The sequence below is a fragment of the Ochlerotatus camptorhynchus genome, unplaced genomic scaffold, assembly GCF_037179485.1.
Source record: "Ochlerotatus camptorhynchus isolate MF236.1 unplaced genomic scaffold, CSIRO-AGI_Acam_v1.1 ptg000155l, whole genome shotgun sequence".
In the NCBI taxonomy this organism is placed as follows: domain Eukaryota; kingdom Metazoa; phylum Arthropoda; class Insecta; order Diptera; family Culicidae; genus Ochlerotatus; species Ochlerotatus camptorhynchus.
Genome location: NW_027040645.1, coordinates 112,726 through 665,000, shown reverse-complemented (window position 1 = coordinate 665,000; position 552,275 = coordinate 112,726). Strand labels below are relative to the sequence as shown.

The 552,275-nt window shown below is 38.9% G+C and overlaps 6 protein-coding genes across 22 annotated transcripts; 4 read left to right on the top strand and 2 right to left on the bottom strand.

Annotated features, from left to right (window-relative positions):
- The first annotated feature begins 89,364 nt into the window (after positions 1-89,364).
- Positions 89,365-169,060, top strand: AkhR (Adipokinetic hormone receptor). Of its 5 annotated transcripts, XM_065222065.1 has the most exons (11): positions 89,365-89,672; positions 90,165-90,234; positions 90,301-90,377; positions 140,551-140,802; positions 140,863-140,986; positions 141,226-141,374; positions 141,432-141,531; positions 157,052-157,259; positions 157,337-157,460; positions 157,510-157,651; positions 163,331-163,599. In XM_065222065.1, exons 4-11 carry the CDS (start codon positions 140,666-140,668, stop codon positions 163,472-163,474), a joined length of 1,128 nt encoding a protein of 375 aa, XP_065078137.1. In that variant the 5' UTR covers positions 89,365-89,672; positions 90,165-90,234; positions 90,301-90,377; positions 140,551-140,665; the 3' UTR covers positions 163,475-163,599. The 5 variants fall into 5 exon arrangements, with proteins under 5 accessions (XP_065078137.1, XP_065078140.1, XP_065078139.1 ...); XM_065222068.1 differs by lacking the exons at positions 90,165-90,234; positions 90,301-90,377 and adding an exon at positions 168,880-169,060 and having other exon boundaries at positions 163,331-163,418; XM_065222067.1 differs by lacking the exons at positions 90,165-90,234; positions 90,301-90,377 and adding an exon at positions 168,869-169,060 and having other exon boundaries at positions 163,331-163,418.
- Positions 169,061-175,334: 6,274 nt separating this feature from the next.
- LOC135701311 (uncharacterized) lies at positions 175,335-246,566 on the bottom strand. The gene is made up of 2 exons (XM_065222069.1): positions 231,738-246,566; positions 175,335-178,114 (listed from the first exon to the last, which is right to left on the bottom strand). The coding sequence occupies exon 1, from the start codon at positions 242,012-242,014 to the stop codon at positions 241,469-241,471; it is 546 nt and encodes a 181-aa protein (XP_065078141.1). The 5' UTR covers positions 242,015-246,566; the 3' UTR covers positions 175,335-178,114; positions 231,738-241,468.
- Positions 204,973-297,110, bottom strand: Hnf4 (Hepatocyte nuclear factor 4). 4 transcript variants are annotated; one of them, XM_065222059.1, is made up of 7 exons: positions 296,919-297,110; positions 258,883-259,120; positions 258,723-258,817; positions 257,826-258,365; positions 255,722-255,821; positions 205,675-205,811; positions 204,973-205,612 (listed from the first exon to the last, which is right to left on the bottom strand). In XM_065222059.1, exons 1-7 carry the CDS (start codon positions 296,935-296,937, stop codon positions 205,134-205,136), a joined length of 1,608 nt encoding a protein of 535 aa, XP_065078131.1. In that variant the 5' UTR covers positions 296,938-297,110; the 3' UTR covers positions 204,973-205,133. The 4 variants fall into 4 exon arrangements, with proteins under 4 accessions (XP_065078131.1, XP_065078130.1, XP_065078129.1 ...); XM_065222058.1 differs by lacking the exon at positions 296,919-297,110 and adding an exon at positions 273,342-273,969 and having other exon boundaries at positions 205,678-205,811; XM_065222057.1 differs by lacking the exon at positions 296,919-297,110 and adding an exon at positions 273,342-273,965.
- Positions 297,111-311,790: 14,680 nt separating this feature from the next.
- On the top strand, positions 311,791-360,438 carry raw. 3 transcript variants are annotated; one of them, XM_065222044.1, is made up of 10 exons: positions 311,791-311,989; positions 312,456-312,712; positions 313,973-314,079; positions 327,309-327,438; positions 327,513-327,744; positions 341,216-341,430; positions 341,492-341,656; positions 344,754-345,133; positions 358,234-358,952; positions 359,438-360,438. In XM_065222044.1, exons 2-10 carry the CDS (start codon positions 312,492-312,494, stop codon positions 359,573-359,575), a joined length of 2,307 nt encoding a protein of 768 aa, XP_065078116.1. In that variant the 5' UTR covers positions 311,791-311,989; positions 312,456-312,491; the 3' UTR covers positions 359,576-360,438. The 3 variants fall into 3 exon arrangements, with proteins under 3 accessions (XP_065078116.1, XP_065078118.1, XP_065078117.1); XM_065222046.1 differs by having other exon boundaries at positions 311,810-311,857; XM_065222045.1 differs by lacking the exon at positions 311,791-311,989 and adding an exon at positions 312,255-312,289.
- A 12,391-nt stretch (positions 360,439-372,829) lies between these two features.
- On the top strand, positions 372,830-403,020 carry LOC135701309 (putative fatty acyl-CoA reductase CG5065). 2 transcript variants are annotated; one of them, XM_065222062.1, is made up of 9 exons: positions 372,832-372,911; positions 373,018-373,564; positions 392,753-392,836; positions 392,906-393,022; positions 394,684-394,974; positions 395,045-395,258; positions 401,968-402,166; positions 402,235-402,474; positions 402,529-403,020. In XM_065222062.1, exons 3-9 carry the CDS (start codon positions 392,759-392,761, stop codon positions 402,896-402,898), a joined length of 1,509 nt encoding a protein of 502 aa, XP_065078134.1. In that variant the 5' UTR covers positions 372,832-372,911; positions 373,018-373,564; positions 392,753-392,758; the 3' UTR covers positions 402,899-403,020. The 2 variants fall into 2 exon arrangements, with proteins under 2 accessions (XP_065078133.1, XP_065078134.1); XM_065222061.1 differs by lacking the exon at positions 373,018-373,564 and having other exon boundaries at positions 372,830-372,911.
- A 23,183-nt stretch (positions 403,021-426,203) lies between these two features.
- Positions 426,204-544,428, top strand: LOC135701305 (uncharacterized). Of its 7 annotated transcripts, none has more exons than XM_065222051.1 (15): positions 426,204-426,375; positions 426,442-426,786; positions 459,840-461,300; positions 471,138-471,355; positions 509,739-509,897; positions 510,732-510,920; positions 510,987-511,182; positions 517,392-517,496; positions 529,166-529,361; positions 529,414-529,602; positions 529,663-529,805; positions 537,634-538,115; positions 538,169-538,318; positions 538,761-538,880; positions 543,411-544,428. In XM_065222051.1, the coding sequence occupies exons 3-15, from the start codon at positions 460,003-460,005 to the stop codon at positions 544,316-544,318; spliced, it is 4,353 nt and encodes a 1,450-aa protein (XP_065078123.1). In that variant the 5' UTR covers positions 426,204-426,375; positions 426,442-426,786; positions 459,840-460,002; the 3' UTR covers positions 544,319-544,428. The 7 variants fall into 7 exon arrangements, with proteins under 7 accessions (XP_065078123.1, XP_065078124.1, XP_065078120.1 ...); XM_065222053.1 differs by having other exon boundaries at positions 426,212-426,279; XM_065222052.1 differs by having other exon boundaries at positions 426,204-426,786; positions 459,852-461,300.
- Positions 544,429-552,275: the final 7,847 nt, after the last annotated feature.

The following is a 552,275-nucleotide window of genomic DNA, read 5'->3' as shown; positions in this document are numbered from 1 at the left end:
AAAAATTGATTTTCGGTACATATACGTCATCCTGATTCCAAAAATACCCACATTGAAGGATATTTGGCATTATTTCCCATTTTTCCTATAACCGGAAGCCGCCATCTTGGATTTCAAAATAACGTCATACATTTATTTCCGGTATATATACGTCATACTGATTCCAAAAATACCCATATTGAAGGATATTTGGCATTACTTCCCAGTTTTTCTATAACCAAAAGTCGCCATCTTGGATTTCAAAATGGTGTCAGACATTAATTTCCGGTATATAAACGTCATCCTTATTCCAGAAATACCAATATTGAAAGATGTTTGGCGTTATTTTCCAGTTTTCCTATAACCGGAAGCCGCCATCTTGGATGTCAAAATAACGTCATACATTGATTTCCGGTATATATACGTCATACTGATTCCAAAAATACCCATATTGAAGGATATTTGGCATTATTTCCCAGTTTTTCTATAACCAAAAGTCGCCATCTTGGATTTCAAAATGGTGTTAGACATTGATTTCCGGTATATATACGTCATCCTGATTTTAAAAATACCAATACACTCAGCTCTTTTTTTACACGGGGGATACGGGTAAAAAAAAAAACCGTGTAAAAAAACCCACGAGATTTTAATTTTTCACATGTTTAAATGTTTTTAAAAAATCGGATTTTGATGCCATTTGTAATTATAGCATGCTATGGTCCATATAGACATATTTTAAAAATTTCTGTATTTGCACCAAAAATTGTGATTTTTTTTTAAAGTATGCCATTCGATTACCTATAGCTTGAAACGCATAATTTGATTGGAATCAAGTCGATAGGTTGTATCGTTGTCGAGAAGTCGTTAAAAACGTACCGTGTAAATCGCGAAAAACCGTGTAAAAAAAACCGCGTAAAAAACCGTGCAAAAAAAGTCTTCAGTGTATTTAATGATATTTGGCGTTATTTCCTATAACCGGAAGCCACCATCTTGGATTTCAATATGGCGTCGGACATTGATTTCTGCTCTAGAGACATCACCCCGATTCTGGAAATACCCATATTGAAGGATGTTTACTAGTATTTCCCAGTTTTCCTATAACCGGAAGCCGCCATCTTGGATTTCAAGATGGCGTCTGACATTGATATCCGGTCTATATACCTCATCCCGATTCCAAAAATACCAATATTGAAGGGTATTTGCAAGTATTTTCCAGTTTTCCTACAACCGGAAGCCGCCATCTTGGGTTTCAAAATGGCGTCAGACATTAATTTTTGGTCTCGAGACGTCACACTGATTCCGGAAATTCCCATATTAAAGGAATTTGACAGTGTTTCAATTGATTCTATAACCGGAAGCTGCCATCTTGGATTTCAAGATGTCGATGGTCGACGATTTCCGGTCTCCACGTCATCCCGATTCTGGAAATACCCACATTGCGTTATACATCATTTGAATTCAGAGTTTTTCAGTATTAAAAACCGCTATTTCGACTTGACACTGCATAATTTTATTCATCAAATACAAATTCTGCCATCACTGGCAATTCTGAATAATGCGCACCACGCACATAAACATACAACAGTAGGTACTGGAAAATCAGAACCGCACCGTGTGCAGTGAACTGGTGAACACGGTGCGGTGCTGCTTGCAACTACCAAACCGAACCGACAGCAGCACCAAACACTCGGTACAACAAATCAGCACATTGGTTATGATTTAGAAATCCGTACCGGTACTGCCCATCACTGCTTGGTACTTAAATTGCCCAAAGTTGTTATTTTCGAGATACTCGTAGGTTAAAATTCGCTTAACACATAATTTACACCCTTTTGAGATATTATTCGTCCAATCATGAAAATATTTTTTAACGAAAAGCCCAATTAATTTCCTTAAACTTTGCACTTCACAGTTTTGAAATCATACGCATGAGTTAAGATATAATTAATTAAGAGTAAGATACCGTATGGGAAAAGTGTATTTTCCTATTTGGTCATATATACGGCTAATACTCGTATACGCATAAATTTTTCTTTCAATTGAAGAATTATTTCTTTAATATCCTGTGTTGCATTTGTTTGGTCCTCCACGGTACTACATAGTTGGAAAAGATGCTTCCTCACTCCTTGGTTGGTTTCCTTAATGTTTTGTTCAGGATAGTAAACGTCACTAGCGTGCACATGAATCTTTTTAAGGAGGGGCAATTTTTTTCTATCGTGGAGTACTCCAAAGTGCGTGGTGGATGGTGTTGTCCACCTACCTCTGTTTCCCTACCGTTCAATTTAGCTTATTTTATTTTTTTATATATTTTTCTTCAATGCAAACTGCTTTCAGACAGCCAATGGAATCGATCTTTGTTAGCCACCAACTGCGTGGCACACTTTCCGCTCCTTCCGAATGTCCACGAAGTGGTCCGCCACCTTTGCAAAGTATGCGCACAATATCGATGAAACGTTCAATTATATAGCGATTTTGTAGCCGCTTTGCCTCACCTAGCAGCAATCATAGCTGTTTTTGGTGGTCCAGTTCTTCGTCGATACCTTTCCTGGTTTTGAAATTTTTCCACGCTTCCATACTACCAACATGGGTATCACTGCGATTGTGTTTGCCAGCAACTCGGTCGCTTTCTTCCAATTTCTGAACCCTGTAGGAATCGTTGTAATAATGTTTTGCGTCATGCTCTTCTTTACAGATTAAAAATATGAACCAAAGAAAATACATTCTTCAAGGTACTGGTATCATCTTTTATTCAGTTACCTTTCTGAAATTTTGTGCAGTACGTTTTTGTATATTTTGAAGGCATCGTTACAGTTATTTTTGAGTATTTCAAGGTTGCCCTTATATTTATGCTGTTGTAGTTACACTTTACTATTACCGTTGCGAGTACGTAAAAATTGGTCATTTTCAGCGAAAGTTGTAGCTCTATTTTTTTAAATTTTGACCTAAATTCCAAGGCTACAGTTTTCGGATCATTAAAAAGGTTTAAAAAATATGTAACGTTTGGATCAAAAGCGAGTACATGATTGTTAACGGAATTACGACTTGTGCATGTCAACCCTGCCCAAAGTACCGCCAGTTGGGGTGACACGAAATGATGCCGAACATTCAACATGTTTTAAACATGATACAAAGGACAATCCCGAATTTATTGCAACGCACATAAACAGCTGTAACTTTTTAACCACGGTAACAAATGACTTGAAATTTTCAGAGAAGATTCTTAGACGAATTCAAACAACAAAGACAACAACAGTGCAATGGCAAACTAATATCGACTTTTCAATTAGGGAATCCAAGAGCTGTCTTTAAATTTTTTACAGTTGCGAAAAAGTCCATCCTCAGAATTCCTTCGATATTTTTAGAACTCTATGAGCACTATTGAAATTCTTCTCAGAAGTCCTCTGGAATTATTTTAAGAATGCTTCTTGACTTTTACTTTGAACAACTTGGCACTGAAATTCCCTTAGAGTGTCAGAAGAATTTCCTCAGTATTATCCAGAAATTATTCCCGGAATGAGCTAGAAATTATCGGTACTCACTAGAAATTTTCCTCAAAATCCCTTTGGAATTTCACTCAAAATTTGATTTTTTCGGTATTCTTTTCAAAATTATGTTGGAACTATCTGCACGATTCACTAGAAATTAATTATCAAAATTTTCTTAGAATACTCCCCAGAAATATTTTAAAACTGTCCTAAGAATTCTATATCCTTGAGGTTCTTCTCGGAATATTTTGAACTTTTTTTTTTCTCAGAACACCTTGGAACTGAAATTTCTCTAAAGTTTCAAAAGAATTTCCTCTGTATTCTCCAGAAATTCTTCCCAGAATGAGCTTGAAATTTTCCTCAACATCCCTTTGAAATTTCACTCAAAATTTAATTTTCTCGGTATTCTTTTCGGAATTATCTTGGAACTATCTGCAGGATTCACTAGAAATTATTCGCAGAATATTCATGGAATCATCCCCAGAAATCTTTTCTTTTGGAACAGTCCGCAGAATTCAATACCTTTGAGGTTCTTCTCGGAAGTAAAGTTTAATTGCCCGTCCATTCACCAAAACGTTGAATATATTTTTTTTTTCAACCAGAAATGTTCAATAAAGCTTGCCCCTACAGTCACCAGAACTGTGCAATTTTTACATCAGGAATGTTCAATTCAGCCCAAGCAACACACTTCCATCGAAATGAGTTGCTGCAACTTGATTGTGACTGGAATAAGTTACACAAAAGTAACCACAATTGTTCAGTGACAAGTGTGCTGCTAGGGAGCTTGCCCCTCTATGCAGCAGATTGTTACAAATCTTACACCAGAAATTTTCAATACAAACTTGCCCCCAGGTAATTTTAGACCAGAAAATTTAAATTGACCAGAAGGGTGTAAATTTTCCACCGTTAATAAAAATTGCTTCTCCAATCTTCTGATTCGTGCAGATTTCCTTTTTCCATTTTCTATCAGACATTTTCAATATAGCTGGCTTCTCCCATCATCAGAATGTTGAAGGTTTTCCACGAAATAAAGCTTGCCCCTATTTTCGGATTTTTCATCCTAAATTTTCAGTAAAGCAGCTTCCCTCCAAGCATCCGAATGGTGCAAATTTTACACCAGAAATTATTATTAAAATTTGATTCTCTATTCAGCAGAGGGATGCAATTTTAAGACCAAAAATTTACCGAAAAACTTGCCCATCCGTTCACCAGAACGGTGCAGATTTTCAATAGCTACTATTTTTTACGTATCTATAACAAGCTTAAACTCTATTCTATTTACTGCTTCAAAAAAAACTATGTTTCGTCTGCTGTGTGCAAAGTTATTATCAAATGAGGAGCTCACGACCAAAAATGTGTATGCCAAGCATAATTATATCTATTCCAATCGCCAAAATTGACCACTTTGTCAAGAAGTTTTGTCGTGACTTTCTACCAGCGATTTCACAAAACTTGACCAACTAATTTCTATTTTTTTATGAAACGCACAAATGATGGCTACTTTTCTCGTGGTTCTAGAAGAAAAAATCTCAAAATAATGTTTATTTCAAACTTCGAGTGGTAGTTTGTCAATTTAACTGCTCGAATGAAGTGGATAATTGTCGAATACGGGTTGAAAACGTTTTTACAATGCTCCAAACATCTCAGGTGTGTGTGACTATAGGCTCTTTTCATGCACCATCAATGTAGAGTGCACTAGCAGATTTTGAGAGGAAATGTCATCCAATTGTTTAAAACATACAACACAACGACGATTTTCAAAACTCTAAATAAGGTACATACATTTTATTGCACAACTTGCAAAATTTCCATTGGGAGTGGTCTTATTTTTGGTTTATCTACAGATTTGAACTGATTTACAACTGAAGTAAGGGCCCATGCATTAATTATGTCACGCTAAATCGAGGAGAAATTTACCCCCCCCCCCCTATCGTGACGTTACCCCCCCCCCCCCAATATCGTGACGTTTTTCCTATACCTAATACATTGCTTGTCACAAAATCTTAGACCCCCCCCCCCCCCATTAGAGCGTGACATAATATATGCATCAACCCTAATCACACATTAAAAATCCAGAAGATCATAACAGCTGGGAAAATTTTATATAGGGGAAATGACGGCTTCGGCATGACAGACTATTTTCGGCAACCCAAATTGAAACACTATTTTCACTGGATTTTCTTACGAAAACACTCCGCTGAATGCATGCAAACTACTCTTTATGCTTTCAGCTTCAATTTGACTATATTTTTACCACTGAGAAAAAGCAATCTAGCAAGGGTTTCTTGAAATGAAACACTCGCACTACATATTGTAGCTGATTTCGAGTTGCCGATAATAGAACAGCAGATTTACATGCAGTTCAAATGGAACGGTTGCCGAAGAAAAACTGGTTGCCGACAATACTCGCTCTCACTAGAGAAGATTGAAGCTTTGTAAAAGCGTTTCAAAACAGTTTTTGACAATTCTTTCGACTGAAATTGTTAGAGCAGCTGGCAGCAATAGATTGTAAACAAACCAATACTGCATATGTGTGCGTTCCTTAGAGAAAAAGGCTATAGAAAGAAGGTCGCTGCTTAGGTTGCCGAGAATACGTAAATTCCCCTATCTAAATTTTTCTCATCAAAAATATATGGAAGCACCAGCCCACCAAACCCTATACTGCAAACAAAATATTCCAAGTAGATGATTATTTCAAGCACCTGCGGTGGATACATTAATCAGGAAAGGTGAAAATATTTTCCTCATACTATGCTTCACGGTGAAATTCACCGCCAGAGGCTGAAACAATCGCTTGGTTTCTATTGGATTCGCCTATTGTCGGCAGCCTCTTTTTCTTGGGCCACCTTTCCATTTGAACTGCGTGTTAACGAGCTGTTCTATTATCGAAAACTTGAAATCAGCTGAATTTTGAAGTGCGTATGTTTTTCATTTGAAGAAAAATCTGACATAACAGGTTTTCTCAGTCATAAAATTGTAATCAAATTTAAGCATAAAGGTTAAGGAATCATTTAAATACAAACAGCGAAGTGTTTTGGTGGGAAAATACAGCGAAAACAACGTTTAAATTTTAGATGCCGAAAACAGTCTAAGAGTGCCGAAGCCATCATTTACCCTATTTCTATTTTACTTCAGGCGGAAAAAAAGTTGTTTCCAAGTAAGGGTGTATTTCTTGCATTAAAATATAATCACCAAAGAATTAAAAATTCATGTAAACAGTTAAATTGATGAGAGAGAGAAGGATTAGTAATTTCCATTTAATTCCACTACCTTATTTGCTTATCCTTGACAGATACGCGTATTTCGTCTACAATGTGCAGACTTCTTCAGTGTCTTGTACTAATACTTCCTTCTCTCTCTCATTATACAGGTATTCCACTAAGACGCCCACATTCATCAGGTGTTAAATTGAACTTCTTGACCAAAATTACTTCATCAATAATTTGGCCATTTAAATTAAGATGATAAAGTTTTAAAATTTTAAATGGTTAAGTACATATAAGGTTCGTTGAAAAATGAATGAGAATGGCACAGACAATTGAAAAAAAACTAGTAAAGCTTATTTGTTCACATAGCTGAACATTCAAAGTGATAGTATGTTTTTTCTAATCAAAACGAAACTCAGACTTATTCAAAAAGAAAGAGAGAAGTATAATGGTAAAACTCCACCTCCATCGCTTGATAAGGCCCAAGCACAATGACAGCAGAAGCGGAACGGCAGCGGCAGCGGAAAAGCCCGATTTTAGAAAACCTACTTGTCGGATTGAAAACTAGTTAGAACCAATTCAACTTCGGTTAGGCATCTTGATGTCATTTGTGACAACTGTCAAACTTTCCGTTTCCGTTCCGCTTCCACCCACATTGCGCTTGGGCCTATACGCTATAGTGATATACATATTACGTACAATAAATCACACCATTCGCCTCCATGACAAAATGGGGAAGCCTAAATAGAAGAATAACCCTTTATGACAAGATTCTTCCAATTTAATATTGAACTCAGATCATAGACCATTATTTTTTTTTTCTTTACGTGTTTCTTTGCAAAATAGAATTCGTCATGGTTTCATGTATGTAGGATTAATCCAAACATTGTGCGGCCTGTTAAATCGATCTAGATGAAAAAATAACTGACTGTGGGTGTAATTGAATCTGCTCAATCGATGTGAGTGAAACCAATGTTGCAAATTAAATCTTGCGAGAAAAAAGTGTACATCAGAGGCGCATTATTCTCTGACATCTTTCTAAGGCAACCAATGCATGACTTTCTATATTGTATGGCAAGCACAATGATACTTAAAATCTAACCAGTTACTGTATGCTTCCCCCAGGGCACCCTTGATAGGCCTGAACCTGAATGATGAGGCATCTCCGGGAATATCTTCTGGTTTTGGGTAGTTTGTAAGATTGTATGTTATTATTGTAAGTTTAAGATATGTAAATGAAAAAACAATCAAATATTTTAGCTATAATAATTATTGTTGTATGCTTGTATAAAATAATTTTAAAAAAGTCATGTAAAGGATTCAACATTATTTACTTTTTATTATTAAAATTGCAAAACGAAAGAAAATGGTGGTGTACAAATTACAGCCGCCGGGTAGCGCGCCGGGGCAGCTGGGGGCGCGCAAAGAGTGACCAAATAGCGCCGCAGGGTAATCCCGCTCAAGTCCAAGAACGTCGCGTAAAAGTAGGCGCGCAGCTGGCGAGCTTTATGTGGGATTTGTACGCTGGTAAAATCGGCAAGCATGAAAAAAGGGACACGGTAGCTCAAAAATGTGAAAGTTTTATGGATTCTGTTCCCGTCTAACGTAAGGACCAAATCGAAACAAAGAACGTCGCGTAAAAGTAGAATTTATTGAAGGCATAAGCGCTTTTTTTTCTCTAGGTTTAAAAGATCATCGGATTCGCTGTTTTCGTAGTACGCGCCGTCGTATTCACCGTCGTAGTCGCCGTAGGCACACGGGAAAAAATCCGATCTCCGAAATGAGAAAAATGACTCATGATTTCATGAACAAAGCGTATTTTCATGTTATGAAAATACACCATGAACAATATACATGATATCATGAGCAACTTTTGCGTAACGCAGCAAACATTCCCAAAATCATGAATCATCCGAGTTGAAATCATGATCTAAATTCATGGGTTTAACTTTTAACCAAAAAATGTAAAAATAATAAAATAAAGCACCAGACTGGATTCGAACCAAGAACCTTGAGATCATAAAACCCATTCTTTGACCACTAGACCATCAGTACTTGTATAAGATGGAAGACAAAAGGCGTATAGCACATACCTATGTAGTGCGGTTTATGAACACGGTTTGCCAATTACGTGTAACGCTTGTAGCGGTCTTGATTCCACTGCATTATGAAACCATGAATTACCATGACGAAATCATGAATCATTGTTACAATTTCATGGGATGGCAAGTTTTTTTCATTTCATGATTTTTTATTCATGAAAATGGAATCGGATTTGTTTCCGTGTATAATTGTGTGGCAAGTCCAATCATACTTCTATGCCCAGGGAAGTCGAGAAATTTTCCAACCCGAAAAATTCCTAGACCGGACCGGGAATTGAACCCAGCCACCTCCAGCATGGTCTTGCTTTGTAGCTGCACCTTTACCGACTGAGCTAAGGGAGGCCCCAACACGAGGAGGTTCCTTCCATTGTGTAGTTTTGGATTACCGTGTCACCTCGTCGGTGAGTATTCCCGATTTTTCGTGATCGATTTATTGGTAATAGACGTCATCTTGTTGTCGGTCTACTGAACGATGATTGTTATTTGTTGATGTTGCTTTCCCTTTTATTGCAGGTCCTCTTCATTGGAGCGGTGATGGTGCAATCGGCAGCAAGCATATTTTGGACACCGGTCGAGTGAATTTTCCGTGCGGTGTTTGGAGAGTGACGACACGAACAATTCCATCGGTTCCAGGGTGAAGTTCGACGATTCGAGCTGTTCCCCAACGCATGGGAGGAACATTCTCGTCCTTGATGATGACCAGTTGTCCAGTTTCGATTGTGGTAGATGGATTTATCAACAATCAATACGAAACTAACGATGTAACGATTTTAAATTGGCTCACTACTTGACTAGCCTATTGGTCCCAAGCAAACGATTAACGTATCCCATTCTAGTCGAACTAGTACTACACAATGTTTGTTTTGATTCGCTATGAAAGTTTGGCAGATAAAATGAGAGGTTAGCGGATTTTCCTATGTTTCGAGGGGTGAATCGATTAGCTTGGGACCGAAGAGAGTACCAGAGCTGAGCCAAAAAGTTGAGCACGTTATTTCGGGACCTTCTAGTCTTAGAGTTACCTCTATGGATTTATCCACTTCGTTCGCAGCTGGAGAGTTGTCAAATATTCAGTGTGTCATCTCTGCCACAAATTTTGGAGGATTTTTAGAGTCTGCTGAAAGTGACGAAGACGATTGTACGGAACTGAAGAATAATCGAAGTCCGGCACAGCTTTCAAGGCAGAACCAGTAAGAAAACCGGGTGTAAACGCCTCAAAATCGCTTGGATCGTCGCTGACTGGAACGATTGGCCTGGAATTTAGGCAGCATTTTACCTGAGCGTGTGGGGTTTCAGTGTCGTCGAAGGCCAAAGTGCGAGGTACCAGTACTTGGAAAAAGTGTTTTTCTGCCGATGCAATTACTGCACACGAAGTTCGTGGAGGCAAGGAAGTTATGACAGGTACGATTCCCAACAAGTCTTGAATGCTGATGGAAGTTCTTCATCCCAGCTCCATGCCTTTCCTTCGTCATCCACAAGTGTCCAAATCGCCCGCATGAAGATTTTCGCTGTTGTTCCAACCGGTTCAACTAGTCCTAGTGGGTCGAATAAGCGTGCTATATGCGAGAGTGTTATACGTTTCGTCAGTTGAGTCTTGTAGCATTGATCCCTGTCGAAGTCGACCGATGACTTAAGAGCCCTGTTCTCGGCCGGGACGTCTTCTACTATCGCTGGTTCATTTGATGCCCATTTTCGTAGTTCCAATCCTCCTCTTTTGAGAAGAGATTCTAATTGCCTTCGTAGAGTGATTGCTTTTTCTATCGTGTTCGCTCCGGAAAACAGGTCGTCGACGTAGAAGTCCTTACGAAGAACGTTGGCAGCTTTGGGGAAATCTGTTTGCTCGTCATCAGCCAATTGCTGCAGCACTCATGTAGCAAGAAAGGGAGTACTGCCCAACAAACAATTGAGAGCTCTTATAAAACACCTGAGTTGATCAAACGTTGAATAATAGCTTCCAGAGTTGAACAAGAATGTAGTTGTATTGCCATTTGATTAAAAGTTTTAAGAGCTGTTGGAGCACTCTTAAATGATTGTTTACGTTCGGTTTAACTATATGCTTTATAAGACCTACGATAACTTTTATAGCACCTTTGTTAAACTGATTGACAAGAGCTATATAGAACGTGAAATAAACGCATCAAAACAAACCATTGGGAGCTCTTATACAACACCTGAGTTGATCAAACGTTGAATAATAGCTTCCAGAGTTGAACAAGAACGTAGTTGTATTGCCATTTGGTTAAAAGCTTCAAAAACTGTTTGGAGCACTCTTAAACGATTGTTTACGTTCGGTTAAACTGTTTGACAGGAGCCATATAGGATGTGCAATAAACGCATCAAAACAAACCATTGGGAGCTCTTATACAACACCTGAGTTGATCAAACGTTGAATAATAGCTTCCAGAGTTGTACAAGAATGTAGTTGTATTGCCATTTGGTTAGAAGCTTCAAAAGCTGCTTGGAGCACTCTTAAATGATTGTTTACTTTCGGTTTAACTACATGCTTTATAAGACCTACGAAAACTTTTATAGCACCTTTGTTAAACTGATTGACAGGAGCCATATAGAACGTGACATAAACGCATCAAAACAAACCATTGGGAGCTCTTATACAACACCTGAGTTGATCAAACGTTGAATAATAGCTTCCAGAGTTGTACAAGAATGTAGTTGTATTGCCATTTGGTTAAAAGCTTCAAAAACTGCTTGGAGCACTCTTAAATGATTGTTTACGTTCGGTTAAACTGTTTGACAGGAGCCATATAGGATGTGGAATAAACGCATCAAAACAAACCATTGGGAGCTCTTATACAACACCTGAGTTGATCAAACGTTGAATAATAGCTTCCAGAGTTGTACAAGAATGTAGTTGTATTGCCATTTGGTTAAAAGCTTCAAAAACTGCTTGGAGCACTCTTAAATGATTGTTTACGTTCGGTTAAACTGATTGACAGGAGCCATATAGGATGTGGAATAAACGCATCAAAACAAACCATTGAGAGCTCTTATACAACACCTGAGTTGATCAAACGTTGAATAATAGCTTCCACAGTTGTACAAGAATGTAGTTGTATTGCCATTTGGTTAAAAGCTTCAAAAACTGCTTGGAGCACTCTTAAATGATTGTTTACGTTCGGTTAAACTGTTTGACAGGAGCCATATAGGATGTGGAATAAACGCATCAAAACAAACCATTGGGAGCTCTTATACAACACCTGAGTTGATCAAACGTTGAATAATAGCTTCCAGAGTTGTACAAGAATGTAGTTGTATTGCCATTTGGTTAAAAGCTTCAAAAACTGCTTGGAGCACTCTTAAATGATTGTTTACGTTCGGTTAAACTGATTGACAGGAGCCATATAGGATGTGCAATAAACGCATCAAAACAAACCATTGGGAGCTCTTATACAACACCTGAGTTGATCAAACGTTGAATAATAGCTTCCAGAGTTGTACAAGAATGTAGTTGTATTGCCATTTGGTTAAAAGCTTCAAAAACTGCTTGGAGCACTCTTAAATGATTGTTTACGTTCGGATAAACTGATTGACAGGAGCCATATAGGATGTGCAATAAACGCATCAAAACAAACCATTGGGAGCTCTTATACAACACCTGAGTTGATCAAACGTTGAATAATAGCTTCCAGAGTTGAACAAGAATGTAGTTGTATTGCCTTTTTGGTTAGAAGCTTCAAAAGCTGCTTGGAGCACTCTTAAATGATTGTTTACGTTCGACCAACCACAATTTTGTTGCTAAAAATAGCACAAGTGATAGGCATGTTTATATAACCATAAGGCAATGATTATTCGACTGCAAGAGAAGTTACTCAAGATGAGCTTGATATACTTCTCTCATATGATCAAAATATGTATTCAAGAACAGAGCAGATGGAAACAGAAGCGGCTGGCAATCCGGGATCATGAGTTCGAATCTTGCTTCGAGAAACCCTCGGTGGAGGAGAGGTAAATTATATATAGGTGTTATTAATAAATGCAAACATTAATTTAAGACATATATCATATAATCAACGATAACATTTCTAGATAAAATTATCTCAATTAATGATTAGAGAGATTAATTGAAAGAATATCAATCAAAGATTAAACAGATGCTTGTTACTACTTCCTCCATGATCACAGAATGTGAATTATGGCATAATTACATATTTTTTCAATGTGCACAAATAAGTTAAATTAATAAAAACTGTACAAGCAATTATTTTGGCGTACCGCGACAATTGTTAAACTAATTTTAATCTGTGAATATTGTGAGTACTTACACAACGGTTATTAAGGAGTCATTAAAAAGTGCTATAAACGCTTTTCACCGCTTGCTGTTCAATTAATATTTAGGAGTCATAAAAGAGTGTAACAAACGCCTCTCAGGTTTCCTCTCTACTAAATTTCAAAGCAGCTGTTAGGAGGTGTCTACAAACGTTGTATTAGAGCTTTCACCAAAACAATAAAGCTTGAGTTTAAATATGTATCTATAAACGTTGTATATAAGTTGCTTCTATCCGGTTGTTAAGGAGTCATTGAAAAGTGCTATAAACGCTTTTCACCGCTTGCTGTACAATGATTATTTAGGAGTCATAAAAGAGTGCAACAAACGCCTCTCAGGTTTACTATCTACTAAATTTCAAAGCAGCTGGCAAGAAGTGTCTACAAACGTTGTATAAGAGCTTTCACCAAAATAATAAAGCTTGAGTTTAAATATGTATCTATAAACGTTGTATAAAAGTTGCTTCTACTCCTATACCGCGTATACCGCTGTAGTTGAACAGGTTCTCCAAACCAGTGTAAACAAGAGTTTTACAGAAGGTGTAATAAACAAATTGTACAGTTATTATTCAGCATGCAGTTGAATAAAATCACAATGGAAGCGTTTCTTCAACAAGAAATTGATTTTGGATAAACGTTTTACTGAATACGTTAGACAACACCTTTGTGTTGCAGTTGTATAGGTTCTCCAAACCAGTGTAAACAAGGGTTTTATAAAAGTTGTAGTGAACACATTGTGCAATTATTATTCAACATGCAGCTGAACAAAATCAAAACGAAAGCGTTTCTTCAACTGGAAATTGTTACTTGGGTGGAGGTACCGTAAGTAACGGTTTTCAGCTCGTATGTTTTTAGAGGGGCTTCTGGTGATGGACTCCACATGATATGCTGCAGGTTGTTGCTTCGTTGATCCGTCAAAATCTGTCAATACATTTGTTTGACATCAGCAGAGCAGGACCAGGCGGATTCTGTATCGCATAGTGAGAGATCGGAGGTCTGTCTTCCTGTACAATGGGTCCGATCATGAGTGCGTTGTTCAAGGACGGTCCATTCGGTATACGGCATGACGCGTCGAAGACCACGCGTACCTTTGTGGTGGTACCATAGAGGTAACTCTAAGACCAGAAGGTCCCGAAGAAACGTGCTCAATTTTTTGGCTCAGCTCTAGTACTCTCTTTGGTCCCAAGCTAATTGATGCACCCCTCCGAACATGGGAAAATCCACGAACCCCTCATTTTATCTGTCAAACTTTCATAGCGAATCAAAACAAACATTGTGTAGTACTAGAATTTTGACTACGTACGGAGGTAAGTTAATCGATTTGCTTGGGACCAATATGCTGCTCAAGTAGTGAGCCAATTTATAATCAATAGTTTCGTATTGATTGTTGGTGGTACTGTCCTCTAGTATTACGGTATGATGGGAAGATGGTAAGAAGGATGTTGCGGTTGCTGATAATCTTTCACAAGTTCCATGTGGCCTAGCTGTTGGTACTCGGCCATGAAATCTCGGTACTGTTTTCAGAGTTCATCGTTTCGAGCGAGCTGACCTTGCAGGAGATGAAAGCGACGAATAGCTGTGCGAAGATTGTCGCCGAGGTTTGCGAGAATATCTTCCTTTAAAGGCAAAGAAACGATGTAACGAGCTTCGGGAGTTCGAGAGACCGTTCGACAAAAGTGCTCTTCACACGCCTTTTCCTGCAACGAGTATTTAGGGCTTGAGCTGTCTTCTTCGGTGGACCAGAATTTCTCCATGAGGGTATTCAAATCAGCAACAGCAGCGACGTTGGCAACGATCGGAGTGGTTGAGGGACACTGGGTGTTCCTCCCAGAGACAACCCAGCCGAAGACGGAATTGATGAGCGTTGGCAGACCAGGGCCAAGTTTATATTCTACCCGAGACTTTGCACAATTCACAGAAGATTTCCGCACCTAGAATGAGAACTATTGAGCTTTTTTGGCAGAAAACAGGATCAGCTAGTTGAATGCCATGCGGAATATTCCAAGACGACGTGCCAACTGCAGCTGAGGGCAAACCGATTGCCACCTTCGGCAGGACAAGAAGTTCAACCGTGGTGGAATAGTCGCAGACGCGAGAGCGGATTTTCGAGAGGAACTTGAAGCGTGATTCCATGGAAGATTGTCCAATTCCGGAGATAGGAAGGTGGATCCGTTTACGTTGGGCCTTGAGGAGTTGCGAAAACGAATCAGTAGCGAATCAACATTCACTGCCGGAGTCTAGTAGGGCTCTAGCAGCATGCTCCTTCCCGTTGTCGTCGACTACGATGACTATGGCGGTAGCAAGGAGTACACTTTTTTGTCCGCGTCCAGTGGAAGCGCAGCTGGCATGCTCATCGAGGGTTGCTGATACAGAAACTGATGTTTGTTCCGTAGATTGTTGGCTTGAATTCTCCTTCGGTTGAGGCGAGTCGATCACTTTCGAGCTAGTTGCAGCGGAACCTTGGCAAAGCTGAGTGTGAGGGTGTCCTCTACATTTGCGACAAGTGCTCGAAGAAGGACATTCCTTGGCCATATACCCCTTACGCAGACAGTTACGGCACAATTGGTGACGACGAACTTCTCTCTCCTTCTCATCAGCGCTCAATTTGGAAAACACCATATATTGGTACAGAGGGTTATGATCTGAGCAAGCAACACACTTTCGTTGGTTGGTTGGACTTACTCCGTGGCTGGCAACCACTCGTTTAACCGGTTTCTTGGGGAAGTTGATCGGTGACGGAGTCTCGGTGGTCTTTCCGATGGTTTGAAAACCGAAACTCGGCGTTTAATGAAAGTCGTCAGATTCTGGAACGATACAGCGTTGAGTGTCGATGCAAAATTTCTGGATGTTCGACAGTTCATGCGACGAGTGGACCAACGAAACGAAGAGGTCGTGAAAGTTCAACCATTGGTCGAGATTTCCGGGGAAAACTGGCAGTTTCATGTCGGGCAGCCTTACATGTGACGACAGAGGACTTTGCGTAGTGTAACCAGTGGTTCCAAATTATTACTTGTTGGCTCCTCCACAAACTTATTACCGTATAAAACGAATACGCCCTTTAAGAGATGAACTAGCCTATGGCTAAAAATCTCTATAATAAAGAGAAAAAAAAAAAAAAAAATACGCCCTTCTAATTAAACTAGCACATTTACTGAATGATTGGTAACAGTGGCACTCACTTGTCGGCTTGCGAGTGTGTGAGCCTGTTCCACTTCCACGAGTACCGATTCGAGTGCGATCCTATTATAACAGTTTGAGCGGGCAAAACATATCCCAACCCTATTAGTACCTGAGCTCATCCACAGATGGCGCCTAAGGTTTTGAGAGCAAGGTGTTTCACAACACACAACATAAATGTCATGTGGAATGTTCTAGAGTAAGGACATTATTTTAAAATACATATATATATATATAGCTCAGCTTCTACCCGGAAAAGATCTTTTTTCCAACTTATCCTAGCACGGAGTAGAAGTGCGCGCGTGTGTTGCAGTTAATCTGAGGTAGTGAATTAAATAACCTCATGGTGAAAACGTGTTAATTTCAGTGTTTGTTTCTTTCTTTGCCTAGTAGGCAGTACAACTATTGTAAATAGTACGATAAAGGAGAGTAGTAATACTAAAAAAATTTGTATAAATCACTCTCAGTTGAACCTACAGAAGAAAGAAACGAGAAGAAAAAGGTAATTTATTTTGTAACATTGTGAAAACTATGCTGGTGTAGAATAGTGACGTCACAGGGTAACTAATGCTGGTGGTTAGGTCCAAAGGGCCTTTTTCTTTTATTTTGTGGTCCAATCCGACAGGAAAGTGTCCGCTGAGTGGAACTCCGGTGGTGCTCCGTGTTCCGCGAAGAGGCAGGGTGTTTCCGACGTCTCGGAAGGCCGCCATTGCGATTATTGCCACATGGAGAGGCAGTGACTTTCCCCAAAAGCCACATCCGCCATCATCAAAGCTACCCGTCCGCCATCGTAGATCCACCGTATCCAAAGTCACCGCGTGGTCAACGCTAGTGTTAGCGGGTTGAATCTAGTGCCCGGCTTTCATCATCGTCATCTTCGGCTAACCTCATTCGCCCGTGCGGATAAATTATCCGGCTGCGGCCGTCCGACACCACCACCTTCAGCTTCCCACCACCGCTACAAGTGTCATCCATCATGGTCAACCACCGTTATCATCGCCAGCACGACCAACCCTAATCAACATCGTCAACAGTACCATCACCAGCGTAAACCTGGACTCGGTCCGAAAATAACGCATGCAAGTACCCTAAATTGTGACGTCACGAATATACAAATGTAGAATGAAAAAGTAGATTCAGTGGTAGTCAGTTATTTCGAAGAGCAGCCCTGGTTAACATATTTTCACCCTTTTCGTAATTCCGTCTGAAACCGGGTTCACAAGGGAACCGTCAGGCCTCGCCTTTCACGTGATACGAGTTAAAATGTCTTCTTCGGGTGTGTTGAGCATTCATTCAGTGTTAGTTCGGTCGTTACCTTCTCTTTGCAAGGCAAACGACATCTGTGGGTTGAGTATTATTATCTTTGTGCGCCTGTTAATTTGGAATTCGCATATTTGACGCAAAAGTGGAAGATACAAGCTACAGTAAATGACCCTGAAATCCCTTATCCTGAGTTAACAGGTAACAATTTGGCGCCCAACTAAAATTTGAATTTATTTTTGCATTGAATTATCGAATTACCATTATTATACATTAATTTTTTTTTTTATTATTACATATCTATCGAATTGATACAAGTTTTCGTCCCCCGGAAGGGAGAGCAAAAACAAAGCCCTGTTTAGTTAGCTTCGTCCTCCAAACGAATTTTAGATTTGTTTGAGAACTGGCAAATTGATTAGAATTTAACAATGGATGTTGAGTTCGAAATGTTGTACAAAAGTATGTTAGTACATCATCTCGAACGTCAGGAGATTGAGTATGAATTGAAAATCAGAGGTCTTCCTTTCACGGAAACCGAAACGCGCCCGCCTTGATGAGACGTCTGAAGGAACAATTGAAAACGGAAAAAGATCTAGGCAATCAGGACTTGGAATTTGAGCGGTTAGATACTACGATAGACGAGGAAATTAAATATATCGACGCGAAAGTAAAGGAAATTAAAGATTGCCTTACTGGTAAAACCCGTTTCGAAACCAAGAGATTGCCGGAAAATACCGAGAAAGATGAAGATCACATGGATATCGACACACTCATTTCGTGTATTAGCGGAGCATTTAATTCCCATTTTTCATTGTTTTCGGGACAACGCGATGTATTAGAACAATTGAACCAATCGTTTTCGAAGCTCTTGGTAGCCAATCAGAACGCGTCAGAGAAAAGGAAGAAAAGTAATTTGGCCTCTAATGAGGAAGTAGAGGATGAGGAAGAAGTTCAGGACGATTCGCTCGAAGGATCCAGGAATTCGCGAAAACGGAGCATAAAGTCAGTTGAAAATCAGGTGGGCTATCGAGACGTTCCGTCAAATTTTCTACCGTTCATGATGCCTCCATGGATGTTCGGGAACCCCCAGATGCAAATGTGGGCGTTTCAACAGATGATGAGACCAGAATCATTAGAAAACTTTCCCAACCCTCTGAATGTTCAACAGGTTTCGCGACAGGTAGAGGAACCGCAAAAAAAATCGAAGAAATCGTCGCGTCTTGCTAGTCCAAGAGTTCGAAATTCAAGTCAGGAATCGAAGAAATCGTCGCGTCATACTAGACCGAGAGTTCGGAGTTCAAGTTCGGAATCGAAGAGGTCATCTAGTTCGGAAGCTGGATGGTCGGCAAACGAACCTCGGAGGTCGTCACGGGAAAAGAAGCACGGTCACAGATCCGAAAAACGTAGACCAGTTTCGGACTGGAAATTGAAATACGACGGGTCAGATAACGGGCAGTCGTTGATGAAGTTTTTGAAAGAGGTCGAATTTTTCGCGAAATCCGAGAAAATGTCACCAAAAGATCTGTTTTGGTCTAGGAGCTATTCACTTGTTTAACGGTGCGACGAAAACATGGTTCATGACAGGATTCGAGAATGAGGACTTCACCTCGTGGGAAGAGTTAAAAGAAGAACTGAAACGCGAATTTTTAAGTCCGGATCACGACCATACAAGTGAGATACGCGCGATCGCGAGAAAGCAAGGACCGCGCGAGACTTTTCAGGATTATTTTCTGGAGTTGCAGAAACTCTTTAATTCGTTAACAAAACCGATGACCGAGCGCAGAAAGTTCGAAATCGTGTTTCGGAACATGCGAGCAGACTATAAGGGTCACGCTGTGTCCTCGGAGATAGACAATCTAGTCAATCTCAAGAAATTCGGAAGACGTTTAGACGCAACTTACTGGTACAAATACCAAACATCGACAACCGAGTCGAACCCGCACGGAAAATCATCTCAAGTAAATGAGTTGAACACCGGCGCGAAACCGAAATCGAAACCCAGAATGGACGAGAAACAAAAATCGCGGACTTTTCATAATTCGTCATTAGAGCGACGCGCATCGGATGATGAAAACCGAACGTGGCAGAAGAAATCGAGTAATGCTTCCCAAACAAATGAGCATAAGGACGGAGGTTTACAGATTTTGTTGCAAAATTATCAGCCACCTAAGGATGGTTACTGCTACAATTGCCGCTTAAAAGGTCATCACGTTCGCGATTGCGAAAGACCGAAACATAAGTATTGCCTGAAGTGTGGGTTCCACAATGTGGACACCTTTGCATGTCCTTGGTGTGCAAAAAACGCGTCGAAGACTGTCCAAGAGGGCCGACAGTTCGACCGACATTAAAGTCCCTTGAAAATACTGAGCAAATTAAAGATACTTTACGAAACCTAGGGTTTAACCAAGTATCGCCAACCGATTATGTACATTCGCACCATTTTCAAGTAAACGAACTGATTGTAAATATAGCCAACGATGATACGCCATTCGTTAAATTATCCGTTTTTGAAATTCCTCTTTTAGGTTTACTGGATAGCGGGGCTCATCTGAGTATCCTTGGAATTGGAGCTTTAAAACTTATTAGGAAAAGTGGTTTAGAATTGTTTCCTTCCGATGTGAGTCTGCGGACTGCGCATGGAGAAGAACTGGAGGTTTCCGGTTTAGTATACCTACCTGTTACTTTTAATGGTGCTACTAAAATGATAGATACCTTAGTAGTACCCTCACTGAAGAGGAGAATCCTCTTAGGAATAAACTTTTGGCGAGCCTTCGATATCCGTCCTACGGTAGGACAAGCTCAAGTCGAAGCGGTTGAATTGGACGAAGACTCTGAGGTCATTCTTGAAGAGGAGTATTCTCAAACCCGCAATTCCAAAGTTGAATTGGATGAAGAACAAGTAGCAAGGTTAAACGAAATCAAAAGTCAATTTAAAATAGCCACTGAAGGTTTACTGGACACTACTGACTGGATTAGTCACCGAATCGAACTTACAGATGAAGCTAAGAAACTTCCTCCACCTAGAATTAACCCGTTTCCTAGTTCCCCTAAGAAGCAGGACCAAATTAATTTAGAACTAAATAAAATGCTGGAGTGTAAAATCATCGAAAAATCGTACAGTGACTGGGCTTTACGCCTAGTTCCTGTAGATAAAACAGATGGAACGGTGCGCCTGTGCCTGGATGCGCGCAAACTGAATGAACGTACGGTTAGAGACTCCTATCCCCTCCCACACGCAGATAGAATTTTAAGTAGACTAGGAAGAGCCAATTTAATAACTACTCTGGACCTGTCGAAGGCGTTCTTGCAAGTCCCTCTGCATCCTAGATCTCGAAAATTTACCGCATTCTCTGTGCTGGGACGGGGATTGTTCCAGTTTACCCGAATGCCCTTCGGTCTGGTGAACAGTCCTGCCACCCTCTCTCGACTGATGGACCGAGTTCTGGGTGGGGGTGAACTGGAACCAAACGTATTCGTCTACTTAGACGACATCATCATCGTCAGAGGGCCTTGCGGTACTTAAATCGATTGAGAGATTTCGCTGCTATGTGGAAGGTAGAAAGTTCACAGTTTATACAGATGCATTTGCCTTAACGTACATCATGCGCAGCAGCTGGCGTACGTCGTCACGCTTATGTCGCTGGAGCATAGAACTCCAAAAGCACGACATGACGATCCTTCACCGAAAAGGAGCTGACAACATAGTCGCCCCTATTCTGCGAGTCACGTGACTCTCTCTCACCGGTGAGGTGACAATAGTCACCTCGTGTGAGGTGACTCTCCATATGATTTGCATGGAGAGTCACCTCACACGAGGTGACAATTGTCACCTCACCGGTGAGAGAGAGTCACGTGACTCGCAGAATAGGGGGGAGTAGCAGATGCTTTGTCCAGATCTGTAGAAGAACTGTCTACGGAGGACACCGGCTGGTATGCTTCCTTGAAAAGGAAAGTTCAATCGGATCCCGAGAAATACAAGGATTTCCGGATCGAAAACGGTATCCTCAAGAAGCTTGTTTCAACACAGGACGATCTTTTGGATTATCGGTTTTCATGGAAAACGTGTGTTCCTGAGTCTCTTCGTGAAAAGATTCTCGTTGAAGAACACGACGATAAACTGCATCTAGGGAGCGAGAAGACGGTGGCCTTGGTGAAGAAGAACTTCTTCTGGCCCAAGATGTTAGAGGATGTCCGTAGCTATATTAGAAAATGTTCCCTATGTAGGCAAAATAAGCCAGCAAATAGGTCTCAAATCCCACAGCCAGGTAGGCAACGATTGACCCAAAAACCGTTTCAAATTATTGCATTGGATTTCATCCAATCGCTTCCCCGCAGTAAGAACGGCAATGCGCACTTACTGGTTACCATGGATCTTTTTTCGAAGTGGTGTTTACTCACTCCAGTTAAAAAAAATAGCAGCTCCGCTAGTCACGAAGATCCTGGAAGAATTCTGGTTCAGGAGGTATTCAGTTCCGGAATTTATCATAACCGACAATGCTTCGACATTTTTGTCAATAGAGTTCAAAGCTCTACTATCGAAATATAAAATACAACATTGGAGGAATTCACGGCATCATAGCCAATCGAATCCCGTAGAACGTTTAAATCGAACCGTAAACGCTTGTATCAGGTCGTATGTTAGGGAAAACCAGAAACTCTGGGAGACTTGGGTGTCCGAAATCGAATTTTGTTTAAATAGTACCCCCCACACCGTGACCGGATTCTCCCCGTACAGAATTCTTTTCGGACATGAAATAATAGGTACAGGAGAGGAACATAGGATGGACAGGGAGACGGACGAGGTGTCCGATGAGAAAAGGTTGGAAAGGAAGGGGGAAATCGATGAACGTATATACTCAATCGTGCGTAACAACTTAAAAAAAGCACATGACAAAAACATAAAAACCTACAATCTTCGTGCGAAGCATTTTGCTCCGGTCTACGTGGTTGGTCAGAGAGTTTTTCGGCGAAACTTCCGTCAATCTTCCGCAGCGGACTCTTACACTTGTATGTGCCCTGCACCGTCATTGCTCGTGTTGGAACCAGCTCGTATGAATTAGCTGATGAGTCTGGGAAGCCCATTGGAGTATTTTCGGTTTGCGATTTGAAACCGGAATCCTAAAACAAAGTACAATTCATTGAGTCTTCATATCGGTCGCAATGATTGATTAGGCTCATCATTTAGAGATACGTCTAGACGTGAATAAATTTACACCTGAAATCCTTTAGGAAACCTGGAAATAAGATGTCAAGATTGAAGTCAATACTTTAAAATAATATAAATATGTATAATTGAATCTCATCCTAATTCGATCTAGCTTAAAAGTATTAAATATGACTAAATTCAAAATGAACTTTGTTCATTTTGAAAAGGGGACGATGGGGTAATGTAACCAGTGGTTCCAAATTATTACTTGTTGGCTCCTCCACAAACTTATTACCGTATAAAACGAATACGCCCTTCTAATTAAACTAGCACATTTACTGAATGATTGGTAACAGTGGCACTCACTTGTTGGCTTGCGAGTGTGTGAGCCTGTTCCACTTCCATGAGTACCGATTCGAGTGCGATCCTATTATAACAGTTTGAGCGGGCAAAACATATCCCAGCCCTATTAGTACCTGAGCTCATCCACAGATGGCGCCTAAGGTTTTGAGAGCAAGGTGTTTCACAACACACAACATAAATGTCATGTGGAATGTTCTAGAGTAAGGACATTATTTTAAAATACATATATATATATAGCTCAGCTTCTACCCGGAAAAGATCTTTTTTCCAACTTATCCTAGCACGGAGTAGAAGTGCGCGCGTGTGTTGCAGTTAATCTGAGGTAGTGAATTAAATAACCTCATGGTGAAAACGTGTTAATTTCAGTGTTTGTTTCTTTCTTTGCCTAGTAGGCAGTACAACTATTGTAAATAGTACGATAAAGGAGAGTAGTAATACTAAAAAAATTTGTATAAATCACTCTCAGTTGAACCTACAGAAGAAAGAAACGAGAAGAAAAAGGTAATTTATTTTGTAACATTGTGAAAACTATGCTGGTGTAGAATAGTGACGTCACAGGGTAACTAATGCTGGTGGTTAGGTCCAAAGGGCCTTTTTCTTTTATTTTGTGGTCCAATCCGACAGGAAAGTGTCCGGTGAGTGGAACTCCGGTGGTGCTCCGTGTTCCGCGAAGAGGCAGGGTGTTTCCGACGTCTCGGAAGGCCGCCATTGCGATTATTGCCACATAGAGAGGCAGTGACTGGCCCCAAAAGCCACATCCGCCATCATCAAAGCTACCCGTCCGCCATCGTAGATCCACCGTATCCAAAGTCACCGCGTGGTCAACGCTAGTGTTAGCGGGTTGAATCTAGTGCCCGGCTTTCATCATCGTCATCTTCGGCTAACCTCATTCGCCCGTGCGGATAAATTATCCGGCTGCGGCCGTCCGACACCACCACCTTCAGCTTCCCACCACCGCTACAAGTGTCATCCATCATGGTCAACCACCGTTATCATCGCCAGCACGACCAACCCTAATCAACATCGTCAACAGTACCATCACCAGCGTAAACCTGGACTCGGTCCGAAAATAACGCATGCAAGTACCCTAAATTGTGACGTCACGAATATACAAATGTAGAATGAAAAAGTAGATTCAGCGGTAGTCAGTTATTTCGAAGAGCAGCCCTGGTTAACATATTTTCACCCTTTTCGTAATTCCATCTGAAACCGGGTTCACAAGGGAACCGTCAGGCCTCGCCTTTCTAGTGATACGAGTTAAAATTTCTTCTTCGGGTGTGTTGAGCATTCATTCAGTGTTAGTTCGGTCGTTACCTTCTCTTTGCAAGGCAAATGACATCTGTGGGTTGAGTATTATCAACAATCAATACGAAACTAACGATTTTAAATTGGCTCACTACTTGACTAGCCTATTGGTCCCAAGCAAACGATTAACGTACCCTATTCTAGTTGAAATTCTATTACTACACTATGTTTGTTTTGATTCGCTATGAAAGTTTGACAGATAACATCAGGGGTGTGTGGATTCATGCAGAACATGCAGGGGTGAGTGAAATAGCTTGGGACTGCTTGGGACCGTTGTTCTGGTACTGAGTGAGCCAAAAATAATAATGATTTTCTTCGGGACCTACTAGTCTTAGAGTTACCTCTATGGTATTATTATCTTTGTGCTCCTGTTAATTTTGAATTCGCATATTTGACGCAAAAGTGGAAGATACAAGCTACAGTAAATGACCCTGAAATCCCTTATCCTGAGTTAACAGGTAACAGTAGCTAAAGAAGAAGACGAAGAAGTGCGTGGAGACGTAGGTTCAATTTTATTGACGGCGAGCAGGAATCCTTTCACCCTGAAGTAGGACGTCTCGAATTCGATACGTTCTTTTAAATGAGTCTCGATGGCCGCTTCATCCAGCGTTTCGAGTCCGGCTTGCATGACGTTGAAATCATTCCAGATGGCCACAAGGTGCTCCAGCCGGATGACAACCTCACGTGCACCAGTTTCCTCCTGGTAGCCATCGATGAACGCCTTGATGAGGAAGTTTCAGGAAGCAAGAGAGCACACCAACGACGAATCGAGCTTTTTATATCCAAAGGGTGATCGGAAGTTCTTTTTCCACCATGTTACCATTTCCGAAGGGCCGTTATCGTCATCCTTCAACAGTTGTCGGAGTCGGTCGACCTATCGATGTTCGAGGGAATCAGCGATGTCCACGTTGCAGGTTGACTTGTAGGTGGCTCTGCGATGATCTTTCGTGATGAAGAATTATGATGCACGAACATCCACTGCTTAATTTCACCTTTTAAATTGATATTAGTTTTCACTCGTCGCCACTATATAGTATTACCATAGAGGTAACTCTAAGACAAGTAGGTTCCGAAGAAACGTGCTCATATTGTTGGCTCAGCTCTGGGACTATCTTCGGTCCCGAGCTGATCGATTCACCCCTCGAAACCTAGGAAAATCCCGGGACGGGACTTGACAATCCAGCTTCTCACTCTTCTTAATATTTTTGATGAATACCCGTCGAAAATTAGTGCATGATGTTTGACGGAGTTGATCAATGATGCCAGGATTGCAGAATGATTTTTCTACTTTGATTTGAATTTGGTTCGGAGTTTCTACTGCAGTTAAGCACCTTGTACATCATTTTTGCTTATCACAATAAAAACAACCATAAACAAACAAGAATATCCATCGCTTAAAGCACGCCGTCGACCCTATTTTCCAACTTTAGTTTCGCAAATATAAACAATTAGCAACGCCATTGACGTCAACATTGATTCCGGCATCACTGCCAGTCTGATTGATGTGATCCCTCTGTCTTTTTTATTCCACGATTGCTACTGTCAAATCGACCAATCAGTAACTGGCTCGGATTTGACAGCAAATTGGCTCGAAATCGCTACCCGATTGTCAAGTCCCGTCCCAGGGAAAATCCACTAACCTCTCATTTTATCTGTCAAACTTTCATAGCGAATCAAAACAAACATAGTATAGTACTAGAATTTTTACTAGAATGGGGTACGTAATCGATTTGCTTGGGACCAATAGGCTAGTCAAGTAGTGAGCCAATTTAAAATAGTTAGTTTCGTATTGATTGTTGGTATTACCGTGCGGGACCGAAATCCGTACACCTAAGCACGAGAGAATCATTAACGGTCAATACTAAATAATGCTATCACATTATGCTCTGTATCACATCTTTTTCCTTTACATTTATCTTTATTTTTCCAATATTTGCAAACACCAGGTCTTAAAATTACCTTCAATTATTAGAAAAAAGGATTTAAATTGCACATATCTTGAATCAAAATCCGTACAGCGTTTTACGATTGAATCAAAATCCGTACAGTTTTGAATCGAAATCCGTACACTGTGTTGAGGATGAATCAAAATCCGTACATGAATGTAAATCGATCCAACTCAATGAAAAAAAAAACGTGTTGCTATCTTGAATAAAGTATTTTTTTTTGTAGTTGCTTGGCTAAGAGTCCAAAACAGCTATATTCGTTTAAATACACTAGTTTACAGCATATTTGAACTTTGTACGCTGATGGTCATTTCCCATGTAAAATCGTGCGCTGAATCTAAAAATATAGTCAAAAAAAATCTCGGTAGGATAGTTTTGGAGATATAGGGGTAAGAGAGGCATAGTGAACAGGTGGGGCATAGTGAGCATCACGCGTGCTCCAGCTTGGACTTCCGGCCGTTCAGAACAAATTTGTTGGCTGTAGGATCAATATCTTAAGGATATTGATCCTACTACCAGTTGATTTGTTTCATGCAGTTGGAGATCCAGAGCCAAAGTACGGGATGCTCACTATGCCCCGCCTGTTCACTATGCCCCTCCTTCCCATGGCTAAAAAATGAAATCTCACGTTAAAAAAACTAAAACACAAATATCTCTGGCTGCAATGAAGTAATATTAATTATTTTAACGCCAAATTAAACGTGATAAAATTTTATTTCGATCGTTATAACACTATTTTTCCGTGAGAGTAATGGTAGAACCACCATAAACATTTTAATTAACATTGCTTAAAAACTTAGCAGAAATTCAATTTTTCTTAGGAAAACTTAAAAAACAAACTATTAACTAACAACAATACCATCAATCTCACTGACAATTGATGTTCAATTGATCGAACGAAAAAATTTCTTACCTCTAATTTAGCGTTAAAATAATTGATATAATCTCATTACAACCGGAGATATTTGTATTATAGTAATCAAACTTGTTTAAAGTGAATTTTCATTTTTAGCTGTATCTCAAAAACTATCCTACTGACATTTTTTCGACTACATTGTTGAATTCAGTGCACGATTTTACATAAGAATCATTCTTCAAAGGTTCAAGTTCATTTTTTTTACTTTTACTTTTTTTACTAATGATATCAGCGTTAGATTAATTGATGCTCCAATCGATTCAAAGGAGAGGTAACTGAATTCTTTGTATTTAAGAAGGTAACTGTTCTGGATTTTTATGCTAACTAATATCATGTTTAAGGATTAATTTCTTCCAAATTTTATTCTATACCAGTGCTTTGGGTTAAATATTCTTACTGGAGTTTTCCTCCGATCAAAACTTCGAGGTTTTTGAAATTTGACATGTGATAACGTGCAAGATGCGCCATACTTTGGAACTCCACCAACCCACTGGTATCAAGCGATAAATTAACCGGTTCCTAAGATGGTAGCCCTATAATGGCGGATAAGTAAAAGAAAAATACAACCATCTTAGAAACCAACAAAAAAAGACAATGAACTGACATCAAGGATTAGTTTTCGTTTTGTGCATGAAAATTAAAAATGGTAAAATAACGACTATAACTTAATTTAATTTAATACGTCAAGAGAGTAATAATCATAAAAATACAGATCTATCATTGCTTCTTTTCCACAGCTTTCATCTGCTTCTTCTCCATTGATACCATTGCCTTTTCAAGTTATAATGCTTTCTTGCTTCCAACCCTAATAAAAATAACCGTAATAGAGAGCTTAACGACGTGTTCGGGGTATCATCCAAACCATTTGTGGGAAAGTTTACCCATCCGGGATAAAGTTCGTTCATGGTATCGTTTATTAGGGAACTTTCTTTGCTCTTCTTCCTTTTCTTCCTCCTCTTCCTCTCTCGCTCAACCTTTTTCTTTTGTCGTTCCTCAATCCTTTGTTTCTTTGCGTTCTCTTTATCAATTTTCGCCCGCACTACTTTCATGTGTATTTCCGGTCATTCCTCGCTGGTAGCTGGGAATGCTCTCTGGCCCATTTCTGTCTGCTCTCTGTAAGGGAGCATCCAAAAATGACGTAGCATATTTTTGATCAATTTTATACTCCTCCCCCCCCCCCTCGTAGCGTATTTGGCTATATCCAATACATGGCCGGTCACAAATTCTGAAACCCTCACCTCCCCCCTCAAATGCTACGTCATTTATGCATGGTCCCTAATTTGTATATGCGTGTTGGTGATATCCTGTAGGGGAGCTGCGTTGTTTTACTTTTCGGCTGGTTCTTGACGCTCTTCATTAAAAGATATTAATAATATAACGTTTACAATACGAATAAAATAAGAGAGTAGCGATTCAATACGGCATCTCTTATGGTGGTGAATTGAACGGCGAAATCCCTGGATGCTTCTCGGTAAGATTTCTCCGCACGCATCATTGCCACAGTCTTCTCCAAATCCTCCGGCGTGTATTTAGTTTCCATGATCTGCTGAAAAACATTAGATAAAGTAGAATCGTCATTAGTGATGCACAAGTGTACGGATTTAGAATCAGCTGTTATATATGGATCGAAATCCGTACAGTACTAATTTTGATAAATAAATACCATATGAACGATCCATTGCTTAGAATTGAGATATAAAACGATAAACACTTACCTTTCCGATCGACCTTCAGGAAACTACTTGCAAAAATCACTTAAATACGCTTAACAACTGGAAGTAAATCCGAGACATTTTCTTAGAAAATCGTTAAGAACTCAACCGATTGACAGAAATGCCCGACACGTGATAAGGTTTTTATTTTTCTTATTTTAATTGCATGTTATACTGCTTAATTGTTGAAGTAAACATCAAGCTGATGCATGAATGAACATGAATATGTATTCATGTATAATATTTACATTGTTATGATGCATATAAACAAACAAATTCAACAGGGTGTACGGATTTCGGTGCTGTACGGATTTCGGTCCCGCACGGTACTAGAGTCGGTGTATAATGAGTCACGCCAAGAGAAAAACAGTGGAAGTCGCATCACGGTTTTCGAAAGATTCCCTTCCCTTTCACTTGGCAACAGAAGACGTCTGCATCAACTTCAAAGGACTTCTAGCGAGAAATTTAATTACCGGCTGCAGTAAATTATTATATTAGTGATTTTGTCGGATTAAATCAGCAACATATATTACAAATTCTCATTACAAATCATTACCAAACGAATCTAATTACAATTTAAATGCTCACTGCGTGTGTATGGTCATTTCTTCGATTAAATTTTATATTTTATTGCAATACCTTTCGTGTAGCATTCATAGCATCGTAATGTTTATTTATTTTGCACGATAGGTAGCCAGTTTGACAGTTCAATAGGTAGACTTGGCTTCACTCTTGGCGTGACTCATTATACACCGACTCTAGGTATTACCACCTGCTATTTAGTATTACCACCAGATACACACTTCGGATTATAGTTTAAAAACACGTCTTTCACCTTGCACGATCCAAGACTAAGAGACCGATTCGAACTAGATTTTATTTCAATCAACTCATTTGCTATAAAACAATAACTCTCATCTCTCTCTTCATACATGTTCTCTCACTCGAACTGTCCCGATGGATTCCAACATTTTTATCTAACACAACAACTTTCACCGATCATTATAACACAATTATTAACAGAGTTAACAATAAGTTTGGTTTCATAAATCGTTTCTGCTATAACTTTCACGATCCGTATACGATAAAAACATTGTACATTGCTTATATAAGATCGATATTAGAATATTGCAGCATAGTTTGGCCACCTTTTTCAATCGCACACGTAGATAAAAAAGTTTCTCACAGGTTGTCATTTATCGGGTGTTTTTAAGAAATCGGATTTTCGGTAATATAAAATTCAATACCGATAAAACCGGTATAAACGCGTTAATGGATTTTTTTTTTCGTTATTGAAAGTGCTGCATATAAAGGAAATATGCAATAATACATCTATAGGTTGAGAATTATTAAAATTATTGAGTCCCCTTACCACATCCCAATAAGTAACACAAGTCATTATATATGAATGATGTAAAACTACGGGAGCCCGATATTAGCTTAGTTTAGTTTGCTTTAGTTTTCTTTATTGACGAGACTATCAGTCTTGGAAGAGCCCGATATTAACCTTATATATATTTCATAAATATATTAAGTTAGATATATCAAAAAAGAAAAAAACTAGAGATGGTCAAATAAAGATGCAAAAATGAAGCAAGCCACGAGAACAAGCAAAATAAATTTCTTTGACAAGCTATCATAGCATAATGGACATCAATGAGTACAAGACCGGTGTTTCTAAGTTGGTTTTTGTTTTAAGAGGTGATGTAGTTAAAAATAAGTTAGACCCTTACCAAGTGAAATAACTATTTTTCAACCACTGCTGTTTGAATCTTGGGCATAGGCTGCAAAGGATTTATTAGATTTACAAACTTAAAGCTAAATATGGCATTTTGGCTGAATACGCAGCCAATCATACCAAATATTGTTGCTAGACTTTTAACAGTCCAAATGGTGCTATGCTTCTAACTTATGCTATTTTTTTTTCGATTTGCTAGCTGGACTTCTCAAAAGTGCGGAATCGCTAATAATAGTGCGCTTTTATGTTATATCGTTGTGCGCACTTTTTCGTTATGACCCAAGGCAAAAGTGCAACGAAGACACCGAAATGATGTAACGGAAAAGCTCACTTTTAATAGCGTTTCCGCCCGCTTTGTCGCGCTTATAATGTGCTATAATATGACCGTTGGATAATATAGTTCGGAGCAGGGTTGCTTCCACTCACTTGCGATAAAAAAATATTTTTCGAAACTATGCAATCATTAGATGTTATAATGCTATGTTGTACTTGTAAGTAACAAGAAGAGGGTGTAAAGTATGTGTTTGACTCATAAAACCTGTCAATTTCGCTTTGAGAGTGTCACAATCAGCGATCTTATGATTCGTGAGCGTTCACTCAGAGTGAGCGCTCACGAGTCGTAAAATCGCTGATTGTGACGCACTGAAAGCAATATTGACAGATTTTATGTGTCAAACATATACTTCATGACCTCTTATTGTAACGTACAAGCACTAATTAGCATTATACTATATCATGATATCGTAATTCCGAAAAACATTTTTTATAGCTAGTAAGTGGAAGTAACCCTGGTTCGGAGTTAAATAAAAAAATATATATATTTGATGAACTTTACTGCAATCTGTAACATCCCTAATAAACAAATACCATAAACGAACTGTATCGTGGATGGGTAAACTATCTCACAAATGGTTTGGATGATACCCCGAACACGTCGTTAAGCTCTCTTTTATGGTTATTTTTATTAGGGATTCTATTAACTTCAAGGTGCAAATTAAAGTTCAAAATTGTCTTTTAAAGCTGATTTAAAATAAAATTTGTATGAATATAGCTGAATAGCATTAACATTTAAAATGATTTGATTGATATAAATGGATACTTTTTGATAATTGAAGTTATTCATATAAATGCTCTTATTGACCTAATAAACAACAATGTTTCGATGTAAAATTACCGAAATTACCGGTTTCAGAAGTTTAAAAACCGATATTTCTGTATTACAGAATGGCACGTTATTACCAGTAAATCAGGTTAAACAACCCTAGTTAGGGCCCATGCATTAATTATGTCACGCTAAATCGAGGAGAAATTTCCCCCTCCCTATCGTGACGTTTTTCCTATACCTAATCATTGCATGTCACAAAATCTCTAGGACCTCCTCCTAGAGCGTGACATAATATATGCATCAACCCTTATGTGGTTTATTCAAAATTGTTAAACAAGCACCAGCTAGGTCTGCCCAAGTATAATCAAAATGTGGAATGCATGATATGCGTCATTTATCAAGAGAATCTACATGCTGGGCCGATATCCACCCTATGATACTATTTGTGGTGATTCCTATTCTGAATGTAATCTTTCATCTCTGTATAGTCCTCTCCAGGCGCGTTCGTATTGGTGCAATTTGCGTGTGTTAGTGAGATGAAATGTTTTGTTGGTTTTGAGAAAATTTTATTTGCTGTAAGAACTGTCATTCTAAAGTAAAAATAAACAACAAAACGAAAACAAACCCTACGCTTGCACGGTAACAGTCAAATACCAATACCAATATCAAGGCGCAGCGATGCTCGTAAGGTAATCGAACCGGATCATTCCACGGAAGTAAACGAAGTGCAAATCGAAGAAAGTTCCTTTGAATACGCTCGATCCGGTTAATCTGAACGACATGGTATGGCGCCCACACCAGCACTCCATATTCAAGTATGCTGCGTGCCAGCGCGCAGTAGAGACTTTTCGAGCAATTAATGTCTTCAAACTGGCGGTCGTTGCAGCTATGTGTTGGGTAAACCTCAGCTTACTGTCAAGTAGCACACCCAGATCTTTAACAGTGCTTACTCTGTCGATACTAGTTGTCAACATTCTATAATCGAAAATGGTCGCAATCCTTGTTCGATAGAAAGAAATTACATTACATTTTCGGGCATTTACATCCATTCCGTTTAGCCTGCACCAGTGTAGTAACGCGTCGATGTCAGCTTGTATGACACAGCAATAAACTAACGATGAAACTACCTGAAAGAACTTCAAATCATCGGCAAACATTACCTTCGGAGATTTAATCGTTTCGCAAAGATTGTTGACGAATAACACAAAAAGAAGTGGGCCCAAATGGCTCCCTTGAGGCACACCAGATGTGATATCGAATGGGTCAGATCAAGGCGAACGTGCGAACGTAGGCACTGCGCTCAGTTTGGTAGGAAAATATCCAGCGAGCCAACTAGGCGGGTAGGCCCATTCTGTCCAATTTGTCCACCGCCAAAGAATGCGGCACTCTATCGAACGCTTTAGAGAAGTTGATATAGATGGCATCGATTTGTTGCCTCATTTCCAGTGCGTTGAACATATATAGGAAACATATGCCATCAGGTTGGTAGTGGTAGAGAGTTTTTTCACGAATCCGTGCTGGAATTCGGAAATAATATGATGAACGTGTGAATAAAATGAATCGAAGACGAGGCTTTCAAAAATCTTTGGCAAGCAGCTCAAAATTGATATGCCACGGTAGTTCTCTACGTTGTGGATACTACCAGCTTTATGTATGGGAGTAATGGCAGCAGTTTTCTAAGCACTCGGAAAGACGCCTTCCGCCATGGAACGATTAAAAAGAATTGTCGCGGGAACGGAAAGCGAAACGGCGCAGTTCTTGATAAACAGTGGTGAATGACGATCTGGTCCGGTGCCTTTGGATTCGTCTATCCCTTGGAGTTTGCTCAGCACATTTTCCGGAGAAAAGTCGAGAAGCGCTACGTTCAAATCATACCGAGGCAAACTGTCCAAGTACACTTCAGACGGAGGTGATCGGTTATTACTTAGCACACCCCGAAAGAATGACGAGAGCAAATTTTCCGAATCAAGCGGGGTTTCGGCCGTAAATTCGTTATACAAAATATGCTGAGGAATTGCATCCGTCTGCTTTTTTCTTCTCATGAACGACCAAAACGATTTAGGATCGTTTTTGATGTTTTCTTCCGTGCAATGAATGTAGCTGCTGAAGCATCGCGCAAGCAAAGACTTATAATCGCTCTCCAATACACGCAGCTCAGCTTTGTGCTGTTCGTCCCTCGAGCGAAAATAACGTTTCCTGGCCTTGCGAAGACGATTGCGACGATGCTGCAGCTCGTCGTAATAGTCTTCTCCCGAAAAAGCGGCGTCTTTGCTCCATTGGTACTACATCCCGAACAATTGAGAACACTCGTTGATAAAAGTTGGAAACAGCTTCGTTGATGTTGCACCCATTAAGGCAACCATCCCAATGAACGGCCGAAATTAATGCGTTAAGCGATGCGAATGCATTCATGCTATCGCACTTTCTGGTGGTTTCAAATTTTAATACGAAAGGCTTGTGATGATGATCAATTTTCAGCAATGGCAACGGCGGTTCCAGTACCTCAACACACTTATCCTCATTGATGAAAGCCAGATCGAGAAGCCTCCCATTTACATTCGTCAAATCATTAACTTGATAAAGTCCGCAGCCTACAACGGACTCTATTAGGGCTATCTCTTGCTCAGACGAAGCATTTACCGGCAATAAAGAGTTGATATCTTCACCGTGCATCCAACACAAGTGTGGGAGATTGTAATCACCAACAACCAATACACGACCGTTTTTGTACACAGGCAGAATGTTTTTTTTTTTTCCTTTGGTTTGTTTTTTCCGTCGATCTTGTTTTCCGTGCTGAGCACCAATGCTACTGACGTGCCAGGAAGGCAGCTCCCACACCTGGACCCTACCTATCGACCCATCAACTCATTAACCGGGGACCAACGGCTTTACTTCCCATCCGAAGGAAGGCGTGATCAGAGATGTTATGCCTCAGAACATCCCGGCGGCACCGACTGGGATTGAACCCAGGCCTGCTGGGGTGAGAGGTAATCACGCTTACCACTACACTCAAGCAGAATGTTGTTCGTACAGATTCGTGGAACTGTTTGGTGGGAGGTAAATAACGCAAACAAACAACTCGAAATTCGGCAACGTAGTCCGAACGATGATTTCCTCTAGTTATTCACATTCAACAACACTAACAGACGTGCTCTGCAACCCATTTCTCACACCAATCAATACTCCACCTCCACGCAGAAAACAGCTGGTGTTTGCATTCCTATCACAGCGATAAATTGTGTAGTTGTGAGCGAATTCCGAGTTTTGGATATCATTTCTGAGCCAAGTTTCCGTGAAAGCAATGACGTCATAATCACTATTGGACAAGGCCAAAAACTAGTTGTTTATTTTGGTACGGAGGCCTCGTACGTTTTGGTAGTACAAAGTGAACGTTTGGTGTTTAGTAGTAGGATCATGTGAGATCGATACATTTACAACGGGTGAAGAAGACGAGTGTTGTGTGTTTCGGAGCTGCGTAGTGGATCGTTTGATAGTAGTTGAATTTTCGGTACGGTACGTGGTTTGATGATCACTGTGAGTGGCTGTCTCATGGTGTGCGGGCTGTAAGCGAAATGTTTCTCTCGTTGATGTGGGGTGACTGAAGTCGAACTGACGGAAAATAATGCTCTTTTGCCATGATGATCCAGATAGGGCAGCGTCCTTTAGCTCCGGTCCCAGGCTGACTTTGAATGAAGCAAACGTAAGTTCATCCAGAGTTTTCCCTTTGGGCACTAATTTAATAACATCCACATCCTTTTCGGTTTTGAGATTACTCCTCACAAATTTTTCAATCTGCTGTACTGTTGCCTGGGGATCGAAACCGGACAGATACATCCAAACTTATCTTCCCTTTTTACTGCAGATAACGGGATAGTTTCGTCAGGGGCGATTTCCTTGGTACTGACGGATACATTATCGTTTTGTGACGGTTTGTCGGTGAGAGGCCGTGGCCGTGGCTGTGGTCGAGGAACGTGTGGTGTTGTTCGTGTACGCTGCAAGATAGTGTTGATTCTGGTTGAATTAAGCGCTATTTCCTTCCTCAAATCGTTTATGGATTTGGTATGTGCTTCAGCCATCAATTCCATAACATTGTTTGTGGACGAAATGGTTTGACGAAAATTAGCGTTGGACATCATTTTCGTACAGGCTTTGCACATCCAAAAAAGCTGGGAACATTCAGCAACGGTATTGCGGATTTCTGTAGACTGATGCACGCACTTTAGGTGAAACGATGATTTGCAGAAGCCATTGCACATAATTTCGTCCGCCTTGTTCACACTGCGAGTGCAAGCAAAACAAATCGACTCCATTGCTGCTGTACTGCTTCTTTCACTTTGCGGTAGTGGCACAATTTTATGTAAAATGTAGCTCGGGAATTGTAGGAAATCGTTGTACTCCAGAAAACATCGGTGAAACCTCGGGTGAAACAATGATATATGCGTCCGGATTGTGGAAAATTGCACCAAAAAATTCACAGGGAAATAGAAAAAAACACAGAATTAGCACAAGGAAAGAACGAAGTCAGTAGAATTGTTTACCTCACTTTTACTACCGCAACTATAGGTGAAAAGGAATCAAAACCTTAAATTAATAGTCTTCCGTCATTTGTGGGTTAATTTAAAGTTTAAAATGTGCAAATCCCATAAACCCCGAACCACAACTATAAGTACACCACTAGTGGAACACCTACCCTACCTGTATCTTGAAAACAGCTTAAACTCTTTTCTCAGTTGTAGGAAATTTCGAACATTAAAAAAATATAGCTGTTGATGGAGAATCACGCCTGACTTATGAAAAAGGATGTTGTCGAAATAATTTTGAAAATATTTTGGAAACGCATACTTTTTGAAATAAGATCATATAAAATTGCATAGAATTGCTCATACTGATAATGATAGGATTATGAGAAACAGTCAAAAGTAGCACATTTCACCACTTTTATAAATCTTTACGTTCAGACTATGGCTTATTTATTGCATGATATAAGGTATAGGCTGTCTTGCAATGAGCACTCATACATAGAATTTCAAAGGAAAACTAGACGGATGAGTGCTTATTACAAGACAGCCTATATTATATGATATATGCCATAGCCTGTACGGGGTATTATACCCTGGACAGACTATGGCTTATATCATGTAATATAGGCTGTCTTGCAATGAGCACTCATACATTGGATTTCCAGTGAAAACTAGATGTATGAGTATTCATTGCAAGACAGCCTATATTACATGATATAAGTCATAGTCTGTCCGGGGTATTAGGCTTTCCTATTTATTTTTTTCAGAAATGATCTCAAGTGTTTGCTCCCAATCCATAATTCGCATTATGTATGCGTCACTAGTCTCTGTGCAGAAGAAAATCAACTCATTTGCTCAACACCGGACCTGACCCAAACACTTTTTTTTAGTTTTTTTTTTTAGATACGGATAATGGAAAGTGCTGCAAGGGCAACCGAGCAGAATGGTCGTATATTTTCGTTTATGTTTTGTTCTCAAGTTTGGTTGTGAACCGGTTATCGTATTTTATTAGTTCGGGACCCAGTTATTTCAATTCAATTGATTTAGTTTTTGTAAAGCTGGATTTAGACAGCGCAAGTAAATTGATCAAGTAAATTCAACTGACTTGAAGGTGAATTGATCGTGTAAACCATGCCATTCAAGTGACTTGATCAACTCACTTGAATTGAAAAAAGTTGAACCAGGCTCAACTTTTCAAGTCAATTGAGTTGATCAAATCTAGACCAACAATTGAAATAGGCGTAACAACCAAACGTAAACAATGGCTTTAAACGCTTCAAGAATCAAACCACTACCACGCAAACTTACCATGCAATTCAATAAAGGAAGTTTGCTCTATCAGATGGTGGTGTTAGATTGCTTCGATGTGTTTTGGATATGGAGGAATTTGCGATTAAATGATGATGATGATGATGATGATGGTCCCACCTCTTACCCCTACAAAGGTTTGAGCTGGACGAGTTATCTTTAAGATAATTAAATATAAACATTTTAACCAGGTTTGCAAACAAAATCGAGCTGGTTACAATTACAGATATAAATGTCCTGTTAAATATGTTAAAGGCATCAACCAAAAACATTCAAAGGTGTAACTAGTTATCAAAAGTCCAAGTATAGTCCTCGACAATACTTCCATTTACACGTGACCTGGGATTTACACGTTTAAGCTTCCGCAGTGCCAGGACTATATCCAAGGAAACGACTTCGAGCCAATCCTTTACTAATTCAAGGCTTTTGCCACAATTTCCACGTATTAGTCATTTATACCTGTATTCCGCGCGCGAGGCTCAAACCATTGTAGACTACTCAAAGCTATTTTTACTATTACTAAAACAAAATCAAAAAACTAAAATCCATCATCACCATCGAGGCAAACAATGTAGTTTTTTGTATATGCTACACAAATTACTAAAATGTCTTGATGACAGTCTCCATACAAAATAATCCGTTAGTGATAACTTTGTCAAGATACATGATTTATCCATTCATAAAAATTTAACTGCTCAATAAACAGCTTTTACATGTGAAATGCAGCGTCTCTTGAATTCTGTAAGTGTAGTTGCACGCTTGATGTGTCTAGGCATCGAATTGAAAACATTTATACCTTTGAAAAATAATGAATTTTGTGAAGCATTATTCAAAAGATGTGGTGTTCTTACTTCATCCGCGTTTCTAGTGTTATATCTATGAAAATCACTTCCTCTTTCAATCCGATCACACAAATATCGAGGCAGCAAACCGTTAACTACTTTAAAAATGAACACCATAGTCAAAAACACAATTCTTTGCTTCACTGACAGCCATTGCAAAGCGTCCAGCATAAAAGTTGAGGAAGTGAATCTATTACATCTTAAAATCAAACGCATTACTTTATTCTGCAAACGCTGTAATCTCGATATTTGTGTTTCATTGGCCAAAAATAAAATGGAAGGGCAAAAGTCTAGATGAGGGGAGATGATTGATTTGTATAACTGTATTTTACTACCAATAGTTAAATCGTTTTTCAAGCGACAGAGGATTCCATACTTCTTGGCAATTTTCTTGATGACATTGTCAATATGAGAATTAAACTTGAGTTTGTCATCAATAATCACGCCAAGATATTTAATTTCCTGAACGCGATCAAGTGTCTCATCATCAATAACAACAGAGACATCATCATCTACACGATTCCGCGAAATTACCATGAATTTAGTTTTACTTATATTCAATTTCAATTGTTTATACTTCAACCATCTACTTAGAGAACGCAAATCTTCATTCAAGCGTGAAACGGCTTCTTCTAAATCTTTAGCTGCAATGAATAACACAGTATCGTCAGCAAAAAGATTAATATCACAAAACCGTAAAACTCGTCGCATGTCATTAATATACATAATAAATAAAAGGGGCCCTAATACACTTCCCTGAGGCACTCCAAGGTCATTGTCAACGGGACAAGATACAAAATCATTAAAAACAGTCCTTTGTGTTCTGTCAGATAAATAGCTTTCAAACCATTTGTATGCAGAACCCGAAATTCCAAAGCGCTTGATTGTTCTCAACAATAAGGGCCTAGAAATTGTCTCAAAAGCGCGTTTTAGATCCAAAAACACAGCAACAATCGTATCTTTATGCTCCAAATTTTCTTTCCATTTAGCTAACACTAAGTTTAACGCGGTTTCACAAGAATGGCCTTCCCGGTATCCCGATTGTTCCGGTATCAACAAACAGTTACTATTTAAATATTCTAACAGCTGGCCTTTTACAACAAGTTCTAAAATTTTCTCTAATGTGTGCAACATGTTGATGGGACGAAACTCTTCGGCTTTAATCATCCCAGCAACTTTTTGTATAGGAACAACTAAAGATTCTTTCCAAATATGCGGCACGTGCCCAGATTGCAATGATTGATTAATAAGGTCCCGCAGAGTGTGTGTTAAAGCTATTGTTTACGTTTGGTTGTTCCGCCTATTTCAATTGTTGGTCTAGAAATGACTTGCCTGGTCTTGCGTTTTGTTCGGAAATTGCTGGCTGCAATAGTGCTTTGTGCGCTGCTCAGGCATGGAAAATCATTTACATTCATTTCATGCATTCATTTACATTCATTTGCCTCTAACTTTTTTCATCAACAGCATTCTGCAAAACAGTGTATAGAGCTTTTGTAGGTTTTGTTATTCACTACAACTTTTGCCTATAAGGTTTTGCACCGTCGGGGTTAACCTCAATCTGATGACAGTTTAGTGGTACTGTTTACGTGGACTTAGCCGATTTTTTCTTGGGTGGATTTTCTCGATAATTTTTCAGACTGCAGTGAGATGTAAACCACATTTCTGCAATGTTCACGAGCAACATCCTTGCAATGCGCTGTTCCTCGACAATTTTCAAGTTAAAATTCTGAAATTTTAGAATTTTTTTTTCGAAAAAACGACTAAGTGCTTGTAAACAGTACCACTGAACTGTCAAAAAGGTTCAGCCGATTAACACTGAGTTCATTCGTGACGTCACGCTGCAGAACCTAATTAGTTAGACTACGTCTAACGGGAAGATACTGGGGGTAAATCGTAAATCTAAAATTGCAATCGTCACGAAAAGGTGTAAGGTATTGAACGCTTATAACTTTGTCATTTATGGATGAAATTAAAATCCAAATACACCAATCGAAAGGAAATAACTCTCATATTCTGCTACAATAAACGATTTTTTTTTTCAATTTTCCATAAAAAAAAACTGTTGAATAATGTACAAATTAAAAGTGATAATTTTATCACTGCTTTCATTAAATAAACGTTCTCCCCGAACCCAGTCGTCAGAATCGAGTACCATTTGGTTGCATATCGTGCTGCTTGAATCTGAAAAGTTATAAAACAGCGCTGCTTTTGTGCTCATTTTCGCTTCAGACGGCGGGTGAGCAGGTAGCCAAGCTTGGCATGAACAGTTGTACACACCAACTGCTCATTTTTTAATAACTTTTCATTCAGTTGTTAAAATTCTTATTTCTTAAAAGTAATCTTAAAAGTAATTGATAGATTAGGATCATAGTTTACTATAGATATGCAAAGAATAGGGAAATCTTAATATTTGAATCAACACCAATGAATTTTAACACTTAAAGTCTGAGATGTGCAGCGAGCATTTCTCACTACATTTTTGCAACGCAAAAACAAAAACAGTTTATAATTAGAATTAAAATCTACTTTTTTAACGTATCTATAACAAGGTTAAACTTTATTTTATCAACTGTTTCAAACTGAACTATGTTTCGTCAACTGTGTGCAAAGTTATTAGCAAATGAGCAGTTCGTGACCAAAACTGTGTATGCCAAGCATGCAGGTAGCAGCAGCAGCAGTAGCAACTGCAGAAGGAAGGCAGCGGTTCCTGTCAAGTGCGCAGCGTTCGAGTTTTCCTCCTCGAACCTTGCGCGTCGTTCCCGTCGAGATCTGGCTGCTGGCAGTGCCTTGCCTTGATGGCGCAAGTGCTCCAAAATGAATCAACCTCCTTGTCAGAGTTGTCGATTACTTTTTCGAAAGGACATATCAGCTTTTAAAAAAAAATCATTTTATCGTCGGCTTGGCGTAGCTGATAGCTCGCCCATACATACTGAACCACTATATCAGGGAGAGGAAAATTGCCCCTATCTGATGGTAGTGTTAGCATGCGTGGGTGAGCTGCCAGTTACGCCTTATCGACGATCAAATGCGTTTACAAAAGCTGATACGTCCCTTCGAAAAAGTAATCGAGAAATACTCCCAATTTCCGAGTTAAATTTAATTCGTGGTTAAACGTGACATTTTGTAAGCTATTTTCAATGTTCAAAAATCCAGAAAATTGATCGGTTTTCAAACATAACTCAGCCACGGTTGCCGAAATTTAACATATAGTCGGTCAGAAATTGTCCATCCATAAGTGACTTAGATTTTTTTGTGACCAATTACACCCTTTCTCCTCGTAGCGTGTTTTGATATACTTTATACATGACCGGTAACAACTTTTGAAACCCCTTCTCACCCCTTAACTACTACGTTATTTATGAAAATTCTCTATATATTGGGCAACAGGGAAATCAGCGCCATGTCTCAACAATGTTCCTATTTTAATATTCGGGTAGGGCTTCCTTAGAATGCTATAATGCACACAAAAACGGGTTTGACATTTATGCAAAATTTCGGTATTGATAGAACGCTATAGAACGGTTTAAAAAATCACGGATTTTTTGCTGATGGGGGCGAGGCATAGCATGCCGTTTGATTGCATAATTCTCGAAGTAGGAGGGACTTACAATGCTATTTTATTAGCATAAATAGAGGTACCTCGAGTTTTTTTTGCAGCGCTAGGTTCTGAAATTCGACAGTAAGCGTTGAAAAGGATCTGCCTTGCAATGAACGATTGTCCCTTTACATTTCTATAGCTAAGCGAAACAATTCAAGCTGAACATTACATTATGTCCTAAGCACACACTTAGAAAATAATACCGAACTCGGTTTAATTTTCTACTGAACCTATTCGGTTACAAACGAGAAACCGAATAATTGGTTTAAATACATTTTTATCAGGCGTATTTATCGAAGCAGACCCAAATTTCGGTAAACTAGTATAAATTTGACAGATAGAAATCAAGACTGTACCGAAAAGTACGGTAAAGTATCGACATTTACGAATTCGCCACGTGAAAACCGAGAAACTCGGTAAACTGAACCGAATGTTCGCTAAGACGTGTTAAACGTCAAACGGTTAAACGTCAAATTTTCCACTTGCGCTCAACTTCACGACGAAAATTTTAACCGAAAACTCGGTTCTCTACGAAGGGGGCGACTCTATCTAAGATGCAGAATTGTTTTTGCTTTGCTGTTGTGAGATGCACTTAAAAGATAGAAACACGATTGATTGTGATTTTGAAGATTTCCTGCAAAAAGATGGAGAACGAAGCGAGTAGATGGGTTTAGATGCAAAATCGGTTCTCTAAGCTGAGTCTAAAATTAGTCAGTCATTTTTTCTCACGTGTGCTCGTCGGACGTGTGAAACACTTTAGTAAAATGAAAAAAGTTCTGCAGGTGCAACAGGAGGATGCACGTTTGAATGAAATCTTTTGTAAGTATTAGAAACTAACGGTATGATTTTATTTGCAGGCAAGTTGTGCTATAGTTTGTTTCTACTGCCGTGAAAATGTACAAGGCTATGTATCTGGCTTGCAAAGGCATTTTAACAACCATTTGAATAAGAATGACTTCAGAAGTTTTAATTCGCCAAAACAAATTAAATAAATATATTTTATACATTTATTTGACAAAACTGGTTTAATTTTTATGAAAATTTTAAGCAACGCATCCTTAATCAAAATTTATAGCAGGTTTTGAAGTGAAAACCGAGCGCTGCCCAAGAGAACCGAATTCCGTAATTACAACAGGTGGATCGGTTTGTTTGACAGCCTTCGGTAATTCTTGAGTAAACCGATGTTCGGTTATTTCTGCTTAATTTTTTTCGTCAACCGAGATTTTCGGTAACTTTGACAGATTGTGAGTTATTACTCTTTGAATCGAATAGACTACCGAGCGTTCAGCAGATAAAAACTCGGTAGAAATCAAACCGAGTTCGGTAATATTTTCTAAGTGTGTAAAATTGACCGATTCTCTTCGTCGACTTTCTCCTTGGCCATGTGAAGACATTCCCAGGTATTTACCACGGTATTACCATAGAGGTAACTCTAAGACCACTGGGTCCCGAAGAAAATCATTATTATTTTTGGCTCACTCAGTACCAGAACAACGGTCCCAAGCAGTCCCAAGCTATTTCACTCACCCCTGCATGTTCTGCATGAATCCACACACCCCTGATGTTATCTGTCAAACTTTCATAGCGAATCAAAACAAACATAGTGTAGTAATAGAATTTCAACTAGAATAGGGTACGTTAATCGTTTGCTTGGGACCAATAGGCTACTAAAGTGGTGAGCCAATTTAAAATCGTTAGTTTCGTATTGATTGTTGGTATTACCATCCGGTGGAAACTAACGATTTCAAATTGGCTCACTACTTGACTAGCCTATTGGTCCCAAGCAAATCGATTAACGTATCCCATTCTAGTCAAAATTCTAGTACTACACAATGTTTGTTTTGATTCGCTATGAAATTTTGACAGATAAAATGAGAGGTTCTTGGATTTTCCTATGTTTCGCGGGGTGTGCATCGATTAGCTTGGGACCGAAGACAGTACCAGAGCTGAGCCAAAAAGTTGAGCACGTTTCTTCGGGACCTACTAGTCTTAGAGTTACCTCTATGGTATTACCAAGCCGGAGGCGGCGGGTTCGATTCCCGGTCCGATCGAGGGAATCTTTCGAGTTGGAAATTTTCTCGACTTCCCTGGGCAAAGAGGATCAAGCACAATGATCCTCTTTGCCCAGGGAAAACGAGAATATACAAATTCATGCATTAGTATTGGCGTCGAAAGCTTTCAATTAATAACTGTGGAAGTGCATTTAGAACAGAAAGTTAAGAGCACGCAATAAGCTAATATGCACTAAACAATAAGCTTGAAATGCGAATAATAATAATAAGAAGAAGGCTTTTTCAGCACATAGATCGATAAAATAAGCTTTTATCTAGCATCTAATACGACAAACACAACAACCAACAAGTTATGTGCTTAAGTTATTAACGAAAGAGAAAGTCGGCGAAGAGAATCGATCAATGTTATACTTAGGACCTAATGCAATGTTCAGCTTTTTTTTTATCTAGTTCGTTTATTTGGAAGGCTCAATCGCGTTAGCTTTACGGAGCCGATAATTCATTGTTCACTGTGCGTAACAAAATTCACTTAATTCTATGTCTAGTAGGAGTTGGGCCGATTACTTGCGGCTTACTCGAGGATAGAAGGGTACATTTTCGAAGGATAGGATCAGGGGAGGAGCTTGGGGTAGGGTTTCGTTGTCTCATAAGAGCGTTGTCGCCAGTATGAGCGGTAGTGCTGTTCTAGCTTCGTCCGGAGTTCGACCGGCTATGGTGGGTGACCAGTGGGCGACGATGAGACTCATTGAGACGGGGGGACAAGACAAACAAAAACTAATAAAGAGAGACAAAAGACAAACGAATTAAATTCTTATACTAGACATTTGAAGAAAAACATAAACGGACTGCATATAGCAGAGATCACGGGTTGCCAACACGTCTCTGATAGGAACATAGGGTTGTCTTCCTTGGACCTCGAGGGTATTTAAAAGTCGCTCTCTGGCGGCGTCATTATCCGTACATTGCCAAACTGCGTGTTCGATGTCATCGTAACCGTTTCCACACCGACAGATGTTGCTGTCCACGAGGTTTATTCTATTGAGATGAGCATCTAGCGAGTAGTGGTTGGACATAAGTCTACTCATCACGCGAATGAAGTCACGACTTAAGCCCAAGCCTTTAAACCACGCTCTCGAAGAAACATTAGGAATAATTGAATGTAACCACCGTCCAAGATTTCCAGTGTCCCAATCGGTTTTCCAACCCGAAAAGGTACTCTGACGCACTAAATGGTAAAATTCATCGTGTGAAATTTGCCTGTCATACAATTCGCCTTCCTGCGCGCCCACCTTTGCGAGAGAGTCCGCCTTCTCATTGCCTGGGATTGAGCAATGTGAGGGGACCCATACAAAGGTAATCATATATGATCTTTCGACCAGCACACACATCTGCTCCCTTACCTTTGAAAGGAAATAAGATGAGTGCCTACCTTGTTTCATCGACCGAATAGCCTCAATCGAACTGAGACTATCCGTGAAGATGAAGTAATGGTCTGCGGGCATGTTGGAAATCATCCCCAACGCGAAGTTGATTGCTGCCAGCTCAGCAACAAAAACGGAACAAGGTTCCTGAAGTTTGCGGAAGGCGCTAGAGTTTTCATCGAAGACACCGAAGCCAGTGGATCCATTGAGACGGGACCCGTCTGTAAAATATCTTTTCATGCAATTGACTTGTTGGTACTTTTCAGTAAAAATACGCGGAATAATAATAGGTCGAAGTTGATCGGGAATCCCATGAGTTGCTTGTTTCATGGTCAGATCATATTCAATTGAGGAACTGCGATTGGTGAAGTTAACAAGGAAGACACATATCTGATGATATGTAGTGGTGGTAGATTCTCATAAATCGAGATTGTGTGTTCAGCCCAAGAATTTCTTCAAAATTAGCAATTATAAGTGTGTTCGTCACTCCGCATTTGATTAGTATTCTGAGAGAGAGATCTCCCAGAAACGGTTCTGGAGGGGTGTTACTCCTGCCAGAACCTCGAGACTCATGTTATGCGTTGAGTGCATACAGCCTAGAGCAATACGCAGACAACGATATTGAATTCGTTCCAATTTTATTAGGTGACTTTTTCTTGACGAGAGAAAGCAGAAAGAGCCGTACTCTAGAACAGAGAGAATAGTTGGTTTATAAAGCGTTATGAGGTCTCCCGGATGAGCACCCCCCCATGTGCCGCAAATTGAACGGAGAAAGTTGATCCTCTGCTGACATTTTTGCTTCAAATACGTAATATGGGTATTCCAAGTGCACTTTGAATCAAACCAGACCCCAAGGTACTTGAAAGACAATGACTGAGTAATGTTTCTGCCCAAAAGATTAAGCTGCATTTGGGCTGGGTACCGCTTTCGAGTAAACACTACCAGTTCAGTTTTCTGCGGCGAGAATTCGATCCCTAGATTCATAGCCCAAGAAGACAAGTTATCTAAGGAATTTTGCAATGGTCCTTGCAAGTCCACGGCATGTGAACCTCTTACGGAAACCACACCGTCATCTGCAAGTTGTCTTAGCGTGCATTGTTCTGCCAAACAGTTGTCGATATCTTTGACATAAAAGTTATAAAGAAGAGGGCTGAGACATGGGGGCCTTGGGGCAGGCCCATGTAACTAATTCTGGAAGTTGTCAGTTTTCCAAGAGAAAAGTTCATTTGCTTTTCTGACAACAAATTGTACAAGAAATTATTTAAAAAAAAAATAAGTCCACATCTGTGCAGATTGTCTGACAGAATTTCAATGGAAACTGAATCAAAAGCCCCCTTAATGTCCAAGAATACTGAAGCCAATTGCTCCTTGTGCGCAAAGGCCAGTTGAATATCTGTTGAAAGCAGCGCTAGACAATCGTTTGTTCCTTTGCTCTTGCGGAACCCAAACTGTGTATTTGATAGCAAGTTATTTGATTCGACCCAGTGATCGAGTCTCCGAAGGATCATTTTCTCCAACAATTTCCTAATGCACGAAAGCATAGCAATCGGACGGTATGAGTTATGATCAGACGCTGATTTGCCAGGTTTTTTAATGGCTATTACTTTGACCTGTCTCCATTCAGGCGGTACAATGTTGTTTTCTAGCAAGGAATTGAATAAATCTACCAAGCGTCTTTTAGCGATATCTGGGAGATTTTTCAGAAGATTGAATTTAATCATATCGCTTCCCGGTGAGGAGTTGTTCGATGAAAGAAGAGTCATAGAGAAATCCAGCATTGAGAATGGTCTATCCAGAGAGCCGCCGCTAGGAGACGCTTCTCGAAGAATTTTTTGTGCTGGAACTGAGTCCGGACAGACCTTTTTAGCGAAATCGAATATCCACCGTTGGAGTATTCTTCACTCTCATTGAAAGATGAGCGGTTACACATGTTGCGAGCCACCCTCCACAAGGTGTTCATTGAGGTTTCTCGTGAGAGTCCCTCGACGAAATTGCGCCAATAACCGCGTTTTTTTTTGCTTTGATTAATTGTTTCAGCTTTGTCTCAAGCTTTGAATATTCCTCGAAGTAAGTGGAGGTTTTGTGTCTACGAAAAGCTTTGAAAGCATCAGATTTTTCTACATACAATTTTGTGCATTCTTCGTCCCAACCAGGTGTGACTGGTCTCCTTTTAAATGGTGCACTTGGAACTTTTCTTTTTTGTGCTTCCAGTGAGCTTTTGTAAATCAAATCGGCTAGGAATCGATATTCTTCCAATGGTGGAAGCGCATCTATTGATTCGACACCGATTGTCACCGCCGTTGCATATTTCTGCCAGTCGATGTTCCTTGTAAGATCAAATGGAACCCGAGATGGTTCTGCAGAGTGAGGGCCACACTTTATTGAAATGATGATTGGCAAATGATCGCTACCATGGGGATCATTGATAACCTTCCACTGACAATCCAATGATAGCGATCTTGAACACAAAGATAGGTCGAGTCGGCTTTCTCGAGCCGGAGGTTTTGCTATACGTGTCGCTTCACCAGTGTTCAAAATAGTCAAATTGAAATCGTCACATAAATCGTAAAAAATAGCCGCTCTATTGTCGTCATATAGATCGCCCCACCCAGTACCATGGGAGTTCATATCACCCAGAATTAATACTGGGGATGGAAGAATCGAAACTAGATTCCAGAGTTGACTACGGCTAATGGAGGTTCTTGGTGGAACATATACTGAAGCTATGCAAAGATCTTTGTTCTTCACATTTATTTGGCAAGCAACGATTTCGACGCCGGATAGAGCAGGAAGGGAAATTTTGTAGAAAGGGTAGCACTTTTTGATCCCTAAAAGTACTCCTCCATAAGAATCGTCTCTATCCAGGCGTATAATCTTAAAATCGTGGAAGTTGTGTTCTTTATCGGAAGAAAGCCATGTTTCACAGAGAGCAAATATATCACAATCAGAATTGTGAAGTAAAAATTTGAACGAGTCTAGTTTAGGCACTAGACTACGGCAGTTCCACTGTAGCACCGTGATCATATCTTCAACCTCGTTCGACGAATTATCCATCGAAAGATATGATTGATGCAAGGAGGGGCCATGAAACAGTCAATTGCTTAAGATATGATTCTAACGTTGGAAGCAAGGCAGAAACTAATCTGCTTAGAGGGTCTTGTATGTTGAACATGTTTAATATGAATTCCACAATGTCCAAAAAAGCTAGCAAACCTCGTTCGGACTTGGATTTCTTTTGAGAAGTTTGAGGAGCAGCTTTTTTATTTTTTTTATCTTTGTTGGGCAATGGCGGAAAATTCTTGCTGCATCCAGGGATTGGATCAACAGGAGCCTTCGGTTTTGTTTTTTCATCCCCATTACCCTGGGAATTTGGCAATCGTCTGGAGGTGACTTTAGTTTTCTTACGGCGCACTTTCGGGGAGGGGCATTTTCTTTTTGAGGAACCGTCCATTTTTGAAGGTGCGTGTACCACCGTAGAGTCACCCTCATCGGATGAGTCAGAGTCCGATTCTTCAACTGACAAAACCGAAAATTGGTTTGCATCTTGGACGGCTGATGCAGCCTTCAACATTTGAGCATATGTCTGCTTGGAGCGTCCAGAGATTGAACGCTGCACTTTATCGGAGTGCTGTTTGTACATCGGGCACTCCTGCAAGGGGTGAGGATTCTCGCCACAGTAAGCGCATTTTACTGATTCTTTGTGGCAAGAATCCTCTTTGTGGTTTTCACCACATTTGCCACAACGAGTATTGTTGCCGCAATGGCTGACCGAGTGTCCCAGCCTTTTGCAGTTGGTACAATTATATACCCTCTGTACAAACAGTCGCACCGGAAAAAAAGCACCATCAATTTTAACAAAGTTTGCGAGAACTGAACCTGCGAAAGTCACCCGGAACGAGTCTGAATGTTTATAAACTTTTTTACCGTCTAGCAAAGATGCTGAATGCAGTTGCCTTACATCCAGTATCTTCACTAGCGCGGTAGCGAATGTCGAGTTTTTAAAAGTTCCCGAGGCATGTTTCAAGTCCTCGACAGTCAGACTCGCGTCGGAGACCACGCCTTCTATCTCCACATCTCGAGAAGGGATGTAGATGTTATACTCAACACTAAAAAGCTCGTGTTCAGCAATTTTATTTGCCACATCATAAGTCGGTGCTTCTACTCGCAGTTTGTTGAATCTTTCTTTGTGTACCAAGATTCCTGGATACTTACGCAGCAAATCTCTCGTTATGTCGAGAGTTTTCAAAGGTTTATTTTTGGGCCGAAAAAAGACAACCTTTCGAAGACGGTTCATAGTATCTGGTTCGCGTAACGTAGGCATCGGAAGATGCCATAAGTGTTGCGCAAAAGCGGTGCGCAACCACTTAAGAAGGAAAAAAAATAAAACCTTCACTAATTAATTAATTTTAATTACTAGTAATAAAATTTTTTGCCCGACGTACGAACAAATCAAAAAAAAAATCGAAACAAAAAAAAAAAAAACTTATATCTACTTGCAAAAAGTTGTCTCACTATGACCCATACTCCCCTACCAGGGGTGAGAGACAGAGTCACGCGCCACGAGGCAAAATTAAACTACAATAGGGAGGCAATGGACTTGCAAAATGTTTTGTCTAATACTTATGCCGGTTGTAAACAACCTATCAGCCGTTGCAGCTAGATGGTCCGTTTGCTGCTGCTGGTGGTGATGGTTGGTGTTGGTGGGTCGGCACGATGATGAAAAAATGGCTTGACGAACGGATGGATTACCGGGGTGAATTAAAGCTGGATGGCAACTCCAAGGGGCTCGGCCCATGGAATTCCACTTCCTCTGTTGCACACTGGTCACTTGGGGCACCCAATGGGGGGTGAAAAAACCGCTCGGGCGGAAAAAACACCGAAAAAACTAGATGCCGCGCGACTGAGACCGGGACGTTGTTAACCGACTGAGTGTTCAACTAGGAATGAATGTTCAGCTTGAATATTATCTGAAATTTGTTCAATTTAGTGCTGTAATCTGTAACAGGTTGTATCAAAGGCAACAGCAAACGCACCGAGATGTGTTAATCCAAGTTAGTTATTAATAGTCACTTTAACACTCTTGGGTCATTCGTTACTTGTCCGGGGGTGATATTTGAACTCGTGACTTTGGCGTTAGAGGTGTGGATGTTAACCACTACGCCCGGGTCGCCCCGCCCCCCCCCCCCCCCTTTTGTAATCTGTGATAGATATGCAATTCACTGTTTTCCCACCACAGAAACGCCCCGTGTTCTTATGCCAAATGATACATGTGCGTCAAACGAAATCTTTAAAAAGCAGCGATATTTAGTTTTTTTTTTTGCTCAACCAGTAGATAAAAGATGTACCGAGAAGGGATTTATGGCTAATCGAGATGTTCCCGATCAACTACGAAATATTGCATAACATTGGTGCAAAATTGTGCACTCCGTTTTTGTGTGTGCATTTTTTTTTAGCGTTTTGAAGTTAAATCGCTGTGGAAACCTTATTTTCAGAGATGAACCAGTCGATGGCTGAAAGTCTCTTTAATAAAGAATGATAAAGATAAAAGCTTATTTTATAAAAATTTCAAGAGCACAAATACTAGCTCTCACAAAACTTATAACAATGCAACTGGAACTTTTCATTTCACACAAGGAGTTTAAATTTCATGAGATGTTACAACCGTCTAAGATTTGTGCCCTAGAAATCTTGAAGTCATTGTTGGGCGCGGCAATGAATCACCTGAAGAAAGCCTTACTCATACCTGATTGTAATTTAGGAACGAAATGTAATAAAATATATATTCACATTTTTATGAGGTCTTGACTTTAACCAAGTTTTACTAAGTAGGAAATCCAAAGGATGTACATAGGACCGAAATGATAGGTTACTTCTACTGTATTTTAAATCAATATCTAGATAAATGCACGAGAATTTCACTACACAGCTTTTGTAGTCTACGTCAACCATGCGGTCATGTCTTGTACACAACCCCACCATTTTTTTTTCATTGCTGTTATTTCGCTTTTACTACGCTGCTCGGTTTTCCGTAGGGTACGAGCTTTAATATTAATTGTTTGTGTGCATGATTCATTTTGAGGGAGAGAACGATTGTCGCGATCGCATTTGTGCCTACATGATGTTGCGATATTTATTTTATTTTTTTAGAACCTTAGTCCGGTCATGGTGCATGGTCGCGATTTTTCGGCGAATTAATAAAGAGAAAAAATGGTTCAAAACGCAACAGAGTTTGGTTCAGATTGCTCAAAAGTGTTGCAGTGTTTGTTACGAAATGCTCCATCCTGATCAGAAATGTTGTGATAGTCGTCGCCGGTACGGAGACAGCCGCTAATGAGATAGTACTCGGTCGAAACTGCGAAAAAATGGGTTTTCTGGGTAATATATGACGAATGCATGATGCAGTACATTATTCAATAGTATCATGTCGGTTTCATGTTGTAATGTAAAGGACTTATTCCACGCCACTTTACATTATTGAGTTGATAGTTGAGTTTGCCTACCAGTCATAATACCGCAAGTCTCATTCGCGTCAATATTGGAGAACACATTAAATCAAAAAACAGTCGCATCACTTATCAAGGCGAATCCGGATCCAAAAAACCTAACCTACTAAAAAAATACCCCTCCTGTAACTTTGAGGGGATTTGTCTGGGGGAAAAGTTTTAATGCTAATATGAAAATGAGCAGCTTATTTAAAACACATAGTTTCATTGAAAAACTTCAAGTATTTTTGTTGGCGATTTTTTTTTCTTTTCTTTTCTTTTCTTTTCTTTTCTTTTCTTTTCTTTTCTTTTCTTTTCTTTTCTTTTCTTTTAATGTGATTCCTAGCGATGATCAGCCGTTTTTTCTTGTTTGCCTTGCTGATAAATGGTAGCTTCCGACCAAAATGGCTCAAAGTTTGAACTTTGTTTAACAAAGCGTCGTCGAATGGTTCGATCAGAATTCAACAGATTCCGCCTTTCTTTCACTGCACGGATGGTGATGCGTTGATCTTTTTTTATTTTCACGCCAAGCAATTGATACTTCACATCTCACTGCGTCCTAGCAATACGGTCGACTTGTTTCGCGCTCCGTTGTTTTGGAAGTTTTCTAATAATATAATTGGATATAAATTATCAGTTTTTTTCTCACTAAGTGACTCCTGGCATAGTTCCCGGTAAATTTTTCGAAAAGTGAGTTTTTTTTTAATAAAAACTGTGATTTAGGAAAGATTAATCCGTGCGATTGGTAATTTGCAAACCAATTTGGGCATCATCGTTGCATGGTCACGCATACCTTCTCACGTATCATCATCATCGAGTGTGAGCACCCGTCTCTTCATCTACATCGTTCATCAACAGCGCTGCCATTTATACAGATTTATCTGTATTATACAGATTTTTTAATCTTAATACAGACCCGGTACAGAATACAGATTTATCACAGATTTTTAAATTATAATACAGATTTATACAGATTTTTAAATTACAATACAGATTTATACAGATTTTTATAAAATGCTTGAGAAAAAAAATTCAAAATTTATAAAAACAAAAAAACTTGCTCAATTTTATCAGCGTACTCCCTTCTCTCCAAAATTAATTGTTGTGCTAAAAACCATATTTTTTGCAGTGGGATCTGCTCGAGGCGTTGCTGTTTCTTTTATGCTTCTCTCACTCCCTCCAACGGAAAACGCAGTCACGCCCGATTCCACTGTGCGTTTATATAGCTGCCTTTTAATAACTCATGATGACATCAAAATTTGATGTATTTTTATTTTGTTTTTTCAGCATGCATGCAATAACATGTTGTGACATACGGACTTCGGATTATTCAAGATGCTTCTCGGTTGACATGTACGAATAGACTCTTTATTCAATTTGCAGGTTCGGATCAGGAAGGTTCTTATTTGGTATTTGGATAGGCCGAAAGAATGTAAAATATAAACCTTAAAAAAAGCGAAGCGGCGTGGTAGGTTTATTGCCAAAACATTTGCTGTGCATATGCGCAAGACTTATTGCGCGCATATCGTAGCAGTTAAAGTAGGTTGGTAAACAAGGAAAAGGAAAAGGTTTTACTGTTTCGAAGTTGACTGAGCAGTTTCTCAGTAGGTCATGAATTTTGGCAGTTTCTATCTATGTTAAAACAGTGGGATAAGGAAATGGAAATGTTTCCTTTATTATGGTGATTTATGAAAAGATCTGTGAGATGTATCATATTACAACATCGTAACACGACAATGTTGATAACTAAATTTGTAATCTAAATAAAATATCTATATCAAAATAAGTTATCAAGCAGTTCTCACTAATATCCTCGCTAATATCAATATATGTTATAATTTTGATATTCTTCGCATATCTTTTAGCTCTCATTTTTGTTCTGTTATAGTACGTTCAGACTACAGAGTTATAACATGTTATAGCGCTATCTTGATGGTGGTTTCTGTGTTGTAATTAGTTGACAACCGTTATAACATGTTATAACTCTCCAGTCTGAACAAGGCATTAACCATCAACTCCATCAAAATGAAATCAATTTGAGTTATCAGGAATAATGAAAACAACATAATTCTTGTTTTCATTTTGTTCTCACCCTCTGCTCGGGAACCTATCAAATTTCCATCGACAATTAATCATGTTATGGTGTTTTTGACAGCATTCACAACCAGAGGACCAACCGCTTTCGGATGAATATGGAGCTGGTAGTAAAAGATTTGAGATTGTATGGGGATTTACAATATTAATTGAATATTTCCAATATAAGCATGTATCACAGACAAACAGACTTAACACATTGAATATTTCTCATTGTAAAACATCGTCGATAAAACATTACCGCCATCTGTTGAGTACACTGTGGTGGGTAGTACGCTGAGCAGATGGCGGTAGTGTGTAAACGTCAAACACAAGGGAATTGACTATGCGCGCCACAGGTGGCAGTACTACCAAGTGAGATACTTTTAAATTGACCGTTAAATGCTTGGTCGATGAACAACTTGTGAGTTATATGTCTGTTTGTCTGTGCATGTATGTTAAATACAAGAAAAGTGCCCAAGCACATTAAAATGGTACAAATACAAGTACTCGTAAACATTTTACTTGCATTGAAAATGTATTTCGTAAGAAATTGCAGATTTTCTGATATTCTCCATACTGCAAAAATGATTTTACCAGCACTGGCGGGGCGACATCTCTCGACTTTTCGGTGTAACTACCACACAAATGATGTAATTAATTGTATTCATCTATATTAAAAATATCAAATAGTAATGAACTCGTGCACTTTTTTGCATTTAAAACTGCTTATCAGGAAGATAATGAATAGAAACTAAAATCTCCATACATTTTCAAACGGCTTCATATCACGCTTATAAATAAGTACGGATGATATCACTAATGGAGCAATTATATCCCGTATGGTTAGTACGATAGCCCGAATAGGTGGTTAAGCACTTTTTATGGTTATTTTGTATGCACTGTATTTGTAAAACAACAAAACATGATTAATTAAGAAAAAAATCGTCAATACAGAAAATACAGATTTTTTAATCGAGTGGATACAGATTTTTTATAAAACCACCTGGCAGCTCTGTTCATCAATCATCGTGCGCCTGTGTGCGCTGAGTGCCGCGCCTCGATCAAGTGCACCACAGCGAAGGTCATCCACGCTGCGCGTCGCTTTCCAGTCATCTGTGTAAACACCTACATATACAACACTCGGTGGTAGGATTATCAGATTATCAGATAAGATTTTGTTTTTGTTTTTTTCTTTTCCTCCCTCATTAGTTTAATTTTTATTTTGTGTTTTTGTGTTTGTAGTGTTTTCTGTGTATTGTGTCTGTGCGACAAAATGGAAGTTTGGTCGGAAGACGACATGGATGACCAATCATCTAAAAAAACTGATGATGTCATCCCTGGTTCGTCGTCTCAGTCTGTTAATGGGCAGGCTGAGAAAAGCTCCCTATCATGGGCCTATCCCAATAACTCGACTGGTCCATGGGTTGTCTACCCAAAACAGCCCAAAAACAAACCTTTGAATGTGGTACAAATTTCAAATGATTTGAAGACGCGATTCTCGGTCGTGACCGAAATCACGAAGGTTAGGCACAATAAACTTCGTGTTTCCGTCTCTAACCTTAAGCAAGCTAATGAGATTGCTGTCTCCCAGCTCTTTACGAACCCCTTGCTTCCCCCGGTAAAGATACTGGATGTCCAAAAACTGGGCTCAGTATCTGTCAGCGAGGGTAAAAAGAGTTTTAAGGCCGGCGCACAATAGATTCGTTTTCGGGTTTTTTGACAGATAATGCATGGGTTAACTGTCAAAAAACCCGAAAACGTATCTATTGTGCGCCGGCCTTTACTCCCACAGACTCGTTTCGTGTAACCTTTTCTTGTTCAGTCCTTCCTCACTACATCGAGCTGGGAAAACTTCGACTACCTGTGCGTTTGTTCGTACCCCGGGTCATGAACTGCCAAAACTGTGAGCAGTTGGGACATACGGCCCCTCACTGTGGCAGCAAGGCACGCTATTCCAAAATGCGGGGAGAAGCATTAGGATGGCGCCTGTGCAGCTACTGTAATAAAATGCGTGTACTGCAAAGAATCTCCCCCTCATGGTCTCTCGTCGTGCCTGGTGTACAAACAACGCGGAAAAAAACTAGAACACTCTCTTAAGGAACGTTCCAGGCAGTCTTTTGCAGAAATGCTTAAGATAGCCAAAGCCATCGACCAACGACACAAATCGCTTCGCTCTTTTGTCAGATGACGAGTCTGACTCTGACTTGGCTGAGGAGGGAATTCTTTTCAGTTTTCCGGAAGTTCTTCACGGAAACGAAGACGCATCCGTTCACGGATAGTCGCTGATGATGACATTGTGACGGTATCCTCAAGTACCTCGATATTTCTGATCCTCTGAAAAGCATTGTACTGGCAATGCTTCCTACTTTGAAGACCCTTTTGAAGCAATTGACATTGAAGTGGCCCTTCCTTGCAGCAATCATTTCCTTCGATGGATAATTTTCCAAACGAGGTCGGGGATTTGATCACTGTTCTACAGTGGAATTGTCGAAGTCTTATTCCTAAATTAGACTCTTTTAAGTTTTTAGTTCACAATAATGATTGTGATGCATTTGCTCTTTGTGAAACTTGGCTCTCTTCAGATATTGATCTTCCTTTTTATGATTTTAAAATTATTCGACTGGATCGTGAGGATTCGCGTGGAGGAGGGGTACTTTTGGGGATCACAAAGTGCCATTCCTTCTATAGAGTGAATCTTCCACAATTTCCAGGTATTGAAGTTTTCGCATGTCAGGCTATTATTAAAGGTAAGAGCCTTTGTATTGCCTCTGTTTATATTCCTCCTAGAGCCGTTGTTAATCGAAAACAACTTTCAGATATATGTTCGGTACTTCCTGCTCCACGGTTGATTATGGGAGATTTTAATTCCCACGGTACAGGCTGTGGGGGAACTGTATGATGACAACCGTTGTACTTTTATATATGACCTCTGTGATAACTTCAATATGACAATTCTTAACAATGGAGAAGTAACTCGTTTGGCTAGTCTATCCTCAAATGGAAGTAAATTAGACCTCACACTTTACTCTAACTCATTATCGTTGGATTGCACGTGGAATGTGATCCAAGATCTCCACGGTAGTGATCACTTGCCGATCAAAATATCGATTGCCAGTGGTTTCAATCTGTCGGAATCCGTTAACGTCGCGTACGACCTCACCCGAAATATCGATTGGACAACGTTCAAGACCGCGATAGAGGAAGCCGTGTCGTCGGTAGAAGGGCTTCCACCGTTCGAGGAATATAACTTCCTCTCCAATTTGATCTTGGACAGCGCGCTTCGAGCTCAAACTCCGCCGGTTCCTGGAACGTCTTTCCGTAGGAAACCTCCTTCCCCTTGGTGGGACCACCAATGCACTGAGGTTTATCGTAAAAAGTCTGACGCGTTTAAGCTTTTCCGGAAACGTGGAACACCCGTGCATTTCGAAGCGTACTCGGCTCTTGAACGCGAACTCAAGAGCCTCATCAAAGCCAAGAAACGCGGATACTGGCGGCAATTCGTTGACGAATTATCGCGCAAAACGTCGATGAATACGCTTTGGAACGCGGCGCGAAGGATGCGTAACCGGTCTTCGAACAACGAGAGCGAGGAGTACTCAGATCATTTGATTCTCAAGTTCGCGCGAAAAGTATGTCCTGATTCCATGCCGGCACAGATGGTTCCTCGCGAAACCACGAATTCGGTAGTCGAGATCAGTCAGCTTTTTTCAATGCTAGAGCTCTCACTCGCACTCCTTTCGTGGGGCAATTCGGCTCCGGGGGCTGATAGAATCAAGTTCAACTTGTTGAAGAACCTCCCAGACGTCGCTAAGAGGCGCATGTTGAACTTGTTTTATCAGTTCTTGGAGCTCAAAATTGTTCCGAATGATTGGAGGCAAGTGAGAGTTATAGCCATTAAAAAGCCTGGAAAACCCACGTCAGATCATAACTCGTATCGTCCCATCGCGATGTTCTCGTGCATTCGAAAATTGTTGGAGAAAATGATCCTTTTTCGCTTGGACAAATGGGTTGAGACGGACCACCTACTCTCAGATACTCAATTTGGTTTCCGCAGGGGCAAGGGAACGAACGGCTGTCTCGCGTTGCTTTCCACAGAAATTCAGTTGGCTTTTGCTAAAAAAGAGCAAATGGCTTCTGTATTCATGGATATCAAGAGGGCTTTTGATTCAGTATCGGTTGAAGTCCTTTCAGACAAACTCCACGCTTGTGGCCTTTCTCCATTAATTAATAACTTTTTGTACAATTTGCTGTCAGCGAAACATATGAGCTTTTCTCATGGAAACTCTACAGCTTCTCGATTTAGTTACATGGCACAGTGGTGGGAGATGCCAATTTGGTGAACTTAACTGTTTTGTGGTCAAACCGTTGACTTAATCCAAAAACTGTCTTCATAAGAATTGTTCACAAAAACATTGCGCATATTATGACAATTACCAATATTTGTCATGGATTATTATGAAAAAAAATAAAAAAAAATGACTTTTTTTGCAAAAGAGATAGAAGGGTAGTTTTTCCAGCAAAGTTGTAATACTTACAAAAATATGAAACTTTGCTCAAGACATCAAATTTGTATGACGAATACTTGTGAAGATATGAAGCGTTTTTGATGGAAACCCCCTTAAATTCAGTTTTTTAAGGTTAACTTTTTTATAACAGTTTTTTAAGTAAAGATTATTACCAGATGTTTGCATGGAGAACTGATAATCCAAACTGAAATATTTCTTCATCGATTGGTCGCAAAAGAACATTTTGAATATTATTCATTTGAGTGGGTGTTACCTTGCAGATATTACATAGCTGTGCTTATTTTGTGGTCGTAACAGCATTAACAACTTTGCCATCAATCGTGGTCATATGTAGCCTATATTCGACTCAGATCCGACGACCATTGATTTCGAATTCCGTTGGCCGAAGATTTTGGATCTTATTATCCACATGCTCTTTTTCTCTGAGGGTAACTTCAGTCGTCTCACTAACCAACTGAATTCGCACGGGTCGGCAGTATCTTGTTGAGGATGGTGTGGTAGATAGAGTTGGTGTGGAATAATAATAATGAAATAAATAAAAACTTGAGAGGTGAGTCAAGTAATGAAACACTCAATTTGAGTTAAACTAAATTAGAGTGGAGCGTGGCAGAAGTGATAATAGAGAGATGCGAACAAAATCTCGTGCTTAGTGAGGGGAAATTCTGACACAGCACGGAGGTATAAAAACGAGCTACCTAAGCTCGTAGAGGTCATTCTTGTAACTAACTTTGGAAGCAACGGAGACCAAACAGCAGCAGTAGCAGCAGCAGCAGGAGCATCAGCAGCAGGAGCATCAGCAGCAGGAGCATCAGCAGCAAGAGCAGCAGCAGTACTGGAAGCAGATCAGTACTGGAAGCAGATCAGTCGAGATTCGTGTAGCCGTGACCGAGGCTGGAAACCTCGGTCCGGTCACGACAATGGCGCAGTCGGTAGATCAATCAGTGTCGATGTAAGTAAAGTGTAATGAAATAATTTACTCTCCGACGGAAGGGCGGAGCAGCAATGATTGTTTGCAGTAGGCTCCCTGGCGGAGTAGGCTGAGAATGAAAAAAAAAAAATACATGAATATAGACCACCCTGCACGAGCGATGAGGAAATGTCACCGGTAGGCTCCCTGGCAGAACGGTCAGTGGAGTAGGCCGGAAGACAACAAAACAAATATCCCCGGTAGGCTCCCTGACGGAAGGGCAGTGGAGTAGGCCGGGAGATAAGAAAAAAAGAAAAGAAGAAGCTCACCGTTAGACGGTCGGTAGAGGAGAAATGTCTCTGGTAGGCTCCCTGGCAGAATGGCCAGTGGAGTAGGCCGGAAGACAAAATAAAAACATTCCAGGTAGGCTCCCTGACGGAAGGGCAGTGGAGTAGGCCGAGAGATAAAAAAAAAGAAAAGAAGAAGCTCACCGTTAGAAGGACGGTAGGGTATCTGGTAGGCTCCCTGGCAGAATGGCCAGTGGAGCAGGCCGCAAGACGAAAGAAAAATATAGGGGTGTCCCCTGATGGGGCAGTGGATTAGGCCGGTAGATAGAAAAAAAAGGAGGCTTCCCGGAGGGATGGTGGAGTAGGAGCGTATCCAGTACGCTGGCGAAATGGCCGGAGGACGGAAACAAAAACGGAATGTTCCCGCTAGGCTCCCTGACGGAGGAACAGTGGAGTGTGCCGGGAGAAGAAACAAACAAATACGTTTATAATTAATTGATGTTATTTTATGTTGGTAAAAAAAAAAAGATTTTGGACCATAAAAAAAAATCACTGGACTAAATTTTCAGGATACAAGCTGTCTAAGAGCTGTTAAGAGATTTTAGATTTATTTTTTCAAAGTAATGTAAGGTAAATTTTAGAAAGAATTCTAGAGATAACTGCACGGTATTTCAGAAAGAAGTGTGATATCAGAGCAATTTTTTAGGTTGCTCTGTGGAAGCTTTCATGGCGATTGTGAAGGATCCAGGATCCGAAGGGATACTAAGGGAATCGAGTTTTGAGGGTAAACTTTCAATGGATTTGTGGAACTTGCAAGTATGAATTGCATGGGAATTCTAAGGAGAATTAATGAGAAATAATAAAAATACGAATTTCAGTAAATTTTTGGAGAAAGTATGGAACTTCGTCGAATTCCATGATTTTTTTTTTTAGTATTCTGCAGAGAACTTCTAATTTGTTATAAAAATTTTTTCAAGGTACTCCCAAGGAGAATCTCAGATTAATTTTTGAAAGATTCTGATAAGTTCTCTGCGAAGGGACGTTCTTTACAAGAAGATGTTTGAGATCAATCAAGTAAAAGCCTCTAAAGTTTTGAGAGGATTTTCTTAGGCGGGTGTTGAAGACTTCGGTAGTTAGTTGGTTCGTTAGATATCTGTATTCAAGAGACAAGTTGACTTCGAGCGCAGAACCAGGTTCAAGATTGTAAAACAAATTATTCTGTCTTAGTTATTACTCATTTAACCTAGTGGTCTCTTTGGCTCAATCGCATTTGGTTTGAATGTAGGTATATCGCAAAACCGGGACAATTTCCAAAATTCCGAAAGCAAGACAGAACAAAGCTGGAAAACGGGAAATTGCTAATCAGGATTTGCTGGTTCCCATGCAGTATTCAACACAGGTTATTATAGTTATAAAAGCAATATTGAAGATGATGGTAAAAGACAAGTTGATGATTAAGTTGAAATTTTTGGCAAAGGTGAAGTATTGATGAAATCTAAGTTAAGGTAGTTATGGTAGTTGTGGTTTAACAATACATATTGGTATTGGTACCAATGCGGGACCTGATGGTAACATCGAATTTGATAATGATTTTAAGATGTAGGCAATATTGAAGTGTACGGTAATGATTGTAAGTTTGTTGTAATTTTGAAAATTTAATTGTATTTGACGATAGAGTGTCATTGGTTAATGCAAATGAAGTAAGATTGAAGTGAATGTGCGGATCTTATGAAACATTTCCATCCGGTCGCTATCGCAGATTTCTATCACAGCTGTCAAAGTTCCAATTTGCTATATATTTAAAAAAAATCAGTGTTGAAGCCGATTGGTAATGAAACGCAATTTTGGACTGTACTGTGATGTTGAGATTGATTACATAATAGAAGTTGATAGTAATGTTGAAGTTAATGGGATATCGAGGATATGTAAGTTGATTATAATATTACATTTAATGAAGTTAAAGATAATGTTGAAAGTGAGTACGAATTTGGAGTCAGATGCAATGTTGAAGTTGATGATAATGATGAATAAGATGCGTTTTTAAGATGACGTTTTTATTTTTTCAGTTAATGTTGAAATTTATGCGCATGTTGACATTCATGGAAATGTTGACACTGATTTTTTTTGTTGCAGACGACAGCAATGATGCAGTTAATGATAATGTTGAGTTTGATGAGGCAACTGAAATGTATGGTAAACACTGATATGTTTACGACATAGTTGAAATTGATATCAGTGATTAACTTAATGACATATTTTGTAAAGCGATAGTAATACTGATGATAACAGTAATAACTTGTCAGTTAAGTTGAGTTTGCAGGCAATGTTGAAGATGTTAATTCTTGCAAGCTTGAAGTGATTGGAAATGTTGATGTACATGGTGATGTTGAATTTGATCTCTTTGCTGAAGTCCGTTTTCATGTTGAAGTTTATGGCGTTTTTGAAATTAATGATAATATTGAAATTAATGACGATGTATTTTATAATGCTGAAGCAGGTGACAATTTTGAAAGTAATAGTTATGGCTGATAATATTGAAGATAATGAAAGTTGAAACTGATGTCAATATTGTAGTGGAAATGATGAATTCTATAACAATAATGATAATAATAATAATAATAATAAAATAGGATGCATGTGTACTCAAGAGTACAGGAGGGGAAGGATGTGGTAGATAGAGTTGGTGTGGAATAATAATAATGAAATAAATAAAAACTTGAGAGGTGAGTCAAGTAATGAAACACTCAATTTGAGTTAAACTAAATTAGAGTGGAGCGTGGCAGAAGTGATAATAGAGAGATGCGAACAAAATCTCGTGCTTAGTGAGGGGAAATTCTGACACAGCACGGAGGTATAAAAACGAGCTACCTAAGCTCGTAGAGGTCATTCTTGTAACTAACTTTGGAAGCAACGGAGACCAAACAGCAGCAGTAGCAGCAGCAGCAGGAGCATCAGCAGCAGGAGCATCAGCAGCAGGAGCATCAGCAGCAAGAGCAGCAGCAGTACTGGAAGCAGATCAGTACTGGAAGCAGATCAGTCGAGATTCGTGTAGCCGTGACCGAGGCTGGAAACCTCGGTCCGGTCACGACAATGGCGCAGTCGGTAGATCAATCAGTGTCGATGTAAGTAAAGTGTAATGAAATAATTTACTCTCCGACGGAAGGGCGGAGCAGCAATGATTGTTTGCAGTAGGCTCCCTGGCGGAGTAGGCTGAGAATGAAAAAAAAAAATACATGAATATAGACCACCCTGCACGAGCGATGAGGAAATGTCACCGGTAGGCTCCCTGGCAGAACGGTCAGTGGAGTAGGCCGGAAGACAACAAAACAAATATCCCCGGTAGGCTCCCTGACGGAAGGGCAGTGGAGTAGGCCGGGAGATAAGAAAAAAAGAAAAGAAGAAGCTCACCGTTAGACGGTCGGTAGAGGAGAAATGTCTCTGGTAGGCTCCCTGGCAGAATGGCCAGTGGAGTAGGCCGGAAGACAAAATAAAAACATTCCAGGTAGGCTCCCTGACGGAAGGGCAGTGGAGTAGGCCGAGAGATAAAAAAAAAGAAAAGAAGAAGCTCACCGTTAGAAGGACGGTAGGGTATCTGGTAGGCTCCCTGGCAGAATGGCCAGTGGAGCAGGCCGCAAGACGAAAGAAAAATATAGGGGTGTCCCCTGATGGGGCAGTGGATTAGGCCGGTAGATAGAAAAAAAAGGAGGCTTCCCGGAGGGATGGTGGAGTAGGAGCGTATCCAGTACGCTGGCGAAATGGCCGGAGGACGGAAACAAAAACGGAATGTTCCCGCTAGGCTCCCTGACGGAGGAACAGTGGAGTGTGCCGGGAGAAGAAACAAACAAATACGTTTATAATTAATTGATGTTATTTTATGTTGGTAAAAAAAAAAAGATTTTGGACCATAAAAAAAAATCACTGGACTAAATTTTCAGGATACAAGCTGTCTAAGAGCTGTTAAGAGATTTTAGATTTATTTTTTCAAAGTAATGTAAGGTAAATTTTAGAAAGAATTCTAGAGATAACTGCACGGTATTTCAGAAAGAAGTGTGATATCAGAGCAATTTTTTAGGTTGCTCTGTGGAAGCTTTCATGGCGATTGTGAAGGATCCAGGATCCGAAGGGATACTAAGGGAATCGAGTTTTGAGGGTAAACTTTCAATGGATTTGTGGAACTTGCAAGTATGAATTGCATGGGAATTCTAAGGAGAATTAATGAGAAATAATAAAAATACGAATTTCAGTAAATTTTTGGAGAAAGTATGGAACTTCGTCGAATTCCATGATTTTTTTTTTAGTATTCTGCAGAGAACTTCTAATTTGTTATAAAAATTTTTTCAAGGTACTCCCAAGGAGAATCTCAGATTAATTTTTGAAAGATTCTGATAAGTTCTCTGCGAAGGGACGTTCTTTACAAGAAGATGTTTGAGATCAATCAAGTAAAAGCCTCTAAAGTTTTGAGAGGATTTTCTTAGGCGGGTGTTGAAGACTTCGGTAGTTAGTTGGTTCGTTAGATATCTGTATTCAAGAGACAAGTTGACTTCGAGCGCAGAACCAGGTTCAAGATTGTAAAACAAATTATTCTGTCTTAGTTATTACTCATTTAACCTAGTGGTCTCTTTGGCTCAATCGCATTTGGTTTGAATGTAGGTATATCGCAAAACCGGGACAATTTCCAAAATTCCGAAAGCAAGACAGAACAAAGCTGGAAAACGGGAAATTGCTAATCAGGATTTGCTGGTTCCCATGCAGTATTCAACACAGGTTATTATAGTTATAAAAGCAATATTGAAGATGATGGTAAAAGACAAGTTGATGATTAAGTTGAAATTTTTGGCAAAGGTGAAGTATTGATGAAATCTAAGTTAAGGTAGTTATGGTAGTTGTGGTTTAACAATACATATTGGTATTGGTACCAATGCGGGACCTGATGGTAACATCGAATTTGATAATGATTTTAAGATGTAGGCAATATTGAAGTGTACGGTAATGATTGTAAGTTTGTTGTAATTTTGAAAATTTAATTGTATTTGACGATAGAGTGTCATTGGTTAATGCAAATGAAGTAAGATTGAAGTGAATGTGCGGATCTTATGAAACATTTCCATCCGGTCGCTATCGCAGATTTCTATCACAGCTGTCAAAGTTCCAATTTGCTATATATTTAAAAAAAAATCAGTGTTGAAGCCGATTGGTAATGAAACGCAATTTTGGACTGTACTGTGATGTTGAGATTGATTACATAATAGAAGTTGATAGTAATGTTGAAGTTAATGGGATATCGAGGATATGTAAGTTGATTATAATATTACATTTAATGAAGTTAAAGATAATGTTGAAAGTGAGTACGAATTTGGAGTCAGATGCAATGTTGAAGTTGATGATAATGATGAATAAGATGCGTTTTTAAGATGACGTTTTTATTTTTTCAGTTAATGTTGAAATTTATGCGCATGTTGACATTCATGGAAATGTTGACACTGATTTTTTTTGTTGCAGACGACAGCAATGATGCAGTTAATGATAATGTTGAGTTTGATGAGGCAACTGAAATGTATGGTAAACACTGATATGTTTACGACATAGTTGAAATTGATATCAGTGATTAACTTAATGACATATTTTGTAAAGCGATAGTAATACTGATGATAACAGTAATAACTTGTCAGTTAAGTTGAGTTTGCAGGCAATGTTGAAGATGTTAATTCTTGCAAGCTTGAAGTGATTGGAAATGTTGATGTACATGGTGATGTTGAATTTGATCTCTTTGCTGAAGTCCGTTTTCATGTTGAAGTTTATGGCGTTTTTGAAATTAATGATAATATTGACATTAATGACGATGTATTTTATAATGCTGAAGCAGGTGACAATTTTGAAAGTAATAGTTATGGCTGATAATATTGAAGATAATGAAAGTTGAAACTGATGTCAATATTGTAGTGGAAATGATGAATTCTATAACAATAATGATAATAATAATAATAATAATAAAATAGGATGCATGTGTACTCAAGAGTACAGGAGGGGAAGGATGTGGTAGATAGAGTTGGTGTGGAATAATAATAATGAAATAAATAAAAACTTGAGAGGTGAGTCAAGTAATGAAACACTCAATTTGAGTTAAACTAAATTAGAGTGGAGCGTGGCAGAAGTGATAATAGAGAGATGCGAACAAAATCTCGTGCTTAGTGAGGGGAAATTCTGACACAGCACGGAGGTATAAAAACGAGCTACCTAAGCTCGTAGAGGTCATTCTTGTAACTAACTTTGGAAGCAACGGAGACCAAACAGCAGCAGTAGCAGCAGCAGCAGGAGCATCAGCAGCAGGAGCATCAGCAGCAGGAGCATCAGCAGCAAGAGCAGCAGCAGTACTGGAAGCAGATCAGTACTGGAAGCAGATCAGTCGAGATTCGTGTAGCCGTGACCGAGGCTGGAAACCTCGGTCCGGTCACGACAGATGGTATAGAGTTATACACCACCGCTTTAATTTCACTCTTTTCTAACCAAAATATATATTGACAACTGGAGTAAACTAAGCACACAAAGTGCTTGTCTTAGAAAATGTTTTGTTTAAATTAATCATTTTTTGTTAATGCATTCATACAGAAAATTTCCTTGTTGTTTAAGGATGAGTTTGATAATATCTATTATCAAACTCATCCTTGAACTCTATATCTATCTATCTATATATTAGGAAACAGGGTTAGTTTTTAAATAGAAAAAGGCCAAACACGTGAACATTCAACGTGACCCTATTCACTCACTTATGAATTGGCGCCAACCAAACCTTCACTACTTTATAGTACAGAGTCTAAGCTTTAAAAAGAGCACTTGGTGCTGTATCCCGGTTTGCCACCTTCTCCCCTATATGCAGCTGAAATCAAGGAAAAATAAATGTAAAAAGTACTATAACTATTTTAGCCACATACTGTCTTGAGCAAAAACATGTATTTGTATGTTGTTTATATAACTTTTGAACATTCTTTACTTAAAAAAAACTGTTATAAAAAAAATTAAACTTAAAAAACTGAATTTAAGGGGGTTTCCATCAAAAACGCTTCATATTTTCACAAGTATTCGTCAAACAAATTTGATGTCTTGAGCAAAGTTTCATATTTTTGTAAGTACTACAACTTTTCTGAAAAAAACTACCCTTCTATCTCTTTTGCAAAAAAGTTATTTTTTATATTTTTTCATAGTATGCCATGATAAATATTGGTAATTGTCATAATATGCGCAATGTTTTTGTAAACAATTCTTCTGAAGACAGTTTTTGGATTCAGTCAACGGTTTGACCACAAAACAATTAAGTTCACCAAATTGGCATCTTCGACCACTGTGTATGGGTCTCCCCCAGGGCTCATGTTTAAGCCCCCTTTTGTTTAATTTCTACGTCAGAGAAATTGACAATTGTCTAAGTGACAACTGCACGTTGAGACAACTTGCAGATGACGGTGTAGTGTCTATGACAGGGCCCAAAGGGGTCGACCTGCAAGGACCCTTACAGGATACCTTAGATAATTTGTCTACTTGGGCTATCAAGCTAAGTATCGAATTCTCCTCGGAGAAAACTGAGTTGGTCGTTTTTTCTAGGAAGCATAGCCCAGCACAACCGAAGCTTCAACTTTTGGGTAAGCCGATCACTCATACCATGTCTTTCAAATATCTTGGGGTCTGGTTCGATTCCAAATGCACCTAGAGATCCCACATTGAGTATCTGAGACGAAAATGCCAACAAAGGATCAATTTTCTTCGAACAATTACCGGAACGTGGTGGGGAGCCCATCCGCAAGATCTTCTAACGTTGTACCGGACAACGATTTTATCGGTTTTAGAGTACGGTAGTATTTGCTTCCAGTTGGCGGCGTAAACGCACATCATTAAACTGGAACGGATCCAGTATCGCTGTCTTTGTATCGCGTTAGGATGCATGCACTCCACTCATACGATGAGTCTCGAAGTGTTAGCGGGCATGTTGCCACTCTCTGATCGGTTTTCGGAATTATCCCTCGGGCTCCTCACCCGTTGTGAAATTATGAACCCACTGGTGATTGCAAACTTTGAGAAGCTTCTTGAGCTGAACCCTCAAACTCGTTTTATGTCATTGTACTACGTGTACATAACACTGGGTGTCAGCCCTTCACAGCATAATCCTCATCGTGTATGCTTCTCCGACTTCGGCAATTCAGTTAGTTTTGATTTATCTATGACGCAAGAGATTCGCGGAATCCCAGAACATCATCGTTCCATGATTGTTCCGTCATTATACACTGCAAAGTTTGGCCAAGTTGATTCCGCAAGATCGTTCGTCACAGATGGATCACTAATAGAGGCGTCCGCTGGATTTGGTATTTTTAACGAATTTCATAGCGCCTCTCGAATGCTTCAAGCTCCTTGTTTCGTATATGTTGCTGAGCTGGCGGCAATACATTATACGCTAGAAACTATCTCCTCACTTGCACCAGATCATTATTTTATTTTTACGGATAGTCTCAGTTCTGTCGAGGCTATTCGCTCCACGAGGCCGGTAAAGCACTCCTCGTATTTTCTCATGAAAATACGAGAGCTTTTAAGTGCTTTATCTTTGAGATCTTTTGTCGTCATCTTTGCATGGGTCCCATCTCATTGCTCGATTCCGGGCAATGAGATGGCGGACTCACTAGCTAAGGTGGGTGCTATAGAAGGCGATATTTACGATCGACAAATCGCCTACGATGAATTTTTATCGTCAACAGTCACTCGTCAGCTGGCAGAATAAGTGGAGTGAAGGGAGGTTGGGACGATGGTTATATTCGATCATCCCTAAGCTGAAAGTCTCCTTAATAAAAATATATAAAAAAAAAAATCATCCCTAAGGTGTCGAAGAGTCCTTGGTTAAAGGGTTGGATGTGGGTCGAGACTTCATTCGTATGATGTCTCGTCTCATGTCCAATCACTACTCGTTAAACGCTCACTTGTTCCGTGTTGGGCTGGGGGACAGCAATCTCTGTGAATGTGGACAAGGTTACCAGGACGCCGATCATATTATTTGGTCTTGTGCTGAGCATCGTGGAGTCAGATCTGAGCTGTACGATTCCCTTCGGGCTCGAGGTAGACAACCTAATGTTCCAGTTCAGGATATTTTGGCTAGACGTGATCTGGAGTTTATGAAACTCATATATGCTTACTTTAGGAATATTAACCTTAGATTGGAAGTTTGATTAACCTTGTGTTTAGTTTGTATTTTGTACGTGTGTTTTTTTTTTTAGTTTTTTTTTTCAAGATGAATAGAAATAAGTTCATGTTTAAGGATTAATTAAATATTTGTATTTCAAACCTCCTTCTCCCTTTTCCCATCCAAAGAAAAATGTAAAACTCCACTAACCTCGAGACAACCGTGAGTATCCGGTCCAGCTCCTTTAACTCTAAATATAAGACATCAATAATGTATAACGAAAATGATAACTCGGCTCTGTTAAGTTTATTCGATTGATTCTGTACAAATAAAGTAAAAAAAAAAATGATACTTCAAATAGATCTTCTGAACTACATACGGCTAATCACATACTTTTCGTCTATTTTGCGTTGCGATTCGTTTCTTTGGCAATTACGCACGATGCTGCTGCTTTAAAAATACTTCACTTAACACAACAGGTCAACTTCAGAGTTTTACAGTGGAATTTTGTGATGCATATAAGCAATGAAATATCAAAACCATGAAATACAAGGGGTATGTTAATTTAATTCAGACGGCTTAGTATTTCTTTCGCTGGTGGATATTTGGTTCGATATTTGTGTGAAATTTAACAATGCTAGAGCAAATTTAAAACATAATTTAGAAATAGTTTTGATATGATAAAAATACATTAGTAGGCGTTAAGCTTATATTTGAGAGGGTGGATCTTTTTTTTTTGTGCTGGTTTGAGTCTGCAAGGTATATAGAATAACTTCTTTGAAAAAAGTGAACATGAATCCTGAACGCGGAACCGTTTTATTTGGCTTGGTGTTGTGCTAAAGTTATTCGGTGCGCTCCGTGCCAGGGTCCGGTGTCAGACAGAAAACCGTGCTTCTTCATTTTTTCCCCTTAGCGCAGTCTACCAGCAGCTAGTTTTTTTTCGTTCTTATTGTGATTTACGTAGACGGTTATACCAACAATCCATACGAAACTAACGATTTTAAATTGGCTCACTACTTGACTAGCCTATTGGTCCCAAGCAAACGATTAACGTACCCCATTCTAGTCAAAATTCTAGTACTACACAATGTTTGTTTTGATTCGCTATGAAAGTTTGACAGATAACATGAGGGGTTAGTGGATTTTCCTATGTTTCGAGGGGTGAATTTATTAGCTTGGTACCGAAGATAGTACCAGTGCTGAGCCAAAAAGTTGAGCACGTTTCTTCGGGACCTACTAGTCTTAGAGTTACTTCTATGGTTATACCATAGAGCTAACTCTAAGACTAGAAGCTCCCGAAATAACGTGCTCAACTTTTTGGCTCAGCTCTGGTACTCTCTTCGGTCCCAAGCTAATCGATTCACCCCTCGAATTATAGGAAAAACCAATAACCCCTCATTTTATCTGTCAAACTTTCATAGCGAATCAAAACAAACATTGCGTAGTACTAGAATTTCGACTAGAATGGGGTACGTTAATTGTTTGCTTGGGACCAATAGGCTAGTCAAGTAGTGAGCCAAATTAAAATCGTTAGTTTCGTATTGATTGTTGGTTATACCGTTATACCAAAGATGAATACTAAGATGAAACTGTCGGAAGAAAAACTTTCTATTTTAGTGTCTTCTTTCACGGTCCCTTTCATCCAATGAGAACCCCCCGTATTCAAGGTAATTTTGTGGTTTTGCTGCCCCCTCGGAAGAGATGAAATTTTGCGCACATTTTTATTAAAACAATCACACCAAAATCAGAGATGTCCCATTTTTTAATTACTCGATTAACAACTAATCGATTATTTTTTGTTCGCTGTGCTGCCATTTTTCCACCAATGAGAGTGCAGCACATGTTTGAAACGATCGGTGATGATCCTGTGGAGATGTTAATGCTTAAAGGGTTATACGGTCAAAATTTGATCAATATCAACTTGACGTATTTCTTTCAATTTTGCATTTAAAAAACCTGAACACCTCTCATTTTGAAGGTGTGTGTGTGTAGAATGTTGCTCCTATTTTGATTTTGGAATTCACTCTTCAGTTGTCAAAATGCCGTCCAAGCAAGAAGAGCAGCGTATCAAAATTTTGCTCGCGCATCGCGAAAATCCGAGCTACTCGCACGCAATGTTGGCAAAATCGCTAAAAGTTGCCAAATCAACCGTTACAAAGTAATTAAAGTGTTTGGGGAACGTTTGTCGACAGCCAGGAAGTCTGGATCGAGGGGAAATCGAAAACCGGAAGCCACTGAGACGACAAAGAGATTTTTTTTTTTTTCTTTTTTTTTCTTTATTAGAGAGATTTTTAGCCTAAAACGACAAAGAGAGTTGCCGGTAGTTTCAAGCGAAACCCTAATCTCTCTCTCCGAGATGCCGCAAATAAGCTGGGTGTATCGTCTACAACCGTGCATCGAGCCAAAAAACGAGCCGGACTATCGACTTACAAGAAGGTAGTGACTCCAAATCGCGATGATAAACAAAATACGACGGCCAAAGCGCGATCCCGGAGGCTGTACACGACGATGCTGACGAAGTTTGACTGAAAAAAAAAAAAAAAAAAAAAAAATTAAATTAAAAGCAGTTCAAGGCAAACTGGCTTTCTGCGGCGAAGAAGGTGGACAAGGTGGCTGTACAAAATCTGATGGCAGGGGTCAAGCGTAAGGCCCGGCAATTCGGATTTGGAAAAGCGGAAGCCTAACTGAATATTTTTCCTGAATTTTATACTAATTGAACTTGAAAAAGAAATTTAATTTGATTTTTTAAATAAACGATTTCACCGATTTACACGCGTTTTCCCTTGACCAAATTTTGACCGTATCACCCTTTATATCGGCATGATCTAACCGATTATAAATAGTTTACTTTTCGGTTCGTTAATCGATTAAACGATTATTCGAATGAAAATCGGACATCACTAGATGAATGTGAAACGTCATTTCAAATATAAGGCCGTTCATAAATAATGATACAATTTGAAAGGGACCGGGGCTAATCACAAATTACGTCTCCATGGTAACTGAAATAAACACGAGTGTTCACCGGTTGGTTATACTGTACCTCTTTACTCCTGTGCGAAAATACTATAAACAACACAAAAGAAGTGACAGACTACTAACTGGCGAAGAAATGCATTAAAACAATGTGGTTCACTTAATAGAATTTTCTTAAAAGCTTGTGCCAGATGGGCTAGTATTTTTGTTTTTATTTAAACAAAGTTGATTTTGTGTCCAATGTCTTTGACAGTGTGCAAAGAGTGTATAATTTTGTCATTTTTTTATGCATTTCAGTTTTGAGTAGAGTGAAATAGATAGAACCAAAACATGCTAGTACATTTAGTGTACCATGTGGTATGTGGTACAATCCAGTAGTAGTGTTGCCATGTGGTATACTGAAAATTGCAATAGCATGTTCGTCACCAATGTTCTCGAACCGCTCCGTCTGTCACTTCGTTTGTGCTATCACTCTGTGCGTGAAGGGCCAATGCCGTCAATGCGAATTAATGCAACAGCGATTTTGACTAGCTGCTGATACACATTATTTATAAAGTCCACAGCATTAAATACAGCAAATGTGGCCTAAAACCATTGTTATTTTGCCGCAATATACCAAGCAAGTGAATCGTTAAACGCTGATATATCATCAAAACTACAAGTTGTACAGTCATGGTATGTTCGGAGAAAAATTGTGTTTCATTATACCTGTCTGCGAATGATGTGATCGATTCGTATGGATGCAGCCAGGTCGAGTGATCGCACTGTATCACTTGAGGAGCCATGTCGGAGTAAGGCGAGAACCATACTGGCACTCATCGGTTAGAATGATTTCGCCTCAACCCATACTACTGCAAGGAAGAGAACCGAGATCCAACGACGATAAACAGAGAGAATCAGTCTGCTTCTACCACAGCTCGCGAACGGTCAACGGAGGGCGAACCTCCGCACGTATTAATTCAAATAAATGTTCGATGTGAAATAGTGTAAATATATGTCTTGTAGTTTTTCGTTCAATAAAGTGTAATTAATTGTAACCGGTGTTAACGTGCATTGCGCCCCGAAGAAGTCCCCGAATTGTGCCCCGTAGAGTGTAATCCGGAACTCCAGGGATTGTTCAGCCAATGCCAGCGAAGTACCACCAACAGCAAACAGCTGGTCCAGCGATGCGACAAGGTCACCCAAGGACGACCAACGAAGGTATCCCAACATAATTTGGTCCTTCGAGCCGGATACTAGCCACCGGTGAGTCTGGTTGGGATATAAGCGAACACCGCCATTGCATGCCATCGAAGAAGTGCCTTTGTGTCCACCTGAAAGGATTTGCGCCATCACGGAAGGCCGTCATTATTCATCAAAGGACCTACGCCATCGCATACTGTCCTTTATCCCTACAAAGGGCATCTGCGCCATCATTGAACGCCGTCAATACATCGATCGCCATCACGACCGCTACTAGATTGGCGCCACCGCAATGCGTATAAGGCCTCATTGCGCCATTGCATATTGGACCCAACTATTAATCAGCACTACTAATTGGCATGACGATTGCCATTTTCAACGATTGGGACTAGTGACACCGAAGTTACCAAGGATTAAACAACGATTTCCAGACGTTGGACAGGATTTGCAGGCCCACGTAGTTCAACCTTAGTGTTGCTCTATCACCGGTCAGGTAGGTTGAACTAGTGTATGTCCGGCCGAAGCCTTTTTTCTCAGTTCTAACACCGACATTTCGACCTGTCTTTTTAACCATTCGGGAATCAATCGACTGGTGTGCCATCCGTTGAGTGAGCTGTTGAACCATCATCATACGATTCCTTTGGCAACTGCTGATGACGGATTGGTAGTGAGGAATCCGTGAAACGCTAACGAGGAAGAACGACAAGCTACACCACGACGTCAACAAACCCTACGAGCTTGGACAAAGGACATCGAACCTCTCGTCCAGGTAAATTTACATTTAGATATATGCCCGGCCGTAGCTGGTTCTATGTTGATGCTGCACCACAAAATAAATTTTACCTTTTCGATGAAATTTGGCTAAATTTCTTACGGACGCAATCCCTATGCTCAAGGGCTTCATTGGACGAAGCATTGAGTCGTTTTTGAGTTGTACAGCGCCATCTTTAGATTCTCCAGGTGAGGCTAAAGTATATGTCCTGCCGTCGCAGGCATTCTGTCGATATTACATTGCTGTTTTTCCCTCTGTTGCACTGGATATTCCTCTTTGAGACAACTTGCTACTCTGTTGCTGTACATCGAAGGTGTTTTTCGAACTTGGCTGTTGGCGTTCTTTGTAATTCTCTAGGTGAGCTTTACGGTATATGTACAGCCGAAGATTGGGTCTTTGAATACTACATCCGCTCTTTTCTACCCTTTTGTCATTCACTGGATCGTTTTGGAGTCGGACGCTGCTGACATTCGCTAAAAGGCACAACAATTTTCGATTTGGTTCTGATCGGTTGAGGGGCACCGCTGTTTAGTCTCACAGGTGAGCTGAACAGTATATGTTCACCGAAGCGGGCCAATTCTTGAAACTACATCCACGTTTTCTCTCGCTTTTTGGAAAACATACTGCGTCGGCAAGATTCAACAATGGCAACCAAGGGATCAAGACAACTGAAGTCTCTCACGACGAAGCTCAGAGGTCTTCGCACTTCGTTCAGCAACATTAGACGGTTTGTTAGTGAGTTTAAGGAAGGGACAACAGCAAGTCAGATCAATGTTCGTATTGGTCGTCTCGATGAGTTGTGGGAATCCATTAATGAGACTTCTTGGGAGATAGAATCTCATGAAGATTTTGAAGACAACGAAGCATTTCATAAGGAACAGGAAGAGTTTGAAACCCGTTTCTACGATGTCAAATCTTTCCTGATGGATAAGGCGAACGAGTTGCAAGAGATTCCCTCCCAAAATCAATCTATTCGGGGAGGCGATGCTACTTTGCATGGTGCGGTTGATCATGTCCGTCTTCCGCAAATAAAGCTTCAGAGTTTCGATGGGAACATAGATGAGTGGTTGAGCTTCAGAGACATCTACACTTCTCTGATTCATCACAAAACCGATTTGCCGCCAGTTGAGAAATTCCACTATCTCAAAGGATGTCTGGTAGGAGAGGCAAAGGCTCTGGTTGATCCACTACAGATCACTTCGAACAATTATCAGCTAGCATGGGATACGCTGCTAAAGCGTTACAATAATAGCAAGCTCTTGAGGAAAAGACAAATCCAGGCGTTGCTAAAACTGCCGTCTCTCGTCAAGGAATCCGTTGATGAACTACACAAATTGGTGGAAGGATTCGATAGAGCTACTCGGAACTTAGATCAGGTACTCGAACCTGCTGATTACAAGCACTTGCTATTAGTGGAGCTCCTCAGTTCTCGTCTCGATCCAGCTACGCGACGAGGGTGGGAGGAATTTACGTCTACCAAGGAAAAGGATACATTCAAGGACTTAATGGATTTCCTCCAACGGCGAATCCAGATCCTTGAATCGCTACCAGTGAAATCGGAAGCCAAACGTGATTCTACATCACAGGAAAGGCGTAAACCTGTCTACCAGAAGGTTAGCCACAATGCTACTCAGTCCAACAGTGCACAATGTCCGTCCTGCTCAGAAACCCATGGATTACACATCTGTCCAGACTTCGTGAGGATGTCGTTATCCAGTAGGGAGTCTTTTCTGCGTAGTCATTCTCTTTGCCGAAACTGCCTAAAACGAGGTCATATCGCAAGGGATTGCTCATCGAGATATTCTTGCCGAAAGTGTAAGGCCAGACACCATACGATTATGTGTTTCAAGTCAGACGGAGTCAGCTCGAACCAGAGGTCATTCGGAAGTGGAGTTTCGGGTGAAGGCGCTAAGCAAAACGTAGCTGCTCAGAGCTCACAGGAGTTGAATGCTGCTTCAACAGAATCTGCATCGTCAAATATGGCAAAGGTTACGTCATCCCAGATGCTTTTGGCTACCGCTATTGTTATCATTGAGGACAGTCAAGGATCACGCTATCCAGCTCGTGCCCTACTCGACTCTGGTTCGGAATGTAATTTCATTTCGGAAGATTTGAGTAGGTTGATGAAGGTACCCAGCTACAAGGTCGATATTTCAATCCAAGGAGTTGGGCAGGCAAATACGAGGGTCACACGAAAGGTTCAAGCTACGGTCAAATCTCGGATTTCGTCATATTCGCGAACTATGGACTTCCTAGTACTGACAAGGGTTACTGCCTGTTTGCCTACTGCCTCGGTGCAGTCTAACAGATGGGAGATACCGGAAGGAATCGAACTTGCAGATCCAGAGTTTTTTCGATCAAGAAGGGTGGATTTGGTGTTAGGAATCCAGGCCTTCTTCAACTTCTTCCAATCTGGACGAGAGATTCCACTAGGTGACGGACTGCCTACACTCACTGAATCGGTGTTCGGATGGGTGATGTCCGGAGAAATCAATAGAGCAACTAAGGGTTCAAGATTCTCATGTAACCTCGCAGTCTCTGACAATTTGGAGGAACTATTGTCACGGTTTTGGTCCTGCGAGGAAGTGGGTGCTGTCAACAACTATTCCCCAGAGGAAACGCGCTGCGAGGAGCAGTTTGAGCGTACTGTACGAAGGGAAGCAGATGGTCGATATACGGTGACTCTTCCTAAAAACGAGCGAATCTTGGAACAACTGGGGGAATCTAAGGAAATAGCGCTGAAACGTCTACAAGGTGTGGAAAGAAGACTGTCGAGGGATCCTAATCTCCAAAAACAATACAACAGCTTCATGGCAGAATATGCTGAGCTCGGTCATATGAGGGTAGTGAAGGATACGGACGAAGAGGTGGTGAAACGAGTCTTTCTACCCCATCATCCAGTTATCAAGGAGTCGAGTACCACAACCAAAGTCAGGGTGGTGTTTGATGCATCCTGCAAAACATCAACGGGCGTTTCCCTAAACGATGCGCTATTTGCAGGACCAATTGTGCAGCAAGAGCTGAGATCGATCATCCTACGAAGCAGGTTCCGCCAGGTTATGGTCGTTGCAGATGTGGAGAAAATGTTTCGGCAGATGTGGGTCACTCTGTTGGATACACCACTCCAATGCATCCTTTGGTTTGGACCGGATAACGAAATTGTTACGTACGAGCTGATTACAGTGACGTATGGTACGAAATCGGCACCATTCCTAGCTACTCGTACGCTCAAACAATTGGCAGATGATGAACGAGAGAGGTTTCCACTTGCTGCTCAAACCGTTTACGAGGACGTCTATATGGATGATGTGATCACCGGTGCGGATGATATTGAGTCAGCTATCGAGCTGCGACACCAGATCGATGCAATGTTGATAAGCGGAGGATTCAGGTTGAGGAAATGGGCGTCAAATGCAGCGGAAGTGTTGAAGGACATTCCTAAGGAGGATTTGGCTCTACCCAGTGCACAAGGGATTGATTGGGACCGAGACGCAGAAGTCAAAACTTTGGGACTAACCTGGCTTCCCAATACAGATTGCTTCAAATTTCAATTCACCGTTCCACCAGTCGCTGATAATCAACATTTCACCAAACGAAGTGTACTAAGCATCGTTGCAAGATTGTTCGATCCGTTAGGACTGCTAGGTGCAGCAATTACGACAGCGAAGATATTTATGCAGCGGCTTTGGAGTCTGGAAGATGAGCAAAATCAAAAACTGAACTGGGACGACCGTTTACCGAAAACGGTGGGCGAGGAGTGGCGCAAATATCAACAACAGCTGCCGTTGCTGAATGAGTTGAGGATCCCACGATGTGTCGTCGCCTTTGAAGCAATATCTTTCGAATTCCACTGCTTTTCAGACGCATCGATGCTAGCCTACGGCGCTACTGTCTACGTACGCAGCGAAAACCGAGATGGGTCATTCATGGTGCACCTGTTGACATCAAAATCAAAGGTCGCACCAATTAAGGTACAATCACTACCGCGCTTAGAGCTGTGTGGAGCACTCCTATCCGCTCAGCTTTGGGAGAAAATATCGAATGCCCTGAAGATGGATGTCAAGGCTTATTTTTGGACAGATTCAACATGTGTGTTGCAATGGATCAGGTCTCCACCTGGAACGTGGACTACGTTTGTGGCGAATAGGGTGGCTAAAATCCAAGCGTTGACGGAGGATTACAGTTGGAGCCATGTGTCAGGGAGCACTAATCCAGCGGATTTAATATCTCGTGGTATTCTACCAAACGATATCTCAAATAATGAACTTTGGTGGAATGGACCACACTGGTTGAAGGAGCCTAAGGATCAATGGTTATCGGACCCTATTCCACAGCAACATCCGCAAGAAGTGCGGAAGATAGCTGTATCATGCACCGCAGAGAAGGTTACGTCATTTATTTCGGACTATCTCGCTAAATTCTCGGACTACAATAAACTTCTTCGTTCCACTGTATACTGGCTACGGCTGATCGGATTCCTAAAACGAAACAGTGAAGAAAGGAAAGGATTTCTAACTACAATTGAATTGCAAGAAGCAGAAAAATTGATTACCCGTCAGGTTCAGCAGGAACACTTCCCAAAGGAGATCAAGGCGTTGAAGGAAGGAAGCTCTGTAGCACGGAACTCCCCGTTACGATGGTTTAATCCAAGGATCACGGATGATGGTATCCTACGCGTGGGTGGAAGACTAGGTCATTCGAACGAGCCTCCGGCTGCAAAACACCCTATAGTACTTCCAGCAAATCACCATCTGACTGAGCTGATTCTACGCTGTTATCATCATAAATTGCTTCACGCTGGGCCTCAACTTCTTCTTGCTTCAGTAAGGCAACGTTTTTGGCCACTCGGTGGCAGAAATGTTGCTCGCAAAATTGTGCATCACTGCCAACGTTGCTTCCGAGCAAGGCCTTCGTACATAGAGCAGCAAATGGGCGAACTTCCTACGGCTAGAGTTACTATTGCAAGACCATTTTCGAAGGCAGGAGTGGACTATTTTGGTCCTGTTTACATACGAGCTGGTAGACGTCAAGCAGCGATCAAAACGTATGTCGCGATCTTTGTCTGCATGAACACGAAGGCCGTTCACATGGAACATGTATCGGATCTCTCCACGGAATGCTTCCTTCAAGCATTGCGACGATTCTTCGCCCGGCGAGGCAGATGCTCTGACATATATTCCGATAACGGAACCAACTTCGTTGGGGCTAAAAATAAAATGAATGAACTTTCCATACTACTGCGAGATCGTGATCATCGTGAGACTGTTACGAAGGAATGTACACAACAAGGAGTGCAGTGGCATTTCAACCCACCAAGTGCACCTCACTTCGGTGGCTTGTGGGAAGCTGCAGTACGTTCAGCAAAATATCACCTACTCCGAGTAATCGGAGATAATCCCGTCTCTGCAGAGGACTATCGCACTCTCCTAATCCAAGTTGAAGGTTGTCTAAATTCACGGCCACTAACAGCAATCTCGGATGACCCCACGGATTTGGAACCATTAACTCCTGCGCATTTCCTGATCGGAGGATCCATGCAAGCATTGCCAGAGCCCGACTATGGATCGGTACCGTTGAATCGACTTGATCGTTGGCAACTTGTACAACGTCAATTGCAAGATTTTTGGAAACGTTGGAGGACCGAATACTTGTCGCAACTGCAGGGCAGAACAAAACATTGGAAACCAGCCGTGGAGATAACAATAGACAGCTTAGTAGTAATTGTTGACAATCTACAACCACCAATGAAGTGGAAAATGGGGCGAATTGTCGAACTTCACCCGGGAGCTGATGGCATCACTAGGGTAGTCACGGTGAAGACCGCCACTGGAATAATTAAAAGACCAGTCACTAAAATCTGCTGCTTACCAATACAACACAATGCAGCATAGAAGTTCAGGATTGCTTCCCAGAATATCCAGTGCGTCGAAAGGGTTTTTTTTTGTATATTTTCAGAAGCTACATAGAAACTTCAGGATGGGCGAGGATGTCTGCGAATGATGTGATCGATTCGTATGGATGCAGCCAGGTCGAGTGATCGCACTGTATCACTTGAGGAGCCATGTCGGAGTAAGGCGAGAACCATACTGGCACTCATCGGTTAGAATGATTTCGCCTCAACCCATACTACTGCAAGGAAGAGAACCGAGATCCAACGACGATAAACAGAGAGAATCAGTCTGCTTCTACCACAGCTCGCGAACGGTCAACGGAGGGCGAACCTCCGCACGTATTAATTCAAATAAATGTTCGATGTGAAATAGTGTAAATATATGTCTTGTAGTTTTTCGTTCAATAAAGTGTAATTAATTGTAACCGGTGTTAACGTGCATTGCGCCCCGAAGAAGTCCCCGAATTGTGCCCCGTAGAGTGTAATCCGGAACTCCAGGGATTGTTCAGCCAATGCCAGCGAAGTACCACCAACAGCAAACAGCTGGTCCAGCGATGCGACAAGGTCACCCAAGGACGACCAACGAAGGTATCCCAACATAATTTGGTCCTTCGAGCCGGATACTAGCCACCGGTGAGTCTGGTTGGGATATAAGCGAACACCGCCATTGCATGCCATCGAAGAAGTGCCTTTGTGTCCACCTGAAAGGATTTGCGCCATCACGGAAGGCCGTCATTATTCATCAAAGGACCTACGCCATCGCATACTGTCCTTTATCCCTACAAAGGGCATCTGCGCCATCATTGAACGCCGTCAATACATCGATCGCCATCACGACCGCTACTAGATTGGCGCCACCGCAATGCGTATAAGGCCTCATTGCGCCATTGCATATTGGACCCAACTATTAATCAGCACTACTAATTGGCATGACGATTGCCATTTTCAACGATTGGGACTAGTGACACCGAAGTTACCAAGGATTAAACAACGATTTCCAGACGTTGGACAGGATTTGCAGGCCCACGTAGTTCAACCTTAGTGTTGCTCTATCACCGGTCAGGTAGGTTGAACTAGTGTATGTCCGGCCGAAGCCTTTTTTCTCAGTTCTAACACCGACATTTCGACCTGTCTTTTTAACCATTCGGGAATCAATCGACTGGTGTGCCATCCGTTGAGTGAGCTGTTGAACCATCATCATACGATTCCTTTGGCAACTGCTGATGACGGATTGGTAGTGAGGAATCCGTGAAACGCTAACGAGGAAGAACGACAAGCTACACCACGACGTCAACAAACCCTACGAGCTTGGACAAAGGACATCGAACCTCTCGTCCAGGTAAATTTACATTTAGATATATGCCCGGCCGTAGCTGGTTCTATGTTGATGCTGCACCACAAAATAAATTTTACCTTTTCGATGAAATTTGGCTAAATTTCTTACGGACGCAATCCCTATGCTCAAGGGCTTCATTGGACGAAGCATTGAGTCGTTTTTGAGTTGTACAGCGCCATCTTTAGATTCTCCAGGTGAGGCTAAAGTATATGTCCTGCCGTCGCAGGCATTCTGTCGATATTACATTGCTGTTTTTCCCTCTGTTGCACTGGATATTCCTCTTTGAGACAACTTGCTACTCTGTTGCTGTACATCGAAGGTGTTTTTCGAACTTGGCTGTTGGCGTTCTTTGTAATTCTCTAGGTGAGCTTTACGGTATATGTACAGCCGAAGATTGGGTCTTTGAATACTACATCCGCTCTTTTCTACCCTTTTGTCATTCACTGGATCGTTTTGGAGTCGGACGCTGCTGACATTCGCTAAAAGGCACAACAATTTTCGATTTGGTTCTGATCGGTTGAGGGGCACCGCTGTTTAGTCTCACAGGTGAGCTGAACAGTATATGTTCACCGAAGCGGGCCAATTCTTGAAACTACATCCACGTTTTCTCTCGCTTTTTGGAAAACATACTGCGTCGGCAAGATTCAACAATGGCAACCAAGGGATCAAGACAACTGAAGTCTCTCACGACGAAGCTCAGAGGTCTTCGCACTTCGTTCAGCAACATTAGACGGTTTGTTAGTGAGTTTAAGGAAGGGACAACAGCAAGTCAGATCAATGTTCGTATTGGTCGTCTCGATGAGTTGTGGGAATCCATTAATGAGACTTCTTGGGAGATAGAATCTCATGAAGATTTTGAAGACAACGAAGCATTTCATAAGGAACAGGAAGAGTTTGAAACCCGTTTCTACGATGTCAAATCTTTCCTGATGGATAAGGCGAACGAGTTGCAAGAGATTCCCTCCCAAAATCAATCTATTCGGGGAGGCGATGCTACTTTGCATGGTGCGGTTGATCATGTCCGTCTTCCGCAAATAAAGCTTCAGAGTTTCGATGGGAACATAGATGAGTGGTTGAGCTTCAGAGACATCTACACTTCTCTGATTCATCACAAAACCGATTTGCCGCCAGTTGAGAAATTCCACTATCTCAAAGGATGTCTGGTAGGAGAGGCAAAGGCTCTGGTTGATCCACTACAGATCACTTCGAACAATTATCAGCTAGCATGGGATACGCTGCTAAAGCGTTACAATAATAGCAAGCTCTTGAGGAAAAGACAAATCCAGGCGTTGCTAAAACTGCCGTCTCTCGTCAAGGAATCCGTTGATGAACTACACAAATTGGTGGAAGGATTCGATAGAGCTACTCGGAACTTAGATCAGGTACTCGAACCTGCTGATTACAAGGACTTGCTATTAGTGGAGCTCCTCAGTTCTCGTCTCGATCCAGCTACGCGACGAGGGTGGGAGGAATTTACGTCTACCAAGGAAAAGGATACATTCAAGGACTTAATGGATTTCCTCCAACGGCGAATCCAGATCCTTGAATCGCTACCAGTGAAATCGGAAGCCAAACGTGATTCTACATCACAGGAAAGGCGTAAACCTGTCTACCAGAAGGTTAGCCACAATGCTACTCAGTCCAACAGTGCACAATGTCCGTCCTGCTCAGAAACCCATGGATTACACATCTGTCCAGACTTCGTGAGGATGTCGTTATCCAGTAGGGAGTCTTTTCTGCGTAGTCATTCTCTTTGCCGAAACTGCCTAAAACGAGGTCATATCGCAAGGGATTGCTCATCGAGATATTCTTGCCGAAAGTGTAAGGCCAGACACCATACGATTATGTGTTTCAAGTCAGACGGAGTCAGCTCGAACCAGAGGTCATTCGGAAGTGGAGTTTCGGGTGAAGGCGCTAAGCAAAACGTAGCTGCTCAGAGCTCACAGGAGTTGAATGCTGCTTCAACAGAATCTGCATCGTCAAATATGGCAAAGGTTACGTCATCCCAGATGCTTTTGGCTACCGCTATTGTTATCATTGAGGACAGTCAAGGATCACGCTATCCAGCTCGTGCCCTACTCGACTCTGGTTCGGAATGTAATTTCATTTCGGAAGATTTGAGTAGGTTGATGAAGGTACCCAGCTACAAGGTCGATATTTCAATCCAAGGAGTTGGGCAGGCAAATACGAGGGTCACACGAAAGGTTCAAGCTACGGTCAAATCTCGGATTTCGTCATATTCGCGAACTATGGACTTCCTAGTACTGACAAGGGTTACTGCCTGTTTGCCTACTGCCTCGGTGCAGTCTAACAGATGGGAGATACCGGAAGGAATCGAACTTGCAGATCCAGAGTTTTTTCGATCAAGAAGGGTGGATTTGGTGTTAGGAATCCAGGCCTTCTTCAACTTCTTCCAATCTGGACGAGAGATTCCACTAGGTGACGGACTGCCTACACTCACTGAATCGGTGTTCGGATGGGTGATGTCCGGAGAAATCAATAGAGCAACTAAGGGTTCAAGATTCTCATGTAACCTCGCAGTCTCTGACAATTTGGAGGAACTATTGTCACGGTTTTGGTCCTGCGAGGAAGTGGGTGCTGTCAACAACTATTCCCCAGAGGAAACGCGCTGCGAGGAGCAGTTTGAGCGTACTGTACGAAGGGAAGCAGATGGTCGATATACGGTGACTCTTCCTAAAAACGAGCGAATCTTGGAACAACTGGGGGAATCTAAGGAAATAGCGCTGAAACGTCTACAAGGTGTGGAAAGAAGACTGTCGAGGGATCCTAATCTCCAAAAACAATACAACAGCTTCATGGCAGAATATGCTGAGCTCGGTCATATGAGGGTAGTGAAGGATACGGACGAAGAGGTGGTGAAACGAGTCTTTCTACCCCATCATCCAGTTATCAAGGAGTCGAGTACCACAACCAAAGTCAGGGTGGTGTTTGATGCATCCTGCAAAACATCAACGGGCGTTTCCCTAAACGATGCGCTATTTGCAGGACCAATTGTGCAGCAAGAGCTGAGATCGATCATCCTACGAAGCAGGTTCCGCCAGGTTATGGTCGTTGCAGATGTGGAGAAAATGTTTCGGCAGATGTGGGTCACTCTGTTGGATACACCACTCCAATGCATCCTTTGGTTTGGACCGGATAACGAAATTGTTACGTACGAGCTGATTACAGTGACGTATGGTACGAAATCGGCACCATTCCTAGCTACTCGTACGCTCAAACAATTGGCAGATGATGAACGAGAGAGGTTTCCACTTGCTGCTCAAACCGTTTACGAGGACGTCTATATGGATGATGTGATCACCGGTGCGGATGATATTGAGTCAGCTATCGAGCTGCGACACCAGATCGATGCAATGTTGATAAGCGGAGGATTCAGGTTGAGGAAATGGGCGTCAAATGCAGCGGAAGTGTTGAAGGACATTCCTAAGGAGGATTTGGCTCTACCCAGTGCACAAGGGATTGATTGGGACCGAGACGCAGAAGTCAAAACTTTGGGACTAACCTGGCTTCCCAATACAGATTGCTTCAAATTTCAATTCACCGTTCCACCAGTCGCTGATAATCAACATTTCACCAAACGAAGTGTACTAAGCATCGTTGCAAGATTGTTCGATCCGTTAGGACTGCTAGGTGCAGCAATTACGACAGCGAAGATATTTATGCAGCGGCTTTGGAGTCTGGAAGATGAGCAAAATCAAAAACTGAACTGGGACGACCGTTTACCGAAAACGGTGGGCGAGGAGTGGCGCAAATATCAACAACAGCTGCCGTTGCTGAATGAGTTGAGGATCCCACGATGTGTCGTCGCCTTTGAAGCAATATCTTTCGAATTCCACTGCTTTTCAGACGCATCGATGCTAGCCTACGGCGCTACTGTCTACGTACGCAGCGAAAACCGAGATGGGTCATTCATGGTGCACCTGTTGACATCAAAATCAAAGGTCGCACCAATTAAGGTACAATCACTACCGCGCTTAGAGCTGTGTGGAGCACTCCTATCCGCTCAGCTTTGGGAGAAAATATCGAATGCCCTGAAGATGGATGTCAAGGCTTATTTTTGGACAGATTCAACATGTGTGTTGCAATGGATCAGGTCTCCACCTGGAACGTGGACTACGTTTGTGGCGAATAGGGTGGCTAAAATCCAAGCGTTGACGGAGGATTACAGTTGGAGCCATGTGTCAGGGAGCACTAATCCAGCGGATTTAATATCTCGTGGTATTCTACCAAACGATATCTCAAATAATGAACTTTGGTGGAATGGACCACACTGGTTGAAGGAGCCTAAGGATCAATGGTTATCGGACCCTATTCCACAGCAACATCCGCAAGAAGTGCGGAAGATAGCTGTATCATGCACCGCAGAGAAGGTTACGTCATTTATTTCGGACTATCTCGCTAAATTCTCGGACTACAATAAACTTCTTCGTTCCACTGTTTACTGGCTACGGCTGATCGGATTCCTAAAACGAAACAGTGAAGAAAGGAAAGGATTTCTAACTACAATTGAATTGCAAGAAGCAGAAAAATTGATTACCCGTCAGGTTCAGCAGGAACACTTCCCAAAGGAGATCAAGGCGTTGAAGGAAGGAAGCTCTGTAGCACGGAACTCCCCGTTACGATGGTTTAATCCAAGGATCACGGATGATGGTATCCTACGCGTGGGTGGAAGACTAGGTCATTCGAACGAGCCTCCGGCTGCAAAACACCCTATAGTACTTCCAGCAAATCACCATCTGACTGAGCTGATTCTACGCTGTTATCATCATAAATTGCTTCACGCTGGGCCTCAACTTCTTCTTGCTTCAGTAAGGCAACGTTTTTGGCCACTCGGTGGCAGAAATGTTGCTCGCAAAATTGTGCATCACTGCCAACGTTGCTTCCGAGCAAGGCCTTCGTACATAGAGCAGCAAATGGGCGAACTTCCTACGGCTAGAGTTACTATTGCAAGACCATTTTCGAAGGCAGGAGTGGACTATTTTGGTCCTGTTTACATACGAGCTGGTAGACGTCAAGCAGCGATCAAAACGTATGTCGCGATCTTTGTCTGCATGAACACGAAGGCCGTTCACATGGAACATGTATCGGATCTCTCCACGGAATGCTTCCTTCAAGCATTGCGACGATTCTTCGCCCGGCGAGGCAGATGCTCTGACATATATTCCGATAACGGAACCAACTTCGTTGGGGCTAAAAATAAAATGAATGAACTTTCCATACTACTGCGAGATCGTGATCATCGTGAGACTGTTACGAAGGAATGTACACAACAAGGAGTGCAGTGGCATTTCAACCCACCAAGTGCACCTCACTTCGGTGGCTTGTGGGAAGCTGCAGTACGTTCAGCAAAATATCACCTACTCCGAGTAATCGGAGATAATCCCGTCTCTGCAGAGGACTATCGCACTCTCCTAATCCAAGTTGAAGGTTGTCTAAATTCACGGCCACTAACAGCAATCTCGGATGACCCCACGGATTTGGAACCATTAACTCCTGCGCATTTCCTGATCGGAGGATCCATGCAAGCATTGCCAGAGCCCGACTATGGATCGGTACCGTTGAATCGACTTGATCGTTGGCAACTTGTACAACGTCAATTGCAAGATTTTTGGAAACGTTGGAGGACCGAATACTTGTCGCAACTGCAGGGCAGAACAAAACATTGGAAACCAGCCGTGGAGATAACAATAGACAGCTTAGTAGTAATTGTTGACAATCTACAACCACCAATGAAGTGGAAAATGGGGCGAATTGTCGAACTTCACCCGGGAGCTGATGGCATCACTAGGGTAGTCACGGTGAAGACCGCCACTGGAATAATTAAAAGACCAGTCACTAAAATCTGCTGCTTACCAATACAACACAATGCAGCATAGAAGTTCAGGATTGCTTCCCAGAATATCCAGTGCGTCGAAAGGGTTTTTTTTTGTATATTTTCAGAAGCTACATAGAAACTTCAGGATGGGCGAGGATGTCTGCGAATGATGTGATCGATTCGTATGGATGCAGCCAGGTCGAGTGATCGCACTGTATCACTTGAGGAGCCATGTCGGAGTAAGGCGAGAACCATACTGGCACTCATCGGTTAGAATGATTTCGCCTCAACCCATACTACTGCAAGGAAGAGAACCGAGATCCAACGACGATAAACAGAGAGAATCAGTCTGCTTCTACCACAGCTCGCGAACGGTCAACGGAGGGCGAACCTCCGCACGTATTAATTCAAATAAATGGTCGATGTGAAATAGTGTAAATATATGTCTTGTAGTTTTTCGTTCAATAAAGTGTAATTAATTGTAACCGGTGTTAACGTGCATTGCGCCCCGAAGAAGTCCCCGAATTGTGCCCCGTAGAGTGTAATCCGGAACTCCAGGGATTGTTCAGCCAATGCCAGCGAAGTACCACCAACAGCAAACAGCTGGTCCAGCGATGCGACAAGGTCACCCAAGGACGACCAACGAAGGTATCCCAACAATACCCTAAGCCGAAGTGTGGGTAGTTTTGTTGTAAAAAACATATTTTTAGATGAAATGCTGCAGCATTTAACGCACAATATTGATGGCCACACAAAAAACGTCAAATCGTGATGTACACTTTTATTAAACTTTTTAATAATTGAAAACGCGTTTATTTCTCCAGCTACATTATTCAAATTATCAAATAGGGTAAATGTTGGCTTCGGCACCCATTGACTGTTTTCGGCAGCCTAAATTTAAACGTTAATTTCACTATGTTTTCCCATCAACGCACTTCCCTGAATATGTCCAAACGATTGTTTAGCCTTTCAGCTTCAATCTGATTATATTTGAACGATCGAGTAATCCAGTAATGCTACATTTTTCTTCAAATAAAGCATACGCACTACAAAATGGGGTTGATTTCGAGTTGCCGATAATAGAACAGCTGGTTAACACGCAGTTCTAATGGATAGGTTGCCGAAGAAAAAGAGGCTGCCGACAATAGTCACACTCACCTGAGAAGTTTGGAGCGTTGTAAAAACGCTTTCAAAATGTTTTGAAAAATTCTGTCGATTGGAATGGATAGCAAGCAGCAGATGAATGTAAACAAACAGACACATCATATATGTGCGTGACGCTGAGAAAATGCTAGTAGAAGTGCAGACGCTGCTTAGATTGACGAGAATACGTAAATTCCCCTAATACATTATTTGATTTCAATGAAGCGCAATCATCACTGGTCCTCGTGAACAGTGGTGTAAGCGGTCACCGTAGTCGACACATTTTCTGTGATAATCGACTGTCTTTGCTTCCCAAGCTATCAAAGTACAGTACCAAACTAAAATGCAATATGACTAAACTAAAATGTCATAGTCTCTGTCATACGACATTGTCGTCGAAGACCGTCATGTATTTATGTATTTTAGTTGTAGGGGGAGGAGAGGCATAGTGAACAGGTGGGGCATAGTGAGCATCCCGCAGTTTGGCTCTGGATCTCCAGCTGCATGAAACATTATGATATTGATCCTACCACCAACCAATTTGTACCGAACGGCCAGAAGTCCAAGCTGGTGCACGGGATGCTCACTATGCCCTTCCTGTTCACTATGCCCCATCTGTTCACTATGCCCCACCTGTTCACTATGCTCCTCTTACCCCTACTACTATGATGTTCTAGTAATAACATTTCTGATCAGAAATGGTCAAAATTGAAGAATTAGCACGAAATAACACATTGTCATATGATAGTTATTTGATAATATTTGTTTTGCTCGAATGTTGTTCTACCGTTTGCGTTGTGTAAGAAAGACGACGGTAGAGCATGAGTGGACGAGTACAAACAGACTGTCGAGCACGACAAAAAAGCAAGTGTAGTAAAAAACGTCAACTGTTTCAACCCCTGCCCGTGATGCACGGACACGTGGCTTACTAGATTAAATGATTCTAATGGTAAGAAAATATTGTTACGGAAAGAAAATTGCATTGTTCCCTGATCAACATGATAAAAATATTCACCCTGTTTTTCGGAATCAATAAAACTGTACAATATTGCAATTTTCCTACCTTGGTTACGCTCTATTATTACAGAAAAATTAATATAAATTGAACGGACTCATTTTAACAACGATTTATATATTTTTTTTGTTAATTACTTTACTTATTATAATATTTAGTATAGATAAAAGGTTGTGATCATCTTCACTCATTCTACAATAGTTCGAACTCTTCTACTGATACATAGAAACAATAAGTATTGTTTTCGCAACACAAACAAGCACGTTCTCCTATGCATGTGGTAACCTCCCATGGTATGTGTGATAAGGAACGCTTTATCAATGTTTTGAACGGCGTAAAACTTTACCGGGCGCAGACGTTCATGTTCGTTTATTTATAATCCAACCATCATCAAATCAACAGCTCGCCTCTTGAGTATGATTTATACGGGTAAAAGCATCTCAAAAATCCATGTGATGAAACCAATAACAGTGATAACGGTGAATGTGAACTGAAATAATCAAATCATGCAGTGCCCTAATGTACGAAGATCAAAGTGGTATAGCACTTGGGAAAATGCTAGTTTCTAAGTTGCAAAACGCGCACAAGGATGAACACGCACCAGAATACTGATAAAGTCCATTATTTAGTTTAAATAGTTGACATTTATTGAAAATATTCAAAATATTGAGGTACGTAGAAATTAATAACTCAAGGAACAAAGTGTGGTGAAAATTATCCGTTTAAATAATGGGTTTAGTTCCGAAATTTTAGAAAAAAATGTAGTAAATAATGTTCAGTATAAAACTTTATTGCATCACAATGCATGCATCATCATGAAATAGTAGATGTAGATGTAGCTGTGATGAAATTACTATGGAAATTCTGATAAATACATAGTAATGTATGAGCTACAATAAGTGAAGCCATGTCTGTATTATTGTGAGAAAACTGGAGATCCAGTGATCGTAAGAATGTATTGTTCAAATGTATTTTGTCTTCATCAAAAATGTGAATCATTTCGAAAGGTAGAAGAAACATTGTTTAAAAATATCAATTGATATCAGTTTTTCCAAATGTCACACATTACTTTCACTATGTTCAGTTTGCCCCAGCTCTCCTATTTGTAATGATCAGTAGAATATTGCACTATTACTCATTTTTATTTTATTTTTTTATGTTAGAAGAAAACTTTCAAAAGACTGACCCTTTGGCAGGATGAGGAATTCTTAACCAATAAGGCCTCCTCCTCAAGTATGTTTCCCTATTTATTATGTTTTCTGATGTTCTTATTAGAATTGATGTTTGCTTTCATCTTAGTGTTCCAAGGACCCCTTCCTCGGTTATTATATGAGAACTTTCTAAGCCTACCATTACATTACTTGGAGTATTTTCTGGTAAGTATATAGACTTTATGGTCACATTGAGTGTCTACGGCCTCGCCCGGATAAATCCTGGATGTCTCAAATAAGTGTTCCATATTCCGAAGAATCCAATATCCTTCAGGTGAACTCACATGAATGTTCAAAAATCTAAGCAGACCAAATCAAGATACTGGTCCTCATGATCAGTGGTGTAAGCGGTCGACACATTTCCTGTGATAATCGAATGCCTTTGCTTCCGAAATTTGCAAGACAAGGTACCTTTACGAGTTTACTATAACTGAAACTGTTCTTTATCTTTATTAAAAAGCTGTGCTGTCAAATAATATATGAATTTTTGATTCGACCTTTTGATATGCATGAAACTTTGCATAATTTTCGTATGGGTAACCATTTCAATTTATGCTAAGATTCCATTTCCATATTTTTTTTTCAAAATGGCGTCTTCAAAATTTTGCAATAAATTGTACCACGGTGCTCGAAATTACGTCTGACACAAAGTTGTAGAGAAAAATAAAGTCTTTCTAAGAAAACTATACACGGAATTTTTTCAATTAATAATTTGAGTAAATTTGAGTAAAAATTCAAAAAGAGGATTAGTATTTTGAATATTACAAAACGTCGTTGATCATTCTTTATAATTAAAAAAATAAAAGTCAAATGAAAATTGGCCAAAATTGTTGAGCAAGAACTTTTGGCACATAAAAAATGCAAACTATCGAAACTTTTAAAAACCTGGACACTTGAAAATTTACATGAATTGTAGAACAACAACTTTTAGTATAATTTTTATTTTTTTTATAGGTACGCTATTTAATGTAATTTTCAAACAGGAAACAACATTCCCCGGGCTGGAAAAAATAACTAATGAACACCTAATTCTGATCTGATACCAAAATTTGGTGTTGATCAGCATGTCATAAGAGGTAAAAATCCAAAAAATTGCATGCAAAATGCTTTATAAATAACAAAAAAAATATTTGGATACAAAAAAAAATACCTGTGTGGTATTTTTTTTTTTTTTTTTTGTATTGCATTTGCAAAATTTGGTATTGGAATGGTATTGTGGGAACATTTGTTTGGTTTTTTTTATGTTGTCTCTTATGTCAGGATCATCCATACCAATTTAAGGTATCGATATATTCGTTTCTGCTTGGGTTGAGACATTTGTAATCGTTTTATAGCAAAAATCACATTAATAAAAAAGTGAACTAACATAAAGTTCAAAAAATTTACCAAAAGTTGTTTTTCTACGATTTTAGAAAATTTTCAGATGTCCAAATTTGAAAACGTTTCAAGTGCTAGCATTTTTGACGAGCTGTTGTTTTTTTTAAATCATTCATTTTTGAAATTAAGGTTTTCAACACTTTTTTTTATTTTTTCTTAAAACTACTAAATTTAAATTACCGTTTATGTTTTACCTAGGGGAAATGGCTCTAATGTTGGCGTATGGATCTAAGATTGGGCCCATCGCCAAAAATATGCTATTTATAAATTTTATGTAGCGTCGTTGGGACGGTATTAATGGATATTTTTGGTCGCTATTGAAAATTAAGTCGATTGCTGAATTTATGTATGGGCCCAAATTAGGGGAATTTATACTGACAGTACATCCATTTCCCATACATAGGCTATATATTTTTTTCTAAATATTTGTTCCGGATGTCATTTCGATCGGAAGTGATATTTTGCTACTACAATTTATTGCAACATGTCAAAATGGCTGGATTTCATCAAAAATGTGAATGATTGCCCATAACAAACTTTTATTCAAAGTTTCATGCAGATAGGAGAAGGTCGAGTCTAATCGATTCGTCATTTGGCATGGAACTGCTCAACAGCGTCATTTTGTTCTAATTATCCTATTTATGAAGACAACGGATTATCACAAGAAAATATGTTGACTACTGTGTCTGCTTACACCACTGCTCAAGAATCAAAGAATGGAACAGTTTCGTATTTTGATAGTCATTCGACCTGGTTACAGAATCGAGAGCAAAGCGTACGTAATCTTTTCCTTATGTAGAGTTGAGATGATGTACGCACATGATGTGCGAATCTCATTAACACCCCCAGTAACTTCTATAGCAGACTGTCATACTTAGATACATTTTAGAGTTCGATGTGGAGGAATGTTATTGGCAATTAAACGTCTGAATTAGACACCAGTGCCTTAAGTTTTAGTTTTATGCTGACGGCGTCGGCGGTTGAGTGATAAGCTTGATTACCTCTCACCTCAATGAGTTCAATCTTAGCGGAGGTCATTCGTGTTTCTTGTGGTAAAAAATGTCTTAACACGTTTTCCGTGGATTAAGAAGGTTTGTCCTGGCCTGTGTTGATGGTTTCGATATGAGTTTTTTTTTTTGTTATGGAAGTTAAACTAATGCGTCCATTGTTTGGACAGCGGCACCGGTGATGTAGTGGTAAGCGTGATTGCCTCTCACCCCAGCAGGCCTGGGTTGAATCCCAGTCGGCGCCGCCGGGATGTTCTGAGGCATAACATCTCTGATCACGCCTTCCTTCGGAAGGGAAGTAAAGCCGTTGGTCCCCGGTTCATGAGTTGATGGGTCGATAGGTAGCGTCCAGGTGTGGGAGCTGCCTCTCTGGCGTCGGTAGCATTGGTGCTCAGCACGGAAAACAAGATCGACGGAAAACAAATCAAGAAAAAAAAAATCCACTGTTTGGACATCTTGTTGTATTACTGTACGCGTCATGCAAATCAACCGCCATTGACCAAATTATTAGCAAGTACCATGAAAAAGCCCTCATTCAGGTATAATGTGGTTTATGAAACCAATCACCTTTCTAGAATTAGCAGCCCATATATGTTAACACAACTTGTAAGTTATATAAAAAATAATTGTTGGATCGATAAAGTTAAAGCGATTGATCCTTACAAAATAAATGATCTAGATAATGAAAGCAATTTATATCTTACAGGCCTGTAAAAACCATAATCAATCAATTTTGATCTGTGCCTATACCAGCAGAGCAGATGATCCGAGGTTTCGCTTTTCATGTTACAAAAGCGGCAAATATGATTATAACCAGTGTTCTTCACGTAGGGTTTCTTCCACTCTCTTCGATTTGAAAAATGTTTTTCGAAGTTTTGGATATGATGTGATATGTTTTACTTGTAATCAAGGTTGCTTCAACTTGCTACGCTATAAAAAAAATTCTTTTGAATTTTGAAATCATTCGAAGTTATTATAATATATTGAACTTGTACGTTACAAAATAAGGTTGTAAAGTATGATGTTGACCCATAACATCTGTCAATTTCGCTTATAAGTGTCACAAACAGCGATTTTATGATTCTCTAGTATCGAAAACTACAAGTTGTATGTGTAATACACACATACTTTACTACCTCATCTTATAATTTTCTAGTACAACATATCATCATAACATCTGAAAAGCATTGTTTATAGCAAAGTGAGTGAAAGCAACCTTGATTGTGATTGTACGTAACAAGAAGAGGTTGAAAAGTATGTGTTTGACACATAAAACCTGTCAATTCCGCTTTCAGAGATTTCAGCCAGTGTATGATGTGTGAGCGTTCACTCGTACTTATAACCTCTTCATGTTACTTACAAGTACAAAATATCATCATAAAATAGCATCCAATGATTCCCGAATTTCGAAAAAAAAAACATTTTTTATAGCGAGTGAGTGGAAGCAACACTGTCTGCAAATTCACTGCCTATAACTAGACCATGATTTTCATAACTGCCCATGTACAAAGGGCTATCGTGTTGATAACTAAAGCACACCCCACACGCATAAATATATTGATACGATGGGGAATTATTGAGAAATATATTGATGGTGTATGGTGCAGTATTAATAAAAACATTGTCAATAATAGTGTATTGCTGTGATTGACGAAAGTATTGACAATGCGATTATTCCGCTTAAGAGCTTGATGGTCTTAGGTGCAATTGGAAATATAAATTCTAATGACTGGCTACACTTCCTAACAGGTCCTTTTGTTCTTCCCAACACTTAAGGGAAGTTTACCGGTCCGAAAATAAAAAAAAATATTTTTGAAACGTTTTTATTTTTCTAAACATATTGGGGAAAATATCAAGAAACCAAGAAAATCAGTTTCTTCCTTATTTTGTCAAAAATTACATGTAAATTATTTTTTTATCTCATCTTGAAAAAAAATTGGTCTCTCAGCAAAACCGAAAAGTCGATGTTTTGTTGTTTTTTCAGTCCAACTTTACGCCATAATGATATATAAGAAAAGTTTTTGCACGGGAATTTTCTATGAAAAATTAGAACAATTTTTTTTTTTTAGATTTTTGTTACCTTTTTTCAATATTATTAGAAAAATCATAACGTATTTATTTTTTTCGGAGCGGTGAACTTCACCTTAAGTTGGATTTTATTGTAGAGTAAGATGGGGTAAAAGGTTGTTAAGAGGTTTGCGAAGCGAGTTACAGGCAACACTTTGTTCGGAGTTATTACATTATAACTTTTCTAGCAACTTTGGGGACGTACAACAAGAATAAATAGTGAAGATATAATTTTATTTCAGGTTATGATTGCGTTTCTCGTGATGATGTTTTTATGAGTATCAGATTTTGAATATACCTTCAGAAAGCAGGAATTGTCTAAGGGTTAACATGAAATTATTCCCACACACATAAACAGCTGTAACTTTTTAATCACGATACCAAATGACTTTAATTTTTCAGAGAAGGAGTTCTTAACATGAAAAATTATGCCAAGGTTCACGACAAACTTATACCCGTTTTATAATCTGAAAAAAGTCGTTTAAATTTTGTCCTGTTGCAAAAGTACAATAAGTAATTTTTTACTTTTTGGTATGTTATTTGTTAAACATATTAACAGATTATATAACTTTATAGCATTGGAGAAGTTACTTTTTTATGTGGGAGGTTTAGATTATTTACGTCAAAACGTGTCAAAATTGACCAACTGCAAAATATTTGGAGATGTAATATTTGCCTTAAAAATGGTTAGGTCAACAAATGTCCTTGATTGACCGCTAATTTTAAATTTGAGACAGCTCATTTTTTTAAGAGACTATATGGACTATATGGACTAAAGAATCATCACTGAAAATTTCAATTCATTACCAACATGTTTAAAAAGTTACAGCTATTTAAGTGTGTGGTATTAATTTCTCAATTACCTTTTTACGTAGTGGGTAAAAAGTTCGAGTCTTGTCCCAAATCCATGTCAAATGTCTAAAAAGCATTGCAACTCTAAAAAATCATAAATGGAGCAGAATATGACAAAAGCTTCGAACAAATTGTGAACCCCTTCAATTTACTGTGAAAAACCACTATTTTCAAATAAAATTTGGTTGGACCTGCCTAAATCTGAGCACAAGCATCTGGATTTTTAATGTCCTTTACACCATCATGGGGCATTTCAAGGTTTGTAGTGGCAACCCTAATAAAATAACAATGAAACAGTTCTTAACGCCTTGTTCGGGGTTTCATCTAAACTATTTGTAGAATAGCTCTACCATTTGGGTTATTGTTCGTTTATGGTATTGTTATAACGGAAAACTTCTCAAAAACTGCCATTAACTGGATTATCAAAAACTGCTGTCTTGTCTTTGTAATTTTCATGCGCTTAGTTATTAGCGCCTTAATAAGACATTTTAGAGGTATGATGCCTTCAGAGAAGATGTTTGGCATTCTAATGCGCTTCTTTTAAAGTATTCATTCCAACGACTAATCTTAAGGGATGAAAATTTATGTTTTGAATTTTTCAATACACAAGGTCAGTTTTTTACCAAAAGTATTAGGAAATACTCTCTCGAACAATTTTGTTTGAAGAGAAGTGTTTGTATGATACATAAAACCTGTCAATTTAGCTTTCAGAAGGTCACAATAGCTGTAACGATGAGCAACGCAATAAGCGAACAATCAGCGATCATAAAATCGCTAGTTGTGACCTTCTGAAAGAAAAATTGACAAATTGTCTATGGCATACACAAACTCTACCACCCATTCTTGCTTCTTACATATATAAATTATCATTATAGTATCTCATAGTTTCATAATTCCGAAAAATAGCATTTTAGATTTAGTGAGCAATTGCAAGCCTGGTTGGAGATGCTTAACGCCAATATTAGACTTAAAGCGAAGACAACAAATCAAGAAAACTGCCAACATTGGATGAATCCAAGCGACAGACACAATAGCGCTGCGCTCGAGGGCCACACACTAGTATTTCAATACTACGCAGCCTGCTGACCAAGTATTTAAAATCTTGCCATTACTGCATTTATTTTTTTTTTTTTATAGTCGCTTTCATTCGTGACTTGTCCGGGGGTGAGATTTGAACTCGTGACTTTGGCGTGAGAGGTATGGATGTTAACCACTACGCCGGGGTCGCCCCCTATTACTGCATTTATTACTTTAAATACACTCTTAGTTTCATTAAATACTTTAATTACTAGCAAAATTATATATTTGAATTACTGTCAATACATTTAAATTATTTGTAATTACATTAATTATCGTTAATTATTTGTTGATTACGTTCAATACCGCTAAAAGAATTAAAATTAAAATTATTACTGTCTTTAAAGTATCTAAATATCACGCACTCATACCTGGAAATGCGCGCCCCTCGGCCGCGCTCAAGCAAAGGTGGAAGCAACGAATAGAAAAATGAGCAAATACACAAACCTTTCTTCTGAGGATGTAATCTTTGCTATCATTTACCTTTGAGCGGCATATGATGCGATTGTGCCTATCTCTTACCATACACTGTAACTGGAAAGTACCCATTAATGGGTACAATTTCACCCATTTTGAAGTGAAGTAGGTTAACCTATTTGATGGGTAAAACATACCCATTAATTGGTAACTAATACCCATAAATGAGTAATTGTTACCCATTAGTGGGTCAACGTTACTCATTAATGGGTAATTTTTTAAACATTTTATGGGTTAACTTACTTTACTTGAAAATTGGTGAAATTGTACTCATTAATGGGTACTATAATGTTAGAGTGTACGTATGAGAAACTAGGAGAGTTGCCAGTCTTCTCAATATGTTGTCTTCGCTTAAAGTGAACATTTTATACGATGGATGAGGAGATGAAAGTATAGAGTTAATAGTTCCGTTATAAGGACTGTTCAAGTTATAAAACGGACAAACACTTTCAGTCCCGAGTTCAGTCCCAACTTTTTTATTTGACTGCTTAGGTCTTCAGTAAGTATTAACATAGAGGTAACTCTAAGACCAGAAGGTCCCGAAGAAACGTGCTCAACTTTTTAACTCAGCTCTGATACTATCTTCGGTCCCAAGCTAATCGATTCACCCCTCGAAACATAGGAAAATCCACTAACCCTCTCAAACTTTCATAGCGAATCAAAACAAACATAGTGTAGTACTGGAATGTGTACTAGAATGGGGTACGTTAGTCGATTTGCTTGGGACCAATAGGCTAGTCAAGTAGTGAGCCAATTTAAAATCGTTAGTTTCGTATTGATTGTTGGTATTAATCTCTGCTTATAAAAATCATAGAGAAAATAATAAATAATATATTTGAAGCAGCATGCAATGCTTACGAAATTTTAAAACTGTGCTCTAAAATGACATTTTTAAACTCATGTCCATATAACTTGAACACCAAAATAAATTTTGCAATTGTTTCACGCCAGATTTTTTTTATTTCAGCTCCTTAGATTTCAGATGATACACATCAACTAAAATAAATATAAATTTCGTAGAACAAAGTGTTTGCACGTTTTGCATAATTTTCGGTGACGTTTTTCGCCCCATGTTATCTCAAACATTATTAAGTTTAGTAGTTTAAGCTATTCAGTGACAGTTTTCATTAAATTTGAACACGATTAAATTATACCCATTTGAAACAAACAATAAATTTCGTTCTGAATATTAACTATGTCAACACATTTTCAATCACTTTTTTTTACCTAAGGCTTCAACGTAAGTGTAACTTCTAGAATTTTACATGCGAGTTGTGCTTCGCTAGGATGTTGACAAAATGAACCATTAAGTCAAGGCCATTTTTCACATAGATTGCTCCATTGGTAGTAAGTAATAAAATTCTGAAACCTCCACGGATATGTTGAGCTAGTTTGAGCTTGGGTGAGCTTCGACATGACGATAACGTGCTTATGACGGTGGCCCGCAATGCTTTCTCACGATGAGCAACTGTACCCAAACAGTGACAGTGTGGCTTCATCACTGCTACTCTGTCTAGTCTCTAGACCAACTATGTGATGTCTTTGTTAGGAAATACACCTTATGGTATAAGCAAATGTATGGGAAATTTTGATGCTACAAATTTTAGTTAAATTTATTAGTTGTTTAACTATTTGCACTATTTGTACTATATGCCACAAATTTGCTGGAGTAAGCCCCCGTCGAATGGCATATTGCATGACATATTTCACACTAATGCTTTGGAGATATATGCATTCGAAACCTGACCCTTTCGTTACATGCTCATTTTTCGTACTCTCAAAGTGTACCCCCATATAGAAAACAAAGACGAAGTCCTACGTCGAAAAATCTAATTCGGTTACGCTAGAAGACAAAAATATGGAAATATTAAATCTTGTGTTTGTGGTATTATGTAAATACTTATTGAAAATACATGCTTTGATGGTTCATACTCATTTAAGTAATGCATATTTTTGTTTGGATCATAATCTGTACATATCCCGAAGAAACAATACGGATAGAAACGAAAATGAAAAAATACAGACAGCTTCTGATGTCTGTTTTGTAACTTGAACAGTCCTTAGTACGGCAGTGTGAAAATGGTTTATAGAAAGAAGAAAGCAAACAAAGGACAATTTTGAAGAAGGTATGAATCGGATTGAGCATTCCCTTTACCATGGATGGTATATCCATGATTTTCCAGAATGATTTCAAGAACTGGCTGTGTTGGTGTTAGAAAAGATCTGAGATAGCTTACTTTTTTTTCAACTAATGTATACTTATGCTCCACCTGACTCTACTGACCTATTTACACAAAATATACTTTCATAGAACTTATGGCTTGATAAATTCTCATTAGTCCGTGTTAAACTTATAGTGGCAGAAACCATCATTTTAAACTGCTAGAATGACATGACGTTTGTAGTAATTGTTTCGAAAAGAACTAACGATTTTTTGACCATTTATGCTAGATTTATATTATTTCTCATTTAGTCTAATGCAAATTTTATTTTTATTTCATCTTAACCTTATGATGTGATCATGGACTATTTGTATAGCAACCAATGGTCCAATTACATCATTTGAGTGAGAAAGTATTATGTTCACCGTGTGTATAATTATTACAGAACAGTTAAGCCGGCCCAATGTGACCTCAACGGAATCCGGAATAACTCCGGAACAGATTACCGACAAAAATAACCCTTCTTACTCTTCTTATTCTTCTTCGCATTTCGAGCTTATCTTATCGCATATTAGCTTATTGCGTGCTCTCAACTTAGTGTTCTAGATGCACTTCCACAGTTATTAATTGTGAGCTTTTGATGCCTGTACCATTTTTGCATCAGTATGATTGTGTGGCAAGTACAATCATTCTCTATGCCCAGGGAAGTCGAGAAATTTTCCAACCCAAAAATGCCTAGACCAGACCGGGAATCGAACCCAGCCAGCTCCAGCATGGTCTTGCTTTGAGCTGCTCCTTTACCGAATGAGCTAAAAAAGCTACAAAACGAACATTTTTTTCAATCTTCTATGATTTGATGAAATGATATAATATTCATAAGATTAAAAAGTTTGCTTTTAATATTAAATTTGTATTCATGATATAAATAGGGCTTGAAACTATCAATTTGGTTAAAACTCATTCGAATTTTCACTGACAGTTTCATACATTTTTGAAAGAATTTGTAAAGTAGCTTCGTTTATACTCGCATACAATAACCTTTTAATTTATCCCTGTATTTAATGGAAATGTTCATCAAACGAATTAAAACAAGATCATCTTTGACATCGTCCAACATTGAAAACAGATTGGATACTGGTAAAATTTTATAGTGAAAATAGTTGAAAAAGTGTTTGGATGGAATAAAACTAATGAGTGATTTTATCATACTGAATCGCATTATATTCATGTTTTTAAGTTTTCTCAAAAGTACTGTGAAACCAAAAATATGATTGATTTGAATATAAGTTTTGTGGACGCCAACAAACAACCAGGAAGAACCAATATTCATTTATTCATATTGAAAAAGGAACACCGAGGCAAGTTGAAATACGGGGTAAGTTATCACTGTGATTATTTTTAACAGTTTAATATAAACTTGAACGCTTAGGTGAACCAGCTCCAGGCTGAAAGTGTCCTTAATAAAGAAAACTTAACTTAACTTAAACGCATTAGTGGCGCCGGTGGTGTAGTGGTAAGCGTAATTACCTTTCACGGGTCGATAGGTAGGGTCCAGGTGTGGGGAGCTGCCTCCCTGACGTCGATAGCATTGGTGCTCAGCACGGAAAACAAGATCAACGGAAAACGAATCAAGGAAGAGAAAAACTTAAACGCATCCTATAACTGTCAAATCAGGTAGTTTCAAACAGCTAAGCGTGCTCCTTAGTTTTGTTTATTTTAATTTGATATGAAATCTACAACATACATTTTTTGCGCATTCTTTCAATCTTCTAAAAAAAAACTTGATTTTTTTGTACTTTACTCATTTTTATGCATAAGGGAAGCTAATTGGAGTGATGGTATAGAAAAAATCGGTCAAATATGGTTAGATTTTTCTGCATAGAAAAAAAAATTCCAATTTGTCACACGAAGTGCCCTAGCAAAAGAAAGTTTTCAACACAAAAAAATCTCTTGGAGAACGGAAAATCCAGCTCACTGAATCTATGTTATGTTATCTTTGATGACTACTCGATCGAGAAGCTCGCATACATTCGAACGGAAACACGTTTCATTATGATCAATTTTACCACGCTAATCAAGTTGCTCCTGGTTTATTGCATGCACTGGGATATTTCCCCAACATTTCATGCCTTTAGTCAACTCACATAATGTGCTGTGCCTTTATCCCCAGGGTTACTGATTTTTTGGGGCAATAACGGATTTCCATAGAAAAAGGCTGTTTATTTCGAAATTTGAAGTCTTTGTCATAATTTGTTCAAAAACACGCTTGGAAAGAACCCAAAGTTCAAGTGGAGTATCAAACCAACTGAATGCTACAATTTTAGTTTAAAAGTAATTTGTCGTTTGCTTTTAAACTCAAGTTTCATTATTATGATAAAGGGGCATTTCTGTATTCTCAAGAAATTTATCATTTCACTTCAACTCTCTCGTCAATTTAGCTAACTACCTCGTCCAATTAGGAGTAGTTGAATAAAAAAATAACTCTCGTTATCGGTTGCATGATAAAGACGAGTAAACTCCTAATGTATTGTGTACAAGCCAAGGACAGGAGTCACATGCTACGAATAAAACTGACCAAGTGTATAAGAAACCGTTCTGCGATTTTCCCACTATCACTAAAGTCAACGTTATCCTTAGGAAACCCCAAAGCGTAGGTAATGGGGAAATGGTATATCGCACGTTGTACTATTGTCACATAACAAAACATGGTTACTGGTTGCATTTCATAAATAAAGGTTGTATATAAGGGTGAACGTTGTATGTGTGAAAAGATGCTTCATTATCAATGTTTTGTGCTGCGCAAAACTTCACAGTAATCCGAAACTTATGTGCTCGCTTATTTATAATTCGATTGCCTTCAAATTCACAACTCACCGTCAAACAAGATTGGTGTGAGAAAAGTGAGCTATTTCTTGCAATCAGAAACCACAAGTGATAACGAAAAGGTGAAAATGAAATAGTCAAACGTTGTTCAGCGGTCCAGTCAGAAACTACCGAGGCTAGTGAAATGTGCATTTTTTCTATCTAGTTAGAATGAGACTTTTTTTTTTCGTAAACAGGCTACCAACTGGAATGGTTTTGTAATCCTGAACAAAAAGTTTTGCAAATTAAATCGGTGAAATGTATGAGGCGAAGATAAAAAAAAAATGAATGAAAAAAAATGCAGTTGGGAAACTAAAATAGAAGCTTCTTATTGAAACATAAGCTTATTGTAAACAAATGTTCAATCTAAAAAAACAAACGATACGATCTACAAAACAAATAAAAGAGTATTTTCACTCAATGTGCGTTCGTAACATGTCGTGAGCATTTTCGAGCAAGTTTTAACGTTCATTTGGCAATTCAAAGTACCTACTTTGAGTTGTTAGTTTATTGCACAAACACAAAATTGGTTCGAGTCAAAAGAAGAAAAAAAAACGGGAAAAACAGATTACAATTTTTATTCCGATCAAGTTGCAGCTCAAGCTAACTCGAGATTTCATCGTGTGAGGAATATCACTAAAGACGGTAAAATATACAAACCAGGAGCACGATATCAAACAATACTGTGTAAAGGTAATCGAGGATACTTTCGGACTGTCGGTCTCGCCATAGGGTATCATAGGGTTTGAACACAATATAAAAATGAAAAAGTGGCAGCTCATAATCAAACACTGTATAAGTGCTCAAGGAACACTGAATTGAAAATTTGTACGCAATCATAAGCTGGAACGTAATAGGAAAGTGGAAGAGAATAACAAATCCGAAGTATACTGGTCTCCAACTTATAGGCACGGTGTCTCGCAACTTAGTATAAAAAACAGTATCGCTGAAACACCCACCATTTAAGGTTGGTATCAAAATGTTATATCGGTGGACATACATTTGTTGTGCTTAAATGGACTTACAAATTATATTTGAATGTGATTTTCACCAAAAAATACGAAATAAAAAATTATAATTTTGAAAAACGTGTTAGTGTTGCACCCTCCAGTTTGATATGAGTCTGTGCAAAAAATGGTAAATATTAATGAAGGTTTACAGGTTGCGCAAATGGTTTGAAGTTTATATGGAGATTTTGGAGATTATGGTTGTTGAATGTTGAATTTCACTTACATCGCTCTGACTTTGGTGCTAGTTGTCCAGATTTAAAACAGGGTTCCAGATTTAAAATCGGTTTTTATAAATTTCTTGACTTCCTTGGGCATAGAGTATGATTGTATTTGCTACACAATTATACTTATGCAAAAATGGTACCAGTTTAGAAAACTCTTAATTAACAATGGTTCAAGTGCTCACAAAACACTAAGTTGAGGGCCGGCGCAAAGTCCCAGTAGGAACGTAATAAAGCAAAGAGAAGACCATGATTTAGACTTGTATAATGCTTTAACCGTTTCTGTCCCAATATTTTTCTAAGGCATCTTTTAAAGAACTTTGAACGCTTTTTTTTTAAAGAAATCAGCTATAATAGTACAAAAACAGAGAAATACCCAAAAAAATGATTAGAAGGGATCTAGGACATCCAAATCATCCTGAAATTTAGACCTTTCTTTAAAGGATCAAAAGACATGTTCTCCAAAGATATGTTATCATAAATGTGAGAGAATAGAATGTAACCATCTTCCCAGATCACTCTCATTCCATTTTTGTTGCCAGTTGGTCATCACCCGGAATTGAGCAATGAGATGGGACCCAAACTAAGGTGATAGTAGTTAGATAAAGTACTCAATTTAGCTTGGATTTCGGTCAGGAAATACGAGGAGTGCTTCATCGGCCTCATTGATCGAATAGCCTCCATCGAGCTAAGGCTATCTGTAAAAATAAAATAGTGATCAGATGGTAGTGAGGCAATTTGCTCTACTGCGTAGAATATGGCTGCTAGTTCCGCAACGTATACGGAACAGGATTTTTGCAGTTGATATGAGGCGCTATGAAATTCGTTCAATACTTCAAATCCAGTGGAAGCGTTTATAGTTAACCCATCTGTGAAAAAAAACTCTAATTGTTACTGACATGGTGGTACTTGTTTGCAAAAATTAAGGGAACAAGCATCGACCGATAGTGATCTGGTATTCCACGGATTTCTTGCAACATGGTCAGATCAAAATTTACAGAAAAACTATAAAAGTCTTGGAGGCAAACACGAGTGGAATTGAATGAAGAAGGGCCAATCTCCAGCGTCATGTACTCGAAATAGAGACTCATGAATCTTGTTTGAGGATTTTTGTCGAGCAGATTCTCAAAGTTTTCTATTACCAATGGGTTCATTACTTCGCAGCGGATAAGAAGCCGGAAGGACAGTTCCGCGAAACGATCTGTCAGTGGGAGAACACCCGCGAGTACTTCGAGGCTCATCGTATGCGTCGAGTGTATACAGCCTAGCGCGATTCGGAGGCAATGGTATTGAACCCGTTGCAGCTACAGGATGTGTGTTTTTGCCGCGGATTTAAAGCAGAAGCTACCGTACTCTAGGCCCGACAAGAAGGTTGTTCGATACAACCTGATCAGATCTTCCGGGTGTGCTCCCCACCAAGTTCCGGTAATTGTGCGAAGAAAATTGATTCTTTGTTTGCATTTTTGTTTCACATACGCAATATGTTTTTCCCACGTGCTTTTGGAATCGAACCAGATACCTAAATACTTGAAAGATATACTTTGAGTGATTCCCAACAAACAATTTTAGCTGCAGATTAGCTTATACAGCCCAAAAATTTGCCTTATGCAGCTAATTTTTGCCTGTATAAGCTAAGCTGCAGCTAAAATTGTTTGTTGGGTTGTTCTACCCTTTAGTTGAAGCTGTAACTGTGCAGGATGATGCTTCCTAGAAAAAACAACCATCTCAGTTTTCTCCGGAGAGAATTTAATACCTAACTTCATAGCCCAAGTAGACAAATTGTCTAAGGTATCTTGCAATGGTCCTTGCAGGTCCGGTGCACTCGGCCCTATAACAGACACAACGCCATCATCTGCAAGCTGCCTTAGCGAACAATTTTCATCAAGACAATCATCAATGTCTTTAACAAAAAAAAATTAAAGAAGAGGACTAAAACATGAGCCCTGGAGGAGACCAATGTAACTAATTCGTGACGTTGTCGAGTTTCCATGAGAAAAGCTCATATATTTCTCAAACAACAAGTTGCTCAAATAGTTGTTCATAATTGGTAAAAGGCCACTATCGTGGAGTTTATCCGAAAGGACATCGATACAAACAGAATCAAAAGCCCCCTTAATGTCCAAGAAAACTTAACCCATTTGCTGTTTTTGCGCATAGGCCAGTTGAATTTCAGTTGAAAGCAACGCAAGACAATCGCTCGTTCCTTTGCCTCTCCGAAATTGAAATTGCGTATCTGAAAGTAAACCATTCGACTCGACCCATTTGTCTAGACGAAAAAGTATCATTTTCTCCAACAATTTCCGTATACAGGACAGCATAAGATCGTACGTGATGTCGATCGAGCGAGTAGAAGGTGAACCATTGGTTCTGGAGGTTTGGCTGGAGGTTTGCTGGAGGTTTGGCTATTCGTGTTACTTCCTCGGTGTTCAGAATTGTCATTTTGAAGAAGTCGCACATGTCATATATCAAGGTTGAGCGGTTGTCGTCGTACAGTCCCCCCAGCCTGTACCGTGAGAGTTAAAATCTCCCAAGATCAACCGTGGCTTCGGCATAGCGGTGCAGATATCCGCGAAACTTTGACGAGAGATCGCGGTTCTCGGTGGAAGATATACTGAGGCAATACTTAAGCATTAACCTCGAATATTAACCTGACATGAAACTACTTCAATGCCTATCACCGAAAGCAGATGGATTCTGTAAAAAGAATGGAGCTTGTTGATCCCGAGAAGCACCATACGAATCTGTGCGATCAAGGCGAATAATGTTGAAATCGTGGAAAGCAAGATCGTTGTCTGAAGAGAGCCATGTTTCACAAAAGGTAAATGCATCAGAAATTGAGTTGTTAACTAAAAATTTAAATGTGTCAAGTTTTGGCATAAGACTTCTACACTTCCACTGAAGAACAGAGATCATATCCCCGACCTCATTCGGAGAATTATCCATCAAAGGATATGATCGATGCAAGGAAGGATCACCTAGAAGCTAGTTGCTTCAAAAGAGTTTTCACCATTGGCAGCACTAATTAATAATGCTCCTCGTTGAGTCAGAGGTATTGAATATACTGAAGAAGCTATCCACAATACCAGAAATCGTGAACATTGGAGCATGTTCTTGCTGATTATTCAGCTGGTTTTTTGGCCGAAAAACTGGAACATGTAGGGTTTTAGATGATCGTGGAAGTGATGGAAAGTTCTTGTCATAATTACAAGGTTTTAAACCAGGTGGAACGGGTTTCGGTGTATTTCCATTACCTCTTGATTTTTCCAAGGGGGAGGGCAGTCCATACAAGTGGCCTTACGAGGCTTTTCGGTGGTGTGTTTTTTGGCTCGTTTTCTCGTATTGCATTTAAAGACAAACGGACTACCCTCACCGCCCTCTGAGTCAGAGTCTAGATCATCAACTGGCAAAATGGAGAACGTGTTACTGTTTTTTGGTGTGGTCTGAGAAAATGAAGCGGTGTTCTTCAAGAGTTCTGCTATTGTTCTCTTGGAGCGAGCTTGCAGAGACCGCTTAATTTTGGCTCCCTGTTGTTTATACCTCGGGGTATGCAGGCCCTCCTAGCAGTACACGCATTTTGGAGGAGCACCGCAAGGGCCCTCTTGATGCTGCTCACCACACTGATCGCAGCGTGGTTTGTTCGAGCTGTAGTCCGATGTGTGAACAAGTTGTTTACATTTCGAGCAGTTCATTACCCGAGGTACAAACAGACGTACAGGCAGCCGAACCTTGCCAATAGTGACGTAGTAAGGTAACGCTGAACCCGAAAAGGTCACACGAAACGAGTTTGACAAGGAATAAGATTTTTTGGAGCCTACGACATTTGAAGGCAGTGCAGGGTTTTTAAAGATTCCGAAGGAATCCGGGCCCAAGAAATCAGGACAATTTTGCAGGGTTTCTTCCATACTCCACTGTCTTGTATCAAATGATAGTGAGTGACTCAATTGACAGTGACGATGAATTTCGAATGAGAAATGGGCTCTTCAGATTATGGTCATGTTAGAATTCGTTTTCACAGAATTGATTGAATGGTTGTATTGGTTCATCTTAAATCGAATGATATAAAAATTAACTGCACTGATCACAGCGCAGTATCAATCACCTCTCCACTTCTGTTTGGAAGCTTTCTCAGCTATGCCAATAACTGTCTGAATTGCATCCACCGTCGATCTCCCTTTCCGGAATCCAAACTGCCTCGCCGACAATCCGTGTTCACTCTCCGTGCATTTCGTCAGCTTGTTCAGGATGATCTTCTCTAAGAGCTTTCCGACAGTATCCAGTAAGCATATTGGCCTATACGATGCAGGATCCCCAAGCGGTTTTCCAAGCTTCAGCTACAGTAAAAGCTTTTGTACCTTCCACATATCAGGGAACTGACCCTCGTTTAGACATTTCTGCAGCACCATCCTGAACATGTCCGGGAACGTCTGGATCGCCGCCTTCAACGTTACGTTGGGAATTCCATCCGAGCCGGGAGCTTTCTTCGCCTTCAACCCTTTCGCTGCTGCTAGGGGTTCCTCGTTGGAGACATGTTTAACATTGTCTCCATCTTCCTCGACATATGGTGTAGGCGGCCAGTTCGTTGGTTCATGCTGTGGGGAAAGTCCCTCCACGATGACTTTCAGCTTTTGGGACACATTACAACCGGCATCGTTGGACCTCTGATCTTCGTCATCGCGACTCGGTATGCGTTGCCCCAGGGGTTGGCATCAGCATCTCGGCACAGCTCCTTGAAACTGTTTGACTTGCTCAGCTTTATCTTTTGTTTTAGTGCAGCCCTGGCCGCTCGGAACATCACCCTGCGCTCCTCTCTGTCTGCTTCAGTTCTTGCTCTCTGGACGCGCCTGCTGGCTAGAAAACAACTAGCACGTTCCACCAGTAAGCTAGACGCCTCCTGTTCGTTGGATCCTGTTTTCTCGGCATAGTTGTGCCCTTGCTAATAATTCGGTGAACTCGTTTGTGCTTTTTTTTTTTCCTTTGTTCGGGACCTAACACTACTGCGACCAGTAAATTGATCTATTTTAGTATATCCCGTGTCATTAGTTTAGTGCATGTCGTATTACTCCATCACTATTGAGAAAAGTGTTCGATTTTTTTACAGTTGCCACTCTTGCATTTATCGCAAGGATCCGATTCTAATTGACAGGTCCCGCTATTTATACCCTTCGGAGTGTTGAAACACCCTCCAAAGGCGCGCCCCTTAGTCAGTCAAAATTGGATTCCTTAGCAACAAAATTAAGGTATGACACCGATAATGACCATGCATCAGAACCCTAGTCTTAACCACATCAAACTAGGGAACAACGAATAGAAGATTAGGAATCACATAGATGAAGACAACTAACTCATTTTTCCTTGTTTCAAGATCATTCTCGGTGGACAAAGCCGAGTCTTGTCAATATCAACAAGGCATAAAAAGTAATAAGGACTAAGATGTGTTACTTGGATTACTGAAAAATCCTGTTCCCCACAGTCTGAAGTAGTTAGGACTAGGAATCGGTGGTAGATCTTACATCCCATAACGTACCACGAAAAGGTGATCTACCCCTGTTACGGGGCCCGGGACGCTGCTCACTACCCTTAGAGCTTCGATGAAGATATCCTTATAGAATGCCTTCGTCTTCCACTTCCACTCGCTTACTTTCGTCCTCCGCATTTCCACTGGCGTCCGTTCGCCGATACTGCACCAGATCGCCTGATGGTCACTATGGGTGTACTCTTCGCACACTTCTCAGTTCATACTTGCCAGTATCGATGTACTGCAGAAAGTGACGTGGATAATGGACTCCCTAGCATCTCTGCGGAAGGTGCTGACGGTTCCTAAATTGGCCAAACTGACGATCAACTTTGCCAGAGTTTCCAGCAGACTATACCCTCTTGCTTTGGTACATCTGCTCCCCCAATCCACTGCCCAAGCATTGAAATCTCCTGCGATGACGACTGGTCTCCGTCTAATGAGCTCTCCGGTGAGCCCATCTAGCATCTGGTGGAACTGCTCAATTGACCATCTCGTGGGTGCGTAGCAGCTACACATAAAGATTCATTGATTTTGGCGATCACGAAAACTTCGTATGAGCCAAGGGGGGGGCGACACATCTAAATCTCAATTCTAGATGCCCAAAAAATCTCACACTAGCGTATAAATCTTCGAAAAATCTTCTTTCATTTCTCGCATCTACTTGCATCGCGCATCATCTTTTTGCAGGAAATCTTCAAAATCGTGATACTTCTTCTTTCTATCTACTCAGCGTACACGCAGCTAGCCACAGCAAAACACAATATTTCCTGCATCGTAGATAGAGTCGTCCCCCTCGGTATGAGCCCACCACCACTTTTTGAATGGGATACTTGCCCATGACTTGTATGGCCGCCATTCCTGCTCTATCCGCCATCCAGTTGCCATTATCGAGAGGGACTCAATATGGCTCTGCAATGATTGAAACGTCACACTTTATTTCCGTTGTCGACTGCCACAACAGTTGCTGTATTGTGTTGCAATGATTGAGATTTATTTGGTTCACCTCCATTATTGCTGGCCCACCATCGCCTTCCGGCTTCCTTTTTGCAGAGCATGCACCTCGGTTGCTTCGTACAGTATTTTGCAACGTGTCCCTTCTCTCCGCATTTCCTCCACAGATCAGATATCTGTCAGGGCCTTTGCAGTTTCTCGCCTGGTGACCGAAGTCCATGCAATTGTAGCTTCTCTCCATTTTCTTAGACACCCAGAGAATAGCTTTCAATGGGCACACTTACCACCCAACCTTGATTCGGCCTGTCTTTAGCTCCAAAGAAGGTCGTATCGACGCCATCTGCGTGCCACCATACGCCTTCCTCAACCGAATTACCAGCAGTACGTCTCCCAGGTTGCATTGCACCTTCAGCGTATTTTTCAACTCGTCCTCCGTTGTGATCTCGTCCAGATCCCTGCACTCGACCACTGACTCCTGGGATAAGGCTCTTATACGTTCAGCGTCCCACCAAGAGATTTTTCGATTAGCACCTTAAGGTGATTCCCTGTAGCGTCCATTTTCGTGTTACACTTCGCAATTTCACATTTAAAAATAATAAGATTCCTGTGAATGTACGTAGCTGAAACTACTACTAGTTGTTTGCTGCGGAGAAGCAAGCAATGACTGAAATTCTCAGATGTATAAACTTCGTAGATCTTGAGTTGTGTGCTCTTGAAATTGTGAGGTGAGATGGAAAATGGACTCTACAAGGAAACACCTTAAAATCTACGCACTTAACCGTAGGATCCCTTTTCAGCTCAAATAGCAATTCGCCTTTCTGGGTTTGCCTGGTTTTCATCACTCTCTCGTCTAGTTGTTTCAACTCCTGATCCTCTCTCACTTTTCGGAGGAGTGCTGCGTGCGACGTTTTCTTCTTCTTCATGTGCTTCAGCCAGTCTTGTGCTCTCCTTGGCCTCCAGCAGAGCCTTTTCGGCATTTTCGGCTCTTTTTCTCCACTCTTGGAATTCTCGATCTGCCACTGTTATGCCGGATTTGAAACCGGTCACAGGTTGCTTTATCTCTTTGTGTACGTTGTTTTTATCCTTTACGAACACATAGAGTTCATCGATTTTCCTCCTGACCTCCATCATTTTGGTTCTCCCAAGCTGCAGTTCTTGAGATTTGCTACTGATGGATAAACCTTGGGGTCTGGGTTGCTGCTCACCTTGGGACTTACTGCTGCAGTTGGAACTCGCAGTAGCCACCAGGTTCGACACTGGTGAACTCTGCAAAATACCGCTCCTCGCGAACACGTTCGCTCCTCCATTTTCACTGTCTGGCGTCTTGCCGTCGTCCTTCATATTTTTTTTTGTGATTTTTTATCATTTTCTTCATTTTTGTTTTTTTTTTTCGATTTTCTCCATTCTGATGGAACGTCTCTTCGGGCCGCTATATCCACTCGTTGTATGTAGTCGCCTATCGTGATCTCATGGTTATCTATGCAAGCAGGGAGGCCATGCTAGAGTTGACACGGTCCTTCATGGGGCAGTGTTCAGAGCCAGAGCATGAGCATGAGCATGAGCATGATTGACCGCCCACGGTTGCTAATCTGTTATTGCCAGACCAGCTGTAATTACACAGAGAATCAATAGACAATGCTTGGGAGGGGTAGGAATGTGTTGACGTGACACTCGCTTTGATGGAAGCCGAGAACACCTCTGCACTTCCACGAGGAATCTTTGGGATATTGGGTAATTGGGTTGGGTTTGCAGCAGGGTTCGTTTTGGTAAACGCTAAGCTGAATTGATGTCCTAACAATCATATAACGCGAAGGAGCTTGGGATTGAACCCATGGTCTTCTGCTCAGTAAGCAAAAACGTTTGCCACTAGGCAGACGAGCTCCTTTGTAATCATCGAGTTGCTGTTATTACCATGTAGTCATGTTAACAAATAAAACGATTAACGAATCTTGAATGTGGATGGGCTTGAGATTAGACTCATGATGTTCTGCTCAGTAAGCAAAACCGGTTGTGCTAAGGCCACCGAGCCCCTCATATCACATTATAGCGTTACTCAATGTTTTATGCCTATTCAGACCCGGCACCGACGACAACGAAAAATTTTACGAAATACACGATAAACAAGTGATCTAACCATACATTTTTAATGTGAAAGGATCTGGGACCGCGTTTTACTGCTCAGTAAGCAAGCCACTGCAACCGACGATCTTTGAAATCCTTAAACTAAAAGCTATGAAAGAGGCCTTCATTAAGATCCATTTTCACGCGACGTTAAATGTTTCGATTTTCTCTTTACGCATGGTTCAAGTAATCATGACAAGCTATGACCGACGTGACGATTGTTTACAAGCTATTCAAATGAAACAACGTTCTCGAATTTTACTTGGTAGGGTAGAGAATTACTTCGGCCTAATCGCCCATTTTGGGCCTATCGAGCAGAAAACTTCAAATAAATCCATGATTTCAAAGTTAACAAGTCAATTATGCTTTTGGTACGATATTTTAGTTAATAAGCTACCGAACGAAGTCAATGCGAACGCGTGGTATGAAGGTTTGCACCCATTATTCCCAAAAACAAAAGAAGCGCTCCGACCGAATTATTTTTTATCTTCATCCGATAGGCCTAAGTAAATTCAATGGCATTTAAATTGCGTTTCAATGCGTTAGGCCGAGTTTAAAATCCATAGGCCGAGTTTGGCGTCAAGAAGCAGTGTTGGACTTTTGACAATATCTCAACGATTGGTTTCTCGTTTTCAAATCTTACGGTACGTACGGAAAGGTAAATAAATTTGGAAGCCATCAGTAATAATAACAATCCGTTTGGTGCTAAACTGAACTAGATTAAGAAAGACTAAGTGCGGCTTATGCTCAATAGGCCGGAAATGGGGTAGTTAACCCTATGTAATGAACAACAGAAATACGCGATAATTCATATTTTCAGCGGTTGGTGGTTAATTTTAAATATACTAACGGTACTGCCTACGACTACGACGGCGATTACGACAACGACTACGACGGCGCCTTCGACAACGACAACAGCGAATTTGTAACTTACCATTTGTCTAGGATAAACACCTTTGCCCGGCACCTCCACTGGTTCTTCATGTCCGCTATCTGTCACTGTTTGCAAAATATCTAATAGCAATTACCTTCCAATACCAATACTTCCTGTATTGCCATGGTCATCTGGGAGGAGGGTCGCATCTAGTGCTTTCCCCAAGAACCGTTCACGGCCACCAGCTACTGCCCGTCCAGTCTTGGGCATAAAGGGTGTCCATGATGAAATTGCCACACACAAAATTGATTCGCAAAATTCGAGTTTTCATCCGATTGCCATCAAATTTTCAGGGATTGAGAAATAACTATTAAACTTCATTTTACCATTTTACTCGTATTTTATTTACAGTCCATACGCAAATGCCCGCACCTTGGCCTTAACCCCGGCCATAAGATTCTGCACAACCTGTGAATCAACCGTTTTTTGCATGTAAACCCATACTTTCTTCAGTTCCTCGACTGTCTTCACTACCTTAGGTCGTTTAAGAAGGTGCTGCTTCATAATCGCCCAGTACTTCTCGATGGGGCGGAGCTCCGGAGTGTTGGGAGGGTTGAACATTTTCGGCACGAAATTGACCTTATTGTCCGCATACCACTTCAGCACGTCCTTGGAGTAGTGGCATGAGGCCAAATCCGGCCAGAAGATTGTTGGGACGTTGTGGGCCTTCAGGAGAGGAAGCAGCCGCTTCTGGAGGCACTCTTTTATGTACACCTGTCCGTTCATCGTGTCCTGGGTCACGAAAGGTGCACTCCGCTTCCCGCACGTGCAGATGGCTTGCCAAACCAGGAATTTCTTCGCAAATTTGGACATCTTCTGAGTGCGGACATGCTCCGGAACGCTGAACTTATCCTTGGCCGTGAAAAACAGGTTGCCGGGGATCTGTTTGAAGTCGGCCTTCACATATGTTTCGTCGTCCATGATGCAGCATTCAACTTTCGTCAGCATGTTGAGGTACAACTTCCTGGCACGGGTTTTGGCGGACTTGTTCTGCTTCTCGTCGCGATTAGGGGCCTTTTGTACCTTGAACGTTCGAAGCCCAGCCTTAGTTTTGGCCTTCTGGACAAAACTTCGGCTTAGGTGCAGCTTCTTAGCCACATCCCTAACGGAGGCGTTCGGATTTCGGTTGAAGGCCCCAACTACGCGGTTGTGATTTTTGGTGTTGTACGGAATACTTTTTCCTTCACTTCTGGGCTTCCGATCGGTGGTCAACCGTTCCTCGAACCGCTTAATCACTCGCGACACCGTGGAATTCGCGATTCCCAACGTTTTAGCGATGGAACGATGCGAGAGATCCTTGTTCTCGTGATGAATGCGCAAGATTTTATCACGCACGAGCTGTTCTTTCGACTCCATTTCCGCGAGTTTTGATCACAGGACTTTAAAACTTGCAGGATGTAAATAATGCACTATGAACTAAATCCACCCAAATTTTCATTAAATTCTACCCAACGGTTAAAAAGTTAGAGCAATTTCATAGTGTGGCAATTTCATCGTGGACACCCTTTATTCAGCGAGGCATCCTTCAGATTCCACACGTTTGATCGAAGTGTTTAAACACTTGATTTTTTAAATGCACAATCACATTTACTTTAAGTGTGTTTCACCTTGGTTCAATGTGTTATACACGTTAATTTATAATGTTTCAAATTTTGTTTGAAATGTTGAAAATCTTTCACTATCTATTCAAGTGTATTGCACATTGAATCACACTACTGTTCAAAACAGATGGATTTAATGTGTTTTGCATTTCAATGCGATGTGCATTGCTTGCTCAGAAAGGTAAACATCGTAAACAAGAGTTGTGACTTTATCCTATCAACCCGCCTCATATATGAGAACAACCATGGCAAAGTGAGATCGAACGAAGACTCCAACAGCAGCACACCCCAACAGTCCATGATCGAATCCCAAATCAGACCCATTAAGAAGATATGTGAAAGCTCTGGCCTCTGGCAGTTTTGTTTATATGTTTGTCGATTCATTTTTAAAGTCGGTAAGGTAGAAGTCGATAAAGCAGAATATTTTAGAATATTAAACTATTATGTGTTAAGCTATTGATATCACCAAATGTGGCACATAGAATCCAAGTGTGTCACAATTCAGTTTCATAGTGTTCAGGCATGATTCATAGCATAAGATTCACATATGAAATGGATGTGTTTCACAATAAGCGCAACATTAAGTGTGAGACACATGATGATGACGTGTGGAATTTTTTGAGTGTACTTACAATCTCCTACACTCAATGCAAATCGCAGGCACACTTACGCTAGTTACAAAAACACACCCGTGCAAAGAAACGGATCAAATAAACGTCACTCTCGCGAAAGTACACCCGTCGTCGTCGAACGGCAAAAAAAAAGGAATCGGTGGGCAATTTTGTGATACGGATTTCCAAAATCAACCGGGAATGCACGAATTTCACCACACCCAACTACGAAACACGTTCAGAAGCACTTTTGGTACACTTTCGTTCGAAAACACTTAATTTTTTTTCAAAAATAGTTGCGAGTGAACCAACATCATCACCGCGTAAATAAACTAAAATTAAAATTATCGCTCGCGCTGCCACAAATTTCTGGACCGGGAGAAAAAATCAAACAACGCAGATCTCATGGGGGCCGTGTTCAGAGCCAGATCAGCGTAAGTCAGGAATGTTACATCTTAGCCTTCTTCTCACCAGCCACCAATTGGTGACGAATTTTGAACGTATCCGGAGGCCTGCCAATGTTTTACCGGGACGGGGCAGCCGCACTATTAGCCAACTCGCCATTTCAAGAAGGTGTCACCCTTCTTTACTGATGGAGCAGAATAGCACGACTGTCAGCCCTGTAGCGTGGTATCCAAAACATCGTGCCGTATAATGTCCATTATTCCATGCCGTGTCCAGTATGCCGTAATTAGGATCTTACTGGCGTCGATCCCAATGTGCCAGTTGGCACTCCTGCGGGTTGACGAACCATTTCCTCTATCACCGTGCTATGGTTACCGCGCCAGTGTTCGCTATTGTTGGAAGGACAACATTTCCCAGGCTACACCACGGGGAGTTGTGAGGTAGGAACTTGTGAGGACCAGAGCTAGTTTGTCAACCCACCATTTGTAGCCCTGTGTGTGTGTGTTTGTGTTTTTTGTTTTGGCACGAAGGAAACCTTTAGGCCATCATGCCACCGCTTGACGACCGTGCCAACGGTCGCGGGGACACGGTGTGTGGGATTCTTACCGCACTAAAAACTCCTTGGATGCCTCCCATTTTACATTGCGTGTGTTTTTTTTTGGGCTAGGAGGAAACCTTCAAAAGGCCATCGTGCCACCGCTTGACGACTGGGCACACAGTGTGTGTGTGTGTGTGTGTTTTTTTTTGGAAAGGAGGAAACCTTCAAAAGGCCATCGTGCCACCGCTTGATGACGGGGCGTACAGTCGCGGTGACATGGTGTGTGGGATTCTTACCGCACTAAAACCTCCTTGGACGCCTTGCCCTTTTCCCCCGGAACCACTTGTCGTATTACTTCGGAGGGGGCCGTGCATTACGCACCTCACTTTACCTCAGCTAATTGGTGCTTCCAGTTTGTTGATCTTCTCTCCAATTTGTGAGCCATTTAGCTCTCAGCGTCACGTTCTACTTGGCTAACCCCCGGTGGTGGATTCAGCCTACTCTGACGGAGAGTTCTCTCGGCTTCGGCTTTCGCTTCGCACTTGTGTGAGCATATTACTACTTTGCAGCTGGTCCTCTCACCATTTTCGCTACAGCGCTGACATGATCTGCGTTACTGCTCTGCTGACGGCGTTAAAGGTACCCTCCTCTCGACACATTTCTTCGACGACATTCTCCGTGCTAAGGGCGAGCATCTCTTCTCGCACAGCATCAAATCTAGGACATTCGAAGACCACGTGCTCTGGTGATTCTTCCACATTCCCACACTCCGGACAGAAGGGTGACGTTGTGTGTCCGAACCGATGCAGGTACTTTCTGAAGCATCCATGACCAGACAGGAACTGCGTCAAGTGGAAGTGGACTTCTCCATGCTTCCTGTTCACCCAGGTCGAAAGAATCGGTATTAGCCTGTGTGTCCATCTACCGTTCTCTGCTGCATCCCACTCCTGCTGCCACTTTGCCATCGACACCGTTCTCACCATTTTTCGTACTCCTCTGGTTTCTCTCGTCATATAGCACTCGTAGTCCTCCGCCAAGGTGATGCCGATTGGGATCATACCGGCGATAACGCATGCTGCCTCCATCGAAGTGGTTCTGTACGCACTCACGACTCGCATGGCCATGAGCCGGAACGTACTGCTCAATTTCCTTTGGTTCTGCTTCGTTTTCAGCGCTTCAATCCAGGCTGGACCTCCGTACCTTAGTATCGATGAGGACACACTAGCCAGAAGACGCCTCTTGCTACTGCTTGGACCAGAATTGTTCGGCATGATTCTGGCTATTGCGTTGATGACCTTCACCACCTGCTCGCAAGCATATTCGATGTGGCTATTAAAGTTTAGCCGGTCGTCGATCATCACTCCCAGATACTTTAGCAGGTGCTTCGAAACAATGGTGTGCTCTCCAACGGTGATTTCTGCCCGTTGCACTGCTTTGCAGTTACTGACCAACATCACATCTGTTTTGTGGTGGGCTATCTGCAGTTTCGCTCCTTGCATCCAGTTACCAATCGTATCTATCGCCTCGGCCGCCAGCATTTCCACTTCTTCCTTCGTCTCACCGGTTACTGTCAAGACGACATCGTCCGCAAAGCCAACGATCTCAACTCCTTTTGGGCAGCTTGAGCGTCAGCACGCCATTGTACATCCCATTCCACAGCGTGGGACCTAGAATGGAACCTTGTGGAACTCCCGCCGTGATTCTAAGCGATTTCTGCCCCGTGTCTGTCTCGTAGACCAGGACCCGGTTCTGGAAGTAACTACTTAGGATCCTGCAGAGGTAGTCTGGAACCCTCATTCTATGTAGCGCCTTGGCGATGGCCTCCCAGCTGGCGCTATTGAATGCATTATTCACATCAATCGTAACCACGGCGCAGTATCGATTTCCTCTCCGCTTCTGTTTGCAAGCTTTCTCGGCTCTGTCAATCACTGTTCGAATTGCATCCACCTTCGATCTCCCTTTCCGGAATCCAAACTGCCTCTCCGACAACCCATGTTCACTCTCCGTGCATTTCGTCAGCCTGTTTAGGATGATCCTCTCCAAGAGCTTTCCGACAGTGTCCAGCAAGCATATTGAGCTATACGATGCAGGATCCCCCGGCGGTTTTCCGGGCTTCGGCAACAGCACAAGCTTTTGTACCTTCCACCTATTGGGGAAGTGACCCTCGTCCAGACATTTCTGCAGCACCATCCTGAACATGTCTGGGAACGTCTGGATCGCCGCCTTCAACACCACGTTGGGAATTCCATCCGGGCCGGGAGCTTTATTCGCCTTCAACCCTTTCGCTGCTGATGGTAGGAGTTCCTCGTAGGAGACATGTTCAACATTGTCTCTATCTTCCTCGACATATGGTGTAGGCGGCCAGTTCGTTGGTTCATTTTTTTTTTTTTTTTTTTTATAATTACTTTATTTGTACAGGCTCAATCGAATAAACTTTACAGAGCCGAGTTATCCTTTGCGTTATACATTATTACTGTCTTAAATTTAAAGTTAAAGGAACTGGACCGAGTACTCGCGGTTGTCTCGAGGTTAGTGGAGATTTACAATTTTTTGGATAGGAAAAGGGAAGAAGGAGGTTTGAAATGTGGTTTACGATATAACTATTTAATTAATCCTAAAGCATGAAATTATTTCTATTCATCTTGAAAACAAACATTGAGAAAAAAAAACCCCACACGTACAAAATACAAACTAAGCACAAGGTTAATCAAACTTACAATCTAAGGTTAATATCCTTAAAGTAAACATATATGAGTTTCATAAACTCCAGATCGCGTCTAGCCAAAATATCCCGAACTGGAACATTAGGTTGTCTACCTCGAGCCCGAAGGGAATCATACAAATGTGATCTGACTCCACGATACTCCGCGCAAGACCAAAGGATGTGATCAGCGTCCTGGTAACCTTGTCCACATTCACAGAGATTGCTGTCTCCCAACCCCACACGGAACAAGTGAGCGTTTAGACAATAGTGATTGGACATGAGACGAGACATCACGCGTATGAAGTCTCGACTCAAGTCCAACCCTTTGAACCATGCAAACTTCGACACCTTAGGGATAATTGAATGTAGCCATCGTCCCAAGCTCCCTTCACTCCATTGATGTTGCCAGCTAACGAGCGACTGCTGACGATAAATAGAGAAAAATTCACTATAGGCGATCTGTCGATCATAAATGTCGCCTTCCATAGCGCCCACCTTCGCAAGTGAATCCGCCTTCTCATTGCCCAAAATTGAGCAATGCGAAGGGACCCACGCGAAGGTGATGATGAAAGAGCGCACGGATAAAGTACTAAGCAGTTCTCGTATTTTCAAGAGAAAATACGAGAAGTGCTTTACCGGCCTAATGGAACGGATAGCCTCGACAGAACTGAGACTATCCGTAAAAATAAAGTAGTGGTCTGGAAGAAGTGAAGCAATAGTTTCCAAAGTGTAGTGAATTGCTGCCAGTTCAGCCACATACACAGAACAAGGAGCTTCAAGTTTTCGAGAGGCGCTATGAAATTCATTAAATACACCAAAACCAGCGGACTCCTCTATTAGAGATCCATCTGTGAAAAACGTTCTTGCAGAATCAACATGGCCAAACTTTGCAGCGTATAATGACGGAGCAATCATAGGACGATGATGCTCTGGAATTCCGCGGATTTCCTGCGTCATAGATAAATCAAAATTCACTGAATTGCCGAAATCGGAGAAGATTACACGATTGGGAATATTTCTTGAAGGGCTGACATCCTGTGTTAAATATAGGTAGTACAAAGTCATAAAACATGTTTGAGGATTTAGCTCCAGAAGCTTCTCAAAATTTTCGATCACCAGTGGGTTCATTACTTCGCAACGGGTGAGGAGCCTAAGAGATAACTCTGAAAAACGGACGGATAGTGGCAACATGCCCGCCAGCACTTCGAGACTCATAGTATGAGTCGAGTGCATGCATCCTAACGCGATACGAAGACAACGATACTGGATCCGTTCCAGCTTGATGATGTGCGTTTTAGCTGCCGACTGGAAGCAAAAACTACCGTACTCTAAAACCGATAAAATCGTTGTCCGGTACAACGTCAGAAGATCTTGTGGATGGGCTCCCCACCACGTTCCGGTAATTGATCGAAGGAAATTGATCCTTAGTTGGCATTTTCGTCTCAGATACTCAATGTGGGATCTCCAGGTGCATTTGGAATCGAACCAGACCCCGAGATATTTAAAAGACATGGAATGAGTGATCGGTTTACCCAAAAGTTGAAGCTTCGGTTGTGCTGGGCTATGCTTCCTAGAAAAAACGACCAACTCAGTTTTCTCCGTGGAGAATTCGATACCTAGCTGAATAGCCCAAGTAGACAAATTGTCCAAGGTATCCTGTAAGGGTCCTTGCAGGTCAACCTCTTTTGGCCCTGTGATAGACACTACGCCGTCATCTGCAAGTTGTCTCAACGTGCAATTGTCACTAAGACAATTGTCAATTTCTCTAACGTAGAAATTGTACAAAAGGGGGCTTAAACATGAGCCTTGGGGGAGACCCATGTAGCTAAATCGAAAAGCTGTAGAGTTTCCATGAGAAAAGCTCATATGTTTTTCTGACAGCAAATTGTACAAAAAATTATTCATTAATGGAGACAATCCACAAGCGTGGAGTTTCTCTGAAAGAACTTCAACGGATACTGAATCAAAAGCCCCCTTGATATCCAAGAACACAGAAGCCATTTGCTCTTTCTTAGCAAAAGCCAACTGAATTTCCGAGGAAAGCAACGCGAGACAGTCGTTCGTTCCCTTACCCCTACGGAAACCAAATTGAGTATCTGAAAGAAGGTGGTTCGTCTCAACCCATTTGTCGAGGCGAAAAAGGATCATTTTCTCCATCAATTTCCGAATACACGACAGCATCGCGATGGGCCGATACGATTTGTGATCCGACGCGGGTTTATCAGGCTTTTTAATGGCTATCACCCTTACTCGTCTCCAATCGTCGGGAACAATATTGAGCTCCAAGAACTGATTGTACAAGTTCAACATGCGCCTCTTAGCGACGTCTGGGAGGTTTTTCAGCAAGTTGAACTTGATTCTATCAGATCCCGGGGCAGAATTGCCACACGAAAGGAGAGCGAGTGAAAGTTCCACCATTGAAAAAGGCTGACTGATTTCGTCTACCGAATTCGCGGTTTCGCGAGGAATCAACTGCGACGGCACGGAATCCGGACACACTTTTCGCGCGAATTTAAGAATCCATTGATCCGAGCATTCCTCGCTTTCGTTGTTAGTAGACCGGTTACGCATTCTTCGCGCCGTACTCCAAAGCGTATTCATAGACGTTTCGCGCGACAATCCGTCTACAAACTGCCGCCAGTAACCCCGTTTTTTGGCCTTGATGAGGCTCTTGAGTTCGCGTTCAAGAGATGTGTATGCGTTGAAATGCTCGCGTGTTCCGCGTTTCCGAAAAAGTTTAAACGCGTCGGACTTTTTACGGTAAACCTCCGTGCATTGTTGATCCCACCAGAGCGATGGTGTTTTCTTACGAATAGACGATCGCGGCACCGGTCGTGTTTGAGCTTGAAGTGCGCTGTCGACGATGAGATTAGAGAGGAAATTATATTCCTCCAATTATATTCCTCTTCCACTGACGATGCTGTATCGTCTATCGCGGATTGGAACTTAGTCCAATCGATGTTACGGGTTAGATCATACGCGACGTTAACGGATTCTGACGAGTTGAACCCACTGGCAATCGAAATTTTGATCGGCAGATGATCACTACCGTGCGGATCCTGGATTACATGCCAAGTGCAATCCAACGATAGTGAATTGGAGCAAAAGGTGAGGTCTAATCTGCTACCATTCGAGGATGGACCAGCCAAACGTGTTACTTCTCCATTGTTAAGGATTGTCATGTTGAAGTTGTCGCAGAGATCATAAATCAAAGTAGAACGGTTATCATCGTACAGCTCCCCCCAGCCTGTACCGTGGGAGTTAAAATCTCCCATGATCAACCATGGAGCGGGAAGTACCGCACATATGTCGAAAAGTTGTTTGCGATTAACAGAGACTCTAGGAGCAATATATACAGAAGCAATACAAAGGCTCTTACCTTTAATGGTAGCCTGACATGCGACAACTTCAATACCGGGGAATTCGGGAAGATTCACTCTATAGAAGGAATGGCACTTTTTGATCCCCAAAAGTACCCCTCCTCCACGTGAATCCTCACGATCCAATCGAATAATGTTCAAATCAAAAAAAGGGAGATCAATTTCTGAAGAGAGCCATGTTTCACAGAGGGCAAATGCATCGCAATTATTGTTATGGACTAAATACTTGAACGAATCTAATTTCGGAATAAGGCTTCGACAATTCCACTGTAGAACAGTGATCAAATCCCCGACCTCGTTTGGAAAATTATCCATCGAAGGAGATGATAGCTGCAAGAAGGGGCCATTTTGAAGTCAATTGCTTCAAGAAGGATTTCACAGTCGGAAGCAATGTGAGGACAATGCTTTTCAGAGGATCAGAAATGTTGAGGTATTTGAGAATACCGTCCACAATGTCATCAAATGAGAACAGCCCAGATGAAGAAGGGGTTTCTGTTCTTAAAATTGGGGCATCAGGGGTTTTGGATGTCCCCGGAAGTGGTGGAAAATCCTGGGTATAGTCAGTTCTGCGGAATCCAGGAGGAGTAGAAGTCTCCTTTTTTCCACCACTCCTTGATTTGGGCAAGCTGATTTGGGGTTCTTGATCTGCAACTTTCCGCGAACGGATGCGTTTTCGTTTCCGGGCAGAACCTTCCGGAAAACTGAAAGAAACTCCCTCCTCAGCCAAGTCAGAGCCAGACTCGTCATCTGACAAAAGAGCGAAGGGATTTGTTTCGTTGGTCGATGGCTTGGCTGTCTTAAGCATTTCTGCAAAAGACCGCCTGGAACGTTCCTTAAGGGAGCGTTTCATTTTGTCCCCGAGCTGTTTGTACGCCGGGCACGACGAGAGAGCATGAGAAGGAGTTCCATTGCAGTACACGCATTTTGGTGCAGTAGCTGCGCAGGCGCCATCCTCATGCTTCTCCCCGCATGTGGAGCAGCGTGCCTTGTTGCCGCAGTGGGAGGCCGTATGTCCCAACCGCTTACAATTCTGGCAGTTCATGACCCGAGGTACAAACAACCGCACAGGAAGACGAAGTTTTCCCAGCTCGATGTATTGAGGAAGGGCAGATCCAGAAAAGGTCACCCGAAACGAGTCTGTGGGGGTAAAACTCTTTTTACCCTCGCTGAGCGATACTGACTTCATTCTATGAACGGCCAGTATCTTTACCGGAGGCCTGTAAGTTGATAGCTCTACTGTACAACGAATTTCAAGAATGCCTGTTCATACACGTACATTCTGAGGTCAGTTTTATATACACTAAACCCCGCATGAACACATCGATATAGTAATTGGATACATGTAATGCATTCATACATTTCCAGAATGTAGTATAAGCAATGTTGGAATAAATATGAGCAATACTTTAAAACGATCTCGCCAACTTTCGCTGTTTCTTCACTCTTCTGTCCAATTTTCGTTTCTATTTGTGAGCTCGTTGTCCTTCTCTGCATCACTGCTAGTTCCTACTAGTCTCCCGAAAGTTTTTCATGTTATTTCTAATGTTTTCCAAGACATATCGACGTCCATCATTTTAAAATGATGATCTTGAGTTCCTAGTTGTGTCTTATAAAACTATAACACCTTTGCGGAACATTGATATTACCCATCTCCAGGTATTTTCTTATCGAGCATCACTCCATTGAGTATCGCATGTGCTTAATTTTTCTGCTCTCCTTTTACTTTTACTCTGTCGACTCCATGGTACCGGAAAATATATAGATATATGCATTATTAGCAATGCTGTGATTTAACCACAACAGTATGGCCGTTCAGAATGGTTCAACGGATGTGGAAACCTTTAAATTTAACACGATTTAAAGTACTTCAATGCAACATTCAATTTTATTTATTAACAATTGACACATTTTTCAATATGTAATCTTAACTAATTCCAGGAAGCATTTACTTATGTTTTAAACAATCGTTTAAATGTTCCGTCAAATCGTATCTTCAAGTGATCTGTGCCAGCGCCGCATTTAATCAGACTCTTTAGAACTACATGTGGTGAAATAATAAAAGCACCATTTAAAGTGAATTGCACATAAAAATGACCAATGTCATCACATACTCACATATAAAATCTGCCTCGGCCAACCTGGCAGAACGCGCCCTATCCCTCACTGAATCAAAGGGCAGGGATTTCCTGGTTGGGTACAGATATGATCAATAACTTTAATCATGACAATGTTAAGTTGAATAATCGTTAACAAAAGTGTTATAATCAGCTTACTAAACCTACTAAAAACATAATCACAGAATGATGCGATTTAAATACACCTCTTAATTGTAATAAACATAATGTTGACAAAATTGAGAGATGGTTACACAGCAAAAAAATAATTTTGATATCACGTCAAAGTGGATGCAATACAATCATGTCGAAAATATGGTGTAATATTACTTGCTAAAAAGGACAAAATTATCATTAATACAATGCACACGCACAGGGTCACGCACAGTCCAAAAATAGATTTCGTTGTCATTTTTCCGCAACGTATCACCAACAGATGCAATGTGCGTGGGCTTTCATTGGAACGGGAAACGAGACCTAGTGGAAATGGGTATAGATTAATCTTATTTTTGGCGGACATTATTATAATGATTATTATTGCATAAGCGTGATTACCTCTCACCCCAGCAGGCCTGGGTTCAATCCCAGTCGGCGCCGCCGGGATGTTCTGAGGCATAATATCTCTGATCACGCCTTCCTTCGGATGGGAAGTAAAGCCGTTGGTCCCCGGTTCATGAGTTGATGGGTCGATATGTAGGGTCCAGGTGTGGGAGCTGCCTTCCTGGCACGTCGGTAGCATTGGTGCTCAGCACGGAAAACAAGATCGACGGAAAAAACAAACCAAAGGAAAAAAATAATTATTGCGGATCTTTTGCAAATTTTACTATCAGCAAATACCGCAGAGATGGGTAGACTGCGGTAGTCATTTTCAATGACCAATTTTCTCTGAACCAGCAATTAAATGTACGGTAAGCAAATATGTATGTACAACAAGTAATGTACGGATCAGTACTCAAGCAACACACATGTTCTACAATTTTTTGTATAACCTTTGTATGACTGGTTTCGGTTGTAAAGCAGGTTATTCAACATAATACTATGGATTTGTGTTACTTGGGTAACTAATTTATAGTTTGTCTATTAAGCAATATAATGAGTGGCTTGGATGGCGTACGGAAAGTGTAGATTTTCTAAAGTAATGCTTGAAAATCCTATATATAGAAATTCAAGAAAGCGGCCATCTTGAGCCAAACGAGCAGCGAGAACTGTCAAAATGTGAGTCAAACGAGCATGTTTATCGTTTTCCAGAATATTTCAGTGGAAAAGTATTGTAATCGGCGTGAAATAAATTCATACGAAAACTTTATTGATTAAAAAAATAATAAAAAAAATATTATAACAGTAAAGTGCGTAGATTAACAAAACAAAGTTGTAAGCATCATTAACAATTATATAATAAATTGTAAATGGAATTTATTTTATCGATTTTTCAGTTCGGTTAATATTGCTGATTGCATCTGAAACTGGACAGCCCTAAAAAGTGTGATTCCGTCAAATCGATTTGGTGTCTTCAGAGTGAATATTGCCTTTATCATAAAGAATTAATGCACCCAAGACACCAAGACGATTAGGCGAAAGCTCGCATTTTTAACACACTTTTTAATAAGTGAACATGGTGATTTGTCCAGCTTAGTGTGAAGTACGCAATATTTCTGTTTTTTTTTTTGCAGCTATATTTCTTGATTCTTTGTTAAATTCAATTATGTGGGCTCGAGGTGGTACTGGAAGAAGCATTAAATTTTAACTAGATACCATCAAGTTATTATCATTGTAATCCCACCGATACACATGTATAATCCTCATGCTCATAGCATGTCATACAAGGGTATCCGCGTCATAACATACACTGCACTCCAGTGGCAAATGTTGACAGCTTTTATAAACAAAACAAATCAATATGCTTATTCATCTCATAAAATTTCCGCGAATCTCTGAATTTAGGATTGCTAGTAATTCTCACACAAATTTCAAAGAACAAGGGCAGTATAAGCAGTATAAAATGTTGGACGAATTCGGAATCGATCGTTGACCTCTCAACTTTTCGAGCACCAAACCGACATAAAACTTTTAACTATTGTTGTAATATCTTCAGTAATTTTCAACGAATTTGTGATGTTTTTATCTTTTGGAACGGATATTAGTTCCCCTTTCTTATGGTTTAATTAGTCATTTTATATTGTGGTTAGAACGATTGTTATTTCAATTTTGGTTGCGTCGGCAGACAAGCGTTTAAGCAAGTTCAAATTGATTTCTCCTTGCAAAGGTTATGAAAATATCTAGTTGAAAGCTACACAGTCAAATTTCTAATTTTACTACTGAAAAAGTACCGGCTTCTAGAAAAAAATTGTTAAAAAAATTATAATATGCATTTCAACGATCAATGACACAAACAAATAATGTAACCAACATATTAATGAAATGACGAGTAAATAACCATTGCAAAGGTAAAACATTGAAAAACGGATAAATAGAATCCATAGTTGGTCCCCGGTTCATGCGTTGATGGGTCGATAGGTAGGGTCCGGGTGTGGGAGTTGCCTTCCTGGCACGTCGGTAGCATTGGTGCTCAGCACGGAAAACAAGATCGACGGAAAAAACAAACCAAAGGAAAAAAAAAAAAAGAACCAATTTCTGTCACCTCTGGGTACCCCAGGATTCTCATTTAGGCCCACTTCTTTTTATTTTGTACATAAACGTAATTTCCTACATACTTAAAAAATAAAACAGCTTGTATATGCAGACGAGATGAAGCTCTTCATGGAAATAAGTAATTCTAGCGATGCAGAATAATTCCAGAATGAAATCAATATATTCAACACCTGGTGACAGCGGCACTGGTGGTGTAGTGGTAAGTGTGATTACCTCTCACCCCAGCAGGCCTGGCTTCAATCCCAGTCGGCACCGCCGGTATGTTCAGAGACATAACATCTCTCTGATCACAAGGAAGCAAAATCGTTGGTCCCCGGTTCATGAGTTGATGGGTCGATAGGGTAGGGTCCAGGTGTGGGAGCTGCCTCCCTGACGACAGTAGCATTAGTGCTCAGCACAGAAAACAAGATCGACGTAAAACAAATCAAAGAAAAAAAATAAACACCTGGTGTAGTAAAAGTTATAGATACTATAGAGTCCATAGATAAGCGGAGGCACAAAAAGTGTTTTTGGCAACCATGAAAAATAAATGCTCTTACTGGCATTCATGAAAAATGTTCATGCCATTGTAAAGCTCTTCGTTGTGCAGTTTTGTTTTGTTTTATGCGCTAAAGTTCAAAATGAAGTGCAAAGCAAATCTTTGCAACAATGAGTCAAAGAGTGGTTTGTGTAATATTTACTTCTTCCGTTTTCCACGGAATAATTCGGAATGTGGAGTGTAGAAAGCGTTTTGTGCTTATAATATTACAATACTTCTCCCGCAAAACACACCATTATGACGTCATGCTCGTTTGGCTACACTAACTGACAGTTCGTTTGGCTATATTCTACTTTGCATCCGCTTATCTATGGAATCTATAGTATCTATAGTAAAAGTCTATTTCAACGCGAACGTAAAAAAGTGTACCGTAAAACGGGGTAACATTGATAGTTTTTCAAAGTATATTCTAAATAATGTTTACGGCAATGAATGTTTTTCAAATTTTATATTTTTAAAACAAGTACTTACGATCCAAGAGTCATTTTTTTAGTTTTGTGACTGAACTTCAGTTTTTTATTTGGGGTTACTTTGATAATGCTCGATGAATGTAGAAAAAAATGGGTGAAACTCAAACAATTTAGTTCTTTAAATATGAAACTTTGGATGAGTTTATAAACAGAAAATATCATAAGCAATAAGAATACCACATTGAATTTGTGATGGCTATATAGGAAATGCATTTAATAAGTGATGGTTTTAGTGCTTTTTCAAACTGGCGAAAACACGATTATTGTTTTTTAATATGTTTGTAAAATGTGTAACACATACAACACATATAACACCATCCCACTGCGACCTAGCAAGAAGTACAGTCGACTTGTTTCGCGCTCCGGTATTTCGGAAGTTTTCTCGGTATTCGGTTGGTTTAAATTATCAGTTTTTTCTCGCTTAGTGATTACTGGCATAGTACCCGGCTAAACAATTATCTGAAAGTGAGTTTTTCTGAGAAGAAAGTGTGGTTTTCGGCGTCATCGGAAAGAAAATTGTTCACTTGCAATTGGATATTCGCAAACCAATTTGCGCTTCATCGGTGCGTGATCACGCATACCTGCACACAGATCATCGTCATCGAGTGTCAGCATCTGCCTCCGCATTTATACCGGTCATCCATCATCGTGTGTCCAGCTGAGTACCGAGCCTCATACAAGCACACCACTACAAAAATCGCCCGCACACGCGCATCGAAGGTCACCCACGCTGCGCGTCGCTCCGCTGCTGCTGTGTAATCACTCGGTGGTAGTAGTATAGCAGATAAGTTTTTTTTTTCCTGTTTCTTTCTCTCGCCCATCAGTTAAATTTAATGTTGTGTTTCTGTGTTTGTATTTTTTTCTGTTTATTGTGTCTGTGTGGTTTTAAGCATCGTTTCAGTGGTAGAGCGTTTACCGCTCCCACTAGTACGGCAAAATGGACGTCTTGTCAGAAGACGATATGGACATTTTGTCGGAAGACGACACCAGTTTGCCACTCGATGGCAAGAAAAGACGAAAACGTCCTGTCATTCATGGTTCGTCTCAGAAAAGCCCCCGATCGCGAGCCTATCCAGATGACTCGACTGGGCCATGGGTTGTCTACTTTCAGCCCAAAAACAAACCTTTGAACTTGATGCAAATTTCCACTGATCTGACGAAGCGATACTCGGCCGTGACCGAAATCACGAAGGTTAGGCATAATAAACTTCGTGTTGTCGTTTCTAACCTGAAGCAGGCTAACGAGATTGCTGCCTCCCAGCTCTTTACGATTGAGTACAGGGTTTACATACCAGCTCGTGATGTGGAGATCGAAGGTGTGGTCACCGAAGCGAGTCTGACCCCCGAGATCTTGGAGAAGCAGGCGGTTGGCCGTTTCAAGAACCCCTTGCTCCCCCCGGTGAAGATACTGGATGTCCAAAAACTGGGCTCAGTATCTGTCAGCGAGGGTAAAAAGAGTTTTACCCCCACAGACTCGTTTCGCGTGACCTTTTCTGGTTCAGCCCTTCCTCAGTACATCGAGTTGGGAAAACTTCGGCTACCTGTGCGCTTGTTTGTTCCTCGGGTCATGATCTGTCAAAACTGCAAACAGTTGGGACATACGGCCTCTCACTGTGGCAGCAAGGCACGCTGTTCCAAATGCGGGGAGAAGCACGAGGATGGCACCTGCACAGTCACTGCACCAAAATGCATGTACTGCAAAGGATCTCCTCCTCATGGTCTCTCGTCGTGTCCGGTGTACAAAAAACGCGGGGAAAAACTAGAGCGCTCTCTTAAAGAACGTTCCAGGCGGTCTTTTGCAGAAATGCTTAAGACAGCCAAGCCATCGACCAACGAAACAAATCCCTTCGTTCTTTTGTCAGATGACGAGTCTGGCTCTGACTTGGCTGAGGAGGGAGTTTCTTTCAGTTTTCCGGAAGGTTCTCCCCGGAAACGAAAACGCATCCGTTCGCGGAAAGTTGCAGATCAAGAACCCCAAATCAGCTTGCCCAAATCAAGGAGTGGTGGAAAAAAGGAGACTTCTACTCCTCCTGGATTCCGCAGAACTGATTATACCCAGGATTTTCCACCTCTCCCGGGGACATCCAAAACCCCCGATGCCCCAATTTTCAGAACACAAGCCCCTTCTTCATCTGGGTTGTTCTCATTTGATAACATTGTGGACAGTATCCTCAATTACCTGAATATTTCTGATCCTCTGAAAAGCATTGTTCTGGCAATGCTTCCTGCTGTGAAAACCCTCTTGAAGCAGTTGACATTGAAGTGGCCCCTCCTTGCAGCAATCATCTCCTTCGATGGATAATTTTCCAAACGAGGTCGGGGATTTGATCACTGTTCTACAGTGGAATTGTCGAAGTCTTATTCTTAAGATAGAATCGTTTAAGTTTTTGGTTCACAATAATGATTTTGATGCATTTGCTCTGTGTGAAACTTGGCTCTCTTCAGATATTGATCTTCCTTTTCATGATTTTAACATTATTCGACTGGATCGTGAGGATTCGCGTGGAGGAGGAGTACTTTTGGGGATCAAAAAGTGCCATTCCTTCTATAGAGTGAATCTTCCACAATTTCCAGGTATTGAAGTTGTCGCATGTCAGGCTTTTGTTAAAGGTAAGAGCCTTTGTATTGCTTCTGTGTATATTCCTCCCCGAGTTTCGATTAGTCAAAAACAACTTTCAGATATCTGTTCAGTTCTTCCTGCTCCACGGTTGATCATGGGAGATTTTAATTCCCACGGTACAGGCTGGTGGGAACTGTATGATGACAACCGTTCTACTTTGATATATGACCTCTGTGATAACTTCTATATGACAATTCTTAACAATGGAGAAGTAACACGTCTGGCTGGTCCATCCTCAAATGGAAGTAGATTGGACCTCACACTTTGCTCTAATTCATTATCGTTGGATTGCACGTGGAATGTGATCCAGGATCCCCACGGTAGTGATCACTTGCCGATCGGCATTTCGATTGCCAGTGGGTTCAATTCGTCGGAATCCGTTAACGTCGCGTACGACCTCACCCGTAATATCGATTGGACAACGTTCAAGACCGCGATAGATGAAGCCGTGTCGTCGGTAGAAGAGCTTCCACCGTTGGAGGAATATAACTTCCTCTCCAATCTGATCTTGGACAGCGCGCTTCGAGCTCAAACTCGGCCGGTTCCAGGAACGTCTTTTCGTAGGAAACCTCCTACCCCTTGGTGGGACCAGCAATGCACTGAGGTTTATCGTAAAAAGTCCGACGCGTTTAAGCTTTTCCGGAAACGTGGAACACCCGAGTATTTCGAAGCGTACTCGACTCTTGAACACGAACTCAAGAGCCTCATCAAAGCCAAGAAACGCGGATACTGGCGGCAATTCGTGGACGGTTTATCGCGCGAAACGTCGATGAATACGCTTTGGAACACGGCGCGAAGGATGCGTAACCGGTCTTCAAACAACGAGAGCGAGGAGTACTCGGATCGGTGGATTCTCAAGTTCGCGCGAAAAGTATGTCCTGATTCCGTGCCGGCACAGATGATTCCTCGCGAAACGACGAATTCGGTAGACGAGATCAGCCAGCCTTTTTCAATGCTGGAACTCTCACTCGCGCTCCTTTCGTGTCGCAATTCGGCTCCGGGGGCTGATAGGATCAAGTTCGACTTGTTGAAGAACCTCCCAGACGTCACTAAGAGGCGCATGTTGAACTTGTTTTGTCAGTTCCTGGAGTTCAATATTGTTCCAGATGATTGGAGGCGAGTGAGAGTTATAGCCATTAAAAAGCCTGGAAAACCCGCGTCAGATCATAACTCGTATCGTCCCATCGCGATGTTATCGTGCATTCAAAAATTGTTGGAGAAAATGATCTTATTTCGCCTCGACAAATGGGTTGAGACGAACCACCTACTCTCAGATACTCAATTTGGTTTCCGTAGGGGTAAGGGAACGAACGACTGTCTCGCGTTGCTTTCCACAGAAATCCAGTTGGCTTTTGCTAAAAAAGAGCAAATGGCTTATGTGTTCTTGGATATTAAGGGGTAGTATCGGTATCGGTTGAAGTCTTTTCAGACAAACTCCACGCTTGTGGCCTTTCCCCATTAATTAATAACTTTTTGTACAATTTGCTGTCAGAGAAACATATGAGCTTTTCTCATGGAAACTCTACAGCTTCTCGATTTAGTTACATGGGTCTCCCCCAGGGCTCATGTTTAAGCCCCCTTTTGTACAATTTCTATGTCAGAGAAATTGACAATTGTCTACGTGACAACTGCACGATGAGACAACTTGCAGATGACGGCGTAGTGTCTATGACAGGGCCCAAAGGGGTCAACCTGCAAGGACCCTTACAAGATACCTTAGACAATTTGTCTACTTGGGCTATCCAGCTAAGTATCGAATTCTCCACGGAGAAAACTGAGTTGGTCGTTTTTTCTAGGAAGCATAGCCCAGCACAACCGAAGCTTCAACTTTTGGGTAAGCCGATCACTCATTCCATGTCTTTCAAATATCTTGGGGTCTGGTTCGATTCCAAATGCACCTGGAGATCCCACATTAAGTATCTGAGACGAAAATGCCAACAAAGGATCAATTTTCTCCGAACAATTACCGGAACGTGGTGGGGAGCTCATCCGCAAGATCTTCTAACGTTGTACCGGACAACGATGTTATCGGTTTTAGAGTACGGTAGTTTTTGCTTCCAGTCGGCGGCTAAAACTCACATCATCAAACTGGAACGTATCCAGTATCGTTGTCTTCGTATCGCGTTAGGATGCATGCACTCGACTCATACGATGAGTCTCGAAGTGTTGGCGGGCATGTTGCCACTATCGGATCGGTTTTCGGAATTGTCCCTCAGGCTCCTCACCCGTTGTGAAGTTATGAACCCACTGGTAATCGAAAACTTTGAGAAGCTTCTTGAGCTAAACCCTCAAACTCGTTTTATGTCTTTGTACTACGTGTACATAACTCAGGATGTCAGCCCTTCACAGCATAATCCCCATCGTGTATGCTTCTCCGACTTCGGCAATTCAGTTAGTTTTGATTTATCTATGACGCGGGAGATTCGTGGAATCTCAGAACATCATCGTTCCATGATTGTTCCGTCAATTTACGCTGCAAAATTTGGCCAAGTTGATTCCGCAAGATCGTTCTTCACAGATGGATCACTAATAGAGTCGTCCGCTGGTTTTGGTATTTTTAACGAATTTCATAGCGCCTCTCGAATGCTTCAAGCTCCTTGTTCCGTATATGTTGCTGAACTGGCGACAATACACTATACGCTAGAAACGATCGCCTCACTTGCACCAGATCACTATTTTATTTTTACGGATAGTCTCAGTTCTGTCGAGGCTATTCGATCCATGAGGCCGGTAAAGCACTCCTCGTATTTTCTCATGAAAATACGAGAGCTTCTGAGTGCTTTATCTTTAAGATCTTTTGTCATCACCTTTGCATGGGTCCCATCTCATTGCTCGATTCCGGGCAATGAGAAGGCGGACTCACATGCTAAGGTGGGCGCTATACAAGGCGATATTTACGATCGACAAATCGCCTACAATGAATTTTTCTTCATTTATCGTCAACAGTCGCTCGCCAGCTGGCAAAATAAATGGAGTGAAGGAAGTTTGGGACGATGGCTATTCTCGATCATCCCTAAGGTGTCGAAGAGTCCTTGGTTCAAGGGGTTGAATGTGGGTCGAGACTTCATTCGTCTGATGTCTCGCCTCATGTCCAATCACTATTCGTTAGACGCTCACTTGTTTCGTGTTGGGCTGGGAGACAGCATTCTCTGTGAATGTGGACAAGGTTACCAAGACGCTGATCACATTCTTTGGTCTTGTGCTGAGCATCGTGGAGTCAGATCTGAGCTGTGCGATTCCCTTCGGGCTCGAGGTAGACAACCTAATGTTCCAGTTCGGGATATTTTGGCTAGACGTGATCTGGAGTTTATGAAACTCATATATGTTTACTTTAAGAATACTAACCTTAGATTGTAAGTTTCATTAACCTTGTGTTTAGTTTGTGTATTGTGCGTGTAGTTTTTTTTTTAATGTTTGTTTTCAAGATGAATAGAAATTAGTTCATGTTTTAGGATTAATTAAATATTTGTATAATAAATCATATTTCAAACCTCCTTCTCCCTTTCCCCATCCAAAAAATTGTAAATCTCCACTAACCTCGAGACGACCGCGAGTAATCGGTTCAATTCCTTTAACTCTAGATTTAAGACATTAATCATGTATAATGCAAATGATAACTCGGCCCTGTAAAGTTTATTCGATTGAGCCTGTACAAATAAATTAATATAAAAAAAAAACACACATATAACACATATAACATATATAAAAACTGTATACGATATCAAAGTTACCCTCATTATCAAAGATACCCCGTTTTACGACACCACAATAGCCTATAGAGCAATTCTCTATAGATTGAGGAATTTTTCAATTTTTTTTAAATTTGTCGGCTCCGATTTTGATGAAAATTTGCACAGTTCTTCTTTTTTAGTAAAGATGCCAATTTGTGTCATCAGTTCTTTAAATTGAATCACGACTACTTTTCTAACAGGGCTTGTGTAAAAATAGTACTAATGAGTTTAAAAATATATATTGCTGAAACGGTTTGTTGGATTGATTTGGTGTCTTGAGCAAAGTTGTAGATATTATTTTGAAAATAATGTTAAAAATATACACTGTAAAAAAATTGTTTTTTCAATTAAAAAAATTATATTTGTTATTAAAAAAGTTAATTTATCAAAAAGTACATTTTTGAAAATGTTCGTTTTAAGCCTGATTGAAGCTCATGATGTTTGCTACAAACTGGCAAAGTTTGGTGATGGTAAACTCAATGATTTTTTTGAAAATTTCATGATTTTTACATTTTCATCAAAAACACATGTTTTTCAACCGTCTATATTTTTTCAAGAATTGCATTTTAATTTTGCACAACTTTCCCGAAGCCACCATAGCAATCAAGCAAGCCGTTTTTGCAATATAGGTATGTTTATTTCCTTAGTGTTTTTCTACACAGGCCCTATCGAAAAGTTAGGATTCATTACATCTGATACCATGAAAAGGTATCGTTACTAACAAAACTAAAAAATTCATTTGATGAATATTGAGCTAGAACTAAATAAAAGTGATTTGATGTTCAAACTAACGACCCTTACTGAAGGAGCAATTCCATTCAAATTGACGATTTTTTTAATTTTCTTTTTTATTAATTGTCTTCAATTTTGCATAGTTGTATCAGTGATCTTAACGGTAATAAGTCAAATACTCAACACTGTAGTAGTGAACACCAAAAACATCTGTCTGTACCTAATGTAGAAATTGTACCTATCGATCTGATACTTAAATGAGTTTGAATGGTGAAAACAAGCAGTTGATCACAAAGATTGCTTTTTACCGCATACATCTTAAAAAGTTATCATAGGAAATAAGTGTAACACCATTTGGTTAAAAGGTAAGCATAACCTTCAGTTGTATTTCAATGAAATCATTTTTAAAGATTATTATTTTTATTTTTTATTTTTATACCGGAAGCAACATGAGTGAACGAGCATGTTTTATCAGGTGCAGTCGGCCGTTCGAGGAAGTCAAGTGCTCGAAAGAGCTGAGGAATATTTCGAATATTACCATCCAGAAATTAAGATCGATTGGATATTCTGAAGCATCAGGACTGAATACTGGTTTTCGCATTTGCACGTCCTGCCCTCTTCGTGTTGATAAACAAGCTCTTTTCATCTCAAACGAGGAACAGCATGTTGCCGGAAGCTCAAAGATGCCAACTACAGTGATAGTACCTGTCGTACCGAGCTATGAAAGCATTACAACTGTACCACCAATGACATCAGTTACTTCAGTTCAATCGTACCAAGAATTCACTCAAACCAGTCAACATCGAGATATTCAACCGAGGCATTGCAGGAATCCAGGTATCACCGATAGACGTGGGAAAACTCAACTACATCCACTACCCCGAAAAGAAGCACCGTGAAAGAATCTTTTCATCTTCAAGCCTGAGGCTGACAAAGTGAATGAACTCAAAGAAGTTTTAGAAAACATGAAGGAAAAGTTTTCTAATGCATCCACTGCCTTATTCATGGTCAACACAAAAAGTTATGGATCAATTTAATGCTAGTAGATATATTGCAACAGAGGCTAAGTTGATAAAGGAAGGTCATTCAGCAAAAACCACAAAATATGGCACAGCCTTAAGTGATGAAACAAAATTGGCAGTCATTAATTTTTTTGAAGATGATAATATAAGCTGGGCAATGCCTTGTCAAAAAGATTATGTGTCTGTGCAGAAAGAAGGAAAACGACAAGCCATTCAAAAAAGATAACTAATGATGACTTTGAGAGAAGCTTATAAACGATTCAATGAAATTCACTGCAATGTAAAAATAGGATTCTCTTCATTTGCAAAACTCCGCTCTAAGCAATGTAAACTTTTAACTAGCTCTGGAACCCACAATGTTTGCGTGTGCACAACGCATGAAAACATCAATCTAATATCACACAGTTTGAAAAAAAACTTAACCATTTAAATGATGTAAAAACGTTTACTGACAGCCTACTTTTTGGAAAACAAGACAATATATTGCTATCTACGGTGTTGTGAAGATTGTCCAGACTCTTCCGCATTAGAAAACATTTTATTAAAACAACTAGAGGAAAAATGCATTGATCAGCTTTCATTTGAACAGTGGGTTACCACGGATAGATGTGATTTAGAAACTATTTTAAAGCCTGCAGACGAGTTTGTTTCATTTTTCTGCTTAAAATTGACAAGTTTGATACCACATGATTTCATAAAAACACAGCAATCTAATTTTTTGAAAACTACACGAAATAATTAGCAAGAAGGTGAATTTTTAGTTACTTGCGATTTTTCCGAAAACTACAGCTTTGTGTTACAGGATGAAGTTCAGTCTCATCACTGGAATGTCCAACAAGCTACCATTCATCCATTTGAAATATATTTTAGAGAAAAGATGCAAGTTAAACATTTAAGTTTTATTATAATTTCTGAAGAGTTAAGGCATGACTCAGTGGCTGTTAACTTATTTATTTCTAAAATGATAAGTTTTTTACGCATTAACCAAAGTAAAAATATCAACAAGATTTATTTTATGTCCGATGGAGCCGCGTCACAGTACAAGAACCAGAAAAATTTTGGTAGCCTTTGTAAATTTAAATCAAAGTATGGAATTGAAGCCGAATGGCATTTCTTTGCAACATCACATGGGAAAGGTCCTTGTGACGTTATTGGAGGTACAATAAAACGCATGGCTACTAGAGCAAGTTTGGCCAAAGAACATGTACATGCAATAAAAAATGCAAGAGAGCTTTATAATTGGGCAAATAATCGAAAAGAAGAAGAATTAACAAAATTATCATTTAGTTTTGCCACAACAGAGGAATACGAAAGTATGGCTTCACACCTCAACGAGCAATATAATAATGCAAACATAATTCAAGGAACTCAAAAGTTTCATTCTTTCATTCATGTTTCAGAAAATAAAATTAAAGCCAAACGTTACACAAACTGTAATGATAATGATGCCAAAATTTTCGATGTATGTAAGAAGTGATGTAAATAAAAATAGAAAGTAAGTGTATTACAATGAAAATAAATTATGTATCATCTGTCCATAAGGTTTCCGAATAAAAAAAAAGTAAAAAAGAGCAGAAAAATGTATTTTGTGGATTTAAGTTGAAATTTGAAAATAAAAAAGTAGTCGGGATTCGCTATTACAAATTGTAATAGTGAACCCCGACTACGTTTCCAATAGGGCTTATAAAATAAACAATTTAATACATTGCAAAAACGGCTTGCTTGAACGGTCTTCGGGAAAGTTGTGCAAAATTAAAATGCGATTCTTGAAAAAATATACACGGTTAAAAAACACGGAAAATGTAAAAATCGTGAAATTCGCATTAACTTTAATAATAAATATAATTTTTTACAATGTATATTTTTTACACAATTGCCAAAATAATATCAATTGAACAAAGCGTTTCGGCAATATATATTTTTAAACTCATTAGTACTATTTTTACACAGGCCCTTTTCAAAAAGTAGTCGTGATTCAATATGAAAAACTGAGAGCACAAAATGGCGCCTTTACTAAAAAGAAACCACTGTGCAAAGTTTCAGCGTAATTGGAAATGCCCTAGTAGGTAGCTTGTCACATATCGGTTGTAGAAACTTAAATAAAAGAAATAAATAAATAAAAAAAAAAAAATAAATAAATAAATAAATAAATAAACAAATAAATAAATAAATAAATAAATAAATAAATAAATAAATAAATAAATAAATAAATAAATAAATAAATAAATAAATAAATAAATAAATAAATAAATAAATAAATAAATAAATAAATAAATAAATAAATAAATAAATAAATAAATAAATAAATAAATAAATAAATAAATAAATAAATAAATAAATAAATAAATAAATAAATAAATAAATAAATAAATAAATAAATAAATAAATAAATAAATAAATAAATAAATAAATAAATAAATAAATAAATAAATAAATAAATAAATAAATAAATAAATAAATAAATAAATAAATAAATAAATAAATAAATAAATAAATAAATAAATAAATAAATAAATAAATAAATAAATAAATAAATAAATAAATAAATAAATAAATAAATAAATAAATAAATAAATAAATATATAAATAAATAAATAAATAAATGAATAAACAAATAAATAAATAAATAAATAAATAAATAAATCAATAAATAAATAAATAAATATATAAATAAATAAATAAATAAATACATAAATAAATAAATAAACAAATAAATAAATAAATAAATGAATCAATAAATAAATAAATAAATAAATAAAAAAATAAATAAATAAATAAATAAATAAATAAATAAATAAATTAATTAATTAATTAATTAATTAATAAATAAAAAACGGCCTCAAGGAACAACAGAAAATCCGGATCGACCGTAAACGTAGTCAAATCATTAAAGTTGTCCTTGAACCTTACGTTTTTTTTTCAATAATGCTTAAAACTAGAGATCGATGGAATAAATATATAAGTATTTATTGGCCATAACTTGGTTCTCCAGAAAATCCGGATCATTTGTATCATGTTGACGAGATAACCGCAGTTTTTTTTTTTTTTTGCTTTATATTCGGAATAAGCAGTGCTGTTAATTTTCATTTAATTCGATTGAAGATGAACCAATACAACCATTAAATCAACTCTGTGAAAACGAATTCTCACATGACCACAATTTGAAGACCTCCTTACTCATTCGAAACTCATCGTCACTGTCAATTGAGACACTCACTATCATTTGATATACGACAGTGGAGTATGGAAGAAACCCAGCAAAATGGTCCCGAACAGACAAGTCGACCCGATGTCGGATCAATGTAAGGCAAATTTAAGGTTGATGTCGACCCAATGTCGTGTTGTGGTTGCGTCAATTTTGGGTTTATGTCGGGTCAATGTCGGGTGAACATCAGGTTGATGTTTTGAAGATGTCAGGTTGGTGTCGTATTGGCTTAGCTTTTTCGCAGTAATGTCGACCAGAGCTCCGTTTATTTGTAGGTTACACTCAATTGAATGATATCAAGCGTTTTTCAAATGAGAATGATCCACGCCTTTGTCAAATGATTAAGCAACTTATATCACCCATTCGAACGAGGTCCCCATTTTTAGCGTACAGCGGCTTTTCTCATTTTCATCAAAAATGTTTAATTGATTTTGAGAATTTACAGCACTGATAAGGAGATCATAGCTTTTTTACCATGGACATATGGTTATTTCACAAGTCACGTGGTCCATTCCGGATTAAAGGTACAATTGCATGTAAATATTCCTGAAACCTCATGATCAGGGGTTGAAACAGTTGACGTTTTTTACTACACTCGCTTCGTTGTCGTGCGCGACAGTCTGTTTGTATTCGAACACTCATGCTCTACCGTCGTCCCTCTCACACAACACGAGTGGTAGAATAACATTCGAGCTAAAAGAAAATTATCAAAATAGCTATCATATGACATGTGTGATTTCGTTGTAATTCCTCAATTTGGTGTAAATCGAACCATTTTTGATCAGAAATATTATTACTAGGACATCATTACTTGCTATTTTCAGAATTCACACAAGCACACCATCAGCAGCTCTTATTATGAGAAAAAAACAAAATACATACATTCGTGACGGTTTTCGGCGACAGTGTCGTATGACAGAGCCTGTCATACGACATTTTAGTTTGGTACTGTACTATGATAGCTTGTTTTGCAAGTGTCGGAGGCAAAGGCAGTCAATTATCACAGAAAATGTGTCAACTACCGTGACCGCTTACAAGACTGCTCATGATGAATCAATTTTGTCCTGATTTGACTTGGTTTGCACTGGGCATATTTACCATCGTACTATTTTATACTCGTCAACACAGTTCAAAGATGATTATGATTTTCCGGTACAGTCTTGCGCCAACTTGGTTCAGTGTATGAAAATAGAGAGCAAAATTAATTAAACATATTTTTTTAATACCGAATTGACAAACTTTGTTTATAATATGAAATTTCATATTTAATATAGGTGCTGATTTTAATGCTTTACTGACTATATAATAGATGATATTTTTCTTGCATCTCTTGTATTCCCAATAAACTGATCAAATCCATTTTTATTTATTTATTTATTACAAAGGTCACTCAATAATTGTGAAGATTCAACAGATTGGTAATCGGAATATTAATATAAGATCATCGTTACTGCAACCAGGATTTTTAATCATAATTGAGATAACTAAGATCACGTAAAAATGCCTTATTCATTGTTGAATACTGGAAGTGACGAACCAACATTTCCTAACCTAACTGGAGTTAATGTTAATTCCTCCTCTTTACCAATTGATATGCAATTCAATGATGGGCACAGACTGCAGATAGCTGTTTACAGGTACTAGGAACTCGTTTAAATGTGATATCCCAATAACATAACATATTTGTTTTTTTTTAGTGTACTGATGATCATTTCGGCTATAGGAAATATAACGGTACTGGCACTACTTATAAAACGGCGGCTCAAATCACATTCTCGGATAGATATGATGTTAACTCATTTAGCTATTGCCGATTTGTTGGTAAGCACCGCTGCTCAAAAGCTAAACATAAATTTAAAGGAGCTACTAAACGACAACTGTTAAAGCACATGTCATTTCAACCATTAACTCATGAAATCAGTAAAGATATCCTCGACATCACCCATCAATCAAATGAAAATCCTTTCAATGTCACTTTGTTTATTCCTTTTTCCAGAGTCCTTTTCTGTTATTCAAATGTAACGTGGTATTCACTTTCCATTCTCTCAAATCGCCAATAGGTGACATTCCTAATGATGCCATTGGAGATTGCGTGGGCGTTTACTGTATATTGGACGGCGGGAGATATAATGTGTCGTTTGATGGCTTTCTTCCGCACATTTGGATTGCATTTATCAAGCTTCGTGCTCGTCTGCATATCTGTAGATAGGTAAATAGATTAATCGAAGCTATTATGTGATATAAGATATTTTCTTTCTTGGTACAGGTATTACGCAGTGTTACAACCGCTTAAACTTTCAAAACGCAGGGGGAAAATAATGATATCTATTGCTTGGTCAATGTCCGTGCTATGCAGTGCTCCACAGGTAATCAAAACTAAATCAATAACGTGAACAGTGTTGATACGCAAAGGCCATTAACTGCGGCATTGATTAAATAACTGACCCAGTCAAAAAACTTGATGTGTTTATTTAAAAACAAGCTGTATAAAATTTACCGTTAACTCTCAATACCATATTTATTTCTACACCCAACCGTGGGATGTAAGATTCGCTTACAATTATGTGGGATTCTTCATCAGAGGATGATAGTGGAGACCGCATGAACCGAGGATGCGATATACCGCCCGAAAAAGAATTATAATAAAACAACGAAGTTACAATGATTTTTACTGTTGAATTTCGAGTACATTAAAATTTATTGTTAAATTATTGTAAGGGAGAAAAAATAAATTTCGATTTTAAACGATACAATGCTCAAACAGTGAAAATAAGTTTGATGAGATCAAATTTGTTCGCTTTTTTATTGCTAAGATGCTTAACAACTCTCCCTTTTACTGTTAATTTATCAAATACCATGATTTTCCTTGTTGTGAACCATGAATTTTGTTGTGAGCAGCGTTCTGAATAATAAATGAATAGTTCTCAGCGAAATCGCAAATTACAATTAATTCATCTTCTTTTAGAGAATCTTTTTTGTTCCTTAGACTGTTCGTTACAAATAAAGTCATGAGTGATTAACATACCAATTTTATCTACGAAGTACGTGGCAAACTCATCTGCAGGTTTCATAATGTTCTCCAAGTTACAAAGATCCGTTGTTAGCCACTGTTGAAAAATTACATCTTCTTTACCACTTTCTTTTAATAGTGCAAGCGCGGTTTTTTGAATGTATATCTATTGTGCTGAACCAATGCACGGCATGACTCACAAATGCGCATGTGTTCATTCAGTTGGTGAGTATATCCCATAGATTGCATTTTTTGAATTAATGCTGGTGTTAAGTAACGTAGTTTGTTTCGGTTGCACTTGGGATTTGAAATACCAGCACTGCATTAAAAAACACTTAAAGCATCCATGAGAATAACTGTCACTGTTTCTACACTACATTGAATAGGGTCGTATATACATCATCACTTAAATAGCAAATAATGTATACCTACAGACAGGCTTGTGGTCGTACCTACATCGTACCTTTTTTGTACCTACATCTTAAACGGGAAATAATATATATTTTCTAGGTACATTTTGTGACATTAAAACTGGTTTTTTCACTCGTTAAAAATATCTTGTTTGCAATTTATGTGATTTGATATATCGACACCCATATTTACCATAACATGTTCCGTACATATCTCGGAAACTAGTTGACCCTTCCTTAATATTCAAAAGCTTTATAAAAAATCATTTTACATTTCATTTGGAGTTTAACTCAATCTTATTTATTTTTAAATTTGTCGTTCCCACCCCGAAAAAAATCATAGATTTTATTCAGTGCGAACACGAAAAAAATTTGTTGAATAACTTTTTCCTTTAAAAGTACCCATCTTGGGATGTATGAACGAGTTGTAATTAATGGTATGTCTATCTTTAAGAAAAGTTTCAGATTTAAAAAAAATGGTGTAATTGAGAAATCCCATTTTTATGTTTCAATTATTTTTTCAGTGTAGGAAAAGACTTTAATTTGATTTTATATTTTCTTACAAAAGCTCATTTATTTCTCTATAAATCATCCTTTGGCAACATTTTTGTAGGACTTGACATTATTGAGTTATATTTTTTTGAAGAAAATGATGACAAAAAAGTTCTGCCCTTTCCAGATGTTGGTCTAGATTTTGTAAAGAAAATAAGTATGCAAAGTTGCTTAAGTAGACGAAATCTATACGCTTACAAAGTTTCATTGACATCATCATTGTCGAGTTAGCGTGAAATTTGTTAATATTGTGATACAGATATCTGTCTATTTTTAGATAATATCCAGATTTTCCAAATGAAAAATACTTTATATAATTTTTGATGTATTCATTTCGATAAATAATAATTTCTTCCTTTTGAGCAGCTTGAATTCACTATTTTAGCATCAAATCCAAATCACCAAATTAAATATGATTGTATTATCTTCAATAATTTTGACGGTAGGGTAGAGCGCTACTTCGTCGTAATCGCCCATTTCCGTACTATCGATCAGAAAAGATCAATAATATCAATGATTTCACCACAGACAAACAGACGTAACTCTTCATTGTGTATCTTCGTTCACGCATATAACGGTTGATTTGAATATTATCTGTTCCGCGAACTACTCGCCGCAGCGCTGGCATCGGATCACTTTGACGTTTCTATACATACTATAAAATTTTTATGCAATATTGTTTGCGAGTTAGCGAGCAAGCTTGTTTTCCGCGAGAAGCCTGAAAGATGTCGCTACTGAGGTCCTATGTTTTGAGATACTATGTTTTCAAGAAAAACTTTTTCAAAGAGTTACGTCTGTTTGTCTGTGATTTCACCGTGCACAAATCAATAATAGGTTTGTTCCGATGCGTTAGTTCATTAGCTACAACATTAATCCTGTTAGAGCGCATTGTATGAATATTTACGCTCATTGTTCTCAAAACAAAAGAACCGCTCCTAGCGAATCCAATTTTTCTAGGTTTATCCATAGGACGAAGAAAATCTAATGGCGTTTCAATGCGTTAGGACGGAATTGAAACTCGTAGAATGAATTTAGAATCAAGAAGCAGTGTTAGATTTTAGACAATATCTCAACAATTTGTGACTCTTTATCAAATTCAACGGTACGTATGGAAAGGTGAATAAATTTGCAAGTCATTTTTGATAAAAAATATTACATTTTTTTGTTTAAACTCGTTCAGAAAAGAGAGGTAAAGCGCGGGTTGTGCTTAGTAGGACAGAAATTAGATCTAAAACCTTACTGCTGATGTTCAGATCTCTCGTTGGAAGCAATAATAGTTTTTTTTTGGGTATCAAGCTGGAGCTACGTGACATCTTAGTTTTCAAGACTTGACCCATTTGAATAAATGTTGCTTCTATCTTTGGCAATACAGCAGAAGGACTAGCCTATGTTGGCAGCTTAAACACTGGATTCCGTATGTATTGTTTCAAGATAGTTATGAAAAAAATGCTGTGACGTGTGCGCGTAGATACATAGGCGTAGTAAACCGATAGAATAAGTAAATCCGTTTCGAACGAAATATCTAAATTATGTAAGTTACGAAAACCGCGCGAATTCCGAAAGCCGAACGAACCGAAGTGAGAAAAAAGGCTTATTATCATTGAAAGAGTGCCACCAAAATAAATGTAATAGCCTATGTTGGCAAGTTAATTAATTTTCGTTTCCTCCCTAGATATTCTACTTATTTTACTATTGAGCTTTGTTTCAATTTAGTTATTTTATAAATCATTTCAAAAGTTCGTGACCGTACCGAACGAATTCTAAACTAAATAAGCTCAAACAAACTTTTAGTAAGCTCTACCGTATTGCGAATCACTACTGCGTAAGCTCCGTAGACGTAGGTGTGTTGATTCTGACAGCCGCGAAAAGTTAAACATGCATCAATGCCACATAAGGAAAGATCGATTTTACAGTCACGTAGGGTTTAGTTCATAGATTAACATTGACTGCTGGTTGGAAATGCTAACATGAAGCTTTAGTGTGATGAATTTATTAGAATGATCTTTAGAAGAGGGTAGGTGGATAGTTCCGTTAGAGTACGGCAGTATGAAAATTGAATAGAAGTTGAAAATGAGCTAAGGGCCATTAATGCGACAGTTTTTAAAGTTAGACGCACATCTTTTGCCTAACCCGTACGATGTACGCGGAGACTTGAAGTATGTCTCCAAGTCTACAGATAAAAAATGTGCGTCCTTCTTTTGCTCATAAACTGACTGCGGCTGTGGAATAGTTCTAGCGACGTTTCACTATCTAAAGCCCCACGTTGCGAGAGCATTTCCAGTCGATGGTGTGTTATAATGCAATTCTTCTTTACCCAACTATTGTGTTGCTCCTCTCGTCATGACCAACTTGGTCATCTCAGAGAGAAGGCAGTAGGGTGGTTGTTGCGTGCTGTACCATTATCAGCATTGTTGACGGTTACTCCCGCCTTGAGTTGTTACATTCAAAGTGTTTTTATGTCACTTCATACGCGAAGTTAGCGATTTTCAGAGTTGGTTTTTTTTGCCTATAGACTTGGAGACATACTTCAAGTCTCCGCGTACATCGTACGGGTTAGACAAAAGATGTGCGTCTAACTTTAAAAACTGTCGTATTAATGGCCCTTTGCTCATTTTCAACTTCTATTCAATTTTCATAATGCCGTACTCTAACGGAACTATCCACCTACCCTCTTCTAAAGATTATTCTCTGGCTAATAAATTTATCACACTAAAGCTTCATGTTAGCATCGTCATCTGAGATATATTAAAATGAGCTGTTGTCCCTCTTACTGTTGCTGTTTTCAGTGCCAGCTGACTGGCTTGAATACGAAACACAACACATTGATGAATTTTAAATTGGTGTTTGCCGCATGGTATTCCAACACACTTGTGGCACAGTGGTTAGCAATCGTAGATCGAATACCGAATACACGGGTTCGAATCCAGGAAATTACTCTTCATTTTTTTATGTTGATGTTCATGTAGCTTGAAAGTTCTGTTGGAACTTTATTTGAACTTTATGGAACTTGAAGGTTTGGTTGGAACTTTATTTGAACTTTATGGAACTTGAAAGTGATTTTAATCGTTGACCGAACCGCAACCTAGGTAACACAGCGCGGACGATCCTCCCAAGAAGAAGAAGAAGAAGAAGAAGAAGAAGAAGAAGAACTACATTGACCCTAATGTGATTCAAGGCGGGGCGTATCCGACTTGGATTTCAAGTTGGAAAATTCCTCTTCGATCCTTGGAATTCATACAGCAATTTATTTAGAAGTCGAACAAAATCCAACTGGCCTTATTGGAATACATCATAGGAAACCAATTAGTTTCTAATAGTAATTCTTGTTCAAAGGCAACATTTAAAGGGATAAATCCAGTGAAAAATTGCCGCTTCAATGTATTTTAGCTACCTTTGCTACAATAGCTGGTACAAATCAAAATAAAAAGCCATCATAATGTTATACTGGTCGTAAATTTGCAACTAATATAGTCATGACTCTAAAATCCAGTAATGGATTTTATATCATTAAATGTTTGAAACTGGAATGCTCGATCTATTGCAGATAACGTTCATAACGTCCCAAGTAACACAAATTAATAGAATTATGTTGAGTAAACTGCTATACAACTGAAACCATTCAAACAAAGGTTATATGAACCGTTATAGGCCATGTGTGTTGCTTGGGGTGCATATTGCTGATATAGCTGAAACTTTCCTTAAACCCAGGCAATGAGGTAAAAAGAGACCTCAATTTTTTTTTTCTCCTTTGGTTTGTTTTTTCCGTCGATCTTGTTTTCCGTGCTGAGCACCAATGCTACCGACGTGCCAGGAAGGCAGCTCCCACACCTGGACTCTACCTATCGACCCATCAACTCATGAACCGGGGACCAACGGCTTTACTTCCCATTCGAAGGAAGGCGTGATCAGAGATGTTATGCCTCAGAACATCCCGGCGACGCCGACTGGGATTGAACCCAGGACCTCAATTATTTTGTTAACCGTAATTATTGCCTTCATAGTATTGCTGGTGGTGGCACAATGAACTGGATTACCGAGGTGAAGTAATCGGTTAAGTTGTGTGAGTAAAACCCATTTTCGATACAAGCAATTAGTGACGTCACTACTTGTGTTTACGTTGATTTTTTGTATTCAAAGTGTTTTTTATGTTACTTCATACGCGAAGTTAACGATTTTCAGAGTTGGTTGGAAATGCTAACATGAATATCACGTTGGTCATGACGAGAGGAGCAACACAATAGTTGGGTAAAGAAGAACTGCATTATAACACACCATCGACTGGAAATGCTCTCGCAAACGTGGGGCTTTAGGTAGTGATGAAAACGTCGCTAGAACTATTCCACAGCCGCAGTCAGTTTATGAGCAACAAGAGGGACGCACATTTTTGCCTGTGGACTTGGAGACATACTTCAAGTCCCCGCGTACATCGTACGGGCTAGGCAAAAATGTGCGTCTATCTTGTAAACTGTCGCTTTAATGGCCCTTCGCTCATTTTCAACTTCTATTCAATTTTCATACTGCCGTACTCTAACGGAACTATCCACCTACCCTCTTCTAAAAGATCATTCTCTAGCTAATAAATCATCACACTAAAGCTTCATGTTAGCATTTCCAACCAACTCTGAAAATCGTTAACTTCGCGTATGAAGTAACATAAAAAACACTTTGAATGTAACAACTCAAGGCGGGAGTAGCCGTCAACAATGCTGATGATGGTACAGCACGCAACAACCACCCTACTGCTTTCTCTCTGAGATGATCACGTTGGTCATGACGAGAGGAGCAACACAATAGTTGGGTAAAGAAGAACTGCATTATAACACACCATCGACTGGAAATGCTCTCGCAAACGTGGGGCTTTAGGTAGTGATGAAAACGTCGCTAGAACTATTCCACAGCCGCAGTCAGTTTATGAGCAACAAGAGGGACGCACATTTTTGCCTGTGGACTTGGAGACATACTTCAAGTCCCCGCGTACATCGTACGGGCTAGGCAAAAATGTGCGTCTATCTTGTAAACTGTCGCTTTAATGGCCCTTCGCTCATTTTCAACTTCTATTCAATTTTCATACTGCCGTACTCTAACGGAACTATCCACCTACCCTCTTCTAAAAGATCATTCTCTAGCTAATAAATCATCACACTAAAGCTTCATGTTAGCATTTCCAACCAACTCTGAAAATCGTTAACTTCGCGTATGAAGTAACATAAAAAACACTTTGAATGTAACAACTCAAGGCGGGAGTAGCCGTCAACAATGCTGATGATGGTACAGCACGCAACAACCACCCTACTGCTTTCTCTCTGAGATGATCACGTTGGTCATGACGAGAGGAGCAACACAATAGTTGGGTAAAGAAGAACTGCATTATAACACACCATCGACTGGAAATGCTCTCGCAAACGTGGGGCTTTAGGTAGTGATGAAAACGTCGCTAGAACTATTCCACAGCCGCAGTCAGTTTATGAGCAACAAGAGGGACGCACATTTTTGCCTGTGGACTTGGAGACATACTTCAAGTCCCCGCGTACATCGTACGGGCTAGGCAAAAATGTGCGTCTATCTTGCAAACTGTCGCTTTAATGGCCCTTCGCTCATTTTCAACTTCTATTCAATTTTCATACTGCCGTACTCTAACGGAACTATCCACCTACCCTCTTCTAAAAGATCATTCTCTAGCTAATAAATCATCACACTAAAGCTTCATGTTAGCATTTCCAACCAACTCTGAAAATCGTTAACTTCGCGTATGAAGTAACATAAAAAACACTTTGAATGTAACAACTCAAGGCGGGAGTAGCCGTCAACAATGCTGATGATGGTACAGCACGCAACAACCACCCTACTGCTTTCTCTCTGAGATGATCACGTTGGTCATGACGAGAGGAGCAACACAATAGTTGGGTAAAGAAGAACTGCATTATAACACACCATCGACTGGAAATGCTCTCGCAAACGTGGGGCTTTAGGTAGTGATGAAAACGTCGCTAGAACTATTCCACAGCCGCAGTCAGTTTATGAGCAACAAGAGGGACGCACATTTTTGCCTGTGGACTTGGAGACATACTTCAAGTCCCCGCGTACATCGTACGGGCTAGGCAAAAATGTGCGTCTATCTTGTAAACTGTCGCTTTAATGGCCCTTCGCTCATTTTCAACTTCTATTCAATTTTCATACTGCCGTACTCTAACGGAACTATCCACCTACCCTCTTCTAAAAGATCATTCTCTAGCTAATAAATCATCACACTAAAGCTTCATGTTAGCATTTCCAACCAACTCTGAAAATCGTTAACTTCGCGTATGAAGTAACATAAAAAACACTTTGAATGTAACAACTCAAGGCGGGAGTAGCCGTCAACAATGCTGATGATGGTACAGCACGCAACAACCACCCTACTGCTTTCTCTCTGAGATGATCACGTTGGTCATGACGAGAGGAGCAACACAATAGTTGGGTAAAGAAGAACTGCATTATAACACACCATCGACTGGAAATGCTCTCGCAAACGTGGGGCTTTAGGTAGTGATGAAAACGTCGCTAGAACTATTCCACAGCCGCAGTCAGTTTATGAGCAACAAGAGGGACGCACATTTTTGCCTGTGGACTTGGAGACATACTTCAAGTCCCCGCGTACATCGTACGGGCTAGGCAAAAATGTGCGTCTATCTTGTAAACTGTCGCTTTAATGGCCCTTCGCTCATTTTCAACTTCTATTCAATTTTCATACTGCCGTACTCTAACGGAACTATCCACCTACCCTCTTCTAAAAGATCATTCTCTAGCTAATAAATCATCACACTAAAGCTTCATGTTAGCATTTCCAACCAACTCTGAAAATCGTTAACTTCGCGTATGAAGTAACATAAAAAACACTTTGAATGTAACAACTCAAGGCGGGAGTAGCCGTCAACAATGCTGATGATGGTACAGCACGCAACAACCACCCTACTGCTTTCTCTCTGAGATGATCACGTTGGTCATGACGAGAGGAGCAACACAATAGTTGGGTAAAGAAGAACTGCATTATAACACACCATCGACTGGAAATGCTCTCGCAAACGTGGGGCTTTAGGTAGTGATGAAAACGTCGCTAGAACTATTCCACAGCCGCAGTCAGTTTATGAGCAACAAGAGGGACGCACATTTTTGCCTGTGGACTTGGAGACATACTTCAAGTCCCCGCGTACATCGTACGGGCTAGGCAAAAATGTGCGTCTATCTTGCAAACTGTCGCTTTAATGGCCCTTCGCTCATTTTCAACTTCTATTCAATTTTCATACTGCCGTACTCTAACGGAACTATCCACCTACCCTCTTCTAAAAGATCATTCTCTAGCTAATAAATCATCACACTAAAGCTTCATGTTAGCATTTCCAACCAACTCTGAAAATCGTTAACTTCGCGTATGAAGTAACATAAAAAACACTTTGAATGTAACAACTCAAGGCGGGAGTAGCCGTCAACAATGCTGATGATGGTACAGCACGCAACAACCACCCTACTGCTTTCTCTCTGAGATGATCACGTTGGTCATGACGAGAGGAGCAACACAATAGTTGGGTAAAGAAGAACTGCATTATAACACACCATCGACTGGAAATGCTCTCGCAAACGTGGGGCTTTAGGTAGTGATGAAAACGTCGCTAGAACTATTCCACAGCCGCAGTCAGTTTATGAGCAACAAGAGGGACGCACATTTTTGCCTGTGGACTTGGAGACATACTTCAAGTCCCCGCGTACATCGTACGGGCTAGGCAAAAATGTGCGTCTATCTTGCAAACTGTCGCTTTAATGGCCCTTCGCTCATTTTCAACTTCTATTCAATTTTCATACTGCCGTACTCTAACGGAACTATCCACCTACCCTCTTCTAAAAGATCATTCTCTAGCTAATAAATCATCACACTAAAGCTTCATGTTAGCATTTCCAACCAACTCTGAAAATCGTTAACTTCGCGTATGAAGTAACATAAAAAACACTTTGAATGTAACAACTCAAGGCGGGAGTAGCCGTCAACAATGCTGATGATGGTACAGCACGCAACAACCACCCTACTGCTTTCTCTCTGAGATGATCACGTTGGTCATGACGAGAGGAGCAACACAATAGTTGGGTAAAGAAGAACTGCATTATAACACACCATCGACTGGAAATGCTCTCGCAAACGTGGGGCTTTAGGTAGTGATGAAAACGTCGCTAGAACTATTCCACAGCCGCAGTCAGTTTATGAGCAACAAGAGGGACGCACATTTTTGCCTGTGGACTTGGAGACATACTTCAAGTCCCCGCGTACATCGTACGGGCTAGGCAAAAATGTGCGTCTATCTTGTAAACTGTCGCTTTAATGGCCCTTCGCTCATTTTCAACTTCTATTCAATTTTCATACTGCCGTACTCTAACGGAACTATCCACCTACCCTCTTCTAAAAGATCATTCTCTAGCTAATAAATCATCACACTAAAGCTTCATGTTAGCATTTCCAACCAACTCTTGATTTTTTGGTTTACTAATACAACCATATTTCACGATCTGCTTCACCTCTCTCTGTACCTCATTGGTGGTGGTATTGCTATCATTGTTCATATGCGTACACCAAATTCTGTCATCATTTAAATTAAAAGTTTTTGAAACTAAATTTTGACAACTTACGTAGCTGCTTATTTAGAAGAGTGATAGAGAAAGAGAGAGAATAGTATTCCACTACAGATGCCGATTATTCAACAGGACTCAACGAGAATCGAGATGACAAAGATTCAGCAGCAAGGACACAATACATAACCGGTGAAATCTAACTGATTACAACTAGATATAAAAATTAAAAAATGCATCCTGCTAAATATGTGCCATCTACAAAGCAGGAATTGCTTTGATGATGGAAGTGTACGCGCAGTACCAATATACATTTTATATCGGTACTACGGGTATGCGGGGCTTGTTGTAAGTGAAAGTAACCTCGGAATGGACGTGAGTGACCAGGCATTCTGAAATGGATTACTGAATCTCAACAGAGCTATCACCTTTCATCTTCCGGGCTAAAATTGTTTGCAATGGGATCAGTATAAGATAATAATAGATTATATTGCAAACATTTTTCTTCCATAAAAACACTGCTGGACAGTGGAAGTTGGATTGTGTATACATACATACATACATACATACAAACATACATACATACATACATACATACATACATATACATACTTACGTTTATAGCTGCCTATTTACCATTCCAATGCGTAGGTCAGCAACAGAATTTTCTCAGGAATGACCTTGATAAACTTACAAATCAATTTCAATGATAATATACTATTTAATAATTATTCTGCAGTTAACCATACTGACTTTGGTTGTGGTAACATTTGCAATATCTCCAGAAATAATTTACAACCCCAAAAGTTAGCGGCGTCGGTGGTGTAGTGGTGAGCGTGATTACCTCTCACCCCAGCAGGCCTGGGTTTAATCCCAGTCGGCGCCGCCAGGATGTTCTGAGGCATAACATCTTTGATCACTCTTCGGATGGGAAGTAAAGCCGTTGGTCCCCGGTCTATGAGTTGATGGGTCGATAGGTAGGGTCCAGGTGTGGGGGCTGCTTCCCTGGTGTCGGTAGCATTGGTGCTCAGCACCGAGCTCAGCACGGAAAACAAATCAACACTGAGGCAAAAGAACGTAAGAATTCCATTAGAACCACTTATGAATTTTAGCCACAAGAAATCGGTATGAATTTCATAGATTTTCCTTATGAAAAATAATGTCGACAAAAAAATAATAAAATGGAGTAGACTGGAACCGAACCATGGACGTTGAGATTACGGGTCTTATGTCTGGACTACTCGTCTGTCAACGCTTGAGTAAATGGAATGGCTGAACGCGTATAAGAGCTACCTTATGTTAGACGAAAATCTCTCATAAGTCGCGCTTATGACATTCATATGTGTCGTTCATAAGTCGAGCCTTATGAAATTCTTAGGTCAATTTGCCTCAGTGAAGGAAAAAAAACCCCAAAAGTTCTACATTCAATTACCAATTACCATAAAATATCGAACATTTACATAAAAATTAATTCCAATCATAATATTCCTTTGCAAACCACAGTTGATGTTAATTATGCTCTTGAATCTCTGACTACTTTTATAGTCAAATCAAGAGCTGCCTCAGTACCACAGTGCAAAATTAAATTCGATTCAATTATAATAGATGGCGATCTTCAGCTCTTGATCCTTCTAAAAAATGTTCGTAGGAGGCAGTATCAAAGAGCATGAAAGTTATTAAGAAGAATATACAAAAATAAATTAAAATCGATTCACTGCCCTTAGGATTAAACATTTTGAAACGTAGACGGTTGTTTTGGATTCTTGACCCCCCCCCCCCTCCCCTTGCGTAGACACTCGTCGATACATTTTTTTTAAATTATGCATGGGCCGTGGATGATTGCCACCCCCCCCCCCTAAACCGCTACGTAGTTTATGGACAGCCCCTAATGTGGCAAAATTAGACCCCATGTTCCAAATCCTATCTATCTGAATATTTCTGGAAAATATTTTTCAAGATTCCTGGGGAACTGATTTGGACAAAGTAAGAACTATAATTAAAAAGATTGAAAAACTCTTTCTATAGCCTCATTAAAAATCTCCCAGAGAGTACATATCTCCAAATATTATAAATTTACAATATGATTCACTTCCAGAATTCCCATATGTTTCTGAAAAGACGCACAAGTAATACCCTCTCCCGGTGAGAAAGGTGACTAAAAATATTCGTGGCCTTATTATTTAAGCGTTTAATCAATTCATAAGTTTAGTCAAAAAAAAGGGGTGGCAAACAGTATAAGCTTTCTCAGGCATGTTACACGCCTACCCTGACGTCATGAAATTGTACTACGTTCAGACTATACTTGATATTAATAACGTAATAACGTAATATAATATGTACTTTTAGTTTAGAAGTGAACCAAACAAATAAAAGAAAATGCAGATTATATCTGCCACCCCGTTTTACATGCCACATTGGCAACTGACTAAAAGAAAACTTTAAACACGCTATGAATCGTTAACCCAAATTTTTTTGTAATATATTAACAAACACGGTAAGAAAAAAGCACTCAACATTGAGTTAAAAAACTCAAACACTTAAAAAAATAAAACAGAATTCGATTTTCAGCTAAAAGTACTCAACCGTCATATTTTCACCGTTGGGAACTTTTAACTTATTTTTGGATGAAAATCATACGGGCCTGCGCTGCCTATGATGCTGTTATTTGTGTGTGCTCCATCGCCTTCGTTCGTGCTCCATTATTGCTTTCGATTGATCGTTAGGTAGATTTCACTCAAAGGTTCATTGATCCGAATTACTCAAAATTTAGTTTTCATCATTAATTTAATTTTACCTAGCCCATGGAAGCCACATGATGAGTGAAAGTGAACTAAATCTTTATACTAACTTTAAAGTACCCATTATTGGGTAATATATTTATAAATACCAATTTTAAAGAAAAGTGGCTAAACTCATTAATTACTATTTTGACCCATTAATTAGTATTTTTTACCCATTAATGGGTAACAGTTACTGATTAATGGGTAACATATACTCATAAATGGGTAAAAAAACTACTAATACTAGTTAAGCCAGTATTCTTCATAATGAACAATTTTTTACTTATTGATGGAAACTTTCAAATAAGCGTGTTGGGTACCTCGTTCTCCAGCGAAATGTGCAAAGGCATACAAACCATAGACCTTTTTGACGTTTAATCGTCTTTCTCTATCTAGCACACATGTATGAATTAACGGTTTGTTTTCCCACTAATCTGTTTCCCTCTTGCTCGCACTCGTTCGATTTAAATGGTGCAGTAGTATGCGCCGATTAAACGTCAAAAAGCTCTATATGTAAGCGATGCATTTAAACGTAGGTTGTTCCCGAATTGCAACATGCTCACTCAAACTAACTATATCTGTGTACTAGTCACCTTTCGCGTCACTAGAGCCGCTAGTATCAGGAAAAATCGTGTCTTGGGGATAATAGAAGAGTGAACCATATTGTTAATTTATAATGTTTGATACCTCGGTAAAATTATTTATCAGATTCATATGGCATACCTTCCTGATACATAGAAAAATGCAAAAGTTGTTCCAATTTTGTCAGAGCTGGATTTTCTCAGGATAAATATTGTCTAACATTTTCACTTCACAAATCATGCACCGGTGAACTGTTAGTGTGTTCTGGAGAACTTCTAAAGCGAAGTTCTAAGAACTTGAAGTGAAATATCAGTGCACTTCAACTACTGCTGTTTCCATCATTATTAATTTTAACTATTGGATTTGTGTTTCACTAGTGGACTTGAGTGTGCACAGCAAAAAAATAATTTTGATATCACATCAAAGTGGATGCACTACAATCATGTCGAAAATTTCATGTAATTTTTATGACCACATAAATAAACAAATGCAGTAAAAGCTGCGTAATGTCAGTTCATGTATTATATTAATGATAATTTTGTCCTTTTTAGCAAGTAATATTACACCATATTTTCGACATGATTGTAGTGCATCCACTTTGACGTGATATCAAAATTTTTTTTTGCTGTGTGTGTGTTTGTAAGCATTTACTACAGGGGTGTGCATAGTAGATTTTATTAGTAGGCTCACAGAACATCGGATGTTGTTCCGGGGCTCCCGGGCATGTTAGGATAAATTTTGAAGCAAGTTAAAGGGATTTTCGATAAAATATCCAGTAGATCAAAAAAATTATAAACTACATAACGTTTCCATAAAATATAGAAAGTTCAAATAATCTTAAATCGTTCCCAGAAAACTGGACATTTGTTCTTTTCGATTTGTTCCCGAGATCCTTATCCTTATAATTAATTACTTATAATTTGTATTATCTTTGTGTTTTGTTTGTTCGGATTTGATTTTGATTATTAAATTGATTATTTCAAACACTTAATTACTTCACATTTTGACACATCGCTAGTTATACAAGTCTATTGGAATTATCTCTGGGTCATTTGAAATTGTCACCTTCTTAAGTCTTGCAATGAGTTAAAAAATCTCAGAACTATAATTGAATTCTACTTATTCCTATCTGATTTATTGTCATACGTTGCTTAAAAGTTATCCTTTTCAAGGTACGAATACCTATAACAAAACAAAGTTGAAAATGCTTGGCACGACACAACTTTTCTTTTTTTTCATAACTTGACAAAAAAAGAAAGTCCACGTTGACATCAGGAGATGTGAGTAGAAGTTGAGCCTATATGTCCACGGAAAGGGAGGGTGAGTCTGAAGTCTTGTTTTTTTCTGGCCCTCATCGATATTTGACCATTTATTCAATTTGAAAGCTGAACGTTATACAATCAAGTCATACTTATTCAATTCAAATCCATCACGGGTTTCTTTTAGTATTTCACGCAAATAATTTGGTAATCCGTCGTAGCTGGCACGCGCGGTATTTTGAGGAACACCGTCGCATATTCAAAGCAACGTTTTTTGCATAATAAGCCCTTTCGTGCTTCCTCTATATTGTAACAAATTGCCCCAAACGAATAAGTCAAGTGTGTAAGATCCGTTGGAGATGCTACACAGCAAAAAAATAATTTTGATATCACATCAAAGTGGATACACTACAATCATGTCGAAAATATGGTGTAATATTACTTGCTAAAAAGGACAAAATTATCATTAATACAACTATCGAGCCGCCGAGTTTCCGGGCGTCACACTGCTCACGGTTATATCAATCTTCTCGATAAATGCTGTAGTCTATTTCATGGTTGATTTTATGAATAGAATAGAATTATGTTGCGTTGAACAATCTCTATGCCTTTAATGTCAAATATGGCGAATAAATAAAGACTTACCCGTATGTGATGGCGCTTTTCTTATGAATCTATAAAGTTTATCTTTTTTACTACAGTCTTTCATCTTCCACGTTGAGATTCATCCAAACTACACATGGTACGAGCAATGTGTGACATACAATACGTTCCCGAACGACACCTACCAAACCGTCTACAATTTTCTAGTTATGATGTTTATGTATGCACTGCCCTTATTGACTATAATATGTTCGTATGCATCTATTTATATGGAAATATTCCGGCATAGCCGAATGCCGAATTCTGGTATGATTACTACTTGCTTTTAAAAATATTGAGAGACATATTAGCTATCATTAACGTATTGTTTAATCTCATTACAGAAGGTTTTCGACGATCGAGTATCGATGTTCTCGGTCGCGCTAAACGAAGAACATTAAAGATGACCATTACCATTGTAATGGCTTTCGTAATTTGTTGGACACCATATTATGTTATGTCTATCTGGCAAGTAAAATAACTATCTTAAGAGAAAATAAAATAACATTTTTTTTAGGTATTGGCTAGACAAACAATCCGCGGAAATCGTAGATCAACGAGTGCAAAAAGGATTGTTTCTTTTTGCATGCACGAACAGCTGTATGAACCCTATAGTTTATGGTGTTTACAATGTGAAGCTACGAAAAAATAGGAAACCAGTGAGTATGAATAATTATGTAAAGAAGGGGGGGCGACCCCGGCGTAGTGGTTAACATCCTTACCTCTCACGCCAAAGTCACGAGTTCAAATCTCACCCCCGGACAAGTCACGAATGACCCAAGAGTGTTAAAGTGACTATAATAAAAAAAATGTAAAGAAGGAAAAATTAACATGCATGTGCTTCAAGGGCGTAGCCAGGTTTCGAGCTATGGAAAATTTGGCCGAATACCATTTTTCCGAACGCCATTTCACCGAAAGCCTTTGTGTTGCTGTGTTTAGGGGGGCAGTTTCCCCTCCCCCTGCCACCCTCTGGCTACGCCTACGATGTGCTTATTGATACTAAAGCCCAAATAGATAGTTGTTTAGGAAACATCCAAAAAATAGCGGAGGTTGCCAACACCATCCACTGTTTGGGAGAACGATACAGTGTAAAACTATATAATTCTTGAATTTCTCTCAGCTTTCAATACCCGACATCAGAATTTTGAAAAAATAAACGGTTTTTCATTCAAAAAGTACATTTTTCTTCAATTTTCCTCATATTCAAGCAAATATTTGCTTGAATTTGAGTGACAATCTTATTCGAGGAAAATATTATTCGGTAACCGTGGTTTTTACAAATATGAGTGAGCGAAATGCAAATATTGAGGTTACAAAACGTGCAGAGAAACCTTTATCGAGATGCACATAGAAGAGTTTTAAATATAGTACATAAATTTATATAGCCATATATATTGTGCATGCAAATATCGGAAGACGAAAACAAAATAAACACTGTACAATTAAAAAAAAACTTAATGCAGCAGTCATAAGATAAGATGATTAACCCTTTGTTACCTTGGGGTCAATTTGACCCCAGACCATTGCGAATGGCTGAGGCTGTAACATTTTTATTCGTCGATGGATTTTACTCATTCTTTCGCGACTAGGTGCGTCCACCGGAGCACTGTAAAATTTGATAAAATTTACATTAAAAAACTTGAAAAAATATTCATTGGAAAACATTTATTGGAATACTTACGTTGTCTGTAGGTACATATTGGGGTCAATTTGACCCCAAATTCAAATTGCTGTATCTTAACGAAATTTCAATGGATTTCTTAAATTTCAAATGTCATTGTTAAAATATACCCATGAAATGGCACATTTTGATGTTAGAAATGTTTATATCACGAGATCCCAATGATATTGGATGTTGCTTAGTTTTGTAAAGATGTTCAACAATACAAAGTCTTCAAAACTATGGATAGTGGTGTATGACAGAATTGACTCACTAGATGGCGCTAAAACGAAAATGGTCAAGTTGTACCATCAAAAATATACATTAAATAACGTTATCTACAGAACCTGCACATGTAGATGGTTCCCGTCTACAGCAAAGTTGTCCAGATGGACAAGATCTATCTTCAGAAAAAGAGTTTAGTGTAGGATTCACTCACCAGGCACCGCTAGACTGACATTAATTTTGAATTGATTGCCTTAACTTAACAGAAGGCTTCCGTCTTAGGTAAAGTTATTCAGATGGACTGAACCTATCTTCAGGACTAGAATTTAGCTCAGAATTGACTGACCAGGCAGCGGAAGTGTGAAATTAATTTTGAATTCATTGCCTTATTTTAACATATGGATTAGATAGAAGGTTCCCGTCTTGGGTAAAGTTGTTCAGATGAACTGGACCTATCCTATGGTAAAGAATTAAGCTCAGAGTTAACTCACCAGGCGGAGCTAGTGTGACAATAGCTTTTCATTGTTTGCTTTAACTTAACATATCGATTAGATAGAAGACTGTTGAGATGAACTGGAACTATCTTCAGGATTAGAGTTTAGTTCAGAAAACAGGAATGAAGAGGCACTAGTGTTTAACACATGGACTAGATAGAAGGTTTCCGTGTTCAACAAATGTGTTCAAATGGACAAGGCCTAATTTTTGGTAAAATGTTCGGCACAGAATTCACTCACCAGGTGGTGTTCGTGTAACATTAATTCAGAATGTTTTGTCCTAATTTAACATCTTAACTAGATAGAAGACTGCGATCTTACGCAAAGTTGTTCAGATACACTAGACCTATTCTATGGTAAACAGTTTAATTTGCACTGTTGCATCACATTGTTTTGAGTTTTTTTGGTTTTATTGGAAAGCTTGCCGAGATGGAAGATTTCTAATGTCGACCAAGATTTTAATTATATGATATATTAAAATAGGCATATACATGCTACGCCCATCATATTGAAGAACGCAGTCATGGGCCATCTATTTGACTTCCTCCGACAGGTTTACGTTGAAACAAGTTTGTCCATATTGTCTACTCCACCTTTAGTTTTTTTGTAGTCCAATATTATTGTCGGCTTGTTTCTCTGTGTCACATTCGTTCGGACAGTAAAATCACGTTTTTACCTTTCTTCGGCACGTAACTTACCAGCGTTAGTTGTCTATCGAAACAAAAAAGACTCGATTCTGTTTCCCTGTCTTTGACATCCAACATCTCTCGAGGAAGGTCAAGCTTGTTTTTGCAAATAGTCCCAAGGAGAGTTGTTTTCTGTAGGTTGCAATAACTGTTCAGCTAATGGAACAGAGGTGAAGAAGTTATCCATGGTAATATCATAGAGGTAACTCTAAGACCACTGGGTCCCGAAGAAAATCATTATTATTTTTGGCTCACTCAGTACCAGAACAACGGTCCCAAGCAGTCCCAAGCTATTTCACTCACCCCTGCATGTTCTGCATGAATCCACACACCCCTGATGTTATCTGTCAAACTTTCATAGCGAATCAAAACAAACATAGTGTAGTAATAGAATTTCAATTAGAATAGGGTACGTTAATCGTTTGCTTGGGACCAATAGGCTACTAAAGTGGTGAGCCAATTTAAAATCGTTAGTTTCGTATTGATTGTTGGTAATATTGCGACCTAAGACGAACAAAGTTAAATAAAAAAAAACAATATTTCTTAGTTATTTTTTCTCAACCACGGATCCAAAAGACGTTGAACGAGATTTAGCGAATAATTGGGTGGGTTCAAACCTTGAGCATCTAAAGTGATCAATTGACCAATGTAGATGGTCAAGTTTTGAACCCACCACATCATGCTTTTGGCGCTACTGTATATGGACGATCAAATGTAAAATACTGTGGTAGCCACAGCACAGTTCTGTCAAAACCTCAGCATTTTCATTGATCCATTGGCTAACTACTTGACTAGCCTATGATGAAATAAATTATGCTCTTGAATCTCTGACTACTTCTATAGTTGAAATGATTGATTGATTGATTTCTTTATTATAGAGACTCTCAGCCATTGGCTGGTTCGTCTCTGTTCATAGGCGTAGCCAGAGAGGGCAAGGAGGCAACTGCCCCCCCCCCCCCTAAACTCAGCAACACAAAGGCTTTCGGAGAAATGGCGTTCGGTGAAATGGCCAAATTTTCCATAGTAATTTTTTTTTCGCCCCTCTCTCCCCCCCCTCGAAACCTGGCTACGCCCTTGCCTCTGTTCTCTAAAGTTAAAGCAAGAGCTGCTTCAGTACCAAAATGCGAGGTTAAATTCGATTAAATTATAACAGACGACGATCTTCAGCTCTTGATCCGTCTGAAAAATGTGCGTAGGAGACAATATCAAAGAACACGCGATCCTGCCATGAAATTTATCTGGTGAAATTTGCAAAAACAAATTAAAAGCGATTCTCTGCTCTGAGGAACAAAACTTTTGAAAATAATGTTTCGAAATCAGACCCAAGCTCCAAACCCGTTTGGAAACTCATAAATTTTTTGAAAAAACCTCAAAAGCCTATTCCTGCGCTTAAAGAAGATGGTAAATTTTTGATCACCAATTCTGAAAAGCTTAGAAACTTGCTAAGCAATTCGAGAGTTCTCATAATTTCAGTTTGGGTCTTACTAGTCCTATTGAGAATCAGGTTGCTCGGAATTATCTGAATATTTTCTATCGGGAATTTTTTTTATGATTTCTGGTGGACTGATTTGGACGAACTATCAGAACTTTATAACTAAAAAGTTTCATAATATGAAAGGTCCTGGTGATGATGGAATTTTCTATATCCTCATCAAAAACCTCCTAGAGAGTACCTTGTCTTTCTTGGTAAGTTTTTTTAACAGATGTTTCCATTTCGCATACTTTCCTGATAAATGGAAAAATGCAAAAGTTGTTCCAATTTTGAAGCCGGATAAATCCAGCTGAAGCTTCTAGCTACCGTCCAATAAGTTTGCTTTCTTCAATAAGTAAACTTTTTGAAAAGACAATTTTAAATAGAATCAATACGAACTCAATTTTTGCAGATGAGCAGTTTGGATTTCGCCATTGGCATTCAACTACTCATCAACTCTTAAGAGTTACCAATTTAATTCCTTCAAACAAATCTGAAGGCTGCTCAACTGGAGTTGCTCTTCTAGGCATAGAAAAAAAAGTGTTTGGCATGAAGGTTTGATTACTAAATTGAAAAAAAAATAATTTTCCACTCTATATTATGAAACTAGTTCAAAATTATTTAACTGACAGAACTCTGCAGGTAAATTATCAAAATTCCAAATCTGAACGACTACCTGTTAGAGCAGGAGTGCCTCGGGGTAGCATTCTTGGGCCTACATTGTATAACATTTTCACTTCGGACCTCCCTGATTTGCCTCAGGGTTGCCACAAATGTTTACTCGCTGATGACACAGGCAATTCCGCTAAAGGAAGAAGTCTTCGTGTTATTTGCAGCAGACTGCAGAAAAGTTTAGATATTTTCTCTTCTTATTTACAAAAATGGAAGATTTCTCCGAACGCTTCCAAAACTCAACATATAATATTTCCACATAAGCCAAGAGCTTCCTTTTTGAAACCTAGGAGTAGTCACATAGTCACTATGAACGGAGTTCCAATTTTCTGGTCAAACCAAGTGAAAGATCATGGGTTAGTACTAGACCAAAATTTTACTTTAAAGATCACATTGAGGGCATTCAAGCCAAATGTAACAAATGTATAAAATGTTTGTATCCTCTTATAAACAGGAAATCCAAAGTTTGCCTGACGAATAAACTTCTAATATTTTAACAAGTTTTTAGACCGGCCATGCTATACGCTGTGCCAATATGGTCTACTTATTGCACTACCAGGAAAAAAATCACTTCAAAGGATTCATAACAAAGTTCTGAAGATGATTTTGAAGTTGAAGTTGGTACAGTACTATGGAAGTGCATAGAATTTTGAATGTTGAGACTTTAGAACAAATGTCCAACCAAATAATTAATAATCTCAGGCAAGAATCGTTGTAATCCTCAATTTAAACGATTTATTACCTTCATACTTAGATAAAATTTAGTATTAGTTTGTAGTTTTAAAATGTAAATTGTTATACTGACATGCAGGTTTAAAAAATACTGAATTGCCAAGGCAGGAACAATGTTACACTTAGATATATATCATAACAATTAAGGTTGGTAAGTTACTGTAGTAACTAGAGCACCTAGGTTAAAATGAAATGTAATTTATTTTAAATTTGGAACAAATAGAGATAAAAAAATGAATGTTACACTAGCGCTGCCTGGTGAGTGAATTCTATTCTAACTATTTTACTGAAGATAGGTCTGTAGATCATTCAACTAATATTTTTTTTTCATAACTCCATTGAAAAGATGATGTTAACCTAAAACAGACATGCCAAATATTTTTTTTTTTCTCTTTCAGGATGGTGTTAAGTCAGGCCAATCTTCCGTTATTCTTAGAAATTCAGCAAAATATACAAGGCATTCAGAATCTATCCGATCATCCACAGGTAAAAACCGTTGTTGTAGAGATCTTGATGTTGCATGTGCAATAAAAACTATTTGAGATATGATATTGGAGATAAAAAATACTTTTATAGATCGAAATACCATAATAGAGCAGTAAAAGTTAGCAAATCCCTCGCCGTGCTCAAAATTCTTATATTGTCTTGTTGTTGTTTCTGGGAAACTCGAGAGCCTTAAATATGGGTCTACTTAAATAAAGGGAAAGGATATCCATGTTAAATTTTAGAAAATAATTGAATTTATGCGATTGTCTTGCATCATTCTAAAAGCAATCATTCTTTTATTTTCGAATTTTAGCGCGTAAGGCAGTAAGTTATGCATCATTCGCTTTCTCATACTATTATCATAAGAACTGATGAACTAGCAAAGTGATGAATGATGATATTTTTAATGTGTGTGTGTGTGTGTGTGTGTGTGTGTGTGTGTGTGTGTGTGTGTGTGTGTGTGTGTGTGTGTGTGTGTGTGTGTGTCTGTGTGTGTGTGTGTGTGTGTGTGTGTGTGTGTGTGTGTGTGTGTGTGTGTGTGTGTGTGTGTGTGTGTGTGTGTGTGTGTGTGTGTGTGTGTGTGTGTGTGTGTGTGTGTGTGTGTGTGAGTGAGTGTGCGTGTGAGCGTGTGTGCGAGTGTGTGTGTGTGTGTGTGTACGTGTGTGTGTGTGTGTGTGTGTGTGTATTTTTTTTTTTTGGTAAGGAGGAAATCTTCAAAAAGGCTATCGTGCCACCGTTGACGACTGGGCGCACAGTCGCGGTGACACGGTGTGTGGGATTCTTACCGCACTAAAACCTCCTTAGACGCCTTGCCATTTTCCCCCGGAACCACTTGTCGTATTACTTCGGAGGGGGCCGTGCATTACGCACCTCACTTTACCTCAGCTAATTGGCGCTTCCAGTTCGCTGATCGTCTCTCCAATTTGTGAGCCATTTAGCTCCCAGCGTCACGTTCTACTCGGTTATCCCTGGTTGTGGATACAGCCTACTCTGACGGAGAGTTCTCCCGGCTTCGGCTTTCAGTTCGCACTTGTGTGAGCACATTACTACTTTCTAGTTGGTCTTCCCGCCATTTTCGCTGCAGCGCTGACATGATCTGCGTTACTGCTCTGCTGACGGCGTTAAAGGTGCCCTCCTCTCGACACATTTCTTCGACGATATTCTCCGTGCTAAGGGCGAGCATATCCTCTCGCACATCATCAAATCTAGGACATTCGAAGACCACGTGCTCTGGTGATTCTTCCACATTCCCACACTCCGGACAGAAGGGTGACGTTGTGTGTCCGAACCGATGCAGGTACTTCCTGAAGCAGCCATGACCAGACAGGAACTGCGTCAAGTGGAAGTTGACTTCTCCATGCTTCCTGTTCACCCAGGTCGAAAGAGTCGGTATTAGCCTGTGTGTCCATCTACCGTTCTCTGCTGCATCCCACTCCTGCTGCCACTTAGCCATCGACTCCGTTCTCACCATTTTTCGTACTCCTCTGGTTTCTCTCGTCATATAGCACTCGTAGTCCTCCGCCAAGGTGATGCCGATTGGGATCATACCGGCGATAACGCATACTGCCTCCATCGAAATGGTTCTGTACGCACTCACGACTCGCATGGCCATGAGCCGGAACGTACTGCTCAATTTCCTTTGGTTCTGCTTCGTTTTCAGCGCTTCAATCCAGGCTGGACCTCCGTACCTTAGTATTGATGAGGACACACTAGCCAGAAGACGTCTCTTGCTGCTGCTTGGACCAGAATTGTTCGGCATGATTCTGGCTATTGCGTTGATAACCTTCGTCGCCTTCTCGCAAGCATATTCGATGTGGCTATTAAAGTTTAGCCGGTCGTCGATCATCACTCCCAGATACTTTAGCATGCGCTTCGAAGCAATGGTGTGCTCTCCAACGGTAATTTCTGCCCGCTGCATTGATTTGCAGTTACTGACCAACATCACTTCTGTTTTGTGGTGGGCTATCTGCAGCTTCGCTCCTTGCATCGAGTTACCAATCGTATCTATCGCCTCGGCCGCCAACATTTCCACTTCTTCCAGCGTCTCACCGGTTACCGTCAAGACGACATCGTCCGCAAAGCCAACGATCTCAACTCCTTTGGGCAGCTTGAGCGTCAGCACGCCATTGTATGTGTGTGTGTGTGTGTGTGTGTGTGTGTGTGTGTGTGTTTTTTTTTTTTTTTTTTTTTTTTATAGTAAGGTTTAGGAAAGCTTCAAGAAGCCTGGCCTGTAGTGAAGGTGGCACGGTGTGGTATCCACTAGTTGCCTAGTGCAGCTCCACTAAAACCCATTCCTTACTCTCTCCTCTGCCTGGATCCCCCCGGGACCACTGTGAAGCGACTACTTCGGGGGGTGGCTGTGCTCATGCACTTGTCGTACTCTCAGCGCTAGCTGGCGTTGCTAGATCGCTGCTCTTCTCTCCATTTACGCTGCAGCTCTGACATAATCTGCGTGACTGCCCTGCTGACGGCATTCCAAGAGTCCTCCTCTCGACACATTTCATCGACGACATTCTCCACGTTAAGGACGGGCATCTCCGTTCGCACTGCCTCGAACCTTGGACAGTCAAAGACCACATGCTCCGGCGTTTCATCGACGTTGCCACACTCCGGACAGAGGGGTGACGCTGCGTGTCCGAACCGATGCAGGTATTTCCTGAAGCAGCCGTGGCCAGACAGGAACTGCGTTAGGTGGAAATTGACTTCTCCGTGTTTTCTGTTCACCCAGGTCGAAAGAATCGGTATTAGTCTATGTGTCCATCTACCGTTCTCCGTCGTATTCCACTCATGTTGCCACTTAGCCAATGACTCCACTCTCACAACTTTCCGTACTCTTCCGGCTTCTCTCTGCCTGTAGCACTCGCTGTCCTCCGCCAGGGTGATGCCGATAGGGATCATACCGGCGATAACGCATACTGCTTCCGACGAGATGGTTCTGTACGCACTCACGACTCGCATGGCCATGAGCCGGAACGTACTGCTCAGTACTGTTCGTACTGTTCTGCTTCGTTTCCAGCGCTGGAACCCAGGCTGGACCTCCATATCTCAGTATCGATGATGACACGCTGGCCAGAAGACGCCTCTTGCTACTGCTGGGACCAGCGTTGTTCGGCATGATTCTAGCTATCGCGTTGATGGCCTTCGAAGCCTTCTCACAGGCATATTCGACGTGGCTGTTGAAGTTTAGCCGGTCATCGATCATCACTCCCAGGTATTTTAACACACGCTTCGAGGCTATGGTGTGCTCCCCGACGGTGATTTCTGCCCGCTGTACCGCTTTACAGTTACTGACCAATAACACTTCCGTTTTGTGGTGGGCTATTTGCAGCTTCGCTCCTTTCATCCAGTTACCAATCATGTCGATTGCCTCGGTTGACAACACTTCCACCTCTTCCAGCGTCTCGCCTGTTACCGTCAAGACGACGTCGTCCGCAAAGCCAACGATCTCAACTCCTTTGGGCAGTTTCAGCGTTAGCACGCCGTTGTACATCCCGTTCCAGAGCGTTGGACCAAGGATGGAGCCTTGTGGAACTCCCGCTGTGATCCTAATCGATCTCTGTCCCATGTCTGTCTCGTAGACCAGAACCCGGTTCTGGAAATAACTCCTCAGGATCCTGCACAGGTAGTCAGGGACCCTCATTCTATGCAGTGCTTCGGTGATGGCCTCCCAGCTGGCGCTGTTGAACGCATTCTTGACGTCGATCGTTATCACGGCGCAATATCGATCTCCTCTCCGCTTCTGTTTGGACGCCTTTTCAGCTCTCTCGACCACTGTCCGAATTGCATCCACCGTCGATCTCCCTTTCCGGAATCCTCAATCCTGTGTGTGTGTGTGTGTGTGTGTGTGTGTGTGTGTGTGTGTGTGTGTGTGTGTTTGTGTGTGTGTGTGTGCGCAACCTGTCTATTTAGCGAAATATCGTGGTGGCGCGTATCACCCCGCCGGTGCGTTTTACACCATTTTCCCCTATAGGAAATAGTTTGCCATTCAATGACGAGTTCAATACACTGCTTTATTTCCAGTTTGATCCTTGATCCATTTGGAAAAAAAAAATCTTTTGGCCAGCTAGATTAGCCAAATACCCTCTTGTAGCTCGGAATTTTATTCATCAAAAAAAAATCATTTTGTTTTTTTCACAGAACATGAAACTGGCAACGCAGCAAGTTTATTTGTAAAACATTTATTGGGAATTTTCTTATTTTAGCTTGTTCTTCCAATCCATGGAATAAATCTTAAATCGAAATGCTAATTTCAAATAACAGACTGAAGTGGTAATTTTTATACGATAGATGAGGAGTTGAAAGTATAGAGTTGATAGTTCCGTTAGAGTACGGCAGTGTGAGTTCTACTTTAGAGAGTAGAAAGCGAGCAAGGACAACTTTTTAGGAAGGTACACCCAATCGGGGGATGTAAGATTCGCTTACAATTATGTGGGATTCATCATCAGAGGATGTTAGTGGAGACCGCATGAACCGAGGATGCGATATACCTAGCTGCGGTCCAATGCAAGAAAATTGGAGACCAAAAAATGTGAAGTGTATTAGTGAGATAAGTAGTTATGTCGAAAAACAAATAGGAAACAGATTGCCGACTGGACTCGAACCACGAGAACGTTGCGATTATCATACCTATGCTTTCTCCACTGCTCTCTACATGCTTCTATTTAAATATGGATAGCCTAAAAGCAAACATGAAGGGCTCATTTTCTCGCATACTCCACTTCGTATGCTTTTTCTGCTGGAGAGCTTCGAGGCAAGTGTGTGCGTCGTTCTACAATGTTCTACAATGTGCGTCGTTTTACAAGCTTACTGGTATAGTCGAAAGCGTAGATAGAAAACGAAATAAAAAAGACAAAAAACCATTACATCGCCTGCATGGTCAATTTCTAACATTCATTGTAATAGATTTTTGGTTTGCGTGTAGAAACGCATCAAAACTATGAAATGTCTTTTTATGTGAAATGTGAAGGTGTATTACAAAGCCGGCGCATTTTACACCGGATCAAGACGGTTTCTATCCCAAGATATCTGCATCTACAAACCTCGTCTAAGAGGTAGGTAACTCTTTCTGCAAGCGCTCGTTGGATCTTGGCATACAAATTGATGGTGTATATGCCTACCAGCCTTTTTTCGTGTTGATAATGGGATCTTGCTTGGACGACTTGATACATTTTGATCAAGGGTAAACATTTAACTTTTTTTACGAGATTTTTAGCCATAGGCTAATTCATCTCGGTCAAGAAAAGGAAGGCTCCAGAAGGGGTCTCTAAATTTATGACCTCTTTTGATCTTTTCGAAGCAAATCAATTCGAATCCCTCAATTATAAAATATTTGTTAACGTAGAATTAAGTAGAAACTTTAACGCCATAACTAATACTTTGCATAAATCAAGATCTCTAAGTACTAAAAGGATACTATCAGAAAACAATATAATGAAATCAGATGTTTCAAGTGTGGTTTTAGAATAGTCAAGACGCGTTGGTTATATGAAGAGCCAAAAAGATGGGACGTCGTTGCTGTGTACTTTTGGGAGTAAAAATAATGCATTGATCAACATAATCGAATACCAAGGAAAATTCTTACAGGAAGACAGAGGCGAAACTTATGTTCACAAAACATTCAATAAATTTGACTGAGCCCAGTTGGTTATGTTTATTTTATGTATCACAAGTCCTTCCTAATAATCACATAAATTAATCTATAATCACAATTGTAAACTAGGTTTCTCTAAATTTCCACAAGATTAATGGTAAGTAGAAGAAGCTTATCACTTTCAGATGTGCAGGACTATGGAAAGCGAGGTGAAAAATGTGATGAGTATCCATTCAATACAGACTTACAGGATTCCTTTGGAACAAACGGGCAGCGTTCTGGAAATCATTCTCATTCTTTTAGTCCTCCTAAAAAAATAAAGTACACAGTTTTTTGTTTTTTTTTTTTTTTTTTTTTTTTTGTAAAATAAGTAAGTTTTATTTGTCAGTTCATTTGATAACAGTATTTACAATTTGTTATTCTAGATCTAGGTGAAAGTTCAGTGCATCTACATCAATTCTATCGTTACAGTCACAAACAAAGCAAATGTATTTAATAAAAATTGGTGGGGTTGTGTACAAGACACGACCGCAGGGTTGACGTAGACTACTTTAAGCTGTGTAGTGAAATTCTCGTGCATTTTTTCTAGATATTGATTTAAAATACATAAAAATGCGAATACATATTCTATTTCATTTGGTTCCTAAATTACAATCAGATATGAGTAAGACTTTCTTCAGGTGATTCATTGAAGCGTCCAACAATGACCGTCATTATGGCTGATATTCCCTATCACTTCAATATTTCTAGGACACAAATCTTGGACAGTTGTGACATCACTCATGAAATTGAAACTCCTTGTGTACTGGACTGCAACAAACGTGAAGTTCCCGTTTCTTTGTTATATGTTTTGTGAGAGCTGATATCTGTACTCTTGAAATTTTTCTATGCATTAATGTTTTGCAACATTTCATAGTTGATCGAGATGATATCAATTGACCACTCACTTTGTCAAGCAGTTTTGGTGTGACTTTCTACCAGCGATTTCACAAAACTGGACCAACTTATTTCTATTTTTTTCATGAAACGCACAAATGTTGGCTACTTTTCTCGTGGTTCTAGAAGAAAAAATCTCAAAATAATGTTTTATTTCAAAGTTCGAATGGTAGTAAACGTCATTTTCACTGCTCGAATGAAGTCGTTAATTAGCCAACAAGTTCTCGGTACATCTTTTATCTACCGATTGAACACATAAAAAAATACGAAGGCTGTGTTCCATTTGGAAAATTTTCACTTAGATTTGACACTTCGAAAATAAATTAAGATGTTCGAAAACCCCTCTGTTGTAGATCGGCCGATTTTCGAGAAAGCGTCTGTCAAATTGATTCCTTGTCTGTCAGAAATAAGTCTGCTGGAATAGCAGGTTTATTTGAAAATTTTCCATCTGTCAAATTTAAGTAAACATTCACCAAATGAAACACAGCTTTAATAACTTGAGCACAGGATCGTTTCTTGTTGTGTTTGTTTTATTAGATGCTAGATAAAAACTTCTTTTATCGATATGTGTGTTGAAAATACCTGGGCCGAGTGGATTCAAGGAGAAAGTCGACGAAGAGAATCTTGTCAGTGTTACTTAGGACCTAATGCAATGTTCAGCTTGAACTGTTTCGCTTAGCTGTAAACAGAAAATGAAGATGAAGAGAATCGAACATTACAAGTAGGCCCTTTTGAACGCTCACTGTCGAATTTCAGAACCTAGCACTGAAAATAAAGTCGACGGTACCTCTATTTATGCTAAGAGATAAGCATTGCAAGCCCCTCCTACTTGAAGAATTATGAAAAAAAAAACCGGGGTTGTAAAAACCGTTCCATAGCATAATTTTCCAAGTATGAGGGATTTTAATAGCTAATCTAAAAGCATAAATAGAGGTACCTTCTGATAATTTATCACATTTCAAGACCAACAATTGAAATGGCCTTAACTCCATTTTGTAAACAAACCTTGTAAGGCCATTTTCTCGCGAACCGAAGTCCGCAAAGGCAAAACAACATAATGAATAGGTAGAGAAAATTCTCCTCTACCCGATTGTGGTTTAGGTTTGCGAATGAAGGTTTCGGTTCGCGAGAAAATGGCCTTACAAGGTTTGTTTACAAAATGGAGTTAAGGCCATTTCAATTGTTGGTCTTGATTTATCCTTTTGATCACCGCAGAAACACCCCGTTCCCGTTTCTTATGCAAAATAATGAATGTGCGGTGCGTTCACAAAACGCACGAAATCTCAAAAAACCATATTGAGATTTTTTTTAATTCAATCAATAGATTAAAGATGTACCGAGAATTAAATGGAGGGATTTCAAGCTAAAATGTTCTGATCGCGAAATATTGACTATCAATACCGAAATTTCGCATAAATGTCCAACCCCTTTTGTGTGGTGTGTACTGCTGTCTTTCAGTGTTGCCCGAGGTGTTGCCCTATGATTAGGGAACTTTCATAAATAACGTAGTGGTTGAGGGAGGAGAGGGGTTTCAGAAGTTGGGACCGGCCGTGTATTAGGTGTATTGCAAAACACGCTCCGAGGGGGAAGGGGGGTTAATTGATCAAAAATGTACGTAATTTATGGATGGCCAAGGTTGTGTCGCAATGGGTGAGTTAACTCGTGGTTAAAAGTGACAGATGAGTTTTCAAATAACTCTGCTATACGAGCGTTGTTATTTCGGACCGACTAGAAGTTAAATTTTGGTAACCGTGACTGAGTCAACTGATCAATTTCCGACATTTTCGAATATTGATAATAACTTACGAAATGTCACGTTTAACCACGAGTTAAATGTAACTCGGCAATTGGTACACTCAAAAAAATGTACACGTCTGATTCAAATATTTGAACTCTTGATTTTTCAAATGCACATCCACATTGATTTTCATGGATTTCCACATTGGATCAAAGTGTTGTTCTCTAGTGCTTTACACTTTGGATTGATGAAAAATCCTACTCCATCAATTCAAGTGTATTTCACGTTGAATCCAATTGAATAACTTTTGAAACCACACCACTGTTCAAAACAAATCGCTTTCAAGTGATTAGCATTTCAATACGATGCGAATTACTTGTTTCTCAAAGGTAAACAAGAATATATTTTTTTCCACCTGTCAACTTCATCCTAAATCAAGTAAAAATGGCGTTGCCATGGGAAACAGCTGCACCGTATGCAAATTATACAATTTCCGAAGATTATGCTCGAAGAACCTTTTTCGTGGATAGCAGGGCCAAGAGTGATTTTCATGCTAGAAAAATTTCCGAAGGAGATCATTACCAACCGAAAAAACCAGTGGTAAAGGAAAATGATTATGCACCCGTGGCCCGGTGTTTCGAGTTGATAGGTTCAGTGAAGTTTTGATTGACAAGGAGAGGTAATCATATGATATGCATGAAATTATTTTATCTGATTTATTTTCGGATTGTTTGCAGTGATGGAGTAGTACGTGAATTCTCTTCTGAGAAATTGATTCTGGAGGATATTCTGGGAGCCATGTATATCGAACTAGAAACTTAATCGAAAAGGTGAATAACTTCTATTGTACTGCAAATAGCATTAAAATCTTATCAGCATTCTCTTTTCAGAACTATCCTTACAGTAAACCTCTTTACTTTAATTGGGTCACGAATGGCTCCTGTACAGGATGACTGGCATCAAGGTCGAGCTGGGGAAAGCAGCAATACAATATTGAAATGTAAATTTTTTAAATAAAATTGAAATTTGTCTGACAAATTTGTGTGATAAATAGTTAAAACCCAATAAACATGACATACTAATCCGATATATATCACACTCCACTGCGTCTTAGCAAGAAGTACGGTCGACTTAGTTTGCGCTCCGCTATTTTGGAAGTTTTCTCGCTATTCGCTTGATTTAAATTATCAGTTTTTTCTCGCTTAGAGTTCCCAGCTAAATAATTAACTAAAAGTGAGTTTTTTTTCTGAGAAGAAAGTGTGTTTTCGGCATCATCGGAAGGAAAATTGTTTTTGCGATTGCCAATTCGCCAACCATTTTGCGCACCATCGGTGCGTGGTAACGCATACCTGCACACGGATCATCGTCATCGAGTGTCAGCATCTGCCTCCGCATTTACACCGCTCATCTATCATCGTGTGTTCAGCTGAGTGCCGACCCTCACATAAGCACACACCAACGAAGACCGCCCGCACACGCGGATCGAAGATCATCCACGCTGCGCGTCACTCCGCTGCTGCTGTTTAAACCACAAACGAAGTGACAGACGACTTACTGGCGAAGAAATCCATTGAAATAATGTGGTTCACTGTAATAGAATTTTCTTGGAAGCTTGTGCCATCATCCACCAGATGGGTTAGTTTTTTTGTTTTGATTTGAACAAAGTTGATTTTGTGTACAATGATTCTTTGACAGAGTGCAAAGAGTGCGTATCATTTTGTCATTTTTTTATGCATTTCAGTTTTGAGTAGAGTGAAAGAGATAGAACCAAAATATTCTAGTACATTTGGTGAAAATGCTAGTTCAATCCAATAGTAGTGTTGCCATGTGGTACAATCCAGTAGTAGTGGTGTTGCCATGTGGTACACTGAAAAATTGCAATAGAAGGTTAGTCACCAAAGTTTTCGAGCCGCTCCGTCTGTCACTTCGTTTGTGGTTTAAACGCTCGGTGGTAGTAGTATAGGATTATCAGATAAGTTTTTATTCTTGTTTCTCTCTTTCGCCCATCAGTTAAATTTTAAGTTTGTGTTCTGTATTTGTAGTTTTTTTTTGTGTATTGTGTCCGAGTGATTATCGTTTCAGTGGTAGAGCGTTTTTCGCTCCCACTAGTACGGCAAAATGGACATTTTGTCGCAAGACGAAATGGACGTTTTGTCAGAAGATGACACCACTTTGCCACGCGATGGCAAGAAGGGTCGAAAACGTACGTCATCTCAAAAGAAAGATGATGTCATCCCTGGTTCATCGTCTCAGTCTGGCAAAGGACAGGCTCAGATAAACCCCCGATCGCGAGCCTATCCAGATGACTCGACTGGCCCATGGGTTGTCTACTTTCAGCCCAGAAACAAACCTTTGAATGTAATGCAAATTACTAATGATCTGACGAAGCGATACTCGGCCGTGACTGAAATCACGAAGGTTAGGCACAATAAACTTCGTGTCTCCGTCTCTAACCTGAAGCAGGCTAACGAGTTTGCTGCCTCCCAGCTCTTCACGCTCGAGTACAGAGTTTACATCCCAGCTCGTGATGTGGAGATCGAAGGTGTGGTCACCGAAGCGAGTCTGACCCCCGAGATCTTGGAGAAGCAGGCGGTTGGCCGTTTCAAGAACCGTTTGCTTCCCCCGGTGAAGATACTGGATGTCCAAAAACTGGGCTCAGTATCTGTCAGCGAAGGTAAAAAGAGTTTTACCCCCACAGACTCGTTCCGTGTGACCTTTTCTGGTTCAGCCCTTCCTCACTACATCGAGCTGGGAAAACTTCGACTACCTGTGCGTTTGTTCGTTCCCCGGGTCATGAACTGCCAAAACTGTAAGCAGTTGGGACATACGGCCTCCCACTGTGGCAGCAAGGCACGCTGTTCCAAATGCGGGGAGAAGCACGAGGATGACACCTGTGCAGCTACCGCACCAAAATGCGTGTACTGTAAGGGAACTCCTCATGGTCTCTCGTTGTGCCCGGTGTACAAACAACACGGGGAGAAATTACAACGCTCACTTAAGGAACGTTCCCGGCAGTCTTTTACAGAAATGCTTAAGACGGCCACGCCATCGACCAACGACAAAAATCCCTTTTCTCTTTTGTCAGATGACGAGACTGACTCTGACTTGGCTGAGGAGGGAACTTCTTTCCGTTTTTCAGCACGGAAACGAAAACGCATCCGTTCGCGGAAAGTTGAGAATGAAGAACCCCAAATCAGCTTGCCCAAATCAAGGAGTGGTGGAAAAAAGGAAGTTTCTACTCCTCCTGGATTCAGAAGAACTGACTATACCCAGGATTTTCCACCTCTCCCGGGGACATCCAAAACCCCTGATGTCCCATTTTTAAGAACAGAAGCCCCTTCTTCATCTGGGTTGTTCTCATTTGATAACATTGTGGACGATATCCTCAAGTACCTGAATATTTCTGATCCTCTCAAAAGCATTGTTCTGGCAATGCTTCCTACTGTGAAGACCCTCTTGAAGCAATTGACATTGAAGTGGCCCCTCATTGCAGCAATCATTTCCTTCGATGGATAATTTTCCAAACGAGGTCGGGGATTTGATCACTATTCTACAGTGGAATTGTCGAAGTCTTATTCCTAAATTAGACTCTTTTAAGTTTTTAGTTCACAATAATGATTGTGATGCATTTGCTCTTTGTGAAACTTGGCTCTCTTCAGATATTGATCTTCCTTTTTATGATTTTAACATTATTCGACTGGATCGTGAGGATTCGCGTGGAGGAGGGGTACTTTTGGGGATCAAAAAGTGCCATTCCTTCTATAGAGTGAATCATCCACAATTTACAGGTATTGAAGTTGTCGCATGTCAGGCTATTATTAAAGGTAAGAGCCTTTGTATTGCTTCTGTTTATATTTCTCCTAGAGCCGTTGTTAATCGAAAACAACTTTCAGATATATGTTCAGTACTTCCTGCTCCACGGTTGATTATGGGAGATTTTAATTCCCACGGTACAGGCTGGGGGGAACTGTATGATGACAACCGTTCTACTATGATATATGATCTCTGTGATAACTTCAATATGACAATTCTTAACAATGGAGAAGTAACACGTTTGGCTGGACCATCCTCGAATGGAAGTAAATTAGACCTCACACTTTGCTCTAACTCATTATCGTTGGATTGCACGTGGAATGTGATCCAGGATCCCCACGGTAGTGATCACTTGCCGATCGGCATTTCGATTGCCAGTGGGTTCAATTCGTCGGAATCCGTTAACGTCGCGTACGACCTCACCCGTAATATCGATTGGACAACGTTCAAGACCGCGATAGAGGAAGCCGTGTTGTCGGTAGAAGGGCTTCCACCGTTGGAGGAATATAACTTCCTCTCCAATCTGATCTTGGACAGCGCGCTTCGAGCTCAAACTCGACCGGTTCCTGGAACGTCTTTGCGTAGGAAACCTCCTTCCCCTTGGTGGGACCACCAATGCACTGAGGTTTATCGTAAAAAGTCTGACGCGTTTAAGCTTTTCCGGAAACGTGGAACACCCGTGTATTTCGAAGCGTACTCGGCTCTTGAACGCGAACTCAAGAGCCTCATCAAAGCCAAGAAACGCGGATACTGGCGGCAATTCGTGGACGGATTATCGCGTGAAACGTCGATGAATACGCTTTGGAACGCGGCGCGAAGGATGCGTAACCGGTCTTCGAACAACGAGAGCGAGGAGTACTCAGATCGTTGGATTCTCAAGTTCGCGCGAAAAGTATGTCCTGATTCCGTGCCGGCACGGATGATTCCTCGCGAAACGACGAATTCGGTAGACGAGATCAGCCAGCCTTTTTCAATGCTGGAGCTCTCACTCGCGCTCCTTTCATGTGGCAATTCGGCTCCGGGGGCTGATAGAATCAAGTTCAATTTGTTGAAGAACCTCCCAGACGTCGCTAAGAGGCGCATGTTGAACTTGTTTTGTCAGCTCCTAGAGCTCAATATTGTTCCGGATGATTGGAGGCAAGTGAGAGTTATAGCCATTAAAAAGCCTGGAAAACCCGCGTCAGATCATAACTCGTATCGTCCCATCGCGATGTTATCGTGCATTCGAAAATTGTTGGAGAAAATGATCCTTTTTCGCTTGGACAAATGGGTTGAGACGAACCACCTACTCTCAGATACTCAATTTGGTTTCCGTAGGGGCAAGGGAACGAACGACTGTCTCGCGTTGCTTTCCACAGAAATCCAGTTGGCTTTTGCTAAAAAAGAGCAAATGGCTTCTGTGTTCTTGGATATTAAGGGGACTTTTGATTCAGTATCGGTTGAAGTCCTTTCAGACAAACTCCACGCTTGTGGCCTTTCTCCATTAATTAATAACTTTTTGTACAATTTGCTGTCAGAGAAACATATGAGCTTTTCTCATGGAAACTCTAAAGCTTCTCGATTTAGTTACATGGGTCTCCCCCAGGGCTCATGTTTAAGCCCCCTTTTGTATAATTTCTACATCAGAGAAATTGACAATTGTCTAAGTGACAACTGCACGCTGAGACAACTTGCAGATGACGGAGTAGTGTCTATGACAGGGCCCAGAGAATCCTGTAAGGGTCCTTGCAGGATACCTTAGACAATTTATCTACTTGGGCTATTCATCTAGGTATTGAATTCTCCACGGAGAAAACTGAGTTGGTCGTTTTTTCTAGGAAGCATAGCCCAGCACAACCGAAGCTTCAACTTTTGGGTAGGCCGATCACTCATTCCATGTCTTTCTGGAGTCTGGTTCGATTCCAAATGCACCTGTAGATCCCACATTGAGTATCTGAGACGAAAATGCCAACAAAGGATCAATTTTCTTCGAACAATTACCGGAACGTGGTGGGGAGCCCATCCGCAAGATCTTCTAACGTTGTACAGGACAACGATTTTATCGGTTTTAGAGTACGGTAGTTTTTGCTTCCAGTCGGCGGCTAAAACGCACATCATCAAACTGGAACGGATCCAGTATCGCTGTCTTCGTATCGCGTTAGGATGCATGCACTCGACTCATACGATGAGTCTCGAAGTGTTGGCGGGCATGTTGCCACTATCGGATCGGTTTTCGGAATTGTCCCTCAGGCTCCTCACCCGTTGTGAAGTTATGAACCCACTGGTAATCGAAAACTTTGAGAAGCTTCTTGAGCTAAACCCTCAAACTCGTTTTATGACATTGTACTACGTGTACATAACACAGGATGTCAGCCCTTCACAGCATAATCCTCATCGTGTATGCTTCTCCGACTTCGGCAATTCAGTTAGTTTTGATTTATCTATGACGCGGGAGATTCGTGGGATCCCTTGTTGCTGAGCTAGCGGCAATACATTATACGCTAGAAACGATCGCCTCACTTGCACCAGATCATTATTTTATTTTTACGGATAGTCTCAGTTCTGTCGAGGCTATTCGCTCTATGAGGCCGGTAAAGCACTCCTCGTATTTTCTCATGAAAATACGAGAGCTTTTAAGTGCTTTATCTTTAAGATCTTTTGTCATCACCTTTGCATGGGTCCCATCTCATTGCTCGATTCCGGGCAATGAGATGGCTGACTCACTTGCTAAGGTGGGCGCTATGGAAGGCGATATTTACGATCGACAAATCGCCTACGATTAATTTTTCTTCATTTATCGTCAACAGTCACTCGTCAGCTGGCAGAATAAGTGGAGTGAAGGGAGTTTGGGACGATGGCTATATTCGATCATCCCTAAGGTGTCGAAGAGTCCTTGGTTCAAGGGGTTGGATGTGGGTCGAGACTTCATTCGTATGATGTCTCGCCTCATGTCCAATCACTATTCGTTAAACGCTCACTTGTTCCGTGTTGGGCTGGGGGACAGCAATCTTTGTGAATGTGGACAAGGTTACCAGGACGCAGATCACATTATTTGGTCTTGTGCTAAGCATCGCGGAGTCAGATCTGAGCTGTACGATTCCCTTCGGGCTCGAGGTAGACAACCTAATGTTTCAGTTCGGGATATTTTGGCTAGACGCGATCTGGAGTTTATGAAACTCATATATGTTTACTTTAAGAATACTAACATTAGATTGTAAGTTTTATTAACCTTGTGTTTAGTTTGTATTTTGTACGTGTGGGTTTTTTTATGTTTGTTTTCAAGATGAATAGAAATTAGTTCATGTTTTAGGATTAATTAAATATTTGTATCGTAAACCACATTTCAAACTTCCCTCTCCCTTTTCCCATCCAAAAAAATTGTAAATCTCCACTAACCTCGAGACAACCGCGAGTATCCGGTCCAGCTCCTTTAACTTTAAATATAAGACATAAATAATGTATAACGAAAATGATAACTCGGCTCTGTAAAGTTTATTCGATTGAGCCGGTACAAATAAAGTAATTAATAAAAAAAATAATAATCCGATATGATTGACATCACACTTACAAGTGTAGAGCGATTGATAATTATGTGTCAGATTTTTTAAGTCAACAAACGGGACATATGGAATCCGCGTGTGTCGCAAGCGTTTTTATAGTGATAAGAAATAGTTTATATCAAAACATTCACACTTGAAATGGATGTGTTTGCCAAATTGCGCAAATTTAGATGTGAAACACATGTGAGTGACGTGTTATTTTTTATGAGTGTACACAACCCAAGAAGTATTTCTCGATTACTTTTTCGAAGGAACGTATCACCTTTTGTAAACAACGCATTTGATCGTCGATTTGGCGTAACTGGTAGCTCGCTCACGCATGCTAGTACTACCATTAGATAAGGGAAAATTTTCCCAACCTGTTAGCGGTGTTAGTATGTGGGGCGAGCTATTAGTTATGCCAAACCGACGAAAAAATGCGTTGTTTATAAAAGCTGATATGTCCTTCCGAAAAGTAATCGAGATTTGTAGTTATCATTCAGGCAAGGAGCGCTTGCGCCATCGAGGTGACGCCGCTACCAGCAGCCAATGATCTCGACGGGAACGACGCGCAAAGTTCGAGGTGCAAAACTCGAACTCTGCGCGCTTGACAGGAACCGCCTTCCTACTGCTGCTACTGCTGCTACTACTGCTGCTACCTGTTTACCCGCCGTCCGAAGCAGCGTTGCCAGTATTCCAGATTTATCTGGATTTTCCAGATTTTTAGTCGTCTTGCCCGATACACAGGCAGACCACGTATGTTTCCAGATTTTTTAAATATGTTCCAGATTTTCCCAGACTTTTTAAACATGTTGCTTTAAAAATATCACTGCAATTGATTTACCCTCTATTTAAAAAATCCAAACTTGCTACTTTAATTATAAAAGGCCATCAACGTTGGACTTTATTGGAATTTTAAGGTAATTCTGAAAATAGTTGACAGTGAAGTGTGAGGCGAATTCCTTGTGCAATCAAAGGAGAACTTCAAGCTAATTCTGAGTAGAGTTCCATCCATCTTTTTGACCTTCGTGGTCGTGCAACGTCACCCGTTGTTTAGGCGTATTGTGTGTACCACGAAGTAAGAGTTCGATTTCCGCTCCAGCCGGTGCAAAATTTGACAACCTGAAAATTTCCCTACTGATCTACTGGGTGTAGTGTGTTGTCCATTGTTTAGTGTTAAATACTCAGTCTGTACAACCTCTGGTTGAAGGCGGTTTAAAATGTCGTCTCAACTCTGTTGACAATTGCATGGAGATTTTGTGAATATAGGAAATACAATCCGGAAGAGAAATCATAAAAAAAAATGCTTATGATGAAACTTAAGGAGTATGCTGATACGAATCGTAGGAAAAATTTCAATGGATTTGTTGTCCAATGTTTCTATGGAGATTCATTTTAATAAAATTTTAAGACATTTTAACGGAATTATGCGCAATTTCTGGGAGACTTTCAAGGCCATTTTGGCAAAGTACTTGAGTACTTAGGAAATACTGAAGAGGATTTAAAAATAATTCTAACCTTACCTACAAAGCAGTTCAAAGGGAATTATCGGATAAGTCTGAGAAGAGTGCATCAAGGAAATAAATAAGAATATTTTAAGAATTTCATAAGGAAAACTGGACACAGGGAATCCGGGGAATTGTGGAATTGTAGAGTAATGTATAAGAGATTAAAAAAGGTAATGCTATGCATTATGCTATGAATGTTACTGGAAAAGATTATTTTAGGGGAATCCAGAAAATAAGTATGATGAAATTTTAGGATCATTCAAATGGAATTCAAACAAAAGGGCAAAGATATCCTGTAAAGAGTTCCAAATAAAAACAGACTAACAAAAATTTTAGAATCATTCAAATGGAACTAAAAAAATAGGCGAAGATATCCTGTGAAGAGTACCAAGCAAATTCAGACTAACAAAAATTTTCATGATCTGGGACCCAGGAAAAATAGAAATTCCGGAATTTATAATCATTTGTAGATCCTGAGACTTCAAAAATGACACTATCAGACTTTCATTTTAGTAATATAATAAAATTATTCTTTGGCATAACATTATTCGTAATGCTTAGGCGCGAATAGTACATTTAACTGTAGTTTAGGTAAACTTTGTGTGAGTACAACGATGTTCGGCTTTGATTCCCACTTCAGCCAGGTGAATTTTGCTTCAAAATAAAATTGCCTATTGGGTGTTGTGAGTTGTATTGAATTATTTTGTAAATCTGATCAACCTCAGGGTAATATTAGAATTATTGATAAAATCTTTAAATTCTGGTACTGCATCAAATCGTAAGGACTACATCGACTTTAAAAAAACCATCCCATCAACTTTGCTTAATTCTTTGCTTCTCATTCTTTTTAAAAATGTTATATTTTAAAAAAACAATTCTAAAAATTTTTTCTGCAGTATTTTACCCACATTTAATTCAATTTTTAAACTGCTGCGTAATTGATATTTAAACTTTTTGGCCACAATCGTCAATACTTTTCAACTTTTGGATGATTTAGCAATGCTAACAAGTTATTTGCTTTATATAATTTATTCAAACTAGTAATTCATAACGATTCTAGTACTTCAAATAAATTCCAAATGATCATACTGACCAATTTTTACGGAAGATTGGCACATCACTTTGATTACAATAGCATTATGTTAAAAACAGAATATTTTGGAGCATTCCAGATTTTTCCAGATTTTATATTTTAGCTAGTCAAGATTTCTCGATTTAAAAATCGATTTGTTTATTATTTTCAACCACGAAATCAGCTGTCAAAGTGTTCGACATGACAGCGGTTTGTTTTCTATTTTCAACCAGTAAAATGCATGTATTAGTGTATTGTAGTTTTGTTTTGCCTCGTGGCGCGTGGCTCTGTCTCTCACCCTTGGTAAGGGAGTATGGTTCATAGTGAGACAACTTTTTGCAACTAGATAAAAGTTTTTTTCGATTTTTTTTTTCTTTTTAATTTGCTTGTACGCCGTGCAAAAAATTTAATTACTCGTAGGAGGAGGCAAAGTGAACATATGGGGTATAGTGAGCATCCCGCTGTTTGGCTCTGGATCTCCAGCTGCATGAAACCAAACAACTGGTAGTACGTTCAATATCATATCATACCATCAACCACTTTGTTCCGAACGGCCGGAAGTCCAAACTGGTGCACGGGATGCTCCCTATGCCTAGCCTGCTCACTATGCCCCTCTTACCCCTAATTAAAATTAATCAATTAACCACTTCATTCGAGCAGTTAAAATGACGTTTACTACCACTCGAACTTTGAAATAAAACATTATTTTAAGATTTTTTCTTCTAGAACCTCGAGAAAAGTAGCCAAAAATTTGTGCGTTTCATAAAAAAAAAGAAATCAGTTGGTCCAGTTTTGTGAAATTGCTGGTAGAAAGTCACGTCAAAACTGCTTGACAAAGTGATCAATTGGAGTTTTTTTTTTTTTCTTAAGCGGTTGTGCAAAGCTTTTGCGCAACACTTATGCACACTAAGATTTTTTTACAGGAGTCAGTATTTTTTTACTGGGTTTTTGAATTGCTGAAAAAGTCGGTAAAAATTCAAATGACCGTTATCCGTAAGGAATCAATGAAATCGACCAATGTTATTTTTTATCATTTAATGGGGTTAACAGAACTAAGTATGTACATGTACAGAACAAATTTTCTCATTAATAAATTTTCCACAGATTTTTAACCTTTTACCGAACAGTTCCGCAATTCAAAAACTCGGTAAAACCGTACTAACTCGATTAGTGTGTAGCATCTTCCGATGCCAACGTTGCACAAACCAGGTACCGTGCGGGACCGAAATCCGTACACCTAAGCACGAGAGAATCATTAACGGTCAATACTAAATAATGCTATCACATTATGCTCTGTATCACATCTTTTTCCTTTACATTTCTCTTTATTTTTCCAATATTTGCAAACACCAGGTCTTAAAATTACCTTTAATTATTAGAAAAAAGGATTTAAATTGCACATATCTTGAATCAAAATCCGTACAGCGTTTTACGATTGAATCAAAATCCGTACAGTTTTGAATCGAAATCCGTACACTGTGTTGAGGATGAATCAAAATCCGTACAGTCACGAATCAAAATCCGTACATGAATGTAAATCGATCCAAATCAATGAAAAAAAACGTGTTGCTATCTTGAATAAAGTATTTTTTTTGTAGTTGCTTGGCTAAGAGTCCAAAACAGCTATATTCGTTTAAATACACTAGTTTACAGCATATTTGAACTTTGTACGCTGATGGTCATTTCCCATGTAAAATCGTGCGCTGAATCCAAAAATGTAGTCCAAAAAAATCTCGGTAGGATAGTTTTGGAGATATAGGGGTAAGAGAGGCATAGTGAACAGGTGGGCATAGTGAGCATCGCGCGTGCTCCAGCTTGGACTTCCGGCCGTTCAGAACAAATTTGTTGGCTGTAGGATCAATATCTTAATGATATTGATCCTACTACCAGTTGATTTCTTTCATGCAGTTGGAGATCCAGAGCCAAAGTACGGGATGCTCACTATGCCCCGCCTGTTCACTATGCCCCTCCTTCCCCTAGCTAAAAAATGATATCTCACGCTAAAAAAAACTAAAACACAAATATCTCTGGTTGCAATGAAGTGATATTAATTATTTTAACGCCAAATTAAACGTGATAAAATTTTATTTCGATCGTTATAACACTATTTTTCCGTGAGAGTAATGGTAGAACCACCATAAACATTTTCATTCACATTGCTTAAAAACTTAGCAGAAATTCAATTTTTCTTAGGAAAACTTAAAAAACAAACTATTAACTAACAACAATACCACAAACGAAGTGACAGACGACTAACTGGCGAAGAAATCCATTTAAATAATGTGGTTCACTGTAATAGAATTTTCTTGGAAGCTTGTGCCATCAGCCACCAGATGGGTTAGTTTTTTTGTTTTGATTTGAACAAAGTTGATTTTGTGTACAATGATTCTTTGACAGTGTGCAAAGAGTGCGTATTATTTTGTCATTTTTTTATGCATTTCAGTTTTGAGTAGAGTGAAAGAGATAGAACCAAAACATTCTAGTACATTTGGTGAAAATGCTAGTTCAATCTAGTAGTAGTGTTGCCATGTGGTACAATCCAGTAGTAGTGGTGTTGCCATGTGGTACACTGAAAAATTGCAATAGCAGGTTAGTCACCAAAGTTTTCGAGCCGCTCCGTCTGTCACTTCGTTTGTGACAATACCATCAATCTCACTGACAATTGATGTTCAATTGATCGAACGAAAAAATTTCTTACCTCTAATTTAGCGTTAAAATAATTGATATAATCTCATTACAACCGGAGATATTTGTATTATAGTAATCAAACTTGTTTAAAGTGAATTTTCATTTTTAGCTGTATCTCAAAAACTATCCTACTGACATTTTTTTTTTTTCGACTACATTGTTGAATTCAGTGCACGATTTTACCTAAGAATCATTCGTCAAAGGTTCAAGTTCATTTTTTTTTTACTTTTACTTTTTTAACTAATGATATCAGCGTTAGATTAATTGATGCTCCAATCGATTCAAAGGAGAGGTAACTGAATTCTTTTAATTTAAGAATGTAACTGCTCTGGATTTTTATGCTAACTAATATCATGTTTAAGGATTAATTTCTTCCAAATTTTATTCTATACCAGTGCTTTGGGTTAAATATTCTTACTGGAGTTTTCCTCCGATCACAACTTCGAGGTTTTTGAAATTTGACATGTGATAACGTGCAAGATGCGCCATACTTTGGAACTCCACCAACCCACTGGCATCAAGCGATAAATTAACCGGTTCCTAAGATGGTAGCCCTATAATGGCGGATAAGTAAAAGAAAAATACAACCATATTAGAAACCAACAAAAAAAAAGACAATGAACTGACATCAAGGATTAGTTTTTCGTTTTGTGCATGAAAATTAAAATTGGTAAAATAATGACTATAACTTAATTTAACTTAATACGTCAAGAGAGTAATAATCATAAAAATACAGATCTTTCATTGCTTCTTTTCCACAGCTTTCTTCTGCTTCTTCTCCATTGATACCATTGCCTTTTCAAGTTATAATGCTTTCTTGCTTCCAACCCTAATAAAAATAACCATAATAGAGAGCTTAACGACGTGTTCGGGGTATCATCCAAACCATTTGTGGGAAAATTTTAGCCATCCGGGATAAAGTTCGTTCATGGTATTTGTTTATTAGGGAACTTTATTTGCTCTTCTTCCTTTTCTTCCTCCTCTTCCTCTCTCGCTCAACCTTTTTCTTTTGTCGTTCCTCAATCCTTTGTTTCTTTGCGTTCTCTTTATCAATTTTCGTCCGCTCTACTTTCATGTGTATTTCCGGTCATTCCTCGCTGGTAGCTCTCTGGCCCATTTCTGTCTGCTCTCTGTAAGGGAGCATCCAAAAATAACGTAGCATATTTTTGATCAATTGTATACTCCTCCCCCCCCCCCCTCGTAGCGTATTTGGCTATATCCAATACATGGCCGGTCACAAATTCTGAAACCCTCACCTCCCCCCTCAAATGCTACGTCATTTATGCATGGTCCCTAATTTGTATATGCGTGTTGGTGATATCCTGTAGGGGAGCTGCGTTGTTTTACTTTTCGGCTGGTTCTTGACGCTCTTCATTAAAAGATATTAATAATATAACGTTTACAATACGAATAAAATAAGAGAGTAGCGATTCAATACGGCATCTCTTATGGTGGTGAATTGAACGGCAAAATCCCTGGATGCTTCTCGGTAAGATTTCTCCGCACGCATCATTGCCACAGTCTTCTCCAAATCCTCCGGCGTGTATTTAGTTTCCATGATCTGCTGAAAAACATTGGATAAAGTAGAATCGTCATTAGTGATGCACAAGTGTACGGATTTAGAATCAGCTGTTATATATGGATCGAAATCCGTACAGTACTAATTTTGATAAATAAATACCATATGAACGATCCATTGCTTAGAATTGAGATATAAAACGATAAACACTAACCTTTTCGATCGACCTTCAGGAAACTACTTGCAAACATCACTGAAATACGCTTAACAAACTGAAGTAAATCCGAGAGATTTTCTTAGAAAATCGTTAAGAACGCAACCGATTGACAGAAATGCCCGACACGTGTTAAGGTTTTTATTTTTCTTATTTTAATTGCATGACATTCTGCTTAATTGTTGACGTAAACATTAAGCTAATGCATGAATGAACATGAATATGTATTCATGTATAATATTTACATTGTTAGGATGCATATAAATAAACAAATTCAACAGGGTGTACGGATTTCGGTGCTGTACGGATTTCGGTCCCGCACGGTATATTACCAACCAGTTTCAAAAGGACAATGGGTTGTCTTTTTTCGGCCTGAAAATAAACGTTTGAAAACTCTCGACATTTCGAGAGACTTGCTGCGTAAGTATCCGGGAATCTTGGTACATAAGGAGAGATTCAACAAACTGCGTGTAAAAGCACCGAATTATGATGTAGCAAATAAAATTGCTGATCACGAGTTGTTTAGTGTTGAGTTCAACATCTACATCCCTTCTCGAGATGTGGAGATAGAAGGCGTTGTCTCCGACGCGAGTCTGTCTGTCGAGGACTTGAAACGTGCCTCGAGTTGTTTAAAAAACAGAAAAGTCACAACCGAGCTTGTAAAGATACTGGATGTTAGGCAACTGCATTCAGTATCTTTACAAGATGGCAAGAAAGTTTATCAGCATTCAGACTCGTTTCGGGTGACTTTCGCTGGTTCAGTTCTCCCAAACTTTATCAAAGTTGATGGTGCTATTTTTCCGGTGCGGTTGTTTGTACAAAGGGTTTATAATTGTACCAACTGCAAAAGGCAACAAAACTCGTTATGGCAAATGTGGTGAAAACCACAAAGAGGATTCTTGCCACAAATAATCAGTAAAATGCGCTTACTGGGGCGAGAATCCTCACCCCTTGCAGGAGTGCCCGATGTACAATCAGCACTCCGATAAAGTGCAGCGTTCAATCTCAGGACGCTCCAAGCAGACATATGCTCAAATGGTGAAGGCTGCATCAGCCGTCCAAGACGCAAACCAATTTTCGATTTTGTCAGCTGAAGAATAGGACTCTGACTCATCCGATGAAGGTGATTCTACGGTGGTACACGCACCTTCACAAATGGACGGATCCTCAAAAAGAAAATGCCCCTCCCCGAAAGTGCACCGGAAGAAAACTAAAGTCACCTTCAGAAGATTGGCAAATTCCCAGGGTAATGGGGATGAAAAAACGAGACTGAAGGCTCCTGCTGAACCAATCCCTGGATGCAGCAGGAATTTTCCACCACTGCCCAAAAAAGATAATAAAAATAATAGAGCTGCACCTCAAACTTGTCAAAAGAAATCCAAGTCCGAACGAGGTTTGTTAGCTTTTTCCGAAGGGGGCAACAAATCTATATCTCAAGTTAAGATGCTCAACAAATCTCACACTAGCGAATCAGTCTTCGAAAAATCTTCTTTCATTTGTCGCATCTACTTGCATCGAGCATCATCTTTTTGCAGGAAATCTTCAGAATCGTCATCAATCTCCTTTCTATTAACTCAGCGTGCGCGCAGCTAGCCAAAGCAAAACACAATTTTTCTGCATCGTAGATAGAGTCGTCCCCCTCGGCTTTTTCAGACATTGTGGAATTCATTTTAAATATGTTCAACATACAAGACCCTCTTAGAAGCTCAGTTTCTGCCTTGCTTCCAACATTAGAATCATATCTTAAGCAATTGACTGTTTCATGGCCCCTTCTTGCATCAATCATATCTTTCGATGGAAATTCGTCAAAAGACGTTGAAGATATGATCACTGTGCTACAGTGGAACTGCCGTAGTCTAGTGCCTAAACTAGACTCGTTCAAATTTTTACTCCACAATTCTGAAAAAAAGTTTTTCTTACAAAAACTTTTTCATGTCTGAACTGATTTTTTTAACGTACCATTTTTACACAAAACTAAACCAGTGAAGCTCAAAATCATCTCAGAACCCAATGAAGCTCCATTTGTGATTCAATTTTGTCTAATCAGCAACTAATCACTTGGATTAATCGAGAATTCCATATGAAAAGGGCTTATATCATTAGAAAATAATATAATTGATTATATTGTCTACCACTGAAGCAAAACCCGATACTCCTATAGCAACTTAGAATTCTTAGCTCAAATTATCCATAAAGAATTAGGTATGAATACAATTTAAATTGAGATCTTCTTTCGAATCAACAACGATTTGGGAAGTCAACGTATCGCATCATAATTCTATATGCCCTTCTGTTATTTATACCTAAACCATTAACATTATATACCTACCACTTCATTCTACCTATGAGCACTATAAAACTAAGGTTGATTTCATACAAGCAGCAGTCAATCTGATAACGAAAGTTGTGAAGACAAGTTGTAGTAAAATTATTATCATGGACCAAAGTAGTAAATTAAGGCTCAAAGGATTGAAATGTTGTGCAAATATAAATAATCCGAGATGCAACCGAAATAAGTTACGGGCCATATCATCAACGATGGTAGAAAAAATACATTATATGGGATATAACCACGAAATTGATGAAACGATGAGCATTTGTGAGTCATGCCATAGCGTGATATCTCATAATAGAAGTCCAGTTATGAAAAATCGGCGTGATCGGTTGGAAATAAAGTAAATATCCAACCGTCAACTAGTGGGCAGCAGCATAGTGATGATCCAGGTCCATCAATGAGTGGCCATCAATCCGTAGATGAACTAGGTAAGAACAGTCATCCTGATGATTCTATCAAATTTTAACTGCAACCTCCTAATTGCACTTATTAATTATTTTTTCTTCTTCTTTCCTTCAGATACGGTACCATTGGTTCCATCATTGGAGTCAGTTCCATCAGCATTTTTTCAGTATTTTTTTTTTCGATAATTTGGTTAATTTTCGTAAAAGTCATCCATACAACATATTTTTGTTGGAGTTGTCATTTTCCCATATTTTTTTGAAAAAAATCGGCAGAAAAGTTTGGCCCTTCTCAAATGTTAGTCTAGATAAATTTTGGAAAAACTGAGTATGCAAAAGTGCTTATTTAGTCAAAGTCTACACATCCAGAAAATTTTATTGAAATCTGATAGGGTGCTCCCAGCTTCGATTCGATTTGGCGCGAAATGCGTCTAGAACATCGTTGCTTGATATTTTCAGAATTCACACAAGCACAGCATCAGTAGCTCTCATTATGGGAAAAACTAAAATACAAACATTCGTGACGGTCTTCGGCGACAATGTCGTATGACATGCCTTTCATATGATATTTTAGTTTGGTACTGTAATTTGATAGCTTGTTTTGCAAGCGTCGGAAGCATTACAGAGTGTTGATTAATCACAATGAAACATTGTGACAAAACACGGATATGATGTTACTAGAGTATTAAATAATCTAGGTCCTATTTAGGATTATATCTGAAAAATCCAAATCTGGATAACGCCGAGGGGGGCGACTCTATCTACGATGCAGGAAAAACTGTGTTTTGCTGTGGTTAGCTGCACGCACGGTGAGTAGATATGAAGAAGATTGATGACGATTTTGGAGATTTCCTGCAAAAAGATGATGCGCAATGCAAATGGATGCGAGAAATCAAAGAAGATTTTTCGAAGTTTGATTCGCTAGTGTGTGATTTGTTGAGCATCTAGAATTGAGATTTAGATGTGTCGCCCCCCTCGGATAACGCCCACCATAAAACCATAGAGGTAACTCTAAGACCACTGGGTCCCGAAGAAAATCATTATTATTTTTGGCTCACTCAGTACCAGAACAACGGTCCCAAGCAGTCCCAAGCTATTTCACTCACCCCTGCATGTTCTGCATGAATCCACACACCCCTGATGTTATCTGTCAAACTTTCATAGCGAATCAAAACAAACATAGTGTAGTAATAGAATTTCAACTAGAATAGGGTACGTTAATCGTTTGCTTGGGACCAATAGGCTACTAAAGTGGTGAGCCAATTTAAAATCGTTAGTTTCGTATTGATTGTTGATAAAACTTTGTGTTACTTGCCATAAAAACAAATACGACAGACACCCCTATAAGATCGAATTAGGCACTACCAGGGGGCTGGCAAGCCTATATCAATCCTATACGTTTGACAGTAGGCAACATCACGGGCCTTATTTAAATACGGCCCGCCTGACGTATACATGGTGGAAAGGGACGGAAAATCGTATTATAAACAGAAAGACAAGAGCAGATGATAGCATCAAAAACATGGCCGCTAGCCAGGCCCCTGGGCACTACACCGAACCCAAACAGCCTCTCGATATAGTACACATTGATGTGTACATTGCAGAAAGGATATGTTTCCTATCTGCAATTGATAAATTTTCGCGATACGGTACACTAATTCATATTAAATCACGAAATATCACAGACATAAGAAAAGGATTAACAAAATTCATCAGAACCTTTGGAATACCGAAACTGATAATATGTGATAATGAGCCGGGATTGAGATCCGTCGAGGTACGTTGACTTCTCCACAATCTCAACGTAGAAATTATCTTTACACCACCAAATCATAGTAAGATTAATGGATTTGTAGAACGATACCATTCTACTATTGGAGAAAATTTTAGGTGCATAAAACCTAACTATGAAGGATTGAGCACAAAAGAGATATTTTATGTTGCTTGTGCTCAGTATAATAATACTGTTCACTCATCAATTAAATTAAAGCCTAGAGAAGCTTTCAAAGGCTTGAAAGACCATGAAGAAAGACCTCTAGATAGGGAACTTTTAATAAAGGTAAGAGATAAGGTTTTCGACGAGATTATTCTAGCACATGACAAGACACACAAAAAAAGAGTTTTGAATATCACAATAAAGGGTGTCCACGATGAAATTGCCACACTATGAAATTGCTCTAACTTTTTAACCGTTGGGTAGAATTTAATGAAAATTTGGGTGGATTTAGTTCATAGTGCATTATTTACATCCTGCAAGTTTTAAAGTCCTGTGATCAAAACTCGCGGTAATGGAGTCGAAAGAACAGCTCGTGCGTGATAAAATCTTGCGCATTCATCACGAGAACAAGGATCTCTCGCATCGTTCCATCGCTAAAATGTTGGGAATCGCGAATTCCACGGTGTCGCGAGTGATTAAGCGGTTCGAGGAACGGTTGACCACCGATCGGAAGCCCAGAAGTGAAGGAAAAAGTATTCCGTACAACACCAAAAATCACAACCGCGTAGTTGGGGCCTTCAACCGAAATCCGAACGCCTCCGTTAGGGATGTGGCTAAGAAGCTGCATCTAAGCCGAAGTTTTGTCCAGAAGGCCAAAACTAAGGCTGGGCTTCGAACGTTCAAGGTACGTGCACGTGCACGTGCGGGAAGCGGAGTGCACCTTTCGTGACCCAGGACACGATGAACGGACAGGTGTACATAAAAGAGTGCCTCCAGAAGCGGCTGCTTCCTCTCCTGAAGGCCCACAACGTCCCAACAATCTTCTGGCCGGATTTGGCCTCATGCCACTACTCCAAGGACGTGCTGAAGTGGTATGCGGACAATAAGGTCAATTTCGTGCCGAAAATGTTCAACCCTCCCAACACTCCGGAGCTCCGCCCCATCGAGAAGTACTGGGCGATTATGAAGCAGCACCTTCTTAAACGACCTAAGGTAGTGAAGACAGTCGAGGAACTGAAGAAAGTATGGGTTTACATGCAAAAAACGGTTGATTCACAGGTTGTGCAGAATCTTATGGCCGGGGTTAAGGCCAAGGTGCGGGCATTTGCGTATGGACTGTAAATAAAATACGAGTAAAATGGTAAAATGAAGTTTAATAGTTATTTCTCAATCCCTGAAAATTTGATGGCAATCGGATGAAAACTCGAATTTTGCGAATCAATTTTGTGTGTGGCAATTTCATCGTGGACACCCTTTAGGAAACGTGAACCAGCACCAGATCTAGTTCCAGATCAGGTTGCTTTTTAAAGGTACAGGGCATAAAGCGTAAGACGAAACCTAAATATTTACCAGTCAAAGTTGTCGAAAACAAAGGAAGACTGGCCGAGAAATACATAAGGAAAACGTAAAACGGATCTAATGCCTTTCTATTTTTAGGATGAACGAAAAAACTAAAGATGAGATACTCTTCAGTCTGTGCTTCATACAACTTGAATCTCTGGGGAAAACACTACAAAAAGAACAACAAGACAGTCAAAAGAAGCTGCCGCTGTGTGGCTTAAAATAATCGAAAGCTTATACGAGCTGGCCTGTGCAGCCGCTGTCAGGAGCCGCATTACCAGAAATCAACAGATGCCTTGGTAATGTTGATGGATGAACCTCGCGACCAGCTTATGCGCACTTGCGTAAATAAATAAAAAAAAAACATTTATAATTTCAAAAACATCCTATACCCTCTAACAACCTCAACTTATTAACAAAAAATACTATTAATAAGTTAAAACAACCCCAACTTATTAACAAAAAATACTATTAATAAGTTAAATACTAATAATATAAAAAAAATATCATTGCAGAAAAGACATGACGAACACATACTGGACCCTCTTCCCATACCTTACATTAACATTCTCCGACCCTTCCCATCCTACATCCATTCAAATCCACGATATAACTAACAACGCAGGAGCGTTGTTTCTTCAAAGGGGGAGGGAAGAATAGTTGCTGGATACGATAGGTTACTTCATGTAATAGGCTTTGCACAATTCGAGACATCTATATTAATAAGTGAAAATGCTATTAGTCAATTAAAAAATACTTCGAGCGATTTTTCCAGCATAATCCAATATAAACTCAACGAAATCAAATTTATGTTGAGCACACTCCACATTAAATTATACAGAAACAAAAGATCAATTAACATTTTAAAAAGTACAATCAAATACATAACAGGCAATTTAGATGCTGACGATTTAGAAACTATTAATAATAACATAGGCAAGATTAGAAAGTCAGGAAACACATTGATTACAGAAAATAACAAACAGATAAAAATTAATTCGAAATTCGAAAATAGACTTAGCTTAATTAACGAAAATATTTAAAAACAGGAAAACGTCCAGAATACCATTTTGTTTGTAACTATGTCCTTACAGAGCATGATAAAATATCTATTATATTTCAGTTAGATTTATTTTTGGAAAATCTGAAAACTATAGAATGCGCCATTTTATTAGCAAAACTAAATATTATCAACAAATTTATAATGACACCAAAAGAAATAGAAGCTATAATTATTTAGTCAGGGAATAGAAACCAAATACCTAGACGATGTCAGCAGCTACATGACTACAACTGTACTCCATCGAGGAACATCCATTATCATCTGCGTAAATATCCCGAGACTCATCCCAACAATCTCCTAAAAAGCTATCGTCGAACCTTTACCGCTACGGAACCATACAGTAAAATTGTTATACAAGGAATTCTTCGTCCACCCGGAGCAGATTTTTGCCATCGCCTCAACATGCCGAGGCAACGACAAAACCACAATTTGCGAAAGGAGGCAACTTACCGACATAAGGGATAATCCCTGCGAAACTTCACTTATACGAGGACTACAAGATCGATGTCCATTTTCAGAAAAACCCGCCTCATCGGAAACCAGAATGATAACACCAGGAATACTGTTGGTGGTAACCGTTCACCAAGACGTACCCATTAAGGTTCAATTTACTTTGATGCATTTTTAAAAAAATTCAAAAGCAGTTTTTTTCGACGCATTATTTTAGATTGCAAAAAGCTCGCGTCATTTTGTGTAAAATATCAAAAGGAAGCTTTTTGCAATCTGAAATAATGCGTCGGAAAAAACTGCTTTTGAAATTTTCCAAATAGCATCAAAGTAAATTGAACCTTAACAGCACCTGTGGCATCAAAGCCAAAACGTCATCCGGTATCTATCTGGTAACGTTCAGAAACTGCTCAATCTACATAAAAATAGCTATTTGAAAACTACGAAATTCGTTTCGAACATTCCACAATTCTACCAAAAGCACGTTAACCTTTTGGCATTACACGAACTCAATTTAGAAAGCAGACATCAGCTAAAAACAGTGGACTTCAATTCAAAACTTCATTCCACATCGAACGCTCGACTGTTTCGGTCAAGTATTGCTTGCACTCCGTAATCGGTACTAGTTTTTTTCCCCTATTGAGGTTTTTTTTTTCAATCCGCTTTCATACTGAGTGGTGTTGTAGTATACAACAGTGCAGTGAGCATCGCGGAATTGTAATTGCCGCTCAATCGTTCGAGAAAGGAAGCAGTCATTTCCGGCCGAGTCCGGCAGATGAGCTGTACATCTCTAACCAACAAGTTTCATCGCATCACGAAACGGCAAACTCAAGGTCATCGAGTTCACCAGCCGGCGAGCCAGCCGGTGCTTTGTTGCAAACACTCGAGGGCAACAATAGAACGATCATCACCATCATTCTCACATCAGGATAGATCATCGTCATCAGCCACACTCCGTGCGCTTGTGTGGAGAGTTAAGTAACAAACGGTTATCTTCCGTTCTCCGCAACCTGATTAATCTCCATACAGTGTTGATTAACTTTTCTGACACCTTTTTGTTTTTTCCTGAAAAAATTTTCATTTTTTTTTTCTCTTTTTTTTCATTTACTGTTTTTTTTTTTTGCAAGTTGATTAATCTCCCTATAGTGTTGATTAACTTTCCTGGCATTATTTTTTTTCCATTTTAAAGTTTTTTTTTTTTTTGCTTTGTTGGATTAAGTATTATTTTTACCGTTATATTTTTTGGATAAGTTTATTTTTTTTCTTATTTTTTTTTTATTTATTATTTTTTTTTCTCTCTATAAATATATATATATATATATATTTCCTTTTTTATGTCGAAATCTGTTGCGGAGGTACTTAAGACCCCGCAATGGATGAAACCAATGATGGCGGGGGTATTTCGCTAGCAGATATCTCCGATGATGAGTCTGTCAAATCTCCATCATTCGAAAATCTGCTTCTCACTGAAGAGGAAATGGATACCTCAGGGGATTCTACTTCGGACCCCAAAACGAGCACTGGAGCTTACCCAAAGGTGATGTCTAAGCAACAACCTCCTTCACCCCCTGCCCCCCCTTCTCCACCATCGCCCCCTCGTCCACCTGTTCCCCCTACTCCAACCGTTCCCTTAAAAATTTCTGCGACCCCCCGCCATAAAGCTTACCCAAGCGACTCAAAAGGTCCGTGGGTTGTTTTTTTCCGGCCCAAACAAAAACCTTTGAATATTTCTCGGATTTCGAAGGATCTGACAAAACATTTTTCGGCCGTAACCGATATCTTTAAGGTAACGTCAAACAAACTGCGCGTTACCGTTGATGACCTGAAACAGGCAAACCGGATTGTTGCCTGTGAGCTTTTTTCGATCGAATATCGAGTCTACGTCCCCAGTTGTGACGTAGAAATTGAAGGAGTGGTCACCGAATCGAGTCTGACTTGTGAGGATTTCCTGCAAGTCGAATCTTTCGGCATTTTCAAAAACCGTGCCCTCCCGAAAGTCAAGATACTGGACTGCATTCAACTGCAGTCAGTGTCGCACATAGGCACAAAAAAAAAGTATACCCTCTCAGATTCGTTTCGTGTGACCTTTTCAGGATCGGCATTACCTGACTACGTCACAATTGGGAAGGTTCGACTACCTGTACGCTTGTTTGTACCGAGGGTAATGAATTGCTTGAAATGCAAACAACTAGGTCACACCGCGGACTTTTGTTCCAACAAACCGCGGTGCGATCAATGTGGGGAGGAGCATACGGAGGGTCCTTGTCATGCTACCCCAAAATGCGTTTACTGTAAGGATGCTCCGCATGCTCTGAGTGATTGCCCGAAGTACAAACAGCAGGGAGAAAAACTAAAGCGGTCTTTGCAAGCTCGCTCTAAGCGCTCGTTAGCAGAAATTTTAAAAACGACCGCTTCATCTTCCCAAACCACCCCAAAAAGCAACAACACATTCCACCTCCTGCCAGATGATGATCAGGGCTCTGACTCAGAGGTGGGTGAGAGTAGTCCTTTTGTCTTTAATGGCAACACGAGGAAGCGGTCCAAAATAAACGTCACCCAAAAACCTCGTAAGGCCTCTCGTATGGACTACCAACCTACCTTGACAAATTTAAGAGGTAGCGGAAATGTACCGAAACCCCCACCACCGGGATTTAAATCTTGTAATTTTAAGAAGGACTTTCCGCCACTTCCGGGATCATCTAAAACCCCAGATATCCCAGTTTTTCAGCCAGAAAAACAGCTGAATAATCAGCAAGAACATGATGCCATGTTCACGTTTTCTGAAATTGTGGAGAGCATCTTCAATATATTCAACGTCTCTGACTCAACTCAGAACATTATTAATTTAGTGCTTCCATTCGTGAAAACTCTTTTGAAGCAACTAGCTTCTAGGTGGTCCTTCCTTGCATCGATCATATCCTTTGATGGATAATTTTCCGAATGAGGTCGGGGATATGATCTCTGTTCTTCAGTGGAACTGTAGAAGTCTTATACCGAAACTTGACACATTCAAATTTTTAGTTCACAACTCACTTTGTGATGCATTTGCTCTTTGTGAAACATGGCTTTCTTCAGACACCGATCTCCCTTTCCACGATTTTAACATTATTCGCCTTGATCGAGCAGATTCGTATGGAGGGGTGCTTCTCGGGATTCATAAGCTCCATTCCTTTCATAGAATCGATCTGCCTTCCGTGACAGGCATTGAAGTTGTCGCATGTCAGGTAAATATTCGAGGTAAAAGCCTCAGTATTGCCTCAGTATATCTTCCTCCAAGAACTGCGATTTCTCGCCAAGGTCTCTCAGATATCTGCTCAGCTCTATCTGAGCCTCGGTTGATATTAGGAGATTTTAACTCCCACGGTACAGGCTGGGGGGAACTGTACGATGACAACCGCTCAACCCTGATATACGACCTTTGCGATAACTTCAATATGACAATTCTAAACACTGGGGAAGTAACACGAGTGGCCAAACCTCCAGCAAGAGAAAGTAGATTAGACCTCTCCCTCAGTTCGAGTTCACTATCGTTGGATTGCTCGTGGAAAGTAATTCAAGATCCCTACGGTAGTGACCACTTGCCAATCAAAATTTCTATTACCAATGGTTCATCTTCCACTCGCTCGGTTGACATCGCGTACGACCTCACGAAAAACATCGACTGGCAAAAATTTGCGTCCGCGGTTCTCGGTGGTACTGATTCGGTTGAGATACTCCCTCCGCTGGATGAGTACTCCTTTTTATCGCGACTTATCGTTGACTGCGCTCTTCAAGCACAGACGAAACGCGTTCCGGGTGTTTTCGTTCGCAAACGACCTCTCACTCCGTGGTGGGATAAGGATTGCACCGACGCGAACAGCGAGAAGTCCGCCGCGTTTAAACGCTTCCGCAAACACGGTAAGGTCGAGGATTTCGAGCGGTACACCGACCTCGAGAAAACTTTTAAGAGCTTGATTAAAGCCAAAAAACGCGGTTACTGGCGTCGGTTCGTCGATGGTTTGTCGAGAGAGACTTCGATGAGAACACTCTGGAATGTCGGCAGGAGAATGCGCAACGCGTCATCACCGGTCAACGAAGACAAGGAGTACTCAGACAGTTGGATATTCAGCTTCGCGCAGAAAGTTTGCCCGGATTCGGTGTCGGTTCAAACCAACGTTCGTGATAGTCCGTCGGGTAGTAACGAAATAGATTCTCCGTTTTCGATGGTGGAATTCTCACTTGCTCTCCTCTCATGTAACAACTCAGCTCCAGGAATGGATAGAATCAAGTTCAACTTGCTCAAAAATCTCCCAGACGTCGCGAAGAGACGCTTGTTGAACTTATTCAATCAATTTCTGGAGCACAACATTGTTCCGGATGATTGGAGGCAAGTAAGAGTTATCGCCATTCGAAAACCTGGTAAACCCGCGTCGGATTATAACTCGTACCGTCCCATCGCGATGCTGTCGTGTATACGGAAATTGTTGGAGAAAATGGTTCTTTTTCGTCTAGACAAATGGGTCGAGTCGAATGGTTTACTTTCAGATACGCAATTTGGATTTCGGAGAGGCAAAGGAACGAGCGACTGTCTTGCGTTGCTTTCAACTGAAATTCAACTGGCCTATGCGCAAAAACAGCAAATGGGTTCAGTTTTCTTGGATATTAAGGGGGCTTTTGATTCTGTTTGTATCGATGTCCTTTCGGATAAACTCCACGATAGTGGGCTTTCACCAATTATGAACAACTATTTGAGCAACTTGTTGTCTGAGAAATATATGAGCTTTTCTCATGGAAACTCGACAACTTCACGAATTAGTTACATGGGTCTCCCCCAGGGCTCATGTTTAAGCCCCCTTCTTTATAATTTTTACGTTAAAGACATTGATGGTTGTCTTGATGAAAATTGCTCGCTAAGGCAGCTTGCAGATGACGGCGTTGTGTCCGTTATAGGGCCAAGTGCACCGGACCTGCAAGGACCATTGCAAGATACCTTAGACAATTTGTCTACTTGGGCTATCAAGCTGGGTATCGAATTCTCTCCGGAGAAAACTGAGTTGGTTGTTTTTTCTAGGAAGCATCATCCTGCACAGTTACAGCTTCAACTAAAGGGTAGAACAATCACTCAAAGTATATCTTTCAAGTATTTAGGTGTCTGGTTCGATTCCAAATGCACATGGGGAAAACATATTGCGTATCTGAAACAAAAATGCCAGCAAAGAATTAATTTTCTTCGTACAATTACTGGAACTTGGTGGGGAGCACACCCGGAAGATCTGATCAGGTTGTATCGAACAACCATCTTGTCGGTCCTAGAGTACGGTAGCTTCTGCTTTCAATCCGCGGCAAAAACACACATCCTGAAGCTACAACGGGTTCAATACCGTTGCCTCCGAATCGCGCTTGGCTGTATGCACTCCACGCATACGATGAGCCTCGAAGTACTCGCGGGTGTTCTTCCACTGACAGATCGTTTCGCGGAACTGTCCTTCCGGTTTCTTATCCGTTGTGAAGTAATGAACCCATTGATAATAGAAAACTTTGAGAAGCTGCTCGACCAAAATCCTCAAACAAGATTCATGAGTTTGTACTATGAGTACATGACGCTGGAGGTTGGTCCTTCTTCATTAATCTCCAATCGTGATTGCTTCCAAGCCTTCTATAGTTCCTCTGTAAATTTTGATCTGACCATGATGCAAGAAATCCATGGAATACCAGATCACCATCGGTCGATGGTTGTTCCCTCAATTTTTGCAATCAAGTACCACCATGTAAGTAACGATAAAAGATTTTTCACAGATGGGTCAACCATAAATGCTTCCACTGGATTTGGTGTATTTAATCAATTTCATAGCGCCTCATATAAACTGCAGAAACCATGCTCCGTATACGTTGCGGAACTCGCAGCTATATTTTACGCAGTAGAGCGAATTGCCTCACTACCTTCTGACCATTATTTCATTTTTACGGATAGTCTTAGCTCATTGGAGGCTATTCGTTCAATGAGGCCGATGAAGCACTCCTCGTATTTCCTGCCTGAAATACGATCTAAACTGAGTGCTTTATCTAACTGCTCCTATACTATCACCTTAGCTTGGGTCCCATCTCATTGCTCAATTCCGGGTAATGAGAAAGCGGACTCATTGGCTAAGGTGGGCGCTATGGAAGGCGATATTTTTGAGCGACAAATCGCCTTCAACGAATTTTTCTCCATTGCTCGCCAGCAAGTCCTCATCAGTTGGCAACAAAAATGGAATGATGGTGAATTGGGAAGATGGTTACATTCTATTCTCCCACAGGTGTCGAACAAACCATGGTTTAAAGGGTTGGACATGAGCCGCGACTCTATACGCGTTATTTCAAGGCTTATGTCCAATCACTGCTCGTTAGACTCGCACTTCTATCGAATTGGGCTCTCAGGCAGCAATTTATGTGCGTGTGGCAGTGGTTATCACGATATCGAGCATGTTGTTTGGTCGTGTACCTTACACCGTGTTGCCAGATCTGAGTTATCCACATCCCTCAGGGCCCGAGGAAAACAACCCGCGATACCCGTTAGAGATGTCTTGGCGAGCCGAGACCTTGACTATTTGAATTTAATTTATGTGTTTTTAAAACGGATAGATTTGAGGATTTAGAAGTTAGTGTCATCTTGTGTTCTCCCAAGTTGTTAGCTACCCATCGGTGTACCCCCATGTTTGTCTTTTTCATCAGAGTGTCGCCTAGTTCGAGATCAAGAGCACATTGCTCTCCAAACCTTGTGTTCACAATCCCTACCCTGCCATCCATTTGTTACAATTTGTTACCCCTAACCTCGAGATAGCCGCGAGTAATCGGCCCCCGCTTTACTAACGTTAGTTTTAAGTAATTTTGTTATCTAAACAATGAATATCGGCTCCGCAAAGCTACAGCAAATGAGCCTGGAAAAATAAACGAATTATTAAAAAAAAAAAAAAAAAAATTCAAAACTTGGATTCGCATCGCTCTGCACCATCATCGCCCTTATGTTAGCAATATTGGTTTTCGGACTCCTCAAATACAGACAATTTGCGAAGGCAGGAATTAGCTTGCGACGAGCAATACTTAAACGGGGACGAGTTAATCACGGATCCACCCCAGCTACAACACACTGAAGTACAACACCACGCGCTCGCACCGAGACAGCGCAGTCAGCAATATCACAACCCAGTAACGGTCACATGGACGGCTCGGATGTTAGCACCAAGACGGACTCGATCCAGGAATGCAACGGACGACGATCGGACCATCGTTACTAGGTGCAAGGCTAGCAGTTTTTGGGAAAAGAGCAGGGTAGCTAGGTCTTTGATGATAGAGAATAAATCACTTCGTATGTAGAGAGATGAACTAGCCTAAGGCTAAAAATATCTTTAATAAAGAATAAAAAAAAAAAAAAAGAGAACTTCGTATGTAGTGGTCAGACCATGTAGTTCGTGTGTTCCTTTTTTAAAAAGAACCCACCGTAAGATGAAAACTTTAGTTATATATATAATATATTATAATAAATTAACTCATAGCTATATCCGCATAAAAACCTGTTAATCTGTGAAGTTCTTTAAGTTTTGTTTGTTTTGTTTGTTTAAATGGCTGTTCAAATAAAAAAAATGTTGTTTTGATCCCCAAAAAAGCCGATTCTTTCAAAAAACCGATCTTATAAAAAAAAGTTGGTAAGATCTTATCAGATCCATAAGATCGGACGGTATCGAAAAATCTTACTATGCCTTACAATGGGGGGGAGGTGTTGAAATATTGGAAATAATTCTTACGTAATTATTCAATGGCCCCTTATTACGTGCTCTCAACTTCATGTTCTAGATGCACTTCCACAGTTATCAATAGTGAGCTTTCGATGCCTGTACAATTTTTGCATTAGTATAATTGTATGACAAGTACAATCATGCTCTATTATGTCCAGGAAAGTCGAGAAATTTTCCAACCCGAAAAATTCCTAAACCGGACTGGGAATCAATCCCAGCCACCTCCAACATGGTCTTGCTTTGTAGCTGCGGCTTTACCGACGACGGGAGGCCACGTTATCCTTCTGTAAAAATACACCGAATAAAATAGCATAGCATAGCATAAACCAGATTGCACATATGTCGTAGGTGATACGAGCTCCAAACTGTAATCAAGGAGACCCACCTTCATCCGTTGCTGTTAGATAGTAATTTGTGATTAATTACTACCTCTTAAAAAAGGATTTCCACGTCCTTGCATCTGATGGGGAAAGGGGAGGAATGTTAGTCCGACACTTACTTAAGAGAGAACTCTACGACCCCTCAAGTGTCACGGGAAGGGTGGATTTTTGTTAGTACACAGCAAAAAAATAATTTTGATATCACGTCAAAGTGGATGCACTACAATCATGTCGAAAATATGGTGTAATATTACTTGCTAAAAAGGACAAAATTATCATTAATACAATGCATGAACTGACATTACGCTGCTTTTACTGCATTTGTTTATTTATGTGGTCATAAAAATTACATGAAATTTTCGACATGATTGTAGTGCATCCACTTTGATGTGATATCAAAATTATTTTTTTGCTGTGTAGGGAGGGTAAGCCACTACTTTTTAGAACTGTGTGCGCATTGTGTATGTCCAGCAATGAAAAAAAAACTGTTTATAAACTATTATGTGACTAAGTTTCGCATGATGGGCTTTGGCTCAAGTAAGGCTCTGACCACTTGCTCAGGAGTACCAGATGTCTGGATGAAAACAATGTAGTCCTGGTTACTTATAATGACTTACATTAATCCTGTACTCGAATTCTCATGTGATTTATTTGGATACGTACTCACCTGAACATGTTTTGGTCGTATCTCCGGAGCCAGTTGACCGATTCTAAAACTCCAATCTATGGTACAGATACCATTTTGTGAACAATTTTGTGCAGTGGTTGAAGAGAAACAAAAAAAAAACAAGATTTTAATGTATCCAAAAATTATAACGGTGGCGTATCAAAAATGATCACGGCTCAAAATTGTCAGCGGCGGTGGCGTAGTATGGTGATCACGGTATTTATTTTTATTAAACGTTTCACACTCGCTTCCACAAAAGCCTGGATCTTTACAACAACATGCGCGATCATGATCATACTCAATGTCATGGAGAAGTTCTCCATGACTTTAGGTCATACCATGTTACTCTGCCTCCGGTCTCTGTAGCATGGTGCCCGTACCAGTCAACCTGGACTGGTAGGATCGAAGCAATTCAGAGAAAATTTGTGAGATATGCCCTACGACGTGGCGAGATCCGTTAAACCTACCACAATATGGAGATCGATGCAGATTATTGGGACTGCAGACGCTTGAGCAGAGACGAAATGATGCCCAAGCGGTGTTTGTAGCTAAACTTCTCACAGGAGAAACTGACACACCGGAGCTACTAGGTCAACTTAACCTTTACGTTCCTGAACGTCGAACGATTACTTCGTCAACGAAACTTTTTGCTGCTTGAGCCCCGCAACTCCTTGTATGGCCTTCATGATCCTGTCCGCTTTATGTCGACTAGGTTCAACGAAGTCTACATCCTCTTCGACTTCAACTCTACTGTGGCAACATTTAAGCGTAGACTGACTGAATTGCATTTTGAAAAAATGCAATTGAAAAAAATAACAATGTATCATATTGGGTTATTTATGTATAGTTTAAATTTTGAGTAATTAGTGAACTTAATAAAACATCCTTACATTATGAGATTCTATTGAATAATACCGGCCTAGATTTGATGAAACATTATTAAAAAATAATGCATTTTCATTTGAAATGCATTTTTTTTTTTTTGAAAATTAACCTTTGCGTCTCTGACGTATTTTGCTGTCCTAAATGTTGTAGTTAATTTGGCTCTAGTTTTCTCAATTTTTTACTGATTCAAGCCAAACACCCTGCACATAATCGAGAAATTAACGGAGTTTTATAAGTCACACTTGTTGGTCACGTTGCGGTTATGTATTTACACGGATATTCCTTGGGGTCTGTCCAATGGTGAGACATTTTCATGATATTTTTTATTTCGAATATGAACCTTTTCGATGTCAAATCATAACCGAATCGTATATATGTGACTTTAAGGATCATGCACGACTTATAACTATGTATACCGGAAATTATAGGTTTTCCAAATCGTCCAGGACATCAGTTGATTTATTCTACTAGATCAACCAAGACTGCAATAATGTCTGTAGTATCGAAAAATGTCCAATCAGATTCAAAGTGTCTATATGGATAAAATGTATGATTTATTTCCACGTATACCAGATGATCTAGGTTCTCCAAATCGTCCTGCAGTTCAGATGATTTGTTTTACAAGATCAACAAAGACTGGGATAATATCGATTTGTAAATCTTAGAACATTTGGCATACACGGAAATAGGTTGGCATGGTCCACATAGACTCTGCAAATTTGTTTGGACATATTTCTATACTACAGATATTGAATTAGTCTTGGGTGATATAGTAGAAAAATAATCTGATCTCCAGAATGATTTCAGAACCTATAACATCTTGTATACGTAGCAATAGGTCGGGCACGATCCACATAGACACTTTGAATCTGTTAGGACATATTTCGATACTACAGACATTATTGCAGTCTTGGTTGATATAGTAGAACAAATCAACTGAACTCCAGGACGATTTGGAGAACCTAGAATATCCGGTATACATGGCAATTACTCGCATGTATTCGATTCGTTCATGATTTGACAAGGAAAAATGGTATGTTCATATTGGAAATAAAATAAAAAATCATGAAAATGTCTCACGTTGGACAGACTAGGGATTTTTCCGTGTAAATCCGGTGTGACTTATGGAATTGAGATCATTTTTCGATTATTTGCAGGGTGTTTGGTTTGAACCGGTAAAAAATTGAGAGCCAAATGCACAACAAAATTGATGGCAGCAAAATAATCCGGGACGGAAAGATTACAATGAATTCCACAATTTTTGTGACAGCACATCAGTTCCTTCGCGATTTTCGCGACATCATTTAATGTTTCCGCGATTTTCGCAACTGAAAGTTCAAATCCGCGACAAATCCGCCTGTTGTAACAGCCCTGCGGATGTGCTTGTTTTGTCATGTTTGTACTGTATTGTGAAAAGATATGGGTTTTTTACGCCATTTAAATTGGCTTTTCCCCATCACATTCATCACGACGACAAAAAGTCAGATGAATAAATAAATAAATAAATAAAATAAATAAATAAAAGAAAATGTGAGAACACGCATCTTATTTGTTACCCAGCTAACTAACTAACTAACTAATAAATATAATGGGGCTTGGAGTGATTAAAAACACATCTGAGAACTGATCGGCTACACACACAGCAATCTCTAGACTGGAGCAAACGAGAGTCCGCAAAAGTATTTTACTAGTTGATTTGGCGAATTCACCCATCCTCCTTGTCGTCATCGAAGAGATTCAAATTAAAGTTAATAAAATCAAAAATAACAACTATTTTATTGCGCAAGCCACCTCTGAAAAGAGACTTTTCTTAAATTCCATCATTTCCAGTAACTAAATCCTAACAACAACAAATGTGCATCCTTCGCTAATTTATATGATTAGTAAAGGAACATCACAAAAAAATCAACAAATCAATATCCATTAGCTTCAGGTTCACGTTTTAACTCTAGTTTAAGGTATTCTTCACGGCTTAACTGATTAACAGGTAATAAGACATTTGTTTGAGGGTGCCGATTGGCCGATGCATGTACAGGGTGCATTCCGGAAGACGTTGGTGAAATGTATGGATTGCTATAAACATCATCGTTTGATTGATGCATGTAATTTTGAACGTTTTCTTCTCGTTGGAAATGATTCGTTGCTTGGGGCATACTATAACTACTTATGTCTTCGATCATTGTTGGCGTCATCATGTTAGTAGTCCCATCGTTAGTTTCTGAATCGATTGTGTCACAGTTTGAAGTAGTAGTAGGGTTGCTGCGCGATGTATCCATTGCATTTGATGGCCGTGGATGATCATCGCAAGTTATCATGTGTGGAGGACTGCTGCTGCTATTCGTGAAGCTATTCAACGGGGATGTTGCTGGGGCTGTATTTTCAACAGTTTCACCTGTATAACAGAATAAGATTCGAAAAACAGAATTCGATTGCTTAATTGCAACTTTAACATACCACCTAGTAGCATTTCTTGCAACAAGCTATCGATGTGAGCTACCCCGAACATCTTTGCCAACTCTATTTGCTGTATCATTTGCCATGTTATTGATTGTAGCACTGGTAGTAAGAGCAAAATCTCTCCAAAACGACCCCTGTAAATAAAGATATTATTATTTGAAATAAAATTTCAACCACTGAAATAAAAAAAAAACGACCGAAATGTATTTTTAAGTAGTTACAATGTATCTCACCTAAATGACCAATTTTTGAAACATTTTGAAATATTGGCTAGTGATTGAACAGCTATTTATGGATATGTCGGTATTGTTTTAAACTTTATTGGCAGAGCCGGCATGAATTTAGAGTAGTTTTAGTAAAAAGCTCATTTTTCACATTTTTTCGTAGTGCCTGGACGGATTTAAGTAAAATTAGCGGTTTATGAAAGATCTTTATTATAATTACAAATGAGAAAAATTTCAAATACTTTGGTTAAATGTTTTTCAAGAAAATTTTATTTTTTAAGAAATGGGCGTTTAATTATAATTAGCTCTAACTTGTTACATACTCAACCAAATAAGCCCAATACAATACCGATATCAAATAAATGGTTGATGAACCTGCAGCCAAAAATATATGTTTTTTCCTTTATTTGTTTTCCGTCGATCTTGTTTTCCGTACTGAGTATCAATGTTACCGACGCCAGGGAGCTCCCACACCTGGACCCTACTTATCCACCCATTGCTCATGGACCGGGGACCAACGGCTTAACGAAGGAAGGCGTGATCAGAGATTTTATGCCTCAGAAAATCCCGACGGCGCGGACTGGGATTGAACCCACGCCCTTGGAGTGATAGGCAGTCACGCTACACCACCGGCGCCGCTAGCCAAAAATTATGAGCTTTTTGTTTTGGAGTGAAGTGTTGTTGTTTTATATACAGCAGTTTAATCATATTTATTTTTTTGTGGTTTTTGGTGTGCTTAAATAGAGTGTAATGTTTACATGTGTAAAATCTCGTCACAATCTGTCAAGTGGTCATCGAGATGACTTCCAAGCAAAAAGCGGTTCGATAAAAAATTATGGGAGTGGTCGTGGAAAATCCATGCCAGTCACACAGGTGGATTGCGAAACAGTTTGGAATCAACAATTCGACCGTGTCCCGTGTGGTAAAATCGTTCAAGGAGACCTAGAAGACCCAGCGGCGAGCTGGCAGCGGAAGTAAAGCGAAGACGACCGACCCCGTGAACGCAAGGAAGGTGAGGGATTACTTCCAGCGCAATCCGAACCTTTCGATTCGGGACGCAGCCAAGCAGGTTAATTCTTCCGTATCTTTCGTCCAGCAGACAATGAAGCGGGCCGGACTTCATGTCTTCAAGGTAAGGAAGGCGCCTAACCGAACCGATAAACAGAATACGGTGGCCAAATCCCGCACCAGGCAGCTGTACCTGGAGTCCAACCTGGATGTTCCTGAGAAGTTCCGGAAGAAGAAGGTCGACAAATTTGCCAAGAAGTAGAAGTTCCGGAAGAAGAAGGTCAACAAATTGCCAAGAAGTACTTAGTGTAGCAGACGATCTGTGGGTGCGGCAAATTCAGCAAGCCGTACATAACGACCGGCACCATCAACGGCCAAATATATGAAGAAGAATCATGCTGTCCTTCCTCCAGTCCCACGAAGGTAACACTCTGTTTTGGCCGGATCTGGCATGGTGCCATTACGTGAAACCGGTGATGGAGTGGTACGAAGTCAACGATGTTGTTTTTGTGCCGAAGGAGACAAATCCGCCAAACTTGCCAGAACTTCGCCCAATAGAAAAATTCTTGGCGATTATGAAAAGCAAGCTCCGGAAAACAGGGAAGGTCTTCAAAAACGACAAGGATTTGAAGAAAGAGTGAATGAAAGAGTGTAAGAAAGATGGTGCAAGTGTTGCACAGTATTTGATGGGTAGTGTTAAGTACAAGGTGCAGGCATTTAAGGCCATCGTTCGGACATTTTGAGCCGTTTGTCTGTGATTTGGGTGGTTTTCCAGGAAACGTCCCGAAAATCCTGTGAAGGAAAGCGAATATCGGGAAACGAATTCCGTCCGATTGTAGCCAAGGATTTTGTTATCCTAGTGGTGTAAAATGTGGGTGGAAAAGTGCATTCAACTTCAAGTCGTGTGCTTTTTCCGGGAAAGTGGCATTTCCACCCAAAGAGAATATGCACGTGAGTGTATATGTGCGCGCAAGGAAATGCAATCTTGCGCCTATGTTTTCCCGGGAATTTCCCAAGAAAGTATACCATATTTTTATACCAAGACATTCTGCAGAGTCTGCACAACATGATGGTATACATAAACATATGATTCTCGAAAATTTGTAGCATGGTTTTTCAATTTCCAAACCATGCGCCAAACATTCTCGCTGTAAATTCGTCACGAACATAGTAAAGAAGCAATCAGCAATTACGCATTTGTTTTACAACGTTGCCACATTTTCTTGTTCCTTTGCTACCGGATCACATGTTCGTAGGTCCACGTGTCCTTTTTCGCTTGTTCGCTCATCATATCAAATTGATCAGGAATTCTTCCGAAATGTCAAAAATTATATCGAAGACCTACGACGGATCGGAAATTGAAATTGAGATCTCCATGTATTCTTTCATCATATCAAACTGAACAGGAGTTCTTCAAAATCTTATCTATCGAAGACCTACGACGTATCGGGAATTGAAATCGAATCCTGCATATTCCCTCATCACATCAAATTGATTATTAATTCTTCCGAATAATCACAAATTATATATAAAACGTATGACTAATCGGAAATTGAAAATGAGTTCTCCATATATTCCATCAACACATCAAATTGACCAGAAATCCTTCTGTAGACATTCGGGCAGTTAGAATATATTTCAAAATACAAGGATGGTCAGAAATTCTTCCAAACTATCAGAAGTTATATGGAAACCCTTCGATTGATTGGAAATTGAAATCAAATTCTCCTTTAATTCCATCATCATATCGTATTGATCAGGAATTATTCCGAATAATAAGAAATTATATCGGAAATTGAAATCGAGTTCTCCATATTGATCAGGATTTCTCCCAAATTATCAGAATTAATATCGAACACGTATGACTAATAGGAAATTGAAATTGAGTTCTCCATATATTCCATCAACATATCAAATTAATCAGAAATCCTTCTGAAGATCTTCGGGCAGTTCGAATGTATTTCAAAATACAAGGATGATCAGAAATTATTTCGAAGTTCTACCGAGTTATCAGAAGATATATGGAAACCCTATGACTGATTGGAAATTGAAATCGATTTCACCATATCAGGCATAACATTTGATAACGGCACAAAAGCTTTTGTAAACAATCGAAGTACGCTCACGCAAACCAACAACATCATCGGATAGGGGCACCTGTTCGAAAGTGGTATTGGTTTGCGTGGGCGTACTTTGGTTCGCGTGTAAAGGGTCTTAAAAAGTTTGTTTACAAATGCTTTTGTGCCGTTATCAAATGTTATGCCTGATATGAACCCTATCAAAGTGTTCAGAAATTCTTCCGGATTATCAGAAATTATATTGAAGGTCTTCGACTAATAGAACAATTGCAACCGAGTTTCCATATATATCTCAATCAAATCAAGTGATCAGGAATTCTTTCGAATTATCAGAAATTATTTAAAAAAAAAACTATATCTGATCAGAAATTGAAATCGAGTTCTCCTTATTCCATGACCATATCAAATTGACCAGGAATTCTTCCGAATTATCATACATTATATCAAAGGCCTAAGACTGATCGGAAATTCAAATCGAGTTTTCCATATATTCATCATATCAAAGTGATCAGGAATTCTTCCGAATTATCATATATTATACCGAAGGCCTTCGATTAAAAGAAGAATTGAAATCGAGCTCTCCATATATATCCTTTTTCCATCAAATTGAACAGAAATTGTTCTAGACATTTTTGGTCAGTAAGAATGTATTTACAAAATGTCATAATGATCAAGAATCATATAGAAGACTTTCAAATCATCAAAAATTTGAATAAAACCCGTTGAATACTATCCAACAATGTCAGTTTCATCAATAATTCATTCGAATTATCATAAATGATACGAAGACCTACGATCGGAGATTGAAACCGAGTTCCCCATATATTCCCTGGTCATATCAGAGTGAGTCCTGCTGCTTATCTTTGGTCTATAAGAATGTATTTTCAAAATTTAGCATTGATCAGGAGCCATGTAGACGATCTTCAAATGATCTTGAAATAAAACCATTTGAATATTCTTACATCATATGAGATTGGTCAGGAATTCTTCCGAATAATAAGAAATTATTTCGAGGATTTCCAACTTATAGAAAAATTTATATTGTGTTCTCCATATATAAGCTTCTCATATCAAGTCTTCTTCCGAAGATCTTCGGTCAGTTAGAATGTATTTTCACAATATAAAGATGGTTAGTCGAAGGCTTTCAAATAATCTAAAATTGAAATTCAATCTTTTGAATATTATCGCCCCATATGAGGTTGATCAGGAATTCCTCCAATTTATCAGAATTTATATCGAAGACTTACGACTTACAGGAAATTGAAATCGATTATCCATATATTCGCTCATCATATCAAAGTGATCAGGAATTATTATGATGATCGTCGGTCAGATAGAATGTAGCAAAAATTCGAATATTCAAAGGATTTTATTTCAATTTCTGACCGTTTACAGATCTTCGGCATGATTCCTGATCAACACTATATTATGAAAATACGTTCTTATTGACTGAAGATCTTCAGAAGACTTGCTGATCTATTTGTTATAAAAGGGGCGCCGGTGGTGTAGTGGTAAGCGTGATTATCTCTCATCCCAAAAGGCCAGAGGTTCAATCCAAGTCGGCACCACCGGGGTTTTCTGAGGAATAAAATTTCTTATCACACCTTCCTTCGGAAGGGAAGTTAAACCGTTGGTCTCCAGTCCATGAGTTGATGGGTCGATATGTAGGGTCCAGGGGTGGAAACTACCTCCCTGGTGTCGGTAGCACTGGTACTCAGTACGGAAACAAACCAAGGATTTTTTTTTTGTATGAGAAAGAAATATTTGGAGAACTCGATTTAAATTTTTTTCTATTAGTCCAAGGTCTTCGATATAATTTTTGATAGTTCGGAAGTATTCCTAATCAACCTCATATGATGAGAGAATATTCAAAGGAATTATTTTTAATGTTTAATCATTTGAAGATCTACGATTCTTATATTTTGAAATGCATTCTTACTGACCGAAGATCTTCATAAGAATTTTTAATAATTTCGATTTGATAAGGAAATATTATATTAATTTATCAATTTATTTATTTATTTAGTCGTTAATCAAAACCGTAGATTATATTATGATATCCTTACTTATGATCTATGATTTCGCAGTGCTTGGAATTATTTTTCAATTTTAGCGGTGACATATTTAGGTCTATCATTTCACAGTTTTCATTATAAATAGATATCATCTGACTTATCGGTCCATATTTCGCGTAGTTAGTGCGGTGGCGATCTACCGCGAACAAATGTCTATTACGAAATTTTCGAAAAGGTGCATAAAAATTAAGTCTTGATAATAAATAACCTGAGTCAATGCGTTGCGAAGCTATATTGTTTACGGAATAGACCATATATGTTATACCGATGCTCTTTCAATACCTGAATGTTGATTAACAAGCAACATGCTTCATAAGATGGGAGAAGAAATGCTGTCCATCCCAATTAACTCATATAGTAAAAACTACTTTTGGATTGACTCTATTCGTTCAATTGTGTAAGGTGTCAAGTGGAAACCAAAACGTTTTCTAAAATAAAATTGCTTTATAAAATAAATATGAATTGCCTGCACTAAGAATTATTGTGTTGTAATGATCCACAAATGCTTATTTAGAATCTAGAAACTTTTATCAAACAAACTTTTACAACACCACGTCTAAAAAAACATGTACTTCATCATAAGCACTTTGAGCTTTTTCAAAATAAGAGAGATATCGTTAACGTACAAAATGAAAAGAAGAGGTCCCAAGTGCGAGCCCTGAGGAACTCTTGACAGGACTTGAAATGAATTAGATTTTTTCTAACAATTTTCTGACGGTCCGTTCCCAAGTATCACTTGCAACATCGTTCTTGACAAATAAAAGAAATCCCAGTTGTGAATAAGTTCTCTATTAATTGCTTGCAAAACGTGTTGTTTTATACCCGTTGTATTGTTTTTGTGAAGTTTTCAACCTTTCTGACATGCTGTTTATCTTGAAGTTATAATTCGGTATTGAATGTCTCAATTATCTGTTTATAACATATTTATAAAAAAAAAAAATTGGTGAAAACTTGCTAGCCTTATATACAACATCTTTTCGTATGTCAGTTTTAGAAACGTGAGCAAATATGAATACATCTTAAATATAACTTATTTAAAACATGAAAGTAATAAGTTATATTGCAGTGGTACACATGATAAGCAAATTTTCATCAAATTCCATCAGTTATAAATGTGTTATAAACAGGTAATTACACAGCAAAAAAATAATTTTGATATCACGTCAAAGTGGATGCACTACAATCATGTCGAAAATATGGTGTAATGTTACTTGCTAAAAAGGACAAAATTATCATTAATACAATGCATGAACTGACATTACGCTGCTTTTACTGCATTTGTTTATTTATGTGGTCATAAAAATTACATGAAATTTTCGACATGATTGTAGTGCATCCACTTTGATGTGATATCAAAATTATTTTTTTGCTGTGTAGGAGTTGCAATACCGAATTATAACTTCATTATATGATGCAAATAATGTTCTTGTTTTTCGAATACATTTCATTCATGTTTTTATCATCACAAGTACGGTGTGTAGAATAGAAACGTAAGATAACTAAAAATAAGTTGACATTCTATTTTTTCCCAAAAAAAAAAGATGTTTGCAAAAATTGGGAATTTTATCCAGAATATGATGTACAATTCTTTTAATAGTATCAAGCTTTTTCTAAAGAGCCCATGAGTTTTTTGAAAGTAGAATGTAAAGATTCACCAAAAAATTGCATCTGCATTGGGAGTATGAGATCTCATTTTATGCCCTTTTTTCGCACAATTAAATACCCCAGAATAATAACTTTTGTTAATTGATGATAGAAACACAAAAAAATCCATTCGTTGGAAGGATGAAATTCATTTACAACATGCCCAAATTAGTAGTTTGCGTTATAGTTATAATTGAGTTGCGCTAGTCAATTATATATACCATGACATATGTGTTTTATATAGACATCACCTTTTGCGCTTTTATCGTGTGACTAGACCAAGTCAAAATCTTGAAAGCGATTCTGCTGATTTTTACATGATTTATTTGGTTTAGTCTTAAGAAAACATTTTTTTTTAATAAACTGCAATGTCTCATTTACACCAATGACTGCGAGCAGAATGCTCTCATTTTTTGAATCAGAAATGAATGATATCAGCATTGCGTTGATTGAAAATGCAATAGATATGAATTTTAATTTCAGGAGGAAATTGAGATACTATTTATTCGGCTATTTGGAAGAATATTTCAATAAAAGTATTACAATCATAATCTGTGGCGAATATAAAAGTTTCACCTGCTATATTTATTTTCACCCACACACGCTCAAATTCTTTAGATTCAGATTGGATAATGAATACCTAATTATTTTTTTATGAAATTGCGACGTACTATTCATGTGATTGAAATTCTTACAATAAACCAGAATTACAATAAAAAGTGTTTCGAAGGAAATTTTTCTGATCAGCCGTAAGGCTTCTATATAATTTCTGATGATTCGAAAGAATTTTATATGATGGGAGAATTTGGAATAATTCCTGATCATTCTAATATGGTGGGATACGATGTAGATTAAATTTTTGGTTATTTGAAGGTCTTTGACATTATTCCTGAAATTTTTAAATACATTCTAACTGAAAAGATCTTTAGATGAATTTATGATCAATTTGACATGATAAGAAAATATACGGAGAACTCGATATCAATTTCCGATCAGCCGTAAAGCTTCCAACTAACTTCTGATAATTCGGAAGAATTTCGAAATAATTCCTGACTATCGTTGTATTTTGAAATACATTCTAACTGCCCGAAGATCTTCAGAAGGATTTCTGATCAATTTGATATATTGATGGAATATATGGAGAACAATTTCAATTTCCGATTAGTCATTCGTGTTAGTTACAATTTCTGATAAATCGGGAGAATTCCTGATCAATTTGATGTGATGAATATACGGAGAATTGATTTCAATTTCCGATCAGTCGTAGATTTTCGATTTAATTTCTGATAATTCGGAAGAATTCCTGATCACTTTGATATGATGAAAAAATATACAAAGACCTCGATTTCAATTTCCGATCAGTATTTGGTCTTTTTTATAATTTCTGCTGATTCGGAAGAATTCCTTATAAATCTAATATGATGAGGGAATATATAGGGAACTCAATTTTAATTTTCAATTAGCCGTATGTGTTCGATATAATTTCTGATAATTCGGAAGTATAGCCGATCAACCTGATATGATAAAGATATACTTATATGGAAAAATCGATGGCAATTCTTCTATAAGTCGAAGGCCTTGAATATGATTTCTGATAATTCGGAAGAATTCATGATCACTTTGCTAGGGTTTATATGGATCATTCGATTTCAATTTCCGATCAGTCGTAGGTCTTCGATATAATTTCTGATAATTCGGAAGATGTCCTGATCAAACTCGATTTCAATTTCCCACCATTCGTAAGTATTCGATACAATTTTTGATCATACGAAAGAATTCCTGATCAATTTGATATGGTAAGGGAATAAGGAAAACTCGATTTTAATTTCTGATCGGGAAGTTTTTTTTTTATAATTTCTGATAATTCGAAAGAATTCCTGATCAACCTGATATGATAAAGATATACATGGAAAACTCGGTTGCAACTGTTCTATTAATCGAAGACCTTCAATTAATATTTTTTCTGATAATTCGGAAGAATTCCTGATCACTTTGAAAGGGTACATATGGAGAAATCGATTTCAAATTCCGATCAGTCGTAGGATTTCCATATGACTTCTTATCATTCGGAAGAATTCCGAAATAATTCCTGATCATCCTTGTATTCTGAAATACGTTCTAACTGCCCGAAGATCTTCAGAAGGATTTCTGATGAATTTGATATGTTGATGGAATGATATAATTTCTGATTATTCGGAAGTGCAACAAGTTGATATCTGTGATTTCAGTTCGAGACAATTTTGAGATTTTGGTTTCCAGTAGTTTTAGGGAAAACTGACTCATTCCGGTACAGAACCAAGTAAATTAGTTTGCAAGTTTTATTGAATGGATAACCGATCCCTTCAAATACATAATCCTATGGTTCCTATTGCCATTCTTGAGTTTCGCAAATATGTTGCCATATTTCTGAACACTGCAACGATAAAAATTGAAATTATTGTACTTTCATCTTGAAACTATTGTATAATTGGGGTTTTCATTCCCAAGTTTCGATATTATTTTCCCAGGTTTCATGAACTACAAAAATATAAGAATTGAAAGATCGGTGATTTCTGCGCAAAATATGTTTTGAAATTGCGATTTCTAGCAGATTGATGTAGAATAGACTCTTGCCAGTACAGAACCTTGCAAGTTCGTTCCTATAGCCATTCCAGATTTTTGAAAGACCTCAATGGACCAGCAACAACAATATAAGAAATAGAATATCTGTGAATTTATCCCGGAACAATGTTGAAATTGCGATTTCCAGAAGCTTTATGAAGAACTGCCCTTCCCGAAAACCTTGCAGATTGGTGCCTATGAACATTCATGAGATGGGAAAATATTTTTCCAGGTTTCTGGAAAACCTAAGAATCCACTGCAAATAATTGAAATATCTGTGACTTCAGTCCGAGAGTATTTCGCAATTTTAGTTTCGGTTTCGGTTCAGAACCCTGCAGTATGTTTCAAATAACTATGTATTAGTTATGGAAATATGTGTCTTCAGTTATGTGCGTTTCTTTTTTCTTATGATCGATTATTTATTACGTGTTCTTTGGCTTAGAACCTTTCAATATAACGTGTCTATATATAATGAAAACTGTGAAATGATAGACCTAAATATGTCACCGCTAAAATTGAAAAATAATTCCAAGCACTGCGAAATCATAGATCATAAGTAAGGATATCATAATATAATCTACGCTTTTGATTAACGACTAAATAAATAAATAAATTGATAAATTAATATAATATTTCCTTATCAAATCGAAATTATTAAAAATTCTTATGAAGATCTTCGGTCAGTAAGAATGCATTTCAAAATATAAGAATCGTAGATCTTCAAATGATTAAACATTAAAAATAATTCCTTTAAATATTCTCTCATCATATGAGGTTGATTAGGAATACTTCCGAACTATCAAAAATTATATCGAAGACCTTGGACTAATAGAAAAAAAAATTTAAATCGAGTTCTCCAAATATTTCTTTCTCATACAAAAAAAAAATCCTTGGTTTGTTTCCGTACTGAGTACCAGTGCTACCGACACCAGGGAGGTAGTTTCCACCCCTGGACCCTACATATCGACCCATCAACTCATGGACTGGAGACCAACGGTTTAACTTCCCTTCCGAAGGAAGGTGTGATAAGAAATTTTATTCCTCAGAAAACCCCGGTGGTGCCGACTTGGATTGAACCTCTGGCCTTTTGGGATGAGAGATAATCACGCTTACCACTACACCACCGGCGCCCCTTTTATAACAAATAGATCAGCAAGTCTTCTGAAGATCTTCAGTCAATAAGAACGTATTTTCATAATATAGTGTTGATCAGGAATCATGCCGAAGATCTGTAAACGGTCAGAAATTGAAATAAAATCCTTTGAATATTCGAATTTTTGCTACATTCTATCTGACCGACGATCATCATAATAATTCCTGATCACTTTGATATGATGAGCGAATATATGGATAATCGATTTCAATTTCCTGTAAGTCGTAAGTCTTCGATATAAATTCTGATACATTGGAGGAATTCCTGATCAACCTCATATGGGGCGATAATATTCAAAAGATTGAATTTCAATTTTAGATTATTTGAAAGCCTTCGACTAACCATCTTTATATTGTGAAAATACATTCTAACTGACCGAAGATCTTCGGAAGAAGACTTGATATGAGAAGCTTATATATGGAGAACACAATATAAATTTTTCTATAAGTTGGAAATCCTCGAAATAATTTCTTATTATTCGGAAGAATTCCTGACCAATCTCATATGATGTAAGAATATTCAAATGGTTTTATTTCAAGATCATTTGAAGATCGTCTACATGGCTCCTGATCAATGCTAAATTTTGAAAATACATTCTTATAGACCAAAGATAAGCAGCAGGACTCACTCTGATATGACCAGGGAATATATGGGGAACTCGGTTTCAATCTCCGATCGTAGGTCTTCGTATCATTTATGATAATTCGAATGAATTATTGATGAAACTGACATTGTTGGATAGTATTCAACGGGTTTTATTCAAATTTTTGATGATTTGAAAGTCTTCTATATGATTCTTGATCATTATGACATTTTGTAAATACATTCTTACTGACCAAAAATGTCTAGAACAATTTCTGTTCAATTTGATGGAAAAAGGATATATATGGAGAGCTCGATTTCAATTCTTCTTTTAATCGAAGGCCTTCGGTATAATATATGATAATTCGGAAGAATTCCTGATCACTTTGATATGATGAATATATGGAAAACTCGATTTGAATTTCCGATCAGTCTTAGGCCTTTGATATAATGTATGATAATTCGGAAGAATTCCTGGTCAATTTGATATGGTCATGGAATAAGGAGAACTCGATTTCAATTTCTGATCAGATATAGTTTTTTTTTTAAATAATTTCTGATAATTCGAAAGAATTCCTGATCACTTGATTTGATTGAGATATATATGGAAACTCGGTTGCAATTGTTCTATTAGTCGAAGACCTTCAATATAATTTCTGATAATCCGGAAGAATTTCTGAACACTTTGATAGGGTTCATATCAGGCATAACATTTGATAACGGCACAAAAGCATTTGTAAACAAACTTTTTAAGACCCTTTACACGCGAACCAAAGTACGCCCACGCAAACCAATACCACTTTCGAACAGGTGCCCCTATCCGATGATGTTGTTGGTTTGCGTGAGCGTACTTCGATTGTTTACAAAAGCTTTTGTGCCGTTATCAAATGTTATGCCTGATATGGTGAAATCGATTTCAATTTCCAATCAGTCATAGGGTTTCCATATATCTTCTGATAACTCGGTAGAACTTCGAAATAATTTCTGATCATCCTTGTATTTTGAAATACATTCGAACTGCCCGAAGATCTTCAGAAGGATTTCTGATTAATTTGATATGTTGATGGAATATATGGAGAACTCAATTTCAATTTCCTATTAGTCATACGTGTTCGATATTAATTCTGATAATTTGGGAGAAATCCTGATCAATATGGAGAACTCGATTTCAATTTCCGATATAATTTCTTATTATTCGGAATAATTCCTGATCAATATGATATGATGATGGAATTAAAGGAGAATTTGATTTCAATTTCCAATCAATCGAAGGGTTTCCATATAACTTCTGATAGTTTGGAAGAATTTCTGACCATCCTTGTATTTTGAAATATATTCTAACTGCCCGAATGTCTACAGAAGGATTTCTGGTCAATTTGATGTGTTGATGGAATATATGGAGAACTCATTTTCAATTTCCGATTAGTCATACGTTTTATATATAATTTGTGATTATTCGGAAGAATTAATAATCAATTTGATGTGATGAGGGAATATGCAGGATTCGATTTCAATTCCCGATACGTCGTAGGTCTTCGATAGATAAGATTTTGAAGAACTCCTGTTCAGTTTGATATGATGAAAGAATACATGGAGATCTCAATTTCAATTTCCGATCCGTCGTAGGTCTTCGATATAATTTTTGACATTTCGGAAGAATTCCTGATCAATTTGATATGATGAGCGAACAAGCGAAAAAGGACACGTGGACCTACGAACATGTGATCCGGTAGCAAAGGAACAAGAAAATGTGGCAACGTTGTAAAACAAATGCGTAATTGCTGATTGCTTCTTTACTATGTTCGTGACGAATTTACAGCGAGAATGTTTGGCGCATGGTTTGGAAATTGAAAAACCATGCTACAAATTTTCGAGAATCATATGTTTATGTATACCATCATGTTGTGCAGACTCTGCAGAATGTCTTGGTATAAAAATATGGTATACTTTCTTGGGAAATTCCCGGGAAAACATAGGCGCAAGATTGCATTTCCTTGCGCGCACATATACACTCACGTGCATATTCTCTTTGGGTGGAAATGCCACTTTCCCGGAAAAAGCACACGACTTGAAGTTGAATGCACTTTTCCACCCACATTTTACACCACTAGGATAACAAAATCCTTGGCTACAATCGGACGGAATTCGTTTCCCGATATTCGCTTTCCTTCACAGGATTTTCGGGACGTTTCCTGGAAAACCACCCAAATCACAGACAAACGGCTCAAAATGTCCGAACGATGGCCTTAAAGGAGGTTGAATAAACCAATTTTGCAAAAACATAGCTAATATGTGTTTATTTATTACCTGAGAGTTTCAAACATATCCGACTTAAAATTAATATTTGATGATCATTTTTGTCTGTTGCTTTTTTTAGTAGGTCTTTAAACCGTTCAAAAGCCTTTTTTACAAGTTCGCTTGTTCTGTGACTGTATTATTGTGAAAGTAGTGCCTTTTGTGCTATTATCGTGAAGGATTCCCAACAATTTGAGATGATTAACAGCTAAAAAGGCCATTTTTAGCTAAAAAAAAATTATTTTGAATAAGCTCTAATTCAACATTCAATGTTTGTTGGGTTATTATCCCGAAAACTATTTATGCCTCTTATTATCTGACCAACCTTCCACGCTACCACATCCGCACGCTCAATTTTTCAATCGATGCGCCTTCTATAAATTAATAGCACAACCTTCCGCTGATACCGTTTGGCGCATTACAACAACTGTGGCATTTACACCACCGACCACATTTTTTTAGAATATGGCTGCGCATTGTTTGCCGTGAACGACAAGCCTACTCTAAGCGGTACCACAGACAAACGTACATGTTTCCAGTACACAAGAAGAGCAACAAACAGGACGTTAGCAACTACCACTTCGCTTAGTGCTGTTGCTAAATTATTCGAACTCGTTGTTATGGAACCGTTACTCGCTCACTGTAAGCCGTATATTAGTATCGACCAGCATGGTTTCATAACTGTTCGATCCACTGTCGCTAGCTTGCTGTAGCTTACTTCCTACATCTCTAACAGTATGTCGGATCCTGCTCAGACGGATGTCATTTATACTGGCTTATCTGATGCCTTCGATAAATTGAATCACCGCATATCAATCGGACAAACTGGACAGACTTGGTATCCACGGCTGCCTTTTGCAATGGTTCCAGTCGTACCTCACCGATCGCTATCTTACTGTTGTCATTGTTGATCACCAGTCCTGTATGTTCGCTGCCACGTCCGGCATACCAAAAGTACCGCCTCATGACAGTATTCCAACGGCTGTCGCTTTCTTTTTCCTACGACAGCCTTGAGATTGAACTATAAGCGACAACCCACAGTGAGGCTGTCATACGACATGCAACGTTGCCGTCTTTTGCTGTACTGACAGCTCGTTCTTATTCATGTATTTCGTCATTGGTATTTATGGTCATTCGTAATGTTCCTCGAACCGTCAAACTGCCGATTCGTTGCTGCTGTCTTTGAAATTTTGTTCGTAGGGGAAATGGATGTAATGTCGGCCTAAATGACCCTAATTTGGGCCCATACATAAATTCAGCAATCCACTAAATTTTCAATAGCGACCAAAAATATCCATTAGTACCGCTCCAATGACGCATTCAACTAGATAAAATTGATAAATATAAGGTTTTTAGCGATGGGCCCAATCTTAGATCCATAGGCCAACATTAGAGCCATTTTCCCTATGTCGTGAGACTGCTACTACACTACCAGTATGACGTCGAAGCTCGTTCGGTTGCTATCACGTTCGTGCTACCCATTGCAAAATGTTCATCCGATTTTTTTTTTAAACGCGCGGTCTTGAGCAGATCAGACATTCCGGCGAAAATATAAGCCTACCCGACACCAACCTGACTTCTACCAAACCCCAATCCGATGTTGGCCCGACATTGACCAGACATAAACACATAATTGACCCGACATCGAACCGACATTTGGCCGACGTCGATAATATATAGACCTTACATTGACCCGACATAGGGCCGACATGTTTGTTCGGGATATTTTTTCTGGGTTTCTTGCTTACTCCACTGCCGTATATCAAATGAATATAATGTCTCGTGACAACTTTTTCGTGACAGCCACTTGGGTAAGTCGAGGGATGTCGTCGGTTTGTGAAGGCTGTCATGACGACAGAAACATTGAAAACCTGCCCATAAAGAAATGTACACTGAAAAAAGTTTTCAAATAGTTTCCATTGGGAACGCACGTGATATTTTTCCAATTACAAAATTAATGATTTTTACCTGAAATTCACATAACATTCATATGATCACATGAATTCTATGAGATAAATCACATGAACTTCATTGGACACATAAGGTTCATGTGATTTCGTGGTGCGATTCCCAATTATGAGATCACATGAATGTTATGTGAAATTCTAATGGATATTTTCCATCGGAAATGTGATTTATTTTTTGAGTGTATAAATACAGCCCATTTTGTTCACTACGTTCCAAGCACGGTGATTTTAGCAAAGCGGGTATAGATGCGATTGTTTTAATCTCGGTTCTAATACAGCTTTCATTCGTTCGTGTGTGCGCTGTTGCCAATACACTTCGAATTCAGATACGTACGGTAGCAAGCGGTAGTAAATCACACAAAGCAATAGTCAGTTCAGTCGCGAGAAGGCTGTACTATTTGGAAGCTTGCCCCAGGGTAGTCACCTGGGACCGCTGATTTTCCTGATTTACTTCAACAACGTGGATCTAGTAATAGAGGGACCACGATTATCTTATGTTTTATTAGGCACTGAAATTGAGTGCGTCAGTCAGCTAAAATAAAGGACCTAAGTGTGATTCTGGATACACAACTCTCTTTCAAGCAGCACATCTCGTATGCCGTCGACAAAGCTTCCAGAATTCTAGGGTTTATCTTCAGGATTACCAAAGACTTCACCGATATCTACTGCCTTAAATCGTTGTACTGCTCCTTGTCTCGCTCCATATTAGAATACTGCTCGGTTGTCTGACTCCTCACTGCAACAACGGTGTCGGAAGAGTTGAGTCTTTTCAGCGAGGGTTCCTGAGATATGCGCTACGTAAGCTGCCGTGGACGAATCCCTTTCGATTGCCTAGCTACGATAGTCGTTTGCAACTGATCCATCTGGAGCCCCTGTCGGTCCGAAGAGATACAGCAAGGGCATTGCTAATTGCAGATATTTTGCAAGGACGCACCGATGGCCCTGTTCTCCTTGAGCAAATTGACATCAATGTTCAACCCAGAGCCCTACGAAATAATTCAATGCTGCGCCTGCCCATACAGCGAACTAATTATAGCATGTTCAGCGCAATCCGTGGCTTGCAGAGTCTCTTCAATAGGGTCTCCACACTATTTGACTTTGACCTGACCGCCAGCTGCTTCGTCGGAGCTTTAGTTCGGTTTTTTTTTTCTAGATCAGTTTAGTTTGTCTAGCAAATGTTCCAATTTTTACGAACTGACTTTCTGTGTACTTATTGACGCCTGTTGATGTTTAGTCATAAATAAATAAATAAATCTCTCTTTTTAAATTGTGCAGATACACTGTATATGAATAATATGCACAATGTTACAATAATGTTAATGTTATAGGTAAATTTGGCAGCGGCCACTAACTAAACGACCACCTTATTAGCAACAAATCTCTAGACTCTTTGATTTCATTGTCTTAGTCTTTGGACTTGTTTGTTGAAGATTACTAAACTGGAGTATGAAGTTTTCTAAACTAGCCTTTAGGCCGCTGGTTATGATGGTTGTATAGATTTGACCTGAAGGTTATTTGATCTTGAAATTAAAGCATTTTTCATTCTCCTTAATTTCTATCTCATGCGGAATTTTAACCGTGGTCATTGTCATTGTCATTGATGCTTTACTCCAGATCGCCTGGAATTTTACATAAATGCCATGCCTCCTAGTTAATTATTAAATTACGCACGAGTTCTGTGGACACATCATTCATAATATTTTATATTTTAATTCAAATTATTTTCGACGATGAAAAAAAGGAAAATGTGAAAACCCAAACTACTCATCTACAAAAATTAAGTTCGTATTGATGTGAAGCATCATTCTATTCAAAATTATCTTTTCATAAAGTTTACTTATTGCAGAAAGCCAACGTATTGGACGATCGCTAGACGGTAGCTTCTGCTAGATTTTATCCAGCTTCAATTTTCGGCATTTTTCCATTTATCAGGAAATTTTGCCAAATGAAATCATCTGTTAAATAATTTTACAAAGAAGGACACAAGCAGCTGTGTGTTTTTTCGATGCGAGTCACGTGATAGTCAGGTTTTCGATACCAACTCATTGTTGCGATGCTTGCTCATTGTTTGAAGTTCGTTCGCTTTTGCCGTTGACCTGTTGGAAGCAAACAACTAGTGGAGATGTCGGTGGAAATGAAGCTACTGATTATATTCAGCTGCGCACATACCAGTGTGAAACCATTTTTGGAAGAAATTGCTAATTTTGTTAAATCACTGGACGCGGTGTTACCAACCGGTGGAAACTAACGATTGTAAATTGGCTCACTTATTGACTAGCCTATTGGTCAGAAGCAGTCATTTCGTCGAGCAAAGAAGACTGCATACAATGTTTATAATGTGTTACTTAAATGCTATGCATTATTTATATTTCCGCTTAGCGTTGTTTTTATTTGGGTTTTGGACATAGCGATGTCAATTTCCCAGCAATTTATGTTATACAGGCGCATCATTCGATTGATGGGACCATTTTTTGCGTAATTTGTTCTGCATGTGTTTTAATTGAATAATTTTCAAGTTCTAATAGGTCTAAAGGGCGCATAAAAATTTAGTTGTGAGAGTATTGCTGCAGATTAAATGCGATGAGAAATAATGTCATCGATAAAGAAAAGCATTGCAAATTCATGCCGTTCCTTTAGTGTTTCTAGATTGATGAGCATGCAGCGTGCTTTATAGAGCTTTTTGACGTTTGATCGGCGCACACTACTGCACTAGAGTCGGTGTATAATGAGTCACGCCAAGAGTGAAGCCAAGTCTACCTATTGAACTGTCAAATCGGCTACCTATCGTGCAAAGTAAATAAACATTACGATGCTATGAAAGGTCTACGAAAGGTATTGCAATGAAATATAAAATAAAATTGAAGAAATCATCGTAAACACGCAGCGAGCATTAAATGGTCATGGGATACGTTTGGTTTTGATCAGTAATGAGAATTTCTACTATTTTTTGATAAGATAATTTGACAAAATCACTGATATTATGATTCACTACAGCCGTTATTTTTGGTTCTCGCTAGAAGTCATTTAAAGTTGATGTAGAAGTCCTCTGTTGCCAAGTGAAAAGAAAGGGAATCCTTCGGAAACCGTGATGCGAGTTCAACTGTTTTTCTCTTGGCGTGACTCATTATACACCGACTCTATACTGCACTATTTAAATCGAACGAGTGCGAGCAAGAGGGAAACAGATTGGTGGGAAAACAAACCATGCATTCATCCATGTGTGCTAGAAAGAGAAAGACGATTAAACGTCAAAAAGGTCTATAGGATGGTAGAGGAAATTCCAGTCCAAATTAGTCGTCGAAAAGCATACAATAGAAATTGCTTTTGGACACAGCGAATTACAGCGGATATCGCTCAGATGACCGCTACATATCGCATAGCAGAGGGAAAAACTATGTTCATTAAGTTAAATTCATCGTAGGCTACATTCAAAGTGTTTTTTTTTTTGTTATTTCATGCATGAAGTTGGTTGAAAATGCTATACTAATATCAACATGAAGCTTTAGTTTATAAGCTAGAGAAGGTTCTGAAGAGGAGAGGAAGCGATGTTTGCTACACAACCGTCAACAATTCAGTGCCAACATTTCAAAGGGGCGTAATTGCATTTGTAAACAATGGCTTTAGCCGTCGATTTCTCGCGAATAAAAGCTCACTCATGAAAAATAATGACACCAATAGGTAGCATTGTTATTTTGAAGGAGTGACCTTTAAGATGCGAGAAATCGCCATTGTTTACGCCAAAGCCATTGTTTACAAAAGCAATTAAGCCCCTTTGAAATATTGACACTGAATTAATTTTCCATGGAAAGTCAGTTGAGGGACGCGTGAAGGCTAATGGGGGCACTTTTAAATACGTGAGAGTTTACGAACTCCCATCAGAAGTCCCGGATAGTGATCTAGTATTGGTCCTAGGGGAATACGGTGGTGTAAAGCTTGTAGTTCAGGAGAAACATCGTGCCGCCTAGGGCCTCGATATGCATACAGATGTGCGGGGTCTCAAATATGGATGTAAAAATGGAGATTCCCAACTCGCTGTATTTCCTCAATTGAAAGAGGAACCTTACGGTGGGTCGTGTTTATATGGCGGATCATAACCCCCGGCTACCCACTGCTCTTTCGATTTGTATTGAGGTACTCAGACACTGGGCCAAATTTGAATGAATTCGGTAACAATGTGGATTTGCAGGAGAGCTTTAAAGTTTGTATGGGAAAATGTATGGAAAACGGAAAAAAACTATCCATGCTTGTCAAATTAAAAAAAAATGCTCGATTTTTCTGCCCTTTGGTTAAGTGAGGGTTAGGGCGCGTTTTGCCAGGTTGGTCGAGGCAGATTTCATGTGTGAGTAAGTGATGAACATTGTTATGTGCAATTCACTTTAAAAGGTGCGGTTCATATTTCCTCACATGTAGTTCCAAAGAGCCTGAACGAAATGTGTTAAGAAATAAGTTAAGATAACATATCGAACAATGTTAGCGAACAAATGTAATGTTGCATTGAAATACTTTAAATCGTGTTAAATTTAAAAGTTCCTTCATTTCACATCCGTTGAACCATTCTGAAAGGTGGTTAAATCACATCATTGCTAATAATGTATATATCTAAATCTTTTTCGGTACCATGGAGTAAGTCAACAAAGTCAAAGTTAAAGGAGAGCTGCAAAATGAAGCACATGTGATAAGCCAATGGAATGATGCTCGATAAGAAAATACCCAAAGATGCGCAATGTCAATTTTCCGCAATTTGGTGTTACGGTTTTATAAGACGCAGGAAGGAGGAGCTCAAGATCATCATGCTAAAATAATGGACATCTATATATCGTGGATCACATCAGAAATGGTATGGGAGACTTTCAGGAACTAGCAGTGATGCAGAGAAGGAGAACGAGCTTACAAATACACACGATAATTGGACAGAAAAGTGAAGAAATAGCGAAAGTTGGTGAGATCGTTTTAAATTATTGCTCATATTTATACAAACATTCCTTATACTAAATACGCGCCAGAATAAAAAAAATGTTTCTTTTTATTCTGGAAGTGTGAATTTCGTCAATGAATATCGATGTGTTCATGCGGGGCTTATTGTATATGATGTAACCTCAGAATGTACGTGTATGAACAGGCATTCTTGAAATGCGTCGTTGGATGTACAGTAGAGTACATCGCCAGGGCTAAAAATGTTTGCATCTATGTACAAAAATAGGGGCAAACAATTGTCTTCCATAAAAGCACTGCCGGACAGTGGAAAATGGATTGTAGACACACACTTTAATTACGTAGTAGTTAATGCTCTACATTGTGTAATTAATGTAATCAATGCAGTAGTAAATGGAATTAATTTAATTACAGCCGTTGCCTGCGTTGGAGTTAAAGGCTATTGCGTGCCCCTAGGGGGATTGTAAAGTTGATTAACTTAGGAAACATATTACAGCTTTACCCCGAAGAACGCGTTACCCACTGAGTTGCACCCACCGCTTTTTCTCGGTGGGTTTTCAACCAAGCGCTCTGCGTAATTAAATTAATTCCATTCACTACTGCTTTAATTACATTAATTGCACAGTGTAGAAAATTGACTGCTTTTTAAGTCCATTAATTACAGTCGACTTTTCGTAATTAAAGTACATTTGCAATACTTTTAATTACATTAAGTACGGATAGATAATTTTAATTACCGTCAGTACTACTTCAAAACGGATTAACTACTTTTAGTACTTTTGATTGCATTTTAACTTTAACGCACCGGTTCTTTGTATTGCGTGCCCCTCGAGTTCTCCATTGGCACTACTCACATGCAAAAAATCAGACCGGCGGGTTGAAACCCCGCCGAGGAAAAGCGGTGGGTGCAACTCAGTGGCTAACGCGTTCTTCGGGGCATAGCTGTATATCAAAGGGAACAAAAATGTGTGCTTCCTTGGTAAGACGGAAGGCCATCGGATGGATTCCTGTCCCAAGCGGAAGGATCGGAAGCAGCCAGTACCACAACGAACGAAAGAAGAAACCCAACAACGGAATGAGGAAGACAGCAATACCAGTACGTACGCGAGTGTAGCGACTAGAGGTAGGTACATAGCCAAACGAGGAAGTGGTTGAGGTCCTGGAAGTAGAAGTGGTGGTGAAGCATGTGACGTCCACGGGCACCGAGGAGAACAGTGGAGGCAAAGCAAGCGCTGCTGAGAAACAGCATCCACATATGTTCAAGTATGAAAATGATTCGTATTACTACACGGATGCAAGCGGAAGCTAAACTCAAGTCGCTTCCCGGGAAGAGTAAGAATAACTCATAAACAATGTCCCTCATTAATATTTAAAAGAACCGTAAAACGGGGTATCTTTGATAATGTGGGTAACTTTGATAGTATAATATAAAGATTAAATTTACTCGCTGCGCTTTTTCCACTTTCGAAACATTGGTTTCATATTGTAGCTTAGGGTTTTTCCGTTGATATCGTATATAGTTTGTATCTAGTATGTGTAACATCTTTTACAAACATAATAAAAAACCATTTTCGTGTTTTCGCCTGTTTGAAAAAGCACTCAAATCATCACTTATGAAATGTTGTTTTTTTCCGATATAGCCATAACAAATTCAATGTTGTATTCTTATTGCTTATGATGTTTTCTGATTATATACTCATTCAAAGTTTCGTGTTTAAAGAACTAAATTGTTTGAGTTGCACCCATTTTTTTCTACATTCATCGTGCACTATCAAAGTAACCCCAAATCAAAATACTGAAGTTCGGTCACCAAACTGAAAAAAATTGTGTAAATGCTTTAATTTCCGTTAAACATATTACAAACGAATTACCTCTTGGATCCTCAGTAGGGTAAACGCTCCTATAGTTGCGGTACGTTAGAAGCGTTAGGTTCCTATAGTTGTGTATTGAGTAACCATGCACAACTATAGGAGCCTAACGCTTTTAACGTACCGCAACTATAGGAACGTTTCCCCTACTTGTTATAAAAATATAAAATTTGAAAGACATTCATTGCTGTAAAACATATTTAGAAAATACTTTAAAAATATCAATGTTACCCCGTTTTACGGTAATTATAAAACTATTTAATGGTCTCGGCTCTGTGGAGCCTTTTTGGACATTTGAGTCTAACAAAAAAAACTAATTGAAAAAACAGAAAGTGTTTTGATGATATAGAAAATTCCAACTCAGTGGGTAACGCGTTCTTCGGGGATAGCTGTAATCGAGTAAAATAAAGTCAGAGGAAAACAATACCTACAAAAAATTAAAAGTTAATAATTATCACATACCTCTTATTTTACTTATTTCCTAAACTAAATTATTATCTATAGTTATATTAAAGTTTGCTTTAATATTTTTACTTTAATGATGATTGTAATCAAAGAGATTGAAAGAGATTGTTAGTGATTTTTAAAATGTGATTTACCTACTAGAAATAAATTTGTAAAATTGTGACTTCAAAATATTATTTGATTTTCGAAAATATGCTCAAAAGATATAAGTTTACATAGCCTATCCTAATTCTCACCTCAAATATATCAACATATTTAACAAATCCTTCCCTAAACCTAAGCGTAAGCGCGTGATCGAATATTACTTTCACTATTGATATTGCCTGTTATTAACGAATGTACTAAATAAGAAGATTTATTCTACAACTTTAAAGGCTAGTTGCCTCCTTACACACTTAAATTTTTTCGCCGAGATTCCAACAGCCGAGTAATTCTGCAATTTATTTTGCTGAGATTCAGTCAAACAATTGCTGAGTCTCAGCTAACAAATAACATTTTGCTGAGATATCAGCTAACAAACAGATATTTTGCAGAGGTATCAGCAAAAGTGATCGGTAATCGGCTGTTGGAGATTTTACCGAGCTAGATTAAGTGTGTAAGCGGACTTCCCACATCCGAACTCTTTTGTTAATCTACTTAATGTTATTAAACTTTCTGAATTTTCTTATATAAGTTCATTTGATGATTATGACATCACATTAGTCAAATTTAATCAATAATTGAAATCTCTAATCTACCGAATCAATCATAATCCATGCTTTATAAGGTATCTGCACTTGTGGTTGTAATCTAAAATTTAACGTGTTTCAAGTACTTTTGACTTTGACCTATATTTATTATATCTTAGTTCGTCCCAGGTGACACCTACAAGTGACTTAAATGCTTCACGTTGAAGTTAGTTTCCTAGCTGATTTTTAAATTATATAAGGTATATGCTCCAATTACGCTCACACGTTTTCACTATTTCGCACCACAAAAATAAGTATGGGTATGTCACAATAGACGCACGCCACAGTGGAAATCTCGAGCCATAGTTCAAACACTTATCCCAAATCAAAATGAAGCATATATAAGATTAGTTCCAATACCATGTAGAAAAATGGTATTTAACATTGTTCCCTGAATAATACTTCAAAGAAAAAACAATGAAAGTTTAGCACGCAAATAGAAGGAGCACTGTTGGGCACTTTCTGAAATATTTCAATAGTATAATTCCCTTTTAAACCCAAATAAATCTATCTGCGTAAAAATTTAAAAAAAATAAGAGGGATTTGCGGGAAAACCCGCCAGTATCGCACCCAACGTCAGTGCCTATACGTAAGCGTACTACAGCGCGGTTCTGAAACAAATGAGTAACACGTGTGATACTATCACTGCCAGACTAGATTTTTGATTCTCTCATGCAGTGGTTCATCAGCGAGGGTTTAGCAATCCCCGTTGCCTGCCCATGGCGCCATTCTATCGCGGCATGAGCAAGCTACGCCGGCCCATGGCGCCATTCTATCGCGGCATGAGCAAGCTACGCCGGCCATAAACCTACCGTCTCTAACACTCCACTATAAAGCATGAAATTAAGCCCGCCCACCAGCAACAAGGTGCAAAAACTAGCCAAGGGGAGGGAAGATCATCGTCTATTATAATCGAATCGATTTTAATAGGCAGCTCTTGCTTCAACTATAGAAGTAGTTAGAGACAGGGATGCCATTCTCATCAGTGTGAGTAGGGTGATGACTTGAAAAGACACCTCGCACTATGACAAAAGCAAACTCACCCGAGAGATCTTTATTTTGTTTTCACTTTCTACCACTTCTCCCACTTCGCAAACAAATACAGTTTCTGACCTCGCACCTCCACCAGTCCAACACACCGGTGCGTATGAGTGATCACTAGGGAGCACCGTAGAGAATTCGTTTGCTTCACGGGGGATAATCACCCCGATGAAGACTTTGTTTGTTATTTTGTTGCATACAAAGATTTTTAAAGGTTACCTTTTCTATTAACGTAACGTATGAAGCCAATTATTTTAAAATTTAGTGAAATAATAATGTACACCTTTTGGAAATGCAAATACGGGAAGAGCATCAGCGCACCGAGGCTATCGACATGATTGGTAACTGGATGCAAGGAGCGAAGCTGCAGATAGTCCATCGTAAAACGGAAGTGCTATTGGTCAGTTACTGTAAAGCGGTACAGCGGGCAGATATCACCGTCGGAGGCATGCCATAACCTCAAAGCGGCGTCACCCTGGCGGAGGACAGCGAGTGCTACAGGTGGAGAGAAGCCGGAAGAGTACGGAAAGTTGTGAGAGCGGAGTCGTTGGCTAAGTGGCAACAGGAGTGGAACACGGTGGATAACGGTAGATGAACACGTAGACTAATACAGATTTTTTCGACCTGGGTGAACATAAAACACGGAGACGTCAACTTCCACCTAACGCGGTGCCTGTCTGGCCACGGCTGCTTCAGGAAGTACCTGCATCGGTTTGGACACGCAGTGTCACCCCTCTGTTCGGAGTGTGCCAACGTGGATGAAACGCCGGAGCATGAGGTCTTTGACTGACAAATGTCGTCGATGAAATGTGTCGAGAGGAAGGCAATTGGAATGCCGTCACCAGCTGCAGCGAAAATGTAGAGAGTAGCAGCGATCTAGATGCCGCTTCAAGTTGAATACCGTGACCACTTTGAATGTTTTTCCATTTGCCCTGCAAAGCACAACATTCACAACCACCTTTGCGGTACCGTCCTCAAACCGCACATTTTTCTTCGTGAAAAAACATTGCACTTTGTCCCCTTGTATACGTTTTTCAACCATTCTTATTGATGTTTTCACTCACTCCCGTCAAGCCCTGCCGGTATCTTTGGAGAAACAATAACGCATTTGCACTGCCATCTTTCTCATGGAAGTGAGTGTATAAACAGACAAACAGTGAACTGTCAACATTCTCACTCTCTCGTGCTGTGTCTAACAATCTCTCCAGTGGTGCCAGGAAAAATCTCCGAGGAGACAAGCAGAGATTCACCCCAGAGAATGATATCTCTTGCACCCGGGTGATTCTCCCCAGAGAATTTTCAACCCTGGTTAGAGATTCATGAGCATTTTTTCTAACATATCTTTGGCTTGCAAGGAATATTAGGATCAAAGGGCTGTTTGCATATTGAATAGTGTAACCTGCAGATCGCCCCGTAACGTGGGTAGATCACCTTTTCGTGGTACGTTACGGGATGTAAGATCTACCACCGATTCCTAGTCCTAACTTCTTCAAACTAGGGGAACAGGATTTTTCAGTAATCAAAGGAACACATCTTAGTCCTTGTTACTTTTTTATGCCTTGTTGATAGTGATAAGTCCTCGGGTTGCCTGGACCGAGGATGATCTTGAAACAAGGAAAAAATGAGTTAGTTAGTCTTCACCTATGTGATTCCTAATATTCTAATCGTTGTTCCCTAGTTTGAAGTGGTTAAGACTAGGGTTCTGATGCATGGTCATTATCGGTGTCATAGCTTGTTTTTGTTGTTAAGGAATCCAATTTTGACTGACAAAGGGGCGCGCCTTTGGAGGGTGTTCCAACTCCGAAGTGTATAAATAGCGGAACCATTCAGTTAGAATCGATTCCTTGCGATGAAGGCAAGAATGACAACTGTATCAAAACCGAATACTTCATCATTTCTCAATAGTGATGGAGTAATACGACATGCACTAAACTAAGGACACGGGATATACTACAATAGATCAAATTACTGGTCGCAGTGGTGTTATGTCCCGAACAGAGGAAAAAAAAACCTGCAGATCAATCATCAAACAGATCATCAAAATTGGATTTACTTTGAGCATTATTCCATGAGCGGTGTTTTGCGTTCAACTGCAAACTTCTTCTCCATCGACAGTAATCGACGAAGTACAGGAGTGTATGAATCACCCATAAGGGGCACCAGCTCTTTCCGCAACGGCAGACGAACTATGTAACGACCATCCTTGTCCCTTGAGACAGTTTTCTGGAAATGTTGCTCACAGAACTGCTCGTTCGGAATGAATGATTTTTTTCTTGTCAAGATTCTCAATCTCCCAGAACCTTTCCAACTGAGAATCAAGCGACTCGTCGGTGCAGAGATGGCTGGACTGCACGACGACTCCCGTGGCGGTTTGTTCCGTGACCTTGCCGCAGATGATGAAACCGAAAACGGTTTTTTTTTAAGGATTGGATAATCCGTACCGAGACTAATCTGCTGATTTTCCAGAAAAGAATAGAAAAGCTCAGCGCCGATGATTACATCCACTCCTTGGCTGAAGTTGAACTGCGGATCCGCAAGTTGAAGATGCCGTGGAATCCGTAAGTTTTGGTAAGACCAAACATTCGAGGCTCGATATGAAGATGCCAAAACGAGAGGCAATCGACATAGTTACGCCGTAGTGTACGTTGACCAAAGACTGTCCGATACCACTGACCGGAGAGTTGAGCTTCGTCCGCTTCAAGTTAAGTCTCTGGCACAGTGCTTCCGAGATGAAGCTGGGCTGGGATCCACTATCCAAGAGTGCACGAGCGTACTGGTACTTATTGTCCGCATCCAGGACCTTAATCACAGCGGTAGAAAGTAGCACGGTGTTGGGATTTCACCGCTGGATTAACTCAGCACTTTGACAGGCAGTAGGAGGCAAATTTGAGGCGGACGATACTACCGACGACGAGGGAAGTTCGTAACCGAGAGCGGACGACAATTCGCGAAACGACGACACGAGTGGTGAGGTATTCGAAAGCTCAACCGACCGAGAGCTTTGTACCGAACCGAGTCGTGACGGTGGACTATTTTGTAAGCGGTTCGATTCCGCGAAAGAGCTTTGTTATACCGGCAGCGACTGACGGCCGCCAGATCCGCCTGTAGACGTTGTTAGCGATGGCAGATGCAAAAACGTGTGGTGTTTTTTTTTGCGCATGTTTTACATGCACCGCTGGAGCAGTCTTTCGCCAAATGAACCCCTTTCAGGCAATTGATGCAGAGGCTATGCTTCTTGGCTAGATCGAACCGTTCGTGTGGTGTTCGTGAGCTTTAGGAACTTGTCACACAGGAAAAGTAAATGTGGTTGCTGGCAACAGATGCACCTGGCACTTCTCGAAGTGCTCACGTGAGCCGAAGACACACAAGGCTTGGGCTTACTTTCGATTTGAAAACTGCTGCTAAGCTGGGAGAGCTGTAGGGTTTGCAAGATGCGTGATCTCTTTTGGATGAATTCGAGGATTTGTTTGTATGTTTGCTTGTCGTTCCCCGCCGATTGAGTCTCCTATTCACGGAGTGATGTGGGATCGAGACAGCTACTCAACCGTTCGACCAAGAACAAGTTCCAGTGCTCTTCGACGTCCTCGAGTTTATCCACAAGCTGGACATGGCGGTTGAACTTATCTGCCAAATCCACCAGACCGGTCGCTGTTTCCTTCTTTAGGGGAGAAATAGAAAGCAAGCTATAGAGATGAACTAGCCTAAGGCTAAAAATCTCTTAAATAAAGAATTTAAAAAAAAAAGAAAGCAAGCTAGCCATATGCCTTTTTATCAGCATGTGCTTATTGTCAAACCGGTTTTTCAACAAGTTCCATGCAACCGGATAATTGTTAGCGATAATATCGAGGGAGGAAATCATGGGGGCAGCTTCGCCAATAACTGAAGCTCGCAGATAGTACAGCTTCTGTACCATGGTCAACTACGGGTTTGACTCGATCAGCGAGGTAAAGAGATCGCTAAAAGATTCCCACTCGTCGAAATTGCCAGAAAACTCCTTAAGCTTTATTTCAGGGATACGGAGATTTGGCACCGACAATGGGAGTTGGGGGTTTCTAACTGCCGGTGGTAGTAACGGGTGAGGAGATGGAGGAACCTTGCTTGCTAGGGACGCTTTCACCGCGTAGTAAAGATTCTGGAATTCTCGCCTATCTTCACCAAATTCCTCATCCGGCTCATCTGTCTTCGATGTGGTCTTGAATCGCTTGGAATTCGCGCCACATTTCATCTAAATGCTGAATTCTTATTGGCAGTTGGTTAGCTTGATCCGGGACATACGCATCGTCAAAGGCCTGGATAACCTCCGCCGAATTTACAATGTTCGAACGATGGCGGTAAAGCGTCTTTAATTTAGCCACCTTACTAAATTTCTTGGTCGGCGCCATGATTCCCTAACAAAAAATGGAAAATTGTTACCTTATGACGGCTTCTTACGTGCCGTGAGCAGTGATGATGATGGCGGCGATAACGACGATATCCACCGGTAAACGATGAGCATACACCAGTGCGATCGACAGCAGTTGTAGGTTGGAAACACCGATGGCGTCCGTATTCGGACGTGCACCAGCATTTCCACTTGATTACATCTACCGCAGAAAAGTCCAGATCCACCCAGCGGGACGTGAATTTTCGACCAGAAGCGGTACTTTATTTTCACACCCTGGCAGTGAATGATCCTCTTCGTACCACAATTAACACTCCGTCCGTGGGAAGTCAAAAACACTAAGCGACGTGGTTGTTGCCTAACTATTGTATGGTCACAATGGTTTCTTCTCGATCGTTCTCGATGGCGACACACAATTAACAACGTGGTTGCTTTTGGGCCAAACAATAGGTGCTGAATAAAATACACCTTGCCGTCGTGGACGACACGAAAACGCGACGATAAGCGTGGTACACTCGCGGACACGGTCCTATGCGCCACCGACACGACAATCCGGGACCACAACTCCCGGGTTTCGGCACCAATAATGTTGTTCGGGAAACTACTTGCCCACCGGCAAGTTACACCGACATTAAAATTTGCGACGGTGATATTTTCGGACTAGCGTGGAAAACGTACGATGGCTTTGCTGGTCTGATAGTAACTAAATTATATTTCGATCTCTCGTTTACATTGTGCAGGGATGAGAATGTATGATAACGAGTGTTAGAGCATGATAACGAGTGTACATAAGAGTGAGTGCGGATGAATGTGTGGTTACAATTCAAGGTAGAGAAATATCAGGTTGATATAATTTTATAGTGTGGTTGTATTTTATATTTAATTTACATTTTATTATTTTCCAGGTGAAGAGCGTAGATTCAGCAATAAACGTAAGTTGTGCAAAAGTTGTTTCGACAGAAACTCCCAAAGTTTCACAAAACTTTGGTTTCAAATGAAGAAAGAATTTGATGGGATACGCCTATAAACAATGATGGTAACGCCACCACCAGCTCCATCAAGGCGATCATTACGGTACACCGAATAATTATGTTCTATTTTTATTTGGTAAAAAAGGTTTGAGACAAGTTTCAGTTATATCAGCAATATGCACGTTATGAACTCGTAAAACATTTAAAAGCTCGTCCATATTATTTTGAAGAAATCGACAATTCAAATACAAAATATTCAACAATTTGAAACCCATTACTGAACTTCAGGGTCATGTCTATATTGTGTGTGTGTGTTCAATCTAACCCCCACTTGCCGGCAGTGGTATTATGGAAGAAATTTGCTTACAACAATCCTTGATGTAATAATTTAAAGCAAGTTTAGTCCGGGAGCTAGAAAGCGATAGCTCTACTGCAGATTCAGCAACCCATTTAAGAATGCCTGGTAATTCACGTCCATTCCGAGGTTACTTTCACATACAATAAGCCCCGCATGTAAACACTACCGTTATCATATGAATAATGGTACTGCAAACACACTTCCAGATTTCGAAATGACTTCAGGGTCATGTCTATATTATTTGCAAATTTAACTCCAGTTTGAATTGCATCAAACTTGGAGTAAGTTTTCAGCTTATCAGTAATCCTATCGATGTCTTAATTTGATTAAGATCATTTAAGTTTTGGTTAGAATTATGATGTCAGAATAGGTAGTTTTCTTTACTTGCTGAACATTGTTAGTAGCGGGTATTTATGAAGAATTGTGCACTGTCTGTACCTACGGCCCGGCTACGGGTACGAATGTTTAATTTGTTCCTCGCTGGCCGCTGTTAACAGTTAAGGAGCTAGTACCTGGTTGGGAAAGTTGAGCGTTTCCTACCTGTCGCTCAGTACGAGATTGTAAGATCGCTTTGCGAGTCTTGCATTCCCAAAAACATAGATTTTGATTTTCACCGCAATTTGAACACTTAAATTTTTTAGGACCTTCCTTCACAGGGCAGAAGTCCTTTGCGTGATAAAAATCACCCAATTCATGCATTTAGCTGGCATGCATCATTTTTTGTTCCGTGACCCCAACCATGTCACTTACGGCACTGGGTGAGATTTTCAATTTGATTACTTGGACTGGCTCAGCTCCAGGTAATTTTGTCAATTAATCTTTGATCCGATCCAGGGATTCACCACTGGGCAGACCTTTCTAGACAAGTCGTTCTAGACAGACGTTCAAGTTGGCTTCGAAAGTAAAAAAAAACTGTTGTTGCTTCAGAGTAAGATACCTGAGAAGACGTTTGAATCTGTCCGAGGTTTCAGCCAATACACGGAATTCACCCCGACGGCCGATTTAAAGTGAAAACTTGAATTTAACAAAGTTCAAAAGTTCCGTACAAAGAGTATGGAAATCGGAAGTTGTTACCACAATAGAGTAGACCTTTTCGTTTTGGCATTAAACCGGGAAAATTTATTCGAATGTTGCCTGGATGCTGGATCATTCTCATCATTCGTGAGCATATCAAATTGATTGCTTAAATGATTTTCTCCTGAAAAGGTTTATAGAGATATTGTTCTTTTCTTTAGCGCTCAGGCGCCATGGCGGAAGAATAAAGTTTCTTCAAACCGACTTCCAAGCAGATTACTATATATTACGATATCCAAACAGGGTTTTTCTCTGTTCGGGACATAAAACCACAGAGGCCAGCAATTTGATCAATTGTAAAGACTGTCTCGAAAAAAATTCATTATCACCAAACATTCATTTTAAGTCGGATATTTTTGAAACTCTCAAACACGTATCAACTATGTTTTTGCAAAGGCACAAAAACAACACCGTTAGCTTCGTACCACGCTATCACCGGTTTCACGACCACCATGCCAATTCCGGCCAAAACAGTGTTACCTTCGTGGGACTGGATGAAGGACAGCAGGCGCTTCTGGAAGCATTTTTCTTCATATATTTGGCCGTTGATGGTGCCGGTCGTTATGTACGGCTTGCTGAATTTGCCGCACTCACAGATCGGCTGCCGCACTAAGTACAAATTTTTGGCAAATTTATCGACCTTCTTCTTCCGGAACTTCTCCGGAACATCCATGCAGGACTTGTCGACAAAAAACTCCAGGCCGGGGATCTGCTTGGTGTCCGCTTTAATGTACATCTCGTCGTGCATTACGATGCATTTCGGCTACACCAACCACTCGCGCTTCCTGGCGCAGGATTTGGCCAATGTATTCTGTTTATCGGTTCAGTTATGCGCCTTCCTTTCCTTGAAGACATGAAGTCCGGCAAGCATCATTGTCTGCTGGACGAACCAGACGGTACAATTGACCTTCTTGGCCACGTCCCGAATATGAAGGTTCGGATTGCGCTTGAAGTAATCCCTCACCTTCCTTGCGTTCACGGGGTCGGTCGTCTTCGCTTTTCTTCCGCTGCAAGTTTGCCGTTGGGTCGTCTGGGTCTCCTTGAACGATTTTATCACACGGAAAACGGTTGAATTGTCGATTCCAAACTGTTCCGCGATCCACCTGTGGAACTGGCATGGATTTTCCACGACCCGCTCCCATAATTTGTTGTCGAAGCACTTCTTGCTAGGAAGCCATCTCGATAACCACTTAACAGATTGCCACGAGATTTTGCACATGTAAAAATTACACTATAAACTAGTTTTACTCAAAATTTCATCATTTTTTCCCATGCAATAAAAAGTATGGTTGATTGATCCCAGGCCTTTTGGGGTGAGAAGCAACCACACTTACCACAACACCACCAGCGCCGCTTAGTTTAAAAGGTGAATTCGATATTAATGGCACACCGAAAATCTTCTATAACTTTTGAACCGTATGAGTAAAAAACAGAAAATTTGAGTAAATATTATTCATACACTAATAAAAATTCAATGATTAGTTTTATGTGTCCCACACATGAATTTTTGCAATGTGATAAGCAAATGATATATATGTGTCGTACAGATAGTTGTTATGTGTACACATACAATTCATGTGTAACCACACATACTATTCATTTGACTCATAAATTTAATATGTACTTCTGAGTGGATTCTGTTTATGTGTGGACACATGAAAATCATGTGGAATTTTACATGGAAATTCGCCAATAAAAATGTGTCGAATTTTATGAGTGTAGTGTATTGTTAACATCTGCCAAGTTTCATAGCTATACATTAGAGTGATGCAAAATTTGAAATTTTCGCTCCGCAGTACTTAAACGATTCCAAATCGGATCTTGACTAACCTCTCAAAATTTGAACCCATTTGGTGAGAAACTGAGATGGCACAAACCATTTGAAGTTTGTATGGGAATTACTATGGTAAAACCAAGATTTTTGTTCATGTCTATCTAATAATTTACCATATCAGTCTTCTTCAAAAGTTTTCAACTGCACTTGTAGGAAATTTTCCCAGCTACAACTTTGTTGAAAACTACTTTTTTATTAAATGCAAGGATCGAAAGTTATTAATGGTTCAATGCACTGATGTCTTATGATCATGCTCAATCAACTGCTCAGCAGGCAACATTGGTGTTTCTGGGGCGTTGAATAGGACACAAAAATTATGGCTACTATGTCACACTGCAAAATACAGTGTTGCCTACAGAGCAGCTGCTTGATCATGTCATAAGTTTACCAATCTCTTAAATAATTAATAACTATTTCCTGTCTCGTTTTTCATAGAAATAATCTTCAGCAAAGTTGTAGCTTTTCTATAAGAATAGCTATCGAGCTGTTTTGCAGCTCAATACGGAAAAAGACTAGAAGGCAATGAACAAAAAGTTGAGATTTCCCATAGTAATTTACATGTAAACTTCAAATGGTTTGTGCGAAGTCTGTTTCTAACCAAATGAGTTGTAACTTTTGGAGGCTAATCACGACCCGATTGGAAACCATTTAAGCACTGTGGAGCGAAAAAGTTAAATTTTGCATCAGTCTACTATACATACAGTAGTACCAGTCATGACTTCGAAACAAGAAATTGTCCGAAAAAAAGTGTTGTGCACTTATATACAATCAAAATCCTGAGGCATCCCACCGATGGATGGCTAAAAAGTTTGAATTGCAAATAAAACTGTGCCTCGTACGATAAGAACCTTCAAGGAGCGTATGAGTGCCCGAAGGTATGAAGAGACTGGTCGTAAAAGTGGTCCAATGGACAGTAAAATGGCCAGGAAAGTGGTGCAACAGTTCAAGAACCGTCCACACATGTCAATTCAAGATGTCGCTAAAAAGTCCAAGGTGTCAGTCGATTTTGTGCAGAAACCCATGAAGCGTGCTGGGTTACATGTTTACAAGGTGCAAAAAGCCCTGAACCGGAATGAAAAGCAAAATATCTTTACACGAAGCTGCTCACCAAATCGTGTTGCTTCGTGATGAATGACGAAACTCACCTCAAAGTCGACTTCCGTCAACTTTCTGAGCAAGAATATTTCGTTTCCAAGTCTAAGTTCGATGTTCCGGAGGATTTTCGATTTACACGGAAGAGTGCCTTAAGAAGCGTCTTTCACCATTCATAAGGAAGCACAAAGGATCAACTTTGTTTTGGCCTGATCTAGGACCCTGCCACTACGCTCGAAACGTGTCGGAGTGGTACCGAGCCAACGGAGTCAATGTTGTGCCAAAAAATATGAACCCACCAAATTGACCGGAACTTCGCCCAATTGAAAAATTCTGGGCAAATATGAAGACGGAACTTTGCAAACATCCCAAAACTATTAAAACAGAGCTGGAGTTGAAGAAAAAACTGGGAAAATCGGTTGTACAAAATGTGATGGGTGGAGTGAAAAGGAAGGTGCGAGCATTCGGGATGGGAGTAGTTTTTCATTCCCTGAAAATTTCAAGAAAATCCGATAATCGGTTTATTTTTGGTGAGTAAATATGTGTGTGCCATTTTTATCGAATACACCCTTTTTACTGGGGGCGACCCCGGCCCCCTATACCTCTCACGCCAAAGTCACGAGTTTAAATCTCACCCCGGACAAGTCACGAATGACCCAAAAGTATTAAAGTGACTATAATAAAAAAAGAAAAAAAAAACTACTCCATCACTATAAGAAATGATGAAGTATTTGGTGTTGATACAGTTGTTATTCTTGCGTTCATCGCAAGGAAGCGAAAAATCCTGGCCCTCCAGTTTGTCCTAGTCAGGACTAGGAAGCGGTGGTAGATGTTACATCCCGTAACGTACCACAAAAAGGTGATCTAGTCACGTTACGGGATTATTACGCAGGATTACCTCGTGTAGGGTCCAAACAAGGATCAAAGAGGAATAAATAAAAATAAATTTAGATGTATTCTCCCGATCGACTTCCAAGCAGATTCCTATCGTTATGCGAAGGCAAAGAGGTTTTTTTCCAATTTGATATCCAAGCCGGATTACCCGAAGGGTCCAAACAATGCAACAATCATTGCAATGATTGAAAATTGGTAGGTAATGCGTTAGGTGTAGCGTTAAGTAGCAGAAAAACTTCCTTCAGCAACAAGCAAATAGATCCGCACGGCAAGATATTTACACATTTGTTTTGTTTGTTAGGGAACCAGGTTCTTTGCAGGGTATTGTGTAGGTCACTATATATGCACCGGGTCAACCGTGATTACTGTTCATCATGTTAATTTGAACTTCTCTGCCAATTTTCAGCAAGATCGGTGTCGATTTAGAGGTGCTTCAAGTTAATTTTATGTTTTTAAGGTAATTTACGGCTTATAATATTTGTATCTCGAGACTGAAACAACGAAAACTGCTGTAACAACTTTCAGCTTAATGGTTCTGATCTTGAACGGCTCGGCCGACGGGATCTTCTTCCTCGGTTTCGAAACCATAAAATTCTTCTTCGAACTCCGAATTCTCCTCCTGAATCTGCTGCTGTTCATCCTGCTCCTCCTGAACCTTGGCATCGTTTATTCCCCGTTCGAGCCGGTGCCATGTGTGCTGGCAGCTTTCCGAATGCCGAGCCTCCTTGCTCAGCCGTGCATCCTGTACCACGCTCAGCTCGTACAGGTTTCCACTAAGAACTGCCACTGCAACCACTTCTCCTTCCATATTCACCACTGTGAACCTTGACGCGCCGAATTCCACCTTCAGTCCTTTTTGTGTTAACTTCCGAACCGACAACAAACTACTGTCCAGGTTCGGCATGTACAACACCTCTTGAAAGGTAAAGTCTCTCACGCGGCCGTCATTATCAACACACTTCACAATATCTTCGCCAATTTCGGCCGATCTGGTCACAGATCCATCGGTCAACACAACATCGATCTTCACATTTTCATTCAGTTCCCGAAAAAAGGCTTTCTCGTTCGTCATGTGGCTCGAGCTGCCACTGTCCACGTACCACGAACCGCTGCACCGATTGCTTCCAACCGTGAAGCAAATCGGGTTTTCCGTTTCGACAGCCTGTTTGGCTTTACGCGCACTTCTCTTCTTGTCACTTCTGGAATCTTCTTCTTTCTTCTTATCCTGCTGCAACCGAGGGGGCGACTCTATCTACGGTGCAGGAAAAATTGTGTTTTGCTGTGGTTAGCTGCACGCACACTGAGTAGATAGAAAGAAGATTGATGACGATTCTGAAGATTTCCTGCAAAAAGATGATGTGCGATGCAAGTAGATGCGAGAAATAATTGAAGATTTTTCGAAGATTGATTCGCTAGTGTGTGTGAGTGCTTTTCATCGCCGTCACCAATCCGCCATATGATTCCGGGACGCTGCGATAAATCATCGCTACTTTCAATGGTGTTTCTAGTTTCTGACCGACACACTCCACTCGGTCAAATAACTCCTCCAGCTCGAAGAGGTGCTTCTCCACGTTTTCTCCTTCCGTCATATTCAGGCTACAGATCCTTCTGAGCAGCGATACACGGGATGTCATCTCGGCTTTGTTGTGAAACTTCTTCAGCACGGCCGATTTTGCGTTCTTGATCAAATTTAGCTGGCTATCCTCACAAAACAACACGATGTTACGCCTTTTGGTGTGCTGTCGTCCAAGCGCGAGCGACTGGTGTCAGCTTCGCGTCATGCACCGCGAACCACAATTCATCCCGCTTTAACACCATCTCCATCCACAGTTGTCACGTCGAGTTATTCTGGTTATTGAGGCGTGGAAATAACACATGTTTCTTAGCCATTTTCGATTTTGCTCGAACTCACTGACGAAAACTTTTTTTTCATTCGTTTATAACCTCAACCAACGCACGCGAATTCACTCTAGCTGCTGCTGTTCACCCGTCTCACGACCGAGCAACACACGCACACAGGCAACCAACCGTACACCACTGACGCTATCGAAACCAACGCCAGTGACTCAACGCTCCGCTTCCCCACGCCGAATTTTCACTTCGCAGAAAATGTTCAGTCCCGGGGGAAAATCGCACTACCACTTTTCTTCGGGTCATCTGTGGGAAAACGGGATCGACCAGCAATCAGAAACTCGGGTGAACGCGTCAGAAAAGAAAACGCAACACGGAGCTCGGTACGAAAAAAAACTTTATTCGCGGTCGGTACAAAAGTAACTGAAAATCGTTTCTGTTCTTTACTAACTCTTTTTCCTCTCTCCCGTTCGTCGACTGGTTTGTCGACTTATCGTTGGTGTCGCAGTGGTGGCGTATATAAATATCGCCCCCACCAACAAAATGAACAGGTCTAATATACATATATATATATTCCAATCCATTCCATAGCAAAACGATATAGTGGTCCTCAGAATTTCATAACAATAGGTAGTTTTGTTCCTTATCGAAAAATATTAGACCCGTATTTTTTATTTTCTCATTAGGGTGACCATTTCCATGCTAGGGTAGTCCAAAAAAACGATTTTTTTTTTCTATTTTTTCCAAAAATGGCATTTTTTATATCATATCTTTTGAACCATTGAACCGATTTGAATGACCAAAATATCAAATGAAAGGTTACTAAAAATACTTTTCAGAAAAAATATAAAATATTTTGAAAATTGGAAGAAACTTTGATTGTGTTTGTTTTTTTATGGTTTTCATGGTTTGTAGACAATGGGCGTAATACGTTTATATATATATATTTTAAATTTAGGCTTTTCTACACAACATATCAAAAAAACAGCGATGTATTTTCCTTCATTTTTGAGTTGCGATTTTTTTAAATTATCATGTTTAGAAATTTCGCTCATTACTCCAATACGATTACCCTGCGTCTACATTGGGACATAGCTGACATAGTCGTATAATCCATATCAATTTTCTGCTTCTGCTTTTATAGGCTTGTTTATTCAAAGTGAATACTTCAACAAGTAAATAGCTACCTAGACAAAGCACATGCTAAAATCATACAGAAAACTTGGTAGGTTAGGTGTTCGTTCGTAGGTACAATGCATGGTGGTATATTTAAAAATGAGAAGTGAAATAATCAGTAAGGAAACAAAAGCTCTGTTAATCCAAAGATATTCTGTACAGCCAGTGTTTTATAAACGATGAATTTTAAGTGTTCTTGTTGTTGTTTAAAGAGGAATCTTACCCAAGCTCTTCAAGTTCATGCGGTGATGAAAAAAGTTAAATTAGATGGCAGTTCCTTCATATGTAGAAATTGCTACCTCAAACTGTATAAACCCGCACCCGAAGAGCCTATCGCTGGACCATCCGGAGTTCCTACTGTCAACAGCCAAGGTGAATATTGTATTTTTTTTAACTCTTTTTTTGTTCCAAAATCAAAATAAATAACATTTCATTTTAACCTAGGTGCTCCAGTTACTACAGTAACTTACCAGCCTTAATTGTTATGATATATATATCCAAGTGTTTTTACATTGTTCCTGCTTGGTAATTCAGTTTTGTTTAACCTGCTTGTCAGTATAACAATTGAAATCTTAAAACTAAAAACTAAAACTAAATCTTATCTAAGTATAAAGGGAATTAATCGTTGCAATTGAGGATTGCAACGATTATTACCTGAAATTATTAATTATTTTGTTGGATATTTGTTCTAAAGTCTCAACATTCGACATTCTATGTACTTTGGTAGTACTGTACCAGGGAGGCTACTTCAAAATCATCTTCTTTTTTTTTTGTTATTGGGTATCAAGCTGGAGCTGCGTGACAGCTTAATTTTCAAGACTTGACCCATTTGAATAAATTTTGCTTCTATCTTTGACAATACAGCAGAAGGACTAGCCTATGTTGGCCGCTTGAACACTGGATTCCGTATGTATTGTTTCAAGATAGTTATAGAAAAAATGCTGTGACGTGTGCGCGTAGATACATCCGCGTAGTAAAGCGATTGAATAAGTAAATCCGTTTCGAACGAAATATCTAAATTATGTAAGTTACGAAAACCACGCGAATTCCGAAAGCCGTGCGAGACAACCGAAGCGAGAAAAAAAAGGCTTATTATCATTTAAAGAGTGCCACCAAAATAAATGTGATAGCTTATGTTGGCAAGTTGATTAATTTTGGTTTCCTGGTTTCTACTTATTTACTACTGAGCTTTGTATCAAATTAGTTAATTTAAAGAACGTATCAATCATTTCAAGATTTCGCGACCGCACCGAACAAATTCTATAAGCTCAAAAGCGTTTGACAAGCTCTACCGAATTGCGTATCACTTCTGCGTAAGCTCCGTAGCCGTAGGCGCGTTGAATCCGACAGTCGGCAAAGGTTTAACCTGTACCAACACCGCTTAAGGAACGACCTCGAGTCAGTGAAACCGTTTATAGCTAAACATCTAAATTACGTAAGATACGAACATCGCGGAAATTGTGAACGCCACGCGAAACAACCGTAGAGAAAAAACAACTTATTATCACTTAAAGAGTGCCACCAAAATAAATGTGATAGCCTATGTTGGCAAGTTGATTAATTTTGGTTTCCTCCCTAAATATTCTACTTATTTTACTGTTGAGCTTTGTTTCAATTTAGTTATTTTACCGCACGTATCAATCATTTCAAGATTTCGCGACCGTACCTAACAAATTCTATACTACAGAAGCTCAAAAAAAACTTTTGCTGAGATCTACCGCATTGCGAATCACTTCTGCGTAAGCTCCGTAGACGTAGACGCGTTGATTCCGACAGCCACGAAAAGTTAAACATGCATCAATACCACATAAGGAAAGATCGATTTTACGTAGGGTTTAGTTCATACATAGATTAACATTGACTGCTGTTTAAAAATGTAAGTACTTGAACACTAAGAAATAAGTTAACTCAAATGCTTTAACCGCATATATAAGAGATTTCGCGCATTGAGAGAATAATATAGTAATCAAGTACAACAAACTCAGGGCAATACCTCCAAAAGTTTAAAAGCTATTAATTGTCACATTCCTTTCCTTTTTTTATTTCCTAAACTATTCCTCTCCTTGTGAATCTGCTTAATGCTATTGGTCTGCCTGCGTTTTCTTTTTAAAGTTCAAGACTAAATAAGAAGATTTATTCTACAACTTTAAAGGTTAGTTACCTCCCTAAGCGGACCCCCCGCATCCTAATTCTTTTGTTCATCTACTTAATGTCATTAGACTTTCTGAAGTTTCTTATTTAAGTTCATTTGATGATTATGATATCTCATTAGTCTAATTTAATAAATTATTAAAAGCTCTAATTCACCTAATCAATCATAACCCATGCTTTATTAAGTACCTGCACTTGTGCTTGTAATCTAAAATTAAACGTGTTTCAAGTACTTTTGATTTAAGCCTATACCTATTTATTATATCTTAGTTCGACCCAGGTAACACCTTCATGTGACAAAAATGCTTCATTTTGAAGTTAGTTTCCTAGCTGATTTTTAAATTATATAGGGTACTAGCTGAGTGTGCCCGGTCTTGCTCGGGATTCAATATTAGCTTGAGTTTATGCGCCGATTTAAAAAAAAAGCATGCTATATTGTACGTAGCCCCCCCCCCTATTATCTAAGGGGCTACCCCATATGATTATCTCCTTATACCCCCCCACTCGCCCCCACATGCCTAATTTGGTTCCATTTGCTTGATTAGTTTTCGAGTTATGCCGAAATTTCTGTTTCATTTGTATGGGAGCCCCCCCTTACAGAAGGGGGAGGGGTCTCGAACCATCATAAGAACCTTGCACGGCCCCAAAAACCCCTGTATACAAATGTTCACGCCAATCGGTTCAGTAGTTTCCGAGTCTATAAGGGTCAGACAGACAGACAGACAGAAATTAATTTTTATATATATATAGATATGTTCCAATTACGCTCTCTCGTTTCCACTATGTCGCACCACAAAAATACATATGGGTATGTCACAACAGAAGCACACCACAGTGTAAATCCCGAGCCATAGTTCAAACACTTATCCCAAATCAAAATGAAGCACATATAATATTAGTTACAATACCATGTACAAAAATAGTGTTTAACATTGTTCTCTGAGTAATACCTCAATGAAAACAACAATGAAAGCTTGTCATGCAAATAGAAGGAGCACTGATGGGCACTTTCTGAAATATTTCAATAGTATAATTCCCTTGCAAACCCAAATAAATCTATCTGCGTAAAAAGCAAATAAAATAAGAGTGATTTGCGACAAAACCCACCAGTATCACACCCAACGTCAGTGCCTATACGTAAGCGTACTACGACGCGGCTCTCAATAAAAGGAGTAACAAGTGTGATACTATCACTGCTAGACTAGATCTTTGGTTCTCTCATGCAGTGGTTTATCAGAGAGGGGAAGCTTAGTAATCCCCATTGCCTGCCCATGGCGCCATTCTATCGCGGCATGAGCCAGCAACGCCGACCATAAACCTACCGTCTCCAACACTCCACTATAAAGCATGAAATTAAGCCCGCCCACCAACAGCAAGGTGCAAAAACTAGCCAAGGGAGGGAGGCTACTTCAAAATCATCTTCAGAACTTTATTCTGAATCCTTTGAAGTGCTTTTTTCCTGGTAGTGCAACAACTAGACCATATTGGCACAGCGTAAAGCATGGCCGGTCTAAAAACTTGTTTAAATATTAGAAGTTTATTCGTCAGGCAAGGTTTGGATTTCCGGTTTATAAGAGGATACAAACATTTGATATATTTGTTACATTTGGCTTGAATGCCCTCAATGTGATCTTTAAAAGTTAATTTTTGGTCAAGTATTAATCCAAGATATTTCACTTGGTTTGACCAGGAAATTGGAACTCCGTTCAAAGCGACTATGTGACTACTACTAGGTTTCAAAAAGAAAGTTCTAGGCTTATGTGGAAATATTATAAGTTGAATTTTGGAAGCGTTGGGAGAAATCTTGCCTTTTTGTAAATAAGAAGAGAAAATATCTAAACTTGTCTGCAGCCTGCTGAAAATAACACGAAGACTTCTTCCTTTTGCGGAAATGCCTGTGTCATCAGCGAACAAAGATTTGTGGCAACCCTGAGGCAAATCAGGGAGGTCCGAAGTGAAAATGTTATACAATATAGGCCCAAGAATGCTACCCTGAGGAACTCCTGCTCTAACGGTTAGTCGATTAGATTTGGAAGTTTGCATAGTTCTGTCAGTTAAATAATTTTGAACTAATTTCATAATATAGAGTGGAAAATTAAACTTTTTCAATTTAGCAATCAAACCTTCATGCCAAACACTGTCGAATGCTTTTTCTATGTCTAGAAGAGCAACTCCAGTTGAGTGGCCGTCAGATTTGTTTCAACGAATTAAATTGGAAACTCTTAAGAGTTGATGAGTAGTTGAATGCTCATGGCGAAATCCAAACTGCTCATCTGCAATAATTGAGTTCGTATTGATTCTATTTAAAATTATCTTTTCAAAAAGTTTACTTATTGAAGAAAGCAAACTTATTGGACGGTAGCTAGAAGCGTCAGCTGGATTTTTATCCGGATTCAACATTGGAACAACTTTTGCATTTTTTCATTTATCAGGAAAGTATGCCAAATGGAAACATCTGTTCAATAATTTTACCAAGAAAGACAAGGTACTCTCTGGGAGTTTTTTTTTATGAGGATATAGAAAATTCCATCATCACCTGGAGCTTTCATATTATGAAACTTTTTAGTTATAGATCTTACTTCATCCAAATCAGTCCCCCAGGAATCATCGAAAATATTTTCCCGAGAGAAAATATTCAGATAATCCCGAGCAACCTTATTCTCAGTAGGACTAGTAAGACCCAAACTGAAATTATGGAAACTCGAGATGCTCAGCAAGTTTCTGAGCTTTTTCTAAATTTGTCATCAAAATTTTACCACCTTCTTTAAGCGCTGGAATAGGCTTCTGATGCTTTTTCAAAAATTTTGTGAGTTTCCAAAAGGGTTTGGAACTCGGGTCTAATTTAGAAACATTATTTTCAAAAGTTTTGTTCCTCAGGGCAGATAATCGCTTTTTTATTTGATTTTGCAAATCCCGCCAGATAACTTTCATGGTAGGATCGCGTGTTCTTTGATATTGTCTCCTACGGACAGTTTTAATACGGATCAAGAGTTGAAGATCGTCGTCTATTATAATTTAATCGAATTTAACCTCGCATTTTGGTACTGATGCAGCTCTTGGTTTAACTATAGAAGTAGTCAGAGATTCAAGAGCATAATTAATTTCATCTTTGGTTGGAAATGGAATGTTTGAATCGAAGTTATATTACATATATATTCGATAATGCTCCCAATCAGCTCTACGGTAATTGAAAGAAGAGCTGTTGGGATTACAAATTATTTCTTGGGATATTTCAAAAGTTACTGGAAGGTGATCAGAACCGAAGTCAGCATGAGTAACCAATTGGCTACAAAGTCGACATGAATCAGTTAAGTCCAAATCAATAGTTGAGGGATTTCTTGCAGAAGAAAAGCATGTTGGGCTTTTTGGATATTGAATAGTGCAATAACCTGCAGAACAATCGTCAAACAGAATATTACCATTGGAATTGCTTTGAGCATTATTCGATGAGCGGTGCTTCGGTGGGAAGTCCTTCTAAACCTTATGGTCAGGTTTAAGGAACGTTTCAGTTATAACGGCAATATGCACGTTATGAACTCTCAAAAAGTTAAATAGCTCGTCTTCATTATCTTTAAGAGATCGAGCATTCCAATTTAAACTATTTAATGCTATAAAATCCATTACTGAATTTTAAAGTCATGACAATATTGTTTGCAAATTTTACTCCAGTTTGAATAGCATCAAATATGGAGTTAGATTTAAGCATATCAGAAATCATGTCAATTAATGATTTCTGAAAAAATCCATTTTAGAGGCAGTAATGCTTCCTACGTCAAAATTTTCAAAATTTCCGTTAGAATTACGTTGGTTAGTATTTTGATTTCTACCCGATGCAATAGCAGCATAGGTAGCTCCATTAACTCGCTGAACATTGTTAGCAGCGAGGGGAGTAGGTATAGATGAAAAATTTGAAGCAGGGGTGATATTTGTACCTACGGGTAGGAATGTAGAATTTGTTCCTCGCTGACCGTTGTTAACAGCAGATTAATTTGTACCTGGTCCGAAACATGGAGCGTTTCCTACCTGTCGCTTAAGGCCCACGCACATTAGATCCGGATCGGACGCGTTGCGGTAAAGTGACAGCTAAATCTATTGTCTAACTATCAAATTTACGTCAACGCAACGTAAACGGATCTAATATGGGTGGCCCTTTAGAACGAGATTGTAGGATCGCGAGTCTTACATTCCCAAAAATTGGAATTGTGGTTTTCACCACAATTTGAACATTTAAATTTCTTAGGATCTTCCTTCACAGGACAGTCGTCCTTTGTGTTAGAGGAATCACCACAATTCATGCATTTAGCTGGCATGTAGCAATTTTTAGTTCCGTGACCCCATCTCTGGCACTTACGGCACTGGGTGAGGTTTTGGAAATTTCCTCCAGTCTTCCTCAAGTGTTCCCACTTCACTCGGACATGGAGCATAAGGCTAGCTTTTTCTTAAGGTTGTTTAGTTCACTAGACTTGAAGTGAACTAAATAAAAATCATTAGGAATCCCGTTGCGCGAATCGCCAGAACGGGATTTCATTTTCATTTTGATTACTTGGAGTGGTACAACTCCAAGTAATTTTGCCAGTTCATCTTTGATCTGATCCAGGGATTCACCACTGGGCAGTCCTTTCATGGCAACCTTGAACACACGTTCAGTTTTGGTGTCGTAAGTAAAACATTTGTGCTGCTTCTCAACCCGACGTCCAATTTGTAGTGAAAACTTAACTTTCACGAAGTTCAAAAGTTCCATGCGAAGAGCATGGAAATCGGAAGTGGTCATCACAATAGGGGGAATCTTTTCCTTCGTGGCATTAAGCCGGGAAAGTTTACTAGAATTTTTCTTGGATGATGGATCATTCTTATCATCCGTGAGCAAATCAAATTGATTACTCAAATTGATTACTCAAATTAATTTCATCAGAAGGGGGATCAAGAGTTTGCCCTTTTCTTTTGCGTTTAGGCACCATGGCGGCAGTAAATTTTTATCCAAATCGACTTCCAAGCAGATTACTATAAGAATCTGAAGGATCGAAGAGGATTTTCCAAATCGATATCCAAGAAGGATTACCACGGGTAGGGTCCAAACAAGGATCGAAGAGGAATAAGAATTAAACAAGGTAGACATTTTACAGGCTGAGCACTGAAAAGTGCTGTTTAAATTTGTTGTAGCTTTAGGTAGTAGTAACACTTCCTTCAGCAAAAAGCAAATAGATCCGCACGGCAAAAGAGCACGATGCGGAATGAGAATATTTTATTTAAAAAATGTATTTACATTGGTAGCCATGAGTCAAACGAGCATAACGTCACATTATAGCATTCTGAAAACCTTGTAACGTCAGGCTCGAATGTAGTGTAGTGTTTACAGTAATGTCAAATATGTTTTTTTTTTAACTTCATTCACAGAGTCACTATAGAAGAACCCAGTTTACAATCGATCAGAAGTACTGACAGTGTGCCTACTACAAACGATGATGAAATCATTCAGCAACTCAAGGAAAAGTTTCTAGAAACTCATGATAATAATGAGAAGTATCGCATTTTCACGACTTTACCTAGAAGCTGGTCAGCATATAAAATAACGAAGGAATTTGGTGTTTAATATATGGCGGATCGGACCAAAACACTACAGGAGAACAAGGGGATAATGACGACACCAGGAAGAAAGCTGAGCAGGGCGTCTTTAGCAGAAGAAACTTTATCACTCGTGCGTGATTTCTATACCAGTGACGAAATAAGCCGAGCCTGTCCAGGAAAACGCGACTATGTTATTACAAAAAAATGTTGATGGTAAGGTTTATATACAACGAAGATTAGAATTGTGTAATTTGCAAGAAGTTTATGCCATTTTCAAGGATCAATATCCCGCAACTAAAATAGTTTTTTCAAAGTTTGCAAGTATCAGCCCTAAGCAGTGCATTGTGGCAGGAACGAGTGGCACACATACTGTTTGTGTGTGTGTTTACCACCAAAATGTTAAATTAATTTTTAAAACTCTTCAAGATAGAAAGTCACTTCCAGCATAACACCTTCTAGCGCAATGTTGAACAGGGGGCAGGAAAGACCATCGCCTTGTCGAAGTCCTTTGCGAGTTTCAAACGAGTCCGATAACGCACCTGATATCTTCACGTAGCACTGTACACCATCTATCGTAGCCCTGATCAGTCTGGTCAGCTTCTCGGGAAAACCGTTCTCGTCCATAATCTTCTATAGCTCTTCACGGTCAATAGTATCACAAGCGGCCTTGAAATCGATGAATAGGTGGTGCGTACCCGAGCAAAGTCGGATATCAAAATACTATCAAAAAAAATTAATTTATTTATTTCGGTTGAATTCATAATTTGATTTTGTTTTGATATTTCTAAAAATATTATTTAAAACAAAATTTGATATTTTATAAAAAAAAACGCATCCACACTTATCACTGAAATCTACATATATTTTTATTTTTTCTTCTTACGAGTCAATCAGGTTTCTTTATGAACATCACAAAGACAATTATGGTTCATACAGTGTTGTTTTACAACATTTATTGATATTAATCTGCCTGTGAATTGAATTTACAAATCGATATATAGTTGATTGCGTCCAGTAATACTTATACTAATTCATTGTCGAATATTGCAATTTAACTTTCGTAGACTTAGTCGGTTTCTAAGCTCATATTTAAATATGTTGTCATAAATTTTATTAATTATCAGTTCTCTCCCAATAAAATAAATATCGTCATTGTCTGTTAAAATATGTTCGATGCGAAGGAATTTATCAGTCATCGTGGACTAATTTTTTACACAATTCGTGTGTCCTATTCCTATATTGATATAATTCCACTAGAATTCGTCATGAAAACGAAACTCTAAACTTAAAAACTTCACATCGTCTATTTCTATGCTATTATATCTAATAAACTTCAATCGTTCGTCATATTTTAACTTTTGTTATTTGTCTATAATGACAAAAGTGATTCATTATATACTTTCTTGTAATGGGTACCACTGGATGATTATTTCCAGTTCTGTACTTTAATATCGCACCATTCACAACCAAATGATTTCAAAACATTCAGATTACCAAATTTGATATCATGATATCAAAATAATAACTAATTTAGTTTTTTTTTTTTTTTCTGTTTTCCTACCATAGTTATAATAACATATTAAATACTTATTTTGTTTATTATTAACGAAATTACTAATATCAAAACGCATACATGGATTTGTTATCAAGAAAACATAATTTGTTATCTTTTTAATATCCTTCATATACCATTCAGATCTCATTTTTGTTATGATTACTGTTAACTCGACCACACGGTAGGCAAAATATGTTATCACGAACGCTTATATCAAAATATCAAACTTAGTTTTCATTTTGTTTTCATTCTCTGTTCGGGTAGGGACTTTAAATTCACGACACTTTTGGAGGATCTGCCGCAACGTAAAGATTTGGTCCGTTCTCGATCGCCCGTCCAAAAAATCGGCTTGATAACTTCCCACAAATCTGCATGCTAGCGGCGATAAACGGCGAAATATGATCTGGGAAAGCACTTTGATAATATAATTGCACATTCTTGTTTTTTTAAAAGATTGATTTTTGTCCCAGTCTTGTCTTCTGTCGTCACTTATTTTGTCTTTTTGTCTTGTGTATTAACCCCAACTTGTCTTGTGTATTGTGTCAACTTGTGTAAATTGTCCTTCCCCATCTGTTTTTAAACTCGTTCTGTTACTCTGTCATGACTAATTTCATTGATATATAAAAATAGTAATATCAATTATAGGTTATTTCTCGATTACTTTTTCAAAGGGACGTATCAGAGGAAAATTTCCCCTATCTGATGGTAGCGCTAGCACGCGTGGGCGAGGCACCAGCTACATCAAATCGACAATCAAATGCACTGCCCACAAAAGCCGTCCCTTTGAAAAAGCTATCGAGATTTCTACTAATTAATGAATTATTGACAATTACCTCTCATGATCCTTGGCTCCACTATGATTTTAACTTACCACTTTTTGATTATTTATCAAATAGCCGTCAACAATGCTGATGATGGTACAGTACGCAACAATCACCCTACTGCTTTCTCTCTGAGATGATCACGTTGGTCATGACGAGAGGAGCAACACAATAGTTGGGTAAAGAAGAACTGCATTATAACACACCATCGACTGGAAATGCTCTCGCAACGTGGGGCTTTAGGTAGTGATGAAAACGTCGCTAGAACTATTCCACAGCCGCAGTCAGTTTATGAGCAATAAGAGGGACGCACATTTTTGCCTGTGGACTTGGAGACATACTTCAAGTCTCCGCGTACATCGTACGGGTTAGGCAAAAATGTGCGTCTATCTTGAAAAAACTGTCGCATTAATGGCCCTTCACTCATTTTCAACTTCTATTCAATTTTCATACTGCCGTACTCTAACGGAACTATCCACCTACCCTCTTCTAAAGATCATTCTCTAGCTAATAAATCATCACACTAAAGCTTCATGTTAGCATTTCCAACCAACTCTGAAAATCGTTAACTTCGCGTATGAAGTAACATAAAAACACTTTGAAAGTATAAAATAATAAATAACTAAAATCTCTAATCTACCTACACAATCATAACCCATGCTTTTAAACTAAAATTTAACGTGTTTCAAGTACTTCTGGCTTTGACATATATTAATTATATCTTTGTTCGTCCCAGGTGACACCTTCAAGTGACTAAAATGCTTCACTTTGAAGTTAGTTTCCTAGCTAATTTTAAATTGTATATAGTATAGGGTAAATGTTCCAATTACGCTCTCACGTTTCCACTATGTCACACCACAAAAATACATATGGGTATGTCACAATAGAAGCACACCACAGTGGAAATCCCGAGTCATAGTTCAAACACTTGTCCCAAATCAAAATGAAGCACATATAAGATTAGTTACAATACCATGTACAAAAATGGTGTTTAACGTTCCCTGAGTGAAATGAAAACAACAATGAAAGGTTGTCACGCAAATAGAAGGAGCACTGTTGGGCACTTTCTGAAATATTTCAATAGTATAATTCCCTTGCAAACCCAAATAAATCCATCTGCGTTTAAAAAAAATAAGAGTGATTTGCGGCAAAACCCGCCAGTATCGCACCCAACGTCAGTGCCTATACGTAAGCGTACTACGACGCGGCTCTCAATCAGTAACAAGTAACAAGTGTGACAGTAACAAGTAACAAGTGTAACAAGTGTGATACTATCACTGCTAGACTAGATCTTTGGTTCTCTCATGCAGTGGTTTATCAGAGAGGGGAAGCTTAGTAATCCCCATTGCCTGCCCATGGTGCCATTCTATCGCGGCATGGGCCAGCAACGCCGGCCATAAACCTACCGTCTCCAACACTCCACTAAAAAGCATGAAATTAAGCCCGCCCACCAGCAACAAGGTGCAAAAACTAGCCAAGGGGAGGGAACGATAAACATAATTTGCTAATTGTAATGTGGTTAATTATTTAACGTGCTTTCAAAATTGTTTCAATTGTTGCTGATTTGTGTTCATACAAATGCAGGCATATATATATTTCTTAAAGCACTGATTGTTGAATGTAAATGTGTACGATCATTACGATCTAAAAAGGTACTTACCGAGAGTCATATTGCTTATCAGAAACGTAATCTTCAAGGTTGTTCAAAACTTGATGCCGTAAAGCCTTAATCTTTTGGGGTTGGTTGAGGCCTCTCACTGCTGCAAGAAAAATGAGATTTAATACCTTTATCCGCATATTATTTTCTTATTTAGGTGGTATATGGGGCATCACACGTATTCGTATTTTTTTATATCAATCAATAGAATCCTTACGATCTAAGTTTATGCATCAGCATGTTTAACATTGTTCTTTCCAAAAGCGCATTTTAGTAACGAAAATTCATTAAGCCGAAAATAAGCTTTATATAACAGCATGTAGCCGCATACATTCAGCAATAAATATGTTTACTATTTTTTTTAGCGCATATCAAGAACAACATGTGAAAAGGGCATACAAGCTTTTTGTAAACAAACCTTCTTATGCCCTTTCCTCGCCACCCACATGACACCAACGCAAACCATCAAGATTAACGGGTAGGAGAAGCATTCCCCTTCCCGATGATATTGTTGTTTTGCGTAGGCGACCCTCAGTTGGCGAGAAAAGGGCCCACAAACGTTTGTTTACAAAAAGCTTGTATGCCCTTTTCACATGTGGCTAAGGATAGATACTATTCAGATCTGCTGAAAGTATTCCTGAAATAACCATGAAGATTATTCTTAGTGAAGCATGCGAGTTAGACAGGTTGCGGCTCGGAAGATCGTTGTGTGTCAACTAGAGTCGCACATTATATTAACACAGAAATAAGAAACGCCTTAATGCATATCAACAAATATTTAATATATTTACGTATTATTAAGTTTACACACTCAGAAACTAGATTTAAAGCTTCCAAATAATATAAGCTCCCCAAGTAACCGACAAGCCCGATAACTGTCCACTATTCGCCATATTTGTAGTATAAGGTTAGTGTAAAGTTTCCAATTTTTATATTAGTTATATATCCACCTTGCAAAAACGCAATTAGCGGCTTTGTTGACTACTTGGATACATCACGTTGGCAAAACTTGATCATTTTTTTTTTCATTCGATTTTTTAAAGACTGAAAGTGATTTGAAATTTGTTTTGAGAAAAATAGGTACCGTAAAACGGGGTAACATTGATAGTTTTTTAAAGTATATTCTAAATATTGTTTACAGCAATAAATGTTTTCCAAATGTTATATTTTTAAAACAAGTACTGAGGATCCAAAAGTGTATTCGCTAGAAATTTGTTTAATGGGAATTAAAGCATTTGTACATTTTTTAAAGTTTTGCTACCGAACTTCAGTGTTTTGATTTGGGGTTACTTTGATAATGCTCGATGAATGTAGAAAAAAAATGAGTGAAACTCAAACATTGTAGTTCTTTAAATATGAAATTTTGAATGCGTATATAATCAGAAAACATCATAAGCAATATGAATACAGCATTGAATTTGTGATGGTTATATCGGAAATACATTTAATAAGTGATGGTTTGAGTGCTTTTTCAAACAGACCAGAAAAACGAAAATGGTTTTTAAATATGTTTGTAAGATATGTAACACATACTATATAAAAACTATACACGATATCAACGGAAATACCCTACACACTTAAAAATTTTCGCCGAGATTCCAACAGCCGAGTAATTCTGCAATTTATTTTGCTGAGATTCAGTTAAACAATTGCCGAGACTCAGCTAACAAATAATATTTTGCTGAGATATCAGCTAACAAACAGATATTTTGCAGAGATATCAGCAAAAGTAAATGCCGAGGTAATCGGCTGTTGGAGATTTTACCGAGCTAGATTAAGTGTGTAAGCTACAATATGGAACCAATGTTTCCAATTTGGAACAAGCGCAGCGAGTAAATTTAATTTTTATATTATACTATCAAAGTTACCCGCATTATCAAAGATACCCTGTTTTGAGGTACCGAAAAAGGTTTAACCAAGTCTGTCATACATTCGAAGAATGATGCAAGTATGAGTTTTATATTCTATTGATTGCATCAAGAAAATCTGGAAAATTTACATTTCGTCAACTGAGTGCAAAGTCATTAATGAGCAAAACCAAGAATGCTGTAGATTATTGATACCTGGGATTGTAGATAATATTTAAAAAATAATGCGATATACATACTTGGATCGAAGAAAACTAAAGCTTTGACACATGCTAACTCTGAATCATCGAGTTTTATATCTTTTATGGCACTGACGAGTTCATCGATGATCCTTGCCCCTATTTTAGATATATCGAGATTCGGTGCCACTTTCGAATCCGGGCATTGTTTCGTTATGATACAGTTGTTTCCTAACAAAAGCATTTCATCCAGATGCATTGATCGTCTCGATAGACCCAATAGCAAGTGTTCTCCTGCATGGGCTCTCAGTAATGCCACTTGATCATCAAGCTGTAGTTCAGCAAACGCTGGTATTGATTTAGCCCACTCGACCAAAATTAACAATTGTTGCTTCATTGAATCACATACGTCGTTTATACTAGCAAATCTCTTATTCGATAAATCACCATCACCATCGTTTGCATCATCTAATGCTGCGCCAAAATGGCGACTAAAATTTTCTGCACGGAGCAAAAACTTCACTGATAAACCATTTGATGTATCAACCTCCTCAAGGCTTGGACGCCTACAGCTAATCCGGTCTCTTTCATTTTGAACAGCTGAAATAAAAACACATAAAACGATAAAGGGTGTCGAACACCTTAAGCAGGGCAGACTCTATTGCAGTTAGGGTCAAGGCTCGCTTTCTACAGCAAGTCTTTTGAACGGGTTCTCGATTAATTTTCTTCAGAAAAAAAAACCCGTACTTGGAATAGAATATCTTCTGCTTAAGCCGTGCGTAACCCTAAAGTTTCTAATTGATCAATTTAGATGGTCAAGTTTTGAACCCACCACAGCATCCTTTTGGCGCTACTGTATATGGACGATCAAATGTAAAATACTGGGTTAACCACAGCACAGTTCTGTCAAAGTCGCAGCATTTTCATTGATCCATTGGCATCCTAATTTTTACTCACCTTCTTTTTTCATTCCAGCTTTGAAGCATTTCCTTAGCCTACAATATCTACACTGATTACGCTTGTCTTTGTCAACGACACAGTTACGGGAAAATCTGAAATAAAATAAAATCAATTGAAATATTCAAACATATTACTCAGTATTCAATCGGGAACTAACCTGCAAGTATATGAATGGTTCTTGCGGACACTGCGCCGAAAGAATCCTTTACAGCCATCACAAGATGCAGCTCCGTAATGTTTTCCGGTTGCCCGATCGCTACATATGGTACATAGGTTATTTGCACTGCTTTGGCTATTTTCTTGACTGTAGTTCTTATTGCTGTCCACAGATTGCTCTGGGGTGAATCTGGACTCGTTGGTATGAGTTGGGGACAGGGAATCATTTGCATCATGATCTGAAGAGATTAAAGGAATATTTCTAATGTTATAGTTTTTATATGCAAGTATAATTTTTATCTTAATGTTATAAACAGTTTGAAACCACGTTTGGTTCCAAATCCGCATTTTGTTTGCACCTGAACGATTAGTTTCTGGTTAGTTTTGTCTTCGGGATTGTTTTTCCTTTTATTTCTGCCTATATGTTGATGTATAGGGTGGTCAATGAGTTCAAAATATCAATATTGTATGGTTATTTTGGAAAGAAGATACTGAGAAGCAAAGCACACACGATGAGCAGGACACGTGTGTATGAGAAAGTTTGCAAAAACATTGACGGCAACCGGCGGGATTGCAGAAATTACAGATTGATGTGTGCTGTTTTTTTTTAATTAGTTTATTTGTGAAGGCTCAAATGTCCAAAAGGATTCCACGGAACCGAGAACCAGTACATAATTGTATAAATAATTACAATCAAAGTATTAATGAGGAACATTGTATATAAATTCTTCTTACTCTTCCTGAGAGGCGACATGAGCTTGGCTTTCGGTTTCTGCCGTGCCCTCAACTTTCTTGCTTCTTCCTTCAACTCCTTGTTTTTTCTTCAACAGTGCCCGCCGATTAGCCTCCTCTTCGTCCTTTATCCGCTTCTTCTCTGTATAGTTATCATAACTTTGTAGTAATAATTCGTAGCATTCTTGTATTTGAAAACAGACGGCTGCTGTTTCAAAGCATCGCATGCTTCCTCTCCATTGTTCTTCTCGGAATTCGGATACGTCACATCCATCCCCCTCTTTGTAGTTTGGCGATGCAGCTTTAGTCCCTTCACCAGCTTAACTGGTACTGCTCTCTTCTTCATTCCGTTGTTGATTTTCTTCTTACTTTTGTTGTTGAAGTGGCTGCTTCCGATCTTTCCACTTGGGGCAGGAATTCATCCGATACCCTTCCATCTTACAAAGGAAAATCAAATGTTTGTTTCCTTTTCGATTGAGGAAATGCTGCGTCCATATATAAACCCCAAACCACAAGCAACACACAAGTTCTATAACAGTTTACATAACCATCACATAACATGATTAGGTTGTAAACGAGTTTACTCAACATACTTGCATGATAAGTGTTACTTGGGACCAGGGTTATTATTATATTATTTTTTTTTATTTTTTTAATTATAGTCACTTTAACACTCGTGGGTCATTCGTGACTTGTCCGAGGGTGAGATTTGAACTCGTGACTTTGGCGTGAGAGGTATGGATGTTAACCACTACGCCGGGGTCGCCCCCAGGGACCAGGGTTGCTTCCACTCACTTGCTATAAAACATATGTTTCGGAATAATGCAATCATAAGATGATATAATGATATGTTGTACCGTAAAACGGGGTAACATTGATAGTTTTTTTAAAGTACATATATTCTAAATATTGTTTACAGCAATAAATGTTTTCCAAATTTTATATTTTTAAAACAAGTACTGAGGATCCAAAAGTTTATTTGTTTAATGGGAATTAAAGCATTTGTACATTTTTTAAAGTTTTGCTACCGAACTTCAGTGTTTTGATTTGGGGTTACTTTGATAATGCTCGATGAATGTAGAAAAAAAATGAGTGAAACTCAAACATTGTAGTTCTTTAAATATGAAATTTTGAATGCGTATATAATCAGAAAACATCATAAGCAATATGAATACAGCATTGAATTTGTGATGGCTATATCGGAAATACATTTAATAAGTGATGGTTTGAGTGCTTTTTCAAACAGACCAGAAACACGAAAATAGTTTTTAAATATGTTTGTAAGATATGTAGCACATACTATATAAAAACTAAACACGATATCAACGGAAATACCCTAAGCTACAATATGGAACCAATGTTTCCAATTTGGAACAAGCGCAGCGAGTAAATTTAATTTTTATATTATACTATCAAAGTTACCCGCATTATCGAAGATACCCCGTTTTACGGTACTTGTAAGTAACGAGAAAAGGTTGTAAAGCATGTGCTTGACTCATAAAACCTGTCAATTTCGCTTTCAGAGCGTCACAATAAGCGATCTTATTATTCGTGAGCGTTCACTCAGAGTGAGCACTCACGAGCCGTAAAATCGCTGATTGTGACGCACTGAAAGCAATATTGACAGATTGTATGTGTCAACCACATACTTCACGTCCTCTTCCAAGTACTAATTATCGCTATACCATCTCATGATTTCAAAATTGCATTTTTATAGCAAGTGAGTTGAAGTAACCCTGCTTGGAACACCTGTGTACATATCGAGGCCCAAGGGAATTTCTCCCAAACGACACGCTTCACATCACCGTATTTTCCCAGCATCAACGATATATGTATTGCAATCCGGGACATCTGGATGAAGGTCGTACAATCTCAATACGGTGCCCCCGGTGACATGTGTTCCTCAACTGATTTCCCATAGACATAATGGAAAATTGAATAGAGCGGTACAGGAACACATCATCATCAGGAGGCGGGTGTGTAAAACGTTTGCGAATTAAGTATGGTACTGTGTGTGGGTGATGGATTTGATTTCTTATACGTCATTAACCGAGTATTTCATGTACATTGTCGATACCCGTTGCATAATTGATAATGCACCGGTATACTTAATGGGATATATAGGTTAAATCCTACAGGATGCCGTAAATTGTGTTTCGCAAACTTCCTCAGACGCACGTGTCTTGCCCATCATGTGTGGTTTAATTCTCAGTATCTTCTTTCAAAGATTGCCAAACAATAGCTTGACTTACTAGTCGATTGACCGTAGTATGTATCAACTATTTAGCAATTTGAGATAGACTAGAACAATGTTTGTTAAAATCAAAAACCACTACGCTAACAATTAAGCACACGAAATTTACATTTTCAACCACTGGTACCACTTTGACAAAAACTTATTTTAAACAACTTTGTCAAAGTCGTGTAAATTTCTAGAACTACACTATGTTCTACAAAGTTATTTGTAATACAAAAACACAGACCATCCTCAAAGACACTATTCTCCCATTATTTACAATGGATGTACAATTGATAAATTTTTTCGTCGTCTTTTCGTCGCGTGTATGTTTGAAAGTTACACACGTACGAATGAACATGAAAAGAGCTTTCATTTGACCATGTCTTTAATTTATTTTTACAATTCAACAATTAGGAAAATCATAACAGCATGACTATATTACATATTAATATTCGGGGGTGACCCCGCGTAGTGATTAGCATCCATACCTCTCACGCCAAAGTCACGAGTTCAAATCTCACCCCGTACAAGTCACAAATGAACCAAGAGCGTTAAAATGACTATAATAAAACAAAAACAAAAATGTATACATATATTTTATTTTAGAAATATGAATCCTCAGTAGACGTGTTTAACAGCAATATACTATAAAATAATGAACATTTTGGATGGCTTGAGCGACACTTGCATCTGATTAAAAAACACGTCTACTGAGGATTCATATTTCTAAAAAAATCATCTATCAATGAAACAGTCATTGGTCGTCATTGAAAAGCAATGCAACTATGTTCTGTCAATCTAATTGAAACTTTTATTGGCTTTGTTGTCTTGTGAATTTCAGCTATAACGGCCTCTTTTCTGATTTTTATCTCTCAATTTATGGAATCTACACGAAAACTATGTTTCAACGAAATTTTTAGAACAGTATAAAGAACATTATACCGTAGACTACACATTTTTATATCATATGGGTGGAAAGTTCGTAGAACAAATACTTTAAAAATCTTTACTTTTTAAGATATCTTCGAGTATTAAACTTAGTCAAACTTCAATAAAATAACTTTGAATAGTCAACCTTTAGTCACAAAGTTGGTAGATAACACATTAAGCTTTGCTATGAAAGTTGTTACAGCAGTTTTCATTGTTTCAGTCTCGAGATACAAATATTATAAGCCGTAAATTACCTTAAAACATAAAATTAACACGAAGCACCTCTAAATCATCACCGATTTTGCTAAAAATTTGCACAGAAGTTCAAATTAACATAACGAACAGTAATCACGGTTGACCCGGAGCATCCCGAACATTTCTGTTAAAATGAAAAGGTCTAATTAGAGTCGGTGTATAATGAGTCACGCCAAGAGTGAAGCCAAGTCTACCTATTGAACTGTCAAATCGGCTACCTATCGTGCAAAGTAAATAAACATTACGATGCTATGAAAGGTCTACGAAAGGTATTGCAATGAAATATAAAATAAAATTTAAGAAATCATCGTAAACACGCAGCGAGCATTAAATGGTCATGGGATACGTTTGGTTTTGATCAGTAATGAGAATTTCTACTATTTTTTGATAAGATAATTTGACAAAATCACTGATATTATGATTCACTACAGCCGTTATTTTTGGTTCTCGCTAGAAGTCATTTAAAGTTGATGTAGAAGTCCTCTGTTGCCAAGTGAAGAGAAAAGGAATCCTTCGGAAACCGTGATGCGAGTTCAACTGTTTTTCTCTTGGCGTGACTCATTATACACCGACTCTAGTCTAATATATATAGCAAAAATCAGTGCCAACATTTCAAAGGGGCGTAATTGCTTTTGTAAACAATGGCTTTAGACGTCGATTTCCCGCAAATGAAAACCTACACCTCCAAATTACAAATGCTAGCTGATACAGGAAACATTCCTCTGCGTGCTGGTGTCATTTATTTTCATGAGTGAGCTTTCATTCGCGAGAAATCGACGACTAAAGCCATTGTTTACAAATGCAATTACGCCCCTTTGAAATGTTGGCACTGAAATGTTCAGGTGACCAAATCCCTTCGGATTATGGTTTTACTACACCGAAAATAGTTTTCATGTAGTTGCCATTGGAAATGCACATGATTTTCATCCATAATCAAATTCAATGGAATTCATCTGAATTTCACATAAAATTTATGCTATCACATTAACTCTATGTGATTTTTCACATGAATTTCATCGGCCTCATAATATTCATGTGATTTTGTGTTGGGATTTGCTGCTATGTGATCATAGGAAAGCTATGTGAAATTCACATGGATTTCATCCATTAGATATGTGATAAATTTTTTGAGTGTAGTTCAGAACTTCCTGTATAAGCTGTATATCGAGATCCTTGCCATATAGAAAGTTGCTGTCTTAGGTAAGTTGATAAGATGACCACAGTTTTCCGGGCAAGCATGGGCAAAATCGTTTCATTTTGCATTTACTACTCACTCACACGCATACAACATCAGAAATGAACAGCAGCTTGTGCAAGCCGCATTGATTTTGTTCGTATTCGCATTGCTTTTTGCAAAACAGACGGCTCATTGCAAAACAGACGGCTAAGCATAATATGAATGATTCTGAGTGTAGTAGTGTGGATGATTCCTAACTTATTATTTTTTTCATGCTGAGCCTTTTACAATTGCATTTTGCTGAGTGAGCTGAATGAGAATTTTGCAGAAAGATTCTATTTTTTTAATTTTCTAGCCTTAAACACAAATTACTGTTCATATGGAGAAAACTGTTATACTGTAACACCTAAACATTAGCGTCACGCAAATACTGTAAAACTGCTGTGGTCAATTCAACTGATTTAAATCACTGAGCCAAAAACTATCTAACTCGGCTATTTAAATCGTTTGCATTAGGATTTTAGGCATTCAATCTGGTTCTCCCTCGGTAGAGAAAATTGTTCGGCTGCCTTACAGTTTATCCCGCTTTTCTTCTTCAGTGTCAGTTCCGAGTCGATCTGCAGAGTCACTTGGTTGGAAGGATTTACACTCGTTCGGCAATCTGTTTATATGTGAGGATGGCTATTTTGATTATGTGGTGCGAGTGAATGAATTTTATCATACTTGCTTCCGGATGGTGTTCATATTAGCTCAGAATTCACTCACTACGTGCCACTAGTGTGCATGTGAACTGCCTGAATATGCTACAGTTTTCCCATATTGCATGATGCTGTGAAATGTGAGTATTTTCGGAATAGGGTAATGTGTACAGGTCGAAAATCGATAATCGATGCCATTTTGTAATCCAAGATGACAGCCATCTCCGTACTTTCGGAACGGAGACAACGTGTAGAAGTCAAATATCAACATCTGTCACCATTTTGGAATCCAAGGTGCAGGCCATAGGTTTAAGAAAAACTGACAAATACCCCGAAAAATGTTTTCAGGTTTCTTTGTGATTCCAAAATGATGGTCTATTTTTTCTAAACAGATGGGTGCTATCTTGGGTTCTAAATTGGTGATAAAGATCTTCTACCTCTACACGTCGTCCCCGTTCATAAACTACGTAGATCGATTTTTAGAGGTTTTAGACCTCCCACGTAGACAATCGACCATACATTTTCTTTTAAATTTGTATGGACCGTAGACATTTGTTAACCCCCTTTTGTTAAAGAGTCTACGTAGTTTATTAACAGCCCTATACCCATATTTAAGGATCTGAGTTTTTTTTCAAAAACCTATGGCCACGATCTTGGATTCCAAAATGGCTGCGGACATCGAATTTTGACATCTACATGTCGTCTTCGTTCCGCTAGTATCCATATTGTTGGGTATTTGAAGTTTGTATTTCTAAATACGATGGCCGTCATCTTAAATTCCAAGATGGCGTTGAAATGACACGTTGAGAACCACTCGTTTAATTTAGTTTTGTTCTGTCTTTTATAATCAAACAAAAAGCTGTAAGTTTTTAACAGTTGCACAGAACATTCATAAAGGAACATAATAATACATATTTACACGTTAGTTTCAACCATTTGCATGAACAATATCAATTTAATTGTCAAGTGAGTGGAATTACAAGCTGAGTAGAATAACCCACGTTAACGGTAGTTTTTTTTTTTTTTTTTTTTTTCATTCCTCGCCGATAGCTTGAAGTAGCCGGACGTAGTTTGTTCGTGTCTCCGTTGCGGGTATTGGTTTCGTAGCCGGTGGAGTTTTTTTTCCCACCATAGTGGTTTTTTATATCGCGCGTTTTACCTACCGTGGACGAAGTTCAGTGCCCAAGGCAACCGCAGTCAGCAGAGGAAGTAGCCACCTTTAGCGACGCTATTGGTGGACTATCATCTCACCGTCATCATCTCATCACCACTCCAAAGCAGCAAGCAACAACAACAAAGCAGCAAACGGAGTGGCTGCACCAGCTCACACAGCCGGCACCGGCCGGTGTTAAGTATACCTACTATACAATAGTCTTCTCTAGCCCATTGCCGCGCTTTTGTTATTCAATTTTGCGCGTGGCTTTGCTCTCTCCCCTGATAGGGTTGTGAGGGCTATAGTGGTGCAACTTCTTGCAACTAGTGAAAAGTTTTTCTTTTTTTTTTTTTTTTTGATAATTTTGTTTTTGTTTTGCTTGGTTGTTTATACACTGGGCAACAAAATATTAACATCTAGTAGTTAAGTAGTTTAATTGGTGAAGGGTTTTTTTTTTTTAGTTTTTTTTTTTTCTCTTTCCTTTTTAAGCGGTTGTGCATCGCTTTTGCGCAACACTCATGGCGTCTTCGGATACCTACGTTGCGCGAACTAGATACTACCAACCGTCTTCGAAAGGACCATGGGTTGTCTTTTTTCGGCCTAAAAATAAACCTTTGAAAACTCTCGACATTTCGAGAGACTTGCTGCGGAAGTATCCGGGAATCTTGGTACATAAAGAGAGATTCAATATACTGCGTGTAGAAGCACCGACTTATGATGTGGCAAATAAAATTGCTGAACATGAGCTGTTTAGTGTTGAGTACAACATCTACATCCCTTCTCGAGATGTGGAGATAGAAGGTGTGGTCTCCGACGCGAGTCTGAGTGTCGAGGATTTAAAACGAGCATCGGGTTGCTTCAAAAACTCGAAAATCGGTCAGCAGGTACAGATACTGGATGTTAGGCAACTGCATTCAGTATCTTTGCAAGATGACAAGAAAGTTTATCAGCATTCAGACTCGTTTCGGGTGACTTTCGCTGGTTCAGCTCTCCCAAACTTTGTCAAAGTTGATGGTGCTTTTTTTCCGGTGCGGTTGTTTGTACAGAGGGTATATAATTGTACCAACTGCAAAAGGCTGGGACACTCGGCCAGCCATTGCGGCAACAAAACTCGTTGTGGCAAATGTGGTGAAAACCACAAAGAGGATTCTTGCCACAAAGAATCAGTAAAATGCGCTTATTGTGGCGAGAATCCTCACCCCTTGCAGGAGTGCCCGATATACAAGCAGCACTCCGATAAAGTGCAGCGTTCAATCTCTGGACGCTCCAAGCAGACATATGCTCAAATGTTGAAGGCTGCATCAGCCGTCCAAGATGCAAACCAATTTTCGGTTTTGTCAGTTGAAGAATCGGACTCTGACTCATCCGATGAGGGTGACTCTACGGTGGTACACGCACCTTTGAAAACGAACGGATCCTCAAAACGAAAATGCTCCTCCCCGAAAGTGCGCCGTAAGAAAACTAAAGTCATTCCCAGAGGATTGCAAAATTCCCAGGGTAATGGGGCTGAAAAAATTAAATCGAAGGCTCCTACTGCTCCACTTCCTGGCTGCAGTAAGGATTTTCCGCCATTACCCAACAAAGAAAAGAAAAACAAAAAAGCTGCTCCTCAAACTTCTCAAAAGAAAACCAAGTCCGAACGCGGTTTGCTAGCTTTTTCGGACATTGTGGAATTCATAATAAATATGTTCAACATACAAGACCCTCTTAGAAGCTTAGTTTCTGCCTTGCTTCCAACATTAGAATCATATCTTAAGCAATTGACTGTTTCATGGCCCCTCCTTGCATCAATCATATCTTTCGATGGATAATTCGTCGAACGAGGTTGAAGATATGATCACTGTGCTACAGTGGAACTGCCGTAGTCTAGTGCCTAAACTAGACTCGTTCAAATTTTTACTTCACAATTCTGATTGTGATATATTTGCTCTCTGTGAAACATGGCTTTCTTCCGATAAAGAACTCAACTTCCACGATTTTAACATTATTCGCCTGGATAGAGACGATTCTTATGGAGGAGTACTTTTAGGGATCAAAAAGTGCTACCCTTTCTACAAAATTTCCCTTCCTGCTCTATCAGGCGTCGAAATCGTCGCTTGCCAAATAAATGTGAAGAACAAAGATCTTTGCATAGCTTCAGTATACGTTCCACCAAGAACCTCCATTAGCCGTAGTCAACTCTGGAATCTAGTTTCGATTCTTCCATCCCCAGTATTAATTCTGGGTGATATGAACTCCCATGGTACTGGGTGGGGCGATCTATATGACGACAATAGAGCGGCTATTTTTTACGATTTATGTGACGATTTCAATTTGACTATTTTGAACACTGGTGAAGCGACACGTATAGCAAAACCTCCGGCTCGAGAAAGCCGACTCGACCTATCTTTGTGTTCAAGATCGCTATCATTGGACTGTCAGTGGAAGGTTATCAATGATCCCCATGGTAGCGATCATTTGCCAATCATCATTTCAATAAAGTGTGGCCCTCACTCTGCAGAACCATCTCGGGTTCCATTTGATCTTACAAGGAACATCGACTGGCAGAAATATGCAACGGCGGTGACAATCGGTGTCGAATCAATAGATGCGCTTCCACCATTGGAAGAATATCGATTCCTAGCCGATTTGATTTACAAAAGCTCACTGGAAGCACAAAAAAGAAAAGTTCCAAGTGCACCTTTTAAAAGGAGACCAGCCACACCTGGTTGGGACGAAGAATGCACAAATTGTATGTAGAAAAATCTGATGCTTTCAAAGCTTTTCGTAGACACAAAACCTCCACTTACTTCGAGGAATATTCAAAGCTTGAGACAAAGCTGAAACAATTAATCAAAGCAAAAAAACGCGGTTATTGGCGCAATTTCGTCGAGGGACTCTCACGAGAAACCTCAATGAACACCTTGTGGAGGGTGGCTCGCAACATGCGTAACCGCTCATCTTTCAATGAGAGTGAAGAATACTCCAACCGATGGATATTCGATTTCGCTAAAAAGGTCTGTCCGGACTCAGTTCCAGCACAAAATATTCTTCGAGAAGCGTCTCCTAGCGGCGGCTCTCTGGATAGACCATTCTCAATGCTGGATTTCTCTATGGCTCTTCTTTCATCGAACAACTCCTCACCGGGAAGCGATATGATTAAATTCAATCTTCTGAAAAATCTCCCAGATATTGCTAAAAGACGCTTGCTAGATTTATTCAATTCCTTGCTAGAAAACAACATTGTACCGCCTGAATGGAGACAGGTCAAAGTAATAGCCATTAAAAAACCTGGCAAATCAGCGTCTGACCATAACTCATACCGTCCGATTGCTATGCTTTCGTGCATTAGGAAATTGTTGGAGAAAATGATCCTTCGGAGACTCGATCACTGGGTCGAATCAAATAACTTGCTATCAAATACACAGTTTGGGTTCCGCAAGAGCAAAGGAACAAACGATTGTCTAGCGCTGCTTTCCACAGATATTCAACTGGCCTTTGCACACAAGGAGCAATTGGCTTCAGTATTCTTGGACATTAAGGGGGCTTTTGATTCAGTTTCCATTGAAATTCTGTCAGACAATCTGCACAGATGTGGACTTTCTGGAATTTTAAATAATTTCTTGTACAATTTGTTGTCAGAAAAGCAAATGAACTTTTCCCTTGGACAACTGACAACTTCCAGAATTAGCTACATGGGCCTGCCCCAAGGCTCATGTCTCAGCCCTCTTCTTTATAACTTTTACGTCAAAGATATCGACAACTGTTTGGCAGAACAATGCACGCTAAGACAACTTGCAGATGACGGTGTGGTTTCCGTAAGAGGTCCACATGCCGTGGACTTGCAAGGACCATTGCAAAATTCCTTAGATAACTTGTCTTCTTGGGCTATGAATCTAGGGATCGAATTCTCGCCGCAGAAAACTGAACTGGTAGTGTTTACTCGAAAGCGGTACCCAGCCCAAATGCAGCTTAATCTTTTGGGCAGAAACATTACCCAATCATTGTCTTTCAAGTACCTTGGGGTCTGGTTTGATTCAAAGTGCACTTGGAATGCTCATATTACGTATTTGAAGCAAAAATGTCAGCAGAGGATCAACTTTCTCCGTTCAATTTGCGGCACATGGTGGGGTGCTCATCCGGGAGACCTCATAACGCTTTATAAAACAACTATTCTCTCTGTTCTAGAGTACGGCTCTTTCTGCTTTCTCTCGGCAAGAAAAAGTCACCTAATAAAATTGGAACGAATTCAATATCGTTGTCTGCGTATTGCTCTAGGCTGTATGCACTCAACGCATAACATGAGTCTCGAGGTTCTGGCAGGAGTAACACCCCTCCAGAACCGTTTCTGGGAGCTCTCTCTCAGAATACTAATCAAATGCGGAGTGACGAACACACTTATAATTGCAAATTTTGAAGAAATTCTTGGGCTGAACACACAATCTCGATTTATGAGAATCTACCACCACTACATATCATCAGATATGTGTCTTCCTTGTTATACTCCAGACCGTGTTCACTTCACCAATCGCAGTTCCTCAATTGAATATGATCTGACCATGAAACAAGCAACTCATGGGATTCCCGATCAACTTCGACCTATTATTATTCCGCGTATTTTTACTGAAAAGTACCAACAAGTCAATTGCATGAAAAGATATTTTACAGACGGGTCTCGTCTCAGTGGATCCACTGGCTTCGGTGTCTTCAATGAAAACTCTAGCGCCTTCCGCAAACTCCAGGAACCTTGTTCCGTTTTTGTTGCTGAGCTGGCAGCAATCAACTTCGCATTGGGGATGATTTCCAACATGCCCGCAGACCATTACTTCATCTTCTCGGATAGTCTCAGTTCGATTGAGGCTATTCGGTCGATGAAACAAGGTAGGCACTCATCTTATTTCCTTTCAAAGGTAAGGGAGCAGATGTGTGTGCTGGTCGAAAGATCATATATGATTACCTTTGTATGGGTCCCCTCACATTGCTCAATCCCAGGCAATGAGAAGGCGGACTCTCTCGCAAAGGTGGGCGCACAGGAAGGCGAATTGTATGACAGGCAAATTTCACACGATGAATTTTACCATTTAGTGCGTCAGAGTACCTTTTCGAGTTGGCAAACCGATTGGGACACTGGAAATCTTGGACGGTGGTTACATTCAATTATTCCTAATGTTTCTTCGAGAGCGTGGTTTAAAGGCTTGGACTTAAGTCGTGACTTCATTCGCGTGATGAGTAGACTTATGTCCAACCACTACTCGCTAGATGCTCATCTCAATAGAATAAACCTCGTGGACAGCAACATCTGTCGGTGTGGAAACGGTTACGATGACATCGAACACGCAGTTTGGCAATGTACGGATAATGACGCCGCCAGAGAGCGACTTTTGAATACCCTCGAGGCCCAAGGAAGACAACCCTATGTTCCTATCAGAGACGTGTTGGCAACCCGTGATCTCTGCTATATGCAGTCCGTTTATGTTTTTCTTCAAATGTCTAGTATAAGAATTTAATTCCTTTTGTCTTTTGTCTCTCTTTATTAGTTTTTGTTTGTCTTGTCCCCCCGTCTCGATGAGTCTCATCGTCGCCCACTGGTCACCCACCATAGCCGGTCGAACTCCGGACGAAGCTAGAACAGCACTACCGTTCATACTGGCGACAACGCTCTGATGAGACAACGAAACCCTACCCCAAGCTCCTCCCCTGATCCTATCCTTCGAAAATGTACCCTTCTAACCTCGAGTAAGCCGCGAGTAATCGGCCCAACTCCTACTAGACATAGAATTAAGTGAATTTTGTTACACACAGTGAACAATGAATTATCGGCTCCGTAAAGCTAACGCGATTGAGCCTTCCAAATAAACGAACTAGATAAAAAAAAAAAACGGTAGTTTTTGAGCGATGAAGATTTGCATAGAATCATACAAAATAAAATTAAAATCAAATAATTTTCGTAATTCATGCAAGTAATTTTCAAGTAGAGATTTAAATTCTACTCAGAATCATTGGCTCTTTTTTTCGTTTACCTGCCTTTAGGAACAGTGCGTACTTTTGCCGTACATATCGAAACATTCTTACGTCCTACGTATGTAAATACTATTAAAGCCAGATAAAACTGTTTAACTATTACACCAAATATCATGAAATTTTCAGAGAAGACTCTTTATACCCTGGACAGACTATGGCTTATATCATGTAATATAGGCTGTCTTGCAATGAGCACTCATACATAGGATTTCCAGTGAAAACTAGATGTATGAGTGCTCATTGCAAGACAGCTTATATTACATGATATAAGCCATAGTCTGTCCAGGGTATTAGAGAGTACTTAACAGGTAAAAAATATGCCATGATTCAAAAACATGCTTCCTCAAGATTTTAACAAGACATCGGAAATTGATCGAATTTCGCTAAAATGAATCAAGCGTGATTTCTACCCATCTGCACATTATTATGAAACATAATAATTATCTCAAAATAATATTTTCGCATCATAATAATTGTATGCTCAATCGGTTGCTCTTGATTAGCTGCATCTCGATCTAGAATCACAAGTGACAACGAATATTTTTCTAAGAGCCATAAATCTAACTTAAGTAAACGGTTGGCGTTCGCAAACTTGATAAGACCAATCGGAGCTAGGTGTAAATACGAAAATAAGTTAACGCCACGTCGCCCAGATAAATGAGCTTGCATTTTTGTTCGTCTTTTATATAAAAGCAGTGCGTGCTATTAAATTTGATGCAAAAGTGACATGTCGATGAGTTATGTATGACCATGCAGGACAGAAATAGACTGAAAGTACAACAAAACTGGCGATGCACATAAGATTGAATGTACACAGTAGGATTTACTTGAAGTGAATATATCGGTAACCTTATATTCCGATATCAGACGACATCTGACCTATGTTAAGTTGCTCCGTTCCTATATTGATTTAGTATCAAGCTTGAAAGCGATGTAAATTAAATTTCATCGATAAAACAAAAACGAAACTGTAATTGTATGACCCGCTGCATTGTGTGTGATTGTCAATATGCTAAAGGCTTTCGAAAGACACAGAATAATTTTGTGCATATACAAAGAAGGACGTGAATCCAAATTTAAGTCGTCAGAACCGAATCATTCAGTGTTGCGGCACTAACACCTAATTTACATTTCCTTTTCCAATTTAGTCACTCAAAATGATATGCAATTTTTGGTTGATAAAATTGTTATGTAGGTATGATAGTAACTTTTGAATTATAGCTTGGTAAAAAAGAAACATCGGAATATTCAAAGACAGTAGCATACAAATACATACCAAGAATGTGTTGAAACAAAGTATCTTCTATGTTCATGGAGGATCCGAATGCGAACTCACTTCTTTCATAATCACAAAAAGCTTCCACAATACTCTTCATGATTGCTCACACAATTGTCAGCTGTATACTGATTAACGTTTGATTTGATACTACATCTGAGGACATTTGAGATGTATATTGGCGTATTGATCGAACTGTGCGAAAAGGATTAACGTATCGGAAATACTAAATGATTGCTTTTATCAAAAGGCATGTTTTGACCGAATCAAAGCAATATACACATGGTTTGCTATACTGGAGGCGCATTGATAAGATATGAACGTGTCCAGAGGTATGTAGTGAGGCACTGATCTCAGTGTGACAAATAAAACAAGATAGTCACTCGATGTACTCATCACACCGTTCTCACCCGCGTATAGCTTTTCAAACGTATTAAACCTCTTTTAGTTAAATTATAATTATTTGAAGTCCACCGATATATTATGCTTTACATGTAAGTTTTCAATAATGTTCGTTTTTGCCAATCGAATAGGTAATAGTAATTGCGCACATTTTGAATTGCAGTATATCTACTTTTGACCAATAAAAGTTTGAATCATAACGCACAACTTGAAACATCCCTTGAACACTTGCTTGAGCAGCATGATTGTCTAAGCAGAACAGCAGAACACTCACTATTATTTTACAATGAAAATTCGGTTCCCGACAGCTTGTGGTTATTTGTCCAGAAATAATTTCATTCGTGTTCAGCTATCAACAGATTACTCCCCACTTCGTATAGTATCTTAGAACACCGCTCTCGGGTGAAGTGTTATCAACTTACTGCCTTTGCCATTGATAGCCGCAAGTAGTCGTCTTACTAATGCATACATCTCTCGACGGCAAGTTCCGTGAGTAAGCAATTTCAAGAAAATAGGTGTAAAACAGCTTCCGTATACAATGTGTGTTCAGATTACCAATGCAGATGTTTGCATTATCTTAGTGTGTGTGTGATTTGATAGTTGGAAAAAATCGCATTTCGGATATGGATTTACGGAAATAATTATGGTGGATGAATAAACTCTTGAGGCCTTCTTTAAAGGCTGTCCATATACCATGAGTGTTGGAATAGATGGGGGGAGGTGGATGTATATACAGCCATTCCATAGCAAAACGATATAGTGGTTCTCAGAATTTCGTAACAATTGGTACAGTCAGGAATCCTTATTGCCGGGGTAACGGGGGCGTGAATAAGGAACCGCGAATAAGGATACCCACAGTAGGGTGTTTCATTTTGAAAAAAGTGATGAATTTTTGATAGGCCACCCTCCAGTTCGATTCATAGCCCCAAAATATGAACCTGTGCAAAAAATGGTAAAGATTGATGAAGGTTTAGAGGTCGCGCCAATGATTTGGATTTTGTATGGAGATTTTGGTGAATTAGTATGGGAAATTATTGATTTTCGTTTACATTGCTCTAACTTTGGTTGTAGTTGTCCAAACGTTGAAAAAAAAAAATATGTGGTTGTCATGACAATGATCAACAAGCCTGTTGTTGTTGCGATGAAATTGGCGTTGTTGCCTTGTACATATTCATCTGTCAATTTACCCTATTTTGCCATTTTTTCACATTTTTATAATTCTTGATACGCTGCAAAACTGAGCGTAGCAACTGTAGGCTTTTTGTTTATTGCCATAGCAATAACATACTAAATTTTTTCGACATTTGGACAAGTAGAAGCAAAGTTATAGCGATATAAGCGATTTTTTAAATTCTTCCATAGTAATTCCCATACAAATTTCAAATCATTGGCGCGACCTCTAAACCTTCATCAATCTTTACCAATTTTTGCACAGGTTCATATTTTGGGGCTATGAATCGAACTGGAGGGTGGCCCATCAGAAATTCATCACTTTTTTCAGAATGAAGCACCCTAACCCACAGCTTATGGGATTTTCACTAATGGGGGCTGTAGTGGATTACCTCATTTGTTTCAATACATAAAGCTATACTGTCTTCGACAAAGTTGCTGTACTGGGTTAAACCAACAAGCCTGTGCCATTGGATTCAGGTTAAATTGGGAGCTACGCCGCTAGAGGCGCTTCACGTTTATGTTACTTATGACGGGCGCTATAATATATGGATCATATTTCCAACATAGAATATTTCGTGATCCTGACCATATATAAAGTTACTGTCTTCAGCAAAGTTGTTCAGGTGACCAAGTCCTTTCGGATGGTGGCCATATTAGTTCAGAACTCTCTCACTACGCAGCGCTAGTGTGCATGTGCAATTCCTATATAAACTGTATCTCGAGAGCCTGGCCATATAGAAAGTTGCTGTTTTCAGCAAAGTTGTGCAGGTGATCAAGTCCTTTTGGATGGTGGCCATATTAGTTCAGAACTCTCTCACTACGCAACGCTAGTGTGCATGTGCAATTCCTATATAAACTGTATCTCGAGAGCCTGGCCATATAGAAAGTTGCTGTTTTCAGCAAAGTTGTGCAGGTGATCAAGTCCTTTTGGATGATGTTCATATTAGTTCAGAACACGCTCACTACGTGGCGCTAGTGTGCACATGAACTTCCTTAATATGTTATGACTCCAAAACTTATCCCTTCTACTTTTTTTTATGGTTTTCATGGTTTGTAGACAATGGACTTAACACTTTTTTTATATTTTTCTTTGAAAATTCAGGCTTTTCTACAAAACATATAAAAAATCAGCAATGTATTTTTTAGTTTTTAAGTTTCGATTTGATGAAATTATCATGTTTAGAAATTTCGCTCATTACTCAAATACGACTAGATTACCCTGCGTCTCCATTGATACATGTCAAATGTAACATGGTTACATTACTTAATTATTTCAATTTCTGATCCTAGACTAGAAATTTCTAAACATGATGATTTCAAAAAATCGTATCTCAAAAACGAAGAAAAATACATCACTGATTTTTCAAAGAAAAATATAAAAACGTGTTACGCCTATTCAAAATAAATATATTCATTTTTGATCACAAAAATATTCACGTTTATTCTCAACATGAATATTTTTTAAATAAACGTAACATATACAATATAGTGAACGTGGGATAAAACAAAACAAAAATGGATAGCAAATAAATGGAAATCTGTACAGGGCATTTAAATTCCTGCTATTTTTCGGTGTAATTAAGGATGGTCTGCGGGTGGTCTGAGATCCGGTGGCCCGTCGGGGTGGTTGTCCGGGGGTTCCAGTTCAGTAGAATCGGTGAAACTTTGTGATTTTAACGTCGTTAAGTCGTTTCTGACGCTGGTCCTCATACCGGCCTCTTTCTACGTTTGGTGTTGGGGGAGAATCCATTTCGGATTCGTTTTTCTTTCGACGTCGGGTGGGGTTGAGGATGATTTGGGGATCGGCATCAGAAACGGGAGTGACGTTGACATTGTTCCGCCGGTTTTGTCGAGCTTGAAACACTTGCCTACGTGGGTTTCCGGACACTTTACTTCGGTTCCGCTGCTTGTGGACCGTTTTCAGTTGACTTTGCCGAATGTAAACAAGAAGGATATTTTCAATTCCCTGTTTGAATATGTTTAGAGTATAAACATTTATATTTTTGATTAAAATGAACAAAATTGTAGACAGAGAGGATAATAAGTTTGTGTATTTTTCCATAAAATTTTGGCATTTTTACACAACATATCAAAAAATAAGCAATGTGTATTTTTCGATTTTGGATTATATATATTTTTAAAGTTATACATACATATAATCGAAAAAAATCCTTGAACTCCCTGTCTATGCCCATTGTACTTGCCACACAATAATACTAATGCAAAAATGGTACTGACTTAGAAAGCTCTCAGTTAAAAACTGTGGAAGTAGGGTTAACTACCCCATTTCCGGCCTATTAAACACAACCCGCACTTAGTCTTTCTTAATCGCAGTTTAGCACCAAACGGAATGTTATTATTACTGATGGCTTCCAAATTTATTTACCTTTCCGTATGTACCTTAAGATTTGATAAAGAGAAACCAATCGTTGAGATATTGTCAAAAGTCTAACACTGCTTCTTGACGCCAAACTCGGCCTACGAATTCTAAACTCAGCCTAACGCATTGAAACGCCATTGAAACGCCAATGAATTCACTTCGGCCTATCGGATGAAGATAAAAATTGATTCGGTCGGAACGCTTCTTTTGTTTTTGAGAATTATGAGTGCAAACCTTCATATCACGTATTATAATTGACTTCGTTCGGAAGCTTATTAACTAAAGTATCGTGCCAAACGCATAATTGACTTATTAACTCTGAAATCATGGATTTATTTGAAGTTTTATGCTCGATAGGCCCAAAATGGGCGATTAGGCCGAAGTAGTTCTCTACCCTATCCAATGAACACTCAGTTGAGAGCCGGCTAGGGAGTCTCAGTAGGGACGTAATAAAGCAAAAAAAAAGGAGTGTGTATCATATGCAATTTATTTCATTTTACTGTGTGCGATAAAGGAAGCGAAACTAATGCTGCGTAGATTACGTTTGCTATATTTTGTTTTATTGTTTACTAATTAATTATATGACCAAACATTAGTGATAAACTACAAAGTTCTCAATACGTCTCAAAAAAGTGTTATGCGTTCTTCCTTTCTATGGTAATTCACAACTTTTCGGTCCATATTGCGATTGTCAACAACCAATACAGTTTAGACTAATCAGAGTTGATTTAAACTCTTCGGTATGCTCAGTACTCTCATCTCTTCTCTCTCACTATTATTTTTGGTTCCAACAGTGCAACTATTGAAAAACAATTAGAATGCTATCTAAGGTTGATTGCTTTTTTTTAATTGACCACTTTTTGAGCAGTTTTGGCGTGACTTATATATATATATATTAGTTATATTTAGAAACAGCAATTCCACAAAACTGGACCAACTAATTTTTATTTTTCTATAAAACGCACAAATGATGGCTATTTTGCTCGTGTTTCTAGAAGGAAAAATCTCAAAATAATGTTTTAGTTCAAAGCTCGAGCGGTAGTAAACGTCATTTCAACTGCTCGAATGAAGTGGTTAATTTTGAAGATACTGAGATGCAGAGCACACATGATCGGAAGGTATAAGAAACTTTGCAAAATAAAATTTAAGGGAACCAGTGGGGTCCCATCCCCTCCCACCGGGTTGCCGTTGATTATTTCCGCAAATTTTCTCATACACACCTATCCTTCGGATCATGTGTGCTTTGCTTGTCAGTAGTCAGTAGTTATATTTAGAATAGGTGAATGTTCGGTAATTTAGGTGATTTACAGTTGAAAAACTGTAAAAAAATTTTATCGAGCAGGGAAACGGTGATTAAGTGTGTATGCATTTCAATATATAATTATTTTGTGAAGTAAAACGGTACGCATCTTTGTATCGCATTTTCTACCAATGCTATTAAAACTTGTATACATTGTTGTATAAGAGCTTATAAGTATTATGTCGATGTTCTAAAGAATCCAATTTTCATGAATCGCTTTGACCTTTCTGAAAGTTTTAACTGCGTATATGCTCCTGCTAAGTCGAGCGAACAAAAGACTGTACACTCAGATAATGTGGCGAAAATATCTTGAGCTAAAGGCAGTGGATAGGTGTTTGGTACAATCAATTTATTAATTGACACCTTACAATCCACTACAAGTCTTATGCCATTATCTTTTTTTACAATAGCTACAACAGGCGAAGTCCATTCGCTGACTTTAATTGGCGTTATTATACCACTGTTCTCAAGTGTACTTAAATGATCTATTACCTTCTCCTTCATACGTAATGGCGCTGTATATGATTTCTTAAAAATAGGACGATCTTCTTTAAGATCAAAATCCGCCTCGAAACCTTTGATAGGGATTGAACAATCATTGCTGAAAACTTTTTCAAATTTTTGTTTCAATTCGTCAATTGTCACTTCTCGTTCATCTTTGGCTTTTAAACTATTGACCAATACAGGACATAAGAACTTCGTTCTCCACCCCAGGAAGAACACGTCAAGCCAATCACGACCGATTAAAGGTACGAAATTGTTACGTCCCTCTAAAATTACTAAGTTTACATTATGTGTCAAATTTTTCAAAACGACACTAACATCAATATAGTCTAAAATGCTAAGTCTAGCTCCGTTTACTATGGATAACTTTCTATTACATGGCAATAGTGACAAACGTTTAAAATTTTCCAAGTATTTTTGCTCACTTATTACTGAGACAGCTGATCCCTTGTCGATCTCCATCTGAATACCCTTTCCATTGATATTAGCTACAACAAAAACTGGTTAATTTACCTGCAATCCAGAAGTGATCGACATGCATACCAGATCTTTATCCGACTCGCTAACGAGCGATTGATCATTCCACTTGAAATCGTATCCTTTTTCCTCTGCTGTCACGTTGCTCACCTTGCTACGAAGCAAACCGGCTGGCGTGAACGTTATAGTTGAAAGCAGTTCTTCCTAACGTGGCCACGGTGCTTGCAGAAACTACACAGTACATTGTTATACCTTTGCCTGGAATCAGACCGACTGCGGCTTGGATAGTCACGACGAGATGGGTTGCCTCCCACTCGTGGATGCACTTCTTTCCTACCATTCCAGTGGGATTGATCTCGTCGGCTACGAGGACCAAGCCTTTCAATTGCACTTACTCGTTCAGTGGGCTGCTCTATTTTGTGTGTACTTCTTGCTAACTGTTCCCGAGCGATCAAAATACTTTCCGTTTCTTTTGGACTTGGTTCTTCCTCCTCTATCAAACTCTCACGAACCTTTTGATCATAGGCTCCAAACACAAGACGATCCCGAATAATATCACTTTTCAATGCACCAAACCACAATTTTCCGCAAGACGCTTCACGTCCAAAATAAATCCTTCTGCTGGTTCATCCTTGCGTTGACACCTGTCATAAAAGATGGACTTTTGAACCATTTTGCCGTCTTTCTTATCGAACCTATTCTTCAACCGCGTGATAATGTCATTATATTGCAAGGTATCTAAATCAACACCAGGATACTGTTTTTTTAGCTCTGAAAAAACTGCAGTACCACTAACCGTAATAAATGATTTGCGATTGGCTTCAGATACGTTATTGTAGTTAAAAACATACTGTAACCTTTCAGTGTACGTAACTAAAAGGCGTACGGGGTATGTACGGCTCAACCGATCCGATGAACGTCGACATTTCTTCAACACTTGTCGTAAAACAAAACTCACCGTACTCACGAATATCTCTTCTTAACGATCTCACTGGCTAATCCTCTCACTTCAGTATTTAAATACTGATGATAGCAGTAGCGGTGTTGGTTTGTACTGACCACAAAAGCGTGAACCCCACGATGACCTCGAATAAAGGCAACGGATGAAGATGGCGATGGGTGGCGAGGCGACGGCGATGGGTGGCGAGAGCGATGGCGATGGACAATTGGAACGGTTGCGATGAATTGTGGAAACAATGGCGACGTTCGATAGTGAGGATCAGCGAATCAAAACACATAAAGCAACCAACGATACAGACAAAACGGTTGCTACGGCTACCATGACAAACTCGCTCTGTAAAGGCCCAAACGCAATGACAGCGGAAGCGGAACGGCAGCAGCAGCGGAAAAGCCCGATCTGAGTAAGCCTACTTGTCGGCTTGAAAACTAGTTAGAATCAAATCGACTTCGGTTAGGCGTCTTGATGTCATTTGTGACAACTGTCAAACTTTCCGTTTCCGTTCCGCTTCCGTCCACATTGCGTTTGGACCTTAACATAGCTCGATCCGAGTGGTAGAAGGATAATGATATATTGCTTGCCTGCTTTGTTGCAATATACACGCATGAAGACATAGCTTGATATGAATCGAGAAAAGACATAACAAAAAAAATCCCATTAACACACGTGTATCATCTTCGGCTTTACTTCGTGAAGCAGCTTGCCAACAATTTGCTCGTTACCTTCTACCGTCCCGAGTGAGTTGTGTCGCACGAGCTGCTTGTCATGAAAAATAAGGAAGAAGATTATATCATTATTGCTTTCCACTTCTGACATAGCGTTATTATTCGGTTCATTGATCGCTTGTTTCACGACAATCATTCTGTATTTTTGGATCGTATAAGCACCATATGCCTTGTTTCCGTGTCAAAAAATTAAGCACAATTGATCCCACTACATTTTGTATGCAAATTTAATTCGAGACTGTCAATTCAAATCTGCAGGGTGGTTACCTCGAAAAGAGTATATTCTTATGCTAAATTGCAAAAACGCATCAAAAATAATTACAATATTACAGCAAACTGGTTTAGGTAAGTACATAAGTGATACAGGTACGATCGATGAGGTGGAAAAACTCGGCTATAAATTTTTTGTCCGGCAAGTTATTTACACACACTTGGATTATTGTACACGAGTCAGTAGTTTGTTTCTGGGTTTTTGAATTACTTAAGTCGGGAAAAATTCAAATGATCGTTATCGAAAGAATCAATGAAATAGACAAAAAGAGAGTAGCAATTTCAAATTTGTATGTTTTGTGGAAGTTGACATTTGTGCCTTTGAAGTGTCACGCTAAGGCTTCCTTATAGTATCACCTTCCACAGATTTTAAAACATTTACCAAACAGTTACGCAATTCAAAAACCTAGTAAAATTTTACTGACTGGATTAGTGTCTAGCTGATGCTCTTCTATTTTTTTTTTTCCGAAAATAGACGGTAAATAAACAAATTTATCAAAAATAAATTAATGAATAAGGGATTGCTTCCACTATATCGAAACTACAAGCTCCCACCTTGGGTTGATATTTAAAATCCTGTTGACATCAATCCATACAACAGTCCCTAACTACGACAAATTGAATTTTACCTGAAAATGGTCAAATACACTTTCAAAACAGAAGGTTGGGTGTTCTTTATCATGCCTTAGAGCACCCGCACAAATGCGTTGCTATTCGGGCTGCTAGTTTGACAACTTTAGCCATTGTTATTTTAGTTAGCAACTTGATTACGCACCGGTCGTTGCCAGCACGATTGTGAATTTATGTTTTCGGGTTTAGCACCGATAGTTGCTAAACTTATCGTCAAACTTCGAACTGAAATTGTTCGCAGAGTTTCGTGTTTGTTTTTTTCGACAATATTGATATACCTAACCACGAAGACTGAAGATTGAAGGTTATGATCCAACTACAGACACAGGTACGCAAGAAACGGTCCTCCGGAAGATCCGAATAGCCCAGCGATTTTTTTTAATTCACTTGTTCTGATGCTACAAGAATGAATTTGAATCTGGGACCAGCATGCGCACACTGGTGGTCACGAAACTGTCCTCTGGGAGATTCGAAACATCCATAAAAGTGGTAAATTTGTAAAAATTATCGAAATATCGATTTTCGTATGCTCTCATCTTATAAAAGTTGAAGCATTTTCGGATGCCCATCTGGATTACTAGTTTACATATTTTACCAAGCTCGGTTGGTCGAATCTAATACGGTAGATCTATTAACATAAGAAAAAAATTGAAACCTTTAAGAAGTTCTGATTGATAGAAATGCGGGGAAGTTAAAAGATCTTTAAGAGTAAGTTTCGACAGCTCCAGGGCAATCTAATAGATTTCAGGAAAATTTACTTCAGCGAAGATCAAGAGCTTCAGGGCAGTTCCATTAAATCATTGGCGTCGCGTCCACATGTGCAACCTGTGCACGACACAGGTGTAAATAGTTTAAAAAATGCGTTTAGATTTTTATAGATTTTATGGCCACATTTACTTTTTTACTCCAGACCACAAGTGACCATGAATCCACTATTTTATAGTGTGGCTCAATTAAATTTTCGACCTTGGATTGCTTCAAAAAGGATTAAATTCAGTTCGGATGGGCTGCCTAATCCCTAATGCATTGATTTCTAAGCATGTCGATATCACTACCATGACAAAACTCGTTAAATAGTGTACCTAAAGCGAGCTTTTTTGGGTGGCGGTGGCAAGTTTGTGAATGGTCAAATGCCTGAAGTAAGCCAAGCAGACCTTCTATCACCTCTTGAAACATACCACAAATTTTCCACAATACCACTGAACCACTAGTTGTAAGGGAGAACAGCCCATAATGCACCCCTGGGGTAAAATGCCCACTTATAGAAAAACAGCGATAACTTTTCCTCAGATGCATTTTCCGGGTAACGGATTGTGTTTGTTTTCAACTGGAGGTTTCGCAAATGATTCTTGATCATAAAATCATATATTGACCTACTGATTCCCTTAAAAAATAGCATTTTGTGCAAAATATGATACAGTTGTTAAAATCGTCGACTTAAAATTAAGCTTTTAACAGCATATATCGCAAAAATTGAACTAATTCACTTTTCGTATATTTTTTAGATGTTTTACTTAATGAATCACAGTTTAACACTCTATTGCGACCTTATTTCTGATGTAACATAAAGGAATAATCATCAGGCGTCAGATCACCATGAATCAGGCGTTTTGCCCCGCTATCATATTGGAACCAATTTATAAAATACCTTGAAAATCATGAAAATGCATCGTTCTGTAGTTCGAAATCACTTGATCTTCGTAGAAAACATGGTAATGAACCAAACACCATTACTTTCTTCTTGATTTTAGCTTCCATACACCAGCAATTGACGATTTTGCTTAAACGGTGCGTTTTGCACCATCCTACCCTAATTGAAACTTTCAGCAGTCACGCCTCAAACGGGAGCAACACGGAAACAGCAGTCTGGTACGCTTTGGACATGTATCATACTTGCAGACCGGTATGAATGTGTTAGTTTAAATTAGAAGCACATTTGTGATGTATGGGTGCCTAAAGTGTGCATTTCTTTCTGTGCACTTGGATATCTCTCGATGAACATTTCAAAAGGTCCTATCTGCATTGATCGATTCTCTTCATCGATTTTCTCTTTTGTTAATAACTCAGCTGCAAAACCTTTCCCTGTCGTATTTGACGTTTTGGACGCTAGATAAGAACCTCCTTTATCAAACTATGTAGTAGAATTAGCGCGAAATCTGTTTGCATAGCAGTGGTTATGAAAAGAGAATGTCAATGAAGAGAATCGATCAAGGCAGATAGGACCATTTGAAATGTTCATCGAGATCTGATTGCAGGCAAAGAGAGTAATGGAGAAAGAGAGCGCAAAAGCTCGCTCTCAGTTGTAAATCTCTCAATCAAATCTCTATGATGATTGCGCCGGTGCGCCTGTCCAAACTTATGAGCTTCCCTGGTCCATTCTGATAGTGTTGTTCTGATGAATAAAGAGTTGATTAATTCAAGTTTGCTACCCAGGGGACTTCATGAATTTTCTCTAGATTATGAAACTGTTTTGTATCAAAAAATGTTTTCGGAAGTGTTTGACGGATATTCTTCATTACGCTTCAGTCGAAAGAGAACTCTTCGACTTCCTTGTGATAAAAACGAGAATTAGTTAAGTTTTGCAATTCCTCCTACTTCGGTTAACGCAAAAAGGGCCATACAAGTTTTGTTTACACAAGATGATAGGCCCTTCAAATGTTACGTTAGGTAGTGATTAATATAGTAATAGAAAATATGTCCTTCGAATTCATGGAGCATTGAAAAAAAAAACAAAAACTAATATGTGGTGGAAAACTTTAACGAACAAAGTTTGGTGCACAGGAAAACAAATAAGGCACGCGACGCCTCTGCATTAAATTCAGGAAAATTTAAGCTTAATGACCTATGAGTAAGTTACGGGAACTTCGGGTAGGTTCTGAAAATGTTAGGGCAGTTCCATGAATATCAGGAAAACTGTGAGAACTTGAGGGAAGTTCCTAAAACTTTAGGTTCGTTTCGATAACTTTATGGCAGTTCTATTTATTTCAGTAAAATAGAGGAAACCATCATGAAGTTCCGAAAATTTAATGATAGTAAACAGAAGATCCATGTTTAAAGGGAAGTTAAAGATTTTCTGGGCAGTTCCATTAATTTCTGAACAATTCCAGTAACATCATCAGGAAAACATAAGGGAAGCTCCGTAAACTTCAGCAAACAATAGAGATCTTCAGGAGAGTCTGAGGAATGAAAAGAAGTACTGAGAATTTCAGGAAGTTTCGTAGGCAAACTGCGGGAACAAAAGGAAAGTTCTGCAAAATTTCTGAAATTTTTTGTGATCTTCAGGCAAACTTCAGGATTTTTAAAGTGGCTTCAAAAGCTTCAGGAAACTGCAGGACCTTTTAACAAAATTTGAGAAATTCAGGGATATCCAGAGAACTTTAGGGAAGTCATAAAAATTTCAGAGATGAGGAGCTAACTTGAGGAAAATTGACATTTTAAAGAACTTCCAAGTACCTCAAAGAAGTTAAACTAGAGAGATTTAAGGAAGAGATATTAACGGCACTTCCAATAGCTTCATAAATTCGAGAAATTCGAGAAATTCCAGACTTTCAGGGAAGTTCGAAGATTTGTATGCGTAAGCTCCGATAAATTCCGTTCAATTCAATAAAATTCAGAAAAACTTTGAGAATTTTTTTTTTACAGTTCTATTTAGTTCAGGGTAGTACCAACAATCAATACGAAACTACCGATTTTAAATTGGCTCACTACTTGACTAGCCTAGTGGTGTCAAGTAAATCGATTAACGTACCCCATTCTAGTCGAAATTATAGTACTAAACAATGTTTGTTTTGATTCGCTTTGTTTGACAGATAAAATGGGGGTGAGTGGATTTTCCTATGTTTCGAGGGGTGAATCTATTAGCTTGGCACCGAAGATAGTAGCAGAGCTGAGTCAAAAAGTTGAGCACGTTTCTTTGGGACCTTCTGGTCTTAGAGTTACCTCTATGGTAGTACCAAGAACTTCAATAGAATTGAGAGTACTTCAGGAATGGAAAAATAATAATAAATAAATAAACTAATTTCATGGAAATTGAAGAATGTTTAAGAAGTTCCAAGAAACTCAGGAAATTTCCAAAACTTCAGCAAAGTACCAAGACCTTTATTTAAATTTCAGAAACATAAGAGATCTTACATGAGCATCTGGAAAATGTGAGATCATTCCATGGTATTCAATGCAGTTTAAAATCTTCATCTTTTAAAATGTTCAGAAATCTTCAAGAACGTCTAGAGACCTTCAGAGAAGTATATAGATTTTTTGGTAGCCTCATTATATTTTGGGACGTTCCCGGAACTTCATTGATGATTAGAGATCTTCATATCAGTTTCATTTATTTAAGGAAAATTTCAAGGAATTATGGGATATTTCAATAATTTCATGAATTTTGCGATGCTTCAGAAACAATGCGAGGTCTTCAGAAAATTTTATAATTATGATTAAAATTTCCGGAACAATAGAAAAAATAATGAACTTCAGGAAAGATTCAAAACCTCAGGGAAGTCCAAATAAAACTACACTGATAAAATTTCAAAGATTGTTTTTGTGTGTCCCACCCATGAATTTTTGCAACGTGATCAACAAATGACATTTATGTGTCGGACACATATTTAATATGTGTACACATAAAAGCCATGTGTAACCACACATACTATTCATTTGACTCATAAATTTCATGTGTGCTTCTGTGTGGATTCTGTTTATGTGTGGTCACATGAAAATCATGTGGAATTTCACATAGAAATTCGTCAGTAAAAATGTGTGGAATTTTATTAGTGTAGGATTTTTACGCGAATTGACTACTTTTGTGGATGTTCAAAATCTTTCAGAGAATCACAAGACTACCTGATTGCATATGCTAGTTCTAGATCCTAATTCATACATGTAGCTTCAGAATAAGTGAATCGTGAAGCTCTTGAATCTTTTTTATAACTTTTACGCATGGTCCGGACCCCCCGAAAGACCGGGTTGTGGCCAGCAGAGTTCACATGCTTGTCCCAGATCCAAATTCATTAATGTAGTATCAAAATAAATGATTTAAAAAATACGGAGCTCTAGGATCTTTTCTATGACCCCCTTTACGGATGTTCCGGATTTTTCGAAAGACCGTTCCATCAAAGATGAAACAGTTGGAAGAAAAACTTTTTATTTTAGTGTCCTCTTTCAAGGTCCCTTTCATCCAATGAATACCCCCCGTATGCAAGGTAATTTTGTGGTTTTGCTGTCCCCTCGGTAGAGATGAAATTTTGCGCTCTTTTTTTATCAAAACAATCACACAATCAGAGATGTCTCATTTTTAAATTATTCGATTAACATCTAATCGATTCACTGTGCTGTCATTTTTCCACCAATGAGAGTGCAGCATATATTTGAAACGATGGGTGATGATCATCTGGGGAAGTTAATGCTTATATCAGCATGATATAACCAAGTCCCCGGCAAGGTGACAGATAACCTTATAGCGAATTCGTTTATTATCGGGGTTGGAACCAGTTCCAACCCTGTGCGAAACCGAACTTTTTGTCAGTGCGAACCTCAACCTGAGCTGGGTTTTGAAAACAAACGATCAAACTGACGTTTGTCAGAAAACAAGCAGACCAAATCTTGATACCCGATCCAGGTTGGAACTGAATAATAACCGAATTCGCTATTAGTTTCACGTACCCACTTGTCAATAGTAGATGTCACCACACGACGTAAACAAAGGAATTATCCTTCATCGCCGCAACGGTATTTCTCTATGGAAAACCAACTTTTTGTTTCACTATGTGTGGATGTCAAACAACAGACAAGAATGCCATATGAAAAGAGCAAATTTATGAAACAAATCAATACAAATTGAACCATCTTCTTATGTCATCGAATGGCAATAATAATACTTTGCTTTCTTCAGTTATGTTTTGCTCTTGAGTTTGATTATCCTTCAGATTACTGCTTTGAACATAGTTGTGCAATGATGGCTTGTCCTGGGCCCGTAATTTTTTTTTTACTTTCCCGTGTTTTTCTTACGGGGTAAGTAAAGTAAACTGCTGAAATTGGAAATTAGTCAAATTGCATGATATATTACATATCTAGCTTTGATGCATTTAAGGCCTTCGAAAGACGTCCAAAGTTCTCCACTGTACTCTAGTTCATCAAATTGCACATATTGCAGTACTAGCTGCGTATACAGTATCTCCCAACTCCAGCTCTCCTTAATTCGACATCACGGTCTCTTATGGAGCTGTTTTTATATTGGTAACATTTATTTGTACGGACTTGATAGTCAGATTATTAAATGTGTCCGATTAGTGATGGGATACTGTAATAATTACACGCACACGCAGAAAAAACTATCGTCGAAACAAAAATATTTGGGGTAAATTTAAACGTAAACTCAGTTTGTTCTGGCCACAAAAATAAATTAGGTTGATTTCAAACGTATTCCATGTTTGTAGTCATGTGAAATCAATGTTTAAAATAAAAATAATATTACGTTTATTTTAAAAATATTCGTGTTGAAAATAATCGTATTTGTTTTTGTTTGGTTTGACAGCTAGGCTAACAAAAATAAATATGCTCATTTTAAACATGCTTCTCATGTTTTTATTTTAAACATACATATTTTTAAATTATTTTAGAAGTTGAGTGCAGGGTAAAGCAAAATAAAACTTATTGCAAATGAAAAACAAAAAGATCTTCGGGCAGGGCATCATGCCTGCTCTTTTTCGGGTGCGATTAAGGGTGACCTAATGGTATTGGGGTCCTGGTCCGGGATGCGGGTACCCGTCGGGGTTGGTGTTCGGGGGTTTTAGTTCAGTGGAACCGGTGAAAAATTGTGACATTACCGTCGTTTTGTCGTTTCTTTCACTGGTCATCATACCGGTTTCTTTCTACGTTCGGATTTTCGTTGTTCTTTCGAAGTCACATGTGGATGAGGATGATATAGAGATTGGCATCATAAACGACGGAGTGAAGTTGATACTGTGGGGTTCCACCGGTTTTGTCGAGCTGGTTTCCGGATCCATCTTCGGTTTTGCCACTTTCAGGTCGTTTTCTGTTGAGTTGAGCAAAGCTGGGGCAACTTTTTCCGAATGCAATAAGAAGGAAATAAAGATGCATGACACGCTAAAAACCGTTTACCCAAATCATATATTGTTGAAATAAACATGCTTGTGAATTTTATTCAAACATAAATATTTTAGTTTTAAACATGCTTTCAATTTATTTTGAATAATTCATATGTTAAGGGTATAAACATTTATATTTTTGTTTTAAATGAACAAAATTTGTATCCGTGCATACTCGCTGCAAAACCATTCTATTTTTGTTCATCATCAACGATAATAGCAATAGCGTCAAAATCACCGATACTATCCTCGCTCAATTCTCATTTGTTTCAATTAATTCGATGGCAATCACATATTTTTGTTTTACAAATCATATGTTTAAACTTTTGGTTCTGTTCTGCTCAAAGACACACGAGACTACAAAAAAAAACAAGTTTAAAAAAACTGACTGAAAATCAAAACGACATTTTTCGCTGGCATCACTGGACTTCCTATGTCATTAATGTTAATTTTGACGTCGGACGCGCGTTCCGGTTTGGTGGACGCGCGACAATGAGATGAATTTTAAGCTTGGATTTTATTTATTGTACATAATTTCCGCATTCGCCCTATTCATATAACCATTCTGAAACTTGTGAGTTTGACAGAACCACCAGCACCAAATTGTCGGGGTACACTGGTAATATACTGGAGTTGTCAAGTTGCCCCCGGGTTGGATATAACCGATTACAAATATTTTACTTTTCGGTTCGTTCATCGATTATTCGAATGAAAATTGGCCATCACTAGATGAATGTGAAACGTCATTTCAAATTTAAGGCCGTACATAAATAATGATACAATTTGAAAGGGACCGGGGCTAATCACAAATTACATCGCCATGGTAACTGAAATAAACATTAGTGCGGACCGGTTGGTTCCATGCCCACCAGAGTGCACGTACTGGTTTCAAATCAAAATTAATTCATGCAGCATAACAACAAGTTGATTAAAAAAAATCTAGATCCTTTTTTTACTAATTTTCCACATTTATGGATGTTCCGGGTCTTCCAGAGGAATGCTTTCCTGTACCTTGGGTCCACATTTTTTCCCAGATTCAAATTCATTCATATATCACAATGTTCAAATGACAAACAAAACAAACATTTCATAGATAGCAACGCTTGGGCCGGTTGCTATCGCGCTGCTATATTTGTCAACCCGCTGTTCACCGAGAGGCAGATTGTTATTTCCCACACTTGAATAGCAACCCCCAGTGCGGTTACTGCGTTATGGTGGAGGTTGCTAAAATAGCTTTAGCAACGCATTGGTGCGGGTGCTCTTATAATAAGAAAAAAAATCCCAAAAGCTTGGTACACTGAAACAAAATCCATTGGCAAAAATACTATATTGATGGTTTAGATTAAATACCCTCACCAATAGATTTTTGCAGAAAACAATTTCATTTAATTTTACTATTATTTCTATCAAAATTACTATGCATTCTAAGCAAGCATAGTAGTTTTGCCAGAATCATAGTAAATTTGTGACCATTCATAGTCAACTATACTGAATTCATAGTAGATTCAACAGCAATAAGCGTGGTTATATTGATAATAAGTGTTTTCTGCAAAATAGTATTCCTAACTATAGTCCTTGTTTCAGTGTAGCCATCTAGCAATGGGCGATCTTCGATCGAATTTTACCGCTCTAGCTTCACAGTATCAGTAGAATATGAACAAAACCAACTGTATTGGTTGCGTCAAATATCTCAAATCTAGATAGAGCAGGAATTAGGGCGTAACAGCTTTTGTAAACAATGACTTCTATCGTTGATTTCTAGGAATTCAAGGCACGTCCACGCAGACCAACATAACCATCGGATAGGGGAAGTCTTTCCCTACCCGATGAGGATGTTGGTTTGCGTGGATGAGCCTTAAATTTCTAGAAATCATCAAGAGAAGTCATTGTTTACAAAAGCTGTTAGGCCCTAATTCCAGCTCTATCTAGAAATACGGGTTATTTGATTCAATTTGACTAAAGCACCTGAGTTTAGGCCAACCCCTACCCCCAAACCAAATCCATGCTTTGCATCATAGATGTTTACTTTTCTAAGGTTGATCGACTGTAAGTCATGCAATTAATTATTTTTAGAGAAAAAAAATGAAGACACTGAGAAGAAAAGCACACATGATCCTAAGGATAGGTGTGTATGAGAAAATTTACGGAAAAATCAACGGCAACCCGGTGGGAGGGGATGGGATCCCCTGGTTCCCTTAAAAAAAATTTTTGCAAAGTTTCTTATACCTTCCGATCATGTGTGCTCTGCATCTCAGTATCTTCAAAATTAAAATAAAAGCAATTAACTACATGACTTAAATTCGATCAACCTTAGATAGCATTTTAATTGCTTTTCAATAGTTATTATTATTATTTATCTTTATTAGGGAGGCTTTCAGCCTTGGGCTGGTTCGCCTCCAAGTTTTGAATAGTTGCACTGTTGACACAAAAATAATAGTGAGAGAGAAGACTAGTTTAAGCTGTATTGGTTGTTGACAATCGCAATATGGACCGAAAAGTTGTGAATTACCCGAGAAATTACCATAGAAAGGAAGAACGCTTAACACTTTTTTGAGACGTATTGAGAACTTTGTAGTTTATCACTAATGTTTGGTCATATAATTAATTAGTAAACAATAAAACTGTAGGGTTCTACCTTAGCGTAATATGGGTTGTCCCTCGGAAAAACTGTATTCGACTGATTAGCAGTGAGATTGGCAACCCTGGAGGTGAGTAGAGTGACATGAGGGGAGAAGAAAAAGAGTTTATGAGAGACAAGGAGATAAAAACCGTGCAGAATAAAAGAGCAATGAAAGTTAATTGAAATCAAAGTTTTATTTGGGACTTTTGTAAGCACTACAAAAACAAAGTATAGCAAACGTAATCTACGCACACGGTAAGGGAAAAGTACCCAAAATTGAGTTCCTTTCACTCATCACGTGGCTTCCGTGGGGCTAGGTAAAATTAAGTTAAAGAAGAAAACTCAATTTTGAGTAATCCTGGCGTTGACCAAGTTGACAAAAAAATAATAAAACGGAGCAGACTGGAAATGAACCATGGACGTTGAGATTACGGGGCCCGTGTATTGACCACTCGTCTATCAACGCTTGTGAAAATGAAATGGTTAAAGGCGCATAAAAGCAACCTCAATGAAAATAAACTTATATTTGAGTTCATTTATTATTACTCAATAGTTGAGTAAATTTTGACCAACGCCGCTTTTCTGATTCACTCAACGGCGGACCTCAAATGATAGAACCCAACGTTGAGTTTTTTTTAACTTAATTTTGAGTATTTGTTCTTACCGTGCAGCATTAGTTCACTTCCTTTGTCGCAAACAGTAAAATAAAATAAATTGCATATGATACACACTTCTTTTTTTTTTTTGCTTTATACGTAATATGTATGATTATGAGTATGATTGTACTTGCCACACAATAATATTAATGAAAAAATGGTACTGACTTAGAAAGCTCTCAATTAAAAACTGTGGAAGTGCCCAATGAACACTAAGTTGAGAGCCGGCTAGGAGTCTCAGTAGGGACGTACCCTACTGAGACTCCTAGCCAGCTCTCAACTTAGTGTTCATTGGGCACTTTCACAGTTTTTAACTGAGAGCTTTCTAAGTCAGTACCATTTTTGCATTAGTATTATTGTGTGGCAAGTACAATCATACTCTATGCCCATGGTCTTGCTTTACACGGCAACCGCAAAATACCCAATAATGACTACAAAGCTCGCTACAAAGTAAGCAGGGAGAGGGAGACTGGGACTACCCATTAAATGAGTAAAAATATTACCCATTTATGAGTATTTGTTACTCAAAAATGAATACTTACTACTTGTTTTTGTAGTTGTAATTACTCATAAATGGGTAAAATTTTACTCATTTAATGGGTAGTCCCAGTCTCCCTCGAAAATGCTTACTTTATAGTCATTATTGGGTATTTTGCGGTTACCGTGTATAACTGCGCCTTTACTTACAGAGCTAAGGGAGGCCCTACACTCTTAGCTACGATTACCTAAAATTATCGGTATTTTTTAACCGATAAAAATCGTTACTTTTTACTTTAAATAGGCTATTTTTTACTATAAATTAGGTAATATTTAACCTTAATTATTGGTAATCCATGATTACCGATAATTTAGGTATGTGCACTTTCTTCGATTATCGGTAATTTCTACCGATATTTAGGTATTCTTTACCGACTTTAAGGTATGTGCACACGGTGTTTCGTGAAAACCCATTAATGGGTATAAAAATACCCATTTCCGCTAAAAGTGCCCCTCCTCATTTAATGGGTAAACTATGGTTTACTCATAAATGGGTAAATGGGTGGTCTGTCAATAAATGGGTGTTTTTTCACCCATTTTCTTATATTGTGTTTACCGTAAAATGGGTGAAAAAATACCCATTTTTACAAATGGAGGATGCAAGCGCTCGTTGATGTAAAAATGTTTTTAAAACATTGAAAATAAATGCAGCCCGCATAAACGCGAACCATAAATTGACCTTACCTAAAATGGTTAAAAATTGTTTATAATCCCTGCTAAACTTTAACTGAAATGGTTATGGAACTTTACATGAACGTTTAATGATAAAGTTTCAACCTTATGTATTATGGTTTTTTGGAACTGGACCTTACAAATAATGGGTTGTTAGGAACCATTACCGTTCCAAATTCTTGTTTTCTCCATACATTTTCGGAAAGAGAACTATATTGGAACCTTTTAACTTATGGTTTGAGAACTTTAATGGTAATGGTTATGGTAGTCAGTAAGGTCCACGAATGGTTTTGTAACATCGACCAACTTTATGTGGAATATATCGCGAATTGGTTGCCTGTAATTTACTGATTACCAATTCACGATATATTCCACGTAAAGTTGAGCGATAATACAAAACCATTAATGGACCTTACTGACTACCATAACCATTACCATTAATGTTCTCAAATCATAAGTAAAAACGTTCTTATATAGTTCTCTTTCTGAAAATGTATGGAGAAAACAAGAATTTGGAATGGTAATGGTTCTTAACAACCCATTATTTGTAAGGTCCAGTTCCAAAAAACCATAATACATAAGGTTGAAGCTTTATCATTAAACGTTCATGTAAAGTTCCATAACCATTTCAGTTAAAGTTTAGCAGGGATTATAAACCATTTTTAACCATTTAAGGTAAGGTCAATTTATGGTTCGCGTTTATGCGGGAGGTGTTCCGCTCAAATTTTTCACAAAACATTATAATACAAATTATCCATTGTATTGACTTATCCGTAAGCCTCTCCAACGTTTTGGATTCTAACATTTTCCGGAGATCGTTGCTGCGGACAGTAACTGTTTGCATCGAGGTTTGCATTCCCAATGAGCCGGTGACGGAAATGAGACGATAAAATTTCGAAGTGTTTTTTCACCCATTAATGGGTAAAAAATATACCCATTATTCAACCGTGAACTGATTCTTTAAATGGGTATTTTTTCACCCATTTTATGATTTCAAAATTCCCCCATTTTTTGACAGCTGCATACATGGTTTGAAAATGGGTATTTTTTTACCCATTAATGGGTTTTCACGAAACACCGTGTACATGGAGATGAAAAACTACCTGAAATTATATACTTTTCCCTCAATTCCCGGGTTCAGCCCAATAACCCAAATTTGAGTAAATCACATAAAGTAGTTTCTATTTAAAAGGGCAAAAAAAATTACTTACTCTTAAGGGGCTGTTCATAAACTACGTAGACAATTTTTTGGGATTCTTAACCCCCCCTCCCCCTGCGTAGGCAATTGTCCATACAAAAATTTTAAAATTTGTAATTTACTCAAAAGTAACTTATTGGGCTGAACCACTATATCGTTGGGTCGAATCTCTCGTTCCTTTTTTGACAACAATAACGAGTGCAAGCGAGAGGCTGAAGTCAATATTAAGTAAAAAGAACCCAAATTTTGGCTAATATTTTTTTCCGTGTATCGTTGGGTCGAATCTCCTTTTTTGACAACAATTTGTTTATTTGTTTATTTGTTATGTTTGCATTAACAGACTAGAAATAGTCCCAATGATGTGTTGTAAAAAAAGTACAGGTTATACAGACTACTACAGGTTATACAGTTATACAGGTTATACAGGTTATACAGTTACTACAGGTTATACAGTTACTACAGTTACAAACGAAAATAACTAGGAAAGCATTGTCAAGTTACTAAAAATGTATAAGTCTTATAGCGAATTCGTTTATTATTCAGTTCCAACCTGGATCGGGTATCAAGATTGGGTCTGCTTGTTTTCTGACAAACGTCAGTTTGCTCGTTTGTGTTTAAAACCTAGCTCAGGTTGAGGTTCACACTGACAAAAAGTTCGGTTTCGCACTGGGTTGGAACTGGTTCCAACCCCGATAATAAACAAATTCGCTATTAAATTTTACACTTAGCTGTTGGGCATCAAGCGCCTTCTGTCAGCAAAAAAGGCAGAGAATCTTCGGCGAAGCATATTCCGTGTCAAGTGGAAATCGAACATCGACGCTACTCGGTTGAACACTCGCTGCAAGCCGTAAATAGCGCTCCCTAAGCTATAATTAGTTCGAAGAAGTGGAGGTCTCAGCATAAGAGTGTTGCGTAGTGATCGAGGTTGAACATTAATGTTCACTATTGTTGTAGAATTGCTTCGCAGTCGATTCTTCCTTGCAGAGTATCCGCGACGGTTAAGGCTCTGAAAACATCTCTTCGGATACGTAAGGGCTCGACATTGATCAATTGGCAGCGATTCTCGTAGCTTGGAAGACGAAGTGGGTATCGTCAAGGCAGCTTACGGAGCGCGAAGCGAAGAAAACGTCGTTGAACAGATTCAATTCGCTCGGCCCCATTATTGTAGTTCGGGCTCCAGACTTCAGAGCAGTATTCCAATAACGAGTGCAAGTGAGAGGCTCAACTCGAAATTAGGTAAGAAGAACTCAAATTTTGGAAAGCATTTTTTCTCCGTGTTAGACACAAATAAACAATAATATTGTTTAAATTTTACGTTATATCCGTGCACGACCAAGAACAAGATACATATGTCTGTTTATCGGTGCACTAAGTTGTGATTTTATTTAAGTATATGATCCAATGGATGGTCCATCATTGATTTTCAAAAGATATAAAAAATCATCACACCGAAAACTGAAGATTTGATTTGTACCAGTGACTCCATGGGGATTCTACTAGTTTTATAACTCTGGATATGTTGATTTTGAGATTTATTTATTTTTAAAGTTGTCTGCTGTAGAAAGCATTTTATACACACATCTTACAGCAAAGTTATAACAAAATATAAAATATCAACTAAAATTCATTATTGTTATTCACAATCCGGGTTTTATTCATCTTATCATTAATCATGTTATTTATTATCATTTACTTTTTCTTATAAAATTTATCTGATCAAAATATTCTTTATTATTTAAATTGGTAAATTGAATAGGATTCGATGTCAAAGAAGCTTCATGTTAAAAAATGTTGCTTAATCATCACATTATGATATCACGAAACAACAAATAAAAATTGAACCTTGTTGATGTAATGTGTCACTCCAATCATTATATTATGCACAATCAGTAGAATCACTTCTTTGTTTCAATTAACGGTGGCTACTGTAAAGTGACTTACGTCGGCTTATTTATTAAGCGCAAATACTTACTATTGTGATTGACATCCATCACTATGCATTCAAAACACTAATCACAGCACATAGCCCACCAACATGTAAACATATTTTGAATATTGCGATTAAAATAAAAACATTTTCAAAAGTAAAACATCACGCAACTCCTTTGCCACTTAGAGAGAATTCCACATACTTGTGAAGACGAATTTGTAGAAAGCACATCGAGTTGAAGAGAGAAGGATTGATAAAAATGAACCTTCTTCTCTGTCACACCATACATGCAATTGATATCAGACCAAAAACACGCCAATAGATTTCACACTGTAGCCACGTTAAGACAGATAGCGACGTGACAGATCATGCGCAGAATGAAATAAGCAGCAAGGTTTGTGCACAGCAAAAGGTACGAGTTATGCAAAACGGTGTTTTTTTTAACAAAAGGGAAAAAATGGCCACTACACTTGCAGGTTTCAAATTGAGTGTACACTGAAAAAAGGACCATAGTTAGGAATACTATTTTACAGAAAACACTTATTTTCAATATAACCACGCTTAATACCGTTTAATCTACTATGATTTCAGTATAGATGACTACCCTAATAAAGAAATACCATAAACGAACTGTATCCCGGATGGGTAAACTATCCCACAAATGCTTTGGATGATACCCCAAACACGTCGTTAAGCTCTCTTTTATGGTAATTTTTATTAGGGTAGGAATGTTGTTAACAGATTTACTACTCCGATAAAATTTCAAAGCAAGAGCAAATTTTCATTACGTCGAATGTAACAAAGGTAAACAAAGTCGAGCTATCAGTGTCAATCGATAGTCCTGCTAGGTCCTGCTATTACACTATATCAGGCATAACATTTGATAACGGCACAAAAGCATTTGTAAACCAACTTTCTAAAGCCCTTTGCACGCGAACCAAAGTACATCAACGCAAACCAACAACATCATCGGATAGGGGCAACTATCACTTTTCCGAAAGTGGTATTGGTTTGCGTGGGCGAACTTTAGTTCGCGTGTAAAGGGCCTTAGAAAGTTTGTTTACAAATGCTTTTGTGGCGTTATCAAATGTTATGCCTGATATACTGTCCGAATATAGGATCGCATCCCATTTTTAAAATGATTTACCAGTCAAATTGCTTTTTGACGTAATCACCTTCCGATCAAAATAGTTTTCGATGTTACTTAAGTCACCCGATTTCTATGGAGATGCCGTTTGCCTTAAGTAACAGCACTGAGAAACCCGTGAAAAGTGTACTTTCGTCGTTTTGCTTTCTCATTATTAAAGTGAATAAATTGAACTGTTTGTTGCTAATATGATTTCGGTGGTCCTAAAATGATGAATGGGCTGCACGTAAGGAGACGTAATTGATAATTCTCCCGAATATCCTGGTAAATACACTTTGACTTAAGTAACAATAGGGGCCACCAAACGACGTATAATATCTTTTGACTCAAAAACCAGTATTTCTTAGCATGAAAGCTAGCGATTTGCCTTTGTATGATTGGAACCCTGCTAAATATGTTAAACATTGCTATCACTATGAGATAATATGAGTTTAATTGGAAATAGGAATAACTTTTCGGTCATCAAAACAAAACTTTATTTTTCTCGGATTGGTGCGAATGTTACGTACGACATAATGAAAATTTGCTCTTTAAAATTTTTTTTTAATCGAGGGGTGCGACACATCTAAATCTCGATTTTTAAATGGTCGGAAATTCTCACTAGCGAATCAATCTACGAAAAATCTTTTTTATCTCTTGCATCTAAACCAATCTACTCGCTTCGTTCTCCACCTGTTTGTAGGAAATCTACAAAATCACCATCAATCGTGTCTCTATCTATTAAGCGCGAGTGCATCTCACAACAACAGAGGAAAATATTTCATCAAATATATCATATTAACAATATGATCCATTCATACCGTTTCCAAATGTTACAATGGCGACCCACAAAATATTGCTTCACGCACCATCTAGCGTTGAAAAAGGTCAGCAAAAATCATTCAATTACAATCGAGGGGTGCGAATACAGCACTTATTACAAAAGTAAAGGCCCAAGCGCAATGACGGCGGAAGCGGAACGGCAACGGCAGCGGAAAAGCCCGATCTGAGTAATAGTACGTTCAGACTACAGAGCTATAACATGTTATAGCGCTATCTTGATGGTGGTTTCTGTGTTGCAATTATTTGACAACCGTTATAACATAGAGGTAACTCTAAGACCACTGGGTCCCGAAGAAAATCATTATTATTTTTGGCTCACTCAGTACCAGAACAACGGTCCCAAGCAGTCCCAAGCTATTTCACTCACCCCTGCATGTTCTGCATGAATCCACACATCCCTGATGTTATCTGTTAAACTTTCATAGCGAATCAAAACAAACATAGTGTAGTAATAGAATTTCAACTAGAATAGGGTACGTTAATCGTTTGCTTGGGACCAATAGGCTACTAAAGTGGTGAGCCAATTTAAAATCGTTAGTTTCGTATTGATTGTTGGTTATAACATGTACCCTATTCTAGTTGAAATTCTATTACTACACTATGTTTGTTTTGATCCGTTTCTGTTCCGCTTCCGCCCACATTGCGTTTGGGCCTTAAGAGTCAAATTATTTGCATTAATTACATTGTGTATATTACTTAAAAATTTGTCTGACATGTCACTGTGGTCATCAAATAAAATAAAATGCTGAAATACATTAATTTGAAATAGTAAACAAATTTTCATTTAGTTTACCCCTCGTGATGATAAACAAATACATTGGTAGCCTTTTTGGCCACAGAGGTGCTTTCATCGCTAAAAATTTGGTTCGCCAGCTAAGCGAAAGAGTGGATCATATTGTTAATATAATATATTTGATTTCATGCATCTTATCACAGCAAAAAAAAATGTAATATCGATCAATGTAATTCAAGCTGATGTATGAAATAATGATGTAATAGCAAAAAGCAGATACAATATTACATCAATGGATGTAATTTTCTTCTCAAAATCGATGTACATCGTAAAACGTTATATTACACAACCGATGGATTGACCTGGTTGCAACAGTTTGGATGTAATATTCAACAACTTTTTTTTCTGTGTAGATACCCTAATAAAAATAACCATATAAGAGAGCTAAACGACGTGTTCGGGGTATCATCCAAACCATTTGTGGGATAGTGTACCTACCTGGGATCCAGTTAGTTTATGGTATTTGTTTATTAAGGCCCAAGCGCACTGTGGGCGGAAGCGGAACGGAAACGGAAAGTTTGACAGTTGTCACAAATGACATCAAAAAGCCTAACCGAAGTCGATTTGGTTCTAACTAGTTTTCAATCCGACAAGTAGGCTTACTCAGATCGGGTTTTTCCGCTGCCGCTACCGTTCCGCTTCCGCTGTCATTGTGCTTGAGCCTTTAGGGTAGAGTCACCCCCCTCGGTTTTTATGTGTCCCACACATGATTTTTTGCAATGTGATCAACAAATGATATCTATGTGTCTGACACATACTTAATATGTGTACACATAAAAGCCATGTGTAACCACACATACTATTCATTTGACTCATACATTTCATTTTAAATTCGTCAATAAAAATGTGTGGAATTCTATAAGTGTATGATTCTGGCATAGCTACTACACAGAAACAAAATCCATTGGCAAAAATACTATATTGATGGTTTAATTAAATACTCCCACCAATAGATTTTTGCAGAAACGAAATTCATTTAATTTTACTTTTTTTTCTATCAAAACTACTATGCCGTTTGAGTAAGCATAGTAGTTTTGACAGAATGGTAGTAAATTTGATTATATTTATAGTCAACTATACTTAAATCACAGACAAACAGACGTAACTCTTCATTGTGTATCTTCGTTCAAGCATTTAACGGTTGATTTGAATATTATCAGTTCCGCGAACTACTCGCCGCAGCGCTGGCATCGGAACACTTTGACGTTTATATATATTCTATAGAACTTTTATGCAATATTGTTTACGAGTTAGTGAGCAAGCTTGTTTTCCGCGAGAAGCCAGAGAGATGTCGTTACTGAGGTTATATGTTTTGAGATACTATGTTTTCAAGAACAAGTTTTTCAAAGAGTTACGTCTGTTTGTCTGTGCTTAAATCATGGTAGATTTAACGGTTTTAAACACAAACGAAGTGACAGACGACTAACTGGCGAAGAAATCCATTAAAATAATGTGGTTCACTGTAATAGAATTTTCTTGGAAGCTTGTGCCATCATCCACCAGATGGGTTAGTTTTTTTGTTATGATTTGAACAACGTTGATTTTGTGTACAATGATTCTTTGACAGTGTGCAAAGAGTGTATCAATTTGTCATTTTTTTTATGCATTTCAGTTTTGAGTAGAGTGAAAGAGATAGAACCAAAACATTCTAATACATTTGGTGAAAATGCTAGTACAATCCAGTAGTAGTGTTGCCATGTGGTACAATCCAGTAGTAGTGGTGTTGCATGTGGTACACTGAAAAATTTAAATAGCAGGTTAGTCACCAAAGTTTTCGAGCCACTCCGTCTGTCACTTCGTTTGTGGTTTTACTCCGCAGGAAACGGCAGAACTATCCTGGACCTCTTATAGCACAAACGAAGTGTCAGACGAAGCGGCTCGAAAACTTTGGTGACTAACCTGCTATTTCAATTTTTCAGTGTACCACATGGCAACACCACTACTACTAGATTGTACCACATGGCAACACTACTACCAACAATCAATACGAAACTAACGATTTAAAATTGGCTCACCACTTTAGTAGCCTATTGGTCCCAAGCAAACGATTAACGTACCCTATTCTAGTCTAAATTCTAGTACTACGCAATGTTTGTTTTGATTCGCTATGAAAGTTTGACAGATAAAATGAGGGGTTATTGGTTTTTCCTATGTTTCGAGGGGTGAATCGATTAGCTTGGGACCAAAGAGAGTACCAGAGCTGAGCCAAAAAGTTCAGCACGGTATTTCGGGACCTTCTAGTCTTAGAGTTACCTCTATGCTACTACTGGATTGTACTAGCATTTTCATCAAATGTATTAGAATGTTTTGGTTCTATCTCTTTCACTCTACTCAAAACTTAAATGCATAAAAAAATGACAAAAAGATACACTCTTTGCACACTGCCAAAGAATCATTGTACATAAAATCAACTTTGTTCAAATCAAAACAAAAAAACTAACCCATCTGGTGGATGGCACAAGCTTCCAAGAAAATTCTATTACAGTGAACCACATTATTTTAATGGATTTCTTCGCCAGTTAGTCGTCTGTCACTTCGTTTGTGATGATACACTGAAACAAATATAATAGTTTGGAATACTATTTTGCAGAAAACACTTATTTTCAGTATAACTACGCTTAATACCGTTAAATCTACCATGATTTCAGTATAGTTGACTATAAATATAATCAAATTTACTACCATTCTGTCAAAACTACTATGCTGACTCAAACGGTATAAAGGGTGATACGGTCAAAATTTGGTCAATATCAACTTGACGTATTTCTTTCAATTTTGCATTTAAAAAACCTGAACACCCCTCATTTTGAAGGTGTGTGTGTGTAGAATGTTGCTCCTATTTTGATTTTGGAATTCACTCTTCAGTTGTCAAAATGCCGTCCAAGCAAGAAGAGCAGCGTATCAAAATTTTGCTCACGCATCGCGAAAATCCGAGCTACTCACACGCAAAGTTGGCAAAATCGCTAAAAGTTGCCAAATCAACCGTTACAAATGTAATTAAAGTGTTTGGGGAACGTTTGTCGACAGCCAGGAAGTCTGGATCGGGGGGAAATCGAAAACCGGAAGCCGCTGAGACGACAAAGAGAGTTGCCGGTAGTTTCAAGTGAAACCCTAACCTTTCTCTCCGAGATGCCGCAAATAAGCTGGGTGTATCGTCTACAACCGTGCATCGAGCCAAAAAACGAGCCGGACTATCGACTTACAAGAAGGTAGTGACTCCAAATCGGGATGATAAACAAAATACGACGGCCAAAGCGCGATCCCGGAGGCTGTACACGACGATGCTGACGAAGTTTGACTGCGTGGTAATGGACGACGAAACCTACGTCAAAGCCGACTACAAGCAGCTTCCGGGACAGGAGTTTTATACGGCAAAAGGAAGGGGAAAGGTAGCAGATGTTTTCAAGCACATGAAACTGTCAAAGTTCGCAAAGAAATATCTGGTTTGGCAAGCCATCTGTACCTGTGGCTTGAAAAGCAGCATTTTCATAGCTTCCGGGACTGTCAACCAAGAAATTTACGTGAAAGAGTGTTTGAATAAACGTCTGCTGCCTTTCCTGAAGAAACACGGTTGTTCCGTACTGTTTTGGCCGGATTTGGCATCTTGCCATTACGGTAAAAAGGCCATGGAGTGGTACGCCGCCAACAACGTGCAGGTGGTTCCCAAGGACAAGAACCCTCCCAACACGCCAGAGCTCCGCCCAATTGAGAAATACTGGGCTATTGTCAAGCGGAACCTAAAGAAGACCAAAAAAACTGCTAAGGGCGAGCAGCAGTTCAAGGCAAACTGGCTTTCTGCGGCGAAGAAGGTGGACAAGGTGGCTGTACAAAATCTGATGGCAGGGGTCAAGCGTAAGGCCCGGCAATTCGGATTTGGAAAAGCGGAAGCCTAACTGAATATTTTTCCTGAATTTTATACTAATTGAACTTGAAAAAGAAATTTAATTTGATTTTTTAAATAAACGATTTCACCGATTTACACGCGTTTTCCCTTGACCAAATTTTGACCGTATCACCCTTTAGTAGTTTTGATAGAAAAATTAGTCAAATTAAATGAATCTCATTTCTGCACAAATCTATTGGTGGGAGTATTTAATTTAAACCATCAATATTAGCGTTGACGGCTCTGTCGAAAAATTTGCTCTTCCAGCAAATGTAGACAGTTTCTTATGGGAATTTTCGATGGAGTGAAAGGATAGTACGAAGTCCGCCATGTTTCACGCACAGTCTGACGTTTGCTTATGGATTTTCTCATAGGAGTAAAGAGCTACAGAGTCGCCGTCAACGCCAATAGTATTTTTGCCAATGGATTTTGTTTCTGTGTACACTCTTTGCACACTGTCAAAGAATCATTATACACAAAATCAACTTTGTTCAAATCAAAACAAAAAAAACTAACCCATCTGGTGCACGGTAAGAAAAAAGTACCCAAAATTGAGTTCCTTTCACTCATCATGTGGCTTCCGTGGGGCTAGGTAAAATTAAGTTAAAGAAGAAAACTCAATTTTGAGTAATCATGAGCATGATGACCAAGTTCACGGATTCAAATTTTGTTCATTTAAAACAAAAATATTATTGTTTATACTCTAAACAAATGAATTATTCAAAGTAAATTGAAAGCATGTTTAAAACTAAAATATTTATGTTTCAATTAAATTTAAAAGCATGTTTATTTCAACAATACAGGATTTGGGTAAACCGTTTTTAGCGTGTCATGCCTTTTTATTTACTTCTTGTAACATTCGGAAAAAGTTGCCCCACCTTTGCTCAACACAACAAAAAACGGCCCGAAAGTAGCAAAACCGAAGATGGATCCGGAAACCAGCTCGACAAAACCGGCAGAACCCCACAGAATCCTCCACACGTGACTTCGAAAGGACAACGAAAATCCGGATCCTCCTCCGACACCGAATGTATAAAGAAACCGATATGAGGACTAGTGGCAGAACAACAAAACGACGCTAATATAACAAATTTTCACCGGTGCCACTGAACTGGATACCCCCGGATACCCACTCCGACGGGTCCCCGCATCCCGGCCCAGGACCCCAATACCCACAGGTCACCCTTAATCGAAGGGTGAAAGAGCAAGAATTTAGATGCCCTGCCCGAAGATCTTGTTTTTTTCTCTTTGCAATCCGTTTTATCTTGCTTTACCCTGCACTCAACTATTAAAATAATTTCAAAATATGTATGTTTATTTTAAACATAAGAAGCATGTTTAAAATAAATATATTTATTTTTGTTCGCATAGCTGTCAAACCAAACAAAAACATTTGTTTTCAACACGAATATTTTTAAAATAAACATAACATTATTTTTATTTTAAACATTGATTTCACATGACTTTAAACATTGATTTCACATGACTTCAAACATGGAACACGTTTGAAATCAACCTAATTTATTTTTGTGGCCAGAACAAACTGAGTTTACGTAATAACTGGTTCCAAACGTAAACAAGCCATAAGAAACCTGCAGCGTTTGTTTACGTTTGGAACCAGTTTCATACAAGATGATCAGTAGGCTGATTTGACAGCACGTCCCCCCCAGATATAATACTGATAATACTCTATACACGGTAACCGCAAAATACCCATTAATGACTACAAAGTAAGCATTTTCGAGGGAAACTGGGACTACACTGTAACTGGAAAGTACCCATTAATGGGTGAAAAAGTGCCCATTTCGCGGTACAGTAGGTAAACTCATAAAATGGGTAAAACGTCGTTACCCACTAATGGGTAAAGAGCTTATACGTCAAATCATGGGGTACTTTTTACCCATTTCCAGAACGCATTGTTTTCCGTAACTGGGTAAAAAAGTACCCATTTTTTAAAATGTATTTATGGGACTCAAATTTGTGGAATGAAACAAATATGCTTTTAACAACGTTATAAGCTAAGAAATCATTCAAATCATATAGCATTTCTTACCTTGAAGCTTTTTGAAGCGATCACCATTCTTTAAACTATTCATATATATCACTTTTTGTAGTTTTCGGAACACATGCACTCGAAAATGTAAACCAAGTATGTCAGCAACTTTATGGTGCAACAAAGATATTTTTCACCCAATAATGGGTAAATATGTACCCATTTTTGATCCCTGAACAGGTTTCGGAAATGGGTGAAAAAGTACCCACTATTTGAAATTTTCATTTACGCATTTTTTGACAGGTCCATACACTACCACAAAATGGGTACTTTTTCACCCATTAATGGGTACTCGCCTGTTACAGTGTACTAATTAAATGAGTAAAATTTTACCCATTTATGAGTAATTACAACTACAAAAATAAGTAGTAAGTATTCATTTTTGAGCAACAAATACTCATAAATGGATAATATTTTTACTCATTTAATGGGTAGTCCCAGTCTCCCTCGAAAATGCTTACTTTGTATTCATTATTGGGTTATTTTGCGGTTACCGTGTACACAGCAAAAAAAGTTGTTGAATATTACATCGAAACTGATGCAACCAGGTCAATCCATCGGTTGTGTAATATCACATTGTACGATGTACATCGATTTTGCGAACAAAATTACATCCATTGATGTAATATTGTATCTACTTTTTGCTATTACATCATTATTTCATACATCAGCTTGAATTACGTTGATCGATATTACATTTTTTTTTGCTGTGTAGAGCTTTTTGACCGTTTAATCGGCGCAATGTTCTTTATATAAGGTCCGGGTCAACAGGCTTATTGGTGTTAGTGAATTGTGCAAATGTTCAGAGGTGTTCGTATTTCATTGCAAAGTTCATCTTTTCACACGAAACAGCTGTTAAGAGTGACGTACACGGAGAAAAAATATTATCCAAAATTTATGTTTTTTTAACTTAATATAGTGTTCAGCCTCTCACTTGCCCTTTTTATTGTTGCCAACAAAAGAACGAGAGATTCGATCCAACGATATAGTTCAGCCCAATAAGTTACTTCTGAGTAAATTGCATATTCTCCAATTTACGTGAATTAAACTCAATTTTGGGTAGAATATACTTCAGAGTGGGTATTTTTTTTTGTTGGTGTTAAATGGAAACTACACGGCAAGAAAAAAATACTCAAAATAAAGTTAAAAAACTCAACGTTGGGTTCTATCATTTGAGGTCCGCCGTTGAGTGAATCAGAAAAGCGGCGTTGGTTAAAATTTACTCAACTATTGAGTAATAATAAATGAACTCAAATATAAGTTTATTTTCATTGAGGTTGCTTTTATGCGCCTTTAACCATTTCATTTTCACAAGCGTTGATAGACGAGTGGTCAACACACAGGCCCCGTAATCTCAACGTCCATGGTTCGGTTCCAGTCTGCTCCGTTTTTTTATTTTTTTTTTTGTCAACTTGGTCAACGTGGATTCATGATCAGGATTACTCAAAATTCCCTAATAAACAAATACCATAAACGAACTGTATCCCGGATGGGTAAACTATCTCACAAATGGTTTGGATGATACCCCGAACACGTCGTTAAGCTCTCTTTTATGGTTATTTTATTAGGGTTGAGTTTTCTTCTTTAACTTAATTTTACCTAGCCCCACGGAAGCCACGTGATGAGTGAAAGGAACTCAATTTTGGGTTCTTTTTTCTTACCGTGTACTATATGCGATTTACTCAAATTTGGGTTATTGGGCTGAACCCCGTAATTAAGGGAAAAGTACTTAATTTTGGGTAGTTTTTCATCTCCGTGTAAATCTCACTGTTCTCAGGCTGTGGTCCATTTGGTGAATTTTCACTTAAATTTGACACTTCGAAACTAAATTATAATGTTCGAAAATCCCTCTGTTGTTGATCGGCCAATTTTCGAGAAGGTGTGTGTCAAAATTGATTCCTTGTCTGTCAGATATAAGTCTGCTGGAATAGCAGGTTAATTTGGAAATTTTCCATCTGTCAAGTTTAAGTGAAAATTCGCCAAATGGAACACAGCCTCAGTATTGACGAGTGCACGGATGGATTTGAGTTCACTCACTCGACAAAAAATGACACAACAGCGGGGCCCTGTTTACTAAAAATGAACACATATGTGTTCATTTTTAGTAAACAGGGCCCCGCTGTTGTGTCACTTTTTGTCGAGTGAGTGAACTCAAATTCATCCGTGCACTCGTCAATTAGGTTTTGCACCGTCGGGGTTAACCTCAATCTGATGACAGTTCAGTGGTACTGTTTACGTGGACTTAGTCGTTTTTTTCTTGGGTAGATTTTCTCGATAATTTTTCAGACTGCAGTGAGATGTAAACCACACTTCTGCATTGTCCACGAGCATATTTCTTTCACCGCGCTGTTCCTCGACAATTTTCAAGTTAAAATTCAGAAATTTTAGAATTCGTTTTTTCGAAAAAACGACTAAGTGCTTGTAAACAGTACCACTGAACTGTCAAAAAGGTTCAGCCTATTAACACTGAGTTCATTTGTGACGTCACGCTGCAGAACCTAATAGACGAGTGCACGGATGGATTTGAGTTCACTCACTCGACAAAAAGTGACACAACAGCGGGGCCCTATTTACTAAAAATGAACACATATGTGTTCATTTTTAGTAAACAGGGCCCCGCTGTTGTGTCACTTTTTGTCGAGTGAGTGAACTCAAATCCATCCGTGCACTCGTCTATGGAATGTTATGGTAAAGTGACGTCGTCACTTGAGCAATGTTTACAATATTTTTGCTTCTAATACCCAGCTGGGTGACATGCCGCCATGTTATTGAAACCAACATCTGAAACGTCACAATTCCAGTGTGAACCGCAAAAATGGCGTGACTGAATTGTCTTATTTTTAGCAAATGAAATTATTTTCCCTTTTATGCCATATAAATGGTTGACTTCGTGGTAGAAAATCAGAAAATAATATTTTATGAGTCCTAAGTTTATTTTTCACAAAATGTAAGCAAAAATATTAAGAATATCCATAATATCAGTCACGCCTTTTTTTAAATTCTGGCTTGAATCTTCTATTTGTTTACAAATTATGAGCTGTCAGTGGGCCCACAATTCACGGGCCCGCAGCGATGTTAGCTCTTTTCAAGGCAAGGCAAACAAGATAGGGATGCCACCCAGCTGCTGATACCAGCTAAAGCCCTACAGTAAAAGTATGGACGTCTGTCAAAAGTTGTTCCAATCGAACCGTCAAAATGCACCGCTTTGCTCGAATGGAACAGCTTTTTTCAGTTTTGTGGTGACAGTCATCCATACTTTTACTGTAGGGCTTTAATACCAGCAAGCTGCCTGTTGGCCCGGATCTTATATAAATGTCAATGTAATCGGCGCACTCTAATGCCAATGAGCTGGATTACCGAGTTATACCAACAATCAATACGAAACTAACGATTTTAAATTGGCTCACCACTTTAGTAGCCTATTGGTCCCAAGCAAACGATTAACGTACCCTATTCTAGTCGAAATTCTAGTACTACGCAATGCTTGTTTTGATTCGCTATGAAAGTTTGACAGATAAAATGAGGGGTTATTCCCAACTAACAATTTTAGCTGCAGATTAGTTTATACAGCCAAAAATTGGCTTATACAGCTAATTTTTGCCTGTATAAGCTAGTCTGCAGCTAAAATTGTTTGTTGGGTTGGTTTTACCTATGTTTCGAGGGGTGATTCGACAAGCTTGGGACCGAAGATAGTACCAGAGGTGAGCCAAAAAGTTGAGCACGTTTCTTCGGGACCTACTTGTCTTAGAGTTACCTCTATGGTTATACCAACAATCAATACGAAACTAACGATTTTAAATTGGCTCACTACTTGACTAGCCTATTGGTCCCAAGCAAACGATTAACGTACCCCATTCTAGTCGAAATTCTAGTACTACGCAATGTTTGTTTTGATTTGCTATGAAAGTGTGACAGATAAAATGAGGGGTTATTGGTTTTTCCTATGTTTCGAGGGGTGAATCGATTAGCTTGGGACCGAAGAGAGTACCAGAGCTGAGCCAAAAAGTTGAGCACATTATTTCGGGACCTTCTAGTCTTATGGTGGTAAGCTCCAACCGGTATTATCCTCGGATTAAATCCCGATCAAGAATGTCCGGCTGGTTTGAAGTCGACATCAGAGTTAATCAACATAATTCTGAGCAAACATTTTTCAGATCATACAAACAGGGACGGTATTAAAAGTTAATCCGAGTTGGAGCTTACCGCCATTAGAGTTACCTCTATGGTTATACGTTATACCCCGTTCACATAACAGCGTATATCACGTGATATACGCTCTCTTGCAATGAGCACTCATATATCTAGTTTTCACTGGAAATCCTATGTATGAGTGCTCATTGCAAGACAGCCTATATTACGTGATATAGGCTGTAATGTGAACGGGGTATTAAATCAGTCGGTTAAGTTGTGTGAGTAAAGGCCGGCGCACAATGGATACGTTTTCAGTCAAAACACCCGAAAACGTATGCATTGTGCGCCGGCCTTAAAACTCGCCTTAAAACCCCTGTACGATACAAGCAATTAGTGACGTCACTACGTGCGTTTACGTTGATTTTTTGGTTTACTAATAGCGAATTCGTTTATTATCGGGGTTAACACCAGTTCCAACCCAGTGCGAAACCGAACTTTTGTCAGTGTGAACCTCAACCTGAGCTAGGTTTTAAACACAAACGAGCAAACTGACGTTTGTCAGAAAACAAGCAGACCCAATCTTGATACCCGATCCAGGTTGGAACTGAATAATAAACGAATTCGCTATAAGGCTGTGAACCATTTGCCGAGTTAAATTTAACTCGTGGTTAAAAGTGACTTCGAAAGTTATTCCATAGAGGTAACTCGTGGGTGAGTTCTTCACGAAAACCGGTCGATCGACAGCACAGGGATTGTCGAACACAGAGAATAACCAACAATCAATACGGAACTAACGATTTTAAATTGGCTACCTACTTGACTAGCCTATTGGTCCCAAGCAAACGTTGGTTGTCAAAATTTAACTTCTTGTCTGTCAGAAATAAGCACGCTCGGATAGCAGGGTTAATCGATAACTTTCCATTTGTCAAATTTTAACCAAAAGTTAAGAAAATCCACCAAATGGTTCAGAGCCTAATACCCCGTTCACATTACAACGTATATTACGTGATATACGCTGTCTTGCAATGAGCACTCATACATCTAGTTTTCACTGGAAATCCTATGTATGAGTGTTCATTGCAAGACAGCCTATATTACGTGATATAGGCTGTAATGTGAACGGGGTATAATACAACCATATTTCACGATCTGTGTCACCTCTCTCTGGACCATTGACTCTAATGCACCATTTAAACTGAAGGAGTTTGAGCAAGAGAGAAACAGATTAGTGGGAAAACAAACCATCCATTCATCCCTGTGTACTGGGGAGAGAAAGAAGATTAAACGTCAAAATGGTCTATTCAATGTGTGAGTCAGCACGTGGACCTTTAGTAGAAGAAGAATAAAAAGTAAATCGATGTAGGAGAATGGTTCCAAAAATTGACATATAGGGGAAATGTATGTAATGTCGGCCTAAATGTCCCTAATTTGGGCCCATATATGAATTCAGCAATCGACTAAATTTTCAATAGCGACCAAAAATACCCATTAGTGCCGTTCCAAAGACGCGTTCATCTAGATAAAATTGATAAATAGCTGATTTTTAGCGATGGGCCCAATCTTAGATCCATTGGCGTTGACGGCGACTCTGTAGCTCTTTACTCCACTGGTAAAATCCATAAGCAAACGTCAGACTGTGCGTGAAACATGGCGGACTTCGTACTATTCTTTCACTCCACTGAAAATTCCCATATGAAACTGTCAATCTTTGCTAGAAAAAACGATTTTTCGGCGGTGCCGTCAACGCCAATAGGCCAACATTAGAGCCATTTCCCCTATAACCTATATGGAAATCTAATGAAAACTATTTCGGAAATAATATTATCTACTAAACATGGATTACTCATACACTCTCACTATAAACAAAAAAAATCGTATGGGTGAGATTTGGGGTATCAACCTTAATTCTGATGATTTCATTCTCATGTTACGTTTACTACAGGGTCCATCCATTAATTACGAATAACTAAAACGCTATTATTTGGCGTCTTCCACCTCCCCAAAACAATTTTCTCAACACCCAAGACATGACCACCCACCCTCAGTTGAATTACGTATTATATGACAAACCCATAGAGTATTGCTTCCCACGTTAAGTGAAAGGCATTTTTGCGTGTTTCCTCTGACAGTATCCTTACTGCTGCTGTGAAAGGTGAAATAACAACATAATTCTAGGATGTGCTGCTGACTTTGCAAATTGAAATTTTCAAGTGCTTTATGTTACCATTATTAAACTAAATCATAAACATTTTGCTCGCCATCACCACGACACTCGAAGCCCTTTGTGAGTATAGTAGATTTCCGATCACGGAATATTTTGGAATAAATGACACATATCAGAGAGTTTATTTACGATGATGACGATGAAGCAATTGCGAACAAGCTGATGCTTTTCTTGATATTATTCTCTCTTGAATAATGTTTACAACTATGCAAAACAAATTTATGTATGTGATTGGAGCTTCAGAAGTCTGCAATGTTTTCAATAAGTACAAAGGCATGTAGCATTATTGATTTATTTCGCCTTCTACCGGTCATTGACGCAATCAGACTATGCTCGATTTGCTAATACCATCCACATATGGTATGTTTCAAGTTTGGTATGAAAAAAATATTGATCTCTGAACTAATACAAAGCCTTTTTATACTTCTAATAGAGTTGATAGTATCAAATGAAGCATCACATTTTTGAAAAAAAAAACTGCAACTAGAAAAGAATACTCGTGACTAATTCAAATTACTTCTTCTAGGTTCTGATCAATGAAAATATTCAGGTTCAAATGTGAATGCACCCTCGAGATGTTTCACCTTCCACCGGAAGCAGAGTGCAAATAAAATGTTTTACTGGTTTGACAACCAAAAATCAAGGAGCAGCCCGCACGAATGGGATGTTGGTTTTTACTTTCATTATTTTAATCCTAAAACTAATTAACCCTGCTGCAATGAGGCCAAGTACACTAAAACTACAACATCTACAAAATCATGATGTACCTAAGAGCATTTTAAGGTATGTAATAAACGCAAACAGTACAATTGTTTTAGTGGTAGTACTATATGATTTTTTTTTTATTTTGTATGATGATTTCGTAATGTATGATGATTTCTAACAGTTTTAGTTGTTTATCCAGTTTTAAGCAGTCAACAAAGTTAAAAACGATCAGTTGAAATGTATTAAAAATAGTGTAGCAGGTATAGCTTAATGCCATTAATTAAATAGAACTTTTACTTTAAAGTAGCCCCTAACTGGAAAACCAAACATTGTTAACTTTGATTGCAATGTAAAAGTAAATAAGGCATATTGTTATTTTAATGATTTGTTGATAATTATTATAACATGTTATTAAACTGTAGCTTAAACGCTGGCCAGACTGAGCAGTTATAACATGTTATAACGGTTGTCAAATAATTGCAACACAGAAACCACCATCAAGAAAGCGCTATAACATGTTATAACTCTGTAGTCTGAACGTACTATAAGCATAAGCGTATGTTTGTACACTGAAACGTCAATATACGTCTCAACGTATTTATATACCTACCTACATGAATATTTTCGATTTACAGCTAAAACTTTTAAAAATATGAAACTCAATAGTTATTTATTATTTTAAATAGTCTATCCCCAGAATATTATATATGGCACAATAGGGGAGCAGAAAATTAGACTATAATTCTTGCATATTCTAAAAATCGATAGACAATGCTTTTTATACCCGTTCACATTACAGCGTATATCACGTAATATACGCTGTCTTGCAATGAACACTCATACATAGGATTTCCAGTGAAAACTAGATGTATGAGTGCTCATTGCAAGACAGCGTATATCACGTGATATAGGCTGTAATGTGAACGGGGTATTAGGAATATAAATTATTGCCTACTTTGGTAATTTTGACCAATATCTCAACAGCTGAAAAAAAAATAGAGAGTACATTCCGCAAATAAGCATCCCACTTAACTTTAGAATTTAAGAAGCATCTAAAATGAAAGTTTTCGAACAAAATAAAATATGAGCGTCAAATAAATGCATTGGTTGATTTCAGCATAGTCTGCATGCTGAATCTTCGCTCTTTACTTTTTAGCAATCTTAATTGTGACTAGCAGAGAAATTTGATTTATGCATTGAATTAAAATTTCATCAGATCCTTCTCCATTTGAAATACTTATGTTAATCTGTTATTCTAAATAAAATCTACATTAATAAAAAATAAAATACCAGAGTTATCTAAAGGATTGATATTCATGCCCGAGTTTCTTTTTTTAGGGAAGCCTATGCAGCGTGGAATGATCGATCTGATAATTGTATTGTGCCAGAGCCCAACATTCAACCATTATTTCGTGATTTTAAACTATTTCCAACAACTGGACAAGGTAGGTTCCATATTTGAATTGGATAAGTTGAGACTTTTATGGGCCATCTCAATAGGTCCCGTACTGGACGGTTGGCGTAATGAACATATGAAATAACGGACACTTGGCATAACGTATATTTAAAAGTTAATTTACCAACAAATATTACTCCATCTTTTCATTGCTGCTCGTTCTTTGGCATAGAGTTGTTGTTTAGGAAATTGAGATAATATTTTCTTGTTTGCTCCCTTATTTGAATATGTCATAAATAAGAGAATGTTCCTTCCTTAGAATGTTTAACAAAGAAGGAAATACTCCCTTTTTCTTAATATTCATGCATGCGCTTATAATATTTGTAGGTATGAGCTTTTGCTAATATTGTTGCATCAGATTTTTCCTTCTTTCATACATGAGCAGTCCTTCCAAGCCCTAAAATACCATGGAAGAATAGTTTGGATTTTATGAAAGAACGAGCAGCAATCAAAAGAAGGAATAATCATAGATTAGCTATTTGTTTGAAAAACATGTCGAATCATATCGATTGTGCTAATTGTCCAGTATACAAAGTGTCCATTATGCTAAGTCAAGATTAACAATTGAAATGGCCTTAACTTCATTTTGTAAACAAACCTTGTAAGGCCATTTTCTCGCGAATCGAAACCTTTATTCGCAAACCTAAACCACAATCGGGTAGAGGAGAATTTCCCCTACCAGTTCATTATGTTGGTTTGCCTTTGCGGACTTCGGTTCGCGAGAAAATGGCCTTACAAGGTTTGCTTACAAAATGGAGTTAAGGCCATTTCAATTGTTGGTCTTGAAGTGTTCATTATGTCAAACGTCATTAGCGCTCTATTTTTCTCCAACACCTTCCTCAGCCATTAATGTGTAAATTTATTTTTTATAAGATACTAGCTGAGTGTGCCCGCCCTCGCTCGGGATTCAATATTAGCTTGAGTATATGGGGCTACTCCCTATAATCTCCACATGCCAAAATTGGTTCCATTTGCTTGATTAATTCTCGAGTTATGCAGAAATTTCTGCTTCATTTGTATTGGAGCCCCCCTTTACAGAGGAGGAGGGGTATCGAACCATCATAAGAACCTTTCCCTGCCCCTAGTTTCCGAGTCTACAAGGGTCAGACAGACAGACAGAATTTCATTTATATATATTTAGATATAGACATGGAGCAGGTCGTTATGTTATTCTCAATGCCATTACTCAGGTTAAGGCCTTGTTGTCCTCTGCTGCCCGAAGAAATCGTCTCCACTCTACTCGATCCATGGCCACACTTCGCCAGTCTCGTAGTCTGCGAAGGGTCCGCCTTGCCTGATGCGCCCCTTTTTTTTCTATTTCCTGTTGGGTCGCTTTCGAGAACCATTTTCACTGGGTCGTCGTGCGGCATTATTACGACGTGCCCAGCCCACCGTAGTCGCCCAATTTTTGATAATGTGGACGATGGATGGTTTTCCCAGTAGCTGGTGCAATTCGTAGTTCATTCGCCTCCTCCACTTCCCGTCATCCATCTGCACTCCACCGTAGATGGTACGCAGCACCTTCCATTCAAAAACACCAATGGGCGCGTTGGTCCTCCGCGAGCATAGTCCAGGTCTAGTGACCGTAGAGGACCACCGGTCTAATCAGCGTCTTGTAGATAGTAAACTTCATGCTGCCGGCTCAGATTGTGAAATGGTAAGCGTGACTGCTTTCTAACACCCCAATGGGTCTGGGTTCAATCCCAGCCGAGGTCAGTGGGATTTTTCTGAGGCATAAAAATCTCTGGTCACGTCTTCCTTCGAAAGGAAAGTAAAGCCGTTGGTCCCGGCTCATGTGTGTTGTGAATGGGTACAATATCCTACGCAGGTGTGGAAGCTGCCTTCCTGCACATTCGATTGCCGTCAATGGATGGCAATCAATGTCCGTCGGTGATTGGCACTAGATTGCGGAACAGAGACCAACGTTCAAATAAAGGAAAAAAAAAGTTGGAAGGGTTGTATACTAGATACGACCGCAGGGTTGGCGTTGGATAACGTCTGTTATGTGTTGTATTTAATTGTGTATATTAGATTTTAGGAATATTCCTTAATAAATCTTTTGCGAAAGTTTGGTGGCTGAAAAGGGCCGTTTTGTTGGGCTGATGTTGTTGGGTTTGCTCTACTCTGTCGCCCTGGAGAAGCTTTGGAATGATGTTGGTAGTTCGAAGACAGACAGCATCTCCCCTTCCACCCTAATAAAAAATAACCATAAACGAACGATAACCCAAATCATTGAACTATTCCACAAATGGTTTGGATGATACCCAGAACATGTCGTTAAGCAAATTAACCATACAATTTTTATTAGGGCAGCGTTCCCACACCCCAGTATAGTCCCCAAATTTAAGTGTAACTGTGATATTCTGGATAGAAATTGTCTTCAAAACTAACTCTTTGTCGAATTATTGGTGGCCCTGAAAAGGGCCGTTTTGGTTGTGGTTTTGTAATGATAGACTGAATAAATGATTATGTTTGAAAAAATTCAGTTTTTGCTCCGATCAACAACCATACGGGGCAATATGAGCACCCTAGTAAAAGTTAAGGTTTTGACAGGTTTTCACTAGAAAATAACATGCAGGAATCAAGTGAAATAGAAACATAAGTTCTTTTAGCAACAGTTACGTGTATTGCTCGCTGTAGAACCAGCGGATCAGTAAAATGTAATATAGTGAATGCGATGCTTGTTTTCTTGACTGCATATCTTATAATATTCTAGAGATTTTGAGCTAATGTTACATTTCCATTATTATCTTAGACATGTAATTGAATTTTGATACGGTTTTCATGCATATGCATCTCTATTAGAAGCATTTTCAACAAGTTTGTAAAAAAAAATAGATTGAGTTAATAGGTATTATGCCCAAACGAACGGTGGCCCATCTCGCCCCGTATGGTCTTCTTGCCCCCATCGCCTCTATTGGACTGAATTCGGAAACGCTCATGTCCAACCGGTTTTCGTTTTGGGCTGGACATTCTCTAAAGCAACATATTTAAAAAATCTGGGAAAATCTGGAACATAATTAAAAATTCTTGAAATAAACGTAATAACATATAAGTGATATCTGGGTAAGTAGGGGAATTTACGTATTCTCGGCAACCTAAGCAGCGACCTTCTTTCTATAGCCTTTTTCTCTATGGAACGCACACATATGCAGTATTGGTTTGTTTACAATCTTTTGCTGCCAGCTGCTCTAACAATTTCAGTCGAAAGAATTGTCAAAAACTCTTTTGAAACGCTTTTACAAAGCTCCAATTTCCTCTAGTGAGAGCGAGTATTGTCGGCAACCAGTTTTTCTTCGGCAACCGTTCCATTTGAACTGCATGTAAATCTGCTGTTCTATTATCGGCAACTCGAAATCAGCTACAATTTGTAGTGCGTGTGTTTCATTTCAAGAAAACCCTGCTAGATTGCTTTTTCTCAGTGGTAAAAATATAGTCAAATTGAAGCTGAAAGCATAAAGAATCGTTTGCATGCATTCAGCGAAGTGTTTTCGTAAGAAAATCCAGTGAAAATAGTGTTTCAATTTGGGTAGCCGAAAATAGTCTGTCATGCCGAAGCCGTCATTTCCCCTATCTGGCAAGACGATTGAAAATCTGGAAAATCAAATAAATCAGGAATACTGGCAACGCTGTCTCGTTTCATGCCCGTAGAGACAACCGACACTCATCCCATTTTCAGTATTTTGCTACCCACAGTGTTTATTGTACCGTCCCTGTATTCATAATATGCTACTCGACGCAGGTATAAAACCACCGTCGACGGTCGAAATGTCATCATTACAGTTTCAGCATCGAACTGTTCGTGTCGTTCGCAGTATGGCTGGACGTGGAAAAGGAGGCAAAGTCAAGGGAAAGGCAAAGTCCCGTTCGAGCCGCGCTGGATTGCAGTTTCCAGTCGGTCGTATTCACCGTCTACTCCGAAAGGGCAACTATGCCGAGCGTGTTGGAGCCGGTGCTCCCGTCTACCTGGCTGCCGTGATGGAGTATCTGGCCGCTGAAGTTCTCGAGTTGGCAGGAAATGCCGCTCGTGACAACAAGAAAACCCGAATTATCCCACGTCACCTGCAGTTGGCCATCCGCAACGACGAAGAGCTGAACAAACTTCTTTCCGGAGTGACCATCGCTCAGGGTGGTGTCCTGCCAAACATCCAGGCCGTCCTGTTGCCCAAGAAGACCGAAAAGAAGGCCTAAATTCGATCGAAGTTCCCACCCTTTAACAAAATCCGTCCTTTTCAGGACGACCAATTTGATGGTAAAGAGTTTCGTTTTCAAAACAGTTTCCTTCGTGGTGCGCAAGGAATGATAAAATGAATCCATTAAAAACATGGTTGAATCTTTCTGTCATGCTCTCCCTAGTTAATTGATATCCTCATCGAGTAAGTTCGATGATGGTTGATTAGTGTAGGCGTGTCTTGAATTCCAAGAAATTAACCAGTGCAGTGTTATCATTCCATCCTAAAATTAAACCACGAATTCTTGGGAATGATCGTGACACGCTTCATATGGATGGACGAATCGTCCTCATCTCATCCTCAGAAAATCGGCATCCTTTTGAAAAATTCCCCTCACAAAAAGGCTTTTCATGTACTGCCAGAGGGTAGGGGGGAGAGGGGCAATTTAATTATAACTAAAATGAACGAAATTTACGATGTGCGCTTCCATCGTGCAAACTTTATTTTGATTGTCGAAGCATACACTCAAAAAATTTACCACATAGGTATCTAATGGATGAAAACCATGTGAATTTCACATAGCTAAAAATCCCACCACAAAATCACATGAATATCAGGAGGCCGATGAAAGTCATGAAAAAAGTGTCGGAAAGGCATTAGAAAATTAATCGTTAAACTCTTTCTTGATAATGTTGTGGCCCTGAAAAGGGCCATTTTTCCAACGCGCTCGGCGTAGTTGCCCGGTGAATACGACCGACTGAGAACTGCAGCAGCTGGGCATTCCATGACGGCGGCCCAGTATACCGGAGCACTGGCACCAACGCACTAGGCGTAGTTGCCCTTTCGCCCCCAGGCTCTGCTGCCGTTGCTCTACTTCTGCTGCTCTGGTACTGCTGCTCTGCTGCTGGGTCGACGATCGGATACACAATGATGGAACGGGCGACCTTGTTGGACGCTTATATAGCAGAACAGAAAATATCAGAGGTGTCAGATACTCGCATCTGATGTCTCAGTTGGAGAAAGTATAAAAATATAAAAAAATCAATCGATTTTCACCATCTTTAGACAATGGTTTACTTTTAACCATTTTTCAATAGTTTACAGAATGAAATCAATAGTTTTGAAACATTCAGTAAATTGCTAGAAATATTTCCAATCGATTGATGCCATTATCTCGTAAATCTATCGAGAGATGGTTGAGTTATTATCGTTCAAAATCTTTTAATTTTTCGTAACTCATCCAAAATGACTGTTTTCAATTTTGTACCCCCGTATGTTGCCGAAAGACGTTATCCAACGTCAAAAACTTCGTGCGGCGGTGAATTTTATTCGACCGGAGCGTCCGCCGGAGTCCAAAGTAGACACGATTCCTTGCCATAATGCGTCGTTGAATTTCTCTGCTGGTATAATTTTCGGCGGTCACCAGTGAGCCAATATACACGAACTCATCGACCACCTCGATCTCGTCACCGTCAATCTGAACTCGGGGTGGGAGGCTAACATTGTCTTCCCTGGAACCTCTTTTTTCATGTATTTTGTCTTCGATGCGTTGATGGCAAGTCCAATCCGCCTAGCTTCGGCCTTCAGTCTGATGTACGTTTCCGCCATCGTCTCAAAGTTCCGTGCCATGATGTCGATCGAGAGGCTGTCCACTTGAGTATTTTCGATTCATCTACTCGACTTGAAAAGGTGTATTTTGTATTTTTTTTCGTATCTATGTATTTTTAAGTTTTGTGTATTTTGTGTATTAAATTCATTATGAAATGTATTTTTCGTGTCCAAAGTATTTTCGATGTATTTTTAAGTATTTTTATTAGGGTACTTTAGTTTCAGCAAAGAAGAATACTAAGATGAAACTTTTGGAAGAAAAGCTTTCTTTTTAATTGTCCTGTTTCACGGTCCCTTTCATCCAATGAATACCCCCTATATGAAAAGTAATTTTGTGGTTTTGCTGCCCCCTCGGTAGAGATGAACTTTGGCGCACTTTTTTTATCAAAACAATCACTCCAAAATCAGAGATGTCCCATTTGAAATTACTCGATTAACAACTAATCGATTATTTTTTGTTCACTGTGCTGTCATTTTTCCACCAATGTTTGAAACGATGAGTGATGATCCTCTGGAGAAGCTAATGCTTATATCGACACTAGGGGCACGCAATAACCTTTAACTCCAACGCAGGCAACGGCTGGAATTAAATTAATTCCATTAACTACTACTTTAATTACATTAATTACACAATGTAGAACATTAACTACTTTTTAACTCCATTAATTACAGTTGAAATTTTGAAATTAAAGTACATTAATTACATTTTCAATACTTTTAATTACATTAATTACGGATAGATAATTTTAATTACCGTCAGTACTGCTTCAAAACGCATTAATTACTTTAAGTACTTTTGAATGCATTTTAACTTCAACGTACCGGTTCTTTGTATTGCGTGCCCTCGTATCGGCATGATATAACCGATTACAAATATTTTACTTTTCGGTTCGTTAATCGATTAATCGATTATTCGAATGAAAATCACCCATCACTAGATGAATGTGAAACGTCATTTTAAATATAAGGACCGTACATAAATAATGATACAATTTGAAAGGGACTGGGCTAATCACAGATTACGTTCCGGAGCTTGCTCTTGTCGCCTGAGTCGACCGGGTGCTGTACACTCAAAAATATTATAAAACGAATATAGATTAAAATTTATGCATTTTATGGATTTTCAAAATTTATACATCGGTTCGATTAAAATTTTCGTCAAAATTATACTAAGTCCGAATAACGGAGTGGAATTCGATCAGTGTTTACTAAAATGATAGCAAAAAGATCATCTGGATTCTCTTCGGAGCTTCGTGCTGGTGAAGAGCTTCGTCCCGGCGGATTTATACAGCGCATGTGATCAGCTGGGCAGCTAGACTGCGTAAGCACAAGTTCATTCTAATGAACATCGAAAAGGTATGTATTTTTTTGATAATATTCATAAAAATAAATTAATTAAAAAACCTTCCTGAGACAATTTTAATTTTGATTTGAAAACAATAATATTTACCATAAATAAAATAAAGAAGCGAAAAATACATTCTCTCGAATAAACCGTATCTATGCATTGTAAGTATATTTCAATTTTATACTACGGAACGCATAAACCATTTTTATACTAAGTTTGCATTCTCTCCCTTTATACCGACCTTTGCGTCGGTACGGAGAGTTGCGATTTAGCGTAGCTTTTATACTATTTAGATTTCAATATTTTTTGAGTGTATGTTTGATCTCCGAGTAGGTAGTTGCTGAGTGCTGAGTTCTAACATCAGTTATAAGGCGGGCTTAATTTCATGCTAGTGGAGTGTGGGAGACGGTGGGTTTATGGCCGGCGTTGCTGGCTCATGCCGCGATAGAATGGCGTCATGGGCAGGCAATGGGGATTACAAAGCTTCCCCTCTCTGATAAACCACTGCATGAGCGAACCAAAGATCTAGTCTAGCATTGATAGTATCACATTTGTTACTCCGGTGCTCCTTCTACTTGCGTGACAAGCTTTTATTATTGTTTTCATTGAAGTATTACTCAAGGAAAAATGTTAAACATCATTTTTGTACATGGTATTGTAACTAATCTTATATGTGCTTCATTTTGATTTGGGATAAATGTTTGAACTTTGGCTCGGGATTTCCACTATGGCGTGTGCTTCTATTGTGATATATCCATACGTAATTTTGTGGGACGACATAGTGGAAACGTGTTAGCGTAGTTGGAGCATATACCCTATATAATTTAAAATCAGCTAGGAAACTAACTTCAAAATGAAGCATTTTAGTCACTTGAAGGTCACCCGGGTCGAACTAAGATATAATAAATCTAGATAGAGCTGGAATTAAGGCGTAACAGCTTTTGTAAACAATGACTTTTCTCGTTGATTTCTAGCAACTCAAGGCACACCTCCCAAATCAACATATCAATTGGGTAGGGGAAGTCTTCCCTTATTTGATGGTAGGGAGAGTCATGTCTTTCGAGAAATCATCGAGATAACCCATTGTTTACAAAAGCTGTTACGCCCTAATTTCATCTCTATCTAGAAATAGGTATAGGTCAAAATCAAAAGTACTTGAAACACGTTTAACTTTAGATTACAAGCACAAATGATTGATTAGGTGAATTAGAGATTTCTATAATTTATTAAATTAGACTAATGAGATATCATATTCATCAAACGAACTTAAATAAGAAAATTCAGAAAGTCTAATAACATTAGGTAGATTAACAAAAGAATTAGGATGCGGGGGGTCCGCTTAGGGAGGCAATTAACTTTTAAAGTTATATAATAAATTTTCCTATTTGGTCTTGAACTTCAATAAGAGAACGCAAGCAGACCAATAACAAGCAGCATTAACAAGGAGAGGAATAGTTTAGGAAATAAGTAAAAGTAGAGGTATGTGACAATTAATAACTTTTAATCTTTTGTAGGTATTGTTTTCCCCTGAGTTCATTGTACTCGATTACTATATTATTCTCTCAATACGCGAAATCTCTGATAAATACGGTTAAAGTATTTATTTCTTAGTGTTCAAGTACTTACATTTGTAAACAACAGTAAATGTTAATCTATGAACTAAATCCTACGTGACTGAAAAGCAGATCTTTCCTTATGTTGTATTGATGCATGTTTAACTTCTCGCGGCTGTCGGAATCCACGCGCCTACGTCTACGGAGCTTACGCAGAAGTAATTCGCAATTCGGCAGAGCTTACCAAAAGTTTTTTTTTTAGCTTATGTAGTTTAGAATTTGTTCGGTACGGTCGCGAAATTTTGAAATGATTGATACGTGCGGTAAAATAACTAATTTGGAACAAAGCTCAATAGTAAAGTAAGTTGAATATCTAGGGAGAAAACCAAAATTAATCAACTTGCCAACATAGACTATCACATTTATTTTTGTGGCACTCTTTAAATGATAATAAGCATTTTTTTTCTCACTTCGTTTGTCTCGCACGGCTCTCGGAATTCGCGTGGTTTTCGTAACTTAAATAATTTAGATATTTCGTTCGAAACGGATTTACTTATTCAATTGGTTTACTACGCGGATGTATCCACACGCTCACGTCGCAGCATTTTTTCCATAACTATCTTGAAACAATACATACGGAATCCAGTGTTCTGATTCAAAGCAGAGCAGTACCATAGAGGTACAGCTTACACATTCCGTGTCATTTTGTAGCATCATGGCCATCTCAATTCAAAAAACATCCAACCACCTACCTCAATCTAATCATTATCCCTTCCCATGGCGAACATGTAGCCTGCATGTGGCGAGTCAGCCATTACCCCTCCTTTACTATCGGTCTTGGATTGACTTGCGCTCTTACTGCCCCACCCTGCGCTGCAAAATGAAAATGAAAATGAAATAAAAAATAGGAAAGCTGACACTGCTTAATTTTTATTAAAGACAAAATTATACTTTTAACCTCGTTTCCAAAGTTGACGAAATAAATAAATAAATAAATTTAAGAAATCAAAACTAACGGCGCCGGTGGTGTAGTGGTAAGCGTGATTACCTCTCACCCCAGCAGGCCTGGGTTCAATCCCAGTCGGCGCCGCCGGGATGTTCTGAGGCATAACATCTCTGATCACGCCTTCCTTCGGATGGGAAGTAAAGCTGGGTCCCCGGTTCATGAGTTGATGGGTCGATAGGTAGGGTCCAGGTGTGGGAGCTGCCTTCCTGGCACGTCGGTAGCATTGGTGCTCAGCACAGAAAACAAGATCGACGGAAAAAAACAAACCGAAGGAAAAAAAAAAAATCAAAACTGTATTTGAATATGAATTAGTCTACGTTGGTTGACGAAATAAATAAATAAATCCACTCCTCCGGTAATATCTCCTCCTCCCAAATCTTGGCATTTACCCAGTGCAGCGCTCTAGCCAGTGCTTCACCACCGTATTTTAATAATTCACTTGGTAGTTGATCTACACCAGTTGCTCTGTTGTTCTTCGCCGACCGATCTCCTCCTTAACTTCTTGAAGATCAGGGGCCGGTAGCCTGTCGTCTTCTGCGCTTTCTCCAAGGTCTGTTGCCGTGCCACCTTCGTTTTCTGCTGCATCACCGTTGAGGCACAAACGAAGTGACAGACGACTAACTGGCGAAGAAATCCATTAAAATAATGTGGTTCACTGTCATGGAATTTTCTTGGAAGCTTGTGCCATCATCTACCAGATGGGTTAGTTTTTTTGTTTTGATTTGAACAAACTTGATTTTGTGTATAATGATTCTTTGACAGTGTGCAAAGAGTGTATCATTTTGTCATTTTTTTTATGCATTTCAGTTTTGAGTAGAGTGAAAGAGATAGAACCAAAACATTATACACTGGAGTCGCTTTTTACGCGGGTGATACGTCCCGCGTAAAAAAAAACCGCGTAAATTCCGGAATCCGCGTAAAAAAAAACCGCGTAAATTCCGAAATCCGCGTAAAAAAAACCGAGTAAAAAAAAACCGTGTAAGAAAAAACCGCGTAAAAAGCGATATACCGCGTAAATTCTGAAATCCGCGTAAAAAAAAACCAAAATCCGCGTAAAAAAAAACCGCGTAAATTCCGGAATCCGCGTAAAAAAAAACCGCGTAAATTCCGAAATCCGCGTAAAAAAAACCGTGTAAAAAAAAACCGCGTAAAAAGCGACTCCAGTGTAATACATTTGGTGAAATTGCTAGTACAATCCAGTAGTAGTGTTGCCATGTGGTACAATCCAGTAGTAGTGGTGTTGCCATGTGGTACACTGAAAAATTGAAATAGTAGGTTAGTCACCAAAGTTTTCGAGCCGCTCCTTCTGCCACTTCGTTTGTGGTTGAGGTGCTCGTCATAGTACTGCTTCGACCTCTCAATCACCTCACACATATCGGCTTGCGGCACGTGGCCTTTGCGCGAACTATTTAACTTCTCGTAGAACTTCTGTGTGTCGTTTACGCGGTACAGATTTTCCATTATTTCGCGATCTCGGTCTTCCTGCTGCGCTTCTTTCTTCGAAAAACCGAGCTTTGTCGGTTCCGCGCTTGTCTGTATCGCTCCACATTCAATCTCGTGTGATGTTGCAGCATTCTCGCCCGTGTTGCATTCTTCTCCTCTACTAACATTTTTCATTCGCCGTCAAACCAGTCATTTCTTCGGTCCGGGATCGCAGTACCTAGTGCCGCTGCAGCAGTACTACCTATGGCAGAACGCATGTCCCTCCAGTCACCTTCAAGAGTAGCTGCGCCAAGCTGCTCTTCCGTGGGTAGTGCAACTGCCAACTGCTGCGCGTAATGCTGAGCAACTCCGGTGACCCGTAATTGCTGAATGTTGGGTCGCGGCGTTCGAATTCGACGGGTGTTATGCACCGTCGAGAGTTTTCAGCGCATGCATACTGCAACTAGGTAGTGGTCCGAATCTATGTTCGCACTGCGGTACGTGCGGACGTTGATAATGTCGGAGAAGAATTTCCCGTCGATTAGAACGTGATCGATCTGGTTTTCTGTGTGTTGGTCAGGTGATCTCCAGGTGACTTTGTGGATATCCTTGCGGGGGAAAAAGGTACTTCAGACTACCATACCCCGAGAGGCTGCAAAGTATCGTTGGCCGTTGTCGTTCGATACGGCATGCAGGCTGTTTGGCCCGATTGCCGGTCTATACATTGCCTCTCGTCCTACCTGTGCGTTCATGTCGCCGATGACGATTTTGACGTCCCGTTGCGAACAGCCGTCGTACACATGCTCCAGCTGCGCATAGAACACTTCTTTTTCATCGTCGGGTCTCCCTTCATGAGGGCAGTGCACGTTGATGATGCTGTAGTTGAAGAAACGGCCCTTAATCCTCAACTTGCACCTTGCACCTTGCAGCTCTGGTAGAAAGTACCCGCTCGATGCCCGCTTTTCTTACCTTTTGTCGCGTCCAGCAAAGTTCCTGCAGTGCTACGACTTCGAAGTTGCGTGGTTGAAGTTCGTCATAGATTAACCTATCGCAGCCCGGGAAGCCGAGCGATTTGTAGTTCCATGTTCCGAATTTCCAATCGTAATCATTATTTCGTCGCTTAGGTCTCTGCCGATTGTCCCGATCCGTATTTCTTTCTTCGGTATTTGCAACTTTATGTTTTTTTTTCAGGGCGGCTTGTCTCGCTGGGGCGGCTGTCTCGCTGGGGGGGCCATCGTGCACAGCTCTATTTAGAGTCCTACACTGGCCTAACATGGAGAACAGACGCCGTTTTGAGCCGCACCTCCATGGTGAACAGACCCTCGGGTTTGGTGAACCATTTCCTCTATCACCGTACACCGCCAGTGTTCGCGTCGCACCTCTTTACTTTGTTATTGCCGGACTGGCAACATTGTCCAGGCTACGCCACTCAGCTGTATTCACGTATCAGCTGGTAGTCTTTTGTTATCATATGACTCGGGTAGGCGTGAGGTAGGAACTTGTGAGGACCAGAGCTAGGTATTCCGCTCCTTCCTGATTGTCAACTCACCATTACTCATGGTTGAATACATAAAATGTACAACGCATCATCATGGAAATAGCATTTGGGATCAATAATCCCCAACGTCAACTACAGAAAAAAGAATAAAAAAACTTGGAAAACTGAATTCTTGCTGATTTAAAAAAAATGTAGTTTCTAGTGACAAGGTGACGATTAACATAATAATATATAACTATCAATATAACACTAATAGATATATCGACAATTCAATATTTTTAAAATATACTTATTGTCGGTCCAGTTGGACGCCGGAAAACCCCACACGCGACATTCGATTTTACTCTCGTTCTGTACGTTAAACGTACAGCGCACTATGTCCGACACTATGTTTAACGTACAGAACATGAGTAAAATCGATGGTCGCTACTCATTGAACATTTTTTTTTTCTAAAAAGAGCATTCGAATAATTCTTTTAGCAGTTTATTTAATCAATTTCACCCCGGCGACCAATTTACCCCCAGTTTACGGTAGTTGGTCCCATTATATCGTTTATATTAAAATAACAACGAACTATATAGATTACGATTAATAAGAGATTTTTTTTTAGTACATGACATGTTACAAACTGCCAAGCAAATTGTGCGAGGTTTCAGCAATGGTAGTAAATTATCTAAACATAAGAACGGCTTGACATTTGGCGAATTCTCAGTGTTGTTATCTGACATACGTAAATTAAGGTATGTACTGTATATGATAATAATTTCATTGAAATGTGCTATTAAAAATATTAATATTTCTCGTTTATTTCCAGGCATACAACTATACTTAATAGCAATGACACTTCTCAGAGTGGGTATTGTCAAACTGACTCATCTTCCTCTGGAAAGAAAACGAATGCTAGACACGATGAGCCATCAGTTCCAAGTAATGAAACTATGGTTGGTCCAGAGGTATTCTTGGGAGGTTCATGTAATCCAACTACTTGGCGGGCTGACGTAGCTATACCCAAATTGAATGAATTGGGTATTACCTTCTACAATCCGGTAATTTTATTTATTTAATTTATTTTTATAGCATAGACGATGGTAATGGACAAAATTACTATAATACATTTCGGAAAATATTTTATCGGGAGAAATTAGAATTTTCCGATTTTATCATAATTTTATAAACAAAGTGTAAAAAACATTCATAAATTCACCATCAATAGAATATTGAGGAAGTTAATAGCTTTACTTTAACAAAGACTAATTTGATTTACATTCATTTTCGATAATATTATAATTCGGACCTACCGTGAGATAAGTTTGTATAATGATCTAATTCTAAAGGTTCCCGCACATTGTGGTTCGGTGCGGAAGATCTGACAGTTAGACAATAGATTTGGCAGTCCGCAAATCCATAATTTGTGCGACGTAAAGGAAGTCTTAGGATAAGGTTGTTACGAAGCGGTCGGGTTTAACATTCAGGTCAATTTGCCTCAGAATAGCCTCGCAATCTGCCCTTCCTTGCAGGATATCGGCCACAGTTCTGTGTCTGCTTGTGTTTCTTCTAGTGCGGAGAAATTCTAGGTCTATAAATTGACAACGACTTTCGTAACAGGGTAATTGAAACGTATCATTCCAAGGCAATCTACGCAACGCATAATGAAGAAAGCGACGTTGAACAGATTCAATTCTCCCGGCACCGTTGTTGTAGTTTGGGTTCCAAACCGCTGAACAATACTCAAGCGTCGATCGAACAAGCGAACAATATAGAAATTTTTTAAACATTAGATATCGGTGAAGTATTTAGCTATCCTAAAAATGAACCCTAAAGTTCTTGACGCCTTATCGACAACATATGCAATGTGTTGCTTGAATGATAGCTGTGAATCCATGATCACACTAAAGTCTTTCAGCTGATTCACGCGTTCGATTGTCAAGCCAAGCAGGTCCTAGCTATATATTATCGGTTGTTTTCGTGAGAACGTAATAGCGGAGCATTTGGCTGGGTTCACTACCATTCTGTTTAAACTGCACCAACTAGCGAATACATTCAGCTGACGTTGAAGAAAGTGACAGTCAGCAATGGAGCGGATTCGTAGGAAGATTTTGAGGTCATCTGCATATGATAACCAAGGAGCTTCGATGACCAGATGCACGTCGTTGAAGTACAGTATAAAAATCAACGGTCCCACGGTGGCTTCCCTGAGGTATACCTGATGTGGCGAAGAAGCTAGCTGATCTGCAATCTCCTATGGCAACCATTAATTGGCGACCGGTAAGATATGATCGAAACCAACTCAGAAGATTACCGCATACTGTCGAGTTTAGCAATCGTAATAGCATGATTCAACTTTTTGAATGCTTCGGATAGGTTTGAATAAATAACGTCCGTTTGAACCCGATCCGACATGCTTTCGGTTATATACGAAGTGAGACACAGCAGATTGGTGGTTGTAGAGTGGCCGACAGTAAACCCATGCTCAAATACTGCTTGCAATGGGACAAATACTGCTTGCAATGGGACAGCAACGGTTCCATAATCACTAGCTTGAATAGCTTCGAAACGGCACTTGGCTATGTTATTCCTCGATAGTTATCCACAGCTCGTTTCCTTCCTTTTTGTGGACGGGAAACATGTACGCAAATTTCCAGCAGGATGGAAATATGCCACTGGAGAGAGACATGTGGAACAGGCAGGCATGGAAAATCATTTACATTCATTTCATTCATTCATTTACATTCATTTCATTCATTCATTTACATTCATTTCCTCTAACTTTTTTCATCAACAGCATTTCGCAAAATGATGTATAGAGCTTTTGTAGGTTTTGTTATTAGCTACAACTTTTGCTCATAACTCAAATCTGTATCTCTTATGCGTCACGAACTAGAGCGGGCAGAACTTGTTACTGTTTTTCAGTGAATGTAAAATACATTCACGGAAAAACAGTAGTGGAAAAACAGTAACAGTATTATTTTCCATGCCTGGGAACAGGTGATGAAGCGGAATTAACAGGCTAGCAATATGTCTCTTATAAAATACAGATGGAACTCCATCAGGTCTAGGATTGAAGGATAACTTGAGCAGAGTCGCGGCCTTGGAAATCATCTCAGCATTAATATGGTCGTCAGTTAGTATCTCATTACGCTGTCAAACTTGTCGGAAAAAGGCGGTATATATCCTGAACGGTGGTAGCAACTTCTCCGTTGAATTTCATAGACGATGGGAGGCCGGATTCCTTGCGTTGCTCGTTCACGTAGTTCCAAAAGGATTTCGGGTTTAGCTTAAGTTTGCGCTGGATGCCTCATTGGAAACTTGAAAAGCATTCACGACTGACTCGCTGGTGCATGTGATTTAGCCTCACATAATGTAGTTTCAGAGGAAGCGTGCGATACTTCGTAAACCTTCTCAATGCTGTTCTCTTGATTGACTTCAACCTACGTAGCTCTCTCGTCTGCCAGAGAGGGTGATACACTTTGTGGTGAGTTCTTTTCGGGACATGACCCATACATAAATTCAGCAATCGAATAAATTTTCAATGGTGACCAAAAATATCCATTAGTACCGTCCCAATGACGCGTTCATCTAGATAAAATTGATAAATAGCAGATTTTTAGCGATGGGCCCAATCTTAGATCCATAGGCCAACATTAGATCCGTTTCCCCTACATGGTTATATGGAGAAAGCATTACTGCGCTGTAGTCGTCGAGAAGGCTAATAGCTCCTACGTGAAATGTAGAGCTATCAAGATCTGGATACAGGAATCCGCTAACGCCTGGCAGATTGAAGTCACCCAAAATGACGATCTCATCAACTGGAGTGGCATTTTTGATAACTGTGAAAACTGACCGACAGTGAGTATCGATGAGTTCATTGTCCCGGACTCGATCAGATTTAATGTACAGAGCTCATAGAAATAGTGTGCGATCACCCAGATTGATGGCTATCCAAACCTGCTCCACATAGTTCCATGAATCGTACTTGATGGCCTTTGCCTCCAACCCGCCACGGACAGCTACAAGGACACCTTCACCAGTAGATTTCCGGTTGTTGTTAGGATTCCGATCGCAACGAAAGATCTCGTAGTCAGGACCGAAGGCTTGACTGAAAAGCGTTCGCTAATCGAGCCACGTTTCGCACAGGACAATTACATCGTAGCAACAATCCGATACATCTAGGCGGTACTCTTCAACACCAGAATTCATTCCACCGGCGTTATGGTAGAAGATCACGACGTCCTGCTTACGGCAAGGAATCGAACGACTGCTCTCCCTGGAAATCACAGATACATCAGGCAATAACTGACCATCATCAAGTCTGATTGAATACTCGCCATAGTGAGTATTCCGACACACATCCGACAGCAGGTCCTGAACGACTATGAACGAAGGATTGGGAGTTACAGAGGCATAACCACAATTGCTGAAATTTTGATCAGCATTAGGCAGAGAATAGTCAATATATTAATTGTACTTGCCTGTAGAGGCAAGGTGGAAGTCTCTTAATTCATATCCCGCCTCAGGTCCAGGACGACTATGCTGAGCGTTGGCAGGAATCGGCACGACTGGGCTGGAGGATCCAGGAGCTTCCAAAGAGTGGTCTATTTTGTGTCCCGGAGATGAATTAGGATTGTTCGACCAATAAAGCGGATGTTATGAATGAGCAGTATCAGAAGTGCTTCTCAACTGGAAACAGCCGGTAGATGCTTGAGGCGTTGCAATGGAACATGGAAGCTGATCAGGAAAATTACTGCCTGAAGACGATGGTTGGGAGACCCCACCACCGAACCCGCACGGTTAGAACGACGCTGATGGCAGGAAATAGAACAGCTTTGATGGCGGGAAACAGCTAGCGCGACTAGATCGAGTGGTTCGAGATCTCCCATGATGCGACAGGCATTGCGTTCTAGTTTACAGCGTTCCAATTCACAACGTGTCTTCCAATTCTGAATCAGCATACTGGGTCTAGTCCGGAGATGGGAGTTGAGAACTCGGATGGTCCAAGAACAGGAGAGATCGTGATGGGAGGCGTGTTGAAACGAGGCATCCACATGTTTTTGAACCGTTTTCAAATTTACAGTACAAAATTCCTTTCGGCCATGTATCCGATGTAAGAGCAACTTCGCGTAGTTTGGGAGCCAATCCGACTTTGTACGATATTAAACTCATACGGCTGATGTCGGATGCTTTTTTAACTAGCGGCACAACCTTAATCGGATCACCGCACTGTACACAACCTTTGACCAGCTTTTCGATTGATTCCGATTTCACGCTAGGATGAATACGAGAAAGGTACAGCCAAAACAGCTCGGTTGGTTCAGGGACAGTAAGGACGTCGGTAAAGACATTGTCATCCGTTACTGCTTTACTACCACCAACAAGTGGTTTGCTGGTTTGCATAAGATCGCCGGAACTCAAGTGTGTTGGAGTTTTCAATGCGATTCGTTTCGATAGTTGAGCAGTCTGCTGTCATTGCACATTGATGCGCAAGGGCCATTTGTAGAAAATTACTTAAGGAATATTTGTCTCTCTCAAACATTTAAAAGCGATGTTTCACACCTCATTTCTATACGTATGTAAAGTTGTACAGTCTTATAAAGAAAGCGGTACCTAAAAAAACGTGGTAAAAGTATATTCTAAGCTTTAACCGAAGACAACATATCAAGAAGACTGGCAACTCTTCCATTTTCTCATACGACCGCTATGAGACCGACACAATCGCGTCATCTGCCGCTCAAAGGTAAATGCTTCGAACGATTTGATAGCAAAGATAACAACCTCAGAAGAAAGGTTTGTGTATTTGCTCTGCACTCGAGCGCAGCGCTACTGTATCTGTCGCTTGGATTCTGGCAGAGTTGCCAGTCTTCTTGATTTGTTATCTTTGCTTTAACTCAGGATACCATAAGATGTCAACTACAGTAAAAAAATCTGTCCTGTAGAGTCGTGTTGCACAGTGCAATTAGATCGGAACATCGAAATATTTGTGTTCCTCTTGTTAGACTGATCATATGACATGAAATGAAATTCAAATAGAGATTCTATTATGATTTGTTATTAAAATTAAACGAACAGAAATCCTACACAGCAAAAAAGTGTTGTTGAATTCAAATTTTTCATGTTAACTCTTTGTCAATGTAAAAACATGGAAATTAATAGGAGAAAACGTGTAATGATGCACATAATCATCATGTAAGTTTACATAACATACAGTATGATGTATGTATCGCTCAAAAGTTTAGGGTCACCATCAAAACAAAACTTGAAAATGATTTTTGATCATATCTTTGCTATTTTCCGTCCGTTGGTAAGTGGCTGAAAATACTTTTTAATTTTTTAAAGTAAAATTTCACTTCAACTTACATCAGTGAAACAGCATACTGTGGAGTGACTTTAAACTTTTGATCGATGTTTTTTTTATGTTTGCTGTGTAATAATAGTATAGTTACACTGCTGATATCAAGTTGAATTGGAATAAGTTCATGTTTTAGGAATAATTAAATATTTGTATCGTAAATCATATTTCAAACCTCCTTCTCACTCTCCCCATCCATGAAACTGTAAATCTCCACTAACTTAAGATATTAATAATGTATAACACAAATAATAATTTGGCTCTGTAAAGTTTATTCGATTGAGCCTGTACAAATAAAGTAATATACAAAAAAAAAAACAATTAAAGATGGCACATCTTGAAAACAGCGTGGCGTAACCCCCTTACCCCGAGCAAAGTCGGTTAACAAAATGAAAGCAAATCGATATTAAAGTGTGCAGTTCCTATCATAATGAAAACTCATTTTGATTTCAAATGTTGCGACATAAGTCTGATATCATATTGTGCTTTCATTATGCAGTCAAGACGTTTTAAATGAAAGCAACTTAACTTGAAGTTCTGCTGTTTACGTCTTGTTTAAAATTTAGTTGAAATTCATCTGTCGTTGAAATAATGATTATCGTTTATCTGATTTGTTTAACACATTTTAGGTCATTCGTGACTTGCCTGCGGTGAGATTGGAGCCTAAGTCTTTCAGCTTGAGAAACATGACTTCTTCTTCTTCTTCTTCTTCGCATTTCAAGCTTATTGCATATCGCATATTAGCTTATTGCGTGCTCTCAACTTAGTGTTCTAGATGCACTTCCACAGTTATTAATTGAGAGCTTTCGATGCCTGTACCATTTTTGCATTGATATGATTGTGTGGCAAGTCCAATCATACGTCTATGCCCAGGGAAGTCGAGAAATGTTAAAACCCGAAAAATTCCTAGACCGAACCGGGAATCGAACCCAGCCACCTCCAGCATGGTCTTGCTTTGTAGCTGCGCCTTTACCGACTGAGCTAAGGGAGGCCCCAAAACATGAATGGTAACCATTTACTCTAGGCGCGTATTCAGTTAAACATTATGAATGCAAAATCAGTAATCAAATTGATTTCATTGAAAGCAGGATTAGTTTTCCGTTTGCTTCAACAGTGTAAAATTTTGCTCTCATTTTTGCTGTGTTAACCGTTAAGTCAACCAAAATGAGATCAACTGGAGTATTCAAAATAAGTTACATCATAACAGCAAATTTTGATTTCAATTTGATGTTCAGCTTTGCTCGAGACGCCACGCTGTTTTCAAGATGTGCCATCTTTAATTGACAATGAAGCATTTCCGTGATTCGGTTCTAAAAGTTTTCTAGAATATGCAAGTGCGGCAAATTACATAGGTTTTCATAAAAAAAAGCGTTAAAGTTTTGAAAAGGAATTTTTCGATAAAGTTGCCAAACCAAGTGTATAAGTAAGGATTGGAAAAGATAACTATGTTTTAAAAAGGATCGAGCGCCCTCTCACACAGCAAGCTCGTTCAAAGCTGAGGCAGAGATAATTTGACCAACTTTTTGGCCAAAGATAAATTGGAAGGCCAGATCTGAATCCCTTGGATTATTTCATGTGGTCATAAATACTGTTGAAGATAAACGAGCACAGGGTATCTAATTTGATCCATTTCAAAGCCACAATGATACGATAAGTTAATATGGAACTACCACTCACTGTAGCAAGACAACTGTTGGTAGACTGTGCACTATCCTCGCTGTTTGACTTGATCAAATTTAATAACCTGTAATTGTACTCAATCTGCCAAATCTGAAGGGCCAAAAACGGTTTAGGTGATTTGTTTACTAATGCTGATGGGCCCTTTTCTATTGTTGATCCAGATTTTATGTTTCATATAATGGAATGAAAGTTAAAAGAAAAATAAAGGAAAGATCTCACTCGATGTAGCAAATTAATCCATGATATCACGATGATTTCGATCAGTCCGCATCGTCCTCTCTTGCCGTGCGGATTTATTTGCTTTTTGCTGATGGAAATGTTACTGCTACCTAAAGTTACAACAAATTTAAACAGCACTTTTCAGTGCTCAATATACCAGTAAATTTTCTACCTTGTTCGACTCTTATTCCTCTTCGATCCTTGTTTGGACCCTACTGGAGGTAGTCCTGCTTGGATATCAATTTGGAAAATTTCTCTTTTCCTTCAGATTTTTATAGTAATCTGTTTGGAAGTCTATTAGGATAAAAGTTGGCTGCGCCTAAGCGCAAAAGAAAAGGGCAATATCTTGATCCCCCTTCTGGTGAAATAAATTTGAGCAATCAATTTGATTTGCTCACGAATGATGAGAATGATCCATCATCCAGGAAACATTCTAGTAAACTTTCCCGTCTTAATGATTCCCCCTATTGTGATAACTAGAGTCGATGTTATAATAAAGAGTCCCGCCAAGAGAAAATGTTGCGAACAAGCAGCACTGTTTGTGATTTATTTTTCGTCAGAGTAAACGACAACCAGATCGGATGACTTTCATAGAGAAGTGGAAAATTTCATGTCGATAACAGAGCTTCTGGGAGACAAAAACAATTATAGAACCTGAAAAATATTCAAAAAAGTGCTTGGTATAAATAATACCACCAATAAAGCGAAGAAATGTTTTTCATCTAAAATTACTAAAATATTGTCAGTAATGAATGCAATACTTGTAGTTCCTTGGCTGTAATAACAATAATTTGTAATCCTTTAAATTTGTCGAACCTCTTAACGGAATCCCTTTATGAAGAGCTTTGAGTGGGTTGGTTTATTTCCTTTAAATTCCGTTATAATTGCTTACCTTTTGACAGATACGCGTATTTCGTGTACTACTTGCAGACTTCATCAGTGCCAAGTACTAAGTGGTGTTGAGTACTTGGCACTGATGAAGTCTGCAAGTAGTACACGAAATAAGCGTATCTGTCAACAGATAAGCAATTATAACGGAATTTAAAGGAAATAAACCAACCCACTCAAAGCTCTTCAATAATATTTATTTACTTTGCTTGTTCGGTACGCTGCTTGACAGTTCGATTGGTACTTCTGGCTTCACTCTTGGCGGGACTCTTATTATAACATTGACTCTGGTGATAACCACTTCCGATTTCCATGCTCTTCGCACGGAACTTTTTAACTTCGTGAAATTCAAGTTTTCACTTCAAATTGGCCGTCGGGGTGAATGCTGTGAATTGGCTGAAATCTTGGACGGATTCAAACGTCTTCTCAAGTATCTTACTGAGAAGCAGCATCAATTTTTTACTTACGACGCCAAAACCGAACGTGTTTTTAAGGTTGTCATGAAAGGACTGGATCCCTAGATCAGATCAAAGATGAACTGGCAAAATTACTTGGAGTTGTGCCAGTCCAAGTAATAAAAAGAAAATGAAATCCCGTCCTGGCGATTCCCGCAACGGAATTTGTATTCAGTTCACTTCAAGTCTAGTGAACTAAACAACCTTAAGGCATTAGAAAAAGCTAGCCTTATGCTCCATGTCCAAGTGAAGGGGGAACACTTAAGGAAGACTGGAGGAAATTTCCAAAACTGTAATATTCCCAACTTTAGGGAATGTAAGACTCGCAAAGCTATCCTACAATCTCGTTCTTAATGACAGGAAAACATTCTACACTCGTACCCGTAAATATCACCCCTGCTTCAAATTCTTCATCCACAGACAAACAGACATCACACTCGCAAGTTCTTCATCGAACAAGCATTTAACAATCAATTTAAAAGTATCGTAGTTGGTAGTACCGCCACCTATAGCACGCATAGTCAATTTTCTTTCGTTTGACGTTTACATACTACCGCCATCTGTTCAGTGTACTACCCACCACGGTGTACTCAACAGATGGCGGTAATGTTATAGCGACGATGTTTTACAATGAGAAATATGCAATGTGTTATGTCTGTTTGTCTGTGCTTCATCTATACCTGCTCCCCTCGCTGCTATCTATGTTCAGCGAGTAAATGGAGCTGCTATGGCAACAGGTAGAAATCGCAATACTAGCCAACATGATTCTTACGGAAATTTTGATAATTTTGACTTAGGAGGACTGCTCCTAAAATGGAATTTAACTCCATGTTTGATGCTTTTCAAACTGGAGTAAAATTTGCGAACAATATAGTCATGTCTGAATTTTAACAGTAATGGATTTTAAATCATTTTATAGTTTGAATTGAAAAATATTATCTCGTAAAGATAATGAAGACGAGCTATTTAACTTTTTGAGAGTTCATAACGTGCATATTGCCGTAATTACTGAAACGTTCCTTAAACCTGACCATAAGGTTAAAAGGGACGCAAGTTATTTCATTTATCGAAATGATTTTCTTGATGGCGTTGCCATCATTGTTCATAGACGAATCAAACATAAAATTCTTCAGAGTTGGTTGGAAATGCTATCTAACATGAAGCTTTAGTGTGATAATTTATTAGAGGGTATGTAGATAGTTCCGTTAGAGTACGCAGTATGAAAATTGAATAGAAGTTGCAGGCTGGTAGCGAGTCACGTTTTAGTGACTTGGTCACTTTTTACAAGCCAGTCACTAAAAAGTCTCTTTTTTTAAGGACAAGTCACTAAAGTCACTTTTCTTTGTAATAAGTCACTATTTTAAACTTTTTTAAACGTGAATTTATTTCAAGATTGATCATTCTTCTGAATAGGCCTACATTTTGTTCTATTTTTTGAACAATTCGAAGTGACGACCTTGTATAGAGTTTTTTTTACGTTTAATCGTTCTTCTCTATCTACAGGGTGTTTGGCTAAATAAAGTTCCCTGAGTTTTCCAGGTTTTTTTTCCATAACATTGGCGAATAATTTCCAGGTTTATAATAAAAATGCTATTAATGAAATGCGTTAAAAATGTGTTTTTAAAGCAAAGACATGACAATCAGTTTTAAAGAAACAGCTTTACTATCAAATCCATTAATTTTTGAAGTTGAACACTTACTTCATTTTAGTAAGTCTAAGATCACAACATTTTTAATGTCTTGACGTTTCGTACTAACAAAAATGTGGAAACTTTAATGAAGTTCTCTTGATCTCAGAAAAGCTAGATCTAGAGATCTTTGGGGAATTCCAGAGATCTTAAGGGAAAGTCCCCGAAACTTTAGCCCAGACTATTGAATTGGTTTAAAACAATTTAAGCGTGGGTTAAGGCAAATTTAGGATAGTTCCATGATGTGCTGAAATAAAATCGTGAACCCATAAGATGTTCCGAAAGATTCAGTACAGAGACCTTCAGAAAATTTATGAAAACTTCAGAAATATTTCAGGAACTTCACAGATATCCAGAGAATTCCAGGGAAGTTTAAAGGTGTTTACGAGAATTCCATTTATTTTAAAGCAGAACCGAGATCTTCATTAGAGTTGAGAGTTTTAGGGAAGCTCCGAGAACATCAAGACAGATAAGAGAGTTAAAGGGCACTTCAAAAAATTTAATGGAAATTGCAGAAACCAAAATTTTCAAAAAAATCGGTTTGCTTGGAGTTCAGTTTCATTAGATTCACTAAATTAGCCGGAAATTACAAGAAGTTCCCAGATTTTCAGAGAACTTAAGAGATGTTAAGAAAATTATTGAGGTTTTCACATAAGTCCAGAAGTTCACGCAAGCTTAAACATTTTTAGAACAGTTCAATTAAATTCATGGTAGTACAAGCTTCATTAGAACTGCAAATACTTAAGAGAAGTTTCGAGAACTTCGAGAAAGATATTGATCTCGCTAATAAAGCTCTAAACAAAAAAAAAAACAAGAAAGAACTGCTCTGAAGATGCAGAGATATTCCAGAGCAGGGAAATTACATAAATTTTAAAAAAGTTTCGAGAAATTCAGTGATTTTTTAACACTTTAGAGAAGATTCATGATCGCTAGGTAAATTGTGGAAACTTTAGGAAGTCCGGAAAAGTTTAGAGAAGTTAAAAAGTATTGCGTGCATCAGGCTAGTTTCTCAAACTACAAGAGAACTTCAAGGCAATTTAATTAACTTAAGGAATATTTTGGGAACTTTCAAGTTGTTCTGGAGACCTCAGAATAGTCCATTCCATATTCAACGCAGATTTCTCATGAACATTCGCTTGGAGTTTACTATCTTCGGCTTAGGCTTCTCTCTCTCTCTCTCTCTCTCTCTCTCTCTCTCTCTCTCTCTCTCTCTCTCTCTCTCTCTCTCTCTCTCTCTCTCTCTCTCTCTCTCTCTCTCTCTCTCTCTCTCTCTCTCTCTCTCTCTCTCTCTCTCTCTCTCTCTCTCTACCTCTTTCTTTCTTTTTTCTTTTTCTCTCTCTTTCTCCCTCTTTCTCTCTCTCTCTCTCTCTCTACCTCTTTCTTTCTTTTTTCTTTTTCTTTCTCTCGGTACACGAGAAACACGCCTTTTTGCATTTTTCTTTTTTCCTTTCCACTCTCCTAAAACGAAAAAAAAAAAAAAAAATGAAATCAGCGTTACCCACAAACAATTTCGGCTACATAACTTTTTCCTTCCGCACTGCCCATCTTGGAATGTAGCAACGAGTTGTACATAAATGGCAATGAGGTACAAAAAGAGTTGAAGCAGATCGTGAAATATGGTTGTATTAGTAATCCAAAAAATCAACGTAAACGCAAGTAGTGACGTCGCTAATTGTTTGTTTCGTACAGGGGTTTTACTCACACAATTTAACCGATTGCTTCACCTCGGTTATCCAGCTCATTGCATAAATGGTATGCTTATCTTTAGAAAAAGTTTCAGATTACAAAAAAAGGTTTTTGGGAAAAGTTTATTATTGAGTTACAATTTTGTGAAGAAAATGATGCCAAAAAAGTTCTGCCCTTTCCAAATGTTGGTCTAGATTTTTTTAAAGAAAACAAGCATGCAAAGTTGCTTAAGTAGATGAAATCTATGCACTTACAAAGTTTCATTGACATCGGAGAGGGTGCTGCCAACCATTTGTCGAGTTAGCGTGAAAGTCGTCTGTTTAAACACTTGATTTGTGTATTTCACTTTGGTTCAATGTGTTATACACGTTAATTTCTAGTGTTTCAAACTATGAAATGTTGAAAATCTTTCACTATCTATTCAAGTGTATTGCACATTGAATCACACTACTGTTCAAAACGGATGGATTTAAAGTGTTTTGCATTTCAATGCGATGTGAATTGCTTGCTCAGAAAGGTAAACATCGAAAACTAGAGTTGTGACTTAATCCTATCAACCCGCCTCATATATGAGAACAATCGTGTGGCACAGTGAGATAGAACGAAGACTCCGGCAACAGCAAACCCAACAGTCCATGATCGAATCCAATCGATGTAGTGGTAAGCGTGATTACCTCTCACCCCAGCACACAGCAAAAAATTAATGTTGATATCACATCAAAGTGGATGCACTTCAATCGTGTCGAAAATAAGGTGTAATATTATTTGCCAAAAAGGACAAAATTATGATTAATACAGTGCATGAACTGACATTACGCTGCTTTTACTGCATTTAGTAAAGCCGTTGGTCCCCGGTTCATAAGTTGATGGGTCGATAGGTAGGGTCCAGGTGTGGGAGCTGCCTCCCTGGCGTCGGTAGCATTGGTGCTCAGCACGGAAAACAAGATCGACGGAAAACAAACCAAGGAAAAAAAAATGATCGAATCCCAAATCAGACCCATTAAAATATATGTGAAAGCTCTGGCAGTTTTGTGTATATATTTGTGTATATATTTTGCACATAGAATCCAAGTGTGTCACAATTCTAATCCATAGTGTTCAGGCATGGTTCATAACATAAGATTCACACATGCAATGGATGTGTTTCACAATAAGCGCTTTCTTGCACATTCGATTGCCGTCAATAGATGGCAATCGATGTCCATCGGTGCAGCGGCGCCGGTGGTGTAGTGGTAAGCGTGATTACCTCTCACACCCCAGCAGGCCTGGGTTCAATCCCAGTCGGCGTCGCCGGGTTGTTCTGAGGCAATCACATCTCTGATCAGCCTTCCTTCGGAAGGGAAGTAAAGCCGTTGGTCCCAGGTTCATGAGTTTGATGGGTCGATAGGTAGGGTCCAGGGGGGAGTTGCCTCCCTGGCGTGGCGTGTCGGTAGCATTGGTGCTCAGCAAAAAAAGGAAAAAAGAACAATGTTGAAGACAAATAACATTAATTAAACTGACAACATTCAAATAAAAAAAATTGAAAAGTTTAAATATTTTATTTTATTAATTTTTACAGCAAGTTTCAGAATGGACCCCAGATCTGTTAGAATTAGAGCACCGAGCTAAAGAGAAAGCAAAAGTGTTATTTTTTGTTATGGATTCTCAAACCAGATCAGCTGCCGGTGCTATTGAAGTGGCACACATAGCAGGAAGAAATTCCAAACATCTTGTGCTAGTCCTTTTACCATACAAACAACAACAGAAAATTTTGAACGAAACTTTAACATTAGAGTAAGTATTGCAATATTGTGTTATGATTGAAAATCATTTAAATTTCTTCACTCTCACTCAGTGAATATATGGACCTTTCTCGAAATCAGCAGCTGTTGAAGCATCTCGTGCATCGTAGAGGTTTACCTGTTCTAGACAAAATCTCGTTAGCATTAGAGCATATAAAGATAATTCTGTCTGGAGGACCTTGTCGAAAGCATCCACATAATATTGCAACAAGATTGATGTAAGTTTTTATTTATCTTTTTATACATATGGGTTGTTCGACTGTTGTGATATACTTATGGGGATTTAGCTTAGCAGTCTTAGAGAGATTGAAAACTATAGTTTTAATCTTTTCTCGACGTTTCGGGTTTTTTTCCTCTGTTCGGGACCTAACCCCACTTCTTCTTCTTCTTCTTGTTCGCATTTCAAGCTTATTGCTTAGCGCATATTAGCTTATTGCGTGCTCTCAACTTTGTGTTCTAAATGCACTTCCACAGTTATTAATTGAGAGCTTTCGATGCCAATACCAATGCATGAATTTGTATATTGTGTGGCAAGCACAATGATACTCTATATGCCGAGGGAAGTCGAGAAAATTTCCAACCCAAAAGATTCCTTCGACCGGACCGGGAATCGAAACCCGCCGCCTCCGGCTTGGTAATACCGTGCCTTTACTGACTAGGCTATGAGGCCCCCCTGCGACCAGTAATTTGATCTATTGTAGTATATCCTGTGTCCTTAGTTTAGTGTATGTCGTATTACTCCATCACTAATGAAAAATGATGAAGTATTCGATTTTTTACAGTTGATATTCTTTCATTTATCGCAAGGATCCTCCAAAGGCGCGCTCCTTTGTCAGTCAAAATTGGATTCCTTAGCAACAAAATTAAGGAATGACACCGATAATGACCATGCATCAGAACCCTAGTCTTAACCACTTCAAACTAGGGAAAAACGAATAGAAGATTAGGAATCACATAGATGAAGACTAACTAACTCATTTTTTCCTTGTTTCAAGATCATCCTCGGTCCAAGCAACCCGAAGACTTATCACTATTAACAAGGCATAAAAATTAACAAGGACTAAGATGTGTTCCTTTGATTACTGAAAAATCCTGTTCCCCTACACGGAAGACGCTTCGACAATTTTCTAGGATTTTTATAATTTAAATTTAAAAAGGGGTTTTTTAAGGGTATGTATTGTGCATTTATCATCAAGCTGGACAAATGAGCGCAATCTTACTTACCTATTAAAAAGGTTGATAAAAGTGCACATTTATACCGAATCGTTTTGTTGTCTTCGTGGCACTTATTCCTTGTGAAGCAAGAAATACGTTCTCCGAACAAACAAACGTATTTTTTTGATGTAGGCGTGCAATTCTATTATTTTTTTAGTCCAGTTTTAGTTGCAACCAGTAATATAATTACTAATACTATTCAATACACTGGTGTTTGATACATCGATTTTTCCAAAACGTCCAACTGTTTCCGGAAATCTACATGGCAAATCAATTTGACTTATATTTGATTCCCGTCTTCTCAAATTCGCAAAATCGGTTACTCATGCACTGAAAACGAAACTAACTTAGAAGGTGAGTGGCTTTTACTCTGTTGTAAGACACTTTTACTCATTCGTACAATCATGTAAAAGTACACATACTTTATGGAAAATTTCCATGTACATAGACTGATAACATTCATCGAGCTCACATAAATGAAAGACACTGTGAAATCCCATGAAATTCATCAGTATTGTGAAAAGTATATGTGATCACACATCCAATTGATGTTCAGACATTAAATGTATGTGTCCGACACATCGAAAACATTTTGTTGGTTCTATTGCAAATAAGCATGTTTGGAAATATAAAAACAATGTTTGATTTTTCCTCAGTTTATGTAGAAATTCCTAATAGCATAGTTCACTCAGTGCATCAGTAACCTACGCTTTTAGAAATGTATCCATAGGAATGAGTAAAATTGACTCACTCTCTGATTAAGATTCGTTTACAGTGTAGAAGCAGTAACGGCGCCGGTGGGTAGCGGTAAGCGTGATTACCTCTAACCCCAGCAGGCCTGGGTTCAATCCGAGTCGGCGCCGCCGGGATGTTCTGAGGCATAACATCTCTGATCGGATGGGAAGTAAAGCCGTTGGTTCCCGGTTCATGAGTTGATGGGTCGATAGGTAGGGTCCAGGTGTGGGAGCTGCCTTCCTGGCACGTCGGTAGCATTGGTGCTCAGCACGGAAAACAAGATCGACGGAAAAAACAAACCAAAGGAAAAAAAAAAGTGTAGAAGCAGTAAATTTTAACTCAAATAAGAGTAAATGTCACTCATATATGAGTAAATGTCACTCAAAGTTGATTGATATTTACTCATATTTGAGTAAAACATAACTCATTCTATGACAGACATACGCTTTTGCGAATTTGAGTGAATAGGACTCATGTCAGATTAATTTGCCGTGCATCGATAAAACCCAAACAGAAGTACACTATGAATTACTGGTCCCGTAAATATCCATGCCTGTAAACTTGTGTGTCTTTCCACGCAAACTAGCTACTTGCGCAATGTTGCAAACAAATCGGGATATTGGACCCTCCCCCCAAGGTAACAATAAGTAACGCTCGATCCCCCTCTCCCGCTCCATGCGTTGCATAATTTGTGTACGAAGCCTTACAAAGATGGACGGTTGAATGCTATAGCCGGAATATTTTATTGAATGTCTCAACATTACACGATCTACTATAATATAAACTTGTATGACGTATGTATATGACGCTCCATTTATGTGCATCATATATTACAGATATTTACACTACTTTTTCGAACTGTGTAGGATTGTTGTAGCTTGCCTCTCATTATTCTTTGCCTACAAGCTTATGCAGTGCATTCAGCTTCACTTTTATATTTAGAAAAGATGGATAAAGATGGAATTAAAAGTTGCTTCAATTGTGTTTTAGCGAGTATAATTCCGTTGCGAAAAATTGTAGCCACCTGTTTATGACTGAAGAAAGTCGGTTTGCAACCAGTGGGCTACTATGGTAATAATAGCATAGGTCGAGATTAAATCCAGCCACCCTAGCAGTAATTTCATATATGTGTCTTCTTAAAAAAAAAATAATTGTTATGTAATTAGCATATGTACATATCAATGATCTAGGATGGAGAACGGTTTCGGCCCCCTGACCCTATTATAAGCATGGGGTATAATGCTTTAGATCATAGAGCATCTTTTGAGTAGATTTCTGATTAATTTTCTTTAGAAAAACTTCGTGCTTTGAATAGGGTCTGAAGCCGTTCGCCACCCTATGTATGTTGTATTATTTCCATTTCAGATCTGTTCGAAGAACGTTTGATAGAGTTTCAAACAATAGTAGTGATGTAATCAACTTAACTCAATGCCAAACGGCACTGGTGGCACTAGGCTATACATCTGGTATAGTCTCAATAAGTGTTATCAAACAAGTTTTGGCATATTTTGATGCAGTATGTCAGATGTATGATGGTAAAGCAAAAAGCAACAGATCTCCATCAGCTATATACAAAATTAGCAATGGCTATGACGACGACAACATTACGATAACATTTGATGGTTTCTGCATACTTGAGTCATACCTTTCCGTCCTTCAACAAGAGATTCAGGAAACCAGCTGTGTTTCTCCCATCAAGGGCACCAACCTTCAGCAGCCGCCAATCTATCTAACAGATGTTCAAGGTCAGTACAACACATGTTATTGGTCAAAATGATTAAATTGTAGCTATATAGGTTTAAATTGTTGGTTTTGCTTTTCTAATAGCCATTTCGAAACGGACGAAAATAGTATCAAATTAAAGTACGAAAAATTAATGTAAATTTTGATGCTCTAAGACCGACAAAGCATCGCTTATGACATTCATGTACATTTAACGTGATATTCATTTAAATAAAAAGTATTTTTAATCAACTGAGTATATGACATTTGATCCTCCGGGCCTTAGATCAAATATTGTGTTTTTCAAGTGGTATTATAGGTTTTTGTTTCAGCTAGGTATACGAGAAAGGTTAAAATGAAAAATAGCCCACAAAAAATACTGTAGATTTGGAAAATGTGATAAATTTCATATATGAGTACCACCGAACGGGGATTCTTTTGACGTGAAAACGAACTTTAACATGTATGAAATAAATAAAGTAAATAATAAAAGGCATGTTGTGTACATTCAAAAGGAAGGGATACTTTTATGGTGTGTAATAAGAAGCGTATGAACGACAAAGAATGATTGTAGAAAATGTTCGCCAGAATCAAACCTCAGTCGGAAATGAAAACAGAGGGGCTGCTTTGAACACGTGATAAAGTTTCATTTTTTTGCTAATTTAATGGACAAAATAAATCGACATCATGAGCACCATCCTAAAGCAAACAGCCTGTACAAAATTAATAGTTAGATCAATCAAATTATTGATTAAACAGAACTTTCGAAAATCATCAGAGCAACATCAACTCTTGTTTTTTAAATGGATATAACTTGCTATAAACAATTTTGATTTTTGGTTAACTTTACCGCTTCATTCTGAGAAGCACTAAATGATATTTGTTAAGGATTTCATATGATCGAAAATACTGCAGTCCCACACACTTAGATTTTTTTACTGAGATGGACACCACCGAGCAGTCGGAATTTTATTTTGCTGGATCTCAGTGAAAAACTTGCCGAGATTCAGCAAAATTTATGTTTGTTAGCTGAGATCTCGGCAAAATTTCCATTTGTTAGCTGAATCTCGGCAAGTTTTTCACTGAGATCCAGCAAAATAAAATGACGAGCTGCTCGGTGGTGCTCATCTCGGCAAAAAAAATCTAAGTGTGCAGCAGGGTTGCTTCCACTCACTTGCTATTAAAACATATTTTTCGGAATTATGCAATCATTTGATTATATAATGATATGCTGTACTTGCAAGTAACGAGACGAGGGTTTAAAGTATGTATTTGACTCATAATACCTGCTAATTTTGCTTTCAGAGCGTCACAATAATCGATCTTATGATTCGTGAGCGTTTACTCAGAGTGAGTACTCACGAGTCGTAAAATTGCTGATTGTGACGCACTGAAAGCAATATTGACAGATTTTATGTGTCAAACACATACTTCACGTCCTCATCTTGTAACTTACTTAACTAATTATCACTACACCATCTCATGATTTCATAATTTCTGAAAAAACATTTTTTTATAGCAAGTGAGTGGAAGTAGCCCTTGTGTGCAGTATCAAGTTGTGTATACTGCCCATAATCGCATATCAGTCCCATATGGATAGGAAATCAAGCAAAGATGGGACTGATATGCGATTATGGGTAGTATAGACTTTCACTCGATTCTACTTCATTTGGTTCAACCAATTTACTATCATTGGCATCCGAGCCGCACATACTGATTAATGAGACTTCTTCTTTTCTCAGTTGCGCAATCTAGTGCCAATAACCGACGGACATCGATTTCCATGCATAGAGATTTTCACGCCTGGCTGTATTGGTGCGCTGTGTGAAACTGTGCTAGTGAAAATCTGGGACGTGAAAATCCGAGAATAATACATAACAAACCACTGTCAAACTCATTTTGACAGATCGAATTACATACATTTTGAGGTTAGCCCGAGGAAAATAATAAACAACTTCACACAGCGATAGACCTCCGTGCGTGCTTTAAACGTCACTAATCTCTATTGACAATAGACAAAAAAAATTACAATAGTAATCGAATGGTCAGGTCAGGAAGGCGGCTTCCACACCTGAGTACATATCACACATGGGTCGGGGCCAACGGCTTTGCTTCTCTAATGAAGGAATGATGATGATGATGGTCCCACCTCTTACCCCTACAAAGGTTTGAGCTGGACAATTTATCTTTAAGATAATTATATATGATAATTTAACCAAGTTTGCAAACAAAATCGAACTGGTTTCAGTTACAGATATAAATTCCCTCTAGAGTTTACAGTTGCTTCACAGCGATATGAATGTGGAAAAGCTCAGGCGCCCACCTCTTAGCTCGCCTTTTTGTCCACCTAAAATATTCATAAGTATTACAAGCAATCAAGAGTTAATGAACAATCAACAAAGCATCCTATTACACTAGCAACCCCGCAATTGATGCTATCATAATTTTCAGCAATGTCAGGAATGCTCACGAACCCCCAACATTTGCCAGAAAACTTACTACTAACTCAAGGTATCTTCCAAATAAGCATAATCGACATACATCCTGGTAAGGATAGTGTCACACGCGTTGTCACGATCCGGACGGCGCAAAGCGTACTGTACCAGGAAGGCAACTTCAAAATCATCTTCAGAGCTTTGTTCTGAATCCTTTGAAGTGCTTTTTTTCCTGGTAGTGCAACCACCGACAAACCGACATGACACTTAATTCTGACTTATGTCCGAAAATCGTAAACGATCGATTTAAATGTGCAGTGATCCGAACTGTCCAAACCAGGGGCCCTCTATCCCTGTCAACCACATATAGATGCACCATAGCTCACATGATTTGACATTTTTGGCTTATCTGACATTCTTGGACAAAGTGACAACTCTTACTGACTGTTTTTGCAGCTTTGGGAAAATAATCAGCTGGAAATAGAAGAAATTTGCATAATTGCATTGATTTTTAAAGCACTTAATATCATAAATTCGCTGTAATTAACACCCGAAACGAAACATATACCGTTCACACATCACGTTGCCTGTAGGTAAGAACTTATGTTAGATGCAGATATCATCTACGCGAGTTATTTTCGTTGTTTTCTCCCGGTCGTAATCTGCGTAATCGCACCAATAAAAAAGTGGGTGTAATTGAAGCTTTTTCGTTTCCTTCAGTTGCTTGCAAAACTGGCTCGGTTACTGTTCAACATTGGTTCCAGTCTGAACAAATCTCGTGCATGTCCCATCAACTCCAAAAAGCGATTCTACGTCGAAAAATTGATACTGCGACGTTGAAGAGATCGGCGAGGAGATCGGAGAATTGACACTGGCAGGGTAGCCAGCAAACCGGGAAAACCGGGAATACCGGGAAATATCCGGGAATTTGAAAAGTAACCGGGAAAACCGGGAAAAACCCGGGAATTCGACGAGAGAACCGGGAAAAATAAATTAACCATACCATAGGAACAATTTTTTACACCAGGATTTCAGAATAAACCATTAAAACAGAGTGATCCTTTACCAAATGAATGTCTTGCTCTATTTGCTGCATAATTTTCTTCAGTTTCCCGTCTTATTGTTTTGAGAATTTAATCACTCAGCAATATTGCAAATTGATTTTTGTCGTTTCAATTTCAGATAAAAAGTGCATGGTCCTTAAAAGAAAATATTTAAGATGCTGGACTTTGGAAACAAATATTTGTAAAAACCGAACCTGAATTATTCTTTTCCGGGGTTTCAATTTTTCGTTGTTCAAAATTCTCATGATATGAATTCCAGAATGAACTTGGAATTCTGCTTTGAATTATCATGGAATTCTTCTGAAATTAACCAGAAAACACTCCGCGCAATAATTACCGTTGAATTATTTTTGGAATTTACTGGAAACCCCTTCTAAGAATTGAGTTGGAATCCTTCTTAGAATTCCCTTGAACTTATTTGGAGACTTTGATTCCTTTAAAAAACTTTAAGTTTTTTAATTTAACTCTATTCAAAACAACAGAAATCTTTCGAAATTTTATTTAGAAACGCTTTGGAGTATTTTAAAGAATTTCTTTCTAATTATCAGCAAATGTTTTGCAATCAATTTTGTTGGAGCTCTGTGATGAATCTTTCGCAATAGGGTTGAAATTATCCCAAGAACACTCTTAGAACTCTGTTTCCTGTTGAATTCTGATCATAATTCTTTTGGAATTCTTCTTTGAATTCATCTGTCGTTTTCCTCACGATTTAAAGTTTTGTTTTTCATAACTCCTTGGGCCTTATTACGGGTGTCACTACACGGTGATAAGGAAGTGATACTCAGAATAAGAGCCGTGATTGCCGTACAAATCAAATGGGAATCACTTCACCGTGACGACAAGTGACAAGTTTTCAGCGTGAAGTGACATCCGTAGTAAGCCGCCTTGTGAAATCTTCTAAATTTACCTAAAATTAATTTAGAACTTGCATTCTTCTCCACAGAAATCCCTCCAAATTCAGCTAACAATTTTTAAGGGCTCTAATTTTGGACTTCTGCTCAGAACTTCTCCTTCGAAAACGGTGTGAGAATCCTTCTCAATATATGTTCGAAATCACACTTTGAATTCTTATAAATTTTACCAAAAATTCCAAGCTTTGTTCGCAAGATTCTATAGATTGTTCTGTAATTTTTTATAACCCTTAAAATGCTTCCAAGAGCTTGAAAATTATGACTCCACGACTCATAAGTATTTTTTTTTTTCTTCAAATCTGTGATCTTGAAATTGTTTCAAAATCTCACATTTTAATTATTTTTTCTCCAAATCTTGCATCACAAAGATTGTTATTTATCACAAATTTTGAAGAAAAGTTCTAGTTTCAGACTCTACACAAATTTCAAAGCCCCAGAATTTTGGGAATCTCCATAAATCACATTTTTTATCCTTTCAGTAAATTCCTTCCAGCTTTTTGTTGAATATTAACAACCGGGAAATTTTTAAGATTTGAACCGGGAAAACCGGGAAAAAACCGGGAATTTCAAAATGAAAATTCACTGGCCACCCTGCACTGGTCATATCGATTGCCGCAGCATCAAGAGCATGATAATCGGAACGGTATGGATATTTCTGCTAGTGGCAGCAACTGCTATGCTAAGGATTTGGAGTGTACGCATTGAACAATAAGATTCCCGAAGCCGGCGCCGGTGGTGTAGTGGTAAGCGTGACTGCTTTCTCACCCCAATGGGTTTGGGTTCAATCCCAGCCGAAGTCGGTGGGATTTTTCTGAGGCATAATAATCTCTGGTCACGTCTTCCTTCGGAAGGGAAGTAAAGCCGTTGGTCCCGGCCCATGTGTGTTTGAATGGGTGCGGTATCCTACGCAGGTGTGGAAGCTGCCTTCCTGCACATTCGATTGCCGTCAATGGATGGCAATCGATGTCCGTCGGTGATTGGCACTAGATTGCGGAACAGAGACCGACGTTAAATAAAGGAAAGAAGAAGATTCCCGAAAATGGAAACTACGAGTGAAATGAAACTGCTATGGGAGGTCGACGATTAGGTTCCCATGTAAACTTGTGATTTGGATAAGTCTTTCTTTGTGCTTGCGGAATCTATTCATAATATATCCGGATGGGATATCGATGTTTCCGAACGTTTACTGAACCAAAAGCTCGTTGTCAAGACGGTCATGGAATACAAATTTGTCCTACAGTAGAGGTACATACTGCTGACTTTATGCACAACCAACTAAAATAATTTCTTACTTTCCAATTTATAGATTCGACAATAACTGCTATTGAGATGTTCCATTTAATCCAGAAGAAATCCCAAGATGTGATGTAGTAATGATAGTGACGGCATGAATCGTAGTATTGTGATATGCATACCAGTTCGTCAAGGCCAATAGCAAAGCGATCGGCATGCTTGGTGAGGATATCAAACTGGGATAACGTCTGATGGTACGTCATCTGAGGTCAAAATTGTGAAAGGATATAAATAAAGTAGTGGGATTAAATGGAACAGTACTATACTTCCCATAATTGCATATCAGTCCCATTGTTGCTTGATTTCCTATCCATATGGGACTGTTATGCGATTATGGGTAGTATAGCTCGTCTTTATTTATATGTACAGACATTTTACCAAACATGCTCTACAGCTGTTATTATGATGATTAGTCTGGATTGCTGTTAGTTGGGTGAATTCGAACTTAATCGTATGGGATATAAATACATTACGATTGAACTATCGAGGTCCATTGTTTTCATTTACAGAGTCAGTAGAGAATGAGAGACTTTGACTTGTTGTATTAAATAACATAATATTGTATTTTATTAATGTAATTTTTTAGTCTAGTAGCAGTACAGCGTTCTTTACATGTAAATTACACTTATTGACCATTGAAAAGAATTAGTTTTGTGTAAGTGCTTCGTATTGTCTTCTTGAATGGAATAATGGATTTTGTGTAATTATTCATTCGAATTTTAAGATATAAGTCGATGATAAGTTTGATCAATCCAATACGATGGTCTTTGCATGTTTCAACTAAGTTATCAAACAACCCAGAATGATTATTATAAATCCTTGATAGAGTGCAATTGATTAACAGTGAAAAATATTTGCCAACATCTAGATTGGACTTCGAATCAACTAAGATTCTAAATTACAAATCTGCAATTTTACAAACTGTCGAAATGTCTTCGTTACACAATTCAGCTCTTGTTCCATGGGTTATTGTTTGAATGCACATTTGACAACTTGTCTTTTTCAGAACTTCTCTTTGAACTTGATTTGCGTTTTGTTGAACTATTGAGGCTATAAATTTATCATCAAAAGCATTTTGCACTTTTGGTTTATCTTCAAGCATCTGGCTTTGCAACGTTTGTTTGTGGTCTGAAGATTCTTTACTTTGGACAATTATGTCAGAATTTGTTGTCTTTGCTTTACTTGCAGTAAGCAATATTATCTCCTTAAAGTCATGCCAATTGGTTCTGTCAGACGGGCTGACGTTGTTGTGAGTCAAAAGCCGTTTATAGGCAGCAATGAATTGACTCACAGTTGGATTATTGTTACAGCCACATTTAGCGCGGATTGCCTCAAAAAATGTTTCCACGTGATCTTGTGAAAATCTGTAGGTTGGAATATTGTTGAAAGTTTTCTTTTCGTGTACATATTCGACAAAAATTAGGCGAAAACTAGTCACACCCACGAGAAAACCTAGAAATCCCGTTCTCCATCTACTGCACAGAATGTCCTCACCGGAAGCCAGCTTTAGGTTCTGAATGTAATTTTCGAAATATTCTAACATTTCTTTAAAACTGTCAAAATTATTCTCACTCAATGGCTGCTTGAATCCTTGATCACACATATCTTTACTGTTCATAAAATCAAAAAGACTATTGAACACAGAAATGAACTCTACAGTAGGTAGAACACCGGAAAAGCTGGATTGGTGGCCTGCAATGATACCAAGGCATCAACTACAGATTTACTTAAAGTCTGTACTGCTAGGGAGACCTTCATCTTCATCTTCTGATTTGTAAAATAGACATGTTTGTTTGTAAGTTTTGGAGCTATCGATACACCTTTCAAGCTTTGCAATGTATTGAGTTTTCAATGTAACTCCAATATGCGAATCTATGCGTTGTGTGCAAAGACTTCTGCACTGCGAAATGATTTCGTACAAGCTTCATCATATGGTACCCATCAAGTATTACGTACACATTATGTCCTCCCGATGGATGCTTAAAATTAGTGACAAAAGGTTGGTCGTCAATGCGTAGGTGGCAACCAAAACGCTTAGCTGTTGAAATATTTACTCTAGTGCCATCGAACGTAAAACCGATAACTTTAACATTTGCCTCTTCTAAAGCATTGAGGACATTCAATACAATAACCTTTTTATCTGCTGCGTTTAGTCCGTCCGAAAAAAAAGTACGCCACAGATATTTTAAAGTTTTCGTGGATGCCCATTACAACGAATACAATGGCTTCCGTGGCGGTCGTCACAACGTTATCCGCTTCCTTATCAGGTAGCATACCGTCGTAAGTTACCCCACCATCGATTTTTCGAGTCAATGTGTTGAATTGTACGTTTTGACGGATGGCCATTTCATCCATGCATAACGCATCAAAAAGTTGTTGGCCGTTTACAGCGCGTTCCCCTGCCTTCGTTTCTAAAACTGCCAAAGCCTCGTCTGTAATGCCAGGGCTTGCACCCACGCGTCTGTACCATCGTACCACAGTATTCTCGTGTGGAAACTTTTTGTTAAACTGCTCTCGTACAAACCGGTAAGCTTTTGGGGAGTAATACAATAGTGTGGTAGCGAAGGATCGTAGAGCTGTACTGTACGGTTGTCCGTGAGGACCATAAATTAGTTCTTTTTGAAGCTCAGAGTCTACACTGTAAGTCTGGAGATAATAGAAAGAAAACATTGTTAAGTTCGTTAATCTTATTCGGGCACAGCGAGCTGCTTGATTAAACTCACAAGCAAAAACATTATGTTTGTACTCTATGATCATAATACCTGAAGCAATAACTGTCCTTTGCCAGATATCAGTACTCTGACCTTCAACTCCTCCATCACAGATTCTAGCGACTTATATTTCCTCTTGAGTCGCAGGTTTCGCTGTTTCAACTTTTTAATGTTCTTCTGGGATGATTTTAGTTGCTGTTGCACTACTCGAAGAGCTTGCTTAGACTCATCAAAGGACAAATCGTCAACGTTCTTAATGTCACCTGCATAACGGAACCTGGAAATATAAATATGTAGTGATTAATACAAATTATACCAATGAGGCAACAATGCGTACAATTTTATCTTCTTGTCAGGTTTCACCATTGATGCGATTTGGTTTCGATCGTCTACTTTGGAGGTGGGAGCCCGATCCAATGCCCCATTGCTCGCCATTATTTTCCACTCCATTTCATTGAATTTGTTGGTATCCACCGAAGGTTGCTTTAAAGCGATTGGAAGCCAATAGTGATCCACAGATAACTTCTGATGTGTTGAAGATTGGAAAACATTCCGCGACTGCTCTGAAAGCAAATTTCTTTTCGAAGCGTCCAGATTACTCGAGCTTGAAATATCCACGTTTTTCCGGGCTATCGTCTGATAACGTTTTCCTTATCGAAGCTTCCCAAGTTTAAATTTGGGACAGCACTACATTTCAGCCTTCTCTTTCCTCCAGCCAAATAAAAATCTTGTTCCTGGAAATGGTGCGAACATATCCGTGGCTGTGTTATCAAATCTTCACCGTTTGTGAAGACTTCTGGCAAAAAGGGTAAAATTGATAATAATGCCTGCTGCCATCGAAGTCTTTGAACCGGATTCCGCGGATACCTGTGAATATTTTCATCGTGCTGTTAGTAAAAATGTGCATTAAATAGAATTATGTTGCATTTACCGGTGATGTGAAATCCGATTTCCTGCAGAATCCAGGGCAGAACCATAGAAGCATGATGGAATTGAGCAGTGCATTAGATCGAATCGAATCGGACGAATTTTTCGTTTCTGGAAAAGTTTGTAATGCAACAGCAGAAGATGTAAAAGATTTTTATATATTTCAAAAGTCCACAAAAATCGCGAAATTCAGAAAGTCTCCTTCTTGTTCCCTACAATTTGTAAACAAAACGGACGTCGCTGACGTAGCATGAAAATGATTTGATCAATACGGAGGTATGACAGAATAAATCAGCTTACTCTTTCACACTTGCATCGTACCCATCAATAAGGCATGGTGACATCACGATACGCACTTATGAGAGTGCTAAATGCTAGAAAGAGTAGGCTGTTCCAGTTATCCTAACCCCTATACGAAATTCTTGTTTGTTGCCCCGTGGTCCAAACCATAAGATTTTTTGATCTAGATAAAAATAATTTGTTCAGAATTGATCAAACACGAAAAACTCATAACTTTTGCATGCGCATTACTTAGCTAAATATTCCCGCGAACCCGGAGCCAGATGTCATTAGTGTGCTTTGATCAGACATTTTATTGTTTTTGCTATGGTCATTCATGTCGGTTTGTCGGTGGTGCAACAACTAGACTATATTGGCACAGCGGCATGGCAAAGCATGGCCTGTCTAAAAACTTGTTTTAATATTAGAAGTTAATTCGTCAGGCAAAGTTTGGATTTCCTGTTTATAGGAGGATAAAAATATTTTATATATTTGTTACATTTGGCTTGAATGCCCTCAATGTGATTTTTAAAAGTAAATTTTTGGTCTAGTACTAATCCAAGATATTTCACTTGGTTTAAGCTTAGACAGAACTTGGCGTTAATCTGCACAATTTTTACTATGATCTGTTATATTTGAAACATTTTTGTGCCATTTTGAAAAATGAATCGATTCAAAAAGATCGATTAAAAATGATTGATTAAAGCGGTAAATCGATCATTAAAAAAAATCTATTCACTAAGATTGATTCTTGCCTCAAGATCGCCCAATGCTATATCTAGTATCCCGATCACATACACTCAAAAAATTTATCACATATCTAATGGATGAAAACCATGTGAATTTCACATAGCTTTCATGTGATCACATAGCTAGAAATCCCACCACAAAATCACATGAATATTATGAGGACGATGAAATTCATATGTAAAATCGTATAAACTTAACGTGATCGCATAAATGTTATGTGAAATTCAGATGAATTATATTAATTTTGTTTATGGATGTACACTTAGTTTTTTTCTACCGAGCTCGGCTGTGCAAATCTCGGCAAAAGATTTTTTACTGAGATCTCAGCAAACATTTCATTTGTTTGCTGAGATTCAGCTAAACATTATCCGAGACTCAGCAATCAAATGTCACTTTTGCTGAGATCTCAGTGAAACTTATTTTGCCGAGATTTGCACAGCCGAGCTCGGTAGAAAAAACTAAGTGTACATCCATAAACAAAATTAATATAATTCATCTGAATTTCACATAACATTTATGCGATCACGTTAAGTTTATACGATTTTACATATGAATTTCATCGGCCTCATAATATTCATGTGATTTTGTGGTGGGATTTCTAGCTATGTGATCACATGAAAGCTATGTGAAATTCACATGGTTTTCATCCATTAGATATGTGATAAATTTTTTGAGTGTATGTGATCGGGATACTAGATATAGCATTGGGCGATCTTGAGGCAAGAATCAATCTTAGTGAATAGATTTTTTTTAATGATCGATTTACCGCTTTAATCAATCATTTTTAATCGATCTTTTTGAATCGATTCATTTGCTGTCGATAAAGCGATCGATGCCGAGAGAAACAAGTGCTGTTGAGTCCACAACTGTAAGCAAACTGGCAGTATACTATTGATCCTTATTTAGTTGAGGAGTCTTGTGTACGTTGTATTGAAATTGGAAGGATTAGGAGATTTAAACAGACTGCATCAATTGATAAAAACTTTTGCAGTTTAGCCCCGTTTACTGTGAACGGGTTATAATTAGAAGAAGATCGAATCAATTGTAATTACCTGGATAAAAATAAATAAAACCAACCCTATTATCATTGTATTGTATTGGTCAAATGATCAAATCGTCACCACAATAGATTTACAATATATTTTATGTTATAACAATTTTGAACAATAAAAAAACAATAAAAAAATTTTAAATTTGTTCCATAAAAAATGTTTTTTTTTACAGGGTGTCTACTATCTGGAAAAAAACCTGGAAAACCGGGAATTTACAGAGAATTTTATGTTTTCTGGAAAAACCTGGAATATTCAGGGAATTTTGGTTCCACTCAGGGAATTCTCCAATTATCACTTCATTCGTAATTCAAAAGAAGATTTTCGTTCAGTTTCCGAAACTTTTCTTAAGGGCACTGAACTGGACAAGTATCTGGCGAAAAAAGTGCGGTTTTAGAGCAAATTGTAAACAAACTCGGTCGCTGTCCCATACAAAAATCCAACATGGCTGAATCGTGAATTTGATACATTAGAACACCTATATGTAGTCACCTTGGGCGCGACTGTGTGAGTTACAAACAAAGCAGGCAACATGAAACGGAAGCTGTTAGGCTCACTCACCAACACACTCACATAAGCAAGCAAAGCAGCAACTGCTTCAAAATGAGCACAGATGAGTGTCGTGATTGTCGGGAATGACCAGATCGGTGATGGATCACAACAAAAGACGACATTCACCAGTTGCTTTTTACTTCTTTCGTCAACTTGATGGATGGTCATGGAGAGAGCTTCGACGAGCACATTGATAGGAATGTACAAAGTGTTACTACCATCAGCTGTTTGGCGATCGTGATTGTGATAGGTCGCAACTCTGTCCGCAAGGCAGTAACCTAGGACCGCTACTATTTTCGATCTTTTTAAACGACGTCGCCTTGGTGATACCATCAGGATGCCGCGTTTTCTATGCAGACGATACGAAAATCTACAAAATTATTAAAACTAATAACTAATAAGTACCAACGACCAAGTTTGAACAATCGAAAATAACAAATCAATAGGTGCATAAAAAGGATTCCAGATGGATAAATAGAAAAAAAATAATGTGTATAATTTGTATGCACCTGGAATTTTTTTCATCCGACCTGGAAAAACCTGGAAAACTCAGGGAATTTCATTCATTGGATTGAGTAGACACCCTGTTTTATCGATACGGAAACTAACAACCCGCTTTTCTATTGTAAAAGTGTCATTTACAATAGATTATATTGTACATAACAATAAGTTCCACTTTGTTTTTTTATTGTTTTTGATAATACAATTTATGGTGGCTACAATAGATTCGATTGCATTGTAACAATATGTTCTATTATTTTAAAATGGTAAATTTTTATTCGGGTAATCATATGATAATTAATGATGCGGCCTTTTTTCAACACGAAATTTTAAATATAATTATAGAAATAATAATGTCATTCTCGAGATGCATATTGAGCAACTGAATACTAACAGCATAGGATGGCGCGCTATCTTCGCTGTACGTGTCTTGGCTGTTTTTTTTCAGGTTTTTAACATTCAGCCATTTGTGCTGTTCAGCCTTTCAATATTTAACCTTTCGTGATTCAGTCTTTTGATTTTCAGCCTTTCGTAGGAGTCCCTTTATACAAACAGGTCTAAGAAGTTTAAAAAATGCATGATTAAACTAAAGATCTGAAATAATTGGCTGTGTTGTCGTTTTAACTGATAACCTAATATTTTCTTTTCCAGGATGGAATCATCGTGTGCCTCCTTCACCTATTAGTACTGGAAAAAATTGCACGCTGGATGCTGCAATAAATACCAAGAACAAATCTATCCATAGCAGTATAACGAAGGTTTTTAATAATACGCTCAATGCTAGCGGAGGTGACAACACGTACTATAATGATGCATTTAATGCTTCATCATCAACGTCTTTTGAGAATTCATTTCAAAATACGCTTATCAGCAACAACAAATCAGTAAATGAAGATCACACCAATACAAACCGTTGCGTTCAATTGCAGCAGAGGAATGACGTCGCCAGTGCACAGGTCACTGAAAGAAGCAATTCGAATGATTCATCTGACCATAGTGAACTTAATGGTCTGAAACCCCGTGATCTGTATCTTGGAGGCAGTTGTTGGATGCTAACCAACTGGCGACAGAAGTACGCAGTGCCTTATCTGAAATCTAAAAATATCACATTCTATACTTCCAATCTCCATGAAAGCCCGGAAGGTTCTCTCAATTTCAGTGAAACTGGAGAAATCAGCATGACAAACAACGATGAGTTGATATTTAATCCAGCTATATTAGACGCGAGTCGAATTCTGTTGTTTGTTATCACGAATCAAACCAGGTCTTTAGGAGCAATGACGATGGCAGCACATTACATGGGAATGGGATATAATGTCGTTCTATGTGTACAAATGTTACATAATGAGTGCATTATCAATGGACTACAGGTAAGTTTATTTATTGGATAAGTAAGTTGCCTAGATAAGTTTGCATTGAGCATCAGACAAGAAAGCATGAGCCGTTTTGTTGCTCTGCATGCTGGCCAGGAAGTTAACTCACGCTCGCTTACTTCTTCATCTAGAGTCGAACGTTGTTGAATTACTTAGTTCTTGGGCCCTCCGGTTTTCACCCGCTATTTCGCCGCTGTTGCGTCTATCCACTCCTCGATCTTCCTTCGGGTTGAATCAGTAATCCTTCTTTCCCTGAGAAAAACCTCGCTCGTATTCTTCTCTTGCTTATTTTCTGTCGGTATTTGTCTTATACGTAGGGTATACCAGCAGTGTTGTTAGTTCAGCAACTGTTCTCCCCTAAATGTCAATCAGCAACGCCCATACAGGAATAAGCGAAAATTATCTCTAGCATGTCACTTTCAAACGAATATCGCATAATGTGTACCGTCTATTGAAACACTTTTTTTCTTTTCATATTTCAGCTTACGAATTCAGCGATTAAAGATTACAATCGGGGTCGAGTGTACCTATCAGATCTTGCCAAACGACAAGGTATTCCTGTATTTAACGACATTGAAGAAGCCCTTAAATCTGCAGTGGATAAGTTGAGGTCACATTAGATGAGCTGTATCAACAAAATTCATAGAACGTACTGTCAGGAGCATGGATAGATGGCTGATTACTGATACATTTTATGAACTCCAAAAGATGTGTCGATTAATTATTCTTCAATGCACTGATAAGCAAAAATTAATTCATTAAAAAACAGAGCCGATGCTTAATTTTAAGGCATTTTTGGCAGAAACAAAATAATTGCTTCAAGTGGCAGATAATATTGGATGTACATGCGAACGATTCATTGTATAAATTCACGCTTGTTCACGATTCACTACGTGTGCGCTGATTGCTGCAGAAATGTGCATGCATTTTTCGAACGGTACAAGATCCAATTAAAAAAAAATTAAACGAATAGAAAAGATAGAATCTATTTAATCAAGGAAACATGTCATCTATTTTAAAACTCTTGGCACTATCGATAGTAACACCCTTTGCTTATCCCAATAGAAGGCTTGTATTGGCCTTTTGGTACTTATTTTAAATTCTATGTTGATAATGATCTTAAAAACAGGATTTTTAAATGCATCACACCAGAAATCATAGATTTTAATGAAACATGTAAATTAACCTTTAAGTAACGGTCAAAGACCAAACCATACTCTTACAAACATGACTTACGCTTGTAAATAGATAAATAAAATTAGTTTGATAAGCATAGATTATTGTTTATTTAAAATGTTATTTAACACTTACACTAAGAACTACCTAATGTCAACAGCATTTGGTTCTCGAAAATCGTCCTCAACCTTTATTTAGATTTGTAACACCATAAATACTGCTAATTTGGCAAAAACATTGAAAATCAATCTGGCGTTTAGAATATACACCAAGGGTAACTGATAAAAAAGAAGCTTGAGAAAATAAATTTGACTTATCTGAAAATTCTGATCGTTTAATTTTTATTTCATAGGTCCACAATTCTAGCAAGCAGTGTTGGGAAATCTCATTGATATTTTTACTCTCACTAATTAACTATTATTTTTAATAAAAAATCAATGATTTTCTGTTGCAGATACACTTGTATGACAAACTATGAACATGAGCACTATTTGTATAATAAATTATAAGCACATCAATGGTCACACTTGTATAGTTTTTCATAGTTTGTCATACAAGTGTATCCACGGCATAACAGACACAATATTTGAGAAACCGTAAATAAAACCAAGAACATAAGATAACCAGCCATTGTTATAAAAAAAACTCATGAGATTTCCCAACAAGTTCTTATTTCTCGTGATAACCTGATTGTGACGAAACAGCGCATTATACCAACATACATTCGCATCTGAAAGAAAATATCACACTTTATACCGCGGTAAAATTTTGTTCCCCTGTTGCACTTCTCTAGCAGATGATTAATAGAACACTAATAAGGTACTAATCGAACACATCCGCTGAAACAACGTTCCGTTAGGCTCATGTATACATCAATTCAAGCTATTTAGCCATAAGTGATACAGTGAACTCTCTACAACTCGATATTGAAGGGACCATCGAGTAATAGAATTATCGAGTTATAGAACAACAATCCCATTGGAGATCACGGTCGCACCATGACATTAACTTTCACTATGGTTCTATAACTCGATATCGAGTTAGTGGGCGAGTATTTGCAATATTGACCCTTATTACGAGTGTCACTTCACGGTGAAAACAAAGTGAAGTGATCACTTGTCACTCACGGTGAAGTGATTGCCGTGTAAATCAAATGGGAATCACTTTACCTTGAGTGATAAGTTGTCACTTCACCGTGAAGCGACATCGGTAATAAGGGCCATCGACTAGGAATCCAAAGCAAACTTAAATCGCACCTGAAATCATTCTGGAATTATGTGAACGAACAACGTATGGAATACGGCCATTCAATGGTATTTAATGGTGAAGTCGCTTTCAGTCCTGAGGAAATCTGTCGGTTGAATTCTAACAAGCTTGCCAGCGTATTCACCAATGAGAGATTAAACTACACCATGGGACTATCAATGTTCCATTGTACGATAAAACTGGGTTCAATTATTATCAACATCAAGATTTTGGCGTAGACTACGTCTTACGGGAAGGTACTGGGGGTAAATCGAAAATCTAAAATTGCGACCGTCACGAAAAGGTGTAAGGTTTTGAACGCTTATAACTTTGTCATTTATATATGAAATTAAAATCCAAATACATCAATCGATAGGAAATAACTCTCAAAATCTAGCGGCGCCGGTGGTGTAGTGGTAAGCGTGACTACCTCTCACCCCAGCAGGCCTGGGTTCAATCCCAGTCGGTGCCACCGGGATTTTCTGAGACATAACATCTCTGATCACGCCTTCCTTCGCAAGGGAAGTAAAGCCGTTGGTCGCCGGTTCATGAGTTGATGGGATGGGTCGATAGGTAGGGTCCAGGTGTGGGAGCTACCTTCCTGGCGTCGGTAGCATTGGTGCTCAGCACGGAAAACAAAATCGACGGAAACCAAATCAAGGAAAAAAAAACTCTAAAAATCTGCTACAATAAATACTTTTCCAATTTTCCATATAAAAACTGTTGAAAAATGTTAAAAAGTAATAATTTTATCACTGTTTTCATGAAATAAACGTTCTCCCCAAACCCAGTCGTCATAATCGAGTACCATTTGGTTTGCACATCGTGCTGCTTGAATCTGAAAAGTTATAAAAATGCGCTGCTTTTGTGCCTTAACTCATTTTCGCTGCGGACGGCTTGTGAACAGGTAGCAGCAGCAACAGCAGCAGTAGGAGGAAGGCAGTGGTTCCCTGGGCGGTTCCTGTCAAGCGCGCAGCATTCGATTTTTGCATCTCGAACCTTGTGCATTGTTCCCGTCGAGATCACTGTAGCCGCTGGCTCCTAGGTGGATCTACCTCCTTGCCAGAGTGATAACGAACCCGCGTCCTACAAATCTCGATTACTTTTTCGAAAGGACATATCAGCTATTGTAAACAACGCATTTTATCGTCGGTTTGGCGTAACTGATAGCTCGCCCACGCATACTAACACCGCTATACCAGGTAGGGGGAAAATTCCCTTATCTGATGGTAGTGTTAGAATGCGTGGGTGAGCTACCAGTTACGCCAAATCGACGATCAAATGCGTTGTTTACTTAGTCACGGTTGTCAAAATTTAGTCGGTCAGAAATAACCACGCTCGGATAGCGGGTTATTCGGTAACTCATCTGTCACTTACCCCCCTTCCCATCGTAGCGTGATTTGATATACCTAATACATGGCCCGTCACAACTTCTGAAACCCCTCTCTCCCCCTCAACTACTACGTTATTTATGAAAGCTCTCTAAGCACTGGGCAACAGTGAAAATCAGTGCTATGGCTCAACAATGTTCTTATTTTAATATTTAGGTAGGGTTTCTTCAGAATGCTATAAAAAAGCACACAAAAAACGGGTTGGACATTTATGCAAAATTTCGGTATTGATCGTTGTCTAGGAGTGTACTACAATCGGAAATTACCGTCAGCTGTCCCCTTGATCGATGCTGCATAGATCTGTAACATGTTGTGCTGCCATTGTATGCGAGATCCATCCAGCGAGATAGCAAAACTACAACTACAGCCGAAGAGAATATAAAAAGCTTTTCACCATCTCGTCAACATCACCAACAACACACGTGAATGCATCGTATTGCACCTCTGGTCATCACGCGACGGAATTAGTTGCACAGGTCAGTTAAAAAATAACACTTATCGCACTAATTAGTATATGACCAGCCGATGCTGGACCAATACCGAAACTATATGTGGCACTTTCTATTCCTCTTTGAACACTGATGTATGGTTGTGTATGCGTGGGCGATATCGAAAATTGATTTTGTGGGACGTGTCTTCGAGGGGTGCACCGAAGCATTCTCAGCACGTTTTTTTTATCTAGTTCGTTTATTTGTAAGGCTCAATCGCGTTAGCTTTACGGAGCCGATAATTCATTGTTCTTTGTTTGTAACAAAATTCACTTAATTCGATGTCTAGTAGGAGTTGGGCCGAATACTCGCGGCTTACTAGAGGTTAGAGTGGTACATTGTCGAAGAATAGGAAAGGGGTGAAGGGGGGGGGAGCTTGGGGTAGGGTATCGTTGTCTCATCAGAGCGATGTCGCCAGTATGAACGGTAGTGTGGTTCTAGATTTGTCTGGAGTTCGACCGGCTATGGTGACCAGTGGGCGACGATGAGACTCATCGAGACGGGGGACAAGACAAACAAAAACTAATAAAGAGAGACAAAAGACAAAGGAATTAAATTCTTATACTAGACATTTGCAGAAACACATAAATCGACTGCATATAGCAGAGATCGCGGGTACCCAACACGTCTCTGATAGGGATATAGGGTTGTCTTCCTTGGGCCTCGAGGGTATTCAAAAGTCGCTCTCTGGCGGCGTCATTATCCGTACATTGCCAAACTGCGTGATCGATGTCGTCGTTACCGTTTCCACACCGACATATGTTGCTGTCCACGAGTTGCCAGTTGTCCAAGAGAAAAGTTCATTTGCTTTTCTGACAACCAATTGAACAAGAAATTATTTAAAATTCCAGAAAGTCCACATCTGTGCAGATTGTCTGACAGAATTTCAATGGAAACTGAATCAAAAGCATCCTTAATGTCCAAGAATACTGAAGCCAATTGCTCCTTGTGCGCAAAGGTCAGTTGAATATCTGTGGAAAGCAGCGCTAGACAATCGTTTGTTCCTTTGCTTTTGCGGAACCCAAACTGTGTATTTGATAGCAAGTTATTTGCTTCGACCCACTGATCGAGTCTCCGAAGGTTCATTTTCTCCAACAATTTTCTAATGCACGAAAGCATAGCAATCGGACGGTATGAGTTATGGTCAGATGCTGGTTTGCCAGGTTTTCGAATGGCTATTACTTTGACCTGTCTCCATTCAGGTGGTACAATGCTGTTTTCTAGTAAAGAATTGAACAAGAAAGTCTAGAAAGTCATATAGATCGCCCCACCCAGTACCATGGGAGTTCATATCACCCAGAATTAATACTGGGGATGGAAGAATCGAAACAAGATTCCAGAGTTAACTACGGCTAATGGAGGTTCTTGGTGGAACATAAACTGAAGCTATGCAAAGGTCTTTGTTCTTCACATTTATTTGGCAAGCGACGATTTCGATGCCTGATAGAGCAGGAAAAGAAATTTTGTAGAAAGGGTAGCACTTGTTGATCCCTAAAAGTACTCCTCCATAAGAATCGTTTCTATCCAGGCGTATAATGTTAAAATCGTGGAAGTTGAGTGCTTTATCGGAAGAAAGCCATGTTTCACAGATAACTAATATATCACAATCAGAATTGTGAAGTAAACATTTGAACGAGTCTAGTTTAGGCACTAGACTACGGCAGTTCCACTGTAGCACAGTGATCATATCTTCAACCTCGTTCGACGAATTATACATCGAAAGATATGATTGATGCAAGGAGGGGCCATGAAACAATCAATTGCTTAAGATATGATTCTAGTGTTGGAAGCAAGGCACAAACTAAGCTTCTAAGAGGGTCTTGTATGTTGAACATATTTAATATGAATTCCACAATGTCCGAAAAAGCTAGCAAACCTCGTTCGGACTTGGATTTCTTTTGAGAAGTTTGAGGAGCAGCTTTTTTGTTTTTCTTATCTTTGTTGGGTAATGGCAGAAAATCCTTACTGCAGCCAGGAAGTGGAGCAGTAGGAGCCTTCGATTTAATTTTTTCATCCCCATTGCCCTGGGAATTTTGCAATCATCTGGGAGTGACTTTAGTTTTCTTACGGCGCACTTTCGGGGAGGAGCATTTTCGTTTTGAGGATCCGTTCGTTTTCGAAGGTGCGTGTACCACCGTAGAGTTACCCTCATCGGATGAGTCAGAGTCCGATTCTTCAGCTGAAAAAATCGAAAATTGATTTTCATCTTGGACGGCTGATGCAGCCTTCACCATTTGTGCATATGACTGCTTGGAGCGTCCAGAGATTGAACGCTGCACTTTATCGGAGTGCTGTTTGTACATCGGGCACTCCTGCAAGGGGTGAGGATTCTCGTCACAATATGCGCATTTTACTGATTCTTTGTGGCAAGAATCCTCTTTGTGGTTTTCACCACATTTGCCACAACGAGTTTTGTTGCCGCAATGGCTGGCTGAGTGTCCTAGCCTTTTGCAGTTGGTACAATTATATACCTTCTGTACAAACAACCGCACCGGAAAAAAAGCACCATCAACTTTAACAAAGTTTGGGAGAACTGAACCAGCGAAAGTCATCCGAAACGAGTCTGAATGCTGATAAACTTTCTTGCCATCTGGCAAAGATACTGAATGCAGTTGCCTGACATCCAGTATCTGTACCTGATCTCTGATTTTAGAGTTTTTGAAGCAACCCGATGCTCGTTTTAAGTCATCGACACTCAGACTCGCGTCGGAGACCACACCTTCTATCTCCACATCTCGAGAAGGGATGTAGATGTTGTACTCAACACTAAACAGCTCGTGTTCAGCAATTTTATTTGCCACATCATAAGTCGGTGCTTCTACATGCAGTTTATTGAATCTCTCTTTATGTACCAAGATTCCCGGATACTTACGCAGCAAGTCTCTCGAAATGTCGAGAGTTTTCAAAGGTTTATTTTTAGGCCGAAAAAAGACAACCCATGGTCCTTTCGAAGACGGTTGATAGTATCTAGTTCGCGCAACGTAGGTATCCGAAGACGCCATAAGTGTTGCGCAAAAGCGGTGCACAACCGCTTAAAAAGGAAAAAAAAAATACTTTGAAAAACCTTCACCAATTAATCTACTTAACTACTAGTTGTTAATATTGTGTTGCCCAGTGTATGAACAACCAAACAAAACAATAAAAAAAATCATAAAAAAAAACAAAAAAAAAACTTTTTATTAGTTGCAAGAAATTGCACCACTATAGCCCTCACAACCCTATCAGGGGAGAGGGCAAAGCCACGCGCAAAATTGAGTAACAAAAGCGTGGCAGTGGACTAGAGAAGACTATTGTATACACGCTAACTTCTGCTTACTCACCAGGTGAGTCGATCGCACTCACTTTCGTCCGATGTATCGAGTTGTCAAAAATTGAGTAAACGTGAAATGTCAAACTGAGTAAAAGCCACTCAGTCAGCAAAATTCTGGACTTGGAAAAAATGCCGGTCATGTCGGAGGAAACCTCATAGGAAATGTTACTCAAAACCGGCTGAAATGCCTACAGGTAAAGTATGAATTGCTTAGGGAAACGGTGTTGAACCATTTTCTGCTCCGGTAGAATGAATCTGGAGCAGACAATTTTCATTTCCTTGAATAAAAATCAAAACAAAAACCCTCCCCGCAACTGAAAATACCACCGAGTGGATTTGACTCAGTCTACGTGAGAACGTCGTTTACTCAAAAGTGAGTCAACATAAAGCTACTTAATTTTGAGTAGCCATACTTGCCGCTGAGATGAGTACATTCGACTCAATTTTGAGTTGACCATAATAAGCGTGTAGTATACTTAACACCGGCCAGCGCCGGCTGTGTGAACTGGTGCAGCCACTTCGTTTGCTGCTTTGTTTTTGTTGCTTGCTGCTTTGGAGTGGTGATGAGATGATGTCGATGAGATGATAGTCCACCTATAGCGTCGCTAAAGGTGGCTACTTCCTCTGCTGACTGCGGTTGCTTTGGGCACTGAACTTCGTCCACGGTAGGTAAAACGCACGATATAAAAAAAAAACCACTGGTGGGAAAAAAAACTCCACCGGCTACGAAACCAATACCCGCAACTACGTCCGGCTACTTCAAGCTATCGGCGAGTAATGATTCTCAGCACGTTCTACACATCAAGGAACAACAGTTGTGATCCCGTGAATAGCCGGTACTCTATTTTATTGGAATACCAGTATCGTGCATTATTCTCCCAGGTAAATTTAATGTAGCAGTATATGCCCAGCCGAGGCATGGAATTTGGTTGCTTACTACATGGTTATTTCTCCCTTCGCTCCCTTTGATACTGGCAATTGACTGACGATCTATCGTATGCGTGACGGATAAGCGTTGATTTATTCCATTGGACCGTTGTACATTCCTGTAGAGGGGAAACAGTCTTCTGTTGTTAAGGTAATTAGCTCTACAGTGTTAAGTATGCAAACCCTACGCCTATGCTCAATCCATTGCACAACCCTGTGTGTCCCATTTGTCGACGCTACTGCTGTCAGACTATTTTAGTTTTTCATTTTACCTACCTATTACTGTACGAACAAAGTTCCATGAATAAACACGCGTTTTTGAAATCGTTCTCTCTTAGTACTTCGAGTCTTTTATTTCGATCCGCGAAGGTCTTCCGTTGAATAATATCAGGTTACGGTGCCCAGTAACGTTGACCGCGAGTGTCGGAAGTGAAATTATGTCGGAAGAAGAGAAGCACGAGCGGTTCCTCCTGCCGTTGTTCGACGGAACGAACTTTACGGCATGGAAATTTCGCATGCACGTATTGCTGGAGGAACAGGCTGCTAATTTGCCCGACCTGCAGAATGCAGCGGGCGACAGCAACGAAGTGAAGAACGCGAAGTCAGTGAAGCGACAGAAACGCGCGAAAAAGGACAAAAGATGCAAGTCAATATTGGTGTCTCGCATCCACGACTCCCAATTGGAATACGTGCAAGAGAAGACGACGCCAAAGGCGATTTGGGAAGCTCTGGTTCGCGTTTTCGAGCGGAAGAGCATCGCCAGCCGCATGCACCTTAAGCGACAGATGCTGTCGCTGCGGCTGGAATCTGGACACTTGCAGGACCACTTCCTCCGGTTCGATCGCCTGGTAAGGGAGTACCGGGGAACGGGCGCTGTCATCGAGGAGATAGACATCATTTGCCACCTGCTGCTTACCCTCGGCCCGGCCTACTCGACCGTCGTGACGGCTCTAGAGACCATGTCCGAGGAAAATTTAACTCTAGAGTTCGTCAAGTGTCGGCTTTTGGACGAGGAAATAAAGCAAGTGCGGAATTCTATTCGCCGAAGATGGAATCTGCTGCGTTTGTCGGAGCGAAGAAGAAAAACGAGCAGAAGAAGAAGAAGCAACTTCGATGTTATGGCTGCCACGAAGAAGGGCACAAAGTGTCGGATTGCCCACGTAGCCAACACCAACAGCAGAAGAATGTGAAAGTGTGTAAACAATCCAAAGCGAATTTGGCAGGCGATGGTGCGGTGGTGTTTGTGAGTGCGACGGACTGCGTCGATTGTGTGGATCGTCATACGGTGCAATGGTTTGTGGATTCCGGTTGCACCGACCATATGGCGAAGGACAGGGAGCTATTTGATGAGCTCGTTCTACTGGAAAACCCGGTGGAAATCGCGGTGGCAAAGAACGGACAGTCCATCGTAGCGCACCACTCCGGGACGGTAAGGTTGCAATCCGTCGTCAACGGTAAGTGCATCCCCTGTATTGTGACGAACGTATTGTACGTCCCCACTTTGCGGTTCAATCTTTTTTCTGTGTTGAACGTGGAGAAGAAAGGAATGCGAGTTGTGTTTGATAATGGACGTGTGACTATTCACAATGGTTCGAAAGTTGTTGCTACTGGTGTGCGTCGCGGAAAACTCTACGAACTGGATTTGAATAAGGTCGAAGACTGTTAAAGTGCGTCAGTGTTGACATGTGGTCGTATCACGAAGGAGCTTGAATTGTGGCACCGCCGGTTCGGCCACTTGAACTTGAAGCAGCTCGAACAGTTGGTCAGTACAGACATGGTCGACGGCATGCGGCCGATGACAAAAAGTTCGGACAAAAGTGTAGTGATTTGCGAGCCATGCATTTTCGGTAAGCAAACGCGAAAGCCATTTCCCCCGCGCGTAGGCAAACGATCATCGCGAGTGCTCGAGGTCGTCCACTCGGACGTGTGTGGACCGGTGACGCCAATCGGGCGAAACGGTGAGCGCTTCTTCGTCACATTCATTGACGATTGGAGCCACTTCCTCATGGTTTTCCTATGCACTGTCTGGTTCTGCAGAAGAAAAGAAGAAGCTGGAGCAGACAAAACTGATATCGCAACAGGCAGCTTGGGTGGATCCTTCCAGTTCCGCTACGGAGGAGCAAATGCGTACCGAGTATGGCCGGGTTCTGTTTGTTGGCGTCCAACAATGATGTCTTCTCGGTCGCGGATGACTCTGACTTTAGTTAGAAGCATGGACTGAAGAAATCTGTAGCAGCAATTGCAACAAGCGCGAATCATTGACTGCTCAACATCGTTTACTTGTACGCAAATGTTAACCCTATGTGTTCATCCATAATCATTTTGGCCTCTGGCCTTTCATTATACAAAAGAAGTGCAGTCGACATAATGACATGCTGTTTGACAACAGGCTCTCCCTTTCAATTTTCGTTAGAGAAAAAGAGATAACAGGTGGTTCCCCCAACAATCAATACGAAACTAACGATTTTAAATTGGCTCACCACTTTAGTAGCCTATTGGTCCCAAGCAAACGATTAACGTACCCTATTCTAGTCAAAATTCTAGTACTATACTATGTTTGTTTTGATTCGCTATGAAAGTTTGACAGATAAAATGAGGGGTGATTGGTTTTTCCTATGTTTCGAGGGGTGAATCGAGTAGCTTGGGACCGAAGATAGTACCAGAGCTGAGCCAAAAAGTTGAGCACGTTATTTCGGGACCTTCTAGTCTTAGAGTTACCTCTATGGTTCCCCCTACTTTAAGCTAGTACATATGAGTAGATAGTATTGTCACAAACGAAGTGACAGACGGAGCGGCTCGAAAACTTTGGTGACTAACCTGCTATTGCAATTTTTCAGTGTACCACATGGCAACACCACTACTACTGGATTGTACCACATGGCAACACTACTACTAGATTGAACTAGCATTTTCACCAAATGTACTAGAATGTTTTGGTTCTATCTCTTTCACTCTACTCAAAACTGAAATGCATAAAAAAATTACAAAATGATACGCACTCTTTGCACACTGTCAAAGAATCATTGTACACAAAATCAACTTTGTTCAAATCAAAACAAAAAACTAACCCATCTGGTGGATGATGGCACAAGCTTCTAAGAAAATTCTATTACAGTGAACCACATTATTTTAATGGATTTCTTCGCCAGTTAGTCGTCTGTCACTTCGTTTGTGGTATTGTCGTGAGGTATACTCGAAAATTTTAAATGTAAGTGCGTCAAATCAAATTTCGAGCCGCTCCGTCTGTCACTTCGTTTGTGGTTTAAGTATAGTGGAGCGAAAATTTCAAATTTTGCATCACTCTTATATATATATATATATAAGAGTGATGCAAATAACTCTTATTTATATATATATATATATATATATATATATATATATATATATATATATATATACATATATATAAGGTTCAGCAGGGACCGTCGTCCATACGATATCAATCTTCAATTCTAGTAGCCGAGTACTAAAGGGGCACCCACAATGGATACGTTGGCGTTCCGTTGACGTAAATTTGATCCAAGGCTTAACTCAAATCCACGCAAACGCAACGTCATTGTGAGTGGCCCTTTAGAACTCGACTCCACTACTCCGGTCAATCATATCCACTTACTAGCAGCCCGTACCATAGCGCCATGCTCATAGTTTGTCTGATAAGTGTATCTGCAGCATTAGTTAATTTTAGTCAATAGACTGCTAAAGCCGTCATTTCCCCTAGTAGAAAAAAAACGTGAAAATTGTTGAGTGTTGTGATGGTATCAATATTAGTTCGAAGAAGTCTGAGAAGGAACTCTGATAAATATATCAGAGTTCCTTCTCAGACTTCTTCGAACTAATATTGATACCATCACAACACTCAACAATTTTCACGTTTTTTTTCTACTAGGGGAAATGACGGCTTTAGCACTTTTTTATCTGTTATTGTCAGGGAGGTAAATGAATTCCTTGGGCGCTGATTTTTGGCATGAAGGTGCATCATATTGTAGAGCATCGTTTGTTAAAAAATGAACAAAAATTACCGAAGCCGTAATTTCCCCTACGTAATTAAAATACAACACAAATTCTTCTTTATCAACACATTAGATGAAACAGAAAAAAAAGTTGTTGAATATTACTTCCATACTGCTGCAACCGGCGTAGCGTAGCTCGAAATGAAAATATTTTTCATGCAACCGTTCGTACAAAAAATGTTTCGTTTTGATGTAGGTAATATTGTATCTGCTTTTGGGTATTATACATCAGGTTAAATTACGATGATCGATTTCACATGTGTTTTTGCTGCGTATCGTTATAGGTCACCATCCACTGTATAATTAACTTTATCATTTTTTCTATTAACTTGCACATTATAGCAAATCAAGATCAAGGATACCACTGGTATTAACTGTAATTATAATATTGGCATTTGTTGTAGTTGAATATAAATAATGATAAAACATATGCAGTGAGTGGTGACCATCCGAATTCTGTTTTAATTTATTGCTATTTTTGGCAAGAAGGTCGACAATTAATTCCATGTTTCGTTTAATCTTTTCGCAGAAATAGTCCTATCGATGGCATGCGGCTACTACAAAAGCTACGAGTTATCTTCAGCGCTCATTCAAAGGCTGCAGTTTATTCTAATCCAGGTTCGCATTTGGCTCCCATGCACCGACATTTTTTCTTCTGGGTGTTATCTGAACAAGCATACACGCTATTTCAAACTACCCAAATTTGGGTAGAATCCACCCAGATTGGTCAAAACTGAACCTACCTAAAAATGGGAGTGACAAGTTGACAAATGAACAAAGTCGATCAGATTCATGTCGATGTTGTTCATTTGTCAACTAGTTTACCCATTTTTGGGTAGGTTCAGTTTTGACCGATCTGGGTGGATTCTACCCAAATTTGGTAGTTTCGAAATAGCGTGTAACAAGTTACAAGAATCTGTTTTCAGCGCTGTAAGCGATGCAACAACATGCGCTATAAAAAAAATTCACTTTATAGATTTACGAATATATCTCGCGCAACAAATTAATGTGTATGGCGAGTAAAAAATATGGCGTGTGACATAACGGCAATAAAAAAAGCACCATTGACTAACCGATGCTCTAATTTGTTATGACATCTAGTGAGCGATTGTTGGTTTCATTTTGACCATTATAGCAAAAGCATTATTTATTGGTCGCCATCTCTTGTTAGCTTTCCATTGTATGAAAAGCTCGTGCGGAACTGAGGCTTTTCTTTTTATGCGTTAATCCCTTTTATGACCCCCACTTAATTCGATTGCGTTTCCTTTCCAAACACACCAAGGTTGACTATAATTTCTGTATGGTTTTCCATCTGATCAGTTGAGTCAACCACTCCGCGCGGTAAAGACGTTAGGCTAGCGTGACTATTTTCGCGCGTATTGTACAGATATTCATTCGTATAAACAAAGGTTTGTACATCCAAGCACTGCGATTTGATAAACGAATAAAGTGGTGTTATTTGTTGTGGACAGGTATCAATTTATTGCTAATTGCTGTTAATTAACAACATTGCAGATGCCAAAATAACAACGATAGAAATATATCTGTTCTCGACTCACGTTCTCGAACATAGAACATAATATCTGGCGTCAACCGAAAATACATTCTACATTATTTAAAACTGCAAAAGTATTATGCACTCAGATAAAGCAAGTATATTTCAACATCATCGATGAGTTCTGCTTCTCGATCAGTCGTTTGAAAAGTGGTTGCTTTCGTGATTGTACCCTTCCTGCACGATGGTTAAGCAGGTTGCACTGTTCGTAACATCAACAGGTTTTTAAGAGCTGCAATCGAGTGGTCCTTGTAAACTAAAATTCAGTCTTCGAATAAAAAAGTTCCCTTTTTTATTTGACACTCTTTCCGCGGTCTATAGACAGAAGAAATATGAATCTGTGCAAATGATTTGACACATATTGCGGATCAGTGCTTGTAAAGGCTATAACGACGTGGTTTGGCGAAAACTGGTTTATGAAATGCTGAATAATCCGCTGTTAGTGAAGTGCTTTGTAAGAAGACGTAGTATATATGAAAATAAACATTACCCTAAAAGGGATGATATGTGAGTCTATGTCCTGCGTTCTAGTTCGTATGCCATTTGAAAGAAATCAACATTCAACTTTTTTCTAATTAGATTATCCTTCAAAAAATTTCTCCAATATTGCACTAGTAAATCAATTTTTAAAACCACCTCTCCTCCTTATCAAAAATAAATTTAAAGTTCATTAAGGTGAAGTGAATACGAAAACTGTGAACAAAAGCAGCAATCAGAGCCGGTAAAATAGCATTTTTTAAATTCATTTAAAAATAAAATGCTTATAGTGTGTGAATTTTGAATTACATATTTTGTCTAAATTTCTATTTGATGTATGTACATTTATTTGATTTGTTTATCCGCATTACCGTTAATCTAATGGTTTCTTTCAAATCTTCCGAATACAAAATAATTATAAGTGGACTCTTAGTCTGTTATTTCATTTACTTCACATGTGAAAATATTCAACATCATATTCGCGTCATCATCATCACGCCATACATTCGGTTGATTACTGTGTTCACATGTAATAAACTATTTCCTTTCACTGGTAACACAGGTTATCGACAACCTTTCGGTTCATCTTACAACTGTTAATCCAGCTTTAAATAATGTTTGTAAGAATACGTCTTATTGTCTTTTGTTTTGCAAAATTTAAAAAAGGAGGACCTTTTTATTATCAACTTTATTATTGAGATTTTTAGCACCTAAAATGAGTACAAGTTTAAAGTAAACAAACTTTGTAGGCCTATCTTTTATTGTTTCATTTTTCGCCAGTACCTGTGCTGCTTTTCGACAACACAACAAGAACTTTTCATCAACACAACAAGAGCAACGATTTGAACAGATTTTTTCACCTCAGAAAATCACTTCGATTTTGGCAATACATTAACGTCATTAGAGGACCCGAATGACAACAACAAGTTAAAGTGATCACATCAAATTATCCAAATAAATAAATAAATAAATAAAATGCCGTCATAATTTGATAGCAACTCTCTATTACTTTTTCGAAGGGGCGTATCAGCTTTTGTAAACAATAAATTTGATCGTCGGTTTTGCGTAACTGGTAGCTCACCCACGCATACTAACTCCACTATCAGGTAGAGGAAAATTTCCCCTATATGATGGTAGTGTTAGCATGGTGGGCTTGATATTGGCGAAAATTTCAAAATTCTTGTGCAGATATATAAGATTAGAAATGCCAAGAGAAATATATTTTCCTAATATTTCCGTTGCAGCTGAAAACTGGAAAATCCTGGGATTGAACCATGGCCTTTTGGGGTGAGAGGCAATCACGCTTACCACTACACCACCTTGCGGGGCATGATCCAAAGATTCGTCGTCGTCAATTTTTTTTTTTTATCCTGAAACTGATAGGATGAGAACATAATACGATAAAAGCGAAGACATCAAATCAAGAAGACTGGCCACTCTGCCAGAATTTAAGCGACAGATACAGTAGCGCTTCGCTCGAGTGAAGGTGGAAGTAACGCATAGAGAAAAGAGCAAATACACAAACCTTTCTTCTGAGGTTGTTATCTTTGCTATCAAATTCGTTCGAAGCATTTACCTTTGCACGGCAGATGACGCGACTGTGCCGGTCTCATAGCGGTCGAATGAGAAAATGGAAGAGTTGCCAGTCTTCTTGATTTGTTGTCTTCGATAAAAGACTATTTGTGCTCTGTCGTGTATGGGAAAGGAGGGTAAAATGCACATAGGTGGAAAATTTTTCGTAACTACTCTGTCATATATGGGAAAGGAGGTTAAAATGCGCCCCCTTTTATCTCAGCTGCTAGTTGATATGATGGTAAAAAATTACTGACGTAAGTTGCATTTTAAACTTACTATGAGAATGGAAGCAAAAATCTGTTTAATGAAAGTCATGCGGTGCCGCTGGCAACACTTGTCTGCAGCAACATGAAACTCACTCTCGATTTATTTCCACGAAAAATCTCGCAAAAGAACCCATAGTAATTTGAAATTTATAAAATTGATAAAAATTTTGGCATTAACCACGCAAGAATAGTTAGCTAGTATCCATGAACACTATAGATACTATAGATTCCATAGATAAGCGGAGGAAAAGTATAATGTAGCTAAACGAACTGTCAGTTAGTGTAGCCAAACGAGCATGACGTCATCATGGTGTTGTTTGAGGAGAAGTATTGTAATATTATGAGCACCAGAGTTGCGACTTATCACAATCACGATCGTCAAACAGCTGATGGTACACACTTAGATTTTTTTGCCGAGATGGGCACCACCGAGCAGCTCGGCAATCTATTTTGCTGGTTCTCAGTTAAACATTTGCCGAGATTCAGTTAACAATCGGGAATTTTGCCGAGGTCTCGGCTAACAAACATAAATTTTGCTGAGATCTCAGTAAAAATAAATACCGAGCCTGCTGGGTGGTGCCAATCTCGGCAAAAAAACCTAAGTGTGTAGTAACGCTTTGTCCTCGTCGAAGCTCTCTCCATGACCATCCATCAAGTTGACGAAAGAAGTAAAAAGCAACTGGTGAATGTCGTCTTCGGTTGCGATCCATCACCGATCTGGTCATTCCCGACAATCACGACACTCATCTGTGCTCGCTTGGAAGCAGTTGCTGCTTTGCATGCTTATGTGAGTGTGTTGGTGAGTGAGCCCAACAGCTTCCGTTTAATGTTGCCTGCTTTGTTTGTAACTCACACAGTCGCGCCTACCGAGACGAACTTGGAATGCGTAGGCATTGTTTCCATTTTGTTCTGTCGTTTCGCCCTTTCTCATGATCGTACTGCAGAAGGCTTCACTGTTTTCGTTGTGCTTTTCATCATCTGCAGCGAGTGTAACGTTTTGCTTGTGAGCAGCGACCATTACTGATGATTATTGTTTGCCATGGCTCTACCTCTCACTGCGTGACAAAACGTTCTGTCAGCGATAGTCGGTTGATGTGAAGACGAGTGTCACGTGAGTGTCATGATATTTTGCATCACTGATGAGCACAAAACGCTTTCCACACTCCACATTCCGTTTTATTTCGCGGACAACTGAAGAAGGAAAGATAAAGCAAACCATTCCTCGATACATTGTTGCAAAGATTTGCTTTGCACTTCATTTTGAACTTTTACGCACGAAACAAAACAAAACAAAACTGCACAACGAAGAGCTCTATAATGGCATGAACGTTTTTCACGGATGCCAGTAAGATCATTTATTTTTCATGGTTGCCAAAACAACTTTTTGTGCCTCCGCGTATCTATGGAATCTATAGTATCTATACTGAACACTACCAAAATTAACGGGTTGATGATGCAAGTTGTTGGAAACATCATTTATCTTTCGGCTCGATAGCTCAATTGGTAAGTTTTTATTTTCAACAATGATCCAAACAGGTTCGATATCAAAAGTTAATCTTGGTTAAGTTTGAGTTTACCGCCATTAGTAGGGCATGAGGTACCCCGCGAATAGTAATGTGTAAAGCATAACCTTCAGGCGTGAACCTACGAAATTCAGTAGAGGAAGAACATAAATAAATTCTAAATGTATGCGCATCAGTATGCGCATTTATTGGATTTTTCTGAGGCATACAAATCTCTGGTCACGTCTTCCTTCGGAAGGGAAGTAAAGCCGTTGGTCCCAGCCCATGTGTGTTTAATGGGTGCGATATCCTACGCAGGTGTGGAAGCTCCCTTCCTGCACATTCGGTTGCCGTCAATGGATGGCAATCGATGTCCGTCGGTGATTGGCACTAGATTGCGGAACAGAGACCTACGTTAAATAAAGGAAAGAAGAAAAGTATGCGCATTTTGCCCCGTAGTACTCCGAAAACAGTTTTGTATGGCCTTTTAATTTTTTTTTATTTATTAGATTTCTAAAGTAAATCGAATTAAGCAATTTTCGTTAAACATATCAATAGCATAGTCATTTTACCTCCCAGCTCTCCTAAGCATATCTTCTCAGCCGTTTTATAATCTAAAAAAAGTTCCATATGTCGATAAACATGTAGTATGAAATTACTTTTTTTTATAGTGTCTGACAAAAATGTTTCCCAATTTTATAAATTTAAAATAACTTTCATTTGATGACTTTTTGTCCATAGTAGTCCTGTGTGCCGCCGCTGCCACCGCCGCCTCTTGATCGAACCCATCGTCATCGGTTACACGCCACCGTTATAATTTTTGATACGCCGTCAATGTTTTTTTAATACTTATAAATTTGCTGATTGCTGATAATAATGCACAAAAGGACAACGTTTCAAAAAATAATATTGTGGGCCCCTGGTAATCTGACTGTTTTTAATCTGAGCACTAATCTGCTCGTCGTACAAATTACAAATTGCTTAAACGATATTTAGCCGACGGAATGGAGAAAAGCGAACTTGATCGATGCGAAACGGAACGCAGAATCAAAACAAAACAGCAAATAAGGCTACAAGAAACTCCGTTTTCTGATGGTCATAGGGTAACTAGAACTTCAAATTAAAAAGATCTCCGGTAATATGTACGAAGTGTCATTCATGTTAACGGGGGTCCACGGTACACAAAAATGACATTGTTTCTTTATTATAGATCAGATGTATTGAATCGGTCAACTGTTTCCGGAGGTACCGGAGTTTCAAGCACTTCCACGCTATGCTCATAGAAGTCGAAAAAATTTCAATCCATGAAGATTTCTATACAGGGCTCTTGATCGAAGCCACGTCATCGGTTTGGTGATACCGCCATAACTGAATAGTAGAGATGGTCGGGTATGTAATTTAAATACCCAAATCCGTACCTGACCCGAACCCGAAATGTATTTTTTTAAAATACCCGTACCGGATCAGAACTCGAAAATTTAGTTTTTTGAATACCCGTGGTTGAGCTTGTTTTAATGCTCAAAATCAGTACTTTCTTAATTGTATAAGATACATGAAATACTTTCTCGACTATTCAACGTTTGTTGCTACCCGTACCCAACCCGAACCCGTAGGGTACGCGTCGAGTTTCGGGAAAAATACCGGTATCCGACCATCTCTATAGGCTATTTAATCCGCGATGGTTATAATTACTGAAAAAACACCTTAGCAAATAGTTGCAATACTATTCCGAAATGTTTTGATTGTGTTTTCCGTAACAATTTCAAAATTCAACTTTGAAATGTGGCATTTTGATAGCCACCATGCACACCGCCGCCGCTGCTAAGGCATACTATTTCATAGTACGTGCAAAATTAAACGTATGGTACTTATTTTTGCAGTCGTATCAATTAGCAGCTGATATAAAGACTGTACTCGAAATAAATTCAACAGACAAAAATGATTATCAAAAATTCATTTTAAGTCGGATATGTTTGAAACTCTCAGGGAATAAATAAACACATATAAGCTATGTTTTTGCAAAGTTGGTTTATTCAACCTCCTCCTCAACCAACGCTACCCATCGAATCCTGTGCAACACTTGAGTCATCTTTCTTACACACTTTCATCCACACACTTAGTTTTTTCTACCGAGCTCGGCTGTGCAAATCTGCATTCTTTCTTTCTTGTCGTTTCTGAAGACCTTCTTTCAGTTTTTAGAATTCGTTTTGATGCATTTTCAAAGTAAATAGAGATTACTGTTTTATGTGCAATAGTGACCTATAGTGATTTGATTAAAAGCAACCACATTTCGGAGACATAAAATAACATAGAAAATGGATCTATTTGATTACACTGTTCAACAATCTGGAATTTTTTATCTAGGGCAGAACAATTTTAACCATATTTGACTATATTGTGGCCCTGGAATATACTTATGCCCTTAGGGACTGTCCATAAACTACGTAGACAGTTTAGGGGGTTGGAAATTATCCACGGCCCATATAAAATTAAAAAAGTAATTGTATGGACAATTGTCTACGCAGGGGGAGGGGAGTCAATAATCCAAAAAAAAACTGTCTACATAGTTAATGAACAGCCCCTTATATGTCACTTTTATTTTTTTAAATACCGCTGATCTAGGATATTACCAACTATTGGTTATTTACTACCAACCTAAGCAAACATGTAAAGGGTGTCCGAGAATGTCTAAGCACGATTAAAAACGATAACGTATCTCTGTTTACAGCAAATTCGATTTTTATTTCGTATTCATGTTCATTATAGTATTCTCTTACAGTTAAACGTATAAAATCCGAGATCCGAACACAGTCGTAAGCCAAGGAGCGGATTTTCGATCTACGCTACTCATAAGCTTCAGCACAGATGTCATCCCAACTATTTTGGATACTTTTTCCCAGTCTTTTGCAAACTTTGTAACGGAATCCGCTACCTTTACATGTTACACAGCAATTGTTCGTATAACTTCCGAGCCCTCGGTTTGACGGATGCGGCTTGTTTTTCACTCCGCTTTGGTTTCTTCTGCTTCTTATACGTTTTTAGATCCATTATTGCCTTGGCCCGCTGGACGTTACTCTTCGAGGATCCCACTTTTGTAACCACGTCTCGAACCGAAGCACTTTTCTTGCAAGTGAAAGCTTGCACGATTTTCCGGTTCAGATTTTTGCTTGTCCTGGAAAGTTGCTTCATCACCATACTTCCGAATAGTGTTTCGAACGGCTCCGATGCTCCATTTGTGCAAGATCTTTTTGAGCTTTTCCGGTGCTTCGCATTGTCACGGAAATGTAAAGAACCGACCTTTGCTATACACGAAACTGTTGGTCTAAATCTAAACAATGATTCAGCGTGATGATCAGCTGAAACAAGCAGGGATGTTCCAAAATCATGCTGAGACATTATGGGATGTCTATAGCACTATAGCACTATAGCACTATAGCATACCAAGTAACAATTTTGGATTTATGAGGGTTCTGTAGACCATGATTTATGCTTGTAGAATGCTGTAAAACCTATATAAAACGTGCTGTTACTTGGGATTATTATTGCCCGAGGACCACTTTTCGAAATTAACTCAAGGAATATTGTTCTACATCATTTGTAAACGCTTTCTCGATGTTTCACCCCTCATTTCGGAAATATTTCTAATACTTATGTGGTGTTTTCAGTACACTGAGCTTCTCCGTGCTGTAAGCTCGCTGGTCTCATTCACGCTTGTAGGGTGGTACAATCTTAAAAAGTGAGCGGTGCTTAAAAAAACATGACATGTTAGAGCAAAAGTATATTTAGACTTTAACTCAGGATATTATAATTGATTGTAACTGACATGGATACATAGAAACTAGCCCTTCAATGGACAAATGTACATATGTATATCGTCTAAGTGATCATCGATGATCAAGAAATGATGTTTGTGTATTTTGAGAACTTCTACCGAATGGATCTGCTTAAAACTTTGCGAAAATCAAGTGTAATGAATATTTTTACTGCATCTTTGATTATTTTGGTGCAGCAATAATTTTGACATGCTATATAATGCTTCGAAAATAACCAATTTTGCATACATTTTCAATGGATTCCCTATCTTTATTTCCGACGGATTTTTTTGTCTTTATTATAGAGATTTTTTTGCCAGTAAAGATTAAGATAGTAATTTCCGACGGAGAAATTCACATTTCCATTTATTTCTCCCACGCACATGACACAATTGGTTCCTTCTTAGGCTCATACATTAACATGATAATGATAATACATTAACATGATTCGAAACACACTTGATTGAGAATTCGTCTGATTCTCAAAAGGAGCTATGCTTTTTAAAGTGTCTTTATATTAATATACATCAAATAGAGCTTCTGAATCACCCAACTTCCGTCTCTCTTCTACTTCCTCGCACCTCAAATTTAGCAAATAGCAATAAAGCAAATTTAACTTATTGCTTGCTTATTGCTCTCAACTTAATGATCTAGATGCACTTCCGTACACACTTAGAAATAACTATTTTTACACTAGACGTAATCCATATTGGACGTAAATCATTAAACGTAAACAAACATTTCAGGTAAAATTAAGTGTTCTCAAACCGAAACATAAGCAACTCGACGAAGAGAACTTTTGATTGGATTGATTTTCTCTTTCAACTGATTCTTATGTCAAAAGGGCCGCTTACATGTGCCGGTCTCAAGGAACCGAAATATACATGACTTTTTCGTAGTGTGTAGTTATTAATTGTGAGCTTTCGATGACTGTACCTTTTTTGCATTAGTATAATTGTGTGGCAAGTACAATTATACTCTATGCCCAGGGAAGTCGAGACATTTTCCAACAGGAAAAATTCCTAGACCGGACCGGGAATCGAACCCAGCAACCTCAAGCACGATCTTGCTTTGTAGTTACACCTTTTCTGACTGAGCTAAGGAAAGCCCCTAACTTATGTACTTACACAATTGTTGCTCTCCCAACAACATCCCAGTAAAATCTGTATATGATATTCACATTTTTCCTACGAACTACGAACGTGACCAGATGTTATTGGTTTTATAAAGTTCGTTGTATGAAGAAAATATCTAGTCCCGAAATTAGACTTTTTATGTAAATAATATTATTAGCTAACCACGCGTATTGCATGCTATGCTATTTTAATGGTAAATGCTTTTTAAAGAGGCACATAATGTTATTTTACACAGCCTCACGTTCTGTGAGCTCGAGCAGGTGGTTCTTAAGCCATGGATCAATTTATTAGCAAACATTAGGTTTCACAGAGATCCTGAAACACCATTATACTTTGTCTTGGAGTCTTGTGATCTTGGATCTCACAAATTGATCGGTTTCAAATATATCTCGTGGCGTGGCGAAACCGTATTTTTTTTACTTTCACTTGTGAGCCCAGGTATAAACGTATTGCCCAGTACTGCCTCACCATAATGACGAGGCTTCGAACAGACCTTCTACGCCACTCGGTCCAGCTGAACAATTACTGCTCACACTTGACTCAAGTACTACGTTCAAGGCAAATGTGAAAGAAAGAAGCAAAAAATATGCTTACATCATAGAACAGTGAACCACGAAAATTATTTAACTGATGATGCGAAGCTTATGATTTGATGCCTTGGTGTGTCTTGATTTTTCATTTTTTTTCAACCTTGACATAAGGCCTCCAATCGCTTTCCAACTGCAGAATAAAAAATTGCATTTTAATATCTTCCAACAGGTTGATGTTCATGACAAAACAGAGAGAATCAGGTTGATCGATTTGTTTTCATGACAAAACACATGTTGACACACGACGGTAAATACACTTAGATGATGATCTAAACCACATCACACAAACAGTCAAATAAAATGGAATCACTGTCTAATTATTTTTCTTTATGCACAACGTTGGAATGAGGCAGTTATGAAGACACGTGTTTTTCCAAAGAAGAAGGTCAATAAGCAAAATTCGATGCGATGAACGGATTTTGTAAACGCCGCAAGACGCAAAAATCATGGAGCGCACTCTTTTCTCTTGGCGAGACAAATAAATTGAATTGAGTTGCACAATTAAATTAAGTTACCCATTCTACGGTGAGACAGCAGCAGAGTAATTGAAGATCGAGTATCCGTTAAGTGATTGCAATTTTATTGTGCAATTCACACTTGGCCTACAAAAAAGATTTACATTATTACATTAAGCATCCGGCAGTCTGCAGACGATGATTTTCAATAGTTGTTGATTCTGATCGAAGTGGTGATACACATCAGAAGTGGTGATACACATCACAAACAGACGTAATACTTCCAATGAATCGTCGTACACGCATTTAACGATCAATTTAAATATTCTTAGTTTCGCGAATCTTCGAGCACAGCGCTGGAAACGGATCACTATAACGTTTCAATACATTCTATTGAACTTGTATACAACATTGTTTGAGACTTGGCACGCAAGCTTTTTCTCCGCGAATAGCTCGTGAGATATTGTTGGTGAATTCCGTGACGATATTTTTTAGGAAAATTTATTTAAAGATCGTCTGCGCTCTTTTTGATTTTTAACAACTGATTTTGTTGATTCCAGTAATAGTGGTGTACCTACCGATGTGGTGTAGGGTTTATGCCAGAATAATGGTGGAAACTAGAAAATTATATTTTTCGTAGGTAAAAGTGGAATCCATTAGAAACCAATGCGTTCCACTATTATAGGAAACAAAGTTAGCAACTACCACAACTACTGGAACAAGGATCCCATTAATGGGAATGAATTTTCGAAAATGTATGCAATGTAAAAACAATGTAATATTTTTCTAGTAAAAGAAATTGACGTTTAACAATTATGTTCACACCGTTATATTAGTTCCTCCATTACTGGTTCACCCACCCTATTCGGTTAAGGATGCGTATAAATAATAAAAGGTGTGCAATATCTCACCAATTCCTATGCGTTGATTTCAAGTGTTGCAGCAAATTGAACTCCCAGATGGTTTTCCTTTTCGATTTTTGGCCTGATAAAAACTGTGTAAATTTTTCCTAATTGGAAGGTTAATCTTGACTTCAAAATCGGAACTTTGCATATTTCATAGATTAATTTTGATAGAGAAGAGGGACAAGACAACAGTAGGTACTCAGAGTTAATATCTCTACAATGAGTAGATTTTTGAAACTCATAGATGCTTAAATTTATTCAAAGTAACCTTACATTTGACAACAAATCAAAACATTGAGTAAAATGATGCAACACGACTGAAACGATGCTTACAATATCATTATCCAAATAAAAGACTCATCATACATAGAGGACCTCATTTAAGCAGATTTACAATCATACACACTAAGTTTTTTTTTCTTTCGAGCTCGGCTGTGCAAATATCGACAAAACAGAGATCTCAGCAAACATTTCATTTGTTTGCTGAGATTCAGCTAAGCATTATCCGAGACTCAGCAATCAAATGTCACTTTGGCTGAGATCTCAGTGAAACTAATTTTTATCGAGATTTCCACAGCCGAGCTCGGTAGAAAAACCTAAGTGTGTACGTTATTACAATTAGGGTTGCTTATAAAACATGTTTTTCGACATGATGGAATCATTGAATACTATAATGATATTTTTTTACAAGAAGCGGTTGAAAAGTTTGTGTTCGACACATTCACGGAACATAAAATCGGTTATTGCGAAACTATGCTTTATATGTCATTCATATACTTTTCAACCACTTTTTGTAACATATAGTACAAGTACAACATGACATTAGCATTAGAAGATTTTGTTCAGCACGAGTCGTATATTTATACAACGAGGCTTGCCGAGTTGAATAATTACGAGTGCTGAAGAAATCGCATTTTACAACGAGTTGCATACAACAAAGCGGCAGCTGCAGATCATAATTTCTTCCGCTATCATTCGTATGCAGGGAGTGCCGAAATGACAACTTCCTGAGCTCCGAGTGGCACTGTTTGGTAATTTTTAAGTCGACTTTATTATTATTAGTTACTGGTTTATTTTGGGCATGCATTGGTTTACACACTTAGTCTAATACATTTCTAAGTGAATTGTGATTTGACGTATGATATTTCCTTGTTTTGCGCAGTATTTGAATCGGTTATTTTGTCAATGAAAACATGTAACAAATTATTTCCCTATATATCAACTTCTGCTGGCTGGTCATGCTGAGTCACCATAAGCATGACCTATCACAAAACGATTTTTTTTTTCATCTCTCCAATTATGTTGCATTGGTTGGTGTATGAAGGAAAAAATTTCATTACCAACCTTCGTTGAGAACCGTGGAAAATCAATTGTTCGAAAACTATACAGTCTGTGGCATTGCACGGTACGGCCTTTATTTCTTCGTCTGCAAGCAAGCATTTTCAATACACATTATCACGTGGAAATATTGAGTAATTTTTCTTTTAGCTATGATTTAGCATGGAGAGACCTTCATGAAACGATTGATGCTGATGATTGAATAAACATAGTCAGGGGTTGACCACATTCCACGTGGACAATTTTTGAGAGGTTTTAGACAACCCCTTCCTCTGCGTGGGTAATGAAAATTTACAGTGCATGGAATATGCGACAGTATAAAACCATTGACGTTATGGGTTCGAACCAATGTACTTTAGCATTTTTTTTATTATTTTACCTAGAATACTAGTCTCGTCATCAACTTTTTGATCATTGTCACAAAATAGAAATGTTGATGGTTTGAGCTATATATATATATTAAATAAAAATAATAATTTGAGGCAACTATACTTAACAAACGAGATCTCGGCCGCAAATTTCCACTATTCCAGTTATAGAGCAGTTCCAACACCAAATGACGAATTAATCAGACACGACCTTCAGAGATTTGCATGATACTTTGCATAACTGTTTGTTATTGGCATTCACTATTATCGAAGACAACATATCAAGAAAACTGGCAACTCTTCCATTTTCTCACACGACCGCTACACTGAGGCAAATAAACTTAAGAATTTCATAAGGCTTGACTTATGAACGACACATATGAATTTCATAAGCGTGACTTATGAATGATTTTCGTCTATCATGTAGCTCTTATACGCCTGTAACCATTTATTTTTTCAAGCGTTGAAAGACGAGTGGTCAACACACAGGTCTCGTAATCTCAACGTCCATAGTTCGGTTCCGGTCTGTCGTTTTATTATTTTTTTTGTCAACATTATTTTTAATAAGGCAAATCAGTGAAATTCATACTGATTTCTTGTGGCTAAAATTCATAAGTAGATCTTATGGAATTCTTACGTCCATCTGCCTCAATGCATGAAACAGGAACAATCGCGTCATCTGCCGCTCAAAGGTAAACGCTTCGAACGAAGTTGATAGCAAAGATTACAACCTCAGAAGAAAGGCTTGTGTACTATATTTGCTCATATTTCTATGCGCTGCTTCCACCTTCACCCAAGTGCAGTGCTACTGTATCTGTCGCTTGGATTCCAGAAAAGTTGTCAGTCTTCTTGATATGATATTTTCCCTGTTATGCTAAAATTCGGCAATGTTTATTCATATAACGATACAACTTTACATTTCTCGACAATGAAGGGACCGTCCAGATAGGGCGAGATCTACATTCAGAAAAGTAATTCATTAACCTACTTGTACAATTCTAGTAGCACTCCGGGTTCCAAAAGTGTATTTGTCTAAGGATCCGTGATCTGGCGGGTTTCGAGATATAAAACACCGAGAAATAGAGAGTAGACTATATTGAAAATATTGCTTCTAGTCAAAATGACGTCTGATAATTAGTTTTAGGTAGTAATTCATGGAATAATATTTACGACAAAACTGTTAATAGGCGAATGAACTCTTAAGTTTAAAACCTCCTTAATAAACAAAAAAGGCAAAATTATACGAAATTTTGGGTAATTAATCCAAAAACGTGTTAAAAAGCAAACAATGTCTCTCTTTAATATTTTTTTTTTACATTTTTCATTGAAATTGCTAACTTCAGTCATATTTCTATACATGATTTGGCGAATTTGGCAACAATTGAAAAACATTAAATTTTGGATATTTTTTAAACTTTATTATTTAAAAATAACCATTTAAAAAATCACCAAAGGTATAACGTCGAGGAGCTAAGCCAGTGTATCCGAAAAAAAGGATCAATTTCGCAATTTTTTGTTGGCGAACAGAAACACTTTAAAAGAATGCAGTTTTCAGCATTTTATTAGAAACTATTTTAAATAACATTTTCCCAAATTTTGGTTTTTGAAATGTGCAGCCAGGTGGCGCTGCAGCCGTCTAAGTGATGGCATTCCCAGCGTGAAACGGTTTGCGGGCGGAAACGATTTGCAACCGGAGGTAGTCCTAGAACAAAATGGATAAAAGTTTTATAAACTAGAAAGTTCAAACTAGTGAAGTACCTGGCCGATTGTAAAAATATTGATTTTTGACAAAATGGCGTGCGTTTGATAAAAATGGTCTGACTTTCAGGAAAAAATATCAAATATAATCGTTAATTACAAAAAAAACATTTTGAGATAAAGATTAAAACTCAGGTACTTCACTAGAAAAAAGTATGTAGTACAAACTGCGCTAGATTAAAGGCCGGCGCACAATGCATACGTTTTCGGGTTTTTTGACAAATAATGCATGGACTAACTGTCAAAAAACCTGAAAACGTATCCATTGTGCGTCGGCCTTAAGAAAGACTAAGTGCGGGTTGCGCTTAATAGGCTGGAAATGGGGTAGTTAACCCTATTTCGTCGAACATATAAGAGGAAATTCGGAGATAACGGCTGCGTCAATAGGATATTTAATTTTTTATATAGCAATTCAAACCAATTTATTTAAATAAATTGATTAACGTATAGCGTATTTCGCACCAGACGCCTACACTAAATGTATATATAGCGTTACTTGTTAAAATAGAATACCACATCGGAACACTGGACTAAAGGGTGTACCGTTTAAAATCTGCACACACTCAAATTGCTCTAACTTTTGATCCGTTGGGTAAAATTAATTTAAATTTTGCGTAGACATAGTTTAATGTGTATTGTTTACACTCTGTGAGTTGATTTTATCAAGTGCGCAAAAGATTTCAAAATGGCGACAAAAGAACAGTGCATGCGCAAAAAAGTTTTGCACTAGTACTTTGAGCATAAGGGTCTGTCGCATCGTGCCATCGGAAAAAAAGTTGGGAATCCCGAATTCCACGGTGTCTGGTAAAACGGTTCGAAGAACGTCTGACTTGATCGGAAGCGAAGGTCCGAAAAAAAGCCGTCTGGTCAACGGGAACGATCACAAACGCGTGGTTGGGGCCTTTAAACGGAAACCGAACGGTGTCTGGTATCATAAAACGGTTCGAAAAACGTATGACTGTTGATCAGAAGCGAAGATCCGCAAAAGCCATCAGGTTAACGAGAACGATCACCAACGCTTGATTGAGGCCTTTAAAAGGAAACCGAACGCCTCAGTTCGAGATGTGGCTAAAAAGTTGCATATGACCAAGACTTTCGTGCAGAATACCAAAACTCGAGCTAGACTACGTACGTTTAAGGTTCAAAAGCCCCCAAACCGTGACGAGAAACAGAATACGGTCCGAAAAAGCCGTGCCCGGAAGTTGTATGACCAGAAGTTAACGAAACCACACTGCTGCGTAATGGATGACGAGACATATATGAAGGCGGACTTAAACCAGATTCCAGGAAACCTATATGTGACTGCCAAGGATAAGTGCGATGTTCCCTAGAACCCCTGGACACAGAAGATGTTGAAGCTCGCCAAGAAGTTCTTAATTTGGCAAGCGATTTGTACTTGTGGAAAGCGGAGTACACCTTTCGTTACCGCAAGCACCATGAATGGACAGGTGTATTTAGAAGAGTGTCTCCAAAAGCGGCTTCTCCCTCTCCTGAAGGCTCACGACGGTCCAATGATATTCTGGCTAGATTTGGCATCATGCCACTACACGAAAGACGTGCTAAGGTGGTATAAGGCGAATGATGTCGATTTCTTGCCGAAAGATCTGAACCCCCAAAACACTTCGGAACTGCACCTAATAGAAAAATACTGGGCCGTTATGAAGGAGCACCTTCTAAAACGCCCTAAAGTGGTGAAGAATGTAGAAGAAATGAAGAAAGCATGGGTTCCCTAAACAGTCTGCATCGTGCTCTATTTGCTTTTTGCTGAAGGAAACTTTTCAGTGCCCAATAAACCTGAAAATTTTTCTACCTTTCTACCTACCTCTTATTCCTCTTCGATCTTTGTTTGAAACCTACCCGAGGTAATCCTTCTTGGATATCGATTTGAAAAATTCCTCTTCGATCCTTCGGAATTTTTTTGTGAACAAATGAAACAACGCAAACGTTTGGGATTTTTTGCATTAAATTGCTTAAATCTTCCTTTCATTGGTGTGTGACCTCTGTGGCTCCTTGGGGTCACATCGGAAGGAGGTGGCCTCCGGTGGGGATTGGTAATTGGCTGGCGTTCTAGAGACCTGAAAATGGACAAAAGTTACTTTTATCAATTGAACCTTATTCAGAAAAGATTTTTGTTCTATGTGAACCTCTAAAACAAAAAAAAAAACGATTTTAAAATTTAGAAAAAAATATCTGAAAAAAAAAAGTTGATTTTTCACTGTTTTTTTTCACTTAAGGCAGGCCTGAAAATTATTTATTGTTACTTTTTTCATGATATCAGTGGTTCACATAGAGTAAAAATCTATTTCCTTTAAGATGCGCCAGGTTTCAAGTCATTTGGATTTGAGTTATCTTTCCCGCCAATTTGGAAAACACCGTTTAGAGAAAAACGCGTTTAAAGTTTTGGGTTGTGTAAAAACATGATCTCTGGATCTTACGGTTAATCGGCGATACCGGGGCCATAGATCATTCCTTCCTTGTGCTCGTAGCATTTAAAAAAAAAATTAAGGTAAAATATAAAAAAATCGATAAAAAAATTTTTTTACTTGTATTTCTCCCCTTAATGCAAAACACCGCTCATGGAATAATGCTCAAAGCAATTCCAATGGTAATATTCTGTTTGACGATTGTTCTGCAGGTTATAACACTATTCAATATCCAAACAGCCCAACATGCTTTCCTTGAGTAAGAAATCTCTCAACTATTGATTTGACCTTAACTGATTCATGTTAACTTTGTAGCCAATTGGTTACCCATGCTGACTTCGGTTCTGATCACCTTCCAATTACTTTTGAAATATCCCAAGAAATAATTTCTAATCCCAACAGCTCTACTTTCAATTACTGATTGGGAGCAATATCGAACATTTATGAAAAATAGCTTTGATCCAAACATTCCTTTGCAAACCAAAAATGAAATTAATTATGCTCTTGAATCTCTGACTACTTCTATAGTTGAAGCAAGAGCTGCTTCAGTAACAAAATGCGAGATTAAATTCGATTCAATTATAACAGACGACGATCTTCAGCTCTTGATCCGTCTTAAAAAAAAGTCCGTAGGAGACAATATCAAAGGTCACGCGATCCTGCCGTGAAAGTTATCTGGCGGGATTTGCAAAAACAAATTAAAAAGCGATTCTCTGCCGTAAGGAACAAAACTTTAGAAAATATTGTTTCTAAATTAGACCCGAGTTCCAAACCCTTTCGGAAACTCACAAATTTTTTGAAAAAAACCTCAAAAGCCTATTCCAGCGCTTAAAGAAAGTGGTAAGATTTTGATCACAAATTCGGAAAAAGCTCAGAAACTTGCTAAGCAATTCGAGAGTTACCATAATTTCAGTTTGGGTCTTACTAGTCCTATTGAGAATCAGGTTTCTCGGGATTATCTGAATATTTTCTCTCGGAAAAACTCTTCATGGGGGTCCAAACTGATTTGGACGAAATAAGATCTATAACTAAAAAGTTTCATAATATGAAAGCTCCAGGTGATAATGGAATTTTCTATATCTACATCAAAAAACTCTCAGAGAGTACCATGGTAAAATTATTCAACAGATGTTTTCATTTGGCATACTTTCCTGATAAATGGAAAAATGCAAAAGTTGTTCCAATTTTGAAGCCGGATGAAAATCTAGCTAAAGCTTCTAGCCACCGTCCAATAAGTTTGCTGTCTTCAATAAGTAAACTTTTTGAAAAGATAATTTTGAATAGAATGATGCTTCACATCAATACGAACTCAATTGTTGCAGATGAGCAGTTTGGATTTCGTCATGGGCATTCAACTTCGTTCAAACAAATCTGAAGGCTGCTCAACTGGAGTTGCTCTTCTAGACATAGAAAAAGTATTCGACAGTGTTTGGCATGAATTTTCCACTCTATATTATGAAATTAGTTCAAAATTATTTAACTCTGCAGGTAAATTATCAAAATTCCAAAGCTGAACGACTACCTGTTAGAGCAGGAGTTCCTCAGGGTAGCATTCTTGGGCCTATATTGAATAACATTTTCACTTCGAACCTCCCTGATTTGCCTCAGGGTTGCCACAAATCTTTATTCGCTGATGACACAGGCATTTTCGCTAAAGGAAGAAGTCTTCGTGTTATTTGCAGCAGACTACAGGAAAGTTTAGATATTTTCTCTTCTTATTTACAGAAATGGAAGATTTCTTCCAACGCTTCTATGTTTGTTTTGATTCGCTATGAAAGTTTGACAGATAAAATGAGGGGTTCGTGGATTTTCCTATGTTTCGAGGGGTGCACCGATTAGCTTGGGACCGAAGATAGTACCAGAGCTGAGCCAAAAAGTTTAGCTCGTTTCTTTGGGACCATTTGGTCTTAGAATTACCTCTATGGTACCACGTTGTACGGGACTCAAGGTTTATTGAAACCAATTGATTTTAAATTTCTTTATCTTCTCAAACTATGGGAGAGAATCCTCAATAATAATGACAGAGTAAACAAATCATTGCAAGCAAAAACCATAAACGTGCCAAGAAAACTTATGAAAGGTTTGCAAACATCCTTCGAGAAGATGAAAAAGGATGGGGCGGATCGTGTTATCCAGCACACAAAGGAAAAAAATTATGCGATCACAAATACTTTATGTGATTTTTCACATGAATTTCATCGGCCTCATAATATTCATGTGATTTTGTGGTGGGATTTGCTGCTATGTGATCATAGGAAATCTATGTGAAATTCCCATGGATTTCATCCATTAGATATGTGATAAATTTTTGGAGTGTACGCTACCTTATCCATGAGTAGTTCCGGAAAAATTGGCTATCCTGATTTTTTTTGAAATTTACTTTTTTTAATATATCCATGAACATGGCAAAGTTTCATAGGAATCAATGACCCTTCGGACCAAAGCTGTTTGGTAATCAAAAAAGACCCAATATCAAAGATGGATTTTCAAAAGGAGCACACTAAGATTATTTTACCGAAATCTGTGATATTTTACCGAAATCTCATCAGGTTAACAGTTCGGTGATTTTTCACAGATTTCCTGTAATTTTTCAACGAATATTTCGTTAATTTTTCAACCGAACGTTCAGCTGCTGATATTTCGGTAAAATTTCACAGATTTCTGTAAAATAATCTTAGTGAGAGGTGTTTATTTTTCTAAGCAAATATTTGAATGTCAATTTGTCTAAACACTCAGCTCGCCTATGCAAACTAACACCACCACCATGTTGGAGAATCCTTACCTGATGGTGGTGTTAGATTGTACCAGCGAGCTATTAGTTCTGAAAAATTAATGTTTAAATCTTTGTTTACAAAAGCAGAAACGTCCTTTTGAATTTACCTTGTTTTCCTTAAATTAGTTTTTTTTTGCAAGGAAGACACATTTCAACAAGATAAAAAAACACCATGCCATAAAAAATACTCATCAATTATCAAATCAAATTATTTTGAAGTTTATACTCAATCGCTGTAGCTTGTGAAATCAGATTGGCGTTTTATGTTAGGAATATCTCATTACAACTTCCAATATTTTTTTTCTTTTCATTTACAGTCCAAAATGCCTTTAACACCAGTCCAGACATGGTACTCCGGAAAGACAATATTTGTCACAGGTGGATCCGGTTTCATGGGAAAGGTGATGCATTTTCAAACCTCTAGGATGAATTTAAAATTTATAACTATTATCACGTTTACAAATTAATAGGTGCTGCTCGAGAAAATCCTTTATGCCTGCTCGGAAATTCGAACTATCTACGTGCTGATTCGTCCAAAACGTGGAAAGGTACCCCAAACACGTATTGACGAATGGTTCAAGTTGCCGGTAAGTTTGACCTAATTATATCGTGTATTAAGATACAGTGGGGAAATGTGATGAAATGTAGATCAGAAACAGGTTCGTGCTCTTGTTTGTATTTGAATTATCATTTATACATTGTGATGCCCTAACACATGGGATTAAAACTTGTCATGGTAAAAAAAAAGTTTTATTTTTTATTTTGTCTGGATCATAGGTGGACAGTTTCTGAGAAATTTTAGATGGCTCCCTTATTTTTCGTCTGATTGAAAAACTGTGAACTGTAAAGTTTAAGGAAATTAATTGGGATTTTCGTTAAAAATATTTTTAAGATTGAACACTCACGAATAACATCTCAAAATGGTGAAAATTGCTCACATTTTGCGATAAGTGAATTTTAACCTACGAGTATCTCGAAAATAACAACTTTGGGCAATTTAAGCACAAAGAGCTTTTTTGTTGTAAATTTAATGTGTTTTATAATAACACCATTTGAAAGATATTCGATAACTGTAGGTAGTATTTTTAAAGATAGTACTTTTTTCAATAATTCATAACTTTTTTTGTTTATGAATTGCCTAGCAAATACACACTGTCAGTAGGTATCACTTAATCTAAACTACAATATTGCCTTATAAAAAATAATTTAAAAAATATGCATTTTGAGTAAATTTATTTTTTTAATAATTTTGATTTTTTGTAAATAACACAATAATTTTGTACAGTATATATTTTTCTTGAAAGGCACAATACTTGTCCGCAACTTCGCCGTAGACACCATCTCGATCAAACAAATCGTTCGCGAGATATATGTTTTTCTATTGATGTGTATCATTTTTGCATAATCCCTTTTCAAGTGTTAGTCGTGTACAAAACTACACGGTTAGAAAAAGTACCCAAAATTAAGTTCTTTTCACTCATCTCGGCACTATAGTGCCAGGAACCCAACAGTAGGAAAGCGGGTCAAAGTAAATTTCATTTACTTGTGTACAATTCGTATGGAATTTTCCACTGGCTTTTTAACCAAAAGTAAGCTAGTTGTACCTAACAGTAGGTAAATATGATTATACTCAACGTTGCGTTCCCACACTTTACTACCCATGTTGGGTGGTTTTACTCCTCCGTTTTTGACAACATTAGAAGGAGAAAAGGAGACAAACTAGTCAAAAGTAGGTAAAAGTGAACTTTCCGTTGGGTACTTTTACGTAAGAAAGGTGCGGAAAGGTGCTAGTTTCGCAAAATCCATCATTTCTGAATTTTTGTATCCATATTCTGGCCGCATTACCTGTTGGTTTAATGGGTGTTTAAAAATGGAGATCTGATTGAGAAATATATGCACCGAACAAAGTTTTCATGTAGCTTCCATTGGAAACGCACATGATTTTCATTCATAATTAAAATTAATGGAATTCATCTGAATTACACATAACATTTATGCGATCACATTAATTGTATGTGATTTTTCATATGAATTTCATCGGCCTCATAATATTCATGTGATTTTGTGGTGGGATTTGCTGCTATGTGATCACAGGAAAGCTATGTGAAATTCACATGGATTTCATCCATTAGATATGTGATAAATTTTTTGAGTGTGTTAGGTCATCATTTGTGTCGGCACAATATTAAAGCTACACCATTGCGTTGCTCACCAAAAGGCAGCCCTTTATGATAATTTTATATTTCAGGTGTTTCAACGCATCAAAAACCAGAAACCGGAGGTGTTCAAGAAACTGGTTCCAATACAAGGTGACATCACATTCGATGGATTAGGAATTTCTCGTGACGACATAGATAAGCTAATTAATGAAGCTGAAATAGTATTTCATTGCGCTGCAACACTCAAATTGGAGGCCACTCTTAAGGATGCAATTGAGATGAACACCGTCGGCACAAAACGCGTACTAGACTTGTGCAAACAGATGAAGAAGCTGCAAGTATTACTTCATCTGTCTACAGCGTTCTGCTATTGTGATAAGGTTAGAGCAAATATTGAATCATGCATTTCGCATGCAGTCAATAATAATGCAATTCTTTTATTGATTTTAGGAAGTATTGAATGAGCGAGTGTATGATTTCCATCACACTCCGTATGATTTGATGCGAGCAGTTGAATGGATGGACGAGAAAACTCTTGATCTTATAACGCCCAACTTGCTGAAACCTCATCCCAACACGTATACTTACACAAAACGATTGACTGAATGCCTCGTTAGGGATAGTTACCCTCAATTACCTGTTTGTATAGTAAGACCCAGCATCGGTAAGTATATATTAATTACATACAGACTTACTTAATTCGTCCATATCCTTTTGAATTTATAGAACATCCATTATCCGTTATCCATTTTTATTTCTATCTGACCAAAGTGTTCTTCAATATATATATATATATATATATATTATTTTTGTTATATTTTTTTTAAAGGAAATGATCATCATAACATGCACTTTATAAATATCAAACAATAATTATTTTACGAACCATATGATCAGAAATGCCTATGTTTACTCGTCTGACCATAATTCAATAATAAATACACACTTATAGCGAATTCGTTTATTATCGGGGTTGGAACCAGTTCCAACCCAGTGCGAAACCGAACTTTTTGTCAGTGCGAACCTCAACCTGATCTAGGTTTTAAAAACAAACGAGCAAACTGACGTTTGTCAGAAAACAAGCAGACCCAATCTTGATACCCGATCCAGGTTGGAACTGAATAATAAACGAATTCGCTATTAGAAATAGCTATTTTTACACGAGATGTAATCCATATTGAACGTAAATTATTAAACGTAAACAAGCACTTCAGGTAAAATTAAGTGTTCTCAAACCGAAACATAAGCAACTCGACGAAGAGAACTTTAGATTGGATTGATTTTCTCGTCTCTTTCAACTGATTCTTATGTCAAAAGGGCCACTTACATGTGTCGGTCTCAAGGAACCGAAATATACATGACGATTTCGTTCAAATCATTTTATGAATAGTACACTTCAAGCAGAAAAGATTTCCAATATGTGGAAGATATTTCAGGTCAAATTCATAAAAAAATATCGAAATCCGAGTGGTATGAAACCAGTCCCCTTTTTAATAATTTGGGTACCATCCAATAATCAGTCTCTATACTGCAGTTTCAATAACACAAACCAAATGTTGATAGATCTATCAAATTATATATTTAAAAAAAACTTCAAATTTCAGTAAACTTTGTTCATGGATATAATGTAGTAATATTCCGGGTGACACTACATATCAAAATAGTATCAATGCTTGCTATCATATCTCTTTTAGATATTGGTTTGTTGTTCAATAAAATAAATCAATAGCATAGTAATAACTCATTATGTTATCATAACACAATGTTTTATTCTAACACTAACAAAAACGTCCTTCCCGTGACAACTTAAGTGGTGTACTCGGCCTCTAGTACGAGTGTCGAATTAACAATAATTTCCCTCCCTGATAATCGCAACGTGGCCAGCGCTGTTATTGACCTTGAGAACTGATTCACCGGAGATTGTACACTGAGAAGGAATTGCTAATCCCAATATTCATTTAGTTCGTTGTGCAAATTTTGCAAGATCTGGTCAATCACAGAGTAGCAATAACGAGTTGTACCGTCATTATGCACGCCTTTTTCTTCTTTTTCGCATTTCAAGTTTAATGCTTATCGCATTTTAGCTAATTGCGTGCTCTCAACTTAGTGATCTATAGATGCATTTCCACAGTTATTAATTGAGAGCGTTCGATGCCTTACCATTTTTGCATTAGTATAGTATAATTGTGTGGCAAACTACAATCAAACTCTATGCCCAGGGAAGTCGAAAAATTTCCAACCCGAAAAATTCCTAGACCGGATCGGGAATCGAACCCAGCCACCTCCAGAATGGAATTGCTTTGTAGCTGCGCCTTTACCGACTGAGCTAAAGGAAGCCCATGCTCGTCTTCATGCTCATTAGACTGATGCACAATTTGAAATGTTTGCTCCACAGTGCTCAAGCGGTTTCAAATCACACCAAAATTTGACAAATTTGTATGAATCTGATTGTGTACAAGCTGTTTCAAGTTATAAGGAAATGACTATTGGAAAACCAAACTTCTGATGATCGATAAAAATATCGCTGTGCTCAGAAAACGAAGCTCTATCAGATGATGTATAAAAATCGGTATATTTTTCGAAGTTAAACAATCCAATTTGATTAGATTAGCAGATTTTCATGTAATAACCTGTAATAACATGATTTTCGCGTAATAGGGGAATTTATGTATTCTCTTCAGTCTAAAATAGCTGCATCATGTAAAAATCTGACATGACAAATCAAAATCTAATTTGTTTGTTAATCAGCTAAAAACTGATTACATTTTGATTTGTCATGCCAGATTTTTACATAACTAAGGAATCGTTTGAATACATCTAACAAGATGTTATGCTGGGATAATTCAGTGCAATTACCGTTTGAAAATGGGTTGCCGAGAATAGTAGTATTTGCCGAAGCCAACATTTACCATATTTTAAATTTTTACGATGAAACTGATTTGTTATATTTAAATATGTTGTTGAACAACGGACCTAATTTAATTGTTGATATGAAAAGCAAAACAACACGACGTATAAAGAATGTATTGTGATGGTGCTTATATGATTATTTATATTTATACCTGTTATTTGTGGGCTTTATTATGTATCATAGGTAGAATAAGGCATCTGCTACCCAGTATTCCTTCCTATCGTTCAATACTTGTTGAAGCTACCTACATTGGGTTCAGAGTCGTATATAATTTGTTATGGGCTATTTCTAGTTTCATTCGATACGGTTAAAAACAAGTGTGCACATGAATAATATAATTATTATTTCATTTTTTGACGTAAAGCTAACGCATAGCCAAAACGTTCAAAAAGCCTTCAAGTATATTTGTGAAAAATATCATATCCACGTGGAAATGCAAACATGACTGCAGAATAAAATTTACATACTCGTCAGTAAAAACAGAGAGAAGTGGAGTCAATCTCAACGAAAAAAAGGGGGATTTTATTCAGATCATCGGAGTTGGCTTGAATCTAGTATTTAGTTTGATGAGCTCAGCTAAAGAAGCAAGCGTCGTCTCGTCGACAACGAGGAAGTAAATCCAAAGGCATACAACGTTATCGGGACATTTAAAAAAAAGTATATGTCCCTCCAATTCAATCCATTGAGGAACTGCGTCCAAAACAAAAGTGAAACTACAGGCTCTGTTGGAACATACACCCCAATGAATCATCAAAGTTATTGAGATAGAACTCAACGAGTTTATGACATCAAATGGAATATGCAGAATTGATTCTATTGAGTGGGGCATGGATGGTTTAACCGGTTATTCCCAGTATCATCAAAAACTGCTAGACGAATGTCAAGATGATTCTGATGTATTCTCATCAACACTCACCAATACTCATCGATGTTCCAATGGCGTTTCGCGACAATGAAATAACTCGCATCACGGACTATTACTTTCGCATGTTTTTATTGTTTGGTTTCGTACAGAGAATGATATAGTGATCATTCACTCACAATATTTTCAAATCTAAATAGATTAAAAGTTACGCTAAATTGCAACTCTCCTGACCGACGCATAGCTTGGTATAAACAGAGAGAAAACACACTTAGTATAAAAATGCTTTATACGAAGGCAAGTATAAATCCCTGTTATGTGTAATTTGTATAGTTTGCATTTATGCTTACGCTGTTTAATCTGAATGGGGACGATATTGATTTTGAGTGTTTTTGTTTGTTTTTGAAATATCGCATTTCAACCAGTTATCTTTATTATTTACATGTTTAAAAAACTTATCGTCTCATTATGCCAACAATCTCTTCCCATTTGTTAACATCACAATATTCCGGTACTCGTTGTACGCATTGATGTACATCCGGGCTGCAGATTTCCAGCATCTAGGCCATAACGTTCTTATTGGTTTACAGCCCATGACAATCCCAACAGAACCGGCGCTACACATGGTGCCTTTGCTGGTGGACATATCGGATCACAATATCCCTCGCCGTTCCGGTTGAATATGGCGTAACAAGACAACCCGCTCTGGTTTATCTATTTCGAAAATAGAAAATTTCCATTTAATGGTTTATAAATCGCACAATTTTAAAATCGAGAGTTGCATCCAGAAATTTAGCTAAAAGCTTAAAGCAGGGCTTAAATCTACTCACCTTCACTTCTTTGGATTGATTCAGAAGGTCTAAAAGACATTTTCTTATTTCCAATAGTCCAGAACATTTTCTTCCTTGTTTGGAATGCTGATGGTCTCCGGCAATACAGCAAAGCACAGAAAAGATTCCTCTGCTAGTATTAATATTTAGTATAAAATGAAAATCTACATTAGATTACTTTTTATACATAGTGATGGGTAAAAAGCCTCTAATCGAAAAATGTATAAATTTTATACATTCTGTGTTTAATAATATTTTTGAGTGTTACCTTGACGTTGGTAGCATGGCAGCATTGGGGTGCAGTGACGGCGTTGATAGAAACATCGTCCCACCTTTTATATCTCACAGACGGTGAATCCTACAATTCGTGAATGGGAGTAGAGAGATAATTCTTGCTGCAAAACTAGACGTGGAGAAAGAAATGCAAAAACTAATACCAGTGAAATTTGATATATTAAACGGAAACACAATCTTAGTTGATTTTAAATTTGCACTAAGTATGATTGACGGTAAGGTGTTAACATATATTTGTGTTATTTTATTAATGCAGAACTATCCTATTTGTGGGGCAACTCCAATCGTAATGAACAAAAAAGACAAATTAGAAGAATTATTTCTATCCAACGTAGATACCCTAGTCTACACAGAAATTCAAAACAACCCAAAATTAAGTTCTTTTCACTCATCTCCCATGTTCCGTACGATAAGCCAAATTTGGGTAAACCGGCTCAAAGTAGTTTGCATTTAAGCACGGCAAAAAAAATTACCCATCGCTAAGTTATTTTCAATTTTTTCTACCCAAAATTAAGTTCAATTAACTCAAATTTGGGTATATCACATATTACTCAATTTTGGCTTCTCGTACGGAACTAGACGGTTGAGTCGAATCTTTCGTTCTATTTTTGACAACAATAGCGAGAGGAAATGAAACGGGCAGAGGTCGAATAACTCAAATTTAAGTTTAAAAACCCAAGCGGTGGGTAGTTTTGTTTTTCTGTGTATGGTATATATCGGCATGGATACGCTTCTTTTCTGCTGCATATTTCGTATCGTTTTAATTCAATTCATATTCAAGCAACTTCCCCGGGGTACCCGGAACATGTCCAAGTGTGTCCAATGTGGTCTGGAACACTTAACACGACTTGCATTGATCTTATTTTTGAATTCTGTAGTAATTTGATGTGTCGCATGATGGTTTTAATACGTTTTCCGTTAAATCCAGCGTGAAGGCCCATATTCACCGGATCTTATTCCGGCCATATCTCCGGAACCGGTTCACCGATTTCAAAACCGTTCAATAGCGTTCAATGGGACCCCAAGACCTATCATTTGGCTCCGAGTTTGTCCAAATCGGTTGAGCGGTTGCTGAGAAACGTGAGCGCATTCATTTCGTTACATACACACACATACACACACAGACATGTTCCGATCTCGTCGAGCTGAGTCGAATGGTATATGACACTCGGCCCTCCGGGCCTCGGATCGATAGTCGGTTTTTCAAGTCATATCTATACCCTTCTTTGTAAGAAGGGTAAAAAGATTAAAATAAAATGTATATCTTTTCTCCCAGTTAATTTCTTTTATTATAGTTACTTTAACACTCTTAAGTCATTCGTGACTTGTCCGGGGTAAGATTTTAACTCGTAACTTTGGCGTGAGAAGTACGGATGTTAACCACTACGCCGGAGTCGTCCTCGCAAAAGTTAATTTTAATTCCCCCCCTCCTTTTTTACTCATTCTGTTACCACAGACAAACAGACATAACACATTGAATATTTCTCACTGTAAAACATCGTCGCTAAAACATTACTGCCATCTGTTAAGTACACTGTGGTGGGCACTACGCTGAACAGATGGCGGTAGTGTGTAAACGTCAAACCACAGACAAACAGACGTAACTCTTTGAAAAGGTTTTTCTTGAAAACATAGTATCTCAAAACATAGGACCTCAGTAGCGACATCTTTCAGGCTTCTCGCGGAAAACAAGCTTGCTCGCTAACTCGCAAACAATATTGCATAAAAGTTATATAGAATGTATAGAAACGTCAAAGTGATCCGATGCCAGCGCTGCGGCGAGTAGTTCGCGGAACTGATAATATTCAAATCAACCGTTAAATGCGCGAACGAAGATACACAATGAAGAGTTACGTCTGTTTGTCTGTGGTCAAACGCAAAGAAATCGACTATGCGCGCCACAGGTGGCGGTACTACCAACTACGATACTTTTAAATTGTCCGTTAAATGCTTGTTCTATGAACAACTTTCGAGTGTTATGTCTGTTTGTCTGTGCTTTTACCTTATAAGAATGGTAAACTAGAAAGAATGAATAAATATAACCATTCATTTAAATAAAAGCTATGTTGTAAAATTCACAATATGTTGTCCGTAAGTAAATGTTACAGAAAAAACTTTAAAATATTATCAAGATCAATTAAAAACTAAGTTCTAATTAAAAGTTGTTCGTGAATCATTAAAATGTGTTCCTCGTCACTTATTTAATAATTACAACCATTCAACATCTTACATTGAAGCAAAAATGAAGAAAATATTTTTGTCCGTCTGCTTGTATGGAAATTTCCTATAGTGCAGCGCCGCCAGGATTTTCTGAGGCATAAAATTTCTGATGGTATAAAGTTGTGGTCAATCTTACCGATTTGAACCATACACACTTGAGTAGGAACGACCCATATCGAATTTATAATCTGAGGAAAAAAATTTGGTTATATGAGCAATTGCAACCTTATATTATATATATATATTTAAATTACAGTGACTCCCGCCAATAAGGAACCTGTTGAAGGATGGGTCGACAATTTAAACGGCCCCGTTGGTATCATGGTTGCAGGAGGCAAAGGAGTTATGAGGTCAATGCTGTGTAATGGAGAATACAACGCCGAGGTTATCCCAGTTGACTTGGCAATAAACGGACTCATAACCATTGCATATACTCTTGGGCAGATGAAAGAATTGTAAGCAACATGGTTTCTAGAGCTGCATGGACTGAATTTAATTTTACATTGTTTTTTCTTTATTGTAGACCATTAGAGATTCCGGTGTACAACGTAACCTGTCGAGAAACGAAACGAACCACATGGACAGAAGTTTTGGAATGGGGAAAAGCAACCGCCTACGAATATCCGTTTGAAGCTGGAGTATGGTACCCCGATGGAGGAATCACTACTAATAAATTCTACCATACCTTTTGCGTTATTATGTTCCACTGGTTACCTGCCTACTTCATAGACTTCTTGATGTTTTGCTTTGGGCAAAAACGATTGTAAGTTATTGCAAATTTGCTTTTAAATCAACTACTAATTTTCACCAATTGCAGCATGTGCCGAGTCCAGACAATGATTTCACAGGGGTTAGATTTGCTGCAATTTTTCACAACACGTCAGTGGGACTTTAAATCGCAACATTATCAAGCCATAGCCAAAAACCTTACTCCAGATGATTTTGAGCTATTCGATATGGATATTGATAGGATCGATACGAAGGATTACCTCAAGCGGATTATTCTCGGTGGTAGACAATATTGCTTGAAAGAACCTCTTTCCTCACTGCCAAAAGCCCGTATGCAACTTAAAGCTCTGTGGGTTTTGGATAAGGTTGCGAAAGCTTTTATGATCTGGCTTCTGATTTGGGGTCTATTGAAACTGACCGGTTTGAACCAAATCATTCAGGAGGTTATAGCCAATTAGTTGTGTGTAGTATTTGTAAAAATATAAGTTTGGTTTCAACTCAATTATGTTAAATGGTTTAATTGGATCAACTAGCGAAATATACTGTTATCGACTGTTGTTTGTGTCATGGTTTTAAAAAAGCATTTTTATTTATTGTATTTCAATTGCATTGAGGAAAGAAAAAAGCATAGCTTTTTAAACACATCATAACACTCTTCTGTGGAAGGGATCTTGCTCAAATTATGAAAGATGATAACAGGAAAGGAGAAGTCTTCATAATTTCTTACTGTTACTTACCATGCAGGGAATTTCTTACGTATCATAAAGTATGTACGAATAAGACCTTGTAAGACAGTGTAAGGTTTTAAGCTATCTACTTCTCCCCTTTAAATCTTAATAAGATTTCAAAATATTGAATAACCGCTGAATATTGAAATGATAACTGGTGGTTGCGAGTGGGCGGTTCGTGTGTACGGTACGCACCGAGTGCGCACATTTTAAAGGTCACACATAGTCCATTCTATGCGCAAGAGTATTGATGGTCGGAAAGTGAGGATAACAATACCAACATTTTTGGCTGAAGTGCAAGTGAGGATAACATACTTCACACTTGAAAATGGGATTACGCAAGTGTGCGTGTTATAAACGTCAGAAAGGTCAATGAACCCCTGAAATCAAAATCAGAATTTTCAATTCCAACTTGAAGTTAAGTTTGCGGATAAAGCATTAATACAGCTCATTTCACACATTCTTAAGCTCATACCGCACAGTGTGGATGAAAAAATGAAGTTTCCCACACTGCTCAATTGAAAGGGGACCATATTCTTTTTTTTATTGTAGTCACTTTAAAGGCTGGCGCACAATGCATAACTTTCAGTGTTTTTTTTGACAGATATGGGCTAACTGTCAAAAAACCTGAAAACTTATCCATTGTGTGCCGGCCTTAACACTCTTGGGTCATTCGTGACTTGTTCGGGGGTGAGATTTGAACTCGGCATTTTGGCGTGAGAGGTATGGATGTTAACCACTACGCCTGGATCGCCCCAGGGAACGTATGCTATCAAAGGAACAAAAATGTGTGTTTCCTTTGTAAAACGGAGGGACATCGAATGAATTCCTGCCCCAAGCAGAAGGATCGGATGCAGCCTGTACAACATCGAATGGAGAAAGAAAACCAACGTGGTGTAGCGAATGGAGGTGCATCGACAAGAGATAAGAATTTGAGATATGAGCAAAAGTTGTAGTTAATAACAAAACCTACAAAAGCTCTGTACATTATTTTGCGGAATGCTGTTGATGAAAAAAGTTATAGGAAAATGAATGTAAATGAATGTATGAAATGAATGCAAATGATTTTCCATGCCTGCCCTCGAGTGATTGCGGCTCGCCGGCTAACGAACTCTATGACCTTGATTTTGAAGTGGCATGATGAAATTTGTTGACGGTTAAAGATGAACAGCTCATCTGCCGGAAATGACTGCTCGAACCACTCAGTATGAAAGCGGATTGAAAAAAAAACCTCAATAAGAAAAAAAACTATAGTACTGAAAACGGAGTGCAAGCAACACTAGACCGAAACAGTCGAACGTTCGATGCGGAATGAAGTTGTTTAGATGACCAAGTCTTTTTGGATGGTGGTCATAATAGGTCAGAACTCTCTCACTACGCAATGCTTGCAAACTGCTACATTACTTCAACAGTCATTAACCCATGCCGAAGCGCTGACGGTCACCACGCGACAGAAACCAGCATCGGTGATGGTTTGGGCCGGAATCACCCTTGATGGCCGGACTTAGCTGGTTTTTATCCCTGAAGAAGTGAAGATCTACCAAAATACATATCGGGAACAAGTTCTACAGAAATTCGTCAAGCCGTGAGCACGTCGTCATGTTGGTTCCAGGGATTGAGTTTTCCAACATGACTCGGCGCCGACTCACAAAGCGAAGAAAACCCAGCTCTGGATTGTGGAACATTTTTCAGGGTTCATTTCAAACTCGGAGTGGCCGGCGAGTTCGCCGGACCTGATCCCTATAGACTTCGCCATCTTTATGATATTATATGTGTTTAATTCATTCCTAGTTGAACACTCAGTCGGTTAACAACGTCCCGGTCTCAGTCGCGCGGCATCTAGTTTTTTTCGGTGTTTTTTTCCGCCCGAGCGGTTTTTTCACCCCCCAATTGGGTGCCCCAAGTGACCAATGTGCAACAGAGGAAGTGGAATTCCATGGGCCGAGCCCCTTGGAGTTGCCATCCAGCTTTAATTCACCCCGGTAATCCATCCGGTCGTCAAGCCATTTTTTCATCATCGTGCCGACCCACCAACACCAACCATCACCACCAGCAGCAGCAAACGGACCATCTAGCTGCAACGGCTGATAGGTTGTTTACAACCGGCATAAGTATTAGACAATACATTTTGCAAGTCCATTGCCTCCCTATTGTAGTTTAATTTTGCCTCGTGGCGCGTGACTCTGTCTCTCACCCTTGGTAGGGGAGTATGGGTCATAGTGAGACAACTTTTTGCAAGTAGATATAAGTTTTTTTTTTCGATTTTTTTTCTTTTTGATTTGTTCGTACGTCGGACAAAAAATTTAATTACTAGTAATTAAAATTAATTAATTAGTGATGGTTTTAATTTTTTTTTCCTTCTTAAGTGGTTGCGCACCGCTTTTGCGCAACACTTATGGCATCTTCCGATGCCTACGTTACGCGAACCAGATACTATGAACCGTCTTCGAAAGGACCATGGGTTGTCTTTTTTCGGCCCAAAAATAAACCTTTGAAAACTCTCGACATAACGAGAGATTTGCTGCGTAAGTATCCGGGAATCTTGGTACACAAAGAAAGATTCAACAAACTGCGAGTAGAAGCACCGACTTATGATGTGGCAAATAAAATTGCTGAACACGAGCTTTTTAGTGTTGAGTATAACATCTACATCCCTTCTCGAGATGTGGAGATAGAAGGCGTGGTCTCCGACGCGAGTCTGACTGTCGAGGACTTGAAACATGCCTAAAAAAGTAAAAAAGTAAAAAAGTTTATAAACATTCAGACTCGTTCCGGGTGACTTTCGCAGGTTCAGTTCTCCCAAACTTTGTTAAAATTAATGGTGCTTTTTTTTCCAGTGTGACTGTTTGTACAGAGGGTATATAATTGTACCAACTGCAAAAGGCTGGGACACTCGGTCAGCCATTGCGGCAACAAAACTCGTTGTGGCAAATGTGGTGAAAACCACAAAGAGGATTCTTGCCACAAAGAATCAGTAAAATGTGCTTACTGTGGCGAGAATCCTCACCCCTTGCAGGAGTGCCCGATGTACAAACAGCACTCCGATAAAGTGCAGCGTTCAATCTCTGGACGCTCCAAGCAGACATATGCTCAAATGTTGAAGGCTGCATCAGCCGTCCAAGATGCAAACCAATTTTCGGTTTTGTCAGTTGAAGAATCGGACTCTGACTCATCCGATGAAGGTGATTCTACGGTGGTACACGCACCTTCAAAAATAGACGGTTCCTCAAAAAGAAAATGCCCCTCCCCGAAAGTGCGCCGTAAGAAAACTAAAGTCACCTCCAGACGATTGCCAAATTCCCAGGGTAATGGGGATGAAAAAACAAAACCGAAGGCTCCTGTTGATCCAATCCCTGGATGCAGCAAGAATTTTCCGCCATTGCCCAACAAAGATAAAAAAATAAAAAATAAACTACAAGGGACAGCCCAATGGGGTTGTACGCAATGATGACGTAGGACTACGTGGTATGATATAATAAATATTTTTGTTAACTGCAGCAAGAGCTTGTGTTTTGTGTACACAGAAAAAAAAATTGTTGAATATTACATCCAAACTGCTGCAACCAGGTCAATCCATCGGTTATGTAATATAACGTTGTACGATGTACATCGATTTTGCGAACAAAATTACATCCATTGATGTAATGTTGTATCTGCTTTTTGCTATTACATCATTATTTCATACATCAGCTTGAATTACATTGATCGATATTACTATTTTTTGGCTGTATAGGAATAGGAATTTTAGCGGGGTTCTCTCTTTTTATACTCTTTAGTATGACTATGATGCCCTGAAAAGAACCTTTTGATATGAATTTTATTTGGAACATATTCAGAAAATCAACTCTTTTGGAAAATGTTGGTGGCCCTGAAAAGTAGTAAAGCCTTTGGAAGATGATGATGACGTGTAGGCAGCTGCGTATTATGTGACGGATCACATTTTCTCGGCACACCTTCAGCACACCTCGGGTTTCCTCGTACATCAGACCGGAGATGAGCTTGACACCACCACGTCGAGCCAGACGATGAATGGCAGGCCCTGGATGTTATCACACGATGACATCGACACCGATGTTAACAGTTGAACGGATGAATCGCAACTAATGCGAAGGCGCAGTTAGCTACCTGTTATATAGACAACCAGCTCTGCCGGTACCATATTTTCTCGCTTTCTATTGGCTATACACAGTAACCAATGAGAAGTGAGAAAATATGGTACCGGCAGAGCTGGTTGTCTATATGACAGGTAGCTAACTGCACGTTCGTGTGGTGAACCAGAACGGCCGCCTGCTATTCGACCATTCCCAGCATGGTCTCTATTCCGTCTGGTTTCCGGACGAACCAACCTTCACCTCACCGACGGGCAACCCATCGACGCTGGACCTGTTCTTGGCAAACACCAGATTAGCCAAGCCGGTTGCCGTCAACGACCTGAGTTCGGACCACCAACCGGTGCTGACCGAGCTGGGCTACAACGTGGCCCCTGCACCGTGCCAGCGGAAGGACTACCATCGAGTCAACTGGGTCCAGTTTCGACGCGTGGTCGACCGCCACATCGACGACAACCCACCGCTCGACACAGTGGATGACATCGACCGGGCCCTGGAGGGTCTCCATCAAGCCATATCCGTGGCTGACGAAGAGTGCGTTCGACGAGTTCCTGTGAGGGGTAAGTTTCAAGCAATTGATTCCCACACCAAACTCTTGATTCGGCTCAGAAATGTTCGTAGACGCCAGTTTCAGCGGACTGGGGATCTGCAGCGTAAATACGAAATGGTCGATCTGAATCGGTAGATCGCTTCCAGAATGGTCTCAATCCGGAACGAGAGTTTCGGGCGGCTCGTTCAGAACCTGGACGACCGTTCCAGACCATTCTGGAAGGTTGCCAAGGTGCTGAAGTCTCACCCCAAGCCCATTCCACCACTTAGAGTCAATGACGAACGGCTTATCACCAACGAAGAGAAGGCCAATGCAATTGGGGAGCACATTGCCCAGTCGCATTTGCTTGGCTCTACAATCCCAAGTCCACTCGAGAACCAGGTTGTGCAGTGCGTCCAGACGTTAGATGCCTCCCCTTGTGCCGTCCCTCCAGAAGAACGGATTACAGAGGAACAAATTTGCTCAGCGCTGAAACACAGTACGAACATGAAGGCTCCCGGGTTTGACGGAATATTCAACCTAGAGTTGAAAAATCTCAGCGCGAGGGTGCACTCGCTGCTGGCTGCCATCCTCAACAGATGCTTGGAGCTGCACTACTTTCCAAGCATCTGGAAGGTGGCAAAAATCATCCCGATCCGCAAACCTGGGAAAGACCCTTCACTACCGTCAAGCTACAGACCGATTAGCTTGCTCTCAGCGCTGAGCAAGCTGTTCGAAAAATTGATCCTCAGCCGACTAAACAAGTTTGTGGAGGAACATGACATTCTTCTTCCGGAACAGTTCGGGTTCCGTAAGGGGCATTCCACCAATCATCAGCTAGTGCGGGTGATGAATAACATCCGGAGTAACAAAGCTGTATCCAAGTCCACAGCCATGGCCTTGTTAGACGTCGAAAAGGCGTTTGACAATGTCTGGCACGACGGACTTATATACAAGCTTTGTAACTCCAACTTTCCACCATACCTTGTGAAAATCACCCGTAACTATCTCCAGCAAAGGTCGTTCAGGGTGTCGTTGAATAGTTCCCTTTCGGGACAATTTCCGATCCCAGCAGGTGTTCCGCAAGGGAGTCTGCTGGGACCACTGCTTTACAGCATCTACACGTCGGACATCCCTCCTCTAGGAGACGGTTGCGTGTTCTTTCTGTTTGCAGATGACACCGTGATAGCCGTCAAGGGTAGGATGCCTCGTGAAATTACGAACAAGCTCCAACGATGCCTTGAAACCTTTACTGATTATGCCACCACGTGGAAAATCAAAATCAACGCCTCGAAAACCCAAGCGATCATGTTCCTTCACAGACAATCATTAAAACTTAAACCGTCTCCCTCCTGTACCGTAATAATGGATGGTACAAGGGTCGAGTGGTCCACTGATGTTACTTATCTCGGGATGTTGTTCGATGAGAAGCTCCTGTTCCGCTCGCACATAGAGAAAACCCTAGTTAAGTGCTCCGCCTTGGTTAGGTGTTTGTATCCGCTCATTTGCCGCAGATCCCGCCTCTCAAGGCAAAACAAACTGGCTGTTTACAAACAGATCATAGCCCCCGCGATCTTCTATGCCGCCCCGGTGTGGGAATCGTGCGCTCAGACCCACAGGAACAAAATCCAGGTTGCACAGAATAGAGTGTTGAGGATGATCCTAGATCGTCCATTCGACACAAGAATAGCAGACCTCCATCAAGAGGCAGAAATTCCCAAAGTAGATTCCAAAATGGATGATATGACAACTAAATTTATTCAAAAATGCAATCTTTCTGAACATGCTTTAATAAGCAATTTGTACATAGTAGGTTAAGTGTATATAGTAGAGTAGGTTAGTTTTAAGCTGTAAATAGTAGTATTAAGTAGTTTCTCTTCAAATTCTAAAAACAAAACAAACCAATCCCACCAAGGTGGTCGACCGTGTACTAAGTCTAGGACTAATTCTGTAAAACAAATTTTGAATTGTGAAGAAAGCAATTAAATCACTTAGTAAAAATTTATATGGTAATCGTCCAAGTTAAACTAAAATAAAGATCATTTAAACTAAACTAAACACGTTCGTGTGGTTCTGAACATGGCGATGAGTGTGCAAAATTTTACGCAATTCCGTCCTCCCTATTCGCACGCGCCAGAGGATCGAAGGCGAATGCCACTTCGACTTGTTTCGTCTACTTACTACTCTCTGACGACTGTGCTGGGGAAGCAGCATATGCATGTAGGTAATTGGTGGATTTTTTTAGTTAATTCGACGCTTTTGGACAATGCTGGATATTTACCAGTTTTTCAATAGTTTATTGTTGAAAATCAACATTCGAAAGCATTGTTATCGATGCGTAGCCATATTTCTGATCGATTGATGATAAAATTATTGAAATTGGACCAGGGGCAGCTGAGTTATTAACGTTCAAAATCTTTCTTAATTTGTTACATGTTCCATTTTCGGTTTTCACGAAGTGTATCCCCATATAGAAATCAAAGACGTAGTCCTACGTCAAAAGCTGCTCCTCAAACTTCTCAAAAGAAATCCAAGTCCGAACGAGGTTTGCTAGCTTTTTCGGACATTGTGGAATTCATATTAAACATGTTCAACATACAAGACCCTCTAAGAAGCTTAGTTTCTGCCTTGCTTCCAACATTAGAATCATATCTTAAGCAATTGACTGTTTCATGGCCCCTCCTTGCATCAATCATATCTTTCGATGGATAATTCGTCGAACGAGGTTAAAGATATGATCACGGTGCTACAGTGGAACTGCCGTAGTCTAGTGCCTAAACTAGACTCGTTCAAATTTTTACTTCACAATTCTGATTGTGATATATTTGCTCTCTGTGAAACATGGCTTTCTTCCGATAAAGAACTCAACTTCCACGATTTTAACATTATACGCCTGGATAGAGACGATTCTTATGGAGGAGTACTTTTAGGGATCAAAAAGTGCTACCCTTTCTACAAAATTTCCCTTCCTGCTCTATCCGGCGTCGAAATCGTTGCTTGCCAAATAAATGTGAAGAACAAAGATCTTTGCATAGCTTCAGTATACGTTCCATCAAGAACCTCCATTAGCCGTAGTCAACTCTGGAATCTAGTTTCGATTCTTCCATCCCCAGTATTAATTCTGGGTGATATGAACTCCCATGGTACTGGGTGGGGCGATCTATATGACGACAATGAGCGGCTATTTTTTACGATTTATGTGACGATTTCAATTTGACTATTTTGAACACTGATGAAGCGACACGTATAGCAAAACCTCCGGCTCGAGAAAGCCGACTCGACCTATCATTGTGTTCAAGATCGCTATCATTGGATTGTCAGTGGAAGGTTATCAATGATCCCCATGGTAGCGATCATTTGCCAATCATCATTTCAATAAAGTCTGGCCCTCTCTCTGCAGAACCATCTCGGGTTCCATTTGATCTTACAAGGAACATCGACTGGCAGAAATATGCAACGGCGGTGACAATCGGTGTCGAATCAAAAGATGCGCTTCCACCATTGGAAGAATATCGATTCCTAGCCGATTTGATTTACAAAAGCTCACTGGAAGCACAAAAAAGAAAAGTTCCAAGTGCACCCTTTAAAAGGAGACCAGCCACACCTGGTTGGGACGAAGAATGCACAAAATTGTATGTAGAAAAATCTAATGCTTTCAAAGCTTTTCGTAGACACAAAACCTCCACTTACTTCGAGGAATATTCAAAGCTTGAGACAAAGCTGAAACAATTAATCAAAGCAAAAAAACGCGGTTATTGGCGCAATTTCGTCGAGGGACTCTCACGAGAAACCTCAATGAACACCTTGTGGAGGGTGGCTCGCAACATGCGTAACCGCTCATCTTTCAATGAGAGTGAAGAATACTCCAACCGATGGATGTTCGATTTTGCTAAAAAGGTCTGTCCGGACTCAGTTCCAGCACAAAAAATTCTTCGAGAAGCGTCTCTTAGCGGCGGCTCTCTGGATAGACCATTCTCAATGCTGGATTTCTCTATGGCTCTTCTTTCATCGAACAACTCCTCACCGGGAAGCGATATGATTAAATTCAATCTTCTGAAAAATCTCCCAGATATCGCTAAAAGACGCTTGCTAGATTTATTCAATTCCTTGCTAGAAAACAATATTGTACCGCCTGAATGGAGACAGGTCAAAGTAATAGCCATTAAAAAACCTGGCAAATCAGCGTCTGACCATAACTCATACCGTCCGATTGCTATGCTTTCGTGCATTAGGAAATTGTTGGAGAAAATGATCCTTCGGAGACTCGATCACTGGGTCGAATCAAATAACTTGCTATCAAATACACAGTTTGGGTTCCGCAAGAGCAAAGGAACAAACGATTGTCTAGCGCTGCTTTCCACAGATATTCAACTGGCCTTTGCACACAAGGAGCAATTGGCTTCAGTATTCTTGGACATTAAGGGGGCTTTTGATTCAGTTTCCATTGAAATTCTGTCAGACAATCTGCACAGATGTGGACTTTCTGGAATTTTAAATAATTTCTTGTACAATTTGTTGTCAGAAAAGCAAATGAACTTTTCTCTTGGACAACTGACAACTTCCAGAATTAGTTACATGGGCCTGCCCCAAGACTCATGTCTCAGCCCTCTTCTTTATAACTTTTATGTAAAAGATATCGACAACTGTTTGGCAGAACAATGCACGCTAAGACAACTTGCAGATGACGGTGTGGTTTCCGTAAGAGGTCCACATGCCGTGGACTTGCAAGGACCATTGCAAAATTCCTTAGATAACTTGTCTTCTTGGGCTATGAATCTAGGGATCGAATTCTCGCCGCAGAAAACTGAACTGGTAGTGTTTACTCGAAAGCGGTACCCAGCCCAAATGCAGCTTAATCTTTTGGGCAGAAACATTACCCAATCATTGTCTTTCAAGTACCTTGGGGTCTGGTTTGATTCAAAGTGCACTTGGAATGCTCATATTACGTATTTGAAGCAAAAATGTCAGCAGAGGATCAACTTTCTCCGTTCAATTTGCGGCACATGGTGGGGTGCTCATCCGGGAGACCTCATAACGCTTTATAAAACAACAATTCTCTCTGTTCTAGAGTACGGCTCTTTCTGCTTTCTCTCGGCAAGAAAAAGTCACCTAATAAAATTGGAACGAATTCAATATCGTTCTCTGCGTATTGCTCTAGGCTGTATGCACTCAACGCATAACATGAGTCTCGAGGTTCTGGCAGGAGTAACACCCCTCCAGAACCGTTTCTGGGAGCTCTCTCTCAGAATACTAATCAAATGCGGAGTGACGAACACACTTATAATTGCTAATTTTGAAGAAATTCTTGGGCTGAACACACAATCTCGATTTATGAGAATCTACCACCACTACATATCATAAGATATGTGTCTTCCTTGTTATACTCCAGACCGTGTTCACTTCACCAATCGCAGTTCCTCAATTGAATATGATCTGACCATGAAACAAGCAACTCATGGGATTCCCGATCAACTTCGACCTATTATTATTCCGCGTATTTTTACTGAAAAGTACCAACAAGTTAATTGCATGAACAGATATTTTACAGACGGGTCCCGTCTCAATGGATCCACTGGCTTCGGTGTCTTCAATGAAAACTCTAGCGCCTTCCGCAAACTTCAGGAACCTTGTTCCGTTTTTGTTGCTGAGCTGGCAGCAATCAACTTCGCGTTGGGGATGATTTCCAACATGCCCACAGACCATTACTTCATCTTCACGGATAGTCTCAGTTCGATTGAGGCTATTCGGTCGATGAAACAAGGTAGGCACTCATCTTATTTCCTTTCAAAGGTAAGGGAGCAGATGTGTGTGCTGGTCGAAAGATCATATATGATTACCTTTGTATGGGTCCCCTCACATTGCTCAATCGCAGGCAATGAGAAGGCGGACTCTCTCGCAAAGGTGGGCGCGCAGGAAGGCGAATTTTATGACAGGCAAATTTCACACGATGAATTTTACCATTTAGTGCGTCAGAGTACCTTTTCGAGTTGGCAAACCGATTGGGACACTGGAAATCTTGGACGGTGGTTACATTCAATTATTCCTAATGTTTCTTCGAGAGCGTGGTTTAAAGGCTTGGGCTTAAGTCGTGACTTCATTCGCGTCATAAATAGACTTATGTCCAACCACTACTCGCTAGATGCTCATCTCAATAGAATAAACCTCGTGGACAGCAACATCTGTCGGTGTGGAAACGGTTACGATGACATCGAACACGCAGTTTGGCAATGTACGGATAATGACGCCGCCAGAGAGCGACTTTTGAATACCCTCGAGGCCCAAGGAAGACAACCCTATGTTCCTATCAGAGACGTGTTGGCAACCCGTGATCTCTGCTATATGCAGTCCGTTTATGTTTTTCTTCAAATGTCTAGTATAAGAATTTAATTCCTTTTGTCTTTTGTCTATCTTTATTAGTTTTTGTTTGTCTTGTCCCCCCGTCTCGATGAGTCTCATCGTCGCCCACTGGTCACCCACCATAGCCGGTCGAACTCCGGACGAAGCTAGAACAGCACTACCGTTCATACTGGCGACAACGCTCTGATGAGACAACGAAACCATACCCCAAGCTCCTCCCCTGATCCTATCCTTCGAAAATGTACCCTTCTAACCTCGAGTAAGCCGCGAGTAATCGGCCCAACTCCTACTAGACATAGAATTAAGTGAATTTTGTTACACACAGTGAACAATGAATTATCGGCTCCGTAAAGCTAACGCGATTGAGCCTCCCAAATAAACGAACTAGATATTAAAAAAAAAAGCTAACGCGATTGAGCCTTCCAAATAAACGAACTAGATAAAAAAATATGTGTTTAATTGGAAATAGGAATAACTTTTATTTCATCAAAACAAAACTATATTTTTTCTTGGATCGCACCGATCGGTACCGGCACCGAATGGTACTTTCGACATAATGAAAATTTGCTTATGACTTATTGCTTGCATGAAACAAGGGGGGAGGTGACTGTCAAATACGAACAATAGTCATCTACCTCGCATAACTGGTTCCAAACGTAAACAAGCCATAAGAAACCTACAGGGTTTGTTTACGTTTGCAACCAATTTCATACAAGAATGATGATTAGGCTGATTCGACAGCACGTCCCCCCCCCCCCCAGGCATGAAAAGAAATAAGTACACCGAAGACACCAAGCCGAAAAAACAAACTGTCATGTACCCAACAATATAGACTTCTCTGAACTTTGTGAAATGCACACGTATTAGTGCAGAACTTAGGGTAAATTATAAGTATTAGTGCAAGAAAACCTTTGAATTCACCCAAAGTTCTGCACTAATACCACAAACGAAGTGACAGACGGAGCGGCTCGAAAACTTTGGTGACTAACCTGCTATTGCAATTTTTCAGTGTACCACATGGCAACACCACTACTACTGGATTGTACCACATGGCAACACTACTACCATAGAGGTAACTCTAAGACCACTGGGTCCCGAAGAAAATCATTATTATTTTTGGCTCACTCAGTACCAGAACAACGGTCCCAAGCAGTCCCAAGCTATTTCACTCACCCCTGCATGAATCCACACACCCCTGATGTTATCTGTCAAACTTTCATAGCGAATCAAAACAAACATAGTGTAGTAATAGAATTTCAACTAGAATAGGGTACGTTAATCGTTTGCTTGGGACCAATAGGCTACTAAAGTGGTGAGCCAATTTAAAATCGTTAGTTTCGTATTGATTGTTGCTACTACTAGATTGAACTAGCGTTTTCACCAAATGTACTAGAATGTTTTGGTTCTATCTCTTTCACTCTACTCAAAACTGAAATGCATAAAAAAATGACAAAATGATACGCACTCTTTTACACTGTCAAAGAATCATTGTACACAAAATCAACTTTGTTCAAATCAAAACAAAAAAACTAACCCATCTGGTGGATGATGGCACAAGCTTCCAAGAAAATTCTATTACAGTGAACCACATTACTTTAATGGATTTCTTCCCCAGTTAGTCGTCTGTCACTTCGTTTGTTCTAATACCAACAATCAATACGAAACTAACGATTTTAAATTGGCTCACCACTTTAGTAGCCTATTGGTCCCAAGCAAACGATTAACGTACCCTATTCTAGTTGAAATTCTATTACTACACTATATTTGTTTTGATTCGCTATGAAAGTTTGACAGATAACATCAGGGGTGTGTGGATTCATGCAGAACATGCAGGGGTGAGTGAAATAGCTTGGGACTGCTTGGGACCGTTGTTCTGGTACTGAGTGAGCCAAAAATAATAATGATTTTCTTCGGGACCCAGTGGTCTTAGAGTTACCTCTATGCTAATACTCTCGCTAATATTTGTGCAATTCATAAACGTCAGAGAAGTCTATGGGTATTATCCGAGGGGGGGGGGGGCAACTCTATCTACGATGTAAGAAAAATTGTGTTTTGCTGAGGTTAGCTGCGCGCACGCTGAGTAGATAGAAATAAGATTAATGACGATTCTGAATATTTCCTGCAAAAAGATGATGCGCGATGCAATGCGCGTAGGGTTACCATATCAAAAACTTGAAAAGGAGGACATTTCATTTGAGGTTTGGAGACTAAGGCTGTGGTCTATTTGGTGAATTTTCACTTTAATTTGACACTTCGAAAATAAATTATACTCTTCGAAAATCCCTCTCTAGTTGATCGTCCGATTTTCATTAATGTGTTTGTCAAAATTGAGTGAGAAATAAGTCTGAATAGCAGGTTTCTTTGAAAATTTTCCATCAGTCAAATATAAGTGAAAATTCACCAAATGGAACCCAGCCTAAGGGGAACAATGATTCTTTTTCTTAACATTAAATGAGGACAATGAGTTTTTATCAAACGTTTTAATAATATGTGCACTATCACAAAATTCATGAATTGGAAAGGTTCAATTGAGATTGTTCATAACTTTTAGTCGTTACCAATTCAATTCATCTTCTCGTTATACTTCTGAAAAATGCAATTAATTAATTAATTTATCTTTATTAGGGAGGCTTTCAGCCTTGGGCTGGTTCGCCTTCATTGAAAAATGCATCAAACTAGCCTTCATAATTCATTCTTGATGCTTGGAAATGATCTAGTCTAGCTGATTTGCATGAAAACTACAGTTTTACAGCCTTTAAACCATTCCAACTTTTATCGCGTAGAAAAATCAGGATACATGTCACCGCTGATTGAAACCAACATGGAACATCTAAGCAACCTGTTAATTTTACGTTTGATTCAGCATTGAACTCTAATGCCTCTGCTATAGTGGGAGCGAAGAAGCGCGCATAGCATTCTATACAAAAGAATTCCTATTATTGATATTATTCCTCACATTCGATTTGATGCTGTCTGCGTGCCACCATAAGCCTTCTTCAACCGAATTGCCATGGGTACGTCTCCCAGGTTGCATTGCAGTTCGCTTTTTTTCAGTTCGTCTTCCGTTGTGATCTCGTCTAGATCCCTGCACTTGACCACTGACTCCTAGGATAAGGCTCTTACGTACGCTGTCTCGCCAAGAGATTTTTCGACGAGCTCCTTAAAAGCTGCGCTCTTTACCGTAGGGTCACTTTGCAGCTCAAATAGCATCTTGCCTTTCTGGGTTCGCCTGGTTTTCACCACATTCTTGCCTACCCGACCAACCATTCGTGAAACTTCTTCAAAGTTATTTATACAAAAATAAAGATTAATGTCGGTAATTCTTTACTTTCAAGTTTCTTTGATTTCGATGAATATATTTAAAAACCTTTATTGATCGATACTTACATTTAAGATAATTTCTTTATCGGTCGCATGATAGTTATCTATAAAGATGCCATACTAAATTTCTTCTAATTTCGATGTGTCACAAGGACTATAGTTTTCTTTATAAATATTCATCTAAAAATATTTGAATACTGATACCATCGTAACACACTAGATGACAGATGGCAATGTTTATATTAGTTATCGACAAATTTGGTTCTTCATCATGAGAAGCATGATCTGCCGAAAAATTAATGGGAAGACTGATCAATGGCCACGATGATACAAATGTTTGCCATTATAGTTCTTTAAGTTTACGTCGATACACTCTTGGCCATTTCTTAAGAATCAGCGATAGCAAGCGTGGTTTTTTAAATTCAAAATTTATTTGTCATATCCATAACCAAAGTATCAAGTTCCCTCATTCGGTTCAAAATGCCGAGAATTCCATTTTGAACCGAATGAGGGAACTTGATACTTTGGTTATGGATATGACAAATAAATTTTGAATTCATGCTTGAAAAGATGTACATACATTTCAAAACACCATATACTAGAGTGTGATTTTCAGTCGTTAAGAAGCTCATCAACAGTAGCTGCCCAACAAACAATTGCCCATTGAAGAAACGACTTCTTGGCGATTTTATTCCACTTCATGCTTAATAATACTTGTACTATTTTTAATAATAACTTCTGTTCAGGCTTTGTTCACACAAATCTGGAGAATTTATTCAACCACAACATCGAAATATTTGGTGTTGAATAAGGTATGTCGAGAAGCTTTTATTCGACTTACAAGAGTTGTAAACAGAGCTTATTCGATCAAATTTTTGATTATTCAGCGTTTATTAGACCATCTTTACTTCCTTAAACAGCGATGGTATAAAGGTGTATAGACGCTTGAATCTCATGTGAAATAATGTTTAATTAGACGCTATTATACATTTATTAAACGATTATTCAACTACGGAATAATTAATCCGAAAATAAGAACGGCACAGAGCAGGGTTGTTCTCGTTAGTGATTGTTGTGTCATTATTTCTGTCGAATTTATTACATATACATACATACACACACATGTCATTATATAGGATTCGAACCATAACCTTCCGATCACCAGCCGCTTGCCTTGCCATATGAGCTATCCTAGATACATCATATGAGCAGCTAAATAAGCAATAAAAGCTTGAATCTGAAAACCTATCAGGCCTTCCAGCCGTAACTCTAGCTAATTCAAGAAGATGTGAGAATGATTAATTCATTCGTAGTTGTTTAACATTAGACCAACGTTACCTCTCCATCGCTCTAATTTCAATGGAAAGGATGCTATTCTTTTCGATAGATCTATGAATTGGTTGTCGTGAGTGATACGATGTATGATTACGATTTAAATTAATTAGGAGTAGAACATAAATAAAAAAAGGGTTGAGGCTGGGATTGAACTCGCGACCTTCTACATGGAAAGCGGAAACGGTAACCACTATGTTACCAATTTCGTTTTGTTGTTAGTCTGAAGCACTGTTGTGGAATAATGAATGAATATGCCGTTTGTAAAGCATTTATAAAGCATGCAATTAATACATGGACGCATAGTGGTATAAGAGCTATTATGCTGACTGTATTCACCTTTATACAGCAATATTGTAAAGCAATGCAATTAAATCTAATAATGGAACTAGAAAACATTTATAAGACGTCTAATAAAGCATTTTATTAAAGCAATTGAAAACAGTCGAATTAGAGCAATAATGTATGTGCAAATTACACTTATTCAGTTTGTTATTAGATCAAACTTCTGGTTCTGAATCAGGAAGACAGTCAACGTTTATAAAGCTTTTAATAAGTAAATTAATCATATCAGAGCAAACGGCGTAATAAAGGCGCATCTATCGAGCTTTTTTCAGCACATAATTCGACATCTTGTTTTATTCAGCATTGTACACTGTTATACAGCATTTATTCAATGTGTATGCTTATTTGTGACTTCGAATTGTTTGTTGGGTGTAGACCCGAGGATTAGCTACCAACAAAAGAAATCATTACACCCTAGATGGCACGGGATCAAAACCTAGCAATTATGCAGATGAAAAAAAAATCCCGAAAATATCAGTACCGTGTATTGTTATTTTGATCTGACAAGAGAAATAGATATTTTGATCTGGAAACACGAATCGATATTTTTACATAGGTAATAATTAGTAGCAACATTTTGATAAAGATGTTTATAAATGATTCACGATCAGGCTTTTAGTATCTTTACATTTATTCATTAAATGGTGACGATCGCTATCGATTTTTCATATGAATGTCTTTGAAGATCGATTTATCGAAAATAAAAGAAATTTAACGAAAAGGTTGGTCGGGTAGTTGTTTCAAATCTGGATCCTCTCTCACTTTCCGGTTGAGTGCTGCGTAAGTCATTAATGTTACATCTGAGCCTACTACTCACCAACCACCAACTGCTCTTTCTCCATTTACGCTGCAGCTCCGACATAATCTGCACAGCAAAAAAATAATTTTGATATCACGTCAAAGTGGATGCACTACAATCATGTCGAAAATATGGTGTAATATTACTTGCTAAAAAGGACAAAATTATCATTAATACAATGCATGAACTGACATTACGCTGCTTTTACTGCATTTGTTTATTTATGTGGTCATAAAAATTACATGAAATTTTCGACATGATTGTAGTGCATCCACTTTGATGTGATATCAAAATTATGTTTTTGCTGTGTGCGTGACTGCCCTGCTGACGGCATTCTAAGGCTCTGAACCATTTGGTGGATTATTTTAACTTTTGGTTAAAATTTGACAGATGGAAAGTTATCGATTAACCCTGCTATCCGAGCATGGTTATTTCTGACAGACAAGAAGTTAAATTTTGACAACCGTGGCTCGAAAACCGGTCGAGCGACAGCACAGGGATTTTCGAACATAGAAAATAACTTTCGAAATGTCACTTTTAACCACGAGTTAAATTTAACTCGGCAAATGGTTCACAGCCTAAGTGCCCTCCTCTCGACACATTTCAACGACGACATTCTCCACTCGCACTGCCTCGAACTTTGGACAGTCGAAAACATACATACACCGGCGTTTCATCGACATTGCCACACTCCGGACAGAGTGGTGACGCTGCGTTTCCGAACCGATGCAGGTATTTCCTGAAGCAGCCGTGGCCATACAGCGATAGGTGAAAGTTGACTTCTCCGTGTTTTCTGTTCACTCAGGTCGAAAAAATCGATATTAGTATATGTGTCCATCTACCGTTCTCCGCCGTATTCTACTCCTGTTTAGCCAACGACTCCACTCTCAAAACTGTCCGTACAGCAAAAAAAAAAAAAAAAAATGTAATATCGATTAACGTAATTAATTAAGATGTATGAAATAATGATGTAATAGCAAAACGCAGATACAATATTACATCAATGGATGTAATTTTGTTCGCAAAATCGATGTACATCGTACAATGTGATATTACACAACCGATGGATTGACCTGGTTGCAGCAGTTTCGATGTAATATTCAACAACTTTTTTTGCTGTGTACTCTTCCGGCTTCTCTCGATCTGTACACAGAAAAAAAAAGTTGTTGAATATTACATCCAATCTGCTGCAACCAGGTCTATCCATCGGTTGTGTAATATAACGTTGTACGATGTACATCGATTCTGCGAACAAAATTACATCCATTGATGTAATATTGTATCTGCTTTTTGCTATTACATCATTATTTCATACATCAGCTTGAATTACATTGATCGATATTACATTTTTTTTTTGCTGTGTAGCACTCGCTGTCATCCGCCAGGGTGATGCCGATAGGGATCATACCGGCGATAATGCATACGCATACGACGAGATGGTTCTGTATGCACTCACGACTCGCATGTCCATGTGCCGAAACATACTGCTCAGGTTCCTTTGGATCTGCTTTGTTTCCAGCGCTGCAACCCAGGCTGGACCTCCATACCTTAGTATCGACGACGACACACTGGCCAGAAGACGCTTCTTGCTACTGCTAGGACCAGAATTGTTTGGCATGATTGCCTTCGAAGCCTTCTCACAGGCATATTCAACGTGACTGTTGAAGTTTAGCCGATCATCGATCATCACTCCCAGGTATTTCAACACACGCTTCGAGGCTATGGCGTGCTCCCCGACGGTGATTTCTGCCCGCTGTACCACTTTACAGTTACTGAACAAATAGCACTTACACCTCTTCCAGCGTTTCGCCTGTTACCGTCAAGACGACGTCGTCCGCAAAGCCAACGATCTCAACTCCTTTGGTCTGCTTCAGTGTTAGCACGCCGTTGTACAACCCGTTCCAGAGCGTTGGACCACAAACGAAGTGACAAACGACTAACTACACACTTAGAAAAAATCACCGATTTCGGTAATTCATTTACCGAATTCTCAACAGCTGAACGGTCGGTAATGTTTTCGGTAATCGAGAACATTACCGAAAAATCTGTAAACTGGATCAGCAAAATTAGCTGTCAAATTTACCGAACGCTCGGTAACGTTTACCGATGTGCATTGCTTGATTTGTAGTCGACTTTACCGGAGAACTTTAATTTTGAAGACGATATGCAAATCGAACCAACTGTAATTTGCTATAATATTGTTTCAAGGTGGCGGTCACTGCAACCCATGCAAAAATGTGGCTGCTGTCGTGATCAATAAGTTAGTGTTGCAAATTGCACCACCAATGAACAAAACCAAGTTTTTGCCGGAAGGATTCGGCGCTACACTGAAAACAAGGAAGCTTTGGAAGAATATTCCAAATGCTGTTTTCAGATCGCACCAACAGGAATGGAACTTGGACCGACAGAAAAAAACAAGCAACAACATCGGTCATCTGTAATCGGTATTTATTTAAATAACGGAAATTAATTATTTACGGAAAATATCTACGATTCACTCATTTTGGTGTTGAATAACAGCCTCCATAATTTCACCTTTTTAGTTTTCACAAGCACGAATGCTTTTAAAGTCGATCGAAAATATGGTGGATTTGACGTTTACCTAGACCATTACCGAACTCAGTAATGGAACGCTTTGTTTTCCGAAACTTCAGTAAAATATTTCACCGAAGTCAGTGATGAAGCTGATTTACATACCTGCCGGTAAAAATGTTTACCATTTTCGGTAAATTAAAATGAAATTACCGAAATTCGGTCATTTCATTTACAGTTTCCAGCAATAAAGCGAGAAAATACCGAAACATCTGTTATTGTTTAGCATTACCGATCTAAGACGGTAATTTTTTTTTACCGAACTCAGGGTCTCTGTTTAAGTGTGTAGCGAAGAAATAAATTAAAATTATGTGGTTCGCTGTAATACAATTTTCTTCGAAGCTTGTGCCATCAGCCACCAGATGGGCTAGTATTTTTGTTTTGATTTGAACAAAGTTGGTTTTGTGTGCGATGATCTTTGACAGTGTGCAAGGAGTGTATCATTTTGTTATTTTTTTTATGCATTTCCGTTTTGAGTTGAGATAGAACACACGCTCCAATCTATGTTTGCTACCAGGGACGGACTGCAGAAAGTAACGTCGATAATGGATTCCTGGCCATCCCAGCAAAAAGTGCTGCTGGTGCCGCCGTTTGCCAGCATAACTTCCAGGTTTGCCAGAGCTTCCAGCAAATTGTGCGCTCTTGCATTGGAACATCTGCTTCTCCACTCCACTGTCCAAACATTGAAGTCTCTTCCGATGACTACCGGTCGTCGTCCAATCAGCTCTTCGGTAAGTCCATGTAGCATCTCATGGAACTGCTCCATCGTCCTTCTGGGGGGTGCGTAACAACTACATATGAAGATTCCGTAAATTTTGGCGATCATGAAACCTTCGTATGAGCTCGCAACCACTTGTTGAATAGAGTAGCTGCCCATAACTTGTATAGCAACCATCCTAGCTCTATCCGCGACCCACTTACCTTTATCGGAAGGGACTCGATAGGGTTCCGCAATGATTGCAACGTCGCACTTTGTTTATGTTGTTGACTGCCACAACATTTGCTGAGCAGTGTCGCAATTGTTGAGGTTTATTTGGGTTACCTCCATTACTGTTGGCCTGCCATCGCCTTTTTGTATGCTAGGTATTTGAAGCCTCTTGTCGTATGATAGTTTCCTCTCTCTTTTTGCAGAGCACCTTCACCTCGGTTGCTTCGTGCAGCCTCTTGCAATATGACCTTTTTTCCCGCATTTCTTGCACAGATCAGATCTGTCAGGGTCATTGCAGTTCATCGCCTGGTGACCGAAACCCATGCACTTGAAGCATCGCTCCAGTTGCTTGGTTACACGAGGAGTGGCTTTGAGCGAGCACACTGACCACCCAACCTTGACCTTGCCCATCTCCAACCGCATGTTCACTGCAACTGTCGAACGTCGTATCACCGCCGTTTGCATGCCGCCGTACGCCTTCCTCATCCGGATTGATATTGGAACGTCTCGCAGATCGCAGTGCACTCTCGTCGCTGCGCACGACCACTGTCTCCTGGGATAGAGCTCTTACGTTCGCTCCTTCACCAAGAGAATATTCGACGAGCTCCTTGAAGGCTGAGCTCTTGATTGCATGATCCTTTTTCAGCTCAAAGAGCATCTCGCCTTTCTGGGTGCGCCTGGTTTTCACCATGTTCTCTCGTTCAACTCCGGATCCTCTCGAACCTTCCGAAGGAGTGCTGCATCCCAAGCAACACACATGTTCTATAACAGTTTATATAACCTTTGTATGACTGCTTTTGGTTGTATAGCAGTTTACTCAACATAATCCTATGAATTTGTGTTACTTGGGATATGACGTTTTGTCTTTTGCTTCGACGATCAGAGCATCGCCCTTACTTCGCTCCCGACGAGGCCTGGGTTTCTCCTTCTTTCTTCTTCACTTCTTTTTCCTTGCATTTTTTCCACTTCTATAGTGCAGCAATAGCGCAGGGAACATTCTATAATAACGTAAGCATTTCGAGGGAGAGGAAGTGTTTGAAATTTGCTTACGTTTTCATACATAAAAAAAAATACGAATACAGAACATATAAACATCCGGAGTGCAATGGTATCTGGCCGATTCTTTGCATTTAAATGAATGTAATATAGTTATATAATACTCACAAGCGTCTAAACAGCAATTTTTACGATTGTACAAACATCAAAAGTATCATGGGATTGATAGATAGCTAACCCTGTGTGTGCAATATGAACGCAATCCCAAGCTAAACATTTCAAGAGCAACTACAACGTGCAGAATCTATTATTTATTAGGGTAATTTGCCAACTTTGCACAGCTAAGCACGTGCTTTTTGTTATTTTGCAATTTACATTGGTAAACACATTCCGTATAATACAACTTTTGAATGTGCCTCTGTTCTCCATTGTTGCACGCATCATTTGCCCTGAAATTCTATTATTGCACACTTTGAATCTAATTATTGCACACCCATAAACTATGACTGAATCCATTTTGGAATGAAAGTTTTCAGCTAGAATAATCATTCAGTGATTCTGTTAGATGAATAAACATAACTTTCGGTACATTGTACTTACGATATTAGGTATTTTATTGACTTTATTGAACCGTTCAATAATCGAAGCAAAATATACGCAGTAGTAGTAGTTGCATACTTTTAGGCGTTATTCCCATATACAATATTCCAGGACCGTCCAAATGTGATCCAAATATGGAACATTAATATTTTTTCAGTAAATTTTACATTATTGATTGTATTGCAATAGTTCGTTAGATAAAAGAATAACCAAAATTTTCCAGTAGAGATTACAAAATTTAATTTAATTTGAGATAGTAAAAGCTTATTTCTAGATAGAGCTGGAATTAGGGCGTAACAGCTTTTGTAAACAATGACTTCTCTCGATGATTTATCGGAAGTCATGGCTCTCCCTGGCAAATCGACATCACCATCGAGTAGAGGAAGACTTCTCCTACCCGATGGATATGTTGGTTTGTGTAAACGTGCCTTCAATTCCGAGAAATCAACAAGAGAAGTCATTGTTTACAAAGGCTGTTACGCCCTAATTCCAGCTCTATCTAGATTTTACAACTGTGGATTATTAACTGAAAAATTAAGAAATCTCCTGCACAATATCAAAAATGTTAATACTGAGTATCACCTGTTTTATAATTCAACACTTAATCACTGATTAGCATGTTACCATGACCGGTCAACGTCATGGTTGTTGGTGGTGTGCATCATTTGGCACATTACCCTGTCTTTCTCAAATGATATGGAATTTGGGGGACATCGTAGTTTTATTGACCAATTACATAAAGTAAATAAAGTGTTACGATGCACATTAGTTTGGACAGAGCTCCGCTTGTTCATATGTTGTGCTATACTGACTATATTTATCAATTCATAAATAGGAAAACTTCCGGCTCGGCATCCTACCCTCGCTAGCCACTCACCGCTATTAAGAGCTCGCAATTTGAGTGACTGGAGATATGCACAATACCGGGGATGAACAAGGAGAGATGCTGTGCTCTGGATTCTAGGAAAACGCATGCGGCAGCTTTTGTATTCTCATGTGATGAAAATCAAATTTTCTCTTTTGTCCTGCTCTCTGACTTTGCCCATTTACAGCTCGTTTATCAAAGAAGGAGTATTTGCCTAGACTCTCAATTTTCCGTCAGATCCCATCATCAGTTCAATCTGAGATAGCATTACGTGTGTGTCGTGTGAAAATCTCAGCTCGTTCAGATTTTTCGCTATTCAATTTTCTTATATCCAAAATGTATACGCTGACTGATTTAATGGAAAAGCTACCATTTTTATCTCTGCTGGCCAACGAATAATACATATTACGAACTGACAATTATTAATTTAATATGTAACAATCGATAAACATCCTACAGATATACGATATTGAAAAATTGTAACTCAGTTTTTTTTACAGAAAGTGTATTCATCATGCTGTATCTAATATTGGATGTGAAATAGTGGTGATGACTTTGTAATTATGAAGATGCGTCGTACTCGCATATGAGTGAAGAGATAAAATTGGGTGCATTAGTGGCAATAAGATTTCTGATTGACAGTTTTATGATCTCCATGTAGGTCCTGGGTTGGGTAGTAATGCTATTTAGCTAACGCAAGCAAAAAATTGAGCATACACCAAACCGTTTGTGACAGTGTTAAAGAGAGTTGACATATATCACTGTGTTTTCAAAGACTGACATGATAGTAATCAATACAAAAGGATAATAATCGATTTGCAGATACACACCATCACAGCTGGCTGGTAAGTAAAACATGCATTCCATACAGATGCATCCTTGAAGCTTTGTGGTGATGTCTAGATCACGTGAAAACAATAAATTCAGTATTCGCTGGATGCAGCGCTGGTAGTTGGGACTTGATATATATACATCATTCATTTTGCCTTTCCATTGTAAGGTGCCTGTGGACGCAATGTACCTATAGTAGCAATATGCTTCGCCTTTTCCAGTGTGAGAAAATTTCAAGGGAAAGGATATTTATGAGAGAGAATGAGGCCAGAGGTATTTTTTTAAGATACGCATAAACTGTAAAAAGATGCTCCACAAATTTATGCGCGTAAATTAATTCAATATTGCTAATTTCAACCACCCGTAAAAACATTCACCGCAATAAAAATTTAATTGAAATGCTAATGTATTTCTATAAACATACCAATTTATCAGAGTATTTACTGGTAGAAAGCAACGTATTACCGTCATTTAATGCCCATGATGGTTTAGGATATGTCACTCATTTCGATTAAGATGAGAGTGAAAACGATGCCTACCGTCTTGGATTCAGAACGTAACCGTTGACGTCCTGATTTTACGACACCTGTTATTTAGGTTTTACTGCTTTGCCTGATAAATTCGGGAAATCCAGTAATAAAATCCCTGAGATCTCTGGGTACTCAAATGTACATACCAACTGGATTTTATATATAGGTTAAATAGAGCATTTTAGCTTATTTGCTCTCATCTAGTAACTATAAACCGAGAACCAAGTTGAAAGATTCAGGATACTGAGAAAACAGTATAGTCGACAAAGACGTAGTTCTACGTCAAAAAAATTAAGAAACTTTAAGCGCCCTCACTACACTTTCTTGGGCTGAAAGTATCCCTAATAAATAAACAACAGCAATACCATCACCACGTTTATCCTTGTGTTGCGAATTTTTCATGATATTCAATTGGAATACTTAAAGTTACTTACTCTACGGTTAAAGAAATGATGGTAGTAATGTGCAATAAACTGTTTAAGCTGATACAAACATAAGCTAATTTATTATATACACGAGATCAGCGCTACTAGTAGGACCTGTTTAAAAATTAATGATGTAGGGAGGTAAATGTTTACCTAAGCTTTCACTTTTCAACTTCTAATCGAATTTTTGATACCAGCTACATCTTATATTAGCATGGTGGCCTTAAGCACTTGTTTCCCATGAATGGTTTTTAAATCTAAAAAGTGAGCATGACTCCAGCTAGCGCGTATTTGTATTTGTATTTTATTTTCTATCATCAATAGCTGACGAAAAATTCATCGTGCTGGTTTTACGTTTTAATTTTTAAAAGTATACTTGAAAAATTACATCAAAAATATAAAAACATAAGATTTTGTCTTTATCGTACACCTAGGTGTACCAAAAGGCTATACAGTCAAGTCTCCATACCTCGATATTGAAGGGACCTTCGAGATTTGGAGGGATCGTGATATTGAACAAGAAAAGCCTACTATACCATTTCAAAGTATCGAGATAACCATCGACATAAAGAAAAAAAAAAGTGGTTACATCAGGGACGTAGCGTGCCTCTTGTTATCCCCCCTATCTGTCAACACTTTTTGTTCACTGGAAAAATGCAAATTATCATTTATACGATGGTATTTAAACACTCTTATCTATTTATTAATACTTTTTATAGTCATGCTATAGGTAAAAGAAAATTTCTCCTCCTAATTTAGTAAATGTTAAAGATTGTACAACTACAGCTTCCAAACTAAGGTATGCGTACTTGTCTCTAACATTCGGTAAACTTAAATTATTGAACCATAATTTTCATAAATTTTGAATTCAACTGAAGATACTTTACCTAGAGGAAATGGATGTAATGTTGGCCTAAATGCTCCTAATTTGGGCCCATACATAAATTCAGCAATCGACTAAACTTTCAATAGCGACCAAAATTAACGATAAGTACCGCCCCAAGATCAAATTGATAAATAGTAGATTTTTAGCGATGGGCCCAATCTTAGATCCATAGGCCAACATTAGAGCCATTTCACCTATTACAAAACTCTCAAAAACGTATTTGCTTGAATGTTCTGCAAATTTTATTTTACGATAAATTATTTACATTTTGATCACAACAGAATTGAAATGTTTTGAATTTTATCCCACTTTTTACATATAGTAAATATTGCAGTTTTATGAAATTTATAAACTATTTTTTTAAATCCTTTAGCAAAAATTCAAAGGCAATCCCAACAAAGAATTAAGAGCCACAAATAAGCATATATATAGAATAAACGCTGTATTACAGTGTATAGTGCTGAATAAAATGAGTTGTCGAATTATGTGCTGAAAAAAGCTCATTGAGATTGATAGATGCACATTTATTCCACTTATTAAAAGCTGTATAAAAGTTGACTGTCTTCCCAATTCATCGCTAGAAGTTTGATCTAATAACAAACTGAATAAGTGTAATTTGCACATACATTGATACTTTAATTCGACTGTTTTCAATTGATTTAATAAATGTCTAATAAATGTTTTCTAGCTCCATTGTTAGATTTCATTGCATTGCTTTACAATATTGCTGAATAAAGGTGAATACAGTCTACAGTCAACATATTAGCTCTTATACCACTATGCGTCCATGTTTGAATTGCATGTTTTGTAAATGCTTTATAAACGACGTATTTGATTCATTATTCCACAGCACTGGTTCAGCAAGACGAAATCAGTAGAGTAGAGGTAACCGTTTCCGCTTTCCAAGTTGAAGATCGTGAGTTCAATCCCAAGCTCAACCCTTTTTTATTTTAACTAGTTTGTTTATTTGGAAGGCTCAATCGCGTTAGCTTTACGGAGCCGATAGTTCATTGTTCTTTGTTTGTAACAAAATTCACTTAATTCTATGTCTAGTAGGAGTTGGACCGAATACTCGTGGCTTACTCGAGGTTAGAGAGTTATATTGTTGAAGAATAGGATCAGGGGAGGAGCTTGGGGTAAGGTTTCGTTGTATCATCAGATAGTTGTCGCCAGTATGAATGGTAGTGCGGTTCTAGTTTCGTCTGGAGTTAAGCTCAACCCTTTTTTTTATTTGTATTATACGTCTAATTCATTTAAATAGTAATCATCGATCTCATGACTCATGACAATGAATGCATTGATCTAGTTTCCATAAGTAACCCTAGTACCTCTAGTAACCGAGCATTCTTTCCTTGGAATTGGAGAGGTGAAGAGGTAACATTGGTCTCATGTAGAACAACAATGAATGTACTAATCATTCCCACAGGGCCTCGAAGGAGCTAGAGTTGCGATCGGGAGTGCTGATAGGTATTCACTTTCAAGCAAGCTTTTATTGATTATTGAGCTGCGCATATGATGAATTCTAGGATAGCTCAGCTGGCAAGGTGATCGGAAGAGACATGGTTTGAATCCCAACGACGTGTATATGTATGTAAAAAATTATAAAATATCTCCAAGTGTGGTGTGGTGCGTGCTACGTCAGAAATAATGAAAACAATCACTAAAGAAACACCCTTCCCCTGTTCCCGTCTCTTGTTTTCGGGTTAATTTCCCCACAGTTGAATAATCGTTTAATAAATGTATAATAATGTCTAATTAAACGTTACTTCACATGAGAATCAAGCGTTTTTTATTTAATGTTTTAAGGAAGCAGTGATGTCTAAGAAACGCTGAATAATCAAAAATGTTATCGAATAAGCTCTGTTACAACTAATATAAGTCGAATAAAAGCTTCTCGACATACCTTATACAACACCAAGTAGTTCAATGTTGTGGTTGAATAAATTCTCCAGATTTGTGTGAACAAAGCCTGTACGATTGTTTTTTGGGATTTTAAGTATCTATTTGATTTAGTATTTACATTGCAAATTAAATTATTTTCATCGATAGTCGAGGCCATTCGCGTTGCTTTTAAATTAGTATTTAAGTGATTAAAAGTGTTTAGTAGAAAAATCTTTTTTTTAACGCAAACACGAAAGCCCGATCAAGATAATATTTATGCTATTGGACTTGAGTAAAAGATTGATCTAAACAATTGTATAAGAAATCTAGAACTTGAAATAATAATTGATCACATCTATAGGATTTTAAGACTTCAGGGATTTTTTCAATGTTCTGAAACTTGATAAAGTAAACTTAAGGTTCGTTCGACTGTTTTCAAAAAAATTCAAGACTTAGAAAACCTCCTATGATATCAGAATTTGAAAAATTTCAACATCCTAGATTTATGAAATTAAGATTATGGTAAAAAATCACGTGGCTAATGGGCTTGGATAAATCTGCTTGATTCTGACCGTTTGAAGAATATATAAAAGTATTTCGATGAAGATATCACAGAAATTTTGAGGAGAATATAAAATTATTCTGGATACAGGAAATTCTAATGGAAATTCAGAATAAATTTTAAAGAAAATTTCAATTAAATTTTGACGAGAAACTGAAGGAAAATAAATAATTCTCCGGCCCATATTGCTCAGTGATCCACGAAAGGATATACTTACTAACAATGCCGATATACACCTCCGTATTCATTTTATCCCCTTTATGAATGAACACCGGGTCAATTTTTTACAATAGCGGCGCCGGTGGTGTAGTGGTAAGCGTGATTACCTATCACCCCAGCAAGCCTGGGTTCAATCCCAGTCGGTGCCACCGGGATGTTCTGAGGCATAACATCTCTGATCACGCCGTTAGCCCCCGTTCATGAGTTGATGGGTCGATAGGTAGGGTCCAGGTGTGGGAGCTGCCACCCTGGCGTCGGTAGCATTGGTGCTCAGCACGGAAAACAAATAAAGCAAAAAAAAAAAAATCCATCCGACGCCACCAGCCCAAATACCTTGACTAGCTGGATGCTTTGTAAAGTAAACATTTTTGTACTGATCGGCCAAGTCTTTCACCGCCAGGGAGCTTATGTAACGACTGGCTCAGGAACTTAAGCACTTAAGAAAGCAATTGTAAAACGGACTACACTAATTGACGACAAATAAATAAATAAATTCGACACGGGATCAACAGTAAACATGCACTCGTCTGATAACAGGATCACTGGATTCTTTCGCTTGAGAAAGTTTAAAATCTTCTGGCAGCGCTCGAAACGCGGATGCGGTTAGTTATCAAGTAAGTTTTTTTTTTCGTGTCTGTGACTTCGCCCCTAAATCTTCTTTTACGATTTTCCACACATTAAAATCGCTGATTCCATGCTCCTTTGCCATTTTTCGCATGGAACTCACTGGATTCACCCGAATCTTCTTCTCGATCGCAGCACCAACTCTCGGAGTGCGAGCTATCCTCGATCGACCTGGAGATATCTTCGCAGATATTTGTCCTTTCTTTTCTCATTCCAAAACTCTTCTAACGATCCACTGGGACTCATCTATGGCAGACGAAATGTCTTTTTGTGATATTTGCGTTCGGGACAATTCACGAATATGCTGCCACTTACACTAGGGGAAACGCTCCTATAGTTGCGGTACGTTAGAAGCGTTAGGTTCCTATAGTTGTGTATGGAGTCTCCATACACAACTATAGGAACCTAACGCTTCTAACGTACCGCAACTATAGGAGCGTTTACCCTATGTGTTGTGGGCACTGTAAGCAATCCAGTAGTCACCTAGTGGAAGGGGGTCTGTGTTCATGCGCCTCTCATAATCTCTGCGTTAGCTAGTGTTGCTAGCTCGCTGATCGTTTCTGCTACGTTGCAGCTCCGACAGTACTTGAGTAATTGCCCTGCTGATGGCATGATTTCGACACTTTTCCTCGACGACATTCTCTTAGCTAAGGTTAGGCATCTCCCTTCGCACAGCTTTAAATCAGAAGTAGTCAAAGGCCACGTGCTCCGACGTTTCATCCACATTTCTAAACCCCGAACAGATGGGTGAAGAGGCGTGTCCGAACCGATGCCGATATATCCTGAAGCATCCGTGACCAGACAGGAACTGAAGTTTACCTCTCTATGCTTCCTGTTGATGATGACATTTTATTTTGGTACTGTATTTTGTGTATGTTGAAAGAGTGAGAAGAAAAGGCAAGGTGTTATCACAAAAAATGCGTCGATTAATGTGACCGTTTACAACACTGGCTATATTCGACGTGCTAAACCCATCATACGACACATCTAATTACATGAGAATTCAAAAACATAAACAATGAAAATTCAAAGCAGTGTCCAGGACCACTTGGCCACGTCAGCAATTAATGTTTGAACCTGAAAACTCATCGGTGATTTTTTCACAGGAAAATATTGCACGGCAAAACTCATATGCGAATAAACTCAAGCTTGAGATTTGAGCTTTTACGTTTTTGTGTTTTTTTTTTTCGATCGAAGTAATCAGACGCAGCCACCACCTAGCATGATCTTGCTTTGTAGTTGCGCCTTTCCCGACTGAGTATTCTAAAAAATATCTCACTCGGCTATTTAAATCGTAAGCGTTCGGTTTTTACTAATTCAATCTAGTCCCTCGGTAGAGTAAATTGTTTGACGGCCTTTCAGTTTATCCTTTATTATTTCTACTGCTGTCAGTTCCTAGTCTACCTGCAGAGTCACTTCAATGGAAGAATTTATACTCGTATGGAAAGCTGATCTTAGGCGAGGATGGCTATTTTGTTTCTGTGGTACTCGCAATAGTGAATGAAATGTCCCATGCTTGAATTCGATTATTGCCGGTTATGTTGAGATTTCAGACCCAAGGCAAATCACCTTAGAGTTAGATATAAACATTCTTGGTGATTATTATTAGTACCGGCCACACCTGCATAGTTTACCACGGGAAAGTAGTCAAAATATGACGTAAGCTAAATCACATCAAATCACATTAAAATTTTCCAAATATTTTCATTTGTTGACAATTTGAACACCGAAAATCGTATTTTCCTCACCAAGGCATGTTCCGAGCACTCCTTGACCAAAATCTGTCATGATCCAGTACGTATTTATTACATATAAATTCAGACGCAGACCCACTTAACAGAAATTACTTTTCTTTTCTTCCCTGAATGCACAATTGAGCAAATTTTTCTAGAAATAAAATATGTAAGCAGGGTCAGATCTCACGACAGATGAATAAATTCAGGTTTTAATTTTTCTAAACTACAGTTAAAAATAAAGGTGAACTTTCATCTAAATTTGATAAAAATTGTATTACGTTTAAACAAAATTTGACCCATCTTACAATTAAATGTTCATTATAATATGATATTAAATGAAATTGAGCGAAAATGTTTTTCGCCAATTACACCAAAAATGGATACACCAGTCATAATTTTCAATTTAGTTGATCATGTTTTCTTAAGTTGGCCAGAACTATTTATAAGATTAATCAAAAAAATATCCAAATTAGCTCACAGCCTACATTAGAATGAAGAACTTTAATAAAAAATTAGTTACAATTTGCAAAAGAAATTGGTCGCAAAATTGAATGAAATTATGTTAAAACTAAATCGAAATTAATCACAACTTCCAACATACTTGAGCGGAAATCTGGCACTAGTTCGAAGGAAATTTCCACAACTTTTGACAATTTCTAACAAAAATAGACATAGATTTAGCAGCAAATGATCACAGTTTTTAAATAAACACAATTGGTCCCGACTGATCAGTTTATATATTTTTTTTAAAACGAAACGAATTATTAATGAAAAAAAAGACCAACTGTTATCAAAAACAAAAAGGCTTACGCAATGTTTGATATCCACAGTCCTTTTGAACAATGTTTAATTTTTTTTATATTTTAGATTGTTTTGTTTTAATAATTTTTAAAACCACCCCTTGTCTGGACAAAAATACCTTTTATGTTTCAAATAATACAGTAAGATTTTTTTTGGAAAATCTGCGAAATCATTCCTTAATCTGAATACTCTAAATTATGTTTTTACGCGATTCTCATATTTTCGATTTTGTCCTCATTTAGGATGAGTACAAAAATTTCAATTCAACCATATTTTTCTCTATTTTTTAAATGATTTTTTGAAGCAAGTTGCATTAGATTTGATTGAATTTTGAGATCACACGATTATAAATACCGATGAAAAAATATCGTGTAAATTTTTAATATTTTTAGTATTCTACATCGTCGTCTCACTTACTTGTTGTACCAAAAAGAACTGAAATATAATTGTAATTTACCTGATGCAACGGATTCATTTGAAAAATAGTTATTATTTGAAAACGTTCCAATGTGAAATTTGAAAATAAAATTAAATAAAAACTTTGAGATATAAACTGTAGTATGAGAAGATTGGTTAGACCATAATCATCAGTAGAGCTATTAAACGTGTGGTCTCTGGATCTCAGCAATAATATAATTCTAGTCCAATGTTATTCATAATTATGAAATTATGCCCAGACAGAATGGGAAATAAACTAAATGCAGCTTGAAATATATTCATCGAACATAGAAACAGCAAAAGCAAGTTTAGAAAGGTTGGGCAAGTCTGGCTTTGATGGTTCAAAAATGCACATGAACCAAATTAGGTTCTAGTTTCAAATTATTTTTTCATAACAGTCAGACTCGAAGTCGGTACTATTTCTTCGACTCTGACTCCGACTTCTTATGCTCTAAAATGCATCCAACTCAGATGGAAAAGTGACGGGCAAGCGTCTATAGTAACCTTCTAAACAAAGATTAAAAAAAAAGTTTCCTAAAGATAATTTAAAAAGGAACTTTTTAAAATGATTCTTAAAGAAGTTACTATAAGAAGTTTCAAAAAGAAACTTATTTTTTTCTAATAGAAACTTTTTATGGCAGCTCATTATAGATGCTTGCCCTTCGCTCTGCTCCTTTGACTAAAAAAACTGGCATGGCAGTAAATATGAGTAGCTACGCAGTAAAGGAGCGTTTTCAAATAGTGCATTATTTTTTTTTTATGGATCAACATAAAAACATGAAGAATATATGTCTAGTTTATGTATCAATCCTAAATATTTTATTGCGCAAACATCCTTTCCGTGGATCTATTTTGTTAGTTTATGCTTCATTGTTGAACGTAATATGGATCATTTGCAATATGTTAATGGGTAGTTCGTACATATCAAATGATCATTCTTTAGAAATTTTTCAGTTCATTTTTATTATGTGTTGCTAAATTTAACCTAGAATATGGATTATATTGATATTTTTTATGGATCATTTAGACTTAGGAATTTTCTCCAAGGTTTTATGGGTGTTTTTAGCAGATCGTTTTTCAATTTTGTATGGATGGTTTTATCAATTCTAAAGGTACATACTTTTTTTTTCCTTGATTTGTTTCTCCGTCGATCTTGTTTTCCGTGCTGAGCACCAATGCTACCGACGCCAGGGAGGCAGCTCCTACACCTGGATCCTATCTATCGACTCATCAACTCATGAACCGGGGACCAACGGCTTTACTTCCCAGGCCTGCTGGGGTGAGAGGTTATCACGCTTACCACTAAACCACCGGCACCGCTAAAGGTACATACTTAGTGCCCCCATTTGTAATAAATCATAATAACATGAAATTGTTTTTATTCTGATTTTTCAGTTGTCAATAAAACAGAAAAAAAAACCCTACTGGGGAATGTTTTCAACTCAAAGTCAAATTTGCCTAGTAGTATTTTTTCTGAGCTTAAATCTGTAATGAGTATGAGACAGGGGATAAAGTGTACTTAACCTGCTTATTCTCCCACGAACCTTAGAAGTCACAGAAGGATATACATATCTCTTGTTATTTTTATAGCGCTGTGAAAATAAATTAGGTTTATGACTGTTAAATAACTCTGTAGCTCCAGAATGTAGCAATTCCGTGCATTTTTTTTCTTAAGTATTAGGTGTTCGGTGTTTTATGTGAGGTTTTATTTTGCTCAAATTGGACCTTGTTAAGTAGTGGTTGAGTAGCCGGCGCCGGTGCACAGTAGTTCCTAGCTGGCCAAAACCTCAAAAATTAAAGTTGATATTTTTTTATTTCAATATTTTTTAATCATGTTTACATGTTTAGAGTTTAAGATACTCTAAACATGTAAACATGATTTGAATGATTTGTGCAGTTCTGTTGATTACATATTTTTTTTTATGGTTGTTATAGTGTAGCGATATCACAAAATTAAAAAAAAAAATCGTAATGTTTCTTGTTACTGTTTTGCTCAAATATAGCAAAAAATTATGTGTTTATCAACTTGGTTGCTTTTGATGAATACATGTATGCTTCTCCGACTTCGGCAATTCAGTTAGTTTTGATTTATCTATGACGCGGGAGATTCGTGGGATCCCAGAACATCATCGTCCCATGATTGTTCCGTCAATTTATGCTGCAAAGTTTGGCCAAGTTGATTCCGCAAGATCGTTCTTCACAGATGGATCACTAATAGAGTCGTCCGCTGGTTTTGGTATTTATAACGAATTTCATAGCGCCTCTCGAATGCTTCAAGCTCCCTGTTCGGTATATATTGCTGAGCTGGCGGCTATATACTATACACTTCCACCAGATCACTATTTTATTTTTACGGATAGACTCAGTTCTGTCGAGGCTATTCGCTCTATGAGGCCGGTAAAGCACTCCTCGTATTTTCTCATGAAAATACGAGAGCTTCTAAGTGCTTTATCTTTAAGATCTTTTGTCATCACCTTTGCATGGGTCCCATCTCATTGCTCGATTCCGGGCAATGAGATGGCGGACTCACTTGCTAAGGTAGGCGCTATGGAAGGCGATATTTACGATCGACAAATCGCCTACGATGAATTTTTCTTCATTTATCGTCAACAGTCACTCGTCAGCTGGCAGAATAAATGGAGCGAAGGAAGTTTGGGACGATGGCTATATTCGATAATCCCTAAGGTGTCGAAGAGTCCTTGGTTCAAGGGATTGGATGTGGGTCGAGACTTCATTCGTATGATGTCTCGCCTCATGTCCAATCACTACTCGTTAAACGCTCACTTGTTCCGTGTTGGGCTGGGGGACAGCTATCTCTGTGAATGTGGACAAGGTTACCAGGACGTAGATCACATTATTTGGTCTTGTACTGAGCATCGCGGAGTCAGATCTAAACTGTACGATTCCCTTCGGGCTCGAGGTAGACAACCTATTCCAAGTAGCATTTCTTGTTTTATTGCACTCTATTAGTGGTTATTGAGATCAATTTTATAAAACCGTCAATAAAATTAATAGCTCCAGCACAACCTCTTGATAACCGCTATAAGATCGTCTTGCAGCTTAGTGGACCACTCTTGATAAGGTTTATAAAGCATGTTTGAGAATCACAATAAAGCTGTCTTAAAACCTTTTATCAGAAAGCTTCATACTCTACAAAAGGTTCTCATAGCCTCTATAAGAATAATATTGTATCCAAGCAGTTTTATTACGCTTTGGTGAAAATCAGTTATAAAGCCAATTTAATTTTTATTGGCTTCAAAGCAACCGCCATAAATTAGCTTGTTGTTGTTCTGTTCTGCTGAAACTTTTTTTTTCCATATGGAAATCTTTATCGGTAAAAATAGGTTTGAGTGTTGGTGTCAAGATCATCATGCAATCAATTTTGTTTCATGGTGACATTAGTGAAAATCTTAGAGAAAATATACGACTTTTTTGAAGTTCCAAAACATATGCGCTTGAAATTTCATCGTGTATATTGGGATAATATGAGCGTCAAATAAATGCGCCTCCAAAATAATTACAGTTTACAAAAAAGATTGTTTCAGAAATCAAATGAATTTGATGGAATAACCTTAATTTTACAGAAAATAGATCTCAATACATAAATTCATACCAATGCACACTGGAAATCATTTCGGATCTCTTATTTAGCCATTTTTTTATTGAAATTTCTTGGATTTTATTCTAAGGCTAATGGCATTTTCATAATGACAATATGGCGACAGAGGACAGCAGGCAAGAAAAACACCAAGCGCAATTTCTTAAAATGTCTAATGCTTACATTGCACACTGGGTCACGAATCCAACCTTGCGGAGCAAAATTAATAACTCTGAAACGAAACATTTCCGTGACTTGGTGTCTTACGCAAAATTTCTCATCATAATAAGGACCATCTATTGACATAAACAAATAGTTCAAAACTCTTCCGCAAAGATGGTGCCACAATCTAACTTCTTTCTCTGACGTCTTGGAGACTTGATGTCTTGGGCAAAGTTGTTTATCTTGACAAAATGAACAGCTCTTTCAAAGACGTTAAATTTCCACAGTCTACTGGTTCCAAGTTATATGGAGTTAAAGAAAAAAATGTCGAAAATATGTTTTTACCCTTCTTACAAAGAAGGGTATAGATATCACTTGAAAAACCGACTATCGATCCGAGGCCCGGAGGGCCGAGTGTCATATACCATTCGACTCAGCTCGACGAGATCGGAACATGTCTGTGTGTGTGTGTGTGTACGTGTGTATGTGTGTATGTGTGTGTGTATGTAACGAAATTAATGCGCTCACGTTTCTCAGCAACCGCTCAACCGATTTGGACAAACTCGGCGCCAAATGATAGGTCTTGGGGTTCTATTGAACGCTATTGAACGGTTTTGGAATCGGTGAACCGGTTTCGGAGATATGGCCGGAATAAGATCCGGTGAATATGGGCCTTCACGCTGGCTTTAACGGAAAACGTATCAAAACCATCATGCGACACATATAATTACTACAGAATTCAAAAATAAGATCAATGCAAGTCGTGTTAAGTGTTCCAGACCACATTGGACACACTTGGACATGTTCTGGGTACCCCGGGGAAGTTGCTTGAATATGAATTGAATTAAAACCCATTAAATCACATTAAAATACGATGATAAGGTGATTGGTAGCCTAACCAAATAGACTACACCCGGATATATTCTGGGTACTCCCAGGCAGTGGCGTAGCGTCACTGGATGACACGGGGGTGGGGGGCTTGGTCACTGATAATGACAATAAAATAAATAAACTTGAATAAGTAAGAAGGGTCTGATCACACCATAGGTGGATAAATTCGGGTTTTTTCTTTCTGTTTCGGTTTTTTTGCTTACAACTATTTAATGTTATATTTTTCTCTTATGCAAATACATTAAATAAATAGCTTTTTTGACGAAACATACTGTGCGATTTAAGTCTTTACATGACCGTGGGGATGCAAAGAGAAAGTCGACGAAGAGAATCTATCAATGTTACTTAGGACCTAATGCAATGTTCAGCTTGAATTCATTTTTTTATTTGAGGGCAAATGTATATTCCTATTCTTCGGGTGCAACCGATGAATTTTACAAACATTTGGAAAAGTTTTGAATGGTACATTAACCTTTATGAAAAGTTATGCGTGATTTCAACCTTTTTGTCCTACACTCATAAAATAAATCACATAACCAGTGGAAAATATCCATGTAAATTTCACATAACTTGAATTATGATCCCATAATTGGGAATTGCACCACTAAATCACATGAATGTTATGTGTCCAATGAAATCTATATGATTTCTCATATAGAATTTCTAATGCTATGTGATATTCAGGTAAAAATCATTGTTTTTGTTTTTAGAAAAATACTATGTGCGTTCCTAATAGAAATTAAGTGAAAACTTTTTTCAGTGTAGGACTGTCACCATTCCATGCATTTCGACCAAGATTCGACAGTGTCACCCCATGTATATGCGAGCGAGAACGAAAGAATTATAGAGATTGCTGACGTTTTTCTTACGCACACTACGTCGCGTATACGTATACACGAAATGTTTTCATGCTCATGCTAACAATTTTGTTGATATTCTTTGCGCTCCGCTTGAAAGTACCGGAAAGTTTTGATTCTTTTCTATGTTGTAAAAGAAAACCGCCTATTTACATTTCTGACAAGTTGCAACTGAATGCTTATAATTGTTTTAAAATAACCATTTCATGGCCAACTAGTTTTATTGCGCTTACTCATAAAGCAACAAAAGGATTTATTTTTGGGTTTTATAAGGGCAATTCATATTACTTTTTTTTATACTTCAAAGCAATCATAAAAACTTTCATAAGTGAAAATAGCATAAGCATCAGTTGGTTTTTTAATTAGCTTTATAGGGTTTTGTAGCTAGCCATAAGAATGTTTCATGACTTGCTTTGTATATGACCGCCATAAAGCTGTAGGTTGCAGCTGCAATAAAACCTTTATAAATTTTGAATATAGCCAAGCAGCTCTAGAATTGTTACTTGGGAGGGCATATACCTAAAACTGACGGTTTGAGCGCAAACATTTTTGTCTTCCTAAATACGGCTTTAGGACCATTGTGCATTGGTTTTGGTTCTACTATAATCCTTTTTGTGACGTCTTGATTGTTAAATTTTCTTCGTATAGCTAAAAAACAGCTATTTCAACTGTTTTTTGCCTATCTGCAACAATTTTGAGGTTTTGGTCATTTTTTGTTCTAAGGGGAACCACTGTGCGGTGGTGTAGTGGTAAGCGTGACTGCTTTATCTCCCTAATGGGTCTGGGTTCAATCCCAGCCGAGGTTGGTGGGATTTTTCTGAGGCATAAAATCTCTGCTCACGCCTTCCTTGAAAGGGAAGTAAAAAACCGTTGGTCCCGACCCATGTGCGAAAGGAAGCCGAACAATTTTCTCTACCGAGGGAGAACCCGATTGAATGCGTAAAAAACGAGAGCTATAACGATTTAAAAGCCGGGTGAGGTATTTTTTGGCTCAATGATTTATATCAGTTGAATTGGCCACAGCAGTTTTACAGTATTTCCGTGACGCTTACGCCTGTGTGTTACAATTTTCTCCATGTTAATACCAATTTAAATGCGTCAATTTATGTTTAAAGCTAGAAAATAAAAAGTGATTCTTTCTGCAAAATTCTCACTCATCTCACCCAGAAGAATTCAATCGTAAAAGGCTCAGAATGCAAAAAAAAGAAGTGAGGAACGGAATACACATCAGCGTTAGGTATATGAATACTTTCAGTGCTAATTTGAGAGCAGGTATAAGATCCCGTAGGAACAACAAAGTCCTGAAAAGGGCACGCTATTCCAGTTTTCCTAAAAAAAAAGTTATTTTTAAAAACTCACATCAAACCAAACATTCTTTAAGAGTAGAGCTGTTGACACTCGCTCAGCAAACAGGAAAGAAATTCAAAGGAAGGAAAATTCGATCTTTGAAAAATTAATGCTTTAGAATGTATACTACTTTTAAACTCCCATTAAATATGCGGAAGGGAAAGCTCACAATGTACCGGTATACAGGAGGTGAATGAAAAACATGTAGCATGTAAACCATGACCTGTAATGCATGTACAATGTGTCGCAATATGCGGTAAAAATTGAAAAGCCATACGATGCATAAAAAATCCTTATAATCTTGTTCCTTGTTCCTTGTTAGCTTTTCATTTTGATACTGTCAGCGGGAGTGAAAGAGTCTTTTTTATCATGGAATGTAATTCTGAGTAGAAATTAAAAGTAGGGGTAGGTAAAGTAAACAAAAAATCAATTTCGTAGTGAAAGAAAAGATTCTCCACATCTCTCTATTCGACTGGCATCTACAAATATTGCAGTGAGTGACAAACATGTTTTAGTTGATATCTGGATGCAGGCCAAGAAGGTTATTTTACCGCAAAAACGTCACTAGCAGAAGTTAACAAGCTAAGAAAAATTAGTATTAACATGATCAATATAACACTAGTCCTGTGTAGGAGGTTTGATAAAGAAAAGTGCCGCGTCCGAATACATAAAGTTTGGTAGTATTCCAAGCAAATAAAAGGTAGGTTTAAACTGCTCACGTTATTATAAAAGGATAGACTAATATAAATGATTTAAATGTCTTAATGAGAAGCTGACAATGCTACCGAAAAATTCACGTTTTGATTTGTCTAAAATTATTGAAAAATCATATCAAAACTCTAAAAACATTACAAACCTTTCAATTTTGATTTCTGTTATTTTTTTTTATTATTCTAAAGATATCTTTATACTAATTTATATTTTTAGATATTCGGTATTGCGAATTTTGCACCAAACTAGACTTCTGTTCTATATAGTTCCTCACAACTTATCTCGTTTAGGCCAGAACAAAATAAATTTAAAATCAATCATCAAGCAATCAATTGAGTGATTTATTATATTAACAATAGTTAAATTATCTTTAAATTGCCTGAGCAAATACAAATTCTGATGAATTATTTTCATCGACACTATCATTTTTAAAATTTTATAGAAAATTTACATCGTATATTATTTTGACGGCGCACGGTATGTTTTTCCTAACACTGACAAAAATGCAGATTGCATCTCTGATGATCAGACTTTTATATTGAAAATCAAATCAGAAATATTGTTATTAAAATTTGGTTTCAAGATCGGTATCGGTATCGTGTTGGATTTCAAATTGTCGATGGCCGATATCCGATAAATTTTCAATAACTATAGCTTTTTTTCGAGGAATTTTGTAAACTAACGCTATGCAAAAATATAATACGATAAACATGATCCCGGTCCAGGCTGCTCTTGAAATCGCAGAGCATACTTTTGAAAAAGGAAGTTCTGATGAGACGGATGTTGTAAGGTAGCACATACTTAAGGTTAGCCTAGTTAGTTGCCAGGATAAAATGCTGTATATTTTTCAAGTATTGGAATAATTTGAACACTTTTATCATAGTCAAATTCGATAGCGACCGAAGCAAACTGCAAATAGCGTAGTGAAACAAAACAAATATAACCCGATAATAAGTATATTATCGATGTTATCGATATCTGTTAATAATTATTTATAGCATCTGTCAGCAAAGTTATTTCAATTTTGATATCCTCTATACAGATATGCATTACACAAATGGGATTCATTTACGTGGAAGCCTTTAGATAAAAAGTGATATTCTTTACACTTTTCAGATCACTTAATTAGAACAAAATGTGGTAAATCATCACACCATGACAGAGTTAAAAGTCAGAAAGAAAATTGTTTTATGTGTTTCAGTCCTTAATAACTGTGTATTTGCTTGATTGTATCAGGTTTCCGATTTTGATGGACAAAGGAGCGGATCATGGTAAAAGTTGATCAAGTATTCAAACTCATTCAAACTTTATTACTTTGAAGCTATTAGGCATAGATTGACTTCGGTATAAACTGATATGGCCTCTCCGGAACATCCGAGGCAAGTTCCAGTAGGTCCTTTTCAGGAAAATTCATTTTTAAATCCAAAACATTCCTTGCGGCTAATCAAGCTTTATAATCATGGAACATCAAGCCAATAGACATCGATTGGATTCTGTTCAAATTGATGTGACGACTCCAGAACATTTGCAGTAGGTACCGGTAGGGTTTTTGTTTTGGGACAATTTTGACAAAATGATTTTGAAAGGTGCAACCACTACGGAACATTTGTAGACTCCGGCAGAACTTTTATAAGGGTGATTTTTTGTCGAGTGACTTATGATCATGATGATCATGATTTTGAAAAAAAAACAAGCCATTGATTGACTTCAGTGAGGTGGCTACTCCAAATCATCTGTAACATGTTCCAGGAATGCCTTTTTGAAGACATTTTTTTTAATCACCTATAATGTGACATATAAAACTGCATGATTAGGAAAGATTAAGTCAAAATACACTGGTCTTATTGTGAATCATGGTATCATTGAGCTTGCCACCATTCATTGTAACTTTCTGTTTTGAAATTATTGATTTTTTAAAATTTTATTTTAAGTAAAATTGGAGATGTTATGGAGATGTTCATGTATTAAAATACTTCATTTACAGCTGACCTTTAACAAATGTTTATATAGATATAGAAGCACAAAATTTTCTGGTTTTGGTTCTGGATCTGGTAACGTTGGGTAGTTTCGATACATTATTAATAAGTTTAACATACACAGAGTTTTTAATATACTAAGGGAAAGACTTCAACTTTATACGGGCTCGATGGGACGTTGGTTATTGGGTCGACATTGGGTTGACAACATCAAGGCGACCGTGATGCTGTAGTCCTTCGATATAGCTCTGCTGTACAAGGCCTACTTTGTGAATGAAATTTTTTAGCTCTGTGAATTCGCGTTTGAGCAGTTCTTTTTTTGAGTGAAACTTTTTAGAGATTTGATTTCTTTGACAAAGTTGGCTGAATAAAGTTCCTCAAGAAACCGTCGGAGCAATTTAAAGCAAAGTTTTAGTTGGTTTTATTAAAATGCAAAATTTAGTTAAAATTTGTTTTTCAATTCGTTTTCTTCTAAGAATATCCCAACTCAACATAAAAAAATAAAAAAATTCAAATTCTAAAATCTTTCACTTGCGCAACTGAGCACAAAATAAAACGTTTGAACTTGAACAAAAGTTACAAAATGTTTCAAATCTTATTCAAATTTCAAATTTCAAATTTCAACAATACTTATCGGAACATTGTTTATGTGACTGTTTACGAAATTGCGTTTTGTCATGTTGTTTAAGCATTTTCGTCAAACTGAGTGGTCAAAGCTTGTTTATTCCTTAGTAATAGTTTTGTGATTTATGGATACACATCAAAAAAATAACTGCAGACTGACTTGGTGTTGATAAATGTTTCGCAACAGAATGATAAAAAAGTATTTTCAACATTCAACAAATATGAACAACTTTGTCGAACACGTCAAGTCTCTAGAATATCAGAGCAAAAATAAGATTTTGCCTACATCTTTGCGGATGAGTTTATGTCAACAGATGGTCGTTATAAAACAGCAAAAAATGTTATTTTCCATTTAATTCCGCTTAATTAATTTTGGTATCCATGACAGATACGCATTTTGACTACAATGTGCAGTCTAGTTGCTATTGTAGCTAGAAAAAATAAAAATAAAAATTCAAACAATTTTTTTGATGATTTTGACTTAGGTAGCACTACCGCTCCTAAAATGGAATTTTTACAGCAATCGATATGATTACTGATATGTTGAAACCTAACTCCAGGTTTGATGTCAATTAAACTGGAGTTAAATCTACGAACACAATTGTCATGAATCTGAAATTCAGTAATAGATTTTGAGTCATTGAATATTTTGAAGAGGAATACTCGATCTAATGGGGACGAGCCCCACGATGCTGTTATAACTCAAAGTTTCCTTAAACTTGGCAATAAGGTAAAAAGAATCCCTAATTATGTTGTACATCGTAATGATCGTCTTGATGGAACCTATGATGGACGTCATCCTTGTTCGTAGGCGTATCAAAAATCAAATTCTTTCTTCATTTGAAACCAAAGTTTTTGAAGTCTTGGATATTCATGGAATTATGTTGAGTAAATATTCATGGAATTATGTTGAGTAAACTTTTGTTGTTGTTTTTTTTTTTAATTTTTAAGTAACTTTGCCGGAAGGTTTAGTCGATGGTGATCAATTAAACGCCGGGCTATCGCAATCAGCTCACATAATCTTCTTGAAAATTTTCGTGAATAATCAGTCAATGCGAGCGTCCCTGTCGTAGTCTATGTCAGTGTAATTTCTCTAATCAGTGTTTTTGTCACTCAGTGTTTTTCTCAATCCGTGTACGTATGTGTGTGTTTTCGCGAGCGTTTGTTAACGTTAAGGTTCAATTTACTTTGATGCATTTTTTAAAAATTCAAAAGCAGTGTTTTTCGACGCATTCATTTAGATTGCAGAAAACTCGCGTCATTTTGTGTATAATATCAAAAGGAATCGAATAGTGCGAGCTTTTTGCAATCTGAAATAATGCGTCGGAAAAAACTGCTTTTGAAATTTTCCAAAAAGCATCAAAGTAAATTGAACCTTAAGATAAGTAATTAAGATTCCAAAGTCTTGATTTGTAAAGTAATCAAGATTCAACTTCAACACACACACATATTTTGAATGACATTAGGAAGAATCAACAAACACTGCATTTGCAATTTCTTCTTCTTCTTCATTCCTTCATTTAACGTCGGCCTTTGTTCCGCAATCTAGTGCCAATCACCGACGGCAATCAAATGTGCAGGAAGGCAGCTTCCACACCTGCGTAGGATATCACACCCACTCAACACATATGGGCAGGGACCAACGGCTTTACTTCCCTTCCGAAGGAAGACGTGACCAGAGATTTTTATGCCTAAGAAAAATCCCACCGACCTCGGCTGGGATTGAACCTAGACCCATTGGGGTGAGAAAGCAGTCACGCTTACCACTACATCACCGGCGCCAGCATTTTTTGCAATTTAAAATTGAAACAACGAATTCACTGATTTTGAGGATGGTTTCCAAGCGTTTTTTTTACGTGGCTTACTTGGCTTATATTTTGATATTTCTAATTGACGTGGTTTTTACGCCAATTTCGGGGTTTACGCAAATGTTTTCATTGGTCTAGATTATATACCAAACGCGCCTTAAACGTACAATTTGTATCTCCAATCTCAGCTAGTTTCTCTGAATATATTGTATACCACATACAGATGATGCTTCAGGTGAACACTTGCCATCTCTGGGTGCTCTCCACTTGTACGCATATTGTCTTGTTGGCGTACGGCAACGGAAATCTCACACTCGAGTTGACAACTGGGGCCCGGTGTGCGAAGCCATCTAGTTTGATCTCCAGACGCTTTTCAGATTCATCCATCCACGTCCTCCTTCGTTCGGCTGTCTGACGTTATCTGTCCTTCTAAATATAGCAAACTTCATTTTGTTGTTCTAAAAATATACAAGCAGAATCGCAAATCGGGAAAACCAGAACAAAAACTAGTGTAGAATCTGTGCTTTCCAAAAGATTGCAGACCCAAAATAATAACGCATATGTAACAAAAAAGGATTGAAATAAGAGACGATTATTGCATACTAACAGCAACTTTATAACTTAAAATAAGCAAATGTAAATAAATATATAATGTACATTACAGCACAATAAAATTAACATATAAATACGGGATTGTTTACGAATTAAAATTTAATATGCCACTACGAGAGGGTTCAAATGCACTTTTGGTCTACGTCCTCCCTGGCAACACTGGTGTGCATCTTCCCAGGTAGTTTTCAAGCTAACTCAAAATTTTGCCAATGCCCAGGGAATTATGTTGAGCAATCTTCTTTACAACTAAAACCAGTCATTCAAAGCTTATATAAACTGTTGGTGCGCTCCTTGGCACCAAGGCGGTGAATTCTCCTCATCAAGGCGGAAAAACAAGAGGACAATTTTATTCTATTCATCTTTTATTCTCCGATATTTACCGTGCACGGTACAAAAATTAACTAATAAAATAATAAAATTATGTTTATTTCTGTTGATTATGATAGTACATAGATTTATCATTTTGATTGATTAGCCTACCTGTCTCTTCATCTTTGTTTAATTTGATATTCTAATTTAATATTTGCGTTTTTCAACTAGTTTACAGAATACCCCTTGAGGGTGTGTTTTGATTGAATTTAAAAAAAAAGTGAAAACCTACCTAACTACGAGTATAGTTTAACCTAACTTGCTGAATCACGTATGATCTGATGATTTTATCTCAGACAAGTGTCTCTGAACCTTTCCAAAATGAATACTCTCCGTTTTTCTAATGTCTGAATTCCAGCCATGAGGTGGATCTCAGAATTTTTAGTCCGCGGGGGACTGTTTAGGAACATCCTAAGGATCGTGTTATGGATCCTTTGGAGTTTAAGGTGATGGCATTTGGCGCAACTATCCCAGATTGGCATCCCATATTCTATTATGGAAAGGATGATTTGTTTGTAGACAGCAAGCTTATTTTTCAGGGATAGAGTAGACCTCCTGTTGATGAGTGGATACAGTAATCAAGATGTTACACTTGGATACAGTTATCAAGATGTTACACTTGGTTTTGGTTTTGTCAACGTGCTCCCTGAAATCAGCTTGCTATCTAGTATTAAGCCAAAGTAGACTACCTCTTTCGACCATTGCACCACTTTGCCGTTCAGGCAGATCTTATTATCCACCGACGGAACAAGTCTGGGAGATTTAGAGTGTGGTAAGATGATGACCTGGGTCTTTGCCGCGTTGATACAGATTATCCAGCTGTTGAAATATTTAGACAGGACGTCCAACCCTCTCTGAAGATTGGCAGTCAGAGCTCCGATGACCCTACCCTTGTAGACGATGGATGTGTCATCTTCGAACAGAGACAACGATCCACCATCAGGGAGAGCCGGTATATCGGAGGTGAACATGTTGAATAGAATGGGGCCAAGGATGCTTCATTGTGGAACCAAAGCAACGATGTTGCAAGCATCACTAGGAAGATTGAAAGACCGTAGTGCTGTAATTTGAACACCAGGTCATCATGCCAGACATTGTCGAACGTTTTTTCAACGTCCAACAACGCCATGGCAGATGTTTTCGAAACAGACTTGTTCCGTCTGAGAATGTTTGTTACTCGAGTCAGCTGGTGGACGGTCGAACGACCTTTCCGAAAACCAAACTGTTCCTCGTGTAACAAGTTGTTTTCTTCGGCAGTTGTTAGGAGCCGGTGGTAGAATGCTCTTTCGAACAGTTTTGATAACCCTGAGAGAAGGCTGATTGGTCGATAACTTGAAGGAGGTGACGGATCCATCCCAGGTTTCCGGATGGGTATGACTTTTGCTGACTTTCAGCACGAGGGGAAGTCGGAGACACAGATTAATAATCAGTGCCAGATGTTTGTAGAATCTGGAACTCAAGTGTTTGAGTTCCATATTCAGGATGTTGTCAAAACCTGGGGCCTTCATGTTTTTAGATGATTTGATATAAACCAACAGTGCGTCAGCCGTAATCTCGGATTCCTCTGAAAAAATATTGGGAATCTGATGGATGTTGGTAGCGTTTTCAGCAATCTCACCTTCGCGAGGGCTGATGATGTTTTGTCCGAGATTATGGGAGCTGACGAAGTGTTGACCTATCGTGACAGCCTTCTCTTCAGGAGTTATCAGATGAAACACTGGGTCGCCGTAACGATTCAGTGGGGTCAGTGGTGGAATGGGTCTTGGCTTATTTTTTAGAATTTTGGTTAGTTTCCAAAAGGGCTTTGCACAATCTTAGAGAGAGCGAATCCTGTTAGCAAAGGCCTGGTTTCTGAGGTCACCCATCCTGGCTTGGATGGTTTTTGTTAGGCGATTACAGTGGGTCTTAAGGACAGGCAGACCAGAGCGTTGGTACTGCCTTCGGATAGTGTTACGGAGTCTTATGAGGGCTTTGGTAGATCTGTCAAGGTTCAGAGTATTGCTCACATGTCTGGATACTGGCACGTGTTGTACCCTGACCCGGGATATCGCCACCTCGATGGAATGCAGACACCGGTCAACGTCCTCGGGCGTCTCCGGAAGGACACGGTAGTCGACACAGTGTTGGAACTGATCCCAGCTGACACGATGATAATTGCGTCGGGAAGCTTGGAATTGGTTGACGGATGAGCCCACTTCGGCCACCACCGGTTAGTGGTCTGAACTCAGCTCCTGGTTGCGAGATGTTGTCTCCCATGTTGCTGACGAAAATGTCGATGATGAAGTGCACGCCGGACTGAGCCTCTTGCAGGTCGTTGTTCAGGATGGTGCCGTTTTGATTCCACCTTTGGTTTCCCCAAGCTTGATGTTTGGCGATGATGAATTTTCTACGGCGTCGTGTTATCTTGACAATATCCCTCCGCAGGTCTGCCATGGATCCATCCCTGGCGTTTGCTTGTTTCGGGCAGTAGGTCACAATGACGGTGACGGAGCTGACGGGTGTAAAGACTTCCATTCGCAATGGTTCAACCATTTTCAGCTGGAAACTGGGTAGCAGCCGGCAGCAGATGTTGTTCCTGGTAGCGATGGCCACTCCACCACCTCCAGAGCTTGTTCGATCCAGCATCACGAGCCGGAATCCAGGAATAAATACGTCCATCTCCGTTTTCAGGTGAGTTTCGGTGGTGATAGCGATGTCGATGCTATGTTCGTTGAGGAAGTCAACAAACTCGATAATTTTGCTCTTGAGCGAGTAAGAGTTACAGTTTTCGATTTCGATGAGCTCACGGTTCATAACTGCGCATGAAGGTAGCCACAGCTTGGAGCTGGTCGGATTTGTTCTTGATGGTGTTGGCAATGTCGTGCATCTTGAGGAAGATGATCATTAGTTCCGCTGCGGTGAACCAAGAACCATCGTTGAATTCAGGCTGCGGTAGGGACGGTCCATCCTGATGCCAGTTCAGCCCAGGGGCTGTGGGGAGATCCTCAGCAGTCGTCTGTTGACCTGAGTTTGCAGGGGCTCCGGCAGTTTGAGCTTGAGCAGCAGTAGCAGCGGTACAAGCAGCAGCCAAACGTTGATTGAGTGACAGCGGTGGCATCACTGGAATCGGTCGTCGTGGAACCGGTGGGAAGTTCTGATCATTCATTTCCGGCACCTTCTAGCGACCGGGCTGGTTTCTCGTCGATGCTTTCTTCCGGATCTTGATGTACTCGGCGCGCTTCGGGCAGGCCTTGCTTGTAGCTTTTTGAGCAGCACCGAAGTTGGCACAAATGGGATCGGCTTCATCGATTCTGTCAGAGGCATTGGTTTTGTGTTGTTTGCCACACTTAGTGCAGTGGCTGACCATATGGCAATTCTTCGTTCCATGCCCAAACAGCAGGCAGATCGAGCATTGGGTGATTCCACGGCTGACCGGCTTGTACCGCTCCCACTTTACCACTATGTTGAACAGGAGTCGGATGCCCTGGAGATTCATCAAAGTTGTTGAGTTCTTTTCAAGGATGGTTGCTGGATGGTGCACCGGAAGCCCTGCGTGATGTTAAAGTTTATTTTTTTCCCGCAGTCCAGGAGGGAAGCCCTTCACGGGCGGCATTCTGTCCTTCTTCTGCGGTCCTGTTGTTTCCATCACCGGCTCTGCACCGTCCTTCAGAACGGAGAACCGATTGTTGTCAAGCAGCTTCTTCACAGCTGTCGCACTGTCACTGTTGTCCTTAGGCCAAGACCGTTTCCAGGGATTGCCGGCACTCGCACCACCGCGCGAGTTTTTACCCATGGCTGGGTCAGCGAGAGCGACTCTATTCAATGCGAGAATACACGGAACAACGCAATCGAACGAACGAAGAAAGAGAGAAAAACGTCGACTGTACTGCCAGACTGTAATGGGCGGACGATACGATAATTGTTCACAGAGGACAGTGCGGAGCTCATTCACGAATGGGCTGCTTTATTTAAACTCATACTCATCGGACAACGTATAATGGGCGGAGCGTTGCGCGCTATTCTACGTTTTCTTCCTCTAGGTTGCTTCTGTTGGTGTGCGTCGTTCGGTTTCATTTGGCAGTCTTTCCGGAGCGGACAGTTCGGTCGCGACCATAAACTGTTATTTATTTGTTTGTATTCTTATCTGACACGATTGTTTTAATGAAGTTGGGTAACAAAAAGCCAATTTGACCCAAGAAAAACTCAAATTGGCATGAAAACCATTTTTCTTTTCTGCAATTAGACACATAGAACCAAAAACTTTACATTAACAATTACAGAGCAAAATGCAAAAATTACAACAATATAAATTACAAATAATGAAAATATAGCGGTGCCGGTGGTGTAGTGGTAAGTGTGATTGATTACCTCTCACCCCAGCAGGCCTGGGTTCAATCCCAGTCGGAACAGCCGGGATGTTCTGAGGCATAATATCTCTGATCACGCCTTCCTTCGGAAAGGAAGTAAAGCCGTTGGTCCCCGGTTCATGAGTTGATGAGTCGATAAGTAGAGCCCAAGTGTATGAGCTGCCTCCCTGACGTCAATCTTGTTCTCCGTACTGAGCACCAATGCTACATTGGTGCTCAGCACGGAGAACAAGATCGACGGAAAACAAATCAAGGAAAAAAATAATAATAATGAAAACGCAGTCAGGGTCGTAAAACTAAATAAGGGTTGATGCATATATTATGTCACGCTCTACGGGGGGGGGGTCTAAGATGTTGCATGCATTAGGTATAGGAAAAACGTCACGATAGGCGGGGGGGGGGGGAGTAAATTTCTCCTCGATTTAGCGTGACATAATTTATGCAAAATACCCCTCATGGTTGAGATGACCTAGCCTACGGCTAAAAAGCTCATTAGGTAGTAAAGAATTAAAAAGTCGCACATGGCATAATGCTCAATGCATGTAATATACTTTTTTATGATTTTTCTGCAGGCTATTACACTATCCAATATTCAAACAGCCAAACATGGTTTTCATCAGCAAGAAATCCTTCAACTATTGATTTTGTCATAAATGATTCATGACAAATTTGTAATCAGTTGATTACCCACGCTGACTTCGACTTTAAAGCTTCAATTTCCCATTAAAGCTTCATCATCCCAGGATTCAGGAAATAAAGATTCATTTTTCCGGAATCCCGGGAAGTGAATGAAGTTAATGAAGAATGTAAATAATAGATAGTTTCAAATATTTTTTTTTTGGTTTTATAAGTTGTATTTAACACATGTCACCTTTGTTAGTATCCATTTACTGAGACTTTCAGCCACAGACAATCAATTCTATACTTTCATCTCCTCATCTATCGTATAAAAATTACCACTTTAGTCTGTTATTTGAAATTAGCATTTTCAACTATGTTTTTCGGAATGTTTACGCTTTGCATCACTGCTAGATTGTAATTTTCACGATCATAAACAAAAAGTACCGACTGTGTGCAGGGTTGCTGCAGGGGATTATGATCGGAATTATAAAATCATTTTATATTATAATAATATGTTGTTCTTGCAAGCTACAAGAAGGACTGTGGAGTATATAATTGACACATAAAACCTGACTATTTCGCTTTTAGAGAGTCACAATCAGCGATTTTATGATTCGTGAGCATTCACTTAACCCTATTACATCATATCTTTACTACATCTATTGATTGTATAATTCCGGAAAACTTGTCTTATAACGAAGTAATAAGAAGCACTCCTGTCTGAACGCAATACCTTTTACGACAAATCTGAGTTATAAATGCCAAACGAAAGAAGAAGTGAATATAAGCCAAAAATTAATAAATTCCCAGAGAGTACCTTGTCTTTCATGGTAAAATTATTTATCAGATGTTTCCTTTTGACATAGGTTACTTACTTACTTATCCTGGTCCGACATCCCTCAGGATTGCACTTGCATCACAATGTTACACCAATTCACTCGGTCCGTGGCTGCTCGTCTCCAATTTTTTGACCGTCCCACACTTCCAAGATCCTGCTCCACTTGGTCTAACCACCTTGCTCGCTGTGCTGCTCTTCGTCTTGTACCGGCCGGATTTGAGGCAAACACCGTTTTTGCGCGATTGTTGTCCGGCATTCTTAAAACGTGTCCCGCCCATCGTACTCGTCCAGCTTTCGTAATTTTCTGGATACAGGGTTCGTCATAGAGTTGCGCCAGCTCGTGGTTCATCCTTCGCCTCCATACACCGTTCTCACATACCCCGCCAAAGATGGTCCTAAGCACTCGTCGTTCGGAAACACCCAGTGCTTGCAGGTCCTCCTCGAGCATTGTCCACGTCTCGTGCCCGCAGAGACTTACCGGTCTTATTAGCGTCTTGTACATGGTACATTTAGTACGGAGGTGAAGTTTACCCGACCTCAGGATCTTGTGGAGTTCGTAGTAAGCACGACTTCCAGCAATAATACGCCGACGAATTTCTCTGCTGCAGTTGTTATCCGACGTCACCAAGGATCCAAGGTACACAAATTCATCCACTACCTTGAACTCACCTCCGTCGATTGTCACGCTTCTGCCTATGCGAGCCGTATCGCGCTCGGTTCCTCCAGCTAACAGATACTTTGTCTTCGGCGTATTCACCTTTAATTCAACCTTCTCTGCTTCACGTTTCAGCCTGGTGTGCTGCTCCGCCACGGCCTGAAACGTACTTCCGACAATGTCCACGTCGTCAGCGAAGCAGATTAACTGGCTGGACTTATTGATCGTGCCCGCATGTTAAAGCCCGCACGTTTCATAACACCTTCTATGGCAATGTTGAACAGGAGGCAGGAAAGACCATCGCCTTGTCGAAGTCCTTTGCGAGTTTCAAACGAGTCCGATAACGCACCCGATATCTTCACGCAGCACTGTACACCATCTATCGTAGCCCTGATCAGTCTGGTCAGCTTCCCGGGAAAACCGTTCTCGTCCATAATCTTCCATAGCTCTTCACGATCAATAGTATAAGCGGCCTTGAAATCGATGAATAGGTGCGTAGGAACTTTATATTCACGACACTTTTGGAGGATCTGCCGCAACGTAAAGATTTGATCCATTGTCGATCGCCCGTCCAAAAAGCCGGCTTGATAACTTCCCACAAATCTGCTTGCTAGCGGCGATAAACAGCGAAATATGATCTGGGAAAGCACTTTGTAGGCCGCGTTAAGAATAGTGGCGCTCGATAGTTCCCACATTCTAGTTTATCGCCTTTTTTTATATACTGGGCATTAGGATGGGTCATCATGATCATTTTTTCTGAACAATGTTTTTTTGGTTTCATTTGGGGTCCCAAACAACTATGCAAAACTTGGGGACGATTGGTTGTAAGCCGGCTTTCCGCATTGCGTTTGATATTTGTATGGAAATTAGTATGGGAAAACCTACTTTTTTGCATCTTTATTGCAAATCGTCCACAATTTTGCATGCACAAATCACGCATCTAAATACGTTAAAGTATAGCCCAGGAAGTGGATGTATTGTTCTAGAATGCCCCTAACAAAAGTTATTGCTGTTCAAAGATCACTGTTTCGTATTAAATGCCAAAAATCCCTTTTTCTGCCAACACTGCCGGTGTACAAATGAAAGTCAAACTCCAAACTGAAATAATTTCGAAGTTGATTTTATCGGTTTGGAATGTTCCGATGAAATATTCAAAAATAATAGATCTATCTTATATGCGTAGTCGGAGGGGAGGGGGGGGGGGGGTGAGTCATATCAATAGAAATAAAGTTTCAAACTGAAATAACTTCGGAGTTTCTTATCTTATCGATTTGGTATGTTCATGGGAAATATTAAAAAAAAAAAAATTTCAATTTCAGGCATATTAAGAGATGAGGGGGGCTAACTATACCCCGCCCCCTTAACTCATATAAATGGAAGTAAAGCTTCAAACTGCAATCGGTGTTTCTGATCTTGTCAACTTGGTATGGTCAGATGTATTCAAAAGCATGTGCTACATTTAACAGGCGTAGTTAGATATGGGGGGGGGGGGGGGGGAGCTTACTGTATCCTTCGGAGTTTGCAATCTCTCGAGTTATTGTAATGGGTTATTCAACAACATTTGCTCAATCACATAAGAGCAGTTTGAAAGCGAGTACCCCCATTCCCTTCCCTACTCTTTTGGTGCAGTATACAATGTCAGATATATTCACACAAATGTCATGGATGGTAATGATTATATTTCATTTTATTATATTCTACGATTTCTCAAGGTACTCTTTTCGATGCTGTTCCATCCCCTGAGTGAAATCCGACTGCTCCTGTGTCTGAGACGAAACTGGTGGTTTCCGTTTTCTACTATTTTTTGTTTTTGATGTACGACTACTTCTGTGTTTTCTATATGCGGATGGCCCGAATGGCAGTTCAATATTTCAAATAAAAGCTTTATATAGAAATAATATAGCAGCTGGACCTATATTTCAAACAACATCTCCTCACTAACAAATGAACGGACAAGTGGATATTAAATATTTACACTACAACAATTTTCGTTTTAAAACTTCTTATAGAATACCCCCCCCCCACCGATTTCTAACTACACTTATGAGATTGAACAAATATGTTTGAAGAATTCATCCTGAACATACCAAATCGATAAGATAAGAAATTCCGAAGTTATTTCAGTTTGAGACTTTACTTCTATTGATATGAGTGAGGGGGGCGGGGTATATTATTACCCCCCCCCCCCCTTCCTCAAACTACACACATGAGATAGAGCAATTGTTTTTGAATAATTCGTAATATTTCAGTTTGGAATCTGATTCCCATTGGTACACGGGCAGTGTTGGCATGTATTTGAATAGTTATAACTTTTTTTAGATACATTATAGCTTCAAACTTCCTTTAGAAAAGTTGTTAGGTACTTCCTGAACTATATTTATACATACTTAGTTACTTAGCAAAATTGTGTTCTCTAGAGATAAAAATGCAAAAAAGTTGATATTCCCATACTAATTTCCATACAAATTTCAAACGCAATGCGGAATGCCGAGTTACAACCAATCATCCCCAAATTTTGCACAGTTGTTTGGGACCCCAAGTGAAATCAAAAAAAGGTTGTTCTCGATTGGTGAGGTAAAGTTTGCGTTTTTCCATATAACGATGACCCACTCTACTGGACATCGTTAAGATACCCCCTTCCTTATCCCGATACATTTCGGCTCGCGGCACAAAGCCTTGGCGGGATGCGTTGAGTTTCTGTAGAACTTGCGTGTTTCTTGAGAACGATACAGCTGCTCCATTTCTTCGCACTCCAGCTCTTTCAGGCGGCGTTTCTTATCCCGGTAAATATGGGTTTGCTGTCTTCGCTTCTGTTTATATTGCTCCACATTATAACGGGTTCCTTGCTGCAGCATCGCCGCCCGCCCTGCGTTCTTCTCGTCCAAAACCGTCTGACACTCTTCGTCGAACCAATCGTTCCGTCGATTCCGCTCCACGAACCCAACGGCGCCTTCAGCAGCGCTGTTAATGGCTGCTTTCACGTTGCTCCAGCAGTCGTCAAGAGGGGCTTCGGTGAGCTCTCCCTCATCTGGCAACGCTGTGTCGAGGCATTGAACGTACTCAGTTGCGACTTCGGGCAGCTTCAGTCGCTCCAGATTGTATCGTGGCGGGCGTCGGTACCGAATGTTGTTGGCAACGGAAAGTTTTTGGTGAACCATGACCATTAGAAGGTAGTGGTCCCAATCGATATTTGCGCCACGATAGGTCCTGACGTCGATAATGTCCAAGAAGTGCCTTCCGTCGATCAAAACGTGGTCGATTTACGATTCTGTCTGCTACGGTGATCTCCAGGTGTACCGATATGGGAGGCTATGCTGGAAGTAGGCATTACGTATGGTCATGTTCTTAGAGGCGGCGAAATCGATGAGTCTAAAGCCGCTGACGTTCGTTAGCTGGTGAGCGCTGAACTTTCCTATAACCGGTCTGAATTCCTCCTCCTGGCCGACCTGAGCGCTAAGATCTCCGATGACGATTTTGACGTCATGGCTTGGGCAGCTGTCGTATTCCCGTTCCAGCTGCACGTAAAAAGCGTCTTTATCGTCATCGTCCCTTGCTTAGTGAGGGCTGTGCACGTTGATTATGCTGACAAGAAGAAACGGCCTTTGATCCTCAACTTGCACATTCTGCTATTGATTGGCCACCACCCAATCACGCGCTTCTGCATTTCGCCCATCACGATGAAAGCTGTACCCAGCTCATGTGTGTTGCCGTAGCTCTGGTAGATGGTATAACCATCCCTATACGTATGTACCGACGATCCCTTTCAGCAAACCTCCTGCAGCGGACTTGCGGACCCTCAATAAATCGGAAAGAATGCGGGTACTTCCCAAGAAATTGAGAGACTTGCTCATGTTCCGAGTTTCCAATCGTTAGTCCGTTTAAGATGCTTGGGTCTATGCCGACTTTTCCGGTCCGTATTTACATTGCTTGCTTCCTGTACAAATTTTGGTAACATTGGTATTTTTTTCTGATAAAGGCAAAAATTCAAAAGTAGTAACCGCAACCGTTGGCTTTCTTCAAAAAGAAAATTTTTAGTAGAGATAATTTTGAAAAGAATGATGCTTCACGTCAATACGAACTCATTTTTTGCAGATAAGTAGTACGGATTTCGCTATGAGCATAAAACTTCAAGAGTTACCAATTTAATTCGAACAATCAAATCTAAAGGCTGCTCAACTGGAGTTCCTCAGGATAGCATTCTTGGGCGGATATTGTATAATGTTTTCACTGCTGACCTCCCTGATTTGCCTCAGGGTTCCCACAAATCTTTGTTTCCCGATGAGACAGGCATTTCCGATAAAAAAGAAGTCTTCGTGTTGTTTGCAGTAGACTGCTAAGAAGTTTAGATGTTTCCTCTTCTTATTTACCAAAATAGAAGATTTCTTCCAACGCTTCCAAAAATCAGCCTGTAATATTCCAACATAAGCCCAGAGATTCCTTTTTGAAACCTAGTAGTAGTCACATTGTCACTATGAACGGAGTTCGAGTTTTGGGGTCACGTCAAGTGAAATATATTGGAATAGTGCAGGAAATCCAAGTGAAATGTAACAAATACAGGAATCTCCCAAATACCCCGATGGGTGGTTCCGTCCAACCACTGCAATTTCTCGCCTGACTTCGAACCAATTAAGCGAATTGTAGGTGACAAGTTTATGGTAGACCTTAATCACATACAAAAAATCAACTCAACTCGATGCACAGCTGATAAATTGCACTCGGTGAACGGCACCACCCACCGCTCTATTGGGGGGTTCCAAACTTCTAATATTTTAAAAAAAATAGACCGGCCATGCTTTTGGCTGCCATTATGGTATAGTTGTTGTACTACCAGTAAAAAAGCACTCCTTTGAGGATTCTGAACAAAGTTACAACTCCTTGATACAGTACTACCAAACATATAGTTTCAAATGATTAACTTTACAACAAATGTTCAACAAATATTTTATAATTTTAGGCAAAATCTTTGCAATCTTCAATTGCAATGATCAATTTCCTTTATAATTAGCTAAGATATAGCTTAAGTTTACAGTTTTAAGATGACCATTGTTATACTGACGCGCTGGTATAGAAAACCTTTTTGAAATACTAAATTGCTAAGGAAGAACCAATGTAAACACACTTAGATATATATCCTAACAAATAAGGTTGGTAAGTTCCTGTAGTAGTTGGTGCACCTAGGTTAAAATATAAATGTAAAATGATTAAAATTTGAAAAAAAGAGATACAAAAAACCGACGTCACGCTCATTTACTTCTAATTAATTCAAGCTATCTTTTATACAATTAGAATAATTGAGATGTATCGTTTTATCAACACTAGTTGAAATAATTACTCAAACACTTTAAATATATAATTTATCCCATCAATCATTAATGATGAAATAGAGTTTGTATCTTCAAAACTGTTTCATTTTAGCCATCTCTAATGTATTGATAGTCCATGCCAAGCGATGCAAATACGTAGACATTCAGCATCCAGCTTCTACTATTATTGTACATTTTTGTTTAAGAGAATCATAAATGAACAACAAAATTACTAACTTTTCTTTAGTTTCTTTTCTAGATGACAAAAAGATGAAACTCAGACGCTGAGTTCCCGGTCACACCAAACGTCTCCGAGAAAGCAAAGAAACATTTTCGTTCCCGCGTACGACCATTATTACTGGTGCCTTCACCGAAAGCAATCGTACCAGTATGAAAAGAGTTCCGATATTATGCAGAAAATTCCAACGCCATACCACGTCGGTCAAGATGAAGTTCATTTTACTTCATGCTCCATTCATCCGAGCCACCAGCACCTAATACAGCTCAGCTCAGAGCCACTGTTTATTGTTTCAGGCAAAGAAAGTTTTATCAGTACAATACAATTGATGTGTCATTTTTTCCTATGCTTCGTGGTGAGTAGTGCTACCTCTAGAGTAAATCTGGTTTACACCCATCAAGACAAGGCATCTAACGTCGTTGCTCACCATTCTCATGAGAAGGAACAACTACAATGCTTCAAGAATATATTAATCAAAGTCTACATTCTTCTTCAAAGAATAGCGCTGATAATTTCACCCATCTTCACATCTGTGAATACAACTATTAAGTTACACTCATCGAGAAACAATGAACTCTGCTGTTTTGTCTTTAATAAACTCCAACCTTCTGAATACTTCTCATTAGTATTTAATACAGCAACAAAACCAGAAGAATTTACAGCAGTCACCAAAATATACGACGAAATATCACAGGAACCGAAAAATAAGGTAGCTTTAATATCAGAAGTAGTAGTGCAAGGATGCAAGAATTGTATAGTTCAGGAAATGTATTCAAGAACTACCAAATGTCAAAAACAATATGTACAGTACGAAAAACCATTTTCTACTAACTATAAAATTCAACATCATGAGCTAATCGTTAATAAGCAGCACAAATATATTGTGGATGGAATTGATTACATGCGTAAGAAATTTACAATAAATATTTACAAGGACTCTTCACGAAACTATGACGTCTCCAATACCATTGATTGGATAGATATTAAGATTTACAAAGCCAACAATTGCAATAACATCTGTAAAATAGCTTGGACTTGTCACTACAATTGTGAGCATCACAAGAAAACAAAGTTATCAATGAACGTCGGAATTAGTGACAATTTACTCGTCTGTATATGTACAACGCGGACAACGGAGAGAACCCCTTTGTACCACAAAACAGAAAATGGTTCCTGTTGTAAAGTTGAAACTTTATGCAGGATTCTCAAAACGACAACCAAAATGTTTGCGATGACATGGATGCTGTTTCTGGTAAGGAGATGGAAAAACATGACTCTAAATCTACAAATGTTGCTTATTCTATCGCTATGTATACCGATAGTATCATCGTCGTACCAGAATAATAAATACAGCACCAACATTATCAAAACAAAGTACGGACCTTTGAGAGGCATCGTGATGCACTCAAATCCCATTGTAGAAGCATTTCTTGGAGTACCATATGCCTCACCTCCAGTGGGGAGCTTACGGTAAGTGTATGCTACAATAAACATATACCGTGCGGGACCGACATCCGTTCACCTCATGCAATATGTTGTTTTGAATACACTAAGGCGTACTGGTATAGATCACGCACGGTAATTCATTTTCATTTTCTAATAAATTTAAAAATAATAACAACATTTAGAAAAACGTCTATGCCTATGCATCGTATGTGTATGAACCCTCGTAAATTTGTAAACTTCATTACACTTCCATGGGGCCTGATATGTTTTCTGTGAGTGGAGTTCCTCTGCATCTCATTTGTGAAGACTAGGGTAATTGTTTATGGCTATATTCAAATAACCACAGATCAGGCTTGCTTCCACTCACTTGCTATAAAAAAATGATTTTAAGAATTTTGGAATTATTTGATGTCATAATGATATTTTGTACTTCCCAACAAACAATTTTAGCTGCAGACTAGCTTATACAGGCAAAAATTAGCTGTATAAGCCAATTTTTGGCTGTATAGGCTAAGCTGCAGCTAAAATTGTTAGTTGGGTTGTTAGATACAAGAAGAGGTTGAAAGGCAATTGTTTGACTCATAAAACCTGTCAAATTCGCTTTCAGATAGTCACAATCACCAATTTTACGACTCGTGAACGCTCACGAATCATAAAATCGCTGATTGTGTCACTCTGAAAGCGAAATTGACCGGTTTTATGTGTCTAACACATACTTTGTGTCTAACCATACCCTCTTCTTTTAACTTACAAGTTCAAAATATCATAATAACATCGATCGAATTTATAATTCCCAAAAACATTTTTTTTATAGTAAGTGAATCAAAGCAACCCTGCCACAGATCATATAATAATATACACAATAGATCGCTTTTGGGTTTGTTACAAACTGAAATCACAAAACAACTACATAAAATATTACAAAACTGCAATCAAAATGCGACTTTTTCAACTGAACTCTGAAAAGTTGCAATATCTTATCACTTTATTGTGTGAAATCTCAGAAAGCGACTATTTGTATAATTATACAAATAAATGTAAAACAAAATTTTAGTAGAGTTGCACGGGTGGCAAAATCCACTTTACCCTCTAAATATGGCTTATTGTTTAGGCCATAATTTGAACACACCATAATCGGAACGTATAGTCATAAATGGTACACCCATCCTTTTATGATTTTATTTGTCTTATGCAGACATTTAGCCATAGAGTTTGCCTCTTATGAAGTGAAATGTCAGATTTTGTAAGCTTCACAAAAATATTTTTGGTTTACTGTAGAAAAATGTGTTGTTTGAAATTAACTAAAATTATAAAATATTGTGTATTTGTAAAACATATCATAAATAGGGTAGATGTACCAGTTATGGCTATAAATTCTAACTATGGTGTGTTCCAATTATGAGACATGGGAATCCCATAGGTCATAATTGGAACACGCCATAATAGGAACGTATAGCAATAACTGGTACACACACTCTTTTTTAAATGTTTTACATATACACATTATATGTTTTACTAGACTGGCCCACAAAAATAAAAGTTCTATTTTTCCTCGGGCCAACCCCTAGATTTGTGCACGGCCAACCATACCAACTCAGTGACTGAGAATAATTGACTCAGAGAATTTTCTTTCCATACGAAATTTACTAAGATTTGGAAAAAGGGCATTTACTCATAAACTATGAGTAACTGCACTTTTTCCAAAACTGAGTAAATTTCGTATGGAAATAAAATTCTGTAAGTCAATTATTCTCAGTCACTGAGTTGGTATGGTTGGCCGTGTGCCATTAAGTGAGAAAACCACTCTCTGAAAATTTCAGCTCATTCGGATGTAACACGAGCTGGTGCTTTTAGTATGAATTTTGTATGAGGAATTTGGATAAAATACATGAAAAAATGACACACCTACACTCTATCGATCATAAAAAAGTTTCCTTCTTCTCGATTTGATTCAGATTTTCAAAACTAGTAGTTCAATTAATGAGTAACAACTTTGCTGAAGATTGCATCATGAATCCAGTTAGTTTTATTGAGATATTGGCTTTTGAATGTATATGAGCATTTTGTATATGAAAATTTCAAAGAAATCTGCTACATGAACATTAAACATAAAGCGCCATCCCGTGTAACGTCAACATGAGCTGAAACATTAAGCTAATGATTATCGCACCAAAAGACACGAGCCTGAATGTTGGCCTGTGGAAAATATGAGCTTTTATTTTAAGTGGTAATCTAGTTGATACGTTATATAAGCTGCCTGTAATTTGTTGCAAAATACGAGCAGAATGCACACAATTAAATAATATCTCCATAATACTAACTTGAATCTAGGGGTTGGCCAGTTGAAAAAAATGATAAAAAAAATTTCCCCCCATATAAATGTGGGCCAGTCTAATACAAACTATTTTATGCACATTTTTTTTAAATTTACGTTCGTATAATCGTTATATTTCTCAAACTCTTATTAATAATGACATGTGCAAACTTCCTAGGCTCAGAGACGTTTTAGACGCGCAAAGAAAATTTCTATCAAAGCAGCAGCATGGTTTTTGAGGGATTTATCAATGTCACTGGCAACCATGTTTCTTCGAGTGGCTTCAAATGACTTCCTTACAGTGCCGCAAATCGCAATGATGTTGAGAAAATTTTAACGTTCGATCGGAACTGAATAAAAATGAAGTGCGCGGCAACATGTTGCAAAAAATAAAGCGAAGACGAGAGATGACAGTCGCTCCATGACAGTATAATATTTGTCATATTTTACTGTTTTGCTTGCAGTGCAATCGTTCAGTTTCGTAATTGTTTTTATCACTAGCAAATGTTGTATTTAATTGAATGAACAATACATAAATAAATAACAGATAGGAAAAATGGCTCTTATGTTTGCCTATGGATCTAAGATTGGGCCCATGGTTAAAAATCTGCTATTTGTCAATTTTATCTAGATGAAGACGTCATTGGGACGGTACTAAGGAATATTTCTGGTCTCTGTTTTTTTAAATTTTTGGTTAATTTTTCGCGAATTTTTGAACTTTTGGTTAAAATTTGACAGATGGAAAGTTATTGATTAACCCTGCTATCCGAGCATGGTTAATTCTGACGGTCAAGAAGTTAAATTTTGACAACCGTGGTGTGAAAACCGGTCGATCGACAGCACGGGGATTTTCGAACATAGAAAATAACTTTAGAAATGTCACTTTTAACCACGAGATAAATTTAACTCGGCAAATGGTTTACAGCCTTCGTCGATTGCTGAATTTATATATGGGCCCAAATTAGGGGCATTTAAGCCGACATTACATTCATTTCACCTATCAAATATTTCGTGAAAATAATTAAACACTTCGACAGTGAGCATGCATAAGGGCGTATACGCGATGATCGATTCTCTTCATCGATTTTCTCTTTGCATTGCTACAGCTAAGCGAAACATTTTTCTAGAATTTGTTCAATGCAGAGTTGTAACATGTTGTATTGGCTATCAAAAGCAACAGCAAACGCACAGACAAACGTTAAATCTAGCATGTTATTAACAAAATAGAAAACCGACGAAGAGAATCGATCATCGCGTTTACGCCCTTATGCATGCTCACTGTCGACTTTTTTCATCATTGAGAACAATGCTCCTTTCTGGTGAATTGGTGAACTGGTGAAAGTAAATGTTTATTTTTTTTTTTTTTTTTTTTTAACTCTTTATTTGTTCCAAATTCAAAATAAATTACATTTCATTTTTAACCTAGGTGCTCCAGTTACTACAGTAACTTACCAGCCTTAATTGTTATGATATATATCTAAGTGTTTTTACATTGTTCCTGTCTTGGCAATTCAGTATTTTAAACAGGTTTTTTAAACCTGCATGTCAGTATAACAATTGATAGCTTAAAACTAAATAACTAAAACTAAATCTTATCTAAGTATAAAGGGAATTAATCGTTGCAATTGAGGATTGTAACGATTTTTGCCGGAAATTATTAATTATTTTGTTGGACATTTGTGCTAAAGTCTCAACATTCGAAATTCTATGTACTTCGGTAGTACTGTACCAGGGAGGCAACTTCAAAATCATCTTCAGAATTTTGTTCTGAATCCTTTGAAGTGCTTTTTTCTTGGTAGTGCAACAACTAGACCATATTGGCACAGCGTAAAGCATGGCCGGTCTAAAAACTTGTTTAAATATTAGAAGTTTATTCGTCAGGCAAAGTTTGGATTTCCTGTTAATAAGAGGATACAAACATTTTATATATTTGTTACATTTGGCTTGAATGCCCTCAATGTGATCTTTAAAAGTTAATTTATGGTCAAGTATTAATCCAAGATATTTCACTTGGTTTGACCAGGAAATTGGAACTCCGTTCATAGTGACTATGTGACTACTACTAGGTTTCAAAAAGGAAGCCCTGGGCTTATGTGGAAATATTATAAGTTGAGTTTTGGAAGCGTTGGGAGAAATCTTCCATTTTTGTAAATAAGAAGAGAAAATATCTAAACTTTTCTGAAGTCTGCTGCAAATAACACGAAGACTTCTTCCTTTAGCGGAAATGCCTGTGTCATCAGCGAACAAAGATTTGTGGCAACCCTGAGGCAAATCAGGGAGGTCCGAAGTGAAAATGTTATACAATATAGGCCCAAGAATGCTACCCTGAGGAACTCCTGCTCTAACAGGTAGTCGATTAGATTTGGAATTTTGATAATTTACCTGCAGAGTTCTGTCAGTTAAATAATTTTGAACTAATTTCATAATGTAAAGTGGAAAATTAAACTTTTTCAATTTAGCAATCAAACCTTCATGCCAAACACTATCGAATGCTTTTTCTATGTCTAGAAGAGCAACTCCAGTTGAGTGGCCTTCAGATTTGTTTGAACGAATTAAATTGGTAACTCTCAAGAGTTGATGAGTAGTTGAATGCCCATGGCGAAATCCAAACTGCTCATCTGCAAAAATTGAGTTCGTATTGATGTGAAGCATCATTCTATTCAAAATTATTTTTTCAAAAAGTTTACTTATTGAAGAAAGCAAACTTATTGGACGGTAGCTAGAAGCTTCAGCTGGATTTTTATCCGGCTTCAAAATTGGAACAACTTTTGCATTTTTCCATTTATCAGGAAAGTATGCCAAATGGAAACATCTGTTAAATAATTTTACCAGGAAAGACAAGGTACTCTCTGGGAGTTTTTTGATGAGGATATAGAAAATTCCATCATCACCTGGAGCTTTCATATTTTGAAATTTTTTAGTTATAGACCTTACTTCGTCCAAATCAGTCCCCCAGGAATCATCAAAAATATTCTCCCGAGAGAAAATATTCCGAAAATCCCGAGCAACCTGATTCTCAATAGGACTAGTAAGACCCAAACTGAAATTATGGGAACTCTCGAATTGCTTAGCAAGTTTCTGAGCTTTTTCCAAATTTGTGATCAAAATTTTACCACCTTCTTTTAGCGCTGGAATTGGCTTTTGAGGTTTTTTCAAAATTTTTGTGAGTTTCCAAAAGGGTTTGGAACTCGGGTCTAATTTAGAAATATTATTTTCAAAAGTTTTGTTCCTCAGGGCAGAGAATCGCTTTTTAATTTGTTTTTGCAAATCCCGCCAGATAACCTTCATGGCAGGATCGCGTGTTCTTTGAAATTGTCTCCTACGGACATTTTTAAGACGGATCAAGAGCTGAAGATCATCGTCTATTATAATTGAATCGAATTTAACCTCGCATTTTGGTACTGAGGCAGCTCTTGCTTCAACTATAGAAGTAGTCAGAGATTCAAGAGCATAATTAATTTCATCTTTGGTTTGCAAAGGAATGTTTGGATCGAAGTTATATTCCATAAATGTTCGATATTGCTCCCAATCAGCCCTATGGTAATTGAAAGTAGAGCTGTTGGGATTAGAAATTATTTCTTGGGATATTTCAAAAGTTACTGGAAGGTGATCAGAACCGAAGTCAGCATGGGTAACCAATTGGCTACAAAGATGACATGAATCAGTTAAGACCAAATCAATAGTTGAGGGATTTCTTGCAGAAGAAAAGCATGTTGGGCTGTTTGGATATTGAATAGTGTAATAACCTGCAGAACAATCATCAAACAGAATATTACCATTGGAATTGCTTTGAGCATTATTCCATGAGCGGTGTTTTGCATTAAAATCACCAATAATGAAGAATTTAGACCTATGACGGGTAAGTTTCTGGAGGTCACCCTTGAGAAAATTCTTTTGCTGGCCTACGCATTGGAATGGCAAATAGGCAGCTATAAACGTAAGTTGTCCAAATTTTGTTTCAACAGAAACTCCCAAAGTTTCAAAAACTTTGGTTTCAAATGAAGAAAGTATTTTGTGTTTGATTCGTCTATGAATAATGATGGCAACGCCACCACAGGGTCCATCAAGACGATCATTTCTATAAATCAAGTAATTTGCGTCCTTCTTAACCTTATGGTCAGGTTTAAGGAACGTTTCAGTTATAACGGCAATATGCACGTTATGAACTCTCAAAAAATTAAATAGCTCGTCTTCATTATCTTTAAGAGATCGAGCATTCCAATTTAAAATGTTTAATGCTTTAAAATCCATTACTGAATTTTAAAGTCATGACAATATTATTAGCAAATTTTACTCCAGTTTGAATAGCATCAAACATGGAGTTAGATTTAAGCATATCAGAAATCATGTCAATTAATGAATTCTGTAAAAATTCCATTTTAGGGGCAGTAATGCTTCCTAAGTCAAAATTGTCAAAATTTCCGTTAGAACGTTGGTTAGTATTTTGATTTCTACCCGCTGCAATAGCAGCATAGGTAGCTCCATTAACTCGCTGAACATTGTTAGCAGCGAGGGGAGTAGGTACAGATGAAACATTTGAAGCAGGGGTGATATTTGTACCTACGGGTACGAATGTAGAATTTGTTCCTCGCTGACCGTTGTTAACAGCAGAGGAATTTGTACCTGGTCGGAAACGTGGAGCGTTTCTTACCTGTCGGTTAGAACGAGATTGTAGGATCGCTTTGCGAGTCTTACATTCCCAAAAATTGGATTTGTGGTTTTCACCACAATTTGAACATTTAAATTTCTTAGGATCTTCCTTCACAGGACAGTCGTCCTTTGCGTGAGAGGAATCACCACAATTCATGCATTTAGCTGGCATGTAGCAATTTTTAGTTCCGTGACCCCATCCCTGGCACTTACGGCACTGAGTGAGGTTTTGGAAATTTCCTCCAGTCTTCCTGAAGTGTTCCCACTTCACTTGGACATGGAGCATAAGGCTAGCTTTTTCTAAGGCCTTAAGGTTGTTTAGTTCACTAGACTTGAAGTGAACTAAATAAAAATCATTAGAAATCCCGTTGCGCGAATCGCCAGGACGGGATTTCATTTTCATTTTGTAAATGTTTATTTAATTTGCTCGTTTGGTTCGGAATTTGACGGTTCGTTTGGTTCTTCTTGCTTCAGTCAATGCGTGTCTCTATTCAACTGTTTGAAAAACAAGAGGGGAAAACTAATGCACATACCCTAATAAACACACGGAGAAGAATGAGCCTAGTTTGAAACAACCAAATATATGGATGAAGTTCAAACTAATATTCTTGTTGAATCAAACCGAAGACAACAAATCAAGAAGACTGGCAACTCTTCCATTTTCTCATACGAACGGTATGAGACAGGTACATTTGCGTCATCTGCCGCTCAAATGTAAATGCTTCGAACTAATTTGATAGCAAAGATTACATCCTCAGAAGAAGGGTTTGTGTATTTGCTCTTCTTGATATGATGTCTTTGATCAAAATCAATATTTGTTTGTTGCAAACCAGTGAGTTAATTTGAAATAAACGACTTTATCACCTGGTTTCTACCCATATAATCGTATTGTCTCAACATAAATTTTGGTTGATTCAAACTAAGGGTATAGTATTTTTTTTACAAACATAAACAGATTTGTTTAAACCAAAACTTAGGTTGTTAGATACGTATTGTTCTTAACTGTTATCTTAGTTTGAATCAACGTAGATGTTAGGTATAAACAAACTAAATTTTAGGTTGGGTAAATACCAACCTAAGAGATATTTGGAAACGAACCAACATATTAGTTGGTCACTTCTGATGTCATCGCTCGTTTTTTATCATCGATTTGTTTTGCTTGAAATTGTTTGTTTTCTGGCTGCATCTAAATCGTTTTCAATCGCAAGTCGCATTTACACACGGTAATGTGTTTAAATTTCAGTGAAATTAGTGAATACTCGCCTAAATAATCATTGATTTCCATTCATACAATATTGATAAAACATCCGTTAAATTTTTAAAAAGTTTTTCTTTATGTGAAGCGCTATACAAAAGAGGATCAATATTCAGTATCCTCTTAAAGGAAACAATTACCTTTTTCGAAATAATAGAAATTTTTCTAGACAACGATAGTGAATTGTTGATCCTATGTGAGAAGTTTCAGGCTATTAAATTTAACGAACATTATCAAACCTTTGCAATGCATACAAAAACTATAACTACGTTGGTGAATGGCACTACATATTTATGAAAATGTAACTGTTACAAAGCTTAGAAGAGAAACAAAAATGTACAAGATAAAAACATTATCGTATTTGCCAAGGAATATATCATGTCTAATTTGAAAATAAATCCCAGTAAAATCTTCAAAATCTGTACAAGATTTGTACTGGCGGTGAACGCAGAACTGTCCATGATCTATGGAATACGACTGTTTTGCTTCCATCGGCAGTCTAGATATATCCCGAGTAGCACACTTTTATCACAATAAGTTACAGCAACTTGTTTAAGACTGAAATAAGTCGTATATAAGTTGCTACAATTGATTTGTGAAAAAATGATGAAAGAAAACACTAAAATACAGCAGGGGTAATAAAAAAAAACATTTAATTTCAACAAATTTGTTGGTTGTATCAAACGAGATCGTTGGTTACTTCTAGCATTTCGTTGTTTATTTCAACCAACGAGTTAGTTGGCATTGAACTAAACTTTGTTTGGAATAAACTATATGATTTGTTTGAATTTACCTATGTTTTATCAGCTGTCAAAATCAAACAACCAACATTATGGTTATTTAAAACAAATGTTTGTTGAATTTAGGTTGGAAACAGAAACAATAAACAACCTCACATTTTAGTTTATTTCAAACATCAAAGTTTGTCAGGGTAAACTAAAAATATGTTTGTGCAGTTGTCAACATGGAAATTTGGCTGAAGCAACCTGAAATATGGTTGTTTTTACCATACTTTTTCTCTCCGTGCAAGTACCATAAACGAACTGTATCGTCAATCGTCTGTATACTCGATAGCAGCTATAGTGCGGAGTTCATTGTTCTACATCTGCAGTTTGCTCGGTCGATCCTTTTTCTGTCGACCTTGTAAACATATATTTCGTGATGAGTGTATAAGTGAAGACCACGATATGCGTCCGTTTGGAGCGCTAAGCCCTCTTTGGCGAGATCATCATATTTGGAAACCACTGGAAGTGAATCCCGTTCCACCGGAAGAAGCTTATTAGATAGCGGAGGATAAGGTGTTTTATTTATTGTACTTCTTCACTGTAGTTTAAAGATTTAATGTATTGTATAATGAACAAGAAACCTCGGCTGTGCAAAGTTCATTTTTATTAATTCTGATCAAATAAATTAGTAAAACAAATAAGTTCATTACATTCTAAGTGCTTAACCATCTTAATGTTTCCATGCTACCATCAGAAATTGACTCGAAACATTTTTCTGATTGCCATTGAAAAATTTCTTGCAATATTCCCAGTGTACCTTATCTTTATTTACAACTTGGTTATTTCGCATTGGCTCATAAAAAAAAATCCTGCTATAGTTGACGCAATTAATTTTTATGTTTTCACAATATTTTTAGGTATATGCCACCAGTAACACCATCGACGTGGAAAACTACAAAACTGGCTGACAATTTTTCACCCGTTTGTCCACAAGCGCTTCCAAAATTACAGTATGGAAATGACGGTCTATTTGAGCACCCTCGTGGTCGTCTGGCTCATTTGAGACGTCTTCTACCATTACTGTCCAACCAATCTGAGGATTGCTTATATCTTAATCTATACGTACCACGATCTGGTAAGTTATCTTCTATAATTCTTAGTATTTTTCGAAAAAAAAAGTTATTATAATTAGCTATAAAAATCATCGTTTACTTCACGAAATAGTGTTGTAGATATTGTAGACGTTAGATGTGATGCATACTTCAATATATTGAACTACTAATATGACACATTTTAATCAAATGCAATCACAAATGATATCGATAAATAAATTCTCACCTCCCATGTAACAATTGTATTTTAATGAAAACAACATTCCAAGAACTCTGCCAGAATCCAAGGGATTAGTTTAATATAGAATGTTTGGCGTTTTATTGTCTTTCTCTATGTAGCACACGGACAGTGAACTTAAATCCCATTAATTGAGCCCTCCTAACAGAATAAACTCGCGTGCGAATCTGTAACTAAATCTCACGCGTGAAATTCTCAATTAATAGCATGCTCATGTATGTTTTGTTAGTTTTCCATTGAATAATGCAAAATAAAGATTCACGCAACGAAAATTAATTATTGTATTCATGTGTTTCATTCCTGATTTTTTGTTAAAACATCAGCTTAAAATCTCCTATTTCGGAAACCAAATTCATCCTATGTAAAAAAGCACAGACAAACAGTCACCCGCAAGTTCACGAAGAGCTTTTTGAGTGTGTTGATTTATTTCTTTTTAACTCCGTTATAATTGCTTACCTTTTGACAGATACGCGTATTTCGTCTACTACTTGCAGACTGGGGCCTCCCTTAGCTCAGTCGGTAAAGGCGCAGCTACAAAGCAAGAACATGCTGGAGGTGGCTGGGTTCAATTCCCGGTCCGGTCTAGGACTTTTTCAGGTTGGAAAATTTCTCGACTTCCCTGGGCATAGCAGTATGATTGGACTTGCCACACAATTATACCAATGCAAAAATGGTACAGGCATCAAAAGCTCTCAATTAACAACTGTGGAAGTGCATCTATAACACTAAGTTGAGAGCACGCAATAAGCTAATATGCGCGATATGCAATAAGCTTGAAATGCGAAGTACCAAGAACTCAACACCACTCAAAACCACACAAAAGTTAAAAGATTACTCGCAAGTTGTTCATCGAAAAAGCATTGCAAGTTCAATTTAAATGTTTCCTAGTTGGTAATATAGGAAATGGCTCAAATGCTTTTCTAAGCCAAAGTTGTAATGCACTTTACATGTGAGCCAACCTACGCCTACGCAAACCAACAACATCATCGGGTAGGAGAAATTTCCCCCTTTCCGATAGTGGTATTGGTTTGCGTGGGCGCACTTCACGTATAAATGCCTTACAACTTTTGTTTACAAAAGCTTTTGTGTTGCTTTCAAATGTTACGCCTAATGTTTTACACTATTTAAATACGTAAGAATGGGTGATTATTGCTGAATTAACCAATTTGCAATCTCTTTTTGTAGACAAATAAATTTCGCAAATCTATTCAAGGAATAGCCTCAATTCCGTAGTGCATTGCAGTGTGCTATTGACGAACTGCAAGCAATGTGGAAGTGAAGCGATTCGCTATGAACAGCAGCTTTTCAAGTGTCGTTTATGTATGTGCTAGTTTATAGATTTTGCTAATGGAGCTAAAGGTTGGATCATTTAGAAGTGACACTGTCAACCGTCAACTGCGGTGGAATCTTTTTTTTTTTTTTTTCCTTTGGTTTTGTTTTTTCCGTCGATCTTGTTTTCCGTGCTGAGCACCAATGCTACCGACGTGCCAGGAAGGCAGCTCCCACACCTGGACCCTACCTATCGACCCATCAACTCATGAACTGGGGACGAACGGCTTTACTTCCCATCCGAAGGAAGGCGTGATCAGAGATGTTATGCCTCAGAATTCCGGCGACGCTGACTGGGATTGAACCCAAGCCTGCTGGGGTGAGAGGTAATCACGCTTACCACTACACCACCGGCGCCGTTACGGTGGAATCTTATGAAGACCAATAATACCATATCAACAACCAAACTACGATTTGTTTAAAAATACAGCTCTGGCCACAGTATCGTGTGCAATTTTAAGTCTGGGATGATTTCCCGTTAAACCGCGCCAGCAAACAACCGAATCAGAGCCTTAAGGTGGAAGTCAGGTTAGAAAATTCCACTACACACAAGCTCAATTTTTGCGAGTATCTGTGTATTTGAGAATCTCTACTGTAATGACCCCATTTTGCAACGATTCCGACTCTCACTGAAAGTTGGAAATACCACAAACAACATCATAAAACACTTACCATGTCATACAGCTCACATGAGTCTAGATTTTTACATTATTATAATGAAAAAAAAAAAACTGCCCGTTGCAATTCAGGCACACTTTCATTTTGTTCTGCATCCCCTACGCACACCTTCTCAAAACACTACACAAACACATTTAAAAAATGCAATGTTAATGTCGTTTTCGTTTTTGCGGTGTAGCTACACCGGTGCTACACTGCCGTACACCGAAATAATTTAAGGTGTAGATATAGGATGCACCTTTGTTTACAAACAAATGAGGAGAAACATGTCAGAAGGGTTTAACTCGAAACGTAAACAATGACTTGGATCGTCGGTTTCTTACGAACGACAACACACCCACTCAAACTAACTTAATTATCTGACAGAGAGATGTTTGTTCTATAAGCTGGTTTAGTCAGATTCCGTGGGTGTGTTGTCATTCAAGAGAAATCGACGTTTACGATGTTTACGATTCGAGTTATACCCTTCTGACATGTTTCCCCTGAAATGATGTTGAGCTGTCAAAGACTCGCGCTTATTTCTGCTTACACTACACCGGTGCTACACCGCAAAAACGAAAACGACATAAATTTCATTGCCTACTTAATTATGTTCCCCAACACTTTCCAGCCTCACACTCTTGAACGATGCAACATGTTGACGTCATCATCATTGTCAAACAACAGTGAAAATGGTGGAAAGAGACAAAAAAAATACAGATTTCTGTGACAATTTACCAAAATCTCAACAGCAGAACGTTTGGTAAACAGTTCGGTGATTAATCACAATTTTCCTGCAATGTTTCACAGGTATTCTGTAAAAAATTACAGGAAAACTGTGAAAAATCACCAAACTGTTTACCGAACATTCAGCTATTGAGGTTTTGGTAAAATTTCACAGAAATCTGTGAAATAATCTTAGTGTGTAGTAGAGTATTTCCAGCCCAAATCGCTAAAAAATATGTCAATTTTGTCTCGACCCCTTTCTATTTAAATGAAATATTGCTCATATGTTCGCTGCTATCAATGATTGCATTTTTCATTTAAATATGATTTTCTTCTACGCAGTAACTTTTAAAAATGGTATAAAAAAAAATTGATTATATTTTATCAAAAAATCATAAAATGAAAACAATTGATCTGATCAAAATGACATCTGAAAAGAAGTTGTAGGTAGTTAAATAATCTTTAAGGAAAAAATACACAGTAAAGTAAAAAAAAAACTTAGTAAATTAATATTAAAAAAACGTCAAACGATGATTATCTCAAAACATCCTCTCTGCAATCGTTATATTTTTTAAACCAAAAAAAAGTTAAGAAATGTTATAAAATTTGTAGATATATATGTTTATGTGTTATATGTTATATGTTTATGAAATGGCATAGTTTTCAGTAACATTAAATAAAATTGCACATAATAACTAAATTTTTTCCTAAGTCCAGTCGTTCACAACTTAATGCTAATTAATAATAATAGTAATATAGTAATGTTAGTCGTGATGTCCAGCAACGAGATGTTTTTTTTTATAATTCATTCTATTGTATAAATCTTACCTGTGCTGCAGTATATCTGTTGACACCAAATTCATCCATGATTCTTAGTACAGATCAAGATTTGGGTAGTAGGGGAAATGAAGGTAATGTCGGCCTAAGTGTCCCTAATTTGGGCCCATACATAAATTCAGCAATCGACTAAATTTTCAATAGCGACCAAAAACAGACATTAGCACCACCTCAATGATGCGTTCATATTGATAAAATTAATAAATAGCAGATTTTTAGCGATGGGCCTCATTTTATATCCATAGGCCAACATTAGAGCCATTTCCCCTACTTATATTTTCTTCTCGAGTGCATTCTGGATCTGCGATTTTTTCCTTCAGTTGGCTCATCAATTCGTCATAATCCTTAGCCTTGGCGATGAGGATTCCTTGGTCATCATCTTCCGAAAGGTTGAATGTGTGTTGCTTAACCCCATCCATTATTGCATTGGTTGAATGTTTCAATAGTATGGGACAAACTGATTCTATTGACAACAGAATCTGCTGAAGTCGATAAAGCCAGAGACGTAGCCGATGGTATGATATTCACAATGGATTCACTCTCGATATCTACGGGTGCTATTGAGTGTACATCACTGGTAGAAGGTTGTTACACATCTTGCTGCATTCCGTCATACGAAGGCGTTTTTTTTTATGGCAAACGATAAACTTGAAGACGGCATCTACTACAAGTTTTTAAAGAATTATCCAGAGGTATTTTACAACCAAAAATTTTAATTTTTCTGTAACTCCATTCGACAAGTTTCTCGTTTATGAACAACATATCTTTGATTTAGGTAGAGGTTTACAACACTTAAAGTCATTATCCATGGTCAAAAAATAACATGCCTTATAACTTGAAACGCTAAGAGAGATGAACTGAATGGAACAGGTGAAGGACTTCCCAATATATAGGTAGGGTAGAGCGTTACTTCGTCATAATCGTCCATTTCCGTTCTATCGATCAGAAAAGATCAATAATATCAATGATTTCACCGTGCACAAATCAATAATAGGTTTGTTCCGATGCGTTAGTTCATTAGCTACAACATAAATCCTGTTAGAGCGCATTGTATGAATATTTACGCTCATTGTTCTCAAAACAAAAGAAGCGCTCCTAGTGAATCCCCTTTTTCTACGTTTATCCGTAGGACGAAGAAAATCTAATGGCGTTTCAATGCGTTTGGACGGAATTGAAACTCGTAGAACGAATTTAGAATCAAGAAGCAGTATTAGATTTTAAACAATATCTCAACAATTTGTGACTTTTTATCAAATCCATGGAAAATGGAAAGGTGAATAAATTTAGAAGTAATGTTTGACAGAAATATTCCATTTTTTGTTTAAACTCGTTCAGAAAAGAGAGGTAAAGTGCGGGTTGTGCTTAGTAGGACGGAAATTAGATCGAAAACCTTATAGCAAATTTTTTTAAGTGTAGTGTAAGAAGCCTCCACGGGGTGCCTTTTTAAATTGTTGTGATATCGTGGGATACCTGACGTGGTCTTCTTATTATTTTATCATATATAGACGAAGATGCTAATTTCAAATAACAGACTAATTTCAAATAACAGTGGTAATTATTATACGATAGATGAGGAGATGAAAGTATTGAATTGATAGTTCCGTTAGAGTACGGTAGTGTGAAAATTACATATAGAGAGTAGAAAGCGAGCAAGGACAACTTTATTTATATTTTTTGTAAATAATTACTTTATTTGTAACGGCCCAATCATATAAACTTTACAGAGCAGAGTTATTAAGGACAACTTTAGGAAGGTAAAAAACGGTTTGATCATCTCTCTTTACCAAACTCCCCCTGTTGGAGAGGGATGGTTAAGGGGTATCCCCGCCACCACTATAGTCAAAGCATATATAGACGTTGGACTTTAGTGTTGGTGAGATTGTACTAGGAGATCTCTATGGGATGAGCTCCTTAGGCACAATATGGTTTATATTTTTTGCCTCTTTTATGACAAACGCAATTCTACCCAGATACACAACTAATAGAGGACTGAAAAAAGGCACGTTAGGGGGGTTGTTGATTATTTTGGTATATTGGGAGTATTTACTTATAAACTTGTTTCTCTTCCGTTTCCTGTAAATAGAAACGGGTAAGTCTGACAGCTACTATAGCTGAGAATGAATTGTTTGTTTTGTAATATACAATCATGGACATCACGACTAACATTTGAAAATGGCATGAAATGTTGAAATTTATTATGTCTATTATTATTATTTGCAATAGCTTTAGAACGGCTGGATTTAGGAAAAATGTAGTATGTATAAAAAATTGAAAAATATGCGCAAAACTCAAATAAATTATTATTTAACAAAAAAAAATTAAAACTTTAAAATTAAAAAAAAAAATAAAAAATAAAAATTAAAAATAAAAATTAAAAATATAGCATTTTTTAAAGCAAGTTACCAGCCTACAGTTTTTACCAAGTTTTAACACATTTCTTCGGTTTTCTTGATCAAAAAATTCTCTCTCTTTCTCTCTCGCACACGAATTTAAGATAAAATTTGCTCATGAGTATATCATGTATTTTGACATTCTATTTGTGATTTACCGCGCACAGCAATAAAACAGTGTATCTCAGTTTTTTGAAGTAGGCATATTTAAAAAAAAAATTACAACGATTAATGTTTTTCAAATATTTTTTTTTAAACAAGTACTGAGGATCCTACAGTCAATTCGTTAGTAATATGATTACTGGAAATTATTGCATTTGCACTATTTTTTTGTCTTGCGACCGAACATCGGTTCTTTTTTTGTTTTAAGGTTATTTTGATAATACTCGACGAATGTTGCAAAAAATTCGTGAATCTCAAACAATTCAGTTCAAGACATATGAAACTTTGAATGAGTATATAATCAGAGTGCCGTTTAAATGATTGTTTAAGTGGCGAAAAACAAGAAAATTCTTCTTATTTCAGATATTTGACAAATATGTGACACATACTATAAAACTCAATACGATATCAAAGGTAATAAGGTGATCCAAGAGACGTTTCTAAGTGGAACTGACAACTAGAAATTAAGAGTGTGTGAGTGATCTGGTGTTAATGGTGCTGAATGTAAACATAAACAAAGCAGACATTCATATGAGAGTGAACTATCAGTTCTACTGTGATCTGTCAAAAGTTCTTGGTAAACAAAAAAGTCAGCTGATCGCAACTGTCTCGTGGACAGCCTTATACCCTAAACTTCAAAATAGAACCAATGTTTCCAATTAGGAAATAGTGCAGAGAGTAAATTTAGACATTATATTATTCAATCAAAGTTACCCGCATTATCAAAGATACCCCGTTTTACGGTACCTCTATATATGCCATTCGATTAACATCCGAAGTCCATCCTTTTTTACATATTCTGCACAAAAGATACTTTCATAAAAAAAACGGTGGTTAATCCTGTCAGGGGCGCAGAATATGGAAAAAACGAGAGACTTCGGATGTTAATCTACGTGAATTAATACACGCAAACCAAAAATCTATTACAATGAATGTTAGTTCCGTTTCCTATCATCCTCTGTTCATGAACATCGCAGCGAATGTTAGAAGTTGACCATGCAGGCGATGTAATGGTTTTTTGTCTTTTTCATTTCGTGTTCTATCTACACTTTCGACTATACCAGTAAGCTTGTAGAACGACGCACATTGTAGAACATTGTAGAACGACGCACACACTTGCCTCGAATCTCTCCAGCAGAAAAAGCATACGGAGTCGAGTATGCGAGAAAATGAGCGCTTCATGTTTGCCTTTAGGCTATCCATATTCAGGAGCATAGAGAGAGCAGTGAAGAAAGCACAGGTCTGAAAATCGAAGCGTTCTTGGTTCGAGTCCAGTCGGCAATCTGAGTCCTATTTTTTTCGACATAACTAATTTACCTCACTAATACACTCTACATTTTTTAGTCTCCAATTTTCTTGCATTGGACCGCAGCTAGGTATATCGCATCCTCGGTTCATGCGGTCTCCACTAACATCCTCTGATGATGAATCCCACATAATTGTAAGCGAATCTTACATCCCTCGGTTGGGTGTAGACTACGCGTAGCTAGGAGGAGGCAGGAGGCAAAGTTTACGGTGGATCATTTCAAATCAGAGAACATACCAATTTCTACTGTTTATCGTATTCTGGTATCCTTGAAAACAGTTCGGAATAGGGGTAGTTTGTTTTTTGGAAATATGAATTCGTTGGTGTACAAAAAAACAATTGGAAAGCCAAGAATTGTAATCAGCTAATAAACCGAATCAAAAAAGGCATTCGTTAAAATCGATTTAAATACTGTACAACGCTCATGTTCTCACATCATGACAAAGCTACGTCAAACAGCTGATAACGGACCTTATTCAATTGTTCATTGATTTTTTTTTTGTAGAAACGTGTTGTAGCTTCATTTGAAATAAGTTACTTCTCTTTTCTTAATTATGTATTTTTCATGGACCCAAATGAAAATTCTCATTTTTTAGTTATCAGTTAGGTAAACTGAAAATGAATCCTACTCATAGAGTGAGTCACTTTCATTCATTCATTAAGCACAAAACGGAATGTTATTATTACTGATGGCTTCCAAATTTATTTACCTTTCCGTATGTACCGTAAGATTTGATAAAGAGAAACCAATCGTTGAGATATCGTCAAAAGTCTAACACTGCTTCTTGACGCCATACTCGGCCTACGGATTCTAAACTCAGCCTAGCGCATTGAAACGCCATTGAAACTCAAATGAATTCACTTCGGCGTATCGGATGAAGATAAAAATTGATTCGGTCGGAGCGCTTCTTTTGTTTTTGGAAATAATGCGTGCAAACCTTCATATCACGCGTTCTCATTGACTTCGTTCGGTAGCTTATTAACTTAAGTATCGTGCCAAACGCATAATTGACTTGTTAACTCTGAAATAATGGATTTATTTGAAGTCTTCTGCTCGATAGGCCCAAAACGGGCGATTAGGCCGAACTAGTTCTCTACCCTAATAGCTTTTACTACAAGAAAATGAAAATCAACAAAAGTGCAATATTATATATTGTGCAAGAGTTCATTGCAAATTCACTTCTAGGGGTGTGGGTTATAGGCATGCATTTTTGGGGTCATATTTTGTACGCATTAATTGCAGATTTTGTATACATTTTACGAAATTTAATAGAATAAATAAAAAATACACTGCTATCAAACCTTAGTATTTAGACTGTTGTCTTAAATAAACTTAACTTTAGTAGAACTTTTGCATGCTCCGAATGCATTTCAGCATGCATCCGATGTTTTACTTCTTGCGTATGGTTTGACTTCTGTGTATGCACAAACAAACAAACAAAATACATGCCATCTTCGCTATGCGCATTGGAAAGCTTGCATTGGACCTTCGTCAACAAGCGTTTATCAGATATAAACAACACGTAAGGTGACAATAAGGTATACACGATAAAATGCATATTTTATTCAAATTTTCAACAACATGATTGGCACCACCGTATAATTCGAAGATTAAATAAATATGATTTTTATGGTTATGCTTCATCGATATTTTGTGCACAACATAGGTATCTAGCTTTATTTCTTAATCCGAAACAAATCTCTCGTGAGCAAACACAAATTAACAGCTTAGAAGTTTTTAATCATAATAAAAATATTGAATGAGATAGAGCGCTACTTCATCTGCTTCGCAAATTTCCATTGTATGTACTCTACACTGAACCAATATGACATATTCCTGTTATGTGGAAGTCTAATAAATTTTCGCTATACGATAATCCAATGAAAATGATATGATTGAAAATGTGTCAGGTAAATTCTATATGAATTTCTGATACATTTACAATGCTGATAATTTGGTAACTTTTTATATGATCGTCATATGATAAATAAAAATCGGTCAAATTATAATAATTAACTGAAATGGATTTGAAACCCATAAGCATAAGCTTTACTTTTCACCTCAATATAATATATGTGTCATAAATCAATCGAAGTAAAGTTTATGTGAAAATCACATGAAATTTACTTCTTCTTTTTACACATATATTTAATCGATTTCTAAAAATAAATCGAAAAATAAACATCAGCCAGTGGGAGCTTTCACAGTTGTGTCTTTTTTTATTGCAGCTTATTTGGAATTCGATCAAGAACTGTTGAGGTGTGATGCTTTCGGTGTCTGCGATCGATTCCAATGGGCCACGGCTGACTTCAAGATTAAGCTCGTTCAATTAGCATGAAGTAAGAACAGCTCTCCCGACATGGAATGTATTGCAACGTTATGCTCGTTTTGCTAGAGTGAAGAAAATTAACACTGACAAATGTATGCTCCGTTTCGGTGGTGTCGTGTATTCAAATCTTTCTTAATGTTCCTGTGTGCAATAAAGCAACGCCTACATTATATGAGTTCATGGAACTGGTTCATGAAGTTCGAGTACTAGTGCTGGAATCTGAATAAGTCGTGCACACTAAGATTTTGTTACCGTGTTCGGTAAATTTTACCGAAATCAGAACAACTGAACTTTCGGTAAAACTTTGACCTTCATTTTAGAGGCAATTGAATTTGAAAATAGTTTCAAAACATGTTCAACCTTGTTTAAATGATCAAATCTTGCCATTTTAGTAGATATTTAGTTTCAAAGTATCTTTAACCCAACACTTCAGCTGTTCAGATTTCGGTAAAAATTACCGAAGTCGACGATAATTTCTAAGTGTGTGTAGGCTTACAATAAGAATCTTAGCAAAGTAAATATTGCAGTAGAATCATTTTTTTTTTCAATCTCAATACATTCTTTTCCGGAACCTCTTATCTTATGAAACAATAACAAACAAGGATTATTCAATACAGTTTCATTGTTGTTAACTATATTTAGTTCGACTAATCATTTAAATGAGTGTACGACAACATCGTTGAAAATTGTTTCATAATTTTTGAAGAACAATCATGTAAGATGTATTTTATTGGGAACGATATTCATCCCAGAAAACCATGCCAAAACAAATGTTTGCTGTTGGATTTCTTAACACTCCGAATACGATGCCTCCGAAAAACGTGTAACGGCAAGTTTTTTTTTAAAGCTTTATTAAAGAGATTTTTAGCCTTAGGCTAGTTCATCACTTGTAACGGCAAGTGTGCAATGTCATAACTTAGCCATTTCTTAATGAATTTCAAAAATTGTGGTACCTTTAGAATTCCTAGGGTTTGTAGATGATTTTGATTGCAAAAAGATTGAAAATAAAGTCGTCTAGTTTTTCAAAAACCGAAAAGAGTTGTTACACGTTTTTTGAAAAGTGTATTTGTAGGGTTTTGCAAGTGGCGCAAGATCTGTAATTTAGATTAATGGGCACAAATGTTCACAATTAGCCAGAAAGCAGTCATGGTTCCTATACATATATGGATCCTGGAGACAACGGAACGGTACTCAAAAAATCCGGAACATCCGTAAAAGAGGTCAATCCATGATCCTTGAGCTCTGCGGTTTTTTTAAACATTAGGAACTGTGATATAAAAAAATATTTGGGGTCGTGACATAAACATGTACCTGGATGGCCATGGGACCGTCCTCCGGAAGATCCGGAACATCCGGAACATCCGTAAAAGTGGACAATCCATGAAACTGATCCTAGAGCTCCGTGTTTTTTTAACATTAGAATCTGTGATATAAGAATGAATTTGGGACATGGACCCAGATGGCCATCAGACCGTCCAGAGGAAGATCCAGAACATCCGTAAAAGTGGGCAATCCATGAAACTGATCCTAGAACCCCGTGTTTTTTAACATTAGAATCTGTGATATAACAATGAATTTGGGACATGGACCCAGATGGCTATCAGACCGTCCAGTGGAAGATCCGGAACATCCGTAAAAGTAGTAAATCCACGTTCCTGATCCTAGAGCTCCGCATTTTTTTTAATATTAGGAACTGTGATGATAGAAGCAATTTGGGGTTGTGACATAAACATGAACCTGGATGTCTATGGGACCGTCCAGCGGAAGATCCGGAACATCCGTAAAAGTAGTAAATCCACGATCCTGATCCTAGAGCTCCACATTTTTTTTTACATTAGGAACTGTGATGATAGAAGCAATTTGTGGTTGTGACATAAACATGAACCTTGATGGCCATGAGACCGTCCTCCGGAAGATCCGAAACATCCGTGAAAGTGGAAAATTCACGAAACTGATCCTAGAGCTCCATGGTTTTCTTGAAAACGTTAGGAACTGTGATATTAGAATGAATTTGGGATTGTGACATAAACATGTGACCCAGATGGTCATCGGACCGTCCTCCGGAAGATCCGAAAAATCCGTAAAAGTGGTCAATGTACGGAACTGATCCTAGAGCTCCACGGTTTTTTCGAAAACACTTGGAACTGTCATATATAAATTAATTTGCGGTCGTGACATAAACATGTAACTACAAGGTCATGGGACCGTCCTCCGCAAGATCTAGAACATCTTTAAAAATGGTCAATCAATGAAACTACGCTCTCCTTGGCTAGTTTTTAACCTGGACGTTGGTGGGCGGGCCTAATCTTATGCTTCATTGTGGAGCGTTGGAGACGGTTGGTTAAGGTCTGGCATCGTTGGCTCATGCCGTGACAGAATAGCGTCATGAGAATTGCCATGAGGATTACTGAGCTTTCCCTCTCTGTTGAACCATTGCATGAGAGAACCAAAGTTCTAGCATGAAGTGATAGTATCACACTTGTTACTCCTTTGTTTGAAAGCCGCGTTGTAAAACGCTTACACTGACGTTGGGTGCGATACTGGCGGGTTTTTCCGCAAATCACTCTTATTTTGAAGATGCTAATTTCAAATAACAGACTGTAGTGGTAATTTTTATACGATAGATGGAGTAGATGAAAGCATAGAGTTGATAGTTCCGTTAGAGTACGGCAGTGTGAAGATTGCATATAGATATTAGAATAGCGAGCTAGAACAACTTTTAAGGAAGGTACAAATCGGTTTTTTCATCTCTCTTTACCAAACTCCCCCTTTGGAGAGGGATGGTGAGGGGCTTTGGATTGACTTGCGCTCTCATTGCTCCACCAAACGCTGCAAAATGAAAATGAAAAATGGTCAATCAATGAAACTGATCCTAGAGTTCTACGGTTTTTTTTCGAAAGCATGTGGAACTGCGATATAAGAAAGAATTTGGGGTCATGACATAAACATGGACCCAAATGGCCATGGGGCCATCCTCTGGTAAGTCCAAAACATCCATAAAAGAGGTCAATCAATGAAACTGATCCTAGAGCTCCCTAGTTTTTTTTTCCAAAAACATTAGGAACTGTGATATAAGAATGAATTTGTGGTCGTGACATAAACATGTATCTAGATAGCCATGGAACCGTCGTCCGGAAGATCAACAACATCCGTAAAATGGTCACTCCATAAAATTGAGAGGTGGAAGCATTACTATGACGAGCACCTTAACGGTAATGCAGCAGAAAACGAAGGTGGCATGGCAACAGACCTTGGAGCACGCGCAGAAGACGACAGACTACCGGCCTCTGATCTTCAAGAAGTTGAGGAGGAGATCGGTCGACTGAAGAACAACAAAGCAACTGGTGTAGATCAACTACCAAGTGAGCTATTAAAATACGGTGGTGAAGCACTGGCTAGAGCGCTGCACTGGGTAATTGCCAAGATTTGGGAGGAGGGGATATTACCGGAGGAGTGGATGGAAGGTGTTGTTTCATTGATTGACCTCTTTTACGGATGTTCTGCACTTACCAGAGGATGGCCCCATGGCCATTTGGGTCCATGTTTATGTCATGACTCATCTGAGTCCTTGATTATGTCACGAGCCCAAATTCACTCTAATATCACAGTTCCTAACGTTTTCAAGAAAACCACGGAGCTCTAGGATCAGTTTCGTGAATTTTCCACTTTCATGGATGTTTCGGATCTTCCAGAGGACGGTCTCATGGCCATCAAGGTCCATGTTTATGCCACGATCCCAAATTCATTCTATCATCTCAGTTCTTAGTGTCTTTAAAAAACTGCGGAGCTCTGGGATCAGTTTCATGGATTGACCACTTTTACGGATATTCCGGATCTTCCGGAGGACGGTCCTATGGACATCCAGGTTCATGTTTATGTCACAATCCCAAATTGCTTCTATCATCACAGTTCCTAATGTTTATAAAAAGAAACGCGGAGTTTAAGGATCAGGATCGTGGATTTACTACTTTTACGGATGTTCCGGATCTTCCGCTGGACGGTCCGATAGTCATGTGGGTCCATGACCCAAATTCATTCTTATATCACAGATCCTAATGTTAAAAAAACAAGGAGCTTTAGGATCAGTTTCATGGATTGTTCACTTTTACGGATGTTCCGGATCTTCCGGAGGACGGTCCCATGACCATCCAGGTACATGTTTATGTCGCGACACCAAATATTTTTTTATATCACAGTTCCTAATGTTTTCAAAAAAAAAACCACGGGGCCTGATCCTAGGACCTGATCCTAGGTTCATAGATTGTCCACTTTTACGGATGTTCCGGATTTTTTGAGGACCGTTCCGTTGTCTCCAGGATCCATATATAGGAACCATGACTGTTTTCTGACTGATTGTGAATATTTGTGCCCATTAATCTAAATTACAGATCTTGCGCCACTTGCAAAACCCTACAAATACACTTTTCAAAAAACGTGTAACAACTCTTTTCGGTTTTTAAAAAAGTAGACGACTCTATTTTCAATCTTTTTGCAATCAAAACCCGAAAAAAAATTACAGTGAAATTTTCAGTGGAAACAATGCTCTAACATTAATATTTATTGTCGACAATAAAAATGATTGTTATAATGTTGTACCCTTCCGAAAACGACAAAACTGCTACCTAGCTGTACAATGAATGTACATAATAAAATGTTGTTACAATGATTTTTATTGTATTTTTCATTTATTTTATTGTTAACATGATTCGATCACGAACAATAATGAACAACTCTATTACAATAAAAATTGTTGTTACATTAAATATTGGTGTGTTTTCATTGTGGGTTACTTCACGAACAATAAACATAAATCTGATTGAAGCATGCAGACTATGAGAGGGTCAGCAACACTGCCAATGTAATCAAGATAGGCGCTGCTCGTATGGCTCTTGCTTTACAGTTCGTTTGGCTCTATTCGTTGCCAAGTCAATTGAACGCCTACGACCAGATCGGTTTGAGTTGAACTCAACTCTCCTGCCTTATCTACACGGTAAGAAAAAAGTACCCAAAATTGAGTTCCTTTCACTCATCACGTGGCTTCCGTGGGGCTAGGTAAAATTAAGTTAAAGAAGAAAACTCAATTTTGAGTAATCCTGGCGTTGACCAAGTTGACAAAAAAAAATAATAAAACGGAGCAGACTGGAACCGAACCATGGACGTTGAGATTACGGGACCCGTGTGTTGACCACTCGTCTATCAACGCTTGTGAAAAAGAAATGGTTAAAGGCGCATAAAAGCAACCTCAATGAAAATAAACTTATATTTGAGTTCATTTATTATTACTCAATAGTTGAGTAAATTTTAACCAACGCCGCTTTTCTGATTCACTCAACGGCGGACCTCAAATGATAGCACCCAACGTTTGAGTTTTTTTAACTTAATTTTGAGTATTTTTTCTTACCGTGTAAATCCCGCTTAATGCAGACCTTTTCCGTGCAGTTAATAATCATACAATAATAATAAAAAAATCCACCACTTGAAGATGTCAGGGAATAACTCAGGCATAACATTTGATAACGGCACAAAAGCATTTGTAAACAAACTTTCTAAGGCCCTTTACACGCGAACCAAAGTACGCCCACGCATACCAACAACATCATCGGATAGGGGCAACTATCACCTTTCCGAAAGTGGTATTGGTTTGCGTGGGCGTACTTTGCTTCACGTGTAAAGGGCCTTAGAAAGTTTGTTTACAAATGCTTTTGCGTCGTTATCAAATGTTATGCCTGAACTCTCAGGTGGAAGCATATTTCATGGGCGATTCTCTCCAGTTGAATGCATTAACTTATCAACGACGCTCAACCACCAACACGCAGAAAAAAATATTTTAAACGTAATAATATTTGACGTAAATTTAATAAGAATTTCATTTTGTTTTGGCTGCAAAATGAAATCATTATTATTTCAACAATCCAGTATCTTTGTTTTTAAAAACCCATGGATTGTTAAATCAAAAAGAAAATCTTTTTGAATTTACAAGAGCTTTTATGGTTTTGACGTAAGCTGTCAAATTTGGCAGCTGGGTCAACAAAAAATATGTTTGGTTTTAAAAGAGATTTCTTGTTGATTCAATCATATTTATTTTATTAAGCCTAAAAATATACGCAGTAGAAATAAAAATATGTTTATTGATTCAATTTTTAATAATTTGCGATTATTTTTATGTTTTGTTTTCTATTTGTTACCAACAGAATTACAATTAAATTAAAAAAAAAAAACTTTCTGATGCATAAAATCTCTCCGGTTCATGAGTTAATGGGTCGATAGGTAGGGTCCAGGTGTGGGAGCGGCCTTCCTGGCGTTAAGAGCATTGGTACTCAGTACTGAAAATAAGATCGACGGAAAAAATCAAGGAAAAAAAAAGGAAAACTGTTTATATTTTGCAACAGCAGCATACTTACTTACCTCTAGAGCTGAATCAAACGAGAATTTTTTTGTTATTGTTTACATTTTTGTCCGGGTTTTTACGATGGAATGGTTGGTAGTTATTTTTGCATTCATGGCCCGGGGAATTGACACAACAAATAAATGTTAAATTAAAATTAACTATTGTTGGCTTGATAAAAGAATATTGTTATTTTTACAATAGTTGCAGTTGAAGAGTGGCTTATGAAAACAAAAAGAATCTTATTTTGAATTTATTTGAATAAATATTATCGAAACAATAAAATGCAATATAATTTCAACCGGAATTGTTTGTGTAAATACAAATAAAGTTTTTTTTTGGTTCAATGCAAACAATTTTCTGTCCGTGAAGGAGACGTGACCTACACGGTTAGAAAAAAGTACCCAAAATAAAGTTCTTTTCACTCATCTCGGCACTATAGTGCAGGAACCCAAAAGTAGGTGAAGCGGGTCAATGTAATTTTCCTTTACTTGTGTACAGTTCGTATGGAATTTTCCACTAGCTTTTTAACCAAAAGTAAGTTAGTTTTACCCAACAGTAGGTAAATATGATTATACTCAACGTTGGGTTCCCACACTTTACTACCCCTGTTGGGTGGTTTCGCTCCTTCTTTTTTTGACAACATTAGAAGGAGAAAATGAGACAAACTAGTCAAAAGTAGGTAAAAGTGGGTACTTTTTTCTTACCGTGTAGAGAGATCGAGTGCAGGGGAGTTGGCCTCCATTTCTCACAAGTTCCGGATCGAATCTCAATCCATAACCAGTAAAAAAAGGACTCACCCGTAACAGACATACCACCCCCTTCCCTTCCCGGGGCGATGTTTTATTTTTTCGATTTATTTTTAAAGTCGATAAAGTAGATCTGTCAAGCCCACACATACACTCTAAAGGACACTGTTATTTTTTTAATCAATAAACTCGCCAACCAACAGTAAAATAACAATAATATATAATGTTATTGAAAAAAAAAAATATTGGGGAAATCACGAAAATTTCATTGTTAAGATACTTAACAACCCCCCTTTTTTATTGTAAATTTTCCATTTACCATGAAATTTGCTGTTTTGTACAACATAAATGAAGGTAAATTTATTGTAGACGTAGCAATATAAATCATTGTTAAGACAATAATTTTCGTCTTATTGTAACATTGTTTTTTATTGTAGTTTTTGTTGTTATTTTTTTTTGGGAATCATCTACAAACCCTAGGAATTCTAAAGGTACCACAATTTTTGAAATTCATTAAGAAATGGCTAAGTTATGACATTGCAAACTTGCCGTTACACGTAGGCTTCGTAGTCGGCGTAAAGTTTTTTATCCACCGTATTCGGAGTGTTAAAAGGCAAATCTATATGACTATATAATGATTGGGATAGATCAGTTTACAATCTTTAAACGTCAAAAATCAAAGGAAGCTATTACAATAAGATACACATGTTATCCTATACTGCAAAGTTAAATGACAGTCCAATAGTTTCTACATTTCTGTTTACACGCGACATATCAACAAACGTCAAAAATCATTAAAAACAACTCCAAAAAAGTAAACATAATTATCTTATAAGATATATATTTTTAGTGAGCAATATTCATCATAAAAACAAGTATATTTTACTAAATTTTTTCATAGTGCAAACTTATATGATTTACCATTAGTTTCTAGATGTCTGACCCATTACATATCACCAGTTTTTACCATGAAATATATCAGACAATATTCATATATTCATATACATCTATCTATCGCTAACCACGCTCGAAACAAAGTATTATCAAAGTATTACCAGATGCTAGAAGTTCAGATTGATGGAAAGGCTGTGAAGATGGAATTAGACACAGGGGCGCCGTGTGCAATCGTGAGCCTGTGTACGCTTCGCAAGATCAAAGCTAGTTTTCGCCTGCACAAATCGGAAAGACAGTTTGCCAGTTACATGCGGCATATAATCCACTGCATCGGCCGCTTGCCAGTGAATGTTACGTTGGGTAGGACCTCCCGGCGTCTAAACTTGTACGTCGTAGACGGAGATTTCGATTCACTCTTCGGTAGAGAATGGATTGCGCAATTTGCATACGACATTGACTTTGTGCAGTTGTTTGGCACGGATGAGCAAGTGAACACACTTACCGCAGCGGAACCAGTAATCACCAAGCAACAGCAGCAACGGCTGTCGCATCTCATCTCACGTTTCGATGGTGTATTCGGCGAGACTGCTGGCAAGCTGGCTGGCCCTCCGGCTACTCTACATCTGAAACCAGGAGCATCTCCAGTCTTCTCAAAGGCACGGGAAATTCCATTCGCTTTACGAGATGCGTACGCCAGAGAAATAGACAAGAAAATTTCATCCGGTCTTTACAAGCGTGTGGAATCATCTGAATGGCCATCTACTACTCAAGTCGTCGCCAAGAAGAATGGAACGATTCGGATTACAGGTAACTACAAGCCAACTTTGAATGCCCGAATGATAATTGATGAGCATCCAATTCCCCGTGCAGATCTTTTTCACAAAATGAAAGGTGCGGCGGTTTTCTGTCATCTCGATATAACCGATGCGTATTCCCATTTGACGGTTGACGATGATTTTGGTCATGCTCTAACGCTGAATACACCTACGCACGGGTTGATTCGACCCACACGAGCTGTATATGGTGCTGCCAATATTCCTGCAATTTGGCAACGACGAATGGAAACGGTTCTACAAGGACTTTCGAATGTTGTGAATTTCTACGACGACATTTTGATACATGCGGCAAGCTTCGAGGAGATGTTGGATGTGCTAGAGAAAACGTTGGAGCGGCTGAGAACTAATGGACTTCGCCTAAATCGTTCAAAGTGCGTGTTCGGGGCTCCTGCTGTGGAGTTCCTGGGACATAAAATCGACGCTGCAGGAGTACATAAGTCGGACAGGCATATTGAAGCAATACGGGATGCAAAAAAGCCGTCGAGCCCCGAAGAACTACAGCTGTTTCTGGGAAAGGCAACTTATTACAGCGCATTTATTCCTAACCTTTCCACACGGGACAGGCCTCTCCGAGATATGTTACTCCACGACAGTTTCAAGTGGACAGCAAGCGCCGAGACAGCGTACGCAGAAATCAAAAGTGCATTGATTTCACCACAGGTGCTAATGCAGTACGATCCGGAGCTTCCATTACTGCTAGCAACGGATGCCAGTAGTACAGGACTGGGGGCGGTGTTGTCGCATCGTCTGAGTGATGGAGTGGAAAGACCGATAGCTTATGCCAGTCGAACGTTAAGCACGACAGAGCAGCGCTACCCACAAATGGATAAGGAGGCCCTTGCGATAGTTTGGGCTGTGCAGAAATTTTTCATGTACCTGTATGCACATCACTGGACATTAATAACTGACCACAAGCCGCTGTCACAGATACTACATCCAGAAAAATCGCTTCCGACGCTTTGCATTAGCCGTATGGCCAACTACGCCGATTTTCTGGGAAACTTCGATTTCGACGTTGTTTTCAAACGAACGAAGGAAAATGTCAACGCAGACTACTGTTCCCGTGTTGTTCCAGGGTGTGGAGTAAACCTATTGAGAGAGATGACTATCGGACGAGACGAACAGTTCGATGCATTCGATTGTTTTATGTTGCATCAAATCCAACAGCTACCAATCCATGCTCAACGAATCGCCCAGGAAACACGGCGAGATGACGTCTTGGGCAAGATTCTTCGCGCTCTCGAGGAGGGCCAATCTTTGGAACGTGTAGGCTTCAAGTCCCCCGAAATCAACTACAAAACTGCAGCTGGATGTCTAGTATATGAACACAGGGTGGTAGTACCGCGCTCTTTGCAGGAAGCTGTACTGAAGGATTTACACGTCGGACATCTAGGAATAGTGAAGATGAAGGGGCTGGTGCGATCGTTTATTTATTGGCCCGGAATCGATGCGGACATCGAGCGCGCTGCAAAGGAGTGTCATGAATGTGCCAAAAATGCCAACGATCCTCCAAAGTTTCGCGATCACGTGTGGGAGTACCCGAAGGCGCCGTGGGAGCGCATTCATATAGATTATGCTGGGCCGTATCTTGGAGTGATGTTACTCATAATCACGGACGCGTATAGTAAGTGGATCGAGGTGAAGGTTACCATCAGCATGACCGCTAGTGCTACAATTGCTCTCCTAGATGAACTTTTTGCAGCGTATGGAGTACCCACAACTATTGTTTCAGATAATGGAACTAATTTTACATCTACTGAGTTCAAGACTTATCTTCGGATGGTAGGCGTAAGGTATCACAAGTTAACTGCTCCGTACCACCCATCAACCAATGGACAGGCCGAGCGTTGTGTCCAGACAGTGAAGAATGCTTTGAAAGCAATGGATACAACGAGAAGCAACATTCAACTCAATTTGAACGAGTTTCTTCGACAATACAGAAGAGCACCTCATTCTACTACTGGTCAATCGCCATGTCAACTGTTTCTCGGTAGGAACATTCGAACACGCCTGAATCTACTGCTGCCAGCGGATCTCACTACAAGAATCTGCCAACAACAGAAAAATAAGTTGGATTCATCGTTTCGTGAGTTTGGCGTCTCCCAGCCAGTTTATTTTCGGTCTTTCAACCCATGGATGGATAAATGGGTCTCCGGTGTAATTTCGGCTCGCTTAGGAGACTTGCACTATCAGGTTGACTATAATGGCAAAAAGTGTAAACGGCATATCGATCAGCTCCAGAATCGCGTACCTGGTTTGCCGAGAAATGGCTGTGGTATGAGTGACAAACCAGATCCATATTCTTCACGATTTGCGTTGGAATCAACACCAATCGACGGTTCCACTACAGCCGGTCTTCAGGAACAGCCACCATCACCCCAGGTATCAACAAACAGTGGTGGTGAGCAGTTCACCACCCCGAGCATCACCCGCGATGCTAGCGGAGTGGTAACACCTCCAGCAGCTCCACGAAGGTCGACAAGAGCCAGGAAGCCACGAATCATCTTCTCGCCAGATGGCCGTTAAAGGAGGGAAATGTGTTATGTTTTCATACACAAATCAACGTTTCTGTACACACTGGCTTCCGCACCTGAACAGACTGGCAGCACTGAGTGTTTTTGACATATGTACCTCTCTTTACCCTTCAGTTTAAAACATGTGCTTTTATCGAATAAACGTAATTTTCCTAATCAGTAATAAACGTTAGCATTACCATTATTCAATATTTGAAAGAATGTATTGTATTGATCAAATGATCATAGTGTGATCACAAAAGGGTTACCATAAACTGTCTGTAAGCTTAAAATGCATTTCTGTATAATCATAATATTCCAAAATTGGAAAATATTAACCTTCCAATTAAATCCAATTAAAATATTAATTGATTGCCGATAAATTTTTTTTAACAATTAACTAAATATAACTAGTTTTGAAATGATTATGCATCACTAGAAAGAGAAAATTTGATCTTGAAATACAATAAAAACCCGGATCAATTTGAGTGAAATTTTCTTTTTATTCGTTTGCAAAAATACCTTTCCTTATTTTGGTAATTAGACGCGACTGCGCTTAGGTTAAAATTGATCGGATAAAGTTTCTCAATAATATATTTTACCTCCAGAACAGCTTATGCAGGCTTATTTAGCTATTGTTTGTTGGGTTAGTTTGTTCGTGAAAAAGATTTAATTAATACGGATAACACAACCTCCATTTACTATTGTAAAAAAAAAACGGTAGTATTTTTTACATTGAATGTTCCTTTACGGGCACCCACCGCTATTTCCCGACTGTCCTCCAACCAATGAAACTGATTTTTTTGACGTAGACTACATCTTACGGGAAGGTACTGGGGGTAAATCGAAAATCTAATATTGCGACTATAAGCTTTGTCATTTATAGATGAAATTAAAATCCGAATACACCAATCGATAGGAAATACCTTTCGTAAGCTGTTGGAATAAACTTTTTTTTTTCAATTTTTCAATAAAAACTATTTTAAAAATGGACAAATAAAAAGTGATAATTTTATCACTGTTTTCATGAAATAAACGTTCTCCCCAAACCCAGTCCTCATAATCAAGTACAATTTGGTTGCACATCGTGCTGCTTGAATCAGAAAAGTTATAAAACAGCGCTGCTAATGTGCCTCAACTCATTTTCGCTTCGAACGGCGCGTAAGCAGGTAGCAGCAGCAGCAGTAGCAGCATCAGCAGCTCAGTAGCAGCAGCAACAGCAGAAGCAGTAGGAAGGCAGTTGCTGTCAAGCGCGCAGAGTTCGAGTTTTGCACCTCGAACTTTGCGCGTCATTCCCGTCGAGATCATTGGCTGCTGTTAGCGGCGTCGTCTCGATGGCGCAAGCGCTCCTTGCCTGAATGATAACTACAAATCTAGATTTCTTTTCGGAAGGACATATCAGCTTTTGTAAACAACGCATTTTATCGTCGGTTTGGCATAACTAATAGCTCGCCCCACATACTAACACCATAGAGGTAACTCTAAGACCACTGGGTCCCGAAGAAAATCATTATTATTTTTGGCTCACTCAGTACCAGAACAACGGTCCCAAGCAGTCCCAAGCTATTTCACTCACCCCTGCATGTTCTGCATGAATCCACACACCCCTGATGTTATCTGTCAAACTTTCATAGCGAATCAAAACAAACATAGTGTAGTAATAGAATTTCAACTAGAATAGGGTACGTTAATCGTTTGCTTGGGACCAATAGGCTACTAAAGTGGTGAGCCAATTTAAAATCGTTAGTTTCGTATTGATTGTTGCTAACACCGCTAACAGGTTGGGAAAATTTTCCCCTATCTGATGGTAGTACTAGCATGCGTGGGCGAGCTACCAGCTACGCCAAATCGACGATCAAATGCGTTGTTTACAAAAGCTGATACGTTCCTTCGAAAAAGTAATCTAGAAATACTTCTTGGGATGTGTACCAATTGCCGAGTTAAATTTAACTCTTGGTTAAACGTAACATTTCGAAAATGCCGGAAATTGATCAGTTTTCAAACAGAACTCAGCCACGGTTACAAAAATTTAACTTCTGTCGGTCCGAAATAACCACGCTCGTACAGCAGGGTTATTCGATAACTCATCTGTCACTTTTAACCGCGAGTTAAATTAAACTCACCCATTGCGACACAGCCTTGGAAGTAAAATTAGGGCCATCCATAAATTACGTATATTTTTGTCCAATTAACCCCCCTTCCCCTTCGGAGCGTGTTTTGCAATACACCTAATACATGGCCGGTCCCAACTTGAGAAACCCCTCTCCTCCCTCAACTACTACGTTATTTATGAAAGTTCCCTAATCATTGGGCAACACTGAAAGACAGCAGTACACACCACACAAAATGGGTTGGACATTTATGGGAAATTTCGGTATTGATAGTCAATATTTCGCGATCAGAGCAGTTTAGCTTGAAATCCCTCCATTTAATTCTCGGTACATCTTTAATCTATTGATTGAATTAAAAAAAATTCTTAATATGATTTTTTAAGATTTCGTGCGTTTTGTGAACGCACATTCATTATTTTGCATAAGAAAACGGGAACGGGGTGTTTCTGTGGTGTCAAAAAGGATTTTCCTACACAGATTACAGTTTTCTGTACCAAGCTCTGAAACTATCAGACGGTACCTCTATTTATGCTTTTAGATTAGCTATGAAAGTCCCTCCTACTTGGAAAATTATGCTATAGAACGGTTTATACAGCCCCAGTTTTTTTTGCATAATTCTTGAAGTAGGAGGGACTTGCAATGATTATCTCTTAGGATAAATAGAGGTACCGACGAGTTTTTTTTTTCAGTGCTAGGTTCTGAAATTCGACCGTGAGCGTTCAAAAGGGCCCACTTGTAATGTTCGATTCTCTTCCTCGATTTTCTGTTTACAGCTAAGCGAAACAATTAATCATTTTGTCAAGCTTCTACATTCATGTTCCATCAGATGTCACTGCTGTTATTTGCAGTGACATGTATCGGAAACTGCACACAATCTGTTTTCCGTTAATTGTTCGAAGAGGACACTGCAGTGCAAAACATGTATGGTACCTTTATATATCAATTTAGATTAATATTCGAAGTCCCTCCTTTTTTACACATTCTGCACACAAAACAGCTCATCCCTAACAGAATTTCCCGCCAATTTTTAAGAATGGGGCGGGGCAGAAAGTATTTTTTGCGGAGAATATGTAAAAAACGAGGGACTTCAAATGTTGAAGTAAATGCGTATATAGAGGTACCAGACATGTTTTGTAGTGTCATCAGACATTCTCTGTTTGAACGTCAAGCAGTACAGTTCAGTCTTTGCTCGCTCTGTCGAGTTGTTCGATTAACCTATAGTTTGTTACAAACGTTTGCAGCTATACTGCACGTCGCGTCGTCAGTAGTGTCGGTCGCATCGCATGATGGGAAGACAGCGCTCCCGGAGCAGACTTCGTGACCAAGCGGAGAAGAAAAACAGTGGTGAGGGTAGCTCGGTACCTACCTCAAATAGGTACGCTACTCTTCCCACCGATGTTGGGAATACCAACCCAGTCCCGGAGAAGCGGGCGAAAAAGAGGAAGAAGAATCAAGGACAGTCCGATGGTACGAGTGGACGCGACGATGTTACCGCGACGAACGCTAGCGACAGCGATGATTTCGGCCACGCCGTCGAAACCGAGAATTCTACCGGCCCGAGTGCGGCGAAAGTCAAGCTTCCTCCACTGGTGGTGAAGCAAGTACCACTCAACACGCTGATTGGCGATCTCTCATCGCTGGGCGTTGCAGCTGAGTTTAAGCTCGGCAGGATCGGCACCAAGGTGATGCTCCGTACGAAACCGGAGTACGAGGTGGCCGTGAAATATTTGAAGGATTCCAAGGCGGAATTCTTCACGCATGACATCCCCGGTGAGGAGCCCTTCAAGGTAGTCATCAAGGGTCTACCAAACTTCGACCCCAAGATGGTCGAAGCTGAAATCAACCGGTACAAGCTAGCCCCAATCGGTGTCTTCCGAATGACAAGGAGAGACGAAAACGTGAAGACGTACCCGGATTGTCTTTTCCTGGTGCACTTCCAGAAAGGGATGGTGACGCTCAATGCGCTGCAAGTCATCCGATCGATCTACTCCATCATCGTACGATGGGAGCCATACCGTGGCGGCCATCGTGACGTAACGCAGTGCCAGCGGTGCCTCAATTCTGGACACGGTACCCGCAACTGCAACATCAAGCCACGCTGCAGCAACTGCGCTCAAGAACACGCCACTTCCAACTGCCCTGCGGATGGAGCCGTGGCGTTAAAATGCGCCAACTGTGGTCGTGCACATCAAGGTTCCGACAGACAGTGCTCCAAACGCGAGGACTTCAAACGCATCCGAAAACAGGTGGCAACTAACAACCAACCAGGACGCAAGAAGGACAAAGTCCCGGCATTTCGGACGGAGAATTTCCTGCCTCTTCGTGCTCCTCAGCAAAGGCAAGCAAATTCGCGGGTGCATCCCACTCAAGCAACTTCCGGTGATTCTGCTGGCCAAAACTCTCCGTCTCCCCCTGGATTCTGGAGACAACCAACAGCGCAAAACAACAACCCCGATCTGTTCTCAGTGGATGAACTGATGGAAATTTTCGTCAACATGTCCAGTGCTCTTCGTAAGTGCCGGAATAAGCCCGAACAGATCCAAGTGCACGGTAAGTTCATCATCCAGTATGGCGTCTAAACCGCTAACTATCGTCACCTGGAATGCTTGCTCTGTAAGAGCAAAAAAGATTGAGCTTGCCAACTTCCTCCGCAAGCACAGCATCGACGTGGGCCTTCTAACCGAGACCCATATAAAGTCCGGCGACAGCTTCTAGTTGCCTGACCACAACATTATCCGGCTTGATCGCAACAGCTCCAGGGGGGGGGGGTGGTATTGCGGTCGTCGTCAAGAAAGGAATAAAATACCACACTCTGGCCCATATCTGCACCTCTATCATCGAGGCCCTTGCTGTGGAGTCCAGAATCTGGACGACCGCTCCAGACCATTCTGGAAGGTAGCCAAGGTCCTGAAAACTCATCCCAAACCCGTTCCACCTCTCAGAGTCGATAATGATGACGATCGGCTTTTAATCACCCCACAGGAGAAAGCAAATGCGATCGGCAAGCATGTCGCTTCATCGCATTTGCTTGGCTCGAATATCCAAAGTCCGCTCGAAGATCAGGTTGCGCAATGCGTTCAAAACCTAGATGCCTCCCCATGTGTGGTGCCTCCGGCGGATATGATTACAGTACAACAGATTTGCTCAGCGCTGAAATGCACCAAGAACATGAAGGCTCCCGGGTTTGACGGTATATTCAACTTGATCTTGAAGAGACTCAGCATGAAAGTGCAGTCTCTTCTAACCACTATCTTGAACAGATGTTTGGAACTGCACTACTTTCCAAGCATCTGGAAAGTAGCAAAAATCATACCAATCCGCAAACCCGGTAAGGATCCAACATTGTCTTCAAGCTACAGACCAATCAGCCTCTCCATTCTCCATCCGGAACAGTTTGGATTCAGAAAGGGGCACTCCACCAATCACCAGCTAGTACGGGTGATGAATAACATCCGAAGTAACAAAGCTGTATCCAAGTCCACAGCCATGGCCTTGTTAGACGTTGAAAAGGCGTTTGACAATGTTTGGCATGACGGACATGTGTACAAGCTTTGTAACTTCAACTTTCCATTACATCTGGTTAAAATCACTCGTAACTACCTCCAGCAAAGGTCGTTTAAGGTATCGTTGAATGGTTGTCTTTCAGACACGTTTTCTATCCCAGCAGGAGTCCCGCAAGGCAGTCTGCTGGGCCCCTTGCTTTACAGCATTTACAATTCCGACATTCCTCCCCTCGGAGACGATTGCTGGTTTTTTCTGTTCACAGATGATACCGCAATAGGCGTCAAAGGAAGGATGCCTCGCGAAATAACGAACAAACTTCAACGATGTCTTAACGCCTTTGCTGATTATGCCACCACGTGGAAAATTAAAATCAATCCCTCCAAAACAAAAGCGATGATGTCCCTCCATCGGCAATCGTCCAAACTGAAACCGGCTCCATCTTGTACTGTAATCATGGATGGCACAAGGGTTGAGTGGTCCGCCGAAGTAACCTATCTCGGGATGTTGATCGATGAAAAGCTCCTCTTCCGTTCGCATGTAGAGAAAACTGTAGTCAAGTATTCTACCTTGGTTAGGTGTCTGTATCCGTTGATTTGCCGCAGATCCCGTCTCTCAAGGGTGAACAAACTGGCCGTCTACAAACAAATCATAGCACCTGCGATCCTCTACGCAGCTCCAGTGTGGGAATCATGTGCACAGACTCACAGGAACAAAATCCAAATCGCTCAGAATAGAGTGCTGAGGATGGTTCTTGATCGTCCTTTCGACACTAGAATAACAAATTTACATGAGGAGGCAGGCATTGCCAAAATAGATTCCAAAATTAACGAAATTAAGACTAACTTTGCACAAAAATGTAATTTATCAGAAAATGCTTTGATAAGCAATTTTTATATAGTAGGTTAGGTGTATATAGTAGTTGTAGGTTAAACGCTGTACAGACTGGAGAGTTATAACATGTTATAACGGTTGTCAAATAATTGCAACACAGAAACCACCATCAAGATAGCGCTATAACATGTTATAACCATAGAGGTAACTCTAAGACTAGTAGGTCCCGAATAAACGTGCTCAACTTTTTGGCTCAGCTCTGGTACTATCTTCGGTCCCAAGCTTATCGATGTACCCCTCGAAACATAGGAAAATCCACGAACCCCTCATTTTATCTGTCAAACTTTCATAGCAGATCAAAACAAACATAGGGTAGTACTAGAATTCCGACTAGAATGGGCTACGTTAATCGATTTGCTTGGGACCAATAGGCTAGTCAAGTAGTAAGCCAATTTAAAATCGTTAGTTTCCACCGGTTGTTATAACTCTGTAGTCTGAACGTACTATTATCATAGAGGTAACTCTAAGACCACTGGATCCCGAAGAAAATCATTATTATTTTTGGCTCACTCAGTACCAGAACAACGGTCTCAAGCAGTCCCAAGCTATTTCACTCACTCCTGCATGTTCTGCATGAATCCACACACCCCTGATGTTATCTGTCAAACTTTCATAGCGAATCAAAACAAACATAGTGTAGTAATAGAATTTCAACTAGAATAGGGTACGTTAATCGTTTGCTTGGGACCAATAGGCTACTAAAGTGGTGAGCCAATTTAAAATCGTTAGTTTCGTATTGATTGTTGCTATTATAGTACGTTCAGACTACAGAGTTATAACATGTTATAGCGCTATCTTGATGGTGGTTTCTGTGTTGCAATTATTTGACAACCGTTATAACATGTTATAACTCTCCAGTCTGGACAGCGTTTTATAGTACGTTCAGACTACAGAGTTAAAACATGTTATAGCGCTATCTTGATGGTGGTTTCTGTGTTGCAATTAGTTGACAACCGTTATAACATGTTATAACTCTCCAGTCTGGACAGCGTTTTAGTTGTAGTTGTAAATAGTAGTTATAAGTAGTCTCCTTTTTCCTATTCAAATCAAACCAATCCCACCAAGGTGGTCATACTTTAAAATAGGTCTGATAGGACTAGGAACTGTAAATAATAATTAAAATCTCAAATGTACTTAAGTTGAAAAGACGCATCTGTGTCACTTGAAAAATTCATACATGTAAACCACACAAACAAGAAATAAAGATTATTTCAAGTAAAAAAAAAAATTGTAGTGTCAGGTACTCTATTTTGTATTCTGTGAAAGGAAAATGACAAATCAAAATACATGGCATGTTGAGAGATTGAGGTCGTGAGAGCAAATGTTCTCTCCCTCTAATTTGAATTTGTTGGCTTTCTGAAAGTGACATGAAGAAAAAAAATAAACTCCTGAATAAATTTTTCCATGCTGACTATAAGCAAATAAATATAAAGTATAAGTAGCACTAAAAGAAGATAAAAACGCTAAACTAATTAACGCAGGTAAAACTGTATGGGGAAAATCGTTTTTTTTCAGTTGTAGCTTGTTTAACAATAATTTTCGGGAAAAAAGTGAACGACAAAGTCCCTGACTAATTTCTTTAGATTGTCGTTCACTTTTTTTGAACTGAATATGCACCGAAAGCGAATTATTCCCACTTCTCCCAATTTCTATATGGGGATTTTTATCACTTCCTACCAGCGGAACAGCGCCATCTCTGTGGAAAGTGGTCGGACGAAATGATTAATTCAAGTTTAATATTGCATTAGGTCCTAAGTATCACTGACAAGATTCTCTTCGTTGACTTTCTCCTTGAACCCACTCGGCCCAGGTATTTTCAGCACACATATCGATAAAATAAGTTTTTATCTAGCATCTAATACGACAAACACAACAAGAAACGATTCTGTGCTCAAGTTATTAACGCTGTGTTCAATTTGGTGAATTTTTACTTAAATTTGACAGATCTATGGAAAATTTTCAAATAAACCTGCTATTCCAGCACACTTATTTCTGACAGACAAGGAATCAATTTGACAGACGCTTTCTCGAAAATCGGCCGCAGTACAACAGAGGGATTTTTGAACATCTTAATTTATTTTCGAAGTGTCAAATCTAAGTGAAAATTTTCCAAATGGAACACAGCCTTAGTATTTTTTTTATTTGTTCAATTTGTAGATAAAAGATGTACCGAGAACTTATTGAAGGAATTCATGGCTAATTGATATCATCTCGATCAACTATGAAATGTTGCATAACATTGATGCAAAATCCTGTCGCGACGCATTTCCACGACAATTTTCAAATTAAAATTTGGAAATTTTAAAATATTTTTTTTTCGATTTTTTTTTTAAGTGCTTGTAAACAGTACCAAGTACCAGTAAACAGTACCAAGTACCAGTAAACAGTACCAATTACCAGTACAGGTTCAGCAGATTAACACTGAGTTCATTCGTGACGTCACGCTGCAAAACCTAATAGGTTCTCTGGCGTAACAATTGAAAAGGCCTTTCAACTTTTGTAAATAATACATGCTAACCGAAAAACTTGATTCACTTGCTATTGCGACTGAGAGGTAGATTAACAATATTGATACATGAAATCAAAAGTTCAAAGATTACATTAAAGATTGTTCGCATCTTTATTGTGATATTTATATAGGGGAAATGACGGCTTCGGCATGACAGACTATTTTCGGCAACCTAAATTGAAACACTATTTTCACTGGATTTTCTTAAGAAAACACTTCGCTGAATGCATGCAAACGATTCTTTATGCTTTCAGTTTCAATCTGACTATATTTTTACCACTGAGAAAAAGCAATCTAGCAAGGTTTTCTTCAAATGCAACACACGCACTACAAATTGTAGCTGATTTCGAGTTGCCGATAATAGAACAGCAGATTTACATGCAGTTCAAATGGAAACTGGTTGCCGACAATACTCGCTCTCACTAGAGAAGATTGGAGCTTTGTAAAAGCGTTTCAAAACAGTTTTTGACAATTCTTTCGACTGAAATTGTTAGAGCAGGTGGCAGCAAAAGATTGTAAACAAACCAATACTGCATATTTGTGCGTTCCTTAGAGAAAAAGGCTATAGAAAGAAGGTCGCTGCTTAGGTTGCCGAGAATACGTAAATTCCCCTATCTATTCAAAAGGGACTCCAGAGGAATTTGCGACACTTCGTGGACAGATGTATTCAACTTGGTTGAAATGGGTTTTTTTATCGACGCTTTGGTGATTTTTTTTTATAGTGCTTTACTACCCATTGTAGCACGGAAACTAAGTCCGACAGCAGTGGGCTCTCTTCTCTGTTTGTCTTGATCAAGCTTAATAACCTCTGATTGTCCTCAACATGTCGCTGTATGAAGGGCCAAAAACGGATTGGGTAGATCGATAGGCAAAGTCACCTATACGCATCTACGGAACAATAAAGAATCTCCTTTCAGCAACTTGATCAGCCCAATGAGTGGGGAGAAGAGCCCGCCCTTTATCCACGAAATGTTATCAGCAGGGAGTTGGCATTCCCACTCTCCTCGTCCAAATCGCTTCAATCGGGTGCCCTGTTGGGCCATCCCTTCCCTTTTATATATGTATTTCAATGTATATACGAGTTGATTGTTATGATTATTGTCAATAATAATACTTAAATTTCGATGAAGATCGTGATACTCGTGGTTAAAAGTGACAGATGAGCTATCGAATAACCCTGCTGTACGAGCGTGGTTATTTCGGACCGACAGAAGTTAAATTTTGGTAACCGTGGCTGAGTTCTGTTTGAAAACTGATCAATTTCCGGCATTTTAGAAATGTCACGTTTAACCAAGAGTTAAATTTAACTCGGCAATTGGTACACAGCCCAAGAAGTATTTCTAGATTACTTTTTCGAAGGAACGTATCAGCTTTTGTAAACAACGCATTTGATCGTCGATTTGGCGTAGCTGGTAGCTCACCCACGCATGCTAGTACTACACACACAAAATAATCATTGGTAAAATTAAAAGAACCGTTGATAGAATTAAAAGTTTGCATTGGTTCTTTTTGGTAGAAAGTAGCTAACTTTCAAAATAAGAGTCAAACAATTGTCAAAACAAAAGTTTAGCATGTTATTAATTTTAAAAGTTTAAACTTTCAAATCAAATTGTAGAACTGTCAAACTTAAAACCAAATACTTTTAGATTGATGTTGGAAAAGTGTTGCTTCAAAAGAAGGCTATTTCACCGCAATTAGTATATGTTTTCACCTCAAATACGAATTATTTTTAATTGAATTGCTTTTATGTTAAAGGGAAATAACCAATATTTATATTTATTTATTTAGTATTTTGTAAATATTCATATTTCTTTTTTCATTCACATCAGGATGTTGATATCAGGGATGTTGTCTTTGGCGGATGGCTTTAGTGAAGGTTTTCTCCCAGACGCGGGGCTCCAACATGCAGCGGAGTTGGTCGAACGAAAGTGCATATTGTTTTCACAGCTGGCCGGCGATAAGCAGCAAACCCTGGTGTGACTAAATCTTACCAGAGTCCTATAGAAAAGAACGGAATCTGTAATCCTTCCAGCGATACATTGCAAACGCTATTGATAGCCACCGAAAGCATCTTTGCAGTGTGCTCTGACGTCCCAATATGCTGGCGATCTGGAAAATAATAAAGGGTGATACGGTCAAAATTTGGTCAAGGGAAAACGCGTGTAAATCGGTGAAATCGTTTATTTAAAAAATCAAATTAAATTTCTTTTTCAAGTTCAATTAGTATAAAATTCAGGAAAAAATATTCAGTTAGGCTTCCGCTTTTCCAAATCCGAATTGCCGGGCCTTACGCTTGACCCCTGCCATCAGATTTTGTACAGCCACCTTGTCCGCAGAAAGCCAGTTTCCCTTGAACTGCTGCTCGCCCTTAGCAGTTTTTTTTGGTCTTCTTTAGGTTCCGCTTGACAATAGCCCAGTATTTCTCAATTGGGCGGAGCTCTGGCGTGTTGGGAGGGTTCTTGTCCTTGGGAACCACCTGCACGTTGTTGGCGGCGTACCACTCCATGGCCTTTTTACCGTAATGGCAAGATGCCAAATCCGGCCAAAACAGTACGGAACAACCGTGTTTCTTCAGGAAAGGCAGCAGACGTTTATTCAAACACTCTTTCACGTAAATTTCTTGGTTGACAGTCCCGGAAGCTATGAAAATGCTGCTTTTCAAGCCACAGGTACAGATGGCTTGCCAAACCAGATATTTCTTTGCGAACTTTGACAGTTTCATGTGCTTGAAAACATCTGCTACCTTTCCCCTTCCTTTTGCCGTATAAAACTCCTGTCCCGGAAGCTGCTTGTAGTTGGCTTTGACGTAGGTTTCGTCGTCCATTACCACGCAGTCAAACTTCGTCAGCATCGTCGTGTACAGCCTCCGGGATCGCGCTTTGGCCGTCGTATTTTGTTTATCATCGCGATTTGGAGTCACTACCTTCTTGTAAGTCGATAGTCCGGCTCGTTTTTTGGCTCGATGCACGGTTGTAGACGATACACCCAGCTTATTTGCGGCATCTCAGAGAGAGAGGTTAGGGTTTCGCTTGAAACTACCGGCAACTCTCTTTGTCGTCTCAGCGGCTTCCGGTTTTCGATTTCCCCCCGATCCAGACTTCCTGGCTGTCAACAAACGTTCCCCAAACACTTTAATTACATTTGTAACGGTTGATTTGGCAACTTTTAGCGATTTTGCCAACTTTGCGTGCGAGTAGCTCGGATTTTCACGATGCGCGAGCAAAATTTTGATACGCTGCTCTTCTTGCTTGGACGGCATTTTGACAACTGAAGAGTGAATTCCAAAATCAAAATAGGAGCAACATTCTACACACACACCTTCAAAATGAGGGGTGTTCAGGTTTTTTAAATGCAAAATTGAAAGAAATACGTCAAGTTGATATTGACCAAATTTTGACCGTATAACCCTTTAGTCTTGTTTTTCAAAACCACCCTCAAAATATCTAGACAGTAGTTGCAATCTTACCTTCTGCGAAAACTTTACTCTTTCTCATTGCCTCCACTACCGGAATCTGTTCCCGGAACTACACGATGCACGATTGATTTTCTGCGGTTTGATTCTAGTGTCTCATACTATATGCCCTATTGGATTTTTGGACCATGACAATGAGCTTTTCAAGAGGTGATTTTGACAGTTGTACAATTTTTATTTTAAAAGTATGAACTTTTAAAATTACATGTCGATAATGAAAGAAAAACTTTCAAAGCAAAGAAAAACAATTCATTTTGAAAATATTCATAGTTCAACCACCAAATTCGAGAAACTTTTAATTTGAAATGTAAAATTTTTTAAAGATACAATTTTTGTTTTTTGTGTGTACCATCAGATAGGGGAAAATTTTCCCAACCTGTTAGCGGTGTTAGTATGTGGGGCGAGCTATTAGTTAAGCCAAACCGACTGAAGGGGGAATGGTCGTTTACCTTATCGGATAGCTCAGTAGTGGGTAACGGGATAATTCCAGCCCCCAACATCAACGGGTGAATTGGCTCCCATCACACAATAGATTAAGTCTCCATGCACATCACAATGTCTTCAATTGTAGGATGTTTCCTCCAGCGTCAAAACAGCGAGATTGGGAATTTCCATAACCAGTTTAGTAACTCGCGACAGTTTTTTAAACATGCCATTTATTGATAACACATCACGGAACATGCAAACTAGTTTATTCACTTAACACTACTGGATTTATTTAGCTTAAAACTACTACATTATAATACAAGGAATGAATTAAAAAACGGCCGTGGGTCTTCTGCCCGTGTGTCTCGGTGACTAGGTGGATGCGGACTGGTTGTCGGTCCGTATCTTTCAGTCCAACAGACCTTCGGTGCCTCGATGCGATGTTATTCGTCGTTGGCTCTCAGAGCGATTTCCGCCGCTCTTATCATCAACTATCCAGCCTTCTTTATCACTCCCGTGTGAATTAAAGCTGTGATGATGATGATGATGATGACGATGATGATGACGATCTTGACCGTGGTGGCGGAGAAGATGAGAGCGTAGTGATCACCTTGTTTCGGTTAGCTGCTTGTAGATAGTAGACAGTCGATCATATTGTTACCCTGACCATCTGAGTTGGTGTGGCGATTGCAGCGTGTTGTTGACAGGGTTGTAGTTTGACGGGTTCTTTGTACTCTTCAACACCCTTACCCACCCTGAAATTCGTAGAATTTCTGAAAATAGAAAGCAGATCCTCTTCGACGGAATGGGATGGTGGAAAGGGAAAGGTTATGATTGGCTGGCTGTTTGACTTGGCTTCGCACTATAATTTTCTTCAGGAAGCGGCAGGATGCAAAGCTTTTCGACCGGTCTAGTTAAAAACCCTGTGGCAGTTTTAAGGGTCACAACTCTGACCACACCGTCTCTACCAGGATGGACTTCACTGATCCTTCCCTTTCTCCATTTCATAGGAGGTTGGTTGTCGTCCTTTATGACTACCAACTTGCCTACGTCGATTTGAACAGCTGGCTGCCACCGTTTAGTTCGAGCTTGTAGCTGGCAGAAGTATTCCCTGCGCCATCTCTTCCAAAAATCTTGCAGCCTCCTTTGGGTTAGTTGTAGAGAATCCAGTCGATTGATCGGCAGCTCTGTTAAGTAAGGTCGGGGATTGACTGAAGGGATGAGCCGATCAGAAAATGTGCGGGTGTCAGTGGCGGTCGTTGGGGTCATCGGATAGAGGCGTAAGAGGGCGAGAGTTGAGGCAAGTTTGGCCCTGAGTAAGCAGCGTGCTGAAGTCCTCTGGGGCTACTGGTGTTTCTCCTACTACTCTTAAAAAGTGGTATTTGGTTGAGCGAACTGCTGCCTCCCACAAGCCTCCAAAGTGAAGTGCGGTCGGTGGAATAAAATGCCACTGAATACCATCCCTGGCGCATTCCTTGGATACAGTGTCATGATGATCGCGACTCTTCAGCAGTTTTAGGAGTTCTTGTAATTTATTGCGTGCGCCGACGAAATTGCTGAATACAGTAACCTTCTATATGGCAAGGATCTCGAGATACAGCTTGTACAGGAAGCTCAATTGCACACTAACGCCACGTAGTGAGCAAATTCTGAACTACTATCCTTGGCCTTGATCCACTGAAATTTTTTTCCCGAGGCAGAATCCTTCTACATGTCCAGGATCACGAGATATTCCATGTTGTAAACAATTAGGCCAAATCCCAGATGCTGCGTGGACTCTAGATATGCGGTCCGTATTCTGTGCATATATGGAGTATATGCGCATTAGTGTGCACACAAGTGCTACATAGTGAGTTAAATAGTTCAAAGCTAAATTATCTAGCATTCTGAGGGCCTTAAGGGTTTTTAATCTAATTTCCGTGCTACTAAGCACATCCCGCACTTTACTTCTCTTTTTGATTGGGTTTGAACAAAATATGGAATGTTTTCTTAAAAGATAACTTCTAAATTTATTCACATTAACACTGGTTTCTTGATTCTAAATTCGTCCTACGAGTTTCAATTCCATCCGAGCGCATTGAAACGCCATTAGATTTTCTTCGTCCTACGGATGATGGTAGAAAAAGTGGATACGCTAGAAGCGTTTCTTTTGTTTTGAGAACAATGAGTTTAAATATTAATACAATGGCTTCGTGTTGTGGCTTATGAACTAACGTATCGGAACAAACGTACTATTGTTTTGTGCATGGTAAAATCATTTTTTTAGGCTTTATTTTTGAGATTTTTAGCCGTAGGCTAGTTCATCTCGTTAGTAAAATCATTGATATTATTGATGATTTCTGCTCGATAGAACGGAAATGGGTGATAACGACGAAGAAGCGCTCTTCCCTGTCTGTCTTTGAGTTGTTGTCGACGCCGACACTCATTGCACACCAAATTTCTTAAATTTTGTTCTGTACTTTTTTTTGCTGCATTCGTTCTGTAAAATTTATGTTTTACCAAAAGTTTTGAAGAATGTGTTGTTTTACCATCTTTCCGTAATGAAAAATAATGAATTTCTGTAATTTACAGAAGTTTACCGAAAACTGTAAATAAAAATTGCTGATCGAAACTGTAAATTGAAGGCATGCTGCAAAACTGTAAAAAGTTTGCAAATTCTTTACTGTCAACCGAGCTGTCTTCATCCAACAATGCGGCCATTTAGGTTGAGCGTTGTCCGGTTCTCCGGTGAGAATAGTAAGTACTTAACTTTTTTTTTAACATTTTCCGTATAATCAACACTGAACGGAACATTATTTCATTACTAATTCTCATTTAGGCGAACCGCTTCCAGTTATTGATGCTAACTGCATAAGCAACATAATGTCCTCCTCAGCTGAAAGAAAAAACCAAATTGTGCGCATGTTTTCATCAGACCAAGTTTACCGTCGATAACTTTGTCCGGGTTCTCAGCTGAATTCAATTGAAAATAAATTATTTTTCTGAGTAAAATGAATCATTCGACATATTTTATTATCAAAAACACAAAAAACTGTTAAAAAACGTTCGGTAACGTTAACATTACGTTACGGAACGGTATTGTAAACATTACCAATTATTCAGCAAAATTTACAATGCGGAATTCGGTAAATTTTGACAGTTCAAGCGGAAAGCTAAATTTACTGAATGTACGGTAAAACAACAAAAAATTACCGAACCGATTACCGAATGTTCTGCTATTCCATATTCGGTAAAAAATTACAGTAAACTGTAAAAAGATCTTAGTGTGTGGGTTTTTCATTTGCGTACTGAATAGCACGATCAGCTCCATCCCTTTTTCATTTCCTCGAAGATATTTGCTAGCCTCTGATAAGTTTAATTACCACGTGATGGTGATGGTTCTTGATTGCAATGAGTCGGTTACTTTGTTAATATTATAGTCGAGAAGACAAAGAAATTTAAAATCAATTTGTTTCAATAAAACTCGAGCACCGCACACCGTTGCGCTATTATATGTTGTCAGATCTGTTAAATGGGTAAGAACGGAAATAGAGGAACAAATTAGAGCTGAAATTGCTTGTCTTAATTGCTAATTAAGAACACTCCAACGCGTACTTGAACTACTGAAATATTTGAACATCTCTTATATTGTTCCAAGAAAAGCAATCATTGCAGGTAAAATACTGATTGCTTAAACTCTGATAAAATTTAGACTATGAACAGTACATCATAACTTTAAATATCTGAAAGTCAATAGTGGATTTGGGCGCCCCTAACGGGGGTTACTTTCGCCTCTAGCAGGTTTAAGTGAAAGAGAACGAACATATTTACACGCTTTTCATGCACTTATACTTAGAGCTACCCATTTCAGCACACTAACACTTAAGAAATCAGAGAGATAGGGAAAATGCAGGTAATGTCGGCCTAAGTGTCCCTAATTTGGGCCTATACATAAATTCAACAATCGACTAAATTTTCAATAGCAACCAAAAATATCCATTAGTAACGTCCCAATAACGCGTTCATCTAGATAAAATTGATAAATAGCAGATTTTTAGCGATGGGCCCAATCTTAGATCCATAGGCCAACATTAGAGACATTTCCCCTACTTTAAATTAATCTTTTTTGTTTATAACTTTATTATTGAATTTATTATTTCAGGCGAATCAGTCGATCCCGATGGAACATCAAAAGCCACTATAGTGTATATCCATGGCGAATCATACGAATGGAACTCAGGCAATCCATATGACGGTTCCTTGATGGCAGCTGATGGAAATGTGATCCTTGTTACGGTTAATTTTAGGTTAGGTATCCTAGGTGCGTATTGGCCGTAGTGATTATTGAACATCTTATCCACGAATGTCATCCATTAGGAGGGAAATCTCGATGAACATTTCAGTTGGTCCTATCTGCTTTGATCGATTCTCTTCATCGACTTTCTCTTTTCATAACCACTGCTATGGAAACAGATTTCGTGCTAATTCTACCACATAGCTTGATAAAGAAGGTTCATATCTAGCGCCCAAAACGTCAAATACAACAGGAAAAGGTTTTGCAGCTGAGTTATTGACGAAAGAGAAAGTCGATGAAGAGAATCAATCAATGCAGATAGGACCTTTTAAAATGTTTATCTAGAAATGTTGTTTAGAATAAATTCAATCGAAAATAATAAACTAATATCCAATGTTTGCAAAGACTCACGATAACAATGACAAGTGCCAACATAATCACATCATGTGCAACCAATGCAATGATACAAATCGATTTCGACTAATGTCTATATAATAGCACCAGCAAGAATCATTTCATCATCCGTCGCTCTAGATACACACACTTATCCAGTCAGTAATTTTTCCGAGTTTTTGAATTGCGGAATTGTTCGGTAAAATTTAAAAAATCTGTGAAAAATACAAAGATGCGAAAATGTGTTACGAAAATTGAAAAATACAATTTGTCGATTTTATCGAATCTTTACGAATAACGATCATTTGAAGTTTTTACCCGAGTTTTTCAGTAATTCAAAAAACCAGTAAAAATACTGACTATGTAAAAAAATCTAAGTGTGCACAGTTTTCCGCTTGATTGCAATGTGGTGCACAAACAAAATAGAGGGGGCTAAAAAAATTCAATGGATTTCCGATTTCATTTCAGGTTTTATGAAAACAGGAGCAAAGAGTAGTGCCCAAGGAAATTTTGGATTGATGGATTTGGTAGCTGCACTACATTGGCTGCGGGAAAATCTCTCAGCATTCCATGGCGATCCATCGCGAATTACATTGATGGGTCATGGGACAGGTGCTGCATTAGCCAACATTTTAGTTGTATCCCCTGTAGCTAGTGGTCAGTACACAGCATGTATATACTTTTAATAAATATCGTTATTATGTTTGTTTTTACTACTTGCAGATTTAATTCGACGGGTAATTCTATTAAGCGGTTCCGCTCTATCACCTTGGGCTATCCAAAGGGATCCATTAGCAATAAAACAAATGGTTGCCAATCAAACCACATGCAAACTTGATTTACTATCCGACGACTTAGCTCCGTGCTTAAGGACTAAATCAGTCTCCGAACTACTTAGAATAACTCCTTCAAATCCAAGGTAAAAACATGTTATACAAAGTTAAATATAGCGAGACCGAAAAGTATATAACTGATCAAATTAAAGTTTGTGTTTATTCATAGCATCAAATATTAAAGTTTCACTAACGTATTCCTCTTAATTCTTGATAATAAAATACTAAAATAATATCTTTATTTATTTAACACTCCGAATACGATGCCTCCGAAAAACGTGTAACGGCAAGTTTGCAATGTTATAACTTAGCCATTTCTTAATGATTTTCAAAAATTGTGGTACCTTTAGAATTCCTAGGGTTGGGATGATTTTGATTGCAAAAAGATTGAAAACCACTTTTACGGATTTTTTGGATCTTCCAGAGGGCGTTCCGATGGTCATCTGGGTTCATGTTTATGATCCCAAATTCATTCTAATATCACAGTTCCTAACGTTTTCAAGAAAACCACGGAGTTCTAGGATCAGTTTCGTGAATTTTCCACTTTCACGGATGTATCGGATCTTCCGGAGGACGGTCTCATGGCCATCAAGGTCCATGTTTATGTCACGATCCCAAATTCATTCTATCATCTCAGTTCTTAGTGTTTTTCAAAAACTGCGGAGCCATAGGATCAGTTTCATGGATTGACCACTTTTACGGATGTTCCGGATCTTCCGGAGGACGGTCCTATGGATATCCAGGTTCATGTTTATGTCACAACCCCAAATTGCTTCTATCATCACAGTTCGTAATGTTTATTAATAAAAACGCGGAGTTTTAGGATCAGGATCGTGGATTTACTACTTTTACAGATGTTCCGGATCTTCCGCTGTACGGTCCGATGGCCATCTGGGTCCATGAACCAAATTCGTTCTTATATCACAGATCCTAATGTTAAAAAAAACGCGGAGCTCTAGGATCAGTTTAATGGATTGTGCAGTTTTATGGATGTTCCGGATCTTCCGGAGGTCGGTCCCATGGCCATACAGGTACATTTTTATGTCACGAACCCAATTATTTTTTTGCCGTTACACGTTTTTCGGAGGCTTCGTAGTCGGCGTAAAGTTTTTTACCCACCGTGTTGGGAGTGTTAATCTGTTTCCGGCAACTTTATTCAACAAAGCTGTTTCATATAAGTCCTATTTATTTATTTATATATTTATTTCGTCAACCAACGTAGACTAGTACATATTAGAATACAGTTTTGTTTTCTTAAATTTATTTATTTATTTCGTCAATTTTTTCTTAAATAAAAATTAAGCAGTGTCAGCTTTCCTATTTTTTATGAGTTATAGTGCCTTATGGAGTAAAAATATTGTTTTAGTTTATGCCGAGACATTGTAAAGTCAATGGTTTCGCAGTATTGATTGTAAGAGGCCATCATGCGGTTTAATGGCCCATATTTTGCATAATTTGTGCGATGATGTTTTATGGCAAATAAATTTCGATTTCGGAGTTGCCGAGTAGGTGCATGGAAATTTAATTTTGATAAAAGTTCTGTGGAGTCAATGCGTTGCGAAACGATACCGTTTACAAATAAAACCATTGCATATTCACGACGCTCTTTTAATGTTTGTATGTTTATAAGCATGCAGTGTGCTTCATATGATGGAAGAGGAAATGATGTCCAACCTAATTTACGAAGAGCGTATAATAGAAATTGTTTTTGTACGGATTCGTGCGTGATTGCGTGCGTGATTGAAAAAGGAGACCATTTCTATTGTGTTCACTCCTCTCTATATGTTCCAGTAAGAATTTTAAGATTGTCCCTTACGAAAAAGGAATTTGCGTTCAAAAGTGACCCCTCTTGGCTATTATAAGAGCTATCGAAATGATGATTTTTTGAAAACTAAGGTATGGGAGAGAAAGTTTAAAATGCTTTTATTATTCGATCTTAAAAAGTTGAAATTTATCCATGCGAAAAAGGAGTGAAACATATTTGAAAAAAAAACATATTTTATGCACCACGTGTCCCTCATCATAAAAAGCGAATAAAAAATAAATAAAAATAGATGCATTTGAAAAATTATCTACCATACCTCACCGTGAAGGAAATTTTAAACCATTAGGGGTTTTTCCTGTTAACTTAGATTTAAGCATAAAATTGAATTACTGCTAACACAAATTGAAATTTAAAAATGTTATACACAATACACCCATACAGTTTTCGTACAGATACGCTAACACTAATAGACACTGATAAAATTGATAACACGTACACAGGAATACAACATGAAGTTAGGTTTAGGTAGATGTGGATAACAGAATCCCCAGTTAGTAGCCAACTGATCTCGCGGCAATAAACATTTTTTATACACCGATCCGCCGCGTGTGCACAATAAAGCCAGCTTTTGTAAATTAATAAAGCGTGATAGTTTTCCGACAGTATTTCGTACATATTTTTGGAAGACTAAAAGGACGAGGAAAAAGGACACCAAGGATTAAGGAGGATACGTTTGTCAAGGATACTGGAAAGGATATTTCGGAAAAAGAATGAAACGGGAGTAGAAAGTACGGTGAGCAGTAACATTATACTTGCGCGCCCTTGCGTGCTGTTTTTAGAGGTGGTTTCCGAGCCACGAACCATGGAGTGTTCAACAAGGGGAAAGTGAGGCAAGATTTCTATATAGGACAAGACGGCAACCTTGGTCCATGGGTATCAAACTGCTTTACGAAAATATTCCTAGAATAGGGGATGATTAATAACAATGCAAAACACTAACAATACCACACACAAAAATATCAACAAAAACACCTCAGGAACACACGAAATACCATCTTGCCTCACAATCTTCTATATTCGACTGCTATTGCTTTAGCCACGATGGTCAACTTGTTTTTCGATTTTCAAAAAAGGTCAAAAGTACAACTGATCAGACAACAAATATATTATTGGCATGACTCAAAGTGTAATATTGCAACAGATCAAAATTTTGGGCCAAATAAAACATTTTAACCAGATATTGATGCTTTTTTTTTGTTTAAAGAGACTTTACCCTTTATTCCTCTCTGAATTTATGTTAATGCATTTTAATTTCTTCCAAATACATAGTTCCTCTTCTTTACTTTATGATAAACATTGATTTTTCAACAACATACTACCATACTACCAACCGGTGGAAACTAACGATTTTAAATTGGCTCACTATTTGACTAGCCTATTGGTCCCAAGCAAATCGTTTAACGTACCCCATTCTAGTCGAAAGTCTAGTACTACACTATGTTTGTTTTGATTCGCTATGAAAGTTTGACAGATAAAATGAGGGGTTCTTGGATTTTTCTATGTGTCGAGGGGTGTATCGATTAGCTTGGGACCGAAGATAGTACCAGAGCGGAGCCAAAAAGTTGAGCACGATTCTTCGGTTACCTCTATGATACTACCATGTATCTATGAACTCGTTTTTGTAAGTGGAATCCAAAAGTGATGCATGATTTACATGAATAGCACATCCTTGGTGTTTTGCACAGGATACAGGATAATAGGGTAGGGCCAGGAATAACAGGCCCCGGAATCAACTGTTCTGTAGCAATGGGTGAATGACAAATAGTATTCCAAGCAGAGATATTTGCTGAAAAATAAATTAAAGGAAGGCAAACATATGCATTTTTTCGGATTGTTAAGCAGCATGTATGTTATTTATGTATGTTTTTTTGCAATGTCATCTATATGTGCAACTACCCTACCCACTGTACCACTAAAATATACACAACAAAGCAACAATAAATTAGTGTTTCGTATGCCTCCACCAGGCCAGTGGCAAGGCCTATACCAACAGCAGCGTTTGACAGTAGGCAGCATGTCCCGGGCTTAAAACGTTCATTTTGCTGTGCTGGGCCCGCTGTCACGGTATAACATGTTGCCTAGGCGCCTGTCACTGGGCTGGCCTCCACCATGGCAGGACGGCGAAGCAATCGGTGCGTTTCATTACTATCCGTCTCGATCGGGATAAAAAATTGAAAGATAAACAACACAACGTATAGGGATCTCTCCCGTGCGCGATAAATTATATTTTTCAAAAACAAGGATCTATTACAGTCTACTGTAGGCTATTGCTTTGGACACTCTGTGGAAGGTTCCGGATATAATCGTGGATGCGGCTCAAATTTAAATGAATACCAAAACGGGTCATAAGACACATCAAATAACATCAGTATGCAACATCAAACAGCATCAGCTGCTACTACAATGCATAGGTCAGCAAAAGAATTCTCTCTAGGGTGACCTTCTTAAATTCTTCAATAATAGAATAAGAGTATACAGTGTAAGAGTATTAGCATAGAGGTAACTCTAAGACCACTGGGTCCCGAAGAAAATCATTATTATTTTTGGCTCACTCAGTACCAGAACAACGGTCCCAAGCAGTCCCAAGCTATTTCACTCACCCCTGCATGTTCTGCATGAATCCACACACCCCTGATGTTATCTGTCAAACTTTCATAGCGAATCAAAACAAACATAGTGTAGTAATAGAATTTCAACTAGAATAGGGTACGTTAATCGTTTGCTTGGGACCAATAGGCTACTAAAGTGGTGAGCCAATTTAAAATCGTTAGTTTCGTATTGATTGTTGGTATTAGTATAAAGAAAGAGAAGGATTAGTAATTTCCATTTAATTCTACTACCTTAATTGCTTATCCTTGATCCTTGAATACATGTTGGGCTGTTTGGATGTTGAATAGTGTAATAGTCTGCAGGTTAATCATCAAATATAAAGAAAAAAAAGAAAGATTAGTAATTTCCATTTAATTCCACTACCACTATCTTAATACGCATATTTCATCTACAATGTGCAGACTGCATAAGGGTCTTGTAGTCGAGTATAAGTACAAGACACTGAAGAAGTCTGCACATTGTAGACGAAACACGCGTATTAAGATAGTGGTAGTGGAGTTAAATGGAAATTAACTAACGTCAACTATTAATTTAGGCTTAACTGATTCGTGTCAACTTTGTGGCCAACTCGTTATCGGTTCTGATCACCTTCCAGTAATTTTTGAAATATCTCATGAACTAATTTCCATAGAGTTGATTGGGAACAATATCAAACATTTATAGAATAATCTTCGATCCTCATATTCCAAACCAAAGATGATGTTAATTATGCTCTTGAATCTTTAAATTCTATAGTCGAAATCGAAAAACGTCCATAGGAATCAAAGAAAGATATCAAAGAACACGCAATCCTGCCATGAGAGTGATCTGGCGAAATTTGCAAAATTAACTTAAAATCGATTCTCTGTTCTGAAGATCATTCTTGTTTTAATTATTTATTAGGGTGATTTTAAGCCCCTTCTGGGCAAGATCATCACAAAACCCTGAGGAACAAAATATATGAAAAAATGTATTAACAATCAAGGGCGTAGCCAGGTTTCGAGCTAGGAAGGGGCGAAAAAAAATTCCTATGGAAAATTTGGCCGAATGCCATTTCACCGAACGCAAATTTCCCGAAATCATTTGTGTTGCTGAATTTAGGGGGAGCAGTCGCGGGGCCTCATAGCCTAGTCAGTAAAGGCACGGTATTACTAAGCCGGAGGGGGCGGGTTCGATTCCTGGTCCGGTCGAGGGAATCTTTCGGGTTGGAAATTTCTTCGACTTCCCTGGACATAGAGTATCATTGTGCTTGCCACACAATATACAAATTCATGCATTGGAATTGGCATCGAATGCTCTCAATTAATAACTGTGGAAGTGCATTTAGAACACTAAGTTGAGAGCACGCAATAAGCTAATATGCGCTAAGCTATAAGCTTGAAATGCGAATAAGAAGAAGAAGAAGTCCCCCCCCCACCCTGCCCCCCTCTGGCTACGCCTATGTCAACAATAGATCTGAGCACCAAACTCTTTTGTAAATTCACAATTTATAAATCCAGCAGATAAAAAAGGTGGTGGACTCCGTTGCATTATAAAATAATTAATTTCCATCATGAAATCATGAATCATTGTCATTATTACATGGCAAGTTTTTTATTTCATGATTTTTTATTCATGAAAATGGAAACGGATTTGTTCCCGTGAATGACATATATCAGGCAAAGTCAGTTATCTTTTTGTGTTCAGCAATCATGAACGATTTTTGTGTGTATCGATGAAGGTATCTGTATTTATGTTCTTATGAAACTAAGACCCTTAAACAATGTCAACAAGAAAAAAAAATCAAGAACTTTTTTTAACATGTATATTGTAACCGGTCTAACCTCTCAATAAAATAATTACAAAAAAGACAAAAAATGATCAACGTTTTATATGTTTCAGATTTCTACCCGGATATGCACCTTTCGTGGATGGTACAGTAATTATTAATCCCAGAACAACAAACGTTCGTCTACCTACATTGCCATCGGGTTCAGCAATTACAAGGCACGTATTCTATGCATGTACAAATGGAACACCTCACGTCAATTACGAATACTCATATATTTTTAACAATATAAATCACTTTGACACTGCGGTTTATGCAATATAGTCAATAGCTATCTCAAAATCTCATGAATTGATCATATTTTTGAACGGAGCTAGGACGTTTGGCATATGGACGATTGGAATAAAGTTGTTCGGCCGAATGGACGTTTGACCGAATGGACGTTTGGCCGAATGAATATTTGGTAGAATTTACGTTTGGCCGAATCGACATTTGGCCGAAAATTGTATACACACATATTTGACTTGGTCTTCAACAAATGTTTATAGGACAAATGAAAAGGTCCTATCTACTTTGATCGATTCTCTTAATCAACTTTCTCTTTTGATAACCACAGCTAAACAATCAGATTTTGCGTTTTGTTCACATAGTATGATAAAGGAGGTTTTCATCTAGCATCCAGATCGTCGAATACAAAAGGGAATATTTTTTTTTTCAGTTGAGTTATTCTCTGAAATGAAAGTCGATGAAGAGAATCGATCATAGCAGATAGGACCTTAGTGGTTTAGTTGAATTATTGAATGTTAGGAGGTGAATTAAATTATTTTATTGACGACACTATGCTTGGACTTGGCCCAGTCTTTCAATTAATCGTATTATCTCACTTACATAGTTCATGCTTCTGCAGTATAGGTCCTATTTTAGCAACACGTCTCCAGTGTGTTTTATATACAATTAGGGATCCAAACCTGGTTAATATTATTCTTTAAATTGATGTTACAAATGATCCTGTATACTATGAAATCATATTGAACGTTTCCATATCGTATCCCATTTCGTTGATAGTAAAATTGCACATGAACATACAGATTCATGAGTCGCCTTATATGTGGATCCTGAATATTACTACATACTTCGTTATATTGTTTTACAACCTGTAATGTTTCTGGAGCGCACAAGGCGTTGATTTATCTAAATGTTGCTTGATAACAATGCATTTACAGGATGAGCTTGAGCTTGAGCTTGAGCTTGATTGACCGCCCACGGTTGCTACTCTGTTACTGCCAGATCAGCTGTAATTACACAGAGAACCAATAGACGATGCTTGGGACTAGCAATCATCCTCAATGTGTAAAAACTGGTGATCTTAAATTAGGCAATACCAGCGCCGGCCGCGCCCAAACACAGGTCAAGAAAGGAATGGGAAGGATTGTGTTGACATGACACTCGCTTCGATGCAAGCCGAGAACACCTCTGCACTTCCACGAGGAATCACTGGGATGTTGGATAAGAGGGTTGGGTTTGCAGCAGGGTTCGTTTTGGTAAACGATAAGCTGAATTGATGTCCTAACGATCATATAACGCGAAGGAGCTTGGGACTAAACCCACGGTCTTCTGCTCAGTAAGCAAAAACGTTTGCCACTAGGCAGACGAGCACCTTTTTAATCACCGAGTTGCTGTTACTACCATGTAGTCATATTAACAAATAAAACGATTGACGAATCTTGAATGTGGATGGGCCTGAGATTAGACTCATGATGTTCTGCTCAGTAAGCAAAAACGGTTGCTCTAAGGCCACCGAGCCCCTCATATCACATAATACCGTTGCTCAAATTTGTGTATCCATTCAAACCCGGAACCAACGACTGTGGAATGTGCAAGGTTTACCACTTTATTCACCCCAGGATTCACCCCTTGTTTGTTGTGTACACCTTTGTACATATATTCATCTTGGCATGAGGATGAACAATCAGAACAATACAATAAACATAAACAGAATACAAAAGTTTCGCTACCGCGTTCTGATCGGTGTTTTTAGTGCTCGACAATAAATAAGATAAACGTTTAATCTCGCGTGTGCTCTTTATTTTTCCACAACTGATCCGAATCCGTTCGCTGTTGTTCTGTTTCGCATTCCTGCCGTCAGGTTATGGGCCCAGTAGGATCGGATCGAAAAGTGAAAACGTTGAAAAGTTTTGGTCCGGTGTGACACCATTCTTTTGTGCTTACCGCTACGTGCGATGTGTGGAAAGAACGTTCGAGAAGGACTCGAGCCGCGAGTGTTGTTCTTTTTTGATTGTGAGTTGAAAAATTAAACCGAAATGACGGACGCGAAGTTCTCGGTTCCAAAGCTCAATGGAACGAATTGGGCTACGTGGAAGATACGAGTGGAAAGTTTATTGTGTCGGGAAGATTTGTGGGACGTTGTTGTCAGTGATTCCCCGGCGGAAAATGCTCGTACTGCGGTATGGAAGACGAATGACCGGAAAGCAAAAGCCACGATCATTCTGCTACTTGAAGACAGCCAGCTCCCCATTGTGAAGAACTGTGTACTTGCTCACGATGTATTTGTGGCGCTGAAGAACTACCATCAAAAGTCATCTCGTTCAGTGCGCGTTTCGCTTTTGAAAAAGCTTTGCTCGACAAATATGTCGGAAGGAAGTGATACCGAACAGCACCTAGTGGAAATTGACGAGTTGTTTGACCGTCTTGACGCGGCCCGTACAGTGCTTGATGCAGATACGAAGATCTGCATGTTGTTGCGTAGTCTGCCGCCTTCGTTCGATGGGTTGGTTACCGCTCTTGACAGCCGCGCCGGAGATGATGTTACGATCGATGTAGTGAAATCAAAAATCGCGGACGAATACCACCGGCGGCTTGAGCGAGAAAGTGTTTCAGTGAAATCCGAAAAGGCGATGCGTTCCGCCGAGTACAAGTCGGGAAGTAAGGAGACCCGTATTTGCCATTACTGTAATAAACCGGGGCATCTCCGAAGAAATTGCCGGTTGCTGAAGAAAGAAGAAGGAAGTTCCTCCAAGAAGGAGAGAAGTGATAAAGTGAAGGCTAAAACTGCCCAAAGTGACAACAGAGGAATTGCGTTTATCGTTTCGAGTGGAAAGTGTCAATCTTGGATCATAGACAGTGGTGCTAGTGTGCTAGTGGTGTCAATAAGTCGTTTTTTACCTCCCTGAATGAGTTTCCTGGTGGCTGGATCACCATGGCCGATGGGAACAAGACTCAGATCCTTGGGGAAGGTAGTGGCGTTATACACGGTATTGACGGTAACAATGAAGTGATCAAGATTAACATGGAAAATGTGAAATATGTGCCAGGATTGTCGACCAGCCTAATCTCTGTGGAGAGGCTGACTTTGAAGAACTTCGAAGTGCATTTCAACAATGAAGGCTGCAGAATCGTGAAAGCTGGGACTGTCGTGGCGACGGGTTTCCGCCATGGTGGTCTGTATCACCTTAGAGTTGCTGAATCATCGTTGCAGGCAACATCGGGACAGCACAAGGAGAACTGTCAACATCAGTGGCATCGGCGTTTAGGGCACCGTGACTGGGCGGCTGCAGAGCGCATCGGTAAGGAACAGCTTGCGACCGGAATGCAGGTGAGTGACTGTAGTTTAAAACTTGTGTGTGAATGTTGTCTAGAGGGGAAGGCATCCCGTGCCCCATTCCCAGAAGTAACCACAAGGAAGTCGTTACAAGTCCTTGATATTGTCCACACGGACCTTTGCGGCCCGATGAAAACCGTCACTCCTAGTGGAAACAGATACGTGATGCACATCATCGACGACTATAGCAGGTTCACAGTCACTTACCTGCTGCAGCACAAGTCGGAAGCAACGAAGAACATTGTCGACTATGTGCGTTGGGCAGAGAACAATTTTGGACGTAAACCACGGGTTGTGCGCTCCGATGGCGGGGGAGAATTTGATAATAAGCGACTGCGGAAATTTTACATGGAAGAAGGTATCACTCCGCAGTATACTACCGCGTATTCCCCCCAGTCCAACGGTGTTGCCGAAAGGAAAAATAGATCGATCACGGAAATGGCAACATGCATGCTCCTTGATTCCGGTCTTGAGAAGCGATACTGGGGCGAAGCTGTTCTTACCGCAACGTATCTCCAGAACCGATTGCCATCTAGGTCTGTGCCGAAGACTCCCTACGAGCTCTGGTGGGGACGAAAGCCGGATCTGGGACACCTTAGGATTTTCGGTAGCGTTGCGTATGTACATGTGCCAGGTATGAAGAGGAGCAAACTTGACGGAAAGGCTCGTAAACTCACATTCGTGGGGTACTCCATGGAACACAAGGGGTACAGATTCGTTGACCGAGAAACTGCCAAAATCACCGTTAGCAGAGATGCCCGATTCTTGGAACTCGGGAACGGAACATCCTCGGTGGAGTTCCCAGTTTCTATGGAGCAAATGGAAGTTGAAGACGACATAGAATTGCGGCCGTTCAAGGAGGAACCCAGTAATGAGGAAGATGAGAATACCAGTTTGATCAACGACGAGTACTTTGACGCATCAGATGACGAAGCTGAAGGTTCGGACCTGGTTCGTCGGTCGCAGAGGGGAAACAAAGGAGTGAATCCCCACCTCCTTGAGGATTACGTCGTAGGAATAGCAGCTTGTGCAGTGCAGGAACCTGTAAGCTACAAAGAAGCTATGAAGAGCTCAGAGTGGCGTGGCGCAATGACGGAAGAATTGGATTCCCTCCGACGAAACGAAACATGGGAGTTGGTACCGCTACCTGCAGGCCGTAAAGTGGTGGGATCCAAATGGATTTTTAAGGTAAAACGTAACGAAGAGGACAAGGTGGTGAAATTCAAAGCCAGGGTGGTAGCACAAGGCTTCACCCAACAGTTCGGGATAGATTTTGATGAGGTTTTTGCCCCGGTGACACGTCAAGCCAGTTTGCGGATGTTTCTCACCATTACCGCAAGCCAGAAGTTGGTGGTTCGGCACCTCGACGTTAAGACAGCCTACCTCAATGGATTGCTGGAAGAGGAAATTTTTATGCGGCAGCCACCGGGTTCCGTAGCTCGAGGACAGGAGGAGTTAGTGTGCCGCTTAAAACGAAGCATTTATGGCCTTCGTCAATCGGCCAGATGCTGGAACACAAGGTTGAAGAGTGTTCTCACGAAGCTCGGATTCAAGGCATCTAGTGCAGATCAGTGTTTGTTTGTGAAGATGGAAGGTGAGACAAAAGTGTTTCTGCTCGTATATGTGGATGATATGTTGTTATCTGGAAAATCGGATGCTATCGTGAAGAAGATCGTTCACAGTCTGTGTAACGAGTTCGAATTAACGGATCTCGGTGAAGTTCATTTCTTGGGAATAGAAGTGCTACGTGGAGAAGATTGCTACAGGATACGGCTGAAGAATTACATCGAGAAGCTCATTTCGAAGAACGGTATGCATGAAGCGAAGACTACTAGATCGCCGATGGATCAGGGTTTTTTGAAAGATGGAAACAACAGTGCAGTGTTCGAAGATGCTACCAAATATAGGTGTCTAGTTGGTGGACTGCTGTACTTGTCGGTTGTTGCTCGACCGGATATTGCTGCGTCCACGGCGATTCTTGGTAGAAGTTTTTCGGCTCCCAGCGAAGCAGATTGGACCGCTGCTAAACGCGTTCTGAGATATTTGAAGGCTACGTCGGATTGCTATCTGCGTTTAGGTGGAGCTGTCGATCAAGGCTTAGTCGGGTATTCCGATGCAGATTGGGCGGGTGATCCTGCAAGCAGAAGATCAACGTCAGGATCAGTATTCTACTATCATGGTGGCTTAATCTCGTGGGCTAGCCGCCGTCAACAGTGTGTTACCCTTTCATCCATGGAGGCAGAATATGTCGCCCTGTCAGAAGCCTGTCAAGAAACTGTGTGGTTAAGACAGCTGCTAACTGATTTCGGTGAATCGCTGGGAGATCCGACAGTGTTGAAAGAGGACAACCAAGGGTGTTTGGCATTCGTGAAAACGGAGCGATCGAGCCGGCGTTCCAAACATATCAGTACGAAGGAAAAGTTCATCCAGGAGCTATGCGAAAAAGGTGATATCGTTTTGGAATATTGTCCCACGGACATTATGATCGCCGACATCATGACGAAGCCCCTGGGTCCGGAGAAGCATGGGCGCTTTTTCGAGATGCTGGGATTGGAGAAGAATCAGTGAAGTGGCAAAGCGTTGAGGAGAAGTGTGGAATGTGCAAGGTTTACCACTTTATTCACCCCAGGATTCACCCCTTGTTTGTTGTGTACACCTTTGTACATATATTCATCTTGGCATGAGGATGAACAATCAGAACAATACAATAAACATAAACAGAATACAAAAGTTTCGCTACCGCGTTCTGATCGGTGTTTTTAGTGCTCGACAATAAATAAGATAAACGTTTAATCTCGCGTGTGCTCTTTATTTTTCCACAACTGATCCGAATCCGTTCGCTGTTGTTCTGTTTCGCATTCCTGCCGTCAACGACAACAACGAGTTTCGCAAAATACACGATACACAAGCGATTTTACCATAAATCTCTTTGATATGTGAGGACCTGGGACCGCGTTTCCGAAAACTAAAAACTACGAAAAAGTACTTAGGCCTTCATTAAGTTCCACTTTCACGCGACGTTCAATGACAGGGTCCTATCCAGGATTACATCTGAAAAATCCAAATCTGGCCAACGCCCACCTAAACCTGTTCTAATCCACCTGAAATGACTAACGAATGGAAGACTTTGACTACCCAGCCATGCAATAGTCTCATTCCGTGCCTTATGGCAACTTGATGATTCTATTGCGCTCATCTTTTGGCACCACCCAGGGGAGACTTGGTCCTGTACCCAATGCTTAACTTATCTCCATTCCACTCAGCTACTCGCAATTTCTTGTGATATAGTGGGCGGAATATTATTATATGAGACAATTCAATGCAGACGTCTTTCCAAATTTGGCAGATCGACAGGTAATCGGTGAGTTACGACGATAGTTGCTATTCAACAACTCGACAATGTCCCATCGTCAACGCCTGCTATGAAAATTTCCCATTGCAGACGCCAACGAAATGACGTCATCGAGCTATCGATCAACTACCCTGGTTATCGCCTGGTACCTTATAGCACGATGCTAGGAGGCGAATCGGAAGAATCGATGAGCTACCTCTCCCCCTTATAACAATGCATTTACAGGATGAGAGAATAAAGGCACCTTTTTATTGTTCACTTTATTGTATTTTTATTGTATTGTATTACTCATCGAAATTAAAATTAAGCTGATGAAGTAGAGGAAGCAACAACAATACTTAACTTTATATGAATATAATTACTATACAGGTATCCTTTTTAGACTAGATGCTACCAACGACCAATGATTTATAAATAACAAAACTTGTTTATGTTTTTTTATATTTTGTATTTCACTACATATATTATATAAAGTATACATTGCATGATATACTATTACTGTTAGCTTAATATTTCAGTTTACCCAAGCAAGTCATCAAAATTAATATGAAGCTGATGACGCAGATGAAGTAACAACATTAAATAATATTATATGTATATAACTATTAAGGAGGTTATTTCTCGTCATGTTAGTTATTCATCACAATTTTTAGCATTATTGTTAGTATCATTCGAGCAAGATATATTTATTTGCTTAATATATCCTATACATTTCAGTGTTACATCCATCTGCCGTTATGAGCTGAGGAGGTATAGAGCTGCATCTTATTATATGTAAAATACTTCTTCATTGCAGTACAACTATATTATCCATATAAATGTATTTTCATTATGTCATATTTTAATGTTCTGATATATTTCATTTCTCCATTGCATATATTTTCATTATATAAATAAATACTGGGTTGGGAGGGAGCATCAGGGTATCATTCAAACTGGAACTGGACGATGGTATGATTGACAGCCGGAGTCTAGGAGGGAATAAACACTATCATTTTCTTTAGCCTACCGATTCGATTGTGGTGGTGTGAGTTTTACTCCAACAGTTTCAGGGTGATTGACGCGCCCTTCTTAACAAGAAGCTTAATAAGTATTGCGAATTGTGTTATTCGATTTGTTGGAGCGTATCGTTGGAAGGAGATTCTTAAATTCCCGTGGATTTCACGTAAGTGTCTTTGCTTACGGGTCCGCCCTTCCGTTTTTGGCCCTTCATACAGCGATATTGTGAATTCAGATCGGTAGCTCAAATTGATCTTGCTATTAAGTGGAGCTGCATACAAGACAAGTCTTGAAAGGATGGTGGCTACCTTACATACATACATACATATGTTTGGTTTCGATTGGCCATTACTTGAACAGGCTCGAATTGGCCTTTAGTTTTTGATTAAATGCCTTGTACGTGATTCAAAACGTTTTCACCGGTTTTTAATGTTGGAGGTTGCTCTCGGCCAATATTATGGTAGTCACGTTGTTGCTTCTGAGTTTCTGAGAGTTGGAAAGTGTTCTCATCGTAAAGTTTATCTCTATATTCTATAAGGGCATTCATATTCACGGGTCCATCTGTGTCTTCTTTTGCTGCATAAAATATTTCACGGGGTTTGAGTTTCGTGGAAGAATGGATATTATTTGTATTTGTTAGTTCTGTAAATCTCGAAAATGGTGGAGTGGAAGCGTTCTACGATTCCATTTTCTTGACTGTAATAAGACGGCGTAAAGTATTGTTGTACGTTGAGGTCAAAAAGGAGTCCTCGTATTTCTATTGTCTGACACCATCAATTTAGGTGCTCCGTACAATGTATGGTACTTCAACAAGGCTTTGCTTATATCTGAGATACAGCGGGATTTTATGGGAAGGAGGGTTCCAAATCTCGTTAGTTTATCGACTACATATTGCGAGGAAAAGATTTGGTTGAACTATATAAACGTCAACCTGTATGAAATCAAGAGGTAGTTTAGGGATTGGAGTTTCTGAAAGCTGAATTTTGTACGGATGCCTTTAATACTTTGTTAGTTACAAGTTTTGCAAAAAAGGATGTATTTTCTAACCTTCTGTTATAGCGTTTTTGTTTTTCAGTATGCCTCTATGACCGGTTTCATGTGTATCTGAAATAATTGTATTTTGTCCTTCGGCCGTTCTCAAATCAATTAATAAATTCTGGGTATCCTTAATTTTAAATGTTTTGCAGTGACTGAAGTAATTTGTGTATACTGTTTGTAGCGACTGTATTACGTTTTCCGGGCATAAAATGCAATTAATTTTGCCAGGGTGCATGGAATCTCGGAAAATGCGGATTGGAACGCCAAAATTAATCTTTGTGATTTTTCTTCGATACATTTTAGGGCAGATTTCATCGTATTCCTCAGAATCCTTTTTGCCGATTTTCAAGATGATTTGCTATGGATTATATTTAGAGGATGTTCGGTGCATTCAATGAACTCTGAAACGTCAGTGTCCGCTGAATGGATTTAACTTGTGTCGGAACTTTCTTCGTTCATATTAATTTCAGCTGGTATTCTAGAAAGTCCGTCGGCCACGACGTTTTATTTTCCGGGCCGGTGTTTTATTTCAAAATCAAATTCGACTAACTGCAATCTCTATTTCACCAGTTTTTAATTGGGGGTTTTGAGATTGAGCGCGTATGTAAGAGGTTGGTGGTCCGTGTAAAGTGTAAACTTTTGACCGAAGAGATATGGTCGAAAGTACTTTACGACCCATACTATGGCAAGGAGTTCCTTTTCAATAGCGGAGTAGTTTTATTCAGTCTTTGTTAACGTTCAAGATGCAAACACGACTGGTCTATCCTTTCCTATACAGCCTTGCGATAAATCTGCTTCGAGAGCAAAATTGCTCGCATCAGTAGTGAGGACGAATGGTTCATTGAAGTAAGGGTATTGCAATACATCACTTTGCGTGTGTTCAAAGTTGTGTGTGTTGTTTCCAAATTTCCGGGTTTCTATTTCTGAATTGGTTTTGAAGGATAAGAAATGGGTACTTACGATTTACTTTGACCGATGTTCCTTAGATCTGGTTCTCTGGATTGCGCGTCTTCCGGTGCTGGTACAGATTTCCTCAACTTGGCGATGTCCTCTCGTCAAGGCATTGACTTGTCGATAAACCGTCGATTAATCTTCACGGAACACTCGCGGGTTCTTTGCACAATCTTACCGACTGCGCCAACTATAAAATTACTTGCCCGGAAGGGGTAAAAAACTAACTTAAACTTGAATTTGGGATTAATGGATTTCCAATGCACTAGGCAAGAAACTTCGACTGTCGAGAACAGAATGAATTTTATCTAGTTTTCACTTGAATTACACAAAGTTTTTCCTACATTCAAATATGATGACCTAGCTTCTACCTCCTACTCGTGGAATCCGGTGGTGCCATGACTATATATATATATATATATATATATATATATATAGTTAGATTCAACGGCCCTCTATAATAGTGAAACCCATTGATTGATTTCCAATGGGTTCCACAAATATAAGCACACTGCCGGAACCATATGCTTAAAGGAAAAACATATCGTTTTCCGACATTATCCGAGCTTACAGTTATCCCTCCATGGTACACACTAAGATTATTTCACGGATTTACCGAAATCTCAACAGCTGAAAGTTCGGAAAACAATTCGGTGATTTTTTAACAGTATTTTTTGTAATTTTTTCACAGATATTCAGTGAAAATTTACAGGAAAACTGTTGTTGAGATTTCGGTAAAATTTCACAGAAATCTGAAATAATCTTAGTGTGTACCGTCCACCCACCGCTATTTCTCGGCTGCGTGATCACGTCCACCCACTGACTTGGTCCTACTTGTTACAGGACTAAGTGCCACGCCGTCCGAAGCTGTAATTAGCAGAGGCATGACAGCAGCGCTGGTTTATATCTTTTCAAGCAGAACGATGTACAACCAAATGGTACTCGATTATGACAACTGTGTTAGGGAAAATAGTTTATTCCATGAAAACAGAGATAAAATTATCATTTGTACATTTTTCAAATGTTTTTGTGGAAAATTAAAAAAAAAAAATTCAGCAGATTTGTAATGTAATATATTATCGATTGGCGTATTTGGATTTCATTTTCATCTATAAATGACAAAGTTACAAGCGTTCAAAACCTAACACTATTTCACCACACATATTTTTTGATTTGCACCCCAGGATAGTCGACAAAGACGTATTTCTACGTCAAAATCGCAGAGTTGGCAATACTGTAGAAAAACTATTGTACGATTGAAATGCAGCAAAAAGATTACCCATTGTCGTTTGTATCTTTATTGGTTTCAGAAATATGTAAAAATGAAAATTTATTTTTATTTAAATCGGATAAAGGTTGGCTCACAATTTTTGATTATCTAGTTTAATAAGTAATCCCACAGCGGCGCCGGTGGTGTAGTGGTAAGCGTGATTACCTCTCACTCCAGCAGGCCTGGGTTCAATCCCAGTCGGCGCCGCCTGGATGTTCTGAGGCATAACATCTCTGATCACGCCTTCCTTCAGAAGGAAAGTAAAGCCGTTGGTCCCCGGTTCATGAGTTGATGGGTCGATAGGTAGGGTCCAGGTGTGGGAGCTGCTTTCCTGGCGTCGGTAGCATTGGTGCTCAGCACGGAAAACAAGATCGACGGAAAAATCGGATGATCCGATTGTGACTACATGGTAGGTCAATTCTACAAAAACTATGCGCATTTCAGTGGTCTTATCGTACCAAAGTATACGTTAAACATCCATCGTGAAGATGAATGAGAATGACGTGGAATGACGGTTATGTGTAATTATTGAATAATAAAAGTTTGCGCATGTAACCTCGGCTTTGTAGCAGGAATTTAATCAAAATATTAATTGAAGCCAATTACATAATGTAACAAGAAGACAACTTCATGAAGATAACTTCTTTCTCATCCACAGCACAACTGGAATCGAATTTGCAAATTTTCCGGCAAGCGAGTTATTGTTTGGATTGACGTCTTATGAATCATACAACGACCTTAGTGCTCAAGATTTGGAGTTTGGCTTTAATGAAACACGAAGAGACCGCATTCTACGAACATACGTACGAAATGTGTTTCACTTTCATTTGAAAGAAATTTATTCATCATTAAGGGTAAATTAATTCTCGACTATTTGGATCCACATCTAATGTCTTACTTTTGTAGAATGAGTACACCGATTGGGAGCATCCGCCTAGAAATCCACTAGGACATCGTGACACAATTCTCGAACTATTGAGTGACGGTCATACAGCTGCACCACTAGTGCGGTTGGGTTATTTACATAGTCTTCAGGAAGGGAAATCATATTTTTTACATTTTAGACATCAATCCGACGAACGTGACTTTCCTCAGGTATGTTCTACGTCTAAATTAAATACATAAATTAATCGTCCTTATTTGCTTCCTTTGCAGCGTGGAGGTTCCGTTCGTGGTGAAGACGTGCCTTTCACTTTTGGACTTCCACTATCACCATTATTTCCGTCTAACTATTCACACGACGAGAAACAGATAAGTCGAATATTAGTTCAGTATCTGACAAACTTCGCCAAGACAGGGTAGGTGTTGTTAATTTTTTGTTTTTTGATCTTTATTTAAGAGATTTTTAGCCATAGACTAGTTCATCTCTAGGTGTTGTTAAGTGAATGCATCTTCACTACCCAAGCAGCACACTTCCATCTAGAAAAGTTGCAACCACTTTATTGTGACCGAAATAAATCGCATAGGAGTTGCTACAACTGATTTGCGATGAGTGTGCTGCTAAGGTAGGATGCATCACTTTTAAAAAATGATCCAATCAACGCAGCCACTGGAGAGTGATTTTTTACAGCATTTTAATAAGTCAAGCCAAAGCGAATTTTATTAATTTCCTTATAAAACTATAAACTATTATTCTGTTAGGGGTTACGATATAGGCGTAAAAAGGATCATGGGCTGGAGAGAGTTATGGCCTTAGCTGAAAAGTCATAAACAATCGGTAGTAAATGTTTTCACACTACTTTTAAAATTTTCGGGTGGGGAAAGGTGTAGACTATTTCAAATATATAAAACAAAGTCAGAGTTGGTTGGAAATGCTATCTAACATGCAGATTTAGTGTGATAATTTATTAGCGTCATAAATCAAACAAGTTTAGATTATAAATCTGTAAATTTTTGAGACATGTCATGCAATATTCCATATATTGAATGCAACTGTCCACTTTTGTTTGCAATATTTCTTGCAAGCTGCTAGTTTACGTGTAAAGGAAGTTTACATGTATGAATGTTTGCATGCATGGATGTTTACATCGCCAGATTTTTTTGGTGTATAGGTAGATAGTTCCGTTAGAGTACGGCAGTATGAACATTGAATAGAAGATGAAATGAGTGAATGACTATTAATGCGACAGTACATGTCAAACACACACTTCTTTACCTAACTCGTTCACAGTTCGAAAAAGAAGTGTAAATTTCTGATGCACATAAAAGGAGCATCACATATCATACAAGTTTACATTATAAATCGTGTATAGTTCTGAGACATTTCATGCAATGTAGCAAATATTGTATGCAAAAGCCAAGCTTTTCAAACAATATTGCTAACCAGTTGCTCGTTTGCGTGAAATAAAATACAAGTTTAGGCGCATGAATTTTTACATGATAATTAAAATTCAGATTTTTTATCTGTGTACTATGTACGAGGCGATTTGAAGTAGGTCTTCAAATCTACAGGCAAAACAGTGTAGTAGTAAAATTATGTTTAATTCTGTTGATTATGGTAGTACATTGATATATCATATTAATAGATTAGCCTATCTGGCTCTTCATCTTTATTTAATTTGATATTCTAATTTAATATTTGCGTTTTTCAACTAGTTTACAGAATACCCCTTTGGGGATTTGTTTTATTTGAATTGAAAAAAGTATTAACCTACCTAACTACGAGTATAACTTAACCTAACGTGCTAGATCACGTATGATCTGATGATTTGATCTCAGACAGGTGTCTCTGAACCTTTCCAGGATGAATACTCTCCGTTCTTCTAATGTCTGAATTCCAGCCAGGATGTGGATCTCAGAATTTCTAGTCCGCGGAGGACTGTTTAGGACCATCCTAAGGATCTTGTTTTGGATCCTTTGGAGTTTAAGGTGATGGCATTTTGCGTAACTCTCCCAGATTGGCATATCGTACTCGATTACAGGAAGGATGATTTGTTTGTAGACAGCAAGCTTATTTTTCAGGAACAGGGTTGACTTCCTGTTGATAAGTAGATACAACGATCTTATCAAGATGTTGCACTTGGTTTTCGTTTTGACAACGTGCTCCTTGAAAAGAAGCTTGCCTTCTAGTGTTAGCCCGAGGTACACCACCTCTTTGGACCATTCCACCACTGTGCCGTTCAGGCAGATCTTGTTATTCTCCGACGGAACAAGTCTGGGAGATTTAGAGTGTGGAAAGTTAATGGCCTGGGTCTTTGCCGCGTTGATAGGGATCTTCCAGCTGGTGAAGTATTCAGACAGGACGTCTAGGCCTCTCTGAAGTTTGGAAGTCAGAGCTCCGGTGACCCTACCCTTGTAGACGATGGATGTGTCATCTGCGAACAGAGACAACGATCCACCATCAGGGAGAGCCGGCATATCGGAGGTGAACAGGTTGAATAGGATGGGGCCAAGGATGCTTCCTTGTGGAACCCCGGCACCGATGTTGAAAGCATCCGATGTGATGCCATTCAGAGAGACTCGGAACGTCCTGTCTGATAGATAGTTGTTTATTATCTTCACTAGGAAGATTGGAAGACCGTACTGCTGCAATTTGAACACCAGGCCATCATGCCAGACATTGTCGAACGCTTTTTCAACGTCCAACAAGGCCATGGCAGATGTTTTCGAAACAGACTTGTTCCGTCTGAGAATGTTTGTTACTCGAGTCAGCTGGTGGACGGTCGAACGACTTTTCCGAAAACCAAACTGTTCCTCGAGTAACAACCCTAATAAACAAATACCATAAACGAACTGTATCCCGGATGGGTAAACTATTACACAAATGGTTTGAATGATAACCCGAACAAGTCGTTAAGCTCTCTTGTATGGTAATTTTTATTAGGGAAGTTGTTTTCATCGGCAGATGATAGGAGCCGGTGGTACACTGCTCTTTCGAACAGTTTTGATAACCCTAAGAGAAGGCTGATTGGTCGATAACTTGAAGGAGAGGACGGATCTTTCCCAGGTTTCCGGATGGGTGTGACTTTAGCTAACTTCCAACACGAGGGGAAGTAGCCAAGTCTGAGGCAGTGATTAAAAATCAGTGCCAGATGGTTGTAGAATCTGGAACTCAAGTGTTTCAGGATGCATCCAGATTCAGGATGTTGTCGAAACCTGGGCCCTTCATGTTTTTAGAAAATTTTATATAGGCCAACAGTTCGTCAGCCGTAATCTCGGATTCCTCTGGAAAAATGTTAGAAATCTGAAGAACATTAGTTGCATTTTCAGCAACCTCAGATTCATGAGGGCTGACGATGTTTTCTCCGAGATTATGGGAGCTAACGAAGTGTTGACCTATCGCGGCAGCCTTCTCCTCAGGAGTTATCAGATGAACCACTGGGTCGCCGGGAATGAATGGTCAGTGGTGGAATGGGCCTAGGCTTGTTTTTAAGAATTTTTGTAAGTTTCCAGAAGGGCTTAGCACAATCTGGGAGAGAGCGGATCTTAATAGAAAAATCGTTATTTCTGTGATCCTCCATCCTGGCCTGAATGATCTTTGTTAATCGATTACAATTAGTCTTCAAGTTAGGCAGGGCAGTACGCTGGTACTGCCTACGAATGGTGTTACGGAGTCTAATGAGATCTTTGGTAGGGCTGTCAAGTTTCAGAGTGTTACTCACCTGTCTGGATACTGGCACGTGTTGTTCCTTGGCCCGGGACATCGCCTCCTCGATGGTTTGTAGACACCGGTCAACATCTTCGGACGTCCCCGGTTGAACATCGTAGTCGAGGTTGTGTCGACACAGTGTTGATATTGCGCCCAGTTGACTCGATGGTAGTTGCGCCGGGAAGCTTCGAATCGGTTTACCGAGGATCCAACTTCAGCCACCACCGGGTAGTGGTCCGAGCTCAGCTCCTGTAATGCCACAGGTTGCGAGATGTTGTGTCCCATGTTGCTTACGAAGATGTCGATGGTCGCATGGACCCCAGACCGACTCAACCGGGTGGGAGAGTCCGGGGCGAAGATGGTATAGTGGCCCTCTTGCAGGTCTTCATTGAGGATGATGCCGTTTCTATTGCTCCGACCGTTGCCCCAAGCTTGGTGTTTTGCGTTCAGATCCCCAGCGACGATAAAGTTCCCGCTCCTCCGGGTGAGTTTGATGATGTCTTTCCGGAGGGCCACTGACGACCCGTCTCTGATGTTGGTTTCCTTGGGGCAGTAGGCCGCGATGATGGTGATTGGGCCAAGTGATGTGCTTCAATTGTTTTCAGCTGGAAGTTTGGTAGCAGCCGGCAACTGATGTTCCGTCTTGCAGCGATGGCCACTCCTCCACCTCCAGAGCAGGTGCAATCAAGTCTGACGAGCCGAAAGTCGGGAAGGAATATGTTCAGTTTGAAGCCCGAACTGAACATATTCCTTCCCGACTTTCGGCTCGGTGATGATAGCAATGTCGACCTCCTTGGTGTTGAGGAAATCGAGTAGCTCTCTATGCTTGTTCGTCAGTGAGCAAGCGTTCCAATTTGCAATTTTTATAGCTTCACGGTCTATACTTTGTGACGAGTGACAAGGCAGCATGAAGCTGTTCAGATCGAGTCTTGCAGGTACGCATGATGATGATGACCTCGGCCACGAGCGTCACAAGTTCCTCCGAGGTGAACGGAGAATCGTCGACACATTGACCTGAGACAGCACCAGCGTATGATAAACCAGGGGCGGTGGATGAACCTGGAATTGGCTGGGCAGCAGCAAAAGCTGCTGAACTGTCCGACTGTTGGGAACCATTTGGATACTCGCAGGATTGGCTTGTAGGTTGTTGAGCGAAAGCGGGGCTAGGTTCGGAACATGTTGACGGGGCTGGAGAGCTGGGTACTGGAATTCCGTTACTTCAGGAGGCGAACGATGATTACGAAGGCGACCGAGCTGGTTGTTGATTGTGGCCTTTCGATGGATATTAATGAACTCCACTTGCTTGGGACATCCGCGATTGGAGGCTTGGTGGTTGACACACGTTGGCTCGATGTCATCGACTTGCTCACAGGACGCAATTGAGTGAGTTCCAGTACACTTGCCGCAGTTTGTCTTCATGTAGCAGTTTTTGGTGCCATGGCCATATGAGAGGCAGTTCATACACTGCGTTACATCACGATGTTGGGGTTTGTAATGCTCCCAACTGATGATGACCTGAAACAGGTCCCGGATTTTGGATCTCAGAGCCGTAAGACTGGTGGATCCCTTCGTGAAATGCACTAGGAACAACTGATCACGGAAGCTGGTGTTTTGGTTGGGACGCCGGTTCATCTGGAACACGGCCTCAGGTTGGAGCCCAAGCCACTCCAGCTCGGACTTCACCGCAGCAGCCTCGAACGACGGTAATCCACGCAAAACCACCTTCAGTGGCTTGCTCGATGGCAGATCAAGCGTGAAGAAGTCCACGTTGTTGTTCTTCAGGAAACTTCCTATTTGTTTGTACTCCTCCAGGCTAGAGCACATGATTTTGGTCCCGATGCTGCAAAGCTTGAAGCGAGGCAGCAGCTTATGTTTTGCCAGTTCGGCACCCAGCTTGGCACCATCCTTCACCGGCGTGAAAAGCGGGGGAATCCGCTCTCGTCTTGCAATGGGAACGGCGTCACCATCGCCATTTTCTTCAGGGAGTACTGTATACTGGTTGGCTTGCAGTACTCGTTTTCCGGCGTCATCCTGCAACGCGCTGGGCTTGATTAGCACCTTCTTTGAAGGGCCCGCTGCTGGCTTATTGGCACGTTTACGCACCATTTGTTTCATGTTTGCAAGTTCAATTAAAATTGCCAGAACGCGAGAAGGTGGCAACACTTCCACGGCGCAACGCGACAGCACAAAACGAAACAAAATCGAATCGAGAACTCGAGCGAAAATACGGACTGAACAGCTCGACAGTCTAGCAAAGAATGAGGCAAAACAGTGTGCGCCTGATTTGCTTATATACTGTCTGCTGCTGTGGAATAGTTCTAGCGACGTTCATCAATATTCGACAGTTTTTCTTAAATCGATGGCCACCATCTTGAATTTCATAATGGCGGCAAACATCGATTTTCGATCTCTATACGTCATCCTCATTCCGAAAATTCACATATTATAGGGTATTTGATTAGCCTTGTCTTAAATGGGGAATTTTCAGTGACGAGAGCTGATGATGATGATCTGAGATTATCGCTATTTCATATGATCATGATCTGATACACAAATGATAATCGCATTATCGTTTCCAGAACTGTCCATTGTGATTTCTGGATTTGTACTAATCATGAGTGTAACCAAAATGAGACTGCCATTATCTTTATCTGATTCGTTCATTTTGATTCCCTGATTCTAATGCAATTCTTCTTTACCCAACTATTGTGTTGCTCCTCTCGTCATGACCAACTTAGTCATCTCAGAGAGAAAGCAGTAGGGTGGTTGTTGCGTGCTGTACCATCATCAGCATTGTTGACGGCTACTCCCGCCTTGAGTTGTTACATTCAAAGTATTTTTATGTTACTTCATACGCGAAGTTTGCGATTTTCAGGATTGGTTGGAAATGCTATCTAACATGAAACTTTAGTGAAGCTTCGCTCATTTTCAACTTCTATTCTGTTTTCATACTGCCGTACTCTAACGGAACTATCTACCTACCCTCTTCTAAGACCATTATCTAGCTAATAAATTATCACACTAATTTGTACATGTTCAGTAATCTTGATAGAAATTCGGTTTGTGTATACATTGAGAATATTTCACAGATTTCTGGTAAATTTTACCGAAATCTCGACAGCAGAACGTTCGGCAAACAGATCGGAGGTTTTTCATAGTTTTGCTGTAACTTTTCACAGAATACCTGTAGATTAAGGAACATGTTTATGGAACTTTGTTTGAGTTCATGGAACTAAGTTTAAGTTCAAAAAACTTTCCGAAAGTACAGGAACCTTAATGAAAGTTTTAGAACATGTTGTTGATGTTCAATTAGTTTCACTAGATATTTTTCACAGTATTGATAAATGATAGCCTTGCTCAAGTATTAATCTGAATATTACAAACTGTTTTCTTCTCTTCATGGTCAAGAAATGTTTGAAAGATCTCCAGCAAATAGAACATTTCTATAAAGTTGTCTAGATTTAATTTAGAGATTACATGTTGATCAAGTACTTTTCCGAAAATTCTCGATAGATTGCTGATGTTTGGGAATGTTTTGAAAGATCCGCACCTGATAATAAATTTCAGTATAGTCCTCTGGTTCCTTTTTAAAGACTTCAGATTGATAAAGTTCATTCTGAAATTCTTAACTTTTCAATAGTGAAAATTTCGTACGCTGATATACTCCCAAGACAGATAGTTGATCAAGAAGTATCTCCAGTTATTCGAGGATATTAATTAATTATTTTGGATATTTTTAAAGACTTCAGGTTGATCAGTTCTTCTTGTAAAAAAAACATAAACTGTTTAAAGATTCAAATGTCGTCCCTTATATATAAAATTTAGATTTCAATAGTAAAAATCTTCACATGTTTGCTTAAAATTCAAAAATACTTCGGAAATCTTCTTCGATTTCCGCATATCTTCAAACAGTCCAAACCTCTCATAACGAATCTTCAAAATGTCTTCATAGAAATTAAAACTTTCTTCAAAATAAAAACATGTATTCTTATCTGGTATCGCTGCTAAAAAAAAATCAACCTTTTTGTATGACATTTGTGTATAGCAGAGAAATAAATAAAAGATGTAGGCCAATTAGCAGCCGTGAATAGGTAACATATTAAGAAATTAAAATTCGCTGCAAAGTGAAATGTAAATTTATTTCCTAACTCTGGAGCACCATCCCTGGGTCTAGAGGGATAGGTGCCTCCCCGGCCCCCCTTATTACGCCAATGGATTACGAATTATTGATTGCCATGTTTGCAAACATTTTTTTTTTCCGAAATGAAGCACACTAATTTTTACTCAACAATCTTTCCCATTTTGTATAAACCCCCAGTAATGTGCACGGAACTAAGAAAATGTTGATGTTTCGCTCCTTATTGGACCATTTTCGAGGAGTCTAAATTGTTGGTGTTTTGTTGACAAGTATTAAATCTGTGAATTTAGATAACTGTGGCAAATTTTTGTATGCAATTTGAGTAGAAAATGTAACAAATGACACGTACCAAACAAAAAAGATATAACAGTCAATACACGTTTCTACAATTTGAATATAGCATGCCAAATGGACTGAAATCTTCAAATGCCATGGATAAATCCGATATAAGTCATGGCAGTGCACGAAATTTTCACAATAGCAAAAACAACCATCGCTACAAACGATCGAACTACAAATTTTCTCTACGTAAAGATCAAATATCACTTTTCCTAAATAACAGGCTCTTAAAGAGTCTCTACCGAAGCAGTTTGAACAATAGTGAATTCAATGTTGAAAGTGCTGATATATATCAGAACAATAACGACAACGATAGTTGGGATGACACTATAAATTCAATGGCTGATGAACCCGATGACAATGAAGCTATGCGAGATAGTTCTGGAATTGTGGGACGAGAACAATTCAATGATAACGATAGTAATGATAGCAGCGATGGTAACGATCGATTCGATGATGTGGAGAAAAAAGCGATACTAAAACTGGAAAACTGGGAAATGTATGATTCCATCAACCAGATTTACCTGGAGATAGGTAAGTCTGGTAAGGCTAATTTTAATAGCTAAATACTTGGACTTTAACTTTGAATATTTTAGGGTGCAGTACAGTGTCGCGAAGCCATTACCGTGGACATAAGTTATCAATGTGGTTGAGTCTCATACCACAGTTGCACTCATTCGATGATGCAGCGTATCTTCCTATGCGACATCATCACTTCACTGATGATAAACCGGAGTATTTTGATGGTGAGTATGATTTTGTAAATTTCATACGATTAGGAGACGACGCAAAAAACACACAAATGACCAGTCATATTTGGTCATATGAAGTTTTTTATATCTTCTCTCAATAAAAACATGCATGTTCAGTGGTGTAATCTGTTAATTATAAAATTAATTATGAGGAAATATGAGTGATATTATCATGACAAAAATTAATTATTTTACCTAAATAAAGATCATATTTTGTCATCTCATTGTGCAAAATCAAGCCACTTAATTTCGCCCCATTTGATGATACAACCGATTAACATGTAATGAGTAGTTCATTACGTTGCATCATGTGCAATGGGATACAATGTTTATTACAGTAGATTGCAATTCGATTATTGCGCATTTTACAGAAATTCTTGTGCTGCTTGATTTTATTTGATTTATAACTAAACGATAAAAATTTGTTTTATTGCAGGAAGGTTGAAGGAACCGCCAAATATAACGCTACCAAGGCTTATCACCATAGCTAAATCAACAACAAAGCCGCATAAGACTGAAACAAATGTTGTAACATTTGCACAAACAGTACCAACAGGTGAACCACTTGAATTCTCTTCATAAATTGAAACTCAGTTTCCAACCCATAATATGTTTATTTCTCCATTATCCTCATTAATCCTAGTAAGATGTTATGGTCTATAAGTATTAAAAAGTAACATTAATGAGGAATCCCTTGTCCGCATTGAGGTTTAGCAATAATAGCAGGGAATACTTATAATAATATTATTTTCCTAAGTTGAACAACTGAGGTATCAGTTCTAACTAATCCGGATTATCCACCCACTTACTATGATGATATTTTTGTCAGTAAGTAAAGTTTGACATATATCTTTAAAAAAAATAAGTATCAATAATTTAATACTAATCATTTGAACAAGATCTCGTCACATTGATTCCACGCGTAGCTAAGCTTTTTCGCCTAAAAATTAGATATTGCTCCCATTTCGTCGTTTATTGACCAATTTAGAAACAACTTCCAATCGATCGGGCATTTATATTTTATAACGGTTGAGCAAAATTCTTGCAAAGAGTGTGATATCTAATGTATTAAATTACAAATCTTACTATTACATTGCGATCATAGATCAATCGAATATTTAAATGGAATTTATTTGACCGTAGTGCCAGAAACGGATGTATCCTTCCTACGATGTTCCGTGAGGCACCGTAGATGTGGCCAACTTATCACTTTCATAGAACCAAGCCGTCTGGCACCTCAAAATTCGCAGAATTTCATGAAGAATTGGCAACTTGATCTTGGAACCGGTTCAAGGAACCCCTGAAAGGTGGCTAATATTTAATTTTTATAGAAACAATTCGTGCGACAAAATTTCATGAAAAATTCATCACAGAACTGTGCAGTATTTGTAGATGCTTCAACTGAATTTCTTTTCTTGCTCTTAATGAAGATAAACACTATTACCAAAGAGGTAACCAGTGCTGCAAAATCTCGACAATACACGGTGATATTGACAATTCTGCTTTGGTCTATCATTTGTGCTAACAGTCATCGTCAAGGCAAGCCATGTCAATTGTCAATGACAATGCTGTCAGTGACGAACATGTGTAGATTTTTTAATTAACTAAATTTGTTATGAAGTTAAAAGACTTGAGCAACACAATTACATGATGCCGTTAAAGTGAACAAGCATCTACGGCCTGAAATGCTTGATGTGACACAGAATGCACCAAATTACACTTTTTGTTACCAGGTGAATCGTAATTCACGTGTCAAAGCAAAGCAAGGTAAATGTTAGACCCAAACCTCTTCGTAACAACCTCATGCTAAGTCTGCTTCTGTATCGCACAAATTATGGAGCATACGGTGCACAGTGGGGTAATCTCGAAAGGCGCATAATCTAGAAAATTCAATTGTTAATAAATCAATCGAACTAATTTTGTGATAATAATGAGTACAGTAAAACTAAAAACACTTTATACAAAGACTTGCGAAGATTTGTTTTATGCAGCCAAATGAGCTGTCAAAAAGTGCAGCCAAACGAACATGTAAGATTCGATGGTTCGGTAAGGGGGAAGCATTGTTATCCAGATTTAACATTTTCGAATAGGTAACTTAAAATGGAAAATAAAGAAAAATGCTGCAAACATGTTTTTGTTGTTCCATGCCGATTTTAATTCAATCTTTCTTTCATTAAGCGTTAAAATCTAGTGAAACTTCAATCAATTGTGTATATTTTAAATATTGTCATTCATATGGCCATAGATTTGCTGTCATGTCGTTTGTCTCGAGGAAAAATTTGCCGGCTTACTCGTAAGCGGAATTGAATATATCGTCTGATGATTTTTTCTTTCATCTTGTGACATTCTGGCAAGTGTGGTGCTGATACTACTTTCATCATCAGGTTATAATATTTCAACTCTAGATTCTCATTCAGCAATCGGAATACTGAAATATTACGTTTAAATATATCTTCCAGCTCCAAAAACAAGTTATACGTTTCAACGTTGACGTAATTTAAAGCGTTGCTTGTATAATCCTTGAACTAACACTGCACAAACGCTGGCTTCCCAAAATTTTTAAATCCTCCGGAAGCTCACAAAACGATAGCCACTTTTTGCGCTCTGATTCGCTGCGAGGAAAACGAAAAAACGCCACGAAACGCATTCCACTTCGGGAGTTATTTCCACAATATTTATAAAAACAGTTCATTTCCACTGATTCACAACGCGTTGGATGATTTTTTCGATTAAAAAAAAAACGGTTGCCTGATGACGTTGAAGCGAACATTTTTTTCTACGATATCAAAACAAACATTATCAAGCGTTCATGTGAAGTTTGCATGATTTGCAGTGAGGCCAGTTTTTAAGTAGCTTTTGTTGTTATTTTCGCTGGTTGCTAGTTCTAGTGTTTTTACATCCGCAAGTCTTTGTATAAAGTGTTTTTAAGTAAAACGGGGTAACATTGTTCTTTAAAGTATATTCTAAATATTTTTCCACAGCAATGAATGTTTTTCAAATTTTATATTTTTAAAACAAGTACTGAGGATCCAAGAGTTAGTTCGTTAGTAATATGTTGAACGAAAATTAAAGCATTTGCACTATGTTTTTAGTTTTGTGACCGAACTTCAGTATTTTGATTTAGGGTTACTTTGATAATGCTCGATGAATGTAGAAAAAAATGAGTGAAACTCAAACAATTTAGTTCTTTAAATATGAAACTTTGAATGAGTATATAATCAGGAAACGTCATAAGCAATATGAATACAACATTGAATTTGTGATGGCTGTATCGGAATAACATTTCATAAGTGAAGGTTGAGTGCTATTTCAAAAAAGCGAAAAACACGAAAATTGTTTTTTAATATGTTTGTAAAATATATAACACAAATTATATAAAAACTATATACGATATCAACGGATACCCTTAGCTACAATATGGAACCAATGTTTCTAATTTGGAAAAAGCACAGCGAGTAAATTTATTCTTTATATTATATTATCAAAGTTACCCGTAGTTTCAAAATATGAGAATTCTTGAAAACAACCTATAAACTTTAATTGTTTCCGCTGTATGTCTGACTACATCATATTATAATATTTCACTACTACCACAGACAAACAGACATAACTCTCACAAGTTGTTAATCGATCAAGCATTTAACGGTTAATTTAAAAGTTTCTCAGTTGGTAGTACTGCCACCCTTGGCGCGCATAGTCAATTCCCTTGCGTTTGACGTTTACACACTACCGCCATCTGTTCAGCGTACTACCCACCACAGTGTACTCAACAGATGGCGGTAATGTTTTAGCGACGATGTTTTACAATGAGAAATATTCAGTGTGTTATGTCTGTTTGTCTGTGCTACTACTATTTAGTAGCAGCGATTTGTGGTAATGTTTTTTTTTTTTTTGGTATTTAATTTCTTGCAGACAATAATTAGTTATTTTTATAACATCTGATCAATAAACCTGTGACAAACAGTATTTTATAATGTAAATACAATGAGTTAAGTATAATTGTTCTAGACGGAGCGAAGTGAGCGATTTGTAACAACAATTTTTCATGTGACTTTCTTTCAGTAATGACAACTGCTAGTCCAGTTGAGTGTTCAATCAAGACTCATCGTTTATTCAAATTATTGCATTACAATAATTTCCTACTGCAGGTTCCTGGAGTCACCATGTACTCGATCACCAATCAGCGATCAAGGAGAGAATAGGAGAGAATAGGAAAAGGCAATTAACGAAAAGAGAGAATGACGATAGCATGTTGCGCCGTTGGTGGCTTAACAACAACCAGATCGAAATGTGACACTTTAAGGAATGCTTAACGCTCATCAAACTATTGCCTCATGCTGATGCAGTAGTTCGATGGCCGTTGCAGTTTACTGGAAATTGACTCTTCACAGCTTGACGCAGCAAAAGTGGTCTGCTAGAAGCGTCGTGGGAAATATTGAATTTATGACATGAGGGATGCACATAATACATGGTGAAAATTTGTTGCAAGATCCATCTTGCGATTCCTGCAGCAGTTGTTTCAGATAGTCCAGAGGTGGAAAGAGTTGCTATAACAAGAGCAATTGCAACCAGTGTAATTTTTTTATGAATGTAGCGGTATTGATTGCCCGACATGAAATAATATTAAAAAAATACCATCTCTACCCGTCTTTATAGTTATGTTATAGTTATAATCCGGTTTGTGGTAGAGCTTGCACGGAATGTCCCGAATGTAGTCTTGAAACACCTCTTGGCCGTCCAACACAATCCACACACTGTGGAACTCGATTCAGGAAATTCAAGTATTCGTTCGTCACCAATATCACTTTACTGTTAAAAAAAATCCGGAGTAACGCAAAATCCAAAAATCCAAATCAACTCACCCCGTAGCTCGTATCGAAACTGCATGTTTTATGGTTCAAATCAATTAATTTCACACTTAACATGATTCTATTGAAGTATAGTCACCAAAAAATGTCTATATTGCTGTGTGCTCATTATACCCCTTCCATCATACATAATTTATTTTTCGTCGTCATACTATATTTAACAGTCATAGATAATGCATACACTTTATTTTCTGCTTTACAATCTACGTTGAATCTAGAATGCCCACCAAACATGACCATAATGCCACCAGTCGCTGCAACGTATCCGCAGCGAAACCAGATGAACACAGCAGAAAGTAGCAAAGATATCATCAATCAAATGTCTGATTCACAGTATCAGAACTACTCTACAGCATTTAATATCACCATCGGAGTGGGATGCTTTCTGCTGCTACTGAATGTCATTATTTTCACTGCTATATACTACCAGAGAGAAAAACATGCAAACCTTAACAAGCAAAAGGAAATCAATGCGGCAGAGGAGGCAACACATGTTACACTATCATCTTTGGACGACAGATTCGAACAACAAAAGATCCTCAGGGATATTGAGACTGACACGGTTAGGGCTAAGTTCAACCCAAATTTGCAGAGCGTATCTGGCGAAGCATCGTTCAACGAATACATGTGCAATGATCATACTGGAACGAAAAAAAAATGCATCATCGTAGATGTTTGTAGTTCAGAACTATCCCTTAAAGAGTATCCCTATGCGTCACCAAGAGGATCAACTACTGGCAGCATGCGAAGATCTATAACACCAGAAACCTACAAGAATTTATCGCGTGAAAATCTCACATCTGTACCTCAAGCTTATTCGTCGCAACCTTCATCAATGTCAGACTCATCATCCAATACAGTCAGTACGTGCCAACAGATGCGACAAAATGCCACAACCACTACAGGCAGCCAGTGTACGCAATCCGAACAAACATGTCTACCAGAAACACAAGAAATAGGTACTACCGTGAACGAGGTTGATCTAGAATTTAACTCCATGATGCTGGAAACAACACATACTAGCCGTTCCGTGGGATTTCAAGGAGGCATTCTACGACAGCAAACAGGTTCCATCATTCATGGAACTACCAAAAAACGTGTTCAAATACAGGAAATATCTGTATGATGTACAAAGCAGATTGTTCTTCCGAAAATCGAAATCTTAACAATACGATTTCTGCGCTTTCAATACGTGAAGCGTTTACAATAATCGATAAATAAATGTAAATAATTGTATTTTATTGTTCTGATTAATTATTGAATATCGTAAGAAAATACTAAACAAATCATCCGAATATTTGTGAATAGAATACGAATAACAATACAATGACTCATTGGTAAAAGATCCGAATCTTCTTCATCATAAACATTCTCATTTACTGTTAGTCACATTAGTGCTGAACATGTGAACTTTTAAAGTTATACATAACTTTGACATGGGAGATATATACGTATAGAAAGGAAATTAAACCTTATATTTAGTAAGAATTGCTGTTAGTGCTATAATTGCTTGCAGCGCATAGCTTCGGTTAACCGCCTATTTTCCCAATTTATATTTTTCGTATGCACTAGTGACTAATCCATACATATCTATTCATTATATTTCAAAATATTCACATTAAGTTGGACAGCTTAGCACGCGTTTTTTTGTTATTTAGCTAAACGTTTTTGAAGAATTGATTTCCCCAGAACCCTTTAAATGCGATTCAAGAAACGATTCCACAACTATTAATTCCATTCCTTATAAGGAATCTTGCGAATGTGTCTCAGAACCCAATTGTTGCACGACTCATTTTTCTTTGAAATTCAATTATTGTACACTTTGTATCTAATTATTGCACACCCATAAATTATAGCCAAATGCATCTTAGAATGTACTTTTCAGCTTGAATTTTTCAGTAATTCTGTTAGGATGATTGAACGCAACATTTTGGTTTATTGTTCTTACACTATCAGTTAGGTATAATGCCCATATACACACAATTAAAAATAACTATTTTAACACGAGACGTAATTCATCTTTGACGTAAGTGTTAAGTGTTCCCAAACCGAAACATACGCAACTCGACGAAAAGTACGATTGATTGAATTTATTTTCTTGTTTCTTTCAACTGATTCTTATGTCATTTGGGCCGCTTGCATGTGTCGGTCTCAGGGCACGGAAATTTACATGACTTTTTGGTAGTGTGCAATAATTCAGGGCAATGAGTCCGAATATGATCCAACTATTGAACATTACATGTAAATTTTACATGGAAAATAGACGTTTTGCAATAGATTATTTAGCTTAATTGAATTTAAAGCTAGTTTTTAACAACTCACGATTCTTACCTGAAAAAATAAGAAATCGCCTGATACAATGCCAATAATATTTAAAACATGCATAACGACAACATTTCTAGTACTGAATATCTGCGGCGCCGGTGGTGTAGTGGTAAGCGTGATTATCTCTCAACCCAGCAAGCCTGGGTTCAATCCCAGTCGGTGTCGCCAGGATGTTCTGAGGCGTAACATCTTTAATCCCCGGTTGGTCCCCAGTTCATGAGTTGATGGGTAGTTAGGTAGGGTCCAGGTGTGGGAGCTGTCTCCCTGGGGTCACACGGAAAACAAATCAAGGAAAAAAAATTGGTACTCAATATCAAAAATATATGTTTAAGCAATCAATGATTGATCGATGGCTGTACAATAAACAATGTGAAGTGTGCAATAATGGACAAATTTCCTACATATTATTTTGGAATATTCCAAAAATGCTCGAAATTTAGACTTATGTGTAGGGGTCTCAGTCGGTAAATGCACTGCTATAAAACAAGACCATGCTGGAAGCGGCTAGGTTCGATTCCCGGTCTGGTCTAGGAATGTTGGAAAATCCAAAAGTGCACCTAATGGGCCACAAATGGCTTCTTTCGTTCAGTGTTTCACCATCCGGACACGGTCCCGGAACGGGTACTCCCATAGATGCAGCTAAATCACTATGAAAAAAAAAACAGAATGTGGTCAAACAATGAACCTATTATTACATTGGCGATCTTTAGATTCTGATTGAAGTAAATACATCTTATTTGATTATCTGATATCCGTAGTTTTTAAGTATATAAAATTACGTGGTTAATTTTGTTTGCCGTATAACTATAATCATATATTTATCAGCATCGTTTACAAATCTATCATAATGTCAGTCTCGTTTACCGACATTGCACATAATATAAGGAGGACAGCATCGTTTTTGTTAGGTTCTAGAAATTTCTAATATGAAATATATTTGTGTATAAATATTTTTAATTTAAATGTGAATAGTTTAATAAATTGTTAACTAAGCTTTTTCAACGAACCTATCCTCAGCGAGATCCCTTTCAGCTTCATGATGACTTCGATAATTTCACATTCAACATAACTGGTAGTGAAATCTGTGATGTATTACTGTTTGGTTGAATTGTTTATTTAATGACTCCAGCGTCGTCAGATTTACCCTCCACGCGTGCTTTATAATTTAAACGTGCGTTAATTTGAGCTGAATACATAAACTCTTCTGATGTATATTCCTCACGAAAAGCCTCTGTTTTGCGAAGCTTCGATCGTTCGGCACATTCTTCGAAACGTTTTTCAGGTCGCCCTCCATTTTTTTTTCATATTGTATTGATTCAGACTGGTGTGTATTGAAGGCACCTTGAACCCTCTAGCTACTCGTGATACTTTGCTTCAATCCGATTTCGTTTCCAGCATGATTGGTTGAATATGTTGAGAAAATTCGTCCAAAACCATTTCAATTCTGGTAGTCCGTTAATGACGATCCTATGAACTTGACGATAATTTTCTGCGTTGTGTTCTTTATTTCTCGATGTGAGCTATGTCCTGTTTTTTTTTTTCGTTACAATCGACAAACGAGTTATTCGAACGGTACACGTGAACAAAAAAATACTTGCAGCAACTGCCTACTATGGTTGTTCACTGTTCTAGGCTGTCTCAATGTTAAGTTAACAACCTTCTCAAAGTTTTTCTAAAAAAGCAATATCTTGCGCAAATGTGTGCAAAATGAAATAGCTTCCATTTAAAAGCTTAAAGAATTATAAATCATAGCGGAAAAACAATACAAGTTTTAGATAGTTTGCATTAATAGTACATGAATCCCAGAAATCACGATATATTGCACGGTCCGGGACAAGTTAGTCCTTTCTAAACAATGCGTTTGAATATAATGTTATCGCTTCTTTTCGAGCATGTTGTGTACAATTTTAGTCTTTTCTTTTCAAAAACGTGAATGCGATAATCACCTGACAGCCGCCAAACAAGGTGTTTCATTAATAATTACACATTACACATTTTTCGTTGTGTAAAGTAATGCATACCAAATAACTGCATCCATATTTTGCAAAAACGAACAATATCACTACAGCATATTTGAACTTTGTACGCTGGTGGTAATTTCCCATGTAAAATCGTGTGCTGGATTGGACTACATAGATTGAGAGATAAAAATCAGAAAAGAGGCCGTTATAGTTAAAATTCACAAGACAACAGAAACAATAAAAGTTTCAATAAGATTGACAGAACATAATTGCATTGCTTTTCAATGACGACCGATGACTGTTTTATTGATAGATGATATTTTTAGAAATATGAATCCTCAGTAGACGTGTTTTTTTTTTTATAAAAGGCAATTTTTTTTTAATCTTTGTTTAAGAGATTTTTAGCCATAGGCTAGTTCATTTCTTATCAAAGGCAAGTGTCACTCGAGCCATAACAGCAATTTATAAAATAACGAACATTTTGGATATGTTCTGTCATTCTAATTGAAATTTTTATTGACTCTGTTGTCTTGTGAATTTTAGCTATAACGGCCTCTTTTCTGATTTTTATCTCTCAATCTATGGAATCTACACAAAAACTATGTTTGAACGAAATGTATAGAACAGTATAAGGAAAATTATGCCGTAGACAACACATTTTTATATCATATGGGTGGAAAATTCGTACAACAAATACTTTAAAATTCTTCACTTTTTAAGATATCTTCGAGCATGAAACTAAGTCAAACTTCAATAAATCTCTTTTAATAGTCAATCTTTGGTGATAAAGTTCGTAGATAACACATTAAGCTTTGCTATGAAAGTGGTTACAGCAGTTTTCGTTGTTTCAGTCTCGAGATACAAATATTATAAGCCGTAAATTACCTTAAAACATAAAATTAACTTGAAGGGAATCACCGATTTTGCTGAAAATTTGCACAGAAGTTCAAATTAACATCACGAACAGTAATCACGGTTGACCCGGTGCATCCCGAACATTTTTGTTAAAATGAACAGATCTAATACACATACAATAGATTCAAAATAAGCAATTATAACCTATAATGATTGCTTCAGAGCTCGGAAAATCATTCTCAAATTTCATTTAAAGAGCTCTCCTGAGAGAATCAAATTACTTGCGAATCTGCAAACAAATCTCACGGTTGAGATTCTCATACATTTTCACGCACTCACACTAACAATACCAACAAATTATCCCAGCTTAAAACTCATTAAACCGCTCAAATGTCAATTCAAGACCAACAATTGAAATGAACCTTAACTCCATTTTGTAAACAAACCTTGTAAGGCCATTTTCTCGCGAACCGAAGTCCGCAAAGGCAAACCAACATAATGAACAGGTAGGAGAAATTATCCTCTACCCGATTGTGGTTAAGGTTTGTGAATTAAGGTTTCGGTTCGCGAGAAAATGACCTTACAAGATTTGTTTACAAAATGGAGTTAAGGCCATTTCAAGTTTAGGTCTTGAATTACTAGTACTATGAGGTATTCAAATAATAATTACCACGATGAATAATTAATAATGCCACACATAGAGCAATGCATTCGCATTATGATATTTCAGTTTTCAGATTTTCGCAACACTGGATTGCATAACTACGACATACATTTTTTATGCAAAATAAGCACTTACACCCTTGCCTATGTATACGAGCCTTAACGAAGTACCTAATCCAATCAATCATACGCAGATGAAAACGTGTATCATTTGGGTCAACGGATCCCCCATATCTAATGAAAACGACAATCATATTTACGTTCCTGGTTTTAAAACTGCCGTAAACTACACGGTTAGAAAAAAGTACCCAAAATTAAGTTCTTTTCACTCATCTCGGCACTATAGTGCAGGAACCCAAAAGTAGGTAAAGCGGGTCAAAGTAAATTTCATTTACTTGTGTGCAATTCGTATGGAATTTTCCACTGGCTTTTTAAGTTAGTTGTACCCAAAAGTAGGTAAATATGATTATACTCAACGTTGGGTTCCCACACTTTACTACCCCTGTTGGGTGGTTTTGCTCCTCCGTTTTTGACAACATTAGATGGAGAAAAGGAGACAAACTAGTCAAAAGTAGGTAAAAGTGAACTTTCCGTTGGGTACTTTTTTCTTACCGTGTAGATCACGACTGTGACGGTTTATCAATACAAAGTTAGGAAGCAGGCCAAAAATGTGTTAATTTTTGAACTTGTTGATACCGGTAACCGCTTGCTCATCAATTCAGGCATCTTATACACGCTTACAACAGGCTACCCAGTAAACTATTAAACGTGATGTAAACTGTCAAGAGGCTTTCCCGCATAAACGCGAACCATAAATTGACCTTACCTAAAATGGTTAAAAATTGTTTATAATCCCTGCTGAACTTCAACTGAAATGGTTATGGAACTTTACATGAACGTTTAATGATAAAGTTTCAACCTTATGTATTATGGTTTTTTGGAACTGGACCTTACAAATAATGGGTTGTTAAGAACCATTACCGTTCCAAATTCTTGTTTTCTCCATACATTTTCGGAAAGAGAACTATATTAGAACCTTTTAACTTATGGTTTGAGAACTTTAATGGTAATGGTTATGGTAGTCAGTAAGGTCCACGAATGGTTTTGTAACATCGATCAACTTTATGTGGAATATATCGCGAATTGGTTGCCTGTAATTTACTGATTACCAATTCACGATATATTCCACGTAAAGTTGAGCGATAATACAAAACCATTAATGGACCTTACTGACTACCATAACCATTACCATTAATGTTCTCAAATCATAAGTAAAAACGTTCTTATATAGTTCTCTTTCTGAAAATGTATGGAGAAAACAAGAATTTGGAATGGTAATGGTTCTTAACAACCCATTATTTGTAAGGTCCATTTCCAAAAAACCATAATACATAAGGTTGAAACTTTATCATTAAACGTTCATGTAAAGTTCCATAACCATTTCTGTTAAAGTTTAGCAGGGATTATAAACAATTTTTAACCATTTTAGGTAAGGTCAATTTATGGTTCGCGTTTATGCGGGTTATCTCTAATAAAGTGTAAAAAGTTAACTTTTAACTGAAAGTACGCAAACAACTTTCAGTCAAAGTCTATCTGTCGCAATTGTGCAATATCTAAATGTAAAGAAAGTTATTGGATTCGTGTCTGAAAGATGTAACGAATACCTTAAATTAGAATGGATCTTAAAAAAAAGAAGAATCGTGTATCATGGCAAAAATACTGTGTTGTACGTCTCTTTCATCATTGGCAAGAAAATTTAAATGCAAATCTGGGGTTAACAACCAATTAAAGGAATTTGAAATAATGGTCAAAAATCTGGTTAAAGCTGGCTCCACCATCATTGCAGGGAACCATCCATCTGTGTTTTTTTTTCACAATTATTAATCTGTTCTGTGTACCCGAGAAAAAAAAATCAATTCTACGCCAGGTATAAAAGGGATTCCATATATGCCTCTGTGAAATCTTCCATTCATAGCTAAAATTGTTCTTTCGGGTGGAGAAAGTATTCCGGTGGTCAACATCCTGAAACCTTGCCAAACAGCGGAAGAGGCAAAATCATATTGCTCCATTGCTCTTTACGAAAAGCTTTCGAATTAATGATAAATAGCAGGTTAGAGTGGCATATGGATGGAAACAATATTTTCTGTGAAGAGATAAAGCTGATTCAGGATCAACGCGAAATTGACAATTGCGAGTAAACAGCATGCATTGTTTTGTATATTGGATATCCAAAGCGCATACCTCTCACGCCATATTCACAACCTCAAATCGCAACCCAGAATAAGTCTAGAATAACTCAAGAGTGTTAAAGTGAATATAATTTGAAAAAATACGACTGTTTGATTTTCAATGGGCTAGCCGAAGCTAGGGCATTCTTCTCGTACTAGTTAAAATAGTTTGTATAAAGCATTGCCAACCTAAAACGCTAAAAAAATATCAGTTTTGTCTTGACCCCTTCCGCATTGAATGAAACATTGCTGACATGCTTGATGCTACCAATGCACAGTGGCTTATTTCGAGCAAAAAAACAGACGCAATTCAGAAACGGGTTTTCAGCTTACGGAAGATAGTGAATCTTATGTAAAAAATTCCGAGGAATCTCATGGTGTCAACCCCTTTCCGAAAAAATGGCAGGAAACGTCCGATTTCTCCCTTTTTCCCCTATAAATGAGAAATATTTGAAAATATCGATCTATAACAATCTGCAACCTCGATAAAGACATTCAAAAACCATTGTACCTTACGTAAAAAAGTCTAAGGAATCGAATGCCAGTAACCTCTTTGATGTCAAAAATCTTAAAGTGGCCCAATTCACCCGTTTTCCCCTATAAGTTGAAATTTTTGAAAATATTGATCTATAACAATCCGCGACTTCAATAAAGATATTCAAAAACCATGCTGCCTCACGTAAAAAAGTCCAAGGAATCGAATAGCGTTATCCCCTTTCATGTCAAAGATCGAAAAGTGGCCTAATTCACCCGTTTTCCCCTAAAAATTGAAATTTTTCAAAATATCGATCAATAACAATCCAAAACTTCGATGAAGGCGATCAAAAACCATGCTACCTTACGTAAAAAAGTCCAAGGAATTGAATGCTGGTAACCCCTTCAACGTCAAAGATCGAGAAGTGGCACAAATTGCCCGTTTTCTCCTATAAGTTGATTTTTTTTTAATTTCGATCAATAACAATCCAAAACTTCTATAAAGACATTCAAAAACCAAGTTGCTATACGTAAAAAAGTCCAAAGAATCGAATGCCGTTATCCCCTTTCATGTTAA

What these genes read in the sequence shown, in the direction of transcription:
- LOC135701309 (XM_065222061.1), top strand. Translation starts at nt 392,759, where the DNA reads ATGCCTTTAACACCAGTCCAGACATGGTACTCCGGAAAGACAATATTT. An exon ending in ACGAATGGTTCAAGTTGCCG is followed by an intron (nt 393,023 to 394,683) that starts GTAAGTTTGACC and finishes TTTATATTTCAG; the next exon opens with GTGTTTCAACGCATCAAAAA. An exon ending in CTTGGGCAGATGAAAGAATT is followed by an intron (nt 402,167 to 402,234) that starts GTAAGCAACATG and finishes TCTTTATTGTAG; the next exon opens with ACCATTAGAGATTCCGGTGT.
- LOC135701305 (XM_065222051.1), top strand. Translation starts at nt 460,003, where the DNA reads ATGCAGAAAATTCCAACGCCATACCACGTCGGTCAAGATGAAGTTCAT. An exon ending in AAATTTATTCATCATTAAGG is followed by an intron (nt 529,362 to 529,413) that starts GTAAATTAATTC and finishes TTACTTTTGTAG; the next exon opens with AATGAGTACACCGATTGGGA. An exon ending in ACAAACTTCGCCAAGACAGG is followed by an intron (nt 529,806 to 537,633) that starts GTAGGTGTTGTT and finishes ATTTGAATATAG; the next exon opens with CATGCCAAATGGACTGAAAT.
- raw (XM_065222044.1), top strand. Translation starts at nt 312,492, where the DNA reads ATGCACCCTCGAGATGTTTCACCTTCCACCGGAAGCAGAGTGCAAATA. An exon ending in GTACCTAAGAGCATTTTAAG is followed by an intron (nt 312,713 to 313,972) that starts GTATGTAATAAA and finishes TTCTTTTTTTAG; the next exon opens with GGAAGCCTATGCAGCGTGGA. An exon ending in TCTGACATACGTAAATTAAG is followed by an intron (nt 327,439 to 327,512) that starts GTATGTACTGTA and finishes GTTTATTTCCAG; the next exon opens with GCATACAACTATACTTAATA.
- AkhR (XM_065222064.1), top strand. Translation starts at nt 140,666, where the DNA reads ATGCCTTATTCATTGTTGAATACTGGAAGTGACGAACCAACATTTCCT. An exon ending in TAGCCGAATGCCGAATTCTG is followed by an intron (nt 157,260 to 157,336) that starts GTATGATTACTA and finishes ATCTCATTACAG; the next exon opens with AAGGTTTTCGACGATCGAGT. An exon ending in TATTATGTTATGTCTATCTG is followed by an intron (nt 157,461 to 157,509) that starts GCAAGTAAAATA and finishes CATTTTTTTTAG; the next exon opens with GTATTGGCTAGACAAACAAT.
- Hnf4 (XM_065222057.1), bottom strand. Translation starts at nt 273,441, where the DNA reads ATGAAGAGTATTGTGGAAGCTTTTTGTGATTATGAAAGAAGTGAGTTC. An exon ending in AGCTGGAATGAAAAAAGAAG is followed by an intron (nt 258,366 to 258,722) that starts GTGAGTAAAAAT and finishes TTTTTATTTCAG; the next exon opens with CTGTTCAAAATGAAAGAGAC. An exon ending in TTTAGTTTTCTTCGATCCAA is followed by an intron (nt 255,822 to 257,825) that starts GTATGTATATCG and finishes TTTTTCTTGCAG; the next exon opens with CAGTGAGAGGCCTCAACCAA.
- LOC135701311 (XM_065222069.1), bottom strand. Translation starts at nt 242,014, where the DNA reads ATGACGAACGAGAAAGCCTTTTTTCGGGAACTGAATGAAAATGTGAAG.